Below are 513,178 nucleotides of genomic sequence, written 5' to 3'. Positions count from 1 at the left end.
TGTTACGTCCATGTAATCACCCAAATCCATCTACTCAGAGAACGATCACAAGTGATATTGTGATTCATTTTATTCAGTGGCAAAAAGCAAAAACAAAAGCTGCCATCCCATACGGAAATGTAATATATGTGAATATATGAAATATCCCTATATGAAATATATGGTAATATAAAGTAGAAACATATATGTACATATATGTACAACCATATATGACACCTATTCGAAAATGGAACAATTTCATATATTGACATATATGTCTATCCCATACAAATATATGTCTATGTGTGCAAAAAACATACATAGACATATATGTCATCTATATAATTATTTATATATGTGACATACATGACTTCACATATATGTCTAATATATGTTGCATACATATACTTATCATATATCATAAAATAATAAAATTTGAACTGTGGTTTTTATCTATTTTTCGCATGTTTCAGACCACAGGTAGGACGTACAACCCATTCACACAACTTAACACACAAACACAATTTATTATTTGTAATGTACCTGATGAGTCCAGTCGGGCCTCGAACCCGGGTCCTCACGTTGAAAGTCGTCCAAGCTATCCACTGATCCACCCAGCAGTTGGATGGGAGGGGCTAACAACTTAAGCTATTTGTGTGTTACTGAAGTAGGCGCTGTTTAGCTTGTATTTTACAGTGTTCGTTTTATTATTCCTCCTGTTTTTATTTTATGCAGGGGTACACAGTGCAAATTTAACCCTTGTGCATTGTTCAAATTTAATTCATCCACTAAATTAAACATCTGTAAAAATGTATCAGATTATTTTTTCACTTTTTTTGCATAAACTTGTTAGTCAGTTCCGATCAAAACTACCAAATTTTTACAAAAATTCCATGATTTTAACTCTTTAATTGCCAAGTTCATGAGTGGATTTGGGGAAAATCTAAATGACAAATTTTCAATACAAAAAGTGATTGTAGACTGGATTTTTTTAACCTTTTTCGCAGTCTTGGGCATGTCAAATATAAAGTAAAAACATTGTCTTTTGATTATTGTTTTCTTCCTCATTTATTGTTAGTGGCTGTTTTTGCCCCATTGACTTCCATTATAACCACATTTTTTGATTGCAGAGCAATGACACCTTGTTATCATGCATTTTTGAATGTTGGTGGTTTTTCCTTTTGCAAAGAGGTCAAATTTGTCATTTTTACTGTTGATCACCATGTGGCACCATTAACCCTTTAGTAGACCTGTGCTGTGCAGAGCTTAATTTTTAGCTTGTACATTGAGTAATATGGGGGCGGTTTCCCGGACAGGGATTATCTTAATCCAGGACTAGGCCTTAGTTTAATTAGGAAATATAACTAGTTTTAACAAACATGCCTTACTAAAAACATTACCTGTATGCATTTTGAGGCAAAACAAAGGGCCCTGATGTATTTTAAGATATGTCAGTGCAAGTTGTTTTCAGTTTGGACAGCTCTTAAAAATGTTTTAGTCTAGGACTAGTCTATCTGTCCGGGATACCGCCCCCATGGAGTATAACTCCATAATAAAAGTATAGTATTGTGCCAAATGCATGCAGTTTGAAACTAGGCAGGGTTATAATGTTATGACCCTAATAATTTTTAAACAATATATTTACAGACCTATATAGGCTATGTTGTTTTAGAAATCTAGACATAAAACATATTGATATCATATGGTTGGAGCATACAGTATCATGTAAAAATCCATCTTATATGGTTGTAAAATACAAACCCATATAAGAATTCATACATATACATATTTTAAATATATGTATTTAAATACATTTTAATATGAGTATTCCATATAGGTTTAAAACATATATCTTCATATATCAAGAGTATCTATATATGTGATATTAATATATGTATTTATATACATTTTAATATGAGTATTTCATATAGGTTTAAAACATATATCTTCATATATCAAGAGTATCTATATATGTGATATTAATATATGTATTTATATACATTTTAATATGAGTATTTCATATAGGTTTAAAAAATATATCTCATATATCAAGATTATTTATATATGTGATATTCATATATGTATTTATATACATTTTAATATGAGTATTTCATATAGGTTTAAAACATATATCTTCATATATCAAGAGTATCTATATATGTGATATTAATATATGTATTTATATACATTTTAATATGAGTATTTCATATATGTTTTAAACCTATATATTCATATATCCAGAGGATCTATATATGTGATATTAATATATTGCATATATATGTAACATATATGCCAAGATCGGTTTTGATATAGGGACATATATGTCATATATTACATTTCCGTATGGGATGTTGCCACCCACAAACATAATAGGAACTTTAAGCAACCGCCTCTGGTGGAACGGCAACGGCATTCTGGCGTTGTATTGCGCATGCGCGAATTTAACTGCTACTTTGCGACGTTCTACTGTAACGGTCTACTACGGGAGAACAGCTGATTTGCCGTAGTCGCTACAACGTGAGAGATTATGTACATAAATATTATGTTTTATGGCATATGACATTTGATTGCATCAGTTTATGATTTTATATAATATGTGTTCGAATGTTTTAAATTTAAGCTTATTTTAATGATTTTTAAGTATTCAACATTTTCAGTAGGCTATTGCTTAAATCTAGGTTTTTAGACTTATTTACATCATACAATAGTAAAAACTCTTGTTCTGACAAAATATTGTCATTTAATGCCAGCAATCCTTCTTCTCTTGCTTTTTTAAATGACATATTTTTGCATCTTAATAAATGAATTAATACCGCATTGCGCTGTCCTGTTTACGTTTGCTTAGTGATTTTTACGTTCTTGGCTACGGTGGTCTGACAGCTTACTTCCGGTCGCCGTAGCCGTTCCATTCCCAGCTGTTGCTTAAAGTCCCTAATGTCACTGTCTGAGGGTTTGAAGGGTGAGTCATTACAGGGAACCATTTCTGTGAAAGGGCTGTTAATGTTGGACTTTAATTGAAAGAATAATAACAACCCTCTCATGATGATGACCAATTACACAGTTAGAGTTTAAATCCTGATTTTGTAAACAAGAAAAACTCAAACTTAAGACCAAACACTGAGAAAATATGCTACAGAAATGTTGGTTGTTTAAATAAATTAAAACTATTTTTTTTAATAAATTAAAAATCATTTTTTTTTCAATAATAGCTCAGTAAAAATAATTGGGAAGTGCCCCCCAAACTCGACCTATGCATTGAGCCTAAATATTGTCCCAAAAACAATATTTATAAAAAACATTTTATAAATAATATATAACAAAGAGAATTTTAAATAACAATTGATTTTTTTTATAAAAATGGGAATAAAATAATTTATTGTTATATAGTCCTAGTTTGATGTCATATAAAGTTATTTAATCCAACAGGACGACACTCGCAGACTGTGTACTGTAGTAAGTGTCTTTTACCTTTCTCGCCAGGTTCATTAAGTTTGTCCTGAGCATATAAACCTGCTAACCTCTGTCAGTTGTGTTTATGTCAACATCTTTATGATTGATTCAGAACCATTTGTTGTTCTATGGTAATGAGATGTAAAGTGTTGCAATACCAAATGTTTATTTAAATACAGTTGACTAAAAATAATGTTTACTTCTCCTATGGAGACAAACACACTTTATTTCCTGACAGCAGGTTGTCTGCTAGTTCATCGTTTAATCATAACACAGCAGGCTCTGTGTTTCCCGAGGCTATCGTTTTAGATTTTGAATTACTTTCATGTAAGTATGGACAAAAGCTTTATTCAATGGTTTATCAATTAAAAGATCTGTATACGATACACCCGAGTCTAGACTGAACTTGCACCTTATTGTACTTATCAATTATTGCAGCATTTTAAAGACCGTTTCATTTTGTGAATTAGACTTGTTGAGATGAGCTCACTGGTCAATTGCTTCGTCTTTTATTATGAATAAGTGAAAAGCAAAAGAAATGCCTACCGTTGTTTAAGCACACAGCATCCCCAGAAAATATAGCAATGCTGACATCGCGGGCATGTGCATCGAATTTACATTTTACATCGATACATTTGTTTTAACCTGCTTGTTACTTGAAAATGGGTGTCATGCAATATCCACTTCTCGACGCATGGTTGTAGTATTTTGAGCTTTCAGTCCTTTATTTTTTTATTTTACAGCAACTGTTTGAAAATTTGTGTCACTTTCAACCAGTCGGTTTGCTCCCGCTAGACTTGGGGGACAACTGAAAGGTATGGTTGACAAAATATATATTGTTTATCTTGGTACTGACCAAATTTCATGGAAACCTATGGAGGAGAAGGTATTTAAATGAACCACAGAAATTTGGTAGTCACGTTTGTGGTGGTAGATTAGCGAAACTCCTTTCAGAACATCAGAACTGCAGGCATCGTTCTTAAAACCATGGGTCTGAATATGACAATGTATCTTTGTAAATGGTAATGTCTGTCTAGTCATGTGATAAATTTTGAGCTTTGGGTTTTTAAAAATTTTTGTCATCATACCTGTTATATAACAACCAGGGGTGTGTTTCCCAAAAGCATTGTTAGCCAACTACTTTCCTAAGTTTTGTCGTTACTGACAAAATTCAACGATTTGGTGTTTCCCAAAACCATAGTTCAAACGAACATTTGCAAGCTGTATCGCAAACTTGTGTGGTTTTAACGACCCATCATTAAACATAGTTCCTTATTATAATATGTCAACACAGTCTCATGGCAAGTCGTGTTATAGTAACGAAAATTTGATTTCCACTGTTCTTCGTGTCTCTGGAGACGAATGTCTGTTTCGTCCTTCCCATCATGAATTTCTACAAATGGCTGTTTGTGTCTGTGGCACGACTTTCTTTATCGTGTCATTTTATATTTTTTTCTCATTGTTCTTTCCTATTTTTAAACCATTGTCGCTTGGGGTTGGGGTTAGATTCGGGGTTTGCGTTAGGATGTACATTTATGCATTGGTTTCTACATGTTTTTCGTCCGCTTTTAAAACTATTCTCGCCTGGAGTTGAGGTTTGGGTTAGGAAGTCACAGAAACCCGAACCCCAAGCGACAATGATCAAAAAATTGAAAACAGTGATGAGAAAACAAAATATAAAATGACACGATAAAGAAAGTCGTGCCACTTACGAACAGCCATTGTTAGAAATTCGTGCTGTTTAGGACGAAAAAGACATTCGTCTCCATAGACACGAAAAACAATGAAAATTTGTGTCAACAAACACTAATAAATTAACCAAAGTTTCGTTACTATAACATGACTTGCCGTGAGACTGGGTTAAATATGTAGACTTGCGTTGATCATGTTTTTGAACAAAAGAAGCAAAAAACATGTAGTACATTCTATATCCATCATTCTTAATATATAAAAAATTATTTTACATCTTTAAGTTTCTAAACGGAATAAAGCGCTGCATTTAAAACTGCACATGTGTGCAGTCCTACGAGCTTTAAGACCCTGGGGAATCCTTGGGAGGAGTGACCTAAGAGGGAACTTGCATATAAATTACATTTCTTGAAAATAAACATCAGATAACTAAATCACGATAACAAAATCAGTCTTCTGTTGCAATATACGCTCTTTACAGCAGTAATCTGATAAATCGATTTAAACAGATCAATTAGTACTCCACCTCCCACGTGACATCATCAACTATGTTGTTGAACCAACATGGTTCAAACGACGAATGTGCGACAAAGTTACTATGTTTTCGGGAAACAGTCTTGACAAGGTAGGTAGTTTCTCCAACTATGCATCGCACCATGGTGGTTCAGCAGCGAGTTACGTCGTTGTTTGGGAAATGCACCCCTGGCCTTGACAGCAGTTAAAGGGAATTATAGGCACACAACAGAGTTTTAACTGGGTTAATTTGCAACACTTCTTCACATGCCTACTAAGTGTACTCGACACCGAACACAAAACAGCAAGGCTGTGATTAGAAAAAATTTAAATTCACTGTGAAAATAGCAGGAGGCAGAAAACATGCAAAGAGTGAGTGTGCTGAATCATAAACATCTCCAGCATATTCAGTATTCGAAGGATTTAGTACGATAACACTTTTAGGTCGAAGATTTATGTTGTAATGTCTTTTACCCAGTAGCAAGAGTGTGATTTTAAGCTCATTAATGCTCATTAAAGTTTAAAAGAGCATATTTCCAATATCTAGCTGTTACATTTCCCAAATGGTTTGTTGAATTGTTGGAGTGGAAAAGTATGAAATTCCAATTATAGAGTCGTATTGCATTTGAAAGAGATTTTAAATTCCCTGCAACGGCCTGACCTCAACCTCATTCATTTCAGAGTATGTCTTCAAACTGTCTGTTCTCTTCTTATTATTTTATTAAGTGACCACATTAAAAGTAATATATTTAGTCCCTGATCTACCATTTATTTCAGTTCTTTTGCTTTCTTAAAAATAAATATAAATAACAAGAAAATTATTACATGTAATGATGTTAAAAAATGTAATTTAACCGGTGTCCTCTTTGATTTCTTACAAAAACGACAATGTAATATCAGGCATGATAAGCTGACACTGTAGTCTAATGTCACCCGGCTTTAATTATGTTATCCAAACCAGATGATTGTATTAGCATAATTGAAAATATACCAATCGGCAGAGGCGTCAGTGGGGGATGCCAGGTAGTTGACAGGCAGACATGATTGTAATAGATTCCAATGACTTTGTTAGATTTGTTTTTAATCAAGGAAGAAGTGCCGGGAGATCAGTGATAGGACCTTGGATTTCACCAGGAGTGACTGTAATGACTCTATGTGAGCTTGAATTAATGATCAGGTATGTGCTTGTAAGGCACAGTGAGTTTTATAAAAGCACCTCATTCATTTCTGACCTTTCAAAGCTTAAGACCAACCTCACATTTGCATTTGAAGCAAGCTTTCAGATCATTATAACTCCCTCCAGGACAAAAAGTCGAGTTGGCTTAGAAATAAAAAATCCAGGCCAGAGGCAAAACACAAAGTTGTACAAAGTTAAATGCACACCACCAAGAATCCTGCTTACTATGTTTTCTCTTGTACGGCGTTGTTGCATAAGCCTTTGCTTTGTTTTTCAGCCCTGCCATTGACAGCAGTGATGTCAGAGATTGTCTCTGGTTGCCATCCATTTTGAAGAAGGCTCTAATGGAACAAGATTGCACATAATGATCTCTCTTCATCTGAATCCCGGGCCGGGGCGGTGGAATAGCTGGGATTTTACACCGCGTATACGGCACTCTGCAAGAGTCAAGGGTTTGTACTGTTACACAGAAAAAGATGGGTGCCATTACATGCCAGTAGATAGACGTTATGGACAGATTCGCGAATCTCTCGGGAGGTCATTACGCTGTAGCATGGCGGCACAACCTTGAGAAGAACGTCCGCTGAGAAATCAACACAACCGTGACAAAGTGCCAGAGATAGACCAAGTGAATAAACCAGAAGACTTTTAGCAAAATCTTATTCCGTCAGCAAGTCGGCCGCTCCTCTGTGTCAAAATCTGCAATATCACAGTTGTAACTATCAACCCTGCAGCTGCACATTAAGAAACGTTTTCCATGACAGCCATGGGTCGGTTCGGTTCCTGGTATTGTTTATCACTTTTTTCTGAAGTTTTGTAAGTCCAATTGTCTCTTTTAGCACTTTTTGACTGCAGGTAAAAGACAGTTCAATGATTCTTAGAATATTTATCCTAAAAGCCTAGTGCAGCCAACAGTCTCAAAAATAGGCTCCTAATGCCTCAAAGTCAGAAAAACCAAACACAAAAGCAAGATGAACAGTTTTTACAATTACTACTATTTCATTTGTTCAGTCATTTGGAGTCACTTGAAAGACAATGGTAAAGTATAATATATTTAATACAGCATAAATACCATTTAAATGGAAAGAAATGTACACATATTATGGTTACACTTTATTTTTATTCACATTCTGTTGACTATAAGTAACACCACATGTCAGCAAGATCTCATTAGAGCATTAGAGGCCGTTTACACAAAATTTTCAACCAAAATGGCATAACGTTTTATGCGTTTACCAAAGACCGTATTGCACAACCATAATATCAATGGTAGCCTACAGGACTGTATTTGTTCTTCTCAACATACTAAGCTAAGGGCTAGATTTACTAAGCAGGACAAATATGCATGGGAGTTCAATCTCAATAAAGTGCCGATGGGAGAGAAAATTTCTACAGGTGATTTACTGACAAGGGGCATCTTAAAGAACACAGGCGCTTACATCAAATTTAAATAATGACCAAATTAGCACAGACTTTAAGTTTTTTAGGCATTAAATATTGCTGCAAATACCAGTTAATTTACAATCACAAACCTTACTAAATCATGTTGCGTGATTCATTTAAATACTCACCTCCCATAAATGTTGCATCATAAACTACTACAGATGCATTTGCAATAAGGGCAGTCGCAAAAACAACTGGGTCCATGCCTTTTTAGCACTAATTTTTCACTCAGTGTCTTTAGTAAATGCTGACAGAAGGTTTATAATGGCAAAATACTGTAGGTGTAAGTAAATCTGGCCCTACGAGTATTAGTGCTCTTTCAACAAAGTTTACAAATTTTTGCAACTTTATAGTTCATTGCAGGCCCGGATTGAGGGAGAACTGGGAGGATTCCTGGTGGGCCAGTCAGTTTTTTTGGGTTTATTCCCAAGTTGATTGTGTCCTGAGTCCCGACTACTTATTTGAAGAATTCTTGCATTAGGGTTCATAATATCTAAAACGCCTGGAAAACGCAGGACGCGCCACTTTCTTCTGCTTTTCAAAGCGCTCGTCTGTGAACACGAGTTTTGTTTCAGACACATATTTGAGTGCACTTGCCGGCCGCGCGTCTATATTTAAAATAAACTTTAGCACATCTTGATACGAACGGCCTCCAAGTCACAGATGTAACAATGAATCGTCAATGAATAGTCATTATTCATCGTTTATTGCAAGAGGAACAACAATCTATTTCATGCAAAACTCATCAGTTTATTGGAAAAAAGTTAAGTGTCAAAAGTAAGTTCCATGATGTTTTCTTTTTTTTTGACACAATGTAGGCCTACCTTAGCCTACGTTATTTGGCAATAGACATGATCTAAGTACTAAAAAATTACGAATCAGATTTTTTCCATTTGTTTCCAATGCATACTTGATAATTCTTGCTTTGGCTATTGTATATGATATCAGGGGTTTCCAAACTTGATCAACCCAACAGGTAAGCTCAAGACCCACATTTTTTAGAAAAAGTAATATAGGGGAACACTCAAACACATTTGTTTACTTGAATAATATTAAAATATCTTATGGTAGGGCTGCACGATTATGGCAAAAATCATAAGTGTTTAGCCTACTGTATTTGCACTAAATTGGAAATGATATATTTGAAAAAAACAATGAATTTGCAAGGCTGCAGAGAACAGTGCACTTCTGCAGACTTATGTATACTGAGGATTTAATTATATTATTTTAAAAGTCAGTCGTGAACTACAGTGGGCCGGTCTAAGGCATAAAACTCCAGGGCTGAAAATGAGTCCCACTCCGGCCCTGGTTCAGAGTCAGTTGTAGTAGGGGAGAGCGGGGTAAGTTGTCACACTGTTCCTAACTCCAACACTAGAGGCACTACTTCAAAAATCACATTTCCACTTTGTGTGACGACTTCTTAGTCAACTTTGTGTTTACATGTGGTCAAGATCGCTCTAATCTGATGTTAGCACAGTTTTCTTAATTTTTTATTTTTTGGCTTAATAAAAAATTGCACTTTAAATTGTATGCAATACAACTTTGTTGTTTCTTATTTTGCACAAAATTTAGTAGACAATAACGTGTATTATGATACTTTAGCAGACGTGCTAGGTTAAGCTAACCCTGAGATTTAAGGTGTTTCTTTACAAAGAAACATCTCCAACTACTGGCCTGGTATGCATAATGCAGTGTTTGTAATAATTTTAGCGGATCTATGTAAACGTAGATCTTTCTGATAACATGCTCCTGTGTAGCTTAGTGTTCAAACATTGCATTAGCAGTGCAAAAGGTCATTGGTTTGAACCTTGTGATGCACTGGAAGATGCTTTGGATAAAAGCGTCTGCCAAATGCATAAATGTAGTGTAACGTTGTCATGTGTAAGTGACATAAAAATAAATAATCACCTTTCCGTTTCTAACTACATTGTTGTGATGTAAATGACATAGACTGTGGATTTGTAGTGCACGTACCTGTACCTGCAACATTAGTCGGTCAAATGTCTGTTTGGGACCATCATACTAAATTGTTAGCAGATGATAAGCAGCCAGACTACTAATACTTGGATGAGATCTAGTTGACAAATAGGTGCAACACTTTCCTTTTAAAGGGGGACCATCAAAATAAAGTGATACCCATTTCAGTGAAGGCTGAACAGGGTTTTAGAAAAGAGATAGGGATATTTGACAGAGGTATGGGCGAGCTATAAAAAATGCTTTAGTTCTGCAGTCCTCAGCATGCTGTCCATTGATATATGAAAGCTTGTCCTGATCCTCATATCTTACATTCCCTGCCACATAACAGTCTACTGTGAGAGTAATAGTCTGATGTTGTACAGTATTGTGTGGCTATAGTGCAGTTTATTGTTTTTTTTTTCAGTGTCTGGGAGTGGTGGACACTGCAAATGATGGATAAGCCTTCATGTCTGGGCTCATCAAGTCAAAGTTAATTTCATGACATGAAAACAATAAGCCGTGTGGGCCGATAAACGCTTAAAGCCCCCCAAGCTCTCCTTTTTAATAACACAAAAGCAGTGTTCATATTTAAGGCCTGAATACACAGTTGTCAAATATGTCTTGGCGCTATAATTATTACCATCACCAAGTCAATTACATTTTTTAATGTGAAAAGATCTGCCCACAGAATCAAGTTAGTTTGTGAATCATTAGTCATCACGTTGCGTGCCGCATAAGTAATTTGCTAAACTGTCAAACAATGTCGGATCGCAGAGAATGCCCTCGACTTAAATGAGTAAATGTCAGACAGACATGATGAGAGATCAATGTGTGCCGTCTATGATTTCTATCAGACTGATTCAGTCTTAGGAGATATAGATGTGCTCTCAAAGATCTGCATATATTTAGGGCATGCTGGGCAATGGCAGTCCGTTTGTTTGTTGGAAATGAGAGCTTCACGCTGAGACCTCAATTATGTTACACAGTTTTCAACTCTACTGTTTAGTTTTCTCATCATAGATGAAACCAGTGAGTCACTTTTCTTTCTTTTTAACAGCATGTAAGAAATTAGAGTTGCCTTTCTGAACTAGCTTTGAAAAGATAATTTTATATGTTTATGATGCACAGAACTACCGTATTGCCATAATATATGAAGAATTATACATTATATGTTTGTTAAATTATAGCTTTATAGATGGGGAAATGACTAAAGACATACACTAATGAAGATACATAACACTTAGTAAAACTCATGCAACTATAATTGTAAGTTTGTTTAAAAAGACTTTATTTACCTACAACAAATGTTTCAACAGCCACGGGAAAGTTGATGCATATTGTACACAGTATGGTGCACAATAGTCTTTGTTAGAAAAATGCAAGAAAATGAGCCAATATAAATCACTGACAGGTGATTTGTACTTCATATAAATCATAAACGAATGTCATTTGCTATTTCTATATAGTTTCTAGTATTATACAGAGGCAAAATCAGATATGTGTGAAATTTTATAAACCTGATTACATATATGAACAGAAATCAACATTAAAGGTATACTTTAAAGGAAAACACCACCGTTTTTCAATATTTTACTATGTTCTTACCTCAACTTAGACGAATTAATACATACCTATCTTTTTTCAATGCGTACACTTAATCTTTGTACATGACGTCAGATAACAAAGTAAAACGAATGGAGCAGCTCGCCAAATTGGTTGCAAGGCCACCGGAGTTTCTTTCTGTCTGACTGCTGCGCGTGGGTCTGCAGAATGCACACATGTCAGTGCCGTTTACATTCGGTTCCAGTCGGGTTTAAAAAAAAAAATTTCACTAGTTCGGGTCGGACTCGGGTCTAATTTTCTCGGGTTTGTCTCGGGTCGGGTCTTTCTTTAATTTTTTTTTATTTATGCACGTCGGGTTCGGGTATGAAGTGATTCGGGTCATTTCGGGTCGGGTACATTTCTTTGGACCCGAGAAGACCTCTAGCTGTAACATCATCACTCCTGAATCTCTTGCTCAAACATCAATATTGTATGCTCATTCGCCATACAATATAGTTCTCATTTTTTATCAGTTTAAAAAATCACCATGTTTTATTTTGTGTAGATAAAAGCGGCTCATTCTAAGGTAATAAAACAATACAGTTTATTGCATAAGGTCTTTATTCACCACTGATGATATAGTTATGTAGGCTATATTATGGCGCTTTCTCGTTGCATAGTAACCCACGGTTTGGTTTGGGGTCAGCTTACTTTTGGGAGCTTTTCCACTGGTTGCAGTACGTAGTACCCAATACATTTTTTAATACCACCTCGGTCGGGGTTCCAAGCGACCCGCGCTTATACCAAAACGTGACGCAAAAACACTGTAGATCACTGATTGGTCTGAGAGAAGCATCACTACCAGCGTCATCGCTATAATGTAAAAGATTAGCTTTACCTTCATGCTAGCTTGCGCTGTCTCGAGTAAACCTGTTGTCATCTGTGCTTTGCTGTAAGTTCCCAAACTCCCTTTTAGCGATGAAAAACATCAACAGGTTGAGAATCAGGAACACCATAACAGTTTTTTTCCAGACTTGCAGTTTGTGGTGGCACATTCGTGACACGCACGTCCGCACATATGCTTAAATGCAACCTAAATGAGGCTCAGCGGAGCGCGTCCACAAACGCCACGGTTGTTTGTACAGAAACTGTCATGTGATACAGAGGTAGTTATAAACGCGATATGCAAATATCTATTGGTGGTGGTCAGTTTTAATTTTGTGGCGGACTGAGAAATAAATAAATGTATGGGAATGTACAACAACGCCCTCACTTGTATGATGTCACAGCAGTAGGCAGCGCAAATATAACGACACTCATATAATCCCTCCCACTCCGTAGTGTTACTAAAATCGATGGAAAAGCTAACCAAGCCAAAGTGAGGTGAGCTGACCCGACCTGACCCAAACCAAACCGTGGGGTACTATGCAATGGAAAAGTGCCTTTATATATATATTTCTGCCCACATTGCAACAATAAATTGAGTGATTTAGTAGCTGCGTATCTAACATATTGTCAAATGATTATAAAATAAATTTGTAACCCGTGATCTGTAAAGTCCAGGCTGAAGTCTCATAACCTATTTATGAGATTAGGAGCATTAAAGTTTCATTTCAATCACTGATTTCACATCGATTTAAATCTTTTTAGGTGGTCTTTCTCAGTCAATATGAAATATATCAAGGTTTATTTTCACAGAATGTTCTTTATATATACATTATGTAGGGTGATTTAATGTAGAAAACAGTAAATCACAAAAAATGACTTTGGTTCAGTTTTCACAGGCAGAGTCACACTGTTCGGTACACAGTATGTGCATAAAGCTTTAAATTCTAAATTTTAATTCTAAGGGCTGAAGAACCACATCTGGTCACTGTTTTAATGAAACCCAGTGATTCTCCTAAACTTAACAGGTTAAATCAAGTAAAAAAGACCATAATATAGAAACTGACATATTCCTCTGCTATTTCGACAAGCTTATAAGGAGGGGATTAAATGATCTCGGACACATTTTGATAACCTGTCAGGCAGCCCATGGCGTCTTAGAAAAAGTGTCAGCTTTGAAAGGATTTGGGCAGGTCTGCTGTCTGAATTCAGCAATGATTTATGAAGAAAAAAACACACTATTGAGCAATGTCATGTCAGTGTCGGGAAAGGTTGATACTAACTTAAGGTCACTTTCCAAAATCCAGTTGAAGGATGAACAGGCACCGTACTTTAGGGAGGAAACGGCCTGTTCGTCTGCTGAACACAGTCCAGTGAGATTTTGCCTCTTACAAGTCTAACTGGAATGTAATCAATAGCGACTAATAACAGCTAAATGAATTATGCAGCGAGTCCCTCAACACGAAAGTAAACAGTCAGAATATGAATAGGGAACGGAATTCATGCGACCAACAGGAAGGAGCGAGAAAGACTTAAAATGGATCAGTGGTTTTTATTTGACCTAAATAGATATCCCTACTTTAGCTTTTCAAAGGCAATCCTCCTGAGTTGCAGGACTTAGTGATTCAGGCCTAACCGATAGATCAGCGAGTGTTAGCCTTTTAAAAACTCCTTCAAAATCTCTCAAGTATGTGATGGAACTAATCTACTCCTCTCTATGGGGTTTTAACAGTAAACATCAATGGCCTGACATGAATAATAAACTGGTTTTCAATGCCCCTTTGACTCCTAATCGGTTTAGATTAAGAGAGCAAATGAACACAGGTTAAGTGAATTTAAACCTGTTAACCTGAGTCTTGTACTATATGTGTACTTGCATCTGCGGATCATTTCCATTACCATGTTAGCAAACGGGTTCTGAGAAATTGTTTGGGGCCACACTGTTGGGGAGGGAATAATTGTACATTACTCTCAAAGCTACAGTACGAAACCTTGATAAATGCATTGATTCACAGTCACTGTAGCAACTTGAGGAGCAAAAATTGACCCACTTTACACTCGTGATGCTGAGAAGATGAATTGAGAAGGCATGAGAAACTGGAACTTGATTGAAATCTAACAGGAATAAACAGGCACATATAAGTGAATGGTTTCATGTTACATCAAAGCTCCAGTTTTCAAGCTTTTGAAACACCATAGCTTTACAATTACATGCTAGTCACCTTATTTTTGACGTAAATGTGGACGCCGCCATCTTTGAGCTCCTTTGTGTAATACTTCCGGTGAGCCACACTAAAGGTGTGGTAATAGTAGCTATATTTTTTGACTGGCTATTAATGTTTATTATAAAATCCAAAAAGACCGGCATCCTTTGTTCAGTGAGGGGTTGCCATAAAAGCTGGTACAAATAAATCTCTAAAAAAGCATTTGTTTAAATTATAATGCACGCACAAGAGCTGAATGTGTATGTGTGCGAGGTGCACTTATGATCTGTATTTACAGAAAGTTCTTAATGTGTTTGCGCATACGTTATGTTTTAAATGTAAAAAAGCTAATCATTTTTAAATATGTAATAATATTTTCATAAAACGAAAGATACTGAATACATGTATTAGTTTAAAATATATAGTTTGGTTCCAAAACGCAATAAATCCATTTTGACTAATTTGGGTACAAATGTGTTTTCTATACCAAGAAAGTGACAAGATGAAAACCACTATTTTCTGTTACAAACTTTCAAATAGCATCTTTAGGATATAAAACAGATTTGTTAAAAAAACTGATTCTTTTTTTCACAAAATGCAATAAATCCATGACATTTTTTCAAAACACTATAAATCTGTTGAATCAATATATAAATGTGCATTCATCTTTGCCATGTTATATTATTTTAGTTGACTAGGGGGTATACACTGATTAAAAAAAAAAAAACATTATTGGCATTAATCAAAACACTTTGTCATATCAAGAACACTGTCATTGCTGCTGTCATCCTTGAGGCGTCGTCGCTGAACTTTTTTTGACAGCGATCAGCTGTAAAATGTTTTGGTCCTACTCAATTTTTATTGACTTTGTGTAAAATAATGGAAAGTTTTTCATAAGATCTCCTGGGGTCAGTGTGTTAGCATGACAGAAGCTTGATGCTGTCAGGAGAACAAGCAACAGCCGACATTTTTCCTTCGCCCGAGTGCCTCTCACGTAAATTATATGATTTTGATGGCTTACGTTTCTTTCCTGCCACAGAAACCACCATAGGTTTATCAATGCCATCAAAATTACTATTTTGTTTTTGTTTGTTTGTTGATCATGAAGTACAAAGTAGATGAGGAAAACTTGGATTTCAGCGCATTGTTGTTTACAATGCATGGAATGGTGTGCTGTGATTTGTTGAGCTGATTTTTTGCATTCTGCAGAGAGGGAGGACTGGCGTTTGTTGCGGTTTGGAAAAAAAAGTGAAAAAGATTACAGAATAACACGGCGTATATCGGATTTTGCGTAAAATGACAAATTTACTTTGTAATAATGCTGATACAGTACTAATTTTGGTGGTAACTATTTTTTTTTAAATGCCGTTTATCGCGTTTTGGAACCAATCTCTTCATATATTATTGGACAAATGTTATTACAGCATATATAAGACATAAACTGCTTATTAGATGTGTTTATTATAGTTCTTAATGTGTTTGCATGTACTTTTGTTATGTTTTAAATGAAAAAGCTAATCATTTAAAAAAATAAGCAAATAATTTCCTAAGTTCATCTACTGCATAAGAAGCGATGTAATAATATTTTCATAAAACAAAACAAACTGAATACATGTAATAGTTTAATATGTTTATTATTGTTTCCATAATGCTGGGTTCATTTTGAAGCTGATCAAGTTCTTTGGGAAGCTTCTTTGGTGACGTTGATTTCGTGTCAGCTCTTGGTTGGTGTGTGCCTGTGCTACTCCGGTTATAGTGACCATATAAGGACTTCCACTGTACTTTCAGCAGTGAAATTGTCCATAAAAAAATTAAAGCAAGATTGTTACATATAAATCTTTCAAATTCTATAAAAACTTTCCGAAATTTGAACCAACCCTGGCAAAGTGCATTTTCCACAAACATCCAACTTTTTAAAACCCCACACAGACCAGTTTACATTTCCTGGTGAGTTAAGTATGTGTGCATGTAAATGTGTGTGTGTTGAGCCTTCAGTCACTTGGTGTTAAGGAGTCTGATGGCTTGAGGAAAGAAACTGTTACACAGTCTGACTGTGAGGAACTGAATGCTTCGGTATCTTTTGCCAGGGGCAGAAGGGTGAAGAGTTTGTGTGAGAGTTGTGTGCACTGTCAGAAATAAAAGTACAATACAGTACCTTTTCTGTCACTGGGGTGGTACCCTCAAAGGTTCCTTTTGTACCCTGTTGGGTATACAACACATTGAATTAGACTCTAAGGACCTATTGTGTACAACACATTTAACAGTACCTTTAAAGGAATAAAATAGGTCCTTAAGGTACATTAATGTAGCCAAAAAGGTACAACATTGTATTGTGTTTTGTACCTGTAAAGGAACTTATGGTACCACCCAAGTAACAGAAAAAGTTTTGTACTTTGCTTTGTGTGGGGTCATCAACAATTAGAAACATCAAATAAGTACTGAAATATGTATAACAATACCAAAAAGATTTCATTTCATTTTGTCTGTAATGAAAGGAAACAACATTATGTTTCAATAAACATGCAAAAGAGCCACACACACCTCTTCGCAATCAATATAACGTCTCTACGGGTCTTTGATCTCATTGTGCATATTAAATATCCAGAGTTACACTGGGCTGGAGACAAGATTAGTGTCACTGTAGTTTGATCCTGCGGTAGACATCAATTTCTACCTCGATGATACAGAACCTGTGAGTCTCAAATGACTTGACTCTGACTTGACTGTAATTTCAATGCATGATAGATGAGGTAGAGCTTTAAGGATCTGTTTTATTCCTGCTTTAGAGGAGAGACAGCGTTGATGCTATCTCAGTGTGCTGTCTAGCATTGTGCCAGTCAGGTTTCAGATGTAGACAGTCTCTCAAGTGACAAAGTGTTGATCTACTGGTCTGGACATCGCAAACAAGCACAAACAAACAATGACCAACTCCTACGACCGCTACTCGTTTACCTTTGTTAAAGAATAGAAAATATGTGCCATGTTTGAACCCAAAGGTTTGTTTGTTAAAGTAGGCCTATAGGCTGGGTTGAAACTGAATGTTGATGCTAAAAACAAACTGGGGATTTAATTACTTAAATCAATTTTTTATTTGTCCATATGGAATTGCCTTTGGATCTCAAAGCACAAATATTTCAGAATATGAATAATTTCCCACATTTCCATGGGCTTTTTGCTTCTGTGTATACAGTACATTGTGTGTTAGGACAATGATAAGTCCACCTCTCTTGAGTTTTTCTTGGCTTGCTGCTGTTCTGCAGCCCTTGCTGTTTTAAATACTGTATAATCTGTGGATAGATAAATAATGTTACAGTGGATAGATTTAGTCGTTTCATTTAATATGAACTCTGATGTGCCAGTGAAATAATGCTTTCATAACTGTCAAACACACACATTAAAGTAAAACAATAACATTTAATATAAAAATGTGTGTGTTTCTTCGAGTAGATATTTTTAAAATAGTTGTATATGAAGAGTTATGCTCCAAAAAGCAATAAATCAATTTTGACTCATTTCAGTAAAAATACATTTTCTATACCAAGAAAGTGACAAGATGAAAGCCACTATTTTCTGTTACAAACTTTCACACAGCATCTTTAGGTTATAATAACAATAAAATTTTTAATCCATAATTTGATTTTCAAAGATTTAGTATAAAAACTGATTATTTTTTCAGCAAAATGCTCTAAATCTATTGAATCAATATATAAATGTGCATTCATCTTTGCCATGTTATATTCATTTAGTTGACTAGTGGTATACACTGATAAAAAAAGAAACATTAATGGCATTAATCAAAACACTTACTTTGTCAGATTAAGAACTTGCTGCTGTCATTCTTGGGACGTCTTCGCTGAACTTTTTTGACAGCGATCAACTAAATGTTTTGGTCCTGCTAGATTTTTGTTGACTGGGGTCAACGTGTTAGCATGACAGAAGCTTGATGCTGTCGTGTGAGAACAAGCAACAGCCGGCATTTTTCCTTCGCCCGAGTGCCTCACACGTAAATTAGTCGATTTTGATGGCTTACATTTCTTCCCCACCACAAAAAACCACCACAGGTTTATCAATGCCATCAAAAGAATTATTTTGTTTTTGTTGGTTTGTTGATCACGAAGTACAAAGTAGATGAGGAAAACTAGGATTCTGTGTGTATTCAAAGCGCCGCCATTGTTGTTTACAATGCGTGGAATGGTGCGCTGTGATTGGTTGACAGGATTAACTGCATTCTGCAGAGAAGGAGGACTGGCGTTTATCGTGTTTTGGAAAAAAAGGGAGAAAATGTGACCTAATAAAACATTGGATATCGGATTTTGCATAAAAATAAGAATTCACTTTTTAATATTTGACCTGATACAATACTGATTTTGAAGTGGTAACTAATTTTTTATTTTTTTTTAAATGGCGTTTATCGCGTTTTGGAACCAAACTCTTCATATGTACATAACTAATTGTTAATTTTGTTAAACTGTTAATCATTTGTCTCACAAAAATCAAATGAAAGTGTTTTAAAAGTGTTTATTTTGTGCAAAGGTTCAAACTTTCCCATTATTTCTTTTAAAAAATTGTATAAACTTTTTTTCCCAGCAAACAATATAATTTGACCATCTATAGGTTATAAGCAGGCTAAAGCACACACATCAATTTAAATTGGGTGCTCGACCAAAAAAAACGTAGTAGTATAATAATGCAAAGTCGGCAACACCAAAGCTCCAAAAGTATCAAAAGTATTTATTGTTTAAAAACAGTGCATGGCATCAGGTTACGTTTCGAGCACGCTGGCTCTTCATCAGACGTCTAATTATTTCCTGTTATTTAGGAGAACTCTTAGTAATAAAATGATTTGTGAATATGGGCCCTATGGTCTTCAAATCTGATGGGATAAGAGATGTTCCAGCAGTGCTGATATAAGACTAGATAAAGCCCAAATCCTCATTGCTACAGTAGGTAAAGCGTGTTGTCTTTAGTAACTGTAGCTTGGATGCATACAGTATTCTGAATTTGAAAGTTTCACACCCAAAGAAGGTTTTTGGTTTGTACATATTTTCATTGAACTATTGTTTTAAACCAACAACACAAGATTGTAATATGACCATATATCAACAAAGCAATAACACTCTTGCTCTGTTACTGCGTCCTCATGGTGTCTGAATGAAGGCATCAGTATAATAAAAATATTCCTGAAATAAATGTAATGCAGGTTTTATTTCCATATAAAGTCACTTCAGGAGGCTGTTTTTGTCATTTGCTGGTGATAGTTATCCAAGAAAGCATCAGTAAGATGAAATGTCTCTAGAGACTAACTCACCTGGGAGAGGATACAGATCTTAATCATACGGGACCCAGTTCTCTGGCATCTCTCTCAGACACATAGCATTTGTCCGAATGCATTTGCATATTTGCAAATCTTTTCAAATTGCATCGTGCCATGGTAATGGGTCAAAAGCTATTCTCATTGAAATATTTTCGAAGTGAAACCAAGAATATACTTTTGTACTTCCTTTTTGAAATCGCCCCCTTTTCATATGCTGTCAGTAATTTCAATAGTGTTTTCATCTGCATGGTTGATTTGAATTTCTAGGTATGGATGACTCACTTTCTGGACTGATCTGCACAGTAATTTCCTTAAATTGTGCATAATGTGCATATTAAGTTGACTGCACTGCCACGTTGTAGAAATCATTGCATGTGTAAAGAGCAGTTAAACCATTAAAACCTTTGGACTGTTCAAATATATGAAGCACAGATTTAACAAAAGGAAGATGTTCAGGTTTTCTTTTATTCTGAAAAACTGGCTTTCTACTGAGCTCAAATGATCAAATTGAAATGTAATCAATGTATTCTTTAATGAAATCACATTTAATAATTCATTACAATGCACTCTCAGTTCTGCTAGGTTATTTTTTAACCCATTGGGGGGAAATATTGAACGGAACACATGTTGGTTTATAAGCAAAACTGGGTCGTTGTTACCTCAACCATGATTTGAAACAACCCAGCATAGGTTTATTTTATAACACAACATGTGTTCTGTCCAATATTTACCCAGCAGAAATCAAAGTGTGGGCTACAAGAAAATGCACATCTTTATGGTAAATCTGTCTGATAAATCTTTGTTGTAAAATTGTTTTACCCTGCATTCACACCAGCTGCGGTAGAGGCAGCAAAAACGCGCTATTCAAGCATTGAACATTTTGAGTTTACTTGCTTCATTCGTGTGGGAAAGCCTAGTCATTCGAGATATTAACGTGAAAATTCACGTCATGGGAGGGGCTTCTACGACTCCGCTCACTTCCTGTAATCATGTCACTACTACAGCAAGCTTCTGATTGGTTAAGGCGGCGCGAATATCCGCCAAAGTTCAGATTTTTCAACTCGCAGCAATGCTCAATTCGCGCGGAATGTGCAGGATGCCTATTCGTGTCTTTCCATTGACTTAACATGTAAATCACTTGTGCTTGCTGCCTCTTCCACGTCTGGTGTGAATGCCACATTACACTGTAATGCTGGATTCACATGCGCGCAGTTGGACGCTTGAACATTTTGAGTTTACTCGCTTCATTTGCGTGTGAAAGCCGCGCATGAAATTCTAGTCATTCGAGACATGGGAGGGGCTTCTGCGACTACGCTCGCTTTCTGTAAAACGTCACTACTAGAGCAAGCTCCTGATTAGTTAACGCAGTGTGATTTTACGGCAAAGTTCAGATTTTTCTACTCGTGTGTTTCCTGCGGCAATACTCAATTTGAGTCATTCGCGTGAACTAGATGCTCGAATGAGGCGGATTTGCGTCTACCGCGCCATGCTAAATGTCTCATTTGCGCCGCAAGACCTCCAGACATGCGTAAACGCGTCTTTACATTGACTGAACATTGAAATCATTCACGCAGACGCTCTATTCACGTTTGGTATGAACGCAGCATAAAAAGATTTGTTGGTTCAACTTAAAAAATAAACTACCTGGTTACCTTTACATTTTTTAGTTAATTCAACTTAAAATAAATGTTGTTATTTACATATTGTGTAAACTAATATTTTAAAGTTAAATTAACTCAAAATTTTATGGCAACCAGTTAGATTACCGTATTTTTCGGCTTATAAGCCGAGGTTTTTTTCATAACTTGGCTGGTGCTGCGTCTTACAGTCAGGTGCGCCTTGTAAGTCAGTATGAATTAATTTTGACATTTATGAGGCAAGAGACAACATTACCGTCTACAGCCGTGAGAGTCCGCCATTATGCTGCTTCTGTAATTATGTAATTCAATTGATTCTATGATGTGGAATGACAAGTATGCGAACTTCACGTTAGTTGGCTTGTTTGGTTAATTTAGCTTATTCAACCTTCCAGGTAAGTTCTGCATGCTATGGTGTATCGTTTAAATAACTGATAATATTACTTTTAACATACAGACATCTATTCAGCCTGCTGTTCTGTCTGCTATTGTTTAGTTGAATAACTTGCCTTTCCAGATTAATTGTCTGTTCTTCGGCTTGGATTTTGTGAAATAATTTTCTAAATAAATGCAACGTATAGTCCACTGTAACTTATATAAGTTATTTCGTCTTATTGATGCATTTTTTAATGATGTCACTTATACTCTGGTGCGGTTTATAGTCCGGAAAGTACGGTACTTTTTTACACTGAAAGCTGTTGATTTATAATTGTAATGTTCCACAAGGTTAAAATAAAGAAGGTAAAACATTTGTTAAACTTGTATATTTATATTTTAAACATGATTTCACAGGAATTTACGGATTTTTGGATTTTACGAGCTGGCTTATTACAAATGACGTGAATCATATAAAAACATATGATTAGCTTAAAAAACAATAATGAAACTCTATATCTAACCCCCAGTGTCACAGGTCTGAAAGGAAATCATACAAAAACATACGAATGTGGTTGTACGATTTTGTCACCTTGTAAAATATGTACGAAGTGCTATGGAAAATGCACCTCTGTGACTTCTTGTTTCTGACTCATTTGCATGATTAAGAACTTCACTAAACCTTCTAATATATGCATATTTTATATGCAGTTCCTGTAGCTCAGCTGGTTGTGCATTGCGTTTGCAGCACAAAGGTTAAACTGATTTAAATGCACTGTAAATATCTTTGAATAAAATAGCATTGCAAATACATAAATGTAAATGTTTAGGTGCACCTATGGGCAGTGAAGAGATTTTTTATTTTAGGTATAAGCCTTTTGAATCGCATCACTATTGTCAGTTCGAATTGGAATTTCTGCACTCTGGTATTTCCAGTTCTCAGCTGAGCAGTTCGGGAGAAACTAATTTGTAATCTGTCAGTCAGCAGGCAGAGAACATCTCTGACAATAGAGAATGTGTAAAAAAAAAAACACAAAGTTCGACTCCCACAAAGATGGTGTGTGAGTATAAAAAGTGATGAAATCTAATAATGCTCTTTTGCCTTTTGTGTTGACTGTTAAATATTACAGTAAAGCAAGATAATGGACTTCTGGGTGAGTATAGAGGAAGAACAACTGCACTCAATGCTAATGCCTGCTGGTGTGAGAATTTACAAATAGAAACATTTATTATTTAGCATTGTATGGAGACAATGCTCTTCGTTCTGTGGTCTGCAATACAATAACTAAATAAAGAATTCCAGCTGACATTTCATCACTCAATCAATCAATCATACAGACAGATGCAAGAGGTGGCACTCTTTGACCACAAAGTGTCAGGCTTGATAAATTTTAGCCCTCTCGTTTATGAACTATAAACAGTGACTTCCCGTTGACAGCGCTGTTTAGGCACAGCCCGCTGAGGTCCAATGAAAAAGGCTGATTTGACACACGGGTGGAAAGTGAATGCTCAAAGCCCATCAAAAAGTATCGACCCACCTTCACTGACAGCCACAGTTGTCATAGATGCACAGAATTTTTAAGGTCTTCGCATTGATTCACATTGTCGATTGAGTGAGAAGTCTGGGATGGTTATTTGAGTTCTTGACACCCGATGAATCTTCATTTGCTCTGTTTTTAATACAAATTTTACTGATAAATTCTTATTTAAATTCAAAACTGTCCTTCAAAAATAATGACCTAATAGTTTGTTTGTACAAGCACCATATTAAAACGTCATGGTATGTGTAAGTGGTTAATGCCTTCTAGCGGCCAGCTAGAAGGTTTTTGTTACCTTTCGTCTTAATGACACATTTTTGAATGATGCGGCTTATACTCCGGTGCGGCTTATAGTCCGGAAAGTACGGTACATGTAAAAAACAGACTATATCCCAGGCTTTACACTGCAAAAATGACTTTCTTACTTAGTATTTTTGTCTTGTTTTCAGTAGAAAATCTAAAAATTCTTAAAGCAAGATGTATTTTCTTGATGAGCAAAATTACCTAAGAAAATAAGTGTCGTTTTAGATAAAAAAATATACAATTTAAGTGTATGTGTGCTTAAAAAAAGCAAAAAAAATTATCTGCCAGTGGGGTGAGAAAAATTTCCTTGAAATAAGTGTCTAAGAAAAAAGTAAACTTATTTTAAGATTTTTTTTCTCACCCCATTTTTTTGCAGTGTAAATGTCAGATTTTGGAGCATCTAACCCCACCCTTACCCTAAACCCAACCAGTTCTTAACCATATAAAACACAACATACAATTAAAAGTACAGTCATGAGTATTTATTGCATACATTCACAAAAAAAACAGTATAAACGTATTACAAGCAATTCACGTTGCAAACCTTGCAAACTGAAGCCATGCGATCACTTTATATAAAGAAATCCATGAATGCAAAGCACAAAGTTGGATCTTATTCAAACAAACCAGAACATTAGAGCATGAAAAATAGGTCACGACAGCCAATACAACAGCAAATCACATAATGAAGCAATTGGTCACGAGACACACGACAGTCAAAGCCATTTCAATGACGTATCATTGCTTCTTTTGGCAACAGTTTTTGAATCAGGGTACAAAATTTGATATTAAAACTTTCACTTTTGCGTCTTTTCGTAATGTCAATCGCTTGACCTTGGTACACTTGGAATATTGAATAATTGTATCATATAATAAATAAATGGGTATGTTATTTGCCTTAAATGCCTGAATAGTGTATATAATGTGTTATAAATACAATTAATCCTGGTGGTTTAAATTGAAAATCCTATCCAAATGCATGTCATCATAGCAAAAATACCACAATATATAATTTAAAATCCTAATATATTAAGTTCTACCGGCTGTCGGTAGTAAACGCATCTGTTGGTCTTTTTTTGGGGGGGATGGACAAATGACCAAAACAATCATATTGTTTGGATTATAAGTTGTTCAATTCATGCGAAAAGGGAATTGACGAGATTCTACAAGAGTACACTTTAAAGAAATTTGGGTTGGGAAATAATAGACAGAACCAACCATTGGGTTACAAATAATTTTTTTTTAACCAAGCCATCTCTTTGTGGTTAGATTCTTAAAAGCATTTTAAAAATTGTGTAACTCACCAATAACATTAAGACATACTGCAATATCCACTTTGATCATCAATGAAGCCATTCCTGCACAATGAACTGTATAAAGTCCTTATTCCTGTACAATATACTGTATAAAGTCCTTACCACATATTTCTATATTTACTTCTACTGTTGTGAAGGTAAACAATAACATATTCTCTCTCTAAGGAAAACTGGAACTTCTGTTTGTTGGTAGATAGAAAATTCTGGTAAGAAGGTATGGTTTTATTGATCTGTTTTGCTCACACTAACTATACTCTGAGGTATAACATTTTCACTTGAGAGTTTCTGAAAAACAGCATTAAAGATATTTGAAAGCATTGAGAGCTTTTGCGATACCATTTATTTCACCCTCCGACTTTCTTTTGCTTTCCCCCACATTTTTTCCTTGTCTTGTTTTTCACACAGTGTTTTCTTCCCACACAGACACTTGCTGGCTCTCACAAAGAGATCTGATGTGGAGTTTCATCATTCGAATTACAAAATTGATTCCAGTCTGGCAACAGGGCCCTTATACAATTAATACCCCAGATGCATATTAATAGAGCGGCCATCAAATCAATACACACCGAGACAAATGAATATTATCACCCTTGGATATAAACAGTAGCAAGGCAGCCTGGTAGTATTGAACTTTAGTTCAAAATGTACTTTTACACTGTGCTTTGCTAAAACAACTTGCACTTTCTGATTTTTTTGTGGTTAAACTTTATGTTTTATCGTCCTCTTCTTCACTCCTATGTACAATTTTAGTACAAAAAGTATGGTGTACCATTACTAATACTCACTCATTGGGTAAAAATGTGTACTTTTTGAAAAGGTTACATCTCAGTGACAGCTTCTATGTTTTATTATCTGACCTTATACTCTCTAAAAATATTATTTATAATTTTTGAATTACAAATACTTTCTCAGAATCATATTTTGAGAGGGGTCATCTCCTCTGCCCTCTCTTACTCTTTTCTAGCATTAGCCCTTTAAACTTGCTGGCACAATGCTGACCTGAGGTGAAGCGAGTATTTAGCAACCGCAAACATAATAATTCCAGCCCTGCAAATGGAATGAAATGAATTTTCCCTCCCTGTCAGACGGTATTGACAAAGCCAGCAGTAGAAGAGCCTTGAATAAAATGAGTTTCTAATCCTGTCTGCTGGAACCTTTAAAATGACAGAATGTGCAGAGAAGAATGCGCCGGCTGGTCAGATGTCACGTTTTTGAAATGGCTATTGACTTGAATTGGCCATTTATATTTGTGTATGGTGCTAAAGGTCAAGATCAAGGTATATCACATGTGACTCTTTCACTGCTGTTGTCGCCCCACGCTGGCAGGATCGGGCTATAATGGCACCACACAGACAGCTTTGGTAGTTTCTCCGTAATGGAAGATTCACTCTGGCACAGGTCTGGCGATTTGGAGGGCTGCTGGAACATAAAACCAATGAGCAACCATTGAGGAGTTATGGGTGCATCATTAAAATGGTAATGTTACCCTTAGACAACCTTCTCACAGTGTCCATAGCCCTTTCATTTTCTGTCTGATGCACACAAAAGTGCAATGAAAATTGAAAGCTGCAGTTTGATTCTATATGCATAGCATGATTCTTCACTCTCAGAATCAAAGGTACCTTTTGTAAAAGTACACTTTTGTACCTAGAAGGTAAATATTGGTACCTCAAAGGTACATATCTGCATATTAGGACTTTTTCAAAAAAAGTTTGTCCCAGCGACAACATTTGTACTTTTATTTCTGAGAGTGTTGCATCTTTACTTATTTACTTACTGAGGTTACTGGGTTGGTACAACTAACACATTTGACTAAGAACCAGTACTGGATATGCTAAAGTTTACAATAGTGGGATCAAACCTCTAAAACATGCTCAGAGTTTCTGCACTGCTGATTGCTGTGTAATAATTTAAATAAACTTTTTTCTGTATTCAGGGTATATATTTGATATCAATCAAAATTCAACAAATAAATGTGAAGTCTCATTAAAAAAAGCTTTAAGTAATTTTCTCATTCTCTGTGTATTTACTATTAGCAAAGTATAGAAAACGTTTTTCCCAAAAGTTTTAAATGTTTTAATGAAATAATGCATTTACAGAAAAAGGAAGAAAAATATTTTTCTGAAAACTATGCAGTAAATGTATTTTCTTTGCATAGCATTATGTCGATAGGATAGCAATAATTAAACATTAATCTCAATTATTGGCCATTTATATGTCTTAAAGGTCCACTGTGTAGATTTTTAGTGATATCTAGTGGTGAGACTGTGAATTGCAACTTACACCCCTCCCCATAGATATATACACTAGATGTAGCCTTGGCTACGGCAGTGCATTGGACCGAATGTGTCAAATAGAGCCGCCATTTTGAAAAAGGGGAGCCCCCGCATCGGCGTCATTGTAGGCAATTGTGTAACAGAAATAAAATCACCATATATTTAGCATTGAGTCCAGAAGAAAATTAAAGTTTAGATTTTATGAAAATCATCCATACGCAGCACTAAAGTTCGGTATCGTCCATGAATTCGCAGTACAGGCGGAGATAGCAGCTTTACCTAGCTACTTCCTATGATAAGACCCCTGTTCCAAGATGGCGGCGGTTTTGATCCATGCTTAGAACCAAAAGGCGAAATCTACGTTGCGTCCCAAACCAATGCAAACGTGAGCACATAACTCCAATTCTTTATTCGCTCCACTGGCTTCCAGTTTCTTTTAGAGTTGATTTTAAGATTTTAATGTTTGTTTTTAAAGCTCTTAATGGCCTTGCCCCACTTTATATAACCGAGATGCTGGCCCTGCATCAGCCAAACAGAGTTCTTAGGTCAGCAAATCAACTTTTGCTGGAAGTCCCAAGGTCACGGTACAAACACTGGGGTGACCAGGCTTTTTCTGTAGCTGGGCCCAGACTGTGGAATAAGCTTCCTGTCGATATACCTACTATCACTGACCTCTGCCTTTTTAAAGCTAAACTTAAAACTTATTTATTTAGACTGGCTTTTAATGTCTAGCAATTGTCGTGACACTATGTGTATTTTTGTGTATTTATATATTTCTTGTTGAAGGTTTTTATTTATTGTTTTGATTGTTTTGTTTTTATTGGAAAGCACTTTGGTTCACCTTGAGTGTTGTAAAGGGCTGTATAAATAAATGTTGATTGATTGATTGAAACCGCCTACTTCCATACTATATAGAAGGCGAAAAGCACTACTTCTCGTACTCTTTGCCTACTATATAGTATGGAAGTAGGCGGTTTGGGACACAGTGCTGGTGTACATATCTATGACCCCTCCCCTTTGAAATGCATAGTGAAGCTACGGTAGCCACCAGAGGACAAACACGTCATCGTCTGAGACCATAGATATATACATCGTACCAAAATTTATGAATGTGGTCGTATTAATTAATATTAATGAGCCAACTTGAAAATTATTTATGAATTCTTGTGAGATAGCATTGGATCCTTCTAAAAGTTACACAGTACACCTTTAAATTATGAAACAACACAATAATCTATGTCTATGACTAACTAAGTTATAGCAGTTTTGAGACACACCATATTTGATCATTTTGCTAATTTTGTATTGTCATTTTAGAATTTGGCTTTCGTCCTATTTTTATAATAATAACCAGAATGTTATTTTGTTAAAAAAGCCATTATTTATATTTAAATACAAAAGTCAAGAAAATAAGAAATGCCTTACTATTTGATTAAAGTAAAATTGTTTTGACCTTCGCAGTATGCCATATTCAAAACTGCATCTCTTGTTTAGCTGTCTGGTCAAAAATTATAGATTTTCTAGATGCCACAGTCCTATTATTATAAACAGGAAATAGTGCAATGATCGATACATCTTCCAGTAAAAGTCCTTAAGACCAACGAATCTCTAAAGACTGCTTCAGACTGTTGTGTGAAGCACTTGCCAAGCTGTGCGCATGCGCAGTAGCTGGAGACATTAAAAAAAAAAAATTCTGAGCTTCAGAAACAGAACTTATGGTTCTGTTCATGTCCAGATTTAATACTGTTGGTTGGAAATGTTGTTTTATTGTGAACTTAATAAGCAATTTAAAGATATCTGTCTTCTCTCTTTCTAATACTTGGTATGACTGATATAGCTGCCAGAGGGGGTTGCCAATATACTGTAGCAGCCAAGAACAGAGTGTTTCTTAAAGGGACTTCAAGTCTGGTGCTTTATTGTGGATTTATTTTTTGCAACTTTTCTGGTTGAAGTAACAGTTCAGAAATCTGGTACATGGGTAAAGTTGCAGTTTCAGGTATGACGGTTCATTTTTTACATCAGATAATTATATTAGGTATACAATTTAATTTAATGTGTTTTGTTATGTAGATATCTCACAGCCATAAAAATGTCAAACTAAGTTTATAGACACTGATTCCTATCTGAATAATGCTAGTTTACTCAGTTTTTATGTTTTTAAAAGCTTTTGATTTAAAACATTGCACCTACAAAATCTCTCTCTCTTTTTCTCTCTCACTTCAGGAGGAGTACTTTACATTCCTCTTGCCAAAATTTAGGCTCACTAGCTCATTCTTTAAAAAATGTTGTTTTCCACCTTTCACCACTTTCACCAACAAAACCACAAATCAGAACTTCCGATATTGAATCCCTTAAAGTATTCGTACATTTTAGAAGCTTCTGATGTGAGCTGCTGGAGGGTTTAAGCTGTGTGAAGTGATTCGATAAAAAATAGATATTGTGAGAGAAGGTAGCACGATCAGACAGATGGATAGAGATTGGTTGCAAAGAGGTTTGATCGTAGAAGGCAGAGGGTCCTTACTCATTGCTGACCCCTGCAGGCTTGCCGTCCGGTTCCTCTTGATCTCAATCAGTGCAGAACAAGGATTCATTAGTCATTAGTGAAGTATCTAACACTGGCTTTGTCCCCGGGCCCAACACTCATCTTCTCATTCTTGTCTCTAAGGCTTTTTCTCACACATGCACTTTTATCCGTCTGTCTCTCTTTGCTCTATCTGTAGTTCTTTTTGCTCACCAGGATGACCAAACGTGATTGTGCTCTGGATCCTGTCTCAGCCTCCAGCGAAACTCCTCATCCATAACCAATCGATGGTGGGGCACATGGAGGTAAATTCTGAGAGCGTCTGTCCCTGCGTGTACGTTTGGTCGCCCGTGAGTGCCTAAGTGCAGATCAGAGAAAATACCTTGAGGTAAAATTTCAATTCCACTGAGCATCATCTGTCCGTCTCTTTGGCATCATAGGCCAGTTCGGTTCACACTGGAGCTCGGCCAAGCTTTATTATAGGGCAGTAGAGGAGAGTAACAGGTCTGTCACAGGCGAAGTGATAAAGCCTCATTACCACACAGCAGAGTACGAGTGAGGGGAGTCTGCTCTGACACGATTCCTTTCATAAAGAACTTCGCTATAGCATACTGGACAGCGAATCAAAGACATCCAGCAATGAACGAAATGACTAACCCAGCTAAAACCTACATTGTGGTGGTATTAAAATATCCTTCATTCATTACACCCCACTGTGCTACACTGCACCAAAGCCTCGCTCTTTCTTGAGGTTTTCACGGACAGTTCCATTGGATCACTCACAGAGAGAGAGGGAGAGAGAGAGAGAGAGAGAGAGAGAGAGAGAGAGAGAGAGAGAGAGAGAGATAACGATATGAAATACTGATAAGAAGAGAGACTGTTAATGTGTATATACACTGTAACAAATTTCTGTAGTTTTCACAGCATTATTACTGTAAAATGAGCAAATGCTTACTGTAGAACTTGTATACAGCAAGTTGCTGTAGATCTCCAAAGCATCATGGTCTTTTTTCAACGGCGGGTAAATTCTACAGTAAAAATATTTTTTCTGTGAATCAGAATACAGCAATTTCTAGAGGATTTTTTTCTTCAGCCAAGGAAAGCCACGAGATTCCACACTTTCATCTGAATTTTTACTTCAGAAAGGTAAATTTGCTAATTTAATTCCAAAGTTTACTCTTGTAAAGTCACCTGTTTGTTCAACTTTAAGAGTGCATGAGAGAGAGGAGTAATGAGCGGCACACTTCCTAGTAAACCCGTCTTGTGTGTGCATTTTGCAATTTTATTACCACAAATATATATTTCTGCAGGATTTCGATATATTTTCTAGTATGGCAACATTTTATAACGTCAAAGTTAAGAGAAGGATAATAATTTAATAATAAAAGTAATTGGCCATGTCTCAATGCGAAGGCTGCAGCCTCCAGAGGTCGCATTTCTCGGCTGCATACGTCATCAAAACTGTCTTGTTTTAGAATATTAACAATTATAAAGTTGACTGTTATTCTAAGTTAATAGTAAATTGTTTAATATGCTTCTGACTTGCGAATCTAATGGTCAGTTAACTTAAATAACCCAGGGTTGATGACGTATGGACCCTGCATATGCGAGTGCGACGACCTCCGCAGGCTGAAACCAGTCTCTCGAGCTGAAAGAAAACGCAGCTGAGGAGATATGAGGTAAGACTTATCCGGCAACATTACATTTATAACGTCTTTAATTTAATTATAGCGTTAGCACTGTGAACCAAAATTAATTTAAAAGTGTGTATTTTTGTATTTATTGGCGCGATATTCGTTTAAATCTCTCGTTTTTTTTCTCTTGCTCGCTTACGTTGCTGCCTGAGGAAACGGACATAAAGTTAAGCGAGCCGATTCGAAAGAAAACACAATAACACACATTATTCATAATTTCACGATTTTTCTGAACTTCATTGGAGGTAAAACTGCAGAAACTATAACGTTAGATTGTTAATAGCCTAATTTGAAGCGTTATACCCGACTTTTGGGAGCATTGTATAAATATTTGTCTTATCTGGCGACATTACATTTATAACGTCTTTTATTTGATTAAAGAGTACCTAACGTTAGCATTGCTGAATTCAAAATAGTTTGAAATTGTGTATATATATTATAGTATTATAATATTCTCGCACTGTATTAAGATATTTCGAGATCTTACTCGTTCTTTTATTCACCTCTTTTTTTCCCTTTCAGACTGCAGACAAGAGCCATCGACCATTGTTCCAGGTACATAAGTTACATGAACTGGCATGCATGATGATTTTCAAATGCAAGCAATGTTGTTTATTCTATGATTTATATATATCTTAATATATCAAACATGTTAAAGTGCACAGAAACCATGCAACAGGAAGAAGCTGTTTTTCTCTTGGTTGATGCAAGTTATTTTTGTACAGTATTGACACACTTTTTCTCTTATGAATATTGTACTTGTGATTTCTAATAGTTTTTATTAGTTTGTTTATTTTGTGTTACAGGAAACTTCCACCTAAACAGATGCTGAGGCCCAGATTTCTCTGCCAAGCACTCCAAGGCTCATCATGCTCGGTAAGATCCCAGCACTCGACAAACACAATAGATGCCAATTTTAAGGGTTACTTCATCTATAAAGCATATTTGTATCGAGTCACTGTGTGGTGTGAACAAAGTTTTATGTCATCTTGCACATACATTCCAAAAATCTCTAGTGGTTATTGATCTAATAAAGAAAGAGGTAGTTATGTAGGGCTAGTGTTTTCAATAAATTTTGCTTATGTAAAATAGTAAACCATATCAGATTGAATACTGTGCAATGTCAACTTTTATTTAATATTTTTTAGGAGAGTCCATTCTGGGGGCAAAAAATGGATGCTTCCCATCGAGGGCAGAGTTCTCCTCCAATTGAGTGACCGTTGTGATTTCACTTCTGCTCTAGCCATGTATGATGCAGCCACTACATTGGAATTTATCCAGAGGTCAGCACTTATTTGTTTTTTATATAGTTTTGACTAGGAATGGGAACAAATATTTGAGTACTCATTCTTTAACCAACTACCCGATTTGTAAAATACTTCTTAAAGTGTTTATTTTTGTTTATATCAACTGTTGTGCTATTGTTAAACATCAAACGGTTAATTTAACTCACCATGCAAACGGTAGAAAAGCAGCACAGCTAGTCTAATGCAGTGGCGGCCGGTGACTTCTTTTTTCGAGGGCGCACGATGCGAAGTTTGTCACAACATGTATGTAGCCCGTCATGTGTGTGGTTCGTCATTTCAAAATATGTGTTTGGCGCGTCGAGTGAAACAATACTTTTCCATTCACAAATCAACAAATATTTACCATAAATTTCACTGTTGTATCACTAACTGTAAACATGGGATTGTGGCAGAAATGTGGGATATTCATGTATAATTTTATAATAGTATTAAAGGCGGAGTGCACAATGTTTGAAAGCCAATGTTGATATTTGAAATCACCTAAACAAACACGCCCCTACCCCAATAGAATCTGGACCTTCTTTTAAAAGACCCGCCTCACACATACGCAACCCAGCAAGGATGTCGGTTAGTAGACATGCTCCTTACTGCTGATTGGCTTTAAGTGTGTTTTGGTAGTCGGCCCGTCTCCTTTTCCAAAGCGTTTTTCAAACATTGTGCACTCCGCCTTTAATGTAGACGGTTATTAAATAATAAAAATTAGATTTTACTCCACAAACCACCAACAGAGCATATAAAAAAATAAAAATTGTTTATTTAAAGGTGCAGTGTGTAAATTTTAGCGGCATCTAGTGGTGAAGTTGTGAATTGCAACCAACTGCTCAGTCCACTGCTCACCTCTTGCTTTTGAAACACATAGAGAAGCTACGGTAGCTGCCACCGGACAAACATGTCATAGTTGGAGACAACTTAGTAAAAAAGTTTGTCCATTAAGGGCTTCTGTAGAAACATGGCTGCACAAAATGGCGGCTTCCATGTAAGGGGACCCTCTGTGTAGTATGTAGTTAAAAGGTCTCATTCTAAGGCAATAAACACATAACGGTTCATTATGAAAGGTCTTTATATACCCCTGATAATCAAGTTTTGTATATTATTTTGCATTTCTGTCAAGAGATCCTTCTTGAAATTACACACCGCACCTTTAAAACACTGTGAAGTAAACTTTTATGTATATGTCATCAACCCATCTGTCTTGCTTATAAACTTTTACATTAATAGTCAATTTCTTTCACTACAGGGTAGAGTCCAGCCCAGGAAGTCAACTAGTTCAGGTCCAGTTTTAAAAGAATAATAGTTCTGAAAAAAAAAAACGTCTTGGAGAAAAAACAATATTCAGGTTTGAAATCCTGCTGTAAATGTAAATCATTTAATTTTTATGCATTTGTAATTTACCAGAAACATTTTAATAAATATTGATTGTTTTGTGTGTTCAGGAAAGTGTTTTTGTATGAAGTGTTGAAATTAAATGAAATATTCACAGAAAAATGTTAACATATTAAAAAAAAATGTATGTGTTCAGAAAAGTTTTCAGATGTTCACAGAAAAAATGTAACATGTTGAAAAAAATGTATGCTATGCTATTTTAAATTTATGAATTTGTGTAATTTAAAGTGAGAAAATAAATGGCATTTTGGTGACAAACAGTGTCTTCATTTTACAGTACACAAAATAAATGCAGTAATCCCTATTACAGTAGTAGTTATGAAATACAGTACTGTGATTATTACTGTAAAAGAGTTCACAGTAATTTTAATTTTACTGCAGTTACATTTACAGTAAGAGTACTGTGAAATGAAATACAGCAACTTACTAGCTAATTGCTGCCAGCAAGTTACTGTATTTTTCACAGTATTCTTTTTACAGTGTATATATATACATATATATATATATATATATATATATATATATATATATATTTATCTAATCAACCAATCACATGGCAGTTGCTTCAATGCATTTAGGGGTGTGGTCCTGGTCAAGACAATCTCCTGAACTCCAAACTGAATGTCAGAATGGGAAAGAAAGGTGATTTAAGCAATTTTGAGTGAGGCATGGTTGTTGGTGCCAGATGGGCCGGTCTGAGTATTTCACAATCTACTCAGTTACTGGGATTTTCACGCACATCCATTTCTAGGGTTTACAAAGAATGGTGTGAAAAGGGAAAAACATCCAGTATGTGGCAGTCTTGTGGGTGGAAATGCCTTGTTGATGCTAGAGAAGAATGGGCAGACTGATTCAAGCTGATAGAAGAGCAACTTTGACTCGTTACAACCGAGGTATGCAGCAAAGCATTTGTGAAGCCACAGCACGCAAAACCTTGTGACGGATGGGCTACAACAGCAGAAGACCCCACTGGGTACCACTCATCTCCACTACTAATAGGAAAAAGAGGCTACAATTTGCACGAGCTGTCGTGTAATGGTGTGGGGATGTTTTCTTGGCACACTTTAGGCCACAGCCTACCTGAGAATTGTTTCTGACCATGTCCGTCCCTTTATGACCACCATGTACCCATCCTCTGATAGCTACTTCCAGCAGGATAATGCACCATGTGACAAAGCTCGAATCATTTCAAATTGGTTTCTTGAACATGACAATGAGTTCACTGTACTAAAATGGCCCCCACAGTCACCAGATCTGAACCCAATAAAGCATCTTTGGGATGTGGTGGAACGGGAGCTTAATGCCCTTGATGTGCATCCCACAAATCTCTATCAACTGCAAGATGCTATCCTATCAATATGGGCCAACTTTATTAAAGAATGCTCATATGCATATGTTTTGCACGATTTTCACACTTCGTGGTATATATACGCAACTCCGTGAGACTGGGTTGATATATAATTATATAAAGCCATAACCTAGGAAGTCTACTTTGTTTTAGATGTTTCTCTAAAGATTTCTTTAAAATAAAAATAGACACAAGTATTAAATGGCATGCACTATTGTGGAATACCTCAGACAATATATGGTAATATATTGTGTAATAATATATTGATGTTTCTGTTTTTTTACAGACTTTGGTTTATTCCCACTAAGGAATTTAGCATTTTGAAAGACGTCTAACAGTTGTCCAAATACAGACGTCTAAGCTAAACAAATCAAAATCTGGGCTGTCTTTGAACTAGATGTCTAACCATAGCCCAGAAATGAATAAAATGAAAATAAGAAATAAAACCAATGTTGACTTTGGTTACATGATGGAATAGCATACATCTTACAATTAATTTTGACAAAAAACAACATGTAATCAAATTCAAGTTTATTTTGGCTTGAAGTGGGCCACTCATAGCCAGACTATTTTGGGTTTATTTAACCTAGACTTTGAAATAACAGCTATTGCTTGCTGGGTTGCCAGTCAGAGCACAGTTTGAAACATTGTTGAGACCCATCCATTCTCCATTTTCTTTAAAATTTTTAGAAATAAGAAATGAGAACAGTGTCCATTTACTCTCCATTTAATCTTATTGCTGTCAAGGTCAAAATTGAGATGTAAGGAGATATCATTTTGGTTATTTATTTCCTATGGGCAAACAAGTGCCAAATATATTAACTAGATTGAAGTACAGCAAGTAATATATATTATATTATACAAGAACTCTGCTGCCATGCCTCATTTTAGCCCCATAGTGTAACTGTGCTGTGTGAATGAAATATTGTCTTTTTTTCTTTGTCCATATTTGTCATCTCAGCTTTCAAGGCCATGAAGTAATGCACATTACTTTCCTCATTCAGTTCTGAAGTCATAAACTTGAAGAATTGCGGGGAGATTTTATGACTAAGATCCATCGGTTTCTGTAGATGGCAGTATTAAGTCAGACATTTTTCAGTGCATGGCTGTGCACGTCCCTGTGTGTGACTGTTTGTGTGTGCACGGCGAGAAACCTAACTTACAGATTAATGCATGCTTGTTTGTGTGTCTGCATGTGCACAGTGCGAGGGGCACAGACTAATGTTGCATCTAATTATCTAAATAATGGATGTCACACATAAGCAAACAGAATAGCAGGTCTTGTTAGAACTTTAAAAAGCACGTAATTTATGCAAGACTATAGTGCAATGTACTATGTTATGCTTGGCCTATATCCTAGTTTGGTTTTAATAACGGCTTGAGTTGTATTATTATACATTCAAACTGTTTGGTAGAGATGTTTAAAGAGATAAATACTTGTGACAGGAAGATATGAGATAGATATCCAACTACTCTTATTGCATTTCAAGAGACAATTTAATAACAGACAGACCTACTCCGTGGAGAGGTCATGTTTAAATTTGATAAAGACCTGTTATTTAATTTGAGTTCTTCCTTAACCATAATATGAATGTGCACACAGAATCTATCATTGTGAACAGCTTGTCACATGTGTGCTTCATGATGCAACAGGAGAACCTTTATTGGCTTAATGGTTACATAAAGAACCTTTAACATCCGAAGAACCTTTCTGTTTCAAAAAATGTAATTTGTAGTGAAAAACTGTTCTTTGGATGTATGAAAGAAATGGTTTGACTAAATGGTTCCCCTGAAGAGCAAAAATGGTTCTTCTATGGCATCACTGTGAAGAAACTTTTAAGCACCTTTCATTTTTTCAAGAGTCCACAATGCCATTAAAGAACAATTGTTAGCTGTATGCCTCAATAAAGAACCTTTAAAGGGCACATATTACACAAAATCCCCTTTTACAAGGTGTTTGGGCATAAATGTGTGTTGGCAGCAGTGTGTGAACACAACAACCCTACAATGAAAAAAAATCCACACTCTACTTTTTTAATCCCTGTTAAACCAAAGCAGTCTTATTAGACATGCTGCTTTGATTCGCTTGTTAATGTGACATCACAAAAACAAAGCTCCACACATGCTCACTGACTGACTGGTTAATTTTACTCTAAAGCTTTTTTAACCCAAAAACTCAAAAACAAAAATCTAAACATGTCACAGCAGGTACAATTTCTGTCCTTTTTAGGCTTTTTGCCTTTTTCAGGAATGTTAAGGGGTTTAATGTGTTTGTTAGACCATTGTAGCACTAATGCGGCTTTAGATACTATTGTCCCTATTGACAGGAATCTGATCTATTTTAAAGAGCACCTATTTCATTGCTAAAAACCGTTATTTTGTGTATTTGGTATAATACAATGTTTTCGTGTGGTCCCAAATAAAAAATACTATAGTATATTATTGTAAAATTACCATAGAAAAATGTAGTAAATTTACTCTAGTAAATAAAATAGTTTTTTTTAAACATACTACAATAAAGATAGTAAACTGTATTAAAATACTATAGTAATTCATATAAGAAATGAAGTAAAATTACTTTAGCAAATACTAGTATTTTTGAACCATTCTATATTAAATTAAACTGTATTAAAATACTGTAGCAATTTATGGTAAACTTACTATAGGAAATTTAAAATTTCTCTAGTAAATAATATAATATCCTATAGTATACTACAATACACTATAATATGGTACTTACTACAGTTGATCAGTTTACTAGTTCATACTATAGTATGTGTAATCGATACTACAATATAATATAATTTACTACAGTTTACTGAAGCAAATACTAAAGTATACTACAGTATTTTTTCATGTGGGGTTTATGGTTAAGAAACACATTATTTTCCACATACCGTAAATTTTTGTAGCTCCAAAATTTCACTCTCTTCCTGAAATGCACAGATTTGAAAAGCTCTGTGTCCCTGATTGGCCAATTAATCTGTACGTTGTGATTGGTCTGAATACCTCTGACGTCAGCCGGAAATGTGACGCTCCTTACCATGTTTGAAAGATTCGGTCATAATGCATTTCAAATAGGAGTTAATTTACAGGTTGTGAGTTCGAAGCAGGAATTCTGATAATGTCGGGCTTCTCTACATCACCAATCCCAGGAAGTAAACTTTTGCCTAATCCTTATGTTTGTTGTAGTCCAAGAAAAGAGATTGACTCGCGTCATCGTTCACTGTCAAATATAAAGGTACAAAAGCCGTCACTGGGGAAGTACCCTTTAAAAAAGGTCCTAATATGTACCATTTAGGTACAAATATGTATCTTTGAATACCAACATGTACCTTTAAAGGAGTACTATGCACTCTTAAAGGTGTACCTTTTTGAAAGGGTACTGTCCCAGTGAAAACTTTGTATTTTTATTTCTGAGAGTGTTTACTTTGGGTTATGTACCTTTTGCATATCGTTAACAACTACTAATACACACCTACACACCAAAGGAAATCGTGAATAGGACCATTTAAAGCTCTTTATCTGAAACTGCTCACTGTCTGTTGGTAAGGAAGTGAGAAGCTGTAGCTCATCTGCTTTTTGCTCCCACCCAAAAAGGGGCATTTTTGGCATGCTATAATAAATGATCCATGGGGTATTTTGAGCTGAAACTTTACAGACACATTGTAGGCACACCCGAGACTTATATTACATCTTGTAAAAATGGGCATACTATGTGCCCTTTAACGTCTGAAGGTTCTTTGTAGTGAAAAGACTTTCACTGAATGCTTCTTCTATGAAATCCCGTTGAAGACCTTTTGCAGCAGCTATGTAACAATCCCAAGGTGCAGACTAAAACAATTGTTTATTTACATTATATACCGAAGCAATTCATTTAACAAACAGCTGTCATCGCAGCCCATGATTAACAACCCCTACAAGACCTCGGGAAGCATCATTTGAATCATTCTGCTTAGCGAGACTGCAACACTACCGAAATCCCATGAAAGCTCCGTGCTCATTTTAAATTCTGCTCGCCAGCCTCTCTCCGCTTCATTATAACGCAACACAGCTCTGTCTGTTAGTGTAACTTCTGTAGAATCACATCTCAAACAAGAACCTGAAGTGCATTCACTGACACATATATGTTGCAGCAGTTACCAGATATACTTTTCTGAGCCCTCGGGCTGTATTTCATGCTGGAGCCACAGATCAGCAATGTTATTAAGCAGTGAGTTTATTATGCATCCTGTGTGTCCATTAGTGTGGAAGAAGCTGTTTGATTACTATTTCAAAGCAAACCCAAAGGTCTGCTGTCTTAGTGAGTGGGTGGGTGCGGGTGGGGGGCTTAAAAATGTACAGCAAGTGTTTTTGTCTTCAGTGTGGTCTGTGATTGCTTTTAATGCACACTCAATAGTTGTCATATGTGCGTGATTACAGTACACATAATATGCAAATCGAGTAGACTTTTAATTAACCTTTCCACAGCATATCCACAATGAAAGCAAACTGCATTTAAAATATGAATTAAATATAATAACACAATGTGATTCAAGTGGTAAACCCACCAGAAAACAAAGGATTATCGGCAACGCAGCTTTGCTTACTCCGTGTTAGTGGACACATACAGTACAGTCAGTCCATACTGTTATTATGTTCTTTATTCAGGAATTGTGTTCCTGTAGCTCCCCCCCAGGGAACACAAATACTGACAAAAAGGTGCATAGATTGAATCGATTTGGATAAAAGCATAAATGTAAGCTGAGATGGGGGCATGAGTACACAATGTCACATGTATATGCAAGTGTATGCCAAAATTCACAGAGGGTCCTGATTTAACATTGGTGTGATGTCAGCGGGGCACCAGGTGTCATGTTCACACATGTGCGAGCGGGCCTGTGAAACTCGAGCAGGTCCACTCTGAGCATCACTGTTATTGACAGGGGCAAAGCCCTCCACGATATCACTAGAATAATTATTAGTACAAGGGCTTTGCATTTTTGCATTTCTCATTCTCGGTGTGTTCTTAGTTTGCTAATTAAGGCTAAAGGTGAGATGACAGACTGAGGTAGACAATGGGATGGTGATCCAAATCCCAACCTGACAAAATATTTATACATGCTAAGCAGTAGCGTCAGAGCAATAGTCAATTATGACTTTATTCGATTTGAAAGCAAGTCAATATGATTGATTCATTTACAGTAAAACTGAGACAGTACACTATTAAAAATGCAGAGTTATTTTTAACACGTTGGGTCAAAAAGGTAAGAACCCAATGTAATTTACCCTTTGCTGGGTTGTTTTAACCCAAAATGCTGTTGAGTCAGGTATAAACATTTTCATTTACTTGTCCCCTCTGGTTTGAAAATAACCCAGCATTTTTAGATTGTATCAAATTAAGATAAATGCAGTGGCGGCCGGTGACTTCTTTTTTCGAGGGCGCTCGATGCAAAGTTTGTCACAACATGTATGTAGCCTGTTGTGTGTGGTTCCTTATTTCAAAATATGTGTTCTGCGCTTCGAGAGATCCTGTGTGCAACACGTGTCTTGTCAAAATAAGTGCCTGCTGCAGACGCGTCTAAAGGGTTTATGATAAAAGAGACGCTCGCGTTTGCCAGATACTTGCATAATCTCATGCGTAATCAGAGTTTACTGTTAAGGGAGTGTCTTGCATGTATTTCGTGAACGTGAGCATCTCTTTTATCCTAAAAGTTTTTGACGCCTGTGCAGCAGGCACTTATTTGGCAGAACATGTGATGCACATAGGATCTCTCAATGCGCAGCAACACATAGTTTGAAAAAGGAACCACACACATGACACTATTTTGAATTAGCGCCCCTCGGATGAGCAGTCACGAGCTGCCACTGGCTAAATGTCTCCTAAAGCAATAATATATCCAAAGTGAAAAAGACTGACCATAAAATAAATAAAACCATGAAATAAAATAAATGTGCAAAACATTGCTATGCATTAAAATCATAAGCAAATACATTAGTGGAGTCACATACAGAAAAAAAAAATTTCTCTGACCAAAAATATATATTAAATAAATGCTAAATTACATTTTATAGAATGTTATGCTCATTTGAATATATTTTTAATTTGGAAATATATTTGATTTTAACATTCATATATCAATATATATTTCAAAATGTATTTCAAGGCCAAGCATATTTCTAATTTTACATCCCATATGGCAAAAATGTAGTTTTTGCCTAATGCTAAATATATGCTAAATACAAGTACATTTTATATAAAATATATTTTTGAAGTTGAAAATATATTTAATTTTAACCTTTTTTAAACCGTTATGTTTACAGGTTTGTAACAAGGTTTTTCTTCCAAATATATACTAGTCAACATTTGAAGTGGATCAAAAATGTTCATCAATGTTGTCCTAAGACAAGAACGGGTATTGGGTAGCGGTTTTAGACAACTTTTAAGAAAGGTTTTGATCCACTTCAAATGTTGACTAGTGTATTTCCTAGGATTTAAATATATGGAGGCCTAAATATATTTTTTAATGCTTTAACATTTATTTTTAAAATATGTTTCAACATATACAGAAATGGCCAAATAATATATCAGTAAAAAATATTTTTGCAAACATATTCCAAAATATATTTCAGCAAATGTATTTTTTTGGCCATTTTTTTGTATATGTCAGTCTACACTGTTAAAAAAAACATGGTCAAAATATGTACCCAAGCTGTCACTGGGGCAGTATACTGGTCCTAATAAAATACTATTTCTTTGTAAGGACCTAATATAGGTCCTAATAAAGGTCATAATATGTACTAGTATTAGGTATGTATACGTTTAGTAAAAATATGTATATAAACTCCTTAGGTGCAAAGCTGTACTTTATGAAAGGCGGTACATTTTTGTGACAGCTGGGGTACATGTTTATATAGGCCTTGTTTCACATACAAGGCGTAGACTATGCTAGGAGTATGCCTTAGTTAAATTAGGACATTTAAGGAGTTTATAGTAGTTATAAATAGTTACATTGTGTATCTTGTAACAAAACAATAACACTGATATTATTTTAATATACAGGATGTCAGTGCAAATTGTTTTTATTTATTTTGTTTAGGACAAGGCTTGAGTCTTGTCTGTGAAACTGGGCCTATAAGCTTTACCAATGTTATATCTTGGCAATTTGTACGTATTTTATGCGGTGGCTAATTCATATTAATTAATATGACCACATTCGTACCTTCATGTACGATTTGCCTTAACCCCTGTGACTTTGGGGTTAGGGGTGGGGTTTTGTTATTGTTTTGTTTTTAAAGACAATCATACTTTTTTGCACCATTAACTTTGTATGAATCCATACGAATTAGCCAACTTGTAAAATATGTAGGAATTTTCGTGAGCTCATGCTAGTTTTACTCCTACACATTTTTCAGGATATCTGTGACCGACTCCTATGATGACTTACTAGTGCATTGCTTGTGCATACTTAACTAAATAAGTTTATTTATGTAATATGTGTAATACTTTTCTAATTAGTGCGTTTTTGGAGTTATGTGTCAGAGGCACTGCAACCTTCATAATGAAGCCAGAGCAACTTGTCTAATGAGGTTTGCATCATTGACCTATTTACTCATTCCAATATTTTGATACCATCTCCCTCTGGAGTCTAAACAATATAGATGCTTGACACTGGACCTTGTTTAAGCTAGCTTGGAGAGCCAGAGATCCTTTTAATTGCCGACCTTTAAGAAAGGGGCATTTTATTTAAAAAGAAGCTCAATTACTTCTCGTCAAACCTCAGCGCTTTATCTTAGTTACAGAAAACAAAAGAAACGTTTGAGTAGACATCAAGCAGTGAAGTCTGAGAATGTACAAGTATTGCAGATCACAGAGAATATGCTGTCTGGTTTTGCAGTTCTTCTTACAATACAGATGTCTCAGTTATTTATCTTCACATGGTTGAAAATGCAGGTACAGAGGTTAGCAGAGAAAGCAGAAATCACTGTAAGTGCATTTGAAAGGTTTTTTTTCCAAACAGCTGTGATGCATAGATGATCGTTTCATCTTGATAGCCCTCTGAACTGCTTGTTCCCTGGATGGGGTCATTGCCACCCATGCACAAGTGCTTTTCCCAGAGCAAGCCATGGGCTGTGAATATGTATGCAGTCTATAGTGTTGTGTGTAATATAAATAACATTTTTATATGTTTTTTTTTATGATTATGCAGCCAGCCTTGACCATTGGCACACACAAACAGATGCAAACGTTAAACACTGATGCATCATTCAGAAAGTCCTGGCGTATTTAGATTTGCTCTGGGCAAACAAATGAGTTGGAGAAGTTATGTCACAACTGATGCAGGCATAATTCATAAATCATTTTAAATATTAAGGCATGCAACCTGTACATTCATTCTAAATAGCAAACATTTGGTATTATGTTTATGCCATAAAATCTGTGAGGGTTATGTGCATTTGTTACAATGGTATAAAATGTTGTAAAGATCTACCGCATCCTCCTCCATACAGATGCTGAAGCCCTAAGGTGATTTTATCTTCAAAAATGACCACCTTTGCTGTATACATCAGTGGCTTTCAGCTGGTGGGTGGCAGATTTGTTCTGATAAGATGGTGGGCAGTAGGCAATTACTTTGCTAAATAGAAATAATAAAAAGCAACTAACCATATAATCGAGCATTGTTAAATAAATAGGCTTATCAGCTTTTATATGCTTATAATTTCTGGTTGACTGTTGTCCTATCAAACTATTGTATTTTAAAGGTATAGCGGAAGATTTTCCCGAATTATTTAAAAGAACCGCCCCTCGATATTTTTTAAAAAATGCTCCCGAGAGGGAACGCCTGTTAAACGCGTGCACGAGACAGAGAGAGAGCATGCAGGAGCTCAGTTCTTCTCTTCGCTCTGATTACAAGTTGTGTCGGCATTTTTACCGTGTCTGTGCGGTTCGTGACTTGTGCCAGGGCTAGCATCGCAAATCATAGCTTACATCAACTTTTACCAGCAGTGATTTTAAATGGATTTCTCCAAATAGCATGACAAAATGTACCTTTCCAGTAGAAACTTCGCGTGGGAAGCCCAACCTGTCCTTTTAGCTCACGCCAGCGTGTGAAATAGTCTCCCATAAACATCTGGTCTTGTTTCTTTATTTATAGTCCTTTCTCTTCTTGTCATACAATTCGTAGACACTTTTTCTCTTGCAACCCTCAGACATTTTGAAAAAAACATAGTGAGAACGCGACCTTCAATGAATGGTTGAAACCGTAGCACAACACACATACACGTGAAAGTGCGCATGTGCAGAAAGCGAACGTAGAGGCGAGCACGTGCAACGGTTATACGTCAACATATAATCAGAATGATTGACATCTGGGATGACCAATAACAGTGGTGATCCACCCGGAAAACGAAAATCTTCCGCTATACCTTTAATATAAAATTATCTGTCACTTGGTAATACAGATAAGAGAAAATATTGCTTTGCTCCATATTAGCATGGCCTATGCGACATATTTTACACATATTGAGTCGTAATGGTCTGATTTTGTGGACGTTGGTATTTTGGTATTGTGTTAGATCATCACTTGACAAATGTCAGGTTCTGTTGTGCATCCTCTGCCTGTATAATTCAGAAATCGAATGTTATTTAGAATGTAGCTTGGACTGTTATTGCTTGTTATGCGATGGTTTGTGTAGCCTATATATCAGTGTTAAAGGGTGGCTATTGGAATACACTGTTTCATTGACCGTAGGCATGGGTAAAATTGATCCGTAATTGTTTATTGGTTTCTCCAGTCAATAATTCACCCACTTGCAAAGAAATAGAAATTAAATTATCAGCTTATTCACACCTGTTAAAATAAATGTTGAAAATAATTCTCTGTTATGGCATAGCTGAATCATTTTTGGTTCCCCAAAGGGATTCCAAAATGAACCTTTTCTTTCTTACCTTTTTATAGTTTGTAACAACTTTCCACTACACTCGGTTCTGGATGTGGTTCTTTATAGAACCATACAGCAATTTTTCTTATGAAGGCACCGCTATGTTGTCTCAGCTACCTTTCTTAATTGACAAACTAGATATGATACGGTTAATAAATGGCGCGTAATTTCCCATGTTACGATCTCCTGCATCCTTTGCGCCGCGTCAGGTGGCTGGATACCGATCAAAATCAAGAGGAGCTCACACTGCGTTATTGTCCCCATCTCTCTCTCTCTCTCTCTCTCTCTCTCTCTCTCTCTCTCTCTCTCTCTCTCTCTCTCTCTCTCTCTCTCTCTCTCTCTAGCTCGTGTGTGCGCGCTCTGAAAGCCCATCTGAATGCGCGGAGTGAAGGAGTGTTGGTGCGCTCTGCAGACAAATTTCTCTTGCCGTTTCTGAATAACGGCGCTCTACCGGAGGGCTGGGATCGGACTTCAGCGCAAGAAGTGCGGTGGCCTTCGCACCTCACTCGGCAACGATGTCTGAATATATCTTCACATTACTCGTCATATTGGGATTGGGGGATATATTGCCAAGCGTTCAGACACAGAGAGACGCTGATTCACACCAAGGTAAGACGCAGCGTTCTCCATTAAAACTTACAACGCCGCTCGCGCCCGCGGACCATGCAGTTGCGTTGCTTGCTATATTACACCACGCGCTTTATGTTGCTGCAATCTGTAGATGCAGTTCGAGCCGTTTTACTTTGCATGTTAACGCACTAGTCTTGTTCAAACGTGCGCTGAAAGAGGCGATGGTGTAATTCAAATCCCTATTTGAAGCCAATTAGGTGCACTAGGATATGACTTTAAACCAGAAGATTTCATCCTCATTCTTATTATAGTGTGGTTTAGAGAGATACATACATGTTTCAACAGTGTATAGTAATAGTTTACCACTGGAGAAAAATGAATGTTATGTTTTTAAGTCGTAGACTGTGGGAAGTTTATCCAATTATACAAAGTTGTCCATATAATTGGCTTGCCTTGCATGAGTCTTTGGCTGTATAGAGTAACAATTGGGAGTGACACTGATAGTCAGATGAAACTGAATCAATACATTATACTGTAGCTGCTAATTCAAAGGCAGATAGATTTAATGAATCTTGATGTGGTTATCAATAGGTCTTAAAGTACTTGCGTGGGTTCGGTTCACTTGCAGAAACCAGTTGTGCAAATTGCACAGTTTACCGTAGGATTGAGATAAATTAAAAATTGTGAAATCTGTGAGAATTGTTTAACCTATTGCTCAGAATTTTAGATGAAACCCAGTGGATTATAGTTTGAAGTACCACATGTGAATACAGTATACAGAACAACAACGCAGTTATGACAGATTATCTTTTTTATAACAAAAACATTTGTAAACTTACAAATGATAAGTTTGATACCCGTTTGACATTTCTATAAACCCACATTGCAGTGATGTTACAAACGAAACAATTAATTTTACTTTAAAATGTGGTTTGTTAATATCAATTAAATATGCTCTTATGTTAAGTATAAAACTTAATGCATGATGCCAGCTATAGTGTAACAACCCTTTAAAGCCAACTATTCAGGGTGTAACAGTATACCAAAACCACCTCTGATCCTTACCGATATTTCTACTTGACTGTCTGACTTTATACTGTATGTTTCAGTGATATGTTTTATTTATGACAAGATCACGATCCAACATGTCTGATCAAGTGATGATGCACCATGGATCTTGTGTGATGCTTTTCTGATTATATTCTTGTTGTAAAGAGAAACCTTATTTTTGCTCTTGTGATTTATTATTTCATGCATCACAGTCAGTGTCAACTCAAAGATGGTTCCTAGCACACACACATGCTGGATATTCATTCAGGTGTATTCAGAAAAATGTCATTTTCAAAAGCAGCATATTCATCATATCAGATAAATGTAAATGTCACAGTGCCTTGCACAGAAATAATCTAAGCGGTGGTTTTCTGAAGCACGTTTAAATACTGCATTCATATGCGTTGTGGTATGTCCAAACTCTGCTCATTCACTTAAGTCACAGCGAAGTCATTGTGTGCTTGTGACTTTAAGTCTGTTTAGATGTTTGATGAAACTGCTTAATCCGCATTCTGTTTAGTGAATCATCGTGTAACCCGGCCAAGACTGTACATCATTGGTGTGAGCAGATGGAAAGACATCATTTGAAATGGGTTTGTCCGAACCATATCTCATTATACTATCCCGTCTTTTATCTTACCATTGACAATCAAGATACGTACTATCGGTTATTACGAACAGATCAAGGTTGCTGAAAATGTTTTTTCCCTTTAGGGGAGCGTGGTGTGCCCCCAAAAGCAGGTTAAGCATTATTCCTTCATAATGAAATCGGAAGGATGCCCCCAGAGCTTAATTAAACGAGATTATATCTAAGCAACCTGCACAGGTTTATCGTCCAACCATGATTTCTTTACCTGGTATTGGAGTAAAGTCTATAAAGGCATAAACCTTGATTGTTTAAATGACCTCATGGTACACATGGTACATATGGAAAGTGCTTAAATGTGAAATGGCAGATGCTTGCGGTTGCATAGCGTTTGCTCTTCTCCCCACCAAATAATATAAAGGCCGACCTTCTCAAGTTGGTTGACGTTTGTTTTCATAGCTGGTTCACATCAGTGCCTGTAAAGACTTATTTCGAAAGCCCTTGGTTTTTATTTCAACCATACGAAGCTGATTTTGGTTAGTCATGAAAATCCACGCAGGTGTTTCTGTCCTGCCAACCAAGGTAATTGGTCCGATGAAGTCAGACTCCCCAGGTAATTAGAACTGCCACAGCTTGGTGGATAACCTGACAATAGTTATCCCTCTGACAAGCTATAAAACAGGAAACAATAAGGCATGCTAATCCAGAGCCAATGTACTTGCTTAACAGGGTGTAGAATGACAAGAGAAATGACAGCAAAGCATTTTGGGTTTTGCTGGAAGAAGCACTGTTCCCTGTGGAAGTTGTTCATCTAGCACCTGTGTGGCGTCATTTTCGTTGGCGCTCCATTGCATGCCCCATTTGGTCGGATTGAAGTTTAGCTGAAGTTGGCCACAGATTCAGCTGAGTCATTAAGGGTCCCGACCTTTGACAGATTGAGTGGTTATGTCTGAGTTTATTGCAGTCGGTGCTAATCCTGCAATGCACGGGTAATCTGCTGCCCTGTGACATCCTGTGCATCTGTATCCATTGTTGAGATGCTGGAGCCAACTACTGTGTGTGACCTAATGGAAAATGTTTATACGTTTTATTGTGTGTCATAAGGTTTTCCATCAAGTCTTAGAAATCATAAGAGGTGAAGAAATCAATGGCCATGTCTGAAACATAAGGACAGCTGCCTCACTGCCTCATTGCGTAGCCGGTCGATTTCTAAATAAGCAATTTAGTGTATGAAGGTACCATTGTAATAATGTGGTGCTTTTGTGGAACCATATTATGACATCTAATAATGTAAAGCAAATAACAAGCGAATGTAATGCTTTTTCGGTGCAATACATAAAAAAATCTATTTATTGTTCCCTATATGGGAATTTTGTTAATTAAATTACCATCAATTAGCACACACATAATTTTGACATATTACAGGAAGCAAATAAATCATGTTTTAGATGAGAAGGCTTTTGTAGACATGACGTTGCACCAACATTCGGACTTCCCTTCACTGCCTTTTAAAAAGCAGATGTCATTTAAGCTTTTTTAAACACAAATGACATTCAGATGACAGTGGCCAGTTTATGAACAAACATGTTTAGATGTGTTATACAGTAGTTTGTACTGGGTTATACTGGGTTTTGTACCCAGCATTTTTATTGGATCTGGGTAGCGTTTTTCACTTTTGCTGTCAGACGTTCAATCTGATGGAACACATGGTGGTCTGATATCATACATGCAGGTGTTTAGTGTGGAGACCCATGTTTGGGCTTTCTTACTATTGGATGCATTATTCAGAGGTTTAAGATGAAGCTTTTTGTGAAATTTGCAGCACGTAATGTGATTAATGGATCGGTGGATCTTCTCATTGTCTCTCTTGCAACCGTTCTCTCTCCCTCTTTCTTTCCTTTTTTGATCCTTAGCAGAGCAGAACTACTTGTTGTTAAGCATTACTAAAACGCATGGAAGGAATTCTATTAGAATATAAAAAATAGGAATTACTGAATTATGAAATAATTCATAAGTGGTTCATACTGAAGATGAAGCAAGTTTGCTAAAGATTAGCAAATGTGGTTAATGAGCAAAACAGCGCTTTTTGGAAGGCAGGGGGGATATTAAGAATTTATCAATGTTAAAACAGTGAATACATAATCCAATTCTTCCAATTAGATACCAGATATGTTTTTGCAAATGTGTTTTTTTACAGTGTTCCTACAGATATGGAAAGTGCTCTGATACTTTAAAAGGTCACATGGTACCTTGGTTTTGACCTGCACCTTATCTGAACCCTAGAAGAGTACCATTGAGCCTTCTACCTTTAAAGCTCTTTAAACTATAAAAAAAAATAAAAAAGAACCAAAGATGTCATTGGGGCAAAACCCTAAAAAGTTCTAAGATGCACTACTTAGGTACAGCTATATGCATAATTGGTACCATTATGTACCTTTGATGTACTAATATGCACTCTTTAGCAGTGATGGGAGTTACGCGTTACAAAGTAATGAGCATGTAACAGTTTTTTTTTAAATCAAGTAACGCAATTACAATTACTGAAATTTAAATGAGTTCATTACTCGCGTTACTCTATTTTGTAAAAGATGTTTACTTGTAGAAAAGACATTTCTGATCTAACGTCGCAGGACAATGGTGGGCGGCGCAATGAATCATTAAACTTCATCATGGTGCATATAGAATGAACGTAAAAAATCTCAACGGGACAGCATACTTTTGTTTAAAAATTGTGTGTGAGTCATAGGCATGGGCCGATTACCGGTTTCAAGGTATACCGAGGTTTAAAACAGTCAAGGTTTCAAAACCACTAAAATGTTCTGTGATACCGTCTCCAAGGTATGAGCTGTGTTTATACAAAATTCATTAAATCATGAAGTCATGTGATTGATTTGATGTTTACATTTAATATATATTACGAAAATATTATATATGTTTTGAAAGCATATTATAATTTAAAGGCTTTATTGTACCTGGCATTTGAAAATAACACATTTTAGTGTTGCAATGGCAATACCGCAACACCGGGAAACCGTGGTATTTTTGCTAAAGGTTATCATACCGCCAGAATCTTATACCGGCCCATGCCTAGTGAGTCATAAATCCATCCGGTCTCATGTTTGTAAATAATCCTTGCCAAGCAATCCCAGTATGACATCAACTTGCATTTGTTGTCCAAAAAAGTTATAAAAAATGTTAATATATTCTCAGATGTTTACATCATGCATGTTAAAACTCCATAGTATGTGTGAGTGCACATTTAGTTTCAGTTTTGGTTTCACCCGCTCCGTGTCCGACAAAACAATCCACTCGCTCTGTGTCCGTGTGACAAAACAATCCACGTATTCCATTTTCTGATTAAATATCTTCCTTTAATCTTGTTTATCATTTTAATCAAACATAAAAATATACAAACAATATATGATCTAAAATATCACGGATGCGGTAAAGAAAACTGTGTGACTCTTCGTATTTCTAAGAGCGCACTACCTGTAGCTTCACAGTCCCCAAATTCTTAAAGAGACAGTACACAATTTTAACACATTATATATTTTCAAAGTAAACATACAGAATATTTGTCTAAATGATATACATAATTAAAGTAAGCTTACATATTAAGATAATTTCTAACAAAAATATTTAAAGGCTGAATCTAAAGCAAAATAGGCTCCTACAGTATGTGATATATTAGAGTCTTAAGTGTAAAATAGCCCATCCATATAAAAAACTTTACTAAAATAATGCAGCACATAACCACACTAACAAACGAATGACGCCCACTGTGGCCCACTGCCTATCATTTTATTGTTTGACTGTTCAGTACTTTACATATTTAGATTTAAAAAGCAGACGTAAAGTAACTTAAAAGTTACTTTCCCTAGTAACTAATTACTTTTGATATATAGTACCATATTACTTGTAGAGTAATTCAATTACTTTTAAAAGAAGTAACTAGTAACTGTAACTAATTAATAATTTTCTGTAACTTGCCCAACACTGCTCTTTAGGTATAAAGGTGTACTTTTGTAAAGGTACTACCCTAGCATATTTTTTTTCTAACATTGTACAGATAGGGGTGAATGCTTTTTTAAGTTATATTAACTATGTTTAATTTGTGTATTATAAAGAAGCAAATAATAATTTAAATAATCCACTGAATTCAATATTTTACTTATGAAAGGTATTTCTTCATTTCTTTTTGTTTGGACACAAACTAAAATATTATTATTCATAACTGATTAACTTTCACACACCTCGACTTAAAAAAAAAAGAGTCAAAAAGACTCAAGCCTGGATTTTCTTGCCTGCTTAAAGGGGAAATATCACGAAAATGTTACTTTTTCCATGTTTAAGTGCTATAATTGGGTCCTATCAACCTAGAAAACATGAAAAAGTTTAACCCAGTAGCTGCATTTGGTAACCCATTCTCTGCAAGCATGTGAAAAAACAGGTAATTGAAATTTGGCTCCCCTTGTGATGTCAAAAGGGGATAGTACCGCACTATCCAACCACGGCACTGCCATTTAGTGCAGAGATCAGCTCATTTGCATTTAAAATGACACACCCATTGTGTGTCAAAAGTGGAAAATTTTAACATGTTTATATAATAAATGATCTATATGATATTTTAAACTAGAACGTTGCATACATGCTCTGGGGACACCAATGATTTATTTGACATCTTTAAAAAGTCTTGTGAAATGTCCCCTTTAAAGAGAGAGTTCACCCGAAAATGGAAATTCTTTCATCATTTACTCACTCTTATGTTGTTACAAATCTGTATAATGTTTGTAACCAAACCGATGCACAATATATACTTTAGTCCTAGTTACAGATATCAAAAAGTGAATTAAAGGTATAAGAAAAAATACCATTATATATATTTTCTGATTATTTTATGTTTTCGGCAGCAAGGTGTGAAAGCTTAGACTTCTTCTAGCACTTTGAACATATCAGATAAATCTGCGTAATACCCCTGTAGATTTAGAGGTGCCATAAGGGTTTAGAAGGGTTAAATCTAATGCTACATCCACAGTGATGTATGCAGACAGTCGACCAGAGCCGCAGAGATTGCGAGACAGTTTTATCCTGGGGCTAAAGGATGCCTATCAGCCTGACAGCTTGAACCTTGAACGAGTAGTTAGGGCCCCCTCAGGAGGCATCTCGTAGCCTTATAGTTTGCGTATAGTGTTGGTAGAGTTTTGAATCTTTAAACAGCATCATAATGCTCGTGACTGAAGTGTGAGGGTGCAACCAAAAGACTTTCATCCGTCTGGCTCTTTTATTCCACCTATGAAGTTGGCCGTGGCTTTTCAATGTCATTTGACGTACATAAAAAGATTGTGTATGCTCCCGTAGGTGCCCTATGGATATAAGTGGTTCACTCAGATGACAGTGGCAATCGAATGTACGCACCTGAGGAGAATAGGTTCAGCCCATGGCTAGTGATGTCCTTTGAAAGAGTGCATCTCCCAGACTCCCCTACAGTACATCATGCCTGCTGTTGTGGCAATAATCTAAGGACCCCAAACCAGATTAAAAGGGAACTGTCCCAGCTGTCACCTGGCATGTAGATAGGGCTGAGGGACTGATGCTGGAATGTTCTACAAAGCCCATACAGTAGCCTGATTCATCCCTCAGCTCTCCATCAGGATAAAGGCCTTGAAAAGGATTTGGGGTGGTTTGATAGGCATTCAGGGCTTCTTTTTTATCCCAATACACTCTGATGGGATTATCTGATTCAGTTAAATGCCACCAACTTTGAATCGTAACCTTGTTATTTGGAGCATTTATAAGTGCATTGAACTGGTCTACATGCGGTTTTACTCTATGTAACTTGCATTTTATTAGCGGATACCATAAGAATTGAAATCATATACCGATCTGAGTAACTGCACCTAATAATTGTATTTGTCCTTAACTCTTTCAACGCCAATGACGAGATTTTCCGTCTTTCCGCAATACCGCTATTATATATCCGCCCTTCCGCAACTTTTTAAACCCGGAAGTATTGCCCTATGGAAAGCGGCTGCATGTCCGTGTCTGTTTTAAAGATCGCTCTGAATGGGATCTCTATGAAAAGTCCGCCACAAAAATGGAATTATCTCTGCTTTTTGCTCAAAATGTGGTGTTTTTGCAGAAACCTACCCATATTCAAAAGCTGATTGCAAAAGAACCACTGAAGGTAGGATGAAAGGTTTTTTTTTTTGAAAGCAGAGGGTCTGTTCTTTCATTTGGTATACTGTTTATATATTTAAAGAAGAACATTTTCTGGAAGGCATTAAACTTTGGTGAAAATCATGAAAAACGCTGGCGCTGGCTGGCAACTTTTTAAAAAAACGTGGCGGTGAAAGAGTTAATTTGGTGGGGTGGTGGAGGATGAAGGAGAGACAACAAATATGACATAAGCAAATAAACTTTAATTATAAATCAATAAACAGGAAATCCAATTCATTTGACAATAATGGACAAAAGTTTGGTTCCAAAACGCGATAAAATATATTTTACCACCAAAAAGTATTGTATCTGGGCAGTATTACAAAGTAAATTCTTAATTTTTTTTCAGTCATCTTTTCTCCCTTTCTTACAAACCATGACAAACGGCACTCTTCCTTCTCTGCAGAATGCAATCAATCCGCTCAACAAATCACAGCGCACCATTCCACACATTGTAAACAATAATGGTGGCGCTTTGAATACACATTCCTAGTTTTCCTCATCTACTTTGTACTTCATGATCAACAAACAAACAAAAACAACATAATACTTTTGATGGCATTGAAAAACCTGTGGTGGTTTTCTGTGGCGGGGAAGAAACGTGAGCCATCAACATTTAATAATTTACGTGAGAGGCACTCAGGGGAAGGAAAAATGCCGTCTGTTGCTTGTTCTCACACGACAGCATCAAGCTTCTGTCACATTGACCCCAAAGGATCTTATGAAAAACGTTCCATTATTTTACTCGAAGTCAACAAAAATAAAGCAGGACCAAAACATTTTACAGCTGATCGCTGTTAAAAAAAGTTCAGCAACGACGTCCCAATGATGACAGCAGCAATGACAGTGTTCTTAATTTAACAAAGTAAGTGTTTTGATTAATGCCATTAATGTTTATCTTTTAATCAGTGTATACCACTAGTCAACTAAATGAATATAACATGGCAACAGATTTATAGCATTTTGAAAAAAAAAAACTTGTCATTGATTTATTGCATTTTGCGGTAAAAAGAATTAGTTTTTATAATTAACTATGCTATGTGAAAGTTTGTAACAGAAAATAGTGGGGTTTCATCTTGTCACTTTCTTGGTATAGAAAACACATTTTTACCGAAATTACACTGTAAAAAATGTTGCTGTAATTATGCAGCTGGTTGCCAGTAACTTACTGTAGAAGATAAAGACTGAAATGTTTAATGTTCATTTAACTTTGAACAAACTGTTGCCAGTAAATAACATCAATGTAAAATCTACAGTAAGTTACTTGCAGCTAGTTGGCAGTAAAACCCAGTAATACTGTAATTTCTACAGACATTTATTGCGTTTTGGAACCAAACTCTTCATATAGACATGATGATGATGATTAATGGCAGGTAAGAATAATGATGAGGGAGTGAAATGGACCAACTGAATGCTGGGTTGTTTTAACCCATTAATGGGTCAAATGTAAACATTTTGGGTTCATTTAACCAGTAGCTTGGTTTGTCATTTTATATAACCCAGCATTGTTTAGAGAGCATATTAGCCCTGTACCTAAATGCAACCTCTTAACTTTAAAAGGTCATGCAGTAGAAAAGACAGACAAATCCTAGTATAGATTTACATTACACTTTACATTTTATGCCTTTAGCGGAAATTTTTTATCCAGAGTGACTTATATAGTGCATTACAAGCTATACATTTTTTATCAGTATTTTTTATCAGTATAGATGCTAATGTAGATGTTATAGCTCCCTATAATGCATCTTCTGGAATTATTTACTACACAGTCAGTTTGTCACTACTAGCAACAAAAACAAGCTTCCTCGTTCAGTGGCGTATGTGATAGATGCTTCATGTTCCACGTATATTTACATGAAAAGCATATTTATGTGATGGCAATAGTTTTATTGCATGCATGTATTTTAAAAAGTAATATCTGGTAGTATTTTAAATGAATCTTGTGTTGATAGAATGCTCTGTAATGCATGACTTTATTGTCTCGCTTTGTTATAAAGCCCCATCAACAGCTTTGCGCTACACTTCGAATCTTCTGACTGCCTGGTTGTTTTGGTTCAGCACCAGCTCTGATCCGTCACAGCTGACTTCTTTTGTTTCGGACTCTTTTTGTTCCAATTAGAAACCTGTTTATTTGTTTTCATTTCTTTTCTTCGCTCACTAGAGAAGTGCATTCACCCTCTCTGCATCTCCGATGCGCCTCAGCGCTCTGTGAAAGCAGTAGAGATAAGCTCTCATCCTCCAAACCCTGACTGCCTTTCACTTTCAGTGCTCACGGTTGGAGAAATAACAGTCCTCCCAAATGTTCTTCTGAACTCAGATGTACAAAACAAAACGGAAAATACAGTGTTCACTGTACTGTATATTGAGAGTACTCAAGCATATATTTGCATACATATACTTTGCTATGTACAGTTGGGTTTAGAGTAATGGTCCCCCACAGACATAAAAGGTCCTCAAAGAATTTGAAAGGTCACATGATACCTTAATTTTGACAAGTGCTTATCTGATAGAGAAGGAATTATGTGAGTAAGGCAGGGTATGATGTAAACCATTATACTGTAGTTTACTATCCCAAAAGAATAAAACTACCACCATTCTTTTTATATGTTGGAATTATAGCAAAGCTTTGAAACTCTCTTGAAAGCAATTTATTTCTTTAAAAGCAAGATGAAAGAATATCTTAGAAAGTATTTGTTAAAACACAGTGCTGCTACTAGTACTATTCTGTACTATTTTCAAATTAAACTTTTTTTTAAGAATTGTCATAATTATTCTTTACATGTTCAACTTTTCTAACATCATTGTAAAATGAGAAAAAGAATGACCAAATGATTTGTGGAGTGTGTGTAACATAGACAATGATGCTTAAAAAGACACTCCACTTTTTTTGAAAATATGCTCATTTTCCAGCTTCCCTAGAGTTAAACATTTGATTTTTACCGTTTTGGAATCCATTCAGCCGATCTCCAGGTCTGGCGGTACCACTTTTAGCATAGTTTAGCATAATCCATTGAATTGGATTAGACCATTAGCATCACGCTAAAAAAATAACCAAAGAGTTTCGAAATGTTTTCTATGTAAAACTTGACTGTTCTGTAGTTACATCGTGCACTTAGACTGACGTAAAATTAAAAGTTGCAATTTTCTAGGCCGTTATGGCTAGGAACAATCATTGCGCCTGCGGCAGCCATGTTATAGCAGCAAAGTCCTTGATTATTACGCCAGAATGAGAGTATAGTTCCTAGCCATATCGCCCTAGAAAATCTAAAAACTTTTATTTTCCATCGGTCTTAGTACACAAGTAGCTACAGAAGAGTCAAATTTTAAATAGGAAAAATATCTAAACTCTTTGGTTATTTTTTTTGCGCGATGCTAATGGTCTAATCAGATTCAATGGGTTATGCTAAGCTATGCTAACAGTCGTACCACCAGACCCAGAGATCGGCTGAATGGATTCCAAAATCGTAAAAATCCAATGTTTAACTCTAGGGGAGCTGGAAAATGAGCCTATTTTCAAAAAAGTGGAGCATCCCTTTAAATAGGGTGCTTTATCCAAATGGGCATGGTGTTGTGTGAAATGTTGGGCATGGTGTTGGGTGTTGGTTGAAATGGGTGAAAATATTTTATGGCTTCCTAAAATAATTTTGAATGTGAATGTACAGTACGTTACTACAGAAAGGCGGGCATGTGATTTTGGAACAGTATTGTGATTTGACCAATATATAGTATAGTATATTTTAATAAATGAAGATGATTGACAATTATTCTATCACATCACTAGTAGAATCAACTACTCTAAACTAGTTACCCATTACAGTCCTCACATAACCTAATGTACAGTAGTGTAAAAAACTACAGTTGAACATTGCCCGCCATTGAAAGTTTCACTAAGTTTTGTTTATTACAACCTGTAGGGTTATAATATTAAAACCATTCATCACATTTTAGCTGTGGGAACAGTTTGCTGATTGATGTAATAACAGTCTTCATTCAGTGAAATAAAACAGATATAGTCAGCAACACACCATACTGTATATTAATGCTTTGGTTTACTGTCGTAATGTGCAGCTAGGGTCAATTTTTTAACATCTGAAAGTCAAATAAATAAGATTTCCCTTGATGTATTGTTTGTTAGGATAGAAAATCGCCTTTAAAGTTGTCCATATGAAGTCCTTTGTAAGTGCATCCACTCACAAAAATAAAGTTTTGATATATTTACAGTAGGTAATCACAAAATATCTTCATGAAATATGAATTTTAATTAATATAAGAGAAAAATGATAATTTTTATCCATACAATGTATTGGTGGCCATTGATACAAATATACATGTGTGACTTAAAACTGGTTTTGTGGTCAAGGGTGACATATATTACACATATATAACACATATTTACTGCACTTAGTTATGATAAGCTTCTTGCCTCCCTTTAAATTGAACATTGATTTAAAGGGGACATTTCACAAGACTTTTTTATGATGTAAAATAAATCTTTGGTGTCCCCAGAGTAAGTAAAGTGAAGTTTTAGCTCAAAATATCATATAGATAATTTCTTATAGAATGCTAAAATTGTCACTTTGTAGGTGTGAGCAAAAATGTGCTGTTTTGGGTGTGTCTTTTAAATGCAAATGAGCTGATCTCTGCACTAAATGGCAGTGCTGTGGTTGAATAGTGCAGATTAGAGGGCGGTATTATCCTCTTCTGACATCACAAGGGGAGCCAGATTTCAATGATCTATTTTTTCACATGCTTGCAGAGAATGTTAACCAAAACTAAGTTACTGGGTTGTTCTTTTTCAAATTTTCTAGGTTGATAGAAGCACTGGGGACCCACTTATAGCACTTAAACATGGAAAAAGTCAGATTTTCATGATATATCCCCTTTAAAATAAGTGTATGCTTATACACGGTTTCAAATGCAACGGACAGAATGACAGTAACAGTAGCCATCAGGACTTTTTATTCGTTTTGGTCTTAATATAGTTTGTTGGCTAAGCTGTAACTGTTTGTGTGAAACGGATGAAAATATACGGATGAATAAGATGTGCAGCATTTCATCCGATTTCATTTGCTTGGGCTGTTGATTCTGGCAACGTTCTGTCAGTCTGTTGACACATCATAAGTCAGCTGTTTAAAAAACGGTTTTGTTTCCCCCTGTAATTAGGAGCCGGAGAGACCAGAGGCTTATAGAGTTTAATACACCCAACACGTTGTTTCACACTGAGCCTGTGCGGCTACGCCACTATGTGAAAATGGCTTTTCTTCATGTAGCCTTTTCATTTCACCAGGATCCCTGCTTTTGGCATTGCCGCTTGTCACTTGCTATTTAACTCCTTGAAGGCAATTAATGTCTTTGAAACAAAGAAACCAAAGCCCCCCAGCATAACAAGCAAAACAGGTGAAAGAAACTTGGCAAACATGCTTTAGCACAACAGAGGTAGCTTGTGATTGCGCCTGTTTGGGTTTTTTGTGTACCTAAGGAAACTGAAAAAACTCTTCTGCTGGAAATGAATTATTATCAAGTTGCCCTTAAAATCAATCCTGATGCCTGAATTTAATGTTGAGGTTGATTATTGCCTGCAGTTTATTGTTGAAAGCAACAGATTCCCATCTAAAATAATGCCTGAGGGGTTTTCGCTGACATCCCATGGCTTTGAAAAACCACTTTGTAGTGCAAGTCTTTTAAAATTGGCTGTTTTGGATTCAGCATACAGATTATGTTGCATTTAGCGTTTGATCACGCTGTGTTTTTTATTTTTTTAGAAGTTAGCCATTTATATAAACAAGCACTTTGGGAAAAACTTGAATATGTTATGTTTGTAACAACAAGAAATAAAATATTTTATGCATCTAGTGTTTTTTTGGACCGTGCCACTTTAGATGAATTTGCGGTAACATAAAACACCCACTGAGATATATCTTTCATTGTTTCAAGCTAAAGTTTTCATATAGCAGAGTTTATTATTATACATTTTTGTTGTTAAGTTTGTTTTGGTGATACCAAATATCTTTTGGGTTACAGTACTGTTAATCTCGTAGCCTTCTTTGTTTTGGCATGAGCCTGCCTTGACGCGCACAAATCGAGAAATCATGAATTGAGCGTTAACCGTGATCCGCATCTTAACGTTCCAGTTGCAGGAATCATTTGCCTTGCAGTGAAGATGGTGGATAATGCTGTCATGCTCCCTGCTGATTGACAGGACAGGAGGGACCTGAACCTCATCAAATGAAGTGTGCGGCAGTGGCTGGAGTCTGTGCGGAGGGATCGGAGGTGTGGAAGCCACGGGCCGAATGCTGTTTTTGATTGCTCAGCTGTCATGCTGACTTGTCCGACACAGGGTTGAGAGGTCAGGCTTTGACTTTTCTTCACTACGTGATTTGAATCCGAAACTTGAACATGTCATCGTTTTTAGATGGTTAAAGCAAAAGTTATTGTCATCATTTTTGCGTCCTTGTTTTGTTTCAAATCCTAATTTCCTTTTTGCGTGGAACACTGAATAAGAGAGATTTTGAAAAATGTTAACCCTCATCATAAACATAATAAAAGGATCAAACATGTCGTCTATACACACTATTCATTCTATACATCTATAGATCTATACATTTTACTTGAAAGTAATTGTATAGGAAAATTAGGAATTCTTTTAAATTTGCTCTTGTATTTGGAAAGAGATTTTTCAAACAGTGATACTGAAAGTTTGGAATCAAAACAAGGTCTTACAGTATAACCTGCATTGTCAAGAAGTTGTTGCTGCCTTCATTTTTTAGGTCATTTCAACTTATAATTTCAAATTTTGACTAGTGTTGAGTGTTTATAACTGATTTGTAAACAAGTTGAAATGGATCAACTTCATTTGAAGTTAAAGTAACATTAAAACATATGCAGGCGGTTTCCTGGACTGGACTTACGTCTAGTCCAAGACTAAAATGCATGTTTAATGAGCACCTATTTCATTGGTAAAAAACAATGTTATTTTGTGTATTTGGTATAATACAATGTGTCCGCATGGTTTATTGTTAAAAACATTACTTTCCACATACCGTACATTATTGTAGCTCTAGATTTCACTCTTTTCCTGAAACGCACGGATTTGAAAAGCTCTGTGTCTCTAAATGGCCAGCTAATCTGTGCGTTGTGATTGGCCTGAATACCTCTGACGTCAGCCAGAAATGTGATGCTCCTTACCATGTTTGAAAGATTCAGTTGCTAACAGGCATTACTTACAGGCTGTGAGTCCAAGCGGGAGGAATTAGGATAATGTCGGCCTTGTCTACATCACCAATCCCAGGAAGTAAATTGTTGCCTACAATCCGTGTGTTTGTTGTAGTCCAAGAAAACAGAGTTATGTTGGAGATGATGTCTCACATCATGGTTTACTTTGTATATACCGTTTGCATATCGTTAACATGTACTAACACACTTACACATAGGGATGTCCCGATACCACTTTTTCATTTCCGATCCGATTCCGATACCAGAATTCTGAATATCAGCCGATACCATTCCGATATCTGCCTGATACTACTGTAATAAAATGTGTATAGTGCTTTCTGCTACATCGAGTATCATTTTAAATGTAAAAATTAATAATTAAAAATAATTTACAAGTTACAGGAAACATAAGTAATTATTAATCATGGCAGTGTTTAGGAGAACATAAAATAGGTACGTTTGATCATTTAAGTATGCTAAATATTTTTTGCTTAATTGAGTAAAACTCTCATAGTAAAAAAGCTTTAGTGTGCAGATGGTTATTTTGGGAATTATGCACTTGACCGGACTTTTTAAGCACATTCCGGGTGCAGAATTGATGTGCCTACATCATCCTGTACACTTCGCTGATTGGCTTCCTCTCATGAGAATCTTCGCCCCGCAATGGCAAGAGAATAGATGTGCCAGGTTCTCAGCACATAGTGAATTGCATCCATCCAATGGCTTATTGAGACTTTATAAAATCGGATCTTTAAAATAGCCTACAGTTATCTTGTGTGTGTGTGTGTGTGTGTGTGTGTGTGTGTGTGTGTGTGTGTGTGTGTGTGCGTGTGAATGACGTGTTTCATTTGTCCGCTTCACCAGTTTGCTAGTAAGTTACAGTTTTTCTGTGAACCTAAATATCTTTAAAGCAACACCAAAGAGTTTTTTTTTACCTTAAAATAACGTTTCCAAAAAAGTTTCAGTCGTTCATCTACTCGAAACAGGGTGAATGGCACTTTCACATTCGCTTTTCAGCCCTCTATTGGCCAAAACCGCACTAAAGAAGTTTCCAACCGTCGGGTAGTGGTCCTGTAGTTTGATTGAAAACTACAAAAACTTGCTTTACGGCAGACCTACAATCCAATCAGAGCCAGCTATGCTGCAGTATTTACGACAGTGCTAATGAACAATTTCGCGTCTAACCTGTAGGGGGAGCAAAGAGCAATAACTCTTTAGTGTTGCTTTAAATGTGCGTTTGTTCCTTCACATGAAGCTCTTGAGTGGATTGAAAGACTTTGAATATAGTGCATAAAACGTTTATGATGCTTTTATAATACTTTGTCCTTTTAATAGCTTGTCAGTAACAACCACGGCTAACGCACAAAAAAGCCTGGATCGGGCCCGATACAGATATAGAATATCGGATTGGGACATCCCTACTTGCACACCAAAGGAAATTAAAAAATGTGAATCAGACAGTAGGTGCTCTTTAAACTGTCTTAAGTGAAATTGGCTTGCACTGACATATCTTAAAAAAAATCAATGCCATTTTTGCAAGGCCTAGTCTTAGTTTAATGTAGATCCTGTCCGGGAAACCGGCTCATGGTTATATAACTTATGGGTCAAGTCATTTTTTACAGTGTGCATCGAAGCTCTTGGCAAATTGTATGTTTTTGACGAGCTGGTTCAATTTGCCTTTGCCCCTGTGACAGTGGGGTTAGGGTGTTTTTTATTATAATCCAAAAAATAACTCCATGCAGTGTAATGCAGATAAAACATATCAAACTAAAACATTCTGCTGCTTCAAAGTGTTGTGTTTCTTTCTGAAGCCTACATGTTGCATTGGCTATTTTGATTGCTTGTAATTGAATGTTGCATTTAGCGTTCCATCGTCTTTCTGAAGGTCTTCTTGTTTTCGTCTCCTGTCTATGCGCCTAATGCACCTGCAGGGATGTTTCCCTGTGTAGAAAGAAACTCGCAGTGTAGGAGAAAAAACATTTTTTTCACGGTGAATATATGTTGTCTGCAGTAAGTGTCTGCGTCTCAGAGAAACGTACTGAAGTGGATAATTTGAAATAACAATTGAAGCTCAATCTCGTAGTTTCCAAGCAGTGGAGGAGGAAACAAACCTTTTGTCAATTTTGCAGTTTTGTCAAGCAGTAATTTGTATATGTTTACCCTATGAGGACAAAAATGTACCCCTCAATGGGGCTCACGTGATATTCAGAGACTTTTCTTACAGGATTGTCCTAGACAGGTCTCGTCCCAACAGCTTGTCACTTGGTGCCAAAATCTGACTGACTGATTTAGCACTTCCTATCTGTCACGTCCATTATATCTAATAGAGGCGCTGATGCCTTGATTCTGACTGACAGCGCGGCTGTAATCAAAATGCCTTTGTACGATTTGGGCACCTAGATACGGCAACCGACGGGTGCCCTGAGGGACCCTTTGCAGATAGCAGCAGAAAACATTAATTTTCGAATCTGTCGAACGCGAGCAGCGGCCCTCTGCATTGTTCCCCTGAAGAGCTCAGGCGCTTCATTATAAAAAAAGGTCTTCTCTTACAATCCTCCGCACTGTTGTGACCTAATGACTTTTCTGAAGATTCAGTGTGGGATTAAAGCTCATCCTCATTTCTCCTTTTCAGTAGACTTTCACAGCCCACGACTATCACATTTATTTTGGCCGGCGAGCAGCATCGCACTGCCATTTGCAATGCTGCACATTGATTAGACCTCGACACCGGCGGCATTATTCGAAGAGGCTTAAAAAACGAAACGAACGACCCGTCCTGCCTGGTTTAAGAGTCTGCTCCCCCATAGAATATGAATGGATGTAACACATTAGACTCCCCAAAATGATGTTGAACATGAACGCTCATTAATATGTATTACTGTATGTGAAATATTCTCTAATAAGCAAAACACTTGATGGAATGTCACGGTATCATTAGTATTATTTGAATCATTTATCAAAGTGAATAACATATCCAGGCTGCTATTTGTTCAATGCTTGTTGAGTGTGAATGCCAGAATAGAGGGCCATTAATAAAGCCCTGTCATATTTTTGCAAGAAATGATTTGCAGTAGCATCGAATGAAAAGGAATGGGGGGTGAGACTCTTTGAGAGATTGTAAAATTGGAAGAATAATTGAAATCTAGGATACGATATGAACAAGTTACCTTCGCTCTATATAACCATTACAGTAAGGTTCAATGAATTTATTCAAAACTTTCGCCAAGCCATGCATGCTAACCTGCTGACAAACCCAAAAATGTCCTCATTGTAGGGGTGATGGATAAGCGCTGAATTGAGATGCCTCTGCTGCTCATTAAGAACACAATGGAACCTGAGAGATCACATTAACCGACTGATGAAACAACAGCATGGATTTTGTGGTGGGGATGTGGTTGCAGGTGTCAGGAAAGTGAGATGATGTCCACAGCCATTGATTAGGTGGTGTCAGTGTTGTCGTGGATATTAGGATCGCAGTAGATCTCTAGTACTGTGGTGTTTGTGATATTACATGGATGACTCCATTCGTTCTCTTAAAGGGCACCTATTTCATTGCTAAAAACAACGTTATTTTGTGTGTTTGGTATATTACAATGTGTTCGTGTGGTTTATGGTACAAAAACCCACATTATTTTCCACATACGGTACATTTTTTGTAGCTCCAGATTTCCCAGTTTTCCTGAACTGCATGGATATTGTACAAAACTGTCCCTGATTTGCCAGCTAACCTGTACATTGTGATAGGCCACAGTGTATGTACTTTTTGGACCTACACCATGTGGACCCCATATATGAAGATAACATGAAATTATTCATTTGTGTTCATCTAAAGAAAGCAAATCTGGGATGTCATGAGGGTTTCCAAATAATGAGAGAATTTACATATTTTCATGAACTATACATGGGTTTCAGTCATGTGACTTTTTACGTTATGCCGCCATCTTGAGGACCTACCGAGTACCAGTAGGCTACTGACAAGCATTGGCTGGCTTGCTACGATTTACGGATTTCTTATCTTTTACTGTCTATGATTCTTATGGATACGGGAAATGGCTACGAAAGACAACATGTCGCACCTCGACTGTCATGAAAAGAAACGCGACTTTAAAAAAATATACCTTGGTTTGGGTGTGATGCCTACTCAATCCCTGATACGTTCTTCCAGCCGCTGTTCGCTGCTACCGAACTACCACTATTTTACAACACTGAGGCGGCGCGTCAAAACATGAAACTTTGCTCGAAGTATCACCTGGATCTCTACTCATGAACGCGAACATTGAGAACATTGTTTGTGTACACAGAGTTTAATAAAAAGAAAGTTTTGTACAACTGATTTTGGCTGTTATGGTGTCTGCTCGTCATCCCTGCCAGACGGAAATAATCGATTTCTGAATGCGAATGAATGAATCTCATATGAGGCTCCTTTTTCAACTAGAAGGTCAATATTGTTTTTCACTTGCGACAAAACAACGAATTATCTGTGCATTTATATGGAACTATGCTTTAGGAGCTATCCATCTTTACTCTCTTCCCTCCTTACGTTCTATTCGCAGATCGATACATCTAGACTGGGAAGATGGCGGCGAGCGGAAGCCAAATCAACCAAAGTCAGTTGTTCAAAACCTTCTTTTTAGTAAACTCTTTGTTCACAAACAATGTTCTCAATGCTCGAGTTCACGTGTAGAGACACAGGCGATACTTCGAGCAAAATATCATGTTTTGTCGAGCCTTCTTAGTGTTGTAAAAATAGCGATTTTGATGCTCACAACATATTGAAGGCATAGCTTCTAGTTCTTTTGCGACCACTTCAGGTCCTCAAAATGGCGGAAGACAAGAGAGTGACGCCAGCTGAAACCCATGTATTCCTTTAGGGTTGCTTTACATGTATCACTGTATACATTGCTGAACACCAAACCACTATTAGTGAATAAATGACAGGCAAGATTTTCTAAACTAGTAAAATCTTGTCAGAAAAGCCTTGAGGGTTCATGTATTATGCTGTCTTTAAACTGGTGCTTTAATTCTCATTGACATAATTACAAGATATTGGAGCAGACCATGTGTCATGTTCCTCGGGCATATTATAAGTGTCAGTTTGCTGCAGTGCAATGCAAACTTTTCATGCACTCGTGTCATTTCTTTTGGCATGTGTTGAGGTAAATGGTTCATAATTAGTGGACATTTTCTGGTTTATGCAATATTCTACTTTTACAAAGTAACAGTAAAAAGTCCACTTTGATTATATCATGGAAAAATAAAAGATAAAAAGTAGCTCCTTTGGTAAAGCATTGTGTTAGCATGGTTTTTGACCCCAGGGAATTCATATGCTGATAAAATGCATAGCTTGTAATGCATCGTAAGTGCCTGCCAAATGCATGATGTAAATGAAATATGGTCATTTCCAATGCATTCGCATTTTAAATATATGCATATGTGATGTAGGGTTAACCTGATGTGACTGGTGGGCTGGAACATGGCCAATTTATACTGAATTTATAATAGGTTTTTATTATGCATATGCTGTACAGTACAGTACTGAAGTATGCGTGATTAAGTAGCTGGCTGTTAAAGTACTGAAGAGAAGTCTGACCACTGTCATGATGAGAAAAAGCTGTAATACGCACAAGTAATCCTCCTCTAACCATCAACACGCAGAGAAAGCAATTTGGAAATGTATAGGTGACATTAAAATGGCCTGCCAATCACAGCACTCAAGCACCTTTAATTAAAAGAGGAATGGGAATTATAAGACACTGCCCTTTTGGGAAATGCAGCAGCTCGGATTTCATTTTACAGAGCGGTTTATTTGGCGACGAACCTTTAGTCGCCCTCTCTTTAGCTACCTGATCACAGGCACTGATCATTTCTCCGGGTGAGAATATTAAAAATTTCACCTTTTTATACCAGGCCAGCTTTATCCAGTATGATTACAAAAAAGACGCTTCCTTTATACGCCACTCTGGATTAATTTGATTCGCCTGCTTTCTGCGCCGCACCTAACTGGCGAGATCCTCTGCGGTCGTCCCCTAATTGAAATTTCTCCCTGGCTCTGATCTACCGATTTATTCCATTTCCATCAAATTCCGCAATAGTCATTTGAGCAGAGAGGCATGATCCGAAGTGCACTTTATAAGACTTTAAATCAAACATTTCATTTCCGTGTTTGCCGTTTTTGTAAAGCCTCTCAATAAGAATATTATGAGGTTCTTTATAGATTTTTACATGCTTTTGTATCGCTGTGCATTGAGTTCATAGTTTCCGTTAAAAGATTAAAAGCCTAATAAAACGATGCAGTACGTCTGAACTTTATGATTGTTTCCACCCAGTTAATGATTTAGTACCTTAATACTCCTAATAGGCACCTAAAATTGCAACCGACATCAGCAGTGTGCACGGTTCAGCGTTTTCTCACAATATTTCAGAGTCAACTAAAATTGCACTGTTTAGAAAGCACTGACATAATGATTTTGTTTACTTCAAAGCAGCAATTAGTCCATACTGGAATCCGTAATTGTTTTTTGTGGCCATTCATCCATCTTCATTCGTTCAGGAAAAGAACAAGATGTTACAGAGTGACTTCACAAAAAGCACAGGTTTTAAAACAGAAGTCAAATTGTGCATTAGTATGCCCCGACACAACAAGCGAAACGATGCATATTATATTTGTGGTGTGTTAATGTGATTTTGTCAGACAGAACATATTGCACTAACATGTCTGTCATATTGGTGCGCAAAACTACTTGTTTTTGAAATTGATTAGTCAGTGGGTTGCCTGAATGAACCAGAATGTTCTTAAGACAGCTCTGTATGAATAATTTGGTTTTGGTGTTGACCTGTAACCTGTCAGATATGTTTCTCATGAGGCCTTTATATGCCCAAAGACATGTTTTTGCATTTAGAATAGGTACACTGAAAAATAAAACTTCTGGACATCGGTTGCACATAATTAAATTAGGTTTTCTTAAAATAAAATTAACATTAATTAAAATTAAAATTAATTAAATTTTAAGAAAACTTCAATCAGGTTGAACTGGTATACATAATTAAATTATGTAGATCCAACAATTTTTTAAAGAAAAATAATTTTAAGAAAACTTGATTATATATCAACTATTTGTCTTTATGCATTTGGCAGATGCTTTTATCCAAAGCGACTTACAGTGCATTATAAGGTATACATTATGTGTGTTCCCTAGGTTTGAACCTATGACCTTTTGCGCTGCAAACTCAAGGCTCTACAAATGAGCTACACATGAACAGGAATCTTAAAGGGATACTCCAGCCAAATATCAAAATTACCCCATGATTTACTCACCCTCAAGCAATCTGGGATACATAGTTATTTTAGTAAATGTCCTTGCTCTTCCAAGATTTATAATGGTAGAAAATAGGAATCAGGGCACAACTTCTGATTTCAAACCCCCAAAAAGTGCATTTATGCTTTACAAGGTAATTCACCTGGCCACAAGGTGTTAATAAAGGTCTTTTGCAGGTAATTGATGCGATTTTGTAAGAAAAATATCCATATTTCAAAATTTATAAACTATAATAATTTGCTTCCGTAACGTCGCCATCTTGGACTGGATTCACGCAAGAGTTTTCGTGTAGTGAGCGTAAAAAATCTTTTAAAAAATATTTGAGTTTTATTAATTATATTTTCACACAAGCAACACACACATCTCTGCTACAAATGAACATTTGAAGTTTGTTTCTAGTACCATTCTTGGACAATTACACCAAATGTGACAGAAGTGCAAACGTTACAACTTACCCCATAGGTGGGGTTAATTGTAACAGGCAGGGGGTTAGTTGTAACACTTGCTAAAAATTAAGTTTGCAGGCAAATATTTCAATACAATTTTGTTCTAAATACTTGAAATCTCCATTTCCGTTCTCCCAAGGGTTTTTCCCTCCTAGGACTTATTTTTCCTCGGATAAAAGCCCGGGTTTCTTTTCTCCTAGGGGGTTTTTCACCCCGGGGAGGCAGCCTTTTTGGGCTTTACCTAGCTTCCTCTTCTATACGTTGCTTTAGTAATACGTGCACTTATAATATTGAGTCACAGCAAATTTAACTGCTCATGCTATCATGTATTTTGTTGTGCTATCTGTCATTTTTCTGTGCTTTTCACTGCTTCTATTTATGTAAAGCTGCTTTGAAACAATTGACTTTTGTGAAAAGCGCTATATAAATAAAATTGAATTGAATTGAATTGAATTGAAGTGGATATTGTTTATATATCTGTTTATAATAGACAGGTATCCACACTGTATTCATTCATCCACCCCTTTTCTAACAATAGTTCAATTATAAATAGATACAAATGTCTAAATATGTGAGAAAAAGCAGCACAATTATGACAAAACTTTTTTTATATGTGACCCAGTCTGTAAAAACCATACTAAAGTTTCAAAATTAAATTCTGAGATAATGAGCATCAAAGTCTGATTTTAGCCATTCATTTCATTATGATTTCAATCTTTGATGTGACCTTATTCAATCTATATTAAAGATATGAACAAAAATAAATTTGACACATTATTTTGATTTTTGATAAGACAGGCACATTAATTTTGTTGGCAGCCAGCAATCATTCGTGTGTAGCCTATTTAAAACAACGGCAAGAATTACGTTTCACGTCAGTGGTTTTCATATCGTAAGTGCTGAGGGGTTAGTTGTAACACAGCGTTACAATTAACCCCGCTGGGTGAAAATACTTTCAAGCCCACCAAAAAAGTTGCTAAGAGCTGCAGACATATTTCAAAACGATGCTATGTTTTAGTCAACAAGACATTGATTAATATGACATAGCATTGGATTTGGTATCATACACACCCAACTTAGAAACCGAAAAAATCATATGATAAAAAATTTTCCCTAAATGCCACCAAAACACTTGCTCATCAATAACTCTCTGGAAAAACATTATAAATTTCAAGTTATTTGCGGGAGATCGTCTTTTGGCAGCGTGAAAAAATATCGGAAAAATAAAACGCTCAACCTTGTGCAACAATGTAAACAGTCTGTGTTACAACTAACCCTGCATTAGTTTTTGCCACGCGCACCCCTACTCTCATAAATCTAAGAAGCAAGTTATTATAAAGTGTGGTATTTTTTTTTTTACAATATCAGATCGATTACTCGCAAAAGACCTTTATTAACCCCTTGGAGCCGTGTGGAAAACTTCTGTGAAGAATGGATGCACTTTTTTGGGCTTTAAAGTCAGAATTGTTCCCTGATCTCTGTTTTTCCCATTATAAGCTTAGAAAAGCAAGGGCATTTACTAAAATAACTACAAATGTGATCATCTGAAAGATGATGGACATGTTTATCTCGGATTGCTGGAGGGTGAGTAAATCATTGGGTAATTTTGATTCTTGGCTGGAGTATAGCTTTAAATGGATAGTTTATCCAAAAATGAAATTTATTCACCCTAATGTTGTTTTAAACCTGTGTGAGTTTCCTTATTCTGATAAACACAAAAGAAGATATTTTTAAAAAATGATAGTAAGCACACAGTTAATGCTACCCATTGACTTCCATAGTATTCGCTATTCCTACTGTGGAAGTCAATAGGTACCATCAACTATATGCTTACCATCAAAAAATCTTCGTTAGTGTTTAACACAATAAAGAAACTCACACAGGTTTAGATCAACATGAGGATGAGTAAATGATGACCGCAATTTCATTTTTGGGTGAACTATCCCTAGTCTACTCAGAGCATTCTTTGATCTTTTACTACATTTCTGCTGGTTTCACTGGTTTAGACGGAGGAAAGTGAGTGACACAACTATTGAAGAGTTTTAACTAGAAGGAAAATAAATTCTCATACTGTAAGACCCAGCTTTCTGAAGCTTAGTGGCATATTTCAATCTGAAGAAAACAGCAGGGGACGCGTCTTCAGTGGTGGAATCTTTCGTTCTGCTCAATATGGCTAAAAGCGATAGAGAAGAAGAGCAAGGCAGAAAACAACAACAAACAGACATTAGCATTCGGACTATTTTTCGTCTGGGCACGGGTTCAGTCGTTCTGTGTAACCGATGTCATTTGTATGCTGCCGGGGTTTCAACACAACACAAATGGAAATCATGAGGCTATGATCTTTCTCCACTCGTTACGTCCATGTTTTCAGCTCACTCAACACCGGCGCTTTTTATAGCTCATTCATACCTGTCCAACACATGTTTGCTTTCCTGTGGTTCTCTCTGGAAAGCCCACCTGTTGGAAGGGTCGTGGTAGATAGATGTGTCGCGTCTCTCCGCTCATAAAGCACCGAATGCAATGAAATTACACACACGACTTTGACTTTAAAGAATCCTTGACAAGCACCAGACCCGAGCAGTCATCGCCTGAAGGCAGCCCTTGAAGCAGACCCATATAAATGTTTCCAGGGTGGGGCTTTGTACCTCGCAGTACCCCTTTGCCTTTGGTTTTGAGAGAGCCAGTGGAAAACCCTTAACCTGTTATGATGACATACTCCTGCTGATATTTGATTTATGATCTCTCTTTTGAGCAAGCGGCCCTCTGCAAAGGTTTAACTTATGGTGCCTGGTTTGGACTGGCCTTCAGCCAATACAGTAAGTCATCAGATGCCCTGTCAACCTTATTAAGCAGTTCACTTGGGCATTTAACAATGCCCTGTAATCATGCATATTATTATACGATCCACCGATATTGCCGTAAATATAGATTATTGGTTGAATTTATACATTTTGGTGGTTTTCTCAGCTAAAGTTAAGAAACGGGTTCTGAAAAAATCCTTGAGTCCTCATTGTGAAAAAGGACATTGCACTATTATTTTAAGGAATTTAAGGGCACCAAAAAACCTTGATGTAGTAAAACAAAATGCTGTTTTTGCAGGAAACACAAAAATGGGAAATTTACAGCATAGTGATAGTAATCAGTTAAGACCAAAACAAAACCAAAAAAATATGTGTCTATGAAATCCAGGCTAAAGTTTAATATACTAGGGCAGCATTACAACTAATCACAACTAATCGTTTGCAGAATTAAATGTTTTTGTTTGCATCATATATGTGTAAATACACATCAGGGTTTCCCGCACAAAATTTGTTAGTTAGGGTGGTAGGGTTGGGCGGGGCCAGGGGCGGAGCAATCAAAGGGGCGGGGCGTACGCGTCATGATGAAAAAAAAAATATTTGTATTTAAAACACTCAAATAAAACTTAATTTTTAAGAAACTATGACAGAAAATGAACACATGAAAATGTTTTTAACTCTAATGGGAATAGCTGTGTGATGCGTCCGTGCTATTCTCCGAGATGTTTTTTTCAACTTGCTAGTTATCCTCCAGACAGTGGCGGTCCGGACCACGTTTTTCTCATTTGGCCGTGTGGCACCCGTGCACGCCCGCGGTGTGAAGAGGTTCCATGCTGAGGATGCACCTGACGGCCTTTTTGCAGCAATTTTCTTTTCTTTTTTATGACCTAGTTAAGGCGGTAGGGTTTCCCAGCTTAGGCGGGCCACCTGAACTGAAAAGTCTTGCAGGAAACCCTGCACATATATGATGCAAACAAAAACTTTTATTCCGCAAACAATTAGTTGCGATTAATTGTTATGCAGCCCTTTTATAATCTGATTTTGCATCAACGTTTGACCTCAACTATGAATTTCACATTGATTTCAATCTTTGACATGAACTTGACATCACGTCTTAATGTTAAAGATATCAAGATTATATTTTCACTGAATGTTCTTTACATTATGTATGATGATTTTATATAAAGTAAGTGTTAAAAAAATGACTTTAGCTGGGTTTTCACAGGCAGGGTCACATATAATGTAGTTCATATGACTCATACTTTATGTTCATGACCTAAATTCCAGTCTGCTTCTCGCTCAGAGCTACCATGTTGCTTTAGGAGGCTTGGAATATAGTTCACTAGTCATGAAACTACTTTCATGGTTATTTGTGTTTGCTCTTTTTGGAGCTTGACAGGTGTTGTAAAACAATGAAGATTCTTACATTTTGTGTTTTACTTACAAAATGAAAGCACGCCACGTTGGAACGACACGGAGAAGACTAAATAATGGCAATTTTTAGATTGAAATATTTCTTTAATACTGTTATCGTTCTTTCGTCATTGATGGCTAGACAACATATTGCCTGCCTTTCTGTTCCTTCTCATTAATTCAATCAGTTGATGCTTTGGCATCGGGATGTGTTTTTCAGGATGCCGGCCACAGTGGCAGGCAGGTTTGGCTGCGAATATTCCTCTGTGATCAGATTTCCAGATACTTGGAAAATGTAGTCCAAACTCCCTAATGAAAGTGCAGCTCTGGGCCCAGCAGTAGTTGCCAGCACACGGAGCCAATATACTGGGTGTGAAACAGGATGTTTGCAATTGTACAACGCCAATTTACTGCTTTATTGTGGCAGTCATCAATGGCTGCATTTTCCAGTCCTGAAATTATCATGGGATTGTTTGTATTGTGCTACAGTATGCTATGATACATGGGGTCTGGAGTATTTTTCATGTATATTTAATATATGCATCTCTCTCGAGCACATTGAAAAATACAGCATGACTCTGCTTCAAAAGTAAAATTGTTTTGACTTGTTACAAGTAATAGATTTTTCTCAACTGATAAATAAATTATTTGGAATAGTGTCTATTTAAAATCCTCTTCCAGCCTTATATTTTTTAGTGTTTAAGTGTTCTTAAACACTGAAATCCATGCTAAAGTATAATAATTTAATTATGAAATTAGGAGCATCAGGTAGACAAAAAAAAAACATTGTAGGTGTGTATACAGAAGTTGGCACTGTTTCTTATTTATATGTAATACAAACTCAGTATAATTTTTTTTAGGCTGAGCATCACATTTAATATCTCAGCACATTAAACTCAGGTTTGTAAAGGGGAATCGCAGGTGACTGTTTATTAATGTTTGCTTTATTGCAGCATAAGCAGTGTGCATCTCTAGGATCATCAGTCAGGTCTGCCTCATTGAAATCGTGAGCATCAGCAGACTGCTTCTGTCCAGACGTGAAACTCCGCCTTCTCTGCCATTCAACCATAACATAACACAACAAACCTAACAAGCTCCCATCAATCAATGCAGGTCTTCTATGTGTACACAGATACAGCAACCATTAATTTAATAAGTGATTTATCTTTAATCCCCTATGGTTACATCTTCATCTTGTAGTATATCTTGTAGTATCAACATTGATATATATATATATATATATATCTCAAAACCTCATTGCACTGTCGGAGCTGATGGTATAGTGGGCAGCGCTCCGACATGTGTTGCTTTCGCACCTTCTGCGACCTGAGTTCAATTCCTGGCTTGTGGTCATTTGCCGATCCCATACCCCTCTCTCTTCCCTGTACTGTCCTGTCCTCTCTTTTATCACTGTCAAATAAAGGCAAAAATGGGCCAAAAAAAATTAATAAATAAATCTCATTGTTGTGCTGTTCAGATTGAGTTTCTTGTTTTGATTATTACATCCCGACAAGCAGTTTTGTGTTTTCTAGTCTAAAAAAAGGAACAATTTGTCTAACCATAGTCCAAAAACAGATTAATAAATGAAACCAAATACCCTGTAATCACTGTTGACTTTATTCACATAATTGAAAATCATACATCTCAAGTTATTTTAGCAAAAATTACATGTAACCAAAATTCAAGTTTATTTTGGATGGGTTATACATAGATGGACAATATTGGGTAAACAGTTAGCATAGATGGTGAAATGATGTCTATTGCTTGCTGCAATACTTCAATGATTTAATGTTTAGCTATAAACTTTAATGGAACATTCCACTTTTTTGAAAATATGCTCATTTTCCAGCTCCCCTAGAGATAAACTTTTGATTTTTTTCCATTTTGGAATCCATTCAGCTGATCTCCGGGTCTGAAGCTACCACTTTTAGCATAGCTAAGCACAATCCATTGAATCTGATTAGACCATTAGCATTGCGGCGAAAAATAACCAAAGAGTTTCTATATTTTTCCTTGACTATTCTGTAGTTACATCGTGTACTAAGACCAACGAAAAATTTAAAGTTGTGATTTTCGAGGCCAATATTGCTAGGAACTATACTCTCATTCTGGTGTAATAATCAAGGACTTTGCTGCCGTACCATGGCTGCAGGAGGCCAATGATATTATGCAGTGCCCAAAAATAGTCCCCTGCTATTGAAAGTTACCAAGGGGACTACTTTCAGGCCCTGCATAATATCATTGTGCCTTCTGCAGCCATGTTATGGCAGCAAAGTCCTTGATTATTACGCCAGAATAAGAGTATAGTTCCTAATTTTAGTACACAATGTAACTACAGAAGAGTCAAGTTTAAATTGGAAAAATATCGAAACTCTTTGGTTATTTTTGAGCGCAATGCTAAATTGTCTAATCAGATTCAATGGATTGTGCTAAGCTATGCTAAAAGTGGTACCGCCATACATGGAGATCAGCTGAATGCATTCCAAAATGGTAAAAATCAAATGTTTATCTCTAGGGGAGCTGGAAAATGAGCATATTTTTAAAATAGTGGAGTGTCCATTTAAGTTATAGTTGGATAGTGCATGAAAAGTAGATGGGATACATAAAGCATCAATGTGTCCACAGTAGCACAATCTTTCGAGTTATATGATGTAACATACCACTAGTTGCTGGATACATTCGTATGACACAGACTAGCCAATAAAGCTGTCCATGTCCTTTTATATTCTTACTGTAGCAGGTTGCCTCATTTATTTAGTGTGGTCAAATGTGCCATTATTTGCATTTTGCAAGAGCTGAATATGGGGCTTTCAATATGTATAGTTTGATCTATCTGGATAACAATGATAACATCACATAAAAAGTTTACAGTCCTTTAAAAAAAGTAATTATGCTTTCATAGTGTGATGTGCAGACAATACTTAGATGGTAATTGTTAAAACCACATTTTTAACACCATTACCGTACAGTTCTAAGGCCTGTTCATGCGCAGGGTGATAACGATAACCATACGGATAAAGGTTTAAACATTGTTTTAAAGAATAGCTGCGTCCACATTACAATTATAACGATAATGATACAGAGGAATAAAACCATTTGGATCACATTTTTCCAGCTGATGAACAATGAAACATTGAGAAAATCAATTTATATTTGAAGGCCTCTTGCATAATTGTGAAACTACACCATAAACATAACTTTCTTGTCGGTTGATGTCAATGCTAATATTTTTTATTATACGTAATTAACTTTATGGTTAACATTCATAGTGTGAATGGGCCTTTACTCTCTGACCCACAAAGGGTACAGTATTTTTGTGAGGCGAGACCTTATCATACACCATTAAATCGAGGGTAATTGGGGCGGGACCCTTTAAAAAGGCCCTAATACAGTACTGATGTACAGATATATATGTATTTGATACCAATATGTTCCTAATATGCACTATTTGGTACCAGTATGTACCTCTGAGTTACTGTTTTGAACTCTTTGGAGCAAAGGTGAACTTTTTGAAAGGGAACCATTCCAGTCACAGCTACACTCTAAAAATGGCTGACCCACAATGGGAAAATAGACTAGCCAATATTATTGGACAGAACATAGCACTGGGTTAAAATTGACTCAATGCTGGGTTGTTTTAATCCAACTGTTGTGTTATTATACGCCATGGTTGCAAGCAACAACCCAACATTGGGTCATTTTTTAACCCAGCATGTGCTCTGTCTAATTTTTACCCATTATGGGTCAAAAATAACCCAGACATTTTTAGAGGACCATATTTGACCATTTTTTCTCATGGTGTAGCCGACTCTACTCTCTACTCCCCAAAATGCACCCCTTCATGCACGCTTTCATATGATTACCTTAAAAGAAAATGCGTTCCTGCTCTTTTGAAAGACAAATTCATTATGTGGAACAGACAAATAATTGAGGGCGGCTGTAATGAGCATGTATAAGTCTATTGTTGTAGATATTCACAGCATCCACAAATGGAAACCAGTGTAGTGAGTCTAATAGCATATTGCTTTTTGATAGGACCACTAAGCCTGTTAATGAGGTTCAGATGCCACGCTCTACATGCAGCTTACGGTTCTGCTCAAGGTAACATATTGTCCCCCTATTGTGACTAAACTCTTTTCATTTTGGGATTTGAACAATATCTAAACACAAGGGCTGTTGAATGTGCCACAGTCTTGTGTACATGGGGTGAAGTTGACAGCTCATTGAGAAATGATGGCTCATTACGTCTCAAAAATTTCCTATTTTGCTTGTAATTTTGCCCCAGGCCCCATGAATTTTGCATTAGGTGGCTGTTCTGTTGCATGAAACTACACTGCATACATTGCGGTGGCTCCCCTACAACCAGGTCTCTCAGTGCATGACCTTATTCTCTGTGACATTTTCCTCCATTAATCTTTTGACACGGAGTGATGGAGTACCCTTCCAAGTCACAATGTAGCTGTATCACGCTGTTTTATGCGCTTGTGATGGGTCGCGTGACCTAGTTGAGGGTCGCTTTGCTAAGTCGCGTGGTGGCTGTAATTTAATCAGCTCTACCTGAAGGATCACAGCCTCGAGAGTTGTTTTTGGTTGGAAGCCATTCATGGCGTGCATGTGACATTGTATTTTTTGATCATATCAAACCAAGAGTCAATTTGCATGCAAATCGCCTTTAGCAGCTTGTGGTTCATTGAGGTTTCCTTTTAATGAATCGTGGACAGCCCTGATGTGTTTTACAATTTGTATCACTTTTCGTACTCTTGTATCTGCTTTCCATCTTCCTCTTTGAATGGAATGGACTGAATGGAATGCCGTTAACAGATCTCCTTTATGTTTGTCGGTTCGCCATTTGGCAGCGGGTTTGCTCCGTACTAAAACCCTAAAGCATTGCAGACCGTTATTACAGCAATGACCCTGGCCTTTTATCTGCCTTGCTGTACCGTAGCCTTTAATAAGACTTTATAGAGCTTGTGATGGGCAGGTGTGTTGATTGAGTTTATGGATCCGTTGATGAACAATATCGCCCAACTTTAATCCTCTTATCACTGCAGGGCGATACTAAATGAATGCTTTTTCTCTGTTCGGTGTGCATTATAGCCCGAGGCTACCCACAGACACTCTGTTGTGATACGTTTTTATGATGAATTGTGGAGAACGCAATGTCAAAGATGCGCTTGTGCCTGGAACATTTATTTTTGTGGGGACAGCTGTTGAAGCCCCCATAGCACGCTGTTGTGCCAACCACCTTGGCATCTCTTAAAAATATGATGTAGATAAAAGGCTTGGATATGAGGCCATGTCTCAGAGCACATAACATATTGTCAGCCCTGAATAAACAAAAAGAAGCTCATGACTCAAAACAGGACACAACAAGAGAGTGATTTTACTGTTGATGGCTTGATATAATTCAGAATGAAGACTTTTTAAGATGCTTCAAAAAAGAGGATTTTCTAAGAAACAGAAAGCAATTTTTGTTGGAATACAGTGTTTATGTAAGAAGTTTGTGGTGTTATGAAATGTTATTTTGTTACGTAAACTTAAAAGCAATAAAATGTTTAAAAATAGAGTGGGTTATCGTGGTTTGATGCAATCTTCAAAAGTAATTCTTCTCTTCAATTTTTTATAATGTTTAGCTTTAAATTCAGTTTGAGCCGTCTTTCAGCAGTGTGATCCAATTTATTTTTACACAACACATCTACAGTGTTATTTCTAGAATTGGTCAAAAGCTAAAGCTTGAAGTCTAAAAACTCAATGGTGAAGTCTTTGTTACAAAATTTTTTAATAAGCCATTGGTTTATATTTAGCTTTCCAGAAATTTCCTCCAGAGGCTTTTTTCTAGGAATAGAATTCAATTGGTGTCCCTATTTAATTACTTTTTTTAAGCAGTAAAGGCACGGACGGACGCTTGTTCTTTAGAAAGAGAACAATCAGATACATTAGCTAAACTATTAGTTAACATAAAATTAACGCTGCATGAAAAGTAGATTTACTCTGAATTAAGGTTTTAAGCATAAATTTAGGCTATTTTCACCTTATCGTATCCAATTTGATTTATTTTATTCTGATGTCGTTTTTTAAACTTTTATTAAAAGGCCAACATTTTGCTCATTTTTACAAGAAGTAATATACGTTTCAGGTGTGCCTATGTGTCCGTGAAGTTTGTGTCAGCACAAAATACACCACAGATTATTTGTTATAGCATGTCCAAAATGCCCCTATTTGGGTAGGATCAAAAAGCGCTGTTTTCATGTGTGTACACACTAAAAATAGCTGTATTATTTTTAAGCCATGTTGGGTAAATATTGGACAGAACACAGTGCTGGGTTATTATAACTCACACAGCAAAAAGTCCATTGTTAAATGAACTCTCACATAGTTGATTTCAACACTTTTTCAGAGCTTATATAACACGCTTAAGTTAAATCAACACTTTCAAGAGAGTTACATTTTTAACGCTAGGCCAGAGTTTTTTTGACTCACAAACGTGTTAAAGGGGTAATATTATGAGATTTTTTTATGATGTAAAGTCTTTGGTGTCACCCAGACTCTTTAGCTCGGGAGTTTCAAGCCCAAGACCGGCCCATTTTTTCCATGGTGGAATTCCATATGAGCACTTTTGCCAAATTGGATAAATAAAGTAACAGTTCAGCTCTTACAATTTTGTATATTTTTAATTAATACCATGGTACAGCAAATTATGTAAAAGTTAAATAATAATTAAATAATAATATACTTATTCACTACAAAAAAAGAGTAATTAAAATAAAAGAATATAAAAAAAATATTTTACTCCATACACAGATCAATCTTGAGTTTTGTTTTCAATATTAAACTGCATAATATTTGCAAAATCTATGAATTGCCATGTATTGGGTGATACACAAAAGGCTAATATTTTGATTCAATTTTATATTTCACTTGTGAATAGGTTGACAATGGTGTTAGCTGAATAATTACATTGCTAATGCTAATCATTACTAGGCCTTTCTCTCTTTCCCTGTGGCCATTTGTGTTTGTCCTCTTGAAAATAAATCGGTAAGCTTGGCACATTTGTTAGCGTCCTCCTCCAATGCCCTTATTTTCTTCAACCTGGCTTTTTCAGCCCCTCCTGGCCTCTTCCGCCCACCCATCATCTCTGACGCATACTGTTACGGTAGGGCCGACCCAGCTGTTGGTAGGCGCCAGCAGTAGCCTACCTGAGAAAAGTTTTGGAAAAGACGGGCTATGGACCGAACCAACTTTATGGGAGTGGAGATAGTTAACCAGTCTGTGGCCATGGGCGGGGCTTTGTCAGTGTGACATCATATTACCAAGAGAATGAAAACAGCATGTCTAATGAGACTGCAACTGTATGGTTTAATGGGGATTAAAAATGGAGGAATGGGTGGATGTTTTTATAGGCTGGTTGTGGCAACACACTGCCAACACATATTTATGTCCAAATACCTTGTAAAAGTAGATTTTGCATAACCTGAGCCCTTTCAGTCAAGAACTATTTTCAGATTTTATCATAAAGTAAGCCCATTTATGTAAATTTATTACATAAAACAGCATGAATATTTTTAGCGGGTCTTCATGAGATACTGAGACTCTAAGTAAGTCCTGCTTCCAGAATTGCCTGAATTAGGAACTGAATTCCTGCTATATGCTACCATTTACTAAGCTTCTTCCAGATTTCTCTGTGAGCCTGAGCTACCAAGATATTTGTAAGCGCAAGGCATTAGCTGTCAGAGCCCTGAAGGAGTTTGCCTGTGACCCGCGTCGTTTGAGTGCCTATATTGATGGGCAGGAGGCAGGTTAGAAAGTAAAGCTGCAGTATTACTCCCCTTGCGCCTCAGTTTCTCATCTCACCCTTTGAAATGATACTGTGGCACCCATGAGCCAGAGACTAAATTAATAATGAACCTTCAAGAGACACCTAACGTCCAATTCAGCCAGATATCACCTTGATGTGACTTTGCTCAGGTTTTGAATCCCGACGGGGGAAAAGATATTTGCAGGGTTTTCTTCTTTAACCCTGCATAAAGATAAATATGTTTTTCTCACCGCTATTGGCCTTGACCATCAGATCCTGAGCTCTGGCGTATGTGTCAGAGGACACAAGCTATGGTCCCAAAGTGCTGTGTGATTTTCAGGGTAATTAAACTCATGTCCACTTGCAGTGTCTTGTATAAAAGGAGGCGCTCACTGTGCCTCACCGCTGAGTGTTTACTCTTTGTAAGCTTCACCGAGAGCGGCTCTAACTGTACAGGGCTGGTAACAAGAAATGAGATTGTTCTGTATTTCCTTCTTGTGCAAACTGATAAATTATGCATCACTCAAATAGCATTTAGAGACGATGATCAATACACGGCATTGTTTCTATACCAGGAACCCTGGGAGCAGCGTCTGGTCATTCTGTCAAACATGTTTTGCCTGACTTGAAGGCCAATGGATTTTGACCCTGTGACAGACATGAATGAAAGTAGAGGTGAATGGACATATATTCCATTACAGTTTTCAATTGCTTTGCTCTCAAGCCCACAGATCTTAAAAGCCATTTCCATTTGCGGTCTTATTGCTTATGCATGGCATAAAAAGTATTTATATAGTATAAGTGATGACTTTTCTGAGACGGTTCTTTGGACTGTGCTACTTGCTGTATTCTTGGCAAAATATAGGAAGGTAACTTGAACTTCAAGGACAAAAGAATATTTTGGTTTCACAGTTTGAATGCCTATTTTAAATGCCTATTCTGTTATCTTTTATCCACTAAGTCCAATGCTTTGAAGGCCTAGCTGAGTCTAGTAGAAATCTCCAAGTATGCTTACTGGCAAAGTACTGAAGTGCTGCTAACAACTTTTTCTTATGTTCATTAATATCTGTAACACTTCTGACTCAATAACATAGACTTTCTTACTGACGTGACCTTTCTTTACCAGTACCACAAATTGAACATGTTGCTTACAAAGTGTAAAGACACAGCAGGGAATTTGCTTTAAATAAATTGCGGTATCTGAAAGCACCATTTTTTAGCATGCGCTGTCGACACTGCTTTAGCATCCAATTACGGAGGAAATTATGTGAATTGGGCAACGCACCTACAAAGTTCGTGCTAAGCACCATCTGCATGTCGTACTTCCCTATCTTGCAGGCCAGTTTGCAGTGTTAACTTGTAGAGAATGCATGCAGACTATAGTGATCTTGTATACTTTAGTTGAGAAAAATAGAAAAGAGTTAACACTATATAATTGGTGTTAATTTGTATTTTCATGTTGGGTTATTTTGTTAACACCAAAATAATTAATTTAGACAGGAAGGCGAAAGAGTTCATAATGAAAGTAATGTAATTATTGTAAGGGCCAATATTTTTGTGCACAACTGTATTTTGTTGGCGAAGATTACTAATATAACCTGGTGCCAGTCCATTTAGTTGCTTAAAAACCAAATAGTAGCAGCTTATACAGTCCTAAATTTGACTGGAAGCCAACGAATGGATGCTAAAACCAGTGTTTTAGATGCAAATTTCAAGAGTCCTATTACAAGCCTAGGAGCAGCATTTTGAACCGACTGCAGGGTTGAAAGTGATGCATGAGAAACATTGTAATGTAACGAATTACAATAGTACAATCTGGACATAAAAGCATGCATTACAACCTCCAAATCATTAAAAGACAAAAAACGACTTAAGTTATGCTATATTCCTTAATTGGGGGGGGTGCAATCATTCTGGACAATGTCTATTTGAGAAATAATTTTTTATGGTGTGATTTCAGTAACGTTAGCTCAGTTGATACGCATTAGATATGATATATGAACGAAGGTACTTAAAGGTACGAATTTACTTGTTATTTATATCCCTTGTTATAAGAAATAAACTACTGTAAAAGGACTACATTGAGTCGATGTGGAAGTTTCATTTACTGTAGTCCACAAAAGCCGTTTGTTTATGTTGTTGCTGCTGAAATCATCTATATTGCTCATAGTTAGTTCGTGTTAGCTAAAGCATTTATTAACGTTAACAAATACAACCTTCTTTTAAAGTGTTACCAGAAATCCAAAGTAGGATTTTGCATCGAAATACAGCCCACAAAAATGGCGCTACTGTTTAGTGAACTCGCCCTGGTGAGCGCTTAAACAGTATTCCAGTCACATAGCGTCTCAGTGGTGTAATAGTTGCTCATTCCCTCACAAACATAAAACCTCTATAATGCATGAATTCTCAGAGCTGTGCTCATCAAAAATTGCTTCCTCCGAACACAGACACTTTAAGAGGTGACACTCCAGGCTGATGAATCTTCACACAGCAGCTTCACGTGGCTATTCTTTCCCCTCACTTCAAATACAGTCCTTATATACTCGCAGTAAAAACGGTAGCCGCGGAGCGCGCAACAGCCATATCTCGTCCCCTGTCGTGAAATGGGAATCGGCTTGTGCGTGGGGGTCAAAGATAGCAAATGGTCAGAGGGTCAGTTCAATTACACAGTGGGTGATTGTCTCTCGCTCTTAGTGAGAAGAGAAGTCTTCATGGCAACTCCCACATCATTCGATCGCTCTCCATTATCTCGCTACATAAACCTCACGAGCACGAGGTGTCAGGTCTCTGGAAACAAACAGAACCAGCGAGCTAAATAAGAATCTTTACTAGAGCAAAGAGCACGGCACTTTGGTATCACATGACACTCTCAATACTCAACACTAATGAGCTTGTTAAGCAAATGATAGAATGTCGGCAATAAAGCAGAGTCTGGAAAGGAAGTAAGGATGTTCGGAGTTCTGCCGTTCTGCTTGGCTTTAAACATTCCTTTTCCTTTTGAACCGTGTGGGTGGCACTGTCCCGCATTGAATATCATTTGGCATGAGGCCATTTATAAAGGCATAAGCTGAAAAAGACCAGTAGGCTGAACATTAAGGATTGAATTAGTCTTTTAGCCTTGATATGGGTTCTTATGTTTGAATGCGGACTAAATATAGCACTAATTTAAAATGGCTAATGAATGTCATGAGTCATAGAAAGCATTACACGCAAGTACTTGACATTGTTACCTCTGAGAGTGCCTTTTTACGTCTTAAGAATTGGATAAAGGAGAAGGAAGCTGCGATCCTGATAAATGGATGTCAGCAAATGCATGTTACCTGAACAAAAGGGATCAGTCATACAGTTTTTCTCTTTTCTCATTTTTTGAATCATTCTTAAAATTAGCAAAATAATAAGTGCATTTTGTACAAACTGCACAACATCATGGAGGTCCTGCAAAAGCCATAACTTGCTATCCTTAGTTCATCTCTCAAAATATTTTTTTTTTGTCAGTAAACTAGTCAGTCCCATCAAATATCAAGTCCGTGTTATTTTTCATAAACAGGCATCAAAATGTTGTCAATATACCAAGTAGGGGTGTAACGGTACGCAAAAATCATGGTTCGGTGCATACCTCGGTTTTGAAGCCACGGTTCGGTTAATTTTTGGTACAGTAAGGGGAAAAATTGCAAACATTAAACTGCAGGTTGTTTATTACTATAAACTTTTTTTAACAATTTGTTTACACTTTTGTAAAACACTTTTTATTAAAATATAATAAATAAAATATATATAAAATAAAAAAGAATAATATATTAAATACAGCTGCAAAGTTCTAAATAACATACTTTTTTACAATATTTTATAACAGTAGGTAAATCTTTTCTTAACCTTCTCTTAAAATTTTTCTACTAAAACTTTGCACTAAACTGACAAATTCAATTCCTGAATACATTTATGCACTATTAGCCTACATTTTTTGCCACAAAATTTTTATTCTGTTTCAATTTATTTTGGATTTTTTTAAAGTCACAGTATTGAATTGGTTATGTACCATCTCTGTATAAAAATAATATTACTGCTCTATGTGTAATTGCATAGCAAGCAACATGATGATATATTATATACATATTAAGATGAGTGAGTTGCATACATAGCCGTCTTTTATCTTTTGCACGTTTCTCCTAATCTTTGATTGTGTCGCCAATGTAAGCTGTGACTTAAACTAACAAACCCCTCCGCAGCTGAGTAACAGCTGAGTAAGTCCGGGTTACAGCTTTTCTCTGTCCCGGCGATCGCATTGTGACAATGATATGATTGACGTGAGGTGCAGATAAAAAATCTGATCACGCATTCCGTTATTCTCGCTGTCAAAGAAAGCGCGGCTCATGATTGCGTAGCAACGAAAGACGCGCAACCTCTCACGCACTTTTAAAAGAACAAAACAGGGCGTTGACATGCGTTTAAAGGACAAGTTCGGTATTTTACTCTTAAAGCCCTGTTTTCAGATTGTTTATGATGAAATAGAATGGTTTTGGATGAAATTTGGACATATGATGCTGGCCCGAAAATTTTCGGGTGTTTATTGTATCACCTCTCACCTCTATAATGGCTGTATAGGTGCACAGGAACAATCCTTTCTAAAATGCATTAAACTTTTCAGGGGTGTTCACTGATATGCTCACACAAAAATGGCTGCAAAAGACGCATTCCAACAGGTTTTATCGTAGTTTTTGTCAAACTCCATTGACTTGTATTAGATGTGCTGTGAGGCATGGTATTACTCTGCCGCTGGGAACTTTGTTTGTATTCTTGCAATTGGCAAAGGCGGATTATCGCCACCACCTGGGCTGGAGTGTCTATTATTCAAGCTCTAAGCGGAAGAATATACGGGTGTGAGGCGTTTGGAAAAATAGGTCCACAAGTTTACAACGAATGCTTAAACACCTGTTGGAAAGCATCTTTTGCAGCGATTTTTGTGTGAGCATATCAGTGAACACCCCTGACCACTCAGTGAGTTTAACGTCTTTGTAAACAAAAGTTTAATGCATTTTAGGAACGATTGTTCCTGTGCACCTATACAGCCATTGTAGAGGTGGGAGGTGATACAATAAACACCCGAAAATTCTCGGCCCAGCATCATATGTCCAAATTTCAGTCAAAACCGTTCTATTTCATCATAAACAATCTGAAAACCGGGCTTTAAGTGTAAAATACCAAACTTGTCCTTTAACACGCGCTTTTAGACGCGACGCGTAATCACCCCCATAAACGTTTACATAAATAATCAAACAAATATACAACTAAGTAGATAAAAATCTTTCTGCGGGCCGAATAATGTTATATGTTTGACAGAAGACTTGCGCTGAACGCCAAGACTTCCGCCACTTACTGTAATATGTTTGTGTGAAAACACAAACATTTTATTTTATAGTAATAGTATTTTGAATTAAAACTTCACATGTGTACTCTAGGAACACCAAAGATTTATTTTACATGTTAAAAAGTCTTGTGACATGGCCCCTTTAACATTGCACATAATAGCTTAATAGCTAAGAACCAACCCCCCATACCTCTCCATTGCAAACACAATGCACTAATTGAGCTACAGAAACATAGTCTAGACCATCGTGACATACCTAACAGGCTTGTTGACGCTTCTGCATTATTGAGACATCTTTCCTGTGTGTAGGCCCAGTAGATGTGAATTGAAAAAGGGGAGGAGACAGAGTTTGTTGGTCACAAGCGATAGGTGGAATGAGGCATGCAGCAGCCAGGCAGAGGGGCGGACAAGCAGGCCGTTTGATGGAGAGCACTGCTGGTTAATGATAACTTATCAAAACGGGAGACTGTGGCTGAGTGACCCTCCAATGCATCGAGCTTTGTCCCTAGAGATCTGATCCCATTGAGGACAAATTCCAGGCACTTAGCTTGAAATTCATCTCGCTAATCGCGGTCGAAGAAAAAGAGAAAGGGCTGTCCTAAGTCACTGAGAGTGATGGAGATGAGGCATTGTCTCCCAGACTGAATCTGGACTACTAATGCCACTCGTGTGGTCACGCGATTCAGAATGGGTGCCTTTGTCAGTAATTAAAGCTAAGTTATTATGACAAGCATTTAAATGAGAACAGCGTGAGTATGGATGGACTGATGTTCCATTTACGTTTTTCATGTTCCATTCTTAGATTTTAATGAAGCAGTATGTCAGTGTACTGTAGGTTATGAAACAGCAGTGATTGAATTTGATCTTGTTTAGATGTCTTCAGAGAGATATGCTGTCAGTTGCCTTTTTTCTAGAAAGGTACAGCTGTGCTGTCAGGTACTGTACACACAATTTGAGTTAATAGTGTTAGTAAATTGAAAATTGGCAGAAATGTTTGGCAAAAAATTCCCTGGCTGTTATTTACAGCAATCTTCATTTAATTTTGCAATATTTAGTCACAATTTCTTGTATCATACACTGCGACTCCCAAGAATTTAAACCCACTTTAATGGGGTTAAAGGGGCCATGGCATGAAAATCTGACTTGTTCAATCTTTAAGTGCTACAATTGGGTTCTCAGTGCTTCTATCAACCTAGAAAATGTGAAATAGATCAACCCAGTAACTTAGTTTTGGTTAAAGGGGACAGAGAATAAAAAAACATTTTTACCTTGTCTTTGTTGAATAATGGTAGTCTACCCACATTCACAAACATACAAAAAGTGCTTAACATGCTAAACATCTCAGTCTCATAGAAATTCCTCTTTTAGAAATGTCAGCCAGAAAACAACCCAATCTGAAAAACTGATGCTTATGACATCACAGGCATCTAACTGCTCCTCCACTTTAAAATAATTGGCTACATTTTTTGAGTGGCAGCAAAGTCAGCCAATCAGTAATGAGATTGCAAGTTAAGCCAGTAGGGGGAGCCAAATAGGTGCAAAACCACTTGTTTAAAATCCCCCACCCTAATAGAGCTATCTGAGAGAGGTTTTTAGGAAGCTTCTAAGGCATTACAGACCCCCCCCAAAAAAATTTGTCTACATGTCACATCACAGAACAAGGATAAATACCCCGTTCAATCATTCTATGTCACCTTTAATTAATTCTCTTCAAGCATGTGAAAAATTAAGTCATTGAAATGTGGCTCTCCTTATGATGTCATAAGGAGATCTTATTATAATAATACCACCCCTTAATCTACACTATCCAATCAAGGCACAGATATTAAGTGCAGAGAGAAAGAGAGAAAATAATTCACAGCACAATTGAGTGTCAACTGCAACAAACTACCATCATTGCTATCAGTGTTTAAATTTCTTTGGCTCATTTGCATTTTAAAGGACACACCCAAAACGCCACATTTACAAAGTGTCAATTTTAACATGTTATAAAAAATTATATATATGGTCAGGGGCGTTGCTAGACATAAAGCTCTACTGGGGCACAGGCCCCACATTTTTTCCTGACTTTTTTTGAAAGCCTGCTGTGTGCAAGAGGTGTGCAACACTTCTATACTATTTCCTTTGCTTAATCCACTATTCTACAGTGCAACAGTTACTGCAAAAGATACATATATACAAGTGTAATCTTCATCATACCTAACATTATTAACATGTTTGAAAGCATAAATGGCATAACATGTTTGGAAATAATGACAGCAGAGAAATATTTTCTACATTATATAATGATAGCAATGATTAATATTTTAGAATATTTTAAGAAACCAGTCATTTTTTGACTGCTATACTAAATAATCTCAGTCATAGTTACTGCTAACTGTTATGTAAGTTAGTGTCCTAGAGTTAAATATTAGTAAACTAAATATTAATTTAATATCTGAAAAAAACAGAACAATATAACACATTGATTTTCTCAGCAACAATGCAATTCTATAGACTTAATAAGAGGTTTTCCTGAGATTTTTCCTCTAATGTTTGAGACCTGACAGGGTGAGGATGTACTGTAGTTTGTCTTACTGTACCTCCCTTAAACTCATCATCTCTCCTTTCTGCTTCCCTTTCCCTGCTTTGCACAAAACATTTCTGATGTACAACTACAGAAGCCAATAATGATCGAGTCAAAATAAGATTAGCATTATTATTTAGAAACTTACTTTAGTCTCGTCATGTTTTCATAAGCTAACTCACTCGCGTGGCATCACCTTTTGAATGCGGTTGTGCGCGCCGCGGATGAACTCAAAGACGCGCGTGGTCATGGATACGTGCGTGCACGCATCAATGCGACTGCTTCTTCGCTTTAACAAACGTAAATTGGGTAACTACATTGCATATAGATCCGTTTTTGCCGCGATTGTCTTTGTAAAGGATTGCACTAGTTAACTGCTAAAATTTAAACTTGAGATTTACACTGGGGCACAAAAGATTTACACTGGGGCACGTGCCCCAGTAAAAGGGGTCTAGCGACGCCCCTGTATATGGTATTTTGAGCTAAAACTTCACATGTTCTTTATTCTTTTATTTTGGATAGCCTTTTGAGATGTACAATCTCATTTTCAAGAGGATCCTTCAGTCACTTATTGAAAATAACAACCAGAGCCACACTTGCTCAAAACATGACATTACACATTAGCACATACAAAAAAAAAATACAAAAAATAAATGTGTACTCTGGGGACACCACAGATTTATTTTACATCTTAAAAAAAGTCTTGTGACATGGCCCATTTAAAATATAAATACACAGTATATAGATATGCTGGTCAAATTAAGACAAATTTATGTACTTTTTGATTGTCAATCTTAGTGATTTAATAGGACATCTCTGTGCTTTCATATTGGTTTTTAGTGATGCACTGACATGACAATTTTGGATGATTTTTACCCCGCTTGGGGTGTGAATGTTTTATGAAGAAATACTGTTGATTGTAAATGTGATGTCCTCATAAAAACCGCTGATATATTTGCGACATTTATTTTCTTTCAGCTAATGCCGAAAATGCAATTTTTGGCCAAAAAGTTTTAGTGGCCAAAATTCCCCAATCCCTAATGACTTCATAAAGTGCATTTACAATGGCCCTTGGACCGGTTTGTAATTGCAGAATAGCTTAAAAAGCCATAATTATAAATTAAGTGCAGTTTGAGTGTCCAAATTCTTTTGAAGTACAGTTAAGCATTTGGAAGAAAACTTTATTCATGTTGATTTGAATAATAGTACACTGCATTTAGTATTGTGACAAACACTATGCGTTTCTTCACCACAGTATATTACCTTTGAACTGGGTGTGGCAAGAGTTGCAAGTGTCACATGTTACCAGCTGAGCTGCTCGAAATTCTGTTTGAGGCCACTGCATGCATCTACTGCAGAATCAAAGCTTTCGATATAATGAACATTTTCATTAATATTTTCCCTATTTATGTGTACAGAATTAAATGAATGAATGATTTTAAATGAATATATCCATGAGAGGCACATAGATATTTTTTAAATACATGCACATTCCACTTTTCACGATCACATTCCTGTGCGGTCAGTGGACCTTGAGCCGTGTCTCTTAATTGAAGGAACGGGAAACCGTTTCATAAGGGATGAGGTGAATAGATGTTTCACCTGACTTTAGCGTGCCAAGAATAGAAACAGAATGAAAGAGAATCTCCTGGTGCTCTGTAATGTAATATAACCCCCAGCCACATATTTTAATAGTCAGGGGGAGGTTTTATCAAGTGAGGTTACATTCATTTGCAAAACCATATAGTGTCTTTGTGTCCTTCGACCACTGGGATGTAAGGATTTGCAATATTCCGCTATTAATTGCAAGGTTTTTAATTGGCTTTATCCCCAGATAAGTGTCAAGTTTTAACTTTTTTAAATACAATATCATCCCAGTTGACCTTATTCTTGGATAGATCTGCTCCTGTATTATATCCAGTAAGAAAGGAAACAGAAATTTTGTATGAACAGGAAATGGAAGAATCTGAAAAAACGAGAGTGGACTGCAAAATGAAAACACCCACACCTGAGCACAGATCACATCTCGTTTGACTCTGCTAAATTACCTTTTAAATTATGCATTACTTTTTAATTTGGCGAGCTTGCAGAAGACATATACTTGCTAGAGATATGGAGGCAAATCAAAAGAGATTAGCATTACCATGGCGTAAGATAAATAGGTTACACCCCACCAATGCAGCAGTACCATTTCCAGTGGCGGCCGGTGACTTTTTTTTCGAGGGCGCTCGATGCGAAGTTCGTCACAACATATATGTAGCCCGTCATGTGTGTGGTTCATAATTTCAAAATATGTGTTCTGCACATTCAAGAGATCCTGTGTGCATCACGTGTCTTGTCAAAATAAGTGCCTGCTGCAGATGCATCTAAAGGGTTTATGATAAAAGAGACGCTTGCGTTTGCCAGATACTCGCATAATCTCATGCGTAATCAGAGTTTACTGTTAAGAGAGTGTCTTGTGTGTATTTTGTGAATGTGAGCGTCTCTTTTATCATAAACAGTTTTGACGTGTGTGCAGCAGGCACTTATTTTGACAAGACACGTGATGCACATGGGACACATGACGCAACAAACACATATTTTGAAAATGCAACCAAACCCCTATGACACTCCGAACACATATTTTGAATATGCGCCCCTCGGATGAGCAGTCATGAACCGCCATTGACCAAGTACACCTTTGTTCATAAAGAGTTCATATTAGTACCTCAAAGGTACATATTGGTACCAAATGCAAACCTATTTGTACATAAATGGTACATATTAGGACATTTTTAAAGGGTACAGCGCCAGTGACAGCTAGGGACCATTTTTTAATTATTTTTTTTCACTGTATGCTTACTGAACATATTTAGTCGTTTTGTTTATTGTTTTAACGCATCTGTCCATATCAATCACCATGAAAAGTCATGAAAAATGATATCATATTACATTTAATAGATTTTTAATTTGATCTCATTACTGTGTTGCTTTACAGAAAATGTTCGGCCCACTGAAGCATTCTGCCACATGAGATTAAAATCAAATTGTGCTCTGAAATATGTGTAAATATGTAAAATCATCATCTTTTAAGTATTAAACCGAGATCACATTTTACCATACGGATTTCTGCATACGGATATATTTCACCACAGTTTCCTTAGATTCTGTTCTCACAGGTTAAAATTGTGTTTTATCACATTCCCCCAAACTGTATTGCACCCATCGTATTTAGCCCCCACTGACCTACTGGTGACAAAAGTGATTATGACCTCCTTGTAAACCGACAGAATTTAAACCAGCAGCCTGGCTGTGAGGGAAATCATTTCACTTGGGTTCAGTGAAGCTCTCTATGTTCTGCTCATGGCACAAAGGCATGTCAGATAGCACTTACCATCCATATGATAAAGGACCTTGTTTTTCTAATGTGCCATTAAAATTCTTGAATACATCTTGTTCACAATTTATGTACGTGCAATGTGTAAAAAGTATTTGATGTTTTATAGATAGTGGATTCAACTGATAACATTATTGATTATTTCTCATTTTATGTCTTTAAAGAGTTTTATTAATTCATGTATAATATATTAATTGTGTATAATAAATGAACAGAAATTGTGTTTACAAAAATAAGACTGGTAATGGTTATTTTTAATTAGCCAGTATTGTTTAATAAATAAAATCCATCCATTCATTGCATTCTGTGAATGTGACTAAATGAAAAGTTTGGTTCCAAAACGCTATAAATCAATTTTGACTAATTTGTGTAAAAAAGTGTTTTCTATTCCAAGAAAGTGACAAGATGAAAAACACCTTTTTTCTGTTACAAACTTTAACATAGCATTTAGGTTATAATAACCTTAAAAATTCAAATCCATAATTTATTGTTCAAAGATTTATTATGAAAACGGATTATTTTTTTTACAAAATCCAATAAATCCATGATTTATTTTCAAAAGGCTATAAATCTATTGAATCAATATATAAATGTGCATTCATCTTTGCCATGTTATATTCATTTAGTTGACTACTGGTATACACTGATTAAAAACAATAAACATTTATGGCATTAATCAAAACACTTACTTTGTCATATTAATAACACTGTCATTGCTGCTGTCATCTTTGGGACGTTGTCGCTGAACATTTTTGACAATGATCAGCTGTAAAATGTTTTGGTCCTGCTCGATTTTTGTTGACTTCGAGTAAAATAATGGAAAGTTTTTCAATAAGATCCCCTGAGGTCAATGTGTTAGCATGACAGAAGCTTGATGTTGTCGTGTGAGAATAAGCAACAGACGGCATTTATCATTCGCCCGAGTGCCTCTGACATAAACTATTTAATTTTGACGGCTTTCGTTTCTTCCCCACCACAGAAAACCAACACAGGTTTATCAATGCCAACAAAATTACTATTTTGTTTTTGTTGGTTTGTTGATCACGGAGTACAACGTAGATAAGGAAAACTAGGACTCTATTTGTATTCAACGCGCCACCATTTATGTTTACAATGTGTTGAATGGTGCTCTGTGATTGGTTAAGCAGATTTATTGCATTCTGCAGAGAAGGAGGACTGGCGTTTGTCGCGTTTGGAAAAAAGGGAGAAAAGATGACAGAATAATATCGGATTTTGTGGATATCGGATTTTGTGTAAACTGAAGAATTAACTTTTTAATACTGACCTGAGACAATACTCATGTTTTTTTAAATGCCGTTTATCGCGTTTTGGAACCAAACTCTTTAAACTCTAAACCAAATAATTTATCTAAAATTATCCGACCAACATTATAAAAGGTCTCTATCAATTATGTATATGTTATATAAATTTGCATCGGCTGACGCAGCCGGTCCATGTGATTTGCAACTAGACTGGCTTCATTATCATTTCCCTTTGAAATGACATTGGCCATGAATAATTACTGAAAACAATAAAATATGCCAGTGAACATTTTTAACATTCAAAATGTCCTCAGATGTCAGTACAGTGACCACAGACATCCAATACAATTTCCTCTGCTTCATGTTCTAATAGAATCAACAGTCTGCCAGAAATGTGTCCAGGTGACTCCTCCAAGACTCTTTGACCTTTTATTCACTTGACTCTTCTTGACACAGTCCTTCTTGCTAGACATGGTAGCCAAACCACCTGTGGCCATTGCCAACCCATCGTTGTCACCCTGGCGAGATGCGATGAGTTGCCATCTGACAGGCCTGGCACCGTCCCTGCCCCGGTCGAAGCCATGTAACCCTCTAGTGTCTGTGGCATCAGAGCGCTGTCCTCATAGTGAACAGCCATCTGGGCCAATACAGCGACCTCAGGGGAGAAACATCAAACTGCCTCTGAACCTGGACATGTTTTTGACAGCCTTCATTCATTTTTAAAAAAAAGGAAGCAATTGAACTCAAAATCAGCATTATGTTGTCATTTACCTATATGTGGTAACATTATACTTATGTGGTATCTTTTTAGGAACACAAGTGGTTATTTTTTTATAATTTCCTGACCCATCTTTTTTACAAATTAAAGGTAAATGTAGACTTCAGGGGTTGTCAAGCTTTAAAAGAATCAAAAGTATCACAAAATCTTGTTGTAAGCTTACAATATTCAGTTAATCTTAAAGGGACATTCCACTTTTTTGAAAATATGCTAATTTTCCAGCTCCCCTAGAGTTAAACATTTGATTTTTACCATTTTGGAATCCATTTAGCTGATCTCCGGATCTGGCGGTACCACTTTTAGCATAGCTTAGCACAATCCATTGAATCTGATTAGACCATTAGCATCACGCTAAAAAAATAACCAAAGAGTTTCGATATTTTTCCTATTTAAACTTGACTCTTTTGTAGTTGCATTGTGTACTAAGACGGACGGAAAATTAAAAGTTGCGATTTTCTAGGCAGATATGGCAAGGAATACTCTCAAACTGGCGCAATAATCAAGGACTTTGCTGATGTAACATGGCGGCAGCAAGCGTAGTGATATTACGCAGTGCCCGAAAATATTCCCCTACTATTGAAAGTAACCAAGGGGACTATTTTCGGGCAGTGCATAATATCATTTTAAATACTGTATGCCAGTCTTTAGCAGACCAGTGGCTGTTGCATCACTATATGAAATTGACCATGTTTACTTCCTTAATGCATATTAAGTAAATGTTTAATCTTTGTCTTCGCAATTTTATATCAAAATGTGCTCACCTCTTACTTTGCCTTTCCAAACAACTGGCTTCATTCTAACACCAACTTATCAATATCCAATCAATTTCATGTGGGTAATGATAGTCCCGCCCTCCAGCTATTCATGAAATATCCTATTTTAGGTTGTTTTCGTCAGTAATACAACAGAAGTAAAATGGTTTGCAAACAGTGTTACGTGTTGACTTAAAGCAGTACCAGGCCGTTGTTTAGACAGAAGGTCGTTTTCTTTCGGCTGGGGAAAAATGACAGTTAATGGTATCATTAAAGTTAATAGAGGAAAGAATCTATGATTGGTAAACACATCACCGCTATGCTCTGTATACTATAATTTAATAGATATGGAATCACTCCTAACAACAGTGATTCAGTTCTGTGCCTCTGTAAACTGATAAGATCAGAGAAACAGGGTGGATCTCAGGTAAAATCTTTTTGCTTCTAGACATCAATTAAATGGAGAACGAAAGAGTACAAATGTTGCAAATAATGAGTTTAAATTTATCTTTTGATGTCTTTGATATGAATGTTGAGCTACATATAAAGATTATGTCTTTGTCTGATTTGATATGTAAGGGATAATGTATAGACAGCCAGTTATTATCGCAGAGATAAACCCAGACAGTGTGATCAGGACATGACGCGAAGAGTTTTGTATCAAACTGATGGGGCTTATTTTATTATATTTAATAACAAGGAACAATGCTTTTAATGACAAACCACACAAGTTTGCGATGCATATTCGTTAGAATTATGGTTTCGGGAAACACCAAAACGTTGAACTTAATGTACTACAAAACTTACGGTTGCGTTTGTGTGGGGCGGGTCCATCAAATGAAGGTCCAGATAGTATTGGGGTAGGTGTGTGTTTGTTTAAGTGATTGCAAATGTCAACATTGGCTTTCAGAGGTAATGTACCCCACCATTAATGTTAATTTTAGCATTTACTAATACAATCTTAACATCTAAAGTTTTATCTGTTAACATTATATTTAATGCACAATGAACTAACATAAACAATTGTATAAACAAAGGTTAATAAATGCTATTGTTTATTGTTAGTTATTATTATATGATGAATTGCTTGGTTAGATGTTCATAATTATCATCTGTCTGCTTTCTCTCCAATAATTGTTTTAAACATTCAAATTTATACTTCTGCGTAATAGAGAAGGTGAGGCTGATCTTTGATGTTTTTAATTATGATGCCGCAAGTATGAAACAGGTTTCAAGAATAGTATTTGGTTACTGACAAGTAACCCATTAGCTTTTTACATTCAGCAGGGACATTCGCTCCCAGTAGAAGCCGATCTAAAATCCTTGTGTTTTATGATTACCCTGCCACTGATAGCTCATATCAGATGAAGCGTAGGTGTCTGCGTTTTACGCTGATGGCGCCAAAGAAGACTCGTAGCGAGAGAGTCGCATTCAGAGGTCTATTAAGAGTGTCAGGAAGCTTTGAATAAGTGTGGATGATTGTTATATGAAATTTTATACTGCCATTAAGACCCTTGCAAATGCATTAGTGCTCCATCATGGGCTCTGAGATTTGTCAAATGATAAAAAGCTATTCAGTATGCCAACGAGATTCTTGTTTTGCATTTATTGACTTTCAGGCCCACAATAGATTTGTCTCATCCTTTTTTGTGTGACTACACATCTGTTCCTGTATTTTAGTCATTTTTTGTGTTTTGTAGAGGAGAGTGGGGGAAAGTGTGAGAATTGTGAAATCTAGAAATCTTGAATATTTTTGGCGCATTAGTAGGGGAGAGCAGGGCACAACCTAACACTTTTAGTTTTGGCTCAATCATTCAAAAAATATTTGAGTTTGATTAATTATATTTTTACACAAGCAACACACACATCTCTGCTACAAATGAACATTTGAAGTTTGTTTCTAGTACTTACTGTACCATTCTTGGACAATTACACCAAACGTGACAGAAGTGCAAATGTGGGTTAATTGTAACAAGTTAGTTGTAACACTTGCTAAAAACTTGCAGGCAAATATTTCAATACTATTTTGTCTATATACTTGAAGTGAATATTGTTTATATTTCTGTCTATAATAGACAGGTATTCACACTGTATTCATGCATCCAGCCCTTTTCTTACAATAGTTAAATTATAAATGGATACAAATGTTTAAATATGTGAGAAAAAGCAACACAATTATGACAAAACATTTTTTTTAATATGTGCCCCAGTCTGTAATAACTATACTACAGTTTCAAAATCAAATTCTGAGATAATGAGCATCAAAGTCTGATTTTAGCCATTCATTTCATTATGATTTCAATCTTTGACGTGACCTTATTCAATCGATATTAAAGATATGAACAAAAATAAATTTGACACATGATTTTTGATAAGACAATCATTTGTGTGTAGCCTATTTACAACAACGGCAGGAATTACGCTAACGTTAGCGGTTTTCATATCGTAAGTGCTGAGGGGTTAGTTGTAACACAGCGTTACAATTAACCCCGCTGGGTCAAAATATTTTTTAAGCCCACCAAAAAATTTGCTAAGAGCTGCAGACATATTTCAAAACGATGCTATGTTTTTGTCAACAAGACACTGAATTATATGACATAGCATTGGATTTGGTATCTTACACACCTAACTTAGAAACCGAAAAAAAAAAACATATGATAAAAAAATTTACTTACATGCCACCAAAATACTTGTTCATCAATAACTCTCTGGAAAAATATTATACATATCCAATAATTTGCGGGAGATCGTCTTTTGGCAGTGTGAAAAAAAAAACTGGAAAACAAAACGCTCAAGCTTGTTTAACAATGTTAACAGTCCGTGTTACAACTAACCCCACGTTAGTTTTTGGCCCTATATGATTTCTAAAGTATGTCCATCATTTAATTTCAATTTCATATTTCCTTTTTACAGTTTACTAGATGCTATAAAACAGAACAGTTGAGTTTTCGTAACACTTTTTACATGGCTTTATGGCCTTACACTCTGGGTTATTTTTAACCTTGTGTTTGGTCCAAAAAAGGGACAAACCAAGCCGATGGGTTAAATTAACCCAGAAAATGTTTATATTTGACCAAAAAATAGAATTTTGGGTCAAAACAGCCCAACATAAATTAAATGATAACTTAACAGATTGGGTTCATCTCTTTTGACCCAAAGCGTTTTTTAAAGTGTACATAGACACATTTATTTTCAAGCGATGGCATTCTGAAATATAAAAGGTTTTCAATTTTTTTCTTTACCTATACTACAGCTTTAGTTAAAAGTGGCACAGCTTTCCCCATGCACTTTAAAATATAAATTACTCCAACCACTCTTCTAAACGGAGATCTTTTGAAAGCCTTCCCAATTATGCTGTCATCCTGTCACCTTTTTGGACCCATGACCAACACATCTCGCTCTGTCTCTCTCCATCTCCATCTTTCTTTCACCATTTCTCCAAACGGTTTTCTAATGATAGCCATATAGCTGAAGGTCTCTTCATAAACGCTGGGTGTATAAAGTAACACGCATGGCTTTTACTCCTGGTCGTGAGGGCTGAGAATGTGTAGAAGAGATAAGAGAAGCAGAAAAGAAACCCACTGTTCGTGTCTTCTGCACCTCTGCATGGAACTATCATCGGCCTCCAGCTTGGCATTGGCATTTCTTTATTGGCTCATGACGGATTTGGTAGAGTTGTTGGAAAAAGGCCTGGCAGACCTCAATAAACACACTGGGGTCAGATGCATGATTTAGCAGTGATAAGAGCATTGGGAAAGCAGAGGATTGGCGTATGGGAACGCCAATGAGATCAAGAGCACCTGCCTGTTGAGATTTCAGCTTCAACTTCACACGTATAAATCTCTGGGCTGCGTTGATATATTGCCTCCAGCCCTGCATTGTTTACAACATGCTGGCTGTCCAAATGAGTTGTTTATGCCAAAGAAAGTAGGCAACAGCCATAAATCTGATGTGCAAGATGGGATGTTTGGGTTGGGCAGCGAAAGGTTGCTACATGGCGCACCTGTTGTGTTCCACAGCGTTGATAGCCTGAGGTTGAAGAACTGAGGTGTACACGCTTTATCATTCACAGATGCTCGCGGAGGAAATTAGCTGCTATACATCACTAAGATAACCTGGGCGCAAACGGGATCACATTAACTGGTTGTTTTCATTATCATTAGCAGAAATTGCTTTAGACGTTTGTCGTTTCGCATTGTTTGTTCACTTTATACTCTGGGTAGCGTTTGTCACCTTCGTACAAACCAAAACCACGATTGTTTAATTACACCGCCGCCTCCACCTGCGCAAATACAGAACTGTTAAACTGCAGGCGCTAACGATTGCTCAAAGGTAGATCATTTCAGCACGATTGCTCATAAGAAACTAAGCATGACATATTTATTCACAATAGAGATGTGCAGTTCGGGGTGCTTATTAGCAATGTAAATATTTTCAGAGGATGTATTTGAGTCAAATGTTATTTCCTGAAGGAAATCAAAGCAGCATGTGCTAATTGGTTTTGACTTTAAATGAGACAAATTGTTAAAGTTGGTGAGCGCACAGCAGAGGATGTGTGCGTATTTGAAATGACATGCAAATTCAGCATTAGAGACGTTGTGTGATCTCTTAAGCTTTAAAGTTTTAGAACTTCATTTCGCAGTTTCTTTTATTACAACATACAGATGAAAAAGGCGTATCTCAAAGACTTTCTTCATCATTTTTTGTAGTACATGTAGTAACATAATGGCTTCCTGCGTATCTGACAAACATCAGTGAGTTGGATTTAAGCAGAACTAACATGAGGAACAATCAGAGCATTATCTTGACTCGGCTGGCTTGCTCACTGGGGGAATTACAGAATCAGTTTATGTATAGCTGCTTTGAAACAAATCGTGTACAGAACTATACAGATCAACTTGACTAACTTAACTACAAAACGGTTGTGGTGGAGGGTGACGTTACGCCGTTTAAGTCGCATTATGTTAGTCACGCAGCCTTGAAGCTATTTTTAAACAGACTTTAATAGTATCCTTTTAAAAAATTGTCGGGAAGTCTGATTCATTTGAGTGACTCAGTTCATCCAGTAATTTGCTGGTTAAATGAAACAATTCACTTCATTCACCGCATACATTTTTGCAGCATTTTGCATTTTATTTATATCTATTTAGTTAAAATAATCATTTGAATTAATTTAGTTTATAATATAAAATATTAATAGTTTTGTTCAGTTTTTTGAGTATTCAGTTTCATTACTTTAACTACAGTAAGTTTGATGTTGTTCTTTTAGAGAGGTTTATTTTTTATATCAAGCAAAAGTAGATTATTTTTTTATATATATTTAAATATATTAGTTACCACCACAATCAGTATAGAGAGAGAGTTTAGTTCCAAAACGCGATAAACCCCATTTTAAAAAAAAATATATTAGTTACCACCAAAATCAGTATTGTATCTGGTCAGTATTAAAAAGTAAATTCTTCATTTCATTTTACGCAAAATTCGATATCCGCTGTGTTATTCTGTCATCTTTTCTCCCTTTTTCCCCAAAACACAAAACTTTTGATGGAATTGATAAACCTCTAGTGGTTTTCTGTGGCGGGGAAGAAACAAAAGCCATCAAAATCAAATAATTTACGTGAGAGGAACTTCTGCGAAGGAAAAATGCCGGCTGTTGCTTGTTCTCCTGACAGCATCAAGCTTCTGTCATGCTAACACATTGACCCCAGGGGATCTTATCATTATTTTACCCAAAGTCAAAAAAAATCGAGCAGGACCAAAACATTTTACAGCTGAACACTGTCAAAAAAGTTCAGAGACGACGTCCCAAGGATGACAGCAGCAATGACAGTGTTCTTAATATGACAAAGTAAGTGTTTTGATTAATGCCATTAATGTTTATTTTTTTAATCAGTATATACCACTAGTCAACTAAATGAATAAAACATGGCAAAGATGAATGCACATTTATATATTGATTCAATAGATTTATAGCATTTTGAAAAAAAAAAACTTTGCGGAATATAGCATTTTGCAGAAAAAATAATCCGTTTTTATAATAAATCTTTGAAAATTAAATTATGGATTTGAATTTTTAATGTTATTATAACCTAAAGATGCTATGCAAAAGCTTGTAACAAAAAATAGTGGTTTTCATTTTGTCACGTTCTTGGTATAGAAAACAAATTTTTACCGAAATTAGTCAAAATGGATTTATTGTCCTAAAAGGCTGTTCGACTGTAGTTAAACAGTTTTGAATTATGGGTAGCTTGGCAAGCCACAGTTTCAAAGTAGCTTTCGCAGCACTTTAGCAGTTACATTACACAGTGAATGCTGTAATATCACATTGGTGTCATCACATAAAGATTGAACTTGATTCAATGTGTATATGCACAATGGTATTTTCCTGTGCATGCAGTCATTGTTTTCCAGTTTAATATTCCCTCTGGGATCAATAAAGTATTTCTGTGTCCATCCAAATCCAGCAGTTTTTTGCTGATCCAGATGGAGAAAGTGAACGTGGGCCGAGCAGATGGTAGACTTGTGGGGAATGAATGGGTCGGTAGTACAGTATAATAGTAGCGTGGATGACGGAGAAAATACCCAAAATCCATTTAAATTCAACCTGTTTTATGCTTATCTATTACTGTAAGTTTGGTTGTACAACACAGTCTTGTGGCAGTTTGTACATATTTTACAAAATGGTTCATTTGTATATTAGGGGTGGGGTTTCATTCATGCATAATTGTACGTTTTACTTTGTAGGAATAATAAGAATTAGACACGTTGTAAAATAGGAATTCCTGTGAAATCAGATTGGGGTGTATTACTTAGCTAAAGTTATCATTTATTATAACCGAAGTAAGGTAAACAAGTAGCTATGCCTATGATTATGTTGTGGGGTAGCTTCAATCATTTACAAAACCAGTTTCAATGAAGGATTTTTTTTTAGAACCGTTTTCAAAATATCAAATCAAGCAGTAGACGTTAAATCAGTTGTGATCAGTACGCTTTCATTGGGGCCTTTGCAATTAAGTGTCGTAATTGCTAAATTAACATGTATTATTAATATTTCAGCCTAAGTTTGATTAATGGACTGCAGTTTAAATATGTGCCCTTCCATCACTGAACTTAGTAATTAGTTGCCTGGATGAAGTATGAGCGGCGATGGAGTTTAAAGCATATGAATGAACACCCTAGAAAAAAGTGACCATCCACATGCATCTCGGGCAGAGTTTCATTTCTTTTAAGTTTCTGGGAAATTGCCCCAGAAGTTTTTTAAATTGATTAATTTAGTCTTTATCTTTGGACACAGAATATAGCGCGAGAGCCAGAGATGCGTTAAAGACGTGTGCTGAGAAATGTCTTTGTGAGATGAGATCGATAATTTGAGATAGCTAAAGGTCAATATTTCTTCAAGTCAGTATTGGCAGGTCTGCCAGGGAAATGACTCTGACTTGACCCAATGTTTATTTCTATTGTTGCCCATCTAAATGGCAGATAATGTTTTTTTATTTGACTGGTTGTTTTTTTTCAAGTCTGCAGGTTTTGATTGGATGATAATAATAAAAATATGCTTTCAAATGGCTGTAATAAAAGATCAGCCAGATATGTTTTGTGTAATTAAGTTAGAAGTTAGAGATAGAACTCAAGTAGGCTACACAGTACAACATCTGCTTTTAAAGCCCTTGAAAACTAGCGTTCACTTAAAGCTTAATGTCAGATAATTTAAAGAGGCTTTTATTGAAATATTTTACTTATAACAAGGAGAGCTTAAAATACACAATCTTTGCATTTGGTGCACTATAAAGAAACTTACTACTGTATTAGATCACAGCTCAGACAGCAGACGACTCCGGGCCGGATCTGGACCGAAGCTGCTAACTCCGGCGCAGATCCGGCCCAGAGTTGTCTACTGTCTGGCAGGTCTATACTTTAAAAATAAGTGTTTCTAAATAGCACTAAAAGCTCTTAATTATAGGATAACCATTTTTAGTGCTATATAGCACCTATAAAGCAACTATGAAGAACCATACAGGGGTGATAGTGCACCACTATAGCACCAGATATGGTTTTATATAGCACAGGATCTACATAGGTGCTATATGGCACTTAAAATCCCCAATGATAACGAGCCAGTAAATCACTATTAGCACCGTTTGTTTTTACACCGCGTTCCAAATTATTATGCACATGCAATTTTTGTTTATTTTTCCAGTACATTCAGTAAGTTTACAAATTTTATTTTACCCATAACAGTTATATGACAGTGTGGATGTTATTCTATTTAAATGAAATAAAAATGTCAAAAGATACTTTAATACTTTGAAAAATATGCAAAATATGCTGTTCCAAATTATTATGCAGAATGCACTTTAACCAAATTTATAATGATATAACGGACTAAAATGATTCAAAACAGATATCTGTCAAATCTGCTGCATGGACAGATCATGTTTTCCAAAAAAAAAAAAAAAAACATGATAGTCAGTGATGCTTTTTGCAGGATGGGATGGTGTTTTATCCTCCATGAAAGTTTAATTATTTTAGATGACATGTTTTAGGAACTCTGCATATCTTTTAGATGCCCTTTTGACACCCCCAGGGACCCTAAAAAGACCCACCATCTTACTTTCCAATATTCCAGGCCAAATCATTACTCTGCCACCTCTTCCTAATGTTATGTCTTGTTTGAACATAGTGGCTATTCACCAGCGATCCAGAATAACATTAATCTATACTATTCAATGTATTATGGCATGTCAATGAATAAATCTGTTTGAAAATAGAAATTCAACATGTTTTGGTCTGGGGGAGAGGTAGAAAAAAGCTTTATGCACTGAATGATCCTCTATTCTTGGGATTCCAGAAACATCATCAGGTTTAAATACATGTTTGCTTCTTAACAGTGGCTTTTTATTGCTGCCTTTTCCTAATATTTTCCTAAAAAAGATTTTAAAAGTCTTTATATAGTCAAATCTTTCTGTACTGTGAATCACTCATAAATCTTAATATAGTTCAATGATTTTTTTTTAAGTATTAAAGTATCTTTTGACATTTTTGTTTCATTTAATAAGAATAACATCCACACTGTCATATAAATTTTGAGGGTAAAATTTAATTTGTAAACTTACTGACTGTATTTGACAAATAAACAAAAATGGCATTTCCATAATAATTTGGAACGCAGTGTAGCGTGTATGAGTAATACATTTTTTACAGCAGTTATTCTGTTATATAGACCAACTTAATGTATTACATATTACATGTATTACATTTTACATTAAACATTACATATAATGACAGATTTGTGTTAAATCTTTTTGTTGCATTTTCCTATTAAAATTGTTTAAACCACCAGCTACTTGTGCTCCTGTAGCTGAGTGATAAAGCATTGCATTGGTTTAAACCCAGGGAACACGCGTTGATAAAAATTGTGTACCTTGTATAGTGGTCTAGTGCAGGGCATACGGAGTATGGGCATATGGAGTATACCCACTTCTTTACTAGATGGCATAGGGTATACCACTACTCCAGCCACTACCACACCACTGCTTGTAATGCACTGTAAGTCGCTTTGGATAAAAGGGTCTACCAAATAGGTTAATGTAAATCTACTTATCCATATGTGCCATATAAATCTGATAATTGAGGTGTACGGTCTCGGGCTGACATATGCTCCGCGCACAGCAGAGCTCATGAAAGTCGGGCTCAGTTCATAAAGCGTCTGTTGTGGTTTGGGCTTGTTTGTTGTGTGGGGTGTAATTAGCCGAGGCCATGAAGGGCACGGGCAGACTGAGGGACATCACTTGATTATATCCATTAATCATGTCTCAGTCCCACCACCACCAAAGGAGGATTTGGGAGCCGAAATGGACTGTGTCATTTTCTTAATGCCCCATTTCAGCCTCAATCTTCATCTTCAAGACTCCCTTTACCAAAAAAGCCCAGCTTACGCTCCACAAAAATGTCTGCCGAGTCATATCCATCACAAAAAGTGGCCCTTTACCCAATACTTGTCACATAAATTCGTAGCGGATTTGCCGGCACCCAACATCCGTAAATCCTATGCCTGTAATTTGGTGCATAATTTGGAGTTGATGGGGTGTTTTCGCACAGCAAAATATCAGCACTTTTATTGTGAGAAAAAGGGCAGGGATCCACATCCCTCAAACCCGGCCCGAGAAAATACCGAAAGCCATTTGGCGCTGCGAGGCGTGTTTCTTCTGTAAGCAGCTCATAGATTTTTCTTCTCGCTCTTTCCATTAGACTCCATTCAGAGTGAATGTGAAAAGCAATACCTGAACCGCATAATAGAGCTGAAGACGTGCAAATCAAAGTTTCACCAAACAAAAATCATTTCTGGTCTCAACCACAACCTTTACTATTTGTTTTACCAGCCTCAGTTGCATACTGTAACTTACATAATGCCTGCTTTTAACAGAGCAACACATTGTATTGGGTTTAAAATGACTTTATATTTGTTGTCTATGATGTTTTTTAGTTCTGGTAATGCTAGCAAGTTCATACATTTTAATATTGACATGCATTCGGAACTGGTAAAGTGTTTATTTCTAACGCGGTGTGAGTTGCTTTGGATAAAAGGTCTGACATGTGCTTTTATATTATATCTGCTGAAGGTACACATGGTCACCTTGAATGTAGGCTGTCGTGTTCGCTTTTCTCTCTCTTTTATTTCTCGGAGGTCTTTTGAAATGTAGGAGAGAGCCTCAATGACTCAACATGGCCGTGAGCTTCACTAGTGAATTACTCTTTGCACATTAATCAGTAATACTCAAATGCCTCTATTCATAAGAGCGACAAAGCAACGCCAGTGGATCTCGAAACAATTCACACACATGGTATTTCGACAGAGCACGTCTGAAGAACCGTCCGTTTTTTGTTTAATAAGACCCTCTAATAGTCCAACATGTGTAATCTTTATGATCCACACTATATCATGAAGCCGGTCGTGGTGGACTTTACATGCATGAATCCGGCACCCGGCCTGAGTTTATTAATTGAGAACATCAATAACGACGAGCTTATACTTCTTTGCCCTGAAACGCACATTCATCATATGAGGTCACTGCAGTCAGGTCTGGGAAAAAGGGACAGCTTTGGCCACTAGGAGCTCCGATTCAGTCCACAGTAAATCTCGCTGGCCTCACGGCACTGACAAAGTGCCATAGATGCCGAGACGCTTGGTGTGAGATTACTAAAGCATGTTTCTGCCTGTGGTTGTGTGACGGGATGATAAATCCAACCTGGTATTTGGCTCACTTGAATTGAAGAACTGATACTAGATAAATAGAATCACCTTTGACACATAAAGTACAGTACATAAAAACCAGACACTCAAAACGTAAAACAAAGACTGTAGCTTTACATGCAATGGAGAGATGGGATTACACAGAAACTTTATGAATTAGGTAACATCTTGTAAGTTGATAGAGTCTGATGTTCGTTTGTTTTGCTTTGTGTTTGTATGACTTAAAGACAGGTCTGTGCTTGCATGCACTGAGTTTGGAGGTAAGGTTGTTTTGTCTAGGTCTGAACACACCCGTCTTGCAGTTTGAATACATGATAAACACCAGATTTGCTGCATTTATTATTCTTATTTGCTATAAGTTGGTTAATGACAAATCAAAATTTATCTTTTGTTAGTTTTGGTGTAAAAACCTTTATTTTGGCATATGAAATTGTAGATGGTTGCATTGGACTCACACGCATTGTCGGGGCCGAGGGGCAACCTTCCGATCTCTCTGATAAGGGAATACGAAAGTGACTAAGGGGCTAATCACACCAAAAGCGTTTATGGCAGTTGTAGGCGCCTTTTTTGAATGATATTCTATGGGCAGGGAGCGTTTGCGCGCTGCTTATGCGCGCCGAGCGCCTTGCGGTTTTTGCCGCAGCACACGCTTTTGAGGGAGCGCTGAGAGCGGAGAAGCGCTCGACGTCATTCGCGTCTTTCCATTGTCCAATCGAATGAGGGGAGAGGCGGGCCTTACGTTGTGGTGAGGGAAGTTTACAGTTGCTTTGAAGAACCGGACTCTACTCGCTCACTCTCTCCTGCGTGTTTGTGCACCTCTCACTCTCAAACAAGGTCAGAGCAAGCGCCCTCTTTTTAAAGTTTCTGCTAATATGACAGTTAACAGCAAAAGAGCGCTTACGCTTCAATATTTCATTGAGAAGACAGCTGACTCTGTGGTTGCCTAGCAATATAAAAGCCTTGCGTTTCCAAGCGTTTAAACTGCTTTTGGTGTGATTAGCCCCTAAAACGGCAATTCATCCATTGCCCACTAGAGGTTGGCTCCAAAAGGGAGTCAATTCCCATAGACCCCCATGTTAAAATGCCCGACTTTACAGTAGAAAATAATGGGGCAGTTTCCCAGACAGGGCTTATCCTAGTCCCAGACTAAAATGCATGTTAGAGATAATTTAATTTTAAAACACCTTGTACTGACATATTGTAACATATATCAATGCCATTGTTTTGTCTTAAGATGCACACAAGTATTGTTTTTTGAAAGGTTTGTTTGTAAAAACTTCTTAAATGTCCTAAAATAACTAAGGCCTAGTCCTGGATTAGTCTAAACCAGTGGTTCTCAAACTTTTTCTGCGTGTGGCCCCCCCTTGTGTACGGTGCATTCCTTCGCCCCCCTGGCACCATCTCGCGGCCCCCCTGGGGGCACCGGACCACAGTTTGAGAACCACTGGTGTAAACCCTGTCTGGGAAACGGCCCCAAAATGTTTACAGCCTGGTACAAAAAGTGTTTTTGATCTGTATCACTAATTTTGCCCTTCATGACAACTGTGAGGGGGGTGAATGTTTTTGTAACTCATCCGTTTAAATTACGTTAAGCCTTAGGGCCACTTGAGTGACAGGTGAACTGCCACTGCTGTCACTAGAGTCGAGCTAGGTGGGTTTGGTTCAGCAATCAGCTACCTCAGCTTCACCCACGTCTCACCTTTTTACCCATTTTCGTTTATCTGCGAGTGATGCGCGGTGACTTGCGGCCAAGATGCCAACAGCAGGCACCGCCTACTATTGGCTTCAAAAACGATCTTCAGAAACCTATGGGTGACATCACGGACACTACGTCCATATTTTTTACAGTCTATTGTCTGGACGGAACTTAACCTCCGTGGCCGGTTCCATTAACCTTTAAGACTAGTCTTAAAGTTAGTCATGAATTTTTTTCTTCAAGACTGATCATAACTGTGTTAAGTATGTTACATAGAAAGGTAGATTGGTCTAATTTAAATCCAAATAATAAGACTGATTAGTCCCAACTAATTGCTAGTTAGTCAGACTCATTCTGAAGACGCAGTCTTAATGTCACGGCTATGTTTATGCAACCGGCCACTGGTCTCTGTTTGTTTACTGGTCTGACCATTAATAACAACGTCGATAACGTCAAAATAACAAATATTTTGGTTTCCTAAAGACGTGGGGAGACGTCGATCATGGATCACTGCTATGTGAATGGAGGTTTGGCAGCCGATCTGAAGTTAAAATTGTATACATTACAGTATATAGTACACTTTTACAAAGTAACTTTCGCTAAGTGTAGTTTTTGATAAGCTTTAGCTATGCTTTGAACTGAGGTAATCTACTTGTTGTTTATTTAGCTTTTTACCAGAAATAAACTAGTCTAAAAGGACTTTATTGTTATTGATTCTTTGCAGAGTTTACCGGAAGTTACATTTGTTCCACGAAAGCCGTTTGTTTATGTTGTTACCGCTGAAACCGTATTTAGGTAGTACTTATTAAAGTTTAATCATGTTTTCGCCAACTGTACTTTTGAGGGGTCCAGCATTGTGACAAATTAATTTTCAAAAGTACAGATACTTCATGTAGTCACTCAATTAACGAGCTTATGAAAGCAGCATGCACAATATTTTTAAAACAATTTTAAACATGCTGTTAAAGTAGTTAGATGGAGGTCAACGTGTTTCACTGAAAGGCAATTTAAACTGAGTACTTTGAGATCATTTGAATTTTCTGCATACATTTAAAATATTATTAGAGACTATCATCAACAAATCAACTAGTTTGTCATAATAAGGCATGCCATCTTAAAAGGTTTCCCTCAAAATTGTACATTAAGTATATTATTATAATATATATTCAGGATTTGTTATTCTGAAAGTACTCGACTGCAGTGAATAGGGAAGATCTGTTGGTATTGGTCTCAATAGATTAAACATCTGTATAAAGCACTTTGAAAAGATGATGACCAAGCTTGAAGGACATCATGATGTTTCCTGTGTATGAAAACGATACAAAAGAAATAAAAAAATATATCCATGAGTGTTTCAACAAAGATTTTGACATTATCAAAGCTCAGTAAGTGATATTACATATGCTGTTCATCATTGTTAGTTCATGATAGCTAGTACATTACTTATGTTTATTATTGAGATCTTACAGTTGAATGCTCCCTCATTGGTTTGTGTAAAAGCATCTCCTCTACAGGACCAAAATTGACATAACAATATTGTTTATTAAAAATCTGTTAGGATTTGTTGTAAGGATAGGACAATATTTGGCGGAGAACGCACTATGTAAAAATCTGGAATCTTAGGGTGCAAAAAAAATCAAAATATTGAGAAAATGATGTACTAATAAAATGTAATATATTTATGGTAGGAATTATCTTCATGGACCTTCATGGATCCCTAATTATTTTTGGCATAAAATATACTCCATTTTTACCTATACAGTGTATTGCTGGCTATTGCCTGAAATACCTGTGCGACTTATAACACATCACATGATGTAAAGAGAGAGGAATCACTTGAAGATACATAGAGGCTGTTTACACTTGGCATTAACATGCGTTTTCGTCGATCGGATCACAAGTGGACGACGTTAATGCCAGGTGTAAACGGTGTTCAAAACGTTTTGAACGCATCCACTTTCGACCACTTTCAACCACATCCAGAGGTAGTCGAAATCACTTTCGATCGGATCGAAAGTTGCGTGATCCTATTTCATCAATTGCGCTGAAAATTCAGAGAAAGTTCTAACATACACACGTACAAAACTGTGAAGCATGTTTACTTGCTAAACAAGCAGTGGACTCCGACATAATATTAGTTTGCGTCCATATAAACTCATAATTACTCCCGCTCGCGTTTGAATGACAGCAGAGAGACTCGCCCACCGTCTCATGGACCGTCCCCTCACAGTATTCAGGACAGAAGTGGTCGAAAGTGGACAAAAGAGACGGATTTAAATACCAGGTGTAAACGTAATGTGTCTCTCTCGTCCACTTGTGATCCGATCGATGAAAACACATCTTAATACCAAGTGTAAACAGCCCCATAGAGTAATCTATGGACTGTTTCTCTGATCTTTTTGGAGATAACAGTAACTGTTAAGGGGATGCACGCTATTATTTTTGTTGAGGTTGGTTTGACTGCATATTTTTATCTTGGTGATAGCACACGGGTACTGTGTTAATACTTGATGCTACAGATACAGCAAAAAAGACTTGATAGCAAGATACAGCATCTGTACATTTAATCCTTAGATAAGTCCTGTCATCGCTTGCCTTTCTAGAAACACATGACCTTTCACTGATGTATTGTTGGAATTGCTGTGCTTTTGTATCAAAAGGACAAAGAAAGAGATTATCCAAAAATAGCTAAAAGAGATAACCCAGCTGGGTGTTGTGTTCATGTTATTAGGCTAGTAACTTTAAAACAGAAACTAAATTTCATTTTTAGCTTTTTTTAACCTTGAAATCCTTTAAAGGTGTGATATAAACCATTGATGTTTTTTTTGTTCATGCTTATTGTGGAGCTTATAGCATTTTTTATGAAATATTATTTGTTAGTTGTTTAAAAAAAAAAAAGGACACATTAAACTTCATCCATAGGATGAAACTGGATGTAAAATTGATTTCAGTGAGTTAGGCACCTTGTAAGCTTTTTAAAAAACAGATTTTTTAAAGATATTTATAGCTTATAGCATTTTTATAGCTTTGGGGTGGAAAAAAGTGAAATATTCAAACAGAAAAGCGTAATTTGACAAATAAATATCCTTGCACATTTATGTGCCTGAGGTGTCAACATGGAATAAACTCCACCGGGAACACGATTCAGCGTGAACTCTAATGTGATTTTAAATTATTAAAAAGGATTAAGATCACTATTATTTAATCCAAATATAAAAAAGGGAAGAATTATGATGTTGTGCATCTTGTTCCCTATATTTTGGATCTGGTTTTACCCATGTGATTAGATATTCAGAGCACCGATTTCCAACCAGGGGTACAGAAAGTAGTTTATAAAGATTTTGATGTTTAACATTATGTTTAAAATTATTTTCATGATATTGTTTGTTGTTTGTAAAGAAAGAAAACAAGATTTGTAATGTATTTAGGTTTTATAAAATGTGTTAGCTAAATATAGCCTACAGCATGTGGTACATAAGTTTGCTACTGACTCACAGTATTGATTGTTTTATTTTAAAAATGTATTCATTAATAATATTAATACAAAATGATATCCAATATAAGATTTTAAAAAGATTTCGAGTCTTATTTAATGACTGTGGCAGTACTCTGTATAAAGTAGAATAGTGGAAAACACGATCTGCAGAATCAAGTAGTTTCCATCTATAACTCAGTTACCAAGCCAACAATTTCTGTGGCTGTACCAGAGTGTGTTTTATAACACGATGTCAGTGAACACTGTCTGCCTTGAAGTGAACTTGAAAAGAAGCCTTGTTGCTGTGTCAGGTCTAGAGACATTCTGCCAGGATTCACAGCAACAAAAAGCACAAGTAAGGGGAAAAATAACTAATTCCCCTTGTGAGGAATTTCAGCTCATCAGTTTTAATGCTGATCAAGTGGATATTGAAACAGTATTGAGGGTGTGGAGTATAAAAACATTGTGGAAACCAACTAAATCACATTTAGTGGTTTACACCCTCAGAAAAAATTATCAAAAAGGTGGTCCTAAGGGGCAGCAGTACCCTTTTAAAATGTACTAAAATGTACCATTTAAGTACATGTACATTTGAAGTACTAATACAGTATAAACTCTTTAGGTGGGTTTGGCAAGATGAGAAATTCAAAAATCTTTTTAAATAACTTGTTTTAAAAGCATGCATTATGTTTATATAGTTATAGAGAAATATTAAATATTGTATCCACCTTGATGGCATGTAAGCGTAATCATCAAAAAAAAAAAATAATGAATATAGTTTTATTAGTTATTTCTAAATGTACATTTTAATGCGTTTTTGTAATATTTGTCCTATGATATGCTGAAAACAGCTCTGTTTTCTAAATAATCTTTGACAAATGATGTAAAAATGTATGTAAAAAAAATCATATTACACTAAACTAGATGATTATATTTTATTCCAAAATTTTATGAATATATTTATATTTTAGTCATTTAAAAAAGATACCAGTTACACCAATTGACACACACCGTTTACACCACATTGACATTTTTGCAATTATCCCCCAAATATTCTTTCAAAGTGAAATAAAACCTTGGTCCTCAAAAAAGAGAATAATATATTATTTTATTAAATCTGCACATTTAGATTGAAATTTTAACCCTTTTACATTTAATTGAACCATACAGACACAAAATAATAAACGTCACGTCATTGACCCAGGTGCGAATGTGTGTAATTTTTATTGCTGGAGCTTTTTTTGTCAGGTAAATTATTTTCGAATATGATTACAAGGTGTCCATATTGTGGGCTTGTAGGTGTTGTGCCCAATGCTTACAATTGCAGAGCTACTGCAACTTGTTTAAAAATGATTTGATGTGCGTTCCCAGGTGTGTATATTGGCAATATATTGCATATTTTTGAAATGATTGTTTTATTGTTTTTTATCATATTGAATTTTGGTAAAATGTATGGAAAATAAGAAAGGCTTGAGGACAGAAAGTTGAACAGCTTTATTAGCTCTGTCACATATCTCACCTGACAAAGCATGCACCATTGTTCTCTTAAACACTTTTCTTTAGGCGTCCATTTTAGTTGCTGTTCTGACCTTTATGACATTGCTTTTACTCCAGTAAGAGTGGCCATTATTGAGCTTGCCCTTAACCCAAACCCACTCAAATAGACCCTTATATCCATTGAATGTCTGTTTCACACTAGGAAAGTTGCAGGGGTATAATTCTAGTTTTACTTGTCAGGGAGAAAACATGAAGCTTTCAGGGTGAAAAAAGTGAACGACATTATTTGTGCCTGGGATAGCTAAAGTGACAGGACTTGTTAAAGTTGATATGCTTGGTCACAGGTACTTTAAAAAACATTTTTTCAGATGCACTTTAGAAGCTGAAAGCTTTTATTTCTTATATTGCTTCTTTTATTGGGCTAAAGTGATATCAAATCAGTTTGCCGAAATGAACAAGTCAAAGAGTCTGAGATTAGCTTAATGCTTTTATTAAATTTGGTCTTCAAATACTTATATAGCAGTTAGCCGCCATATCTGAGGGCATCCACTCATAATAGTTATAAACCTGAATGTACTAACCTTTTAAATTAACCCAAAAAATATAAATAAATAAAATTATACTAGAGTATGCAGCAGCACCGAATTCATGTTGTGTTTGTGCACCGCTAGACATTTAATGAAGAGCATTGGGGTTAGGGGTCTTATTCACAGGATCTTATTAGCATAAATATGTTGGTAAGGATCAGCAGTTTAAGGTTCTGCTCAGTGAGGTTTGGGTGCATTTTGTCTGGTTTAGATAATAAGGCTATGATAGGGTGTCAAGGAGGGCTTTACTTAAAATACAGCAGTCTTTTTAATGATGTTCCCATGACAACCTACTCCAGTAAAGTCATCTTACTCTCTATTTTCACACATTCAAAACATGCATTTTTACTAATTTAACGTTAATAGTATAAATAGATGTTTTGTCAGAGACCACAAGTTGGAATCACCATCATCTGTAATCTTTTATGTAAAGGAAACGTTTATGTAATGGAAACACAAAATGATCCCAAATGTCACATTTATAAATAATACATAGAACTTAGAAAGCAATTGCTCAGACAGCATGAGCCGCCGAGTTTTTAAAGAGTCAAGAGGGTAGAAAAGGAGCAAAACTGGGACAATGGGAACAAAATGAAAAACATTGGTGATACAAATGTAAGCTGAATGAAAGACAACTTGACTACTGACACTAGTTGAAAAGCACATATTTCTTTTTCTGTGTATAGCTGGATCCACACGTCTATGGGTTTCCCAGGAGATTTGCAAAACCTTTCTTGGCCCTAATGAGTACACCATCACTGTACTGCCCGGGCTGTCACCACCATACACACATTGAATACTGATGTATCTAAAGACACAAGACAAGGACTCAAAGGAATTTTATGAAGTGAGAGCTTTAAATAGAGATTTTTAAATAAGTTTATATCCTTTAAAACCACGTCTAGCCAACAAGGAATATAGAATGAGATTGTTTGCACTTTTCCTAATCCAAATCTTAATATAACATTTAAGGGTAAGGATGGAAATTTGTGTAAAGAAATACATAGATATGATTTGAGTTGTTATGTTTCGGTTTCTTTTTGTTTCCCCAAAGAAGCTTTTAGACAAAGGTTAGGGTTAGGGATGTGCATACATGTCTTTTTTTTTTCATTTCGATTAATCCATTGGTCTGAAAACGAGTACTCGATTAACTAGGGGCGGGGCAATCAAAGGGGCGGGGCATACACATCATTAAGAAAATGATTTTTTTATTTATGTAAAACACTTAATTAAAATTAAATTTTGAAGAAATTATGACAGAAAAATGAACAGATGCTAGATTATTAATGAATTAAATGTTTTTTTAACAAAAACCTCTAAAGCCTGGGATACACTACACGATTTTTGACTGTCCTAGATGAAAGATTGCCATCGTTAAACAATCGTCACGATTTCTGTGATCATGGCTCTTCATCGTTGGTCCTATGGCGGTTCAAAGACGGATGTTTTCCCGGTCTTGTGTCCAAAGATAGCCTGCAATAGTTTTCTGCCAGTGTCGGAAATTCAGCATGATCAACGTACAGTGTGTTTGCTACTACGACCTGCGTACTGGTGTTTGTTTACCACTAGTGCCTGCTGTTGACGTTGTGCTGTTGCAGCCGTCAAAGCTTTCGTATCATCATCTTACCCAAGTTTAAATGATGCATGTCGCACAGTGTGATAAGGTGTATTCCGGGCTTAAAGGTGCAGTGTGTAATTTTCAGTAGGATCTCTTGACAGAAATGCAAAATAATATACAAAACTATATTATCTGGGATGTATAAAAACCTTTCATAATGAACTGTTTTTGGTTTATTACCTTAGAATGAGATGTTTTTATCTACACACTGAGGGTCCCCTTACATGAAAGTCGCCATTTTGTGCCGCCATGTTTCTACAGAAGCCCTTAACGAACAAACTTTTTTTACTAAGTTGTCTCCGACCATGACATGTTAGTCCGGTGATTGCTACTGTAGCTTCTCTATGCATTTTAAAAGCAAGGGGTGAGTAGTGAACTGAGCCATTGGTTGCAATTTGCAACCTCACCACTAGATGCCGCTAAAATGTACACACTGCACCTTTAAAAAGAATAGCTGTGTGATGAAGAGAAACTAAAGGGTTAATAAAAACAAACTGATGCTATTTCTACATGGCACACTCTACATGCACCCAGTCTTTACCACCAAAGGAGCTTGTAACGCTAATCAGACATCCAAATGCCGCCATAACCACAAAAAATTTAATAAATAAATAAACTAACACAATCATCGTTTTTGTGATCGATCGTTGATGCCACGTTCGAGTACTCAAGCAATACAATGTTTTATCACCGAGCTATACAGGAACTAGAGGTGTGCATGATTGCTTAATAAAAAAAAGATTTATTTGCAAGTCTAAGATGATGAAATAATATTTCAAAGCGACTATTTATGTCTTACTGTAAAGCTCTATGTTCTTTATCAAACTATATATTTTTATATCTATGCATAGGATTTTACTTTGTACCCTAACATGTAATAATTATGATGTACTATTCATTATTACAATGCCTAGTCCTACTAACAACCTTGTTTACCGACTGCAGGGATTTCAGTCGCATGTCAAGTAATGAGGCTGCCCATTCAGATACACTGTAATTAGATATCATTACTGGATGCTGCAAACAGCCATTTTTCAATTTATACCTTCTAATTTTTGCTTAAATTTGCTTTATTATTTCTCTAAGATGACCGCAGTGTTTCCCTATCCTCATTATTTGTTTGCCTTGGGATTGTGGATGCATTAAAATCATTGAAAACTCAAAAAAGAGCTGTCCTGAGAGTTTCGGACTCAAGTTAGTTTTGTCTTTCCTCGGGCTGTCGAAGATAATTTGAAATTGGCTGTTGTGCGAGTCTTCATGGTTTGCGAAAATCAAAAGCCAGCAGGATCAATACTGAGCCCCGGGGTTCGGGATTGTGTGAAATCAATTCAGCCAATTGCCATTCAGCATGACGGAGGCTTTATGACCCTTAACCCTGCCCGCGTTTTACGTGCACCGTTTCGACATATCATGCTTGCGCATATGGCCGACTTATCTTAATGGAGGCTCCCATAGCGCTTTATTTCCAGTAGTTGATGTGGGGTCAGACTTCAGTGCTCTCCAGAGGTCTGCAACAGCAGAAGGTTTGAAGCTCTCCTACTGTACCCGGAGAAGCATATAGAGCTAATTTACCGGATCATTTGCTGTATCAGATGTGTTATATCCTTACTCTGTTCTCGCGATTTATATAGCTTTTAAAAAGCTCTGATCGACTCGCGTGATGGATTCAAATGGAGCGTCAACAGGCTGTATTTTCATCCCGTGTGCTGTTTATTAGAGTCTAACTGGACCTGCCTCATAACAGTAAAGTTCATATTGATTTTGTTCAAAAACACATATTGGCTTATTGTCAATATTTATAGTTGTGTTTTTTTTCTTTGTTAAACCACCCACTAACCTACTTTCAATTCTGACCCCCAGGCTTTAAAAAATCTCATTTTTGTTTTTAAATGTTGTAACCTGTTGTAAACGGTTATTACTGTACTGTACTGTATATCTTCTAATGCAGATGCACCGTTCAGCCTCTACCAATAATTGTGGTTTCTTATTTGTTGGACAAAATGTTGGATTATATAATCACAGTTTTTTTTCTTTGCAGGACAAACTGTTTTACTTTGATTTCTTTAGCTTAAAGCATTGCAGTGAGACCCTAAAAAGCATTTTAGTTTATTGCAAATAAGAGCCAAGAAGTATTGCCATAGGCTCAAGAGAGAAAAAACTTCCCACATCCAGCCTTGTTTAATGATTCTTTAGTTCATTCATCATATCCTTATCTTATTGAGCTTCAAGACCAGCGGCAATGATTGTACCCTTGCTTGGAAATCAAGGGCTTTCATAATTCACAAGCGATGTGCTTTTTATTGTTTCGCTAATCATGCATATATTTAATAGCGACTGAGCTCTCTCTAGTTTTGTATTGTGCTAAAAAGGTGAGGAAAGTCTTAGTTTAAATACATGCCAACAGATAAAGCAGTTGTGTTAATAGTCACCGGCGTAACAGCGGACAGCTCTAAACCCTCTGGAGAACGGCAGGGTCTATTGGTAATTGGGCTTATGTAAATTAGTTGAGGGACTTTTTCTCTATTAGGCATGCGAATCTGAATAATGACATAAATATGTAAAGATGCAAATAGACGGCAATGGAATCGAATAGGAGTTGAAGTTTTAACCTTCTGCACCGGCCCTGGGGATGTACGCTACACCTGAGAGGAAAAGAGCACAAACAGCAGTTAAATGCAGCAATTCGTGACCACCCACATTATGCGATATTGTAAAGCTGAAGCAATTCACATTATCTCAGCATAACACTTCACGAGATTAGCCCATTCAGTCATACTTACAACCCACATACATAGAAATGATTACATTCATATTAACTTCACCGCGAAAATCATTTTTTATCCTCCGTTTCCGAACCGGTTTGCAGTTTGAAATGGTTACGCTAAGTTTTAAGTTGCAGCTGACATGTGGTTTGCAGATTTTAGCTAAATTAAATAAATCAGATCTACTGGTGGGGATTTCATGCTGTGTGGACCCGCTGATTTTATTGACGATGCACGGCAAAGCTGCAAAATCAAAAGATTTTGAGCATCTTAATCAAAGCTCCCTCTGTTAATTTCCACACAGCTTGAAACTCCCCCTGGAAATAATGCTTGAGAGTGTTTAAGCAAATATAAAATCGTTTTTAATCATAGCAAATGCTGTACGAAAAAGCCCCCATGTCTCTGTAAATGCACTTTTACAAGTGTTCCTGGTATTTCTGCATTTCTAAAAGATTTCTTTAATCAGTGACCATTCTAAGATTCTTATTCCAGTAAGTTTAAAAGGATCATGTAATTACATATTTCGGAAATTATTGGCAAGTCTTTTGGGTTAATAGGTTGTAGAAAACCTTTCACCATGCATTCACAAATCAAACGCAGTGAACACATCTTTTTAAGCTTTTTTGATGTATTGTTGAAGAGCTTTTGAGCTTAACCTGATTTTGCCAAACTGTGAAACAACATTTCTGTAAAAAATAATAACTACGCCAACCCCATAACTCTCACGATAACTTATGCCTTAAATCAGAGGGAAATTATACAATTGGTGAATAACTATGGTGCAGAAGCGCCTAACACTACAGTAGTTGTAAGCTTAACGGCCGATTCACACCGGCTGCGTGGCGTGTGCGTCTCAGCTGCGTGGCGTGTCCGTTTTTATTTAGGCTCCCATGTTAGCAGGTTTGACAGTTCACACCACCTGCATGACACGCACGTCTCAGGCGCAGCTCGAGCCGCGTGCATGCTAGGAATAGGACCGACGCCTATTTTTCACGCTACACGCAAGCGTCTTGGAAGCGTTTCCAGGCAAAATATATGTCACCTATAGCAACAGCAGCGTGTCAGCACTGCGTCAGACATGCTTCTGGTATGTACAGACGAAGAAAACGCGACGCAGCCGCCACGCAACGGACATGCAACAGATACGCCACGCAGCCGGTGTGAATCGGCCCTAACTCTTTCCCCGCCATTGACAAGTTATCTCGTCAATTAAGAGAAAACATTTCCATGACAATGACGCTTCCCTGACGAGTTTTTACGGTAATCTGCAGATCCGCTATTATCCATTTAATCAATTTGAAAAAATCTGAAGCAAAAACGAATTCAATAAATTTTTAACTTTGTGTATGTTTTGATTATCATATTGTATTTATTTCAATTATTTCAGCTTTTTGCTCCAAATTTGATGTGTTTGAAGAAACCTACCCATATTTAAAGGTATTGCGGAGGATTTTCTTTTTCCGGGTGGATCATCAAGACTATTGGTCCTCCAAGTTGTCAATCAGGAGCGTTGCGCAATTGCATTTTTTAAAAAGTGGAGAAGGCGGATCTTTTCTAAAATTTGAGAAAATCCTCCGCTACACCTTTAAGAGGTTATAAAAAGAGAACAAATGAAGATAGGATGAAACTTTTTTTCCCGTTTTGTTTGTTTGTTTGAAAGCAGAGGGTCTGTTTTCTTTATTTGTATATTTTTATATTTTTAGAAGAACATTTTCCTGGTATGCATTTTGTGAAACTTTAGAAAAATCACAAACAATGCTGGCTGGGAATGAGTTAAAGGATTATTCTACTTTCATAAAAAAAAAATCTCTGATAATTAACTCACCCCCAAACGCCTATAAGTCACACTTTTTCATAGTTTGGCTGGTCCTGCGACTTATAGTCAGGTGCAACTTATACATCAAAATTAATTTATATTAACCAATAGACACCATTAACTTCTACAGCTGCGAGAGTCCACTATATTTGCGTATTTATTAGGGATGCACCGAATCCAGATTTTTTAGGTTCGGCCGAATCCCGAATCCACCGTTTAAGATTCGGCCGAATCCGAAACCGAATACCGAATCCTACTCGCATCCTTATTCCATTAACACAGTAAAGCACATTAATGAAGTAAACAACGTCCACAGCAGTGTATTTTTCATTTTATTTAATTTTAACTGTACATTATGCCAGGATGACAAGTTGGAAAACTATTTTGACAATTACCATAAGCCGATGCATAATGAAAGCGATGCGTTGCGACACGCTCGTTTTTCCAATAAGCAAGCAGCTCCGCGCTGAAAACTATATACTTTGAGTTAGAAGCTCCGCTCGTCAATGTCACAGTCTTCACACGGCCGTCCAATTACAGTGGAGGAGGGGCGGGACATTACCACAGCAACCAACCGGCTCACAGCTGAAGCATCACAGCTACCAAGCACTCGGCTGAAAAACAGCTGGCATTTGGCGTCCTCAAGGCGTTTTCAGCCGTGTTTAAAAGTTTTGGTGTGTCCAGCTCCTAAGGCTCACCGAAAGAAAAAGCTCATCTACACGTCAGCACCCGATGTGTGTAATCAACGGCCGCGTGAAGTCGACCAGCGTAGCGCAAGCATAGGGTTCGGTTCGGTGGAAAAAAAATCTAGGATTCGGCCGAACCCGAACCCCGTCAAAAAGCCCAGTATTCGGCCGAATCCGAATCCGAATCCTGGATTCGGTGCATCCCTAGTATTTATGTAATTTAATGGATTCAGTGATGTGGAGAACTTGGTGAACTTGATTTGGCTTGTGGTGTTAATTTAGCCTTTTCAGCCTCCCAGGTATGTTCTGTATGCTATTTTGTTAGCTGAATAAATGTTAATGTTACGTTAACATGTACACACACCTATTCAGCCTGCTGTTCTGTGTGCCATTGTTTAGTTAAATAACTTGCCTTTCCAGATTAAATGTCTGTTCTTGGATTTTGTGAACTCATTTTCTAAGTAAACGCAATGTATAGTCTAGTGTGACTTATATATGTTTTTTCCTCTTCAAAACAAATTTTTTACGTATACTTCGGAGCGACTTATAGGGCTCTATCTTACACCCGGCGCAATGCAGCGCAATGCGCGACGCAAGTGTCTTTCGCTAGTTTCCACCCTAATTTTCACGTTTAGCGCCGCGTTGTTTAAATAGCAATTGCATTTGCGCCCCCTTTTGCGCCCATGGGCGTTCTGGTCTGAAAACGAGGTGTGTTCAGGCGCATTGTTGGCGCGTTGCTATTTTGAGGCAACTAAAATAGACTACGCCATTGACCAACAAAAACCTGGTCTAAAGTCTAAAGTCAATGGCGCAATGTGTTTTATGTTATTTAAAGAGCGCATTAGTAAAATGCGCCTAAACACGGGAGGACAACGCGGGTTTGCTTATCACAAGGTACATAATGCGCAGCAGCACAAAAATGCTTTTAAATATGAAAGATTAAAGGATTGAATGTAAAAGATTATTATTGAATCTCTTGGACATAAATGAGGACAGATTATGAGACGTTAGAAGGCGCAAAGAGCTGCTTCACCTGCAGCCTGCTAAGTAAATAAATGCTTTGCTTTAAACAAATGCGTCTGTTTTTAAATGTTTTTTTTTTAAATGCTACCTCACGGATTTATTGTCTATGATGACTCTGTACCTGTGGATATGGTGAGATGAGAAACATTTTTAAGTAATGCTTAAAAAAACTCTTTGCTAAAAAAAAACGCTGTCCAAAGTGCTGAAACGTGAGGAGAGCCGTTTGTAAATTCTTTATCTCCTGTTTATTACAAATAAAGTATTTTTAGAGTACAAACCTTATCTTACATGCTTGTAAATAATTTTTTGATGATATTGGATAGCCATACATTAAAAGCAATTACAAGCCTGCTTTTTACTTCCATGACTAAAAGAAAACGGGTTTTAAAGGTTTTGATAAAAAAATAACAATTTCAATACAAGTGAAAAACAACACAATTATTTAACATTAATCTTAAACTGGGGATCTTCTTCCTCCGCTTATTTTTTCAGTTTACAAAGTCCGTCATCTAAATAGGGATTAGACATAACGCCAGCGCAACTAGCTTTTAAAGGGGATGAGAGCAGAGACTCTCATTGGTTTATTGCACGTTACGCCCAAAATACTCCCATTACAATAGGACCTACCCTTTTCGACCATGCGCTCGGCGCAAAATCCATTTTTCCCGTCGTTAAATTAGCAAAAGTGGATTCGGACACGCCCATTTAGATGTTGCGCTGTGCGCTTTAGACAATGCGCTTAGATCGTTAAAATAGGGCCCATAGTCTGGAAAATACGGTAAATTATCAGAATTTTTTAATTAATGTGTGATATTCCTTTAAAATTCTAATTGTAAACTTATCTATCAAATCCGATATGGTTAATTGTAAGGTTCTCTCAGGATCAGTTGACCCAGGAACTCTTATCAATCAGGTAGGCTGTGCTCATGACTTATTTTTATCTCTATCTTTTGCCTATTCAGAAGATTTTGAATAGGCAAAGTCTTTTTCTGTCGATTAGTTGGTACCCTACGGTTCTGTTTTGTACCTTTATAGCAGTGGCGGCTCGTGACTGCTCTTCAGAGGATGCGCTAATTCAAAATAAGTATTCGGATTGTCACGTGTGTGGTTCCCTTTTCCAAAATATGTGTCCTGCGTGTGTAGAGATCCTGTGTGCATCACGTGTTTTTGTCAAAATAAGTGCCTGTTGCACACCCCTTAATACCGTTTATGATAAAAGAGATGCTCACGTTCCCTAAATACACGCAAGACACTCCCTTAACAGTAAACTCTGATTACGCATGAGATTATGGGAGTATCTGGCAAACGCCAGGCACTTATTTTGGCATAACACGTGATGCACACACGATCTCTCAAAGAGCAGAACACATATTTTGAAATGACGAACCACACCCATGACAAGCTACATACATGTTGTGATGAACTTTGCATGGTGTGCTTCAAAAAAAAAAAAACTCACCAGCCGCCACTGCTTTATAGGTATCCTAAAAATAATACAATGTTATACCTTTTTGGATACAGCACCTTAAGGATCTATTGTGCACTTTAAAAGTACAAATAAAAGCGCAAATCGGGTGCTTAAGATCTCTAAGTCTGTCGCCAGCCTTGTGGAGAATATGTTGTTTAGGGAACCTTGACTTCAAGTTCACCCCATGGAGTGGGTGAGATTCTGTCTGCTTCATTGCCCATTATCTTCTCTGACTGATAATCATGACATAGGGAGGAATATAAAAGCCTAAATGATGCTCATCAGTATTAAGAACTTGAACTACTGAAGTGACCTTGAGTGAAGGCTGAAGATTATACATTATTGTTTTATTTTTAAGATGAGATATAGCTTAGATATCATCTCCTTTTGAATATGTATACCTTATATAGTACCTAACTATACCTTATATAGTACCTAACTCCTGTCTAGTTTAAATACAACAGGTATATAAAGTGAATCGAACTGTGCCTTTATCTTGCATCCAGGAACAGCTTATAAGGGAAAGTGTCTTTTGAAAACAGTATGTTTAAAATCATGCCCATGAATAATTCATTGTTTACAAGGTAGATTATACAGAATTGGCGGCAACTCAAGCAATGGGTGTTAAAAATCTGACTGTGTTTCCTTTTTGATAATTTGTTGACATGCTCCCGCTGTTGCTGCGAAAATAAAAATGACCTCACTGGAAAGTGAAGGTCAGACGCAGCTTAATGAAGGCCCTGTTGTCCTTCTTCATTGATTTCTCTGCTAGCTTTGCTACACGCAGTCCGAACGGCTCGGAGTTGCCATGGTAAAGGTCCTTTGGCAGAGGATGCGTTTCCTGGATGGAGTGCTTGTGGAATTTGTAAATGCACGGCACCTTTTAAAACATCACCCACCCCCCAAACTCAGCTGGCCCTCCTCACATCAGCTCAGTCTCCGTGATTCCCAGTTGATGTGCATTTTTGGTGGACAGGCAGATCAATATGGATGAAAATTGGAAGAGAACAAACAGTTCTAGCATTGACATTCACTGGCGGTTTATGGGTGAATCTTACTGCCGAATGACATTCTGAAGACATTTATGTTTTAGGTGTCAGGTGATATTAATGTTAATCACAGTTTTCTGATCAAAACTGAGGCAGCTGACATTTAGACCAAAATACCATGTTGTATATGTCAAGGTGAGAATTAAACAGTTCACCGGCCATCTAGGATCTTATCGCTCTGAAACAGGTTACGTAATGCTTGCATTTATGTGTGTGTAGGTGTGTGTCTTGCTAATTTATTTATGATTATTGACATCAGTAAGGCTATAGTACTTTCAGTTCATCTGTTAACCAAAGTTTAAAATTCATGTCTCACTATTACTCAGATTATACAGTTGCTTGTATGGGAAATGGTGGATCCGCTGTTTTTCCCCAGCTTTCCTGAATTTGTGAATGTCCTGTAAATATTCTTTTAAAGCTGTGCGGATGTGTGCGCGCGCAAGGTGGATGCTGAAAGAAAGTATAGTATATTATGCCTATTTTGTCTGCTGTGTTCCAGGCCTTGACGAAACCTTTTTGCGCGATCAACATTACACAAAAGGAAAATGTTTCTGTGCATTTTGGATTCCGTGATTCTGATTGTATACCAAGACCGCGTACTGGTGTACGGAAGTGCTTGCGCAGTGTTACGCATAGTGCATAAATGTTACCGATCACCAGTAGGGTTGCCAACCGTTCCGTATAATACGGAATCGTCCCGTATTTGACACATAAAATTCTTGTTCCGTGTTGAACTGATACGGAACGCAGTTTGTTCCGTATTTTATGAAAAAAATTAATTCAGTGCAAATACATGACAGACACATAGCTTATAATGTCAGCCATGAACGAAGACCGCGTCATTTGTATAAGAAAACCCTGACGGTGCGGTAATTTCTCCCTCTGTTGGTCTATGATCTGCGTAGCGTTTTTAACATCTTGCAGCCCCATTGGTCGTTTCAGTCATTGTCACGTATCATAGCAACGATGACGACAAGTGACAACAGCGGGAAATGTAAAAATGACTGCATCCGAGCAGCCGGCGAAAAAGAAACGAGCACAAAAATATAGAATTGAATGGGAAAATGACTACCCGTGGCTGGAATGCATAAGGGACAATGAATACAAGGCCAATTGTACCATATGCCGTCGCGTTTATTCTGTTTGTCGCGGTGGAGTGTGTGATATAAAGCAGCACGCATGAGGAGATAATCACAAGAGGTGCGAGAGGCTGCGGGCACAGGGAGCAATGTTAAGGTTCCTTGTCCGTCAGTCGTCTCCAGACTGAGGGTCATATGGTATGTAATTATGTGAATTTTTAAAACTCAAATATAGTTGATAAGAAAGTGATTATATTAAAAGAGATAGGACAGATTTAGCCTAACAATCCACATATATATCTCTCCAGTGCTCTCCCTCTGTTCCTGTGTCCCGCTCCCTCCCGTCTCATAATGTGTCAATCATTTCTGATGGGTTTCTTATTAAATAATTATGGATTTAGATAGCTCAAGGTTTAAAAAGGGGTGGGGTCTTTGAAGAGGGCGTATTATAAACTTAAATTAAAACCATGGTTCATTGTTGGCAAAATGATCATGATAGCCTTTATATTTCACATCTATGTGGTTCAGTCTTGTATACTTAGGCATAACTTACTTTGCTATTCATTAAATATTTAGGGCCTAAGAAGTTATATAAAATATATTTATCTAAATTTATTAATTAGTTTCCACTATTTTCACCAGAAGTCTTCGTTTCAGGTTTTTTTTTTTAATTATCTTCTGTGGGGGCATGTCACCGGACCCGGGCAACCAACGTTCCTTATTTCCATTTCAGAAAGGTGGCAACCCTAATCACCAGAGATGCTCACAAGTCTCTGAGCTCGAGTCCAAGTCAAGTCTCAAGTCTCGTTGTAACAAATAAAACTCTAATAACAAATAAAGAAATTACAAACATTTATAAAAAAGAACAAAGTTGCACATTAAGTTAGGTCTAATATTAGCATTAGGTACAGAAATCGAATTAAATGAATTATAACACTGTCTTTATTGTACAAATTAAATATTATTATTATTATTTTTAGAGCAACAGAAATGATTTACTGTTTGTCTTGGGTTGTTTGATTAACATTAATGACACCGATTTAAGTAGGTTAATTGAGGTTACTGTCTCTTTAAGAACAAATAAGCACAGACTGGTTTCTGACTGGTTTCTTAAGACAAAAAGAATACTGTGAGATCATTCTGTGTGTATGTGCCCTGTCCAGAACAGAAAGATTTTATGTTGGCTTACTTTTTGAAAGAGTTCTCTCCATATGCACTACTGAGGGCACTTAGTCTACTCATTTTCAATATTAAACTATGTTATTACCTTAACTAAGAAGAGTTGATACATCCCTCTATCATCTTAGTGCGTGCACGTAAGCGCTGGAGCGCGCTGCAACACTTCGATAGCATTTAGCTTAGCCCCATTCATTCAATGGTATCAAACAGAGATAAAGTTAAAAGAGGAACTATATTGTATGGCATAATAGCACTTTTGAGAGTACTTCGACTCGCCTGAAAAGTCCACACCCCTTCTCCCTCTCATAATGGGAGAGGGAGGGTGTTACTGCGCCGAGTCGAAGTACTCCCATTAGTGCTATTACGCAATACAATATAGTTCCTCTTTTAAATCCGCTTAGAAAAGCGCTACGTTTTATCTTGTACCACCAAACTTGCTTGTATAACTACTCGTCTTAAATAGGAAAAACGTTGATGTGTTTGGTCACTTCTAACTTTATCAACGTGTTACGTTGTTGGCAGGTTGTAGGTAACAGAGGGTGGGGAATTACAGCGAGCTCGTCATCAGACGTTTCCTAAAAATAAACATTGTTCACGAGTCCCGCATGAGTCCGAGTCGAGTCTGAAGTCTTTGAGGATGAGTCTCAAATCGAGTCTGAAGTCACTGTGTGTGCGATTTAAGTCACACTCGAGTCCGATCACTTATCGAACTGTCACTATCGTTTTATCAGGGAATATTATATTGTTAAATTATCGTTATCGACTTATCGCCCAGCACTAGTGTGTGTATTAGAAGACCAGTCCTTCCAGAAAAACTCAGTTTTTTTTGTGATTGTTGTGGGCAAAAATGCTTGATATTGCGGCCCGTTTTTCTTAAAAAATGCGATGGAATATGCGGGATATTTATGCAATGAAATTGCGGGAACTTTTGCAAAACAGTTTTTAGCTTTTGCAGCTTTTCAATGATGTTCACGTCACATAATCACATCATTTCATAACGTTCCCATGGCAACAGGGGACATGGCTGCACTTGTGTGAGGAAAATGCAACATTTTTCAACTTTCTGTTAAGATAAATGAGATTTTTGCTACGAAAATGCAGGGATTATGAAATCATGCAAGCCCTGCATATTTTGCACACGGAAGTCTGCGATTTATGCTGCGAAAGTGCGGCATATTTGAAAAATCCCCCCCCCCCCCCCGCATAAATATGCAGACTTTGGCTGATTATGCATTAAATCATGCGATCACATAATCACATTTTCCTGGAGGGACTGGAAGACATTTGATTTATTTGCTTATAGGTCTCCTTGACAATAATGTTTAGTCTGGAGTTTTGACTTTTAAAAGGTACCCCACCTACCATGTCTGACATAATACATTAAAACCCAGTCAATGATGTTGGTTAGTAGACACGCACCTTACTGCTGATTGGCTACAAGTGTGTTTTGGTGGTCGGCCCGACTCCCTTTTCCAAGGTGTTTTTCAAAAATAATGCACCCCGCCTTAATCCTACAGCAAGGTAACAAGTCTTTAATCAGTAGATTGTACAATGATGAAACAGACGATGAAAGTTATAAATGCACACAGACAGTAGGTGGCAGAATGTGGTGTTGAAACCTGCTTGTTATTAAAAATACAAAAACATTAACGTCTACTGTTCAGTCCTTTCAATATGAACCTGAGAGTAACAGAAATGATTAACGATACAGAAAACATACAAATAAAATTGATAAAAATAAAGACGATCTTAGAAGTAAAAAAGGTGGGAGTGTGGACTAAAACATTCTCGCATGAAAAACTATAGCAGTAGTATTTACTATAGTAAACTGTAATATTATTTCATGACAACCATTACACATAATCGACCCAAAATGCACTAAGCGTGAAACATAATAGCAGCCTACACGGCTTAAAATTATTATAACACATTGGGAGTTTTTGAAGTAATGAAACCCTTTAACAAAATTTCCCTTGAAAGACACGCATGATGATGTCACATTATTTTGTACATTGATTGCGAAATAAATAAATAAATTAAAACATTCTCATTTCTCATTTTATGTATGTTTTAAAACAAGGTAAAATTGATCATTTTATGCCATTGGTATCATATAACAGCCTTTTGCGCTCGACACACATTGTTGGAAGTTGAGATCAGAAGGCATATGGCACTCTTTTGGATGATGTCAAGGTACGGAAACATTGTTGCGTAACGGCGAACAGTTGGAAAGAAATGAGACTTGGGGCGGGTTTACAGCGGCTGAACATCCAGTTTAGTTTTCAAATTAGATGCGAGACTTCATAGCAATTCGTTTTTGAGAGCTACACCATATCATCGTCAATTCAGGCTCATTAATAAGACTCCCAATAGCAGATGACCAAATTCAAACGCTTTCTTTGTTCCGCAGCCATATTTTTGGCTTCATCTCTGCTTGCAACTCAAATCCGTCTCTCATGTTGACGCTCTTCCTTTATTCGCCTTGAACAACAACAGGGAAAAATTAATTGAGCTTACTCTGCTGTGTATGAGCCCACGGTGAGATGACTGTTCTTTCAGATTCATCAAATGAGATCAGCACAACAGTTGCCTGAGCCTTCATCCACCGTTTCGAAGGCCACCTCTTTTGTTCCCCGTCACAGTTTTGCGTATGAAAATCTGGCAGAATTACAAAGGCTGGGGATCTTTAATGAGCCAAAGTTCTCTGCTCGTGGAGGTGGCGGCATGTGTCAGAAATGATACTCATAATAGCACGCCGGTCCAGGCTCCACTGAACATTTCCTACTGTTATGCTAATGGCTTACCTGACCAAAGAGTTGGGGCCATTTTCCAGCGATGTTATTTTTATCTACCTTCCTTGTGTCGCTTTGAAATTATCTCCGAATGGCCGAAACATTTAGCCGTGGCCTCATTGTAGCGTTTCCTTCTTTCAAATGTAAATTCTGTTTGTGCCTTCAAAAACAAATGCTGCGAGATTTGATTCCTTGACAGGCTTGTGCAGTTTTCCTCTTTTTGAGGATTTTTAAAATGCCTGTGCTGAATCTATTGAAACTGAGCTGTTGAAACATCAAACACTTGACTGAAAGAGTAAAGTCCTCTTAAGGAAAGAGGAAGGGGTAGAGTGGCATCAGTGGTCAGGCCGATGATTCGAATTGGACCAGGTTCTAAAGGGCACCTAAAACATAAAAACAGGTCCACATCAGTGGATGGATATGGCTCTTGGAGTCTGAAGTTGTGTCTTTTATGGTTAACGCTGCCCGCAAGAGAAATTGTGCTACGGTAAGAGGAGCACGTTTTAAATGGTAACCAATTCAGTTTCAGGCTGGACTTTGGAGAGCTTCTATCTCAGAGACCTGAATGTGAAAACCTCCTCCCATTGGCTGGCAATGAAAAGTACTTCAGGTGATTTTTAAAACTGTCAGTCAACATTATGGTGCATAATACAAACCAGTTGGACAAAAAGGTTGCTTGGAAATCCATTTCGATAACCACTCATCAGAAAATATAGACATGTCTTTTAGAGCTACCATAACAATCAAATTGCCGTCACTATTCATCGGGGCCGGTGAAATTGCTGTTGTTTTTTGCTAGTAAGAATGGAGGACAGAGGGCGGCCATCATCATATTCTCTGTAATTGCTTTTTGACTGATGTGCAGCTGCCATTGAATTGAATCAAGCCAGATTACCAGCCGAGCTTCAGAGCCACTGTGCCTCTAAAGAAAGTGTATCAATTGAAGAACAACCCGGCACTCGAACAATTTGCCAGATCTATTCTTTCCCCCATACAACTAATCTTAAATCACGCCGGAGCCAAATGTAGCGCTGCGTCTTATTGTGAGATTTGCAATAACATTTTTGGGATTTTTGAAATGATCTGAGTTTTTCTGCTGAATGTCCGTATTACTGCATGCTAGTCTGAACAAAAGCATATCTAACCTAAAATAAACTCAAGTTTATAAACAAATACTGTACAGTTTAAAGCTTGTTAGATAGCACATCTTCTTTATGTACCTTTTTGGGTACGTTACTGTACCTTCAAGGGATAGTTTGAAAATTTTGGTCATCATTTACTCACCCTCATGTTGTTTCAAACCTGACAGGGGCGCGGGAAGTGGGGGTGCTGGGGGTGCTGCAGCACCCCCTGGTGGCAGAGATTTAAAACTGCGATGACATTAAAATTATATCTCATAAATATCTCTTGATTTTGATTTGTTTCTGTACAAAGACATTTTGTATGCCATGTTGGGTGTGTGATGAAGAGAGGGATAATTTTAGTAATTTTAAAATGATTTAATTTATTTCAGTGTGCATTAGCCAGATTCTATCAGATTCTGTCTTGACGACGTGATTGCATTCAGCCGATATGCTGTAATAGGCATAAGCATAACACACAAGCACGCACACTCACAGCCACATACTGAACGCCGAATGAGTTTATCTATCAGCTTCGCAATGTCTCAAAAGAGAATTTTGGATTTTTTTCAATCACACAACGCAAAATTCCCGAGGACTAGTTATTAAGGTATGTATTGCTAATACATTTTTACAATGATTCGCATTGATTTACAATGGTCGCACTATATAAATAGCATTTTAGTTTGCATGCGTAAAAAGTGCATGCAACAATGAAACACATATAAAACGAACAAGAATGAACTGTGGAGTGTGGTTGGCCTATATTAGAAGGTCTACTACTCTTAAAATAATTTAGCATGGTTTTAGAATATATTTTAATCAAAATATGTTGGCCCATTTTGATATTTTAAACATATTCCGATGGAAAAATGCGTCCAAGCTAAGCTAGGTTCAGTAAACGATTTTCTAGTTTGTCATCTTTTCAAAAATATTTAAAAATATAGCCACAAAAGTTTTGCGGTGTTTAACGCACTTGTAAATGTTACAGAACATGTGCTTTATTGAATGAAAGTGTAAACGGTTGAATTAAATTATTAAAACGACGTAAAAGGAACTAAATTATATATGTACAATAAGGAACATGCATGCGACATTTAAAAGGTATTTCAAAAAAATTATCTAAATTATTCCCATGCATCGATTTTAATGTTAAACGTCTATAAATTCAAATGAATCCATTTGGAATATATTCCGACAATTTAGGACATGATTTTGGAATTTTAAAGTCGAAAAATATCTTATTTTTACACCGCAGGAGCCATGGCAAAGTGAAACAAAACGTAAAGACACAAATATTACATTTACGTGTAAAATAGAATTAAATGAAACCCGTGAATTGAAAGGACCACTATAATCGCCTTAACTCGAGTAATGTCAATAAAGTTATTATGTTAGAGTTTAGAAATATTAAAAACTTAACCAAAGGACAACAAAAAGGCGTACTACTGGGACCAGTGAGAATGCATATGTGTACATAAACTGGTTCCATACCTCCGACTTTCCTCCAAACTTGCTCAAAGTTAATTCTCCTGTTTTTCTTTTTTTTTTTACATCTTCAAACTCCATGTTGCACTTAATCTCCACCATACCACACAGCATGCCCGGTGCGTGATGCGTGCCAGAGGAGACTCCGCACCTGACTCGCGTTGCATTTTGTAACTTTTACAAATTATTTTGTAATTTGTAATTTGTGTAACTTTTTGGAGACATTTGTTACTTTGGCCTAAATATAGTCATAATATTTCTAATTATGGCATAGCTTTCTCCCCAATTGGGGTAATATAGTAATGATTCAAAATATGCTTATATCGGCCCGGCCCGAGGATAGTAGCGGAAAATAACGTCCTGGGCAGAGAATCTCTACTATGTTGCAATAGGCTATAGTTTGTATGCCCCGTCAGCTCAGCTGTAGGCTACTTTATGGATGGGAGGGGCGAGTGATTTTTTTAAAAGAAGACATAGGTAGAGTGGTCTGCAGAATACAGAGCTTGTGAACAACATTAGAATTCTATAACTCTATTCTATAACCCCGCACCCCCTACCGAAAATATCTTCCCGCGCCTCTGAAACCTGTATCAGTTTCTTTATGTACACAGAAAAAAATATTTAGACAAATGAAAAGGAAAAACAAATACTATCGAGTTAATGGGTATCATCAACTGTGTGATTGGCATCATTTATCAAAATATCTTTTTTTTTAGTTTAACAGAATAAAGAAATTTATGCCAGTTTAAAACAACAAGATGACAGATTTTTATGTTTAGGTGAACTATTCCTTTAAGGACCTAATGTGTACATTTAAGGGTACAGTTAAATGTTTTGTACTCCTAACACTTACCCTGTACCCAATAGCTCCTTAAATGGGACATATCATGAAAATCTGACTTTTTCCATGTTTAAGTGCTATAATTGGGTCCCCAGTGCTTCTATCAACCTAGAAATGTGAAAAAGATCAACCCACTACTTAGTTTTGGTAAACCATTCTCTGCAAGCATGTGAAAAAAATCTGTCATTGAAATTTGGCTCCCCTTGTGATGTCAGAAGGGGATAATTTCACCCTTTTCCTACACTTTCCAACCACAGCACTGCCATTTAGTGCAGGGATAAGCTCATTTGCATTTAAAAGGACTCACCCAAAACCTCACATTTTTGCTCACACCTAGAAATGTTAACATGCTAGAATAAATTATCTATATGGTATTTTGAGCTAAAACTTCACATATGTACTTTGTGGATACCAAAGCATTATTTGACATCTTAAAAAAATCTTGTGAAATGTCCCATTTAGTAGTACCCAATAGGTACTAAGGGTATAATATTGTACACTAAGGGGTGGTTTACCGGACAGGGCTTACGCTAGTTCCAGACTAAATTGCCTTAATTTGAAAATATCTTGCATTTACATATTATATACAGTATCTGTATTCTGTACCATTATTTTATCTCAAGATGCACACCGGTATTGTTTTTTGTAAGGTCACTCTAAAAAAACAAACGGTGCTATATAGCACCAAAACTGTTGCTTTGGATCGTTATCATAGAAGAACCGTTTTTAGTGCCATATAGCACCGGTGAAGCACCAGTGAAGCACCTGTGTAGAACCATATAGGGGCCATATAGCACCACTATAGCACCACATATGGTTCTACAAAGCACTTTTATGGTTCTACACAGGTGCTTCACTGGTGCTTCACCGGTGCTATATGGCACTAAAAACGGTTCTTCTATGATTACGATCCAAAGCAACAGTTTTGGTGCTATATAGCACCGTTTGTTTTTTTAGAGTGTATGTTGTTTGTAAAAACAACTTAAATATCCTAATATAACAAAGGCCTAGCTCAGGAATAATCTAAACCCTATCAGGGAAACTGCCCCTATAAGGTGCATCATTTTAATGTGTTGTATACCCATAAAGGTACAAAGACCCCCGTCCGTGACAGAAAGGTACAGTTTTGTACTTATTTTGTACTCTATTCTATTCCATTTCATTACCTTTCAGTCCAATCTTTCAGAAAATATTGTGTTGTTTTATTTGATTGTATAAAGCTTATTAAAAGTATTTAAATGATTCAGTGAAGAAAGGTGAGTACTGTAGATTTTATTTTATTTATTTTTTTAGCTTTGCTTTTTGATTTATATTAGGAACTGTATTTTGTTAAACAGGGATAATGCATATTTACAAAACGACTGTAAATGTGCCAGAATTAGCCCAAAGGTCTATTTTTCATCTGTAGACCCTTAAAGGAACAGTATGTAAGAAATTTATATCAATTAATCATAAAATGTCACTGATATGTCACTAGAAATTAAGAAATCATTTTCATTTCAAATACTTATATCACAGACAACAGTGGTCCGACCAGGATATTGTCATTTAAAAAGTGGAGTTGCAGCCCTCAACTGATGTTTATGTTGTCATTTTGTGTATTGGCCACCAGTTGTGTGATTGCAGCATAGATATGTACACTAGATGTCGCCTTGGCTACAGCAGTTCATTGGACCGAATGCGTCAAACAGAGCCGCCATCCCTAAACAGGGGAATCCCGCATCAGCGTCATTGTAGGCAATGGTGTAACAGAAATAAAATCACCATAAATCGTCATGAACGCGATTTTCTTTGTTTTCTTTTGGTTCGTTTCAACAGTCAGACATGTATTTAGCGTTTAGTCCAGGAAAAAATAAAAGTTTTAATTTTATGAAAATGTACTTTTTCTAACTGTAATGCATAGTGCTAGTAGCCCTTTCATCCATGCGCAACACAAAAGTCCGGCATTGTTCATGAATTCGAAGTACAGGCGGAGATAGCTGCTTTACCTAGATACTTCCAATGACAAGACCCCTGTTCTAAGATGGCGGCGGTTTTGACGCATGCTCAGAGCCCCAAGGAGACATCTAGTGTATATTAGGGCTGTCACTTTTGAGAAAAATCAAATTCGAACGGATTTCGAATATCATGCAATGTATCCGGATATATTCGAATATCTGCCCCCCCCCCGGCGCGCATGAAAAACCCACCGTAATGGAGATTCAATCACAAAATTATTAACAGTGACAGTCATAAACTGGGCTGTCTGGATTACCTTTTTACTTAATGTTTGAAACAGCAGGTTATCAACTTATGAATACAAAACTTATATATGAAAAAACGATTCAGAACAGTTACAGACAATAACGTGACAACTTAAACAGCAGCAGGAGTATAGGAGCCCAAACGGAATTCGCGCCCGCAGATTTCGGCAGAAAACTCTGCGGATTTCTGCAGATTTAATGCCCGTCATTTACAAGCTCACATATCCCGCGCTTGAGTGTGTTTGTGAGAAGTAATCATTGACAACAAGGACACATACATAGCCGTTTGTGAGCCGCGTTTGTGAGCCGTCAGTGGAGAGTACATTAACCCTGCGCGTGCTGTTTGCTCGCCCGTTTTCAATGATAGAGAGCACAAACCCTTTGATACTTGAGATGAAATCAAACTTACCGCTGAGTTAAGCAGATCTCACTTGACTCTGTCGTCTATGTGACGCGTGACAGTCAGCACATGATCATTTAAAATCCGTTTACAAGACAAATGCTGTTGTTGTTTAATATAAAGTTTACATTGCGTTGTAAAAATAATAAAATTATCTTCATTCATGCTAATTTCATAATGCGAACGTATTAGCACAAGCTTTTATTCTGCTATAATATTTAACACTATAAACATTAATATGTCATTTTATATACAAACTATAATTCTATCTTCACATGCACATTAGGTTCATGTTAGTCAAATTTGATTCCCTCTCTTGCGCACAGTTGCCGTCGTCGGTCTCACTCTCAGCCTCCTTCCTATTACGAGGTGTTACTGTAAAAAATGCATTACATATGGCATTTAAAAAACCGGATGGTTTATTTGAAGTTCGAATACGGATATTTCACGTCATGTTCGAATGCATATTCGAATATCGAATAAAAAGTGACAGCCCTAGTGTATATATCTATGTGATTGCAGTACCAGTTTTAGCCACTAGTTTTGTGATTGCAATACCAGTTTTGGCCACAATCCTACATACGGTTCCTTTAACAGGATGTTAAAAAGTGACCCTAAAACAAAACAGAGCTTTTTTACACATAAACACATCATATAAAACAAAAACAAAAAAAACAAACGTAGTGCTACTTAAATAAAAAATATAAGTAAATTATCTAGAAAAAGTAAAAATATAAGGGAAGAAAAAGAGAGAGAGAGAGAGCAAAAAAAGTTTTAAAAAGACAACAACAAACAAACCACCAAAAATGTGTCACCAACTTTGTTTGCATCACCAAGACAGATATTTTAACCAAGAAGTGTAAAGCTGTCAGACAGCACTTTGGTAAAATTATTCAGTAGTTACATCTTTCTACAGTACTGGTAGTACCATTACATTTTATTTTATTTTTTTAGTATCGACTTTGTGCCAAAGTGCCATACTTTGACACTCCCGCTATCAAAGCACAAAATGATAGATTGACCATACAACTGAAGGCCTAATTTTGAGCCTTACGGCTTGAAGGGAAACATTTGAAAGGTTGAGAAAGATGGAAAAAAGAGCAAAAGAAACAGTTTGACATTTATTATTCTTTCCCTTGGAAGTGAATTTGCCGATTGAGGTCAGTACAGTTTGTACAGTATATGCCTGTTATGTGATTGTGTATTTGTTTATGAAGTGGTTTAGGGCTTTTAACTCGAAAGTTAAAAGTGTGGCACAGTTTTGATTGATACATGAATGGTTTGTCAGCTGGCTAATTGCTTGTAAATATTTACATTGACATTCATAGAAGGTCTGCTGTACTTAACAAGTCTTTGAAAAAGAGAGAAAAATATCTTTAAAGTACACTGTGAGAATTTTTTTTCCTAGCTACTGGGGCAATACCCAAAAAGTACACCTTTTACAGAGTACAGTATTAATACCAAAGAGGTGCACAATGGTGCCAAAGTAGTACCTCAAAGGCACTAAATGTTTACATATCTGTACTCTACCTTGTACATTAGGACCTTTTTAAACGACACTGCCCCAGTAAATATTTTTTTCAGACATTTTGGCAGAATAAAATGTATCTGTAGAAGCAAAAGTACACATAGTGCCTGCTAAGCTTAGTAAACGTAATTGTCATTACTGTCATATCACTATAATCAATCATTCAATGACAGGCATTTCATGTACATACACTGTAGTGTACTAACCAACCATTAGGTTTATTAAACAATGTTGAGTTTAGATATTAAATTACTTTGTTGCACATCATTCATCTCATAGTCCATCTCTGTACCCCCTTCCCTTTCTCATTTCATCCAGAACCCATTTTATGTGATCTTGGAGAGTTTCTGTGTGGTGACCATCTGACCTGTGTGTCCGAAAGTTGGCTTTGTGATGGTGAACCAGACTGTCCAGATGGTTCAGATGAGGTGCTGGACAAATGTAAGTAACTCATCTACGTTTACACCCAACCACATAACTGCTAAACAGCTCATTATGTCTCAAACATCTCTACATTCCCATGTCTCCATGCATCTTATTGGTCTGGCAATACATTTGCATTACCATGCTCATGATAGATCAATGATTGTGGTCCTCGGCATTTTTAATTCTGCGTTCCATTTCATATGCAAAGTGAGTGGAATGATAGCTGGACGTTTTAGGGAAATGAGAGTCTTCCCTTTTTAATTCCTAATTGTATTCATGAATTGATGGAGCAGTTTATGCTAAAACATTGTGTCCAATGGCTGTGTGTCGATGCAGGATTTTTCTAGAAGAGCATAATTTATTACAGATCCAATGCAGGGTCGGTCAACTATTCTCACAACCGGTATTCTATTATCATTTAGATTAATCACATTCACTCTATTTTATTTATAATGCTTTCGAATGAATTCGGTGCATATTTATGATGGGAATTTGGAGGAGCTCATTTCCTTGGATTATGTATTGATAGGAAATGCATTTCCATCAGCTTTTCACAACAAAATGTAAAGCAGAATTTAATTTGTTGTTTGCAACACAGCGCTGACTGTAATTGTACGGGTGTGCTAACAACACACCGCTGTCATGGGGAATATTAATCATGGGATTGGACATACAGCACTCCAAGAAGTTGCCGTGTTTATAGTATTGGATCACGTATAAGTGCCTGCTTTGATATTTCCCAACACATATTTTTAAAGGTGTAGTGTGACATTTTGTTTTGTAGTTTATTTCTAAAACACTATTTCAACAACAGGACGTTATACCACAGTGCTGTACAACCATACATAATACATGAATAAATAAAAAAATAAAAACACTTTATAAAATAATAATTTTAAAAAGAAGAAAAGAAGATATTTTAAAGAGGAGTCTAACAAAACCCCTATGTGGTTTACAATGGGGGACAGCTTTCCTAGCATTCGACTGGATTTCTTGACACAAAGGTCACCAATTAGAGTGTCAAAAATAAGGATTTTCAAGCATTCAAACCATTTAAGAAATGTAACCAATATACATCTTAGACCCTGTTTACACTTGGTACCAACTCATTACCCGCCAGCCTTTTTAAAAAAGTTGCCCGACAGCATTTTTTTTTTTTTTGTTATTTTCATAGAAGTTTCACAAAATGCCTCCCAAGAAAACTAAATATAAACATACAAATATCAAAAGAATAGACCCTCTGCTTTCAAAAAAAAAAACACAAACAAACAAACAAAACAGGAAAAAACTTTTATCCTATGTATTGATTTGGTCTAAAATATGGGTAGTTTTCTTCAAAAATACCAAATTTTGAACAAAAAACTGAAATAATTGCATTTTTGTAAAGGATTTTTTTAGCGATCAAATTCAGAATGAAGATCAAAATATACACAGAGTTTAAACTGTTGTTGAATTTGTTGTTTATTCCAGTAACGTCCAAAAACTGTTCTGTAGCTAAATACTGTTATTTTTCGGATTTTCCCCAGATTATTATGATCTAACACCAAGTGACCAAAAAAAGTGAAAAAGACATGATTTTACTCATCCACTGCAAGTCATGAACATGCACAGACACAAATACTGGGTAACTACCACTGCAACAAATCAAACCAACTACTTCTGGGTTAAAAAGTTTGACTCTCCCTCTTTATTTATGTATTTACATTTTATATGGTATATAAGGCACACTTATTATACAAATTCACAATGAGCTTGCATATCTCGCGTAAAGTAAAGCCCACAAACCCTCATGCGAGGAAAAGCACGCAATGTGCATGTTAATGTGAAACTATAATAATAATAATAAAGACATATAATTTTTGTCCTTCAAAAAAAAAAAAAAAAAAAAAAAAAAATCGAGAATCGAATCGAATCGTGGCCTTAGAATCGAAAATGTAATCGATTTGAGGATTTGAAGAACCGTGACACCCCTATAACAAACTACACATTTAATTACAGATTTTTAATTGTAAATTTAGATTAATTTGTATGTAATTTAAGAAAACAGAATAGTGTAATATTGTATTTTTCTGTAATAAAACATACATTTTCTATATTTTGTCATTAATGACATAATACTTAAAATAACAGCCAAGCTGTTGATTGACAGATAATGTTTATAATTTTACAGATTTTTATTATAATGTTAAATAATGGTAAACCACCGTAAAAATATTTGAGTAATTGGTAATAAAATATGATATTTTTAACAGTGTAGTGGATAATACTGGAATTACAGATTACTGTAAAAACTCATCAGGGAAGCGTCATTGGCAAAAAAATGTTTTCTCTTAAAGGATAAGTCCATGTTCTTAAAAAAAAATCCAGATAATTTACTCACCACCATTTCATCCAAAATGTTGATATCTTTCTTTGTTCAGTCGAGAAGAAATTATGTTTTTTGAGTTCGCTAGATCGTTTCGCTAGATAAGACCCTTATGCCTTGTTTAGGATCGTTGAAACTCTGTTGAAAAAAACTGTTAAGTGTTAAGTGTTGGGGTCCATTAAAGTCCATTAAAATGAGAAAGACATCAACATTTTGGATGACATGGTGGTCAGTAAATTATCTGGATTTTTTTTTTTAAGAAAATGGACGAATCCTTTAGTTGACGTGATAACTCATCAATCGCGAAGAAAGAGTTAAGATGCTTTTTGGTCGATCAGATCACAAGTGAATCCCGCTAAATACAGGTGTAAACGGGGTGTAAAACGTTTTGAGCTCGTCCACTTTCGACCACATTCAGAGGTAATCGAAAACGCATTCAATTGGATTTGCTTATGTGGTGTAGACGCTCATGTGGTTGAATGTGTTTGAACAAAAGTCCTAATGTGAGATGTACCCAGAACGATATTTGGATATCGGTCCTGACTTCTAGTGCAAACCTACAGTGTTTGTTAGGCTATCATTGAGAAAAATTGTCAATTTAAACCTGCCATTTTCCCCATTTGAGTTTTAACGGCCCATAGACCATTCCCTTAAAGTAATAGTGACAGAAGCGGTTAAAAGTGTCCAAAAGAGATGGATTAAAAAAACAGCTGTGAACAGACATGTGTCTCTCTCGTCCACTTGTGATCCCATCTATCACATTAATAATATTTAATACCAGATGTAAACAGGGTCTTATATTTAGCTGGAAACAAAGAACAAAATATTTTACTCTTAACCCATTTCAAGATTAACCATTACAGGGTTAGTTTTGACATTGAAATTCCTTTAAACAAATTCATATTCCTCAAAGAAAGAGCTGACATTTTTCATTGGTTGATACTTGGAACAAATCTGAAGTTAATTAAAATTGAGAAGCATCTAATTTCTTTAAAATTGCTGAAAACTATTTTAATTGGTTGTACATATCTAACCAATGTATCACTCGCAGTGGAACTGTTTATTTCATGTCATGTCACTTCTAATATTCCTCAAATTATGTTGTGACTATTTGGTCTCATGTTAACAAAATATTAGAGAAAATCTACCCTCTCTGCTCTACATGTCTTCACTTGCTTATGGTTAATGTTATGGTTAACCCTTAAGGCTGAAGTGTAGTCTATATTCTATGTATGTCTATGTACTTTATAGTGTGCATGCCACAATATTCGTCATCAGAAGAGTTGCAAACTCTGCATACGTTGTAAGCGTAGGTTGCGTATGCGTACCCGTAAATAAACAGACTATACTTCGGACTTTAGTCATCTTGGTTTCATAAAAAATGCACGTGAAGTATTATAAACATTATGTCCTTGTTGTTGTCTCATTGTCATAGATGTTCCATTTTCCCAGACCAGCTATGTCAACTGTACTGCTGCTTCAGTACCAAATTGATCAAATTTGCATATTTATGATGCTGGTTTGCTCAAGTTCTGCCATAACAGAGAAATGTAATCACCACATTCCCAGAGCCTCCAGGGAAGGGCAGATGCAGGTTTTCAGTTCCACATGGCCAGCGGGAACCTGGATAGGATGCCCATCCAACTTCCTTCTGGGATGTCATTTTGGGTTAGCAGAGGAGCTGGGATACAGCCCACTTCTCTATAATGAAGAGAAAGATATTGTGAAGACAGTCTTGAAACTCTCCAAACACTTGTCAGGTGGTGCTACTTTGGACCTTGACAAGAAGGACTTTTGGACTGTGTAGTGTTTAACCCCTTATATGTCAGAGAATATTTTTAGGATACAAAGAAACTCATGAAATATACTGTCATGGCAGGTATTTCTGAGATATGTTTTACAGTATTTTCCCATGTGTTTAAGCTACTAATGCTTTTTGTTAGATATTTACTGTAACCTTTGTTATTTTTAAAATTGTGAAAATTATCTTTAAAAGGCTGAAATTGGGTCAACAGTTTAGATCCCTGAAATTTAGACATATTGTAAATAAGAGACCTTGTGCATACGAATAAAGTGACCATGCATCCACAAACTACCTCTTCACTGAAGAGAATTCACTTAGAAACGGGTTCTTAAGATTTTTAATAAAACGATATGGGTCATTTCAGCACTTCTCATTCAGTTTCATATGCTCCCTGCTTTTTTCTTCGGAGTGGAGTGCTCTTTATCAGGAAACACAAAGGCATGCTTCAGTGACAAATTGCTTTAGTCTTTTTCCTCCTTGAAGTTTGAATTGGATAGAGAGAGTGAGCAAGATTGATTTTTGTTTTGTTCTCATTTTTGCTTTCGGGGCAGGACTCTCAACCTTAGTAAGAAGATGCAGACTTGTGAGGCACAAGGCAAGGCCATGTTCTTGTTTTTCAAAACAAGACAACTGTTTTGTTTAAATTGTAAAGTACAGTACTAGCCCTGAAAATCTTCTTTGTTCAATGATACTCTTTAGTATCCTGGTTAAAAATTTAAAGGAGTAAAGATAATTAACCTATGACTCATATCATATCTGTTCTTTTGAAATCTTAAGAAATGAGAATCTTTTCACAGTCAACTTAGGTAATACAGAAATATTTACTGTAGTACCTCTTAGTACATATAATTAATAATTCTGCTAGAAGCTCTTCATAACATGAAGAACCTGTTTAGATGACATTTACATTTGCTATTTTCAAAACATTGACAATGTATTGTACATACAGTATGAAAGTATTTTGAAATAAATTTCCGATCAAGGACAAAAGCTTATTGTAGTGGTAGATTGCTGTCTGGATGGTTTCTGTATTGCACATCACTCAATTGAAGGTGGAGCCACTTACATGCGATATACATACATACATACTGTACTGCCATTAATATGAATGCTTTCTTTGATTATTTCACAACAATTGCGAGTAGGTGATTGCAGGGGCGAAAGTACAATTTTTCAGAAAAACTTAATTTTAAAAGATAATGTTTAAGACAGAGATATATTTTTGCTGTGGTCAATAACTCACAAGTGGGTCTATCAATACCAGGTGTAATTTTGAACAAATGTAAAACGACTTCAGTATAATTTTACTTTGAACATAGGTAGCGAATTGTTATTTTCTACCCTGCCAGCTGGGGCGGAGTAACACACAGGTGGGTCAAAAGTAACACAACAAAATAAGATAGATTTTTGTCTTACACTTGTTTTTAGTAATATACATGAATATGACCTTGTTAAAGCTCCCTTTTTGTGTTTTTAAAGCTTTGATTGTGTTTACAATGCGGAATATAACATGTGTTTATGTTTCACGTGTAAAAAACGCGGTATTTTTCACACAATTTACTTATCTTTATACCGCTGTTTTCACTCAAAACGGGCTGATGTCTTCCTTGTTCTATGAAGGCCCTCCTTCAGAAATACGTATCGAGTTCTGATTGTGTAGTTTGTTTAGTGTGTTGTGATTCGATAGCAGCTTAGCTTGCCGTTAGCTTAGCTGGCGACTGACGTATTCCTGTGGGTGGAGTTTATTCAAAAAACTGTTCTAGTGACGTCATTAAATCAGGAAGTAGAGGGCTGTAGTCCAAACCGGCCGTCCACTGTAGGCTTTGAAAGGGAAATTCTGTTAAAGAAAATAAATCGCCTGGCAGTAAACGTTGAGCTTTATCATTTGACAGGTATTATTTATGCTTTTAGCAACATTAAACACTAACTAGGGTTTCAAAAATGGGATCAGAAAGAACGTGACCTTTAAAATGTACCTGTAAATTTCATTTTTTTATTTCAGTTTCATCAAATGTTTCAAAAGCAAACTCACAGCACAAACTTGAGTTGTTGAGAATAAAAAAAAATTCAACAGTATGAACACTATGAAAATTAAACTAAATTAGAATAATATAAATTTCAATAAAATTTAACATAATGCAACAGAATTAGCAACGGGACAATAGTAACAAGTGTTACTTTCATCCCGACAAGACTCCCGATTTACTTTTATTTTGAAAAACTCTTAGAAGACAAACTTCAGCATGTGTTACAGCACTAAATAAACTGTAGATTGATCAGTACTGTAATACATAAAATGAGAAACACAATGCATTATAATACAAAAAATACTGCTTCAGGAATTTATTTATCATGGTTGAAAGCTTTCTGGACCTAGACGCGTAAAACGATGACGAAATAATGCAATATCTGTCAGCTCTTTCAAGGGTTGCATGCTAAAGATGCTGTCATAGTTTGGAATGCTAATGTAATCAGGGCTTTGAGAATATCACTTTGTTATTTTTGTCCTCGTTACTTTCGCCCCGGTTCTCCCCTACTTCTTATATAAACCAATTGGTATCTATCATGTAAATAGTTGTTTGTTTGTTTTTAAATCTATTTTTAAAAGCTTCATAATAAAATTACAATCAAAGTAGGTTGACATTTGAGCTTGGGGGGACAGAATGGTCTATCATAGTATCTAAACCAGAACAAGTGTTATGATTTTTACCAAATAATTTAATTATTTCAATTTTCTCAACTTAATTAAAACATTTTCATTCACTTAATTAAATGAACATAGCCTGAATGTTGGATAAAAATAAAACATGATAATGGATTTTTGATAAATATTTGGCAACAATTTAATGGTATTCTCAAGAGAACATCTCAGGAATTAAATTACTGATGGTAACTGAACCCCTTTATATTTGGTTAAACAACCACAAAAGACTATAGACGGTTTCAGCAGTAACAACATAAACAAGCTGCTTTCGTGGTCAACACGTAACTTCCGGTAAACTCTGCTAAGAATCAATAACAACAAATTCTTTTTAAAGTAGTTTATTTATATAACTAGCTAAATAAACAACACGTAGATTACCTAGAAAACCAAACATTTGTTATTTTTGTTGAGGTATTTGTTCAAGAGTTTAGTTTAGCAACTAGTAGACCATAAAAAAAAAAACAGAAACCGGAAGTGAAGTTCTGACCAGACGCTTAACCGCGACAATGCACATGTGTATGATGAAACCATCTATGGAATCTATGGAATCTTTTCCAGTCCCTGTTACTGTTTGACACACCTTTTTGTTATTTGGCACACACATAGCCATGGCATATTTTTACTCAAAATATACAGTATTACTAAATAAAAATGAACAATTTCAAATAAATGGAGAATGTATTTAAGAGCTGAAGTGCATACAACCAAATAAATTTGACCAGGGTCATTTACAATTAAGAGGAGGTCTGACAAAAATTGCTTGTTGTCGCTTTCCGTCACACATGCATAGAAATACTTATAGATTTTATAAACACTCTGCTCAGGGTGGTTTTCTTTGGCCATTTTCATGCTAAAATAAATGGAGAGTAAATGTGTCTATTCCCCAGGAGATCTGGCACCTGCAGAATGGAGTTTTGAGAGGTAATGTAGCATAGCATCTTGTTATTGAGCCGAGGGACAGGCATTTTGCATTATGCAATGTTTACCTCAAAGGTGGGCTTCAGATTGAATGGAAATTCTGGCAAAAAAAGCTGGGTTGGGCAAAATGTATAAGCTCATCAGCCGACACATGATTACCATCTTTGAAGTGCATGCTGTATTTCACAAGCACGCACAGTATACGTTTTGAGGAGGCAGCTGCATTCAAATGTGTGTTAAAACATATCACTTCAACATTTTTCTCTAGGGATATGTTTCTTTTGGGGCATATTTATCTGTGAAATCCAGGCTAACGTTTTATAATCTATTTAATCTTGGACATGACCTTGCTTAGTCAATATTACACAATGTGTTTTATATTATAAAAGGGAAAACTATTTTATGTACAGAAAAGACAGCTGGGTTTTCACAGGCACAGGTTTGAATGTCTGTGTGTATAGCACCACATATATGTAAGTCAGTCATAAGTTCAGACATCCAGGAGGTTTGGCATGTGGGCAGGGGGCTTTGGAGATGATCCTTTTAATTTAGTGGGATCCTCTGAGCTGTGGGAGCCAAGCTGATTCACTTCCTGTGGATGATGCCATCTGTTTGAGGGCAGCAAAAGATAGGCAGTCCAAACAAAGGCAAAGCTTTTAAACTGCCTGCATGTATAGTGGGTTGCTGCTTACAAAAGGTTGAAACTGATTAGATTTTTTACTGAGGTGTTGTCACCTTGATGTTGACACACAATATATTTGAACTTATAAAATGCTAGCTGGATATTTACTCATCTCTATCATATATTGAATACCTCTTTTGTGCCTACTGTACATCAGATGTGTAACAAATGTTTAGTTTGTGTTATATACAGTAACACGATGTTTTTGGCAGATATCGTGCCGGTGCTAGTTAAAGATTCTAGGTTTCTCGACAGATATTTCGGTCCTCTGCCAGTTCCCAACAAGTCTTTCACTCCTCTGCTCTTTTTCTTGGGGACAAAATCACTAGCTTGTCACCAGAAGGCCTCTGAAAAGAGCATATTTCAACACCTAGACAGCCTTGATGTCGTGATACCTCTGGATGACATCAAACTTCTAAAGCCTACATTAACCCCCTGCTGTTGTTGTAGAGGGCTCTGTTGGTGTACGCTAAGCTTAGAGGAGGGAACGCAAACAGATGGTTGTCATTCAGTGAAGAAAATGTCAACTGTGTGACAAAACAGAATAAAGACCTTCACCTTCGTGCTACTGAAAATAATGAACAGTATGTGTATATTTGTCTTTCAGTTCTTTGTTAAACCTTCAATCTGTAACTTGTTTCTTGAAAAAAACAATAATCAGTTATACAGTGCCAGGTCTCCTTACCTTCACCCGATTCACGATGTTAAGCTTATAATAATGATTTAAGTTGAGCTGTCGGGTCACGGAAAATGTCAGGTTGACTTTAGCTCACTTAAAGGTAAGTACTGTAAAGTGCTGTTTCTCAATTTCGGTGCTCACAACAAGCCGGAGTTGTTTGGATGTCTCCTTGTATAAAACACTAGATTCAACTCATCAGCGTGTTAACAAATCTTCAAGTTTATAGCCATTTTTACACAGAGATTAAGGAAAATGCATAGAAAATGCATCAGGGATTTGTCCGGGATAGTTTGATTTTTGGGTCGTTCACACTGCCTATAAATTTGTGTGTGCATTCATGTGCACACATACCTCCCGTAAAGACACATGCCATATTTAAAGTCCTGCATTTGGTAGTTTATTTAACAGCGTCTGAAGTTTGCAATTTATCCGTGATTTCTCTGGAGAAACCATGTGTGCGTGTATTTTAGCTCTTTTCCCGCCATTGACGAGTTAACTGGTTAGTTAAGAAAAAAACGCTTCACTGCCAATGACATGTTTTTCCTGCAATCCATATTTCCGCTATTATCCACCAGGTGGTGTTCTTACACAACTTATAATACCTGGAAGTATTCCCTTAGGGCAAACTGTTCAAACTCCATGTATGTTTTGAGGATCACTCTAAATCTGTTCTCTATTAGAAGTTCTTCACAAAATTGGAATTATTTCAGCTTTTTGTTCAAATTTTGTATTTTTGAAAAACCTACCCATATTTGAGAGGTGATAAAAAGAGAATAAATGAAGGTGGATTTTTTGTTGTTGTTTGAAAGCAGAGGGTGTCTTTTCATTTGATATATTGTATTTTTATATATTTAAAAAAGAACATTTTCTGGAGGATAGTAAACTTTTGTGAAAATGACTAACCCTAACCCTAAAGGGCTCGTTATAGCCGTGCGAAGGTCCTACGGCGTAGCCGCGACGGCGTAGGTTCTGCGTTGGTTTTCATTTATACTTTTGCGTCGTTGTCCGCGTCGACATGCAAACACACAGCCAGAACGCTGGTAGGCAGTAATCACGCGTGTAACCACAGTAGCAGCGCAAACGTGAAAGAAGAAGAAGCTTAGCAAGTTAACCCACAAACGAAGAAGAAACAGCAACTTGTTGTGTATAATTTGAGAAGACCAGCAATGATGGAAGTAAATAAACAGTGACTTTTGTTGCAGTTTGAGTTAAATCACTCCTCAACTTAGCTCATCTTTGTTTTCACCGTCACAAACGGAAACCTGACGGGAGGGGTTCTGGTGGACCAATCACAGCGCTTGTGGTCCGTGTAGATCTGATGCGCTGTTAAATTTTTTCAGGCTACGCAGAGCTACGCACAGGCTACGGGGCGTAGAACGCACGACTATAAATCAGGCTTAACTTTAAAAAAAACTTTGGCGAGGAAAGAGTTAGTTTATGACAAGATCATAAGGAGTGATGTTCTGTCAAGCTGGTGATTGATCTCAGCTTCATTCTAGTTTGCTGACATTTTTTTTATTTGTCAATGTTGATCTGCGTTTAAATCCCTTTGACAAAGAGCTGAACCACAAATTCTGGTTGCGATGACACACCTCATCACGGCACGCCCCTGTTTCTGCGTCTTGTTCAAACTGAATGTTTTACATAAATGTTACGGTAATGTTATTAGGTCCTTTTATGGGAGTGATCCAGAATATTTATGGGACATGTTTGTGTTGTGGCAGAAGCCTCTCTGCCAATTTTACATCAATTTTCGTGGACCAAAGTGCTGTGTGAATGGGATATATGATTGTTCGACTTCAGTAGCGCCACATAAACCGATCAACATGTGCTTCCCAGTCTCACGAAATTATGTACCTATAGTCACGTACATTTTTTAAATGTATTTTTTTCGTGAAACTATCACGAATTTTCAAGTTTTTTCATGATCGTATCACAAATTTCTGTTTATGTGTCATTGTCACGTATTGGTTAATCAACTGCTTTTTCCTGTTTTCAAACCATTGTCGCTTCGGTTTAGGATTAGATTTGGTGTTTGCATTAGGATGACACTTTAAGTATTGGTTTATACTATTTTTTCTGATTTATTCTGATTTTTAAACCATTGCCGCCTGGCGTTAGGGTTAGAGTTGGGTTTGGATGTCATTTTATGTAAATCTAACCTTAAACCAATATATGACAATGACACATAAACAGAAATGTGTGATACAATCATGAAAAAAAGCGGAAATTCGTGCAAGTATCACGAAAAATAATAAAAATATTACGTGACTATATGTACGTAATTTCGTGTGACTGGGCTGGCATATGACATCACACAAAAGCATTTTGAGAGTAGAGGACTCTCTCTGCTTTCAAATCATTCTTGTGGTGCTCCTCTATAGATCAATTTTATCCACCTTATTTTTGACGTAAATGCGGGCGCCACCATCTTTCCGCTCATATGGGTTAAACCTTTTGCTAGGGATACGATTCTGCCGTTTTGACTGGCATTTTAATGCTTATTATGAAATCCAGGAAGACCGGCATAATTTGTGCAGTTAGGGTTATAATAGCTGATACAAACGCAGTAAATCTCTACAAAACATTTGTTTTAACCATAATACACGCACAAGAACTGAATGTGTATGTGGCACACGTGTATCTATTAACTGTATCCACACATCCATCCAGTAAACATTTCATAGAAACTGACAGTGCTGTACAGTATTTACCTTTTTGTGAGCTGAAGTCAAATGACGTCAAACTGACAACACTGCTATATATAAAATGACCTACAATTTTGTATTTCCTGTACATAGTAGGGGGACTTAAGAGCATAATTCTTTCTTTAAAAAGTGCAAGTGTGGTGCAGGTAAATGTAAGGCAGATTTAGTTATTTGTAAATGTTATACACATGATTCACATCACTGCTGAAGTGCTGAAGATATACTGTCCTATTTCATTTGATTAAATCATTTATTTTATATTGACTAAAGCATTGCTCTGTTTGTACACTAGAGGGTGTACACATTAATTTGTTATCGGTGAGAATTGCACAATATCTGTTTGAATGTTATTCTTTAATTCAAATAAAATGTGTACCCCATCATCACCACCACGTTTATCACAGTTAGGTAAGCACTACTATACCATACCTGTAGTGTAACTATGCATACTTTGTATAACGTAGTCCAAAACTGCATTCTCTCACAATTTTATTGAGTTGAGACCGAGCCAAGGGTTATGCTTTGCTTGAGAGTACAGTACATTTATTCCCACAGTAATGAGTTGGCAGGCTTGAAAACAATGCTGTAAAATATGTTCCCTGTAAATAATTGTTTGCAAAGAAGTAGAATTTTGGCTCTCATGATCCAAAGAACCTATGCATTATTTATATGAATATGAATGCCATTTATACCGAGGTGGTTTTCCTTGGAACGGAGCCCACACAGATAATCTACATAACAACAGACATCAAAGCTCAGGGTATATAAATTCAATCATCTTCACTATGGATCCTAACACAAAACCTTTTGAATGCATTGAAGCTTTCCGAGGGACTAAATTGCATTGTTTAAAAATGCATGGGAGTGCGAATGTGCCGATTCTCCTGCAGGGGCCGGAGTGTGATGTATGGACACTTTATTGAACAGTGAGTGGTTTTGTATGTGATGTATTAACAGGCGGTGGTTTGGAAAGCATACCCTGACGGAGGAAGTGATGGCTCCATTTCATAGGATGTTGATTACATTGCGCTATGATGATGAATTAGTTTAATTAAATCCAGCCAATGATTTACTGATGATACATGCCAATACAAGCCAAGAAACAATGGGTTATGTGCATGGTTACTGCCCTGTGGACTTTTTCATTGAACTATTTTATTCTTATTAAGGAGTGCTGGTATGTGTGGTGGTTAAGGTTTAAGGTTTGAAATCAGTAGGTTGCTGGTTTGATCGGCATATTAAGGTTGGTTAACCTAAGGTTGCTTCTTAAAGGGGGATTGTTCCTCTGGGTTTATGATGCAATGCTGTAGAATGTTAAAAGTTATCCGGTTTAACAAGAAACAAATAATAGTATGGTGGGATTAGATGTCACCAGTGTCACTAGAGCTTTTCACACACATATTACAGAAAATACACCGAAAATGTGTCCAGGATTTGTCTGGAGATTGTTTGATTTTGGTTTATTTACACTGTTGGTGATTCCCTGGAATCTGTGCTTGCCTTCAGACCCATCCCATTAAGACACATGGGGCCCTATCTTGCACCCAGCACAATTGACTTTGTCAGTGACGCATGTATCATTCGTATTTTGCACCGGCGCACAGCGGGTTTTTCCCTCCACAGACGCACGTCGGCAAACTAGGGAATGAACTTGCGCTCCCTGGGCGGTTCAGCGCAAAAAAAGGAGGCATGTTGTGGCGCAAACCATCCCTGTTGCTATTTTGCGGTTTCAAAAAACAATTGCACCACTGACCAAAAAAAAAAACTAGTCTAAAGTCAGTGGCGCGTTCCGCGTGGTTCATTATGCTATTTTAAGAGCGCATGCTTGACCATAATGTATAGCGTGCACAACGCGCACACACTTTGCTTATCTAATCTACACAGATGCAACAGTTATTTTTGCAAATCATAAATTGTTACACTAAAAAATATTACACATGAGATAAAGGGAATCATAGTGGTGAGCATTGTGGTGACAGTTTTTATTTATTGTGTGGCTGCGTTAAAAAATTCTCATGCAAATAACGATTAAAATATTTTCATAAGAAACCTTAATGTATATGAACTTGATTTGTAAGTGTACTTTGGGGTTGGACCTTGCTTGCATTTCTTGGGTCCGATTTCAAAGCCCCCAAACCCTTTCAGCGGTGAGGGTGGACGCAGCGATTTAGGGTTTAGTTACTCTTTAAAGGGAATGTTGGATAGCGTTCTGATTGGTTTATTTGACGTTACGCCCAAACCACACCTATGAATAATGAACCTACTTCAGACCAACCCCTTATTGATTTGCGCCTGGCGCAAGAGTTATTTCTCCCGCCGGTAAAATAGCATCAGCGCCCAAGATCCGCCTACAAAGTCACTTGCGCATTGCGCTTGGCACTTCCGGAAATGTTTCTGGAAATGTTACGCCAATGTTACTAGTTACGGGAGCGACCCCAGATTCAATTACGGGTAAATTATGGGAATTTTCTGGAATCAACGTGTTGTGTGAAAGGGGCTTAGGAGTGAAAGCAGATCGTACTAAAAAATACTGAAATCATTACGAAAAAGTTATGAATTATGGTGAGATATTGTGCTAAACATATTGTTTGTTTAGTTAGACAAATGCAAATGCGAGATGCGAGTAAACAGAAAATCACACTTTAATGAATATCTGAACTGTGAGCGTATAATTGGCCAGAGGCAGAAAGTCATCATCATTCATAGGCTTTAATAAGGCTGTCAACCATGCCATTAAAAATCATCTGCATCCTCATCTAAAATTACTGCCTTGTGTTTTAAATCCAATAAAGAGAAGTGTTTTCATTAGCGCCTCACACCGCAGTAAGGGCATGGGACAGACGTGTGTTTACGTGGCCTCAGGTGGAGATTACAAATGCAGACAGTGTGGCCTGAAGCTAATTATTTTGACATTTGAAGATAAACCAAGGTGGACATCGAAATGAATGTCACTGCCTTTCAGAACCAACTTACTGCCATTAAAAAAAACACACCGGACAACAACCCTGTACCTAGGGTTGGGTACCAAAATCCGTTCCGGCTCCCCTAGAAGTAAACATTAGATTTTTACCGTTTTGGAATCCATTCAGCCGATCTCTGGGTCTGGCGCTACCACTTTTAGCATAGCTTAGCACAATCCACTGAGTCTGATTAGACCATTAGCATCACGCTAAAAAAAAAAATAACCAAAGAGTTTCCTATTTAAATCTTGACACTTACATCGTGTACTAAGACAGACGGAAAATTAAAAGTTGCGATTTTTTTTTAGACAGATATGGCTAGGAACTAGCATTCTGGCATAATAATCAAGGACTTTGCTGCCGTAACATGGCTGCAGGAGGTGCAATGATATTACCCAGCGGATGAAAATATCCCCTTGGTTACTTTCAGTAACATGGGACTATTTTTGGCACTGCATAATATCAAAGGTAAAAATCAAATGTTTAACCCTAGGGTAGCTGGAAAATGAGCATATTTTCAAAAAAAGTTGAGTGTCCCTTTAAGAGCACTGACCAAATTATGTCGGTACTACTGAGTACCGGTTCACATTAAAATCTAATTTTGGTTCATGAGAAGTAAGGTAAGGCACATTAAATATTGATTGAAGATATTTTATTTGCTCTTTTTTTACGAATGCAGACCTTCTGGGAGGAAAACATGTTTGCTTTTAGTTTTAAGATAAGATCTTATTAGTTTTGAGTGGTTGAGTCTTGTGATAAAATGTGAACAGTACCCAACCCTAAATTGCAAATATAGGTTGTGAGAGGAAAGAAGTAAAGCACATAGTTAAAGGGGACATTACAGCTGTTCTCTCCTACTGTAGCTGAAAAATGTTCAATGCCGGCAGACCAACAGCATCTTGACAGTCTACTGTACTACTGCCAAGAGCATCAACAAGAGGCCGATTGCAAAAAAGCTAATAAACAATGAAAAAAAAAAAATTCAAGTGACTTGTTTGCACACAACCACAAAGGTTGGGTCTGCTCAGCCAGATTTTCAGAGTACTTCAATCCTTGTTTGTATGTGTGAATTTAAATAAGATTTCTTAAAGGAAATGCTAGTGTGTTTATAAGGCAGAAAAAAAGGCTCTGTATAAATGATGCATTTGTGTAGGGTTATGATTCCATCTGCCTTGTTTTTAGGTTATTACACTGAGGAATTAAGGATTTAAAGTCCCTGTGAACAATAAGTCGTGATCAACTTCCGTATTGTGACATATTTCCGTGTGAATGAAACGATATATCAGATGAGGAAAATAGTATGTGCGGCTTGTGTTTTCCACTGTTAATTGATTGAATCTGTCAATGGAGGTGCCCTGTTTTGTTCATGCATGTTAAGTGAATGCTTTTAAACAACATATTCTCTGTGGACCATAATGCAAAGTTTATCTCTGAACCGTAACTGCTTTCCTGTATGGATTTAGTTGTTTAGGTGGATACTATTGCTCTGTTTAGACAGAAATGGATTAAGCACTCAGAAGTGGAGTGACAGCCGTGTTTAGTTGCAGTGTTTTCAAGACCATAGTCCCTGTGAAGCGGCTTTATATAGCTACTGTAAATATGTAACATATACTGCAATGACAGCTAAGATTTCCTGCTGGATAAGAAAATGATGTTATTGTCATGTTATGTTCTTTTGCTCAGGCACATAGAAGGTGACCTGCATGCACGCGCTTTAATTTTCTCAACTCTTAGACGCTTTTATGAGGTGTTTCATACTCTGGAGCATCAAATCACTTTAAAGGGTTCAACAAAACCGTATTTGCATACATATGAACATTACATCTAGAAGCCTGCGTTCCTTTGCGGTGTGATAAACTAAACCATGCCTGTGCACCCCCTGTGGAGGACCGTGCGCTTTTCATTAAAAATAAAAGATAGCAAAAATACCATAGATAGGGAGACATTGGGTTTACTTTGAGGACTAACTGCTGTAGAGAAGTCTGTTGGCTTGTGCTCTCTTCGGACCTGAGGCTTTTCTTTGGTTGGTATTGATGATGGTGAAAGAGGAAGTAAAAAGACATGCTCTGGGACCTCATATACTCCAAATAGTTTGCTTTTCTGTCCAAGGTCAGTATAAAACTGCCTTTACTTTCTCGAATGCCACTGCGCTGGACGTTTGAAATGTCGGTGACCTAAAGCAAAGGAGGGAAAATAAATATTGTGTCTGAGTGTGTGTGTGTGGAAGAGAAAAGAGAGGTAGAGAGGACATTAGAAAAAAGATAGAGAGAAAGATGAAGAAGCTGTCGATAGAGACATTTTAACAGTAAAGTGAATTTTTTAATGTGTCCATCTACTAATATATATACAGTGAGGAAAATAAGTATTTGAACACCCTGCTATTTTGCAAAATCTTCCACTTAGAAATCATGGAGGGGTCTGAAATTGTCATCGTAGGTGCATGTCCACCATGAGAGACATAATCTAAAAAAATCCAGAAATTACAATGTATGATTTTTTAAATACTTATGCACTGCAAACAAGTATTTGAATACCTGAGAAAGTCAATGTTAATATTTGGAACAGTAGCCTTTGTTTGCAATTACAGACGGTCAAACGTTTCCTGTAGTTTTTCCCCAAGTTTGCACCCACTCCTCCACACAGATCTTCTCTAGATCAGTCAGGTTTCTGGCTTGTCGCTGAGAGAAACTGACTTTGAGCTCCCTCCAAAGATTCTCTATTGGGTTTAAGTCTGGAGACTGTCACGCCACTCCTTGGTTATCCTGGCTGTGTGCTTCGGGTCATTGTCATGTTGGAAGACCCAGCCTCGACCCATCTTCAATGCTCTAACTGAGGGAAGGAGGTTGTTCCTCCAAATCTCGCATGTTGTGATTTCTGGTTTTTGTTTAGATTATGTCTCTCACAGTGGACATGCACCTACTATGACAATTTAAGACACCAAAATAGCAGGATGTATAAATACTTATTTTCCTCACTGTATATATATATATATATATATATATATATATATATATATATATATATATATATAATGATCTGCGCTCTTATAGAGGTAATGGGTTCGAATCCAGGGAACACAAATGCTAATAAAAATTGTTGAGTTTGTAATGCACTTAAAGTAGTAATGTATATTATCTGCAGTTATGGGCCCGGTTGCATAAAGCACCTTAAGTTTTTCCCTTAAGTATGACACTTAAGGGGTAAATTCCCCTTACCTAATGTAAGACAATAATTTAAGGATGTAGCATATAATCCCTTAAATAGTTCTTTTAGGTAAGGGTAATCGTTAAATGTTTCACGACAGTGACCCAGGTTTGTTGTTATAAAATACTATTGTTGACATGGAGATGCAACAGAAAAAAAGTGTTTTTTTTGCAACACCCTTAAGTTTAAGGGAAACATAAGGGTGAACTTAAGGAAAAAATACACTTAAGGTGCTTTATGCAACCGGGCCATGGTCTTGTGGTAATGACTAGATTATCTATTTTCACCAAAAACTCCCTGTGAATGCATTTTTATGTACTGTAATACAAATAGTACATACAACTAAATACAAATGTACAACTAAACATACAAACTGCAACTACACAAAAAAAAAAGGTCACTGGGGTGGTACCCTTTCAAAAAGTGTTACGCAACGCATCCTTGATTCTGCTTCACGTTTTCTAAAAAAAATGGGATGGAATATTTATGCAATTTTATGCAATGAACTGGCAAAAACTGCGTGAACTTGCAAAAACTGTTTGCAGCTTTTCATAGATGTTCACGTCGCGTAATTACGTCACTTCTTACATTCCAATGATAACAGGGGACATGGCTGGCCATGTGTGAAGTAAATGCAACATTTTCAACTTTCTGCAAAGATATATATGACTTTTTGCTACAAAAATGCGGGGATTAACTATTCAATCCCCACATATTTTGCGAGCAGAAATCTGCAATTTATGCGGCAAAGTGCAGGGTATTTAAAAAATGCGACCCCCGTATAAACATGCGGACTTTGGCTGATTATGCATTGAATCATGCGATAGCATAAACGCGTTTTTCTGGAGGGACTGATAATAGGTACATATTGGTACCAAAGGGTGCATTTTAGTACCCCAATTGTACATACAGTACTGGTACGGTACCTCAAAGGTGCGTATTGATACCAAATGCATACATATCTGTACCTAAGCCACCTGTACCCGTGGTGGCCGGTGACTTTTTTTGAGGGCGTCACAAGCTCGTCACAACATGTATTTAGCCTCAATTCAAAATATGTGTTTGGCGCGTCATGTAAATTATGTGCATCATGCATCTTGTCAAAATAAGTGTCTGCTGCACACGGGTCTAAAGGGTTTATGATAAAAGTGACACGTTTCTTTTATCATAAACCCTTTCGACACCTGTGCAGTAGGCACAGATTTTGACAAGACGCATGATGCACATGGTTCACATGACGCAACGAACACATATTTTGAAATGACAAGCAACACACATGACACTCTGAACACACATTTTCAATTTGCGCCTCTCGGAAGAGAAGTCACCAGTAGTAGTAAATAAAAATCTTGATACTGATGTTGCACTATATGTCAAATAAAAAAAAAAAACAGGGATAAACATTTAGAAACTGGTCTTGCAACCTTTTAAATAAATATTCTATTAGCAATAAAAATATCCTCAGATATTTTAACAAACCTGGCATGACAAAATATGAATGGAAGTAGAAAGCACTGATCTGGTTAAAAAACAGTAAGCTCTCCTCTTTTCCTTTTTTGCTGTTTAGATAGCCTGGGGTTGTCACAGACAGAGGTGTATTTTCAGGACACTTATTTCAATGACGACTGTCTGATCTACTAGAGACATTTATTGCATTCCAAAAAAGGCTCTCACAACATCTCCAGAAGTTCATTGAGTTTGCCATGATAACTAATTTAATTTTTTTCCATCATTTCACATTTCAAGATTAAAGAAACAGAATGTAAGATTTCAGCCGAAAGGCTTTCGTTACACATAGATTTAGCTATTCCCAGCTGAGCTCTCGTCTATCACATTGCGAAAAGTGGGTAAATATCACCATGGTTTTTTAATTAAAAGCAATATGTGGGGGACAGGAAAAGGACTGCAGGAAGGGTTTGTTTTGGCAAGGAACTGTCTTTAAATCGACATCGCAGGAAGTTAATGAAAAGGCCAAAGCACTCTTCGTTTGTTGAAGGTCTACTTTGTATGGAGCAGTCGTACAGAGTCCATCTGTATGCTTATTGTTCTCCACAAATCATCTGATTTCCTGAGACTCTTGGTTTCTTCAGGCAACTAATTGAGGTTTGTATTTACATTTTATGCTGAAGGCCTTTTAACACCAGGGCCAGACAGCTGGCATGGCAGAAGACCTTGAGCTGGAATGAATTCGAGTGAGATAATGTGTGCATTTGTAAGAGGACTTCAACGTCTTAACGGTATGTATGGGTTCACGTGACCTTAGACTTGCCCTTTATTGCTTTCAAAGGTTGAATGGCAATTTGGCACTTGAGATCTGCTAAGCATTACATAATTTCCAATACTGAGCAATTACATAAAACATGTTCTTGCCTTAACCCATCCACTAATGTAACCTATATTATGTTATATCTTTCTATTTTATCATTTGTTTTTGAAGCTGTTGAGTCAGATTTAGCAGAAAACTTACATCATTCGTGCTTGTGTGTTTGCATCATACAGTAAATAAGATAATGTCTGGCTATTATATCACATGTGTGGGTGCTGCCAGAGAACAAATATGAAGTTTATTCATCATTGGCTGCAGTGCACATCACAACAGAGATATTCAGGGGTCACTGTGCTTATTGTTTGTTATGGTGTTTACAAATATTTAAGAGTATTGCATATCACTGCTGTAAAGTTCAGGTTCTCCAAGTGTAGGTACTTTTGGCACACCTTGGGTATGCATTATTTTTAAATAATTCAACAGCCCATCGTCAATTATTCCTTACGTATTTACCTAGGCCTAGATGAATTACAAGAGCTCTGTACATGATAATGACATATCGTTAGCCTCAAATGCATTTGTTTCCTTATTTTAATGTAAACCTAGTGCACACAAAAGTATGCTGGGAAACGAACAATTTCAACATAACACCGACTGTGACGTCACAGTTAAGATGTACGCCCCAAACATTAAATTACACATTAAATTAGTTGTTTAAATGCTTAAAACAAAGTTGTGACTGCTGAGTTAGCGCTACATGCTAATTAATGCTGTATGCTAGTGTTTAGGCTGAAGTTCTACTGTTGACTTTACAGTTACGTTTTGCAGGTCCAAACTGAAAAAAACCCCCACAAACTTACCTCTCAGAAACGTCAAACAAACTAAAAACAAGTTGTTCCTCAAAATCTGTATTTTCGTCTGATTTAAACGTGTAAGGTCTGTTCACTAATGTGAGCTACTGCCTGAGCCTCAGAGCATCAGAACAGAGCTTAATATAATTATTCATGACCCTTCCAAATAGGGCAAAAAAGAGCATTTTATTCAAAGGACATGTGAAAACGTTTCTGTATAATTTTGCACTTAATAAAGTTACATAGCTTCTATGTAAATATCAAAGCAATTTAACATATTATTTTAATGCATTCTTTGGCACCTTTAAAACAAAAACCATTATAAAACTACTGCCAAAAAAACATACTTGCCCGGTGATCGATCACAGCCGATATACTTGATCATCAGATTCATTCGCCGAGGCACAACTCACTTTGAAGATCACCTCAGCAAAGTAACTTCCAATTGTATGATTCAACATTAGATGTTGATAGAGATTCCAAAGTTGTAAAGCTTTAACTGGATTTAATGGATTTTCATATTTTATGATTGAAAATCTTGGAGAATCCTGTACATAACAGTGCTGTAAAACTTGCATGTTTTACCCAATGCTTCAGTGTTTCGTTTGTGACCCTGTCTGTAAAATCCATGCTAAAGTCTAATAATGAAATTAGGAGCATCAAAGTTTGATTTCACTTATTGATTTCACATTGATTTTAATCTTTGACATGACCTTAATTAGCCAGTACTAAAAATATCAAGGTTATGTTTTCACAGTACAGTATGTTCTCAAAGTGATGGTCCTCAATGCTTATCCAGGGGGTCCTTGAAATAATTGGTTATACATTAAATAATGTTGTATTATTAGGAATTAAAATAGGGGATTTTTACATCTAAGAACCATGCCAGTCTATCTACTGTTGATTTTATAAAAGCTTTTGAGATCATTTGAAATGCAAAACTGTTAAAGCAACACCAAAGAGTTTTTTTTTACCTTAAAATAACGCTTCCAAAAAAGTTTCAGTCGTTCATCCACTCTAAACAGGGTGAATGGCACTTTCACATTCGCTTTGCAGCCCTCTATCGGCCAAAACCGCACTAAAGAAGTTTCCAACCGTCGGGTAGTGGTCCTGTAGTCCGAGTGAATACTACAAAAACTTGCTTTTACGGCAGACCTACAATCCAATCAGAGCCAGCTATGCCTCAGTATTTATGACAGTGGGTAATGGACAATTACGCTTCTAACCTGTAGGGGGAGCAAAGAGCCAAAACTCTTTGGTGTTGCTTTAAGTCCAAATATAATTTGAACAAAACAACTGTCTTAAAAACACATACTGTGAGTTGAATCACCATGAAACACGTGTAAAAAAATATGCTTTAAGTTAAGAATAGGCTTAGAAACTATGTGAATTTAAAGGGGGTCCTTGGACAATGTTCTCCTGTTAGGGGTCCCTGCCCGCAAAAACCCGTTTGAGAACCCCTGCTATACATTATGTAGGATGATTTTATTTAGAAAACAGTAAATCACCAAAAATGAGTTGGGTTTTAGGTTCACATTTAGTCAAGCTTACCATTAAGTGCAAGTCATAGGATTCCATCTGCATAAGTTGTTTTAATTTGTTTGCTTAATTAACCCTTTAACTACATCTCAACCAAATGGTTGAGCACATTTTAGTCAAAAATATTTTATTGGGAGGAGTACCTGCTTATTGAGCTATCTCTACCATTTGCTTGAAGTATGTTATGCCAAAAAATCCACTAGATATCAGAGTGTCAATCAACAGCACTTGTCACAACATTTCTTCTTAGATGGATGTCAGAGAGAAAGAAATCACTTCTGCCATGTGAATTGTTCTTGGTGAAATTTAGCAAAGAAAGCATTTTTTTTTTTTACATATTACACTCTAAGAGCCCTAACTTTACAAAATTTTGTTACTTGTTGCTATGAAAACACTTCAGTATGTTTTTAATTATTTTTCAAAACGTGCTTTACCAAAAGGTTGATTTGTCACTTTATGGTATAAGTAGAAAAGCTTAGCGAATACTATTTGCTGAGAAATTAAAATTGCTGATCATTCACAGCCATGAATATGAAACCCAGGCAACTAAAGGGTTGTGACCGTAGACCACAATACCAGTGATAAGTAGCACGGGTATATTAGAAGCAATTGCATTGTATGGGTAAAAATTATTTTTTTTAAAATGAATGCCAAAAAGCATTAACATATTAAGTAAAGAACATGTCCCATGAAGATATTTTGTACATTTTCTACCTTAAATATATACAATTTATTAATTATTAGTAATATGTGTTGCTAATGATTTCATTTGGACAACTTTAAAGGCAATTTTCTCAATATTTAGATTTTTTGCACTCTCAGATTCCAGATTTTTAAATAGTTGTATCTCGGCCAAATATCAAACAACACATCAATAGAATGCTTATTTATTCAGCTTTCAGATGATATATAAATGTCAATTTCATATAAAATACCCCTATGACTGGTTTTGTGGTACAGGGTCACATATTTTCAGGTTTTCCATCTCCAACACTTTCTTTGGATTGCTGGGTGTCAAAGTTCTCCAGAACGGAAGTACCATTAGCATGCGTTTCCCACCCCCACTTTCATGCATTTTCCATGATGGAGGATGTTTCACCACGACTGCTATCTGCTTTCTAATTTGGTTCAGGGTGAAGAGAATAATTTCCTCTCGTCCCTCAACTGCACAGATGCCATCTGTGTTATCCGGCATGGTGCATCTCAAACTCTTGAATATTCATCTCTTTTCCTCATCTGATTAAATTAGTCCCCAATCAGTTTGTGAGTGTAATGATTCTGTATTTGACAATGCAGTTTTATTAGGATAATCACAGTTTGTCACAGCCCCTCTCTCTGCTGTGTTAACAGAGTAACGGATGTGACATGGGCTTCCTCGATTGTTTTGGTGCTGTATTTAGTTATGAATAATGGAGAACTGCCTCATGAATGCATAATCAGAGAGATGTTTGCCAGTATATCTATACGATTTTAATTGAAAATTAGCACGGCTATTAATCAACATACTGTATTTTGGGCCTAGAAATCCCTCAGACGCTGGTGAATCTGCAGAACCGTGTACGGAGGTGGCTGCAGATTGAAACAAATGACGTTTTAATTGAACAGCCTGTCTCCCCCAGCTCTCTGAAGAAAAACCAAGCGGCTGTGAGGTTTATTAACTTGCCTTTGTGTTCGTGTTTGAAATATGAGCATGTGAAGTTGAGGTCACTTACATTTGACTTTGCCTAATTTAGAACATCCTACAGACGTGAAAGAAAGGTGGTCGGGAAAAATGTGGTTGGGGATTATTCCTGGTCAAGATAAGTGGAAAATGGTATTCTTTTCTTAGGTGAATTATTATTATTATTAGTGGAAGTGTGCATTGGCTAATAAATCAGACTAGCGAGCGACATCCCTCATAAAACGACCACCTTAATCGCGACATCATTTTATCCTATGAAGTCTAACTGAAAGCCATTGAATAACCTCATCCTGGATGTTTTCAGTGGCGTAGGATCAGAGCCCGACGGAAACTGGGACTCCGGAGATTTGTAAGAGGTCTTGTCACATAAGCCATAAATCTCGCGCTAAGTGGCTGTGTTGCAGTTATGGTAATTGATACCAATGTAGTTAAGGTGCAATGTGACATATTCACAGTGTGCGAGATGGAAGTCGATGTTTCACTTAGACGTGTTTTATGTGTTCGTGTGGCTGCTCAAGCAGATGAGGGTCACCTATGTGCCTCATGAATCTTTAAACAGCTGCTTGGTGCAGCCGTGTCAATAGATATCTCTGAGGCTTTGGCTCTCTATCTACTTTCACTTTCTCTCTGTATCTCTCTCTCTCTCTCTCTCTCTCTCTCTCTCTCTCTCTTTCAAACACACATACAGTGATTCAAAATAGCTTACCGGTGTAGACTGGATAGCAGTGAGCATCTGTTTACTGTATGGAGTAATGCCTTCAATTCAACAAATTTGCATATGTGGCTACTTTCAGAGAGTGTGGATGCAGTATTTTTCTGAAATAACTTTTCTGTACATGTCTAAGTGTTATATGTTGTTTGGTTTGACTGCTTATTGATTATAATTTAACAACAGTCAAGTTTTTAATTCAATTAATTCAGCATTTCCCTGAACTTCAAATAACCATGTTTCTGCTTTTAAACCGATTATTGAAGTTGTTTGTTTTCATTCCATTGCAGAAATGCATTTTACAGTAAGAAAAACAATGTCTTTATCCCACTAATTACGTTAAGACTCATTATGATCAAAGAATGAGAACCCTATATCCATTGTATTATTTTGCCTACAAAACAACAGGAAGCAAATGGTGCTGAAGGAAGGGTTTTACCACAAAATTAAATCAAATTAAGGCTGCAGTGCATTTTAAGCCAAATTCAATCAAGTGAATTGTTTCCCATTTTAATTTGCATCCTTCAAAGCTTGGCAAATTAAAAGAAGTGCACAACATTCTGAACCATATAAAAAGTGTTTGGGTTGTTGTTAATGAGAAAATATAATGATTGACATTGTAAATATTTAACTTTGTCTGGTCCGATTTTAAACACAGATGAAAACTGGATCTCTCAGATGTTCTGCTTTCATTGCTCAGGAGTGTGCATTGAGTCATCTTTTCTTAGAAGTTTCTCACAAAATTTCTAAGAAATAAAAATAGGAAAAGGAGCTTCTATATAGATTTTTGACCTGTAAAATACATTATACATTTTTTGCTGATATGTATGAAACATGTTAACTTCACATTTCTGTTTATTTGAAAAACAATGCAGGGGAAGCACATTGACTCAGTGGGTAGCATTGTTGCCTCACAGCAAAAAGGTCCCCGGTTCGAGCCCCGGCTGGGGCAGGTGGCCTTCCTGTGTGGAGTTTGCATGTTCTCCCTCTGTCAGCGTAGGTTTACTCTGTTTTCCTCCCCCAAGTTAGGCAAATTGGAGATGCCAAATTGTTTGACAAAACTTGTTTGAATAAACTTGTGTATGGATTAACCAGATGCCATAGATGCCATAGATATGGCTATATATGCTGGAATGGTGTAACAAAGAAAATCAATGCTATGACCAGTTATATAATTTTGAAGTTTCAGGAATGTTTGTTTTTGTGATCCTGCCACGGCCAATTTACCCAAAAGTGTATTTCAACAGCCCGGTTGCCAGTTATCACGGTTCCTTAAATGAGTTCACAATGGGCCATAAATGCAACCTCCGGTGGTGGCAACCTCTGAAATAAATGAGCCGCAGATTGAGATATAAATATCCACCTAAATATCAATGGGTATGTAATTTGCAATCAATAAAAATGTTGCAAACATAAAATTTAGGTTTCTGGCAACCCGAGAGTGTAAAAAACATTAAAAGCCCTTTTAAAAACAGTATGATTGTTTGGTACATACAGTAAAAAGATTGTGTTTAGCATAACCATAAGAATTCAAATAACCATTGGCAAAATTACTTTATGTGAAAGTCTTAGGACCCTATTTTTAGCATCTAAGCGGAATGTTTAAAGCGCACGGTTCACAGTCTAAACAGGCATGTCAGAAACCTCTTTTGCTAATTTAACAACAGGAAAATGGTTTGTGCGCCAGGTGCACAGTCTAAAAGGATTATTCATATTCTTGTAATAGGTGTGCATTGGGCATAATGTGCAATAAATTAATGAGAGTCTCAGCTCTCATCCCCTTTAAAAGGCAGTTGCGCTGGCACCATTGCAATTCCAAAAAACATAAAAAAAATATAAAATTTACATTTGTTTAAAACAAAACATTCAATTACTTACCAGGCTACAGGTGAAACTTATGCCTTTTAACGGCTCATTATCGGTCCTCATTTATGTCCAAGAGACTCAATAATTATCTTTTACATTTTAATCCTTTAATTTTTCATATTTCAAATTGCTTGTGTGCTGCTGCGCATCCATGTGTGTAATAAGCAAGCGCGCGTTGTCGTCCCGTTTGTAGGCGCACATTGCGCTCATTAAATTATATTGCATCATTGACTTTAGACTTTAGACCAGGTTTTAGTTGGTCAATGGTGTAGTCTATTTTAGTTGCCTCAAAATTGCAACGCACCAACAACACACCTCGTTTTCCGGCCAGAACGCCCATGGGTGCAAATTGAGCGCAAATGCATTTGCTATTAAACAATATGGCGCTAAACGTGAAAAGGATAATTGCGCCGGGTTCAAACTGGCACAAGACACTTGCGCCGTGCATTGCGCCGGTTGTATGATAGGACCCTTAGACTTTGGTGTAAGAAAAAGTTGTCAGTTGTAAAAGTTGTAAGTTGTCCTAATATGTACATTTTTTTGTACAGTACATATATATCTTTCAGGTACCAATATGCCCCTTTTAGGTACAAAAGTGTACTTTTTAAAAAGGTACCGCCTCTGTGACAACTTTTGTACCTTCTTGTACATTTTAAGAAATTGTTGAGATGTTTTCTAAAACTAACAGACACGATTTGAGGACTGGTGTATTTTTTCTGGAGAAACATCTGAAAAGCATTAGACTTTAAGGTTTTATTTGCTTAGCATATAATGGTGCTGTCTGAGAGAAACCATTTAGATCTCATTTGCTTCTTCTTTCCTATATGAAACTATATCAAGATGTTTCTAAACTGTCTTTTTTCTCCTATTTTTTAGGTAAGGTGGAGGTTATAGTCAGATGTCCCCTCAATCACATACAGTGCATCGGGACGAGAAAGTGCATTCACTTCAACAAACTCTGCAATGGGGCAAAAGACTGCGAAGATGGTTTCGATGAAGGAGTGCACTGTAGAGGTGAGTTGCAGCTGCTATATCTATTTTGTCAACCATTAGTAAATATAAATGCTGATTTATAACAGAGATAGCATTGACAGATTAATGCCTCATATATTTATGGATCATTAAGGGAAAACAGGTGAATAGCGCAGCGGGTGTGATGTTGTACACATCCGTTTCTTGTTTGCAATCATCCAGGACATAATAACAAGCAGGTGGAGCCACCTGGATTCTGTGATATAACAATACAGACTCAGCAGTTGGCTTTGGGTTGAAGCCCGTTAGCGGAGGCGACACACCTCAGGCCGGCCAAAAGCGTGACCTTTGGTGAACTGGTGGTTGTGACACCCACTTGGATGACACAGAGAGCAACCGATCCTGGCCTTTGATACAAAGCCTGCCTGAAAACAGGCCAATGTCCCATATGAGCCATAGTAGAGAATTATGTCAGGTGGATCGCAGGCTTTTTCTGCAGGGTTAGAGCCACAAAGTGTGACAAAGTGTCTATGACAGAGAGAAATATAACTTAAGCAGATGATGTTAGACCTGACTGTAAATCTGAATGGAATATAAAAGAGTAATGTTTTTTCTCAGGGCATGTAAGTGAATTTAGTATACAAATCACAACCAATAAGTGGACATTTAGAATTGAATTTATTGCTGTGTTATAAAGCACTATAATAACACTACAATAAGTTTGTATTTGTTAACATTAGATGCAAATGCTTAAGCTAACACAAACTAACAATGAGCAATTTCATTTTTCAGCATTTATTATTCATTGTTAATGTTTCTCGATGCCAAAACAATTGTTCACGTTAGTTCACAGTGCATTAATTTATGCTAACAGCTACAAGTTTTAATTTTGATAATGTACAATGCAAAAATGAACATCAACAAAGACTTGAAAAGATTTTTCATTGATTGTTCATGTTAGCAAATGTTAAAGGAATAGTTCACCCAAAAATGAAATAGGAAAAATAATATTATGGAAGTGAACGGTTTGGTTACAAAAATTCATCAAAATATCTTTCTTCATGTTAATCAGAACACTGAAATTATGTAAATGATGACAGAATATTGTAAAGTCTTACTATGCATTTTATCAGTGCTAAAAAATGTAAGAATGATTTGTCAGTAAATTACGAAGTGTCTGCTACAAGATTTTATTAAGAAGGTTTCTGCAGGTGATCTTCTGTTTTTTGCACATCACTTTTTGCCACCACATTAGCTCATTCCCTGTCTCATTGCCAAACTTAACTTTTCAAGTTTATCTACCCTGAAGCAATGTACAACCTCGAACACCTTTCACTAGCGGAAGTACCAATCACCTTCAAGCACATGGAATGAGATTGGTCTAGTTCAGTGGGCAGAAAGATTAGGGTTTTGGCACGACAGGATCGGAGATAAAGAGAGAGCCGTTTGCAGCCCGAAGTGATGTATCACATGAAAGTTATCCTTGGGTGTTGGGAAGCATTAGGAGACATTAGGTTCATTGTTCCCCTTCCTTCATTTGTTTGTTTTTAGATACAGCTAATTAAGCAATGAGTGCCTCGGGCAATAAATCCTGTTTTCACACTTCGAAAAAGACACAGTGTGCAGATTTCCACAGCACCATTTGCTCCAATGCAGTCTTGCCGTAAATGTTTCCACTTTCCAACTTCTTCGGTATGTTTTTCGTGCATACAGCATTGTATACAATACGTTTTTAAAGATGAAATGTGGACATTTTTTGCAACTAGTGGCACCTAAGGCAATTTTGATCAGTTTGTTTCAAAGGGCATGATGGGGCATGACCAAGGGTGTAGATTTAGTTTAAACAATGGGAATGTTGGTTGCCTGCTGAATGTTTTTGTTATTAACCACTGTACAATAATTGGGGTGGGAATTGATAGTTTTGATTATTTCATCAACCCTACCACCTCTGGAAACTACACATCAACCCAAAGCGTGAGGTTGGCATTATCTGTTAGTCAGGCAATGCCAGACGAAGTGTTTCAAAGTTGTTTAGAGACAATCTGACTTTTAAAGGGAAACTCTTTTTTTAAAATATGCTCATTTTCCAGCTCCCCTAGAGTTAAACATTTGATTTTTACCGTTTTGGAATCTATTCAACTGATAGAAAGTAACCAAGGGGACTATTTTGGGTAGTGCATAATATTACTACGCCTGCTGTAGCCATGTTACAGCAACAAAGTCCTTGGGGCTGTTTACACTTGGATGTGTTTTCATCGATCGGATCACAAGTGGACGAGAGAGACACATTATGTTTACACCTGGTATTTAAATCCGTCTCTTTTGTCCACTTTCGACCGCTTCTTTCCTGAATACTATGAGGGGACGGTCCGTGAGACAGTGGGCGAGTCTCTCTGCTGTCATTCAAACGCGAGCGGGAGTAATTATGAGTTTATATGGACGCAAACTAATATTATGTCAGAGTCCGCTGCTTGTTTAGCAAGTATACATGCTGCACAGTGTTTTGTACGTTTATATGTTGGAGCTTTCTTTGACATTTCAGCGCAACTGATGAAATAGGATCGCGCCAACTTTCACGCTTTCAAAACTAAACTACGGAGAACACCCGCCAGTAGTTTTATCAATGAAACGCAAAAAATAGCGCTGTTCACCGTATGTTCACGCCAGAAGTCAAAAAAAGACGTAAAACTTGTGTTTAATACCTCAGATTAGATAAATGGGCGGAGAGAAGGCGGTCGTGTGTGGCTGTTCGAACACATTCAACCACATTTGCGTTCCGCAACTCCAAAGCGATCTGATCGAAAGTGGTTTCGACTACCTCTGCATGTGGTTGAAAGTGGTCGAAAGTGGACGAGCTCAAAACGTTTTGAACACTGTTTACACCTGGCATTAACGTCGTCCACTTGTGATCCGATCGACGAAAACGCATGTTAATGCCAAGTGTAAACAGCCTCCTTGATTATTACACCAGAATGAGAGTATAGTTCCTAGCCATGTCGCCCAGAAAATCGCAATTTGTAATTTTCTGTTGGTCTTAGTACACAATGTAATTAAAGAAGAGTCAAGTTTTAAATAGGAAAAATATCGAAACTCTTTGGTTATTTTTTAGCTCAATGCTAATGGTCTAATCAGATTCAATGGATTATGCTAAGCTATGCTATAAGTGGTACTTCCAGACCCAGAGATCAGCTGAATGGATTCCAAAACGTTAAAATCTAGTGTTTAACTCTAGGGGAGCTGGAAAATAAGCATATTTAAAAAAAGTGGAGTCATCCTTTGTTTGTAATGTTTTTGCAGCTTGTGTGCGAGGAAAATTACATTAGCCATAACACCTCATCCAGCGATTTGTGATGATGTGCAAGACGTAGAGATTAACTGTCCGCTGTGGAAAGTCTAGACACGGACAGGTGTTTGGGGTTTTGAAGGGCTGCTGTGTTTTTGTTGGTGATTTAACCGTGTGCTGAAGTAAGCAACAGACTATACTTCATCAAAGAGGCTAATTGAATGAGTAAGTGTTGGCCACTGAGGGGTTCGGCATGTGGACGTTCGGCATGTGTTACCACTCATACACCTGCAGACGGGAGGAAATGAGGTCACCGCAGAGAAGTTGGAGCGTAGCAGCTGGGTCTCAGTTGAAACTTTCCCTCCGCCCCTCATAATGAATATACATAATGAATCCCAGGAGAGCCTTACGGAAAGCTGTGCCCATATGGAGGACTAAGACGCCTTTCTTCTTTACCTTCATGGACTTTAGCAATGCTTTATTTTAATGATTGTCCTTCAGCGGAATGGAGATTTTCAGAGATGCCATGAATTTTTTTCCCCTTTTCAACCACCTGGGTGCCTTTTATTTTATTGTGCGAAATTTCACTTCTCTCAGCCTTCATTGAGTCTCGACAGGTGGGGAAGGAAAGAGGGCACATTTGAATTTAGGACCGTAGGAAAGCTCCTAGGTTCAATATTCTAAAGTTTCTCACAAGCTGTGAAAGACTCTGTGCCCAAAGGGTTTGGTCAAAGTGTTGTCGTGTGGTACCGTCTGCTTAGTCACTAAAACTTTATCGTCTGTTTATGAAAAACAGACAAATAAAGAGTAGTATGCATGTAATTTGTTTAAAGGGGCACTGTGTAAGTTTTAGAAGGACAGAAATGCAAAACAATATACATAACTATATTTTGAGTGCTGTATAAAGACCTTAAATAATGAACTATATTGTTTTTATTACCCTAAAATGAGACTTTTTATCTACATACACCTTTACATGAAAGTCACTATTCTGTGCCGCCATGCCCTAAATGGAGAAACTGTCCTATAGATTGCGTTTGTCACTGTGTGTCTCAGACGATGACATGTTTGTCATGTTGTGGCCACCGTAGCTTCTCTATGCGTTTCGAAAGGAAGGTGTGAGCTGTGGACTGAGCTGTTGGTTGCAATTTGCAGTCTCTCCACGAGATCTTCACAGGGCACCTTTAACTCAACAATAATGAGGTTTTTATTAACTCTTTCCCTGCCATTGACAAGTTATCCTGTCAATTAAGAGAAAACATTTGCATAAAAACATGTTCCTGATGAATTTTTATGTTAATCTGCATGTCATCACACTTACCCAATATATGAATAAACCGTTAAGCCAAAACGTTATTTACAAATTTTAAACTCTGTGTATGTTTTGATAATCGTTCTGAATCGGATCCTTTACAAATATGCAATTATTTCAACTTTTTGCCCAAAAAAATGTATTTTTAAATAAAAATACCCATATTTAAGAGTTTATAAGCAGAGAAAAAAATATAGATAGGATGAAACGTTTTTTCCCGTTTTGTTTGTTTGATTGTTTGAAAGCAGAGGGTCTGTTCTTTTATTTGATATGTTTGTATGTTTATATATTTTTAGAAGAACATTTTCCTGGAAGGCATTTTGTGAAACTTTTGTGAAAATCACAAAAATGCTGGCAGGCAACTTTCCAAAAAATGGCTGGAGGGGAATGAGTTAATAATTTATTATTATACCACAGGCTTGTTGAATGCATTATTCTGATTGATTGAGAACTGTTCCATGGGTGTTGATTTATTTTTTATTGTAAAACGCACACCTAACCTTTCAAATTTTTTTAAAATAACCATCAGAGCAATGCTTGTTGTAACCGTGGTATAAGCAGAATAATGCACACCCGCGATGAAACGCGTTACCACCTTAGGTGTGCAATATTGTTTAATAATTCAACAGCCCTTCGTCAATTATTCCTAACTTAATATATATAGTTGCAACTATTAAATGATAAGGTAGACATATAAACAAGGGGCTGGGATAAAAAGAATATCTTTATTTAACACGGAGCTCTGGCATACCTTTTTTTCATTGGTCGATCACAGCATTTTGTGTTATTGTCATTGGTCGATCACAGCATTTCAGTTATTTTTAATGACTTCTATACGCATGGACATTGAAAGCAAAAAAAATTGGGTAGATGCCATTTTCTTGTATTCTCATTTAATTAAACAATAGAGACACGCCCACCGGGGGGGGGACAATCCAACCGTCTCCATTGACTTTGTATAGCGAGAGGCCGCTTCCTTGTCATTTCTGGCTTATAAAAAAAAACAAAAATGCCTAAAAGCTGCTGTGTGACAATATGTACAGCAAACAAGCCAAAGAACCCAGAAATAAGTTTTTATAAGCTGTCGAGCAGTAAAACCCAACCTTTAAGGAGAAAAAAGTGGATCGCCGACTACATTTCCCCTTAGTGGACACAGTTCTACTAATAGGAGTGCTATGAAAAGTTGCCCGTTTTCCACTTTTGTGTCTTTAAACGCTCGTTTTTTAAGGTTTTTAAGGCATTATTCTGTTTTTTGTTATAAGCCAGAAATGAAAAGGAGGCGGCCTCTCGCAATACAAAGTCAATGGAGACGGTTGGATTGTTTTCCCCCTGGTGGGCGTGGTTTTCAGGTTATGACGCGCTGCGCTCTGTCTCTATTGTTTTATAGCCTAAAAGCTTTGTTTACCTTGTTGTGTCATGGAATGCATTTGGCGAAATTATTAAAAATACAAAATTCTGTTTAATTTGTATGGACTCTATACGAGCCAGTGGAATGGATTTAAGGATGCAACAGCGTTAAAGTCAAGGCTGTGGCTAAACTGCAGTACAGAGTTAAATTTATTAGGGCATTTCTCTAGTGGAATAGATTTGATTGATGGCGTTTTGACAAGTGTATGTGCTAAACTAAAGAAAAAGTTAGTGGGTCCAATATTATTAGTCTTAAAAACTATTCCACCCACATCTAATGGTTCTGACGCCCATGTCTAAACGGCATATCTTATTGCATTTCTGGCAACCATTCAGTTTGTTTCTTGTCGTTCACTGTGGTCTCTTCTCAAATCAATATTTCATGTCTATTTATTGATTTACATGTAACTAGTGTAATAAGTCAGTCAGATGGTTGCAACACCTTCGGGATGATACTAGACCCCTAGACTTTCCATCACATTCTTGCTATTAGTTTATTTTGTGATCATGACACTGTACATTATTTCTTATGTATTGACTATTATATATTTGATTATTACTCTGTGTAAGCAACAGTGGAGCTCTTAAAATAGATCACTGTAAAAAAGCACGAATGGCTTAAGTTAGGAAGAAGGATAATATTGGAACTAATTTTATTTTCATTCCTTATTTTTTCTGAAATTTAATGAGAAGTGATCACCCACAGGTTTTTTAATTGACTGTGCCGGTACCGTGTGTGTGTGTATTGTGTGTCAATGTAGTTCAGTTCAGCCATTAAAATGCACCTCATGATTCTTTTCCCTTAAAAGTGATTACCGTTATATAGTTATTTCAACGACATAAATATAAAATGAAGAGGGCAAAAGCAAGTAGGAATTCTCTGAAATACGATTACAGAAATAATTCCCCATATGTAGCTCATTTACTATTGCACAGTTTTTTATTACAATGTACGTTTAAGGCCTGTTCATTTAGTGGGCGCTTTAATCCAAAGCGACTTACAATTGAGGGATAATTTAACATTTTATCTAGAGTTTGACAAGCAGTTTGATCCATTAAGATGTTTACAAACCTTGAAGGCTTTTATAGACTTTCCAGGAAAAGCTTTGTGAACTTGTCTACACTGTCAGAAAGAAAAATGGTCAAAAATGAATGGTCCCTAGCTGTCACTGCAGTGATACCCTTTCAAAAAGCACATATTTGCACCTGAAGAGTTCAAATTACTTAAAGGTACATATTGTTCTGTAAACTCACCTAAAGGATTATTAGAAACACCTGTTCAATTTCTCATTAATGCAATTATCTAATCAACCAATCACATGGCAGTTGCTTCAATGCATTTAGGGGTGTGGTCCTGGTGACAACAATCTCCTGAACTCCAAAATGAATGTCAGAATGGGAAAGAAAGGTGATTTAAGCAATTCTGAGTGTGGCATGGTTGTTGGTGCCAGACAGGCTGGTCTGAGTATTTCACAATCTGCTCAGCTACTGGGATTTTCATGCACAACCATTTCTAGGGTTTACCAAGAATGGTGTGAAAAGGAAAAACATCCAGTATGCGGCAGTCCTGGGGGCGAAAATGCCTTGTTGATGCTAGAGGTCAGAGGAGAATTGGCCGACTGATTCAAGCTGATAGAAGAGCAACTTTGACTGAAATAACCACTCGTTACAACCAAGGTATGCAGCAAAGCATTTGTGAAGCACAACACGCACAACCATGAGGCAGATGGGCTACAACAGCAGAAGACCCCACCGGGTACCACTCATCTCCACTACAAATAGGAAAAAGAGGCTACAATTTGCACAAGCTCACCAAAATTGGACAGTTGAAGACTGGAAAAATGTCTCGATTTCTGTTGAGACATTCCGATGGTAGAGTCAGAATTTGGCATAAACAGAATGAGAACATGGATCCATCATGCTTTGTTATCACTGTGCAGGCTGGTGGTGTAATGGTGTGGGGGATGTTTTCTTGGCACACTTTAGGCCCCTTAGTGCCAATTGGGTATCGTTTAAATGCCACGGCCTACCTGAGCATTGTTTCTGACCATGTCCATCCCTTTATGACCACCATGTACCCATCCTCTGATGGCTACTTCCAGCAGGATAATGCACCATGTGACAAAGCTCGAATCATTTCAAATGGTTATTTGAACATGACAATGAGTCCACTGTACTAAAATGGCCCCCATAGTCACCAGATCTCAACCCAATAGAGCATCTTTGGGATGTGGTAGACAGGAGCTTCATGCCCTGGATGTGCATCCCACAAATCTCCATCAACTGCAAAATGCTATCCTATCAATATGGGCCAACATTTCTAAAGAATGCTTTCAGCAACTTGTTGAATCAATGCCACATAGAATTCAAACACAGTATTAGTATGGTGTTCCTAATAATCCTTTATGTGAGTGTATGTATTCTATTTCTATTTCATATTTGTTTATGTATTCCCTACAAAGTCAACTGTATTAATTCAGTTTCAAAACCAAACCTGCAGGTAAATAAATAAATCTATCCTGCATGTATCACTCTCCATTAACTGCTTATAAGTGGAACATGCATGCGCCTAGTCATACAAATTCTAGGAAGATGACATTGTTTATAGATAACGGTGCTTGTGCAAAGTAATAAAAGCTCATGTCACAGATGTACCTTCCCTCCCTCGCTTCGCCTCTTAACAGCATTCAATTACTTCACTTGATTAACTTTTAATTTCCCTCAATTCAAACAAACAAAACAAACAAACAATATACCCCAGGCCTAGGGTGGCAATGTTAACAATGGCACAAATATGAATAGCCACAGATGCAAGCCATTTCCTGCTTTATCTTTAAAGAAAAGAAGAGTGCATTCACCTACACACAAGCTATTAGCATATTTATTGAATTCATTGCATAATCATATGCGGTACTCACTAGCTGCTGGAAATTTTCTAAAGCAAATGATTACGTTCAATGATGCTGTATCCGGCCTTTAGAAGTTACATCATTACGAACATACTGTTATTTAAAGACGCTACATACAGTTAGTCACAGTGGGTCAGACACCTCAGGTTACCAGAAATGTGCACCTAATTTGAATAAGATAATGAAGGGGTAGCACTCAACGTTGTTCACCACATTGCCTTTTGGAAATACTCCCAAGCCATGTTGTAGGGTCAAACTCAAGCAACGGCAAGCACTCGAGTTTCACTTATTGACTCATTTGAGTTTGTGAAAGCACAAGCTTATCCCTGAATGCCTTCCTGCGAATTAAAGCAATCCAAAGCCTTTTAATCCAGGACACTTTGGTCAGTGTTTAGTCACAAAGTGTGATTATTTTTACTAATAGGATTAACTCGAGGAGTAGGAGTTGGCTGGTGATGATCCCAGCATTGCTGGCTTGCCAAGGAGTTGGTTTGCATGCATGGATTAGTGGTAAAGAGTGAGAATTCAACTGTAATTGACATTAAACTGTAATATATTATTATTACTTTGTCTAGAAGACACATTTTGTAATAAAATTCCTGAATAAAGATAGAGTAAAGAGCAAGTACTGTGACTACTTTCCGGAGAGGAGACCAGATGTGCTTGACATGTAAAATGTCTCTTGGATGTTGTGTAGCTGTCAGTCATTCTGATTGGAGCCTGCAATTTCTCTGTATTGTGTGTAATACCAGACATTTAGTGAAAAATGTGTGTGGTCAATGGCCAATACATCTTGGGCCATAGGCGCTGATTTCTTTATCCACCGGTGGGTCCTCGGCACAATTCGGCAGCAACGGTAGACGCTACGGGAAACTTTGGAAAGAAGGAGGAAAGTGGCATACATTGGTAGCGTTTTCCGCACTGTATTAGACGCAAAATGTGAAGTGCTTATTTAGCTTATTTATCAAAGCATTGTAGATAGTACTCGCAAGATCCACCAGTCAGAGATTCAAGAGCATTTTTGATTAAAATTAATATATCCCATTTTTGGTGGGATCGGCACCTGTATTGGACTTTAACAAGATGGAAAGAGTACTGAAAACTCATACTTAAGTACAAGTACTGTTACTTACCAAAAATGTAGTGTGAGTAGAGTAAAAAGTACCTGTCCTAAAATCTACTTAAAGTATTTGAAAGTAGTCACGAGTAGTAAGTATTATGAATGTTCAACCCAGTCTCACCCCATGTCGTCAATATTTGACGACACTTGACCATTCGTCATATGTTGACGCGAAGGGTATACCTTTCGCGTCATTTTTTGACGAACTGGGGCCTTCAATACTATTACGTCCGTTGCATTCTCTTTCCTATTTTCTTACCATTTCCGCGTCGGTTTAGGGATAGATTTACATAATGACATCCCTACCCAAACCTAACTCTAACCCCAACGCCAGGTGACAACTGTTTCATTTCGCGTAGACTGTTTAATTTTGCGTAATCTAACCCTAAACCGACGCGAAAATGGTAAGAAAATAGGAAAGAGAATGCAACGGACGTAATAGTATTGAAGTCCCCAGTTCGTCAAAAAATGACGCGAAAGGTATACCCTTCGCGTCAACATATGACGAATGGTCAAGTGTCGTCAAATATTGACGACATGGGGTGAGACTGTGTTACAATGTTATAACAATTGTAAGGGGTTGTGCACACCAACGTTTTTAAATGCTGCTGAAAATGCCTGGATGATGCCAAATGCCAGCTGTTTTCTCAGCTGAGCACCCAAGCTTTCTTCATACAACAACTATATAACATGCCACTGGTTGCCAAGGATTTAGTTAAATGGAAAAGAAACAAAATATTCAGTATTCAGCGGAAATAAGAAAATCATACAGTGTTTCATTGACATGGGTGCAGTGATGTAAATAATGATAGCATTTATTTTTAAGTGAACTGAATCTGGTTATTTATAGTCTTCAGTAGTGATTTATATTTGAAGAGTTTGGTTCCAAAATGCAATAAATCCATTTTGTTAAAAACATGTTTTTTTATACCAAGAAAGTGACAAGATGAAAGCCACTATTTTCTGTTACAAACTTTCACACAGCATCTTTAGGTTAAACTGTAACAACATTAAAAATTCAAATCCATAATCTGATTTTGAAAGATTTATTATAAAAACTGATTTTTTTTGCCACAAAATGCAAAACAATCTATTAAATCAATTTATAAATGTGCATTCATCTTTGCCATGTTATATTCATTAAGTTGACTAGTGGTATACACTGATTAAAAAAAAAATAAACATTAATGACATTAATCAAAACACTTACTTTAACACTGTCATTGCTGCTCTCATCCATGATCTTTTTTGACAGCGACCAGCTTCAGATTTTCGTTGACGTTGTGTAAAATAATGGAAAGTTTTTCATAAGATCCTCTGGGGTCATTGTGTTAGCATGACAGAAGCTTGATGTAGTCGTGTGAGAACAAGCAACAGCCGGCATTTTTCCGTCGCCCGAGTTCCTCTCACGTAAATTATTCGATTTAGTTGCCTTATGTTTCTTCCCCGCCACAGAAACTACCACAGGTTTATCAATGCCATTAAAGTATTATTTTGTTTTTGTTTGTTTGTTGATCACAAAGTTCAAAGTAGATCAGGAAAACTAGGATTCCTTGTGTATTCAACGCGCTGCCATTGTTGTTTACAATGCGTGGAATGGTGCGCTGTGATTTGTTGAGCGGATTTATTGCATTTTGCACAGAATAACACGGCAGATATTGGATTTTGCGTAAAATTAAGAATTTAATTTTTTAAAACTGACCTGATAGAATACTGATTTTGGTGATAACAATTTTTTTAATGGCGTTTATCACGTTTTGGAACCAAACTCTTAATTTGCAGATTTGTTTTATTTTTTGTTCCCTTCCAGAATTGCTCTTGGGGCATTTTATAATTATTGTCCTCCCTAGCTGTTTACGGGCTTCATCAGACACACGGGTCTGGCTAGCAACTAAACCGACTTTTGGAACAAATACTTTGTGGAAAATTAAAATGTTTTGGTTTCCAAAAGACGAGGGGAGACAGTGAGCATGGATCACCGCTGTGCGGATTTGGCAGCTATATAATATATATTAGATATATATAACATTACAATCATTTTACACAGTATGTTAGCTCAAAGAAATGGTTGGTATGCTTAAGCTATGATTTTTTAACCAAGGTAATTTACTGGTTATTTATTGTGCTTGTTTTTAAAAAGAATCTACTCTAGAAGGACTCTGATGTTATTGATTCTAGTGTGGGCCACAAAAGCCGTTTGTTTATGTTGTTGCCGCTGAAACCGTCTATACTGCATTTTATTTTATTTTTTGTAGTGCAATTATAAAATGTATTTTGATATATATGGCATTTACTTTAACAACCAACCTGCGTGAACTTTAATACTTGTGAACTTTAATTTGTAACAATGCTCGCAAATTAAATTAGTTCTTTCTCAGGGAAGCAGACCTATGGCATGCTTATTAAACACTACTTCTTCTCCAATGACCATGGCTTGTGCTAAGATCAGCATCTTAATTTGGTCCCATATTAATTAGGGGGCTCTGGAAGCAGGCAAGTGATTGGATTAAGGCAGACCTTGGAGAAACAAAGGCCATGAAGGTCTCTACTGCTGGCCTGTAATTAATCCATATGGGAAAGTGAAATACAAACTTCTGCATGTTTCTCTTTTCTCTCAAATTTGTGTGGGTGTATTGAATTTACAGTTTGTGTGTACAGACCATCTGTGCATCATTCGACTTCACTTAAACACCATGAAGAGTTTTGCATCAAAGTTATTGATAGCTACTGTACCGCACCGTTCAAAAGTTTAGAAACACTCATTCTTTATTTATACTTTTCACATTTTAGAATAATAGCAAACACATTGAAACTATTGAATAGCATCCAAAATATCCAAGCATCTTCAAATAAGTCACATTTAGCCTCGAATTTGAAAAATGATACGCTTGTCATTTTATCAAGCAGCTTATTGAGGTCTCACCTTGGGAAGCTTTTTAAATAGTTTTGTGTCCATTTATTATGGGCTGTTATTGGCTGTTTTTACCTCACTTTTAAGTAAATTTTCCTTTATTTTTGAAATAAAAAAATATATAATTTTGGCAAAATTATATTTTTTTTACTACAAAGGTAATTACAAACATTTAAGGTCAACTTTATATTAAAGATTTTTTTAATGATGAGATACCATTCAATAAAGTGTCTTAAAGGGATACTCCACTTTTTTGAAAATAGGCTCATTTTCCAGCTCCCCTTCAGTGAAACATTTTATTTTTTAAGTTTTGGAATCCATTTAGCTGATCTCCGTTTCTGGCGGTACCACTTTTAGCATAGCTTAGCATAATCCATTGAATCTGATCAGAGCCGGCCTTAAGCATCTGGTGGCCCGTTTCAATAACTAATAGGAGGCCCTACCCACATAAAACATAAGCATAATAGAGCAAAAAGCAAGGATTCCTGTTGGTTTGCATCAATGGTATATTATTTTATTACGTGCACTTTTAGCTTCACGAACAGGCAGCTCAAAAGAAATGATCCAACCTTATTTAATTACAACTATACAATTATAGTTGCCTCGCCCTTTCATGGACGCTAAATTCTCTGCTTAATTGATTTGCGCAGTATATTTTCAGCTGTCTGGGCTGACTTTAAAAAAAAACATCTCAAACATCCCCTCAACTTGAATTATTTAACAAAAGCAAACAAGACAAGTGTCTGACTGACACTGAACCGAACTTATAAATAAGGATGGGCTCCGCGTTTTTTCAGCACCGTAGACAGCTCACCTGGCGGCGAGCGTAGATTTCACCTAAACCTTATTAGAAATCCACCTTTCTGTGTTTGGGTGCTGAGAATTCCCTGATAAGTTTATCTTTGTCCAGCGATTTTGTCACCTCGTGCTCAATAAAAATCTGAACGAGAGCTGACGGCATCTATGTTCAATAGGCTATTATAAAAACAGTTTACATTGTTATGCGGGAGCAAAACAAAAATAGACGATTTCCAAGCCACTGTAAAAAAAAATCACCCCTCATTTATCTAAAGTTCTTGGTCATTATGTTCATTTAATGGAACATTGTGTGGATGTTGCGTTAGAGGAAAATGCCGTCATGCACAAAATATATTAAAGGCAGTCAGTAAATGCACACAGATGTTATACACATATTTTAAATACAATTAAATACTGCATTAAGGTTAGTATAAAATCCAATAATATTATTTAAAAAAAAACCCATTGAAATCAGTCCCTAAAATAATGTATTATTAAAAACCTGGAATCACACTTGCACAGACAAGCCTGATGAGAGAGAGCATGGTCGAATTCAAAACTGCGTTTTTGCGCCCTTGAAGGGAACTTCGGGAAGGGAGCCGCTTAAACTTTCACTCCAGATAAAATGAAAATGACGTTGCTTTCATTGCTCTATTCTCCAAGTGTATTTTAGCGGTCACAGTCACGCAATGAGACACAATTGCGCAACTCTCTGCACAGCTCTGATATTTGAAGGGAATAAATAGGGCATATAGCGATGAGTAGGCCTACTTCAAATTGATATTCTCTCCATTTGTGACGGAAAATTTGTCGGAATGAATACGACAGGTAACACATTTAAGAAATGTCGGTTTTCACAAAAATAAGGCTATTAAGCTCTCGTCTAGTGATCCCGATGCTAAAGAATAATTAAACCTCTAGAATTATCCACATGTGCACGTTTTCTTAGAGTTTTTATGAAGCACTGTGATGCTGCTGTAAAACGATTCTACATTGATTTATAAAAATGAAAGAAATTACTTTTAAAAATAATTTAAATGACATATAATAAATATTAATGCAGTTCTATATTTTTTTTATAAAATACATTCATTTCATATTAATAATCCGATTTCTACAGGCTAAAGCGCGTATGAACGTCCGAGAGAAAATAAAGAGCAGAAATTAATTGATTTAAAATGGAAGATATGTGATTGCTTAACATCCACAGGCACTGACAATGTGAGCTCCCCCGTGCAGGAATCATAGCCCCACGTTCAAACATTCTTGCGCCGGGCTGGGGCCCTCCTTTAGGGCGGGGCCCGTTTCAATTGAAACGGTTGAAACATAGCTAAGGCCGCCTCTGAATCTGATTAGACCATTAGCATCGCGCTCAAAAATAACCAAAGAGTTTTGATATTTTTCCTATTTAAAACTTGACTCTTCTGTATTTACATCGTGTACTTAGAACGACAGAAAATTAAAAGTTGCGATTTTCTAGGCAGATATGGTTAGGAACTATACTCTCATTCTGGCGTAATAATCAGTGACTTTGCTGCCTTAACATGGCTGGCTGTAGGAGGCGCAATGATTGTTTATTACGCTGATATGAGAGTATATTTCCTAGCCATATTGGCCTAGAAAATCACAACTTTTAACTTTACTTAGTACATAATGTAACTAAAGAAGAGTCAAGTTTTAAATAGGACAAATATCGAAACTCTTAGCGATGCTAATGGTCTAATCAGATTCAATGGATTATGCTAAGCTATGCTAAAAGTGGTACCGCCAGACCTGGAGATCGGCTGAATGGATTCCAAAACTGTAAAACTCAATTGTTAACTCTAGGGGAGCTGGAAAATGAGCCTATTTTCAAAAAAGTGGAGTGTCCCTTTAAAAATGTATGCTTATATATTTTATTTTTGTATGTTATTTTTAAATAAAACTATACAGGGACTTTATTTACAGAGTGTTCAATGTTTGCAGACTGTTCTGTCTATCAAGAAACTGTAGCTTATCCATTAGAAAATCAACAAAAGATGCTCCCAGTATCTCTTACGATAGGAGATCTTTCAACAGATAACTTTATAGTTCCTTTATAATTCCTTGGGAATTGAATCTGTGACCTTTGAATTGCTAACACCATGCTTTACCAGATGAGCGGCCGGTGACTTCTTTTTTTGAGGGCGCTCGATGCAAAGTTCGTTACAACATATATGTAGCCTGTCACGTGTGGTTCGTAATTTCAAAATATGTGTTCTGCGCGTCGAGTGATCCTATGTGAGCATCTCTTTTATCATAAACGACTTTGACGCGTGTGCAGCAGGCACTTATTTTGACAAAACATGTGATGCACATGACGCAACAAACACATATTTTGAAAACACAAGCAACACACACGACTCTCCGTTATTTTGAATTTGCACCCCTCGGATGAGCAGTCACGAGCCGCCACTGGCTACTCCGTTATGTAGTTTGACAGTCACTTGGGCATCATACTGGAGCCTGTTGTATGCAGTAGCTTATGAGAAGAGCTGTATGATAGCAGTATGAATATTTTTTTTAAAGCGCACAGTCTTTGACAGGAAGTGTCCAGTGAGGAGACAGATCCAACAGAGCAGTGTACCTTGCTTCAAGGACATTTTGTAATGCACAGTAGGGGATGTAATGCTGGATTTATGACAGGACACAATAAGCATCAAGTGAACTGCGTCACACGGTGCCGGCGGCAGTCCGTTATCAGACTCCTGTGGTGTGTCTGATGTGGGCTAAGGTGATCGTGATCGGAGGAATGACAGACCCATCACAGAGAACTTAGGGGCTTTGTCGTCAGTGTTTAGAAATTGTCACCTTTAATAAAATGTCTAAATGGAAACATTATTTACTTTTTTCTGACTACTTTTGGTCACAAGTTTCAAAATTCATTAATTATTTTGTGTAAAACTACCAAAAGGAATTTATTTCCAATCCCTCTCTCCCAAAGGAGAACTTTTGCATTTCTAAGTTCAAAGTGGTGCTGATGAAAGACTATATACTTTTTTTTAGTATTGTTGTCTGCCAGGTGCTTTCTTCAAAATGAAGGTGCTACACAATGCCATAAAGCAACCATTTCTGGCTGTTTGGTTAAATAAAAAAGCCTTTACTACCTGAATTTCCTTTCTGTTTCACAAAAGGTACTTTGTAGAGGACAATATGGACTATGAAAAAGTAAGAAGTGCTTTTTTTAAGAACCTTTGGCTGAATGGTTCTTTGAGGAACCATAAATGGATCGTCTATGGCGTTGTTGTGAAGAACATTTTGTTTTAAAAATTGTGTGGTGTAAATAATGTCATTTGAGTTGGTTAGGTACATAGTTAAATAAAGGTTACAGGAGGATTGGAGCTTATGCCAAAGCTTTACCAAAGCTTTAACTGTTTTGACAACTGGGCTTTAGTCCTCAATGGCATCCCTCTTTCATCACTTGTTCATTGTGGCTTTTCCAAATCAACATTTATAATTATATGTAGAAGTATTTAGAGAGCTAATTAACCTGCTAGCAAAGCATTTTAGATTAGCAGTGTTAATCTCTTTCAAACAGGGCTGTCTAAATCTTACTGTGACTAAATCATTTGAATTAACTTTTAGACTTTAAAGGGGACATTTCATAAAAATCTGATTTTTCCATCTTTAAGTGCTATAATTGGGTCCCCAGTGATTCTATAAAGCTTGAAAATGTGAAAAAGAACAACCCAGTAACTTGGTAAACCATTCTCTGCAAGCATGTGGAATAATAGGCCATTAAAATGTGGCTCTCCTTGTGATGTCAGAAGGGGATAATACCGCCCCTTAATATGTGCTATCCAACCATGGCACTGCTGCCATTTAGTTCAGAGATCAGCTCATTTGCATTTAAAAGTACACACCCAAAACGCCACATTTGTGCTCACACCTACAAAGTGACAATTTTAACATGTTATAATAAAATATCTACATAATATTTTGAGCTAAAACGGCACATACGTACTCTGGGGACACCAAAGGTTTATTTGACTTAAAAAAGTATTGTAAAATGTCCACTTTAATTCTTCCATTCCTCATGTTTACACAATAAAAAAACCTTGTAATTGTAAAACATTTTGTTTGTCATTTAAAGAGATGAAGAAAATAGTTTGATAAATATTAATAACCACATAGTTGATGGCAACCATTGACTTGCATAGTATTTTTCCCTACTATGGATGTCAGTTGGTGTCATCAACTGTGTGGTTATCATCATTTATAAAAAAAAATGTGTATATAACATGAGTGTGATGACATAATTTTCATTTTTAGGTAAACTAATTTTTTTTGTAGTATACAGATCATTTTAACAGCATTGCATTTATTACTGTATAGTGAAGTATGTGTGCCGCCTCTGAAGTTTCACAATCTGTTACAAAGACAGGTATGATTTGACACCTGTTCCTGTGATATCTGTCAGGTGTAAGTACATTTTATGCATTGAGAAAATGTACCAAATGAGAACTGCGTTGTCCTTAAATTTTTTGAAGTTTAAAATACTTCATCCTATTAAAGCGTAAAAGACATCTAAAAGTAAACTATGATACCGCTAGGCTCTTTCTTTACATTTATGCATTTGGCATACACTGTAATAGATATTTAAGGGCGCACTCACATAATCCCAACCAAACTGCGCCCGAGCGTATTTGACCCCTAAAGCCTGGTTCGTTTGACTAGTGTGACTAGTTTTGTTAATGCCTGCAGAGGTGGGTTTGGGCGCGGTTCACTTGGGTTTAGGATTATGTGGGCTGCACACACTACAGATCTAAGCAATAATAGGCATGTGAAAGGGCTGTGTGTCATCACGCCCCAAATGACTTAGAATAAAAAAAACATAGACTTAACATTTTGATGGGCTACAGTGTTACAAAAAGCACTTTACTTCCTGTTTACTTCCAAACAATCGCACCCCAATGACAAAAGCATGCTTGGGCTCAGATCGGACAAAGTACGGTGTAAGTGCATGCTTTTGGGATTAGGGAGTGGGGACATTTGCACCCGGGCACAGTTCGGTTGGGTTAGGTATATGAGTGCACGCTGAGTGACCTTCGGGAATCAAACTCATGACCTTTGCACTGTTAATGCAATGTTTTACCAATTGAGCGTCAGGGATACTTTGAACTCAGTTGTTGGACCAGCAACATTGGGGTTATATTAGGGTGGCACAATCTGTTAAGATGGCCAATAGAAGACTGATAGACAGGAGTGACATTATCAGGAAACATAACATAAGTTTTCACTGCTATGCGGACGATACCCAGCTTTACATCTCGTCACATCCTAGCGAAACCCACCAGTTTTCTAATCCAACAAACTGCAACAGCAATATTAGGGACTGGATGGCACAAAACTTCCTTATGCTAAACTCCAATAAGACAGAGATACTTATTATCAAACCGAATCGCTCCAAACAGAATATGTCAGATTACAAGTTGCCCATAGATGGCTGCACTGTGGTGCCATCTTCCACGGTTAAGAAGCAATTTATCCTTCGATAGTCATATCTCCAACATCTGCCACACAGCATTCTTCCATCTTAGAAATATCTCAAAAATACACCATATGCTGTTTACATCTGACGCAGAGAAGCTTATCCACATTTTTATGACCTCTAGAATAGACTATTGTAACTTGTTACACTATATAAATAAATTGAATTGACCTAAAAAAAAGTAATATTTAATTTTGCAGATGCATCTGATGATTTTAGTGTTAATGATTAGGTATTAATTGAAGTGCTTAGTCAGAAATAACACATTAAACCACAGCTCAGTTTACTTTACATTAAACAGGATGCAGTACAATTACTGAATGATTGATACTAAGACAACATGACTTTGTCTTGGTATGCTGTCTTTATTCAAGTGATATTTAAATTTAAGATAGCCCCTATTTATCCATTGATGCTGATGATTCTGCACTGCAGAATCTATATTGTATTAGTAATGACAAACAGCTTCATCTAAGTGCATTACTGGCGTTGCAGCTGAGACAAAGATAAATGAACTTCTGATGATTTTGCAGCTTTTAAACAAGTGATAAATAGGTTTAGTACAATGAAACACCTGCCTTTTAAATTGCAATAGATGTATTTTAATTCGTGCTGCCAATTTAAACATGTAATTTTACCACTTGGCACCTATGTACAGTACAGTAAATTCCACTGTTAACTTGTTTTGCTACCGTAGGAACCTTAACATAGCACCTAAATACAATGCATTGTTTTTGTAAAGATTATACAGTAACATAAAATACGTGTCTCGATTCTGTAAATTAGTACTCGGATAATCATGGTAATCAGACACAATATGTAAAGAATAAAAGAACAGATTTGCATACATTCATTTGTTTATAATTAATGTTTAGCGACTGCATGTCCTTTTTGAAAAGCTCTTATTCTTGAGAGCTCATCATTTCAGATTCACATAGTGTCTTACAGATTCTCGAAGCTGGTAAATTGTCAGTCTTTGTACTAATTGTAATTGCACAGTTGAATCCACACCCACAAACGTCAGAAAAGAGCAGTGAACAATAGCTGGTTGGGTCTATTGCTTTTCTCAGGAACTGCCACATGATTTAATATATGACAGGCAGACATGGGCTTTCAGAGACGTGCTGATTTGGCCTTTGTTGCCTGTGAGTGTGTGAAAATATTTTTAGGTTGTTACAATAGTTTTCCACTGAGACCTTACGGAGAGAATGACAGGCAGTACAGCGAGGAAGGGAGGGATAAAACAAACTCAACAGTGAATTTAAGAGTCGTCTTAATAGAAAATTGTCATGTTATGTTCATTTTGTCACATATTCCACACACAAAACACAATGTATTTTTTGGGGGTTTTGCAACATGTATTGTGTTTAATATCATAGAGTGGGATCAGCTTTAACAGATACTGAAATTACAAACCCTTGAAATCATATTTTTAAGTTGTTAGAATTGGTCTGTGTAGGGTAGGGTTCCTCTTTTTGTACTGTGATGATTGATGACTATATCAAACTATGTCAATCTCTTTTATAATAATTCTGTGATTAAATAAACCAAGTGTTTCCAACATTACAATCATAAAATAGCAAGATGTTTTTAGTATTGCATAATGTTTGAAAGTGCTAGCAACATCAAGGCTTTAGGTTTGATTCCGATACGATGATAAAATGTATACCAAGCTTAAATGTATTGTAAATCACTTTGGATAAAAGCATCTGCCAGCTGCATGAAAGCAAAAGTAGATGATGAAGTCATTGAAAAATAACCAGATGGAGCGCAAAGAAATGTAATAGAACACTGGGGATCTGAGATTTGTTTTATTTTTTAATTGTGATGCTTTCAACTTAATGTGCTGTCACAGCTCATGGTCAAAGACATGTGTGCATGTACAATTTAATTTTAAACAGTGTTCGAATTATGTCAAAGCTTATGGAGCGTACCCTAGCTAAGACCCCCCCCCCCCCCCGGCCAAGCCCCCCTTTGTCATTATGGGTTCTCTGTGATTTTACAAAATAAGTTGTGATCCTGGTTTTAAACAAATAACCCCCGGCCAAGCCCCCCTTCCCCATTCGTTTACCCCTCAAATTAAGTGTGAAACAGTGGCGAGGCCAAACATTTTTAACTGAGTGGACCTTGGTGAAATAGGGTGGAGCTAAATGCCTAGTCTTAAATTACATAATTTTACAATATATAGTAGTTCATAGATAAATGGATTACATTACGTTTTTTGAGTGATGGATCAAATAAGTTTGGATCAGCAAAACATAAAATATAAAAATATAATAAGAACAATATAATAAGTGGGAAAATATAATAAAAACAAATAAAAAATTATAATCATAAAAAGAACAAAGTTACAAATAAAGTAAGATCCAACAGTAGTACAGAAAAATAATCAAATGAATAAAAACACAGTCTTCTTCATTGTATAAATTAAATATTATTAATCTTTTAAAGCTATACAGAAGTGATTTTCCTTTTTGTCTTCTATAATTTAATTAATATAATGACACAAACAGCAGATTTCTGAGGGCACCCAGGCACTGCCACTTAAAGACCACTGACACACACATCTGTTTTCTTTCTGAACAGTTTGCACTTACTTTAAAACATAACTTTTTTTGGTATTTTGGGATAACTTTTTGAAATGCACGTCTCTGTGCGTGCGCATATGAGTGTGGGTCCAAAGTATGGGCGTCTGTGCCATGGTCTGTGCGCACAGAATAAATCTTCTTGCGCTCAAATTGTTTAAAATCGCTTAACATTTGCAAGGTTTAGAAAAAAATTTAGGTATTTATTTGGATGATGCGTATTTGAGGGTTTAGTATTAAAGAGATTATCATGTATTGCCATTTATGCACGATTTCTTTTTCTTTCCCAATAAAATGTTTTATGTCTCTTCTGACTGGGTGGACCAGCCGTCAATCTGAGTGGGTAGATCGCCATTGGTGTGAAATAATAATTTGAGGAGAATAAAAAAAACCTAAAGATTACTAAAGATTTTTAACATCAACAAGGTGAAAATAATCCATACTTGTGCATATGTTCATACTTGTTCATTTTACATATTACGAATTTTTAAAGGATTTGAAAATTTTCTTAACAAAAAAATCCAGATAATTTACTCACCACCATGTCATCTTGTTGATGTCTTTCTTTGTTCAGTCGTGAAGAAATGATGTTTTTTGAGGAAAAAATTTCATAATTTTTCTCATTTTAATGGACTTTAATGAACCCCAACACTTAACAGTTTTAATGCAGTTTAAAATTGCAGTTTCAACGCAGCTCCAAAGGACTCTAAATGATCCCAAACAAGGCATGACGGTCTTATCTAGCAAAACGATTGTCAGTAAAGTAATACGTCATCACGTCAAGAGGTCACGGATGACAAACTACGCCCCAGTGTTTACAAGTGTGAAGAAAGAGGACCGTTCCCACGTTGTTGTATGTGGAATGATACGTATAAATGTCTTTGTGTCAGTTTATTGTTTAAAATGGTCCACAAATGTGTGTTTCATATACAGTATGTAACACATGACCTTTCGACGTCATTACGCAATTACGCAATTACGTTAGGTCCAAGGAAGAAGTTGTGGTTTAAAAGTGCTATTTTTTTCTTGCCAAAAGTGACAATTGTTTTGCTAGATAAGACCCTTATGCCTTGTTTGGGATCATTTAGAGTCCTTAAAACTGCAATTTTAAACTGAATTAAAACTGTTAAGTGTTGGGGTCCATTAAAGTCCATAAAAATAAAAAAACCTGGAATGTTTCCCTCAAAAAAATTATTACTTCTCGACTAAACAAAGAAAGACATAAACCTTTTGAATGACATGGTAAATTATCTGGATTTTTTAAAGAAAATTGACTAATCCTTTAATGTACTGTTTATACAAAATACAATGAATGCAAAAACAGCTTCAATATTCTATACAATTAATAACTGAATTAAAAACAAGATTATGTCTAACAAGATTTAATCTGTTGTTATCTTCTGGGCATTTTCACTCTAACACTAACTTTAACCCTTAAACAGGCAATGTGCACCACGGGATACGCTCTCTTCAGTGTCTTGTTTGGGGCATAAAAAAGATTTTTCAATCAAATCCTTATATCACTTATCAAACCTTGGTCTGTCTTGAATATGTGGGTAACATTATTTGCTTCAAGTTTTTTTTTATCAATTGGTCAGCCTGACCTAAATCCAACATGGCCACCGGTTTTGCAGGACAGTCAGATTTTGTTGTAAGTAAATGAATATTAATCTTACTTTTCTTCTTTAAAAAAAATATTAATACTGCTAATATTAATTGTGAACATTGTCTTGAGGTGCTAAAGAAGAAAATTTGGTTATATGTTGTTTATCTTGTTATTTAGCGCATTTTGAAATATACGTATCCCCTGAGATACATTGCCTGATTAGGGTATAAAAAAGGGATTAACCACAATATTGCCTATCTTTGTATTTTGAGTTAAAAAATGTAATAAATGATCAAATTTGCAGGTTAAACTGATATTCGTATATTTATGTGACTAGATCTTAGCATTTTAACTGGATATTTTCTTTCACGGCTTCACAACAGCTAATTTTATGGTATAAGGAATAATAGGGAATATGAGTTATAGAGCTGATACCAATGAATTCTTCAGATTTTGAGAAAAGTGATGAAGATGAATTTTTTTGTGACAGTGCAGTGGTGTATTAGAACCAAGAAATTTAGGTAATTTTCCTCATACCAGGCATGCATTCCTCTAAATTGCAGCCAATAAGAGGCCTCTGATTGAAACACATATAGACCCATATAGTTTACATTGAGGGGTAGGTCAGGTAGTATGCAAAATTAATCAATTCTTAAATAATTTACCAAACTATTATCATCTAAAAAAAATATATTTTTTGCAGATGGAGCAGAAAAGCACCAACGAAGCCAATGAAGACATTCAAAAACTGCTCATTCTTAGTTAGGCCTACTTACATTTAGTTGTGTTATTTACATGCATTGTTACTAGTAAACCTGTTGTTTACACTTTTTAAAATCGATGAAAAAATATGTATGGCATGTTTTAGAGCAAGAGAGGATTTCAGAATCACATAATTTTTGCTGCAAATAAAAAATAAATTTTGATGACTTAATACTTTTTTTATACCTTAATAGGGCAATGTATCCTGGGAGATACAACTCATAAAATCCTGAATATATCAAATATTTAAAAAATTCCAATGAATATCTTTTACATAAGTCCAGATGATACAAAAAATGTCATGAAATGATTTTTTGCTCAACATTTTCCACTCTTGCCTGTTTAAGGGTTAAATGCAGTTCTAAACGTAGGTTCGGGAGGAGCCTAAACATTCAGGCCTGTCAATCATCATCATCATGGGCGTATATAAGGCAGCCTTCAGGCCTTCCTGTCCAGCTGCTTTCTTTTCCGACATCCCTCCTCCTCCCCATCTCTTCCTTCTCTCTCTCCTTCTTCCTCTTTGCAGTTCCGTTGCAGGGGGTTGAACTTGTGGCTCGATCCCCAGCCTCAGGTTCGCTCTCTCTGAAGGTTCAGAGCTCAGGTACAGAGCTCCCTTCGAGGACAGCAAGCCAAGTTTGTTTACCATTAATCATTAAGACCTGAATGCGCAGGCGAACTAGTGAACTTGCCCATATTTAAAAACTGTGGTGAGCATTTAGTTAAAGCTGAGTGGCAAATGTATGCACATTTTTATAATCCATAAACAATAAAAACTGAAAAACATACAGTATATACAGTGAAATATACCATTACTGTAAAATAAAATGATTCGTTCCGTAAAATGGATTTTTGGTCATACCGCCCACCCCTATTCCGAGCTGTGTGACTGAGTAGAGGCTGGGACCAATTTGCATATTCATAGATTAATGTATACTAAATGAGGTGAGGGAGCACAATGTTACATTCTAGCTGTTTTAAAGCATGATGAAAGTACTGTCACAGAAACAACTTTTACATATGCTTTATATGATCAAAGACGAGTTTTAACTGATAAAATGATCGACTAGAGGGGTACATTCACACATTGTTTGATGCAATAGACTTGGAAGATTACAGTGCCATTCTATGACTATATAAGATTTTAATAGTTAAAGTGATTATTCTTAATACTTTTTCAATTTAAGTAAGAGACGTAATTGTTGCAGTAGTCTGGGAATTAAACGTTCCCTGACAATAACTACTTTTTTACAATAACATAACTTGCATGTGGCATTGCAACTTAACTATTGTTTTGACAAGAAATTGACTGTCATATATGATTTTTATTCTGTTTCTTGTCCTACAAGAAAAATTGCCCAGACACAGACTATACAGTAGCGCTACAAAGGTGCTTCTCTTTGTCATAAGAGACACCCGACCACAAAGATAATAGCAGACATTCTCATTATTATGTTTGCCAAATATGAACAATTTGGTGAAAGTCCACTGTGAGAACCATTAACCAAAAGGTACATGCGCTCAACTCTTTTGTGGCAGCTTGATTGAATTTGAGAACTGAAGATAAGAATCGCTAAAAGCTTTTGCCGGCCTCTGTGCAAAAATCTTTCTCTTTTCTCGCTGAGTTTCCTACAAAATAGTTAGGTATTTCATCTCATTTCATCGCTTTTTCCCTGCATGGAGCACCTCTGTGATTCCACCCGCACGGAGTGCTATTGATCCCCGCCTCTGGCTTGCAGCTGTCAGTATGTGCCGGCACACCTTCGTGCTGATGGGAAGGAAGAGCTTTTAGAGGAGTGAAATCAAAAAGCAATTTACATGTTTTTCTCTACTTTTCCATACCTTTCTCTCTCTATCCTCCCACAGAGCTCCTGTCAGCCTGTCACGAGCTTCACTGCCGTTACGGGTGCATCATGACCAGAAACGGCACCTTCTGCTTTTGTGCAGATGGATTCGAGGTTGGAGAGGATGGCCGGAGCTGCAGAGGTAGGTGCTCCAGGGTTCCACCAGACATCATCCAGTTAGATGAATGAGTGGCTTTGAGGAAAATCTTTTTTTTCTGCTTTATTTGACACATGGCATCAAATCTACAGAAAGATTCTGTCAGCCATTCTCAAACTTATCAGACTGAGTACTTTATCTAACAATTTTCTCTACGAAATTTTCAGCATTGACACACAGCATTGATTAGCAACTTGCAACAAAAAGCTGTATATAGAAATTAAACATGACAAAAATACCAATTTGTGGTTGTCTGAAATGTTTTTTTATTAGCAGATGCCAATTGTGAGAAAGCTATATTGCTGATTGACGCAACAGAATAGTAAATAAGAGACGTACATGAAATTGGTTAAAAGGACTGTAAGTAGGAGTTTTAATGTTTTATTAATCAAAATCAATGTATTTATTCATAAATAGGTCCTCATTGGTGTCAAATGACCTCCGCCAATGAAATGACTTTTCTTTGTAAGCTTAGAATTTACATAACGGCTACCGTAGTTGCAACACGCATTTGGAAAAGCGAAGCGCTAGAGAGCACTGTTTGTTTTAATGCAAAATACAATTTCACCAGAAGATGGGGGAAAATCCTACTTACTGTCCCTTTAACATAAAGAGAAATAATATTGTGCATAATATTTAGTAATATATCCTCTTAGGTAGTTAAAAATATAGATATTTTTTACATTGCCCGCCAGCATTTTTTGTGATTTTTACAAAAGTTTCACAAAATGTTAAGTTAATCATATTACATACAGTGGATATTAAATAAAAACATATAAAAATGTTTTTGTGAGATGATATTTTTTTATATTTCTTTTAATTTTTTTTATTTGAATCGCATATCTTTACTATTGTAAATTTCTGTGCCATGTTGTTGTCTACTACCCATTCTGCTTACACATACTGTACAGTCAGGGCTTGACATTTACACCCGCAAACCCGCCAAATGCGGGTAGATTTCCGCTGTGGCGGGTAAGACAGCCAGTCCCACTATACTGTAAAAAAATCTGTAGAAATTGCAGTATTACTGGGTTTAACTGGCAACTAGCTGCCAGTTACTTACTGTAGATTTTACATTTATGTTATTTAATGGCAACAGTTTGTTCAAAGTTAAATGAACATGAAACATTTTCAGTCTTTTATCTTTTACAGTAAGTTACTGGAAACCAGCTGCATAATAAAAAGCAAATTTTTTACAGCGTAGGAACTTTGGCAGGTACTTTGGCAGGTTGAATATATATTTTTTATTGTAGTTTTCTTAAAAGTTATGCGAAATTGTAAACAACGTGCAATGCGACATTGGGTAACTACAACTCCCATGAGCACCCCCTGTACCCAGCAAAACGTACAGTATAGGGGTTATTTACCAGAGAGCTCGAGCGCTGACGGATTTGCAAAAGCACGTGACACAGTCTGAGCGCATACACGCAGACTTCCAGAAAGATAAAACAATTGCATGGAAGTGATTTAAAGTGTGTGCACACTCTCTGGACAAGAGCGGAGATAAATTCATAGCGCATACCTGAATGAACACATCCTAGTTTTGTCCGAAATCAAAGGAAAGCCGCGAGCGTAGAGGTTTACGCATCATTTTAATGTAAGCTACTTTGGGTAACAATAGTAGACCTCATTTTAACAGAAACCATGATCAAGCTTATAAAATACAATCTGCATAAACAAATTGACAGTAAAATTCATGTGCATGTCTTGACAGTATTTACAGTACTGCTGTTGTTAAAGAAAAACACAGCCATTTTTCAATATTTCACTATTTTTTTTTACATCATATCATGAATTAATACATACCTATCTTCGTCAATGCATGCACTTTAAATCTTTGTACAGCGCTTTTTCAATGTGTTAGTATTAACCTAGCCCCATTCATTTCTATGGCTCCAAACAAAAGTTTTATTTTGTGCCACCATACTTACTCATGTAACTACTCATGCAATGAATAGGGAAAAAGATGGAGATGTTTGGTAGCTTCTAAATTCATCCCATTTTGGAGCCATAGGAATGAATGGGGCTAGGCTAAATGCGAACACATTCAAGGAGCGCTGTACAAAGATTAAAAGCGCAGGCATTGAAAAAAGATAGGTATGTATTAATTTGTCTATGTTGAGGTAAAAACATTGTAAAATATTGAAAAACGGTGATGTTTTCCTTTAATAAATATTTAAAGTGTTTGTCTGGGGTTTTGTGTTTATATTTTCAGTTAATCTTCTACACCCCTGCACTACTTTTAATACATTTATTAGAAGTTAATCTATTTATGCCTTACTAGAATGTTTGTCATGCACCTAAATATATGATATGATCTATAATTAAATGTAGTCTTTATTTGGGTGGTCAATCTGCATTCGAAAGTCAATCTGCATCTAATCTAGCTAAATCAAGTAAAATTGCTTGAATAAAAAGTCATTTAGGATGCCAAAGTCAAGTTTAATCATATAAAATAATTTTTTACAACAAGAAAATTGTGGCCTTTGGAAACAACTAACCACTTTGGCTTGTGAGCAAAAAAGTTAATGGCAAGCCCTGCATACAGTACACACCGTTGGTCTAAGTTGCAGAAATCAATCTTAAACGGTAAATCATAGGAGAACCATTTTTACTGAATTTGCTCGAGACGTCTTGTAACTTATGCAGGACTAATCAGTAAATCACCATTGGAACATTACAGCGTTCTGCAGTCTAAACAGGCAAAGCTCTGGAGACTGCTGCAGGACAGGGCCAGCCCAGTGATACAAGGTGGCACAGGAAGAGACCACATTAAGTGGATTTTATGTATTTAGGTCATGTTTGAGCACACCTAATTTGTCAAATGACTCTTTCTCTGTGTACAGACCATGATGAATGTGCCGTGTATGGGACGTGCAGCCAGACCTGCATGAACACCTATGGGTCATATCGCTGCAGTTGTACAGATGGGTACAGCCTGCAGTCGAACAGACGCTCCTGCATAGCCAAACACGGTAAGCGCATGATAAATTAATGACTTGGAGATATGCATAAGCCGTCTGAATATAGTCACGCTCCATTGTTGTTTTTTCACAATACGCACTGAGTTGAGACGAGGTGGATTATTAGTCGATGTGATATGAATGGCATTAACTTGCAGTTGCACAACTTTGCTGCAAGCAGCCTGGGTTTTTTCTGACCTTGGAAAATATAACCTGAAATATCAAATGCTATTGGGCTGTGCGCTTGATGAATGAATGGGTTGTGTGGTAAATCTAAAATTAATGTTCTGCACACATGTTGCATGCTGAATTACTGTAGGTATGTAGCGGCTAATGATCTGATTTTGTTGAAATCAGATTGTGACCAAATATTAAATTCAATTACTTTGGGAATCCAGACTCAACCGCACATTCATCTTCGACAAGCACCTGCAGATTGAGTCGATCAGGGGTTTGCATTGGAGATTCATTCGCAGTCCTGATATCAGTGTTGCTGTGCCAAGGGACAGAAATAATGGAGCTATTGGTGGAAGATAAGCCAGACAGTGAGGATTACGTGGAGGCTGAATTTTTATGAAGTGCAAGACCTGAAGGACAGCTATTCTCTGTCTTTATCAGGCTCTGTCATTGATTGCTTACCTAATGACACCTGCTTGTGAGTGTGCCTTCCCACCAGCCAGAAATCCAATCAAGTTTATCATTAAATCTTTAGCTTGGTAATAAAGGGGTTTCAGAGCAAAAACATTCAGTACAATCGTAAATGGATTCTAATCCTTTTTGAAGATTGGTTTTTGGATCAAGCAATTGTAGTCGTTTTAATAAAACGCTCGATTCAGTTCCAAACTCTTCAATAAGTAGTTTTTCTACAAGCATTGATATAATATAAGGGTTTATGAAGCTGAATGTTTTTGACTCTCCCTAAAAATATAAAAAAAATTCAATCCTTGTGAGTCAGCTGACATTGGTGTCTAATTTTAGTTTGGTTTGGGTATGACTTCAAAAGAGGGGGTTGACATTTAACTGGTTAACTTAGCACCCTCTTCTATACGCTACATTATAACTACGCTCGCTAGTGTGGTTTAATATTGGCCGCTGTACTCTGCTGCTTACGTTGTCCATTGATTTTTCTGTGTTTTCTTATGCATTTACTAATTTAAAGCTACTTTGAAACAAACAATTGTGAAAAGCACTATATAAATAAAATTGAATTGAAAAAAAAAAAATGAAATGATGTATAGATTTAAACAGTGAGGACACATTGCAACAAGGGTGGCACAGTGGGTAGCATTGTTGCCTTATAGCAAGAAGGTCCCTGTTTAAAGCCTCGACTGGTTCAGGAGGTCTTTCCATGAGGAATTTGTATATTTTCAATGTGTGTGTGTGGGTTTAATCCAGGTACTTTGGTTTCCTCGTACAATCCTTAAAGGGACACCCAAAAATGAATTTTCTGGCATCATTTACTCACTCTCATGTTGTTATAAACCTGTATAAATGTCTTTTTTCTGATGAACACAAAGGAAATATTTTGAGGAATACGTGTAACCAAACCTTTGGTGAGCCCCATTCATTCCATAGTAGGAAAAAGAAGTGGAAGTGAATGGGGCTCACAAAGTTTTTTATTAAAAACATTCCTTTAAATATCTTCATTCGTGTTCATCAGAACATAGAAATTTATACAGGTTTGTAACAACACAAGAGTATGTAAATTATAACAGAATTGACATTTTTAGGTGAATTGTCCCTTTAAAGTCCCTGTGGACCGTAAGTCGCATTCAACACAGATCAACTTTTGTGTTGTGATATATTTCCGGGTGAAACGAAATATCACATGAGGAAAAAAGCGGGCGTGGCTTATGTTTTTCACTGTGAATTGATTGGATATAGAAAAGTAGGTGTTTCATTCAGAAATGGTACTCGGAGCAGACTGACAATTGTAGTGGGCGGGGTTAACAGATGCTCCCACCCAAGCCATCTAGCTGACGTAATCAGCTCGAAGAAAATGCAGAAGTATATTTTCAGATTTTAATTTAAGTTTATAAGGGGACATTAATTTAATAAAAGATAATGACTTATATTAATTAATTGTTTATAATAACACTGCAATATTACATTAAAAATCTAAAATTTGTCAGTTTTGATTTCATTAGGACTGTAAAACATGCTGGTTTTGTTAAACTGGAGATGCCAAATTGTCCATTCTCAACTTGTGTGTAGATTAACCAATTCTCACCATGATTTTAGAAAAAGATGCTGAAATTATGTTAGGAAATAAATAAATAAACAAACAAACAGTGCAGAGTCCTGCACAGGTTTAGTTTTGGAGACCCGCTGCCATCCGTACCCGCAAAGTTCAGCACCAGATCCGACCAGTCACCCATGATAATATCAAAATTAAATCCGCACCCATTAATATTTGTCCCTTTACCCAACCCATACCTGCATAAATCACACATGCTAAAATCATTCTAACTAAAGTGCATTGTTTTTATCTGGTCCCATCTCTCAACATCACAACAGCGTCATGAATGGGCTAATAAAACAGGCTAAAGTGGGCTTTGTTTTGCGCCATTCAAGTAGCCCACCATCGGCACAAATGGAACCTGATAACTATACACAAATAGACCTATTAATGAAAAAAGAACAAGAAAAAATACAACCTACCTATACTACCCCTGCTGTGCTCCTACAAGTCTCGTCTCAAAATGCTTTCAAAGACGTTCCCAGCTTCCAGCTATCAACGGCAAAACTTTATGCAACTCCTGCAACGCTCGCTCCAACTAGGCTACGAGAAGCGTCAACAAAGGTGAATTTTAGGAATGTCACAATCCAACCGTTTTAGACACTTTTATGCGGGTATCCTTGGGTACCCAACCCGTTGAAGGACTCTGAAACAGTGCATCATCTGAATTTTCCTGTTGCTTGATATATATATATATATATATATATATATATATATATATATATAGCCAAGATAGCATCCAAAGAAATCATATACTGTATTTTTCTGTGACAGTCTAACAGCAAAAGAGTAAGGGGCAGCCTGTCAATCCAAAAACTAACCAATCAGAAACTCTCCCCGTGAATCATTTTTCATGCTGACATTAGGTTGGATGAAGTCTTTGGATCAGGGCTTGAAACAGAGGTTGGCAAAATGTTAAAAGTTAACTGATGTTAAAAATGTTAAAAGATCACTTACAACACTTACAGTGTCATATGCGTGTAAACATGGTATTAACATCTCAAATTCTGTAGAAGCGAAATGTTGTCGTTCAGGGAACATGTTGTCAAGAGGGACATTTTTTACAGCGTTTACAGATGAGCTAATGCAGTGAAAAAACCGTTCCAGATAAAAATGCACACATGAAATAGACACTTCAGTTCATATGTGTCCTGTATGATAAATTATTGTCGTCATGGTACCCATTTGCATTATTTTAAAGCTATTTTTCCCATAAGGACATTTCACTGCTTGCAAGACCCATAATGTCATTTGTAGGCTTCTGAAATTTGCAAAAATGAGAAATGGTGCGCACACAAATCTTGTGTGTAAAGTATGATACAGTATAAGTGTAAAGCTCTCCAGGGTTACCGTTTGTGACCTAATAAAATGACACATACTTGTAAATATATTGGCGCACTGCACTGGAACCAGTTTGCACATTTTTTTAATTGAACGGGGATTACGCCACTGCGTGCCGTACGGTGGGAAATTGCTTGCGGGCAGCTGCATACCTTCCAGCTAGATGCTGAATATGTCCTGCTTTTAATCAATGTGACTGCTTTCCTATGAGGAATAAACTGAATATAATTACCCATAAACTTAACTGAACTCAGTGCTCACCCACATTAATATTAATTTAGCAGAAAGAGGTTGTTGCACAAGGGTAGCTATGAGGTTTCCATTAGATATAAAACCTCATGCATATAAATTTCAGAGCATCTACTGTACACTCCCCAGCCATCCGAGGAGGCCAGACAGAATATGACATAGCCATTAGAAAGGTTCTTAAAAAATAAATAAACTTGATATAAATAAACATTTGTTTGTTGGTTGACCTTCAAGCGTATATAAATGTGTTTTTTTAATTTATACCCTGATCTGTTCGTCTACATTCTAGATGCATGTATTTTAGTTTATACACAATGTACAGTGTGTGTTTTGGTATACAAGACATTAAATGGTTAACGATGCTCCTTTTTGTTGGTAAGTTTCCAAACCTGGATATAATATCTACTATCACTTTCAAAGCACAATGCAATTGAATAGGAACAGAAATGTGAAGCCGACTGCTGCTTTTTGAAAATGGGTTTTTCTCCTAAGAGACATGTTTCTCAATTACCCGTGCCCTTTGCACAAGCCTATATTATCCTGTTCTACTAAAAGCATGGAATAGCTTGGAAATTCTTGTCCTCCTTAGGCTGTCTTGTCACCATTTTCCCATCCCTGTATTCCAGAGTCCGGTGAAAGCCCTGCAGCTCTGCTGATCGGATCCTCGGATAGTATTATGATCGCGACCCTAAACGGATCCCGCCTGCAAACCCTTAAACAGCTGGACTTAAATGGGACTCATAGTTTGGATTTCAACCATAAAGAGGAATCGGTGTGTTGGGTCACATCTTCAGAGTCGTCCGGTCAACTGCGGTGTGCCAGAATGAGGAAAGCAAGCGGATTCACTAAGGAACAGGAAATAAAGACGGTCCAGAATCTCCAAGGTACGATTCCTGCTAGACATTACTGCCAAATGAGGTTGCAGTAAATGTGAAATGTGGATGATAATATGAAATAAAGGAATTTAGTTAAAGTTTAGGTACTATAAACCTTAGTTCAAAGAAATATTGTATGTCTTTAAAAATGTAATAAATAAGCATTAAATCAAATTAATAGAATTATTCGTTTTTAAAGTAAATCTAAAATCATCATTGTGTGTGGCGTAACTACAGTTCAAATGAAGTCCAAGTACATAAACATGCACTTGTATCATTTTACTTTCGAGTCGTCTTAAAATGTGGAAGTGGACCGCTATTGATGAAATATAGTTTGTGTGTCCTCATCTTGTCTGTAGAGATAAATGCATGGATCATCAGTGCTCGTTTCTACAGAAATCTCGGTCAAACAGCCAACCTTTATTGCATCCGTTGCACTTTTCTGTGCTTATGCATAAGTTTTATTTTCATATCTTTGTTTAAAAATTATGCAAGCATCCCAATTAAATAGGCATCTAGCAACAGGTGTGCACTAGGGTGTTTTTATGGTAGTGTGCACTTTCATTAAATGGGGTAGTGTGGTTTTGACCCAAGTAATACATTTTAAACACAGACTCGCATTTGGCCAAGTTATTGAAGCGGTAGTTAAACAGAGTCTTAAGGGTGTATGCTAACAGAATTGCCTATTTATTCATCTCTGCATGAATTGGTTTATACCCTGCAGAATCTGTGTAGTTCGAATGATTTATTACTTATCTGTTTAGATTTTTTTGACTTGAATCAGTGAATAAGCTCACGTTGTCATCTTGAGATATTGATTCAGATAATGGCCACGCTTTTCTTTACGACTTGGAAATAAGGCAAAGCAAAGCATTTCACTGATAGCATATTTCAAACCCAGCACTGTGCATTAGGAGCCTCTAATGTTCCCAGAGTTTATTATCTACCAGTTCTCGCAAAATCAATGTATTTGCTAATATGGCTTACTTTATGAGTCACTTTCCCTGCTTTTCTTTATATATTTATTTTCTGCCATGTTGCACAATTTCTTTTCTGTTTTTTTTTTCATAATTTTGTTTAACTTGTGAATCACAATGGAAACTTTTTTTAAATGCATATTTTCATAGTAGAGATGTTCAGATCACTTTTATCAAATCTCAAGTTAATCGTCCATCACCCACCCAAACCTATGATTTTTTTTCTCATTTACATATCCATCCCCAACCCCTACCCGATAGTCACATTACATACACAGGGCCTATCTTGCACCCAGCGCAATTGACTTTGTCAGTGACGCATGTATCATTCGTATTTTGCACCGGCGCACAGACGTTTTTCCCTCCACAGACGCACGTCAGCAAACTAGGGAATGAATTTGCGCTCCCTGGGCGGTTCAGTGCAAAAAAGGACGCGTGTTCCGGCGCAAACCATCCCTGATGCTATTTTGCAGTTTCAAAAACAATTGTGCCACTGACCAAAAAAAAACTAGTCTAAAGTCAGTGGCGTGTGCGCATGGTTCATTATGCTATTTTAAGGGCGCATGCTTGACCATAATGTATAGCGTGCACAATGTAACAGTTATTTTTGCAAATCATAAATTGCTACAATAAAAAATATTAACACATGAGATAAGGGAAATCATAGTGGTGAGCATTGTGGTGATAGTTTTTATTTATTTTGTGTGGCTGCGTTAAAAAATTATCATGCAAATAGCGATTAAAATATTTTCATAAGTTTGTTGTGTGGCTGTATTACGTTTATTTTATGTAAATAATAATTAAATTGTTTTCATAAGAAACCTTAATGTATATGAACTTGATTTGTAAGTGTACTTTGGGGTTGGACCTTGCTTGCGTTTCTTGGGTCCGATTTCAAAGCCCCCAAACCCTTTCAGCGGTGAGGGTGGACGCAGATCTGTGTAGAGGCAGATCCACCTCCTGTTACACGGCGTGCCCAATTTATGCTGGCAAGCTTGGGATTCCCCCGTCTCCTGACATCATTGTAGCGCTTGGCGCAACGATGCGGATGCCATGTGATGAGACAATTGTGGCTATTTCCTCTCACGCCTGTTTAACCTACGCTGATTTGGGCGGGTTTCTCCTATCCCGCATACAAAACAACTTCTCTGTCTTTGACTGCTCTTACAAGAACGTCGGTCTCCTCGGCTGTGAACCGCTCTTGGCGTGCGCCTGGTAAATCCGTCATAATAATAGCAACCCGCCATGGAACTTGCGCCCTTGCGTTTAAAGGGAATGTTGGATAGCGTTCTGATTGGTTTATTTGACGTTACGCCCAAACCACACCTATGAATAATGAACCTACTTCAGACCAACCCCTTATTGATTTGCGCTTGGCACAAGAGCAACAGCGCCCAAGATCCGCCCACAAAGTCACTTGCGCATTGCGCTTCGCACTTGCGTTTCAGATCGTTAAAATAGGGCCCACAGTGTTTAGCGAGATTTTATGTTAACATACTGGATTACTTTGAAGTACTCTCCCTTTAAATTATTTGAAGTTATTGTGGCACATACATACACTTTGAAAAGTTGATATTGATATCTCAAAGGTACATTTTGGTACAGTACCAAATGTATACATATCTGTACCTTAATGGTACATATAAGGACCTTTTTCAATGCATCCTAGTGACAGCTTGAGAGTGTACAATGCTTTATCGCATTCGCACCACTTTTTTGAGAATGTACAGCATGTGTCATTTCAATCAATAGTGATTTATGCATCATTATTTTCCCCACCCGCAATAAAAATAACTCCACAAAGAAAACTGTAATCTGTGTTTCACAAATTAATTTACAGATATCCTCTTTATTTTTCCATGAAGTATACAGGCCAGAATTTGTTTCCAGATGTAAATTTTGTCTGGCACAAGTGGGCTGTTTAAAGATCTGTTGATGTCTTGGTGATAGTAGCTCTTTTTCTTCAACTGAGAATTTGATTTGCATGAATAATGTTTTTTCATGAATATGCTTAAGTAATTAGCACATTGTTGCAGCTCACAATGACTAGTAATGAACATATGCCTGATAATTGATGTGATAACTGGTTCAGCTGGTTTATGATTCATTGTAAATGTCTGTTAATTTTTACTTTTGGTAATGCTTCCTTTTATTATGTCTCACGTTTATATATAATGTAATACCCATGTATAATGTATAAATAATGTACTGTATATTTACGGTTAGCTTGCATTATGTAAAGTAATCATGTTTTTTTTCTCTAGATGTTGAACAGTTGGCCTTTGATTGGCTTACGGGAAACTTTTACTTTGTGAATCGAGCAAGTGACAGGATATTTGTCTGCAACCAGTATGGAGATACCTGTGTCAAAGTGATAGACCTAGACCTGATGAACCCAAAATCGGTGGCGTTGGATCCTCTGATGGGGTAAGTTTAAAATTGTTAGAAATGTTTGTGTTTTGGACATTGGCATAGGTTTCAAATGCAGTAAACTCCCCAATAAAACATGTTAAAAAGGTGTAGTTCACCCAAAATAAAAATTCTGTCCCCCCTCATTTTGATCTAAATCTGTATGAGGTTTTTTTGTAGTATTTAATATATTATAGTATTTGTTTTTTTTATACTATGAAAGTCAATAGGTACCATCAACTGTGTGCTTACCAGCATTTATCAAATATCTCCTTTTAAAACTCATAAAGGTTTTAAACAACATTAGGGTTAGTAAATAATGACAGCATTTGCATTTTTGGATAAACCATCCCTTTAACCCTTTATCAGAGTATTGTCTCTTCTTTGTCTGAATCTATTTAGCACCCACAGTCATAAGTATTTCTTGATTTATCCAACAGCCAATAATCTTCTTCACACAAATTTTGTTTTACTTTGACACCTCAAAGCCACAGGTGAAACAAGGTGGCAATGAAGCCGTGAAATGTTTTGTGAGAAAGAAAGAACACAAAGTGAAGGAGAGAAGGATTATTCTAGTTATTAGCAGGTAAAAGGAACTCCGTGGTAATATTCCCGGCGAGCTTAGAATAGGAATTCAGCAGAGAGTCAGTCCCATTTATTCATGAGATTGCAAGGACAGGAAGAGCACACTGTTCCAGGATTTTTAATGAGACTCCACGCGCCCAGTGAAGCTAAATTGTACGATGTTCAGTATAGGACTAAAGACTGCAGGGACGACACAGGCCATCAAAGTGTGAGTGTCATCCTTTTGTTAGCATGCTGTGATTCTGGCTAAACTAAAACCAGACACCAAGACGAAATACACTGTTTTTTTAGTAAAGGACAGCTATTCATCTTTTTTAGTATAAATGATGTTTTCTGTTCTGTGATCATGAAAACACTCTTCAAAACCTTATAAAAGTACACATAAAAAAAGTTTCCTTGGTGAACCAATGAATGGTTCTCCCATACTCTGCCACAACAAAAAACTAACAGCTTTTGTTGCCCAAACTTTCACAAAGAATCAATAACAACAGAGACGAGTAGATTATTTCTTATAACAAGCTAAATTACCAGTAAATTACCTTAGTTCAAATCATATCTAAAGCATACTGAGCTAATGTTACTGTGTAAAATAAGGTGACCAGATTTTTTAAATGAAAAGCGGGGATATTTCCTAGTTCAGTGGTCAAAATATTAATGAAATCTTTAATTTTTACTATAAAAAAAGAAAAACCGGTGACAAAACCTTGTTGAATGTTCTGTAACACTTTATTTTAGGGGTCCATAATAATGCATTAATTAAGGATGAATTAAGTATATAGTTATACTATATTAACAATAAATTACACTTTAACCGTGAAAGAGATTATTGATTAACTGAAAATATAGTAAGACTTTATTCCTCATTAACGCGGAAAACATTAGTGATGTCAACCCTAAAGATTATTAGCTATTTATTAATAACATTGTTGTAAAATTAATACACATCAATACTTACATATTGTTGGCTTAATAATGATCAATAAATGTAAATACCAAACAATAATTGAAGGTAAAAGATTTACTTCAGAACAGGGGGTCGAATTGTCTTTATTAGAAGATATTAGTTATGTATCGGTGGCAGTTCTAATAGTAATAAGCCATAATTCTTCTCAATATTGCTTTGTATCTCACATTTCTCTATATAGCATTTTATACTTTCCTTAGTTTATTTATTTAGTAAATATTGGCTAACATAGTCATACTATTCATTCAGATAATAATTTTCTTGCTTTTTATTGTTGTGGATTTTTGAAGGACAAAAAAAGGGGGGGGACTGTCCCCAGAAAACTGGGACATCTGGTCACCTTAGTTTAAAATGAATGTATACAATGTTAGTTACAGATCCTTGAATTTGTGCCAAACCTCTTTCCGCACTGATCCATGTTCGCTATCTCCCCTCGTCGTTTTTTTTTATTTTGACAAGGGATTTGTTTCAGAGGTCAGTTTAGCCACTAGCCAGACCAATAAACTATCACAGACCGAAAGTTAGTGCATTAGGGCCATGCGCATGTGTCTAATAAAACTGCAGACAACACTTTTATAATCTAAGTGTAGATTTGGCTGAGATCATCAATTGCGCATTATACAAATAAGTCAACACTATTTATTGTAACTTGGACATCTTTAGAAGCAATATTTCATCTTTGCTGCGTCCAGCTGCAGGTCTTTGAGCTGTAATAATGCATGAAAAAGCAGCACAACGGTTTATTGTACTCACCCTTAATGAGGTTATCAGCATGTGCATTTGGATAGCATGTGGAGACATGATTCTGGCTTAAAGCTTCTGCTCCAGACCTCGAAAGATCTTTTTTTTTTCACCGTACAGTACTTTAAGATGAAGATCCTGCAGCATGAAGTTAAATCAACTTGGTTTTGCAAGTTAATTCAACCTACTATTTTAAAGCGTCCATAGCACACACTGTCTCTGCATATCTGATGTTAATTTGGAGTAGGGGAGAACTGGAGCAAAGTAACGTGAGACGAAAGTAAAAAAGGGATTTTCTCCGAGCCCTGATAACATCTGCATTCCGAACTATGACAGCATCTTTACAACACAAACCCTTGACAGAGCTGAAAAATTATGCGTTATTTACTCACCGTTTTCCGCGTGTAGATCCAAAAAGGTGTTTTCAACGAAAAGTGAAAATTGATATTATTCTAATTTGATTTAATTTCGTTTTCATAATGTTCAAACTGTTAAAATGTTTTTATTCTCAACAATTTAACTTTGTACTGTTGGTTGCTTTTGAAACATTTGATAAAACTGAAATTTAAAATTAAAATGTAATTTCATATTTTTTTTACAAAGATAAATATCAAAATAAGTTTGCAGTTACATATTAACGAGGTCATAGTAATGTATATTAAATACAAACAAGTGTAACACAAAAAGTGTGTAACCTTTGACTCACATATGTGTGTTCGTCCCAGCTTACAGGGTCAAAAGTTACAATTCACTACTTATGTTCAAAGTGAAATTATACTGAAGTCGTTTTACATTTTTTCAAAATTCCACCTGGTATTGATAGACAACACCTGTGAGTTATTGATTACAGCAAAAAGTCTAAAACATTATCTTTTAAAATTAAGTTTATCTGAAAAATTGTACTTTCGCCCCTGCTCTCCCCTACCTATTGAGTAGTATTACATCCATCATATCTTTGAAGACTCTTTAGTTTTTCAAATTTATAAAAGACAAGATTAGCTTTTACGATTCTTTCTGATAACGTATGAAAAAATGTGTTACGAATGGCGAGAGAAGCGTATTACGAGTCAACAATTTATACAACACTGACTGGATTAATGATTCACTACATGTTTGTGTCGTTTACATAATATGCACTTAAGCGCCTATTTCCAACATAACACAGAAGTCTTTCTTACCGCATGCAACTCAAGACCCGGTTGGGACTTTTCAATGAAATCCAGCGTTAACACTCTGGGGTCGGCTGCGGCGCGGGCGCCGCAAACTCTTTATTTTTAAATCACTCCCCAAAGAGACTTAGATAACTCTGCTGATTTTGGACATACAGATATGATTTATACATCATTTAAAACGTTAAATTATCTAGTTTTTTTCTGTCCACTCCCAATAAAAACAGCATGTTGTGCTTTTCGCAAAATTAAGAAAATAAACATGATGCGCGTTTTGTTCTCTCTCCCTCAGTGAAGTCCTTTCAGAAACACGTCAGAAAAATGAACTGTAACTTAACGAATATTTTTCATAGAAACAAAAGATGAATGTCTACATAATGCTATATACAGCTATTTAACTCTTTCACCGCCAGCATTTAAAAAAAAGTTGCCAGCCAGCGCCAGCATTTTTCATGATTTTCACAAAAGTTTAATGTCTTCCAGAAAATGTTTTTCTTCAAATATATAAACATACGATATACCAAATGAAAGAACAGACCCTCTGCTTTCAAAAAAAAAAACCTTCAGTAGTTCTTTTGTAATCAGCTTTTGAATATGGGTAGGTTTCTGCAAAAACACAACATTTTGAGCAAAAAGCAGAGATAATTCCATTTTTGTGACGGACTTTTCATAGAGATCCCATTCAGAGCGATCTTTAAAACAGACACGGACATGCAGCAGCTTGCCATAGGGCAATACTTCCGGGTTTAAAAAGTTGCGGAAGGATAATAGCCACCTAGTGGATAATAGCGGTATTGCGGACAGACGGAAAAACTCGTCATTGGCGGGGAAGCGTTTTCGCTTGATTGACGAGATATCTCGTCAATGGCGGGGAAAGAGTTAAACAAACACACATGCAAAATTCCGCTGCTACCCTGGAAAAATAAACTATATCCATTGAATCATAAGGCTGACTTTCTTCTCCTTACATTCAAAAACACACTTATTTTTTCATGCTATTGTTGAGTGTTGATATAAAACAAAGCTGTTGCGTGAAGTAATGCCTGTAACTTAGCGTCCTCGGCTCAATTTTGTTTCCTTTCTATTTACTGTGATTCGCTTTTTGTGGCCTTTTATGGATTATCAAGAGCATGTTACCAACTCAAGTGCTTGCTTTCACAACATGATATTGGTAAATTTACATGAACATTACTTAATGGATGCCCTTCCTTACATAAGTACTTGGCCAGTGCATCTGGTCAGTTTCCTTCATGTGCTCCAGCCGAGGGCTGTGGATGTGGGAGAGTACACTGGAGTCAAACCTTCAGGCTCTGTGTAGTGTAGACTAAACGCAGTTTACAACATTACTTCTGCTTTTTCCGTCATCCTTGTGTAATTGGCGAGCTAAGGTCAGAGCTGCATGTGTGCGGGAGGGTGAGAGAACAGGAGGCCTGTTCGCCCGCAGCAATGGAGCGAAAACAAAAGAAATCAGGGCAGTTTGCAATAGTGGCTCAGCATGAGGCGGGGTAGTTATGGAAAGAGTTCACGAAACACTCACGGTTTCATTTGCGGTTTTGATATATTTTGCCTGCCACCTTTTTTGTTTGTGTTTTCTCGCCTGCTTTCATAAAGCTGCCTTCGTCATCCGCTTTTGGAGAGCCTTTATGTTATATGTAGCTTTTTAATTTAAAGCAAAACTCCCAGGCAGGAAATGTGACTGAACTTAGTTTAACCTCACTTTTCAAAGTGTAACTTCAATTCCCCGAATCAATTCAGAAATGAAAAAAGCAGGGTGAGAGATGTGTTACTATAGTCAGTGGAAGGTGGGAAACTTGGATTTGATTTAGAGCAAAATGAAAACAGAGCTGTGTGATAATCTTTATACGTCTGCTGTTTTTCCTCTCTTGTTTGGTAATCTGTCTTGGTGAAAGAAAGGGGGGCATTTTCCGCTCAGTTATTTTCCACAGTAATGAATCTCCCCAACAGTCTGGGCTCGGCTTCGACCATTGTGTCACCTTACAGTGATTACTTAAAGCCTGGGTCTAAAGGTCTAAAGAAGTTGATGAGATGTATGAATGTTTGTGTTGTGTTTTGGCTTGCGAATATCTTGTTGGTCTGGCTTATTGAGTTGGTTATCAAACCACCATTGTTGATTTATCATTGTGCAGACATTGTGATTATATATTTTCACAGATTTCCCTTTTCTGCCTCAGTGTCTCGTCTGTATTCATTATTAGAATCAGATCAAAAAAAGCTAAGTATATTGAACAATGATGGATAAAATGTTTGTTTTGCTCAGACATGCATCCCAGACAGAAGCAGCTGAATAGCAGTATAAAAAATATTCAAGTTTTGAATGTAATTGAATTGTTTTTACTTTATTATATTATTGTGCTTCGGTGGTCGTCTCATTATTGAATAATCATGGGTGTGTTTATCTCGCAGCTGATGTTTTAAACATGCTGAGTTGTGATGATGTTAATAAAATAAAATGGTTCCGATTGTAAATTTTGATTTAGAAGCAGTTTTTAAAAATCAAACAAATTTCAGAAGTGCTACTTGCTGGAAGAATTGAGAGCTCAGATGCAAAAGCCTTTAAGCAACACCTCCATCAAAAATGAGACAATTATATTAACCGAATGCTTTCGGCACGTATTATACAATCATCAAATACCTTCACTTTAAACCCACCTCAGGCAATTTGGAAATAATGCTTTGTTGGCTGAATCCACTAAATGCCACATGGATTTGTCAGCAAATTCCTCTAAGTGCACGAAAGACACACTAAGAGGGATTTGCATCAGAACTCCTCAAATATTAACATTCTTATTACTATTATGAATATAACTATTTATTTAACATTGGTGTCTTTGATCATATTGTTGTTGTCTTTTATAAAAGCATTACAGTGAGTGACTTGAAACGACATGTCTTTACTTGCTTTAACGTAAGATACTAAAATACGTAGTAATAATCTAGATGTATAAATTTCTAGTTGAAAAGGCTTTTTTTACTTATGTATTTGAGGTTTATATTTATAGGTGTTTTACGGACACATGCAGGTGCCCTTGCAACATTGCACTCTTATGCTGGATTCACACCAAACATGGTAGAGGCGGTAGAGGTGGCAAAAACACAATATTCGTGCGTAGTTGGACGCTTAAACATTTTGAGTTTACTCGCTTCATTCGCGGGTGAAAGCCGCACATGACATTTTAATAATTCGAGACATTCACACATAAATTCATGTCATGGGAGGGGCTTTTGAAACTCTGCTCACTTCCTGTAATCACATCACTACTAGAGCATGCACCTGATTGGTTAATGCGGCACAATTTTCCACCAAAGTTCCAATTTTTCAACTTGCGCTTTTCCAGCAGCAACACTCAATTTGCGTCATTCGAGCAAACTAGACGCGTGAATGAAGTAAATTCGCGTCACGAGACCTTCAGACACACATCTTTACATTGACTTAACATGGAAAATCATTCGCGCCAGACGCTCTATTCACGTTTGGTGTGAACACAGCAATGGTGTGCACAGCAAAGCATTTAAATGCCATATGTAGGCGCTTGCCAGCTGAGCACTTTGGTTGCTATGATACTTCTGCTTGGTTTATCAGTCATTGAACAATGTGGTGGTTGGTTGTTGTAGTATTTGTCCCCTCTCCTTCACTGTGATTGGACGGCCGAGTGAGAAGTGATATTGACAAGTTGAGCTTTTCACCCAAAACTGAATATTTTCAGTGCTGACAAAACACAGCAACTGCTGCTGTTTTTTAAAAAGCGCAGCGCTTCCATTAAAAATAAATGAAAACATGCACCACCCGCCAGCCTAAATGCTTTGGTGTGCACACCCCCTTATCTCGTACCTATTTTACATGCTGTGATTTCGTATGAATTTGAACAATGTGAATCATACAAAAGCGTTTGATTATCCAAAAAGCATAAATTAGCCCCCATCCCTAACCCCACAAAGTCTGGGTGAAAGCAGATCGTACTAAAATGTATGAGAAACAACATGATTGATAGTTTTTAACTCTATGCACGGTAAACTATATAAAATTCAGACATAAAGTTCTTTGACATTTTCATCATACTGTTCACCATTTTGCTGAAAGGCCTACAGTAACAAATTCAAAATTAAATGTGGATACTATTATGGATTGGCGTGTGAAGGCTTTTCCTCAAGTGTAGCTAAAAGAAGATATTTAACAGCACTTGAATCTGATATGTGGCATTGATATGATGGATGAAGATGTGCACACTGAAAGAGAGAGCGAGGGAGAAATAGAGAAAGAGACGGATGCTGATTATGATGATTCTTTAGATTCACTTTAGCCTCCAAATCTCTGTCTACTATTTCAATTTTATTGACTTCTTTTGGCAAAATAATAATAGCCTGTTTTATTTGTTCTCTTTGTAACAATGCTGAACACCTTTCTTGTATTGCAGTGTGTGTCTGAACCAATGTGAATCTTTAAAAAAATATGGCTGAGAATCACAAAAAAGTTAGTAAAAGGCACTGCAGTTACCTGGAACTTTGCACATGCTACAAAACTCAATTAGCTTTTTATTGTTGGCAGGCTGGAGGGGATCACTAATACAATGTTCAATTATTTTACCCTTCCAAAAAAAAAAAAAAAAAAGATTGTCCAAGAGGAAGAGGGTGAGAATGTAGAACCCTTAGGTAGTAAGAATTGTTTTTAATTTTTTAATATTTTACTAATATTCTAATAAACTAAAAGTCAGACTTTGAAACATTTAATTAGTTTCACAACTTTAATCCTAAAGGGATAAAACTCGGAAAGAACGGTTGGCATGTGCTGTAAGGAATTGTTAAAAACAACAGAATACAAGATGGTTTTTCAATGATTTTAAAAGCTCTTTACAGTAGATTTTTTATATATTGTATGTCTGCTTCTCTGGAGATATTCAGCACTTTGGGACTTTGTTAGATTCCCTCATTTGAGAAGCAAATTTAATTTTTTGTTTGCAGTAATAGCCACTTGCTATTTTTTGCAAGTGGCTATTTTGTAGCTTAGTGATGCTCTGTCATCCGCCTAGAAAGTATTTGTTTACATTAGTGATGAAGCAATACCAAATTCCTGCCGATACGATGTTCAATCACTTAGAATGACATCTAATGATACCAATAGATACAGATACTTGTGCTCTTTGTTTCAAAGTATTATGTTCTTTATTCCTAGAAGTGCAGAGCATACAAACTGTAATTCTGTTGTCATTGTGTTGTCATTCACTGTTGTTCTTCATCTCTTGCAGTATGCTCTTCTTCACTGACTATGGAAATGTGGCCAAACTGGAACGCTGCAACATGGATGGTACCAACAGAACTCGAATTGTGGATTATAAGATTGAGCGGCCAACTGCAGTGACGCTGGACCTGATTAAGAAGTTAGTGTACTGGGCAGACGCGTATCTGGATTACATTGAGATGGTGGATTACAATGGCAAAAACAGACATACTATCATGCAGGGATATCAAGTAAGTACTTTATAAATACACATTTGTCTTTTTGATGTTTGTTAGGGATTTTGCTCACAGTCCTTTTAGTCACAGACTGATGCGTAATGCATGCTAAAATTTCAGAAGCAGAACTGTTTATTTGAGTTACGCTTAACTCATTTTTAACTGATTTTTGGGCGGTTCGTGGCCTGAAAAACTGGAATGATAACCAGACATTTCACTGCTAGACTAAAGCCTGGCTACACAAAACTAGTATGTGGGTGGATTTAAAAGATTTGCTATTCAGAAAAATAGCATAAAATATTTTTTAAACAAGTATTACTAATACTCGAAAAGTGTTTTATTTTCTTAGATGAGGTGCATATAAAACTCTAAGGGTTCTATTTTAACAATCTAATCGCATTGTCTAAAGCGCACAGCGTATGGTCTAAATGGGCATGTTCGAATCCACTTTTGCTAATTTAACGACAGGAAAAAAGGTTTATGCACCGAGCACATGGTCGAAAAAAGGTTGTTCCTTTTCTTTTAATGAGTAATGGGTGTGTTTTAGGCGTAACGTGCAATAAACCAATGAGAGTCTCAGCTCTCATCCCCTTTAAAAGCCAGTTATTTTTTGGATTAAAACCTTTAAAACCCGTTTTCTTTTAGTCATGGAAGTAAAAATAGCCGGCTTTTAATTGCTGTAAATGTATGGCTATCCAATATAATCAAAAAATAATTTACAAGTATGTAAGAAAAGGTTTGTACTCTAAAAATACTTTATTTGTAACAAGCAGGAGATAAATATTTTAAAAACGTGCAGAGTGCCGTGTCAGTACTCGGACAGCGTCATGAGTTTTTTTTTTTAAAGCATTACTTAAAAATGTTTCTCATCTCACCATATCCACAGGTACAGAGTCATCATATACAATAAATCCGTAGGGTAGCATTTAAAAAAACATTTAAAAACAGATGCATTTTTTTAAAGCAAAGCATTTACTTACCGGGCTGCAGGTGGAGCAGCTCTTTACACCTTCTAACGTCTCATAATTAGTCCTCATTTATATCCAAGAGACTCAATAATAATCTTTTACATTTGAATGCTTTACTTTTTCATATTTAAAAGCTTTTTTGTGCTGCTGCGCATCCATGTGTGTGATAAGCAAACCCGCGTTGTTGTCCCGTTTATAGGCGTATATTACTTACGCGCTCATTAAATAATAAAAACACTATTGAGTCATAGAATTTAGGCTTTGGACCAGGTTTTAGTTGGTCAATGGCGTAATCTGGTTTAGTTGCCTCAAAATAGCAACGTGTCAACAATGCGCCTCAACACACATCGTTTTTAGATCAGAACGGCCATGGGCGCAAAAATGGGCGCAAATGCATTTGCTATTTAAACAACATGGCGCTAAATGTGAAAATGATCAGTGTGCTGGGTTGAAACTAGCAAAAGACACTTGCATCGCGTATTGCGCTGCATTGCGCCGGGAGTATGATAGAGCCCTAAATGTCAACAAAAGGATGCTTACCAAAATTTGTAGGTAATTAAGGAGTTGGCCAAGATTAATCTCTAGGCTAGTCCTTGATAGGTCAAGTAGAAATGTACACAGCTGTATACAGATTGATTTCAGGTATTAATTGGTAATGGCGTTTATGTCCACTAGTTCCCACATCTGTACGGTTTCATATGCATTTCGATTTTTTTAGGCTTTTAATTAGTTGAAATGAATACACAGGCTAGGCTAGAGATGAGGTTCAATGAAACAGATTCACCATTTGAATATTTTACCTGAAGTGCACTTAAGAGAACAGTAATTAGGGATCATTATTATTCAAAAGTACACCTCAGCTAAGTAACCCAAAGACCGTATTGTTACAGAAAGGGACACGCACAAAGAGAAATTGATCATCGTGTGCAGGTGGTGCATTAAATAGTGTTCATAAATGCAAGCCACGTCGTATTGTTGAGAGGTTGCTTACACATTTAATTTCCATGGAAAAATAAAGGCTATGCTATGCATGAAATGTGTACCTTCTTTTTAGACTTTATTATTTTTCTAATTGTTTTTTTTTATTATGTGATGACACCTCCTTATTTAGCAGGGCTTTGAACCAGATTTTTTTCCCAACTGGTTCGTTCCGAACAGAAACAGTATTTTACATTTCCGGTTTTCGGTTCAACCCTAAAATTGACGAACCGGTTAATAATGTTCCATGTCAGCTGTGGGACATACAAATAAGTAGGCTGATTATTAGGACATTAAACTAATTAGTCTACATAAGTCTCTATCTTGTCATCAAACATTAAAACGCTACATTATATAGGCATAACTGTAATTCTGACATGCCTACATTTGTTTCAGCATTATACATGAATTAAGACAAGGACAATTTCTGGCATGTCATTTATTGGAAAACAACTTAAATAATTTTTTATTAGAAAAAGAATACTGTGGTATTTTGAAATCATTTTGTTTGTTTGTGTCCTGTCAAGAACAGAAAGATTGTCTGCTTGCTTTTTGAAACGCGTCTCTCCGTGTATGCACTTTTGAGTGCACTTAAACACGTGCACACTGGTGATGCGGGGGTCGTCTCATAACCCGCGGGCCGGGTTGGGGGCGGGTAAAGAAATTCTAACTTTAATGCAGGGCGGGTTGGGGCGGGTCATTAAAAACTAAATTAAAAAACAGATATGTAGCGTCTAATTCCCTGTAGCATATATATTAAATATTTGGAAATATATATTTAAATATTTTATTACGTTCTTTGATAAGGTTAAATTACGTAGGCCTACATGGCAACGTAACTTCCGCAACTTAACTTGATATCCCCAAACCTTTGCCGTCACGTCACGGAAGCGCCAAGTAGCTCCCGCTGCCAGCAACAACAACAAAACAAACGAAGAAATAAAAGATGAAAGACGATCTGCGGGAGAAATTAAGGTAGGGAATTTGTGAATAGATAATACAAACGCTGCTTTGTAAATGTTGAAAATGTTTATCATTATCATATCTCTATATGTGACCCGTCACGGAAACCAAGGAACACAAGTCGGCAGCACAAGTTTCGAGAAAATGAGAAACAAAGTTTTTTTTTCAAAATTTGTGATTTTTGTTTTATTGCAGAATCTGTTAGTTGAGATCACGAAGAAGCCTCTCCATGTTTGAGATAGCAGTTTTTGTATATTTAAAAGCGTACATTTTGCGGTTAAAATAGGCTTGTTTTTCCGGAGATTCTAGCGTGCAGCGGGGGGCGTCATTGTCTGTGTGTATATTTACATACTGTATAAGCTTGTGTTTTCGCCTCCACCCCCAAAGTGAACAGCGTGACTACTAAATAAGGATAGTTCGCCCAAAAATGAAAATAATGTCATTAATGACTCACCCTTATGTCGTTCTAAACTCGGAAGACCTCCGTTCATCTTCGGAACACAGTTTAAGATGTTTTATCGTTAGATTTAGTCCGAGAGCTTTCTATCCCCTTCATTGAAAATCTATGTATGGTTTCCATGTCCAGAAAGGTAATAAAACATCATCAAAGTAGTCCATGTGACATCAGTGGGTCAGTAAGATTGTGTTGATGCATCGAAAATACAGTTTGGTCCAAAAATAGCAGAATTACGACTTTATTCAGCATTGTCTTCTCTTCCGGCTCGAGCGTGAAGTCACGTGACTGTAGTGACGCGGCTGCCCTGTTCCTCAGACATGTTTGCTAAGTTTGTTTTTTTTTCAAACTCATAGCGTGCGTCTCCCCAGACTGTAAAGCTCGGGCGCACAAAAAAGAAAAAGAAAAGAAGCTGGGGCGGAACAAATAACAGTCAGCCGCATCGTACGTCAGCCGCGTCACTGACTTTATGCGGCGCCGCAGTCGGATGACGTCAAAGTACCGCGAGAGCTCTTAAGAAATCTTACGGAGTAGTTTAATTTCGACTCGCTCTCGCGGTACTTTGACGTCATCTCTATGTCAGTTCTTGCAGCGCAGCATGAGTCCAAACACACAGAAGTTACACAGATATAGTTGTATTCTTTATATAATTGGCTACATGTTTTGTCTATCAATATTTTCCATGAAGTCATTGGCTGATGGAGGAACGAGTGAGCGATTGGTAACATCTTTTTTCCGTTTTCGACGGCGCTGTTTGGATGATCTATTATACTACTTCCCTATTTTAAATACAAACTTTGAAGGCGGGTTCATGTGTAAGCTCATATACCCTTACATGTTACGATTTAAATAGTCTTCAGATTATATATTATATTGTATTACCAGACATTCATGCGAAATCTGATGTAAACAATCTATATTTCACGGATTATACGCATTTGTGGACAAAAATGGTCATTGGATAATCTGAAATAGACTGGATTCGATTTGTGATCCCCACAAAGGTAAAAAGAGTCATGTTTATTTTTGCGTGTTGTAATTTGGTCATAAAATACTACATATGATGCTAGAACATCTCAAAAAGGGTTTTACAGGGGGTATGGCTTAGCTAAATGAGAGGTAAATGAGCCCTATTGTCTCCCCCAGCTGAAAAGAAGAGTCCCTTTCGTCTCGATTTTCTCGGTTTGAGTATTTCTGAGTTCCTATATTCAAATGGCCACAACTTCTCCAAATCTATCAGATTTCCATGTGTTACACATCGTTGGAAAGCTTAAAAAACTGCACTTTCAGAATCTGTGAATAACTCAAAATGCCCAGATCCGACTTGTGTCCCTACTTTCCGTGACTGGTCACATATTAATATGACCATGCTGGTTTCTATGGTTCATTCGCGTATGTTGTTGCCACTTTACAGGACGATGTAATCTAATGGCTGTTTCCAAGCACTTTTAGGCTGAAATAAAGCCTCTTTTTAATTACATTACAAATGCCTAGTATGTCTATTTTAATGGTCGCAGGGCGGTGAGGATTGTAAAAATAGATACAGTTTTGCGGGGCGGGTTGAGGCGGGCCAAATATTTCATAAAAGCGGGAAAAAATGCAGATCTGCGCACACACACAGACGGAGGATGAATTCCAAATGGTGCTTCAGAAGAAGATGCAGCATTAAGTCGCTCCACATTAAGTAAAAATTATGTTGTTATTCATCAAATGTATTTAATGGACTACAGTATGAGACAGTATGAGGTCGAAAATCCAATATTAACCGGTTAATTTTTATTTTAAAATTTCCATTATTTTAAATAAACGATTCTGTTCCGGAACATATATTTTTGAAAAAGTTTCTGGTTTTGTTTCTGTTCCTTGCAAAATATCAAACGTTTCTGGTTTTCATTTTGGTTCCATGAACCGGTTCAAAGCCTTGCTAAAAACAATTAATAAACTCTTTAACTATGAAAATTAACTTTGTACTCAGTAAAATCACTTTGGCAGTTGGTTAAAAACTGGCTAAGAAGTGTTAAAAAAATCATACAGTTAGTTTTAAGATGACACTTGCTTTGTTTTTTTGTCTTTTATTGTAAAAACTGATTTTTAAGTGTCAGAATATCTTATGGGGTATAGAGTGGAGGTTTCCGATTTTTCTGGTTGAGTACTGGAGTGTGAATTTCACCGGCCACAGCATTCTGATCCGCATTATCTTCCATACTGTTTATAAGTAGGAAAAAGGGAGGAGGTATTGTCTCTAGTGGCTTATGGTGCATTTTTGTGTGCATGTACCTGTATTTATGGTCAGGGTTCAGTGGTCGTGGTTTGCTCCTGTCACATGGGCATCACTGGGAGAGTTATAGCATGTAGGCTCCAGTCACAGCACACAATCCAGAAGTCTCCCGGGAAAACTGCACTCTGACTGACCCTGCCCGAGCTGAATGAATGAATACCGGATTCAGTTACATTCAGAAATCTCTAGAAATGTGTCTCCATTCGAAAATAAATAACTTATTATTAGTTTCATGCTTACAAATATGAGCAAACCCAAAGTGTACAACACTTAAATTGTAAAGTGATTGTTTTACAGCCTTCTAATGTACCTTAAACAGTCAATGCTCCTTTTTCTAGGTGGCTCACCTGCATGGATTAGCTGTCTTTGAGGACTACTTGTACGCAATTCGCTCTGAACCCTCCAGTGAAGCGGTGGCCGATGTCTTACGGATAAATCGCTTTAATGTCACGGACCCGGAGACGCTAACCAGCATAGGAAATGCAAAAACAATACGGGTTTACCACAAGCTAAGTCAACCGAAAGGTAAAGTGTATGTTTGGCAGATCTAAACAGCATCCAATTTTATTGTACAGTTTATGTATCACTGTCATACCAAGTATCATCAGGTACGCATTGCATGCATTACAGTACATCTGGGATTGAAAATCTATTTACTTCTATAATTTATATGATGATTGTTAGGTTTTTGAACTGAAAGATATTCTTTCATGTGCACTGAGTTTAATAATATATTAAGCCGATTAGGACTTGTACCTGGATGAACACTTATTGTTGGTCCAAGCACAACATTCCTCTGACATATATCTGAACTGATTTATAAAAAAATATTAATCCAAGACCAAAAAGGATTGTCTACTGCCAATCATGCAAGTCGTGTACATAACATCAGTTTCCTCTCCTCAGTCAAGGGTCACGCGTGTGAGGTCGACCCCTATGGCAAGCCAGGAGGATGCTCGCACATCTGCCTCTTCAGTGGGAGCTACAAATCCCGAAGCTGCCGCTGTCGAACCGGATTCATCCTGGGAAGCGACGGCCAGTCCTGCAAGAGTCAGTAAAACTTTTTATCAGCTTCTTTTTCCGCCGTACATTGCGGTCGGGGTGATGGATGTCACACCTTCTAACGTGTTGTTCTGAAAGAGTCAGTTGCTTCAAATATTCATCAAAACATGTTTGTTCTCTGCCGCCAAAGTGAAATAAAAATATTCAGACAATGATTTTATGACAGTTAAGGTCACGACATCCCTGCAGAAATGATGATGGAATATGTGTTGCGTTTATTTGATTCTCGTCAGCTATCTGGAGCTGGAAATTGAAATGTATGTGTTGTTACACTATTACGGTAAGATTGAGAAGTTCTGCATTTGCGGCCGTCTTGGCATTGATTCACATGGACAGAGATTGAGATCAACTCTTAAAGAGATTGGCTCATGTGGATGCGATGTTATTTTATTGACTGCCTATGGAATGATTTATTGCTACCATTACTGCCATTTTCCTATACGTATAGCCTCCTGATCAATGGACATTTTACTTAGCTGACAATGAAAGCTGTGGGTCAATTAATGACGGTCCTGAGTTAAGCATTAAGTGACGGCAATAATGAACAGAGCTCGGCATCTTGAGATGGTTCAGATTTATGCGTCTGCCCCGATGTTCTGCTCGGTGCCCTTCTCTCTTCAGTCCTTGAAATGAAAAGGCCGAACACTGTAAAACTGAACCACTTTACTACTGGCTTTATTTATGTACCTATTGTAAAGACCAGTTGGTCTCCCAGCCCAGTTCTAGTTGGTTAAGATGGTACCAGACTGGTTTCAGAGGGATTTTGGCCACTTTTGTCAGGCTGATAGACCAGCTGACCCCCCAGGTAAGACCAGCTGAAGCTGCATTCAGACTAGCGGCGACTAGGTAATAGCAGAGCGACACAATCTCATTGATTTCAAAGGAAGATTGGCAACTTTTGGCGACACGAGCGACAGTGACCATTGGCAACTGGATGGGACGTGTCCAGTCTTGTGACAAAGTTGAGAAATGTTTAACTTTATGCAAATTATGAGCGACGTTCGGGAGTGACGAAGCAGTGGAGTTCACGTCATCTGTCTCTTGTCAGTTACTGGAGTGGACGTTACTCATTTGTTTATGACAACCAGATTTAGAAAAACCTCTTTTGAAAGAGACGAGCAACACACAGCCACAAAGTCGCTTATAATGTGAATGTACCTTTACTCACCATCTTGACCAGGCTGGAAGAACAGCTTAACCAGATTTGCCAGGCTGGGAGGACCAGCTTAATCCAGCTACTTCTACTGTATTTTAAACCTAAAACCAGTCAACCTGCTTAGCCAAGCGTGCCAAGCTTCTAGGTTGGTCAAGCTGGTTAAAGCTGGTGGGTCAGCTGATCTTCTAGCCTGACCAGCTAAGACCAACAAAAATGTGTCTAAAACCCCTCTAAAACCAGCCTGCTACACCACTATAACCAGCAAAAACCAGTCTGGTTAAAAATCCCCCTGAAAGACCAGCTAAAACCAGCCTAGGCAGATGGTTTTGCAGAACAAACTGACAAGGTGATCAGGACCCCGACACGAAGAGAACACTTCCTGGCGGCTTTAAGCATTTATTTTCTTAATTTTGCGAACAACCTAACGGCCCATTCACTCTAAAAACAGCATATAGCACCAAAAGTGGTTCTTTGGTCGTAATCATATAAGAAGAATCATTTTTAGTGCCATATTGCACCGGTATAGCACCATTGAAGGACCTGTGTAGAACCATTTACTGCTATATAGAACCATATGTGGTGCTATATGGCCCCTATATGGTTCTACACAGGTGCTATAAAGGTGCTTCACCGGTACTATATGGCACTAAAAATGGTTCTTCTATGATTACGAGCAAAGAATCACTTTTGGTGCTATATAGCACCGTTTGTTTTTAGAGTGATAGCGGCCATTGGTTGAGACAACCTTGCTTTTTTAAAACTGTAAAAATCAAGGGTACCGTATTTTCCGGACTATAAGTCACATTTTTTTTCATAGTTTGTTGGGTCTTGGAACTTAACGTCAGGTGTGATGCACTTTTGACGGATGCAACTTATATTCCTGAGCGAAGTATAGTCGGAAAAATATGGTATGTAAAGTGGGTGATTTTTGTCATATCATTTATTATTGTATGTAAACATCTGTTATGAAATGTCCTTGTTCAGCATAGTATACAGTACTAAAAAATGAAACTAAACTAACTTGGACTGGTTTTAATGAATCCATCTCACATCCCACTTTTCACTCTTTCCACTCCATCCTCTTTCCATCCTAATGAGAAGCTGTGCTCAATGACTGGCTTCGTCCATCAGTCTATGCTGTTTGATATCCAGGTCTCAAAGCGTTTAATTGTCTTCAAGGTAATTGACCTCTCCCACTCAGGATGATAAATTGAAGTGATACTTGTACAGTTGAGCTGAGGTCCTTCTCTTTACCCAGAATGCCCCTCCTTTGCATATTGTCTATTGCTTAACAGAAAGATCGGGCCGCCCTCTGTTATTCCCACTGTGACGAGAGGTTAATTTATATGAGTTTGGCGCAGACCCATGGATAACCTTGGCTTCTGTTGTGCTTCTTTGTTAATCTGACAACAGGAGATTTATTGTTTAAACAAAGTCCCAATGAGCAAAAATATCATTGCTGGGGCTTGACAAATGAATCCTCTCAATCAAGATAATTTTAGCCTGGGGATGCTAAGTGGGGTTGATTGCTCCATTCATTTCTTTATGTTAGTGCGCTTGCCTATGCTAGTGTTAGGCTTTGTAAATTACAAGCTGTAGCATATTTAGGGTCAAACGTCCCACCCATAATACCAAGTATGGGTGTCAGTTGGGTAATTTGTGAAAGGGAGTTCTAGGTAAACCACTCTTTAGAGGGTTTTCTAGACACAGAGACATGAAAGGTAGAAAATATGCTTAAATATTAGGGCTGCATGGGGGGATTATTAGCAATTCATACTAATAACACCTGTCTGAATCAATTTTGAATTGCCAAGGTGATGTTATGCACAGCTCTTTAATGTATTAAGGCTCTTTTCTTATGAAATAAACCATGTTCTTTAGTGTATTGATTACTATTAGCAAAACCATTTTTACTACAGTAACCATGTTTTTTTTTTTTTACTGTAGTAAAACCATGGTTAATGTCCGTAAGGGTTAGATCAGTAGGAAGTCCTTATCTATCTAAAACAACTGAGTGTAAGTTATTTATAACATGCATTTGAAAAGGCAACACTCGTCAAACATAATCATTATAAATATTATTTGTTATTATGAAAATACCTGAAAAGATTTGAAGATCAGTAATATAAATTAGCTTATAGGCATTTCCATGTTCTGCCTGTATATTGAGTTTTTGCATGAGAGCGCCCTTTGGATTTTGGATGTAGTGACATTTCACCATAATTCATTGAGAAGCATAGCAAGCAGAATAGCACAATTAATGGTCCCAGCCCTATTGAAACTGTATATAAAATAGAGTCACAGATATATGAGCTCTAAATACAGATTGTGATCTGTGTCATGCCTAGGGGTAAGTTGAATAAAAGCAAATAAATGGGAATGATTAATATTTTATGATTTATATTGTAAACCTAACCTAAATGAAAACATTAGATGGCATGGAAAGACTTTTAGAGCACTTTATCTTATTGTAAACACTTTACTTTTGCAGAACCCAAAAAAGACCTTTTCCTCTTCTATGGAAAGGGGCGACCTGGGATAATCCGTGGCTTGGATATGAATGTAAAGTCTTCCAGTGAACACATGGTTCCAATCGAGGACTTGGTAAACCCGAGAGCCCTCGACTATCATGCTGAAACAGGCAACATTTACTTCGCAGACACTACAAGTTTTTTGATTGGCCGCCAAAAGGTTGATGGAAGCAACCGGGAAACAATTCTCAAAGATGGTGATTATCAAAATATTTGTATTTCAGAAAAGTCATGTTTTTGTATATTCAGTTTAGGAACAGTTTTGCTATACTGTATTATGTAAACAAGGTGTTAAAGGAACATTGCACTTTTTTGAAAATATGCAGATTTCCCAGCTCCCCTAGAGTTAAACATTTGATTATTACTGTTCTGGAATCCATTCAGGTGATCTCCGGGTCTGGCGCTAGTACTTGTAGCATAGCTTAGCACAATCCATAGAATCTGATTAGACCATCAGCATCGCTCCTAAAAAATAACCAAAGAGTTTCGATATTTTTTCCTATTTAAAACTTGACTCTTCTGTAGTTACTTCGTGTACTAAGACCGACGGAAAATTAAAAGTTGCGATTTTCTAGTCAGATATGGCTTGTACGGCTAATTTTCTGTCGGTCTTAGTACACAATGTAACTACAGAAGAGTCAAGTTTTAAACTCAATGGATTATGCTAAACTAAGCTAAAAGTGCAAACTGGAGATCAGCTGAATGGATTCCAAAACGGTAAGAATCAAATGTTTAACTCTAGGGGAGCGGGAAAATTTGCATATTTTCAAAAAAGTGGAACATCCCTTTAAGAAGGCCAACCTAAGACAAAATGGAACGACTGCACATTCTGTGAATTTAATGCAGTTGACGTGCACTTACAGATCTTGATAATGTGGAGGGCATATCAGTGGACTGGATTGGGAACAATTTTTACTGGACAAATGATGGATACAGGAAAACCATCAGCGTGGCCAGGCTGGAAAGGGCATCTGAAACCAGGAAGACTCTTTTGGAGGGAGATATGTCTCATCCCAGAGCCATAGTTGTGGATCCTCTCAACAGGTAAAGTAGAAGGACCTTACATTTTATCTACAAAACATGCATCCGTAGTTTGCCTCTAGAAACAGGGCTGGAGGACACCCTATGCTACGTTGTAATCTTTCTCACAATGTGCAATACCTAGCATCTTCTTTGTTATGTGGGTATGGCAATTCTGAGCTTTACTCACTGCCCACTCTGCCTGAAGGAACAATCCTTAATACAATTTATTTACTAAAATTCGTTTACTTTGCACTTCACCTCAGACTCGATTTGGGTGATTGCAATTGTATACATGAAGTAGCGAAGCATGCCCGCCCTGTGAATGCCTCCGTGTGTGTGTGTGTCTAGCAGTAAGCTGACATGGCAGAGGCAGTAAAAAGGTGAGTTTGATGGCCTGAAGCCAATCTCATTATCACCCTCCCTGGATGTGAGAGTACCTCATGAATCCTGAGGAGGTGCAGTCAGCCTAGGAACTGAAGGACTGGAGAAACCGCAACTAGGAAACAACCAATCACTATCTCTCAGATCCAATCACAGCACCCGCTCGCTCTTAGCACTCCAGTACTTTTTAATCAGTGAAAGAGAAATGCTGATTGGTTGATGATCCGTAGATCTTTTAAGCTATAACGCATGCGTCTCGAGTGGTTTGAGTGCTTTTCCTAATTTTTTATAAGCTCTGTAAATAAATGCTTTGTTTGAAAGCGTGCACTTATCATTAAGTAATTAATACACATCAAAATAGATTTTACAATCTTTAGGGAACCAAAGAGGAGGTGTTGAATACTGAATCATTTGAAGAGAGGAAAGGCAAGTGCGAAATAGTTTCATTATTTCCAGACACAATGGGTTCATTAGTTCAGAGCCATAATTATGTTCATTGCTCAGACCTCACGTTTGGACAATTTATGCAACTCTCTCGAATTTAATGAAGCTAATGTATCTTGAATGGCACCCATAACAATAAAATAAGCAAGGGCCAATGACAAGAAGCTAGAAATTGTCCTTTTGTGAGTTCATCGACAGGCAATCCCAAATGGTGTGTGTTTGTGCGAGTAACAAACAAATGCGGCAACTCATATTCCAGTCACGACCGTGTCGTTCCCAAAGGGGTAACTTCAGTGGTGTGGAAAAGATTAAAATCTGCATTAAAAACATCTACTCATCTGGCAGCTCAGAAGACGTCATGCAGGATGCTTGACACTATATTTTTTGAGGTTGAAAGGTAGAGCTTTCTGCGTCAAGCGCCATGACAGAAAATGAAAGGCATAGCGTCTTCCTCTTCAGACATGTTATTTATGTGTCCTGTTTTGACAGCTGGTAAAAAAGGCTTCAACGAAAAAGTGGAAGGTAGAACTTTTACATTTTTGTTTAATATGGAGTACTTTTTTAAGTTTTGTGCAAAATACTGTAGAGCAGAGGTCTTCAGGGGTCCACTTAGATCTGAAAACCCGATCGTGTTCGGGTCTAAAAGTTTCACCTGTGCCTCAGACACAGGTCGGGTATAATATAGCGAGACCAGCAGGCTTTCTTTCTGTCTGACTGCTGTTGCACACACGCCGGTGCCGTTTACATTCAGGTCAAGTCGGGTTAAAAAATTTGTCGCTGGTTTGGATCGGACTAGGGTCTAATTTTCTCAGGTTTGTCTGGGATCGGGTCTTTTAAAAAAAAAAAAAATGTATGCACATCGGGTTCAGGTATAAAGTGATTTGGGTACATTTCTTTGGACCCGAGAAGACCTCTACTGTAGAGTGACTTCTGTTTGTGTAATATAGAGTGACTTCACTTTTGTTCAAGTAGTGTGACTTCACTTTTGTTTAAAATAGAGTGACTTCACTTTTGTCCAAGTAGTGTGACTTCACTTTTGTTTAACATATGAAGAGTTTGCTTACAAAACGCAATAAATGCCATTTGTGAAAAAAATGAGTTACTGCCAGAATCAGTATTATATCAGGTCAGTATTAAAAAGTAAATTCTTAATTTTACGCAAAATCCAATATCCTCCGTGTTATTCTGTCATCTTTTCTCCCTTTTTTCCCAAAACGCAATAAACGCCACTCCTCCTTTTTTACAGAACGCAATAAATCCGTTCCAGAAATTACAGCGCACCATTCACTCAATGTAAACAAACAATGGAGGCGCGCTGAGTACACGGAGTCCTAGTTTTCCTCATCTGCTTTTTACTTCATGATCAACAAACAAACAAAAATAAAATAATACTTAATAGCATCGCCTGTGATGGTTTTCTATGACGGGAAAGAAACGTAAGCCATCAACATCTAATAATTTACGCAAGAGGCACTTGGGAGATGGGTGCTTGTTTGCCCGGGCCGACAGCATCAAGTTTCTGTCATGATAACACATTAACCCCAGGGGATCTTATGAAAAACTTTCCATAATTACTCAAAGTCAACGAAAATCGAACAGGACCAAAACATTTTACAGCTGATCGCTGTGAAAAAATGTTAAGCGACGACGTCAAGTATAACTGCAGCAATGACAGTGTTCTTAATATCACAAAGTAAGTGTTCCCCTTCGAGGGAACTCGAGCTGCGTCGCCGAAGCTACGCTATGGGAACGCCCTCTGCGTGATTGCGTCTGAAGCACGTATGTCAAATCAGTCCAATGGTCAAGTGACACGTCATAGGCGGGTGACGTGGGAACCAGGAAGCTATAAAAAGAGCACCCGGCAAGCCAACTTCAGCTCTTTGTGCCTCAGCAAGCGAGTGTGTGTTATTATCATGTCTAAGTCCAAACAAAGTTTTAAGGAGTGTGCTTCCCCGTGTCCTCGTTTCATTACGAGCGAGGACTCGCATCGTCTCTGTGTTATGTGCCTCGGGGCACAACACGCACGATCATCTCTTGAGAGGGGTGGTTGTGCACATTGTGAAAGGATGCCGCTCCGTACGTTGCGCTCGCGGCTCGCACTCTTCGAGGAGGGTGGGGAGCCGCGTGTTCCCCACGGTTCTGGCCCCGCTGCTGCCGAGGCAGAGCGGAAGCTGCGATCGTGGGGATCACAACTAGATCTCGCGGACGAGCTTGAGACGGGTCTTCCCCTTTCTCAGCCTTCACCCGCGGGATCTAGTGCCCCGTCTCTGGATTCGGAAGCACGCGCTGCGGTTTCTTCCGCCCAGGGCGGGAGCCCAGATTTGCATTTATCGTTGTCCGAGGAAGTCGATATTATGTCTGTGGACGTGGTGGACGCTGAGGAGCCTTCTCATTCGTCCCCCGCGTTCGATGATTTGATGGAGGTTGTCACTAATGCCGTGGCTCGCTTAAAATTAGACTGGCCGGCGGAGACACAGAGCGCGCGTCCTCAGAGTATGTTAGATGAGCGCTTTTTAAAACAGAAACCTCAACCTTCGCGGCGCAACATGCCTTTCTTTCCTGATCTCCACAGCGAGCTGTCGGGATCATGGAAAGCTCCGTATTCAGCCCGTGTTCATACCCCTCACGCCACCATGTATTCCAACATTGTGGGGATGGGTGAGCACGGATATTTAACGATGCCCCGGGTGGAGCAGACGCTTGCGAGCTATCTCTCCCCCGCTGCGGCGTCATCATTAAAATCGCCTTCGCTTCCCACGAAACCGGTTAGGTTAACCTCATCTTTAGTGGGTAAAGCTTATAAGTCTGCAGGGCAGGCTGGGGCTTCACTGCATACCTTAGCTGTCTTACAGGCGTACCAAGCAGAACTGCTTAAAGATTTAGATGCCGAGGCGGGGGTACGTCTGATTTATTTAAAGAGCTTCGTCGAGTCACTGATGTGTCACTCAGGGCGATTAAAGAAACTGCGAAAGCCGTGGGTAGATCGATGGGAGCTCTCGTAGCCACGGAACGCCATTTATGGCTTAATCTGTCCGAGCTTAAAACCTCAGATAGGGCTTTTCTCTTAGACGCGCCCGTTGCGCCCTCCGGTCTCTTCGGCGATGCCGTTAATACTGTCGTCGAGAGATTTGCGGAGGCTCGTAAGCAGTCGGCGGCGTTCGAACGCTATCTCCCCCGCCGTGCTCTTGATTATAGGGCTGCTGGGCGGGAGCAGCCATCGACATCATATAGAGCATCGCAAAAGCATAGTGTTGCCACTCGTGGTCCCCCTCAAAAAAACTGGGGTTTGGGCGGTCGCACTCAGACATCATCCAAGCAGAAAACAGACCTGAGGGCTGTTATTATGGCGAGGAAGGCGTCGGCTAAAAAGAAGTCCTGAGGGACGTATTGTCATATTTCCGAGGGCAGCCCCCAATCGGGGAGAGCCGGCAGTCACCTCACAACACGGTGCCCGTCTCTCCTCGATGCCCTCGGGATGCCAGTGTGTTAACCCCGCCGCAGTGTGTGTTTCGGGGTACAGCGGCTTCATATTCTTGTGTGCCTCGTGCGCGGGGCACGCAACACCTCTCTCCGAGGAGGGAGGCATTAATATCACCCAGGTTGAACCCTGCCAGTTTGGTTCAGGGCACCGGGAAAAGTTTAAGCAGTACACAAAAAGCCAGTCTCGAGAGGCTGGTCCCCCTTATAGAAAATTTGGCAGCGTGGAAACTCCTGCCAAACGTGTCTCAGTGGGTTCTGCAAATAATAGAAAAAGGCTACAAAATTCAGTTTTGCAACCAGCCACCCCAATTCAACGGCGTGTTATCTACCATAGTGGGTGCTGGGCAGACTCTAACAATGGAACAAGAAGTAGAAACTCTCTTGTGCAAGGAAGCCATAGAATGTGTTCCTCCTCACAACAGGGAGTCAGGGTTTTACAGCCGCTATTTCATAGTTCCAAAGAAAGATGGGGGGTTACGTCCGATTTTAGATCTACGTCATCTGAACCGGTCTGTTGCAAAACTAAAGTTCAAGATGTTAACTATAAAGCAGATCGTCACACAAATCAGATCCGAGGACTGGTTTGTGACGATAGATCTAAAAGACGCGTATTTTCACATATCTATCCTCCCGCAACACAGGAGATTCCTGAGGTTCGCCTTCGGGGGCGTGGCTTACCAATATCGGGTTCTCCCTTTCGGTCTATCTCTGTCACCCCGTACATTTACAAAGTGCATGGATGCAGCGCTGGCTCCATTACGACTCCGGGGCATCCGTGTCTTAAACTACATAGACGATTGGCTAATTTTAGCCCAATCAGAGAGTATGGCAGCGCAGCATCGAGATGCTGTGCTGACCCACATGAGAGAACTGGGGTTAAGGCTAAATGCAAAGAAAAGCATGCTCTCTCCAGTACAGAGGACAGCTTTTCTTGGCGTTATATGGGATTCAACAACAATGCAGGCACATCTGTCCCCTGCTCGTGTGGAATCCATTCTTTTGGCTGTAGGCAGAGTGAAGTTAGGCCAGTCACACACTGTAAAACAATTTCAGAGGTTGTTGGGGCTCATGGCAGCAGCGTCCAATGTGATACCCCTTGGGCTGCTTCACATGAGACCGCTACAGTGGTGGCTCAAAACCAAAGGGTTTTCCCCGAGGGGCAACCCGTTCCGTCTGATCAAGGTCACGCGCAGATGTCTTCGTGCCTTAGATCTTTGGAAGAGACCATGGTTTCTCTCCCAAGGACTGATGTTGGGGGCTCAGTACCGTCGAGTTACACTGACAACGGATGCTTCCCTCACAGGCTGGGGAGCAACTATGGGGAGCCATCTGGCTCATGGATTATGGGGGGCCAGACAGCTCAGCTGGCACATAAATTGCCTAGAGATGATGGCAGTGTTTTACGCCCTGAGATGTTTCATCCCTCACCTGCGGGGCCATCATGTGTTAGTGCGGACAGACAACACGTCGGTAGTCGCGTACATCAACCACCAGGGGGGTTTGCGTTCACGCCCTTTGTACAAATTGGCGCGGCATATCCTTCTGTGGACACAGGGGAAGTTGCTGTCCCTCAGAGCAGTGTACATTCCCGGGTGTCTGAATCAGGGAGCAGACGTCCTGTCGAGACAGGGGCTGAGGCCCGGGGAGTGGAGGCTCCACCCTCAGGTGGTGGAGTCCATCTGGACGAGATTTTACCAGGCGGAAGTGGATCTGTTTGCGTCCAGAGAGACGACACACTGTCCGCTATGGTTTTCTCTCACACATCCAGCACCGCTGGGTCTGGATGCCATGGTTCAGCCATGGCCGAGGCTACGGCTGTACGTTTTTCCTCCGATCGCTCTGCTCCCGGGAGTTCTGGAAAGGGTTCGTCGCAACAACGTCCGCTTGTTGCTGGTTGCCCCACTCTGGCCGAACCGAATATGGTTCTCGGACCTGGTGTCCCTCCTCGACGGCTCACCTTGGGAAATACCCGTCAGGAGGGATCTCCTCTCTCTGGCGGGTGGCTCGATTCTTCACCCCCGCCCAGAGTTATGGAAACTGTGGGTCTGGCCACTGAGGGGGCCAGACTCATAGAATCTGGTCTCTCAGCTGAGGCTGCTGAGACCATTCTTCACTCCAGAGCTCCCTCCACGAGGAAGCTTTATGCCTTTAAATGGAGAGTCTTTACTTCCTGGTGCAGCAAACACCTGCATGACCCTGTGAACTGCCCAATTGGTACAGTCTTGGAGTTTCTGCAGGAAAAGTTCACAGCAGGGTTATCTCCTTCTACACTGAAGGTGTATGTGGCGGCCATCTCGGCTTACCATGTTCCTTTGGTTGGGCAATCCCTTGGGAGAGACCCGCTGGTGGTTCGCTTCCTTCGTGGCACTCGGAGGCTGAGGCCTGTAGTCCGACCCAGGGTCCCAGCATGGGACCTGGCCGTTGTGCTGGAAGGTCTGTCCTTGGCTCCGTTTGAGCCCATTGAGACCGTTCCAGTCAAGTTTGTGGCACTTAAGACAGTACTTCTGTTGGCAGTCACTTCTCTGAGGAGAGTGGGTGACCTTCAGGCCCTGTCGGTTTCCCCTACGTGCCTTGAATTCGCACCGGGGATGGTTAAGGCTTTCTTGTACCCAAGGCCCAGCTATGTGCCTAAGGTACCGACTAATGTGCCACGACCTGTCGTACTTCAGGCCCTCTGTCCTCCCCCATTTAGGGATATGAATCAGGAAAAGCTTTACTTGGTGTGTCCAGTGCGAGCACTGGATGCCTATGTTCACAGATCTTCTTTGTGGAGGAGATCTGAGCAACTGTTTGTGTGCTTTGGCTCGCCCAAGAAAGGCCTGCCGGTGACCAAGCAGACACTCAGTAAGTGGATAGTTGAGGCTATCTCTCTGGCTTATGAGACCACTGGACGGCCTTCACCCATCGCCGTCAGGGCTCATTCTACTCGGGGTATGGCAGCCTCCAAGGCCTTGTGGCTAGGGGCTTCAATGCAGGATGTCTGTGATGCGGCAGGCTGGTCCTCTCCGCTCACATTCGTTCGGTTTTACGAGTTAGATGTTGGTGCTACGCCTGGAGCCCAGGTGCTCATGTCTTAAGCTGTGCGCGTTTTTACACACAGACAGGCATTTGGTAGTATGGTGTTTTGGTACATCGTTCCCATAGCGTAGCTTCGGCGACGCAGCTCGAGTTCCCTCGAAGGGGAACATCTCGGGTTACGAATGTAACCATTGTTCCCCGAGAAGGGAACGAGACGCTGCGTCTCCCTGCCATACTCCCTGCATCCCTGTCTCGCCTTGCTTCGGCACAATCTAGCTGAAGTTGGCTTGCCGGGTGCTCTTTTTATAGCTTCCTGGTTCCCACGTCACCCGCCTATGACGTGTCACTTGACCATTGGACTGATTTGACATACGTGCTTCAGACGCAATCACGCAGAGGGCGTTCCCATAGCGTAGCTTCGGCGACGCAGCGTCTCGTTCCCTTCTCGGGGAACAATGGTTACATTCGTAACCCGAGACGTTTTGATTAATGACATTAATGTTTATATTTTAATTAGTGTGTACAACTAGTCAACTAAATGAATATAACATGGCAAAGATGAATGCACATTTATATAGGCTATTGATTCAATAGATTTATAGCATTTTGAAAAAAAACTTGTCATGGATTTATTGCATTTTGTGGAAAAAATAATCAGTTTTTATAATAAATCTTTGAAAATCAAGTTATGGATTTGAATTTTTTATGTTTTTATAACCTAAAGATGCTATGTGAAAGTTTATAACAGAAAATGGTGGTTTTCATCTTGACACTTTCTTGATATAGAACACATTTTTACAGAAATTTGTCAAAATGGATTTATTGCGTTTTGGAACCAAACTCTTCATATATTAATAAATGTGTTCTGTTTTGACAGATAGTTAAAAAAAAGGCTTTAACGAAAAAGTGAAAGGTAGAACTTTACATTTTTTGTTTAATATGGAGTAACTTTAATTCTGTGCAATATGAAGTGATTTCCCTTTTGACCACCATAGTGTGACTTCACTTTTGTCCAATGTAGAGTGACTTCCCTTCTGTGTAATATGGAGCAACAGTGTTTACAAGTGTGGAGAAAGAGGACCGTTACGACATTGTTTTATGTGGAATGAGTTTAATTGAATTTCTCCGGGCCGTTGAATTATTAGAAAAATAATGCACACCCAAGGTGGTGATGCGGCCACGACGCGAAGGGGAGTGCATTATTTTTCAATAATTCAACAGCCCGGAGTCAATTATTCCGCTTTTACTACGGTTACCACACCTCAAGAAATCGATCACATGGTATATTTCAAGGGATTCGTCCAGTTTTTGTTCTTAAATCGCTATTATGAGTAGGACTATTTCTTCCGCGTCTCATCCAACGGCTCTTTTGCTTGTTCCAAAACATCATTTTAAAGCTGGCAATGGAGGTTTGAGTTTCTTGTGCATTCTAATGCAGTTATTAATGGAGTTATTAGAAAGAGAGCAAGAGCGACAGAGACACAGAGAGAGAGAAAGAAAGAGAGAGAGAGAGAGAGAGAGAGAGGGCGAGCGAGAGATTGTATGAACGAGGCTACCTCTGTGCGTCTCTAAACAGTGCTGTTACTGCCTTGGAAAATCGTCTGTCATGTTGTTTTTGTTGTCTGTTATTGCAGTTAACTATGCAAAGTGATATGGAACTAAAATGCGGTCAAGAGAGCTGCCTGAAACGACGTTCATCGTGCATTTCCCAGAAAATAATTGCACACCTCAGAACGTTCATCAGCCAATCAGATTAAATCATTCAATGGACCCGTAGTATAATACTAATGTATGTCTTTGTGTCAGTTTATTGTTTAAAATGGTCCGCAAATGTTCATAACGCGTGACCTTTCAACGTGCTGGCACGTCATACGACTGGTGCAAGACAAGACGTTGTGGTTAAAACTGCATTAAAACTGTAAACTGTTGGGTCCAATAAAGTCTTTTAAATTGAGAGAAATCCTGGAATGTTTTCCTAAAAAAAAAAACTTTATTTCTTCTTGACTGAACAAAAAAAAAGACATCAACATTTTGGGTGTTGGATGTGTCAGTGTTACCATAGCAATGAAAGCCTTTAAGTTATGCTGTGGTCCTGTTAGAGAAGCGACAGGGTCGTCTGAGCTAAAAAAATTGGAAAACTCAGCATGACACCCCAGTGAGTAATTTTCATGTTTGCCTTTATGACATTTCTAAAAATTAACCAAGAAGCATTTTTTCACCATTTTGTAAGCGAACAAGTCAGGAACTATAAGCAGCGTTCCAAAAATCTGTCTTGAGTAAAGACATTTGTTTCCTCCAATAAGTACAGTAAATGTTTTTTTTATAATGTGCGAATGGCCTGAACTTCTTTTTTACAAATGAGCTAGAAGTCAGATAAATAATTATGTTATATATTAATCCTATAGATATTTAAATAAAAATAGTCCATTCTAAAAGTCCACTATTCTGAAAGTATGAATTGCTTAGAGATCATGTGTTAGCCTTCAGTTCTTCTCTAATACAAATGTGTATTATGTTGTTGCAACCCACCTACAGTACGGTATATGGGCTTATTTATAGAAATGGGGTTAGTGCCCATTATTAGGTGTTTGGCTGTCTATCAGGTAAGCAGGTGGCGTGTTGATCTTTATCTGATCTGTTGGATGCTAAAATAAAATCCTCCTGTCCTTATTTCTTTATCTTCCTCCCACATATATAGTACATCTATGTTTTCATGCTACAAGCAGCCTGTGTTAACATGATAAGGTCGAACTTTTCTCACTCAGTAAATCTTTTCTCTCATTCTGTGTTCTGTGATATAGACTATCAGAATTTATGTCTGTATCTCTCCATGTGTTTCATTGTCGAACTCTACCCACTGTGGGATTTTCTTTAGGGAAATGTAATGTTGTGAACTCCTACTGGTAGTGCATAAACTCCATAGTGTAATAAACTCCTTATTGTCCTAGCTTAGATGTTCCAGTTTAGGGAATTAATGAAGCCTTCAATCTCTCTTTCTCTCTCAATCTTTCTCTTCTTCCACATTGTTGTTTACTTTTGTTCTTTAGCTATTTTCTCCTTTTTTTCACTGTCTGGACGTAAAATCCATTGCTTTATTCCAAAACCTGGCAAGCCACCAGCATCATAAATGCCATCTCAATACCAAGGCTGTTCAGAAAGAAAGGCAACATAATTAAGCTCCCAACTGTTACCTAATTACCCAACATTTGTGTGTGCTTTATATTTTTATGCCTATGTACGTAGATTTGTAACAGATCTTATGGAATCTTCGCTTATCTTCATTATCCCCTATGCGCTGTTACATTTTGAACAGTGCGCGATATGAGACTCTCTGTTGTGCAGGAGCATGCTGTTTGCCTTTTGAATAATTCATAAGGTCACGCAGCTAACACATTGGGACAGAGAGCGCTTGATTCACCCACTAACCCATTCTGTTTTATGTTGTGCACATAAAGCAAAGGCTTCTATCATTAATGAGACAGAAAAGCCAAGAGTCATATTCAGAGGCAACAAATCCCTTAAGCGCACTTACAAGAGAGCGGATCATGTCAGAATGTTGACCCAGTCACTTTTTAAATATCTCTAATCCATTGAGAGTAACATTTTATATTGACGCACAAATCTATTTCTCTGGATCCACAACTTTTGAAAAAAAAAAACAATGGATGGAAAAGTTTAGATATGTGTTTATAGTGATCAGTTTGCCAATAGGAATGAACTACACTTAAATAATGCACTAAATAACACTAAAAGAGTGGCTCGAAATCATAGGGAAACTATTTGTAGTGCTAAACATCAAACCTGTTTAGCATCTGTGTTGAACCATATTGTGCTATGTTGAACAATACTGTAAGTGGTGGTGTAGTCAGGCTTTAGCACCACTTCTACAGAGGTGCTATATACTGTAGGTGCTCTGTAGCACAAAAATTGTTCCCCTATGATCACAAGCTTTTAGTACAATTTTTTTAAGAGTGAAATTTATTGTGCCCGCTGACAGTGTTATTTGTTTGCATTTGTCGCCTCTCTGAAGGTATTTTGTAAATCAGATAGCGGCTCAAACACTGGGCAAAGCCTTCTGCACATTTTACGCACTGTATGCTGATAATTCAAAAGCATGCACTTTTAATGCACTATGTACATCTAGGCACTTGGAAATGTCCCCTACATGTTGACTTAAGTATATTAAATGTATTCAGTTATATTTGGTTAGGCTTTTATAGCTATACTACGGGTGCTGGGCGATAAAACGATATTGATATGTACCATCGGGGGGAAAAATAACGTTCGACATGACGCCTGTTAATGCATTGCTAAAACTGCATTGGACTACATTACATCCCCGTTCCTAGATCTTAAACAGCCTATTATATGCCCTGATAAAGGAGCGTGCCGCGAGTGACAAGCAAACAGCCAGTAACAAGTGTTGCTGTGGGGTTGTGGTAGGGATATCTGCAGGCTGGAGCTATGGGCGTGCCAAAAGGTAGGAAAGGGGCGTCCCAAAAGGTTTGGGGTGTGTCAAAAGGTCTTTACAATGGATGCAAAAGCTTCCAGTTCCACATAAAAGCTAGCTTTCATTCATTCATTCATTCATTCATTCATTCATACATTGGAAAGTACGTTACCTTCTTAACGTCTGCATGGTGCGGGTTACAGGACATCATCATCAACGCAACGTTGTTTAGGGCTTAAATTGCACCAGTCAATCAAATAAATCATAAACACATTACAATTATTATTTAAAAAAAAAAATTATCCTGACACTATAAGAGTCACACTAGTTGTTCATCCTTTGGAAATAACCTGTTTTAGCGTCTATTACTATTGTATTGGTTACTACATTATTTAGTAATTTGTAGGCCTACTGTTTTAAACTGATTTCAAATTTAGTTTTTTGTACTTTTATTTAAAGTACATACTAACTTAAAACATTTTTTGCTGGATAAAAACAAATATATGTTTGATAAAACACTTACCACATATTAAAAAAGTAGGAGAGTAATAACTGTAATAACCTTCTATTAAGTGCCAAAAGGAAACTCTTTTCACCAATGAGAAACCTTTCGGCATGCCCCCTACAGTACCTTTTAACACGCCCTTTCCTTTCGGCACACCCATTACTCCAAGCTGCAGCTACCCCTGTCTCGTGGGGTTTGGTTGTGCCATCGCCATATAACAGGAAAAGCACAAAAACGTGTAAAAATGAGTGCTGTGGCCGAGATTGTCAGATTGTCAATGATAAAAGGAAAGTATTGACTTTTTGAAGAAAAGTAGCCTATCCACCAAAGTTTAGAACAAACAACAAGAAACAAAGAACAGGAATCAAACATTGTCGTGATGAAAATACTCCATAGAGAGCATTTATAGAGTTTATTTAACATTAATTTAATCTTTGTGTAAGATATAGACATTTTTTGTACTGCTAAACTAAAATTGTTTATTGTTTGCCTTAATAAAGTGTGTAAATAAAACATAGGCTATAGTGGTTAAATTAAAACTTTTTTCTACTTGTCATTTTTTTCAAATGTATCGACATCACTATCAAATAATATTACATGTTAAATCAATGATAAACATTTTAGCTCTATCGCCGAGCCCTGTGTACTACTATGGACATTTTTTCAGAAGCAATGCCATGTCACAGTCTGTACATTGTTTTACTTTGCATGTTGAGATTTGGTTATGACATTCATCCCTGCTTTAAATGTTTTTGTTTCTGGTTTTGTTCCAGTTGGATGTACTGGACTGATTGGGAAGAAGATGAGGTAAATGATAGTATCGGAAGGATAGAGAAAGCATGGATGGATGGCTCCAACCGGAAAATATTTGTCACGTCTAACATGCTATGGCCCAATGGGCTCACTCTGGATCACGGGACCAGTACCATGTACTGGTGTGATGCTTATTATGATCACATTGAGAAAATTTACCTCAATGGCACTGGCAGAATGGTAAGTTTCCTCACGGGTAACTGCTTTTTCTTATGGGAAAAGCAATGAAAATTTTTTATTTCCACAATTGACACAACAATGTATGGTAATATTTTTTTGCAATCTAGGTTGTGTACAGTGGCAGGGAACTTAATCACCCTTTTGGGATCGCTCAGTACCAGAATTCCATCTTCTGGACGGAGTACATGAACGCCTCCATCTTTCAACTGGATCTGGTTTCTGGTGAAGTGTCTCTGCTCAGGAGTGAGCGGCCGCCGCTGTTTGGGCTCAGAGTCTATGATGCGCAAAGCCAGCTGGGTAGGACTGCAGGATGACACATTATTCATCTTTTATTTGATAATCACATTTTCCACATTTTTCCGGTGCTGCATAACACGGTTGGGCGAAATTCAAGATTTTAAGATTTGGCTCACTTTCAATTTATGCATTGGAATTACAATTGAGTTGGCCGTGTGCCACAGTTTGAGGAATTTACTGAAATGCACTATGAGGACATTCAACACAATGGATAAGAGCGGATAACTTCTGCGTCCTCTGTAATGTGTTCATGCTTTAAGCCAGATCCATTTTGCACTTCATAATAAGGTTGTATTTGTTAACATTCTTTAATGCATAACTGTGGCTAACATGAACTAACAATGAGCAAAATAGTGTTTCTGCATTTATTAACGTTTGTTAAAGCTAGTTAATGCCAATACAATTGTTTATGTCTTCTTATAGCATACATTTTTACACCGTTGAATTAAAAAATCTATTCAACATTAAGTAAGATTTTTAAATGCTCATTAGAAGTTCATTGTTGATTTATGTTAGCTATTGCGTAACCTAATGTTAACAAATACAACCTTTTTGTAAATGGTTTAAAAAAAGTAATAATAAGTGCATTATTAATGTGTACTGGGTAATTAATGTAAATATTGGGAACACTTGACTTGAGGGGATGTCATCTTAATGACAATTTAATGGCAAATTATAATTTGACCACTGTAGTTGAGGTCAAGAAAAATATTTATGAAGCTGTTATAAAACTATATGACAGAGTATTAACACTTAATGACATTTTAAATACAAATTTAATTTGTATCACTGGTTAAAAGTGGTCAGTTATCTTGTCTTGGTAATGTTAAGTTGTCATGACAAGTTATAATGTATTGGTTAATGTCAAGTTGTCATAACAAAGACATTTCAAACAATGTCATCTTTGCATTAAAAATGACATAATTTAACAAATTATACTTAATGACAGTTGATAAAATCTCCTTCATGTTCATGGCACGTGTCATGTCATGATTATGAAGGTGTCATGTCAGTCCAGCCCAGTCACACGAAATTACGTACCTATAGTCACGTAATTTTTTTAATCTTTTACGTGATACTGTCATGAATTTCCGCGTTTTTCCGTGATCGTGTCACGCATTTCTGTTTATGTGTCATTGTCACGTATTGGTTACTCAACTGTCTTGTCCTAATTTCGTACCATTTTTGCTTCGGTTTAGGGGTAGATTTACATAAAATGAAATCCTTACCCAGACCCAACTTTAAACCTTACGTCAGGCGACAATGGTTTAAAATGTAGAAAATATAAAAAATGAATCTGAACAAATAGTATAAACCAATAATTAAAGTGACATCCTAATGCAAACACCAAATCAAAACATAAACCGAAGCCACAATGGTTTGAAAATAGGAAAAAGCAGTTGAGTAACCAATACGTGACAATGACACATAAACAGAAATTCAGGATACGATCACGAAAAAACACGGAATTTCATGACAGTATCATGAAAAAGAATAATAAAATTATTGACTATAGGTACATCATTTTGTGAGACTGGGTAGGTCAGTCTTATGAACACCCCTTCAATTAAAGTGTTACCAAAAATGGCTGTAGTTATGCATCTGGTTGCCAGTAACTGACTGTAGATTAAAATGTATGCTATTAACTGGCAACAGTCGGTTCAAAGTTAAATGAAAGTCTTTGTTTTTACAGAATTGAACTATAAAATAACAGCCTCATGCAAAGCCTTCTGCGAATCAGATATCAACCTTTTTCTCTTTTCTTCCTTCAGATTTACTGTAGGTTCTCAGAATGCTTTGCGTGAGGCTGGTATTTAAGTTTTATTCTGTAAAGATAAAGTCTCGTTAATGTTTAATGTTTATTTAACTTTGAACAAACTTGCCGGTAAATTACACAAATTTAAATCTACAGAACAGCTGCCAGTAATACTTTAATTTCTACAGTACATTTATTTATTAATTTAAATTCCAGTGGTGCGTTACCCTGCTGCGTGATGATTTTTATTACCAAATTATTTTTTAGAAAGAGAATGTGCTAAAAATCTGCAGGAGAAATTTCAATTTACGTAATATTACATGGCCAAGTCAAGTGCATTCTTTTGGAAAATACTAATAAATTATACTTGATACGCAGCAATTACAAGTATTCATGGTTTTAACTTTGATTAAAGACTCTGATGTAGGGCTGAAGTCATGCTGTTAAGTGGGTTGGGTAATCAGGTGAAGTCGAGGCTAAACCTCTGTTTGCTATCTTTAACTCTGTGTGGATGTGTGAGGCAGGGCGGATGATTACTGTCATCCCCATTCATAAGTGCCAGTCACAACACGACAGAGGGAGGGGCGGCGCTCAGCGGGACCCCGCGCATGCAGACGAGCAGTCACGGCTGTGCACGGCTCCCGCATGTTTCATCTCTAACTCACCTGAGGGAAAAGCAGACAGTGCTCCACTTGTCAGAGAGACTCGTACTCTCTCTTTCAGATAGATGATGCAGGCAGATTCATATCTTATTTTAAATGCGTTCGTCTCGAGCTTACAAGGTTTTTAACATCCAGATTTGCTAGATTTGCCACAGGGGAAGAACTCCAGTTATGTCACGTAAAGTTCCTTTAGGATGTTCCTGTCGCGTTCCCGTCCCAAAAAATACGGGGCGTTTTGACAGTCGATGTTCTCAGCAGAACAAAAAAAAATTCTCTGTAGCGCTTCATAGTCATGAGAAAGATTAATTGTGTCTCCCCTCTTCGGAGAACCTCGGATTGGCTGTTACAAAACATTTTTTATCTCATTGGTTCAGGCAATGACTTTCAACCCCCCTCTAAATGAAACCTTATTATTGTTCCCATGCTTCAACTAAATAAGTGACAGTTTTCTCACTAAACTGTGTTTTTCTCTCTTCCTGCTTCATCGTCGGTGTCATTGCCCACACAATGAATTATGTCACTGAAAGGAATAGAGTGTCAAATGGCTCTCTTCTCCAGTGTTTGCCATAATTTACTTGACGTGTGATTAAAAATAATGCCCCCTGTACCAGCGCTATCCCAGAAGAGGAGGAAATTGGTTCTGAGTGGGCAGTGGAGAAGAACTTTATGTTCTGTGCTTCAAGGAGAGACATTGCTAAAAGCCATAAAGGGATAAACACATAAACCGCAGTCGCCGTGTGAAAGAAGATTTGTAGATATCCGTTGTTTAGTTCTGTGTTTGTTTTTAGGTGACAATGCCTGCCGGGTGAATTATGGTGGTTGCAGTACTCTCTGTTTGGCCGTCCCGGGGGGCAGAGTTTGTGCATGTGCCGACAACCAGCACCTGGACAAAAATAATGTCACATGCTCTGGTAAGCCCTTTAAATCCCATTCAATAAAAAATACATTCAAATGTCAATAGTAAGACCCATACTGACTTGGTTATTATGTTATATTACAAGTATATTATATGGCAATAGTGTTTTGTGAAGTAGCATGTTAATTATTTATGATTACTTTTTCCCTTTTGAGGCATTGGGAATGGTTGCTGTATTACTGACTGTTATGTTTTGCTAAAGTTATTCAATTAATTTTTATCACTGTAGACTCTGCAGGCCCAGAGGAGCCCAAGCGGTGTAGAGACGATGAGTTTCAGTGCAGAAACTGGCGCTGCGTACGAGCCAATTGGATTTGCGATGGAGATGATGATTGTTTAGATGGCAGTGATGAAGAAACAAACATATGCTGTACGTACAAGTTTTGAATCCATGACACCAACTGCATCAAACAAATATTATGGAAGTATAATGTTACTTATCAATAATATTTAATACTTCCATAATATTTTATAAATACTTAAAGCCAGACGTTGTCATACTCAATTCTAGTCAGAATTTGAATTTGATACCGCTCCATTGGGCTGTGATTATGGGGTGTGTTTCAACGAACCAGGAGTGCCTCTGCACTCAATTGGATAGACCTACAACCAATCAGATCAACCGAGTGTGTGACGTATGTTGAAATGGCGCGTATGTTTATGATTGTACTAAGTGTGAGACAGCGAACATACATCGACACGACATGTTTATAACTTTTTATTCATATCACGGCATTGCGAGTTATTTACTAAGTCATACAGTCAGACTACCTCTTACCATTTGGAAGTTAGATGAACTTCATACACTGGCTTCCGAACAGGAGCTGGCAATGACCGGTAGTTATATCCATGCCGAGTTGGCCATTTTCATTGAGTCTCATCTTCTTAGCGACCATCGGAGCCAGCTGATAAATTATACTTTTGCCAAATCCCGTAGGAGGGACGGCAAAAACATCTTTCCGATCAACAAATGCCTTGATCGCTCATGGGAGTTGTAGTTTCGTACTGTCGCACAGCGCACTGTTTATTATTTCACATGGCTTTTAAGACTTACCCCCCACAGGTGAAATCTACCCATTTGGGGGGTGTTAAAGGTATAGCGGAAGATTGTTCCGAATTTTTGAAAAGAACCGCTCCTCCACTTTAAAAAAAAATAAGCACATGCGCAACACTCTACCTGCACCCGAGAGGGAACGCCTAATAAACGTGTGCACGAGAGAGCATGCACAAGCCTAGTTTTTTTCTTCGCTCTGTTTACAAGTTGCTGCCGGCATGGCTCATACATTGAGATGTTTACCGTGTTTGCGTGGTTCGTGACTTGTGCAAGGGCTAGCATTGCTAATCATAGCTTACATCAACTTTTACTAGCAGTGATTTTAAATGGATTTCTCCAAATAGCATGACAAACGTTGAGTGGAAACTTTGTGACTGATGCATCAGTGGGAAGCCCAACCTCTGTGAATTATTCTCCCCAAAACACTCTTTCTTTCTTCAGAGGTCTTTCTCTTCTTGTCATAGACTTTTTCTCTTGCGACCCTCAGCCATTTAAAAAAATAAAAATACGGTGAGAACGCGAGCTTCAATGAATGGCTGAAACCGTAGCCCACCACACATATACAAAGTGGGCATGCGCAGAAAGCGAACCTAAGGACGAGCACGTACGCCGGCCTTACGTCGACATATCATCAGAATGACTAACAACTGGGATGACCAATAGTCTTGATGATCCACCTGGAAAAAGAAAATCTTCCGCCATACCTTTAATGCCAAGCCCTGCTCATCATACATATTAAAATGATTTGTATGAATAGCCATTTAATAGGAGTTTGGTACACAATTGATGTAATTTTGTTTGTATGAAAAAAGAGAGAAACTAATGAGATGCATGGATGTTGAACTGGTATGTTGTCTTTTTGGTCCAAAATACTGTGTACACTGTCATTATTCCAATGTATTTGACTGCCCAGTTTTACAGTCTACCAATCGGAACTGGGTGTTTAAAGAGGGCTGAATAATAAATACTGATGAGATGTGTTGCTTGGATGTAGTCGCTTCTGACTGCCAACTGCAGTCCGTTTGCATTTAATCTGCTGATTATTAGCAGATTGCTAACTGATATTAATAGAAAATAAAAACTGCAGTGTGGAATAAAAGATGGCATCACACACCGCATCCCAATGCACAGTCTGCTCACGAGCTAATCGATAAGATAAGTTAAATTGTTGGAGGCTGAGTCATTTTTCACTAAAAGAAATACTTTAATGTGATGTTCTGCCAGAATTATCAGAATTGCAAAATCAATTTTGGGATGCCCTATAATGTAACAATGCTGAAACTTCACTGCTCGATCCCAGTTGAATGCGGTTTTCCATTTCATCTGTTAGTCATTGTCTGTTGGGGATGCGTCCAGTATCCCGGTCTATGAGTAATAGCAGGTTCTATTATTAAATAGAGCAAATAGTGGAAAGCATAAGCACTACTTTAAATAAACTCAAAGGCCTGAGGGGCAAACACATACTTTGAGATAAATGTGAGACCAGCTCAGGAGAATAGATGAATAGCATGCTGAAAAGTGCTGTGTCAAAACAAACAGGGTTATTATGCATATAAACTCACTTAGGTTATATGTATGGCAGGCTGTCGGCAATGTAACAAACATGCTCAAAAATAATAAAAATGCAGGACTGCGTACAGGTTCAGTAAATGATGACAACATTTTTGGGTGAACTATACCTTTAAACATGTCAGTAGTCCATACAGTAAGGTAAAATGTTCAGATTTATTTTTACATTAGCCTCCACTCTTATTCCCTGTTTGATATGCACTGAATAGTTTTGTTTTTCTATGCTTCTTCCAGCTAACCACAGTTGTCCGGTTGATCAGTTCAAGTGCCCCAATAACCGTTGCATACCCAAGAGGTGGCTGTGTGATGGATCCAATGACTGTGGAGATAACGAAGACGAGTCTAATAAAACATGTTCAGGTAGAGGTCTATTTCTCTCTCTCTCTCTCTCCTCATACATATTAAACTGATCCATTCACTAATATACGTGAGTACCTACCATTTGCAAAATGTTTGCCCGCTTCACTTTCCATTAATTTTGCGATACACGAAATCTGATATAAATTTAATTTAGCTTCTCAAAAGGTAACGGTGCACACTTTCTTACAACGCATAATGTTTCTCTGCTAGCACTGAATTTAATTTTCTCACTATAGATTGCAAGTCAGTATCACTTTTACCCAACTTCCTTTTTTACATACTAGCACCTGGCCTGTTTCCAGGAGTGACACTCTACGGCTGGTTTAAGTGCTGTAGGATCAATGGAAAGGAAGAGGAGATGTGATAAATGTTGTCAATGGTCCCACATCACTCTGATAACACTGACCCTTTAGCTGAAGAAAGCTTAGGCCTTTGTTGACTTAGCAGAAGGGGTTATGAGAATGTGATGTAGAACACAAAACATTACATTGGATCAGTGGGAAGCTAAAACTGACAGCAGATGTTCGTGCGATTAATATTTGATGATTTAAATTAAGCTGTTAAATTGGCTAAAACTAGTCTCTGATGTATTAATAAAATTTTGATCAGTAAGCACTGAAGAAAGTAATGGCCTGGTGAATATAGCTAGTCCTAATGCTACACTTGGTCTGGATAGGGATGGATATTGACCAAAATTCATATTTCTGCAATTTTGGGTTTGCGGTACACAATAAATATATCAGTATCTTCTTCTAAGTGAAATAAATGTTTACTTGCAAGTTAAAGCCTTGTGTAAGATGTCACAATCACCTTTTATAAAAAACGAATGATGAATATGAATTTCAAAGCCTATTTGGTTACACTTTACTTGAAGTGGTATGCATAAGACTGACATGACACCTTCATAATCATGACATGAACATGAAGGAAATTGTATGCACATTTACTGTATGACAACTGTCATTTGTTCAATTGTGTCATTTTAAATGCAAAGATGACATTGTTTGAGATGTCTTTGTTATGACAACTTGACATTAACCAATACAACATGACTTGTCATAAATCTGTCATAAACATGACATAGCAGAATAATGGTCAAACTTAAGAAACTACCTAGCTTTAAGGGTTAACATTACATTAAACTGTCATTTAAATGTCATTAAGTGTTAATACTCTGTCAAATAGTTTTATAACAGCATCATGAATATTTTTCTTGACCTCAGCTACAGTGGTACAAATTGAACTTTTCATTAAAATGTCAATAAGTAAATAATAAATAATAAATAAAAAAATGCAACAGACACGTCAAAATATTATACTTAAGTTTATGTATGGTCACATATTTCTGGCATAGAAAAAAAAACTAACAAAACATTTAATTAATTTCAGTTTCCAGCGATATGGACCCAACACTGCATGGCTTAAACCATTATTGTACTGTTTTCATAAAATTGGTGAATCAGTCTCCAAATGCAATAAAATATCATTTTATAAATGTTTTATTATTATTGTTATTATTATTATTGGATGATTGATTTTATTTCTCTAACACCTGGATGAAACTTAAAAAAACATTGTAAACTGAAGAATATTCATGACACTGTTATAAAACAATTTGACAGAATATTAACACCTAATGATATTTTAATGACAAATTATATTTGAACAACTGTAGTTGAGGTCAAGAAAAATATTCATGAAATGACAAATTATATTTGTACCACTGTAGTTGAGGTCTAGAAAAGTATTCATGAAATGTCAAATTATATTTGTACCACTGTAGTTGAGGTCAAGAAAAATATTCATATAATGTCAAATTATATTTGTACCACTGTAGTTGAGGTCAAGAAAAATATTCATATAATGTCAAATTATATTTGTACCACTGTAGTTGAGGTCTAGAAAAGTATTCATGAAATGTCAAATTATATTTGTACCACTGTAGTTGAGGTCAAGAAAAATATTCATATAATGTCAAATTATATTTGTACCACTGTAGTTGAGGTCAAGAAAAATATTCATGAAATGACAAATTATATTTGTACCACTGTAGTTGAGGTCAAGAAAAATATTCATGATATGACAAATTATATTTGTACCACTGTAGTTGAGGTTAAGAAAAATATTCATGAAATGACAAATTATATTTGTACCACTGTAGTTGAGGTCAAGAAAAATATTCATGATATGACAAATTATATTTGTACCACTATAGTTGAGGTTAAGAAAAATATTCATGACGCTGTTATAAAACTATACGACAGAGTATTAACACCTTATGATATTTTAATGACAAATTATATTTGTACTACTGTAGTTGAGGTCAAGAAAAATATTCATGAAATGACAAATTATATTTGTACCACTGTAGTTGAGGTCTAGAAAAGTATTCATGAAATGTCAAATTATATTTGTACCACTGTAGTTGAGGTCAAGAAAAATATTCATGACGCTGTTATAAAACTATACGACAGAGTATTAAACCTAATGATATTTTAATGACAAATTATATTTGTACCACTGTAGTTGAGGTCAAGAAAAATATTCATGATATGACAAATTATATTTGTACCACTGTAGTTGAGGTTAAGAAAAATATTCATGAAATGACAAATTATATTTGTACCACTGTAGTTGAGGTCAAGAAAAATATTCATGATATGACAAATTATATTTGTACCACTATAGTTGAGGTTAAGAAAAATATTCATGACACTGTTATAAAACTATACGACAGAGTATTAAACCTAATGATATTTTAATGACAAATTATATTTGAACAACTGTAGTTGAGGTCAAGAAAAATATTCATGAAATGACAAATTATATTTGTACCACTGTAGTTGAGGTCTGGAAAAGTATTCATGAAATGTCAAATTATATTTGTACCACTGTAGTTGAGGTCAAGAAAAATATTCATATAATGTCAAATTATATTTGTACCACTGTAGTTGAGGTCAAGAAAAATATTCATGAAATGACAAATTATATTTGTACCACTGTAGTTGAGGTCAAGAAAAATATTCATATAATGTCAAATTATATTTGTACCACTGTAGTTGAGGTCAAGAAAAATATTCATATAATGTCAAATTATATTTGTACCACTGTAGTTGAGGTCAAGAAAAATATTCATGAAATGACAAATTATATTTGTACCACTGTAGTTGAGGTCTGGAAAAGTATTCATGAAATGTCAAATTATATTTGTACCACTGTAGTTGAGGTCAAGAAAAATATTCATATAATGTCAAATTATATTTGTACCACTGTAGTTGAGGTCAAGAAAAATATTCATGAAATGACAAATTATATTTGTACCACTGTAGTTGAGGTCAAGAAAAATATTCATATAATGTCAAATTATATTTGTACCACTGTAGTTGAGGTCAAGAAAAATATTCATATAATGTCAAATTATATTTGTACCACTGTAGTTGAGGTCAAGAAAAATATTCATGAAATGACAAATTATATTTGTACCACTGTAGTTGAGGTTAAGAAAAATATTCATGATATGACAAATTATATTTGTACCACTGTAGTTGAGGTCAAGAAAAATATTCATGATATGACAAATTATATTTGTACCACTATAGTTGAGGTTAAGAAAAATATTCATGACGCTGTTATAAAACTATACAACAGAGTATTAACACCAAATGATATTTTAACGACAAATTATATTTGTACAACTGTAGTTGAGGTCAAGAAAATTATTCATAAAAAATGAACAATTATTTTGTAACACTGTAGTTGAGGTCAAGAAAAATATTCATGAAATGACAAATTATATTTGTACCACTGTAGTTGCGGTCAAGAAAAATATTCTTGAAATGACAAATTATATTTGTACCACTGTAGTTGAGGTCAAGAAAAATATTCATGATGCTGTTATAAAACTATTTGACAGAGTATTAACACTTATTTGACTATTTGAATGCAAGCTGGTTGAAAAGCTTATTTCTGACCTCAGTGTGCATTTTTGGCAGAGCTTTTTTTGCAAAAAAGGTGGGTGATATCAGACCATACCGATATAGACGGTATTGCCTCATGACATATCCTGCTGGGAAAAATGCAGATATATTACTAATAGGCACTAATATGTATCTTTGAGGTACTAATATGAACTCTTCAGGTGTAAAGCTATACTTTTTGGAAGGGTAGTGCTCAAGTGGCATATGGGGTACAAATTTTGACCTTTTTTTTTACAATGTACCATTTACAGCATGAAGGTCATGGGTTCAATTTCAAGACATGCACATACTGAGTGTGCTATTAAAAACTTAAAAATCTTTCTTTTATCATTTTATCTGTAGCTCAGCCATGTAGGGTTGGTCAGTTCACCTGCGGTAACGGTCGATGTGTACCTGAGGCGTGGCGCTGCGATCAAGATGATGATTGTGGGGATATGACGGACGAGTCTACTTCATGTGGTGAGTCGCTGTGGATTGGTTCTTAGTGAAGTTGACTACAGTATGCTGTTATGGGGGAAATACATCACTGATTCAATCCTAAACCCATTTTATAGAGCAAAGATTCATCATCTCTCAAATTACCTTTTCAGTGCTGGAACCAGTGCCAAATATGACCTTGGTATCCTTAAGAATAAAGGGTTGGCCAGAGCCAAGAAACATGTCTTATTCAAACATGCTGGTCTTGAACCAGGAACCAGTATCAGCATTAGGGCCTGGATGCAGACTTATGTTATCACCATGTACAAAAATAATGGTTATGGGCAGGTTACTGTCTTTAGAAAACATAATTATAGGATCAATCGACTGTTAAATATGTAAAAAACAAAAAGAAGTTTGCAAATACTCTTGTCTGAGCACTGGCTCTATCATTTGGGTTGAAATGGCGTATCTTTACAGCCCACTCAGCCCATTTTTCTGTCACAGACAGCTGCGTCTCAATGTTCAGAACATTTTAAGCGAGCACATATACCTTCAGCCCCCAGGTCTGTGTTTGTAGATGCATCATTGAAATGGGAATTAAACTTGGATGCAGGAGCTTTTAGGAGTGCAGCGGTAATAGAAATCAGAGTTTTCTTATGTTAAAAGCTCTCCATAACCACATCCCGGACCTTTAAAGCAGACTAAAGGTAATGACACAGGGTGTTGAGAGGAAATGACTCTGAAAAGTTACCACTGTGAACTCCCACAGTGAATTGACTATTCAAAACAGAATGTAAATGGAGGACTGAATTGAAGGACATTTTTACCTCTGATTGGGCTCTGTATGCAGGAGCAAACTCGGTTAAAAGGCAGCTGTTTCTCATGTGTATTCATGAACAATGACTATGTGCGTTGTTTGAGTGTATTGACCAGCCCAACATGGTAACATTGATTTAACCGGTGGCCTGAGTTTGGGGCGTGGCTATCTTTTGATTGACTCATAGACATATTCTTTAAAGCAGCACCTTCATTATACTAAATGGTATACAAAAGTATACAATTTCCTTGGAAAATCACTAAATATTTTGTACTATTCAGCCGGGATTAGTTTTTCATAGGGAGGTGGGGTAAAGCAATTTTTATCAGAGCTTCTCAGTGATTTTAGTTCCGTCCTAATTCTCCATGTCAGTAATCATTACAGACAATGTCAGTATAGATTACGACGACTTTTACCTTCTGTAAAAAGGTCCGCAAAAATTACCTCAGGTAATACTAATCCAGTGCAAATAAACCAGCTTTAAATATACACGTACATTTCGTAATTTCCTGTTATTTTGTGGGTTTCTTTAAAACAAAAAAGTGCTTAAAGAAGCATTTACTTGCATGGTGGAAAAACAAGTCAGTGGCAAGTCAGTTCCTGAATACCACGAAACTAAAAAAAAAATAAAAAATCACTTCTCAGAGGCACGAAACTATAAATAATGTTGTTTAAACATTTGATATCAAGAAGTAATGTGCACGTGTCGACAAGAGCGGTGATGCGCTGTGCAATCGAGTTACCCCTCCCACTTCCAAATGTTTTACTGAGATTTTTAATCCCGTCCAAATTGACCATCAATATTATAGACGTCCTGTGGTAAAATTACCCCCGTAAACTAATCCCGACCGAATAGGGCTTTTTATTCACATCTGTTTGACCAAAAATACCAAAAAAGTATTCAAGTAGATGGAAAGGGAGCACCGTCAGGTCCTTAAGTCTTCTCAAGCCTTCATTTGAAGCACTTTGGTCCTACGTCACCTCTGTCAAACCTTTATGCTCTATATAATTACAACTGAGTCACATCCTGTTCTCTGTTGACTGTGGACAAGATTCAGCAATGAACTTTTGAGTAAAAGTTACATTTGAACCCATGGTTGGTTAAAATATGGACAAACCCAACAGTTTGTTAAATTGAAACAAAAATGTCCATGTTTGACCCAATTATTGGTTGAAACAACTTAGCATTGGTTCATTTAAACCCAACGGTTGGGTTTGTTCATATTTTACCCAGTCATGGGTTGAAACAACTCAGCATTTTTTCGAATGTGCTTTTTCTTATGTTGCTGGGTTATTTTCAACGCAGCATTGGGTCAAAAAGGGACGAGCCCAGCTCACTGGGTTGTAATTTAACCCATGCTGGGTTGTTTCAACCCAAAATGCTTGGTTGTTTTAACCATAGACTGTAAAAAAGATGAACGTAGTGTCCATGACATCACCCATAGGTTTCTGTAGATCGTTTTTTAAGCTTAAAGTAGGCGGTGTCTGTCGTCCCCATCTTGGCCGTGCATCACCACGCATCACTCGCTGATATCCGAAATGGGTAAAAAAGCGGGACCACGCCCTACAGTTGGTTGCTGAAACCACGCCCGCCTAGCTCGACTCAAGTGACAGCAGTGGCTGTTCAACCGTCACTCAAGTGGCCACGCCCTTAATTATACAGAACTTTAAGGCTTAATATCATTAAACGGATGAGTTACAAAAAATCACCCCCTCAAAGTTGCCATGAAGGGCAAAATTAGCTATAAAGACCAAAAACAATTTTTTTACCAGGCTGTAAGCAAATTATTTTCTACTATAAAGTTGGCCATTTTAACATGGGGGTCTATGGGAATTGACTTAATTTCAAGCCAACTGCTTGGTTTGTCCATTTTTGACTCAATGCTGGGTTGAAAATAACCCAGGATTTTTTCGGATGTCTACTTACCTTCCCTATCCCAAAAATTGATACACTCCCTATGCTGCCATTACTTTATCATGCTATGCATTAACAAGAGCACTGTTTGTGTGCCATTGTCTCAGTTATTTCTGCTGTGTCTTACATCGCTTTACTACACTACTGCACAAACACCAGCACTGTAAGCAGTAATTAGAGTGCACGCTTGACTTCACTTAATTGTAATCAGGTTGGGCAGAAAGACGTGGAGCTCCTTTCTTCTGCAAGTGCATTGCACATGAGACACATGAGGCACCTGAAGCACAGTTACTCTGAGCTTTCTCATTATCTAATTACATGTTCATGGTATTCTCAAGTATTTTATTGCATGTACCCAAGTACGTAGGATCAATTTAAATTAAGGTCAGGTAACTATACAGTAGTTTCCGCTTTCAAACTACATTTATTATACTGTAGTCTGGGTGTCATAATGTAGCATTTCAGTTTTTTTTATCAAGCTAAATTGCAACTGATAAGTGATAACCACATTTTTTGATTTATAAAGGACAGCTTTGATATTGGTTTGATAACCAATATTTTTGCCTTATGCTGGGGAAAAATATATGATAAGAGCAATGTCAGGGTTCAGTTTAATGCAAATGATCTGCAGCAGGTGCAAGTCAATAGGATTTAGCACATTCAGGCCTGTTAAAGGCATAATTTCTACCATAATATTTTAGAATAGCTTTACTCTGCCAACAATGGTCATGCAATTTAATGATCAAAGACATTTTAGCAATTTGCACTTAAGGTCCACTTTGTTTAAAAATCTTAGAGAACAGTTTAATTGGCCATGACTCTTCTGAATGTAGTAGTCTATTACCATGTTAAATTTCTGTAAAAGAGAAAGTACTGCAATTACCAAGCCCAATTTCTCCAAGGGTTTAAAGACACTGAATTACACAGTGGCTTTTGTCTAATAATGGAGATTATAGGCTATAAAATTGGACTATAATAAACAAGAAGTTAAATAAGGATGTACTGTACTAAAATGTACTGTTGTACTTTTCCTAATGACATTTTCAACAACGTTGGCAACCTAGAAAATGTCTTCAGACAATACTACTGTGTTGTATAATATAAAAGTAATGTTAATTTGAACTGCCACTCTCATGCACATTCACATACAGATTCATATAAGTGAAGGGTTGTTAAAGTACCCCTGTATTTTTTCAGTTCATGGATGAACGTGATCTATTGTGAAAGCCGAATCTCTAAAAGTAATTGCCAAATTCTGGCTTCTGAAAGGTTTTGTTGTGAAACTTAGATGTGGGATTTACTGCCGTCAACAATAACAGCTGCACCCTCTGGGAATAAATGTTCACTTTTCTTTTTTATTTGTTGACACCACTGTAATCTTGACCTGTAACCGTTTTAGATTAGCAACACTTCACGATGTGCTTTCCTTAGACTTTTGAGAGTTCTTTCTCTGGTATTTTATTTGTGCCGGCAGAGGTTTAAAAAAATAAACAGTTTCTTAAAACTAATTTTCTAAGGGAAGCCTCTGGGATCTGTTATTTCTTAAATCTTACATGCTTAGTTTATATAGCTAGTGCAGAAAACATTGAATAATGCCTGCAGTACACACATGCACACTCAAACTTTAATTAAATATTAATATTACCAGGTTGCAACTAAATTGCTATGTCTCATCAGTTATGCCAGTTAAGCTGCTTTTCATGTATTTTGTATAAGCCAATTTATTATAGGCATACATTAATAAGTTACATTAATTCCAGATGCAACATTAGCCTTTCATACCATACTGTATGCAAATATGCATTAACAGTAATCTGTTTATATGTACAGTACTGTGCAAAAGTCTTAGGCTACCATCACCAGCTTTGTTGTTTTAGGACAGTTTTAATGTCCATTCATATTAAATTTTTTTCTTAAATTAAGAAAATACAAACAGAAAATACAGGAAATATGTAAACAAAATTAAAAATAAAACAATTTTCAGAACTAAATGTCTTCTTCAGGCATCGGTCAGTATTTAGTGTGACGTCAATATTGCTTGTAAATCTTTATTTTAAAAATATCTCTACCCTTTTTGGTGTTTAACAGGTTAATAGGAAAACCTGTAATAATTCATAATGTTGAAACAATAACGGTTCTGTATCTATAAATCAATGCTAACTGAAACGTATAAACAGTGATATCTAACCACTGGTGTGTTATTGTTTCCTGGAAAGCTTTTATTACCTCTGACTGTTTTTCGCTGCATCTGTGAGGCCTGGTTTTCCTTTGTTTGTGTTTTCTTTTCATTAACCTTAGCTAGAAAATAGCCATAATTCACTATGACATTTTGCATGACCTTCAGGGCGTTTTGGTTTCACAATGCTGGCAATAAATTCCTACGGCAGGGGTCTCCAACTTTTTTATGAGCAGAGGCTACCACAATGGATAAAAATATCTGGAGGGCCACTTTTTTATATAGTCTACTCAAAACCTTTTTGTTTAACTTGTTGATTTTATTTTATTTTATTTTACTTGTTGATATGTTTTAAAATTGCTTAAAATGTTAGCACACATAAAAGAGGCCAAACTAATTAATATTAAATATATGTAATAAATAAATATTAAAATTGAGACTATTAATAGAATGTGCTTTGGCGGGCAACTCGCAGGCTCTGTGCGGGCAACCTGGCACCACGTTGGAGACCTCTGCCCTACAGTGTGCTTTTCCCTAATCTGTATAAAAATACAATACACAGTGCGAGGGAATGTTTAGCAGTTTAGGTTTTCCTCCAAACGCTCCAAAGAAACTTCTACAATTTCTAAGGACAAAGCAGTCTCCTAATTTAATCTATTTGCATGACAGGGCAATCTGTGCCGGGACAAACTTCTTTTGCAATATTTCAAAGCTAAATGAAAAATGTGATTTCTCCTTCAGTGTATCAAAAAGACAGTGATGTATTGGACAGCATTGAGACTTCAGAGTTTTTAGGGAACGTTCTCACAATCTTCCTCTTCGCTCGCAGCGTTCCCTACCTGTGAAGTTCTTCGACAGTTCAGCTGTGCTAATGGGAGATGCATTAGCATGAAGTGGCATTGTGACTCAGGTGAGTGTATTCCGAAGTAAGAAAGTACTAAGAAAGCCATTTACTTTACTTGCTCTTCCATTTAGCGTAATGATATATTAGCCTATTTTCTCAGACGCTAATAAAATAGAGCCCGGCTCTTTTAATTCAATTAAGTCTATTGATCCACTGTCCAATCTTTTTGTCGCACAAGCAATTCATCACATTAATAACCATTAAATATTCACATATTATTTTATCTGAAATGTCTCCATTTTAGATCAAGGAAAGTGCAATATACCAACCTGTAATTTATTATAGTCATCAGGACCTGAAGTATATTACTTGTTTTAACACTGCCTCAGCAACAATAAACCCTTTTGTTAAATCGAAAAGAAATGGGGGAAACAAGGTCTGGCATAATTTAATATATAAACTGTATGTAAATGTGTGTTTATGATTATAGATGATGACTGTGGAGATAACAGTGATGAAATGGGCTGTGTTCACTCCTGTGGTAATGGCCAGTATCAATGCTCCAGCGGCAGATGCATTCCAGAGCACTGGGCCTGTGATGGGGACAATGACTGCGGAGATTTCAGTGATGAAAATGTGACTTGTGCTGGCATTGCCCCTGGTAAGACATCTTTGCCCATTTATTTTTTATTTTTTAGCAGTATTACAGAACAGTGTTGGGGGTAATGCATTACAAGTAACGTGCATTACATAATAATATTAATTTTCTGAAGTAACAAGTAAAGTAACGCATTACTTGTTAAATGTATCTTATGGTGTGTAACCAGCATAGGGTACCCAGTCTTTATAGGATCTTTACGGTATGTGTGGAAATGCACACACAAATTCCGGAAAATCATTGGCAGTAGGAATGAACCAAAAATCAAACGATTCCGGACAAATCCAGGACGCCTTTTCCGTGTATTTTCCGTTATCTCTCTGTAAAAAGGGCAATTCCAGGGAAAACACATACTTATAAAAATTATACCTTGCATGCATTGTTTTACATAAAAGCGTCTGCCAAATGCATACATGTAAATTTGCCAAATTTAATACTGGAAAAATGTTCAGCAGTTACAACATAAACAAGCAGCTTTCGTGGAAAATATGTAACTTCCAGTAAACTTTGCTAAGAATAAATAACAACAAAGTCCTTTTAAAGTAGTTTATTTATATAACAAGCGAAATAAACAACACATAGATCACTTAGGAAATCAAAACATTTGTTATTTTTGACAAGGTATTTGTTCAAGTAAAGTTACAACCAGACGCGTAATCGCGTTACAGCGTGTGCGCTCGATGAAACCGTCTATATAGTTCACATATTTACATTTCAGTTTCATTGCGTCATTTTTCTTATAGCAGCTAGAAAGCGCTTAACCTTAAAATGTAATTATAGCTTGAAATAAGGTGTCATTTTTTAGAGGAGAACAGGTTCGTAAATAAGTATTCACAATAATACGGAGACACTTTTTCTTTATTTGAAAGAGAAAGTTTCAGTGCTATGCAGTGTTATGTTGCCTATAAAAGCATAAAAAATTTGAGGTCAAACTAACACTGTGGTTAAATCGTATTTGTGTGTTTTTTACCAACCTATCAAGTGGTTTCAAAATCTGCTTAACACAATTGATTAGCAGACTAACAAAGACAGGAAAGATAAGGATAAAGTTTGCTTTTAATTTCATTAGTGAAATGTCCCTAATTTGTGAAAAAATACGAGAAAAAAAACTTTCTCTTTCCACGCTTGGCAGATGTAATCTCATCTGAGCTCACTAGGGAACCACCTTACAGATTTGAATCTTTTAATCTGCTGTAATTACCTCTGAAAGCTGCGGCCAACTACTACAATCCTTTCAGCTCACCAGCTTGTCATAGAAATGAAGGAGCCATTCATCAAACCAACTCCTGATGGAGGTTCTTTTCCCCCTGTCCGTCTCTGAGGGGTTGTCCACCCCGTGTCCGCCCAGAATCGTTGTATAACACACACAGTCCGTGTGTGTAAAGTGGAAGAGACATAACATTAGCCTTGAGCAAAACCTGTGTATGTATTTTAGGGTTCATCGTGCTAGCATCTGTCTCTTTCTGAAGGCCATTTCTTTTTTAATGTCAAGCTGGCAGCTTTGGCAGGTTTGGTGTGTAAACATGTTTTGAGGCATTTGTGTACATAATTTTTAGTGTCTGGGAATTCAGACACTGTTAATCGAGGCAGGCTGCTGTAATAAAGACCTCATTATATTGCTAGTATCTTATACTTAGCATCTTAAAAAAAAAAAAAACTTGCACTGTCCTTTGTACTTTCTGTCTTTTTCATTGTCCATGAGAACATTTAAAGGAATATTCCATTTTCTTAAAAGACAAATCCAGATAATTTACTCACCACCATGTCATCCAAAATGTTGATGTCTTTCTTTGTTCAGTCGAGAAGAAATTATGTTTTTTGAGAAAAACATTGCAGAATTTTTCTCATTTTAATGGACTTTAATAGAGCCCAACATTTAATACTTAACTCAACACTTAACAGTTTTTTTCAACGGAGTTTCAAAGGACTGTAAATGATCCCAAACGAGGCATAAGGGTCTTATCTAGCAAAACGATGCTCTTTTAAACCACAACTTCTCGTCTAGATCCGGTCGTGATGCGCCAGCGTGACCCCACGCAATACATCAAGAGGTCACAGAGGACGAACGCGAAACTCCGCCCCAGTTTTTACAAGTGTGTTGAAAGAGGACCGTTTCTACGTTGTTGTATGGCAACTGATACAAATTAATGTCTTTGTGTCAGTTTATTGTTTACAATGGCCCGCAAATGTGCGTTTTATATATGTAACACGTGACCACCCTACGTCACTACGCATTTACGTTAGGTCACGCTGGACCGGACCTAGACGAAAAGTCGTGGTTTAAAAGAGCATATTTTTTATTTTTCTTGTCAAAAATGACAATCGTTTCGCTATATAAGACCCTTATGCCTTGTTTAGGATTGTTTGTAGTCCTTTGAAACTACAAAAGTGTTAAGTATTAAATGTTGGGCTCTATTAAAGTCCATTAAAATTAGAAAAATCCTGCAATGTTTTCCTCAAAAAACATAATTTCTTCTCGACTGAACAAAGAAAGACATCAACATTTTGGATGACATGGTGGTGAGTAAATTATCTGATTTTTTTAAAGAAAATAGACTAATCTTTAAATGTATGAAAAATGAAATGTGACAAGAGAACATCTTGAAGTACGCTTGATAAAACTGATTAAGATTGAGAAGGCCAGTGACGGCCAGAATAACCCGCAATAGTCAACAACTATCAAATCATGTGGGAATAAAAATGCTTTGCACCTTCTGCAGTGTTTATTTGCACAATCTGTCTGTGTTGTTTTAGCATCTGATTCACTATAGGATTTTCACGGCCCAAAATATCTATGCTGGATGCAATTTGCATAACACATTTTTGTAGGCTGGTTCTGAGTGTGAAGATTTAAGGATGCAGTATCTGTCATAACACTATTTGCCATGATTTGATGAATTGCGTTCAATCGAAAATTTCTTTTAAAAAAACATTTTAAAACATTTCTTTTAAAGGAACAGTATGTAGGATTGTGGTCAAAACTGGTACTGCAATCACACAACTGGTGGCCAATACACAACATGACAACATAAACATCAGTTGAGGGCTGCAACTCCACTTTTTAAATTACAATATCCTGGCCGGACCACTGTTGTCAGTGATATAAGATTAATTGATATAAATTTCTTACATACTGTTCCTTTAAGATGACATTGCTGTAATATTAAGTGTATTAGATAGTGACGCAAATGGTAATTGTCCTGGAATATGCCTAGTATTTTATAAGTGATGCACATCTATAATAAACTACATTTTGCATTATACAGAGGTGCATTTGTGCTGAATGACAATGGCTTCATTTAAATACTCATGAACGACATTATTTCAGTGCTGATAGTGACCGATCAAGCTGAATTGCAGGTGTTTTGTGCTGAAATAGGCTGTTTAATAAATTGTGCATTAACCTGGCATGTGTCTTTGTTTCTCGTCACGTCCAGCGTTGCCTCCAGTGGAATGCAGTGCAGAGGAGTTTCACTGTCATGCAGATGGGACCTGCATCCCCGAGCGCTGGCGCTGCGATGGGGACAAAGACTGTGAAGACGGCAGTGACGAAAACAACTGCAAGGGGATCAAGAGAATGTGCGATCCTCAGGCAAAGTTTACCTGCAAAAGTTCAGGTAAACTTGACATGCTGGTCTCAAAAGCAGGTCTGTACTGACCTCGCACATTTTTTTGTACTATATTTGTCAGCCCGTGTTCATTCCAGCTGCTAAATTCTGCGAAGCAGCGGGTGTTATTTTGTACCTGATGCCATCCTTCTTGAGTTTGAGTTATGTTTGCTTCTTGCAAATCGAATTGGATGATAAATCCAGGCTTTTTACATGGTGCAATCATGTGCAATAACTGTGTGTGTTCATGTTTATGCAGCACTGTTGAGATTGAGTGGTGTAATTTCTAGTCTTGAATAATATTTTAGCTCACAGCGATGTTTATTTTTTGAAAAAGCATTCTGCATTTTGAAAAGTACCATTTGTAGAAAGCAACATGTCAGTGTTGGGTATTAAGTAAAATACGGATGTGTAATTTCTGCATCAATCACAACACAAAATACGGCATGGCAAAACATTTTATAGTTCTGCCCCACATTCACACCATTGGCTTAGCCAATGATGCTTCTGTATGTCGTTTAACATTAGACATGTTTACATGCACAACATTTTGTCAATCCGACTGAATTAAATCGACAGTTTACATGTACCCTAAACTTTGCAATCTGATTAAAATGTTTGTTTACATGTGCATTCTATATAATCCGAACCAAATACCAAAAACTAATAAATGAAATCCTTTCATCTTTAACACACAGAAAAAAATCAACTCTCTGAAAAAAGCGGGGACTTGGCAACAAAGCGCACAGCATCTCTCATCAAGCTCACGCTTTATCTCTGGATAAATGTACAAATGCCCAACGTTGAGTTGAGTTGGAGAAAGATTTTATTAACTCATTCCCCGCCGTTGATGAAATCTACCCAATTAACCAATTTATAAAAAACTAAAGCATTTTTTTTATTAATTTTAAACTCTATGTACGTTTTGATAATCATTCTGAATCTGATCTCTAACAAAATTCCCTCACAAAAATGCAATTAATTCAGCTTTTTGCAAAATAAATTGTATTTTTGAAAAAAAAATAAACATATTTAAGAGTTTATAAACAGAGAAAAAAAAATAAAGATACAGTAGGATGAAACTTTTTTCTGTTTTGTTTATTTGTTTATTGTTTGTTTAAAAACAGAGGGTCTGTTCTTTTATCTGATATATTTGTATGTTTATATATTTTTAGAAGAAAATTTTCCTGGAAGGCTTTTTGTAAAACTTTTGGAAAAAAAAATTACAAAAAATGGTTGTGGGCAACTTTTCTAAAAAAAAAAGGCTGGCGGGGAATGAGTTAAGAAATTTTCAGATATAGGCACTTTTCAGAAACGCACTACTTTATTTATGTAATGTTATGAAAGACATGAATGCTGCAGAATGTACAGCACGTGACCCCATTACCTTAATATAGTGTGTTGCCATCGCCTTACTATTGCATTTTTCTTTGACGATAATCATGTCATACGTAAATAAGTGGTAAATATAAGACGAAAATGTAAGCACAATTCTTCTGCACATGTGCACAATCTATTTTTGCATCCAAATGAAAAAATACTACGATTCACTTGTTATGGCGTAATTTTTTCCTGCATTTGCAGTCGATCGACCTCAATCATATTGATTAAGGTGTTTACATGAAAGCTTTTCAATCCGACTGAGCCATCAATACGATTGCGAACAGATTATTTAGTTGCATATAAACGTACCTATTGAGTGGCTAAAACATTATGGGTGGTTTCCCGGACAGAGATTAGATTAAGCCAGGACTAGGCCTTAGTTTAATACGGAAATATAACTCGTTTTAATAAACACGCCTTACTAAAAACATAACTTGTGTGCATTTTTAGGCAAAGCAAAGCGCATTGATGTATTTTTAGATTTCAGTTTGGACAGCTCTTACATTTATATTGGTCTAGGAATAGTCTAATCCCTGTCCGGGATAACACCCCATGACTATGTTTCAGTCATGCATTATACAAGAGTTATATGCAAGAAATTTACTTTTGAACATATTTTACTGTCATTTGTATCTATCTAGATTTTTGCTCCACTAAGAGCAGAGTGGAATCAATCAACATGGGACTTTTTGATGTTAAAGTCGTCCTAATTGTAAATGATTGCCTTGTAAAAAGCCATGAATAGCCAAACCATGAAAGGGTTCAATAATTTGTATTCCTTTGATGTAAAAACTGTTCTATTAAGTAATGTACACCCTGTATAGTCCACTTCACTGTAGACACACTGCAAAAAATTACTTTCTTACTTAGTATTTTTGCCTTGTTTTGAGTACAACTATCTAAAAATTCTTAAATTAAGAAGTATTTTCTTGACGAGCAAAATGACCTAAGAAAATAAGGCTAGTTTTTAGACAAACAATATAATAATAATAATAATAATAATACCTTTATTTTATAGAGCGCCTTTAAAAGTGACTTTCTCAAAGCGCTTTACAGAGAATACAACACATTAAAAATACAAAAAATATAGATAACAAAAATAATAAGGAAAATAAAATAATCAGGTAAAAGCAATCCTAAAATAAAACGTTTTAAGACGAGATTTAAAAGTCTCTAAAGTATTTGCTTCCCTTATGTCAGCTGGAAGAGTGTTCCAAAGCTTAGGAGCATAGGATGAAAATGCTCTATCACCCCTGGAGCGAAGCCGTGTCTTAGGCACAACTAAGAGTCCACTTTGAGAGGAACGCAGATTACGACAGGGAGTATAAGGCATTAAAAGATCAGTTAAGTAGTGAGGAGCCAGATCATGTAAAGCCTTATAGGTTAACATAAGGACTTTAAAATCAATACGGTACCTGACTGGGAGCCAATGCAAAGACTTCAAGACAGGGGTAATATGATCTCCAGCCCTGACCCCAGACAGTACTCTAGCAGCCGAATTTTGTAAATATTGGAGTTTGTTGAGTAATGATCTAGATACTCCAACTAAAAGACCATTACAATAGTCCAGACGAGAAAAAACAAAGGAGTTTATCAACTTCTCAGCCACAGCAAAGGACAACATGGGACGTAAACGTGCTATGTTTCTAAGGTGAAAAAAAGATGTCTTAACTGTATTCTGAACAAAAGGCTCAAATGACAGCGACGCATCAAAAATGACCCCAAGATTTTTTAGTTTGGTTTGAAGCGCCAGGGTGACACCATCAATAGACAGGGTAAGCGAACCATCAGCACTTCGCAGTTGATGAGGAGAGCCTAGGAGCATAATGTCCGTTTTAGAGCCATTTAAGGACAGAAAATTATTAGACATCCAAATCTTAATCTCAGAAATACAGTTAGAAAGATGCACAATGTCCACATGTTGACCTGGCCTTGAATGAATATAGATCTGCGTATCGTCAGCATAAAAGTGATAGTTAAGGTCCAGAGATCTGAGTAGCTGACCAAGTGGATAAATATACATACTAAAAAGTAAGGGACCCAGTACTGACCCTTGTGGGACCCCCGTATGTACAGAACCAACTTTGGACCTATGTCCACCCATAAAAACAAATTGACTGCGGTCAGTAAAATAAGACCTAAACCAGCCAAGAACGGTCTCTGACAAACCAAATACAGTTTCCAGACGATTGAGTAACAGTGCATGATCAACAGTGTCGAAGGCAGAACTAAGATCTAAGAGAATGATAAGAGATAGGGAGCCTGAGTCGGAAGCAAATCCGACAATATCAAAAATATCAAATTTAGTTGAATTTGTTCTTAAAACAAGCAAAAAAATCTCCCAATTTTTCTTGAATTGTTTAAGAAAATAATTAGTTCAAGATTTTTTTTCTCACCCCATTGGCAGATATTTTTGCTTTTTTAGCACAAATTCACCTAAATATGATATTTTTTTTTTGTAGTAAGCCCTATTTTCTTATCTTCCTAGAAAATACATCTTGATTTAAGAATTTTTAGATATTTGTGCTGAAAACAAAACAAAAATACTAAGTTAAGAAAGTCATTTTTTTGCAGTGCAAAAATCTAAATCTCCTACTAATTTCACTGATCCTAAAACAGGAAGTGCATTCACCTGTTTAAATGATCAAAAAGGTAGATCGAAAACAAGAAAACTTGAGGTCACCCCTGCTTGAAGTTCCATCTCCTTTCATTGCATACAGCACCTACAAACAACAAATTAGGCCTGACAGCTTGTTTCATGTAGAGATCTAACTGAGTGTTGTGTCCCAAGGGAAGTGTATCAGCAAGAGCTGGGTGTGTGACGGCGACAATGACTGTGAAGACCGCTCAGATGAGGAGTCCTGTGAGACCTCCGTCTGTAAGCCCCCCACTCAGCCCTGCGCTAATGATTCCAGCACCTGTCTGCCTCTTCACAAAATCTGTGATGGGAGAAACGACTGCGGTGACCAATCAGACGAGGGGCCTTTCTGTGGTGAGTACGCGATGCACAGCTGGATGTAGAAATTAATAAGAGGATGGATCCAAGAATTGTGCAAAGTTTAAAGACCACACAAAATGGAATGTAGCATTTTAATCCTAGAAAGCATGCGTTACACTCCTGCGTGCATGATAGATCATCAGTATTTCTAGTTTGTTTCCTGGAAGTAAAAAATAGACCTTGAATGAGTATATCCGATTAAAGTTTATTTTGTCTTCAGAGCTTACAGACATGGACTAAAAGCCACAACACTTCGATTTTGATTTCATGTGGTTTTTGATCAATACAAGTGTTGGCAGTGATATTTAACACCTGGTCTGTGATGCTTATGTTCACGGCCTCATTGTGTTTATTGTAGATCTTTGCCCTTTGAACAACACACATTGAAGGATAGTTCAACCAAAAATGTATCGAAAATTCTGTCATCATTTTCTCATCCTTATGTTGTTTAAACCTGTATACATTTCTTTCTATCTTTTTTTTTTTGATGAACACAAAAAAAGACATTTTGATAAATGATGGTGAGCATGAACCATTGACTTAGTAGTATTGACATAGTAGGAAAAACAAATATGATGGAATTTAATGGGTACCATCAATTATCAAATATATATTTCATTATTTATTACAATACTTCCTTAATATTTGTTTTCCTACTACTGTATGTGATTACTATGGAGCCCCTAAGGGGACAAAAATTAAATAAACTTTCATGTGCTCATGTGAAACTTTCATGTGCTCACACGAAACCTTTATGTGCTTTATGTGTTTTTTTAAAGTTTAGTTTCGCGTGCTCACATGAAGCTATCGCGCCAGCATGTGAAACTATCGCGTGTTCACCTGAAACTATCGCGCGCCCACGTGAAAGCGAAAGTTTCACGCGGGCACGCGATAGTTTCACGCGATAGTTTTTTTAAACGTAATTTTTTTTTTAATCTATAGATTTTTTTTACTCCAATGTCACCTTAAGGGCTCGGTAGATTACCATCATTTATCAAAATATCTTCTTTTGTGTTCATCAGAAAAAAAATTATACAGGTTTAGAACAACATGAAGATGAGTAAATGACAGAATTTAAATTTTAGGTGAACTATCCCTTTAAAACTGCTATTGAGTTACATGCATTAGTAAACCGAAATAATTGTTGGGTTAGTCATGTGGAGTAGCTCTAACACAAAAGCAAAAGCATAAGTAGGCAATGCTCAATCAGAATAGTATAGAAATGGACTCATACACTTGAGTGAATCGATATGTATTGTGTTTATCTCCCTGTTGTTGAACAGACCCCAGTGATACTTTATGTCCACACAGCGTGTCCCTAAGGATTGCCATAATCTCTTTGCGTTGTGTCTATGAACAGGTGTAATTGAAAACCACCACATGCTCTGTATGCTACCAGTGCAGGAAAAACATGAAACCTGCTTGAATCAGAGATTTGAAGTCCTCTCTTGGGAAAGAGTCTCCAGAGATGTATAATTCTCTTAGGGACTGTTAACACCTGGTATTAGGATGCATTTTGGTCAATCAGATCACAAGTAGATGACACTAAATACAGGTGTAAATGGAGTGAAAAATATTTTGAGCTCGTACACTTTTGACCACATTCAGAGGTAGTTGTAAACGCATTTGACCGGGTTGCTTTTGTGGTGTAGGCGTTCATGCGGTCGTATCTGTTCGAACAGCCACAGAATAGAGCCTCTTCTCTGCCTATTGATCTAATTTGTGTGATGTACTGAGCACAATGTTTTTACTTCGGTCCTGACTCTTAGCTCGAACCCACGGTGTTTGGCGCGGTCTTTAGGCTGTCATTAATAAAACTAAAGTGGCTGCTGTTCGCCTCTTTCAGTTTTGTTTCATTTTGCGAACATGTAAATTGAAAGCCCTTACTTATACAAAATGTTGCGCAGCATGTTTACTAACAACACAAGCAGCAGGCATAATATTAGTGCACATCAAATTAAGTTGTCAATTCTCCCGCTTGTGTTTTAACCACTCACCCCCTGAAGTAAGCAGGACAGAAGTGGTCGAAAGTGGACAAAAGAGATAGATTTAAACACCAGGGGCCTCATTTATCAAGCGTGCGTACGCACAGAAGTGTGCGAAGGAACAGTTTTACGCAAAGTGTGGAATTTATCAAATTGCACTTATACAAAGAAATGTGTGTAAATATACTTAACCTCATCCAGCAGTAACTTAATTTCTGTGTCTGTAAAGTTCCTCTTTTTCGCTCTCTTTGCCAATATTGCATTGAGGGGAAAAGCACAACCACGTGACTTATAAAGGGAGGGTTGTCGCCATATATGGTTCATTGGAGGCGTTTCGGAATGCAAATGAACATGAACGTGCACGATCATGGTGTTTAAGAACACATGGGATTTATCGTCAAGGATTACTTACTGATGTGTGTACGAACCACGTGCGCACGTTTGATAAATCCCGATTTTTTTGTACTTACGCACATACGACATTTTATTTGTAAGATAAAATATAGAACATTTTCTACGCAATGTTCATAAATGAAGCCCCAGGTGTGAACAAACATGCGTCTCTCTCGTCCACTTGTGATCCGATCGACCCAAATGCATCTTGACTGTGCGTTCACGCCAGACGCGGAAAAGGCGGCAAGCCTGGAAGGCGCGGATGGTGCGTTCCGTACGAATTGAGCGTTGCCGCGAGAAATGCGCGAGTTGAAAAATCTACACTTTGGCAGATATTCGCGCCACGTTAACCAATCAGGAACTTGCTCTAGTAGTGACATGATTACAGGAAGCGGGCGGAGTCACAGAAGCCCTCTCCCATGATGCAAATTAAGCAAGTAAACTCAAAATGTTAAAGCTCCCAACTCCCTGCGAACAGCTCGTTTTTGCCGCCTCTACCGCGTCTGGTGTGAACACACAGTAACTCTTTCCCCACCAGCGTTTTAAAAAAAGTTACCAGCCAGCGCCAGCATTTTTTAAGTTTAAGCCTTCCAGAAAATGTTCTATTATAAAGTATATAAACATACAGTATATCAAATAAAAGAACAGACGATCTGCTTTCAAACAAATAAAACAAAGATCTCAATCTCTCAAATATGGGTAGGTTTCTTTAAAAATACCAAATTTTGAACAAAAAGTGGAGATAATTGCATGTTTGTACAGGACTTTTGTTAGCGATCACATTTAGAACAATGATCAAAACATACACAGAGTTTTTACTGTTTCTGAATCCATAGATGCTTTAGTGGTTTATAAGTTGGGTAAGAGTGCCACCTACTGGATAATAGTGGAAATATGGATTGCCATAAAAACTCGTCAAGGAAGCGTCATTGACAGGGAAGCATTTCCTCTTAATTTGCAAGATAACAATGGCGGGGAAAGAGTTAATGCTAGGTATAAACAGGACCTTTAGTTACGGTGGATACCTACACGAGTTTCAGGTTTTAGGACAACGCTTTTGGCGTTAGCCTCTCATCGCCAATTACATCATATAAAAAACCTTGAGGCGCTGACTGGTTTGAACCAGTGTGGTGAGACTTTGTGCCATTTGTAGAAGCAGGAAAGCAGCTATTCCCAACCTCCAAATAGACTTCAGGGCCCCCTGTGATGAAAATTCAATTTTTTCTTGCGGGCGCAGGGGGGATCATCTTAATCAGTAGAGGCAAAGAGACCTTGGAAAGTGTCATTTTCACTTTTTGTCTTTCTCATGAAGATGTGCCTTCCTCTTAAAAAAGGACCAGGTGCTTCAATGAAAGAAAAAGCTTATCCATTAGAGATGAGAGACTAAGAGAAACCCAAGTTTGTCTGATTCATTCTGAAAGAAGATGATGTATCTGAGACCCAGTTTTCATTTCTTTCATACCAAAGAAAAAGCCATTTTTCACATTCAATGACTTTGTTTGGCTTGTGCAGCGACTGGAGTCGGTCTCCATAATTCAGTCCTGTGGTTTTTCGTGGAGTCTGTCGAATGCATAATGTAATTCTTTGCATAACTGCTTTTTTATCATACTCGGCCGCTCTTGTTGATTATGGGAAATCGTAATGGCATAAAGGTCTAGTCAACAAAGAAACAGCCAAAGTTTTGGGGGCAAGGGACGATAAGCTTGCTTAAAGTTTCTACCTCGTATTTTTTCTGGTCTTGTGCAAATGTTCAATTCAAAATGTGCTCCGGCAGGTCTTCACTCATGTGTGGCTTTTCTGTTTCAATTCACGCTTTGAATCTCATAGGCTGGCAAACATGACTTCCTATCACCAGTTTCTTTTTTTTACGTATTTCATTTTCCACTCTCACACTGTTCTTGTCTCTTCCAGAGAAATGTTTGCAGGGGAACGGGGGCTGCAGTCACCAGTGTGCAGTGATCCCAAGCAAGGGGGTTGTGTGTTCCTGTCCCACCGGACTCAATCTGGGGTCTGACAACCGCACTTGCCAGACAGTGGACTACTGCACGACGCACCTGAAGTGTAGTCAGATATGCGAGCAACATAAAACCGTTGTCAAGTGTTCCTGTTATTCCGGCTGGACACTTGATGCAGATGGAGAGAACTGCCATAGCATCGGTACTTCATTTCAAATTTAAGCATGGCACTGTCAATGCACAGTTCACCTAAAAATACACATTTTTACCAAAGAACACCAATCACTGATAAGCTGCAAAACTGATAATGCACTATACTGTACGTTTTTGGGATGAACTATTCTTTTCGATATGCATTTAAAGGCTAGACATGCCTGCCTTCATGGTCCTTTTGAGTACATTTACGCATTTGGCAGACACTTTATACAAATTGACTCCAAGGTATGGATTTTTATCAGTACGTTCCCTAGGATTCAAACCCAAGCTTACACAGAACAGAATAAGAGCTCATGCAAATTAGATTACTCCATTTAAGTAACACATTTATTTAAAATTCATATGGACTAGTTGTGTAATATGTCCACAGTGCATAGCAATAAGAGCAACAGTAATACAATGACAGCAGGACACACAGGCTGGAGGTTCCCATTGAGAAACTAATGTCTTACAACAGCAAGCCTGCCAAATGCTTTTACATTGTCTCAGGGTATCTGAATTTGGGTCATTATTCAGAAAATGACAGTGAGCATCTGGGTGGAATTTTATAGATTTAGCTTAAGCGACTCGTAAAGCTCTTGAGATCAAGATTGTGCTTTAGTAGATTGCGACATTTTTTGCTCTCAGCAGGTTATCTACAAGATACAAGAAAATGATTTTGCATTGTTTTGGGTGGTGATTGTGGCATAGTGAATATAATGCTGTGCTGTGAAGTGAAGAGACTGCATCAAAAATGTATTTTTTTGTAGAATAATATATTTAATGTTCATTGGATGGTGAAATGCAACAGCAAATGCATTATGATTAATGTAATGATCTATAGTCTGAGCTCAACCAGAAACAATAGTGTGAATAAAAAAGTGAGCTAGACTAAAATGAGATCCGAGTTTGGATTTGGGGCGAGAGACATCACCATCCATAATTACTGGCTCTCTTTTTGGTCTATTTAAAGAGGTCTTTTAAAGTAGTCTTTAAGTGTGAAGCTCCTTTAATCTGAGATCGCTCCAGGTGGATCATCCCTGTAATGAGTGTACTGTAAGGTATTTCGGATAAAAGCATCAGCTAAAAGCCTCATTAGCATTTGTGCGCATGGAAAAATACAAAATGCACACGGTTGATGACTCCGCACAAAGCCTGACTGTATTTTCTATTGCACAGGTGTGGGGTGTTAATGACCAATTTGTGTCTTGCATCTACCAGATCCCTTTGAGGCTTTCGTTATCTTCTCTATTCGCCACGAAATCAGACGAATCGACCTTCATAAACGTGACTACAGCCTGCTCGTGCCCGGTCTTCGCAACACCATCGCTCTCGACTTTCACTTCAACCAGAGTCTGCTTTACTGGACCGATGTGGTGGAGGATAAGATCTACCGGGGAAAGCTCTCGGACACCGGAGGTAAAAAACGCACAACCTTTATATCCCTTGGTCTTTATAAAACCATAAGCTTTAGTTAGTTAAGGTCGAATTTCTATTTCCCTGTTCCTAATACACAAGCCAAGTCCCTCAAGAGTAATGCATCGCAGTATGCATTGTGCATGAGCTGGCTCTCTGAATGATGCCTCTATAGGGCCGATGAATATCCTTGCATTGTTTTGAAGACTATTTTGAAGCTGCATTAAGTGCGCTTCCCGGTTTTTCTCTCTCAGGACCTGGCTCCCATTGAAGATATCGCTCTCCTTTTGTTAGCCTTCAAAAAGCTCTCCATGGCTATGGATAATTGCCAACAGCTGGATTACAGACAGCTGAGAAAGTCTTTAATGTTTTCTAAAACACTAAACGTCTTCTTCAATGTCAGCACGTTCATCCTTAGGATACTGTTGAATGGACCAGCATTGTTGGTCATCGGCATATGTTGTAGGTTAGATACATGGGCCAGGTGCACCAGCTGTGTGTACTTGCGGCGTAAATGGGCGTAAAGCTAAGTTACAGTTTATGCACTGCTGAGTTTTTGAACGTCGCACCATTAAACTTCCACCGTTGTAACCCCACATGTAAACTAAACATTTATGGAAGCCTCTAACCAGAAGTAATGTTTAAAATAAAATAGCAAGCCCATTGGGTTATCAGTGAGCTTATCCTTTAGGTGACTTTGTGCTCTGTATATGCCGGCATTTATCTTTGAAATAACATTGTAAATAGCATCTTCCCAGCATGAAACCCACCTGTTCCAATACTTTATATATATATACGTTTGGTGTAATTGCCCAAGAATGGAAAGTAATAAAAACAAACTTCAAATAGTCATTTGTAGCAGAAATGTGTGTGCTGCTTGTGTAAAAATATAATGAATCGAGCCAAAACCAAAAAGCGTTAGGTTGTGCCCAACTCTCCCCTACATATTTTAAATACACTTTTTATTTTACTTCATGACAATGTATGTTTTGTATTTCAAATGTATATGAACATCATCCATGACAAACTATAACTGAAACAGAGCAAAGTTTTTCAGATTTAGCTACTTTTTAAGGGCAGTCATGGCCTGTGGTTAGAGATTCAGGCTTGTAACCCAAATGTAGCCAGTTCGATTCCCATGAAAGAGAGGTATGACTGAGCTGCCTTTGGGTTGTTTCACTTTTTGGACCAATGCGTAAAATAATAAATATTATTATTAATAATACTTTGTTTTTCATAAGTTAGTACTAAGCTTTCCAGCGAGCCTCCTTAGCCCCACCTGCTTCATCTGAAAAACATGCAGTTTGACCAACATTTTTGCTGGTCCACCAGCCAAACCAGCAAGTTGCTGGTCTAAGCTGGTCTGTTCAGCAGGGAGCAGCATTTGGAAGAGCTCAACAGTTAAAGAGAAGCTCAAAGCAACCAGAATGCCTCGCTCTGCTGAATTCGATATCCTGTCCGCCCTGTGAACTAGCCTGAGTGGTTTGTTTTTCTAGGTGTAACCGGGGTCGAAGTTGTGATTCAGCATGGCCTGGCTACCCCAGAGGGACTTGCAGTGGATTGGATTGCAGGAAACCTGTACTGGATAGACAGCAACTTGGATCAAATCGAAGTAGCAAAGCTGAATGGCCAAATGAGAACCACTTTGATCGCCGGTGGCATGGAGCATCCGCGAGCTCTGGCCGTGGATCCGGGGCAGGGGTGTGTATTCATTTCGTGTAATATATTCTACGCAGTCATTTCCTTTTCATTCTTTTCCTTTACACAGTAATATGCACCGCTTCCAAACCCACAGGATCATAATTTGTCCTCACAGAGACTATCTTGGGTACATAACAGAGCAATCATATTTCAGGGGACTTGTTTGTCATCTATTACTAATGATAGTTCTAGGATAACACGCAGCTTCTTGCTGTTTATTCTTTGTGTTCCGTTTCTTTTTTCGTCCTTTTGCTCTCCGCTGTGCTCCGCTCTTTCTCGGCTTCACATCGCTCATGCAGACACTCTTGAAAAAGGAAGTCTTATATGACAGACGCTCGGAATAGTCACACGATTATTCCCACAGTATTTGAAACTCATTAATAGTGTTTATTGGCATTGTATCAAATGCAAAACATGTTAACCTGCTTTATCCAACGGCGATAATTACAGCGCCAAACTCTGCACGCGTCCCCAAAAGCAAAAATACCACATCTATACAGTTCGCATAGAGCTCATGTTGGTGCTCAGCTGGATGGCGTGCTGAAAGCTATTTCACTGAAACGTGAAAAGAACAATTAGCAAAAACATTCAAGGTCTGATTTTACACTCCAGCAGTGTGGCGTATATTTAAAAATCCTTCGAAAATGCCCCGCACTACTGTGCTACGGAGCGGTGCGTGTTGAAAATGAAAGGATTAGTTGTCTGTAATTAGCCATTCTTTTATTCATCGAAAGCTTGAATTAATGATTGGAGACCACGGACCGATGATTTGCCCTGCTGAAAGGGAGAACGCTGCATCCTTGTAGCCATGTTTATGCGTTTTGTATATTTTATGCTTAGTTTCCATTGTCTGCAAACATTTGGCTGGCAGTTTAATTATTCTTGATAGAGTTAATGCCCGATGCAAGAGCATGATCACACATTTCATTAGCGAATGAGCTTGATGCAAGTATTTAGCATTTTATAATCCATGTAATACAGACATTTGAATGTGTCCTTTGTTTCATAACACTCCAGAGAACTACGGGATCAGTTAAAGTAACCCTTGTGTTATATTAAGGCTTATTTAGCTTGTTGTTTATACTGTACTGCCTGAGAATCTTGTGTCCAAAAATTATTATTATTAATTGTTTTGCATGAAGTTTGATGTGTCTAGAAACAGATGTTATTGAAACTGTTTACCACTTTTTTAGTCATAAAGTAAATTTGATTTTTTTGATTTGTGTTATATCTGAGGCCCTAAGCAATGTAAGATGTTTCAAAGCATATTCATTTTTCATATTTCATTTACAAATACTTATTTGGTGTCAAAAGGTACAAAAGATGTCAATGGGAAGTAACATATTTTAAGTATGTATACAGTAAAGGTGTATTTTACAAAGGGTACCACCCCAGTGACATTTTTTTTATCTTTTTACCTGAGAGTGTTTTTATCATAAATGAAAAAAGTATAAACAGTACTTTTTTTCACTGTTAAAAGTAAAAGCTGCTCTACTTTATTCAATTGGTAACACGTCAATTCTCCTAATTCAATTCTCATCTTAAAGGGACACTCCTTTGAAAAAAGGCTCATTTTCCAGCTCCCCTTGAGTTAAACATTTGATTTTTACAGTTTGGAATCCATTCAGCCGATCTCCGGGTCTGGCGGTACCACTTTTAGCATAGTTTAGCATAATCCATTAAATCTGATTAGACCATTAGCATTGCGCTCAAAAAAGACCAAAGAGTTTCAATATTTTTCCTATTTAAAACTTGACTCTTCTGTAGTTACGTTGTGTACTAAGACAGACGGAAAATTAAAAGTTGTGATTTTCTAGGCCGATATGGCTAGGAACTATACTTTCATTCTTGGTGTAATAATCAAGGACTTTGCTGCCATACCATGGCTGCAGCAGGCGCAAGGATATGACGTAGTGCCCGAGAATAGTCCCCTGCTATTGAAAGTAACCAAGGGGACTATTTTTGGGCGCTGCGTAATATCAACACCTAAAATATTTAAGCATTTTCAACTTAAATTTTCTCACTTTAAGTGAAAAAAAAATGACATTTTTAGGTGTTATCAATTGAAGTATTTTTTAAGTTAATCCAACTTTTACTTTTACAGTGTACATGTAGCTTGGAGTTTCTCAGACCTCCAAAAGAATATTACAGAACTAGAGAATATGACAACAAAATATCAACTAGAAATGTTTTAGATATGTTTGTTGCTGTTTTATAAGAAATAATTTAATTTTGAACTGTGCATAAGTTTATGTGGAGTTTATGAGTGTATGTGGGGTTCGATACAATATTGAGGTTATTATTCTCTTTGTAGCATTCTATTCTGGACTGACTGGGATGCTACTTTTCCTCGGATTGAAGCGACATCAATGAGCGGAAGTGGAAGACACGTTGTGTTTAAAGACATGGAGATCGGAGCCTGGCCTAATGGACTCACTCTAGATCATCAAGAGAGGAGAATAGTGTGGACAGATGCTCGGTAGGGTCAAATAACAATACGGATACATTGTAGATAAGCACTACAGAATGCAGTACATTCAAGTAAATGTTGCATTTTATGGAAATGTTGTAATTTTACAACATTGGGCTTTTGGAGTAGCAGAATAGTTTTGGTAGCGATTTCAGGTAAATGCAAGTTTTGTATGTGTTCAAATTTGGTCACACTTTATTTTAAGTTGTCTTTGTTACAGTGTAATTTTAGGACTGAGTAATAATGCTTGTACTTACTATAGGGTTAGGTTATTGCATGTAACTCTGCAAAATTTACTGTTATTACTTTATAAATGAATCTTTATTGTATGCATGCACCTAACAACTAACTTTGCAACTAATTGCTAATGGGCATAGACAACAGTACTGTAACTATTGTATGAGCAGGGTTGGGGAGTAATGGATTACATGTAACAGAATCAGGATACAAAAAACAAGTAATTGTAATCCGTTACAGTTAAGTAAAAAACATAGTAATCAGACTACAGTTACATTTTGCAAAAAAATGGAAATACTATCTGGATTACAATGTTTTTATTTAAAATGAAATGGGTGATTCTCACGAAATCCAGATTTTGAAGGTGTCCAGCATCAGAATTAAAAAAAGCCCTTGAAGCCACATATAAGATTAAGGTCTGAACTTACTATAACCATTATTTTTAGAGGATTTAAAAATCTTTCCTATAGAATTTACATTTTAAAGATTATCATTATCAAAAATTATCATTACCGCAACATGATATTACATTAAATATATGCATTTACAAACTCATGTTTCAGTAATGAAAATTAAAAAGTTGTCTAGGTACTATGACAAACAAAATTTAAACTTTTATCTGAAGAGAAAAAATAAGAACTGTTTACCTGGTAGCCATCTTTTTTAGCAGCTTTTTTTTTATTTTATTTTTTACTTATAAATATTTCCATGTCAAAGAACCCAAATCCAGTCATTGACACGTTGCAGTAATGAAAATTTTCCCCTTAAATGCGGAAAAACAACAAAAAAGATTTGTATGATTTAATTTGAAATAATACACGAAGAGATGTTTGTAACTGTATGCTTCTTATTTTGATAGCATTTACTTTTTTATCAAAATGTTTCATGACACCTCATAAGTCTAATTTCGTGAGAATCACCCAAACACATTAGAATTTTGGCATAATAACACATAATAACATAATAATAAGCTACATTCAGACAGGGCATAAGCGTTACCGCTTGATGGAAGGCGTGTCCTGTCTTGTTAGAAAAGATTTATGTCATGTATCCTCAGTAACTCCCTGAGGTTGTTGTCATCACCTTGTTGATAAAGGAACAGAGTGCCATTCTCACCTCATATTTCTGTTTCTTCTCAGCTCAGATGCAATATACTCAGCTCTGTATGATGGCTCCGGGGTCATAGAGATCCTCAGGGGCCACGAGTATCTGTCACACCCTTTCGCCGTCTCTCTCTTTGGAGGAAGTGTTTACTGGACGGACTGGAGGACTAACACATTAGCCAGAGCGAATAAATGGACGGGTCGCAATGTAACAGTGATCCAAAAAACAAGTGCTCAGCCATTTGATCTGGAGATCTACCATCCTAGCCGCCAACCTCAAGGTAGCTCCACATGCACATTACAAATTTAATTGGGTCAAAATTACATTTACTGTGTGCCTTTGGCAGACATTTTTATCCAAGCGACTTACAGTGCATTACAAGCTATACATCTTTTTAAGTACAGTATATGTGTTTCCAGGGATCAAACCCACATTGTAAAAATATGTTGCTGTCTTAAATTTTTTAAGGATTACTTTTGTCCCTAAAATGAAAGTTTACTGATTATTTACTCTCCCCCGTGTTATCTTTGATGTTAATGTTTTTCTTTCTTTAGCCAAACACAATCGGGAGTTATATTAAATAATATCCTGACTCTTCATTGCTTTATATATTGACATTGACTGGGAAACAATGTGTTGGCGATATTTTTCTACCAAGGTTTATTCAAAAAGTGGCTAGATTTGTTCCTATGCACTTTTTGGGAAAAAGGCGCTACAGGGGTCTGAAAAGTCACTACGCTGGACAGCTGGGTCACAAAATTATCAAAAACATTGAAAATAATAATAAAAGCACTTGAATGGCAGAAATAATGACACTGTTGGATACTCAGCTAGCATGCTGAGTGTTTTACTTGACTTCATGACAAATGCAACATTGTTACCATAGTGATAGGTAATTTTTTAAACAAACAACAGACACCACAGCTCTCTTAAATTAAATTTCTGAAAGTGTCTAACAAAATCTGAAAAACAAATCCTTAGGTGAAAATGTGGCTTTTTTATTAAAGAGCACCAATGGTCCGATTCACAATTTCTACATTTCCTTTGGTGTGTAAGTGTGTATTAGTAAATGTTTACGATATGCAAACGGTACATACTGTACTTCAAAGTAAACAATGTCGTGAGAAATCGCATCCAATGTAGATCTCTTTTTTGGACTACAACAAACACACAGATTGTAGGCAACAGTTTACTTCCTGGGATTGGTGATGTAGACAAGACCGACATTATCATAATTCCTCCTGCTTTTACTCAAAGCCTTTAAGTTAAAGGATTAGTCAATTTCTTAAAAAAAATCCAGATACTCACCACCATGTCATCCAAAATGTTGTTGTCTTTCTTTGTTCAGTCGAGAAGACTTGTTTTTATGAAGACTTGAAATTATGTTTTTTGAAGAAAACATTCCAGGATTTTTCTCAGACTTTAATGGACCCCAACCCTTAACAGGTTTAATGCACTTTAAAATTGCAGTTTCAAAGAACTATAAATGATCTCAAACGAGACATAAGGGTCTTATCTGGCGAAACGATTGTCATTTTTGACAAATAAAAAAAATGCACTTTTAAACCACAACTTCTCGTCTTCCTCTGGTCCTGTGACGCGCCAGCGCGTCCTCACGTAATTGCGTAATGACGTCGAAAGGTCGTCCACGTGTTACATATATGAACAGCACATTTGAGGACCATTTTAAACAATAAACTAACACAAAGAAATATATTAGTAGTATCATTCCACATACAACAAGGTCATTACGGTCATTGCGGGTCTACTTTCTCCACACTTGTAAACACTGGGGCGTAGTTTTGCATACGTCATCCGTGACCTCTTGACGTGATGACGTATTGCATGAGATCGCGCTGGCGCGTCACACGACCGGAGAAAGATGAGAAGTTGTGGTTTAAAAGTGCATATTTTTTTATTTTTTCATTTTTCTTGCCTAAAATGACAATCGTTTCGCTAGATAAGACAATTATGCTTTGTTTGAGATCATTTTGAGTCGTTTGAAACTGCAATTTTAAACTTTATTAAACTGTTAAGTGTTTGGGTCCATTAAAGTCCATTAAAATGAGAATGTTTTCCTCAGAAAAAAATAATTTCTTCTCGACTGAACAAAGAAAGACATCAACATTTTGTATGACATGGTGGTGAGTAAATTATCTGGATTTTTTTAAGAAAATAGACTAATTCTTTAACTCCTGTTAGCATTGTATTGTGCTCAGTTATTTCAAACATGGTAAGGAGCGTCACATTTCCAGCTGACATCAGAGGTATTCAAGCCAATCACAACGTTCAGATTAGCTGGCCATTCAGGGACAGTTTTGTACAAAATCTGTGTGTTTCAGGAAGACAGGGAAATCTGAAGCTACCAAAATGTACTGTATGTGGAAAGGCATGTGTTTATTTAACCATAAACTCTGTGAACACAAAAAAATGTGTTTTTAGCAATTAATTTAGGATTTTGAGGTTTGGTTTGAAAAGCCCTCTTTTTGGTACATCACGTTCCTGTTTCTCTTCTTACCGCCTAAACTCATTCCACAAGCAAACCCGTTGCTGCACAGTTTGCCTGAAATTTTCATGATGACCGCTAACATGGTGAAATGCATCTTTTTGTAGAAAACTGACATTACTTGGGATGATACAGTGACATTTTCGTCTGCACCCTTGTTGATTCATTTCGTTCAAATCCTGCCGATCATTCATTTCTCTCGCCGATCTGGACAGCCAACAAGAGCAGCTGAATAATAGGAAAAGGAGGTCGTGCAGAGAATAAGTAGGCTTGACGTGGGCACAAGATTAGTTTTTCCTCAATCCGAGTTAATTTTAATTTAATTTTTCATGCGTGTCAGACAGGATCTTCTGTTGAACACATAGTAGATTTGAATGATAGCTTGCATCTTTGAAAGGGATATAAAATAAAACGTTCAAAATATGTGCAATGATTACAGAGTGTTTCATAGATTTTTACAATCATTTATTTACTCATTTTAGCAGAAGGCACAATAAATGCACTATATTGGTACTCACAAATAGAAAGTACGATGTCATTATGATGCAACGTTTATGTAACCTATTTCCTATTCCCTGTAGTCAACACTGATTACAAATATTAGATTTGTGATTCATAAAACTTCATTTTAACTCCAGTTTTCATCATTTTCAAATGTGCCAGGTGTCCAGATGTCCAAAAAACATAGCCCTCTGTGAATGTTCATCAGCCGGAATAATCTAATTTGCATAATTTCAACCAGACCAAATCTGCAGGGATCGCCGCCAAAACAACTCATGTCACCCCGCCACGGCACCCGAAGCCGAGAAGCTGTTTTACACCGATAAGTGTCAACAAATTGTGCTGCACTGCCAAGGAAGCCAATAAGTATGGCTAATCCAATTTTAAAGAGCCCATGGGAATGTCGTGCTATTAAAGGTGTCCAAAAACTATGCTCCGGCCGCCGACAGTCTCTGGGCATTGTGTTTATGTTTGTCCCCTGCAGTTTCGGGACGAGAGGTGAGGACCTCACAAGGTCTGCTGGAAGGTAAAGAGACTATACTAACTAGACTAATGGGCTGAGGCCACGGGCGTCAATAGGCATGCAGTTGTTAATGCGTTATGTGTGGCAAAAGGGCTGAGGGTTGAGTTTCAAGAGATCGACACCAGTTTCAAAGGTTCCCATTTTTAGTGCCTGTGTGGCACTGTGTTGTAAGCACTTTTCTAGCACTGTGCTGACAAGCAAACTACTTTAAATTACTATTGGTGTTCGAAAGAAAGGCGTATCTTACCTTAATCAGACAAAGCTGAAAAGAAACGTAAATTCGAATTATACTTTCCGGCCACTTGAAGTGCAGCAGTGTTATTCGTAAAGCAACCCCAGATTGATGGGGCGTTTTATAAAATCTGTAGCTGATTTATGAGTACAAATGAGTTGGTACATCCAAATCACGCGTTTGAAGTCGAGTACACCAGCACAGTTTAAACAAAATTTATTCAGACCGCCATATTTTCCCTGCAGACCCACTGAATGTATAATTAATTTGATGCGATTCTAGACTATAATTTAGTCATTTATTTGTATATTTGCAATTGCTTGCAAATATATGCCGGCTACTAAATGAATAGAGTTATAACATCGGATATAAATAATGTGCCTGTTTGCAAGGCCCAATCAGATCAATTATTTACAAAACGCAACTACTTTTGATTTAATTGCGTCAAGTTGATCTGGGTTCGTGAACGGGTTAAGACAGCGGGTGGTAGTCTTATGTAATGACAGAAGGAAATAGCAAAACTCTGAAGTTATCCAGATTAGATTTCTATTGCAACAACCGAAGAGTATGTTTCTTAGGAGATCCCCAGAGAAGAATAGCAGCCAAGCCTGTCTTTCAATCACCGTTATGGAAATAGGAGCTAGCTGGAAAACACAAAGACATACATAAAATATCTTGGAGCCATGACCTAGCGGTTAGTAATATGCTACAGAATCTGAAACTTAACGTGGGAGACTCAGATTTGAATCCCATTGCTCCATATGCTCCACATTTTTATGCATGTTTTTTTTTTATTTCACGCATATGATTTTTGATGAGTGCCTGTGAGATGCATTTTGATTTAGTGTACTGTATGCTATATAAATAAACTTGTCTTGACAAACGACAGAAACTAAATAAATAAATAAACATACATTGCTTTGTACAGCGTCAAAATATGTCAACATTATGAAACTGGCTGTTGGTGGTAGAAGTTGGGAAACATAGCTGTCAGTTTTATATTGCCACAGCATCAACAAACAGAACTCAACAGCCATGAAAATAAAAAGAAAAACTATAATTTGTTTTGGCATATTGTGGTATTTTTTTTACAAATGACCTATTTGTGAGCTTTATTATTTTTTTAAATTCATGTGCCCTCATAATCTTTAATCAAAAACACAAATCTCCTCCCATCCTCAAAACGATCTCTCTTTACTTCCGGTGATATGGCATGGCAGGTGGGGGTGGTCCGGGGGAAGATTGCTGCGATAAGCAATTAGCAACACGACTCAATCAAATTCAAATCCAGCTCTGCCTTATTTCATTTCAGAAGCTGGTTTCATTCGGATTTTCACCATGGAGAAAATAAGGCAATTGATAATTCCGTTTCATGGCGACTTAAAGAAAAATACCTTATAATATGAGAAAGATCTTATGGTTAATTTACCTTCTGTTTGTTATCTTATGATATGCCCAACATTAGCTGATCTCAGGGGAATTTGTACATATTTTGTAAGGGTGGTTAATTCATATGAATTCATATAAAGTGAATTGTACAAAAGTGCATGGTTATGATGAAGACACATTAATGAAACCCCAACGTCACTGTGGCGAAATCATACAAAAACGCAGAAAAAAGATCACACGAATTCATACAAATTCATATGAATTAACCACCTTGTAAAATACAAGTTATTGTGAGATTATGTTGAGATACCATATAAGCAATTACAGCTTCCAGGTTTAATTTTACTGCACAGCTCTCACTGACTAGCTGGTTTTCGTTACAGAAACCTAATAAAACAATTACTGAACTTTACACTTTAAGCTTTGCATCAGACATGCAAAAACACTTATTTATAATAATAATATATATAATAATATATATATAACAAATGCTAGGCACAACGTACCTACGCTCCTGTTATGTGCTTACTTAGACAAGACGTCAGAATAAGAAAGTCTGTGAGTTTCCCTCTATTAAAGACGGTAGTTTCTGCTTTCTCATTCTCAATGGTAATATTTCTTGGATTTGTTTTGTAACGGTCCTGTAAAAAAGGATGATATGGAATCCCTGTTATTTATTATTTGGCTGTTTTCCGGTGATTGACGACATTGGATTTAAAAATGGATCCCTTTTTAACGTAGACCGGCTGTCACCTATTGTCACAGGAGCGGAAGCACTGACAGTAATACTTCATTCATGATTTTACTGTTGGTTGCACTATTGCGTGGCAGTGTTTTCACTTATATAACATTATCTTTATTTTAGGCTGTTTATATGGTCGTTTGATGATCATTAATCATGGGGGGCGTTAAATTTCGTCCCCAACGGGGATAAAAAAATTAATCAGAGGCAGGAATATAAAGACCACCCCCCCCAGCAAATCACACCCTTTATATCAGTAAGGTATAAAACTTGGTACACACATTATTTCTTTATGGCAAGGTTGTCATTTGCATGGATTTGCTCATATATAGTAGAGGACTCAACCAGAGGCTTTCTACAAAGCAGCATACAAAAGGCCTGCAACACTTGTCAGTGGTCCTGTGGTGTCAAGGGGAATGCTGCTCCTCAAGAAAATTCCTGGAATTATAACATGTTTTGATAGCAGTCATTTGAATTATATTCTTTGTGTTACTTAAATTGCGAGGTTTACACCAGTGAGTATGGTAATAATGCAATGTATAAATGCAACCTGTGGGATTGTAAACTTCAACATGTCTGTTCAATTTTATGTCAGCAGTGTGGTTGCTGTTGCTCTCCTTAAACAATTCATAGGATGCTATATTGATTTTTCTCCTTGTTGTCTGTTCTCACCCTGGTTTATATGCATGTCACCCCATGTTTTTCAGCCTCGAACCCGTGCGAGGCAAACGATGGAAGAGGTCCTTGTTCTCACCTCTGTCTGATTGATTACAATCGCACTGCTTCTTGTTCCTGCCCTCACCTCATGAAGCTTTCTCTCAACAACCACTCTTGTGTGGGTGAGTATGAAGCTCTATAGCATCCTACTCAACACACAGATCATATAGAGCCGATTTGTGTAACACATTTTGTTTTACCATCAGTAATTCTGTATTTTATGTCTCAAATTGTGATATTTGTTGTGATACTCTATCTCACGCCCAACAAACAGTACTCTTATTTTATTTAGATAATTCGACAAGTGAAATGTGAAAAACATTTTAATGTGAAATATCAAATAAAATATGAAACATTTATACAACGAATACATTAAACACAGGCCGATAATATAAAAAATGCAATGTAAATGTTCACACAATGTGAACGGTTGTCCCTTTATGTGTGATCTGTGGGACATCTGAACCATTGGCCTTATGCCTAAGGCTGAATCCTAGCCATGCTGATATAGAGCCATACTGTTCCTGGTGTAATTTTGCTTTATTAAACAAGAGATCCTGCTGATTCAAATGATACCATGATCTGTGATACCATGATAGCATTTATTAACTTTGCAAATCTAATTTTAAAAGAGACATAAAGTTTAATTTTCTTTAAATTGGATTTTGTCCTTTAAATCCATTTAAATAAGAACTTTATAATTTATGATAGTAGTATCACCAATATAGCTAATTTATGATTGGTTAACATTACATTTCATTTACACATTTGGAAGATGCTTTTATCCAGCATGACTTGTTTTTCAAGGCATACAGTTTATATTTATATCTGTCTGGAGCCTTGCACTACTAAAATACACTCTAAAAATGCTGGGTTATTGATTAAAATGGGACAAACCCAGCCATTGGGTTAAAGCAACACTATGTAGTTTCCATGTAAAAATGACTTACAGCTCCCCCATGTGGTTGAAAAGTGCAACAATGCCTGGTATCAGACACTCTTCTGCAGAGAGGGGGAGGGGCGGGGCTGTGTTTCCTACCCTCCACCGCCACTTTCAGATTGTGCTCAGGTTGCAGCAACAGTACAATTTGTCCAGTTAAAAGTTGTTCTATCACTGAAATAATTTTAGAGACATTATTTAAAGGTAAAAAACTACATAGTGTTGCTTTAAATAGGCTTTATGCATAGCTGCACTACTTCCTGAACTTCAGCCAGCTCCTTGTTTCCTGTCTGCTATTATTGGACAAACTGATTATTCCAGGTGTGTCTGATTATTGTTTTTGTGACTACTGAGGTTAGGCACACCTGGATTAATCAGTTTGTTTGTGGCTACTGAGGTCAGGCACACCTGCATTAATCAGTTTGTCCAATAATGGCAGACAGGAAACAAGGAGCTGGCTGAAGTTCAGGAAGTTGTGCAGCTGGGCATAAAGCCTATTAACACAGAACATGTTTATATTTGACCAAACAACATTATAGGTTGAAACAACTCAGCATAGGTTAAAATACATCTCAATGCTGGAACAGGAACAGAAAATTGGTAGTGCTGCAACTTACCCAATTTACAGCGTAAATTGACCCATCTATGGGTTGAAACTTTTAAAGGATTAGTCTATTTTCTTTAAAAAAAAAAATCCAGATAATTTACTCACCAGCATGTCATCCAAACTGTTGATGTCTTTCTTTGTACAGTCGAGAAGAAATTAAATTTTTTTTTAAAGAAAACATTCCAGGATTTTTCTCATTTTAATGGACTTTTATGGACCCCAACACTTAACAGTTTTAATGCACTTTAAAATTGCAGTTTCAAAGGACTATAAACTATTTCAAACGAGGCATAAGGGTCTTATTTAAACGCCTGTCATTTTAGGCAATAAAAATAAAAATATGCACTTTTAAACCACAACTTCTCGTCTTTCCCCGGTCGTGGATGATGTATGCGAAACTACGCCCCAGTGTTTACAAGTGTGGAGAAAGAGGACCGCTCCGACGTTGTTGTATGTGGAATGATACTAATTCATGTCTTTGTGTCAGTTTATTGTTTAAAATGGTGCGCAAATGTGCGTTTCATATATGTAACACGTGACCTTTCCATGGCATTACGCAATTAGGTGAGGTCGTGCTGGCGTGTCACACGACCGATGGAAGACGAGAAGTTGTGGTTTAAAAGTGCATATTTTTTATTTGTTTGGGATCATTGAAACTGCAATTTTAAACTGCATTAAAACTGTTAAGTGTTGGGGTCAATTAAAATCCATTAAAATGAGAAAAATCCTAGAATGTTTTTCTCAAAAAACATAATTTCTTCTCGACTAAACAAAGAAATCAACATTTTGGATGACATGGTGGTGAGTAAATTATCTGGATTTTTTTTTTTTAAGAAAATTGACTAATCCTCTAATAATTTATTTAATTCTATATGTAAAATATTTTTGTTGTGGTTCACACTTCAGCACTGAAGAAATTCCTATTGTATGTGAGGCGGTCAGAGATCCGTGGAGTGGACATTGATAATCCATACATGAACGTTATGACGGCTTTGACGGTCCCTGACATTGATGATGTCACTGTGGTGGATTACGATGCTCTTGAGGAAAGATTATACTGGGCAGATGTGAAGAGCCAAACAATAAAGCGGGCATTTATCAATGGGACTGGACTTCAAACAGTCATTACAGGAGGTAGGCCAACATTCTCTACACTAACTCAATAACATATCTAAATCAAATAGCAAAATCATTTTTTATTTTGCATTTAATGATTTATTTCTATAAGCAACTGTTATTTAAACAGCTTTGTTTCTGTGCAGTTAATATGTTTTATTTGTCTTTTATTTTGAGTTTTTTCTAATCGTGATTTTGTACTGAAATATCATCCTTTTTTTATGTGTCTGTGTTTTTTTTTTTTTTTTTTGATAACAAGAAGATTATGTTCACACAAGGCGTGCATGTAAAAAATGACAGTTCAAGAAGTGTGCAGAAGAAAATAAATAATATCTTGTGTGATAGGAGAGCTTGTTTGTGAAGGTTTCTCTGGAGATTGCTTCTCCAAACCGCATTAAAAAAAAAGGAGTGCAAGATTGTTGTACACCTCCCGCACACTGTTATCAATCATTTCAGAATGCATTCCTTACTCGTATGTTCAAAACGCAACTCACTTTGCCATTTCAAGCTATTTGCAGATTGTTAAAAAGTCTTCTCTATAAGCAAAGACATTTTATTACAGTGTGCGGATCTCTGGTATGCGCAGATATTCAAAACTGCCGTGGGCTGGCGGTCGATTGGATCTCGAGGAACATGTACTGGCTGAGCACTGAGAACGAAGAGACGCAGATCAATGTTGCCCGACTAGACGGATCTCTAAAAACCTCAGTGATCCATGGGATTGACAAACCAAAATGTCTGACAGTGCATCCCGCCAAAGGGTAAGCAGTCTACATGAACAATGTGAGTGCATATGTGATGAAGAAAAATGTGCCCTATTCTGTGAAAACCCAGCTAAAGTCATTTTTTTGTGATTTCTACTCTCTTTGCTTTCTTGCTGCACATTTTTGCCAAGATTTTTTATTGGTGCATTATTCAAAAGATGTGCCACTTCTAAAGATTCAGCTAGATTTTTCAATAAATTTTATGGGACCTCAGAAATGTGTCATATTAATTTAGTAAAATGGTTCACGTTAACTTGATTTTATGTCATTTTGATGTCAAAGTGAATTCTTATGAAACATGTTTCCCCATGAAATTTGTTTTGTGTTTTATTGTCTAGAAAAATCTACTGGACTGATGGTAATACAATAAATGTTGCCAATATGGATGGAAGTAACAGGAAAGTTCTTCATCAAAACCAGAGAGAACCAGTCGGTATGTTTGGATTTTTTTTTCTTTAGTCTCTCTCTCCTTCCTTTCTCACATTCACAAGGATGTAAAGCACTTGAGTATTTAAACTTCATTACTGTTCATCAGTATTATTTTGTACAACTAGTGCTATTTTAAAATCGTTTTACATAGTAAGGTGCGCCATCATAACCCAGCACTCAATGCAGCCTGCCAGACGAATAATTGCGGCATGCAAATTGGATTGAGGAGATATTTGTTAGCCGCTTACATAACTCTTTTAGTGAATCTAATACTGCAACACTTCAGACAGATCATGGGAATAAATGGCACTATTAGTGAACTAGTTCAATCTTAGCAAATTCTCTTCTTTGAATTACAATTGAGTAAAAATGTAAAACGCTACCTAAACCTCAGCTTTAGTGGAATTTCTCTGAATTTTCAGACACCCTTGCACATTCATTGATAAGCAGAGCACATAGACTTCCACCTTTTGTCTTAAAGGCTGTCCTGAAGATGATGTCTGTGAGTTAAAAGTCTTGTCGGTTGCTGTTGGGAGTATATCATGCCCTAGCCTCTCTCAGTCAGAGCTGTCCTGAGGCTCAACTGAAATATCCTTCACTTGTCACAATCAATTTTCCCGCCCTGTCAAACTCTCACCACGTACACTTTCAAAATGGGCTTCAGACAAAGATGGCTTTTAGCTAAAGGATAACTCCACTTCTTATAAAAAATCCCAATAATTTGCTCACCCCCATGTCATCCAAAATGTTGATGTGTTTCTTTGTTCAGTCGGGTAGAAAATTAATTTTTTTAAGAAAAATGTTTATAATTTCAATGCAGTTTAAAAATGCAGTTTCAACGCAGCTTCAAAGGGCTCTAAATGATCCTAAATGAGTCATAACGGTCTTATTTAACAAAATGATTGTCATTTTCGGCAAGAAAAATAATTGTACTCACCCACAACTTATCGTCTGTCACCAGCCGTGTGATGCACAAGTGCGACCTCACGTAATGCGTAATGACATCGAAAGGTCACGCGTTACATATGTGAAACGCACATTTGTGGACCATTTTAAACAATAGACTGACACAAGGACATTAATTAGTATCATTCCACATACAACAACATCGGAACGTCCTCTTTCTCCACACTTGTAAACACTGGGGTGGTAGTTTCACATACGTTATGTGTGACCTTTTGACGTCATTACGCATTAATTGAGGTCCCGCTGGAGCATCACGCGGCTAGTGCAAGATGAGAAGTTGTATTTTAAAAGTACATATTTTTTATTTTTCTTGCAAAAAATTACAATTGTTTTGTTAGATAAGACCCTTATGCCTAGTTTGGGACCTTTGAAGCTGCGTTGAAACTGTAAACTGTTGGGATCCAATAAAGTCTATTAAATTAAGAAAAATCATTGAATGATTAAAATTCATTAAAAAACAAAGAAAAACATTATCATTTTAGTATGACATGGGGGTGAGTAAATTATCTGGATTTTTTTTAAGAAAATTAAGTAATCCTTTAAGAGATTTGGAATGTCACCAAAGGGGTTGCAAGGATATTTTTTAAAGCTCACGTAACACACGCTGTTTCTGCATTTCTGATGTTAATCTGGAGTACCTACTGTATAGAGTAGTATGACATCCTTTAAATCTCCGAAGAGTCTTTAGTTTAATCAGATTTATAAAAGAAACATTTGCTTTACCGAATCTTTCCGATAACGTACGAAAAAATGAAGAAGGAGGAGTTATACCGCGGCCCGCGGGAGGAGCGAGCACAAGTCATGCAACACTATACAACACTATTTTAACTTATGATTCACTACATGTTCGTGTCATTTATATAATATGCACGCAACTATTTCCAACATAAGACAGAAGTCTTACTTACCGCGTGCAACTCGTCATGACCCGGTTGGGAAAATCCACTGCATCAAACACACACGCAAAACTTCGCTGCTACCCCGGATAATAAACTGTATCCATTGTTTTCATAAGGCTGGATTTCTTCTCCTTACATCCAAAAACACATTTCTTCTTTTGTGCCATTGTTGAGTTTTGAAATTAAACAAAGCTGAGTGGCGTGATAAGCTGTTTGCAAGCTCTAGCATCTCCCGCTGATTGACGGGTGGGCGGGGTTTTCCGGGGGAAGTGCCCATATAAAGAAGTGATACGTATAGAAAACCCCTGAAATGCATTAAAATAAACATATAGATGTAATAACAAATTAGATTTCTTTAACATCTCTATTGTTTACCCTAGATGGAAATGCAGAGGAACATTTTGTTGCTTTCTTAGCTCAGGAGATTTGATGGAGTTCTCGGTTGTGTTTCATTGAAGAATCAACTTAGTTTTAGATGTTTCTCCAAAAACTGCTTAAGAAAAATGAAAATAAAAACAGATGTGACAATTGTCAAAATAAATATATTGTTATTTTTAACCCATCGTTGGGCACTAACCCAGCCGTTGTGTTAAATTAACCCAGATAATGTTTATATTTGACTTAACAATAAGTCAAGTTTACAGGTTTTTGACACAAAGCTGGGTTGAAAATAATCCATTAGCATTTTTTAGAATGTGTGGGGTTGTAAAATGTATGTAGATTGTTTAGGTAAAATAATTTGGATTTTGATGAACTTGATGAGAAATGTATGAGTACAGCCAGGGACACACTGGATAATCTTAAATGGTTTTAAATCTATGGAAGACCACAGATATATGGAGGAGTGTCAAACATTTTAACACATGTGAGAACTTTATTAATAATCTTTCGTGTCATATCCAGTATGTGGTTGTCTTGTTTCAGCTATGAAAGCATTCAACATCCAGTTGAAGCTTGCACGCTTTTATTCGCTATTGCAGCTGTCATGTCTGAGGCAGCTCGTACAAGATCAAATTGGGATTGGAGAGACTCCAATGCAATCGGGAGCAGCAAAATAATCGCAATGACACCACACACCGGAGTTTTTTTTTTTTTTTTTTTTGACAAAAATTGGCTGCAATAAAATACTAATCGGGTCATGGCCCCTTTCAATCGTTGATGATGCAAATTGGGCTAAAAACCTTCACGTGTGTGGCCAGCCTTATTATTCATATTTAAATCTTCAATGATATTGACTTTTGATTACAGACTTGGTTGCAAATCTGTGCTCAGTTTGCAACCAGTTTTAGCAAAAGTCTACATTTGCTCTCCATTAAATCTTCTTGATGTCTAGAAAGAATAATTGAGATATTAAAGAGGTCTAATCTTTATTTTTCTTCTGAGAAGAAGATTAAATTGAGATCTTCTGTTTTTCAGATGTTTCTAACAACCTGATTTCACAAATTTCCGTGGTATAGTCACGGAATATTTAGCTCATTTATCCGTGTCATTGTCATGGATCACCGCATTTTTCCATGTCCGTACCACAGACTTTCTTTTCCTTGACAGTTTCACGTATTGGTTACTCAATTTTTTTTTAAGTTTCAAACCATTTTCACTTTGTTTTGGGGTTAGATTTGGGGTTTGGGATGTCACTGAAACTCTTGCTTCATAAAAATTTTTCCCGGATTTTTAAAGGACAAGTTCGGTATTTTAGACTTAAAGCCCTGTTTTCAGATTGTTTATGGTGAAATAGAATGGTTTTGACTGAAATTTCGACATTTGGGGCTGCCCTGAGAATTTCTGCGTGTTTGTGTTTCAGCTCAGACCTCTACAATGGGTTTAATGGTGCACTGGAACAATCCTTCTTAAAATGCATTAAACTTTCGTTTACAAAGACGTGAAACTCACCGAGTGGTCAGGGGTGTTCACTGATATGTGCACACAAAAATCGCTGCAAAAGATGCTTTCCAACAGCTGTTTTAGCATTCGTTGTTAACTTGTGGACCTATTTTTCCAAACGCCTCACACCCATACATTCTTCCGCTTAGAGCTTGAATAATAGACACTCCAGCCCAGGTGTGACGCTAATCCGCCTTTGCCAATTGCAAGAATAGAAACAAAGTTCCCGGCGCGGAGTAATACCGTACCTCATAGCACATCTAATACAAGTCAATGGAGTTGGTAAAAACTACGATAAAACCTGTTGGAATGCGTCTTTTGGAGCGATTTTTGTGTGAGCATACCAGTGAACACCCCTGACCACTCGGTGAGTTTCACGTCTTTGTAAACGAAAGTTTAATGCATTTTAGGAAGGATTGTTCCAGTGCACCATTAAACCCATTGTAGAGGTCTGAGCTGAAACACAAACACGCGAAAATTCTCAGGGCAGCCGCAAATGTCGAAATTTTAGTCAAAACCATTCTATTTCACCATAAACAATCTGAAAACAGGGCTTTAAGTCTAAAATACCGAACTTGTCCTTTAAACAATTGTCACCTGACGTTATAGTTAGAGTTGGGTTTTGATGTCATTTTACGTAACAGAAAGTCGTTCTAACCCCAAACCCAAGTGACAATGGTAAGAAAATAGGCAAAAAATTTAGTAAAAAAAATTGAGTAACCAATACGTTAACTGACACAGAACCGGAACCGGCACAGAGACGGAAAAATGCAGAGATCCGTGAAAATGACACGGATAAATGAGCAAAATATTCTGTGACTATAACACGGAAATTCGTGATATCAGGCTGGTTTCTAAGCTTACATTCTTACTGTCTGTCGTTAATTGACTTATGAACATTCTTATGGCTTTTGTAAGGCTTTCAGAAGAAACACCATAACTTAAAATTAATATCTAAATAAGACATAACTGAGATCTCCTTTGAGTCTCATGACCTGTGAAATAGCAACGTCTGAGTAAAAACAGCTCCTGGGAACATTCCCATCCTGCTACACAAAAATATCTTTTTAACTGACTAAGGTTCCTATGTTCCCCAGGGCTCTCCATTGACTTTCCAGCAGGAAAGATGTATTGGATCAGTTCTTCCAATGGCACTATCAACAGGTGCAATCTAGACGGCAGTGGCTTTGAGGTCATTGAGAGCATGAAGAGGGATTTAACTAAAGCCACAGCTCTAGCAGTCATGGGTAAGTGACCGACTGTCTAATTAGCTCTTCATAAGTGAGGTTTAAGTCAAGGGTTAATCATCGTTACATTTCCGCTGTGAAGAAACACTCTTGCACTGCATTCAGCATGACTAATATATGGTCTGCATACAGTAAATCATTTTTTAAAATAAGTTTTGCATTGCTTGTGTATTAATATACATACTTTGTTGGACCTTGTTGCCATGGTAACAAACATCATGAGACACACATTTATTAGAATTATCAAAGAAATGTTTGCTACAGCTTTACACATTTTACCTACCACAGCACAAGCTGTGGTTTTACTAAATCGGTTGACAATTTTTCACAGCATATGCCCTCATACCACCCAAGCGTAGACAAGACTTTATGCCAATAGTCTACCCTGGCATTGCGAGATTACCGCTGCATTGCTTCAGCAGTTCGAAACAGAGGCAGGCTCAGTCAATTATGTCAGAATGGATTTAACCATTTCCATTTAGCCCGAGGAAACAGATTTCTCCCATCATGCAATAAAACCATCACCGAATTTAGGCGCCCCCAGGGAGCGTAAACATACATCTCGGTGTTAAAAAGCGGGGAAGTTGGCATGATTGATTTACCAAGATAAAGACGACTGCGTGGGAAGGCATTTATATGATACAACACCGTTTTAATCACCCTCTTTAGAACTCAAATTACATTTCCAACTATTGGCCAAAAGCTACAGTATAATGTAATGCTAGGGATTAGGAAGTATTTTTGCAGAAAAACACAGTCATGTTGACAGCTTCAGGAGGGGAAAGGGTTGCATAACCTTTTCTGTACCCTAAAGCTAATAAAAACAGTAAATGCAGCAATGTCATTGTGTGTCTTAACTTTATGTATTAGTCCATTTCTAAGCAAGCGCCTCAGGTTTAGCCTAAATGTCTGACTTTTTCTTGTTTTCAGTGCCTTCTGACACATTGTTTCCCATGAAAATCTGTCAAGAAACACATGCCTATAAATCATTCATTAGCGAGTATGTATTTCCCCAAACCATAGTTTTAAACCGATTGCGGTTGCAATATTCTGCAACGGTATTAATCTTTGAGAAGCCTCTATAGTCACGTTCTATTTTAAAGCAACAATGATGAGCCGAAAAACAAATGCAATTTTCCCAAAGTGGTGACACGGTCTTTTAATTAAACAAAGTTTGAGTCATTATTAAATTGGGAGCAGAATGCAAACTGCCATGAAGACTAATGGGTTACTTTCAAAGAAGCAGCACGGTACAGCAAAACAGCAAAATGATGCGTTCAGTAGTCCTATCTATCACAATTAATAAGCTTTTGTCACGAAGGGAATGCTTTCTATTACTTCTGCGAGAACATCGGAGTTTGTTTGGTGGACGGTTATGCTTTTCATTTATAGTCTAACAAACTGGCAGAGATCAAATTAAGATTTGTTCGGAGCTACATGCTTACTGTGTCATTTCTTTGGAGGCGTGTAATGGGATATGACTCAAATGCATCAAATACGACAAATCAATATAGACATGGAGCAGTCGGTTAGTTGTTCTAGTTGAAGAAAAATGTATCTTTCATAGATACATTTGGATTTTTTATATTGTAGCGCACTTCTTTTAGAGAAAGAGCTTTGAGTTAGCAACACAAAGGTAATGGGTTTGAGCCCTGGAAACACACATACTAAAAAAAATTATTTAATATACTGTAAGTCAGCCAAATGCATAATTGCTTTAGCCGTGCCAACAAAGTTGATTATAAGGGAAAAGCGATCTTCCATCCTCAGTGTAAACGGCGATAGACAGCAAGGGAAGAAGATGAAAGTCTCGCTGTGATTGATGTTATCTCTGTGATGAGAAAGGCAGACTCGGTTCTGCATCTATACTCTTTATGATGATACTGCCATCCCTTCCAAGTACACAAAACAGCAGACTTCATTCAAATATGGGCAGTCTGTGTTTTTATCATGCATACGGCTCATTGTCATGCAGGTTACCCATTGAGTTCTGAAAGAACTGTATTTATTAATATGCAACATGAGGATATCAAATATCAAGGGGTGCAGCATGGGAAAAGAAAAATTTAAATATATATGTTATTATTTCGGCCCTTTTTTTTAAAAAAAACATTTTTTTTTTCATTCTTCATAGTAGCCACCCTTTACATGTATCTCAGTACACTTTGCACTGTCAGAAAAAATTGTCAAGAAATGGTCCAAGATGTCCCTTTAGGTTCTGATATGTACCATTAAAGGGACACTCTACTTTTTTTGAAAATAGGCTCATTTCCAGCTCCCCTATAGTTAAAGGCTCTCTAAGTGAATCTGTGCAACTTCACTTCTTGTTGACGTTTCGAAGTGTTGTCAAACAAAACGGAGCATACAGTAGCTTACTCTCTCCCTCCCTTCTGTGCTTTCTGAACGAGTCATGAATGCGCTCAACCCCCACTTCCAAATCTTTCTTGTCGCTGGCTGGAACACTTTGTTATGTTTCTTTGTGGAACGTTTGAACACTTTGTATTTGTTGCAGTTTGTGAAGCCTGCGCTGTCTACAGAGACCGTTTTTACAGTGTGTTCAGGGGACTAGCAGATAGTGAGGAGATGTTTACTGTATGAAACAAAAAAATGGTATGCCTTAAAATCCGGGAATTCGCTTAGAGCACCTTTAAATATTTGATTTTTACAATTTTGGAATACATTCAGCCGATCTCTGGGCCTGGCGGTACCACTTTTAGCATAGCTTAGCACAATCCATTGAATCCGATTAGACCATTAGCATCGCGCTCATAAATAACCAAAGAGTTTCGATATTTTTCATATTTAAAACTTGACTCTTCTCGAAAAATTTAAAGTTGCGATATAACGCAGTGCCTGAAAATAGTCTCCTGCTATCGAAAGTAACCAATGGGACTATTTTCGGCGTTGCGTAATATCATTGCGCCTGCTGCTGCCATGGTACAGCAGCAAAGTCATTGACTATTACGCCAGAATGAAAATATAGTTCCTAGCCATATCCAGTGTTGGGAAAGTTCACTTTCTACATGAACTAGTTTAGTTCACAGTTCACAAATTTTAAAATGAACTAGTTCAGTTCATATTTCAAAATTTTGAACTAGTTCACAGTTCCACAAAAGAACTAATTTATAGTTCTTTTTTCACGTATTATTTTTAAAAAATCATTACCATAATAGCCCATATAGAACCACAGACAGCAATTATTTTATCAGTTTTAAGCTAAATGCGTCAGATTTCATTTTCATATCCAACTTTAAATCCTTATCCAACCAAGGTTTACATTAGCATTGACTGTCTTTTAATTTTTGTATTTGCTTGCACATACCTTGAAAGGCTACCCGGTTGCTTCAAGGGGGTTTTCCGGGCGAGAAGTGCGTGAGTTGTCGCGTGTAGTACAACTCGCAGGTATTGCATACCGCACGTGCACGTTAAATAGCGTGAGCTTAGTCAAAGTCTATTTCAAGATCCAGAATATGCGTTAGCCGCCTATGTTAATCGTTAAACAATGTGAGTGGTGTGGCAGGGATTTGGATTTCAGCAGCATCCAGTCAGTGTTGTTTTGATGACGCCTGGTGGCGGTGTTGCCAGATTGGGTGTTTTTTCTGCTACACATTAAGGCCTGTTTACAGTGTGTTTTAGCCGGGTTTTCACCTGGAAGACTCTATAGAAATCTGGCACACTATTGAACGACGTTAAACTGAGAGAACGTGCCGTTCACAAGCACGCGAATGAACCAGTTGACCTTGCGTTCATCAGGCAGTAATACAGTACATTCAGTTCACGTTTGCCCAAAATATGAATGAGTTCATTAACTTTTTTTCAACACTGGCCATATTGGCCTAGAAAATGGCAACTTTTAATTTTCCATCGGTCTTAGTACATGATGTAACTACAGAAGAGTCAAGTTTTAAATAGGAAAAATATTGAAATTCTTGAGGTTATTTTTGAGCATTATGCTAAATGGTATAATCAGAGTCAATGGATAATGCTAAGCTATGCTAAAAGTGGTACCGCCAGACTTGGAGATCGACTGAATGGATTCCAAAATGATAAAAATCAAATGTTTAAGTAGAGGAGCTGGAAAATAAGCCTATTTTCAAAAAAGTGAAGAGTCCCTCTAAGGTACAGATATATACATATGGTACCAGTATGTATGAGGTACTAATATGCACTCCTTGGTACCAGTATGTACGTTTGAGGTACTAATATGAACTCTTTAGATGCAAAGTTGTACTGTTAATGCAGATATACAGTATATACATGGTACCAGTATGTATGATGTACTTTATGCACTATTTGGTACCAGTAGGTACTAATTATGAACTCTTTAGGTGTACTTTTTGAAAGGGTACGACCCAGATGACAGTTAGGGGTCATTTTTTTCTGACAGTGTGGTCATTCTCTTTTTAAAAAATCATCCATTCCTCAAAGTTTTTTTGAACAGTTTTAAAGGAGTTATATCATTCATCCTGAGCTCCTGTTGGCTACCTTCATTCACTTCATTAATTAAGATACGCTTTTAGATCAAAAGATTGTAAGATTATGAGACTTAATAAGATTATTGTAGCTTAAATTGCTTTAAGATCTGCTCAAAATGACAGGAGGAACTGAGTCTCTATCAAAGTTATTAAGCATGAATAAAACAAAATTGTATATTTGGCTGTACAATTTCCTGTTTGAACCTTTCACGTTAGGCTCCAGAAGATCTTCGCTCTGTATCGCCACTGTCTTCCTTCCAGCACAAGCAACATAAATGAGGGGATTTGTAGAGGTTAACTCTGTTGATGCCCCATAAATTTGCTTCGGCCTTGCTGTAATAGAAATGCTTTACGATATCAGACACCTGGCACTGCAAAATCAACCACAATGTGTTGTTTGTACATCAACAGAAGATGTGTGTATGTAGGGAAATTATACTCGGGAGACACAGATGATCAGGTGGTCGATAGTTACGCTGACTGTTTGATGAATGCAGCCTTGTTATTGAAAATAAACCCAATGGCTGCCTCACATCAAATTCACATTCCTTATAAAGCCATGAAATGGTAATTGAAAAGCATCATGACTGAAATAAAAGCAATTTTACTGACAGGAAGTCTCATGCTCACGGTACAACCTGTAATAGGATGTGACCACCCCGGGAAGCACAAGATGTTGTTTAGCAGGGTTTGGCACCCTAAGAGCCCTGCTTGGCTGAGATCAAACAGTTTAGGGGGACATTACGCCTAGAGGCAATCATTGTTGTGTCTCACCCTGAATGGGTTAAGATTAATATTGACTGCAGTGATGACCTAAGCAAGCAATCTTGAATGTCAAATACTCTTCTGGCCGCGCTGGGTGGGATGTCATTTATTCACAGCTGGCCTGAAAACAAAAGGCAAATATCTACAACTTGGAGGTTATTAAATAGCACCAGCATTTATGGATCAGCACTGGAATTTTTTTTTGCTTGTGGTATTAAACCAAATGGTTTATTTTTCCAAAATAGAAGTGTAGTGGTGGGTAAACGTTTTTGATCCATACTTAATTCAATGCAACTTACTAAAGTATGGTAATACAGTACACTCATTATACCAATGTGCATACGATGCAAGATGTATACATTTTATCAGTATATGCGAATCCATGACCTATTGCACTGCTAATGCAAAGCTCTACCAGATGAACTGTTGGAACACTATGTACATGTACACTTTATTAAATGTATAATATATTAAAAAAATGTAAATATAAGTATATTAATAGTTACATGCTTTAAAGGGACATTCCACTTTTTTTGAAAATATGCAGATTTTCCAGCTCCCCTAGAGTTAAACATTTGATTCTTACCGTTTTGGGATCCATTCAGCCGATCTCCAGGTCTGGCGCTAACACTTTTACTGTTACTGATGTAGGACTTTGCTGATGTAACATGGCTGCAGCAGGCGTAGTGATATTACGCACTGCCCGAAAATAGTCCCTTTGGTTACTTTCAATAGCAGGGGACTATTTTCGGGCACAGCTTAATATCACTACGCCTTCTGCAGCCATGTTATCTCAGCAAAGTCCTTGATTATTACACCACAATGAGAGTATAGTTCCTAGCCATATCTGCCTAGAAAATCGCAACTTTAAATTTTCCGTCAGTCTTAGTAAACAATCTAACTACAGAAGAGTCAAGTTTTAAATAGGAAAAATATCGAAACTCTTTGGTTACTTTTTTAGCGCGATGCTAATGGTCTAATCAGAGTCAATGGATTGTGCTAAGCTATGCTAAAAGTGCTAGCGCCAGACCTGGGGATCAGCTGAATGGATTCCAAAATGGTAAAAATCAAATATTTAACTCTAGGGGAGCTGGAAAATGAGCATATTTTCAAAAAAGTGGAGTGTCCCTTTAAATTTAGTGTTCCTGCTTTATTAGATGCTGCTTTTGGGATATTTTTCAACCTTTTACCCCCCTAGAAATTTTACGTTCCCATAACGTTCTCAGAACGACCCCGCTGGTGCTAAGGACGTTGCCCAGTAAAGTTCCCAGAACGTTATGAGACGGACGTGTTGTGGAGTTCCCTAAAGGGTTGGAGGACGTTATTTGGCAGACCTCCACGGAACATTCAGGACGTTCTGGAAATGTTAAGGGGACCATATTTTATGTACACTTTACATTCCCATAATGTTCTTAGAACGACCACACTGGTGTTAAGGACGTTGCCCAGTAAAGTTCCCAGAACGTTATGAGGCGGACGTGTTGTGGAGTTCCCTAAAGGGCTGGAGGACGTTATTTGGCAGACCTCCACGGAACATTCAGGACGTTCTGGAAATGTTAAGGGGACCATATTTTATGTACACTTTACGTTCCCATAATGTTCTTAGAACGACCCCACTGGTGTTAAGGACGTTGCCCAGTAAAGTTCCCAGAACATTCCGAGATGGACGTGATGTGGAGTTCTTTAAAAGGTTGAAGGACGTTATTTGGCAGACCTTCACGGAACATTCAGGACGTTCTGGAAATGTTAAGGGAACCATATTTTATGTAGAAATTTTATGTTCCCGGAACGACCCCACTGGTGTTAAGGACATTGCCTAGTAAAGTTCCCAGAACATTTAAGACAGAAAATAGCCATAACTCAAACAATATATAATTATACTGTGAAATTGATACGGTTGGTGTGGTGGAAGATAAAGGAGGAGATGGAGATCATGATGAATCCAAAATGATAATCTTTAATTAATATAAAACAAGGAACATGGAAACTGGTACAGCAAAACACACAACACATCACTATAAACAAGAACTAACCTAGACAAACGGAAAAGTGGGGTATTTAGACAATGGAGTGATGAGGGGGATGACTGTCAGGTGAGGATAATAACAAACACAGTTCAGGTGAGAGAGTGAAAAGGATTATGGGAAATGAAGTCCAAATGGATGATGAACGGGGAAACATGGAGAAACAAGCAGGAACAAATTGGGACTGTGACAAAAATGTATCATTGAAAAACACAGAAAATAATTGAAGTGAGATTACAGGAAAAACAAATAGAAGGTCAAAATCTGGCAAATTAACAGAAGGATAATAAAAACAAATAAATAGCCAAAAAATACAAGAATAACATAAAAGCTAACAAAAACCCACATTAATTAAATTGTTTAAAACAATAAAGATGCAATTAAAACAAACATTTACAGTTGGAGTGCATAACATGTAATAACAGATTTCGATATACAACAACTGGTTAAATAAAATTTAAAAATAACCCACAAAATATTAAATTTATGTTTACAGATGTGCAAATGTGTATTAGATATATAAATGTAAAAAAATAACACCATGCAATAAGGTCACAAGCTTGATAAACATCAACCTTTAGGAACTTCAATCTCCAGGTCTGGAGCCTGCAGAATAAGAGCATACAAATACAAATGCAGTTAAAAATACATTTACATAAAATTCATAAGTAAGGGCAAAAACACATATTAGAAAACATCACAAATCCAAGAACTAAGATTTTTAACATTCAAATCAAGATAAGATAAAATATGTTGGAAGATGTCAGACTTCCAAAAAGATTTTCAAATTACCAACTTAAAGAAAAAAGCAATTACAAACTACAAAAATGTTAAGCTCCAAAACTTGTTGGTCAAGTATTTTTTATTGCCTGCTTCATTATTTGCCATTATTCTTTACTACTTTAAACAATCCAAGCCCCAGTACCTGAAACATTTTTAAAACCTGCTATCACTTTTAAACCAAAACACTTGTGCTTTTGTATCTAATACTAATATTAGGCAAATTAACCCATACAAGAAATTACCTCATACAAAATTTAACAAATTCAATACATTCAATATTGTAATTTAAATAAAATTACACAAAGATAAATAATGAACATGACTGTTATGTTTTTAAATAGTGTATTAAAGTTACACCTTCTTTACCCAGATTGCAGGAAGATACACTTCTTCAGGTTTGACAATGTGTGGTACATGACTTCTGCAAACAAAGCACAATAATCATTACATTTTTTTTGTAAAAAAAAAAAGTAAAATAAATGGGTAAGACAAACACTAATTTATGATTCTTAGGTATTAAATTCCTTTACAAAAGTATTTCCAAAAAGTGTCGATTTTTTTGTTTTGTACACAAAACATTTGATCTTCGGTTGGCTTCTTTGTGGGCTGAGCATTAATTAATTTTGTAAAGATCGAACATCTTAAAGATTTTTTTAACATCCTCTTTATTAAAATTGTTTAGCTCACTGTAAGCCTGCATGTTTATCGTTATACTTTAAATGGCAAATAAGAATATATAGCCTAACATAGAAATAAAAAACATCACAGAAAAGAATAGCAAATAAACAGAAAAAACATTCATGTAACTCGCTGTAGAACAACTAGTGAAATCTATGTAGGTTTAAAAAGAAAAGTATCTTAACTTACCTTACAGTATTATATAAAGACAAAACAAAGATCGGGCGTCGTCAAGTGTGGCAGTTTGAATTTCATGCGACTTCCGGGTCCTCTTGTAAGCTGTAGCATTATGGGTAAGGTAGTCCTTTTCATAAAGCGGATTGAACGCTGTTGCTGGTAACTGACTACTGTTTCCAAGATGCATTGCAATCTACATCATCATATTCAGAGAGTACAACATAATACATATTAGTATAGTATTACTTACTAGTATTTTTGTGCTTGTTAACACAATTTAATGTAAAGTCTTATTTAATTGCTATTTGTCTTTGTCTGATGTAGGATAGTGCAGACTGAATCACTCATTTATTTTTCTTCATTCTGAAATCATTTATTTATTACTTTGTTTGTATGGTTCACTGCACATTGACACATCCTTTGTATTAACTGCCTATAAAAATAAAATGCTCTAACTGTAAGTTCATATTTTGTCCTCCTAGTGATATCAGGAACATTATTAAATGACCAACAGAGGACCATGTGAGAACATTCTATTAATGTTCCAAATGTCCTCTTTGTAAAGTTGCCATGTGACCACAGAATAACCAATATGGGACGTCCCCCTAAAGTCATATCTGGAACATTATTATATGACTAACAGAGGACCATGTAGGATGGTTCTGTAAATGTTCCAAATGTCCTCTCTGTAACGTTCTTATGTGACCACAGGATAACCAATATGGGACGTCTTCCTACAGTCATTTCGGGAACGTTTTTATCTGACGAACATAGTACCATGTGGGAATGTTCTGTAAATGTTTCAGGTGTCCTCTCTGTAACGTTCTTATGTGACCACAGGATAACCAATATGGAATGTCTTCCTACAGTCATATCGGGAACGTTTTTATCTGACCAAAATAGTACCATGTGGGAATGTTCTGTTAATGTTCCAAATGTCCTTTCTAAAACATTCTTATGTGACCACAGCATAACCAATATGGAATGTCCCGCTACAGTCATATCAGGAACGTTATGATATAACCAAAATATTACCATGTGGGAATGTTCTGTTAATGTCTCAGGTGTCCTCTCTGTAACGTTCTTATGTGACCACAGGATAACCAACATGGAACGTCCCGCTACAGTCACATCAGGAACGTTATGATATGACCAAAATAGTATCATGTGGGAATGTTCTGTTGAGGTTCCAAATGTCCTCTCTGTAACGTTCTTATGTGACCACAGGATAACCAACATGGAACGTCCCGCTACAGTCACATCAGGAACGTTATGATATGACCAAAGTAATACCATGTGGGAATGTTCTGTTAATGTTCCAAATGTCCTTTCTGAAATGTTCTTATGTGACCACAGCATAACCAATATGGAACGTCCAGCTACAGTCATATTGGGAACGTTATGATATGATCAAAATAGTACCATGTGGGAATGTTCTGTTAATGTTCCAAATGTCCTCTCTGTAACGTTCTTATGTGACCACAGGATAACCAATATGGAACGTCTTCCTACAGTCATATGAGGAACGTTTTTATCTGACCAAAATAGTACCATGTGGGAATGTTCTGTTAATGTTCCAAATGTCCTCTCTGTAACGTTCTTATGTGACCACAGGATAACCAATATGGAGCGTCTTTCTACAGTCATATCGGGAACGTTTTTATCTGACCAACATAGTACCATGTGGGAATGTTCTGTTACTGTTCCAAATGTCCTCTCTGTAACGTTCTTATGTGACCACAGGATAACCAATATGGAACGTCTTCCTACAGTCATATCAGGGACGTTATGATATGACCAAAATAGTATCATGTGGGAATGTTCTGTTGAGGTTCCAAATGTCCTCTCTGTAACGTTCTTATGTAACCACAGGATAACCAATATGGAACGTCTTCCTACAGTCATATTGGGAACGTTTTTATCTTACCAAAATAGTATCATATGGGAATGTTCTGTTAATGTCTCAGGCGTCCCCCTAAAGTCACATAAGGAACCTTGAACTGCAAGACTTTTATTACCAACAAAGGACGTTTTAGGGAAGGTACCTAATGTTCTCTAAAGGTTCAGGTCTTTTCATCCTCTTTAGAGAACTTTAAGGGAACGTTGCGAAAGGTCGCGAGAACGTCACCTTCTACGTGGGTATTCAGTGACATTTAAATTATTTTAGCCATTTTCATTTTTAGCAAATATATGTTTTATTTAAGCCTGTCACAGCTTCCATCGTCTCCAGCTATTCTGTAGTTCTGCAGTACAAAGATATAGTGTAGGCACCGTACCAGGACAATTTCTGGGGCTTTTTGTGGCACGCTCGGTCTTACGGAGCGGAAAAACACAAGGGGTTTTGCTAGCTGCGGCGGCTCTGTGGGAGTAGATGCACTCTGATGGCTTTCTGAATGAAGAGTCCTTGTCTTTGGCCAGGGCATGTAGCCAGGCTGCCCTAAGCTCTGCCTCATTGAATCACACTGGAAAGAGAACATGCATAATGCTCAAGTCCCGTCTCTTTACTTTCCTCTCTCCCACCCTCCCTCGCCCACCCGTGCAGTGTACGAGGCTTAGTTTTGGCAGCAAATAAGAGCACAGCACTACCAGATTATGTACATGTGGTACAAAAAGGACAAACAAATGATAATGGCATGTGCCTCTATTGGCAGTCAGACCTTCTGTTTCTGTGACTTTGGGATAGTAAATAATTAATCTGTTTTTTCAGGTGGCAAGCTGTGGTGGGCAGATGAGGATCTGGCTCAGTTGGGAACCGTGGCCAAACGGGATGGCCGAAACCCAGCGGTGCTGCGCAATAAGACTAGCGGAGTGGTACATATGAAGGTGTATGATAGAGATGGACAGAAAGGTATGATCAAATTACCAAGCAAAAAGATTTACAAAGTGAGGGCATTGAAGAAGTCGAGAAAATTCGACATCGTTTTAAAGCCATTGGATGTCAAGTCACACATGGTGTTAAATGGATAGTTCACACAAAAATAAAAAATTCATTTCTTCTGTTGAACACAAAAGAAGATATTTCGGTTAATGATGATAGCCACTGCCCCACTGATTTCCAAAGTAGGAAAAATTAATACCCTTGAAGTCAGGGGGTACCATTATCTGCGCGCTTATCATCATTTATCAAAATATCTTTTTTTTTTGTTTAACAGAACAAAGGGTGAATAAATGATGACAGAATTTGTATTTTTGGTGGAAGATCTATCGTGGGTCTTCCAACTGGGTGATGTTCCAAGCAGAATGCACATTGTGATCGGGAAACTGCTAAAGTTATTGAACTTTAGATGTTGACAAGCATACTAAAGAGTAGTTCTGTGAGATCTTTAAATAAGAGAAATTTAAAGCCCCTATTTCAGCGCAGTGGGTTATTGACAGGTAAGTAGGTGCTCCTTTGGTGTTGCACGGCCCGCATCAGGATGTTAATTTAAGACACTTAAAAAAACAGATAGTTCTCCTCAGGTTATATTGTTGAATATGGTGTTTTACATAAGCCTATCATCATCACCAGCATATCTTCTCTATCACATATAATAGAGATGTATTCTGATAGTGGGTTTTCCATTTTTCTGAGTTATTTTGGCAGATAATTTACGCTAATGGCAGATCCATTAAACGACATTGCATGAATAAGGAATGACCATTAAACGGCCTAAAATGTAAATCTACCCAGCCTCGGAATTCCTCCAGCAGCAATTAGCGTCTTTATTTATAATGCAGACCTGTCTTATTACTGTCATAGATGGGCGAGCCATGCTTTCCCTGAGAGCTTGTGCTAATACACAGTGGTGCAGTTTTCTTGCACTTTCATTTATACAATTAAGACGAGAGTAAGACATGAGTTCAATGAATAATAGGAAGTCATTTGGACTTGACAGTAAAACTTTCATCATGAAGAGAGATATCGCGAATAAATGTTCATACCATTGTGGCCGAACACGTTAATGTATTACTTTCATATATATAAAAATGCAAGGGTCAAACCTCTAATAAAGTCTTGTTAAATGTACATTTTTATACTATTACTGCGTGCTTGCTCAAAAGATAATTGCCAGTTCCTTTACTCATATTTAATAAAAAGGAACCTTTCTATGCTGAACATAAAGTGGTTATATTGTTGTAGATATATACACTATGTATCCTCTATATATAAATATTAAAGTGATACATGATGCCATTGAAGAACAATTTTCGACTATAAAGAACCAAAAATTGTTTCTTCGGTGGCACTGATTTATCTATAAATAAATGTATATAAATAAGCTCTCCATTGATGTATGGTTTGTCAGGATATCGCTGACAGTATTTGGCAGAGATAGGGCAATTAAAAAATTTGGAATCTGAAAGTGCAAAAATTCTAAATACTGTCCAAATTAAGTATTTTTAACACAAATTAGGCCCTGTCCCAAATGGCATACATCATGTGGACTTTTAGTCTCGTGGCCTAAATTCGTGCGCTCGCTTAGTCTATGAGTCCGTGGAGTGTCCCATTTGTCATTTTTACGATCCGTCAGCGCTCCTTTGCATCCTTGATGTGGTCTTCAACGAAGCCCGCACTGCAGCAGGCTTCACGCAATTTACCAACCCAGAAGTCCTTGCAAAAGAGCAATTAGACCAATCAGACCATGGGTGAGAGGAGTTCTCACTGATGGAGAACTTTCTCTTCCTATTTCCGGTGTTATGCTCGTGCCTGTCCCAAAATACGACTCCGGTGCGCCCTCATGTACTCAGGTCAAGGGTCCCTAAGGTCTGCACTACATGATGTTATCAAAGTGTAGACTCGGAGGAAGTCCACAGGCCTGGAGTGTGCCATTTGGGACATGGCCTTAGCAATGAAAAATGTTTTGTTTTAGGGGGTAACACTTTATTTCGATAGTCCATTTTAGACATTTTACTAATTATAAGTAACTTTGCAACTACTTATCAACTACCAATCTTTAGAGAATTAGTAGACTGTCTGCTTAATTTCTACTAACACTTTATTGTGATGATATCTCAACAGATATTCAGCTGAATATAACTATCTTTGCAGGTGCATGTCAACTTCTTCCACTAACCCAAACCTCTTCCCTAACCCCAACCCTTACAGTCTACCAATACTCGAATGACAGTTAAGTGAAGTATAGTTGCAAATTATTGAAAGTTAGTTGACATGTAGTTGCAAAGTTATTTATAGTTAGTAGAATGTCTAAAGTGGACTATCAGAATAAAGTGTAACCCATAAAAAAAACTTGAATGGGAAATCCCATAGGAAAGGGTATCAAAGTGAAGTTTGTAGGCATGTTTCTGGCCAATTTTGATCATGATTTTGCTACATCCACTCACAAAAATAAAGTTTTTATATATTTAAGGTAGGAAATTTACAAAATATCTTCATGAAACATGATCTTTACATAATAAATTAATGATTTTAAGCATAAGAGAAAATAATTTTGGCTTTTATTTTTTTACAAATATACCCATGCGACTGGTTTTGTGGTCCAAGGTCACATATTGTAAGTTAAAATATGACTATATATAAATAAAATATTTTGACATTATAAACTTACAATATACAGCTTTTTTGTGACCTTAAATAAATATCTTTTTATGCTCTCAAACCCTGATATTATAACAACTTTCAACAAGCTTTCAGGCGTTAGAGTCATCAGTTAATTAAAATATATTGGATATAACAAGATGGGCACTGCTTTTACTAAGAATAGGGGACAGCTCAAATGGCTGCTTTGGCAACAGAAGTCCCACATTTTAAGTTAAAAGAACCAATCATCAATCAATAAAGACTGATGATTCACTGGGGGAGGGGCCTTGAAATACTGTTTTAGCTCAATTTGATCTTAAGAAACAAAGGTTATGGTAATCTTGGATATAACAAATCGTATCATATTTTAATAATATTTTTTTTAAATATTTTATATATATTTTAGAGAAATCTGTTATTCCCCATTCAAGCAGAATGGATTTGACAAAAAATACTTTGGTTAATCCCAGTCAACGTTACTTAAGTTATTGTCACTCTTACTCTCCTTTGCATTGTTTTGTAGGTAGGAATGCCTGTCAGTTAAACAACGGCGGCTGTTCGCAGCTCTGTCTGCCCACATCTGAAAACACTCGTACTTGTGCCTGCACCATCGGCTACAATCTGCGTAGCGACCGTCTTTCTTGTGAAGGTAAGATACTGCCCCCAACTACAGTCCTTGTATTCTGTTGCCCGGATGTCATATTTAATCTCCTTTAACACTGGAACAGTTCATGTCACTTTTTGCTTAGGTTTTGTTTTGTGTTACCTGAAGGATTCCCAAAGAAAACTGCTTGACTTGTCTTTTTTTGCTGTCTTGTTGTGTGTCACAGGCCTGAGTTCCTTTCTGATGTACTCTTTTCATGAGGGGATACGAGGCATCTCCCTGGATCCCGGCGATCACGCCGAGACCCTGATGCCCATCAGCGGTGCCTTGTTTGCTGTTGGCGTGGACTTTCATGCAGGTACAAACACTGTAGTGTAGTGAAAAGCTCTCACAGAATCTGCTATGTGTTTACAACAAAGATAAGGAATGCAGGCTTTTTCTGCATTACAGTTTTTGAGCATTGTTTGCTGTCGAATCTATCATCTTGTATTGGCTGCGTGTTATCTAACGGGATTAAACAGGACTAGAAAAACATATTGTTTGTGGAAGAGATAAGCAACTTAGATTTGGTTTAAACAAGCTGATTGGTTAAACAAACAGTAAGGTTTTCTTTATATCTTGTGAACTGCTAAAACCTTGAGAGACGTAAAGCACTATAGTACTGTAGATAATCGCCAGTGTTCAGGGATATTTTTTGTCCCATGCATTATTCATCCTGCAGAAGAGGTTAATTTGACAGCAGTTTGATGCAGATTATCCAGCCCGTTTGGGGGAAGCGCTTCACAGTGACAAGTGGCATAAATAGAGTAAGCGTCGGGAGGGCAGTCCACATGTGATGGCACAAAATTATTTTAACAGTCAATGATATAAGACATTTCCATAAACATGTTCACACGCAAACACATAAGCATGTCCATTTCCTATAGTCATTCAAATGTGACCTTTAGTCTTTGCAGCATTCTAGCTACTCTAGCTGTCTTTTCTGTCTGTGTACCTGCCTGTCAACACATGGTTGAGTAAAATATGGACAAACCCAACAGCCGGTTTAAATTAACTTCCATATTTGATCCAACCATTGCTTGAAACTACACAACATATGTTATTTTAAACAATTATACATAGATATATAAAACATATGCTTATGCAAGGCACATGTAAACTTATGCCACCAGCTGTGTATATATAAAGTATATGGGTTAAAACACAATACTGCCTGCTTTTAGTTGTATATTTAAATGCAAATGCATATTACATTAGTGCTCCTGTATAGCTCAGTGTTAGAGTATTGCGTTGGCAGCATAACAGGTTATGCTCACCTAAAGGATTATAAGGAACACCTGTTAAATTTCTCATTCATGCAATTATCTAATCAACCAATCACATTGCAGTTGCTTCAATGCATTTAGGGGTGTGGTCCTGGTCAAGACAATCTCCTGAACTCCAAACTGAATGTCAGAATTGGAAAGATATGTGATTTAAGCAATTTTGAGCGTGGCATGGTTGTTGGTGCCAGATGGGCCGGTCTGAGTATTTCACAATCTGCTCAGTTACTGGGATTTTCACGCACAACCGTTTCTAAGGTTTACAAAGAATGGTGTGAAAAGGAAAACATCCAGTATGCGGCAGTCCTGTGGGTGAAAATGCCTTGTTGATGGTAGAGGTCAGAGGAGAATGGGCAGACTGATTCAAGCTGATAAAAGAGCAACTTTGACTGAAATAACCACTCGTTACAACCGAGGTATGCAGCAAAGCATTTGTGAAGCCACAACATGCACAACCTTGAGGCGGATGGGCTACAACAGCAGAAGACCCCACCGGGTCCCACTCATTTCCCCTACAAATAGGAAACAATTTGCACAAGCTCACCAAAATTGGACAGTTGAAGACTGAAAAAATGTTGCCTGGTCTAATGAGTCTCGATTTCTGTTGAGACATTCAGATGGTAGAGTCAGAATTTGGCGTAAACAGAATGAGAACATGGATCCATCATGCCTTGTTACCACTGTGCAGGCTGATGGTGGTGGTGTAATGGTGTGGGGGATGTTTTCATGGCACACTTTATGCCCCTTAGTGCCAATTGGACATCGTTTAAATGCCACGGCCTACCTGAGCATTGTTTCTGACCATGTCCATACCTTTATGACCACCGTGTACCCATCCTTTGATGGCTACTTCCAGCAGGATAATGCACCATGTCACAAAGCTCGAATCATTTCAAATCGGTTTTGGGATATGGTGGAATGGGAGCTTCATGCCCTGGATGTGCATCCCACAAATCTCCATCAACTACAAGATGCTATCCTATTAATATGGGCCAACATTTCTAAAGAATGCTTTCAGCACCTTGTTGAATCAATGCCACGTATAATTAATGCTCAAACACAATATTAGTGTGGTGTTCCTTATAATCCTTTAGGTGAGTGTATATACATTGTAATTAACCTAAAGTCGCTTTGGATGAAAGTGTCCAAATGTTAATGTACGATGTATATATTATCACCCATTTATGATGGCAACTGCACCAACGCTATGACAACAACACTGTCAATTTAAAGAAGCACCAACTTTAGGCATAATTTGACCATGTTACCATGTTTGTAATATTTATTAATTGTCCATGTTACCAAAAGACCTTAGCCAATATTGTGTTTTGACGTGCATGTGTGTGTTACATGATGTGCATTTGGTGTCTGTTGTTATTATACAGTATAGTCTATGCATGTGTTTTATTTATTAAATAAATAAAATATTATTATTATTATTATTATTAATGCATGAATAAAGGATACTTAAACAGATGAAATATTACACAAGCACCAACTAAAATTCATTAGCTGGACAGGTAATTTTTTACACACTCTGTGGATTGGGAAACAGTACAGAATTGCTGACTTAAGCAGAGGAGCTATAGAGGCAGATGGTCAGCGAGTTTCTATACACATACTACTGCCTACATCCAGAATCACAGCTCATGGCAGGTGAAGAAAACCCAGCTCTCCTCGGCCTATGACAGCTGATTACACATGCATAACATTTACATGATATTAAGAGACAGCTTGTTGGAGCATAACACAGATGAGGACCTTCCAGCTGGCTGCTGTCACATGTAAGATCCGGTGGTAGAGTGTAAATTCAGTGTTAACAGGAGGGTGCAAATAAACAACTACTCCTGGCACGTTCAGGCGTAGGAAACAATACTGGTTATTTATAAACCATGTCAAAACAATTATTCAGCCAGGATTTGGGCTAATCATGTTTGATTTGTATACAAATATTAATAGTTTTTCAAATAAGTGCAGTTTCTACCAAAACACCAAAGTTATAATTTTTAACTAATACTACTGTAAAACAAAATAAAATGTCCATATCTATATGTCTGTCTCTGCCTTTCTGTCTGTCCGTCTGTGCCTGTCTGTGTGTCAATCTGTCCATCCGCTCACATCTCTGTCTTTCTGTCTGTCTGTCTGTCTGTCTGTCTGTCTGTCTGTGTCTGTCTTTCCATCCGCTCATATCTATGTCTGTCTCTGCCTGTCTGTCTGTCTGTCCATCCGCCAAATCTCTGTATGTCTGTCTGTGCCTGTGGGTCTGTGTCTGTCTGTCCATCCATCCATATATGTCTGTCTGTCTATATATCTATCCATCCATATCTAGCTGTCTGTCTATCTGTCCGTCCATCCATCCTATGTCTTTCTGTTCGCCCGTCTATCCATATCTATCAGTATATCTGTTTATCTGTCCATCCATCCATCCATCCATCCATCCATCCATCCATCCATCCATACCTATATGTCTGTCTGTCTGTCTGGTTGTACATCCATATTTATCTGTCTGTCTATATATCTGTCCGTCCACCCATATCTATCATTATGTCTGTTTATCTGTCCGTTCATCCATCCATATCTGTATGTCTGACTGTTTGTCCATCCATATCTATCTGTCTATCCATATATGTCTGGCCATACATCTATATCTATATGTCTTAATGTCTGTCTGTCTGTCTATCCATATGTATCAGTATTTCTGTTTATCTTTCCGTCTACCCATTCATCCATCCATCCATATCTGTATGTCTGTTTGTTTGTCCATCCATCTCTATCTGTATCTCTATATATCTGTTTGTCTGTCCATCCATTCATATCTATATGTCTTTCTGTCCGTCCACTTGTCTTTCTATATGTTTAATTTTTTGTGACAGTAAATGCTGATACTGTACCAAAGAGCCACTACTGTAATATAGTAACATGAAGTGATATTTTTTGCAGAAATTATGCATATCATGAAGCGTTTTTGTAAGGGTCTGGTATGATTTAGTAGTACCACTTTTCTTATACAGTATTGTCATTTATTGTTATGTAAATCCCTTCTTTATACAGCCAATGACACCGTTTACTGGACAGACATGGGCTTAAATCGCATTTCCCGAGCCAAGAGAGATCAGACATGGAGGGAGGACGTTATCACCACTGGAATCAACAGAGTGGAGGGCATCGCAGTTGACTGGATTGCTGGTTAACACCAACATCTATAAAAATCTCATTTTATTATACAGTGGCAAGAAAAAGTATGTGTCATGTTTTTTTATATATATTTGTCATAAAATGTGATCTGATCTTTTTCTTAGTCAAGGGTATTGACAAACATAATATGTCTGAAAATAATTACACCAAAAATTCATGTCTTTATTAAACACACTCATTCAACATTCAAATTGACAGTGGAAAAAGTAAGTGAACCCTTAGAATTAATAACTGGTTGACCCCCTGGCAGCAATAACCTCAACCAGGCGCTTCCTGTAGCTGTGGATCACACCTGCACATCGTTGAGGAAGATTTTTAGCCCATTCGTCTTTGCAGAACCGCTTTAGCTTTGTCATATTTTTTGAACGTCTCATGTGTATGACCCTCTTCAAGGCAATCCATAGCATCCCTATTGGGTTGAGGTCCGGGCTCTGACTTGGCCACTCCAGAAAGCAGATTTTTTTTCTGAAGCCATTCTGTTGTGGACTTGCTTCTTTGTTTTGAGTCGTTCTTGTGTTGCCCACCTTCTACACAGTTTCAGCTGACTGAAATCATGCTGTTTCCTCCACCATACTTTACAGCTGGGATGATCTTTTTTCAATGATTATACGCCGTGCCCTTTCTACGCCAGATGTAGCCCTGTGTGTCCAAAATCGTACTTTTAGCAGTCCACAAAACATTTTAGCAATACCGCTGTGGAGCGTCAATGTGCTTTTTTGCAAACTTCAGGCGTGCAGCAATGTTTTTTTTTTCAGTAAGCAGTGGCTTCATGTTGTCCTGCTGTACCCTGCTTGTTCAATGTTTTACGTATTGTAGACTCCTGAACAGAGATTTTAGCAAGTTCCAGTGATGCCTTCAAATCTTTGGCTGTCTTTGGGGTTGTGTCTTTACCTCATTGATTAGTCTTCGTTGTGCTCTTGGAGCCCACTTCTTGGTAGAGTAGCAACAGTCCCAAAGCATCTCTATTTGTATTTGCCTAACTGTAGACTGGTGAATTTCTAAAGTCTTTGAAAGAACTTTGTAACCCTTACCAGCTTTATGTAAAGCAACAATTCTTGATCGTAGCTCCTCTGAAAGATTTTTTTTTGGCGAGGCGTGGCTCACATAAGCATGTTCTTCAAAACTTCAAAAGTATGAGGGGTTTTTATCAGTCTAAGTACCTGTAGTCTACACCTCCAAACGTATTATCTTAACAAAACTCCAAATAGCTTTTTTGAGGTCATTAACTCAAGGGTTCACATTTCCACAAGCACTATGAGTTTTTTTTGGTTATTCTCAATAAAGACATGAACGATCATATTTTTGATATTATTTTAGACACATTATGTTTGTCAATACCCTTGACTGAAGATCAGATCACATTCTATGACAAATTTATCAAGAAAACTATGAAATTCCAAAAGGTTAACATACTTTTTCTTGCCACTGTATGCATAGTACTGTGCAAATGTTTAAGGCAACTCTAGCAAAGTGAGGATGTATTAAAAACAATGCTTTTTATGTAGGAACGTTACAAAAAGTAAATATTTAAAAAATTAAATCAGTTCTTGGTGAGCACCCCTTGCCTTTAAATCCAGTTCTTTTAGGTGCACTGATTTAAAGGTGCTAAGCAGGTAGTTGTTCTAATCATCTAGGAGGACTTGGTTTTATGTCTCGGTTCCTTCTGTCTTTTTATTTAATCCCCTACCAACTCGATGTTGAGATAAAGGCTCTGTGGGCCCAAACCATCTGCTGCATGCTTATTTTTTTTAATTCTTTATGAATTCGATAAACTAAAGTTTTTGTGGATCCCTCATTTTGCCTTTTGCACATTGCTGTAAATGACCTTAATCAAATTTTCAATGCTTCAAATGTTTAAATAATTAACATTTGCACATGCTTTCCATTACACCAGGTAACCTTTACTGGACAGATCACGGTCTTAACCTCATTGAAATCGCTCGTTTAAATGGCCTCTACCGGTCTGTGGTGATATCAGAAGGTTTGGATCAGCCAAGAGCCATTGCCGTTCATCCACAAAGAGGGTACGTCACAAAGACGCCTGTGAGACCTCAGAGGCAACAGATCAATTTCAACAGCGTCTGCTGTTCTCTGCTCAATATAGATCCTTGGAAATATCAGTAATTTTGCAAATTACTGAGTAAATTTTAGGGGAGTACACACACGCACACTGAAGCAGATAATGCAATGAGCTCCAGGGAGAGAAATGAGAATACTGTTGAAACCCTTGAAGGTCAAATACATTACGTGATCTGACTGTAGCTTTTTACTGACAAAATTGGCTTTTAAAACGTCTTCGCCTCAGCTAATGAGACAAATTAAGAATTTAAGGCCAGCTCTGCACCTCCATTAAACCGCAGACCCATTTTGTAGGTTTTTTGCCCCTTTATGAGATTGTTTCTGTAAATGGGGTCATATTTTAGTGTCGGTTCTTGACAGATGTGCCTACATTTGCCTTCAATTTGATGTTTACACCCTGGAAAAAGAATGGTGCCAGTGGAAGATGAGATGTTTTATTCCATCCACCATTATCAGATAAGGGCAGACAGCATCACGAGTGTGTATCCTCTAAATCTTAGGCATCCAGAAAAACAGCTTACCATTCAAGCCTGAGGCTATAAAAGCTGTCTTTTCCTCATCCGTCTTTTCAGTGAATCATGTTTTCTTGGTGAAATCACCCATAAAAGTTATGGGTGATTCTTCAATTAGGGGCACTACTTGATATCTTAAGAAATAAAACTTTTTTTATATGTTGAGTCAAGTTGTTTTTATGTGCTTGATGCTTTTTTTTACAATATATGCCCTAAAGCAGCATTTCAGAAAATCATGACTTACAGTAATGTTTAAGCCCAAAATGAGGAACCCCAAGTGGGTATGGCAAGAAAAACTAGACGGTCCTGAAAAAAAGATCTTATTGTGATCTTGATCGATCTGTAAGTGGATTGTGAGGGTTAAAAGTCCCGTTCTTTCTGTGTTTTTGAAGCTTTAATTGTGTTAACAGTGCGCAATATAACACTTGTTTATGTTTCACGTGTAAAAAAACGCTGTATTTTTTTTCACAATTTATGTATCTGTTTAGCGCTGTTTTCACTGTCCTCAAAATGAGCTGAAGTCCCTCCTTCAGAAATACGTATTGAGTTCTGATTGTGTAGTTTGTTTAATGTGTTGTGATTCGATAGCAGCTTAGCTTGCCGTTAGCTTAGCTGGCGACTGAAGTATTCCTGTGGGCAGAGTTTAGTCAAAAAACTGTTCTACAGTAGTGACGTCATTCAATCGGGATGTAGAGGGCTGTAGTCCAAACCGGCCGTTCACTGTAGGCTTTGAAAGGCGAATTCTGTTAAATATATTGCCTGGCAGTGAACTTTGAGCTTTATCATTTTACAGGTATTATTTATGATGTTATAGCAACATTACACACTAAATAGGGTTTAAATGGGATCAGTAAGAACGCAAATCTCCTCCCCTCTTTAAAAACAATCTCTTTTTACTACCAGTCATATGGTATGGCAGGTAAGCAGAGTCTGGCAGAAGATCGCTGTGATTAGCAATTAGCAACATGACCCAACTTCAAGTGGTCCAATCAGATCTCGATGGACGATTTCAAATCCAGCCCTGCCTTAATTCATTTCAGAAGCTGGTTTCACTCGGATACGTCAAATTCGATGCAATCGATACTTCTGTCTCATAGCGACTTTAAGACCACTATAAATTTGTCAAGGTTGCTGGTGGTAATCTAAATGTGATATTTCTAATTAACAGTTACTTATTCTGGACTGAGTGGGGGAAAAATCCTTGCATTGGTCGTGCACGACTGGACGGTTCGGACCAGGTGACTCTGGTCAGTTCTGGCATCGCCTGGCCAAATGGAATCGCCATTGACTATGAGGTAAGACCGGGGCCGTTCAGCTAAGCTCCTGAGGGGCTGCTTTTCTGCAAGTTTTAGGCTTATAGTACCTCTAACCCTTATCAAACACACCTGTCTTATTCAAGTAACCTTAAAAACTTTGATTCGCTTTTCTGTGTGTGTTTGATCGTACATACTAGCGTGTTTGTAGATGCACAGTGATCCTCCAGGACCAGACCTGACTCTTTGCGATATGATTCCACTTCTGCTCCTCTGGTCGCTCTACTCGCCATTTCTCTTCTTTTGATGCTGATAAAATGGACCCGCTCAAAGGAAGAGCCGCTGATGTGCATTTTCAAATTGCTTTCTAGGAAAATAGATTATACTGGTGCGACGCCAGGACCGACAAGATCGAGAGAATCAACCTTGAAACCGGGGAGGGCCGAGAGATTGTACTGTCAGCCGCCAACGTGGACCTGTTCTCCGTGGCTGTTTTCGGGGCTTACATCTACTGGTCTGACAGGTAATTTATTATTTTACTTAGTGCTACGCTCTCCAAAGTGGCCCACGGAGCCAGCTGCTCAGGTCTCAGTGGATTAACCCCTCGTGAGCAAGGTTATTATGAGACCTGTCGTACGTTTATGTCATTTCAATGGTCTTATGTAAATAAGGTTTCTGTGAGCAATTGCCCAGGTGACGTTTCCTCAACTTTCCTCAAAGAAGCCTTTCTGTGTATTTGAAAGTGTCCAGCTGGTTTTAATTAGATAACCACCACTGTTACCTTGATGATGTCCGAGTTTCTCACTGTGCTGTCTGTGGCAGAGCTCACGCCAACGGCTCCATCCGCCGCGGGTTCAAGAATGACGCTAGCGATGCCGTCACACTGAGAAGCGGTCTGGGCGTCAACCTGAAGGATGTGAAAGTGTTTAACAGAGGCCGGGAGAAAGGTTGAGGTTTCAACTTAATGAATTCTTTGTTTGATCCCACGTGGATTTTACAGCAATGTTGTTTTATTGCCAAGCCCAAGCTTTGCTTTTGTAAGTGTATTTAAGGTAGTTGTGAACAAATGGATTCTTATTTAAACACACAGAAATAACTTGTGTTGAAAAACAATAGAAAACCTTTTATAGGCTTATACTACACAGGATTAACATCAGTTTTTACTAATGCATACCTTGAGTTATTGAATGAGATTCACCTACCTTATCATCTGTTAATCCAAACCCATGTTTCGACTTTCTGTTGAGTTACAGTACAAGTTAAGACAATATCAGCAAATCCAGGGTTGTTTTTTTGACTCATGCAGGAACTAACCCCTGCGCCAGGAGTAATGGAGGCTGTCAGCAGCTCTGTTTTCACCTGGGAAGCGGAAGGAGGACGTGTTCCTGTGCTCACGGCTACTTGGCCGAAGACGGCTTTGCCTGCCAAAGATACGAGGGCTATCTTCTGTACTCTGAAAGAACCATATTAAAAAGCATCCACCTGTCAGACGACAGCGATCTCAACTCCCCCCTCCAGCCTTTCGAGAACCCGAACTACTTTAAGAACGTCATCGCTCTGGCCTTCGACTATCGGCATGAGACCTCGCAGCACAATCGCATTTTTTTCAGCGACATCCACTTCGGGAACATTCAGATGATCAATGACGATTGGACAGGAAGACAAGTCTTGGTTGAGGGTGAGTTCGTTTTTTTTTTATGCGTATTTTGAAGTACAAAGCTTTTTTGATTATTTTTCTCCATCATGAAACAGCTTTTCTTCCAAAACATACAGGCATTTGTTGTCAGGCCTGATGCAGACTCATTGCAGTGCTCTGTATGCCGTTAAACATTCTGCCTCCAGAACCATTCCAGTCTCTTAGCAGCTATTTGTAAAAGGCCATTTGTTGGAAACCTTAAGTGCCGATGCTCTTGATGTACAGCAAGGCTTTGATGCATCCAACATCTGGTAAAAGTGTTATAATAGCTACCTCCATTTTTCCTCAACTAAATGGGACCAATTTAACTGTCAAAAAAGATGTTTAAAACACTACATCTTTCTCTCTGTCCCCACCTTTGATGGATTAAAATCTCTCCTCTCATTTCCGCCATACACAAACTGTAACAGAAATAGGATAGGAAAGGGTTGGTATTTGTCAAGATCCTCCCTGTCACTGTTGTTGGAAAGTTCAGAATATGATTATTGATTTCTTAATCATGTACGCTGTATACGGCAGGCACTTCTGCCGCGATCGATAACTGTGTCTGATGGTGGTCCACAATGAAACCTAATGTGACTAAAGACTGTGCATTATCCACTTACAATGCAATGAGCCAACCGTGGCACTGTTTTTACCCCCAACTCCCAACATGCTTCTCATTGTACTTGAGCTTCACATGACTAGCATTGTAGTGTCAGATTGCATACCATTTAGGTTGAGATATAGATTATACGAGTGAGACATCGGCTATGTGTGAAACACAAAGCTGCTGCCTAGTCGATGCAGTGTTTTTGTATGAAGGTACTTTCTTAGGTTTCAGACATCTTCCAAGGCAGCAAAATATCAGGTCTGGTAATCTACAATGATTTAAAATGAGCTTTAGCGAAAACCAAGCAAATATTTAATAAAGTTGATGCTTATTTCTCTGTAGAGCGAGCTAAAATCAATCATCAGTCAAAAAAATTTGAAAAGCATAAATAAATACTTAATCCATGCTTCGAGATACTGCTTAATAAGATAGTTTAAGGCTTCAGAGACAGTCATGAAATAACTAAAAGGACTTAATTATCACAATTTACATGTAAGTGTGTTACTGCTTGTGTTGTAATGCATTTTTACACTTGGGTTGCACGTTCTCTTTTTTTAGAGATGAAAGCCAATCTTAGACACCTTCACTACACACATGCAGACACACGCATGCTCTACATCCGTGTCACTGGGAGAGGGTAAAGACGTTAATAATCCATATTTCCCTAATTAAGTCATACATCCCATGTTAATTACTCCCTGGCCTCTCCAACACTTTCTGCAAAGGCAAGCTGTCAGACGCTTTTTATTGTGAATGATTAATTAGTGATGGACTCCCACAGACTTTTGCTAGAGTATTCTCTTGAATTTTTCACATAGGAGCATCTCTTAGACCTACATTTTGCAATGTGCGTTTGACCAATTGATGATTCACTGAGGTATTTTTAGACAGATGTCAAAGGGTAACCATTTTATACAGCCTTGTGAGATGATGTTTTGGTTTGGTAAAAGCTTTCTGAATTTAAGCTTTCATGCTTGATTTCACTTTTTAAAAAAAGAGAACCAAAAATAACCATTTTATGAGCGTGGAAATTATTTTATTTTAATGTCCTTTAAGTGTACTGGTCAGCATTTTATACCGTGGTATACTCTAAGTAGTTGTGTTATCATGTTAAACCATTATTTAAGCAGTTAAAGGAATCCTACACTTTCATTAAACAATCCCAATAATTGACGTACCCTCATGTCATCCAAGATGTTTATGTCTTTCTTTTGTTTAGTCAAAAAAGAAATGAAGTTTGTAGAGAAAAAGTTTAAGGATGTTTCTCTATATAGATTTCAGTGGAACAGTTTACAGTTTTAATGCATTTTAAAATTGGAGTTTCAGTGCAAGCTTCAAAGGGCTTTTAAATGCAGGGTCTCCTCACATCCTGATAGCAATCACTATGTTAATTTGTTTAAATATATTTTTATAAATCTGAAAAGCCAAAAAATTTTCAACAAGTCATTGAACTCAGACCGAATGCAATAATTGGACAAGCATCTGTGAATGTGTTTTGCATATGCCACTGCGCACCCTGTTCACGCAGACAACGTACGTCATAAGCGTGTTCACATGCGCTCACTTCCCGTCTGTAAACAAAGGGAGAATGGCAAACTTTCCTGCTGAATTGACAAACTGTACAGGAGCCACAAAACAAAATTAATTTTTTGAAACAACAACGACAAAAACCGTCTGGATCAGCAAAGAAGGAGGTGTGGCTTTGGATGGTAATTTGAATGGAGGGTGGGATTGTGATTTCAGTGCCAGTAGGCTACCGTTAGCATTTTTTAAAATCAGATACCCTGCCTTTAATTATCCTAACCGAGGCATAAGGGTTATCATTTTCGACCAAAACAATTTTTTACTTTTAAACCACAACTTCTCGTCTTGAACTAGCTGCATGATGCGCCAGTGCGACCTTACGTACAACGTAATCACGTCGAAAGGTCACGCGTTTAACATGTGAAATGCACACTTATGGACCATTTTTACAAATAAAATGACAAAGACATTAATTGGTATCATTCCACATGCAACAACTTCAGAATGGTCCTCTTTCTCCACACTTGTAAACACTGGAGCATACTTCAGGCGTGACCTTTCAACTCGATTACATAATACGAAGAGTCACGCTAGCACATCATACGGCTAGTGCAAAACGAGAAGTTGTGGTTTGTGATTTTATTATATTTTTGTGCAAAAATGCAGATTGTTTTGCTAGATAAGACCTCGGTTGGGATCGTTTAGAGCCCTTTGGAGCTGCATTGCAACTGAAATTTTAAACTGCATTGAATCTGTAAACTGTTAAAAGTCCACAATATGGAGAATATTTTCCTCAAAAAAAAAAAATTATTTTTCTTCTTGAAGAGAGTAGATTATCTGGATTTTTTATGAAAGTGGAATATTCCTTTCACCTCATAAGACAGGGGTTTTGGTTTGTCTTTTTTTTTCGATTTCTACCAGCTATTTTGGGGTTAGGAAGAACCAATAAATATAATAACCAAATTGTTTTCTAAGAACATGAAACTGTGTATTTGTCCATGTTTGTGTACAACAGGTTCCAGTTACACAGAATTAAGTATTATGGTGCAAACATTCAAAAAATGTCATGTCCACATGTGGACATCCAGATCTTAGGAGGTTAAGGACAGGCCTTGATTACATTTCATGACTTTTGTATCATGATCACGTTCACATGCATACCAATAAAGCCTTTGTAGTGGTTGTTTCTTATAGTTTTCTCAGTCGCTTTGGTACATTTCTCGAATCATCCTTGACGATTGCAAAACAATAGGTCCATTTCTTAAAACAATTTGTACAAATAGCAAAACACCATGGATAACCTACAAAAGCCACTCTCTTACTCAAAATCCTTAGTTCATCTTTCAAAAGTAAATATCTGTGTCAATGAACATGTCAGTGCCATCAGAATGACAAGTCATTGTGTATGGATAAGACAGTCAAATTGTTTAGTCATGTTGTCAATATAACAGTTTACTTTGGAGGGATGTTCTGATGTAAACTATGGCTAAAGTTTTGATGACAGTTATTGTAAATTGTAGGTTACACCTTAGCGTAAGTTATGTGGGAGTTTGATTGCAAGAGACTGGACAAAATTTACATTTATGCTTTTACTGTTTGTACTGTAATTTGTTGACAGACCGTGTCATTGCGATTGCATAAAGGAAAAGAAAGCACTGCATAGCACAAAGAAAAAAAAGTAGAAATGTGAACATAGGACAATATCTTTAGGGAAAACTGGACATGCAGTTCTGTAGGAATTACACAGAAGTCTTCCTATAACTCCTGACCCAGCAAGCATGTTTGGCTAAAACAAGACTAAATTTAGGCTGCCAGTGAAAGTCTAATAGACATCTAACCATAGCCCCAAAAAAAGACAATGCATATTCTTTTAGAACATGTAAAAGAAATGAAAGCAAACACCTTGAACACCTGTTGACTTTGTTGGAATATCATACATCTTCAAGTTATTTTGGCAAAAATGGCATGTAACCAAATGAAGGTTATTTAGGGTAAAAGTAGGTTACTCATAGCCGGACTATATTGGGTCTATAGTTAGCCATCATTTCAACGTCTCAGTTTTTGCTTGCTGGGGACGTTTCTGTTTGTTAGAGAATGTCAAAATTCAGGACAGATTTAGAAAAAAATGTACAATGCATAGAAATATGTTTGACCATACCCTGTATTATGACAACTTGTTCAACCATTTTGCATGTAAAGACTAATGCCTCAATGTTGTGGGGGTTGAGACTATTCAACAGAGACTCATATAATACATTTTGATCAACATGACCTAAGCAACTGATAATATAGTAAAGAACAGAGAATTGTAGATAATCAGTTGCATAAATGTACCAAAGCATTTGCAACTTCTTCAAAGAAATGAGAAAATGCACAAGTGACACAATGATGTGAGAATTGAAAAGTTCATTTTGGGAATTTCAATTCTGATCTGAGAAATTAACCAAAGCAAAACAAATATTGACATTGCAGTGTGCTGTGTTTTGTAGGTGTGGGTTCAGTTGAAGGCTTGGCTTATCATCGTGCCTGGGATACAATTTATTGGACTAGCTCCACCACCTCAACTATTAGCAGGCACACGGTAGACCAGAGCCGGCATGCAGCCTTCACCAGGCAAGCCGTTGTCACTATGTCTGAGGATGACCACCCCCATGTCTTGGCCTTAGATGAGTGTCAAAAGTGAGTAAATGTAATTGGTCAGTTGGGTATACTGTATGCTTGCTTTTTGAAAAAATATTCAAAGTTTTTTAGACCATGGACTCCTTAATTAATAGAGAGAAAGAGTAGGGACAATCTGGTACATATTTTATAAAATGATGCATTTTAACCCTTTCACCGCCAGCGTTTTTAAAAAAAGTTGCCAGCCAGCGCCAGTGTTTTTCATGATTTTCACCAAAGTGTGATGCCTTCCAGAAAATGTTCTTCTTTAAATATATAAACATACAATATACCAAATGAAAGAACAGACCCTCTGCTTTCAAACCAAAAAAAAAACGTTTCATCCTACCTTTAGTGGTTCTTTTGCAATCAGCTTTTGAATATGGGTAGGTTTTTGCGAAAACACCATATTTTGAGCAAAAAGCAGAGATAATTCCATTTTTATGACGGACTTTTCATAGAGATCCCATTCAGAGCGATCTTTAAAACAGACACGGACATGCAGCAGCTTGCCATAGGGCAATACTTTAAAACGTTGCGGAAGGGCGCCACCTGGTGGATAATAGCGGTATTGCGGAAAGACGGAAAATCTCGTCATTGGCGGGGAAGCGTTTTCTCTTAATTGACGAGATATCTCGTCAATGGCGGTGAAAGAGTTAATGTTTAATTCTAGCATTTTAATGTTTAATGCTAACATTATAAGCATATTATACTAATTATTCTTTATATGCAAAGAAAATACTAAATAACTTTTTTTTTATTTGATAAATAGTATGGTCAGAACGTTTTGCTCTTTATTATGCGAAGTTTATTTAACGAAGTTCGAGAGAAGCATGGTCATGCACTCCAACCAAACAGCACAAAGAGGTCTCTCTATTGGCGCTTTTCCATTGCATAGTACCCCATGGGTTGGGTCGGGTCAGCTTACTTTTGGGGGGCTTTTCCATTAGGTGCAGTACGTATTACCCAATACTTTTTTAGTATCACCTCGGTTGAGAATCCAAGCGACCCGAGCAGATACCATAACATGACGTCATTGCTATTATGTAAAGGATTAGCTTTACCTTCATGCTAGCTTGTGCTGTCTCGAGTAAACCTGTTGTCATCTGTGTTTTGCTGTAAGGTCCCAAAATCCCTTTTAGTTGAGAATCAGGAAGACCATAACAGTTTTTTTCCAGACTTGCAGTTCATGGCGGCACATTCACAACGCTCATGTCCGCATTATGCTTAAATGCACCTTAAATAAGGCTCAGTGGAGCGCGTCGAGTGACGCCACAGGTGTTTGTACAGAAACTGTCATGTGAGACAGAGGTAGTGATAAACGCGATGTGCAAACATCTATTTGTGGTGGTCAATTTTAATTTTGTGGCGGACTGAGAAATAAATAAATGTATGGGAATGTACAACAAATCTCACTTGTATGATGTCACAGCAGTAGGCAGCGCAAATATAACAGCACGCCTATAATTCCTCCATGTCCAAAGTGTTACTAAACTCTAAAAAAAGCTATCCAAGCCAACCTAAAACAAACTAAACCGTAGGGTACTATGCAATGGATAAGGGCCATATATAGCCAGTCCTCACCTTTGTCCCCTCCTCCACCCCATCGCCTCACTCTCAGCTGGTATTATCCCAGTTAAGGAGGGGGACTGCTCTGAGCCCTCCCTTGGACATACCTCCAAATGTGCTTAATTATCAGATTTGATTAGGGTTGAATAATTAATTTTTTTCTATTTTCCTTTACAAATGTTAAATCTATTTATTGCTTCTCTTGATTTTTCTATGTGATAGATTGAGTAACTATAGAAACCTGAATTTGTTTTTCCTCACGCTAAACTGCTCCTCCAGTGTATGATGCATTGCGGACTGTATCTGTAGAGAAATCTTTTTGCGGTCACAAAATGTTAAACAGAATAGATTTTTATGTCAGAAGGAAATGTATTGAATTTTAAAATCGAGAGAAAATTGATTCGTCACACACCAGAAATCTTGAAGTATATGCCTGTGTCAATCAGACATGAAGGAAACATTTTAATTATTCTGACCTCTTCAGATGAGCAGGGCAGTGTGTGAAATTTGTTGCGGACGGAATATTTTTATTCCTGGTCCGGCGGAGGGGCAATTCTCCAGACAGCTCTCATATATCCCTGTGTAAGATATTGATATTCAGAAAGATGTGCCAACCTTGAGTTCACTGACTACATTAAACCTTAAACCTTGGAGAGAATATGCTTACTTGGTTATCTGGCGCTTTTTCAAATGGACTACAGACTGCTGTTAATTAGAATCTAACCTGAAATGATTAATTGGTGAAAAATGTCAGCATGTATCACTAATTTTCAATTAGCTCATTGAAGTGGACTGTGAAAGGATTTTTTAAAGGAAAAGTCAAAGAGGTCCTAAGGGCTTCTCCGTCTACTATTATTTATGAAATCAATAATATTCCCTCATGCCATACGGCAAGATTATTAAAACAGTTGACAGTATTGAATTAGTTTAGTCTCTGTAGTGTTGTCTGTAAAAAACATTTCATTATCTTGCTCTAATGTATTTTGTAGCCTCATGTTTTGGACCAATTGGAACGAGCAGCGGCCCAGCATCGTGCGCTCCACTCTTGCGGGAAACAATGTGAAAGTCATCATTAGCACAGATGTATTCACTCCTAACGGACTCACTATTGATCATAAAGCAGAGAAGCTGTATTTCTCGGATGGGAGTCTGGGCAAAATTGAAAGATGTGAATATGATGGCTCCCACAGATATGTGAGTATGAGGTTTTCACTGTTTAAAGATGTTTTGAAGAATTGACAGATCTTTGTTTTTTTCTGACCACACTGAACCCCAAACATTTAAAAAACAATACTGGGTTATTTTTGACCCAGCTTTGGGTCAAAAAGGAATAAAATCCTGTTGAGTTGTAATTCAACCTATGCTGGGTTGTTTCAACCCAAAATGCTGGGTTGTTTCAATCCATGTTGGGTCAAATATAAACATTTTATGGATTAATTTAATTTCCATTTTGACTCAACACTGAGTTCACCCCTTTTTTTAAATGTGTAAACTTTTAAATAAATGCTGAATTACATTTAACCATTGTTTGTGCATCCTAGTGCATCTAAATCAGGGGTCACCAAACTTTTTTCTTCTTTTATCGTTCCTGAATGTGATGGGGGGCCGGGTCAGCTATACAACATGGAATTGTATGACCCAGACCAAAATTACCACGAGCAGGCCTCATTGTGTAGTAGAGATTACTAGCCTGGCACAGCCAAAGTCCCCATCAGTAAACGGCTTTCCATGGGTAGCTAGTGGGTGAGCTACCTTATAGCTAGCTCGGATAGCAGCCTGTTTTACCTGAGTTTGGCAAAGGAATACTGAGCCTGAGTCGGCCCGCGGGTCTTAGTTTGGTGACCCATGATCTAAATCAACCATAGCTGGGCTGTTTCAACCTTATTTTCTAGGTTAAATACTGTATGGACATTTCTGTTAATTAAACCCAACAGTGAAGCCACATTTTACCCAGCCATGGGTTATAAAACAACCCTGCTTTTTACATACACTCTAAAAATGGGAGGGCTATTTTTGACCCATAATGGGTAAATATTGGACAGAACACGTGCTGGGTTAAAAATGACCCTGTGCTGGGTTAAAAATGTCCCAATGTTGGGTTGTTGTTATGCAACCATGGGGTATAATAACTCACCAGTTGGGTTAAAATAACCCAGCATTAGGTCAATTTTTAACCCAGCACATGTTCTGTCCAATATTTACCCATTATGGGTCAAAAATAACCCAGCCATTTTTAGATTGTATAACAGTGTGTTTACTGCTGGTCTGAAATTTTAGTCTTGTTTTGTAGTAAAAATATCTAATCACCCTTTATACAGGATACATTTACTCAAGAATAAAATTGCACATGATAAGGTTTGTTTTCAGAAAATGTTTCTTTTAGTTTAATTTTTTAACATCTTATTACGAAGGAGGATTAGGGCCAAGCTAAAATAAAAATATAAAACCATCTCGAAATTAAATTCATTAAAATGCGAGAATAAAGTCATTATTTAATGAGAAAAAAGTCAGAATAAATATAATTTCGAGAATAAAGTCGTTATTTAACGAGAATAAAGTCATTATTTAACGAGAATAAAGTCGTTATTTAAAGAACATAAAGTCGTAAAATTTCGAGAATGAAGTCAATTCCGTTTAGGCCTATTCTTTACGTTGTTTACTGCATTAAGACAGTGATATAAATACACTAAATTCACTACACACTATAATATATTATTAATAAGCATGTCAAGCAGAAAAGCCCAGAATGTGCTCGTTTTCATTAAAGGAAACAAACGTGCACTTTAGAGGTTTGTGTTCTTATTCTGGGATCTTCTGCTTGCCTGTACACAGAATGTTTTATTAATAAAATGTTTGCTGAATATTACTGTGTATTCAATGTTGATGTTGTCTTTTAGGGTTATAAGGGGTCTGCACTTAGTAAAGATTTTCCTTTCATGAGAACAAGCCTAAAATAAAACGTAGCCTACTCGTTGCATTTCTCTCAATTGTTTGTTCACAAAACCGCAGAGACTTTCCATTCCTCCCTCGGCCATACGATTAATATCTCCCATCACCTGTGCACTTTCATTTACAGTAGGTGCGCTATCATGTGCGTAACTTTCCTTACGAAAATTAACCATGAAAACCAAAAAAAACATGATAACTGTAGTAAAACCATGGTAACCACGAAAAAAACATGGTTTTGACAACCATGGTTTTCAAAAACCATAGTTAAACCATGGGTAGTGTAGTTAAACCATGGTTTTGCTAATAATAGTAATCAATACACCAAAAAACATGGTTACTATACTTTTACCACATTAAAACCATGGGTAATTTTCGTAAGGGTTTACCCTACCCAATTAACAAAACCCTTTATTCATTACGATATTCTGTTCATTGCGTGCCTGTTTAATTAAGGTGTGCACCGAATTTTGTTCGTTCACATTATCTCCCCCCATATTGTCTTTTATATGAGGGAGATACCATAAAATTGCCTTTCTAAGCGCATATGCTTCATATTGTTTTATTAATAAGAATCTGCGTCTTTATTCTCATTAAAAAAACGACTTTATTTTTGTTAAATAATGACTTGATTCTCATTAAATAACGACTTTATTCTTGTTAAATAATGACTTTATTCTCGCATTTTAATGACTTTAATCTCGAGATGGTTTTATTTTTTTATTTTAGCTTGGCCCTAATTCTCCTTCGTATCTTATTAAGGGATAAAAGGCATAAACCTTAATAAATACTAGACTTAAAAGTATTAATATATTAGAAAAGTTAATTTATCTTAAATAATATTTTCACTGCTAAACAAAGACAAAGATACTGATTAAGAAAATATTATTGCAGTGTTTATATTTTTCAGTTTCAGGGTTCCCACGAGTTCTTGAAATCCTTGGAAGTTTTGAATCTGGGGGGGAAAAATCAAGGCCCTGGGAAGCTTTTTTAAAATCTACATACAGGCCATTAAATGTACTTGAATCAATTTTATGCAAGGATTCTGGGAAAAAATCCATATTATTCCCTGTGTAGTGTAGGATAATATCATACAAATTCAAGACTTTTTAAGCACACGTGCTAAACTGTTCGCTTTAAATGCTTATATCTTCTGTATGTGAATGTTGATTCATACCAAAATGCTGTTTTGCATAGTTTTTGACACATTAAAACATCTGTGGTTACAACTATGTAACTCTTGTTCCCTGAGAAGGGAACGAGACGCTGCGTCTCCCTTGCCATACTTCCTGCATCCCTGTAACGTCGTCTTTGGGAATATTTTAGATAGCAATATACTTCCTATCTCCCGCGTTACCCTGTCTTTGTCTTTAAGCCTCACCATTGGTTGAATTTGATATACTCATTCAGACGCACTTACCTGTGGAGGTGTCCCCAAAGTGTCACCACAGTGACGCAGCGCAAGTTCCCTCAAAAGGGAACTGTAACAATGTATCTTAAAAGGTAATACGGTGTAACCTTGTTCTCACTTGAAATGTCTCCCCACATTTAGTCCTTGAATTGGACCTGGAAAGTCCTTGAATTTGAAGTTAACTAAGGTGTGGGAACCCTGCAGTTTGATCTTCAAGTTTAATTTATTTCTATAGCACATTTAAAAACGGTAGAGACAAACCAAAGTGCTGTTCAAGGTCAAATAATAAAACCATAAAGGCAAACAACTAAAAGCCAAAGATAAAAGATACATTTTAAGATTTAGTAGGGGGGTAACATGATCAAATTGTATATCCTTTTAGGAATTTCACTGCCGCATTTTGAACTACTTGTAAATCTGCGTCTTAGATATACCATAATAGAGAGAGTTGCAGTTATCCAATTAATCTTGTTTCCATCCCGTATCATGCATCAAAATTCACTTGATACATTTTTATATGATAATTGTTCACTAAAGTAGCATACTTTTATTGTAGCATTTAGGATTGGAATTAACAAGCACTTCCTACAAATTTCTGAAACGTAAACCTCAATTGGGGGTTGCACCGGGTCTCATCATCTTGATGATAATGACTTGATGACCACCAAAAGGATGGGCCACACATTGGAGTCATTAACACCCACTTGTGCAGAATCTGTTGACCCTTCTCAAGATCAATTTAATTGTAATGAATTATCCACTTTAAAGCGTCACGACAAAGAGTTCATGAGAGTTCTTCAACCCCCCAATTAAGAGCACTAGTGGTAATGAAAGCTTATTTTAAGGCTCCTACTGGGCGGCTTATCAACTAGCCAATTAAACTGAGTAGAATTTAGCTAAACTAAATCAACATGACTGTTGGCAAATTGCCTTGCTGTTGGAATCTCCCAACTGGTGATATTGAAGGGGATTGTGTAGTGACGCTAAGTCAAAGCTTAACAGTATGCATGGTTTGCATCTGTGTCTCACCGAGTTAACCAATCTGTTGCACTGTCAGCGCCATCACTTATATAATGAAGATTGTTAGTAGATGTTCTTTAAACAGGTTCGTAATAGATGTTAATTTTTACATACAGAGCACATCAGAGCTGTGGACAAATACATGTAGCTATCTATAGTGGTACTCTATTCAACATCTATTTGATCAGATAAACAGAGATAATTAATGTTGGAGCAGATCGCTTGCACCCCTAAATTTAATTCAGAATCAATATGCTCCATCAAAAACCATCTGGAACGTTCCTCATCGCTCCCCACTCTCCAGTTGTTGTTTGCTCAAGCTGGGCTCTCTTAATCAACACCTGTCCTATTTTCCCACCGTGGTGGCAGGGCTAATGTGATCACGGCTGCATGCGTGTACCTGTTAATAGTTGGGTCTCCAGAGCCGTGGGACATCTCCTCGCCCCACAGCCCGGAAACTCCCAGAAGGAGTCGCGTGATATATATCGGTGTCCGTCACCGTGACACGTACATTAACACTCGCAGGATCTGGGCTAAACTGGTTGCTGGGGAATTCTTTAGAGCGTGTGTCCTCTGCCTACACATTTGTTTTAAGCCCCTCGAAGACACTTTCCAGTGGTCTTCAGAGTGTGTTTTTATTTCTTGTTTTAATCATAAGCCATTGGTTTGCTCCCTATGCACATTCATTGCGCAGATGGCTTTAAACATAGATACTGTAGGGCACAGTATACTGTAGGGATAAAACACAATGAACAAGGAAAAGTAGCCCTGCCTTTCAGGTAAAAGCTTATAGAGATGAAAAAATTATGATGCCGTTGTTGTTAGGTTTTATTTGTCAGACTGTTTTGTTAGTTTCTCTCTTTCTTTTTCAAGCAGATATTAGCTTTACTTGCATGCCTTTTACAGTACATTCATAGAAAAGTCTGTTGAACCACATATGTTAGGGTCAGATAATAATGACCAAGTTACCAATAACCTTTCTTTCTTATAATGTAAACAATTGCTTACTATAAACTGAGATGTGTATTGTTTGTTGTTAGGTTATTGTAAGATCAGGACCTGGCACATTTTTTGGACTTGCTATCCATGGAAACTATATTTTTTGGTCTGACTGGACCCGAAGGGCTGTGTTACGGACCAACAAGTTCACCGGAGGAGATACTAAAGTTCTCAGAGCTGATATTCCTCACCAACCGATGGGAATTATTGCAGTTGCCAAAGACACTAATAGCTGTAAGTATTTTGGCCTTCAAACCATTATGTTGAGCTTTATATTGTGGTGCCAATTTCTAAGCCAAGCAGACAGCCAAACTAATTCAGAGATATATTTACTAAAAAAATGATTAAACCTTAAAATAAATCTTCTGTGTTCCCAGAGTACATATGTGAAGTTTTAGCTGAAAATATCATATAGATAATTTGTGACCCGTCACGGAAACCAGTGACAAAAGTCGGCAGCACCACTTTCAAGATAATGAGAAAGAAAGGGTTTTTTTGTGATTTTCGTTTTTTGCAGAATCTGTTAGTTGAGATCACGAAGAAGCCTCGTACATTTTGCGGTTTAAATCGGCTTGTTTTTCTGAGATTTTAGCGTGCAGGGGGGTCATTGTCTGTTTGTATTTACATAATGGATATGTGGCTTTTGTTTTTGCCCCCGCCCCCAAAGGGAACAGCGTGACTACTAAATAAGGATAGTTCGCCCAAAAATGAAAATAATATCATTCATGACTTACCCTTATGTCATTCTAAACTCGGAAGACCTCCGTTCATCTTCGGAACCCAGTTTAAGATGTTTTAACGTTAGATTTAGTCCAAGAGCTCCCAACCATTGAAAATCTATGTACAGTTTCCATGTCCAGAAAGGTAATAAACACATCATCAAAGTAGTCCATGTGGCATCAGTGGGTCAGTTAGAATGTGTTGAAGCATCGAAAATACATTTTGGTCCAAAAAATTGCAAAAATAAGAAACTTACAGCGTGCCACTCCCCAGACTGTAAACGAAGCTCGGGCGCACAAAACAAAAGAAAAAAAAAAGAAGCTTGGGCGGAACAGATAACAGTCAGTCACGTCATATGTCAGCCATGTCACTGGCTTGTTCGACTTTATGTGGCGCCGCAGTCGGATGACGTCAAAGTACCACGAGAGCTCTTCAAGAAATCCTACGGAGTAGTTTCGACTCGCTCTTACGATACTCTGACGTCATCTGTCTGTCAGTTCTTGCAGCGCAGCATGAAGTCAAACACACACAAAAAAGTCACACAGAGATCGTTGAATTTGTTATTTAATTGGCTACATGTTTTGTCTATTTATATTTTCCTTGAAGTTATTGGCTGATGGAGGAACGAGCGAGCGATTGGTTACCTCCCTGAAGGAGTATCTATTATACTACCTCCCTACTTTTAAATAAAAACTTTGAAGGCGGGTTCATGTGTTTACCGGAACGTAAAGTGTAATCTCATATACAGTGTTATATATTCTATAACCAGACGTTCATGCGAAATCTGATGTAAACATTAGACTATATATCTATATTTCACGGATTATACGCATTTGTGGACGAAAATGGTCATTGGATGATTCACACATCTAAAACAGACTGGATTTGACTTGTGTTCAAGACAAAGGTAAAAAGTCCTGTTTATTTTTGCATGTTGTCAACTTGACTTCTGTAATAAAATACTACATATGATGCTAGAACATCTGTATCTCAAAACGGCTTTACAGGGGTTATGGCTTAGCTAAATGAGATGTAAATGAGCCCTATTGTCTCTCCCAGCAGGAGAAAGGTCTAACTTTCGAAGTCTATTTTCTCGGCTTTGTGTTTTTTGAATGTGTTACATTCAAATGGCGACAACTTGTCCAAATCTTATCAGATTTCCATGTGTTACACATCATTGGAAAGCTTATAATCTGCCCCAGACTTGTGTCCCTACTTTCCGTGACTGGTCACATGTATTATAGGGTGTTAAAATTCCCACTATGTAGGTGTGAGCAAAAATGTCCCATTTTGAGTGTGTCCCTAAAAAATGCAAATGAGCTGATCTCTGCACTAAATGGCAGTGCAATGGTTGGATTGTGCAGATTAAGGTGCGGTATTATTCCCTTCTGACATCACAAGGGGAGCCAAAATTCAATTATCTATTTTTTCACATGCTTGCAAAGAATGGTTTAAGTTACTGGGTTGATCTTTTTCACATTTTCTAAGTTGATAGAAACACTGGGCACCCAATTATAGCACTTAAACATGGAAAAAGTCGAATTTTCATGGTATGTCCCCTTTAAAAATTATTTGCTCCCTAAATTTTAAGTTTGTGTAAAGTAAATTCATAAAACTGTTTTAAAATGTATTATAAACATTAGAAATACATTACAAAGTACTGAAGTACTGAATTACGAGTTAGACAGTTGAAATTTTTTTCTTCATTTCTGAGTTCAGTGAGGACCTAAAATCATTCCTCGTTGACGAACTGGAGCCATCAAGCATGGCCCCACCCCTAATACAACCGAGAGCATCCATTCAGGCTATTTAAAAGTTGAAAGAGCTTCCCCTCGAGTGGGCGTGGTTTCAGCTTCTCCAGCGTTTGAGAGCAAAGAATCCTGCCTGATTTTTCAAGATTTTGATAACTTATTTTATTTACTTGACTAAGTTGTTAATATCATATGTTTCTGTGGTGTGACAAACTGAGACCACATTTAATATTGGACTTTACACAGACCTTAACATATTTAAAAGTAAAGTAATTTAAAAGGTGCTCTTAACTATTGCAAATGTGAAAAGTAGGACATTGGGATGCTGGTTTAAGAGGCACCCGACTGTTTCCTCTGCCCGCTGAGAGAGATCCTCACCTTAAATTTGTTTGTTTATGCCGCATGATTTGCTGCACTGGCCTTAAAGCATTTTTATCTAAAAACTTTATCAGCCAGAAATGTGAGATGCTTTTTTATTTTTGTGCACTCTTATCTCACTCTGCTCCAAGTTAACACGTAACCTTTGCTGTCGTGGTTCATTTCCATATTCTTGTTGAGTCATAACACAGTGAATTAAAGTTGCAGACGACTGTTCGTAGGTGTGGATGCCCCAGAGGTAACTTTTAGACTGTCTAGATGTTGATTTGTTGTATATGCTGGTAAATATCACCCACTTATGCCCACCCGTTCAAACTTTGGTTGGTTATCACTTTTTTGCACATGTATATTTTCAATGGTCAGGGCAGCTGTATGCACGTAAGTTATTATTGCGTCCACAGCTCAACACAGGTGGAAATAATGCAGTTTTTGAACTTTTTTCCTTAGGAATAGCACTTTGTAGGAACTCCAGGAAATTCAATGACTAAGCCCCTAGTGGACTACTGCATTGTCAGTTTATTTTAGTGCATTTTATTAGTCAGCTCTTTTTAAGAAGCCAAATAAGGTATTTAAGTTTATGAGTTTGCACTTCAAGGCTTTTGAAGGACTCTTCCCTGAGTTGCTGTTTGTTTGTTGTTTAGCAGTTTAGCATAATGTTTTCTAGCATTTTTTTACCCAAAAGATTGCGCAGGTACGTGATGTTTCTGTGCCCCTTTGTTTCACAGGTGAGCTATCTCCATGCAGGATTCTGAATGGTGGTTGTGGTGACCTGTGTCTCCTTACTCCAGATGGCACAGTCAACTGCAGCTGCCGGGGAGAGCGGATACTGCTCGATGACAACAGATGTGTGTGTAAGTGTCATCGTCAAAGCCACAGAGATGTGCCTCCTCAGGCTGTCTTTCCCAGAATGCATTTGGAAGTTATAAAATTATGAGTTGAGTTCACTTATCAAGCATTCTTTTGACTCATATTGGTCCCGTACACACTGCATATTAGTTTGTCAGTTCACCTTTTAATGCTTAATCCTGTTCTGTCCACACACAGTTCAGTAATTTATGGGACTGACAACCGCATTCTACAACCCAATTAACTCCCACAAATTGCAGGTAGTGACAACCGTATTTACAGAAACTTTGCTTAGTGTGTACATAACCGAACTGAACAACTAGTAGTTAATAAAGTGTTTAAACATGCGTCATCAGTGACATGACAGGTCTCACATCTGAAAAAAATTAATTCCTAGAAGGGGAAAAAGTATTCTGTATGCGCTGTGCAGAAAATCACAGAGGCACGAGTGTTTGCTGACTAGTGTTGCCAGATCTTGCACTAAAAAAACAAAATAAAAAGCCAAATAAATCCAAATGCTTTACATCAAAGATCAAAATTTTGAGACTGGCACCTTCAAACTTTATTAACACCAAAACTTGATCGCTTCAAGAGCCAAAAGCCATAAACGGTTAAGCGGCAACACGATATGAACATAAAAAAAGACAAGAACCTGGCAACACTGCAAGACCGCACGCTGTGAAGCAGCCTAACAAAAGCGTACAAGACACAACGCCAAGATGGAGGTTTATTGCAAAACACAATGCTGTTAAATTGTTTTTAACGGCAGAACGTTGCTATGGTTATCTTTGTGTCAATCATCACATTTTCGGGGGTGAGTCTTGTAACAAACATTTATGGGATTCACTCCTGCACTTAAATGCGGTTGTCACTCCCGAAAGTTTGCAGTGTGTACGAAACCATTAACTCTCTAAAAGAACCGATGGGTTATTTTCAACCCATGGATGGGTCAAAAATGGACAAACCCAACTGTTGGGTTATAACTTAACCTATGTTGGGTTTCAACCTATGGTTGGGTCACATATGGACGTCTTCCTGATCTGTGTTTACTTCGCTCAAGTATGGACATAACATATGGACATATTCTGTGTTAATTAACTCAGTGGTTGGGTTTGTCCTTTTTGACCCAACCATGGGTTAAAAATAACCAAGCAGCTTTAGAGTGTTAGGGTTTGATCAAACCTTCCCCTTATATAGACATTAGTGATAGCTGGAATAGTGCAATATGTGGATAACAGGTGGGTTATTACTGTCTACGCAATTAGGGGGTTGCCTAGTGAATGATAAAAAGTACCCTTTAAAGCACCCCAAAACATATCTAGAGATTTTGAAGACTTGCCATCTGGCAACCACCCAGAACACCCTAGCAACCACCCACTACAGTCTAGCATACTGCAGCACTATGCTAGTCCCATTTTCTACAGATGTTTCATAGGCAGACACTTTTATTCAAAGCAATGTGGATTCAAGGTATACTTTCCATCAGTGCCCCTGGGAATCGAACCCATGGCCTTTGTGATACTGACACAATGCTCTACCAATTAAGCTAGAGGAACCAATCAATCTTTAATTATTTACCAGACAAATTTTATCCAAAGTATACTGTATCACAGCATCCTTTTTGTTTGCATTCACAGCCCAAACATCCTCTTGCAGCATCTACACGGAGTTCGAGTGTGGAAACGGGGAATGTATAGACTACCAGCTAACATGTGATGGAATCGCCCACTGCAAAGACAAGTCAGATGAGAAAATGCAATATTGTGGTAAGTAGGCGATCACAACACTTTTCGGTAGGTTTTCTCCTCTCCCACATTGTGAAAGCAGTAAGCGCACTGAATTGGTTTAAGGTGGCAGTTCCATTCCCATGAGCCTCAGCCTAATAAAAATGAGCCAGTTCTCCTTACTGCTTTCAAATAGAGGAGCAAATGGGAATAAACCCAGTGCCAACAGAAAGAGTAAATAAGAGAGAATATATGAAGCTCTTTTTTCATCCTGCTGTGAAAGATTTGCTTTGTCGTTGCTTTTCGTATTGCCAGACAACAGGAGCTGCAGAAAGGGTCATCGTCCCTGCTACAACCGGCGCTGCGTGGCTAACAGCCACTTTTGTGATGGAGTCGATGATTGCGGAGACAACTCGGACGAGGCGTTTTGTAACAGTGGGTATCCTATGCTGGATGCTACTATTATTTTCAGTCAAATTGCATGCAAAATTCACTTAGAGAAGTTATTTGTTGCTGTCAAAAAAAGAAAATAGGCAGCAGACGATTGTTTCAGACCATATCAGACCACCTCCAAATGACACCCATTTTTCAAACCAAAAGCATTTCGCAAGTCATTTTCTTCGGAGCAATATGGAAAACCATGTTATCGTCTGTGAATTGCAGTGCATGTCAAAAAAATATCAGCGCACAATATTTCATTCATTTAAACTCATTTCTAGGTCTTTTAGTCTCCTAAATGAAGTGTCTCTGTTCCAGATGTCACATGTGCTGCATCTGAGTCATCCTGTCAAGATGGAACTTGCATACCAATGTCTTCCTGGTGCAACCAGGTCATCGACTGTGCCGATGCTTCTGATGAGAAAAACTGCAGTAAGACAATGTCGCTTGTGTTTTACAGCAGTACACGATCTCTTACCATCTTTATGTCTCAAACATTAATATATGTAAAATATAACTTGATAGTTCAATATTAGTTTTTAAAATGCAGGAGTTTTTGTTTTAATCACCTACAGTATGTATGGTTACTGTACAGTATATGTACGATTCATTTTACATTACATACATATGATATTACTTTATAGTAATGGTTAGACTTTACATATAGGTTTTGTTAATCAGTATTAGTTAATTTAATACGTTAGCATGAACTAAACATTAGCAATACTTAAAGGGATAGTTCGGCCAAAAATGATATTAAACCCATGATTCACTCACCCCAAGCCGTCCGAGATGCATATGTCCATTATTTTTCGGAATTTTAGAATTTTTTAAGATCTTTCTGTTAATCAAATGTAAAGTTACAGGGTCCACTCCTTCAAGTCCAAAAAAAATGTACATCGATCCTTCACAAAATGAATCCAAAAGGCTCAACGATGATAAACAAAGACCTTCTGAGGGTAATCCGCGCCGTTTTGTTGTAGAAATATCCATATTTAAAACTTTATAAAAGAAAATAACTAGCTTTCGGAAACGCCGCCATCTTAGACTCCTCTGTATTCAGGAGAGAGTATCAGTGCATCGTACGCACTTTTCTTAGTGACGTATGACAGGTTCGGAGGGTGGGGGCAGAGCAACAGCACAGAACCTTCCATAAACTGCGTACGCTCTCATCTTAAATGCGGATGCGACTAAGATGGCGGCGTTACCAGAAGCTAGTTATTTTCGTTTATAACGTTTTAAATATGGATATTTCTACAACAACACCGCATGGATTACCCTCAAAAGACCTTTGTTTATCATCGTGGAGCCGTTTGGATTTCTTTTGTGAAGGATGGATGCACATTTTTTGGACTTAAAGGAGTGGACCTCGTAACTTTACATTTAATTAACTGAAAGACCTAAAACATTTTCTAAAGTAACTGAAAATGTGCTTGTCTGAAAAATGATGGACATAGTCATCTCAGACGGCTTGGGGGTGTTTTTGGCCGAACTATCCCTTTAAAGTAGCTGACTAGAGGGGGAGGAGCCGAAGTCAGCACTGTCCTGATTTGCAAGTTAAAGGGGACTGAAGCAATCACAAATTTGTGCACGGGTTATGGAGCTAATAGCAAAATTGTTAAGTAGGCTGAGTAAAAATTTTGCGGTGGCTAAAGCTCACCAAAAATGGGCAGTGATGCCCATGTATAGAAGTACTATGTTTGGTAGTGTTATATTTTTAAATATATCCCCCCAAATAACTTCAGTGTTAGCCATTATTTACCAATTCAGTTACAGTATAGGACAGGGTTCTCCAACCTTTTTGTGAGCAAGGGCTACCACAATGGAAAAAACAATCTGGACGGCTACTTTTTTATATAATCTACTCAAATGTTTTTATTTTACTTGTTGATATGTTTTATAATTTTTTTAAGATGTTATCATCAGTGGTGACTTCTCTTCCGAAGGGCGCAAATTAAAAATATGTGTTCGGAGTGTCATTTGTGTGATTCGTCATGTAAAAATATGTGTTTGGCGCGTCATTTGAACCAAGTGCATCATGCATATTGTCAAAATAGGTGCCTGCTGCACACGCGTCGAAACAGTTTGAGACAAAATACTCGCAAGACACTAATTTAACAGTAAACTCTGATTAAATATAATATTAAGCCAGTATCTGGCAAATGCAATATCACTTTAATCATCTTTCGACGGGTGTGCAACAGGCACTTATTTTGACAAGACGCATGATGCATATGGTTCACATGATGCGCCAAACACATATTTCGAAATGACGGTCCAAACACACATGACGGGCTAAAATCGTGCACCCTCCAAAAAGAAGTCATGGGCTGCTGCTGGTAAACATAAATAAAAGAAGCCAAGCTAATATAAAAAAGTCATTAATACATATTGAAATTGAGGCTATTAATATAATGTGCTTTGGCGGGCAACTCACAGACTCCGTGCGGGCAACCTGGTTGGGCACCATGTTGGAGACTACTGGTATAGGAACGTAAAAGTCCTCAGTCCCCATTCACTTATGAAAAATAGTCAACAACCAATACAATTCTTTCAATTGGCTGCTTTTGTTTTCCACAAAATGTTTTAACAAACCATTCCTAAAAAATTTGCTTGAAGTAGTCTAGGCCACCTCAACATTCAAAGTAGATTTGCTGTTGCGTCATGTGACCTTGGTATTAAAGTTTCCCTCTTTTCCCAGATCACACGAATTGTGCAGACTTTTACAGAATGGGCGTGGCAGAAAAGGCCTTCATCAGCTGTAACACCACTTCGCTCTGCGTTCACCATTCCTGGCTTTGCGACGGATCGAATGACTGCGGAGATTATGCCGACGAGACAAACTGTCAGGGTAACGCTCAGTGTGACTCTCAGTTTGCGTTAGCTTTGCAGCTTGAGGAAGCCAGGTTCCATTAAAATCGAATTAATTTAGTCGAAACACTATTTATGAAGTGTGTAATGAAGCAGACCCTAGCCCCTGTCTATTTATTCATGCCTGAAGAGACTCTAAAGACACAAAAGGCAGATGAATAATTATTTGTGATTGTCAGAATTGTGAAGGGCAGACATTGAAGCGCTCTTTCAGACGGCGGCCCCTTCAAAACCGTCGATGAAAAGGTGGCACGAAAATTATTCTTGGCAGGTTTTGGCTCATTACTAATTAGCGTGTCTGTCTTTCAAATAGAAAGAATATGTGGAATTCATCCGAGTAGACTTGTATGAATAGAGATGTACTTTTAATGAAGCACTTTTACACTCCTATAGTTCCTAAGAGAATTACGTCACGTTAAGATTTCATCTGTCTGGGAGTGCTTTTTAGGTAGGGAAAAAAACACAATGAACCAAACCACCACTGGAATGAATTCTCACAATGATAAGCAAATCTTGGACTTATTTACGTTCTCCATAATCAAAAGCATTTGTTTCCCACTGTGTTTGCCTGCTGCAGTCTCTCACGGGCAGAAATGTGCAGAAGGCCACTTCGCTTGCCCCAGCGGGAACTGCATCTCCAGCGTGTGGCTGTGTGATGGGCAGAAGGATTGTGAAGACGGTGCAGATGAGTTCCAGTGCGGTAAGCATGGCTGGTATTAGCCTCCCATTGCTTTCACTCGGCTTGATTTCTCATGCGGAGCGAGAGATTACCGCCCACCACTTGAGACGGACTTTGAATGCAGAAACCAATTCGACTGCTAATACAGAGGTCAACAAAGGCATTTTCGGGTGATGCAAAGAAAAGACCATCTTGACTTCTAATTGTGCCCTTGAGGCCTATGTAAATGATTAGATACTGAATAAAACTGCATGCAATTTTTAGGTTAAATGAACAGACAGACCGAGGGACTGACTTGGAATGCACCCTAGACCTCATTTTATGTCCTACATACGTTAAAAAAACTTACTATATACATATCCATAGAAAGTTAAGTACTTGTATACTGCCATTAACTACTGTACAGTATGTACTATACTGTGCAAATGGCCATCATGCCACCATTGCCTGCAAGGTCCCGTAAAGGAAAATGCCACAGATTTTCAATATTTTACTATGTTCTTACCTCAACTTAGACAAATAAATACATACTTATCTTTTTCAATGCGTGCACTTGATCTTTGTACAGCGTGTCGTGAATGTGTTAGCATTTAGCCTAGCCCCATTCATTCCTTAGGATCCAAACAGGGAGAATTTAGAAGCCACCAAACACTTCCATGTTTTCCCTATTTAAAGACTGTTACATGAGTAGTTACACAAGTAAGTATGGTGCCACAAAATAAAAAATGGCGATTTTTGAAGCGGATAAAAAATGAGAACTATATTGTATGGCGGAAGAGGACTTAGCTTGCAGTACTTCGACCTTGGCACGCAGTAACATCATTACATACAATGATTTGTAGACCATAGTAAATGTCTTTTTAAGCCACGCTAGGTACCTGATCTTACCCACCCATGTCATCTTTTTTATTTTGAAAATCGAAAATAGTTTTTTGCCATGCCATGACATAACTTTGCCATCAGCATTTTGAAAGAAGATAGGACATCTGATGATATAGCAAGAGACCATCAGGCAGTCAGAGGAATCATTCGAATTTGAGACCAGTCTATCCTGCTGTGACCTTTAATTTTATTCTCCATCGTCTAACCCCAGGAGTGGACCACTCTCACTTCTTTGGCAGATGGGGTCTGTCTAGAAAAAAATGAAAGGGAAAAAATCACATGGTTTAGATATACACCCTGTGTCGGCTCCTGTTTTTTCTGGCCTTCTTTTAGCACATACTGTAATGTAGTATAGATTAAAATGTGTGTATATATATATATATATATTAGGGCTGTCAATAGATAAAAATATTTAATCTAGATTAATCGCATGATTTCATGAGTTAACTTGCGATTAATCGCAAATTAATTTCACATTTTTAACTGTTCCAAATTTTCCTAAATGTAACACTTTTCAAGTTTTCAGTGCTCTAATCAACATTGATTTTCAACAGAACCATCAGCCATAGTTTTATATATGATTTTCCCTTTAGAAGACCTTGTTCTTTCATCATTTCTGTTTGCTGCTGCATCATTTGTGACCTGTGCTGGCAAACCTAGTTGGGATGAGCAAATTTTTTAAAATGTGTTATTTATATTTGAACGTTCTCTATAAAAAGAGAACCAGCTATGCGTAAGTAACAACGTAGCCTAGTTACGATGTAAATGGGCACTACTAAATGTTTTTACGTTGCACCATTAAACGTAGTTTAAATGTAACAATACATTATAACTTAATATTTACGGAAGCCTCTATCTATGCATAATGGACGGAATAAGATGAGATTAGATCACATCGATGAGCTCGTAATTGATTATGAAGAGCAGCAAGTTCGTCAACGAGTTTTCAAGAACTTTTTTGTTTTCTGTATCCATCAATTAAAATAAGATTTTAATGTTCTTCCTGTTTATTTTCTCCTTCATGTGTGGGATAGATGTTTTCAATTAAAGGTGTAATTTTTTGAGTTTGTAAACATTTGCTTAAATGTCTTTTTTAACTTTAAGTTTAGGCCAGTCAAGAATGAGTTTAAAATTATGTGATGTTGAGACTATTTCCTGTTAACCTATTAGAAGACTTGTGATTGGGTTAAGAAAAATAGTTTAAGTCAGAACTTACGAACGACTGGTGCAACCCTACCCTGGAGAGGAAAGAATAACCTTTAAATTTGCATATTTGAAAGTGAGTGCGTTTACATGCACAGAATAAGCGGATAACTATTAAAAATCTGCTTATAATAGAAAACTGTTTTCATGCGTTTACATGCAAATCAATAAACCGGCTATGCAGACAACTGCGTTTACATGGTACTTGAAGAATTATCAGTTTTCTCGCAGGCAGTGACGTCACCACCTATAGTACACAATAGTCGATCAAAGAGTCAACGACATATCTGTCTTAAGCTGTACTGTTGTATCTCTCCTCGTGTCTGCAGAACCTGTAAATGTAATATAAGCTTTTATTTTCACAGTTTCTCTGTCAACTGCTTTAGTCGAGCGGATACTTTTATGCGTTACCTTGCGCTTACTTCCGCGTATGACGTTCATCTTTCATACGCGGAGACATGCGCACATGGACAAAACCGTGAGAAAGCGGGTTAAGGTGTTTACATGCCACGCGAAATCGGCGTAATGAGCAAAAAACTACCTGTGCCGATCGGTTTTTGCTTACGCTGTTTATGGGCTTTCCCCGATTAAAGAAAACCGCGTTTACATGACCCCACGTGTTATCAGTTTATTAAGCATAATCGGCGTAAGACTGTGCATGTAAACGCACTCAGTGTATTGTCAACTTTTAGAAATAATACAAAATATACTAAAACACACATGGACTTTTGAAGTTTCGTTTTTAATCTTTGAAGCAGTTGCTCAACACACTGAATATGATTCATCTATTACCTACATTTTTTTCAGCTTTTTTGCCACATTATGTAAAATCCACTTCCAGTTTGTGTCATGAATTTTAGCCTGTTTTAGATTTTTTGAAATAATGTAACTATTTGGCAAATGACATGAGTCATAAATTGTCTAATGTCTTTCAAATGTCTTTGTTGATAGACTCCTCCTGTCTCTGGAACCAGTTTGCTTGTTCAAAGAACAAGTGCATCGCTAAACAGTGGCTTTGTGATGGGGAAAATGACTGTGGAGATGGGCTGGACGAAAGCGTGGATCTCTGTGGTATGTACTGTTTGACCACTGTTTTCATACAGTATCTCACAACCAGGGGCGTAAGAACGATCTAAAAGGATGTGTGGGGACACATTATCAACTTGGCTTATGAATGTAAATTAGGTGCTGTAAAGTTCAACCAGTACTTACTGTAAGGCAGGTAAGTGGGCGCTTGCATAAATTACAGTAGGGCTGCACGATAAATCGCATGAGATTGTCACGCACATCTCGTCGGGTAAAGCCGGTTCCTTGATTAGTAGTAAATCACCATCACCTGCTTTCAGATGGAACGGCATTTACTACAAAGAGCCGTAATTTACTAAAAACCTAGGCAATATCCCATTCATTACTGCAGGCGATTCATCTGTGATTATTGCACTTGATCCACAGAGTGTTATACAGTAGAAACCCCCAAGTTAAATATAGGAGCTCAGATGCAAAAGGCATTTAATGCCACCATCATAAGATGATGATATTGACTCTATATTATACGTCCATCAAATACTTTTGCTTTAATACTGCATAATCCTGGCATCATGCCAATTAGAAATACCACTTTGTTGAGAGAATCCTTTACGACTTCAATTGTTGCTAAACCTTTTCTACTAACTGAAAAATGTCCATACATTTCCTCATTAAGTTTCTATACCAGCTGAATAGGATACTAAGTATTATAAATTACCCAATTATAAGTATGCAATCATGTCGCAATATATTAATAAATGTTTGTGATAAATATTCGTTTAATTGGATTTGTAATGAAATGTCAACAGGACATATTAATGATAAGTGCAATCAAATAGAAATCACAACTTTTCAGAATCGAATCCAAACTACACTTAACTTTTACAGTAAATGTTTCCCACTATATGACATTTTGCTTTATTCTGTTATCTCTCTTGATATTCAATTCTGGAATAAGTTAATGTCTGTCATTTATAAGCATTAGCCCAAAGCAACAATTAGTGATTCATTACTATCATTTTGTCCAGGCTCGGTGACCTGCGCTCCAGGGTTATTCAGTTGTCCAGGGTCTTACGCATGTGTTCCTAAACGCTGGTTATGTGACGGGGAGAGAGACTGCCCTGATGGCAGCGATGAGCTTGCGGCGGCTGGCTGTGGTAAATATTCCCATTGATCTGTTTAAAATGTCTACTGCATGTCAATGTGCTATCGATGGACGTTCCTGTTCAAGGAGACATGTTGGGCTTTCATTATAACTGGCAGTTTGATATATGCTTAGGCAAGATTTAAAAATTGAATAGAGATTAGGGCTGCAACAACAAATCAATAAAAATCGATATTTTTTATTTGAATCTTATTATCGTTTAGTTGCTCTATGACGTCACATGGTCCCGCACCACGTCGGACATTGCGGACACACGTACACTTCAAACATTGCGAGTTGTGCACTTATAATTAAAGTCAGGCATGTTTTCTTCATAAATCGTGAGCTTCACATTTATCAGGTGCTGATTCTTCTCATCGTGGAACCAGCTTGGTTAAAAGCAAGGCAGCGTTGCCACATCCTCTGCCTTTCGACATAGTTCTGAAGCGTGCTGCTTTTAAACTGTTTCTGCAATAATGTTTTTCTGTGGGTTAGAGATGGAAGGATTTGGTTCAATAGTTGTTGGTATTCAGAATTTAAATGGCCTTTGGGCTGGTTTTGTTACATGGATCTGGCAACCCTTACAGGACAATGACGGAAGCAAAAGTGCAAATGAATGCTGGTATGTAAAGGTTTAATATTGTAACTGAGTTTGTATTTGTTTAATTTTTTTTTTTTTTATAAAAATAGGATGAACCACAAACTAAGCTTCTGTTTTAAAGTAAAGGTTGAAATCTAGTTTTTATTACTGTAACTTTCATATTATGATGCCTTATTTATTTTATAAATAACGAATAATGTTAATTCTCATAAAGGTCTGAAGTTGAAGATTAAAATGAGTTCATTAATCTGTGGGAAAATGTTCTCATCAGCACATCCCTGAAGACATTTTGTTTATATATGTCAATATTTTGACATTTAAAGATGTTTTACTTTTTCAAAGCTGCACAAACTTTTTTATTTAAGGCATAAAATATCAAAATCACAAAGATTATATTAGTAAAAATGTAGTTTAAAAGTACACATTCTACAGGTGTGAATACCCTAATTTAGTGCCTTAATTAGCTATAACAAGTGAAAAATCGAATTGAGCAAATATTTATGTTTTATCTGCCTTAATCCGTCGATTATTAAAAAAAATATCACCTGATAAATTGGTTCTGAAAATAATCGTTAGTTGCAGCCCTAATATAGGGGAGAGCGGGGTAAGTGGTCAAACTTTTCACACTAACATTTACTGAGCACCATACATCACAATGGTATAAATCTCATACTAAATTAAAGAATGAAGTCTTAAGCACATATGTTGTATTCATTACATTTTCATATCTTATCTCATTACTGAGTTTGTTATTCAACACAGCTGATTCAAATCATCAGCTCATTAGTAGAGATCCTTATGAACCGAACTAAGTCTGTCAGATGAGAGAGACATACAAAATGTGCAGAGCAGTGGGCCTCCAGGAACGGAGTTGAGAACTGCCCAGGTTAAGAATCATTTCATACTTTTGTAATTTAGAAGCTGGGCTATCCCTGAAATTAACCCAGGGTTATGAAACCCTGCAAGTCCTGCTTTTGTTGGGTTAACCCAGCATTGCAGTGCCAAACGCACGCAGTGTGAAACAAAGCAGGGTTAGAATGTTATGACCACAATTAAACACAGCTGAAGCAGCTCATCAAAGTGTTCAGGGTTGCTTGATAATTACAGACAGGTATAGACATTTCTCACAATAACTGGAAATACGTAATCGTTGTGGAAGCGGAGTTTGTCAAGCGTCAACACACCAGAAAAATATAAACCCGGGCAAGTTTAAAATGGATCAAAGAGTCTAGACAACTGCGTTAACGGATTTGCCAAATATTACATTTGCTAATGTGACACGACCCCGAATGCTCCATGTCAGTAATCATTACGGACAATGTCATTAAAGATTACGGTGACTTTTACCTTCTGTTAAAAGGTCCAGAGATATTTCCTCAGGTAAAACTAATCCAGTGCGAATAGACCAGCTGTAAATATACACCTAAATTGCGTCATTTCTTTTTAATTTTAAATATAAAAGCGCTTAAAGAAGCATTTAGTTGCGTTCTAGGCAGAAAACAAGTCAGTGGCAAGTCAGTTCCTGAATAAGACGACACAAACTTTAAAAAAAAGTCACATTTACTTCTCAGAGGCACTGAACTGTGTCTGAAACTTATGTTCTGCCCAAACTGAAATTAAAACACAGTGTTTCACGTTGTCCACATGTGTCATGTTGTTTGCACATGTGATATCAGGAAGCAAGGTAATGTGCATGTGACGACATGAGGTGACACGCTGCGCGATCGAGTTACCCCTGCCACTTCTGAATGTTTTACTGAGATTTCTTATCCCGTTCGAATTGACCATTAATATTACAGACGTCCTGTAAAATTACATTACGCCATCTAACCCTGTAAAACTAATCCTGTCCGAATAGGGCTTTAGACATAATTAGACATGTATAGTATGATATATAGACTACCTTACTAAAACATTATAGTCTGCTTTGAATGAAGCATTATGGTACCAATTACCTTCAGTTACTTCCTATGGTTGTCTAAGTGAACATCGTGTGTAGCAACAATAACGTTAGCCGGATGCTATGTCTGTGTGTGTATGTTTGTGTGTCGGGGTGAACTCGTTCCAAGGAAAACGTTTAGGGACAGCATGTGGTTGCAAGCGGCGAACAGTGAGCCCTAAAATGTAGTCGTCTTTAGTGAAGTGTCTGCTGCATACATAAGTGCTCCGCTTTTTTATGGTGAAGTTTGGTCCTTCATCCTGCCGGATAGCCTTGATCAATTTCTGTCTAACTTTACCATCAACAGAGAATGAATGGAACAGATATGACTGCGGAGGAAGTAGATTACCACAACGATTGCGTATTTCCGGTCACAAATACGGAAGTTGTGAGAAAGGTCTATAGGAGCAGGGTTTCAGACACCTGATCTAAGGTTTAGGAATGCACAGTGTGAAACTTCATTTTATGAATATGCAGAGTTATCCATTAACCCTTGGTTAAGTACAAACACTGTGAAACAGATAACCCAGGATTCCGTTAACCCAGTGTTTAAATTATTCCAGGGTTAATTAACTTGCCCCAAACTGACAGGTGTTCTAATGTTGGATACATTTTAAGGTTAGCTTAACATAGCACGTCAGCTAAAGTGTCAAAAGACACATTATTGTCTTCTCTATTTTGTGCAAAATAATATTTTTTTATTCATACCTAACAAAATTGTATTGTATAAAATTTAAAGTGCAAGTTTTATACTTTTTAAGCCAAAAAATCTAAAAAATTGTGCTAACATCAGATTAAAGCGATCTTGACCACATGTGAACACAAAACTGACTAGAAGTCGTTGTCACACAAAGTGGCAATTTGATTTTTGAGATAAAGCCTCTATTGTTGGTGTTATGAACAGTGTGCCAACTTACCCCACTCTCTAGTCACTCTCTTTCACCAGTCACTTCATTTGTAATTTTTTTTTGTGTCTGTAATGTCCAGACAGTCACAGAGATAGGTTTGACTGCTATGACTAGTACACCAAAGCCACAGCTTTTTTATTAATTAAGCTCATGGTCCTAATGTCTACCCCCCAGCTCCAAATAATACCTGTGATGAGAATTCATTCAGGTGTCTAAACAAAGGCTGCATTCCCAAACGCTTTGTTTGTGACCACGACAATGACTGTGGAGATGGCTCTGATGAATCGGTTGAATGTGGTAAGTGTATATCACCCGAAGTTTATGAATTCATGCGCTATACAAATACATTAAAATGCATTAAAAAATAAACTGTTTTCTATACCAGCAACACCTTGGCCGTTGGGTTGTTTTAATAATGGGTTGTTTTTACTCAACCATGGGTTTAAAATATTGGCACAACTCTGCGTTAAAACACCCCAGCACTTTTTAGAGTGCATTATTTCTGCAGTTTTGTTTGGTGACACTAATTTAGAAATTACTTGTTGTTACTTGTTAACCTTTAAATGTAATATAAAAGTAAACTGAATACAACTACAAATCAACATTTGATTGTTTTTAAAAAAAATCTGTACAGATGATTCTGCAGGCAAGCAAATGATAACGTTTAAATTTATTTAAGGCTGAACCAATCCCTTCAGGGTCTTATTCGTGCTGTCATGCTTACAGTCTCCACTTTTTATGCAGTGTACCGTTCGTGCGGGGCGGAGGAGTTTCGCTGTGCTGATGGCAGATGCCTGCTCAGCGCCCAGTGGGAGTGCGACGGTTACCCAGACTGCCCTGACCGCTCTGATGAGCTGCCTCTCAACCTTAAATGCATGGCTGCCGGTAATGACCCTGTAAAACTCTACCTGAAATATGTTTGACTTGATGGGTGTGGGGCTTTACTGAAGATCTGAGAATACAAGTGGGCAAGGAACATCATGGATAAAAGCAGAGGGCTGAAGTGGATAACTTTGACCTGCGGGGATAGCATGTTTTTAAGCGTACCGAGAATTTATGAAAAAGCTTTGCACTTACCACTAGTGACAGAAGCTGAAAATAACATTCAGCTTTTAGTTGGAATCCAGCCTTTGTGCTTTTTAGCTTTGAGGTGTCCAATCAAATTTATGTTTAACCCTCAGCATTTGTACGATTTCAATTTGTTTCAAAACTTAACTAGTTCAGGTTGTTGTTTTACTTTAGATTTTTTTCTTTAATTTGTTTGCTTTTTCACTTTGTTTTTTTCTAGAGAGCTTATGCAACAGTTCATTTTTCATGTGCTCGAATGGCCGCTGTATATCTGAAAAGTCTTTATGTGACCTGAAAGATGATTGTGGAGATCGTTCAGATGAGAAAAACTGCAACGTTAATGAATGTCTGAACCGTCGTGTCAGTGGCTGTACGCAGGACTGTCAAGATTTACCAGTGGGATACAAGGTTGGTCAATCATGATATCAGAAATACTGTTAGGTTTAAAGGGACTCTCCACTTTTTTGAAAATAGGCTCATTTTCCAGCTCCCCTACAGTTAAACATTTGATGTTTACAGCTTTGGAATCCATTCAGTTGATCTCCGTGTCTGGCACTAGCATTTTTAGCATAGCTTAGCAAAATACATTGAATCTGATTAGACCATTTAGCATCACGCTCAAAAATAACCAAAGAGTTTCGATATTTTTCCTATTTAAAACTTGAATCTTCTGTAGTTACATCGTGTACTAAGAATGAAGAAAAATTAAAAGTTACGATTTTCTAGGTCGCTATGACTAGGAACTATACTCTCATTCCAGTGTAATAATCAAGGACTTTGCTGCCGTACCATGGCTACAGCAGGCATAGTGATATTACGCAGTGCCCGAAAATAGTCCCCTGCTATTGAAAGTTACCAAGTGGACTATTTATGGGGGGGCTGCGTAATATTATTGCGCCTGCGGCAGCCATTTTACGGCAGCAAAGTCCTTGATTATTACGCCAGAATGAGAGTATAGTTCCTAGCCATATCAGCGTAGAAAATTGCAACTGGCCAGTCGGTCTTAGTACACAATGTAACTAAAGAAGAATCAAGTTTTAAATAGGAAAATATCAAAACTGGTCATTTATTGAGCGTGATGCTAATTGTCTAATCAGATTCAATGGATTATGCTAAGCTATGCTAAAGAGATCGGCTGAATGGATTCCAAAACGGGAAAAATCAAATGTTTAACTCTAGGGGAGCTGGAAAATTAGCCTATTTTTTAAAAAGGGGTGTGTCCCTTTAAGGTTGGCACGGACAATCTGTTCCTTCAAATCTAATTCAACATTAATAAATAAGAAATGTTTAAGATTCAGCACGAATTGTAGGACACTCATAAAATAAGACAATTTGTTACATGTACAATAGGTCAAATTCCCTAATTTTATTGTAAATTAAACACAAGAGATTCTTTCAAATCCTAGTGAGATCATACAGTATGCATAAACCTTCAGAGTCCACGCCATGCTGAGCTATAGTAAATAAATGATCAAGTTTGTCAGAGATATGCCAGAGTTTAGGGTTTGTTGTTGAAAATATTCTTTAAACCTGTCCTTCATAATGTCCTTTCATTATTTGTTTTATTATTATTTGTTTACAGACATGCATAATCAATTCAGTGGTTGTGATTCGTTTCAATTTAAATCTGTGCTACTTGTGTCCCTCAAGACCAAATTCTGCATCAGAAGTAAATTACCACAGGAAGCGAGCTTTAATAACATTCACAATATTTGCTAGAACAACATTCAAAGTTCATGTCTTTTAGAGATATAACGTCTGTTTATATATGAGCTTGCCGTGTTTCTGCACTGCTAATCTTGCAGTAGCCAGATGTGTTGAGGCTTGTTTTTTTTTCATTATCTGAAATACACGTGACAGCTTTTTACATCAGCGTGAACTCTTTTATGTGTTTGCCACTACTGTAACTGTGATGAATGGATTTTCTGAGAAGCAACACTGGCCTGTGTTTATTTCACCAACATCCTTTCATTGAATACTAGACTAGCAGTACTAAAGTAAAAACTCAAAGAACAAAAAAGTTTGAGGAACAATTTGTCTTTATTAGGCTTATTTGGTGTAACCGGTCTTGCTCGCACCCCCCCCCCCCAAATGGTCCAGCATGGGAGTCAGGTGTTCTAACAAGTATAGGGTAAAGGCCATGGCTTACAATGTCTGTCGCTAGCACCTTTTGAGGTCGGGGAGTGAGGTTTATTTACTACACAGCTCTCATTTACTAGCTAGATTCCGTTGCATAAGCTTTTGCCTTCGGGAGCTTTTAGTGGCGAAGCCCTTTTGTGAAAATAATTGTATTGCTTATTCCTTTACAGCTTATTTCTGCATAACCTGTGATCATCATAGCTGTTTGGATGGTGTCCGATTTTTAACAAGAAATATCTCCCCCTCAAAATCAATGAAAAGGCCATTTAAGGTCATGTTGTAAGCATCATATGGATGCATAGAGGCAAGCAGGAATGAGATACTGTAGGTGAAGACTCTGACCTTGCTCACTGTGGTATTTAAATAGGGATCATCATAAGGTCATTGAGGTCATAGAATGAGCAAAGTGCAGGATAGATCTTGATAGCCATACAAGCTAAGTCAGAGAAAAGAAAAGTTGAACAAAACTTTAAGACCTCCAAACATAAGTTGTTTTTTGCTGGGTTCATAACTTTCAAACATAGAATGTTGTTCTAAATCCTGCATGCTGAATGTTTATTTTCTCCAAACGATGAAATTTAAAAATGATGATTACTTTAATCTCCTAAGATCTGGATGTACACAAAAATGGACATACATTTTTTAGTTGTTTGCACCATAATACTTAATTCTGTGTAACTGGAACCTGTTGTACAAAAACGTGGAAAATTACACTGCTTCATGTTCAAAAAAAAATATTTGGTTGTTATATTTATTGCTTCTTCCTAACTCCAAAATAGCTGGAAGAAATCTGAAAAATAAAAGAAGTTTAAGTTTATTTCTGTAGCGCATTTTGCCATTTTTCAAAGCATCTGCACAATAAAACACATTGTGGAACAAACAAACATGAAATGGAGATAGTAATAATAATTTGTATTAATAATTATAATAATATAGAAATAGGGTAAAACTAAATGTAATCATAAAACTGTAAAATATCAAATAAATTATATTATAGAATACAGAATACTTGGTATTACTGCAAATGTTTTAAAGAATGTACATTAGCTATCTGTATGAAAAATAATCTGTAGGATTATATATCAATAGCTCTAATAAGAAAATCCATAATTTTTTTCCATTCATATTGGCTTAAACATTTTGTTAACACCTGCTGGTGAAGACTATTGCTCAGTTTTCTGTTTTATGCATAGAAATGTGTTGGTTTGTAATAAAAAAATCTAACATTTCTCACCTATGTAGTGTAAGTGCTGGCCAGGATTTCACCTGAAGAATGATGGGAAAACATGTGTTGACATTGACGAATGCTCCACCAGTCTACCCTGCAGTCAAACCTGCATCAACACTTACGGTTCCTATAAGTGTTTGTGTGTAGACGGCTATGAAGTGCCCAGAAAAGACCTCAACAGCTGCAAGTCTCTTTCAGGTAATGCTTCAGAGTTGCTATTTACTCCACACAGATCGCACCAAAGGCCATACTGGATAGATATACAGCTTAGAGAAATAGTAGTAGAAATAAAAGAATCACTGATGTGTCTAATCCAGGTTAAGAGTTGTGTGTAGCAACTCAACTAGCTTGCTGATTTTAAGTTTTGTTAGCTTGAGCTTAATAAAAAAATTTGGTTTTAAGATTTTAAAACTTTGCTGCTGTAAGATGGCTTCAGGAGGCGCAATGATATTACGCAGTGCCCGAAAATAGTCCCCTGCTATTGAAAGTTACTATGGGGACTATTTTCGGGCACACCATAATTTCATTGTGTTTCCTGCAGCCATGTTACGGCAGCAAAGTGTTTGATTATTACGCAAGAATGAGAGTATAGTTCCTAGCCATATCGGCCTAGAAAATCACAACTTTTAATTTTCCGTCGTCTTAGTACACGATGTAACTACAGAAGAGTCAAATTTTAAATTGGATAACAATTGAAACTCTTTGGTTATTTAATAGCGCGATGCTAATGGTCTAATCAGATTCAATGGATTATGCTAAGCTATGCTAAAAGTGGTAGCGGAGATCGGCTGAATGGATTCCAAAACGGTAAAAACAAATGTTTAACTCTAGGGGGGCTGGAAAATGAGCACATTTTCAAAAAAGTTGAGTGTCCCTTTAAGCAGAGCTTACACAGTAACAATTTATATGAAAACAATTTTTTTTTGTCTCTCAGCTGAAGAGCCATTTCTAATACTAGCTGATCTTCACGAAATCAGAAAATTAAGTGTTGATGGATCCAACTACACTCTTCTGAAACAGGTAAATGTCTATGTTTGTTGTTTTTCTAATAACATTTGAAGAGACCCTCATGTTTTCTTGCAATTTTTATCAGACTCTTAATGGGTTCCATCAACATAGTGATATTTCTGGATGGCCTGAGGTCTGGATCATTCAGATTTGAAGTGATAGTATTTGGTGAATGTATAAAACATGCCGAGATCATTCGGTTAATCTAATTGTCATTTTTTTTCAGAGGTGGCTTTTAGCAGCATTTGCATCTGAATTTCTCATTTATTTATTGATATTATTACATCATGCATTGAAACGTGCCTCAATATAAAATTGTTAACGGGCTTCAGAGACCAGAGCATAAGATATATTGCTATCCAGCTGCTAGATTCGTAAAAACCTAATAGAGGACCAATTAGGAGCCGTGGTGACATTGCTGTGATAACAACACTGTCTGTTGCCTCCAAAGCCTTTAGAAAACTAATTGAAGCCATTAAATAGTCTCTCGGCTTGGGGAGCTATACGTGAAAGAAAATTGTCTTAAGCGTGAACAGTCCTGGATCTTTAATGTCAGTTTGTCTTTTTGATTATTTAGCAGTGTACTAAGCTTCTTCTCATTGGCTTAACTTTTCCCAAATGCAGGTGTTACTCAACTTACTTTTTCTTACACATCAGGAATGGGAACCAGGAGTGGTAGGGCAAATGTAATATTTTAAAATATAATACAATTCAAGCTATAATATTAATTTCAATTGTTATGGCACAACAAATGCTCAACTAGAAGTTTTGATTCGTTTTATAAATTAGTCAAACCTGTCATTGCTTGAGTTGCTGGGGCACTGCCCCAGTAAGTAAAAAAGAGCTGGGTCAGATGCCAGCTTGCCCCCATTGCCCCTACTTCAAATTACTAGCAATACATGTTTTACATTTACACATTTGGCAGACGCTTTTTTCTAAAGCGACTTATAGTGCATTACGTATACATTTTTAGTATGTGTGCTCTCTGGGTTAGAACGGCGGGGCAACCTTCTGATCTCTCTGATGAAGCCAATATGGAAATGATTTAAACTGCAATTTATTGTCTGGCTGCTATACGCTGGCTCCAAAAGGGAGTAAATTCCCATAGACCTCCATGTTAAAATCCCCAACTTCACAGCAGAAAATATGTTTACAACTTGGTACAAAATAAGGTTTTGGTCTTTATAGCTAATTGCCGTTCATGACAACTGTGAGGGAGGTGATTTTTTTTGTAACTCATCCGTTTAAATTATATTAAGCCTTAAAGGAATATTCAATTTTCTTAAAAGAAAAATCCAGATAATTTACTCACCACCATGTCATCCAAAATGTTGATGTCTTTCTTTGTTCAGTCAAGAAGAAATTATGTTTTTTGAGGAAAACATTGCAGGATTTTTCTCATTTTAATGGACTTTAATAGAGCCCAACATTTAATACTTAACACTTAACAGTTTTTTTCAACGGAGTTTCAAAGGACTATAAACGATCCCAAACGAGGCATAAGGGTCTTATCTAGCGAAACGATTGTCATTTTTGACAAGAAAAATAAAAAATATGCTCTTTTAAACCACAACTTGTCGTCTAGATCCGGTCCAGCGTGACCTAACGTAAATACGTAGTGACGTAGGGAGGTCACGTGTTACATATATAAAACGCACATTTGCGGACCATTGTAAACAATAAACTGACACAAAGACATTAATTAGTATCAGTTGACATACAACAACGTAGGAACGGTCCTCTTTCAACACACTTCTAAACACTGAGGCGGAGATTCGCGTTCTCTTGACGTCATGACGTATTGCGTGGGGTCACGCTGGAGCGATCTAGATGAGAAGTTGTGGTTTAAAAGTGCATTTTTTTTTTGTCAAAAATGACAATCGTTTCGCTAGATAAGACCCTTATGCCTCGTTTGGGATCGTTTATAGACCTTTGAAACTCCGTTGAAAAAAACTGTTAAGTGTTGAGTTAAGTATTAAATGTTGGGCTCTATTAACTCTTTCCCCGCCATTGACGAGATATCTCGTCAATTAAGAGAAAACACTTCCCCGCCAATGACGAGATTTTCCGTCTTTCCGCAATACCGCTATTATCCACCAGGTGGCGCCCTTCCGCAACTTTTTAAAACCGGAAGTATTGCCCTATGGCAAGCTGTTGCATGTCCGTGTCTGTTTTAAAGATCGCTCTGGATAAGATCTCTATGAAAAGTCAGTCACAAAAATGGAATTATTTTTGCTTTTTGCTCAAAATATGGTGCTTTTGCAAAAACCTACCCATATTCAAAAGCTGATTGCAAAAGAACCACTAAAGGTAGGATGAAACGGTTCATTTGGTGTATTGTATGTTTATTTATTTAAAGAAGAACATTTTCTGGAAGGCATTAAACTTTGGTGAAAATCATGAAAAACGCTGGCGCTGGCTGGCAACTTTTTTTAAAAACGCTGGCGGTGAAAGAGTTAAAGTCCATTAAAATGAGAAAAATCCTGCAATGCTTTCCTCAAAAAACATAATTTTTTCTCTACTGAACAAAGAAAGACATCAACATTTTGGATGACATGGTGGTGAGTAAATTATCTGGATTTTTCTTTTAAGAAAATTGACTATTCCTTTAAAGTTCTGCAATTAAGGGCGTGGCCCCTTGAGTGACAGTTGAACAGCCACTGCTGTCACTAGAGTTGAGCTAGGGGGCGTGGTTTCAGTAACCACCCACCTCAGCTTCACCCACGTCCTGCCTCTTTACCCATTTTCGGATATCCGCAAGTGACTCGCGGCTAAGATGGCTACAGAAGGCAACGCCTACTTTAAGCTTCAAAAACGATAATCAGAAACCTATGGGTGGCGTCACGGACACTACGTCCTTCTTTTTTACAGTCTATGGTTAGAACCCATGACCTTCTGCACAGGAACACTACTTTTCCAATATATAAAATATTTCATCCTTTGAATATTCATATTTTTTGTGTCACACAACTACCACACCCATGATGAATACCACTATAAGATTTTACTTTGACTTCAGCGTCTTCATCTGATTGGTCTACTGTGGCATGTTGAGTTTTCCTATGCTGTTATCCACAGCTGGTGTCATTAGAGGCTTAGTCATTACCATCTAAATGATGATTCTTAGCCAAATGTGAGTTTCCTCAATTCTGCGCTTGTTACATTATTCATACCAATTGAAACTGTCATCCAGGGGAATGTCTATAGGGCCCTCAGAAAACTCTTCCTCTTTATGGAGTGTTCTCTACAGCAATCATTCAATTTTTTATTTATTCAGTTTGGTTTAACGAGAGGGAAAAGAGGAAAGCTTTTACACTTAAAAATGAGCGGCCCCTAAGACACCTTTCCAACACCCAGAGGTATTTGTTGACCTCATACTGGCGTAGTGCAAAGCTGTGATCTCGTGTGCTATTTGTATTTGTTTAGCTCTCATAAGAGTATCCATAATTAAAGCATCGCAAGTGCTTTCAGTTTGACGCAGTGAGCAAGGGCTAATGTACAGTTAGATGATCATAATTGCAAAATAAACCCTGCTTCTATAACGCTGAAGGGGATTATTTTGAGATAATGACAGGCTGACTGTACACCATCCTGCTACACACTGAATGAATAAATAAATGGACGTAAAATATTGATTTAAGTTGAAATTATCGTCTCGCTTGTTCATCAGTTTAAAGCTTCTGCTAAGATAAATAGTCCATTAAGACGCTGGACGCAATTGGCTTAGCAACAAGATGTACACTGCAGCGGTATTACAATATTTATTAAACCAAATAACTTTTTAGCTAACGAATTTAACTTTAATGGTGCATATCTTGTGGACCACTTACATGCAACAAAATCACTGCCACAACTGACCAATCAGAATACAGCATTTCAGCCATTTTCCTGAATTTCATATATGGGATCAATAAAGGTTGTGGCTAGAAGGGATACAGCATGCTGTAATGTTCTGGACCGGTTTGACCATTAAGAATGATTTTTTTTGTGTGTTATCCTCTGTGTCAAATAAAGAAACACAGGTAGCTGTTTTTGATCTTGGCCTTATAAGAAAAGGCTAATGATTTACTTTCAAGACAAAGCTAAAGGTCTTTGATGGTCTATGTGACCCGTCTTCACTACTACTAATGATTTGACGGGGTATGAGGACTGTTTTCATCCGTTATCGCGCCTGTCGCTGTATCTCAGCACCTATTGTGAAATGGGCCTAAGATTGAGTGACAGCAGTCTGACGTGAACATGACAGTAACGAATGCAGACCCTGAAGGCTGTTTGAACTCCTTTCCTGGATTCTGAAGCCAATCGTGGGCATCCACCCGCACATTCAGTCTCGTTCCAGAATCAATACGGTTAATAGACATCAAAGGAAATGTATTCTCGGTATGCTTCACGTCTAGAGTACATCTGCACCAGATGCTGTCAAGAGATAAACGTATGTAAATTGGGTAATTAAGCCTTCCGGCTAATTGAATACTCCGACAAGACGTAACATATTCGTTTTTTGTTTCTGCATGGTTTATCTATGATCTCAGTCTGCGGTCTTTACACAACTAATACATCACGCTGATTGCTCTGAAAGCCCGACTTGTCGTGAGTCCATCTCGTGATGGGACGTCAGTGACTTAATTTACCTTCGTGTTGTGTTTCCTTTCTACTCCAGGGTCTTAACAACATCATTAGTTTGGATTTTGACTACAAGAAGGAGTTCATCTACTGGATCGACTCCAGCAGACCCAGCGGCCGGAGGATAAACAGAATTCGCCTGAACGGAAGTGACCTTAAGGTGCTGTAGTTTCTCATCTGTCGTACTCATTAGCGTAATGTCATAAGATGCTTTGGAGATGTGCAATACCTAAATTTTAGACAACTGTAGCTATACAAGCATAGACTTAAATGCTCACTTTAGCATCGTTTGAGGGACTCATTATGGTCACATGGTTAAGGCTTAGACACACATCTCTGCAGTGTACCTGCTGAGCAACACTTTTCCCCATCTCATTAGCTTCATTGCAGGGGCCAAGAGCATCATTTGGCTTCATTACACAGCGTTGCCCCCTCCTGATTTATCACCCCTGCTCAGCACTAGCTAAAGCCATTTGAAATTCATTAGCATTTTTGGATGTAATCTTTAGATCAGTGGAAATAGAGACAATGCAAACTGGTACAATATGTTTAGTTTGGGTAAAAGACCTTTACCCGTCATTAGCCGGAGATATAATGATGCTATCACCATTTCTGTTGCACAGAAAAAACGATTTCATTGATCGACTGTTGTGGTGGTTTTATTAATAAATCACTTAGCAACATGAGGACACGGTATGTTGTTTTTATCTCCCACCATGCTAGAAAGAAATACAAACTACCATCTGTTCTGTTTCTAGGGTTGTGGTTCAACAAATTTACATAAAATCATCCTACATAATGTAAAGAACATACTTTGAAAATATAACCGTAAAATCTTTATCGGGATTATTTGAGTATGGCCATGTCAATGAATGTAACAATATTAGTTCCCTTTCAATACGGTTCACTTCGCATTGCGTCAGTTAGCTGACGCTATGGGGGAAACTCCTGTTTACTCCGTGACTGAAGCCTATTGGTTAACGTCTGTACAAAGTACAGACCAATGACGTTTGAACCCGCGCGCGGGAGGAACGCGTCCCTATATAAGCGCGGTTCAATCGTCAGGAGCTCATTATTTTCTCCTTCAGCGCGAACCTCTCGCTGCTCCGAAGAAAAGAAGAAGCCTTACCTCGCCGTTGACAAAAGCCCTGCAGCGGAGTCCAGGCCTAGCGTCTTCCCCTGCCGTTTTCCGGCTGAGAACCGAAGATAGCAGAGTCCAGGTCTAGCGTCTTCCCCTGCCGCTTTCAGGCCGAGAACCGAAGATAGCCTTCGCTTGCCGTGGTACGAGCCCTGTGCAGCGGACACGCCTGACGAGGTCTCCCCTGCGGCCGCCCGGTAAGATCAATATTTTTAATATAAAGCTATAAGCTAAAAGAGCAGGCGCTGTTGTAATAGCGTCCAGCACAGCGGCTCGGTGAGCCTCTCTGCTATGAATTTCCTCCGAGCGCGTTACCGGTCTGGCACCTCCCACGCCGGGACCGCGCTTATGCTTTGGTTGTCTTATCCATGTTTCGTGCTCCCCCTGCTGTTCCTCTCTCGCCGGGATGAACACACGGCGAGCCATGAGACTAGATGGATGCATAGACAAGCACACACGGACTAACCCCCCCTGTGTTCTGTCACACCGCAACCGTTCATGCTTACAGAGTCCCTTCGCTCCTCTCAAATTCAGTGGCGAGATCTCTGGCACATATATTAACCCCCCGAGTGCATCGGGTGATACCGTCACGACGCATGGCTGTTCTGTCTGTGTTGCTGCTCCCCTCTGCCGTTCCTCTCTTGTTGAGATGAACAAGCGGGGAACCGTAGACCTGGATAGATGCATACGACAAGCAAACACGGGCGGTCTGCCCCTGTCTCTGTCATAGCACAGCCACTCGTGCTCCACGCTCGCGGAGTCCCTCGCTCCTTTCCCCACAGTGGTGAGGTCTCTTAACGGCTTAGCTAGCACGCGGTATTACGGCTCGCTGCCTCTAAATGCAGCTGTCCAGTGTTCAACGATTACAGAGCTTCATGCCCCTCCCCTCTGGAGCGGCGCGATCTCATTCGTCTGCTCGATAGGGCCGATTCGCCGCTATTGGAGCACCAAGAACACTCATTATAAGAGAGCTTCATGCCCCTCCCCTCCTGGAGCGGCACGATCTCATTCGTCTGCTCGATAAGGCGGACACGCCTCTATTGGAGCGCTAAAACACTTATTATAGAGCTTTACTGGCCTGAGCCGATCTCACTTCAGATAGCTCATTTTTCGTCTGCCTGGTAATTTCTCTCTGGTTTAGACGGAATCAGAGGCAGAACGAATTTGTTTATAATATACTGAGGCCCGAATACCTCCCTTTATTCAGTCCCGTCCTATATCAGTGCGCTGAATATTGGTACATTCTTATATATATACCCGGTTTTTCTGCCCTTTTAATAAACGGCAAAACCGCGGGCCTCACGGCAGACTTCCTCTCTGCGATGGGTTCAGTCTGACATTAAACCACCTAGACATACTGCTCTGCTCCGTGAGCCGTTCGGTCACCGTCACTACTGAGGCTTGTGCACCTGAACGGCTGAGCTCTGGTCTCCGCAGCACAGCTGCATCAACAGAGAACGAAACTGTCTGGGAGAAAAGGGGTTATGTCGCGCCTCGGCTGGACTGCCCTGTAATGTTTTCTGTGTGCTGTTTATCCAAACATACTGTGTAATACTGTCGGCTATGCGACCTCACTATAGTGGCGAACGGTATTTAATTCCTCTAAAAAGAGTAATTTCCGTGCTTACTATACTGTGTATTGACACCCACGGTTGTACGGTGTCTCTAAACACTTTATCGCCTTACTGACAAGCAATCAGTAATACGCACACACGGCCCGCTGTCCATAATTCTATCGATGCTAGCCGAAAAGACCCCGGTTTGGCCATATACTGTGTATTGACACCCCACGACTGTACGGTGTCTCTAACACCTTTCTGCCAAATTCGCTCGCAGCCCACCTCAGTTTCTCCGCTACGATGCTGATGGCGCAAACGAGCACGGTCTTACGGCTGTTATTCTCTCTTCCTAGAGGAAGGACAGCCTCAGACTTTTGCATGGCCCCAAGCGTTTGAATCGCGCCCTCTCCGGACGGCCACTCAAAGGCTTACAGCCAAGCGGTTTATGACGTTTTTCGGCCATATAGCTGATTTATATTAGCGGATCCGAAGACGCTCACACCTCCGCTCCAATACTCGGAGATATTAAGGGTAATATCAACCTCAAGTGAGCTTGCTACCCGCCACAATAAGTTTCAAAGCTTAAAGCGCGCGCACAGTCAGACGCGCGCGGCATCTCGTTTAAGACGGGCACACATACCCCTCTAACGAGCCTCAGAAAGCTGAATATCGTGGCATTCTGTTCATAAGTCCACTTCAGTTTGACTAAGCAAAGGTCCCGCCCCGAGCTGACGGCCGGGAAGCTTGCTTAAGTTACACACGGCTGCATGAAGTGCTGTCATTACGAGCTAGCCCAGCATTTGCTGTGGGTTGAACACGCTTTACGACGGCAATCAGCCTTCGGCGCGTGGAACGCCGTTTGTCTCATATAAATCACCTTGTACTGTGAATACGGTACATTATGAGGATGATTTAGCACTGCAGCACTCTCGACCGTGTTATTGTGATAATGCGGTCGGGCAATCTACGGTGGTTTCATTATTTACCGAACCAGACTGAGATCTCGCCCCCTGAACAAGCTGACGAGTCATCTCCTTTATAAACTCATTGCATCGCTTTATAAGCTATGTTCAATCAGAGTGATACGCATCTCATGCTTAAACTACCAATATTAACCCATTACGATGGGCGTGCGGAGATGGCATCCGTGGGACACGACCTACATTACGTGCCTTATGACACATTGACACAAGCTGCTAGGACCCCTTTCACGAGGCGTCCTTATGCAAAGTCTGATCCATTCTGTCTAGTGACATTTGAAAGTCAAAACCCCCCGCGAATCGCCGGTGGAACACTTTTCTCCTCACTACAGAGGCACGGCGGCTCTCTCCCCTACCTATATCTATGTGGCCGTGATAACAGCGAACCACGCTTTTACGACCGACCATTCATTTAATTCACAAGCCTGTCATCTCTCAGATGCGGACGGCGGCGGTAACAGCGAACCATGCTTTTACGGCTGGCCATTCACTTTATTCATAAGCCTGTCATTTCTCAGATGCGGACGGTGCCCGAGGCACAGCGCTCTGGAACTGTCCAAGGTCCTGTATGACACATACATCTGACGTACATCAGACGATCAGCTGTTTATCTGCGTCACAGATCACTCACTAGAGCACCTGTCAATACAGGCTATTTATGGATCGTTGACGTTATCACCTCCCGTGACAATTATGCTCACTTGTCTTAGAGCATGGGCATGGTCTTAGAGGTTTCTCATTTGACAATTGTGACACGGCCGGCTGGTCCCCGCCGTCCACGTTGTCAGTTTACAGCTTCGACATCCCTGCTTCGCGCACTACTGAGGTTTGTTGCATTAAAGGTGCGCCCATTAGCTCACCTGTATGCACGATATGGGTTTTAATTATATGCGTCCACCGTGTGCTTAGAGAAGCTCACATGTACACGCTATAACATTTTGGTATACAATAAGATGCGCTTGGGAAAGCTCACCTGTATACACAGCTGTGTTATGCTTTGTGACACATACATTGTTGTTCATCTGTGTACGTTCACGGTGCGTTGGGTGCCCACCGTTACGTTCATCAATCATATCTGTACACATTCACGGCGCGTTGTGTGCACTGATTTATCTATACGCATTCACGGTGCACTGAAGAGTTCACCCGTGTGCGCACAATTTATTATCAGAACACATGACGGCGCGCTCGAGAATCTTGCCGGCCTGTGCATTATAACACTCTGATTCATCTATATGCATTCACGATGTATTCAAGTGTTCACCTGTGCCCGTGCAATTTATAGTCAATACACATTTACGGCGCGCTTGGAAAGCTCACCGATCTGTGCACTATAATACTACCTATATGCATCCCGATGCGCTCGAGGGTGCACCGGGGTTCACACTATTGTGGTATCTGTATAATCCCACGCTACGAACCGTTCTGCCGCATATTATAGTCAGATCGGCCGTTCGTGAGCTTCGCAGATCACTCACTACGTATGTCTGTTGCTAACAGTGGTTATTTAGATGGATCGTTGAAACCATCGCACTGGCTCACGCCCCTCTATGAGCTATGTCCTATATAGAGCCCACTCTGTGCGAGTTTGGCTTCTTCATGAACTTGGTCTACAGGGGTATCTATATCTATATTTAATATCTGCTACGCGGCCGGCTGGTCTTCGCCGTCTACGTTGTCAGATTGTACAGCTTAGACGTCCCTGCCCTACGAGCGCAGGTTCTCTCGGCTCAATCATGCACGCTCATGCGTTTTATGTGTACACCACGGTGCGCTCAGCGAGCTCACCAACGTGACTCTGAATTTACTTATCTCGCACAGCCGCGGCGCGTACCTCGCCATCTTGTGCTATGTTATGTGCCCCCGGTGCGTTTAAAACCCCACCGTGTGCGCGTCAACAATTTATATGGTGCTTACACATTTGCTTTTAAAGCTGTGAATATGCCGGGTATAGGGCCACACGCAGTGTCTCTCCGGTAAGGCACTTCAGTACGTTGTGTATGCACGGCGTGATGGGATTACGTTCCCCCATAGCGTCAGCTAACTGACGCAATGCGAAGTGAACCGTATTGAAAGGGAACGCTTAGGTTACTCACGTAACCCCGGTTCCCTGAAATAACGGGAACGAAGCATTGCGTCTCTTGCCGTGCTACAAACGTCTACGCAGCGAGTGTTATTCGGCTGCGCGCTTCAGTCGAATAATAATGAGCTCCTGACGATTGAACCGCGCTTATATAGGGACGCGTTCCTCCCGCGCGCGGGTTCAAACGTCATTGGTCTGTACTTTGTACAGACGTTAACCAATAGGCTTCAGTCACGGAGTAAACAGGAGTTTCCCCCATAGCGTCAGCTAACTGACGCAATGCTTCGTTCCCGTTATTTCAGGGAACCGGGGTTACGTGAGTAACCTAAGCGATTATGAGACTTTACCCTGGATTTCACAGGCGAGGTCACAAATACAGTATAATGTAGGCACCACATTACTTGTAGATTTTATTGTAACATAAATTTTGCTGGTATACAAAAATAAATACTGCATTAGGTGAGATACACACAGTATATGGGCAATAGGGCTGGGCAAAAAAATCTATTTTTTGATTAATCGTTTTTTAAAACGTGGTCGAATAAAAATCGATTCTCAAAGAGCAGAATCGATTTTTTTCAGATTTATTTCTGCAAACATTGAACGGAGGAATGGAACCATTTTAGATTTCGCAAGCAAGACGTGTTTGTGGCTTTTAATTTCTTTTTATTAATTACCCACTTGTAAACTGCTGTTCACTGTTCTTTTTTATTAATATAGTATGTGTATTAAATCTATATTCATTGAGTTGAATCGAGAATCGAGTATAAAAACCTACCTGCAAACTGGAATCGAAAATTTAATCGAGAATCGGAATCGAATCGATTTGATAGCTTGTGAATCGAAATCGCATCTGAATCGATACCCAGCCCTAATGGGCAAAATACATAAAACGTTATTTGCACCACAGCAGATGGATTTATAGTAATATGTGAGTTATAAAAGGAAAATGAAGCAATTGCCCCTGGTCTCTACTACTGCAGTGACATTTGATGCTTTATGAGATGTGAATATTCATTCTGTATTGCAAACTTCTATTGGGTAAAGAGTTATCCAATTGCAAATGTCTTTTGATGCTGAGGGTAAATCCTATGTACATATTGACAAAAATCTTTAATTGCATGTATTATTTTACATACATGATTAAAGGAAGTAAGTTAACCCAAAAAATAAAATTCTGTCATTGTTTACTCACTCTCATGGTGTTACAAACCTTTATAAATTCTCTGTTCTGATGAACACTTAGGAAAATATTTTAAGGAATGTTTGTAACCAAACCAATTAGAGGTCCCATTGTCTTCCATGGTAGGAAAATGGAATACTATGGAAGTCAATGGGGCCTCTAAATGGTTTTGTTACAAATTTTCCTCAATATATCTTCCTTAGTGTTTTTAACAACGTGAGGGTGAGTAAATTATGACAAAATTTTAATTTTTTTATGAACAATTCCTTTAAATGGGCCAACAGCTGCAATTGCCAATAGTTGGAAGTAGGAATCCATAACAATTAATCGTGATTAATCTATAGCAGCATAAAAGTTTTTGTTTACATATGTGTGAACTATGTATAATAATTATGTATATATAAATATAAAAAATATATAAGGAAAAAAATATATAAGTATTTATATATAAAATAAATTATACATAAATATAAAAATGCATAATTTCTCGCGAAATTAGACTTATGAGGTGTCATGAAACATTTTTATAAAAACATAAGTGCAAAGTAAGAGTATCAAAAAAAGAGGCATACAGTTACAGACATCTCTTCATGTACTATTTTACACATGATTTTACATGACATCATACAAACCAATTTTGTTGTTTTTTCCACATTTAGGGGGGAAATATTCGGTACCGCAATGTGTCCATGGCTGGATTTGGGTTCATTGACATGGAAATATTTATAATAAAAAAATCTAAAATATTTAAATCTTCAGTGCATGTTATACTATAAACATTTATGGTAAAGAAACATGTGGTATTTGGTTATCATTGGTAAATGTAGAGACAATAATAAGGAATATAAATGTGTCCAAGACTAATTTTTTCATCCTCCGCAACAATTTCCATTATTGTTTAAGCACTCAAGGAACTAACATTTTCAACAACAAAAAAAATAGTTGAAAGGGACATAATTGACTGTGACACTCAAGATGGCTACCAGGTAAGCAGTTCTTACATATAAAAGTTGAAATTTTGTTTGTCATAGTATTTAGACAACACCGAAACATGAGTTTGTAAATGCATATATTTAATGTAATATCATGTTGCGGTAATGATAATTTTTGATAATGATAATCTAAAAAATTTAAATAATTCTATAGGAAATATTTGTTAAATCCTCTAAATATAATTGTTATAGTAAGTTCAGACCTTAATCTTATATGTGGAAAAAAATGGCTTTAAAGGACAAGTTCGGTATTTTACACTTAAAGCCCTGTTTTCAGATTGTTTATGATGAAATAGAACGGTTTTGACTGAAATTTGGACATATGCGGCTGCCCCGAGAATTTTGTGGTGTTTGTGTTTCACCTCCCACCTTTACAATGGGTTTAATGGTGCACTGGAACAATCCTTCCTAAAATGCATTAAACTTTCGTTTACAAAGATGTGAAACTCACCGAGTGGTCAGGGGTGTTCACTGATATGCTCAAACAAAAATCGCTGCAAAATATACATTCCAACAGCTGTTTTATCGTAGTTTTTGCCAACTCCATTGACTTGTATTAGATGTCCTGTGAGGTACGGTATTACTCCGCGCCGGGAACTTTGTTTCTATTCTTGCGATTGGCAAAGGTGGATTACCGCCACCACCTGGGCTGGAGTGTCTATTATTCAAGTTCTAAGCGGAAGAATATACGGGTGTGAGGGGTTTGGAAAAATAGGTCCACAAGTTAACAACGAATGCTAAAACAGCTGTTGGAAAGCATCTTTTGCAGCGATTTTTGTGTGAGCATATCAGTGAACACCCATAACCACTCGGTAAGTTTCACGTCTTTGTAAACGAAAGTTTAATGCATTTTAGGAAGGATTGTTCCAGTGCACCATTAAACCCATTGTAGAGGTGTGAGCTGAAACACAAACACGCGAAAATTCTCAGGGCAGCCGCATATGTCGACATTTCAGTCAAAACCATTATATTTCACCATAAACAATCTGAAAACAGGGCTTTAAGTGTAAAATACCGAACTTGTCCTTTAAGGGCTTTTTAAAAATTCTGATGCTGGACACCTTTCAAATCTGAATTTCGTGAGAATCACCCATATATGATGTAAACAAGAACCTTTATTCTGCTATACATTAATTGCGATTAATCATTATGCTTCCTTACTTTTAAGTGGTGGGCTTGTTCACTGTAATATTGTAAAATAGTAATAAGACTTTTATATTGAAGCAGGTCACCATGTGGCCATGATGCCTCAGGCAGTGCCTTTGGTGTTGTTTAATTTGTTTAATAATATATAATGAACCAAAGTATGTGCTATATCAGTGGTTCCCAAACGTTTTCAGCGTGCGGCTCCTCTTGTGTACAGTGCATTCCTTTGCGGTCCCCAAAGAAAATTTGTGACAAAAAACTGTTCTAAAACTCAACATTTTAATAAAAAAACATTAAATTATACAGAAAAGTAGTGCTTTTGGTTAGTAGCCTTATTTTTTAGGTTTAATTACACAGAATTCATGATAAATTAATGTATTTCATAAAATGTCATAAAACTGGGCCCCCCCTGGCACCATCTCGCGGCCCCCAGTTTGAAAACCACTGTGCTATATTACCTTGTTTGTGAAGTTGGAATGCCTGTCAGTTACTTAGAAACAGTTTTGGAGCATATATGATATGAATACTAAAATGTAAGCTGATAGACAATACAGATATAAACAAAGTCCTTCGATATTGTTGAAATATTTTAGCAACCATTCACAAATCAAATTGCGGCCACTCCGATGAACTGATATGATGTTGATGCGATCGGTGCTGATATATTCATACGTTGACATTTTAAATGAGTTAGCCATTGCAATCCTTCACATCAGAGCCAGACGAGATCACCAGCAAACCAGAAGCTCTTTCTTTCCCACTTGGAATATTAATGCTTCCTCTCATGCTCTCATATGGAGGCACTTTTCTGATTGGGAAAATGTTCCTCAATCATTGACATTTCAGAGAATATTTCAAGTTCAGCTTAGCTGAAATTACTGCTGAAGGGAAAATCTTGCCGATTGGCACGGATACGCATCTCCTGTCAGATGATGATGATGAAAAAGATCTCAAAACGTATCATGTCTTGTAATGACCGCTTGTAAATGTCGTCCAAGTATGTATGGCAAATTTTGTTTCCCATAAGTGTGCTATACGATATTTGCATCAGGCACTACATCAAACAGAGACAAAATATCTGATTTAAAGATGTTTTTATTTCGTATTTCCAACTTTGTTGGAAGTCATTGGCATCTCAAGAAACAACAAACAGCCTAATGGTCTCAGCTGTTTTCTAAACCTAAAGTTTAGTCTTCACGGGTCCAAAAATTGTTACCAGAACCCAAAGAGACCCACGAATGTGCTACACAGGTCCGACTCGGATGGTCTAGTATTTAAAAGTTCAACCCGGACCCATGCAGAACTGAGAAATTTAATAAATTGAATATCCGACTTGGACCTATTGTTTGATAGCTGGCCCTAAACCCAGCCAGGAAGACAAAAACCCAACTGGACCCGGTCGTCACATTTTCCACAGCACATAAACTAGTTCAGGGTGTTCTTTCCGTAAAAATAATTCCTGAAAAGACAAATGTTTGCTTGACAATTTAAATTCCTGTTGTCTGTGTTAATAGGTTGTTCACCGAACGGCCGTGCCCAGTGTGCTGGCTGTGGACTGGATTGGAAAGAACTTGTACTGGTGTGATGTTGAGAGAAAAACCCTGGAGGTGTCAAAATCCAACGGTTTATATCCCACTGTTTTAGTGAGCTCTGGGCTGAAGAACCCTACGGACCTGGCCCTGGACGCTCAAAGCGGGTACATTTCCACCAGCCGCTTCCTTTTAAATTCACACAATATCCTTTGTACTTTCAACTATCAGTCCGGGGAGACTTTACTTTGTCACAAGTAAAAGAAAGAATAGATTCACCAGATCAATGGGAATGTCTAATCTCAACTTGAAACAACTTTGACAAGGACGTCTGATGTTGTGTGAAGTTCCTAAATTAGGTTTTTATTCTCTCTCTCTTTCGCTCTCTCTCAGGTATGTGTTTTGGATTGACTGCTGTGAAAATCCTCACGTCGGTCGAGTTGGCATGGATGGTCAAGGCCACACGGTTATCGTGAACAAAGAGATCTACAGCCCGTCTGCCTTAACTATTGACTACACAAACAAGAGGATCTACTGGGCTGATGATAATCACATCTTTTTTGCCAACATGGATGGTTCTCAGAGACGTCGGGGTACGATGAGTAATTTTATTTCTTTTTCATTTCACATATCGGATTAGTAGACCATAACTTTGCTGAATTGGGCTAGAAGCAGCAGCAATGAAGCCATTTGAACAGTACAGCACAGTATAATCAAGCAAGGCCAATTTCTACAGCCACCATCAGATACGCACAGCATGTGGAAAACTAAACATAAAAGATCTCTTTAAAAAAAAATTTTGGGGCTAGAAACTAACTTTGATTTAATCCTACTGTACATGTTGAAAACACAACTTTAACGATGTCCGTGATATGTTTCTCTGTACCTCAGTTCCTCATGATCACATCCAGGGTGTGATGGGGCTCACGCTGTTCGAGGACTTTATTTACTGGACCGACGGAAAGTCCAAATCCCTCCGTCGGGCTCATAAGACCACGGGTGCTTATGCGGTCGAGCTCCTTAACTCTTGGCAGGCCATCAAGTCCATCATAGTTTACCACCCTTTGCGTCAGCCTGAAGGTAAGGAGTGTTTTAACTAAATATTACATTATATTTAATATGCACCTTACAGTTCAACCTCCATTTTTCACAGTGCCCAAGCACCAGTGTCAGGTGGCCAATGGAGGCTGTAGTCATTTATGCTTGCTGTCTCCCGGTGGAGGTCATAAATGTGCCTGCCCAACAAACTTCTACCTGGCGTCCGATAACAAGACCTGCCTATCCAACTGCACAGCAAGCCAGGTCTGTTAACTCAAATTATGATTGCATGCTATTAGTAGGAACAGCAAGATTTCTAGTTTGTGTTGCACACGATTGACCTTTTGTTCAACGCGGTGGACGTTTTTGCAGTTTCGCTGCGGGACAGATGAGTGCATTCCATTCTGGTGGAAATGTGACACGGTTGACGACTGCGGCGATGGGTCAGATGAGCCTGCAGACTGTCGTAAGTGCTTACAGTTCTAACATTGCAAATTTGACATATTTATGTTTTATTGTAACTCAGACTCTGCATTATGCAAAATTATAAAAGTGCTTCTTATATTTAACATCCTGTTTTTTTATATATTCACTCTGAAATTAAGAGGTCAAATGTGCATTCATCTTTGTCATGTTATATTCATTTAGTTAGACGATATACACTGATTAAAAAAATAAACATTAATGGCTTTAAAGGGACATTCCACTTATTTTGAAAATATGCTCATTTTCCAGCTCCCCAAGAGTTAAGCACTGGATTCTTACCATTTTGGAATTCATTCAGCACTTTTAGCATAGCTTAGCATAATCCATTGAATCTGATTAGACCATTAGCATTGCGCTCAAAAATAACCAAAGAGTTTTGATATTTTTCCTATTTAAAACTTGACTCTTCTGTAGTTACATCATGTTCTAAGACCGACGGAAAATTAAAAGTTGCGATTTTCTAGGCAGATATGGCTAGGAACTATGCTCTTATTCTGGCGTAATAATCAAGGACTTTGCTGATGTAACATGGCTGCAGCAGGCGAAGTGATATTACGCACTGCCCCGAAAATATTGGTTACTTTTAATAGCAGGGGACTATTTTCGGGCACTGCGTAATTTATGAAATTAAGAATTTACTTTTTAATACTGACCTGATACAATACTGATTTTGGTGGTAACATTTTGGTAACATAAATGGCGTTTATCGCATTTTGTACCCAAACTCTTCATATACAGCAATACATAATAATGAACACCAATATTTACAACATTTGATCATCTTAAAAATCTTTTTATCTAAATGTTTGAAAATACTTTTGTAGTCAAAATATAAACATAATTACAAAGCATCATTACAAAGCATCAGTTTTATTTAATTTAAAATATATATTTTTCAATTGGATGACTTTGCCGGAAAATGAAAATGAAAAAAGCAGCCAATACATGTCCATAATAGATGGAAATTGGATAAGAATACCTTTTAAAAAATATCTCAAGGTAAGAAGCTGCTTTATAAAATGCCAACAATACATTTTTGCTAAATCAAGGCAAAGGGTGACAACACTAAAGATGATATAATACAACAAAGTTTTTATTTGTTTTGAATGCTTTTTGTCTCAACATAATTGCCATAGTTATATTTGTGTTATTCAATAGTTTTGATGAGTTTACTATTAGTCTAAAATGTGAAAAATGACTAAAGAATGAATGATCAAAAACTTTTAAAGTGTACATACTGTACAAATACTTTAAGTAAAACATTTTGGGATGAATGGCATGCATGAACTTTAATGAACATTTTTGATGAATTGTTGTGGAAAGTAGGAACAAATTGACAGAAATGAATCATATTGTGTATTTCATATCACTCACAGACTCTCAAGTAGCGAAGCGGAAAGATCGCAAAACTAGCTTAGCGACACAGTCTTTCCAAAACTTAATGGCTTATGCAAATGTGTATTAAAATGCGCAGTGCAAAAATATATTAAATATTCAATACCCGGCCCCGGGTGTCACATATAAAGATGAACTAGTTGACAGCTACAGACTAGACTGACCTGTAAGCTTTTATAAAGTACCAACTTTTGTTCTTACGTTTTTATTTCCCACCAGGCTTGTTTTTAAACTTCACTTTATGCCTCTGTGATTCACGAATAGCGCGCCCGGAACAAACCGAAAATGACAGGCTGCCGATAGCTGTTGTTAATAGGTGGAACCTCTGTTGTTCAATAAAGGGCAGGGGGCATTAAATATCGTAGGAATGCTTTTAGAGAAATAATGGGACGTGGGTTGACTCTACCTTTTCAGGAGACCACGCGCAACTTGGATTTAAAAACACACACCTATTGCACAAATTGCTTTGAATCCTCAGGAGTTCACTGTTAATCATTATTTTTGCAGCGGAATTCAAATGCCAGCCTGGGCGTTTTCAGTGTGGCACTGGCCTTTGCGCCTTACCTCCCTTCATTTGCGATGGAGAAAATGACTGCGGGGACAACTCAGACGAAGCCAACTGCGGTGAGCAGAACAACACAGATGAAAGCTGCTCTTAAATGCCATGTTCTTATCGACAGATTCACTGCTTTATTTTCTCGGTGTGAGGCCTTGTAGAGTTCAGTTCCTGTGAAGTATGCAGCATGGGGATGCGAGAAAATCGGACCGGAATTTTCATCAGCTGCAAATCTTCTTTAGCGTCTCTGAATGTTCAATTATACAGGGTCTCGCTGCTATCAGACGATCAATATCCACTTTAGGAGTATTAGAAAAGAGCACAGGGTGTTTTGTCATTTAACGATTGTAATCTGGATGTTTTGGAGCAACACAAATTTAAAATTCTTGATGGTTTTAACATGAATGATAGTGTTACTGCGATCATATTGATTTGATTCCTGACAAATTCTTTTTTTGGGAAATGACTTTAGCTGTAATTCGACTGTGTTCCTATGGTTTAAGTAGTGCCAAGTTCATGGGTTTGAATCCCCGGGAACACATTTATTGATTAAGTCTGTCTGTGAAAACCTAGCTAAAGTTATTTTTTGTCATTTACTGTTTTCTACATAAAAAACATTTTGTAGAAATATAACCTTGATATATTTACTATTGACTGAGTAAAGTCATGTCAAAGATTAAAATCAATGTGAAATCAATGACTAAAATCAAGTTTATGAGACTTTAGCTTGGATTTCACAGCCTGGGTTTAAATGAATGTAAACAAAGTCCCTTTAGGGTAGTCGCACCACTCGGCGGCCATGCTTGCAATGCCTTTGTGTAGTTATTTCAGTCATGCAAGACTAAAGTCATATCTTCTTGAATGGGAAAAGACAGAGATCTCTAAAATCATGTGCTAAAATCGCACTTAAAGACCGGGTAAAGTAATTTAAACACATTATAAATGTTATAAATGCACAGTATTGCTAGCCTGGTCCAACCAGACTCTCGTACATTCATTTCATTTGTACAGAGAGTCTGGCCACGCTCCATTGCAAAGCGTTACTTCCGATAAGGAGGGTCCCTGTTGAAGTTTAAAACTATTGGATCTGCCCAGAGTCACTCAGGATCTGCCCTAGGCGATCGCTGACGTGTGATCGTATCATGCGCCGAAGCCGGCCAGAAACAACAAGTCCGAATAATCAGACCAACAAAACTTAGCAAACCTGGTTCTTGATCCGGCTTTAACTTCTGTATATTCGGCAGTTTTGCAACAACGGACCGAATAGCTTTCTTTCTCCGCTGCCATTACTGAACTACAACTCAAACTGACGCACAACCTAAACGTCATCTTTCTTAGGCACCCCCCTCTGTTCGCTGATTGGTCCTGCAGATTTTTGCAGGAGAAAACGAAACTCTACACAGCAGTCGCAGACGTAGTTCTGAAGCCAAATGAAAATTAAGCGGAAGCACGTAGGAGGGCGGAGCCAGGCTACAGTATTGCTGAAACGCTTTACAAAGTCTGAATTGTTGAGTTACACCAGGAAACAGTTTTCTTTGTTTCTGAGTTCAGAATTATTTGGGCGGGGTTAAAAGGGTGGATCGATGGTGCACCAGATCCACAGAGCACCCAGACCAACACAATCACGAACATCCATTAAGGTTGTAGTGGTATTTGAAAGTTGATAAGAGACGGCATGGTTTCAGTGCTGACAGCGAACTGGCCTTTTTTCCAGATTTTAAAGAATTTATTTTATTTACTTGCCATTTTTTGTCATTCAAATTTGGCTGAGTGATTAATAATTTTTTTCTGTGGTGTGACAAACTGAGAACAATATCTGATTTAATATCAGACTTTTTGTTTCTTAAAGAAACACCACCGTTTTTCAATATTTTACTGTGTTCTTACCTAAACGTAGACAAATTAATACATACCTATCTTTATTCAATGCATGCAGTTAATCTTGGTACAGTGCGTCATAAAATGTGCTAGCATTTAGCCCAGCCTCATTCATTCCTTAGGAACCAAACGGATAATTTAAGAAGTCACCAAACACTTTCATGTTTACCTATTTAAAAAGTAGTTACATGAGTAATAATGGTGGCACAAAATAAAATGTGGTGATTTTTTAAGCAGATAAAAAATGAGAACTATATTGTACGGCGAAAGAGCACTTGGTTTGCCGCACTTCGACCTCGGCGCGCAGTAACATCATCATTCCTGACTACTTCCCCTCTCGCGCAAATTTTCATCAATATTACTGCGCTAGAGGTCGAAGTGCTGCAAACTAAGTGCTCTTTCGCCATAAAATATAGTTCTCATTTTTTATCCGCTTAAAAAATTGCTACACCATACTTACTCGTGTAACTACTCATGTAACAGTCTTTAAATAGGGAAAACATGGAAGTGTTTGGTGGCTTCTAAATTCATCCCTGTTTGGATCCTAATGAATGAATGGGGCTAGGCTAAATGCTAACACATTCACAACGCGCTGTACAAAGATTAACTGCATGCATTGAATAAAGATAGGTATGTATTAATTCGTCTAAGTTGAGGTAAGAACATAGTAAAATATTGAAAAACGGTGGTGTTTTCTTTTAAGCTCAAATTTCGCTCATTTCATTTCAGCTACTGTGTACAGGTATGCGCGCAGGGGTGTTGTTACCAATAGAGTTCAACAAGGATCATAATAAGCTAACAACATTTTTAGGAAACATACACTAGGTTGTCAAGTTCCTCAGTCGTTATCAATTGTTGATTGGTTCTTTTAACTGGAAGGCGGGACTTGCATCACCATATTAAGCATTGCATTGTCTCTATTTATATAGTACCACTGTATCAGTGCTCAATTTTGTTATATCCAATATCTTTGATGTAAATTAATCTTGGTGTCTTTATTTTTTATTGTTGATGTCTCAGAAGACACACACTTGCTCATCGCTTGGCTATAACGTCTCCTCTCTTTTACAGATACATACATCTGTCTGTCAGGCCAATTTAAATGCACCAGAAAGCAGAAGTGTATTCCATTAAATCTCCGCTGCAATGGGCAGGATGACTGCGGGGATGGTGAAGATGAGACGGACTGCCGTAAGACACTTCACGACACTTTCTGCTCCCTCCATTAAACACTGACTATAATAGACCTTATTCTTCTAATCTAAGGGTTGATGTGACAAAATTTTCCAAATTTGGCATCTCCTCTGTGAATTTAATGATCCAGGCCGACAGATCTCCGATGTGGATTTTATCACACCATGGGAGTTAGCTGATCTGGGAGCTAAAAGGCAAAAATACATTAGCCAGGTGTTTATTACGCATTCAGAAGGAAAAGTCACTACTCTTGGGCAGATAGTAATACGTTTCAGCAAGCAATAAAGTCATCTGGTGTGAAAAGAATGTGGGTGTTTCTTAAAGATTTTTAGAAAAAAAAAACTCTTCAAACAAACTTTTTACACTCTCAAGGGGTTTCATTTGTGTTTAATATTGGATACACTTTACCGTACATGCATGAAATAACTTTTCATGACCTCCTTGAATATCCTATAATTTCCTTCAATCTCTATGTTCCAGCCGAGAGCACGTGTTCACCGGACCAGTTCCAATGCAAGACCACCATGCATTGTATCTCCAAGCTCTGGGTGTGCGATGAGGACCCTGACTGTGCTGACGGCTCTGACGAGGCCAATTGTGGTGAGTGAGCCCCACTTGTTATCCACAAATCAAAGACTCGATCGGCCACACGTACAGGCCCATCTGAAAGTCTGATTGGGGCTAATGTCAATTTTGTATGCTCATAGAGTCTCCCTTTTCTCTGATGGAGTGAGGCCAACCTTAATCATGGACCACTCGGCTTTTATTAGCTGTGGCTTGTAACAATTCCCCAGGGCCTGTTTTGTTGCCTTCAATGGCTGATTTAGTTTGACAGTGGCACATCAGCGACGGCCTCACATATTGCATTCTTCCCGAGCTCCGTGTTTGAGACATTTAGTATGCTGATTGACCAGCAATACAATTTCGGAGGCTGCCCTGGACATAGTTTGCTGTAAATAATTGTATATAGAGACTCTATTGGACCAGTAAGCTTGTGTACCTCGTTTCGTAAAGAGAACCATTTGTTTTTGTATTGTATTATTGCAGATAAGTGTGATGTTTGGTTGTTCTAACTTGTTTAGTGTGGTACACTGACTGGGGAAGGATGAAGTCTAGTGAGATATGTATGGAAGAAAAATAATGACAAAAGTTTTTGAATTAAAATAGCCTGTTGAATTGTACTACCTGAAAAAAAATGCATTGTATTAACCGTACTTGAATTTTAATGCATTGTATTTTTATGTTTTTGAATTAAAACAGCCTGTTGAATTGTACTACCTGAAAAAAAATGCATTGTATTAACCGTGCTTGAATTTTAATGCATTGTATTTTTAGGTTTTGCATTTTTAAGGGCTGAAATTCAACATGCGTGTATATTTTCTGTATTAAAAATTCAATAGTCCACATTCACCTTTTAGATTTCCCTTTAAAATATTAGGTCTGTTTAAAAATACAACGTAAAATATTCAGCAGGCAAGTTTCAGTCCATTTAAATTCGCGTCCAAAAATTCAAGTCCAAAAATTCAGTCGTACAGATTTCAACATTTAACATCCGGGAACTGCAGGAAAAGCAGTAGAGTACCGAGTATAATCTCATCTGCTGTTAATCGATCTGGCCAGCAGGTGGTGCACGTGTTCGTCAAAACTTTGTACATGTAAGATGATTTATCCACTGCAGTGATGAATGTTGGCTTTTATGTTCAGTTTTAGTAGAACAACTGTAATACACTCATACAGAGAGTGTATTGTTTGGTTATGTTATTGACAGGATACTAAACGGTTTTTAAATGCCATATAAATTAAATAGGGCCTTTCTGCCTGCTATTGGCTTCGTTTCTCAAAAGCTAAGTTGATTGTAGATTTTATTGGTGGCAATCTTTTGTAATTCTTCACCTCAGTTTATAAACCATACTCGGATTATTGAACTGTTCAAGTTACAAATCGTGCGCGCGGATTAATAAACCATACGCACAATTAAACAATCAGTGCTCTCAGATTTTCAATCCATATCCACAAATTCATAAACAATAAATTAACAGTGCACACGCTTCGCAATGGTTTTGCAAACTGAGTCCACTACCGCAGAGGTCCCCAACCACCGGGTCGTGGACAAGTTGCCACCGGTCGCAAGAACATCCTGAAAAAATGTGTATAATAGCTACGTTATAGTTTAATCAGGTGTTTTGTCCTTTACGAGCCGACTTCAAATAACATATCAATCCACTTCTATACAGGGCCGTGCTCACTCTTTTTCTTTGTCTCTCTCTCTCTCTCTCTCTCTCTCTCTCTCTCTCTCTACCAGCGCATCGGCGATCACATTGCTGTCATTAAGGCCGTAGCCAGGATTTTTCAAATACCGAGGACAACCCCTACATTTTTTTTTATTATTTATATTTTTTCCATATTAGAGAATAATAATAAACACGTCCAAACTACAATAGCACAAATGTAACTGTGTCTGTGAGAATTTTTGTTGGTGACTAAAAGCATCCAAAAAAATCAATGGTTACATTTCATCATCTGAAGTCACCCTTTCAGTGGCGGATGCAGAACGTGACATATGGGTGGGCATGGATTAAGTCCGGGTGGACCTGAATCTATGGGTGTCACTTTTGAATAAGAAACTATAACAAGTCTATAAAATTCGTCAAAACTTCAGGAATCACAAGCGTATTGGTGAGAACACCCGAACTGCACGTCACATTTTTTACATTATTGATATACTTTAAATTGTAATGCAACATGACATTAATTAAGCCTTTTTGGTTAAAAAAATTATTGGGCTGTCATATAGCCTACAAAAAAGAACCTGCACACAGTGACAAGAAATATAAATGAACACAAAAAACCTAATACTTTTTAAAATAGCCTATTAAAACTGTTTAAATAAATTAAGCTACTAAATGCTTAAAATGAAGCTTCACTCTGAGCGAACACATACCTTGACGAAGGCTATTTGCCGATACGTTGGTTATAATAAATAATTTTTGCAAGTGAGTGAGCAGTCACTATTTTGTGTTATAAAATAAAGCTTCTAACATCATATTCTCTTCATACAAATCACTAAAAATATATTTTCGTTCTCACATATTTAAGTTAACTTACTAAATAAAGAAAGAAAAAGGGAATTGCTAGAATAATGTTTGACTCTGAGGTTAAACGAAATGACAAATAAATAAACATTGAATATACTTTTTGATGACCATAAGAAGCGGGTACTCGTAAAGAGCGGAGCCGAGGAGCGCGCATTTCAGACGTGAACACGAAAGGAATAATGGGTTTAGTTATGCTTTCACTTCATTTCCTGACAGTTTCACTTGTTAGTGGGGATAGTAATAACTAACAAGATGACACCGAATTACATACAATATAATTACCTAACTAAATCTGAGAGAATGCAAACCCATTACAATATTTTTTCCTCCGACGGGCAGGGCGCAGATACATCTTTGTAGCCCGACAGGAATTCGCCATAGCCCCGGGACAGTTAGACATGGATACAACTTCATATGGTGTATTTTACCTATTGCATGTTATGTTAAAAACAGTAAAATTATAAGTAAGCCTGATAACTATTTAAAAACTATTATAAAGAAGTTGAATGTTGCGTTATATTCTAATGAAAAAAATATTCCCGAGCAGCTTTCAGCCATGATCACTTTGAGAACTTTTTTTGCAAGCAAGTGGAAAACGTATTTTGAATAACAATACGTTATAAATATGTGCTGCGCGCTTTCCTCTCAATAACATAAACACACAACAAATACAGCGGGGTAAAAAATAGAAAGGAAACATCTGATCACAGTGATGTTGTTTGATAGCCTACCAGCTCTCTAACTCAGCACTAAGTCACGCCATGTTTATTGCTACACTTTATACAATATAGTCTATTGCTTTTAGCAACAAATAGCCTATCATAACAACCTATAAGCCTACTGTGTAATTGAGACATTCATTTAAGAAATGCATTAAAAGCAGAAAGAATAGGCTGCGGAAATATAGTGGGTTCACTATAATCCACACCACAGACGTTCTTGGTTTGCTTCTTATTTATTAAATCGAGGCAATTGTTTGATTAAACATTGATTAATATTAAGATACAATTTATACAAAACGAAATTCACTTTAAAGAAAGTCTTTCTACAAAACAAATCTATGCAGGGCTCGCAAAATCGCTACCCCGACGTCCCGAGTATTATTTTTTTTTTTCATTTCTGATTGGGCGGGCCAGCTGTCAATCTGGGCGGGCCCAGGCCCGCCCATAGCTCCGCGCCTGCAATTAGTTTCATTTGCGATATCAAATGAATGTCTTCATTTTATTCATAAAGTCATACCTTTGCAATTCTTTGATCGATTGTGTTTTAGAAGTACTGTATGCTTGAACTCTAATGACAGCAATGTGATCGCCGATGCGCTGGTAGAGAGAGAGAGAGAGAGAGAGAGAGAGAGAGAGAGAGAGAGAGAGAGAGAGAGAGAGAGAGAGAGAGAAAGAAAAAGAGAGAGCGCGGCCCTGTATAGAAGTGGATTGATATGTTATTTGAAGTCGGCTCGTAAAGGACAAAACACCTGATTAAACTATAACGTAGCTATTATACACATTTTTTCAGGATGTTCTTGCGACCGGTGGCAACTTGTCCACGACCCGGTGGTTGGGGACCTCTGCGGTAGTGGACTCAGTTTGCAAAACCATTGCGAAAGCGTGTGCACTGTTTATTTATTGTTTATGAATTTGTGGATATGGATTGAAAATCTGAGAGCACTGATTGTTTAATTGTGCGTATGGTTTATTAATCCGCGCGCACAATTTGTAACTTGAACAGTTCAATAATCCGAGTATGGTTTATAAACTGAGGTGACGAATTACAAAAACGTGTCCGTTTCTCGTAGGCATAAGAAGATGGTAGATTGCCACCAATAAAATCTACAATCAACTTAGCTTTTGAGAAACGAAGCCAATAGCAGGCAGAAAGGCCCTATTTAATTTATATGGCATTTAAAAACCGTTATCCTGTCAATAACATAACCAAACAATACACTCTCTGTATGAGTGTATTACAGTTGTTCTACTAAAACTGAACATAAGCCAACATTCATCACTGCAGTGGATAAATCATTTTACATGTACAAAGTTTTGGCGAACACGTGCACCACCTGCTGGCCAGATCGATTAACAGCAGATGAGATTATACTCGGTACTCTACTGCTTTTCCTGCAGTTCCCGGATGTTAAATGTTGAAATCTGTACGACTGAATTTTTGGACTTGAATTTTTGGACGCGAATTTAAATGGACTGAAACTTGCCTGCTGAATATTTTACATTGTATTTTTAAACAGACCGAATATTTTAAAGTGAAATCTAAAAGGTGAATGTGGACTATTGAATTTTTAATACAGAAAATATACACGCATGTTGAATTTCAGCCCTTAAAAATGCAAAACCTAAAAATACAATGCATTAAAATTCAAGCACGGTTAATACAATGCATTTTTTTTCAGGTAGTACAATTCAACAGGCTGTTTTAATTCAAAAACATAAAAATACAATGCATTAAAATTCAAGTACGGTTAATACAATGCATTTTTTTCAGGTAGTACAATTCAACAGGCTATTTTAATTCAAAAACTTTTGTCATTATTTTTCTTCCATAGATATGTACTGCTATGGGCACCTGTCTTCTACCAACTCTGTTTGTCTAGCGGTTTATTAAAGCACACAGGTGATTCGGCTTGCAATTGATTTTGGATTGACTTTGAAATTAGAAAGTCGCTAAGTTTATGATGCTATGGCTAATAATAAGCATGCAATAAATAGCACACACAGATTTTGAGTAAACTACACTCTAAAAACAAACAGTGCTAAATAGCACCAAAAGTGGTTCTTGGCTCGTAATCATAGAGGAACCATTTTAAGTGCCATATAGCGCCGATGAAGTACCAGTGTAGCACTGGTGTAGAACCATATTGTGCTATGTAGAACCATGTGTGGTGCTATAGTGGTGCTATATGACCCCCTTGGTAACATGGCGCAAGGCAAATAAGAGGGTGAAATCTAGTAGAGAAGACTAGTAATTAAATTAACGTTAATCTTACATTCAATGCTTGCGAAAATAAATATGGATTTGTGGCCTTTGAGAATCATTTTGAATCGACCACATAAAAAAACACATTTGATCGAAAAATCTATTTTTTTGCCAAGCCCTAATTTTTATAATACTATTTAAGTTTACTTAACCTACTTTGCTAAGGAAAATATGTAACACCAGGTCACCTCATTTATAATGCTGATGTAGACTCTACTCAAATGTTGAATTAAGTTTATTTGGTGTTCATGTAGGATACCAAAGATATTATAAGAAAAAGTAATAAAAAAGTCTCAGGTTACAAACTTTGTTTAATTTGGCACGAAGATATAATTTCTCAGTGGATGTTTTAAAAAGTTAATCGTTTCCAAATTGTATTTTATATAAAGCGTTGACGTATCAAAGCAAGATGAAGGTTCTTTCCCATATCAGTCAACGAAAAAAATGAAATCAATACCTTGTCTGTTGGAAACAAATTGCATTCTATCCGAATATGATTGGGAAAATTGGTTTGATTACGTTGGCTGAACAACATATCTGATCTTTTATCGATTATCTATAACCCAAGGTTTTGCAGAAAGAATAAACAAATCTTCCAGGTGAGTGACACAGCAGTGTAGTATTGAGGGTCACTCTGTAATTGAGGTGTGTTGGGTTTCTCTGGTGTCTCTATTGATTTTCCAGATGTGACACACTTTATCTGCATTGGCCTGCAGGTACTGTAATTGTAGATGTTTATCTTGGCGTTTGATGTGTCATGGTGCTGTTACCATACATTAAACTGGCTTTATTGATACTAGGGTTACTCTATTAAAAGTATCTGCAGTTTGGTTTTCTTACTTCCTGGTATATATAAAGGGTTTGGTTCCAAAACGCAATAAATCCATTTTGACTAATTTGGGTAAAAATGTGTTCCCTTTCAGTCGGTCACTACGACGTCACGTCGTGACCGACGAATTGGGAACTCGCTTAGAGAGACCAATCTGCTTCGTATACTACTAAAACGCCAATGAACTTGGCATTGAGATATTTGCATAATGCTGGCGCCGCCCCGCCAGGTGCCTTTATAAGCAGCAGGTGCAAATAGGGAAATTAGCTTTTTCGCTTCGAAAGCCGGCTTTATCTGCTACTGAGAAGCTACTTTACTCTGTTGGGATTTGATTGCTGAAGTTGGTTGAACTAGCAGTATCACAGCGGACGCTTCGCTTATTCCACGGCTCTACATCTGTTTATTGTTTTGAGTTTAGTGTGTGCGTTGCCTTCCTGTGCGCTCATCAACTAAGCATCTGAGTGAATTTCCCTAAAAGAGTGATACGAGAGAGCTTTGTGCCTTGTTAAAGGCAGCCACTCTCTCGTATATGCGGGGATCAGCGTCCTTTTCAGGATAGCTTTTCGCCCGTGCGATCTTGGATGCGAGAAGTATAAGGGTTCCAGTGACGGTCACGAGCGCTGTCTTCGTGCTCAGGCATCGAGCACTCCGGGGCTGCGTTCGTGGGGAGTTTCTGTTCTCTCTGTGAGAGCATAACCCTCTTGGATTGCGGAGACGACTGTCGTTTCTACGGGAACGCTGTCCGCGCCTTTGCAGTGCTGACGCCGCCATGGTGCGGCTGTCAAGCGCTCGCAGGGCGCCCTTCGCGTCACTACGCTGAGTAGGACGGAGGATGCGTCCTCCACCTACCGGCCTTCTCATCCTCAGCCGGTTGAGGCTCCGGTGGAGACTGCAGAGTCGTGTTCTACGATGTCTGCCGAATCCATTGGACCTCCTTCTGGTTCCGTCACTTCTGCAGCATCAGAGGGGTGTCCATTTTTCCTCCGAGGCAGAGTCGTTCCGGAGATGGCGGCCGTGCCCGCGAGCGGCGGAGACGGTAGAGTTGGAAAGGTTAACCCCTCTCCGCCCGAACCGTCCCGCCCACATGATTGGTACTTCGGAGCTGCTCGGGCCTCTCGGTCCTCTCCTCCTGTGCCTTTCTTCCCCGACGGCACGAAGAGCTGACGTGATTTGCGGCCGTCCGGCCGTTCAGCTTTCACCCCTCACCTCCCTCACCAACGGAGCCGCTGAGGGCGGGGACCCCTCAGTGGAGCGGGATGCGTTCCTGGAGGGACCACCCAACCCTTCCCTCCCGTGTTTGTAGACAGTCGTCCGGTTACGGACGCTGCCCATCAGGCATGCCGGAGAGGCGGCTTCAGCCCTGCACGTAATAACGTTGCTGCAGGCTCACAAAGGATTTACCAGGGAGGCCGCGACCTTCAGTCGTGCGATGTCCACCTCAGTGGTTCAAGATCGCCACCTTTGGCTGTGTCTGGCTGACATGACGGACGCAGACGAGAACAACTTGAATGCTCCTGTCTCACAGACCGGCCTCTTCGGCGAGCCAGGGGAGTCGTACAGCTCCGCTGCACAGACTGAGGCGATCTCCTAGGTCCTGCCCCGGCGGAACAGAGCTGCCCTTGGTCCAACACGCCGGCTCCTCAGTCTGCCTCTCGCCGTCGGCGTCCTGCGGCGACCACCTCCGTTCCCCTCCTCGGACCCCATCTCGGCAGCGCAGGGGAACCGGTCGTCAGCAGCTCGCCCCGCCCGCTTAGCCGCTTCCCGTGAAAATCGGGAGTTTAAGTGGCCAGTGAAGGGCGACCCGGATTGGCAGAGGATCACTCTTCAGGAGATGGAGCTCCTTCCCCCGATAGAGGGTCGGGTGGAAAATCCTTGGTTTGCATATGTTCCACCGGCTGTTTAGCCGGTACCCACTAACCACACATAGAGTGCATTCCTCTTCCCTCTCCAGGTCTCCAGAGGATCGAGAGAGCCGTGAGCGGGCACACACCAGCTCACCCTACCTCTCCTCTATCGCCAGCGGGTGACCTGAGGAGTCCGAGCTCTCCGCTGAGGAGACCGGACCACCAGCACCCTTATCGGAGTCTGCGCTCTCCGCAGAGGAGACCAGACGACCGTCACCCTCAGCGGGCTCAGGTCAGTGTCACACACACATACTGTAGATGTTTATGCTGTCACAGCAGACGCACCGGCAGTCCCACCTGTCTCGCTTCGCTGCCCCACCGCGGGTACTTCGGTAGTGTCGTTATTTCTCCTCGTACGGTGCCTGGGTGCTTGGCTTCAGTTCCCAGCCCGTTTCGTTGGGTTTTACGCACGATCCGCCTCGGTTACGAATCCGGCACACCCCAAAATTTCGGGCTTCGTTTCACTGTAGTGAAAGCGTCCGATGCACATGTACTGCGTGCAAAAGTCGATATCCTGTTGGCGAAGGATGTTCGAGCCGGTCCCTCTCACCGAGATGATGATGATAGGGTTTTTCCAGCCTTTATCTCATAGTACCCAAAATACGCGGCGGGTTACGATCGATTTGATTTACGCACCGGCTCTACGAAGGTGTCCTTTTTGGATGATAACGCCGAGGCTCGTATTTCAATATTCAGATCGGTTTGCAGCCTTAGACCTGTAGACGTGTACTTTATGTGTCCATCTCCCCTCGCTTTAGACCGTTTTTCGCTCTGCGTCGTGGGGTGGGCATATTAATACGAAGTACACCATTCGAGCTGTCTCTCTCTCTCCGTGTCTCCATGTGCTAGTCACGGCATTAAAATGTCAGAGAGAGAGCGTTGTTCGCATTCTGCTTTTTTCTACGTCGACTTATAATAGCCCGTTCTTGGCAGACGTGCGCGAACACAGAGAGTTAATGCTTTGGCATCTCGCTCGTTTAAGTCTTCAGGTCGACTGGGAAAGAGCAACTTTGCCCCGTGCAGAGGATCCTTTTTCTCAGTATGGAAATAAGACTCGGTCGACTAATTGACGTGTTTAACAAGAGCGCGCAACCAGTCAGTTCTGACTTGCCTCGGTTTAATTCGAGGGAAGTACGCGGTCCCTCTGAAACAATTTCAGAAGCTCCTGGACATATGACAGCATGCTGCGGTTGTGACGCCGCCCGAGCTGCTTCATATGAGACCGCTTCAGCATTGGCTTACGATCGAGTCTCGAGGAGAGCGTGGCACACCGACATACACCGTGTAAACATTGCACCTGCGTGTCATTTAAATTTTTCCCTGTGGTAGACCCGGCATTTCCGATAGAAGATATGCCCCTGAGGGGTCTCCTGGCATTCTGTATATTGCAATGCCCTCAGCACGGGATGATCAGCCACGTATGACGGGCTTGCAGTCTCAGGGGTGTGCATAGCACCCCAACTGCCGCGAGCGGTGCGCTGTATATCTGGGACTTGTACGCTCCGCTATGGAGATGCGAGGGAAGGATGTATTAGCCGACACCAATAACATTGCGACTGTTGCGTTATTTACTGTTAAGGCGGTTTTGCGCTCTCGTCACCTGTCGCATCTCGCTCGTCATCTCCTCCTTTGGAGTCAGAAGCATCTGAGGTCCCTTCGTGCCATTTACATCCCGGGTTCGCTCAATACAGCGGCAGACGCGCTTCCCGAGCTGCGCCCCCGGCGAATGGCGACTCCACCTCCAGACGGTCCAGCTAATTTGGAAGAAGTTCGGTTGTGCGTAGATAGATCTGTTTGCGTCGCCGGACGATACCCACTGTCGCCTATTTTATTCACTAACCGAGGACAGCCTCGGCGTGGATGCGTTGGCACACAGCTGGCCGCGGGGGGTGCGTAAATACGCATTCCTTCCAGTGAGCTTTATTGCGCAGACACTGTGCAAAGTCAGGCAGGACGAGGAGAGCCTTTTATTAGTCGCCCCGTACTGGATTGGTTTTCAGAGTTAATGCTCCTCGCGACAGCCCCTCCCTGACGATTTCCCCTGAGGAAAGACTTTCTTTCTTTAGGAAGGGGCACATTATGGCACCCGCGCCCCGACCTGTGGGATTTCCATGTATGGTCGTTGAGCGCGCGCAAGGTTTAGGTGATTTATCGCAAGCGGTATCTAACACCATCGACGCGGTTCGAGCACCGTCCACAAGACGGGCTTACGCGCTTAAAGAAACCTTTTTCGTCACCCGGTGCTCTTCGCAACGCGAGGACCCCAGAGAATGCCCATTAACATTGTGCTTTATATCTTTAACATAGGTTAGATGGTAGGCTGTCCCTCCGCCATTAAAGTTGATATCGCCGCTATTTCTGCTCATCACTCTCTTATCAACGGCAGATCAGTTGGCCGGCATGATTTAATTATTTCATTTTAAGAGGCGCTCGCAGGCTAAACCCCTCGCGCCCTCCCTCTTTCCTCCTGAGACCTGTCCATGGTGCTGAAGCCTTCAGGTCTCCCTTTTGAGCCTTTGCAGTCTACGAGTCTGATGTTTTTATCAATGAAAACTCTGACCCTGATAGCATTGGCCTCCATGAAGAGAGTAGGGGATTTACATGCATTCTCTGTTGACGATTCGTGCTTTTAGTTTGGTCCTGCTGTCTCACTGAGACCCAGACCAGGCTACGTGCCCAAAGTTCCCACCACTCCCTTCAGAGATAAGGTGGTGAGCTTGCAAGCGCTGCCCCCGGAGGACGCAGACCCAACCATGGCTTTGTTGTGCCCCGTACGCGCACTGCGACTCTACGTGGATCGCACGCAAAGCCTCAGGACCTCAGACCAGCTCTTTGTTTGTTATGGTGGCCAGCAGAAAGGGAAAGCTGTCACTAAGCAGAGGATGTCTCATTGGATAGTTGATACTATCGCCCTGGCTTATAATCTTCAGGGTATTCCTTGCCCCTTTAATTTGAGAGCGCACTCCACACGGAGTGTTGCCTCATCTTGGGCTTTAGCTCGTGGTTCCTCGCTAACAGACATCTGTAGAGCTGCTGGTTGGGCGACACCTAATACGTTCACTAGATTTTTCAGTGTTCGTATCGAGCCTGTATCCTCTCGTGTTCTTTCCTCACCAGGGGGAGCACGGAGAGCAGTCTCGCAGGTCGGCTTGCAGCCTCCAACTGATGCTTCATAACTGTGTCAGTATGGAAGGCCTTCAGAACAAAAATGCGTAATGGTTTGAATTGTTCTTCCTCCGCTGCCCTGGCAGCCTTTGTTGCGGAGCATTGGCTGTCAGCCTTTCACTAGCTGTATCCTCGCGAACCTACGTGTCTGGCTCGGGCTCCACATTGTGTCCCACCGGGTTCCTTTGTGAGTATTTTTCCGTGGGGTTAATCCTACCAGCCCACGTTTCCCTTAGCAGAGCACTGCTTTGCTTACACAGCCACGGCTGTCTTTATTCCTCAACTACGGTTGACTTCGCCCACCATTAGCCCTTAAGACGGGCGGTGGCTTCCGCAGCGTTCCTATCCCGCTCAGGTAGGGCGCTTCCCAGTCGCTGGCACTTCTGTGGGGTTAAAGGAACATCTAGTGCCCGGCCTTCTGCCTTAAAACCTACCTCCTCCTCCTTAAGTGGAACCGGAGGGCTTTTACGCAGTCACTGGAAGAGGTCAGCCCCTAGTGGCGTTTTGATAGGGATTCCCAATTCGTCGGTCACGACGTGACGTCGTAGTGACCGACTGAAAGGGAACGTCTCGGTTACGGATGTAACCCTCGTTCCCTGAAGGAGGGAACGGAGACGTCACGTCCCGTCGCCACAGGTGCTGCCACCTGCTGTTACGGCCGGTCACACTTTCCGGCTTTCTCAGCGAATAAGAAGCTAATTTCCCTATTTGCACCTGCTGCTTATAAAGGCACCTGGCGGGGCGGCGCCAGCATTATGCAAATATCTCAATGCCAAGTTCATTGGCGTTTTAGTAGTATACGAAGCAGATTGGTCTCTCTAAGCGAGTTCCCAATTCGTCGGTCACGACGTGACGTCTCCGTTCCCTCCTTCAGGGAACGAGGGTTACATCCGTAACCGAGACGTTTTCTATACCAAGAAAGTGACGAGATGAAAACCACTATTTTCTGTTACAAACTTTCACATAGCATATTTAGGATATAAAAACAAAAAATTCAAATCCATAATTTGATTTTCAAAGATTTATTATAAAAACTGATAATTTTTTCCGCAAAATGCAATAAAAGTTTTTTTTTTCAAAATGCTATAAATCTATTGAATCAATATGTGCATTCATCTTTGCCATGTTGTATTTATTTAGTTGACTAGTGGTATTCACAAAAAAAAAACATTAATGGCATTGATAGGCAGGAATTATCTAAAAAACTTTTTATATACCAATACATAATTAAAATGTAAGTACTCTGAAAAAGAGAGTATAAAACTCAAGTGTCTGTAGACCTTTCACGACGTTTTAAACACAGCTAATTATTTCATTTGGTACGAAACAAATGATTGGCTTGGGCGATTGTCACTCTCTCTCACCACCCCTGTTGCTACAGGATCTGCCCACACATGCGCACACCCGATTGATTTGAACGTGCACGAGGCACTCTAGGAAGAGCAAAAGTACGGCAGAGAAAGAGCATTCAGAACTCACAGTACCTGCATATGCAGTCAGCGAAGGCAAACAAAGCAAAAAAAAGGAATAAACGAAGAAATCAAACGAGAGTAAATATTGTGTGGCTTTTCCTTGAGTCGACGATGCGGTACCTGGATTGTCTCCGGAGTGTAGTCCTCATCAGAGTAAACAATGCTTCCATGCAAAACACCGTTTATTTTATGAAATTTCCACGAAATGTACCTTCATCACAGTGTAACTGATGGTAATAAAAAAACTTGTATCAATGCAATCTGTTTTTAGCTTTGTCTTATATATATAACTAGCTCGTTTGTTACCGAATCAAACTAAATATATTTTAAACTTTACCAGTATCGATATGCTAGCTTAATAGTGAGTACTAAAAGCCATCCTATTTGTTTATATTCATAGTGATAAAGTTAGGTGTATTATTACATGTGATTGTGACATGATGTTACTACATGCACTGCGCTCCTTCCTCTCCGCTTGTCTGAGGTAAATGCTTCTCCCAGAGCCGATCGGCTTCGCGCTTTCATATGTTTTGGGGGCGTGGCTTTAGCAGAAACCCAGAAGGGAGGGGGTGGAGTGAATGGAAAATGAGCTGTGTTTAAAACAGTCGTGAGAGGTCTACAGACACTCAATTTTTATACTCTCTTTTTCAGAGTACTTATTTTACTTATGTATTGGTATATAAAGACAGTTTAACCTGATAAGGAACACTGTGCCGTACACGGCACACCCCCTCCCTTGCACGTGAGGCTGCATTACGTCATTGTAACTTTGAAGCATTAAATCTTCAAAATATACGGTCATGCGGCACATCGTTGTAAAGCTTAGACTTCCGGGATTCCAATAAGCGCACACAGAAAGCATAATATGATTTTTAGCAGTCATAAAACTGTAATCTAGTTGTTAGTTACCTGAACCGGGCGGCGCCGATTTAGGATATTTACTTACCTTCAAAATCTTTCCTTTATCCGCTTCGGTAAAATTGTCCAAAACAAATTGTTCATAAATCCCCAAAAGTCCAAGGAAATGGAATATCCAAGCCTTTTAATCCAAAACGATTTGTTCATCTCACAATCTTGACGTTTCTGACCGAATTACGATATAAATAGTGTATACAATAAGTTCACTAACAGACATTCGTTCGAATCTCACTTTTCATTCACGATTTATAATGAATATATTCGGATGTCATGTTTATTGTGCAACGTCTGAGGAACAAATGCCCCCTTGTGGATTTTCAGCCGTTCCATAAGAGGCTACACAAATTTGTAAAAAAGTTTTTTTAGATATTTCCTGCCTATCCTGCCTTTAATCAAAACACTTACTTTGTCATATTAAGAACACTGCCATTGCTGCTGTCATCCTTGGGACATCGTCACTGAACTTTTTTGACAGTGATCAGCTGTAAAAAAAAATTGGTCCTACTCGATTTTTTTGTAAAACAATGGAAATTTTTTCATAAGATCCCCTGGGGTTAATGTGTTAGCATGACAGAAGCTTGATGCTGTCGTTTAAGAACAAGCAACAGCCGACATTTTTCCTTCGCCCGAGTGCCTATGTAAATTATTTCTTCTCTGCCAAAGAAAAACACCACAGGTTTATCAATGCCATCAAAATAACTTTTTTGTTTTTGTTTGTTTGTTGATCGTGAAGTCCAGAGTAGATGAGGAAAACTAGGATTTTGTGTGAATTCAAAACGGCGTCACTGTTGTTTACAATGTGTGGAATGCGTTGTGATTGTTTGAGCGGATTTATTGCATTCTGCAGAGAAGGAAGAGTGCAGTTTATCAAGTTTTTGAAAAAAGGGAGAAAAAATTATGGATCAGATATCAGATTTTGCGTAAAATGAAGAATTTACTTTTTAATACTGACCAGATACAATACTGATTTTATCTCTTTATATCTTTATATCTATATCGCATCTATATTTATCTATCTATCTATCTGTCTGTCTGTCTGTCTGTCTGTCTGTCTGTCTATAGCCTACTATGGCAAACATTTTGATCCAGCTTAAAGCTGTGGTGAAAAAATCACTTACTGATAAATAAAAAGTGATATATTTTCATAGTGTTTTGATGCGTTGCCAATACAACGCATTAAACTGATCGTCCTGTCTGTTAATAAGAAACATTTCTGGGCTTTAACACTTCACAAAGTTCTTATATAATGTAAACAGTACAAGTACTCTGTAAAATAAACTCTTTGAGAAATGCTCATTTCAGAAAGATTATGCCCAGGTGACAAACTGTTTGATGTTAAGTGTCAAGTGTTCAGGTTATTGAGAAGGGAAGTTATCGGCAGCACAGACATGTATCTCATCTTATGGTACGTTAGCCTCCCGAGTACAGTCGTGTTTTGAACTTAGTGTCAGATCCGTGCCCGGGAACCCTGAGGAAACATGGATTGCGCTTTGAGATGCGGTAGCGCCGCATTAATATTCATGCATTTTTGAATCCATTTTCATCTGTTTGTTTGTTTGTTTGTGTCTGATGAAAAAGATGAAAAGACCTGTGGACCTCATGAATTTCGGTGCGAGAATAACAACTGTATCCCGGACCACTGGAGATGTGACAGCCAGAATGACTGTGGAGACAACTCGGATGAGGAACAATGTAGTGAGTTTCTCTCATCTCTTTCAACAGAATAAAGCTTTTCCAGGCTTATGTTTGTACTAAATTGTTTTAACTGTCAACATGCATCGTGTGGGATCTTCGGAGGCCACTTTGGTAGATTGCTTGATGTTTTTTTTACCCCCTATCTGTTTGTTTACCATTTATCTCTTAATTTCTGATCTTTGCCCAAGTTCCCATGAACAAATATCAACAACTTAAGTGTGTTTTATGCTGTTTTTATAGCTTGCCGTGTCCTGTTGGAGCCTTAAAGTTGAGAGTCTGTCATCTAGAGTTTAGTCAAGCATCTGGTCATGAATTCAAATCTGTTTATACTTGATGTTTTGCCATTCGCATGACAGTATGTCTTATCCAAGACAGTTTTGTTTTTGCAAACCCTTAACTTTATATATTTATTTTTAAGGATTTTCTATGTTTTTAATTTTTCCTAGCTTCAACTCTAATCATAAACATAGCATATTCACAAGCATTCCTTAATAAACTACGCTAATGGTTGACGACTTCCACAAAAGTTAAATTAATCTAAAAAGCATCTAAATCACATTTTTTGACTTTTCTGCCCATTGCACTTTCATAAAAGCTCTCTTTAACCTTCTGATTGCTCATTAATTTGCAAAGAGCCCCTCTTAAGTTCTTGGCGTACTTGTGAGGACCTCTGGAACAGATGGTACAGGGCCCATTCTTGTCCAAAGACCGGCCATTTGCAGTTTTTATGTGCTCTTGCTGTCTATCTCTGTCCTCCTCTATGGTTAACTTCTCTGGCATCTTTGCAATTATCTTTACAGGGCAAAGTAAGATTACCTGTGTGGTTTGATAAAATGTATACCTTGTAATGTCATGTAAGCCGCTTTGGATAAAAGCGTCTGCCAAATGCATAAATGTAATGTAATGTAAATGTGGTCTAGGTCCTTTATAATTTTTCTCTGCTCTTTGCAGAGCCCGTGACCTGTAATCACAAGGACTTTGCCTGCGCTAATGGGGACTGTATCTCAGCACGCTTCAGATGCGATGGTGACTATGACTGCGTTGATAATTCAGACGAGGTCAGTAAAATTGTATGTCATTTGAAAAGAAGAGTCACTTCTGGCCATTTATTTCAAGGCTTTGTAATCTTTGTCCATCAAAAAGATTATTCTCTTATGCTTATATAAATTTATTAGAAAGCCTTGAAGGGCATTTCTTTTTTGATTTAATGAACAAAACTGCGAAATTTTGGTCATTTCTTTCAAAGCTGTGTTATCTTAATCCAACAACATCATTTGTCTTCAATGACTCTAATATAGATTTATTAACAAGTCATAATTATGCATTGTTTTTCTGGTTAAATTCGAAAATAAGTTAGACATTGTGTGATCGATACAGGTTGGGGTTGTTGGAAACTTTGGTTTTGCAAGTCAATTCAATGTAATATTTTAACTTTTGGCTTGTGATAAGTTGATATTACTTATAAAAACAAGATACAATTGATAAACTTAATTTGTTAAGTTAAAGTAACATAAAAGTAGATATATGACCCAGGACCACAAAAATAGTCGTAAGGGTGCATTTTTTGAAATTGAGATTTATAAATCATTCGAAAGCTTAACAAATAAGCTTTCCATTGATATATGATTTGTTAGGATATGACAACATTTGGCAGAGATCTGAAAATCTGAAGTCTGAGTGCAACAAATCTAAGAATTTATAAAATCGCATTTAGGGCCCTATTTTAACGATCTAAGCACATGGTCTTGATCGCACGGTGCACAGTCTATAAATGCATGTGTCCGAATACTTTTGCTTATTTAGCTACAGGAAAAAAATGGTTTCTGCGCCTAGTGCACAGTCTAAAAGGGTTCTTCCTTTTCTCGTAATGAGTAATGGGGGTGTTTTGGGTGTAACGTGCAATAAACCAATGAGAGTCTTATCTCCCACCCCCTTAAATAGACAGTTGCACTCGTGCCATGCCGATTCCCTATTTAGATGGCAAAATTTGAAAAACTAAGCAGAGGAAGACCACCAGTTTAAGATTGATTTAAAACACCTCGTTTTCAGAGCAGAATACCTATAGGTACAAAGATTGGGCGTAAATGAATTTGCTATTTAAACAATGTGGCGCTGAACGTGAAAATGACAACTGTGGTGGGCTTAAAGCAACACCAAAGAGTTTTTTTTCCTTAAAATAACGTTTCCAAAAAAGTTTCAGTCATTCATCCACTCGAAACAGGGTGAACGGCACTTTCACATTTGCCTTGCAGCCCTCTATCGGCCAAAACTGCACTAAAGAAGTTTCCAACCGTCGGGTCGCGTTCCTGTAGTTCGTGTGAAAACTACAAAAACCTGCTTTACGGCCAATCCTACAATCCAATCAGAGCCAGCTATGCTGCAGTATTTACGACAGTGGTAATGGACAATTACGCTTCTAACCTGTAGGGGAAGCAAAGAGCAAAATTTTTTTAATGTTGCTTTAAAATAGCAAAAAACACTTGCGTCGCACGTTGTGCTGCATTGCGCCGGGTGTAAGATAGGGCCCTTAAAGTTCAAATTAAGTCTATAGCAACACATATTATAAACGAAAAGGTTTGTTTTAGCATTCTCTACTGGCTTTCTGCTGTAATGACATTGTGTACTGAATTGGGAAATTTTAAGCTTAAATGGGAACCAAACTTGAATGGAAAATCCCTAAAGAGTGTGTAGGAATGAGTACAAGTTTATAGACAAATTATGGGCCAATTTTGTTTTGCGATTTTGCTGCATCCACTCACAAAAAAAAGTTTTGATAGATTTATGGTAGGAAATTAATAATATATCTTTATGGAACATGATCTTTACATCAGTGGTTCTCAAACTGGGGTCCGGGGCCCCCAGGGGGGCCACGAGATGGTGCCTGGGGGCCCCAGTTTTATGACATTTTGTAAAATACATTAATTTATCATGAATTCTGTTAAATTAAACCTACAAAAAATAAGGCAGCACTACTTTGTATAATTTAATGTTTTGTTTAATTAAAATGTGAAGTTTAGAACTGTTTTTGTCATAAATTTTCTTTGAGGGGGCCGCGAAGAAATACACCGTACATAAAGGGGGCCGCACGCTGAAAAAGTTTGAGAACCACTGCTTTACATAATATACTAATGATTTTTGACAAAAAAGAAAAATCAATCTTTTTAACCTATGGTATGTATTTTGGGCTTTTTCTACTATACCCGTGCAATTTACAACTGGTATTGTGGTCCAGGGTCACATATATTAATTTGATATAATTTTTTACAGTGACACGCAACAGAAATTTGATATAATATGCACCTCTGGTCTGTCATATTCTGTCTCTGTTAGCTGAATTATTTACTTTTCATTCTCTCCTGTCTAAACAAATGACAAATAAAGCTTACTCCTCCAAATTCACTGAACTGGAGTTGGATGTATGTGCTTTCAGAAGGACTGCGAGACTCACTGTGCGGACGACCAGTTTCAGTGTCACAACAGTCTCTGCATCTCTCGTAAGTGGCTGTGTGATGGGCAGGAAGACTGTAAAACGGGAGAAGATGAAAGAAATTGTCTCGGAACAGGTGCATCTTTAACACATGCTGGGGTGTTTTTGAAATGTTTAATGAATATTTTGGTTTTGATCTGATCTCATTGTTTATTTTTTAGTGTGTACATAATAAACATTGCCTTAGTCAGGTGATTTTATTCTTTGGTACAAAAATTTATTCTATCTACGTAATTTATTAAGAGGCTTCAGTATTTTATCGAGGATCACATTTTACTTTTTAACTAGGCAAGGGTTTTACTGAACATTGGAAAATATAGCTGTGGTTTATATAATAAAACAATTATTTTTCATAGGACAATGCCATGTACATTTACGCATTTGTCAGACGCTTTAATCCGAAGTGCTTTACAGTGCATTCAAGATATTCATTTTACCTGGGAATCAAACCCATGACCTTTTGCATTCACAGATCTTAAAAGCAGGGTGCATGATTTAAAAAAAAAACTTTGGAAAAGGGATTCAGGCTGAATACCAAAATATACTTGTAGCTAGTCAGCAGTAAGGGGCGTGTCTAATAACCAACATCGTTGCCTGGGTTGCGTATGTGTGCGCAAGTCTATCAAAAGAAGGTCCAGATTATATTGGGGTAGGGGCGTGTTTGTTTAGGTGATTTCAAATGTCAACATTGGCTTTAGAGATCATGCACCTCTCCTTTAAAATATGCCAATGCCATTGATTTGTCTCCAGATACATACCAATAACATCCGTTTCTAATGCATGTTTATAAAATATGCTTAAAAATCCTAATTTAACTAAGGTCTAGTCCTGGCTACACTTTCATTTTCTTACGTTACAAGACAGTTAAGGATTGTCAGACTAGACTGGGATCAGTTTTAAGAAAGTTTAACAAAGAGCAAATAAACAGACAGACAATGTAATTTATCTTGTAATTGAAATATCTTGTGTATTATGTATTTATGTGTTTACTCATCATTTGTTTGTAGCACTTCCCTCCTGTTCTTTAAATGAATACGTGTGTGCCACTGGAGGCTGTGTGTCGGCCGCTCTGAGGTGTGATGGACATGACAACTGTCTGGATAGCTCAGATGAGGTCAGTTCTCTAGCAACCCTCTCACTTATCTAACACTTTACTTCAGAAAGTGTGAAAACCCAGTATGTGATTTACAGTTTTCATTTCTGTACCTTTAAATGCAAATGAGCTACTGCGCTTTCAGTAGATCTGAATCCTTTCAATACAGTCTGAGACAATAGGATCTTGGTATTGAGATATGGCAGACAGGGTACAACTTGCCGAAGGTGGAAATTATGGTAATGCAGGACTGTCAGTCAGTGGCCATGGGCGGGGCTTTATCAGTGTGACATCACATTAACAAGAGAATCAAACAGTCATGCTTTGGTTTAATGGGAATTAAAAAGGAGTGGGTGGATTTTTTTCAGTGTAGAGTGGATGTGTTCACACATTGCCAACTCACATTTATGTCCAAAGTGGATTTTGCATAATAAGTGCCCTTTAATAATCAAAAATGTAGAAATGAAAAGATAACCCTGATATTTGAACCCTGAAGTTGTAATTATGTTAATCTGATAGCTCTTTTATATCAAAGGTCAGCTGACTCTTTAAAAACACAAATTGTACGCATATCATCTGTGGGTGTCTTCAGTCTTGTTTTTGATTTTTTTTACATCACATGTGCCATGAATAACAACGACTGTACAATATATTGCATCATTGACACTTGCGGCACATCAGGTTTTTTTAAAAGCAGTCTTGTATATCACACTCATGTTCGGCTCCAGATGTGTTATGCATTTCCCCCGATGCATCATGCACTTCTTCAAAGTGGGTATTTGAGGCTTTTCTTCTTGTTCTCACACCAGATGGACTGTGTCAAGGAGTGCACAGAAGATGAGTTCCTGTGCAAGAATCACGCCCACTGCATCCCCAAACGTTGGCGCTGCGATGACATCTTCGATTGCGTGGACCACAGCGATGAGGAAAACTGTGGCCATGGTATAAAGAGATTATTTCCAACACAACTGTTAGTCAGCATTCCATTATATAACAACACAGAGATGTTTAATGAGCTAAATCTGCAATTCAGTACTACATAATTTACAGTCTTTGTGGTGTGTTTCAGCAATACATTTTTTAACATTTATCATGTGTTAAGAAACAATTTTCAAGATTGACTTTACAGGGACGTCTTGAAGGGGGTCTTGCACGAATTGAGCAAACATTTCTGCTCGAAAAATGTCTTCTGATATTATGTCATGTCATTGATCTAGAATAAATTCAAGGGAGCTTTAGAGATAACCAAGCAAATATTTAATGACTGCAAAACATCTTATGGGTTTAAAAAAATAATTACATATTGTTTATATATTAAGTAACCTGTGTTACCATACACATTTTCTTTCCACACACATTTCAGTTCAGTTCTGATTCAAATACATATTTTTACACCCAACTGCGTGAGGCAAGTTAACTTTGGCTAGTTAAAATGTTTGTTAATTGTGTGTTTAAAGATTTTACAAAAATGTATAGTAAAATAATAAATATATAATAAAATAATAATACAAATAATAAATAAAATCAATATATAATAAATATATATATAATATACACATAAGTAATAATAAAGACATAATAAAATATGACCTATTATTAATTCAATTAAATTTAATTTTATTTATAAAGCGCTTTTCACAATTGTTAATTGTTTTAAAGCAGCTTTACATTAATAGATGCAGGAGAACAAAAAATCGATGGACAACATAAGCAGCACAATCCAGCAGGCTAAGATTAAACCATACTAGCGAGCGTATATATTTGAAACTTATACATATTATAAATAATTATTATATATTTATAGGATATAAGTATTAGAAAAAGTGTGAACTGTATCTGTAATATTTTGTCCTGTGTGTACTTTTACAATCAACAGATTTCTGAATATTTCGTTTTGGGGATTGTTGGTAATATTATTGTTAGAAATTGTGTTGATTTGAGTAAAAAAAAAATGTACCCCACCACAAATATTTTGAGAATTTAATACCTTCTTACCTTAGTACAGTTTCACCCTTTAAACAAACTCAATATTTACCTATAATGCATCAGTTTGTTCAAAGTGTATCAAAGTTTATCATCACACTGACTTTTTTGTTTTTACAGACGCTTTCTTCTGTCGTCCTGATGAGTTCATCTGTAATAACACTCTTTGTAAGCTGCACGTATGGGTTTGTGATGGGGAAGATGACTGTGGAGATAACTCAGATGAAGATCCTGACATGTGCGGTATGCCATCCATCCCCTTGTGGAATTAAATGACCTGCTGTTGTGTTTCCTGTCTGCTGAAAGACTTTTCATTCAAAATTGAAAGACTTTGATCTTATCACAATATTCTGATGTTATACTAGATATGTGGGTATGGGTCCCTGCATTGCAGACTAAATAAGTTACACTATATGTCCATAAGTACCGGTATGTGGACACCAAACACACTCCTTTGCAATTGAAAGTTTGTCCATGCGGTTGGAAGTTTGGTCCTCACTGAAAAATGTCATTGTGCCTCTCACTTTGTGCATAGGATATTGTCATCCTGGTATGGAAAAAGACACTCATCAAACTGAATTTACTTTTTTACGCATTTAGCAGACCTTTATATCCAAAGTGACCTAAAACAGTGAACAGAACGAAACAGTAAATGTTGTGATATTAAAGGGATAGTTCGGCCAAAAACGATATTAAACCCATGATTTACTCACCCCCAAGCTGTCCCAGTTGCATATGTCCATCGTTTTTCAGACAAACACATTTTCGGATATTTTGGAAAATATTTTAGATCTTTCAGTTGATTAAATGTAATGTTACGGGGTCCACCCATAGTCCACGACCTTCAAGTCCAAAAAAAGTGAGTCCATCGTTCACAAATTAAATCCAAACGGCTCCAGGATGATAAACAAAGGTCTTCTGAGGGTAATCTGTGCGGTGTTGCTGTAGAAATATCCATATTTAAAGTTTTATTAACGTAATTAACTACCTTCCGGTAGCGCCGCCATCTTAGTCGCGTCCGCATTCAGGATGAGAGCTTACGCAGCGTACAGAGGTTTCTCTGCTGCTGCCCTGTCCCCCCGCCCTCCGAATTTGTCATACGTCACTAAGAAAAGTGCGTACACTACGCTAATACTCTCTCCTGAATACAGAGGAGTCTAAGATGGCGGCGCTACCGGAAGGTATTTATTTTCGTTAATAAAGTTTTAAATATGGATATTTCTACAACAACACCGCGTGGATTACCCTCAGAAGACCTTTGTTTATCATCCTGGAGCCGTTTGGATTTAATTTGTGAAGGATGGACTCACTTTTTTTGGACTTGAAGGTCGTGGACTATGGGTGGACCCTGTAATATTACATTTAATCAACTGAAAGATCTAAAATATTTTCTAAAATATCCGAAAAGGAGTTTGTCTGAAAAACGATGGACATATGCAACTCGGACAGCTTGGGGTGAGTAAATCATGGATTTAATATCGTTTTTGGCCGAACTATCCCTTTAAGATTGGAACTGTCACTGTGCACCTAGTTTTGTCCATGCAGTGTAAAACAACTAAAAAAACAGCACTGAGTTGTAACATTTTGTTCTCATTTTTATAGCCAAACTACCTTGTCCTCCAACAAGGCCGTACCGCTGCAGAAATGACAGAGTGTGTCTACGGCTTGATCAGATCTGTAACAGTGTGGATAACTGTGGGGACAACTCGGATGAAGATGAATGTGGTAGGATCATTCACAAGCCTCTGATGATGTCTTTATCCTCCCCAGCACAATGAGAAATCCATCATTTGTGCCACGCATTTAAATTTGCCGTAAAGAATTCCGAGTTGAATTTAGTGATATTGCTTTGCTAGATGTTCATCGGGTATTTCAAATATACTGCCTTCATTAATCACATTCACACCGTTCACAATCACAGTCATTTTGATTGAAGACTTCTGCTGATGTTAAATGGATCTTCTGCTTTCATCCTTGGGCACAAACCAGAGGCTGTCTCAACCAGGCCCAAGCCCTGCGGGAAGACCGAGTTTACCTGCGGTAATCACAGATGTATACCAGCACAGCTGCAGTGTGACCTGTTTGATGACTGTGGAGATGGAGGATCAGATGAACAGGATTGCAAGGCTTGTATGTTTGTACCAGATCTCTCAGATACATCTGCTGGAAAACAAACAGTAGGAGAGATTTGCATTTCCTAAAGAAAATACCAGCGCTTACCAAGCAGAAATAGAATAGTGTTAAAAGTTTTGATTTTAATTTAGGTCTGTTTGGTGTAAATACAATGAAATGCTTTCGGTTTCTGCTAATCCGCTGTCGTGATAAGTAGCATGTTGTTTTTGTTAGCGGTATAAAACGGACCAAAATGTTTGAAGAATATCTAAACAGTGCTGTTTTGCCTAGGTTGATTATGTAGATACCTGCTGTACTGAGTGTGTCTCATAATATAAAAATAATCCAGGTTTTAAATATCTTCCTCATGAAACATTAAAGGGACACTACACTTTTTTTAAGTATGCTCATTTTCCAGCTCCCCTAAAGTTAAATATTTGATTTTAACAGTTTTGGAATCCATTCAGCCGATCTCTGGGTCTGGCGCTAGCACTTTTAGCATAGCTTAGCACAATTCATTAAATCTGATTAGACCATAAGCATTACCATTATGGTCTAATCAGATTCAATGGATTATGCTAAGCTATGCTAAAAGTGGAAGCGCCAGACCCAGAGAATCAAATGTTTAACTCTAGGGGAGCTGGAAAATGTGCATATTTTCAAAAAAGTGTAATGTCTCTTTAAACAAACTTAAGCATCAAACAGTGGGACCATGGGTTGCATGTATGTCACTTCAAAGTTCTTTCTCGTTCCAGCTTCAAATGGAGACATATGTGGAAAGAGGTTGAATCCATGTGGTGAGGATGCAGTATGCAATCAGACAAACGCAAATCCAATATGTCATTGCAAACCTGGATTTCAGAGGAATCTCAGAACCAGGATGTGTGAAGGTATCTCCTTTGAAAAAAGACTCAATACTTACCCTGAGGATGGATTTAGATTTTTAATGTAGAATTTAATTAAAGGCAATGTATGAAATTTTTGGTGGCACCAAAATGTCCAGATTGTTTGAATAAGCAATCTGAATTTTAACTAGATTTATAACTAGGATTATAAATTCGCTGAACAATGCCTGGCAGAGGTAGTGTTGTGGAAATTGTTTAAAAGCCATCATTTTGGCAGTTCTGTCTGATGCAACTAGTGGCACTTCCATTAGCAGATAGCACTATTAACCTGACTTTCTTTTTTTTTTTTAGAGATAAATGAGTGTCTTCAATTTGGCACTTGTTCTCACTATTGTACAAACACAAAAGGATCATACAAATGTACATGTGATAAAAATTATAAGGACGTGAATGGTAGTTGCCTAGCAAAAGGTAAGGATCTAAATATATTTTTTTTTTCATAAATTTTAAATCGCTCAGAGAAAGGATTGTTTAGTCATATTGGAGCGTAATAATGCAAAATGATTAACATTTGTAAAACTGCTACCAATTTATTACATTTATATATGTAGCATAATTGTTATAATTCCATGCTAATAATGTTAGTAATTAAGATATATATAATATCAGATATTGATTATTAATCAATTGTTCATTGTTGTGTTAAAATGATTTATCTGCATCTGTAATTTTCAAACTGTTGTCTTAAACCCCAAATGGAATTTAGCCACTTTTCATTTTTTTTGCATATTAATAACTCAACGGGCAGGACCAGAAGATCGAGTGCTCTACATAGCTAATGACACTGAAATCCGAAGTTTTGTGTATCCATTTAACCAGAGCCATGGACACAAAGTACATGCTCGCATCGAGGAAAATGCCCGCATCATTGGGATGGATGCTCTGTATCAACAACAAAAGTTTATCTGGGCTACTCAGTTTAATCCGGGTGGAATTTTTTACAAAGAAATCCTTAACAGGAGTCAAACTAAAACAAATATTGGCATCATAGTAAGTATCGAGAGTCTGTGCAAAGCATGCCGACATTAAAATGCTATCAGGAATATTCGGGATTTTTGTTCCTTACTGGTATTTGCGTCCTTGAAGTTGTTCACATAGCATTTGCATCTAGTTAACAGAAAGATTGACTCATGACCTTCCCTTTGATAAGTTTGTTTATTAAAATATTTTTTACAAAGTCATATACACTGTAAAAAAATCCGTAGAAATTACAATGTTATTGCAGCTGGGTTGCCGGTAATTTACCGTAGATTTAAATTTATGTTATTTACTGGCAAGAGTTTGTTCAAAGTTAAATAAATTTTAAATATAAACAAGTCTTTATCTTTAGAGAATAAAACTATACAATAACAGCATCATGCAAAGCATTCTGGGAACCAGAAATCATCATCAACCTTTTTCTGTTTTTTGCTTCAGATTTTGTTTCCCAGAACGTTTTGCTTGATGCTGTTTTTTTAGTTTTACTCTGTAAAGACAAAGACTTGTAAAGGTTTAATGTTCATTCAACTTTGAACAAAATGTTGCCAGTAAATAACATAAATTTAAATCTACGGTAAATTACCGGCAACCCAGCTGCAATTTCTACGGATTTTTTTTACAGTGTATGTACTGTGTATAAGTAACAAATTAAACTATTTATTTAGAGGTCACCTAATATGGCATTTTTCTGAGATTTATTATTAGGTTTCCCCCAAAAGTTTTGGTGTGAGGTCCAAATGCTTTATAAATCATTTATTAAACAAAGGCGCATTTTTGGGTGTACAGTTTTTGTGTGTGTCTCTTTAAATGCAAATGAGCTGCTGCTCCACTCCCTGTTTAATTATTTCTATACCAAAAACATACACAGATTTTAACAAGAAAATCATATTACTTTATTTTTTCATAATGAACATGCCATAATTAATTGTGTAAAGAAGATTTTAAATAGAAATTATGACCGAAGTGTGGTCTCTGGAAGGTTGGGGGCGGAGCCTGTGCAAAGTGATGTCAGTTTGTTTAGAAAACACCAACAGCTCATCCCATGAGACTGTTGAAGTTTTACGTGGATTTAAACAAAAAGAAGGGGGCAGATATTTATCATTATGGGGGGCTGTGTACACACATAGGTGACACACAGTTATGTTCAAACAACATATAAAAGTAAATGTCTCTTATTAGGTGACCTTAACCGACTTTTTCTGACTACATTTATCTATGCCTCAACCCTTAAACATTTGGTTTAAACTTATTTGATTTAAAATATGCTGTGATGCCTTGATCCACATCAAATCAACTTGTTATCTGGGTGACCTTTGCAGTGCCCAGATTTTCGTAGGCCCAGAGATGTGTCAGCCGACTGGGTAACTGGGAATATCTACTGGACAGACCACTCCAGGATGCACTGGTTTAGTTATTACACAGCTCACTGGACCAAGCTTAGATACTCTATTAATGTGGGCCAACTCAAGGGACCCAACTGCACTCGTCTGATAACTGACATTGCAGGAGAACCGTACGCCATTACCGTCAATCCAGTCAAAGGGTAGGAGAATGCTTTAACACTATTCAGACTTTACTTCTGTAGTTATTAACCTTATATTGTGCATTTAAAAGTTAATGTCCAAATTGAATTTTAAGTTTTTAAAAAGCATTATTAAATTAAAGGATTAGTCTATTTTCTTAAAAAAAAAAAAAAAATATCCAGATAATTTACTCACCACCATGTCATCCAAACTGTTGATGTCTTTCTTTGTTCAGTCCAGATGAAATTATGTTTTTTGAGGAAAACATTGCAGGATTTTTCTCATTTTAATGGACTTTAATGGACCCCAACACTTAACCGTTTTAATGCAGTTTAAAATTGCAGTTTCAATGCAGTTTCAAAGGACTCAAAACGATCCCAAACAAGGAATAAGGGTCTTATCTAGCAAAACAATTGTCATTTTTGACAAGAAAAAAAAATATGCACTTTAAAACCACAACTTCTCTTCTTCCTCTGGCTGTCTGACGAGCCAGCGCGACCACACATAATTGCGTAATGATGTCGAACGGTCATGTTACATATATGAAATGCACATTTGCAGACATTTTAAACAATAAACTGACATAAAGACATTAATTAGTATCATTCCACATACAACAATGTCAGAACGGTTCTCTTTCTCCACACTTGTAAACACTGGGGCGTTGTTTCGCATACGTCATCCGTGACCTCTTGACGTGATGACGTATATAGGACCGGCGGAAGACGGTAACTTGTGGTCTAAAAGTGCATATTTTTTATTTTTCTAGCCAAAAATGTCAATCTTTTCGCTAGATAAGACCCTTATGCCTCGTTTTGGATCATTTAGAGTCCTTTGAAACTGCAATTTTAAACTGCATTAAAACTGTTAAGTGTTGGGGTCCATTAAAGTACATTAAAATGAGAAAAATCCTGGAATTTTTTTCCTCAAAAACATAATTTCTTCTCAACTGAACAAAGAAAGATATCAATATTTTGGATGACATGGGGGTGAGTAAATGATCGTGATTTTTTATGAGAGTAGAGTAATCCTTTAAGAAGAAATATTGACTAATCATCGAAGCGAATTTATTACTATTGTAGGTCAGATTGCTTTGCTTTTATTTAATCACACATGATGCAAATTACTTTTTACTTTGCAGTTATGACAGTGCATGTATAACATTATTCAATAATAATAATATTAATTAAATAAACATTTGGTATATTGCAGGATGATGTATTGGTCAGTAATAGGTGATCACTCACATATAGAAGAGAGTGCAATGGATGGTTCAATGCGTAGGGTGCTTTTGTACAAGAACCTTAGGAGACCCACAGGTATGTTTCAATACGTCTCCCAGTAATGTGTAAACACTGTAAATATTTGAACAGTATCTCTTTACTTTGAGCACTCAGTGGTAGGTGTACAGAGAGTGATAAATGGGAGATTGTTTATGTAGTTCTATGTAAGAAACAAGGTCAAGGTCTAAATGGATTTGTATAGACATATACTGTTTGAGTTTTATTTTCGCTTTTTTAAATCAGCACTTTCACTGTTTTTGACTTGAAATTTTGGGAGGAAAGAGGGATTTTAATGCAGCGCAGTAAACCTGTAGGCATGATCCTCCGGGAAACACTAAGCACTGCTACATTTAACTGTGGCCTTCTTTATAGGGGCCAATATTACTCCTCCAGCTCAGCTTTAGGAATTCATCATCTAGAAAAGGAACAAAAACCAACATCCGAGTCTTTAATCAAAAGAGGAAATATAATGAGTCGAGTACAGCAAACTCAGAGAAATATGGGACAAACTGTTGCTTAGTTTATTTCAGGAAGAGCAAAAGGACATGAATATGACTCTTTTGTGCTGAATATGTCCATACTGCGCCAAGTGTTCTGTAAAGGTTATTTCATTTAAAAAATAGTTCATATTTACCTAAAAAAAAAAAAGAAAATATGTTGAAACAGTTTATCTGTGCATTAGGCTAACTTAACCTAAAGCAGTGTTGTATTTACACAGAAAAGGTTTTGATGCTTAAAGAGATAGTTCACCCAAAAATGAAAATTCTGTCATCATTTACTCGATCTAATCTTGTTGTTCCAAACCTGCATAAATGTCATTGTTCTGATGAACACAAATGAAGATATTTTGAGAAATGTTTGCAACCAAACCATTCGTGGACGCCATTTCCTTCCATAGTATTCTCTTTTCCCCACTATGGAAGTGAATGGGGTCCACGAATTGTTTGGTTACAAACATTTCTCAAAATATCTTCATTTGTGTTCATCAGAACAAAGAAATTAATACAGGTTTGTAACAACATGAGAGTGAGTAAAGGATGAAAGAATTTTCATTTTTGGGTGAACTATCGCTTTAAAACCTTTTACTTAAAGGAATAATTTATCCAAAAATGAAATTTCTGTTATGTATATCTGTTATGTTCTGTCTTCCTGTATATTTTAAGTTATATGACAAGCTTTATTTAGAGGAACACAAAAGATCTTAGGCAGTAGGTTAGTGGCTCCAAAATTCACTTTACTTGAAGGGGTGTTTATAAGACTGACATGACATCTTCATAATCATGACATGACATGACATGACGTGTCATGGACATGAAGGAGATTTTATGCAAAAACAACTGTTGTTCAATTATGTCATTTTAATGCAAAGATGAGATTGTCTGAGATTTCTTTGTTATGACAACTTCACATTAACCAATACATCATAACATGTCATAAATATGTCATAAACATGACATAGCAGAACAATTATCAAACTTAAGAAATTACCTAGCTTTATGGGTTAACATTACATTAAACTGTCTTTTAAATGTCATTAAGTGGTAATACTATGACAAATAATTTTAAATGCCTTAACAAAATGCAATAGACACATAAAAAGATTACACTTAACTTTATGTATGTGCACAATACAAAACATTTAATTGATTTAATTAATTAATTTAATGTACTTAACTGTTTTTCCAGCGACATGGAAAACCCATTATTGTACTGTTTTTTGTTTTGTTTAATACTTATATACTACAAAGATAGATCTTTTAAACCTTTTTTAAATTAAAATATTTGAACACTTCAAACTATTCCACAATATCACTCCACGGATTGAAATACACATTCTTTTAAGCTCTGTCCGAGCATATTGTTGTCCCATACCTAAAGTCCTTTTTAAGTTATAACCACATTCTTTATCTATAAACAATTTTTGTATGTTCCCAGGAAGTTGTTTATTTTTTGCTTTATAAATAATTTAAGCAGATTTGAAATCTACTAAATTGTTTGAAATCTGTTTTCATTTCATTTTAGGTGAATCAGTCTCCAAATGCAATAATATATAATTTTATAAATTTTAATTAGTACTATTATTATTATTAAATGATCGATTTTTATTTTTATTTGTTATACACATGGAGGAAACTTAAAAAAAAAACATTGGACTAAATAATATTAATGACGTTGTTATAAACTATTTGACAGAGTAATAACACTTAATGACATTTAAGTGACAAATTATATTTCTACCACTGTAGTTGAGGTCAAGAAAAATATTTATGTCGCTGTTATAAAACTATATGACAGAGTATTAACACTTAATTACAAAATCAATTTGTTTCACTGATAAAAAGTGGTCAGTTATGTTGTCACATTAACAATTTGAAGTTGTCATAAGAAAGACATCTCAAACAATGTCATCTTTGCATTAAAAATGACATAATTGAATGAATGTCACGTCATATTTATGAAGGTGTTATGACAGTCTTATAAACACCCCATCAAGTAAAGTGTTACCAGGTAAGGTTGTAATGAAAGTTGGTTGAGGCAGCAATCAGTCCAAAACAGTTTGTCCTATATCATTCTGATTTGTGATTGTTATTTTTGGGCTGATTATCCATTGTGATTGTAGTCTTATATCTCCCTTGATGAATTAAACCCTATTAAGGTAAAATGGTTTGTGACACCCTTGTTTCTATAGTGTATTATTTCATTGTAAGCTGTTGCTTTGGTGTAATTCTGCAGCTTTAGCTGTGTCATTGTTCAAATACGTTAAAGTTTTGAAGCATTCTGTTCAAGGACTCATTATCATTAGGAAATAAATCTTATCCTGTGCTTCTTATCTTATTATCTGTAGGGTTGGCGATTGATTATTTCAGCCAGCGTCTGTATTGGGCCGATGCCGAGCTCTCTGTCATTGGCAGTGTCCGATTCGACGGATCAGACCCATTGGTGGTAATCGATGGCAGGCAAGGTGAGAAGTACAGTTGAAAGTGAAACTGATAAAATATTGATTTGCTTTTGTGGTTTAGATGCCTGGAAGTGTTTTTCAGCGTGTATAGAGTTTAAGGGCTGTTGTCATTATAAAATACATCATTACTTTTGTTAAGTGTGGAAATAGTCAGGCAGAAGCAGCAGATCCACACACAGTGACTTTTATTAACATAAAGTAATCCAAAGTTAAAAAAACAGAAATCAGAACTAAATACAAACACAAAACCAAACAAAATAATCCACATGCAACGACTGATAAAGGACAACTGAAACCAGGGTTGCCAACTCCGCGGGCTGTTTTTCATGTTCACGGGTTGAAGTGAACCCAATAATGTGAATTTCAGCAGATGAACCCTGCCAAAACAAAATTTCTTACACCGGGAACACGATTGTTACTGGAAGACTCCACTTAAAGGGGTCATAGCGTGAAAATCAAACTTTTTCCATGTTTAAGTGCTATAATTGGGTCCCCAGTGCTTCTATCAACCCAGAAAATGTGAAAAAGAACAACCCAGTAACTTTGTTTGGTAAGCCATTCTTTGCAAGCATATAAAAAATTAGGTTGTTTAGATTTTGCCTGTTTTTTTAGGTAGGTAGCAAGGCCAATTACAATAATACCGCCCCTTAATCTGCACTGTCCAACCACGGCACTGCCATTTAGTGCAAAGAGAGAGAGAAAATAATTGACAGCACAATTGAGTTTTAATTGCAACAAACCACCATCCTTGTGATCACTGTTTGCATTTGAACAGCTCATTTGCATTTAAAAGGACACACCCAAAAACAGCATTTTTGAAAGGTGCTACAAAATGGGAATTTTAACATGCCATAATAAATGATCTGTACAGTATTTTGAGCTAAAACTTCACATACGCACTCTGGGGACACCACAGACCTATTTCACATCTTAAAAAATATAATAATATGAGGATAATAATTTTGAGGAGCAAGTGGGCGGGTTTTGCTGTGAAAACCTGGCAACCCTGACTGAAGCACTAGGGCAATATATACACACCTGTTAACAAGATAACAAGACACATATGGGCAATCAGACGAATACCAATGAAAAAACAGAACTACAAACATGGAAACGGGAATCCAAAAATACTAACTAAAAATCCACAGAACTAAGAACTTGAAAGTAAAATACAAGAATGGGTCAAAACATCGGACAGAACCTTGACCACTTTATTCCACGTTTAATTTTCTTTTTTTGTTTACGAATGGATCGGAAGACTGATTTATATGACTGTGTTTAATACATGAATGCATATTTCATTCTGTTTTGTTCAATGACATTGTAAATGATCAAAGTGTCAGTATTTCTAATATCTTTCCCTCGCTTTACCCATGCACAGGAATATCACAACCATACAGAATAGATATTTTTGAGGATTATATTTATGGAACAGGACTGAAAAATGATGTTTTCAGAATACACAAATATGGCAGAAAACCTATTGAACCTCTTGATCTGGGTATTGAGAAAACAACAAATGTCTTGATCTCCCATCGTTTCAAGCAACATGATGGTAAGATAGTCTGCTATTCTTATTTTAGATTTTATGTTATTTTTAAGGTCAAAAAGGGTCAACCCAACCCACTGAGTTGTAATTTAATTTATTCTGGGTTGTTTCTACCCAAATGCTGGGTTGTTTTAACCCATTGTTGGGTCAAATATTAACATTTTGGATGTCAATATAACCCAGAAGCTGGGTTTGTCCCTTTTTGACCCAATGCTGGGTTGAAAAATAACCCAGCGTTTTAGAGTGCATGTTAATGTTTTTGAAATAGTCAATGGGAAAAGATAAATGTGTAAAGCATGAAAGTATATTTCACAATATGTTTTAATCTTATCCAAACAGCTCAATTTACAATCTTTTAAAGGAAGCTATGATGTTTTGTTATGATATCAAAAAGGAAAACGGCAATCCATGTTCAATTGACTGTGTAAATTTGCAAGTGTCGTGTTTACAGCTTCATTTTCTTGGAACAATGAAATATATATCTATTTTTCACATAAGATGAACATTGATTTTCTTCATTAATGTTCCCAGCTAAATAACACCCTCCAAAAATTATTACAGTTCAATAGTAATGTAACACCAATTTGCTTTCCATATACACCATATGCTTTAGATCACCAGTATACTATTTTCTCGGAAGTTGTGGAGCTTGGTTACTTATCGGGTTGTGTTAATGGCCTCACCACCTCAAACAGATCTTTCTGTTTTAGTTGGTTTCTTGTGAAGGGCAGCTGAATCAGTCCCCACAGACTCATTAAACTCTGAGATCTGGTCTGGTAAAAAGACTTGTGCACTGCCAGCAAAACCCAGAAGTTTGTGGTTTGAAGCCCTAAGCAAAACACTGAAGATTGATAAAGATGTTTCCCCTTAAATCCCCAACATCATTGAACCAACAACGTCTAAGGCAACATTTCGATTAGCTGCTTTCAGAGAAAAGAATAAAGTATTTGAAAGCAAAAGGTTTTAGCGGTCAAATCACTGTGGCATGTTTTCATTGCATGACTAACAGTTGTTGTTTTTTGTGGAAAAGAGGTTAGCAACATAAACTCTTGCTCAGTAAACACAATTTAAGAGAAACATTATTATTCACATAGTGTTGAGCTGAAGTAGACCCCGATTTTACATTCCAACTTAAAACTGTGTGCTTACTTTTTGTAGGGGCCAATCCTTGTCTAAGGATGATCTGTGATTTTATGTGCTTGCTTAACCCAAGTGGGGCCAGCTGCATCTGTCCAGAGGGGAAGATTTTGGTCAATGGCTCCTGTATTGACCCCAATATTTCAGGTATGAATCCTCATGGAGCTGTTTACTTGGATTTTTCTGTGCTTTGACAAGCTGTTATTTTATCAATTTGGAGGATCATTTTAATTGCAGGTCATTAAACACGAAAACCAAATACCAGAGATGTCAATGTAACAAGTTTATGTAGTGGGAATAATTACAAAAACAGTAAGGCAATTTGTTCAGAGTGACTTGGTGTGCATTCAAGCTTACATTTTATCAGTGTGCATTTCCCTGGAAGTCAAACCTGTGACCTTGGTTTTGCAAGCACCATTTTGTATCATTTAGCTAAAGGGAAGAATTCAATGATGCAGAATTACCATATAGACTTCTGCAACAACTCGTAACTTGTAATATCAATATATTTGTGTACAGTAATACATATTTTTAAATAAACTTCATTTGGGGCTTTTCCTCAGCAATTATTGTATGATTAATTGGATGAAAAATTTAAGATTTCATCTGTACATTGTAAATGCTGGATTATTTTTAACCCAGCATTTGGTCAAAAAGAAATGAACACAAATTGCTAGGTTGTAATTTAACCTATGCTAAGTTGTTTCAATACAAAAAGATCGGTTGTTTTAACCCATTATTTTGGTCAAATATAAACATATTCTGGGTTCATTTACAGCTGTTTTTTTTTTTGACCCAACGCAAAAATAACCCATCAGCTTTTAGATTGTAACTTACAGTATTTTTCTTGAACGTTAATCCGCAATTATAAGATTGTAATAATAACATTAAGCTCTTAGGTTGGAATTCTCACAAAATGTTGTTTTCCTTTCATTTAAATGAATAGTTTACCAAAAAATAAAAATTCTGTCATCATTTACCCACTCTCATGTCGCAAAATGAAAATAAGTGTTCGGAGTGTCGTGTGTGTTGCTTGTGTTTTCAAAATATGTGTTTTTTTTGCGTCATGTGAACCATTTGCATCACATGTTTTGTCAAAATAAGTGCCTGCTGCACACACGTCAAAACCATTTATGATAAAAAAAAGACGCTTACATTCACAAAATACCCGCAAGACACTCCCTTAACAGCAGGGCCGTGCACAGACCTTTTGAGGGGCATGTGCTGAAACTGAAAAAGGGCACCCCTCCAAATAAATATCACTTAATGATCATCTTAATAGCTTTATATTTATTCGCTATTAATGATTGAAAAAAAATCACTATTAATGAATGAAAAATGACATTTTATGATAGCTTGGCATTATACAGTGCAAAGGATATCTGCCCTTGTAAGTTGGCTTTAACAATTTACATCCTGGGTGTTTGTCTGTATTAGGCCTATTTGTAGTCATGTGTTTGTGAAGAGCTCTTGTGTACTCGCTCTTATTTAATTGTAGGATATATTCATTTAAATTTTTTCCTCTGCTTACATACATAAAGTTACATAAAAATATGTTTGAAGAAAAAAAAGGTATTCTGTTTGGTTTTATAAGTTAATTTTTATTATTTGGTTAACATGTTTATGAATGTGATTGAGAAGAGGGGGAAATAGGAGATTAAAGATCAAAATAGGAGATTATACTATACTATAGCCATACCATTAGCATGTATCTGCCTACATGGCAAAAACTGTGCTGAGGACCAGGAACCTTGGTCTTTTGAAGGTGCAAATAACTGCATTACTGAAAAATATACTAAATACTAAATAGACTTAACTCTATGCAGTTGATTTCAGAATAAAAAGCTATGAAACAAATAATCATACAACTCCCTTGACTAATTCAAGGCATAAGATACATGCATATACAATAAATTATATCCAGATTGCATACTGTAATGAGTGACAGGGCAATATAATGTACATACTTGTATCCTTTACACGTTTTTCGTCTCTATCCAGTTTTCCCAACTGGGCATCTGATGTCTAAGACCTTTCTAATCTGATATGTTTTTGGTGTTAATGTAGGCTAGACATTTACCCGCGCGGGCGCGTCTTCTGGCGTGAGATGTGTTGACTTTAGATTAACGATTGAGACGCGTCATGCAAAAAAAGCGGTAAAAACCCGACCGTGCATTTCGTATTGTTGTCACGGGTGCCCTTCACATGGGTGAACACTTGTTTAAAAACTGCTCGCGCTTTGTCAAAAACTCAATTTGGTCGCAGTTTGGAGCCCTTAGTGCCCCCTGATTGCCCACTCGACCAATCCCGTCTATGGATAATTCGGCTCTGTTCAAATTTATAAAACATGCGCCGTTATATACATACTAGTGTTTCTTTCGTAATGAGACAGCATTGTACTCAAACAACAAGATACTTATTTACCGTTGCAAGACGTTCAGCTGCCTCTGACTGCTGTGGAACTTCAGCTCGATGCACTCAGGGGGCGGAGTTAAGAGGTTTAACAGACAGTTTGAGCGGATCCAAAAATATTTAGTTTTTTAATAATTTTATTTGATAAATATATTTGTAAAACACACAGACAGACGTAAATGTTTAACAATAGCATTAATTTATATATTAAAAAAAATAATAAAACACCTCCAAAAAAGGGCACTTCGGAGTGTAAGGACAAAAAGGGCATGTGTTCTGCACAGGTTGAGCCCTATCTGTGCACGTGCCTGCTTAACAGTAAACTCTGGTTATGCATGAGATTATGCGAGTATCTGCAAACGCGAGCTTTTCTTTTATCATAAACCTTTTAGATGCATCTGCAGCAAGCACTTATTTTGAGACACGTGATTTACTCGAAGCGCCGAACACATATTTTGAAATTACAAACCACAAACGATGGGCTACATACATGTTGTGACGAACTTCGCATCATGCGCCCTCGAAAAAAGAAGTCTCCGGCCGTCACTGCTATGGAAGTGAATGGGGCTCACGAATGGTTTTATTACCAACGTTCCTCAAAATATCTTCCTTAGGGTTCATTAGAACAAAGACATTTATACAGGTTTGTAACAACATGAGAGTGAGTAAATGATGACAGAATTTTCATTTTTGGGTGAACTATCCCTTTAACTTCATCCCTAGGTTGCCTGAAATATTATGTTTTGAACAGAGATGGCGATATTGAGGCAAAAGTTATAGATTGCAACATTACAGTAGCATGAATTTAATGAAAAGAATTTAAAGGGATATTTTTCTCCAAAATAAAAATTTGCTGTTTATTTACACACCGTCAGGCCATCCGATATGTTGGTGACTTTTTTCTTCAGTAGAACAATAAAGAAAAATAATTTTGCAGAACCTCTGCTCTGTGATTCATACAATGCAAGTAAACTTTTTCCGTCACTTTGAAAGTTCAAAAAGCAGATACATCAAATACAAAACACTACTCGTGAAGCCATTCGATCAGTTTTGGCAAGACATTGCAGGTTATTTACAGAGCACTGAGGTTTCTGCAAAATATCTTCTTTATTGTTCTACTGAAGAAATAATTTCACCAACATATTGGATGGCCTGAGGGTGAGTAAATAAACACAACATTTTCATTTTTGGGTAAACTATCCCTTTAAACATGCATTATTCCCCGTTAATTTATTTTAAAATGATAAAGGTGAGCTGTGCCGACCGGCCTGTGAGAATGGAGGACGCTGCATGGCCAATGAGAAAGGAGACTGGCGCTGTTACTGTTGGCCCAATTTCTCTGGAGAGCGCTGTGAAGTGAACCACTGTGCGGATTACTGCTTAAACGGAGGAACGTGCACAGGTTCACCTCTTGGTAAGAAACTCCCTCAGCTGTCTGTATATAAATACAAAGCAGTACATAGGAATATATCCTCATATTTTGTTAATAAACGACTCCATGTCGAGTAATTTACCCCAGTTATAGAGTACAAATCAAACGTACTAATACCTCTTTATTAAATGCTGCATTTTTTTGTTCATGAGAATAAATCTAGTTAAGTACCACCTTCACATTTTTAAGTCTGCAGGTTCAGTAGTGCTACTAAATGCTTTGTGCAACTACTGTGAAATCATGTTGAGTTTCAATACAAGTGCACTCAATTTAATCTTTCACGGGACGAAGACATCTGTTACTAAAAATATGTCTGTGCTCATTATGATGTTTATAATTTATAATTGTTCGAGGCTACAGGCGTGCTCAAGTGTGTTTGATAAGATGCAGCTGATTGGTTTTAATAAAGCATTCATTTGAACACCGAGCACTTTTGTCCCAAATGTGAAAACGAGATTGCTGACGACAAAATCAGTGTTGAGTGTTTGTGTCTGCACCTCAATTAAATTTAGTCAAGAGTGTCATACGGCTTCATTTATCTGGATCAATCAAATGACTGATGAGGCATACGAGAAAGAAATTGAAGTTTGATACATGTTCTAACTTTCTCCTGTGATTTGTTTATGGGTGAGGGCGGTGCTATTTCCAATATTAGACAGCAAGTACGCCAATAGACCTATGAACTGACAAAATGATTGCTTTGCTCGTCATTGTAAATCGAACTGTGTGTTTTGCCTAATGGGGTCATATTACAAGGAAACAATTTTTTCAAATCTTTAGAGATTTATGAAGTTATTTTGTAACTTTCAGAGCTCGAAACTTCCTCATTACTCCAAAAAAAAAAACATTGAAAGGGTGCACAAATGCAGACTGATAAATGTCAGAATCTGAACACACATGAACCTACGGTGTGTACAGTAGCACTTGCTGTTCCTGCTACATATCCCCATTTTTGTTTATTTTTATCAAGGTCATTATCAATGATCTTTACAGTCTGAGAGGCACAGATTGTTTTGTGAACCTGTCACGGAGGTGGATATTGATGGATGGGGAGTTAAAAAACTAGGCTGGACCTACTGCAGGTTTCAACTCAGCGGATGTTTTAAAGGCACGGCAGAAAATCAGAAAGGGCGAAACCCCCACAGTTAGGAATTAGCAGTTTTATTATTAATTCAGTAGCACCTTCTAATAGAGATCTGCAGGGTGTAAAAACAGCATCAATTGTAATTATAAACAGCCATTTAAAATGGATTAAATAGATGACAATCTCAATCTGCTGATCTGTTTTATTGGTTTGTTTTCTCAATGTGAAACTATAGGAAAACCCACCTGCCGCTGTGCGACGGGTTTCAGTGGTCCTAACTGTGAGAGGCGGATTTGTGATAATTACTGTCTGAATGGAGGCACGTGTGATGTCAGCACTGGAAACCAACCAGTGTGTCGCTGTTTAGCAGAGTACACGGGTGACCGCTGTCTGTATCGTAAGTACCGCAGAGCTTCGATTTTTTTTTTAATGGCTTGAATCTCTAGACAGCTAAATGCAAATAATATGTCTTTTTATTTACTGTAAATATCATTAATACACATACAGTGTTATTTTTATTCATGTACACATCTATTAACTCGCTTGCCATGTTTTATTCAATATTAGCTCTTCTCATGTTGCACAACATTGTGTGCAATATATTTGTGCCATTTATTTAGGCCTACTTTATTGTGCATTGTTGTATAAAATATGGACAAACTCAACTGCTGGGTTTAAATTAACTTATGTTTGGATATTTCAACACAAAATGCTGGAATGATTCAATGGACTTTTCTAGGTGACTTTAGACCAACTTGGTTGGGTTTGTCCATATTTTACTTATTTTAGCCATGGGTTGAAATCACCCATCATTTTTAGTGTTCCTTTATTTGTATAATTTCTTGTGTAATGCTTTTTTACCCTGATGTTTCTAAAATTATTGCTTGTTCAGATAATTGGAATACCAAGTAGAAACAAGAAAGAAAGTTGAATGTTGAGAAACTTGTCAAATCTCTAGAGAGAACTTTTTGTTTATTTTGCATTTAACATATACACTCACCTAAAGGATTATTAGGAACACCATACTAATACTGTGTTTGACCCCGTTTCGCCTTCAGAACTGCCTTAATTCTACATGGCATTGATTCAACAAGGTGCTGAAATCATTCTTTAGAAATGTTGGCCCATATTAATAGGATAGCATCTTGCAGTTGATGGAGATTTGTGGGATGCACATCCAGGGCACAAAGCTCCCGTTCCACCACATCCCAAAGATGCTCTATTGGGTTGAGATCTGGTGACTATGAGGGCCATTTTAGTACAGTGAACTCATTGTCATGTTCAAGAAACCAATTTGAAATTATTCGAGCTTTGTGACATGGTGCATTATCCTGCTGAAAGTAGCCATCAGAGGATGGGTACATGGTGGTCATAAAGGGATGGACATGGTCAGAAACAATGCTCAGGTAGGATGTGGCATTTAAACAATGCCCAGTTGGCACTAAGGGGCCTAAAGTGTGCCAAGAAAACATACCCCACAACATTACACCACCACCAGCAGCCTGCTTAGTGGTAACAAGGTATGATGGATCCATGTTCTCATTCTGTTTACGCCAAATTCTGACTCTACCATCTGAATGTCTCAACAAAAATTGAGACTCATCAGACCAGGCAACATTTTTTCAGTCTTCAACTGGCCACTTTTGGTGAGCTCATGCAAATTGTAGCCCCTTTTTCCAATTTGTAGTGGAGATGATACTCGGTGGGGTCTTCTGCTGTTGTAGCCCATCCGCCTCAAGGTTGTGCGTGTTTTGGCTTCACAAATGCTTTGCTGCATACCTCGGTTGTAACGAGTGGTTATTTCTGTCAAAGTTGCTCTTCTATCAGCTTGAATCAGTTGTCCCATTCTCCTCTGACCTCTAGCATAAACAAGGCATTTTCACCCACAAGACTGCCACATACTGGATGTTTTTCCCTTTTCACACCATTCTTTGTAAACACTAGTTTGGTTGTGCGTGAAAATCCCAGTAACTGAGCAGATTGTGAAATACTCAGACCGGCTCGTCTGGCACCAACAACCATGGCATGCTCAAAATTGCTTAAATCACTTTTCTTTCCCATTCTGACATTCAGTTTGGAGTTCAGGAGATTGTCTTGACCAGGACCACACTCCTAAATGCATTGAAGCAACTGCCATGTGATTGGTTGATTAGATAATTGAATTAATGAGAAATTAAACAGGTGTTCCTAATAATCCTTACAGTGAGTTTACAACCAATTGTGGTTAATATAACAGTTTTTGGTGTTTCTTCTCCACAAATGGCAGCAAATACAAAACACAATATTTAAGCAAAAAGGGCATCTCCTATCTTTTAAACGACCTGTGCCAAAAAGGCCACATTAACTCTACCATGACAAACCTTGAGGTGTTTCTGCGCTTTGCTGATAAAATATTTCCTCTGTTATTAAGTCTTTATTATTATTATAATTTCTAGCACAACATTTTAATCTAAGCACCAGTAATGCATTTTCAGCGTTGTGCACCCAAGGGGTGATGCATTTTCATCTTGGTACTGTTGGATATTTGATGTGGTCTCATTAAAGCGTTGTCAAATTCTAATTAAACTTGCACAGACTATGAAAGAAAATGTACCCTCATGTCCTTATTAAGGGCATCTGTTGTGTTTATTTGCTTGTCTTTCTACATGACAGACATCTGTCATCACTACTGCGTCCATTCCAAAGCATGCACGCTCTCCAGCTCCGGACACGTCGAGTGCGTGTGCCCGGCACGCTATGAAGGAATCAAGTGTGACATTGACAAGTGCATGCGTTGCCATGGAGCCCCATGTATTATTAATGGAGAAACAGGAGAAGTCGCTTGCAAGTTAGTAAAACTTTTTTTAATGCATGTAAACAAGTATATGCTATTTTAAGAAGAAGCTAATTATAGACATAAAATGTTTAATGACTATTATCATTGTGTTTCTGTTGCTCGGTTGGTAAAGCATATGCCATTTGTGTAAATGTTAGCTTGATTTCTATGAAAAGTGTAAAAACTGTGGCAGTATCAAAATCATTGACCTTTCCAGCATGGCTGCATTTGCTTACCGTAAGCTGTGAATTTGGGGGTGGGGCTTTCAATTTGTTTGACCAATGGAAAATAGGGGAAGTGTTTGTAAAACCTGTTTAAAAACATTCATCATAGTGATTATGTTTGGGGCTAGTGATGCAGAAAAACACGCTTCACCTTTCAAAATAGCTGTCCAAAAACAATTTCGCTTCTGTATTTCTCTGCTCTGAAGCAAATGATGAGCTTCAGCTAAACATAATTGATATCATGCTGCTATTTGTGCACATTCAGCGAAATGTAATTTCATCCAAATAAAATAAAGTTTCAATCACGCTTGCATCCATGTATTTCATAATGATACAAAGCATAGTATACTGTACAGTATGTATAAATAGATTAGCCAACAAAGTTTAAATACTATGCAACTAGGCCATTTTTGACTCATCCACTTTGTTCTTTTTCTGCCAGCTGTACCAGCGGTCGAATCGCCTCCAGCTGCCAGTTGTGTGATGGTTACTGTTATAACGGAGGCACCTGTCATCTGGACCCTGACACCAGTCTGCCCTTCTGCCAGTAAGTAATGACTAAGTGCCTCGTTCTTTTGTCCAAATTCCAATTCGCAGCTATTATAGTCACGCAGCGCAGAGCCTTAGAAGCCTTACCATTCATTTTTGAAAAGTTGCACAGATGTCTGAGGCTCATAAGTTTTCCATCAATGGGCTCCCAAATTACACCAGTGGGGGGCCGTACACTGGCACATGATTTGAAGGACTTTAAAAGCACCAAAGAATAATTAGGCCAAGCTCTTAAGTGCCTAAAAAGTTTTTTGTATGAAAATCAAAATTTAAGTGAAATTACATAAAGCATTACACCAATCTGCTAAAAAATAAAGCATTAAATCAATCACTGTAATAAGCATTTCTTTATTTCTTTTTTTCTAATTGATTTATACATATTTGTGATCTTATTCTACAGTTTCTTCTAATAATATTTGAAAAATAAAATTGTTAAAATGTAAATATGTAAAAATGTAAAATATTACTTCAACATGTTAATCAAACCTTGTTGACCCTTAAAGCTCCTGTTCTTTCTGTGTTTTTGAAGCTTTGATTGCATTTACAGTGTAAAAAGCTTGGTATTTTTCACACAATTTACTTATCAGTATACCGCTGTTTTCATTGTCCTAAAAACATCTGATGTCTTCCTTGTTCTATGAAGTCCCTCCTTCAGAAATACATGACGAGTTCTGATTGTGTAAATTGTTTAGTGTGTTGTGATTCGACAGCAGCTTAGCTTAGCTTGCCGTTAGCCTAGCTGGCGAATTACGTATTCCTGTGGGCGGAGTTTAGTCAAAAAACTGTTTTCCTGACGTCATTAAAGCAGGAAGTTGAGGGCTGTAGTCCAAACCGGCCGTTCGCTGTAGAGGAATTCTTTTAAAGAAAATATATCGCCTGGCAGGGAACTTTGACCTTTATCATTTTACAGGTATTACTTATGCTATTATAGCAACATTACACACTAACTAGGGTTTAAAAATAGGATCAGAAAGAACGTGACCTTTAAGACAGACTTTGATCTCAGCATAAAAACGTTGCTTCAAGCCAACCTTCTGCCATGCACTTAATACTTTTGTGACGAACAAAAAACATATTTGACCCTTGACCGCAAAACCAGTCATAAGGTGCATGGGTATATTTGTACTGTAGCAATATCCAACAATACATTGTATGGTCAAAATTATCGATTTTTATTCCGAAATCTTTAGCATATTAACTAAAGATCATGTTACATAAAGATATTTTGTAATTTTCCTACTATAAATATAACAATAGTTTATTAATCATTAGTAATATGTGTTGATAAAGACTTAATTTGGACAACTTTAAAGGTGATTTTCTCAATATTTAGATTTTTTTTGCAACCTCAAGTGTCAGAATTTCAAATAGTTTTTCTCCGCCAAATATTGTCCTTTCCTAATAAACCATACATCAATAAACAACCTGTTTATTCAGTATTTAAAATATTGACATTATGACTGGTTTTGTGGTCCAGGGTCACATATAAATATACAGTACAGTTTTGTACCTTTATTTCTAACAGAGTACTTGCATAGAATCAGTCTCTCTTTACTAACTTACCTTTATTTCTCAAGATGACACCAGCAAAAAAAAAAAATTCAATGAAAAATTTTAAAATCAAATAATAGCGCTATTATTACAGCGCTTTTCACAATTTTGCATTGTAGCAGAGCAGCTTTATAGTATATATTTTTGTACCTACATATTTATAAAAGAGGCTCATGAAAATGATGGTATACATTATACATTAAGCAAACCGTCTGTTAATTATTAGATGCTCTTCATTGATGGAAAGTCTGTGACAAACAAACTCAAAGTTCACCCTGTACTTGACTCTTAAAGGGATACTTCACCGATTTAGCATTCAGCTTTGTATCTGTAGAAACCCGGCAGTATTACTGAATGACCATGTTTCCCTCCCTCATTTCCCCCTGAGAGGAGAGATATCTGCATTTTGGTTCTGCAAAAAAGTCCTCCGATGATGTAATATGACGATTTTTGCATCATCGGAGGACTTTTTTGCAGAACCAAAATGCAGATATCTCTCCTCTCAGGGGGAAATGATGGAGGGAAACATGGTCATTCAGTAATACTGCCGGGTTTCTACAGATACAAAGCTGAATGCTAAATCGGTGAAGTATCCCTTTAAGTAATTTCACCTGACACAACTAAGTGCTACATTACAAGTCATGCATTAAATGCACCCAATGCTGCACTTCACAGAGTTCAGTACATTAGTGAACGTAAAGTCATGTGACCTTAGCTGTAGGCACTGTAAATCATATACAGAAACTGTACCTACATAAAAAGAATCTGTGGATTTTTTAGGCAACTTGTTTTTAGCATCAATAAAGATGTGCAATACTGTGGAGATGATCCTGACAGGATCTCCACCCTGTGGATTTGTGTATATTGGAGCAGCATCCCCAGGACAGCTGGAGTCCTGATCTGTTTGGGTTGGCAAAAAGGATTTGAAACGTTTAGAAAGGCTCACAATTTGTTTTGTCAAAAATAAATCTGCTTTCCTATTGCAAGATCAGGAACCGACAGAGGCAGGCGCAGCTTGTGTTTATGATGTGGGTAACAGGCAGTGAGGCCACAAAGCTGTCAGCAATGATCAGCAGAAATATATTGGCTCATCTGTCCTTCATATATTTGGTGAAGTTATTTCTTTCTGTGTACTAGAAACCGTGAAAAAAGATAAAGGGTTTTAAGACGTTGCTTTCTCATGCATTTATGCTTAGCTTCGCAGGGCTCTGTTGTTTCAATTTTGTTTCAATGAAAAGTTTTTTTTACCTGAGAATCATAAATGCTGGAAAAATGAATTGTTATTTCATGACACTTACTGAACCATGCCTGCATAATATAATCTCTGAACCTGTCTTAGATTAGGTCATGTCTTCATTTTGATGGGATGATCAGCGAAATCAAGTGAAACCAAAATGTTCATGTTTTTGCAGCTTAAGGATATTGTGTCCTTGCCATCCAATCAGATTTAATAATAGTGAGAAAAGGCATAAACTGTACTGTACAGAGGACGCCCTCATAACACAAGCATGTTGGTTAGTAAGCATTACACCGGTACTGCTCTCCAAACCTAGACAGGTTGTAAATGGTCATTTTGAGAAGTCATTTTTTTGCTACCTAAATTTCCGATTGTAGTTTAAATGGCATTTGTGGCAATGGCTGGCATAATGAAGTGCATGGAATACATTTCTATGCAAATTATCTCATCTGGATTTTTTTCTGTGAGCTTTCCATAATATTTCATTCGCTAGTTCTGAGTCACATGAGTGATGAATCTGCCTTCCTCGAGAAGTCATGGTGTTTAACCTGAAATGAGTGCAATGTAAATTGCTTATTAAAGCCATAAGTCATATTTTCTTGGAGAGGGTTCGGCTTTGCCTAAATGAGGCAGCAAAGATATTCATAGAGAAATCACATTGACTGGAAAGTGATTTAGCTCAACATGTCTGCGGCTTATTGATTCTCATGCACAGCTGACAGAAAACAAGACCATTTTGTCGCGACAACTGAGTTTTGACACAACATTTCATTTACACAATTGCAAAACAGCTGTGTTCTGCACATTCAATATATATTACAAAAAACATTGAGTATTTGAGCCAGCAGCCATATCACCCTCCAGCCCAAGACTGAAGTTGAAATAGGATTGAGCCTGGATGTGAGATCTCCTGTGAAAGCTGGGGCTGTGACCAAAAAAGCCCCCTTAAATAGTGCACTATTTGATGAAACATCCATTTTATAGTGGACATTATTGAGTGCACTCATTCAACCCCACAATTCAACACCACAATGCATGTGGGTGATTCTCACGAAATCCAGATTTAGAAGGTGTCTAGCAAGGTCTGAACTTACTTTAACCATTATTTTTAGAGGATTTAAAAACTATTTCCTATAGAACTATTTAAATTTTTTAGATAATCATTATCAAAAATTATCATTACCGCAACATATTACATTAAATATATGCATTTACAAACTCCTGTTTCGGTAATGAGAACTAAAAAGTTGAATAGGTACTATGACAAAAAAAATTCAACTTTTTTCTGGAGAGAAAAAATTAGAACTGCTTACCTGGTAGCCATCTTGAGTGTCACAGTCAATTATGTCCCTTCCAACATTTTTTTTTTTAAATGTTAGTTCCTTGAGGGCTTAAACAATGATTGAAAATTGTTGCGGAGGATGAGAAAATTGGTCTTGGACACATTTATATTCCTTATTATTGTCTTTACATTTACCAATAATCACCAAACACCACATGTTTCTTTACTGTAAATGTTTATAGTATAACATGCACTAAAGCTTTTAATTTTTTAGATTTTTTAATTATAAATATTTCCATGTCGAAGAACCCAAAATCCAGTCATGGGCACGTTGCGGTAATGAAAATTTCTTTTTAAATGTGGAAAAAACTGCAAAATTGGTTTGTATGATGTCATTTGAAAACATGTGCAAAATAGTACATGAAGAGATGTTTGTAAATGTATGCTTCTTATTTTGATACTCTTACTTGTTTCATGACACCTCATAAGTCTGATTTCACGAGAATCACCCGTGTACAACCAAAGCTAGCTGCTACTCGTCCATTGAGGCTCGGACTGAATGATTTCTCATGTCTTCCGGCCACATTGCAGCACTTCTGGAGAGCTCAAATGTCTGATTCAACTCATTTAAATGAACTATATTAGTGACCTAAAGTAAGGAATAGAGAATGAGTGGACACATTTTGTACACAGCCCAGGTTGCTGTTGGAAGAGGTACCTCTTGTGCTCGTAAGACCACCACTTGGGGCTCAATGTGTGGTCTGGGTGGGTCCTAACACCCGAGTATAGTGATTGGGACACTATTCTGTCAAAAAATATATGTTTTTCAGATGAAACTGAGGTCCTGACTCTTTATGGTCATTAAAAATCTCAGAATGTCATTTGAAAAAGAGCATGGGTTTACTCCTGGCCAAATTTGTCCATCGGCCTACTAATCATCCTCATATATACTAATGTAGGATTTACTGTACAGATTAAATGAAGAAATGTCCTTGAGAACCACAACTTCTTATAGATTAGCAAAGGTGCTGAACATTATGGTTTAATTTCATTTCACATAAAAGAATAGTGTAAGTTTCGATTGTTTCTTCATTACGCTTGTTGGCTTTTCTGGAAAGAAATGTATAGACCAATCTTCTTAAAACTGTATACCTTTCTACTTGCCAGACACATTGAAAAGATTTGCCTTTGCTGCACAAACCATTCAAGTTTTCTTTCTCAGTTGTATGCACCCTTATATTTCTTATTATTCTCCTCACCTTACTAAAATGTCTTGCAGCTGCACGGCTGGGTTCAAGAACCAGCGTTGCGATGAGCTGGCCAATCCCTGCGATTACTACTGTCAGAATGAAGGGATATGCACAATAACTGCTCTTAACAAACCACGATGCAAGTAGGTCTTCCTGCCAGCTCATGTTTCAACTAAAACATCATCTTCACAATGCGTTTCCCATTAGCCAACACTGTGCCACTAGTGTCTGAATATCTCTTGCCCATTTCAAAGGGGTTCACTTTTCCATACCATCTGCTTCCCATGCATTTACCATCCTGGAGTACACGCGTCATCCCATATGGCTCATCTTGTGTTTATGTAAAAAATGTATTTGCCTTGTTTAATATTTGTTTGAGATTGTTATTTTTGTCTATTTTTATACCTCCTGTACAATATCTACCTTGGAAAAAATCGCATTATTATGCTGCCAAACAACTGAAAAATGTGACCGCATTCAGTTTTTAATATGGCGTACGGTTCACTGTGTAAACCTCTGACTACAGATCATCTTCACGCACATAACGCTGATAAACAAACTTCAAGCATGTGTTTAATCATGCACATGACCCATTCGACTCTTTTCATTTACAAATAAGATAAATTGTGACTTCTTTTCCACTGTACTGCTGTGAGTGTTTTGAGCTTGTTTTACTGTGCATTTGTCTGCGCTGTCTTAAAGCTAAAGTGTGTCATTTTTTATGTTAAAATATTTTTACTTCCCAGCTTAATGTGCAGAGTCAGCTAAAAGTAAACCATTTGTAGGCTGATTTCCATGAAAGTCTTGATCTATGGCGCTATAAAAACATTGCTTTGTTTAGAAAACCCAACTGAACACTTGCATAACCAATAGCATAAGTTCACTGCAGGATACTCTGTTTGTCCAACCAAGGGCAGACAAGTAGAATGCTCAGAAAATTAAATTATTAAAAACAAATTATTGTTGTTGCAATTGTGTTTAGTGATGCAGAAATTACGCACTTTAGCTTTAAAAAAAGTCAATGCATGTCACATATATTTCTATAGATCTTTTTTTACAACGTTTCATTGCTTCAAATAATTTTAACAAGAAAGGGGGGATTATTAGTGTCATCATAAATACACTGCAAAAAATTACTTTCTAATTTAGTATTTTTGTCTTGCTTTTAGGACAAATATCTAAAAAAAATCTTGAATCAAGATGCATTTTCTTTATAAGCATTGATGAAAAAATAAGTCATATTTTAAGACAAAAATTATCAAGTTAAGGGAATTTGTGCTCAAAACAAGCCAAAAAATCTGCCAATTGGATAAGTAATGTTTTTATATTTTTTCTTGAATTAAGTGTTTAAGAAAAAAGGTTTTTTTAAATGCACAAATTCACTTAAATATTATATTTTTGTCTTAAAACTAGACTTAATTTCTTAGGTCATTTTGTTTATTAAGAAAATGCATCTTGATTTAAGAATTTTTATATATTTGTACTAAAAACAGACAAAAATGCTAAATAAGAAAGTAATTTTTACAGTATAGGCTATAATAAAATGGTTTATACACAGAAAAAAAAGGACTTTCTTACTTAGTATTTTTGTCTTGTTTTCAGTAAAAATATCTTAAATTGTGTATTGTCTTGGTGAGTAAAATGACCTATAAAAATAAGTCTAGTTTTTAGAAAGAAAAGTATAAACTTTAAGTAAATTAGTGCTTAAAACAAAGAAAAAAAATCTTGAAATAAGTTAACTTTTTTTCATTAACACTTTCCAGATGATTTTTTGCTTGTTTTAAGCACAAATTCGCTTAAATTTTATATTTTTTGTCTAAGAACGACACTTATTTTCCTAGGTAATTTTACATCTTAATTTAATTACATCTTAATTTAAGAATTTTTAGATATTTTTACTGAAAACAAGACAACAAAAATACTAAGTAAGAATTCATTTTTTGCAGTGTACTTTTTCATTGCCCATAAATGTCATAATAAATAATAAGATATACAGTGTCCTCTTTAATAAAGTAAAGACTTTAGGGGTGCTTTGTTTATCATTTGTTTAATATACGTGCACTCTGGACTTTCCTTATGTTTCCTGGTCCTATGTTTCATTGAAGTAAAAGGACATGTGAGTTTGGAACGACATGAGGATGAGTAGATGATGATAAATTAAATTTTTTGTGAACCTTTTCAGTCCCTTGGCAGTAAAATTTGATTTGTGTTTAATACAGAAACTGTCAGCATTTTCTTTCTTTTCTGTCATATATTTTGGTTTAACCGTCTTCTGTTCTTTTAAATCAGATGCTCAGCTAATTGGTCGGGGACTCAGTGTGAAAGGCCGGCCCCCAAGAGCAGCCGTTCAGATAACACGGCTGGAGGTGAGCTTTATAAAGAGCCTTCTTTTAGTAATTCAATAAGGAATCACTTCTTGAGTTATTCAAATGAAAAGAAATGTTATTTCATCATTCAAACCACACATTTGAATATACATCTGAGCTTCATGTTAAATATTAGTTTAATATCTCTGCAGCTGCACTAGTGTTTATTTCATTTTACTATGATGGAGTATCTAATAATTTTCTGTTCCACCTGCGTAGACACCTGGGGAAACGGAGGTAATAGTGGCTTTTGCTTCTGGCTTTTTCTTGTCTTATGTGATATAGGTAGTATCGCCATCATTGTGCCGTTGGTCCTACTGGTTATTCTGATCTCTACAGTGGTTGCAGGTGTCTTCATCTGCAGAAGGCGTCAGAGGTACTGAATAGCGAATTTATATAAAACTAAGTAAACTCAATTCAAGGAATTCATTGTGTTCAGTTAATTATTGTAGAAACTGAATGCGTTTATTTGTGATCACTGAACCTAACACGTGTACAATATAAAATTATGTAGTGTTCTTGTAGCATCAGAGACGCCAACGTTTATGGGTTCGATCCACTGATCTATATAAATGACTGGATTGCGCATAGAACGCTTGACGTAACAGCGTGAGGTGAAGCCAGCACAGAGTTCGAGCGGCCATCTTGGTATACCCAACTGGCAGAGGGCCTCATTGACTTCCATTCAAAAACATGATCTAATTTCACCCGCTTTACAGCGTATCAGTCACACAAGGTTATTTTTTAGGATATGTGTACGTAAATTAATAGTTAATTCTGGTGTTATTTGCAATGTTTATGTTTTAATCGGGTAGGATAATGGATTTATAAAAACCGTTAAGGTGAGTGTGTCTGCTGCATTCTGTTAATGACACGGGGTATAAATAAAGTTTTTTTTTGACATTCAACTACACAGTCAGCGTTATTTCTCTGAATGAGTTTAGGTAACTTGTTAAGATAACAATTACAAAACCAGCAAATTATTGCATGCACAAACGGTACAAAGCATGATTATTTATTTAGATTTCAGAATGAACACGTTGTTTTTAATGCTAAATATGCTGCGGTCTGTCCGCTGATCTGATACTGTAACAAAGATAAATGTATAATAAGTTTAAAAAGCAAAATATACAACTTTCAGTAAATAACTATGTACATGCTTAGGATGTTTGCGTTGTAATAATGTACAGGGAGACTTCAGATATAAAAACAGAGACTAGTGAAGTGATGTTTTATCATTAAAACCTGATCGCGTCCATTGATTTAATAGAACGTTTGGGTATACCAACATGGCGGCGCGGTGGCTTCACAAATATTTAAATGTTAATATTTTTATATTATATATAAATTTGAAAAAATATATACATAAATAAACTTTTTCTTAAATTAATACATATATGTGTGTATTTATATATACATAATATTTACACACAATACACACACAAATATATTATGCAAACACAAACTTTTATTTTTTTATGTGATTAATTGCGATTAATCTTTTGACTGCCCTAATAATTTGTAATGCACTGTAACTGGCTTTTCAAATGCATTGTTAATGTAAAAGTAATATAAAGTCTTCCTCGGTTACATAGATTGTAGCTCATTTTAATAATATGTAAAATACAGTGTTTCATGTGTTGTATTCTAAAGCCATTTTTGTAACATCTTTTTAGTGTTTTCTTTTATTTAATATGTTTGATTCATACTCATTACAGTTTAATCCATTTAGAGCACTAATGAAATCGTGGCTTATATTTTAAATTCATGTTATAAATGCGCCGTACATAAAAGCATGTCTTTAGCTAACTGTAGCTATTTCTACTGAATTTCACCATTGCAGAGGGAAACATGTTCAACGACAGCCTATAACCAATGGAGGCATCAACGTGGAGATTGGAAATCCATCTTACAACATGTATGAGGTGGACCACGACAACCACGCCGATGCCGGCAGCCTCCTCAAACCAAATTTCACACTCGATCCCCACAAGGTTTGTGTAGTATTTATGCATGAAACTTGAAAGGTCAAAGATCTACATCCATAACTCACAATGTGAAATTTAATAATAATAATAATAATAATAATAATCATTCTCTTTGCTGCTGTGAAAATAAAATATCTGTTTAATAAATGTCAGAATTAAGCATGTAATATTATCTAGAGCTTTACAGCAGATTTATTTTTGGCTCATATCTTCACACGCCGACTGATCGTGGCCTTCAGCATATCAGTGCAAAATATCCTGTGATGTCTTTTATCTTGAGAATTTGCTCATTAAAACTGCAAACATATTTTGTCCTTTGCAAAGAAACAACTCTGACATCTGTGGTATTTGTAAATAGAAAAACATATCATGCATTTAAAAAAGCAGTGCTATAATGGCAATAACAGAATGTGCTTTATTTTAATGCTTGACTGACCTTTTGTTCCAAAGTGAACGTCATACAAACATATGTTTGCTCTGATGCCGTGTCTAAATGTATCTAAATCCAGCTGTGACAAATGTCTAAATGTCTACCGCATGCTGGGGAAACTGTGTGTGTTTCAGGGCTGGTGTGTAAAATCCAGTGAGCCTTGCACGCTGAATATTCATTCTGTCCCTAAGGAAGTTATACCTGGACAGGTGAACGTCTTGGGTTTTTGTCTAACTTCGTCAGAGTTCCAGTAATAAAACAATGCATGCATGTGATGGTCCTGCATGAATGTGTCACCCATTAAAGTGTGTCACCATGGTCGCATGGCTTTATGGTTAACATTGTTGATTCCCCTTATTGGTCTATGATTTAGGCTGGTTGTTGTCATTAAAATCACATCATAAGCATAAATAATATAGTCACACATTTCAAAATAATCCTTGTGAATCCATTTTCAACCTTAGCCGCAGTGGAAACCACTTTCTTGAAATGTTGAATTCTGCATTTGTTTTAATTTTTTTCATGAATTTTTACTTAATTTTAAATTATTGTATGAGGAGCTCAGATGCAAAAGTCGCTAAACGCCACCTCCATCAAAAATTCGATAATGACATGAGACAAATGCTCGCGGCACATAGTATACAAATACTTTGCTTAAGATCCCTCCCTAAAACCATACCGGTTTATACCAGTTTGTTGGCAGAATCCATTAAGAGTCCACTGTAAAACCTAACGGTTAACTTAACTCAAACCATTTAAGTAAACCGGTTGAATTAGTCCATTTAAGTTTTAAAACACATAAATTTAAGTACTGTGAACTTGAGTCATGTGCAATTATGCACTTAGTAGTGTGAACTTAAATAAAAGTGCATAACTGCATATGACTTAATGTGTTTAAGTTCACAGTACTCAAATGTATGCGTTTTAAAACTAATGCTACCAGTTTACTTGAATGGTTTGAGTTGAATTAACTTTTAGGTTTTGCAGTGTCTGATAAAAAATTCACATTTTCTACAAAACATTTCAGATGCACTTAGAGCTCTTCATATGTTGTCCTTCAAGATGAATCATGTAAATTGTAAAAGTGCAATCATAAATTTTTCCCAATGATCTCTCCAAACAGCCAATGAACTACTCCAATCCGATGTACGCAAAGATGTATCTCGATGGACAAAACTGTCGCAAACCGGTCATCAACATTGACGAAAGGAGAGAGCTACTCCCAAAGAAACTTGAGGGGACGATTCGAGAAACCGCCGCATAGCCTGACTACACTTTGTACTCTTTTTTTACTTCAATGTACAAAATGTATAAAACACAAGGAAAAATCAAAAAAATTTCTATTTCTTATCAGGTTCAGATATCTTGTTTATATTTGTTTTTTTGTTTTTTTGCTTTCATCATGCATTTATGTCTGTGATATTTGAAATCATCTATAATTTTTTGTCTTCTCAGTAAACAATACTTGTACTACATACAGTATAATACACAAATCGGGCAAATGATGGATCATTTTCAATACATAAATATCATTTTTCATATGTTGCCTTATATCATATTTTACTTTCTAGTGTTTACGTTGTATTGCACTGTGAAAGTTTCTGCATTTATCTTGTTTATTTTTTTTTTGAAATGTCATATTTGTATCATTCTGTTTATTTCATGTAACCATTACCTCTTCTTTCACCAACATAGGGCTACATACAGTGTCAACCACATGACTTCAGTCTGATCCTTTGGTTAAAAAAAATGAGTTGATATTGATCCAGTTTTTAGTTTGCTTGATTAAGTGATTTCTTTTACTTCCACCACCCATAAAAATGCTGCAATGATGAACTATGTTGTAACCATAGATATGTATATAAAGGCTAGATGGCTCGTCCGCGCTGCTGGCCAACTGAGTGCAACGTCCGCATTTTGGCGGCCATCTTAGGACAGGGCGCTCGCTCACTCGTAGCATTGAGTTTTAATGATGCAGGTACTTTTAAATGACCATAACTTGCTTAATTTTTTACCGATTTTCAAACGGTTTGGTTTGTTATAAACGTCAAAGATGTACCTATGACACTGCATACCTATACTAAAAATAAAAAATAAATTCATGAAACATGTTAAAGCATCCAGAATTATAGCCACGTTAATAACGTTTGTAAAAACCCAAACCGTTTGAAAATCGGTAGAAAATTGAGCAAGTTATGGTCATTTAAAAGTACCTGCACCATTAAACTCAATGCTACGAGTGAGCGAGCGCCCTGTCCTAAGATGGCCGCCAGGTGATGACGTTAGGGACTCCGCCTTGAGCCATCTAGCCTTTATATACATATCTATGGTTGTAACCCCAACCATGAGGCATTCTGGGATAGCTCAGATAGCACTAAATGGACGTGCGGTCTGTTCTTCAGCTGAAGAAATGCATATTTATACGGCTGATACCAGTTTAATGGTTATAAATTACAATCTAGCAGGACGAAAGATGAAATTAATCAAACGTTGCGCATAAGACACGCTACTTTTCTGGTACTTTGTCTGCTTAAAGCTACCTATTGGCTTAGCAATACAGCTGCAGTGCACCAGCTTCATCAAGCAAATTAAGAGAAATAAAAAATGGACTCCGTCGCTGTTAGACAACAAACACACAAGAAGATGTATAGGTCACGGATAGCAGAGCGAATCGAACTTCACTGTTACATGGAAATTTTAGCGTGTTATGAATTTAATCATGTTACCTGTTCATTTTCAGAAGGGACGCTACTAAGATACAACAGATTTTATAATTTTGTATTTGATTTATATGTTGTTTGGCTGCTTGTATTTTGGAAAAAATGTATTAAATGTAAGTACTTTTTATATAAAAATCAATATAAAATAAAGACATTTTATTTCAATTTCAAGCACAGCAGTCTCGTTTCTTTTTCATCTAATGTTTTGTTTGTGAATGTAATGTTTGGAACTTGGACAATACCCTGGAAATGAATGCATATCAAAGACATTGCCTATAACAAGATTAAAAACTCCTGTTCCTAAGAACAGTAGACAATGCAACGCCCAATATGGCCAGTCTGCCAAAGGAAGTCCCACATTCCAATGAAAAGAAAAGAACCAATTATCAATCAATTAAAATTTATATATATATATATATATATATATATATATATATATATATATATATAAATTATATAAGCGCTTTTCACATTTGTTTAATTGTTTCAAAGCAGCTTTACATTTATAGATGCAGAAAAAACACAGAAAAATCATAAAACATAAACTAGGGCTGAGTATCGATTCAGATGTTCCAGATCGATTCGATTTCGATTCACAAGCTATCGATTCGATTTCGATTCTCGGTTTAATTTTCGATTCCAGTTCTCCGGTCAGTTTTTATACTCGATTCTCGATTCAACTCAATGAATATAGATTTAATACAAATATTATATTAATAAAAAAGAACAGTGAACAGCAGTTTACAAGTGGGTAATTAATAAAAAGAAATTAAAAGACACAACACTATAGTCGTCGTCTTGCTTGTGAAATCTAAAATGCTTCCATACTTCTGACTTTTAATGTGAAGTTGGCATCAACGTCAATGAAGCACTTGAAACTCCTCGCCTCTCGCTCCTTGGTATCTAGTGTAGAAGACTAGTAATTAGATTAACGTTAATCTTACGTTCAATGTTTGCGGAAATAAATATGAAAGAAAAAAAATCGATTCTGCTCTTTGAGAATTGATTTTGAATCGACCACATTTTAAAAAACGATTAATCGAAAAATAGACAGGCCCCTAACATAAACAGGGGCCTCATTTATAAAATGCTTCGTAGAAACCATCCTACATTTGATCTTACGATCATTTATCAAAAATGCGTATCTGTGATTCATAAACCGAACGCATGTGCAGAAAACGAGCATACCCCTTTCTTTCAGATGCAAAGTGTATAAATCGCAAATGATCTTGAACTTGTGCCATGTGTAGGGCTGAAACGATTCATTGAGTTACTCGAAGCCTCGTTAAATTCATATGACACGCACTATACGCGCCGAGATCTGATTCACACGAACCACTGTTCAATGTTCAGGAAGCACATCATAGCGTGTGATACATTTTGAATTTAGTTGGCACGATGGCGGAGAGTATGTCCATAAACGGCACAGAGAGAATGTCTAAAGTTTGGGATCATTACATTATCATTACATTCAGCATCTGAACCGAAAACATCCACTGCTGTTTCACCAAGCGTCGATGAAACAAGGTAATGTAGCTTTAGCTGATTTTAATCCTATACTGTATTTGTAGAGATGTCGTTATGCGGTTTGACTAGATATGATGTTTAGCTTTGATGTTTTTAAGTAGTAAACGTATTCACGTTCAATTGCAAGAGAGTGTAGCTTAAAGAAGAACCCCTTCACACACACACACACTCACATGCATACACCCTCGTCTCTCTCTCACGCGAGTCAGACCAATTGCGCAATGCATCACATATGCTTAAACTTTTATGTAGCCACGCAACAATAATTTCAGCATGCATTCACTGTGTACAGCGGGACTTGATGTTGTGATTTTTCGAACGGATTCTTAACCTAAAATGCACCACAATGCAAGTGATGCAAACCAAATGCAGTGTTCTATTGAATTAGAAAATAAATGTATGTATTTCTGCCGAAACCATACTGCAATGAAGCAACTGAACGTCTGACTGGGGTGTCACTCTTCCTCACGCACACAAACACAGGTGCACGTGTGTGCGCACACACACAAACACAGATGCACGTGCGTGCACACACACACAGGTTGTTACCATAGCAAATAGGCTCACCCCAGAAATTATATATTATTTTTTGTAGCCTAATGGTAAATGCTGCAGGTGTAGACATGTACATAAACCAGATTTACTTTGATGTCAGGGCTAGATTACAGCATGAAACCTGTTGTGCATATTAATAAATTAAAGTGCACTGCTTAATTGTTGGCACTGGCACTTATAAACACTAAATGGGTAAAAATTTAAATAAATAGGCTTATTTTTTGGAGCCAAATGTCAATAGCTCTGTTTTTTTATGAAATAAAAGCCAAATGCTTGAACATTTTTACAGCCACGTAATTTTCGTTATGCATTATTTGTTTTGGTTGTTTAAAAACACACACAAATTTTTATCTGATTACTCGATTAATCGATCGATTCAGTGCTAGATTACTCGATTACAAAAAGAATCGATAGCTGCAGCCCTAGCCATGTGGTCATACTTCTTAGATCGAGTGGCGTTTTGAACCAGCTGAAGATTATTTACCTGATTTGCAATCGATAAAGACTGATTATTCTCTAGGGGAGGGGCTTACAAAGTATCTTGTGACGTATGCAAAGTAGCTGCAATTTAAGCTGAAACAAAACAAAAGTTATGATACAGTTGATGTCGAGTTTAGCACATGATTTTAGAGATTTCTGTCTTTTTCAATTCAAGTTGATTGGACTTCAGTCCTGTATGACTGTAATAACTGCTCTGAAGCTTTGCAAACATGCGCTACTGGCGCGACTTCCCTAAAGTGACTTTGTATCAATCGAGTGCATTGAGTGCATTCATACAGTAGTTTAAGACAATAGTTACTTTTGATGTGTGTTAACGCCAGTTGCATGGCAAAATATTTTAACAAGTAATCATTCAAAGTCACACTGTAGTTGATCTAGTTACACAGATGCAGATGCGTGGTCACAACCAGACTATAACCTTCAAATACCTAAATTTATTCTGACAAGCATGAGCCAACGATGTTATGCATAAACAAAAAGCTTTAGGAATTAAGACAATACGTCTAAAACCAGGGTGACATTATCTGGGTAAAATCCTTTAAATCCTTTTAATGAAGTATCAAAGCCAATTGAAACGGAAGGCACGATTCCATACCAAGTACAAAGCTCCATTCCCAAGGGTGTCTTTCTGGAATTAACAGAGATCATTCGCAATAATGTTCATGGGATTAAGGTATTTACGTTAAATACTTATCTTAGTCACATCTATAAAATGTTTTGTCTTTTAGTGGTTTATTTTTTTTAACTTGCAAATATATTTACAAGTTAAATATGTCCAAAAGTATTAGCTTGTTGAACGTTTAATTCCAAACCAATTTTTGGTTGTTTAGGAGCTGGCTTCTCCTTTCTTGGGCTCCCAGTGTGCATTTTAATGAATCTTTGGGTCAGGTCTGGACTTTGAACATGTTCTTCCACACCAGTGACATATTGCTCAATAGCTTTGTGCACAGGAAAATACAGGTTTTTTTCTGCCGTCCATCATTTTGGAACAGAAAAGGACTGCTAGCACATTTAGATAAAATCAAACATTAACAATTTTTGAGAAATGTTTCATGTGGTATTGAATTTGATGAAGGGTGTCATGCTTTATCTTATGATTATGATAAAAGCTCACTAATGACGATATCAAGTGAGCCCTATCATCGATTTCTTAATGGAGTTGGCTGATTTTGTTCGTAGTACAAAAAAATGGGTCTGGTGTAATAAAAGCAAGCTGGAAATTTAGTATTCATTATAACAATCAATATTGGGAGGAAGAGACATGGTAACAATGAACAGCATTCTGCTCACTGCCACGCAGATTTATGTTTCTCATTTAACAACTCGCCGACCGTATGTTCACGTAGATCCATCAAATGCTTATCTGGAATAACTGAGACACTATTTGTCTGAATAGTGGTGAAAATAGATATTTTCATTGTTCGAAAGAATGAAAAAGTTAAATCAAATAAAAAATTGTGCTTTGTAATCCATGAGTAAATACACGGGCCATCTAGACCGACTTGCATCGCATATGATGTGTGATGAAAATGTCATTGTAACTGCTGATCCTCTCATATACTTGAAATAAATGCAAGTGTAAATGTTAGAATGAAAGTGTCTGCTCGGAAGACATACGTGATATCTATTGAAGTGTATTGTTTAGTGGGACAACTTAATAATGTCTTTGTGACATTCATGGGTTTTCTTGCATTATTTAGTTACTTATGAAATACATCTTGGGAATTGAAGAGACGGATCAGGAACATTCGTAACCAGAGTATCTGTCTGTGATATTATTCAATTTCTTCTACAGTACTGTACCATCCATTCTTTCAAACAGATACGAATGCCTGACCCAGATGCTTTAAGGCCAGTAATGACATATTTCAGATATGAAGAGGAGAGATTGGAGTTTCACTTTCAAACATTACATTTCGCTGTACGGTACATTATCGTAAAGGGGACATATTTCATAAACATATTTAAAAGTTTTAGAGTTTCCATTAACCTTTAGTCAATTTATGGTAGCAAAAACACATTAAGCAGAGCATGGATCATACAGCTGTGCGAACTGTAGTTAACATTAAAAAAAAAACATTTTACACAGTAATGTTTGCTCAGTGTAGTAGTTGATTTGAACTAATATAATTTATTTATTTATTTTGCTTGTTATCAGAAATAATCTGCTTTTGAAGGACTATATTGTTATTGATTGTTTGCGAAGTCCACTGGAAGTTAAGTTTGAACCGTGATAGCCGTTGCTCATAAAACTATTCATAGAACAATTAATTACATTTTTCAAAAACATGTTTGTGAGGTTTAAAATAATAAATAGATATAATAACATTTACAATAAGCATTTTAAAACTAAAACTAAACGCAAATACGTACGTCAAACATCAAAGTAACACCAACAGAAACAAACAATTAAAGCTGGAGAAAAAATTCAGAGATCGCTTCAGGATTATTTTCAGTTTTTCTAAATTTACTTTTTATAGGTATGTGTTTAAAGGGGGCATTTCACAAGACTTGTTTAAAATGTCAAATAAATCGTTGATGTCCCCAGAGTACATAATGTGAAGTTTTAGCTCAAAATACCATATTGATAATTTATTATAGCATGTGAAAATTGGCACTTTCTAGGTATGAGCAAAATAATGCCTTTTTTGGGGGTGTGTCCTTTTAAATGCACATGATCTCTGCACTACATTTCAGTGCTGTGTTTGGATAGTGCAGATTAAGGGGCGTTATTATCCCATTCTGACATCACAAGGGGAGCCAAATTTCAATGAGCTATTTTTTCACATGCTTACAGAGAATTGTTTACCAAAACTAAATTACTGGGTTGATCTTTTTCACATTGTCTAGGTTGATAGAAGCACTGGGGACTCAATTATAGCACTTAAACATGGAAAAAGTTTTTCATGATATGTCCCCTTTAAGTAAAATTTTCGTTTTTGTTTCATTCTGACAACTACTGACAACATTTCTGCCAAGTTCCTAATAAAAAGAATGTTTTCATTTGCATTTATTTACTGGAAATTGAAATATGGAAAACACGCCATATATACGTCCAAATAACAAAAAAGATACGAAAAATGATAAGAAAAGTGTTTTCTGATCTTGAATACTGCAGAGAAAACAAGTTGAAATTCATTTCTCAATATTAAAATGCTAATGTTTTAACATGTATTTTAGGACATTTTATTAACCCTGAATTTTAATCACATCTTTAATCAGTCAGTCTTTAACATTGCTGTTGATTGACTTTGTTGCTCATGAGGTTTGCTTTTGTTGGAATTCAACAGACACTGGACAGAAATGGTCGTAATATATGTAGAAATTATGATAAAAATTGGTCTTTTAAAGAGGACATTTCACAAGATGCATGTGAAGTTCTAGCTCAAAATATCATATAAATGATTATTATAGCATGTTAAAATTGCCACTTTGAAGGTGTGAGCAAAAATATGGCATTTTGGGTGTGTCCTTTCAAATGCAATGATAAATGGTATTGCTGTGTTTAGATTAAGGGGCTGTATTATCCCCTTCTGACATCACAGGGGGAGCAACATTTCAATAACCAATTTTTTCACAAGTTTGTGAAGAATGGTTTACAAATCTAAGTTACCAGGTTGTCCTTTTTCACATTTTTAAGGTTGATAAAAGCACTGGGGACCAAATTATAGCACTTAAACATGGAAAAAATCAGATTATCAAGATATGTCTCCTTTAATTTTTTACATGGCTGTATATGTTGTCTTTAATGAATGTTTTAAATATATTTAGCTTTCATTTATGTAAACACATATTTGTGCATGCAAATGATCCATTTCAAGAAAATGATTTTCAAACTTGGCCTGAGACAGAAACAGCTTATAGTCGGAGGAAAGTGTGGTCAAGTGTAGACGATAATTCTGGACCACATGGAGTGCAAACGTGTGAGAAACTCTGTAAGGAGCCATGTCATCTCCTTCACCCCAGGCAAGAAGATAAAACAGCAGGGGCGATGATGGTCAGGACACATTCAGACATCTCTTTTCTGATCTTCAGCACTTCAAACACTCGTGTGACTTGAAATTCAGAACTGGTTTTCCTAAGCTCAAACTTGAACTTTTTTGAGTGAATTTACAGGCATGTTATTGGCTTTTCATTTCTAAGCAAAACACAATCTTTTTTCAGTGACATCACTCTGACATTGCATCCAAAAAAATCCTTAAATTAAAAAAATTGGTAGTGACGTCACTGCCTGCGATAAACCTGACCAATCTCCAAATCCTGTCTAAACGGCATTTTCTGCCTAACTGGTTTACTGATTTGCATGTAAACACATGAAAACAGGTTTCTATAATACGCTGATTTTTGATAGACATCCACTTATTTTGTGCATTTAAATGCACGTCATGTTCTTATGCGTTCTTGTGGCACCTTTGTTTACACAATCATGTGCTTTAGTAGCTCTGTCTTCAGATAAGTCAGTCAGCCTCCATGTCACATTCATCAGTTGAAGTCATTATCTCTTCATCAGCTCACCTGTCTCTCATTACTCTCACTGTTATTTATACCCTGTCTGCTTCTTTCTTCAGGGCTTCAGCCTTGTCTGCTTTTCTGTGTGGGTTCTTACAGTAAAGTGACACTGGGTTTGGAAAAATACTCATTACTTGATATCAATTGTCTATGCAATACACATAAAGCCATGTAGGCACTAAAGTGTGCATGTGTTTTCGTCATGTACCTTAAAGTTGCTAAAGACTGCATTGATACAATCTGTGAAATTGTTCTCTGATATCTACATAGAGGGTATGTGACTTAACAACCCTAAGATTTCTCCCTAAAATGAAATATTTGGAAGGGTCATGAATAGTAATGTTGAGCTCAGCTCTGATTGGCTGCTTCACAACACGGCACATGTCAGTAGCTCACACAGCAAACAGACCTTACATGTTTGAGCCTGTATCAGACGAAGATACAGATTTTGAGGAAAAAGCAACTGTTTGGAGATTGTTAATGGATGTTTCTGAGTGGTAAGTTTGTGTTCTTAACCGGTATGGACCTGCAAAACATAACTGTAAAATCGATACTTTGTTTTTAGCATTGTAAAAATATTGTTATTTTAATATGTAATTTAAAGGAATAGCGGAAGACTTTCTTTTTCCGGGTGGATCATCTAGATTATTGGTAATCCCATATGTCAATCATTTTGATGATATGTTGACGTATAACCGTCGTACGTGCTCGTCCCTAGGTTCGCTTTCTGCGCATGCGCACTTTCAGGTGTAAATGTGTGGTGGGCTACGGTTTCAACCATTCATTAAAGGTCGCGTTCTCACTGTGTTTTTTTCAAAATGTCTGAGGGTCGCAAGAGAAAAAGTGTCTACGAATTGTATGACAAGAAGAGAAAGGACTATGAAGAAAGAAACAAGACCAAAGTGTTTATGGGAGAATATTTCACACGTTGGCGTGAGCTAATAGGACAGGTTGGAAGTTTCTACTCGAAAGGTAAATTTTGCCATGCTAATTAGAGAAATCCATTTTAAATCACTGCTAGTAAAAGTTGATGTAAGCTGTGATTAGCGATGCTAGCCCTACAAGTCACGAACTTCACAGACACGGTAAACATGCCGACAAAAACTTGTAAACACAGCGAAGAGAAGAACTAGGCCCCTGCATGCTCTCTCTCTGTCTCGTGCACCCGTTTAATAGACGTTCCCTCTCGGGAGGAGGTAGAGTGTTGCGCATGTGCATTTTTTTTTTAAAGTGGAGTGGCGGTTCTTTAAAATAATTCGGGAAAATCTTCCGCTAGATTTTTAATGTTGAGGGCGTACATCTCGACTGTAACATCACAGTCTGTGTTTTGTTGGGATTGGCCTTTTTTCAGTTGTCCTGTGCATGCACAAGGTTTACATGAAAATGAGGAAACAATAGTGTTTGAGGCTCACCATATGTACAGATTTCTTAATTTGCGACATTCATGTATGAGACTGTTACATTTCATTATATTCTTCATCACGGCACCGAATAACAGAATACGTACATAGGAACATGTTTGTCATTTAATGTAAATAAATTTAAACAGTGAACAGTAGCACACCTATATGTGAGTTTATAAAAATGACGACAGACATTAAAATTTTTTACACTCATTTAAGCAAGTATGTAGCTATAATTATACCTACAGGTTGTGGTTAGGAGACGAATGTTGTTCCAAATAAAGTGGGTACTGCATCTTTCATTGCCAAACGTCGAGTAAATCCCTCCTTGAAAAAGTAATTTTAACCACTGATTCTTCATATCTTCATCCTTTGGTAGTGAAAACAACCCAAACTGAAAACACAGCGTGTTTGTGATGTTTACAAACTAACTAGCTGTGGCCAGGTCATAGTTTTCGTTTCTCACACTGGCAAGACTGTAGGCGGAGATTATTATGCAAAGTGTTTTTATTCCGTGGATAAAGTCAGCCAGGAGATTCAATCCATATAACGACTCGTTTCAGCAATTCAGAGTCGACTCCCTACTTTAGAAGCCAATAACTTTATTAATCATGCACTTTTTGGTTCAACTACTTTGCACAGTGTTTACATTGATGGACAGCAATATGGAACACTGCAATACAGGTCAGTTTCGATTTTGGATCTGTGTGGCTCTTTAAAATAATATAACTATATACTTAATTAATCCTTAATCAATGCCTTATTAATGCATTTTTATGGACCCCTAAAATAAAGTGTTACTGTACCTAGGAGTGTCACGGTTATCAAAATCCTCGATTTGGTTACATTTTCGATTCTAAGGTCACAATTCATTCTGGTTCTCGGGTTTTACTTTTTTTTTAAAGCGCAAAAAAATGCTATTCCATTTTTAGACTAGACTTTTATGAAATATAATATCTGACCTTGAACCTGGAGATGCCCTGCCATTTAAGTCGTGCTGCCAGTGGAAAAATATGGATGTACACACACATACCTGATAAAACGAAACTTCCTGTCCTGTTTTCATAACTCTTAAGCAACTGAAATAAGTTGTTGTGAGGCGCTTGCTGGTTTTTGTTTCCCATGTAAAGAGCAGCTCACGTGGTGTCTCTTGCATCTGCCATGCTATCTTTTGACTGGCTGTACAGTAGCTAGCTAAGTTAGAGGAGGTTGACTCGCAGCACTCAACACGTGTGTTTTTTTCCCAAACTGAAAAAAATGATTCATTCAATTTACTCAATTATTTTAAGGTAAGTGGTTGCAATCAATTTGTTAAAGCTACATTTAAACAAAAAAGATTAGTTACATAAAGTAAAATAAAATAAAAAAAATTTGGTTAAATGTAGCTTAAATAAATTGAATTGCAACAACTTACTTTAAAAAATTGAGTAAATTGAATGAATCATTTTTTCAGTGCACTTGGCAAGCCGACCGGACGTGACATCGACAATTCCATTTTTTAATTTGAAGTTCCAAATTGTGACTTAATTTAGACCGATTTCGATTTAAAATCAAAATCGTAACACCGTTACTAAACATCTTACTATGATTAACAGCCTACTTTGATTATTGGAAATAATCACATTGTAAACGTCAGTTCATGTATCTATAACATCAGCTCCTGTCCTCTGTATATTCATCTTCTAGCAGTTATAATCAAGCTGAATCTCTCTGTCTAAGTTTACATGACATGTTGCTGTGTTGTATACACATATTGGCTGTTTATTACTATCTCTTATGCAGGTAGACAGTGGTGACTTTAAGAAGAACGATCATTAATCTTATGAAATACTGGACACTTTATATGTGCCTCTGTCACTGATTAGCAAACTCATTTGTCTTTTCTTGTCTGTGACTTCACTTCCCACTGGTTTTGATGGATCTTCTCTTCCTCCCTGCAGTCCGGTGGAGCAGCAGAATAGTCAGCGTGATGCCGCCGTGTGAGGTCCAGATGAAAAAGGTGCAAGATCCCACCTCATACACAACTGATGTCTACTTAAAAAGATTTTTCTTTAAAGCTGAGTGAACAAGTTTTGCTTCATTGCTTTGCAAGTAAATGGAATGAATATTGCAATAAATGAAATCAATCATTTTATCTGAAGAAATCATCTTAAATAAATCTAGTTGAAGCTGGGAGGCTGTAATGTTAGAAATTATATTTCACAAATGCATCACTTTTTTGCCTTGTGGCAACTGGCAAATATAATTTACTCAAAATTTGCCTCTGGAATTTCAAAGGACAGAAGGCAAACCTTAAAACAAATTACATCTAGAGAGACAATTTCATGATTTATTTACGAAATAGCACAATAAATGCAAAAGTCACATCAATAATTTTTGAATGATTTACAAATGTCCTACAAGCAAACGCTTTCACTAATGGTATATAACAGATGCTCGCTACTGCAAGCAAACATTAAAGACCGCTGTCATAACCCAGCCTTCTGTTTGACAACAGGAAGAAAAGAAGAGGCGTGGATGCAGGGGGTTGGATGAAAGGTAGGTAGACTCTGCTGTTTTCCAAGTTCAAGCAGAAGATGAGTGATTTGAGCTTTCATCAGCAAAGATCCGAGTGCACAGGGAAAAGGCTAACGGTGTAGAACAGAAGCGTTCCCTGCTCATCTGACTCGACTCATCCATGTCAGGGTGAAATGGTCTGTGTTTGCAGGTGAAAAAAACAAAAGGTACAGCAGAATCCTGGAGGTGGTTCAGACTGCCGCTTGTTTGACAATAAGAGACGTGTCTCGTCAAACTAATGGGAAAGCAACATGGGTTTAGAAGGGAACAATTAGTCCCCGTTATAATGATCAAACAGACGGGCGAATGCCGGAGGAACAGCGTGAAGTCGACCAAATGAAAAAATATGACATGTTTTAAGTTTGCTGGTGTCAGAGATTGCAGGAGCAATTATAAAATATGGTGACAATTTTGCATAGAGTAGCAGCAATAAACATTTTATTTTTTAAAAGCCAGATTATTTTGAGTGTTAGCTTCCCAAATATTTAAAACAAAATTAAACACATTGAAAGAATATGCGTAAGTGGAAATAAAATATGTAGGACTTAATATTAATATTGTTTTACATTACAATGAAAGGAAAATACATGAAGATCCACTTTATTTTACATGGAGTCGGATGCTTTATGATGGCCAAAAATATTTCAAGATCTTTAAGGGACACGCTTTTTTTTTAAATATGCTAATTTTCCAGCTCCCCTAAAGTTAAACATTTGATTCTTACCATTTTGGAATCCATTCAGGGGATCTCTGGGTCTGGCGGTACCACTTTAAGCATAGCTTAGCATAATCCATTGAATCCAATTAGACCATTAGCATTGCGCTCAAAAAAACCCAAAGAGTTTCAATATTTTTCATATTTAAAACTTGACTCTGTAGTTACATCGTGTACTAAGACCGACAGAAAAGTAAAAGTTTTGATTTTCTAGACAGATATGGCTAGGAACTATACTCTTATTCTGGCATAATAATCAAGGACTTTGCTGTCGTAACATGGCTGCAGGAGGGACAATGATATTATAAAGCAGCCGAAAATAGTCCCCTTAGTATCTTTTAATAGCAGGGGACTATTTTCAGGCACTACTGTATGTAACTACAGACAGGCCCGGGGTGGGTAATCGGGAAAACCGGGAGAATTCCCGGTGGGCCGCTTCACTTTTGGGCCGGTCAAGTTTTTTTTTTTTTTACATTTGTCACGTTAGTGAGTCTATCTTCTCTTAAATGACACTTCACACGTTTCGCATTGACACTGCAGCGCGCAGCCTCTGCATGGGTTGTACCATGTGAGGGAGTTTTCCCCTCCCCTCCCATAGAGTTGGTTCGGTCCATAGCGCGTCCAAGAAAACTTTTCTCCGGTAGGCTGGGCCGGCCCTACCGTAACAATACGCGTCTGAGAGGAGGAGGGCGTAAAAAACAGGTTGAAGAAAAAATCCATTGGAAGAGGATGCTGCCAAATGTGTCAAACTTACAGATTTATTTTCAAGAGGACAAAAAAAGTGACAACAGGTAACTTAAATAGAAATAAGTCTTGTAATGATTAGCATTAGCAACGTAATTATTCGGCTAATACCGAATAATAACCTAATAGGCCTACATTTTTTTTTTAAATATTACCCTTTTGTGTATACATGGCGATTCATAGACTTTGCAAATATTATGAAAGCAGCTTCTGAGCAGCATATAAGCCAGTCCCCCGCTGAAAATGAGGATGCCATGAGTAAACAATATGAATTAAAGTTATTTAACCCTCAGGTTTTGTTCGGAACCCTATAACACCTTTTGTTTTCCCAGTCAAAAATGACCAGCCTAAAAAAGCTAAGAAATCACTTGTTATGCTATTCTTTTTTAATTAGGACTTTTATATTTCTATTGGCATTAATCATCGGCCTCATAGCAATAGCAATGCTAAAAATGTATCAACCTTTCCTTGTGGAATACACTCTAAAAAGGGCTGGGTTATTTATATATTTTATATATTGGACAGAACACGCTGCTGGGTTAAAATTGACCCAGTGCTGGGTTGTTTTAACCCACCTGTTGGGTTATTATAATGGTTGCATAACAACAACCCAACATTGGGTTATTTTTAACCCAGCATGTGTTCTGTCCAATATTCACCCATTATGGGTAAAAAGTAACCCAGCCTTTTTTAGAGTGTAGAGGAATATTTTTGTTAACTTCTTATCTTAAGTGAAATATTATATAACTTTTAACTTATTTGATATTAATAAAAACTATGAGCTGAACTGTTGCTTTATTTAACCAATTTGAAAAAAAGTGCTAATTTGGAATAACACTATGGAAAAAGTGGGCCGGTCTTGGGCCTGAAACTCCCGGGCTGAAAAGTGGCCCCACTCCGGCCCTGACTACAGAAAAAAGTCACGTTTTAAATAATAATAAAAAACTCTTTGGTTATTTTTAAGCGCGAGGCTAATGGTCTAATCAGATTCAATGGATTATGCTAAGCTATGCTAAAAGTCGTACCGACAGACCCGGAGATCGGCTGCATGGATTCCAAAACTGTAAAAATCTAACGTTTAACTCTAGGGGAGCTGGAAAATGTGCATATTTTTAAAAAAGTGGAGTGTAACTTTTAGAGAAAAATGTAAGTTGATAAAGCTTACATTTTTGAAGTGTTACCATTTTAAGTAATATTTTATTTAATTGTTATTTCAAATGGATTAAATTTAAAGAGCACCTATTTCATTGCTAAAAACAATGTTATTTTTTGCATTTGGTAAAATAGAATGCGTTCGCGTGGTTTACGGTTAAAAAACACAAATACATTTTTTGTAGCTCCAGATTGTAGTCTCTTCCTGAAACGCACAGATTTGAAAAGCTCTGTATCCCTGATTGGCCAGCTAATCTGCACGTTGTGATTGGCCTGAAAAAACTCTGACGTCAGCCGGAAACGTGACGCTTCTTACCATGTTTGAAAGATTTGGTTTCTAACAGTAGTTAACTTACAGGCTGTGAGTCCGAAGCGGGAGGAAATATGATAATGTCGATCTTGTCTACATCACCAATCCCAGGAAGTAAACTGTTGCCTACAATCCGTGTGTTTGTTGTAATCCAAGAAAAGAGATTTACATTGGATACGATAACTCACATCATCATTTACTTTAGGGTTTGTACATTTTGCATATCATTAACATGTACTAATACACACTTACACACCAAAGGAAATTTAAAAAACGTGAATCGGAAAATGGGTGCTCTTTAAGTGCAACAAGGAATGTTTATTGTGTATACATTTTATCATTATGTACTGTATGTTCCCTGTGATTGAACCTGCAACTGTTTGCACTGTTAATGCAATACTTTATCACTGAGATATAGGATCACACATAACCATTATACATCAAACATAACCAGAATAAATGTAAAATCCAAGCAAGAACTTACTACAGTGTCTCAGAAGAGAACGAGAAATAGTGCATGGTGAATTGAGCGACACCGGGTTTATTCACCAGCGGTTCGTGTGGGATTCACACCAGTTAACAGATTGTTTTCCAGTTGACAAAACGCAGCTGTAGGGGCATCATCCCTTCACACTCCAGTGACATGACTCACAACAACATGCAAATAATATCCTTGTGTAATGAGCGCTTCATGTCATTTGTCTCTTCACCTGTTACAAATAATGCCAAACTGTGAGCTCTGGGCAATAAGCTGGGAGATGCTATAAACTCAGACCATCTGTCGGCGATCACAACATTTCCAAGAGGATTTTCTTCACAGGTTCATGAAACCAGCCACACATATTTTGACTGGTGATGATGGCTTTGTGTAAACATGCCTATTCCGTTAAATATTTAGTTAACTGTCCGTTATCAACATAAGTTTTGATTTAATCTGCTTCATCGGCTCCAGAATTTTCTGCTTATAGTTCACTTTAGCTTTGTCATACTAAATCTACTGGCAGAAAATAGTTATAAAATGTAAAGAGTTTTATTACATTCATAATCAAATAATGCATAATGTAAGAAACCTTCAAAAGCAAAGTCACTTGCTCTTTATAATGGATATTGTGAGTTATATAAAAGGTCAACACAGCAAGACAAACTGTATTGTTTAGCCATTTCATGCCGACTATGAGAAAAGAGTACTTAAAGGGATAGTTCGCGCAAAAGGAAAAATTCTGTCATCATTTACTCACTCTCATGTTGTTACAAACCGGTATAAATTTCTTTGTTCTGATGAACACAAAGGAAGATATTTTGAGGAATGTTTGTAACCAATTGTTCATGAGCCCCATTCACTTTAATAGTATAGTAACTATTGAAATGAATGGGGCTCATGAACAGGTTGGTTACAGACATTTCTCAAAATATCTTCCTTTGTGTTCATCAGAAGAAAGAAATTTATACTGGTTTGTAACAATATGAAAGTGAGTAAATGATAAGAGATTTTTCATTTTTAGGTGTATTATCACTTAAAAGCATTAGCTTGTAATTTTGTTATTGCTTCTAAAAAATGCCACATTGTGGGCTTACATCATAATGTAATTTCATTAAGTGATCCATGAACTGATTTGCGACTCCTGGTAAAGAAAATCAATCTATTTTTTTTTAAGAAATTGGTTGTTATTTACAGCATTATTAGCGTAAATATGTAAAGTCTTTGCCAAACATGAGCGCAATCTTCTTCTTGTGGTTTTCTCTCAGTGCAACCTATAGAGCGGGAGGGTAAAGTGCATTTCCTATGTATATCTAATGACGCGTGTACCAAAAGATTTTTTACATCTTTTAAGACTTTCAAAATGTGATAGATCACAAACATGAGGATAAAAAATCCTAGATTTAACCGTTTTGGTCCTATTGTGTGTGGTGTGCCATGATGTGTCAAAGATAGCACACCACACACGAACAAGATTTTCAACCAGAGTCTCGACTGTGAACACAATCTCGCAAAATCTCGCAAGACTTCAGAATGAGCATTGCGGACGATAAGCAGGAAGAAAATGATGTTTGGAATGATTTTCATAGAAAATTCAAAGAAAATAAAGAAATGAGTTTGGGTGAAGTCGTGGAGACAGCGGGAACATGGTCTGTACAAGTTCACGTTGCATTAACTTTACTTTGTGCTGTGCCATGACTGCTTCCATCTTCTTGCTTTCTGATTGGATATTGTTTCATTTCATGTGATATCTCAGGAGCGTGCGGGCGTTTGTCCACGTGGTTCCCCCACACATCAGGATTTCTGATTTCTGATAACATTTTTAATATTTACGATTCGCGACCGGGGCGGCTCTGACGTTCTTCCGGTCAGGTTCGGACACTTTAAACACACCTCACACCAAGGGAAAATCTAATAAGATAATCTATAAAACCATCAAGGTAATCGGGACATAGCTAGGATTGTCGGAAGGGGGGAAATCGGCCCAAAATCAGCCCGATTATCTTTTGGTGTGTACCCAGCATAAGAAGTGTGCTTTACCCTCCCGCTCTTAATAAACATTTATTAAAAGCTATCCTAATATAATATGTTTTAAAAAGGGATTAAAATGTTGCCTTGCTTATGTCACCTGGGAGAATATAAGATTCATATATAGCCTATTTGTTCATAATATTTGATTATAATTTTGCATATTTTGAGTTTTTAAGCATAAATAGCAAATACTGGTCTACGAATAAATTACTAAGCTGACATTATTAGCATTGCATATTAAAGTCCTTCTCCTTGGATATTTACAACGTCTTGACATGACTAAAATAAACAGTTTTAATAACAGCCCCTGGTCTCCAAGGTTGCACAGTGCACAGTTCATCCATGTATTTATACGTGCAGAGAGATTCTGTCCAGCGTTCCCAGAACATCCACCTATTATCTTTTCACAATCAAGTCTGGTTCTGTGGGAGAAACACTTCTGTCAAGAGCCCAACAAGAAAATCAGCTAACATCCATAATTACCTCGCCTATTTGGCTGTTGACAATTGAACTTTAATCAAAACACAGCAGGCTCAGACTCTGCTCATCAGCAATAACAAGCTGGCCGAATACTGAGCGTTCCCAGCAGACTAAAGCTCTATCCACCTTACTGTGTGTTTTCTCTTCAGCAGTGAAGTGATGCAGGCTTTGATTTACTGTCACTGCCAAAGGTGTTGGTTGTAAGTGATAGAAAGATTGCACACATGAATTAATGGCCTGTGTTTGCTTTCTTTTACAACCAGCACTTTATTTGGCAAGCAGCAGGTTCCCATGGGACAAAAATAAGAACAAACTCAAATATTGCTTTAGGGGTAATGTATAGCGGAGAACAGGGATAGCTGTCACAACGGCTGTATCTTTGTAAATGTTATAACTGTTGGGTAAACATGAGATAACACCCCTTGGGATGGGTTAAGATAAGGTTCAATTATAGTATGAAATAAGGTACATTTTAACACAAGATTTTATCCAAAGTTCTCGGGAGTAGTGTATTTTTTACAAGGTCGGTATAAGTGCAATTATCAAAAAGAGGGTATAAAATGTTATGCCACATTTTTGCTGTTTTGTAAATTGTTTAAAGGACAAGTTCGGTATTTTACACTTAAAGCCCTGTTTTGAGATTGTTTATGATGAAATAGAATGGTTTTGACTGAAATTTGGACATATGCGGCTGCCCCGAGAATTTTTGGGTGTTTGTGTTTCGCCTCCCACATTTACAATGGGTTTAATGGTGCACTAGAACAATCCTTCCTAAAATGCATTAAACTTTCGTTTACAAAGACGTGAAACTCACCGAGTGGTCAGGGGTGTTCACTGATATGCTCACACAAAAATCGCTGCAAAATATGCATCCCAACAGGTTTTATCGTAGTTTTTGCCAACTCCATTGACTTGTATTAGATGTGCTGTGAGGTACGGTATTACTCCGCGTCGGGAACTTTGTTTCTATTCTTGCAATTGGCAATGGCGGATTAGCGCCACCACCTGGGCTGGAGTGTCTATTATTCAAGCTCTAAGCGGAAGAAAGTACGGGTGTAAGGCGTTTGGAAAAATAGGTCAACAACGAATGCTAAAACAGCTGTTGGAAAGCATCTTTTGCAGCGATTTTTGTGTGAGCATATCAGTAAACACCCCTGACCACTCGGTGAGTTTCACGTTTTTGTAAACGAAAGTTTAATGCATTTTAGGAAGGATTGTTCCAGTGCACCATAAACCCATTGTAGAGGTGTGAGGCGAAACACAAAACCCCGAAAATACTCAGGGCAGCCGCAAATGTCGAAATTTCTGTCAAAACCATTCCATTTCACCATAAACAATCGGAAAACAGGGCTTTAAGTGTAAAATACCAAACTTGTCCTTTAAAGAGCTCCTATGGTTCGATTCATGATTTTACCTTTCCTTTGGTGTGTACGTGTGTATTAGTACAGTACATGAAGAGTTTCGTTATAAAAACGAGATAACTCCGTTTTTTTTAATTTTTCAGAAATGTCGTTTTTTGGTTGTGCATTTCAATTAATATCAAATCAACTGCAGTTGGTTTGTTTTGATTTAAACCTTCATAACTTAAAAATACAGCTAAGTAGCACCATAAAACAAAATAATAACATGATAACATAATAATAAACTCTTCACATGTTAACGATATGCAAAAGGTACATACCCCAAAGTACATAACGTGAGTTATTGTCTACCACATAAATCTCTTTTTTTGGACTACAACAAACACATGGATTGTAGGCAACAGTTTACTTCCTAGGCTTGTGTTAAAGTAGACAAGACCGTTTGTTTCAGGAAGTGGTATGGTATGTGGAAAATATAAACCACGTGAACACACTGTATTATACCAAATACACAAAATAACATTGTTTTTTAGCAATGAAATAGGTGCACTTTAATATTTTTACAGTTTAACTGTTTGGCTAAAATTGGGCAAGGGATAATGTATATGCAATTGGTTGTTTTCCCAGAAATAAGCCACGGAAGTGTGATCAGGACACGATGCAAAGGGGACGGTCTTGTATCACACTGAAGGGGCATGCTCAAAAGTAAGGTATGGAGCATTAAATATTGATTTGAAATATTTTATTTGCTAATTTTTTACAAATGCCAACCTTCCTTGAGGAAACCCTGCTTACTTTTGGTTTTAAGATAAAACAAGACACTATTTGGTTTAATAATTTTAAATATAAAGTCATATGTGTTATTAAAAGACATATTTTTGTGTAAAATTAAACTGTACCTGTCAAAATGATTTATAAAATCCAGGTTATTGTGTGTTATCAGTTTTGAGTGGTTGTTATCTGGGAATAACATATGTTGGTATGGCGCTAGTGTTCAATTAGAATCAAGCATTCCAAAGAGTCATGTAATAAATGTCATTAAATCTATAATAGGCCTTTCAATGGTAGTTAGTTGTTCTGGCAACGTACCCCATATTCTCAAAATGTATAAACTGAAACAAAAGACAAAATCAAAGACCTTGTAGACTTCAAGATATTACTTTAAGGCCGTGTGTCCACCGAGTTCATATACATTTTTTCTATTGTTTGCTATTAGAGTGTCACGTTTTTAAGAAAAGCATTTATTCAGCACTAAGCGCTGAGCGTTCGGTCGCTGGGAGTTGTAAAATAAAAGTCCCCATGAAAATAAAATGAAAAACTTGGAATATTGCGGTATTTTTTACAAATGACTTATCTATGAGCTTCATAATTTTTTTTATTCATGTTCCCTCGTAATCTTTAATCAAAAACGCAAAACCTCCTCCTAAAACGATCTCTCTTCACCTCCGGTCATATGGTATAGCAGGTGGGCGGGGTCCGGGAGAAGATTGCTACGATTAGCAATTAGCAACACGACCCAACTTCCAACGATCCAGTCAGATATCGATAAACAAATTCGAATCCAGCTTTATTTCATTTCAGAAGCTGGTTTTACTCGGATACACGTCACCACGGGGAAAAGAAAACAATCGCTAATTCCGTTTCATGGCGACTCTAACTTTGGGAAAAATGCCGTGCTCTCCAATCACAGTAGGAGGGGCTGGACAAATACCACAACAACCAACTGGCACACTGAACAACAACTAATAAACAATTCATATAAGCATACAGGTGGGAACCAAATCATTTTAGCTTAAAAACACTGTCAAGCTCCCAGAGTTGGCATTTTAATAAAAGCACCTTTCGTTTTCAGTCATGTTTAATTGCTTTGGTGGGCACATGGCATTAGGAAAAACCTGCCCTGAGAATTTGTCATTAGAGTAAAACTATGACTAGTGGCCTCATGAAAGAAAGCTCAATTTTGACCATATAGAAGAATCAGTATCGGATGTTATTCATTGTGTCTCGATGTTACAATGACCCACAGTGCAAACTTTCATACTAAACCATAAGGATGACATTTACATTTTATATGCAATTCTGATCTTAAAGGCGGGGTGCATGATTTCTGAACACCAATGTTGACATTTTAAATCACCTAAACAAACGCTCCCCTACCCCAATAGAATCTGGGCCTTCTTTTGATAGACCCGCTCCACACATACTCAACCCAGGAAATGATTGTCGGTTAGTAGACACGCCCCATACTGATGATTGGCTACAAGTGTGTTTTGGTACTCGGCTTGACTCCCTTTTCCAAAGTGTTTTTCAAAAATCATGCACCCCGCCTTTAATGTTACAATATAAATAAATCTGCAAACTATTACTATGTTCGTCCTCATTGAGCTTCAATGTCAATATACTACTAATGCTTTATGTTGTGCTCCTATGGAAAAAGATCCTACTTCTGGAGTGAGTTTAATGTACTCTTTATCATTCACTGCTGTTTTTGTGCCAATGTTTTACATTCTCTTATGTTCACTGCCATCAAGGAGCTGATATTCATGCATAGCTGAGAGTAGAACTTGATATGCTGGGTGAAAGCACAGTAATTATCTTTCAGGGCAATCAGACGCTCTTATCTCCAGCAATATGTGAGCTGTTATCTACTGCATTGTTATCTATAGGCATCACTCAGAGGACATTTTAGTGGTCTTTAGTGTATATTTTTAGACAAAATCAACAAACCCTGCGAGGCAGAATGACCTACAATTACATTGTGTGCCCTTGGAACATTTTCTTTGTTCTGTTTATAACCAGCCGTGTTCATGATATAGTAAAAGTATGTGGATTACTAAATAACAACCGTCAATCACCAAAGCTTTTAAAAAGATCTCCAGTGAGTTTATCCTAGTATTTAGGGGAACCCCAAATATTCGTCTGATTATTTTATATTTAAAGTGTTTCAATGCACTTAAAGGTCCAGTGTGGCATTTTTTTTAACAGTTTAGAGAAGCAACGAAAGCTGTCACAGGACAAACATGTCATTGTTTGAGACAACATAGGGACGAAACGCAATTTGTATAGCAGTTTGTCCGTTTATGGGTTCTGTAGAAACATTAGTTTCGGCCAAAAATGATATTAAACCCATGATTTACTCACCCCAAAGCTGTCCGATATGCAGATATTTTAGAAAATGTTTTAGATCTTTCAGTTAATTAAATGTGAATTTACGGGGTCCACGACCTTCAAGTCCAAAAAATGTGCATCCTTTACAAAATAAATCCAAACGTCTCCAGGATGATAAATAAAGGTCTTCTGAGGGTAATCCGTGCGGTGCTGTTGTAGAAATATCCATAGTTAAAACTTTATAAATGAAAAAAAACTACCTTCCGTTAGCGCCGCCATCTTAGACTCCTGTGTATTCAGGAGAGAGTATAAGCGTAGTGTACGCACTTTTCTTAGTGACGTATGACAAATTCGGAGGGCGGGGGCACAGAGCAGCAGCAGAGAAACCTCCGTACGCTGCGTAAAGCTCTGATCTTGAATGCGGACACGACTAAGATGGCGGCATTACCGGATGCAAGTTATTTTCGTTTATAAAGTTTTAAATGTGGATATTTCTACAACAAAACTGCGCGGATTACCCTCAGAAGGCCTTTGTTTATCATCGTGGAGCTGTTTGGATTTATTTTGTGAAGGATGGATGCACATTTTTGGGACTTGAAGGTCGTGGACCCCATAACTTCAAATTTGATTAACTGAAAGATTTTAAAAAATTCTAAAATAACTGAAAATGTCATCGCCTGAAAAATGATGGACATATACATCTTGGACGGCTTCGGGGTGAGTAAATCATGGGTTTAATATCATTTTTGGCCGGACTATCCCTTTAAGGGCTCTTCATGTATCAATGTTATAATTAGGAAGTATTTTGATGAGTGTCAACAGTAATGTCCATGTGGCAAAAATTTACAGCTATAAGATAAAACGTGTTTAAGTTAACATTTTGTTTATAGATACATTCAAGCAGAGACAGTAAATGTTTTTATGAACATGATGAAAGGGCCCCCTCACAAAGTTGCTTAGGGCCCCCAGAAGGCCAGAATCTGCTCTGGTTTGCAGTCATTTATCAAAATATCTTTTTTTTAGTCAAACAGAATAAAAAATATTACCTGTTTAAAACTACATGAGGAATATGGGTGAATTATCCCTTTAAAGTTACACATTGCACCTTTAACCCTAGACAATTACACCATCCTTTAAGCCAGCATTAAAACTGTACTACTCTGTCAGGGTATAGATATTTAATATAGATTTGCAAACATCAATCTGAAATAACGTTTCAAACATCTATGTACAGTATTGATGTAAAGTGGGGATATATTTACATGGATATGACATACTTTATGAATCAAAAGAGCATATCTAAAGCCTTTAGTAAATGGCTGTCTGTGAATGTTATTTTTTGTTTGATTTTAAAGTCATAGGTCAATTTCTTTGGCTTTTACAGTACGTGCAAATCAAAGAACACTGTAACAGCAAAAACCTTGAATTGAATAAATTGGCTAAAACATTATATACATTTTGAAAGCAAGTGCTAATGGGTGTAAATGGCAAGTTAAGTGTTTTTATTTTTCGGTATGTGCTTTTTTAAACACCACAGCGACTCTTTTATTGCGTAAAATTATCAACACATAACAAGGTTGGTTGTGCACATTTAAAAAACACATTTAGTGTTTCTGCTCTTTTCTGAATCATAATTCCAGCCTTGTGCATGTAGAAATATGGCAGTAATTTCCATAATCTTATACATAATTAAGCCATATAGCAACACCAATTTTCCTGCTCCTTTGTAAAAGAGTACAGATCTGAGGTCAGTAGACCACTGTAGCCATAGAAACTAGTGTATAAAAATGTCTCTTTAAATAGACACTGCAAATCTATTTAAAACTGCAATGTAGAAACAACGCACAAGTCAAATTACATGTAGATTTTTTGTTAAGTGACAAAACCCTACACTGATGTAAAGTTAGTAAACATATATATTCATATATTTACAGCAAATCTAATATTGGTATACAGTAGTAGACAATAAATTAAACATACATTTATCTTCCTCTATATGTGAAGATGATTCTTATAAATGTGAACTAAAACAAGCTCCAAAACTGTAGCAAAGCAGTGTTACACGTATTGAACAAAATCCTAGAATCAATTGCAGGGTTTTTGAGTGAATTAACGTAATTAGATTGTGGAATTAGTGCATCAGCACAAAGCTCAGCTTGTCTCCGGCACATTAGGGGCACTTTTTCATGTCTAATACTCATTAGATTACAACAAAAAAAGACAAGAAACACTTTCTGCAGCTGGACCGTTTGTATGTGCGTCTTACGAGTGAGCTACAAGAAACAATTTGTATGATTATAGATTATCTGCAAAAAATCTAAATAATTTAAAACGACAATTTAAGTTCTTTGTTTTCTTAAACTGAATGATCGCTCATTTCTTGGAAAATAAATAGTTGTGCATGCATGCCACACTAAGTATACGCTTCACATTTGAATGAATATGTATTTCAAAGCATGAATTCCCTCTTTCATTACATTCTGTGTCCAACTCAATCCTCACCCCACATAAAGAGGGATAAAAATACAGTATGTATTTTAAAAAATGTGTATAATAAATATGTAATATTCAATATAATAAATGATATTGTAAATCCTTAAATTCTTCAATTATGAATCATATGCATTGGAAATGCACTAAAGCATTTTCCGCAAAAGTCATTGTGAACGCTGGCCTCCCTCGGGGATGTTTCCACAGCCTGTGGTCTTTTTCTCTTTCTTATCTTTAATTGTGCTGGAACATACAATACATGACATTCACTGACACAGAGTAAGTATAAGATGCTTTCAAAAGCTCTTGCTGTCTTTCATTACAAGTGGCGCCAAATGTCGTAATGCAGCCCTTTGTCGGTTAGTTATGGAAGCTGCCTTTCTTCAGATGTTTTATTATTCTAAACATGGCTGTTTAAATTGATCTTGCTGGATCAATACAACAAACTACTACACATTTCATATGTAGATAAAAATGAAACAAATAAAAGGTTAAATAAAATTCTGAAACAGCATTATACTGATATGTGAAAAATACACGTGAAACATGAATACATGTTGTATTGCACACTGTTAACACAATCAAAACTTTAAAAACGCAGAAAGAACAGGACCTTTAACAATTTGGAGATTTGTATACAACAGTAGAATTGTGACTATTGGACTTAATAATTTCCCTGCCCGCAATGGCTGATAAAACAGGGATCTGTCAACTAAAGGCATGCAGCTTCATTCGTTGTGTTGTGCAATGTAATACTTGCATCACATGCAAGTAAGAGTAACACAAAAGAAAAGTCAATTTAGAAGTTGTATGAGATGCTTTGATTAAAGGTTATTCAAGTTTGGAGAGAGTACAGTTCAGGAATCTTTTAGGAACATGATGAAAATTGGGTCAAGATTGATTTCATGTTTACTAAGTCTAACAATATCTTATAATATAATATAATATTCAGTTCACTTTTTATGGCTAAAGGAAGTGGTAAGCTTTCAGTGGGTTGCCAGGGTTTGGTCACACTATGTACTTACAAAAGAATAAAACATTAAATGCATTGTTGTGGGTTGGTTAAAGAGGGCTCTAAAGCTATTTCATGCATGTATTAACACTGTTTAAGAGTTGGATGGGTTGCCTCGTGCTAAACATAGGCAAAGTGTCAAAAAGTAAGTAGATATGATGGAGTATTTCTAACATGCCAGGGTTCGTACAAGTTTTTGAAAGGTTTCATACGTAACAATCTTGCTTGATTTTTATGGAGAATTTACATTTACATTTTACATTTAGTCATTTAGCAGACGCTTTTGTCCAAAGCGACTTACAAGTGAGGTAAACAATAGAAGCAATTATAGCAACACAAGAACAGCAATACATAAGTGCACTGGAAATAGTCTCTTCAAGTCCATACATAGACGAGGGTTGGTTAGTTTTTTTTATATATATACAGAAATATACAGATAAAGAGAAAGGAAAATAGAGAAAGATAGTAAGTCCTTTATTAGGAAGTAAGGTTTTGGCGGAAGAGATGGGTTTTTAGCCGAGTCTTAAACAGAAAGTACAGTGGAAGTCCTTATATGGGCACTCTAACTGGAATAGTGCATGCACCCACATAGCAAGAGCTGACACGAAATCAACATCAACGTGTTTGTGTGGGAAATTTAAGCTTGTTCAGCTTCCCAATAAATAAATAGTTTGTTTATCCGGGCTAGCAGTGGAGTGAATTTGTGTTGGTTGTCCCAACCAGGTCATGAGTCGCAGGCTTTAAGTAAAACTGCATCAAATGTCTATGTTTTGTTGGCAATCGATGTGTAAGTGCATATAAAAAACAGAGATTATCCAGTTATCCAGAGATAGTGGGATGTTTGTGCACAACAGGAATACTGTAAAAATGTTGTTATGTAAGTACAGAATAAAATGCACCTAATAAACAGCCGGGCCAACAGTTCAATGGTAGCACTAATGTGAACATTGAACTTTATTTTCAAAATTAGGCCCTCAAAAGTAAATCCAAACCTGTACACACACTGTAAAAATATTCTGTAGAAATTACAGTATTACTGGGTATTACTGGCAACTAGCTGGCAGTAACTTACTGTAGATTTTACATTTAGGTTATTTACTGGCAACGGTTTGTGTAAAGTTAAATGAACATGAAACATTTTCAGGGTTTATCCTCTACAGTAAGTTACTGGCAACCAGCTGCATAATTACAGCAAATTTTAATGCACACACACATACATACACATGCCAGAAAGGTAAAAGCAAAGTGACAAAGTTTGGCAAATAAACGCCTCTCCAGAGGATTTTCACTCGAGATAAATTTGTCTTTATTCTTGCTGCAAAAGAAAGGTCAACTAATGAGTAGAAAGACCACTGAAGAAAATAAATCACAGCGATTTCAACAAACCCTTGTTGTTCAAACACTTTCTTTTGGAATCATTAAACTGACCATTAAAATAATACCAATTAAAGCACAGAGCAAAGTAAAATATACTTGGGTATATAAAGATATTAATATAAAGATATTAATCATAAATGTTTATATTTATTATCTGAGTGTGATAAAAATATATAACAAATAACTTTACAAGCCATTCAAAGTGAATGCTACCAGGCTTAACAGTATGGTCACATTCATTTCAAAAGAGCTACTGTAAAATGTTTTATTAAAATGATTTATTGCTGCTAGATTACAGTGACATCACCGTCATGGTTTTTTGTGAACAATACAAGAGCCATCAATCTATAGTTATGACAGCAGTTTTAAAGGTAATATTTAGAGTTCAATCTGGGATGTGAATTGGTGACATCATCTCAGATATGCTGGTGTTACTTTATTTTATCCAGTAATAAAAGCATGCATGTCTGAGACATCAAGTAGAGAGCACATAAACTGGAAAGCATTGCAGGAAAGTTTATGTACAAATATCTCTGGCAGCAACCACTCAAAATTCCAGGCAAATGCGTCATCTGCATTTTAAATGAAGCTAATAAAGTTCATGTTTTTTGCATCAAGGTTCGTCAAAGTTAACAAAAGGTGCACATTTAGTCCAGCATCAATGTCTTCAAAATATGTTATTTATGCAGAACACCTTCACTTTTATAAAAGCTACATTTACAGTCATGTCTCTCGTGGATAATTAGCTTCGAGTTTGCTGTATTCCCTCTTTATACTTCATGTAATTATTTCCATGAGATGCAAAAATTGGGACGTGCTATTCGTTTATTTTGTCAGTCTCAAGGACTATTGGTGTCAGTAGATTTCAGAAGAAAATAAGAGGGAAACATATTCCAACTCCCAGAAGGTTTACACAAATTGTAAGGATTGCAGATACCATGAGAGGTCATCAAGTACCACCCTAATAGAGTTATATAACTACAGCAAGGACAATTTTACAAAAAGTTGAAGTGGCTGTCCAATAAAGCATTGTTAAATAAAAACACACTTATACTGTAGGGCGCAATATCTAATTGGCCAAAGAATAATTCACTCTATAGCCAGAGGCGTTTCCAGCATTGAAGCACATCCGGGGCTTAACCTAGACCGTATGAAATACAGGGATCACTCGAAGAGTGCATAAAATGGATAATAAGAAAATTAACGTGATATGTAGAATATAAAAGTGTACTCACCTAATCACGGCGGGTTGCAGAAGAAAAGTGTCAAAAGAACTTATAATCTTTCCTCTCAAGTAGATTTTGGCACGGCACGTGAGTTTTACTCGGACATGACCTGATGATGTTACAGAACCGCCTAAATAAATAATGTTAACTTCTGCACTGTTAGACATTTCTGTAATTTTTACAGTTATTTACTGTATATCACCCAGTATACTACTGTAAACTATTTATACAGTACATAACTGTAATTCGCGTTGCATTTTGGGAATTTTCTGTGACATCATACATCATATACAGTAATTTACTGTATTTTTGAAAATTGCTGTATGCTACTGTATATTATACAGTCTTTTGGCTGTATTTTCCTTATTCACACAAATCCTTATTTTATTTTTCTCAAAATCATCATTTTTGACAATTGTATACACACAGGCGTTGACTTATTTTAGCTAAGGAACCATGTAGCAGCACAGGTGTTCAGAGGACCGATTTCAGGTGTGCACATGAACTGAAGAGTTTTCAAACAAGACTTTATGGACTTTCCCTGGAACAGCGGCGCTTTTCAGTTGAAGATACACGAGAGGAGAGAATGAAAAAAGACCAGCAAGGTAAAATAATCTATATAAGTTATTTATTATCAGACCCGCGGTTGTTGTCTACCCGAACGGGACATTTTAAAACCGTTAACAGGACGCGTTGCTTAACGTATAACGGTAATATTAGTTTACCAAAGTCAGTATAAACCTAATTAATAAATCATACTATGTGTATGCAAGCCTACGAGCACGCGCGGTGCGTTAAATTACACGCTAGTGTTTTCCTTTTATAAAACTATTATGAGAAATGCTTAACGTAGCCTAATGTATACGTCAATGATATGAAAAGATCAGATTTAGTATATAACGTTACCACAGAGAATAATTTATTAATATAAAAGCATATTTAAAAAAGTGTAAGTTACCACGTTGTGTTTATATTCTCATCCGCTTGGCTTTACCTGTTACATAAATTATGCGTTATTAATAAGGTGTATAACTAAATTTTATCTTTCAAATTCGTTAAACTACGTTAAGCATTTTAGTAAGTCCCATGTGAACATAATAAGAGTTTGCTTAACATTTAGTTGTACAAAGGACTTCAACGTATGAGCGTATGATATGTGTGTGTTGTGGCCAATCGGAAAAACATTATATTTTAAATGTGAATTTGTTTAAACATAAAGGCTGAAACCTAATTTGCATAAAATACAGTTTTAAAATGTTTTTTTGTTTTGTATTAAATTGCTTTTGAGGCCAAGGTAGCTGTACAGTAAATATTCAGCCTCGATCAGAAAACCACGTCCCACTGTCATAACGCACAGACCTGTGGCCATGTGCAGTGATTCGAGTAGTGTACATCTACTCTGGTTAACATTTCAAAACAGTATTTACTGAAAAATATGACTGTTTAGCATCATGTATTAAATGTGTTAAATATGTCCTTTTTTCCCTGCATTTATTCTGCTGTCTAAAATTCTTTGGTAGGATAAATGAATGAGGATGTAACAAAATTCACTGCAAGAACTGGAATGAGAGACAAGTGAGGATGAAGAGGACAACAGAATATCCATCCTTTCTTCACCACTTCACAGAGTTTGAGTGAAACAACTTGTATTAGGTGAGACAATTCTCAATAAGATACAGTATGTGCTGCATATATGGGTTAGTTAGGTCTCCCTTATTAAAGCAACACTATGTAGTTTTTTAACCTCTAAATAATGTCTCTAAAATTATTTCAGTGATAGAACAACTTTAAACTGGACAAATTGTACTGTTGCTGCAACCTGAGCAGCCTCCTAGCTGCTATAAGCACACTCTGAAAGTGGCGGTGGAGGGTAGGAAACACAGCCCCGCCCCTCCCCCTGCCTGCAGAAGAATGTCTGATACCAGGCACTGTTGCGCTTTTCAACCACATGGGGGAGCTGTAATTCATTTTTACATGGAAACTACATAGTGTTGCTTTAACTAACAGCTGTAACAAACAGTACTGTAAAAAAACTGTGGTTCAAAATAATTATGACCATCTTTCTTTTGCTTACAGGACTCACAGGATTATTTTATAACAAGACTGATTATTTTATACCAGAAGTATGGTATTTTTTTGAAGCTAATGTATTATTTCTTATGACAATTCATTTTGATGTGCATTCAGAACTGTAAGTTGGTAAGTACATTTACTGTATTTACTCTAAGTAAAGGCTAAAGAGTATATCTCCTCTAGTTCTAATTTCTAGTTCTAAGTTCTACCAACGTTCCCAAAGGTTATAATGTTAAGCCAACATAAAAGTGTCCAGTTTTTAAATTGTTTAGGAATGTTTCTTGATTGTGCGAATGTTAGAGGAATGTTACATTTTATTTTCATACAATGTCATGTTTAAATGTACTCACAATGTTTAAAACACATGTTTAGTATATTTTATGAATGTTTATATGCAATATTTTAACAGAACATTAAGAAATTATGTTTTACAACAGTTTGTAAATAATAGAATGTAATGTTTTTTTTATCATTACAAGCAAAAACATTCATAACGTTATTGGGAACTTTGGAAACTTTCAAGGAACGTTCTTAGAACCTTTCTCTGTGGTTGAGCATTGTGTTAGCATCATTAAACGCCATGGGTTCGAACAAGGGAATGCACATGCTGATAAAAAATGTATACTTTGCATTGCACTGTATGTTATTTGCCTTTTTCTGTAAATGTGAAGATAAATGTAAAGACAGACAGTCATTGTTTCATTTTAAACCAGTTCTATTTTAAGATAACTTAACTAGACTAAATAAAAGGGTCAACATTTTTTAATTTTGCTATTATGATGCTGATTTTGTGGTGTTATGGGTTTTCTGGTTACAGTGGTAGTGGATCATGATCACCTCTCTAGCTTCAAAAGTAGGATGCAAAATGTATAACACCAAATCATTATAGCATAACTCCATGTAACTTGACATAATTTAAAGTCGTCTAAAGGCAGACATGATTCCGTTTGAAGTCCTATGCCAAAGACTCTCCAAATACTGCATCTACACATTCATCCTGATGTGTATATTTTGTTGGTATATCCTGGTTGTTGCAGACCTGACAGTAAACTTGACTGTGAGCATCCTATCCATCAGGTATAGCTGTTTACTTGCATTACTCATTTAGAGAAATGACGGGTCAAAATTTATTATATGGATTATATTTTCATCACCCCTTTTTGTCTTTGGGACACTTGAAATATATAGCACGTATAATGTGGAGCCATTTTATAATGCGGTCACAGACTACTCCCATTGTAACTGGAAAACCAAAGAAAATCATTGTTTAAATTATAAAATTATAATTTTTGGATTAACTAAACCTGTAATCAGTGTTAAACGATGTTTATAATTTGTGTTATTTTAAATGTATTACTGCAAATGATTTGAAATGTGTATGTTTTAAATGTAATTTCACACAACTTCTTAAAGTATTTGTATTTTTTTTAATAAAGGCTTCAATATTTGAAATTGTCTCTTTGAATTAAATGTTAGCAGTATCTGTAGGTTAAAATGTAAAAATTTATTTTATCTAAAAATTATAGCTAATTTAAATATAATAAAAATGAATGTATAAAAAATAAAAAGAATAGTAGTATAGTATACAGTAGTATACTGTAAACCTGTTTTTTTACGGTAGCACACTGTATTACATATTTACAGTAGCATTTAAATACTGTAAAATGGAAATACAGTTTAGAACTGTAAATCTTATTTACAGTAACCTACTGGCAACAGTGTTGCCAGTAGGTTACTGTAAAAATCCTTGAAAATGTCTAACAGTGTGCGATAAAAGAATAATGATCGACTGATAAATAAACCTACAATACTGATACTGTATACCTAACAATCTTATATCATTTATATCTTCTAGGTACCATACTACAACCAAACTCTTATATTTTTTAATATACAGAACATCTAAAACATAATATAAACAGAACATCTAAAACTAAATATAAACGTATTGCTGTCAGAGACTTGTCATTGGCTGTTGTAATTGAATAAATAATGAGGGTCAGTGTAAGAAAGGATTACAGGGGCTATTTTGGGTATGCTTTTAAAATACTAGTTTGTATGTTTTATATTATTACGTTTAATGTAATATTGCATATTGCATAATACTGCTGCATATTCAACAGAGAGAAAGAATTGGAGTAGCCCATAGGCTACCAGCAGCAAAGAAACGTATTTTATAGGCTAGATGTTTTTAAGACCAAGCCCTATGTCTATTTTTAACAGACCGTATGCAGTAAAGCCAAAGCACCAAATAAAATGAATTAAGGCAACTTTTTACTAGGCTATTGTCCGGTTTCATACTGTATTTGTCAGTCATCTTTTCAAAATACATCTGGGGCTAAACTCAAAACATTCGGGAATCAGGAAAATCGCCTGGAGCCGCCCCTGTCTATAGCCTAGTCATTTAGTAATTTAATCAACTTTAGTTGAGTAATCAATACAGAATGGTCTTTCATACAACATAAACACAATTTCATAATGTTTTTAATGAATTTATAAACTGCTCTTTTCATGTTTGGTTTTGTCATGATTCACAGGAGCAGCGGGACCCAAGTGCAGGTTATGTTGAACAGATAACAGATAACAATAACAGACTAGACTAGACGGGAACAAACTATCACAAAACTATACAGGACTAGACTAACTTAACCATGACTACTATCAATACACTCAAACATAGCAAACAAACCAAAATGATTCAGCACAGGACAGAACACACTATAGGGCCTTAAATAGGAAAGCTAAACAAGACTCAACCCAGTCTCACGAAATTTCATTATATAGTCATGTAAATTTTTGGTTCTTTTTTCGTGATATCACGAATTTCCATGCTTTTTCGTGATCGTATTACGAATTTCTGTTTATGTGTGATTATTACGTATTGGTTACTCAACTGTTTTTTCCTATTTTCTTACCATTATCGCTTTGGTTTAGGGTTAGATTTACATAAAATGGCATCCTTACCCAAACCCAACTCTAACCCTAACGCCAGGTGAGATATAAAAAATAAATCAGATTATAAACCAATACACAAAGTGACATTCTAATGCAAACATCAAATCTAACCCTAAACCGAAGCGACTATGGTTTGATATGATCACGAAACACGTGAAAATTTGTGAAAAATCACGAAAAAAGAATACAAAATTTGCATGCCTATATCACGAACCTCCCTGAGACTGTGTAGGAAATACTGTGACAGTCTGGCAGGATCATGACATTTTTCTCTTTTTTTATTATTTCTTATGCAGTATATTGTATCAAAGCAATACATACATAGCACATTATTTTTGTGACAATTAACCACCAAATGGTAATCCTTATTACTAATAATACAGTATTTTTATTGTATTTCTTTATATTCTGACATGAAAAATTACCCAAGCCGTTTTATTTCTCTTACTTCTTTGATGAACAATGTATCAGATGCATAGTATTACTACATATACTGAATGTATACAGATTAGTGTGCAGGAATAATATATCAAGACAAACATGTACAGTAGTTTGTATGCACAGAACGTGCTTGAAGGAGATATGAAGCTTTCATATTGAGCCACTCTAAGATAATACGAATAATTTTAAGACTTCAGTCTTTGAGGCTTGTGAAGTGACGGATTGGCCACTGTGATAAAACTCTGTGTTTTCTGAAAACCAATCAGTAATTCTCAGAGGAGCAAAAATTCAATTAATCTTTGGTGTCGTGATCTTCAGAGGGATGGTTCTTTTAAGTTCTTGTGACATGCTGAGAACTCAGATCGAATTTCGGCATCTTTCTCTCTTGCCACCTGCTTGTATGTCGGCCTTTTCATGTAACCGACTGTCTCTCAATTACAACTCAGATTAACATGTATGTATGTATGTATATGACAAATAAATTATTATCCACTGATATTCTCTTGTTAAAAATGTGCTTTGTATAAAATGCATCAATATTTATCAAGAGGCATAATGAGAGCAAATAAAAATAAACATGTGCTTAAAATCTCAAACGGGTTACTTTGACATGCTTATGCTAATTTACTTTACAAGCTGATATCCAGAAACACATTAAACATGTTGGTATGAGGTTAATCTGTTCCCTGTGTGTAATTTGTGATTATGCCCTTTGATAAAGCAGGGACTTCTCGATAATGCATGTAAATCACAGAGGCAACTATTGCATGTATTTTTATCTGTAATATATTCTTTATTTTTTGTAAAGCATTTGCTTATCTACAATATGTCCATGCAAATTACTTTAGATAATCTGTTTGGATTTACATTTATGTGAACATATTTAGCAAAAGCAATTTACAGTCTAGTAAGCTTTGTGAATTTTAATGTGAACCTATAACTTAATGCCTAACTATTTGAACATGATTTATAAATTATAGTCTGAAAGTTATGTGGTTTTATAGAAAACCCTCCAAGCTTATATCTTATCTGTTGCACAGTATGATATGGCAAGCCCATATGCTATAATACAACAACAGCCTTGTTCCTTTAAATCAACTTGAACAGCTTACTTCTGTCCTTCTGTGCATCAACCCATATCTTTATACTGTGTTAAGCATGTACAAATCAGCGAGTGAAAGATGATTTATTTATTTAAGCAGTTAATTATAATTATACTGTCTGTTCCTGTAGGGCAGAATATTGCATTAGCGGCACGTAGGTAATAAATTCAATCCAAAGGGAACACACACACTTATTAAAATTATAAAGTTTAGCTTAAATGCACACACTGTTAACCAGATATTGTCTTTACTTAAATAATGAAGTAAACATAACTTAATATTTGGTGTTTTGGACCTATTCTTAAAAATTGTAATTTATACAATTTTTAACCATACAAAATGTATTAAACTAAAACATTCAAGTAAAACAAACTTTAAATTGTTGTTTTGTGGAATACCCATAATCCTTTGGCCTGAAAATTTTGATTATTTATGCTTTATCGCAGAATAAGAACTGATCAAATTTAACTACTTTAACTATTTAAATATTTGTTAATAAAATGTCATAGAGGTTTAAGCTCTTGTATTATTAATGTTGTTTTGTTGCCAATTATAATTTTGGGAAGTCACCGTTCAAGTGATCAGTGTTTACTTTTATGGACCCTGTATAGCACATTATAATGTATTTCTCTCCACAGTACTGCCAATGCATGATAAAAATTCTATTTTTTTATGTGTTTCTTCAGATAATCAAGTTCATTCAATTATTGACTTATAGTCAGTCATGATTTTTGTGTTATAATACAAACACCATAATATAAATAAATGAAATATTGAAAATCTGTTGGAGATGTTGGAGAGAGCAATTGATATTACAAATTAAATCAACTTAAGTTTACTAAACTAGAAATGTTTAAGTTTGTTTAATTTAATAGTATTTTTTATAAAACATATCCTCAAAAAAATTCATAATGTGAACTAATGCTTTTTTAGTAAAGACTACTAATGCCAAATGAATTTGCCTGCTACACACCAAAACTTTTAAACACAGCTGAAAACGCCTGGAGGACTCCGAATCCCAGGGCTGCGTTCAGCCCCGACAAAACGTTGCACAACGTTTATTAAACTGAAACGGTGATGCATTGAACACCCTGTTGTGATGACGCAAGAGTTGCAACTACGGTAGCTGAGAGGCCATTCTTTGTGTTCTTTTTTAAATGTTTCTGAAGCCTGATGAAATCGTTATAAATGTGTGTTTAATACTGTAAAATACCCTCGATGTTACAGTCACTGACCTTGCCGTCCAGAATGAAAGACAACATCCAACTTGAACCCATTGAGCGAGCTGTCTCTTTACTATCGCGTGGTTTTATACATCTTGCCGCTGATTGGGCGGACATTTCTGACACACCCACCAAACAAGAGAAAACGCTTCTAAAACCTGTTGCATTCCTTTGCACACCGTTTCCAGGAAACATGTCGTTCAACCCGGAAACCGTAGCAAAACGTTGCGCACCGGTGTGAGATTGAACGTGCCCCAGCTGTTTTTTTAACTGATCACTTTGGTAGCTATGATACTTGAGCTGTGAGCCGGTTGGTTGTTGTGATACTTGTCCCGCCCCTCTTCCACTGTGATTGGACTAGCGTGTGAGAACTGACATTAAAAAGTTTTTCACACAGATGAATCTCTTTCAACTCTCGAGTGCCGGCTTTCAGCACGAAAAAAGCTGCTGGCTTATTTGAAAAACGTTCAACTACCATTGCAAACAATTGAAAACATGCGCCTGCCCGGGCATAAAAGCTTTGGTGTGCACGCCCCCTAAAGTTTCTATGTTTATACAACTTAACCTGTTTAGTTTCACTCTGTGTAAAAACAAAATTTATTTAGTGCAATTGCTTTCCAAGCAATTTTCTAGTAAAGTCAACCAATTTGGGTTAAGAGTTGGATAGTCATCTGCCAAATACATCATAAATTAGTTTTCACCTAATTGGCAAATAATAAACACATTTTTTTATAAATACACTTGTATTGTCCCTTCACCAAATTACAGTAAAATTACAGTAAAGCCATTTATTTGACAAATGCTTTAATTAAAAACTACTTACAAAATGATATGACCCAATGATATGTTAATGTATTATAAATAAAAAAAGATAATTATATGATATGATAAAACAACACAGTCTCACACCCATGGCGTCAATATTTGACGACACTTGACCATGCGTCAATATGTTGACGCGGAGGGTATACCTTTCGCGTCACTTTTTGACGAACTGGGGACTTCAATACTATTAGGTACGCGAAATTAAACAGTTGTCAACTGACATTGGGGTTAGGGATAGGTTTGGGTAGGGATGTCATTATGTAAATCTAACCCTAAACCGACGCGAAAATGGTAGAAAATGGTAAGAAAATAGGAAAGAGAATTTCGCGTACCTGATAGTATTGAAGTCCCCAGTTCGTCAAAAAGTGACGCGAAAGGTATACCCTCCGCGTCAACATATTGACGCATGGTCAAGTGTCGTCAAATATTGACGCCATGGGGTGAGACTGGGTTGGATAAAACAGTCCTTAATTAAAATCTGGCGTGTCAATGATTACTGTTAATGTTATTAAATTGGTTTTGAAGGAGAACAATGAACAATGTTTGCCAATATATGATACAATCTGTTTGCCAGATTTGTTTGCACATTCAAATGCTATTGCCTGCAAGGTTGATATACTTCAAACACAACGTGTTTGTACTTTGAAAAATAACAAATAATATTACAGTATATAATAAGAAGCTCAAATCCAAGAACGTGAAATGAATAAAATGAATGCACATGTGTGTACTGGTTCCGACTGCAAGCTAAAACGAGTAATAGTCATTCCTCTTGTTAACCCCATGAGCAGAAGGGAGAAAAATGCCTGGGATGTTGTTTGTATTAATGGAAAACTAGAAAAGGACCTTGCAGTGAAATTTCCCTTACCACAAACACAGCCTCTCGTGTTCATAGATAATCCATCACTTGTAACCAACCACATATGAATTAACATGCAGTCCCATTGCTTGAAACCAGGGGTTCATTTCCAGCAGAGCTTCTGTGGTGGGCATTAATTCTCCTCTTGATGCCTCGCTCTCTGTATTCCCACAAGAGCATGGAAGGATTGGAGGATGACAGATCGGCTTGCCACCCTACCAATTTGGAGATTCGGTAGTCGTTGGTACGACCACGGCTACCACGGTTCAATTTATCATCCTCAGTGGAGAAGCCTTGAGCTTCGAATGAATCTTGATGGGATATCCTATCACCATAAAACTGCTTGTGTTGGCACTCAGCGGGACACTATAAGGGGTCTTGGAACAGTACAGTTACGGTTTTAATCTTGTTGAGAGTACTGAATAAAAAAAACTATTGATACTGTAAGCTGTTGGCTTAGTATTCATATATAATTACACAACTTCCCAAGAGTACATCTGCATCATCTCATGACTAACGTGCACATATACAAAAGAAAACTGTAAGCTTTAGGTAAATACCTTATTTTCTAGGTAGCAAGTGAAAGCCGAAATTACAGAGGGAAATTAAATTATATAACAAAGAGTACCTAATGCTCACTGTCATTATCACAATCCACCCCAATTTCTTTTGTTTTCACTTCACTGCTGCAGGCTGACAGGCCTTCTGCTCTCTCAGCTTTCCGCACGCAGGCAGATCCGACCTTATCTCGGAAATTACAGGAGAAGGACGGACATAATTACCCATGTCTGATATCTCACTAAATAACAGCATTTATGCTGCAGTTTTGATATTTTTTAAACCTGATCTGAAAACAGCTGGAGGTCTTAAAGGTCAATTATAGCTACATTGAGAAAGTTACTATACAGCGGTGGGAAAAATTAACTCTTTCCCCGCCATTGACGAGTTATCTCATCAAATAAAGGGATAACAAAACGCATTTCTGATTAATTTTTATGTTAATTAGGGCTGGGTATCAATTTAGATGTTCCAGATCGATTCAATTTCAATTCACAAGCTATCAAATCGATTCGGTTTCAATTCTCGATTTGATTTTCGATTCAACTCAATGAATATAGATTTAATACAAATACTATATTTATAAAAAAGAACAGTGAACAGAAGTTTACAAGTGGGTAATTAATAAAAAAAAAAAATTCAAAGCCACAACACTATCGCCGTTGTCTTGCTTGCGAATTCTAAAATGCTTCCATACCTCTGACTTTTTATGTGAAGGTGGCATCAACGTTGACGAAGCACCTTAAACCGCTATTTTAAGCACTGAATGAATGAATGACAGGCTCGCCTCTCACTCCTTGGAAACATCGCGCAAGGCAAAAAAGAGGAGACTAGTAATTAGATTAACGTTAATCTTATGTTCAATGTTTGCAGAAATAAATCAATAAAAAAATCGATTGGTGGCCTTTGAGAATCGAATTTGAATCGACCACGTAAAAAAAAAACGATTAATCGAAAAATCTATTTCCTTTTTGCCCAGCCCTAATGTTAATCTGCAATACCGTGATTATCCACTAGATGGATAACTCATTTATGAAAAAACTGAAGCCAAAACGTTATTTACTAATTTTAAACTCTGTGTATGTTTTGATAATCATTCTGAATCCAATCTCTACCAAAATTTCTTTACAAAAACAAATATTTCAGCTTTTTGGTAAAAAAAAATTATTGTTAAAGAAAAAAAAACATATTTAATAGTATATAAGCAGAGAAAAAAATATAGATGAAATGTTTTTTCCCCATTTTGCTTATTTGTTTATTGTTTGTTTGAAAGCAGAGTGTCTGTTCTTTCATTTTATATATTTGTATGTTTATATATTTTAAGAAGAAAATTTTTCTGGAAGGTATTTTGTGAAATTTTTGTGAAAATCACAAAAAATGCTGGGGGGCAACTTTTCAAAAAATGGCTGGCAGGAAATAGGTTAAGAGACCACTACAGGATTATTTTCAAAATTGTCTTCTAAATAAAAAAAAACAAAATGTCTTATAGTTTAAGGAAAATTGTCATTTTTGTTACCGACAACTTTTCTGCCAAATTTCTAATGGAAAAATTGTTTCTTTCGCATTCATTTGCAGAAAACTGAAACTGCTTGGGATTCCAGCTAGCAATGTTGCATTTTAAAGACATTTAATAGCTGTCTAAACAAAGCCCAGACGTCTACGCTAAAACAAGGCAAAATCTGGGCTGTCAGTGAAAATTTAATAGACGTCTTACCATAGCCCAAAAAATATTGAGATAAATAAATAAAACCAAACATCTTGTTATCACTGTTGACTTTGCTTACATGATGGAATAGCATATATCTTGCATGTTATTTGCAAAAACTACATTTAACCAAATTCAAGTTCATTAACTATTGGCTAGAAGTTGGTTATGGTGAAATGATGACTGTTGCTTGATCAGGTTTTCATCTATTCCTCTGTGAAATGCAATCTGCTTTCCTCAAATACAAAGTGGCCTTAGTCCAAATGACCAAATCAGATTCATTGCCAAATTATCATAATTTCGACTGATTTAACAATCATTACTGGAATGAGCCATGCTGTATTTCATGTTGTGACTGCAGGAGCTTTGAAATAAAAGGTTTAAATGTTATTATAATTAAGAAATGGACTGGAAAATCATAATGTGCGTTGCCATGATTACTGACTCAGGGTAAAATGTATAAAAAAAAAACTCATTGAAAGAAAACTTTTCAAATGTTGTGTTGTGATGAGATAAACATGCTGCCCTAAAGTTTAAATATGGCCTGACATATAAGGTAAGCATTTCATTTTCCTCAATTTTGTCTCCATTTGACTTCAAAAGGAAAATCCAATTAGAAATAAAACCATGCTAACATCTCACTTAATAAACCAGTTTAAAGTGTAAATTCATTTTCACTGTTAACAGCTATGAATTAAGTGATGTGACCTAACGTGAACTGAACCATACTCCATATTTTCCACATTGCATGATGTGAGAGGATGCAGCATAGGGATGCACACACAGCTTGATGGATTGCATCAAACCAGAGTCGATCTCAACACAGTGCAAAGCTCATTTGACCAACAAACCCTTGGCCAGCTGAGGACCGCTGTGATTTAGTACAGTGTGGGGACTAAGCCTTGCATGGGTTACTTCTGAGGGCAAATGGACTGTTATATTTCAGGTGTGTGGTGATTTATATTCCCCTCTGCTACAGTTTAACTCAAGGGGCTACAATCTAAAGCCAACAATAAATCACAATGTCTCTTTAGAAAAACCTTTGGTTTCTCAATAGTCACCCTCTCACCCTTAATTTATTGTGGATGTGAGTTTATTCCATATGGTTACTGGTTTATAATTGGGAACTAATCTGTATTATTAATAATAAGTTTGCATGATGTAAAGAAGATTCTGTGAAAATATAACTTTGATATCTTTAGTATTGACTGCGTAAGGTCGTCAAAAAATGAAATTAATGTGAAATCAATGAGTGAAATCAAACTTTGATGCTCCTAATCACATTATTAGATTATACGATTTTGGCCTGCTTTAACTGCCTAGGAGCAACCTTCCGATCTCTCATGAAGCCAATACGGAAGTGACCTAAACTGCAATTCATCGACTGGCCACTAGAGGCGGCTGGCTCCAAAAGGGAGTCAATTCCCAAAGACCTCCATGTTAAAATTTCCAACTTTACAGCAGAAAACAATGTTTTTAAAGCCTGCGTTTTTGGTCTATATCGCTATTTTTGCCTTTTTTACATTTAAATTAATCCGTTAAATTATATTAAGCCTTAAAGTTCTGCATAATTAAGGGCGTGGCCACTTATGAAGGTTGTGATGGTTGAACAGCCACTGCTGTCACTAAGGTCCAGGTAGGTGGGCGTGGTTTCAGCAGCCACCTCGGCTTCCCCACATCCCACCTCTTTACCCATTTTCGGTTATCTGCAAGTGATGCGCAGTGACGCCTGGCCAAGATGGCAACGGCACCGCCTACTATTGGCTTCAGAAAAGGTCTTCACAAACCTATGGGTGACGTCACGGACACTACGTCCATATTTTTTACAGTCTGTGGTTACATTCAATCTAATGCAAAGCATGCTGGGAATTGAACCCTCCCCCGCCCAGTTTCAGAAATACTAAATTACCAACAACAAAAAAACTTCTACTTTACAAGATAAGTGAATTGCACACAATGCGATGTAACATATTCAACAGCTGTGTTTCATTCAATCATTTGAAGTAACTGAGCAGTCATCAAAAATCTTTGTGTGCGCAAAGAAACTGAAATTACAGCTATTTCCGATTGATTTCCCTAAAAGCAGATATGCGGAATTAATAGCACAATTGAATTTCTCATAGGGAGTTGATTAGTTTTCCATTCTGTGCTAGGAAATATTGGCACAATGCTTTATTCTTCACAATAACAATAAACATGTTTATTTAATCATTTATCACAGTATAACACTGTTAAAGTAATAACACATAAGGGTCCTGTTAAAGTAATAACACATCGGAGTACCGATCACCCTGTCAGGGTTTATTTTGCTATAACAACTGGATGGCTGACTGTATTAGGTCTTATATTAATTCTCCATGGAAACACTGGCAGCGTGTAATGATCAAACGCACCTGTTGTTAATGCCGCCTTGTCATCTCTCCCATAAAAAGAGCAGGTTTTTTATAGGACACAAGCTTCTCCCATGTGCATTCACAAGATCACCTGTAGGTTCAGAGTGGGTATGATATATACAGACTGACATTTAAAGAGTGACCACCTGAACCTGTGCCTCAGGAACCAAGAAGCCCTCAAGCTTCAAGATTTTAAAAAATAAAATCCTTAGGACTAAAAGCCAGCTGTATTCTGCATTAATATTACACAAATTGTGGTATAGACTTAATAAATAAAAAATACACCTTCGTCACTCATAATTTCATGAAAACTTCAACTTAATTTGGTTTACATCATGAAACTGTAGTAAAACAATAGCAACAATGCAGATATTTTTGTGTAGTGCACTATAAAACAATTGTCAAATCAATATATATTTGTGACCAGTCACGGAAAGTAGGGACACAAGTCGGATCTGGGCCATTTTGAGTTATTCACAGATACTGAAAGTGCAGTTTCTAAGATTTCCAACGATGTGTAACACATGGAAATCTGATAAGATTTGGAGAAGTTGTGGCCATTTGAATTTAGGAACTCAGAAAAACTCTAACTGAGAAAATAGAGACGAAAGGGACTCTCTTGTCCAGCTGGGGGAGACCATAGGGCTCATTTACATCTCATTTAGCTAAGCCATACCCCCTGTAAAGTTGTTCTAGCATCATATGTTTTGTGACAGAAATAAACATGACTTTTTACCTTCGTGTTGATCACAAGTCATATCCAGTCTGTTTCAGATGTGTGAATCATCCAATGACCATTTTTGTCCACAGATGCGTATTATCCATGAAATATAGATATATAGTCTATAGTTTACATCAGATTTCGCATGAACGTCTGGTAATAGAATATAATATACAATCTAAGGACTATTTACATCATAACATGTAAGGGTATATCAGATTACACTCCCGTAATTTACGTTCCGTTAAACACATGAACCCGCCTTCAAAGTTTGTATTTAAAATAGGGAGGTAGAATAATAGATAATCCAAACAGCACTGTTGAAAACGTGACGTCCTTTAGGGATGTAACCAATCGCTCGCTCGTTCCTCCATCAGCCAATGACTTCATGGAAAATATTGATAGACAAAACATGTAGCCAATTATATAAGGAATTCAACGATCTCTGTGTAACGTGTGTGTGTTTGACTTCATGCTGCAATGCAAGAACTGACAGACAGATGACGTCAAAGTACAGCGAGAGCGAGTCGAAATTAAGCTACTCCGTAAGATTTCTTGAAGAGCTCTCGCGGTACTTTAGAATCTCCAATAAAACGAAAATCAAAAATTTAGAAAAAAATACCTTTCTTTCCCTTTTTTTTTTGAAAGTTGTGCTGCCGACTTGTGTCACTGGTTTCCGTGACGGGTCACATTTTTATGTTACTTTAAAGTGCACCTATTTCATGGCTAAAAAACAAAGTTATTTTGTGTATTTGGTATAATACAATGTGTTTGTACATTATTTTCCACATACTGTACATTTTTGTAGCACCAGATATCCCTGGCGGCATTACCGGAAGCAAGTTATTTTCGTTTATAAAGTTTTAAATGTGGATATTTCTACAACAAAGCGGAAAGAATTAGCATCACAGGGCCTTTGTTTATCATCGTGGAGCTGATTGGATTTATTTTGTGAAGGATAGATGCAAATTTTTTGGACTTGAACGATGTAGACCCCATAACTTCACATTTGATTAACTGAAAGATCTTAAACATTTTCTAAAATAACTGAAAATGTGTTTGTCTGAAAAATGGCTTCGGGGTGAGTAAATCATGGGTTTAATATCATTTTTGGCCGAACCATCCCTTTAACTTTTAACTTCAAATTAAGTAAAACAATTTAAAATTGTTTTTAAAAGTTATGTCAACTTATCACAAGTCAAAACTTAAAATATTAGGTTTAATTGACTTTAATTTCAATTAATTTTGAAATTTGTTTTTACAGTGTATGCTATTTTAGCTGCCACACACATTTTGCAAAAATCTTTGCATAAATTAATGGATTAATTGTACACTTGTAAAAATAAAGACAATAAAAGTTATTCTATAAAATAATAATTTCTAGAAACTTTTTTTGGAGTGTATATTTTGTTATCAATAGCAAACCCACACATACATTTTGGCATTATGAGCGTTGTCATAGAAACGTGAACTGCTCTCAATGCATTCTCTGATTTGCCATTTCATAATTACAGTAATTTTGACAGAATGTGAATGCAGCATTGTGTAAATATAAATATTAGCCTAGAGTTCTATTATTTCTTTGTGTTGTTGTTGGGAGTAACTGTGTGTTAAGGTATAAATCTAGATAACCAATGAGAGATTATAATGATATGTCTATTTAGCTCATTATTAGACCGAAAATTGCATGCGGTTTTACTGCTCAATAACGTTGTATTCTCCCATCTTTTTGAATAATGATGACAATTGGAGAGGATAAAAAGTAAAAGAGAAAAACTAAATGGCACACTGAAGATGTTACTGAATGGTGAACATGATCATTTCATTAGGGACACGTTTAATTGTAATTGCATACAACTAAATTAGTTTCTAAGGGGATGGGAATCCATCGAGAGCGGCGGCCATTGTCATTACAAGCATTCTCCTTACAAACACTTTTTATGATGTTAACAATAGTCCTGATGGGATTTCTCAGTCCACAGGGATAATTTCTCAAGCAGTGCCATTAGGCATAATCATTTCAATCTGTGTATCGAAGAAATTCGACAGGTAATCATGCTCAATGTCTTATTTGATTTTTTTGTATGATTTATATTTAAAGGGATACCCTAAAACTTCAAATGTTTTAACTTCATCATATAGCTTATGTTTGGTCTAATTCCACATTTAGCAGATGGTTCGAAGAGAAACAACTCACTATGGAAACAAAACAGGGGAGTAAACTAAGGTAGTGAGTGAAGTTATCCATATTAGGTTTAAAACTAGCAATTTTCCAAACAATAGCTCCCTCCAAAAGTCTGTCATTTCAGTATTTTCTTGCCCTTGTGTTTTTCAAAACTGTTCCTGCAGAGTCTTTCTTTTTAAAACGTTTCAAACATTTAAGGATCATTTTATGATATTTTTGTAATTTTGGAGCTAAACGGCCTCAGTCTATGCTCACTATCATTATATTGAAATACGATCAGGATATTCTTCAAAAATTGTCCTTTTGTGTTCTACTGACAAAAGATTCTGAACAGCATGAGGGAGAATAAACAATGAAAGAAATGTTATTTTTGGGTAAATGATTCTCTGTGCACTAAGCCACACCATGGTCTTAACAAACAATGTGGTAAACACTGTCATCAGAGTTACATTTACTCTTACGCTTTATACAAAGCGACTTAAAGTCCATTCAAGACTATACATTTTTTATTAGTATGTTACAAAAAAATCTGATATCTGACAAAAGAAGAAACGTTATGCCTCATAGGTGCACACAACAGAGGGCATTTATCATGTAATCTATAGTGAGAGAGAGAGACCAAAAGTAATTTATTGGGAATTAAAGGGGAACTCAAACATGACCCAAATACATAAAACCCACTTAATGTCTCCTCATGGAACCGCCTGAGGAACATTATGTCAACATTGTAAATGCGTAAGTCTGCTGCATTAATGCCAGCGCATGGCTGGTCACTGCATTCATTGCCTTGCATTACATTGAAGTATTACAGGGGGATAATGAAATGCTTTAGTGTACAATACCAAAGTTAAATATGAGCAGGGGTGAGCAAACTTTTTTGATTGAAAGGTCACATCATCTTTAAAAATACAGGTGATGCTTGCTGTGGGTAAACCATGGATCATTTTCGTTCCTAAGGGAAAATCATCTTAAGTGCATGGATAGATCATTCTAATAAATCAATAAACATTAAAAATAAACGTGTTAAAAACAGAAAGGAGAGAAGGTTGCAGTCTTTGAAAAAAAATATATATTTTGGCAAATACATACCGCCTTCAGTATAAGTATGTTGCTATTCCCTGTTAAACACGCTATATTAAGAGTTTACCTTTCTGTTTTTTTTGCTGCACCACACTGCAGACTTAAACCAGTGTTGCATTGTACCAGAACTTCAAAATTACTGCCGAAATCACAAAATCTCGCCGAATGAGTGCTGTTTTTACCCTAATCCTACCCCATACCAAACCCTAAACCCAATATCTTACAAGATATAGGCCATAGCTGTATCCCTTCTAACCAAAACCTAGAAATGGAAGACAGATGTTAAAGGATAATTCCGGTATTTAACACTTTGAGTCTCATTTCTGGTTTGATTTGGATGAACTACAGTGATGGACACTGAAATTTTGACAATGGGTCGTGTCTTGACTTTTTGACTCGTTTAGAAGCGTCTCTTGACTGCTTCAGAATGGAAGTCAATGACCATGCACAAACATGTCATTAAACAACACTTAACGTTCATTTTCAAAACTGTGCTACTCATCGAGTGGTTTTTGTGGTGTTTGTTGATGATTAAAAACAAGTTGTGTAGCGAAATACAGTTTCTGTCGTGTTTTATTTGGCATTTTGTAAAATTCCATTGACTTCTCTTGGAAGACTCATTGCTCGCTGATATATCACTCCGCCGCTGGAAAAAGAAAGGGGTCTGTTTACATGTGGTTGTAGTTTTTTTCGCTCGGTTTCTCTCAGAAGAAATTTTTCCCATATTTGATGGCTCATCAAATATGGAAGTTGAGCTCAATTGTGACTGTCTATACGCTAGACACCAAGCGTACTTGTATGTCAAAGTGGTTGTCGCCATCACGTGGTCGGGAGTGTGCTAACGCTTCAGACTCAAATATAGAGCGGAAGTATATACGCGGCTGTGAGGTATCTGAAAAAAATATTCCACTATAGCAAATAACACGGATTGAAATCATACATTGCGTCAATATTTGTTTTTAATCATCAACGAACACCACAAACCACTCGGTGAGTAGTACAGTCAACCCAGTCTCACCCCATTTCGTCAATATTTGACGACACTTGACCATTCGTCAATATGTGACGCGGAGGGTATACCTTTCGCGTCATTTTTTGACGAACTGGGGACTTCAATACTATTACGTCCGTTGCATTCTCTTCTCCTATTTTCTTACCAATTTCGCGTCGGTTTAGGGTTAGATTTACATAATGACATCCCTACCCAAACCTAACTCTAACCCCAACGCCAGGTGACAACTGTTTCTAACCCCAACGCCAGGTGACAACTGTTTAATTTCGCGTACACTGTTTAATTTCGCGTACACGGTTTAATTTTGCATAATCTAACCCTAAACCGACGCGAAATTGGTAAGAAAATAGGAGAAGAGAATGCAACGGACGTAATAGTATTGAAGTCCCCAGTTCGTCAAAAAATGACGCGAAAGGTATACCCTCCGCGTCACATATTGACGAATGGTCAAGTGTCGTCAAATATTGACGAAATGGGGTGAGACTGTGTTAGTACAGTTTTGAAAATGAACGTTAAGTGTTGTTTTAATGACATGTTTGTGCATGGTCATTGACTTCCATTCTGAAGCAGTCAAGAGACGCTTCTAAACGAGTCAAAAAGTCAAGACACGACCCATTGTCAAAATTTCTGTGTCCATCACTGTAGTTCATCCAAAACAAACCAGAAATGAGACTCAAAGTGTTAAATACCGGAATTATCCTTTAAACGCATTTGCATTCTCCTCACAATTATGATGGTAGACATAGGATAAACAGATAGATCAAAAAGTATAGAAGCCCTATGATTGCAACAACAATTTGAAGTGTCACAAAATGTGGAAATTATTGTACGTTATGGGATTTTTTTCATTATTGCTCGTACATTCTACAGCGGTCAAAATTATGTGGCTTCAAGTTACCGGAACATCGTAGCCGAACTATTACTCGGGATAAGGGTGTTCCTCAGTCGGCTTCCCGTCGATTAAAATTGGTAAGAAACAAACATAAAGGCGCTTGAGCTAGCTTTTTAAGTTTAACGCCTTCAGTCAATGCCTCAGCTGCTCATCATCTTTATGTGGCCGGAAGTACGTTGACAAAATGAGTGCAATGGCGCCGCCCTTGTTGTCGTGAAAAAAAAGGTGAATACTAAACATTTACAGTAAAGAAACATGTGGTATTTGGTGATCATTGGTAAATGTAGAGACAATAATAAGGAATATAAATGTGTCTAAGACTAATTTTCTTATCCTCAATCATTGATTAAGCCCTCAAGGAACTAACATTTTCAAAAAAAAAAAAAATAGTTGGAAGGGACATAATTGACTGTGACACTTAAGATGGCTTCCAGGTAAGCAGTTCTTATTTTTTCTCTCCAGATAAAAGTTATAATTTTGTTTGTCATAGTACCTAGAAAACGTTTTAGTTCTCATTACCGAAACATGAGTTTGTAAATGCATATATTTAATGTAATATCTTGTTGTGGTAATAATAATTTTTGATAATGATAATCTAAAAAATTTAAATAATTCTATAAGAAATATTTTTAAATCCTCAAAAAATAATGGTTATAGTAAGTTCAGACCTTGATCTTATATGTGCAAAAAAAATAACTGGCTTCAAGGGCTTTTTAAAAATTCTGATGCTGGACACCTCCTAAATCTGGATTTCGTGAAAATCACTCGATAGCATTATTATGTTTTATAAAACGGTTTATTCACAATAAAACACGGCTATGAACGCTTCACCCAACAGTTCTATTTATCACTGCCCCCTTAGCAACACCCTTAGCAACAATATGTATCAGTTTGAAAACGGTTTGTTGTTTTAATTGAGCTTTCATGCATATTACACATTGGAACGTTGTTGTTGATGATCATACCGGTAACTGTCTATTTTTTCTAGCGGAAGGAATGCTTTAATTGATTTAACTTCATGGAAGTTGCACTTATACATTTTTTTTTTACTTTAATATTGCATGGTAACCATTTTATAAAAGCAATAAGGTACTCAAGGCAAGTTCTGTATCGTGAATAAGTAACGGATGAAAGAGTTGCAGGCACTCTGCTTCGTATTGTGCCTAACAACGCCCTTCAGCCATTACTTATTCATGATACAGCACAGCCTTCCGTACCTTATTGCTTACTTGAGTACCAACTCAAAGAGAAAAAACTTTGTAAATTTATTTCTGCCAGTGTACAGTGTTTTAGCTGAAAGTGAGAGTAAGAAGATTTGCTGGTGCGAAATTCTGCTCGGGACATTGGTGAGTGCCAAGGGCACAAGAAAATGCCTTCTCATTATGAAATACCATCAGCAGCTGATTATTCAGCAGGCCTGTTAAATTACCAGCTCTGTAGGGTCACCTGTGATCTCACTCATTACTCCGAATTGCTCTCAAGTGTCCAACTTCCACCTTGATCGCATGTGAGGGCTTTTTTCCTCATTGCAGCTTGTGACAAACTGAAACTGGAAGTTAGTGCATCACCGTCTTTAAATCTTCGTGAATTGGTGAGCCTTTTATTAAACATCTTTTCCCACATGTTTTTCAACACACCTTGCTTAATGTAAAGGGAATATGTGAACTCACAAGTCCTGGCATTGGTAAATAGCAGTTCATTCATTTATCTTGGTTATGGGGTCTAATTCATGCCCACACTTCAGTGGCAGCACTTATTTTCCTATGCTATTAAAGGCCAAATTGAAAGAGACTCGACTGGGCTGGATTTGAAGGTAGACATGCTTTATCTTGCTGAAGTTTAAGGCCATTGGGGGTGGAGGGGTATTTCTGTAGTGATATTCTATTTAATATTAGAAATCGGGTCAGACAGTTTCATAAAGCATGCAGGCTACTGAAGATTAAGCTATACATAAAGACCAATTTTTATATGCATTTGAGAGTTACACCTAATATCATAAGATAGTTTATAGCTATTACATTTATAATATGCTTAATAGCCTTGTCTAATTTAATGGGATGAGCAGAGGATATATCATTAATGTTGTTTTTTGTAGGTGGTGGTGTTCAGAATTGTGACAATATAGCACTAGTATTCAGAGTCCCTTATCCATCTCCAGTGGCTCCAAAACTGTTTCACCTCAAAAGGCACGTTGCCGTTTAACTATAGAAGTGAATCAAAAGAGAGTTTTAATTGGTTGCCTATTCGCTTCCATATTACTAGCATATTGCTGTTTATTAGTTCTTATAAAGCACATATTATGCCTTATTATGCACGACCATATACATGCTTTAATCCTATCTCATATCTACACTTAAACTCTACAACAACTACCTCACTAAGTATTAACAGTAGTAAATTATGAGTTTATTGAGGCAAACTTCATATTTAATAGTAAATGTGTGTTCCCTATACCAAAGTATTACCCAGAGATGATATTACTATATGAAGAGTTTGGTTCCAAAATGCGATAAACATCATTAAAAAAGAAAATCAGTATTGTATCAGGTCAGTATAAAAAAGTAAATTTGTAATTTATCCCAAAATCCAATAGCCGCTGTGTTATTCTGTCATCTTTTCTCCTTTTTTTCCCAAAACGCGATATCCGCCAGTCCTCATTCTCTGCAGAATGCAATAAATCCGCTCAACAAATCACAATGCATCATTTCAAGCATTGTAAACAACATTGGTGGCACGTTGAATACACACAGAATCCTTGTTTTCCTCATCTACTTTGTACTTCGTGATCAACAAATAAACAAAAACAAAATAATACTTTTGATGGCATTGATAAACCTGTGGTGGTTTTCTGTGACGGGGAAGAAATGTAAGAAATCAACATCTAATAATTTACACGAGAGGCACTTGGGAGACAGAAAAATGCCGGCAGTTGCTTGTTCTCCCGACAGCATCAAGCTTCTGTCATGCTAACACATTGACCCCAGGAGATCTTATGAAAAACGTTTCATTATTTTACTCAAAGTCAACGAAAATCGAGCAGGACCAAAACATTTTACAGCTGATAAAAAAGTTCAGCGACGATGTCCCAAGGATGACAGCAGCAAAGACAGTGATCTTAATATGACAAAGTAAGTGTTTTGATTAATTCCATTAATGTTTTTTTTTAAAGCACTAGTCAATTAAATAAATATAACATGGCAAAGATGAATGCACATTTATAGATTGATTCAATAGATTTATAGCATTTTGAAAAAAAATCAGTCTTTATAATACATCTTTGAAAATCAAATTATGGATTTGAATTTGTATGTTATTATAACCAAAAGATGCTATGTAAAAGTTTGTAACAGAAAATAGTGGTTTTCATCTTGTCACTTTCTTGGTACATAAAACACGTTTTTACCGAAATGAGTCAAAATGGATTTATTGCGTTTTGGAAACAAACTCTTCATATGTAGGCTAGATGGTGCAGATGGCAGCTGAAATGAGAAAGAATAGAGCTGTTGCAACAACAAAGGAATTATACGCACAACACCCCTTTTTATTTAACTAAAAAGTGTGCTGTTTTTGTCACTAACCATAACCAAATAAAATAATAGCAGTGTAACTAAAATTTGGTCTGATCTCATTTTAATACATGAGATAGATATGCTTTGTTCTTCTATCTTTCTAATACCAGACTGTTTGGTCCCGTGGAGTGGCTTCTTTGAAAATCTTTATTGGTTTTCCCAGGTGCCTTTTAGATGCTGGGATGAACATCTGTTGTGTGTGCAATGTAGTCATAAAGTGCAACCTTAGCCCCGGCAAATAATAACTACTGACAGACAAGGCTTGCCCCTTGTGAACTGTGCCTTCATGATGCCAGACATATCAATGAAATGTCCGTGAGAAGCATCAAGTCTCAACAAACTGCAGGAGGCAGACTTCAAGCTGTGAGCGTTGCACTGTTAAAGTACTGAGAGGAAGCATTTTACTCTTAATCATTTATTATGCTTACAGTTTAAGATCAGAGAAATGCAAACATGCATTTTTCTACAGAATGCATTTCCTTGTTTTGCTTGTCTTGTTAAAAAAACAGCAAAATATAAAAGTAATAGTTACCCAGTTATGTCTCTGTTTACTTATCCTCTTCTCGTTACTCAATGGCTTTTTTCTCACACTGAATACAGAAGAGGGAATTTTTCAAAATAAATGTATGGAATTATTAGACAGACACATATTCTCTAAAGTGTTCAGAAATAGGTCATCTTGAGGCCCCCTTGGAAATCTGCTGAGCCCACCCTAATATGTACCACTGAGGAAAACATTCCAGGATTTTTCTCATTTTAATGGACCCTAACACTTTTAATGCAGTTTAAAATTGCAGTTTCAAGGGACTCTAAATGATCTCAAATGAGGCATAAGGGTCTTATCTAGCGAAACCATTGTCATTTTTGGCAAAAAAAATAAAAAAATATGCACTTTAAACCACAACTTCTCGTCTTCCTCCGTTCGTGTGACGCGCCAGCACGACCTCACATAATTCGTCATCAAATAAAAAGTTCACTGATGACGTGTCGAAACTACGCCCCAATGTTTACAAGTGTGGAGAAAGAGGACCACTCCGACGTTGTTGACGCGAAGCTGAGGGTCTTGTATCACACTGAATGGGCTTATTTCGCGATAACTACAGGCTGCCTCTACATTATCCCGCTTATTACACGGCTACTTGCCACATAAGAAAAAAAACTGGACATGAATATGAATTTGAAACATTTTATTGGCATATTTGTTTTAAATTTACATTTTTATCCTTCCGCAAAACTTTGCACACATGCATAAAATGATCGTAATACCTTATTAAGATCATCTGCTTCATATTTTTCTGTCTCCATTTTTTTCTGTTTTAGCCAGTCTTTGAGAAGTTTTAATGCCCATCCTGTATTTTTTTGTGTGTTGGCTTCGTAGCTGTCATGCTTTATTTTGTCAAGTTCAGTTTCAGTAAGCTCTCTGTGTCTTGTCGTTGTTCGTTCTTCTATCCACTGTTTAAATGTTTTGTTTTTCTCCGTACATGTTAAAATTAATGTCAAAATTGTCCATTCTTAATTGTGGTTGTCCAGTGTTTGTCACAAGATGGCGCCAAACAGTAATCTTTATTGGCGCGGAGCGATTTTAATCATACAAGTAGTACCGGCTATGCGTTATTACTTTGAAGCGGTTATTATTTGAAAAGAACGAACCTGCAAATGTCTCAACTGACCAATCAGAATCAAGCATTCCAGAGAGCCGTGTAATAATAATAATTAATAATAACTAATAACCCTTATGCTAAGACCCGCTAGATAAGACCCTTATGCCTCGTGTGGGATAGTTTAGAGTCATTTACAACTGCAATTTTTAACTGCATTAAAACTGTGAAGTGTTGGGGTCCATTAAAGTCCATTCAAATGAGAAAAATCCTGGAATGTTGTACATTTAAAAAACATAATTTCTTCTGACATGGTGGTGAGTAAATTATCTGGATTTTTTTTTTAAGAAAATTGACTACTCCTTTAATTACCCCAGTCCATCTATTATAGTCAAAAGTATTGAAAATGTGTGTATTCCGCATAACATTTATAGTAATATGGGACTGGTACAAGGGTGATCATATGAGAACAAAACTTTAAACTTTTGGTAAACATTTTTTAAAAGATAGTGGGTGGACATGAAGTTCCATCTCTTAGAATTGTGTAAAGGGTCTTTCAAAGCTCCAACTTTGGTCAGCATCGCCCTATACGGTGTCTGATCTCTCTTTACAGTGCCACCCAGAGACAATAAAGTTAGAGATCATGCTCTGATGTGTAAAATTGGCCCATTATTTCATCATCAAGAGAGAAGTGAAGTATAGAAAAACTAGGAAAAACAGATGCGGAGGGTGGGGATCCTGCTTCGTCAATGCCAAATGCAAACAGCATTGTCATTTGGATAAAGTGGTTCCTCTAAGTCTCATAAAGATTAATTTGCATGCACTTTCTGAATCGCACAGTTAAGACCACACTGTCAAGGTGAACTGATTTTAAAGAAAGGAACAGAAGACTTTAAACAATATTACTGGAGCATAGTATGGAAGTCAAAATGTTAAGCTATATGGTCTTTATCACTTCCTCCTTGTTTTAGAACAGATGGCGTCACAAATCCCTATTAACTATTAACAAATCCTTCTCTGACTGCACACAAGATGAAAACTGTGTAGGAATGCCAGGACATGGCACAACAGCTCAATAAAGCTTGCCGAGGGAGATAAGATTGTGTCTGACACATCTCTCAGGTTTCTCATATCAAACCATTTCCTCTCAGAAACATAACTGTTCCTGTTATCAAACTAGCGAGCCATGAAGTTGAGAATTGTCCAGATGGGTCACATTCATCAAGATGTCATCAAGTTGCTGTCCCTCCTCTGCGAATGCTGGAAGAAAACAAATTTTTGCTCTCTAATATAAGTACCAAATTGAACCGTGAATTTCATGAGTCACTTCTCTAAGCTAGCAGTGATGAAGAACACATGTACAACATTAATTCCACTGTAAATCTGAGATTTCATAAAAAGTTAATGTTAATCTTGTCAGCCATTTCTAATAGTTCTTAATTTACAGTTCTGACACATCTACACGAGCAACATCTAGGGTCCTCCAGCTAAATGCTTTGTAGTAATTGCTACAGTATATCAATACATAACCAAAATGACTCTTAAAGCAACACTATGTAGTTTTTATTTACCTTTAAATAATGTCTCTAAAATTATTGATAGAACAACTTTTAACTGGACAAATTGTACTGTTGCTGCAACCTGAGCAACCTCCTAGCTGCTACAAGCACACTCTGAAAGTGGCGGTGGAGGGTAGGAAACACAGCCCCGCCCCTCCCCCTGCCTGCAGAAGAGTGTCTGATACCAAACACTGTTGCGCTTTTCAACCACATGGGGGAGCTGTAAGTCATTTTTACATGGAAACTACATAGTGTTGCTTTAACTGTTTTGGGGCTTAGCTCATAAAGTGATTAAGATTTTGGAGTTAATAAAGTGGACTCTCAGAAAAGGTACACGAAGGTACAGGTAAGTACTGGGGTACTAAACTGGGGTGATACCTTTTCAAAAAGTACACATTTGTACCTAAAAGGTACATATTGGTACCTCTAAGGCAGTGTTTCCCAATCCAGTCCTACGTGGCACCCCTTCCAGAATGATTTAGATCTCTCCTTATGTGAAACATCTGATTCAGCTCATCAGCTTCCTCACAGAATGTTGAAAATGTCTCCCTATAATTTACACTAACAACCTGATGAGTTAAATCAGGTGTTTTATATAGGGTGACTTCTTAAACATCCTGGGAGGGGTGCCACATAGTACTGGATCTCACACTGTGAGATTTCAGCCACGATTTAGCTGTCTGGAACAAATTTGGAATCCTAGGCTAAAATCTGCCATCTTCGATCACTAGTTTGACATATTCACAGACAGCCGATTAATGAACATTTAGATCAAAATTATCCTCTGAGAAAATTCTGGCAGTGTCAGAAATTTTGAGACGCATTCCTGATGTGTGACATCTCTCTAGGACAACTGGCAGATCAAGAACCAATAGAAGCATATGATGAAACAATTACTGTAGTGCGACAACAACAAACCAACCCAGACCAATGTGGAAAAGAGCCAGGTGGACGTACGTGCTGGAAATACAAATGCCAGGTACTTGTCTCCTTTGTTTTTCCTTCTTTTATGCTCGAGACAAGTCACAATTAAAATGAACGCTAAATGTTGTTTTGGTTTGCTAGCCTTTGCTTCAGCGTGTGTTCGCCCAACCGTCGCCGATTGATAATGTGAAACTACGGACATGTTTGCATGCGTCCAATTTTTTTAAAGGTGCAGTGTGTAATTTTTAGAAGGATTCCTTCACAGAAATGCAAAATAATACATAAAACTATATTATCAGGGGTGTATAAAGACCTTTCATAATGAACCGTTATGCGTTTATTACCTTAGAATGAGATGTTTTTATCTACATACATCGAGGGTCCCCTTACATGGAAGTCACCATTTTGTGCCCCCATGAATCTACAGAAGCCCTTAATGGACAAACTTTTTTTACTAAGTTTTCTCCAACGATGACATGTTTGTCCGGTGGCGACTACCATAGCTTTTCTATGTGTTTCAAAAGCAAGAGGTGAGCAGTGGACTTAGCCGTTGGTTGCAGTTCGCAACCTCACCACTAGATGCCACTAAAATTTACACACTGCACCTTTAAGTTTTTAAACTCGTACAGTCTGAGATTGATAGAAACTGAGATCATACAACTACGATCTTGATTGCACAGTGTGGCAAGCAACAGTCCTAATGGAATATTTAAAATCGCACAGTATATACCGGGCTTTAGAGGTACATAGTGGTACCCCAAAGGCACATATCTGTACCTAAATAGTATACATTTAGGGTGACCGTACGTGCCATTCTTCCCGGACACTTCCTGGCCAGGATTTGGTGCGTCTTCCGGAAGTTGTATTTGTCCACCCAATACGTTCATAAAGGATTATTATTATTATTTTTACAAAAAAGCAACCGTTACATTTTAAGGTAAGAATGAAACTACGATTGTATGTCTTATGTTTTAACTGAATGCCGTATGCGGTCAACAAATATGACTTCCAGAAGACGCACCAAAATCCTGGCCAGGACACCTCCGGGAAGAATGGCACGTATGGTCACCCTAACATATTAGGACCTTTTTATAAAGTTTGTAGCTTTTTTCTGAGAGTGTGGCAGTTGTGATATTTTGGTCTTATTTTTTATGTTAAGCATTTGGATTTATTTGGGTGTATTATGGGCTTGATCTTGTTTGCTGTTTTTCCCCATACAGCAAAAAAATATATATTTTCAAAAATATACAAAAACTGGCCAAAAAATATATTTGCTGAAAAATTTTGGAATATTTTTTGTATTTAAAAAAAATATATATTTTAATGTATTTATATTATATATATTACATCGGGATGTAGAAGAAAAAGTTGGTAAGTTACCAACCTGTCAACATAATGGGTTTGAAAATGTTAAAATTAAGTATATTTTCAACTGCAAAAAATACATTTAGATTTCATACATACTTTACAAACATTTATATTTTGGTCAAAAAATATATTTTTCTGTTTTCTTCAAAACAATCACATTTTATTGACATAAGCGTGTCCAGGCTCGTATCTTTCAAAGTACCGCGTAAGCGCATGCACCTGGGGGAGTAGGCAAGGGGATAATCACGCTCGGGCATGGTTGGGTTGGGTTAGGTATAACCCTCTGACGTCACACACTGTGAGACAACCTATCCTATAACTGGCCATAGGTTAATCTGCTCGCTTAATTCTGTGCTTAGAGCTTTAGATGAGATTGAAATTGTTTGTCTTTGATCATCCAAGGGATCCTCTCTCACCCCGGTAACCTGAGCATCAGGGCAGATAGATCAGCGATCAAAGAGATGAAGTCACTCAATAAAAGTCGACAGGTCTAGTCAACAAACAACTGTCTGAATCCTGCTGAAAATAACAAATACATCCACAGTAATTCGAGGCACCATGCTGTCAATACAGTAATAGTTTAATTTTCTAAAGGCATCTGTGCTTTCAGAGCTTTAATAAAACTGCTGAGGTCTGTAATAAGCTGTTCAGAAATAACATTTGCAATAAATTCAAGGCTCAAGGAGGGAAGCAGTTCTTAGAAATATCCCAAATTACTCTGCATCTTTTGAAAGTATGCCAGGGATTAAAAGCATCAGGATATCAAAATGATGGCAAAGTTAAGTGCTGCATGAATATTTAAGGCACCATTGTCTAATTACGCATGATTACTGTAATTAAGAAGTTCAGGACAAAGGGTTGAGCAGTAACTCCATTTCCTAAATGGTAGATGTCAGTTCGACAGTAAAGCTTTCAAAAATCCAACTGTCTTTCCCCCCTTCATCCAGCGTATTGATTTTTAAGGCTGGCCAATTTCGTGATCCAAGAGCATGGCGAGATTAACGAGACAAATGGCACGTAAGGAGACTTGTGAAAAAATTTTGTTCAAGAACATCCGTTGTGTCACAAACTTTTTCATGTTCCAGAAACACAATTAAGCATAGCAGAGCTGCCATTTACAGTACATGGGAAACAAAAAACAGCCCGCGCCTCCCGCGCCCATCGAACTCAATCAGACAGGACCGGTGTTGTTTCTCTGAACTGAGACACGTTTAAATTATATAACAACTTATTTCAGTTGCTTAAGAGTTATGAAAACAGCATGTTAATATACTTAAGGCTTACAGAATGTAGTCCGACAGTATAAACCGCGTTTTATGCTGCACTGACAGGAATGTTCATTTGACAGGAAATTTCGTTTTATCAGGTAAGACACTATTTCACAACAAATAAGCCGATTTTATGAAAACGTGTAGATGTTCTTCAACCTTTATTGATTTTATTGTCTTTATTTTAAAGTTTTGTGGGACACGTTTGGTGTTTTAGACTGGTGAAGGTTAGAGCAGCGTTACCCTGGCAACCGGAACATGAAGAGGACAGCTCTCTCACTTTCTCCGTCTGACAAAACTACGCTAGCACAATTCAGTTATGACATCTTCGTTTAAATTATATGGAGAATCCATTTAAATGTTTATTTTAACATATGTTTATTTAAATTTTTGTAATGTAATGTTCATGTTCAATAAAATGAAGTTTTCTACTCGGAGTCTTATTCATATGTTATGGTAAGTCTTTTAATTATGGGCAAATAAGGACAAGTTTAATTAGGTGTACTGCAGATGTCCGCCCAAAGAATATTAAATAAAAGATTTAAATTACTAACTGGTTACCAACATAAAACTTTTAATCCATTACGTTGTCACGACATGCCCACGACAGGCAGATTACGTTGCGAAGTTACGTGCAGGCAACGAATCCAGGAATTTCAAATTTTCCGGTCGCCACAACGTAACTCGTTTCGTCGCCACGACGTAAGTTTGGTCATAATATAACGTCGACGTTACGTAACAGTTACGTATTTGTGTTAGCTGGGCTGACTGCACTAATAAAGTTTCTTTGGAAAACCAAGAATGTTTTTATGGCATCTGTGTTTTGAAAGGCCATGTGTTCAAAACCTATCCTTTTCAAAACACCAAGTTTCCTCTCTTTGCTTTGGGTCATTGCACTGCATAAAAATACTGTATATCTGCTAGGGGTGTAACGCTACATCCAATGCATAAATGCTACACATAAAAAATCGACCTTTATTTTGACACTCTCCACGCACATTTTTTTTATTTTCAGTGGCAGCAAGTGAATGCGGTGCAGTGACAAAGTCTTGTAGCAGCGAAAACACGGCAAAAGAGACAGAAGACGAGCATGTATTTAGTACTGGTGATATTGTCCATGCAAAATGCAGTGTCCTCTCTCCTGAACATGTTGATCAGTTGATTTAAAGGGATAGTTCGGCCAAAAATGATATTAAACCCATGATTTACTCACCCCCAAGCTGTCCGAGTTGCATATGTCCATTGTTTTTCAGACAAACACATTTTCGGATATTTTATAAAATGTTTTAGATCTTTCAGTTGATTAAATGTAATGTTACGGGGTCCACCCATAGTCCACGACCTTCAAGTCCAAAAAAGTGCGTCCATCCTTCACAAATTAAATCCAAACGGCTCCAGGATGATAAACAAAAGTCTTCTGAGGGTAATCCGCGCAGTGTTGTTGTAGAAATATCCATATTTAAAACTTTATTAACGAAAATAAATACCTTCTTAGTCGCGTCCGCATTCAGGATGAGAGTTTACGCAGCCTACGGAGGCTACTCTGCTGCTGATCTGTGCCCCCCGCCTATGAATTTGTCATACGTCACTAAGAAAAGTGCGTACACTACGCTAATACTCTCTCCTGAATACAGAGGAGTCTAAGATGGCAGCGCTACCGGAAGGTATTTATTTACATTTACGTTTACGTTATTTACGGTAGTTAGTTACGTTAGGGAAAGAGTTAATTTTTCTTTATTTAATAAAAGTGTATTTTTGTTAGTTTGATGTTGTAAATGTTCCAACTGGGATAGAGATACAAATGCAGATATCTGCATGACAGACTCTTGTGCTCCTTAAGGATTTGCCTGAATGTTTTGCTACGTCTGTGTTGTCATTGATGTTTTCCTGCTGCGGAAGAGAAACCCCAGAGCTGAGTACTTCCCAAACCTTGTATAAAAGCAATATTGTTACCTGGGTGTTAGGTTGTAACATTGCTTGTACTTGTGCTTGAAGGCAAACAGCTCAAGTTTAGTTCCATCAGACCAGAATTTGTTACTACAGAAGGTTTCAAGTTCTGCACATTGCTTCCAGCAAACTCCAGACATGACTTAATACTCTTCCTTTTCCAGCCACACTCCTAAACAAGCTGAAATCTGTGAAATGCTGAGGAGATTTTTGGATAGTGTCCATTACATTGTTGTATATCTGGCCTCTTGGCCTCCACGTCAAATTGAACAATGGAACAAGACAACCTGATCTTTGTAGTGTATGATTCGTGCTTTTTGTTTTGTTACAATAGACCACACCATGCTTGCTGTTAGGTTCAAAGCCTTGTCAGTGTCTTTATAGCATTCCCTAAAGCTTTCCCCCTCTTAACATCTCGACAGGTTTATAGACAGCACCTTGGGCTTTATGACAGCAGAACTGATCTGAGCTGCTATTTTAGATTAGAAACCTCACAACATCAGTAATGCAGGAAAGTAAAGCTTATATTAATGTAAAGCTGTACCGCAGTGAAAACTGAATTGGTAACATTACATCCAAAAATGACAACTCTGTCATCATACTCACCCTCTGCGCCATATCTTTTGTTTGTATTTTCCATTTCAAGCATTAAAAAGCATAATATTGTATAAGAAATAACCCTTTAAAAACATGTTATCAGTTGCAAGAATGAACAATTTGTGGATAACGCAGTTTGTAACTTTTTGCATAACATATCGCTCTCTTTTAGAAAAAATTGGCAGATCTAGAGCAATTTGCAGTGCATTACAAAATATACATTTTAAGCAGTACATGTATTTCCTGGGTTTGAACCCATGACCTTTTGCACTGCTAATGCAACGCTGCGTCACTGAGCTATACAGGAGTCCTTTTAGTTAAACAGCCAGGCTTGATTTGGGCCAGTATCTGGATGGGATACTTTCAGAGCAAAACTAATGGCGCTTTACGATTAAATAGTACGCCACGGTTTGGTTTGGGTCAGCTTACTTTTGGGGGCTTTTCCAATGGGTGCAGTACGCAGTACCTGATACTTTTTAAGTACCACCGCTGTTGGGGTTCCAAGCGACCCGAGCTGATAATAAAACATGACACGAAAAACACTGTAGATCAATGATTGGTATGAGAGACTCGTCACTACCAGCGTCATTGCTATAATGTAAAAGATTAACTTTACCTTCATGCTAGCTTGCGCTGTCTCGAGTAAACCTGTTGTCATCTGTGCTTTGCTGTAAGTTCCCAAACTCCCTTTTAGCGATGAAAAACATCCACAAGTTGAGAATCAGGAACACATAACAGTTTTTTTCCAGACTTGCAGTTTGTGGCGGCACATTCGCAACACGCACGTCCGCATATAATGTTATGCTTCAATGCAACTTAAATGAGGCTCAGCAGAGCGCATCGACCGACGCCACGGGTGTTTGTACAGAAACTGTCACGTGAGACAGAGGTAGTGATAAACGCGATGTGCAAACATCTATTTGTGGTGGTCAATTTTAATTTTGTTGCGGACTGAAATAAATGAATGTATGGGAATGTACAACGACACATTCACTTGTATGATGTCACAGTAGTGGGCAGACCAAATATAATGACACGCCTATAATCCCTCCCACTCCGAAGTGTTACTAAACTCGATGGAAAGGCTATCAAGCCAAAGTGAGGTGAGTTGACCCAACCTGACCCAAACCATGGGTTACTATGCAAATCCTATGGAAAAGTGCCATTAGTTAATGCTGAAAGAGGTGGTAATGATCCTAGCATGCATCTGTCCTAATGTTATTATCATTATCAATGAACAATTGTAAGATAATAAGGAGGGGTTGATGTGCATATTTTCATTGATGTGATTTATGGTTACTTTATGGAAACTCACTCACAAACACTGACAAATAAGCAAAAAGGCAAGACTTTCTGTACAGTACGAAACCTGCATTGAATTTTCAAGTGACAGCCAGTATTATTAGCTGATAAACTCTCTTTGTTCCATGCCCTTCATGAAGTCTGTCCCCGACCAGGGTCACAGCACGTCTTTTACCCGAACATGACCTTCTTCATAGCGAACAAACAGAATTCTTTCCTCAGTTGACTAGTAAAGAAAAACTTCATATTACCAAAGTGACCTTACTCCTTGAGATTGAATGGCTAAATCTCTATCTACTGTACCTGCCAGACAATGTCACAAAAGAGGCTCATTTCACAGAATGGTTAAATGGCTCAAGCTTCATGCCTTTATAAGTCATCATGAACTGGTTTCAATCTAGTGGATCGTGTCTTCAACCCACATCAGGACCCTCTTCGGCCTGTACTTTCTGCTTCAGTGCCCATTCCATAAATCTGGATCCCTGATGACTAAAGGAAATCAAATCTCCAGGGATTCATACATTTATAAGATAAGTCTCAATATCTTTTCAGCACTTTTCACAAGCAATTTAGGTGATTTAGCAATTTACTTTACTGGATCTATTGTACTATTCATTCACAAATCTATTGGAATAACAATAGTAATGTGTAATGTACAGAGACTCCATCCGAGACGAATTGCATATTGGGTGTGTTTTGTGTCACCTTAACTAGGTAATTGCAAATGTTGTAATGTTAAATAATGTACTGTTATACTCTCAGCATATGCGTGCATGTGTGCACATGAAAATTGTCTGATAATACTCTTTAATCTAATGCAGTGCTTCCCAATCCCAAAATGGTTTTAGTCAGATGTCTCCTTATTTAACACACGTGATTTAACTCATCAGCTTGTTATTGAGACATGTTTACCATTGGAAGGAGGCTGATAAGTTGAATCAGGTGTTTTAAATAAAGGAGACATTCCCAGGATTGGGAAGCACTGATCTAATGTATTGCCTTTACAAGTAGATCTGTATTTCCGGTGGTTTCCTTTTCGAGGTCACACAGCTTTGTATAATAACTTGTTGAATATGTTGACTATATCTGAGAAATTTTCTTGGTAAAGAGAGATCAAGTGAGTGATCTAGTGAAACCAGCCCGATCTCATGTGAAATTGTACATATTTTACGAGTTTGCTAATTCGTATCAATTCATATGAAGTTAACCGTGCAAAACCGTACGATTCTCAAAACAACAAAACCGAACCCCTAACACCGCCCCTAATCCTATCGTCACAGGGGTCAAGGCAAATCGTACCAAAACGTACGTATGTGGTCGTATGGATTAATACGAATTAGCCAATTCATAAAATATGTATGAATTCTCGTGAGATCGCATTGATGAGACCTTGGGCAAGAACTTATAAACTGAATCTGAAGCTAGGATCTAACATTTTTGTCACAGACTTAGTTGGATCTTTCAGATTTTTTTCAGATACACTGTTTTCATACGGAAAAGACCAATTAATTTATCACTGCATCTTACATTTCATTGATCTTCAAATCCCTCGATATTCCAATGGCAATAATACCAAGCAATAATAATTAGTTTGAGGAAATATTTGGGGTGATGGCAGTACAGTGGGGGTCCCACAAAGTGTGATTCATAACCAGAGGGGTGCTGTGCTCTTTCTCGTTAAAAATTAAATTGAAAGTAAATTTGCATGAAAAATATCCACTAATTGGGTAAATAATCTTGATAAAAGGTCACCATGACCATTATGAAAAGATAAATATTATGTTTGTATGTCAGTTCCCACTCACATGTTTTTAAACCTCAGTCAGTAAAAAAAGATACTAAAATATATGTAGTTGTAAACTTCCCACAAAACACAAATTAAAGGGGATATTTCACAAGACTTTTTTAAAGATGTAAAATAAATCTTTGATGTACCCAGAGTACATATGTGAAGTTTTAGCTTAAAAAAATCATATAGATAATTTATTATAACATGTTAAATTTGCCATTTTGTAGGTGTGAGCAAAAATTTGCGGTTTTTGGGTGTGTCCTTTAAAATGCAAATGAGCTGATCCTGGTTGGATAGTGAAGATTAAAGGGTGATATTATCCCCATCTGACATCACAGGGGGAGCCAAATTCCACATGCTTGCAGAGAATAATTTACCAAAACTAAGTTACTGAGTTGATCTTTTTCACATTTTCTAGGTTGATAGAAACACTGGAGACCCTATATAGCACTTAAACATGGAAAAAGTCAGATTGCCATGATATGTCCCCTTTAAACAGTAAAAAATATGTTAAACAGCAACTTAAACGTTAACCATAACATAAACCAAAGTCCTTTGGCTCTGTTTGGCCATGGTAATGTATAATTAATTTGCTTCTTTTATAAGCAATATTCCAGAATGAAATATCCTCATAATTTTAAGCAGAAAATATAAACTAGGATTTTCCATCTGATCAATGTTGTCCGGAGCACTTTGCTATTGTTTATATGCTCTATTTACACTGATTTCATTTCATAAGCAGGGTTGAGAGACATGGCCAGTAGTTCATTGTTTCTAATAAACATTTTTCTAATCCTCTATGAGGAATAATATAGCAACAAATATCCTAAAAGGTTTTATATTTTAGAACTGATTAAATAAAGTATGCACAGTTGTCAAATAAATGTCATTTTGACAGACAAAGACTCAATAGAGGTCAAATAAACAGTCTCAATGAACCTGCCTAAGCAATTCTGCGGCTTAACAATAGAATCATATGACCGGATAGAAATATTAGTTTCCCCATCAATAGCCCGGTGAAAATCAATCTGAAGAAACCTCTCCGGATGAATCAATGACAAGGATTTGGGTCACCATTGTAAACGTCAATCTTTCTTCATGGGGGTGTATCAGTGTCACTCCAGTAATAAAATGTTGGCAGCAGACACAAGCTGGTGTTTTACGATGATAAGTTGCAGGTTTCCAACTAAATCTTGCACCAGACTTTAATAGGAATACAGTAGCCCACTTCCATAAATGATGTGCTGATGACTCAGTTTTAGTCATTTTATAGTGGCTGGAATGAAGCCCAGATTTTTTTTAATCAGAGAAGCATTGTTTCTTCATATTGTACTTGGCAAAGTTGTAATGGTATTTGCATAGACACCATCAATTATTTGAATGACTTCACTTCAGCCATATTGATTATTAAGCAGATTGCACACACTATTATAGAATCACAATAGGAAAAATTGCATGTTTTAAAAATAAAGGTGCTCCACGGTGCCATAGAAAAATTATTTTTTGCTAAACAGTTTTATAAAGAACCTTTAACATCCGAAGAACCTTTATGTTTCAAAAAAGGTTCTTTGTGTGGAAAAAAGAAATGGTTCTTTAAAAAACTTATCTGTTGCCGTGAAGAAATAACCTTAAAGGAAAACACCACTGTTTTTATATTTTACCATGTTTTTACCTCAACTTAGATGAATTAATACATACCTATCTTTTTTCAATGTGTGCACTTTTAATCTTTGTACAGCGTACCCAGCAAGCAATTTGGGCTAAAACCAGGCTAAATTTGGGCTGTCAGTGAAAATCTAATAGACGTCTACCATAGCCCAAGAATAGACGATATGTATAAGTTTAAAACAAATGAAAGCAAACACCTTGAACACCTGTTGACTTTGCCTACATGTTGGAATATCATACATCTTCAAGTTATTTTGGCAAAAAATGGCATGTAACCAAATTCAAGGCTATTTAGGGTAGAAGTGGGTTACTCATAGCCGTTATATTAGTATATAACTCAACGTTATATTAGTAGAGATTCATCTTCTTGGCACAACGCCAAAGTTCACAAGGGCGCGGAATCTCACATGCTCACATATGAGTTCAAATTTAATGCAAAAATCCGTTCCTCTAATAATTTTATCTAAACATATTTTTTTTTATCATTATTGAACATTAAAATCAATCACGTGGCTATAGCTTAATGTCATTTTCGTTGTTTATATACTTTATGGATTTAAAATTACATTAATTTTATATGATAATGCAGTTGTTGTGCAAAATGCATTAATGACACAATTAAACAAGCCATTAAGACTTAAATAAATAAAACATGCCGTTTCAGATGTAAATATGATGCAAATGTGTCGATTATTCCGATTGAATAGTATTTGATATTAAAGTTAGTCATCACTCTTATTTTGGAGGTTTTTGCATGAAAGCAGGGGTTTTCAGATTGTTAGAAATGTAAGTGCCATGGAAAAGACTGAAAGCTCTATAATATTTCGTTTGATGTCTGTGTATGCACACATTTCTGTGAGCTTTTGACACTGTGCCCCCTTAAAAAAAATTGGTGCATGACGCCCCTGTATATATATATATATATATATATATATATATATATATATATATATATATATATATATATATATATATACACACACATGCACAAGCAACTGTAGTGAACTGAGAATATTTGTGGTCCATATGTCATTTGATTTGGTTGGACATGTGATTTAATTTTTGAGAGCAGTGGACTGCAAGGGAGTATCCATCAATCTGTATGACACAGTCCAGCCCACTGGTCCTCAGACGACTAATGAGAGTTTGGTTGAGGCGAATGCCAATAAAATAGTTCCCACTAGATCCAAAAACACTGATTTTACTTTGTCGCTTTAATGACTGCAATATTTCAACTATTCTGAGGCCAGAACATGTCTCAGTCAAATGCTAAGTTGTCTACAGAATATTCAACATCTTATGATCCAGTCACATTTTAGGAAGCATGCACACAAATGATCTTCACAACGATGCCACAGAAGAAACATTTTTGGTTCCCCAAAGAACCATTTAGAAACACATAATATATGCACAAAATTGTAAATACTGTAGACCTTCATTTGCAATAATTGTTAGGATGACTAACACGCACACACACTAACTATTATGTTAGTTTTCCTAGTATTTGCAATGTTTGTGGCTACATAAAAACTGATTAAATTTACATCTACATTTAAAGAGGTCATATTATGATTTTTTTAAAAGATGTAAAATAAATCGTTGGTGTCCAGAGTGCGTATGTGAAGTTTTAGCTTAAAATATCCCACATATAATTTATATAATATGTTAAAAAGTCCCATTTTGTAGGTCCGAGCAAAAATGTGGCGTTTTTGGGTGTGTCCTTTAAAATGCAAATGAGCTGATGAAATGCAAATGCTGATCGCAATGATGGTGGTTTGTTGCAATTGAAACTTGTGCTGTCAATTATTTTCTCTCTCTCTCTCTCTTATTCTCTCTGCACTAAATGGCAGTGATGTGGTTGAATAGTGCCGATTAAGGGGACGGTATTATTGTAATTGGCCTTGCTACCTACCTCACAAAACAGGCAAATCTGTACGACCTCATTTTTCCCATACTAGCAAAAATGGCTTACCCAAACAAAATTACTGGGTTGTTCCTTTTCATGTATTCTGGGTTGAAAGAAGCACTGGGGATCCAATTATAGCACTTAAACATAGTAAAAGTCTGATTTTCACGCTGTGACCCCTCTCTTAAGCATTCAGTTGATGCTCTTATCCAGACACACTATACTTATAGATGACCTCATTTAAAGCATTTGGTGAGCATCTCAAAGCCATTGAGCTTTTTAAATCATCCCTTTTGTTCAGTCACACATTATTCAGTTGTTTCTACGTGTAAAAGCATCAAGCCATTGTCTTTTTCTAGCATGGCTTTGCCCTTATGGGATCCTATTAAACTGACTGGGATAAAATAAGACTGACAATGAGATCTGCAAACAAGGGACATTACGCTAATGGACAATTAGTGGAATGACATTTATATTTTTTGTGTGCCTGAAACAAATTAAAGAGGACACTTAGAGAAATGCGTTTATATTAGTACTCAGTAAAAATTAAACTAGTGTTTCTGTGCTTCACAAATAGATTTGGTTAGCTACTGTTCAGTTTTTTGGACCACAGAACCACAACTCTCTTCGGTAAAGAGTATTTCTGGTTAATATGGTTTATTTTTGTGTCTACCTGTGCCAGACAATAAGCAGATCTTCGCGGACAGACCTGCGCTCTAGGCTATGACACCCCGGTTCGCACCAACACTTGGTTAATGTACAATAAAGAAGGAAGAACATGAATTTGTTAGGAAGCAGCCTGTGAAAAGCCCTGCAGTACAATGTGGTACAAAGAACTGTCCAAGTCCATTAAAAAAGACATGCTTTCATGCCCATTTCCTAAAGTGCTTCCACTATGGGGACACTAAAGCCACCTAAAGAGTGAGCTGCATAAATCCTGCATAAAACATGGGACTCTGTACAAATTGTGACAAACTAGTATGCACCCACGACTATACGGCATTCAATACATTGAATAAGCCAACAATGTTTCCTGCATAGCGTACTTCTTTTGATTGATAAAAGAGATGTAATTGTATGACATCATACTGAAAGGCTAATTCTTCATGGGTATTCATTCCCTCAGGACTTCCTAATAGGTTTATAGAAGAGCAATTACAATATTTACAAGTAAGATGTGTTGTTAGCATTATCATAAGAGTAGTCATTATGTAGTAACGTTAGCAACTTACATTTGTAAAGCACACAATGGTTTAAAAATTATATTCCTTCATATTGAAAGTATGAGTTTGCATAAGTTGTCAAACAAAATGGTAGAAGTTACCAAGAAAGGTTAATGACATTCCTTCCATGATTTTTTTTTCTAAAAAGTAGATAAACATACAAATATATCAAATGAAAGAAGATCTATATTTCTATATTTTTTCTCTGCTTATAAACGCCTAAAAAGGTTTTTTTTCTTAAAAAAAAATGTTAACAAAAAGCTGAAATAATTGCATTTTTGTGAAGGAATTTTATTAGACATCAGATTCAGAATGATTATCAAAACATGCACGGAGTGTAAAATTAGTAAAAAAAAAATTTTGCTTCTGCTTTTTATAAACTGGGTAAGTGGAAATCTAGTGGATCATCGCTGTATTACAGATTAACTTTAAAAACTCATCAGGAACACGTTTTTTCATGCAAATGTTTCTTAATTGATGAGATAACTCGTCAATGGCGGGGAAAGAGTTAAAAATAAAGGTGCTTAAAAGATTCTTTACAGCGATGCCATACACTGTAAAAAGTTAAGGTGGATCAACTTAAAAAGTTACTTTAATTTGTAAATGTCTAAAGTTTACTTTAAGTAAAAAAGCTCAAGTTGAAAATATTTTAGGTGTCACCAACTGAAGTAATTTTTGAAAAAATTTTCACCTTAATGTTTGAATTAACTCTTTCCCCGCCATTGATGAGTTGTCTCGTCAATTAAGAGAAAACGCTTCCCTGCTAATGACGTTTTTATGGCAATCCATATATCCGCTATTATCCATGTTAGCATGTTTTTTGATTTTCGCTATGAATCATTATAAAAATGCAAATATCTCAGTTTTGTTTTTTGTTTTTTTTTTAGAGCAGAGGGTCTGTTCTTTCATTTAATATATTGTTTGTTTATATATTTAAATAAGAACATTTTCTGGAAGGCATGATGTGAAAATTATTAAAAATGCTGGCGTGTTAAAATTAGAAAATGTAAGTTCATAAACTAAATTTTTTAGGTATTACTAATTGATGTAATTTTTAAAATTACAAAATAAAAAGTTGATCCAACTTTTTTTTACAATGTAGAAAAAACATATTTGGTTCCTCACAGAAACATTTAGCCAAAAGTTCTGTAAAGAACAAAATTATATTAAAAAAATTATTATAAAACAACCCATTATTTTTGTCATTTTAACCAGCAATGTGTTCTGTCCATTACCCAGCCCTGGGTTAAAAACAACCCAACATTTTTTAGAGTGAACCATTTCTATTTCGTGAAATTTTCGGCCTGGCACAACTGCATATTTTTCAAAATCAGTAATATCACTTTTTGGCATACGAGTTACCTTATCGTTAAGCTTATGAGTCTCATTTAGAGAGAAAAACACTGATGGTTAATTACCAACATTTATAAAACAACATTTTTGTTACTGTTATTGCACAATTAATTATCTGTTATGTTTTCCACATAATTTATAGTGCAATAAGTTTTAGAGATATTTTGGATAACGGCAACTGATCATAAAAACAAGGAGTAACATGTTTTTCTAGCTGTCTATGTAAATATCCAGGCTTATGAAACATCCAGGGGATCAGTGTAATTGTTCACCAAGTACCCAGTTGACATAAATTTGTATGACAAACTGCTTGCACCTCTCTTACCAGAAACCTGCAGATCCTTTTGTTCCACAACAGAAGCTCCTGTCATTAAACTGCTCCACTCTGGGTGTCTGGACTTTCACATCTCTGCTAAGTGACAGCACCTGAGGGAAAAAACTTCACACAATATTCATCTGAAATGACTGAGATTTAGTAATTGCACTGCTGATTAGATTAAGAATGCAAATGAAAAGAGGAACAAGTATCATGGTGTTATTAAACATTGCACATCCTCCACTATTGTGCCATGTTGTTATCCTTTAATTGTTTCAGTTTGTATTTTTGCACCCATGCACTTCATGTTGTCTTGTGTAGTCTGTGGATAATGTTTAGTTTAGCTTAGTAAAGATCTCCTTTAAGTTTATTTGACACCTAAGAATAAGCTTGTGTTTATTAACATGAACTACCAATTAACAATACTTAAGTTATATGGCATTTATTGATGTTCAATTACTATTCTGGAAGATACCGTAAAGTATTAGTCTGTATTAAAACGTAACAGTTTTAATACAGACAGTATAAAATTGCAGTTTCATCGGAGTTTCAAAGGACTCTAAACGATCCCAAACGAGGCATAAAGGTCTTATCTAGCGAAACAATTGTCATTTTTGACAAGAAAAATTAAAATATGTACTTTTAAACCATAACTTCTCGTCTATCTCCCGTCCTGTGACGCGCCAGCGCGACTTCACGTAATTGCGTAATGCTGTGCAAAGGTCATGTGTTACATGAAACGCACATTTGCGCACCATTTTAAACAATAAACTGACACAAAACATTAATTAGTATCATTCCACATACAACAACTTCGGAACGGTCCTCTTTCTCCACACTTGTAAACACTGGGGCATAGTTTCGCATTCGTCATCCGTGAGGTCGCACTGGCGCGTCACAGGACCGGAGATAGACGAGATGTTGTGGTTTAAAAGCGCATATTTTAATTTTTCTTGTCAAAAATGACAATCGTTTCGCTAGATAAGACCCTTATGCCTCGTTTGAGATCGTTTAGAGTCCAGAAACTCCGTTGAAAATGCCATTTTTAACTGCATTAAAACTGTTACGTGTTGGGGTCCAATAAAATGAGAAAAATTCTGTAAAGTTTTTTCTCAAAAAAACATAATTTCTTCTCCACTGAACAAAGAAAGACATCAACATTTTGGATGACATGGTGGTGAGTAAATTATCTGGGTTTTTTTTAAAGAAAATTGACTAATCCTTTTGATTGCTATCAAAAAATGAGATGATTCATAAATATGATCAATATTTAGTATTATGTCATTCCCATGATAATAGAATAGCTACTGCTAGACTCTTTCAACTGGGGCACGAGATTTATAGTTTTACTTCACTGATAAATCCCTGTCTGACGTAAGAGATTATCACATACCGACCTAAGAAATGGTCTATTCTATTAATTGGATTTGATAATCTCCGCCATTTAAATAATTGACTGCCCTCAAAACCCCATTGAAAATAAGAGTACTTTATTACTTGTAAAAATGAAAGATGAAAAGTCAAAAATGTCCTTGGATAACGCCATGGTAGTTTTTTCTGTCATGGCTGGATTGAAGACACATACCAATTATATGAGGCCTGAATGTATTTTACATTATATAGGTTTATTGGCCATTAATTATGACTTACAGCAAGAGTCTGCGGTGAGACTAGGGACATCAATCAGGAAAGCTTGAATTCTCTTCAAGATAAGGCACATCAACTCTCGTCACAGATCATTATACAACATCTAACCGAGGCCATAACCATCCTAGACATTGAAGGAGATACAATACACCCTTCTTCAACATTCAGATTGGCCTTCGATGGTTGTTTCTTAAGTTTGTGACGAAACATGGCTGCATTTCTGTAACTGTATTATTGCAGAAATTTGCATCACTAAAAATATTCACATCAATAGTTTTTCATTAATTGGATAATTAAGTTGTTAAATTGTTTCTTAGCTTTTCTGATTCTCCACATCACTCCTAGACACGGATATGCACACGCATTATGATAAAGGATTCTGGTGTTGTCATGGCAACAGAGTCATTTTTATACTATTTAAGTGACAGACCTCATGACTTGATGATGCAGACCTTCACATGGATCGAGCACATTGCGTATGTACAGCACACAACCCTTTCCCACAGGAAGGAGATACCTGCGGATACTGACTGACTTCAGCTCAGCATTCAATATAATAGTTCACCCCAAGCTTGTCAAAAAGCTCAGGGACATGGTTCCGAATTCCTCCCTAGGTCTTTGGATCATGAACTTGCTGACAGGCAGATGTCAGGATGAGGTGAGCAGTTTTTGTCATTGTAACTCCTCAACCCACATGCCCATGTTTCTGAAACAGCATGCTTGTCAACCAGGGGTGCGTTTCCCAAACAACGAAGTAACTCGCTGCTGAACCACCATAGTACGATGCATAGTTGGAGAAACTAACTACCTAGTCGAAACTGTTTCCCGAAAACATAGTAACTTTGTCACACATTTGTTGTTTGAACCCTGTTGGTTCAACAACATAGTTGATGATGTCACATGGGAGGTGGAGTACTAATTAATCGGTTTTAATCGATTTAATGTCAGATTATTGCTGTAAATAACGTACATTGGATCGGAAGACTGATTTTGCTACCGTGATTGAGTTCTTTGTTGTTTAATTTCAAGATATTTAATTAATGTGCAAGTTCCCTCTTACGTCACTCCTCCTAGGGATTCCCCAGGGTCTTAAAGCTCGTAGGGCTGAACACGTGTGCAGTTTTTAAATAGAGTGATTTAATTCTGTTTACAAATTTAAAGCCATAAAATAAAATTTGTATATATTAAGAATGATGGATATAGAATGCACTACATGTTTATTGCTTGTTTTGTTCAAAAGCATGATCAACGCAAGTGTAAATATTATTATAACAAGGAACAATGCTTCTAACCACAGGTGGAGAGGTATCGCTCCAATCACACAAATTTGCGATGCAAGTGACGAATGTTCGGTTTTGGGAAACACAAAATTGCTGAACTTTGTCAGTAATGACAAAACTTACAACAGTAGTTGGCCAACAATGCTTTTGGGAAACACACACCAGTACGATTTTAAGGTTAGGTTCAAGTTAGGGTTAGCACTGGGGTTTTAATTTTAAAAAGCTAATGGCAAGTAGTTGTTTACAGGTTTTCCATTTTTTTCCCATCCAGTTTTATCAGATTTTTTTTCCATTTTGTATATAATAATTGTACATTATCTAAAGAAGTTGTAGATTTTTGTCACTGGGACAGTATACCTTTTAAACAGGTCCTAATATGTAACAGATTTAGGTTCAGATATTTATTTTTGTAAGTGTAAGCCAACAGCATGTTTAGTGTACTTTTTAAAAAGGTGACAACTTTTGTACTTTCATGTTCCTTTTTTCTGGGAATGCAGGAGCAGGGTTGGCGACCCCTGATCTATAACATCAACATGTATCAGGTGAAGTTAGTGATAAAAACAGAATGTCACTGGAAACACAACCTTGCAAAAGGTTGTATGCTTCGCCAAACATTTCACAAGGAGTGCACTTTCCAGCCTGAAGGACATCAACACAGTGAGGACTAGGACAAAAGCTAGGAGACTTATTAAAGATCCCAGCTACCCAGAAAATGATGTCTTCTTGCTTCTGTTGTAACCAATTCCACAGCTTGAAGGCCAGCTTGGAGAGGCTCAGGAGGAATTAGTACCCCGAAGCCATCCGGATCTAAAATGATGATGCTGCCATGGGTCTTCATACTGCTTACTGACCTCAGCATTGAGTGAGACCGACACTGTCGCTGGTAAACATAATTAAGTGCTTCAACCAACATTGCACTGATGCGCAGGTAAAATGTTAGTAAGTGAAAACTAAAAGTTAGGTGTAAGTCATGTAGGAACAATGCAAAAGCTTACATTTAAAGTTTTGGTTTGCTTGTGTGTTTATACACAAAGGAAGATTTTTGAGAAATATCTGTAATTAAACCAATCAGAGGCCCCATTGACTTACATAGTAAAATCTTCATGTGGAAGTCAATGGGGCCTCTTGATAGGTTAAGTTACAAACATTCCTCAAAATATCTTCCTTTGTGTTCATCAGAACAAAGAAATGTATGCAGATTCGTAACAACATGAGAGTAAATGATGACAGCATTTCGACACTGACAGAGATGCCAAAGAACTGGGTCCCTCATGATTGAGATTTGTATCCTTTCCCAGGCGAGTCAAAATTTCATCTTACACCTGCGGATGATACTGACTGACTTCAGCTCAGCATTCAATATAATAGTTCACCCCAAGCTTGTCAAAAAGCTCAGGGACATGGTTCTGAATTCCTCCCTAGGTCTTTGGATCATGAACTTGCTGACAGGCAGATGTCAGGATGGGGTGAGCAGTTTTTGTCATTGTAACTCCTCAACCCACATGCCCACGTTTCTGAAACAACATGAGTATAATCTTATTTCCTACTATGGAAGTCAATGCAGCCTCATGTTCGGTTTGGTTACATGCATTCCTCACAATATCTTCCTATGTGTTCATCACAATAGAAATGTATACAGGTTTGTAACAACATGTGAGCATGATGACAGAATTTTCAGTTTTGGGTGAACTACCCCTTTAACATTAGATTAAATGCATTAAAGGTGGGGTGCGTGATTTTTTAAAAAACACTTAGGGAGTTGGGCCGACTACCAAAATACATTTGTAGCCAATCAGCAGTAAGGGGCATGTCTACTAACCGTCATCATTGCCTGTGTTGCGTATGTTTTGGGTGGGTCTATCAAAAGAAGGTCCAGATTCTATTGGGGTAGGGGCGTGTTTGTTTAGGTGATTTCAAATATCAACATTGGCTTTCAGAGATCATGCACCCCACCTTTAACTAACATGAACTAACAATGAATAATAAAGTTTTCAGCATTTACTAATCTTTGTTAATTGCAATACACTTGTTCATATTAGTTTGTGGTGCATTAAGCAAATTAATTTTTTGATTTTAAATATTGCTGTTGAAAGATTGTTTATTGTTAGTTAATGCAATATCTACTATTAACAAATACAACCTTATTATAAAGCATTACCATTCAGGACTGTATATGCTTTGATTATTTTTTCAACATTTTAAGCATGGATTGATTATATGGTAAAGCTTTTGTCCAAAAGAAATGTGGACAAATATTTCATGGTCTTTTTTGTGTTTTTACCAAAAATATAACATGACTGAATTATTTTAATGAAAGCCTTATGCTAGTAAGGAACACTACTATTCATTTGCTATTATTATAGATAGAAGTAATGAATTAGAAATGCTTTTACTGTGTTCACATCTGGAATTACATCAACTGTTGTTTGAAGTGCATGGGCGCCCCCTATTGAAAAACTGAGAAAAATCATACAGAGAGAGAGAGAGAGAGAGAGTGGCATGTGAGCAAATTGAAAGTCTATGTCAAGCAGTGATTCTTCATACAAATACTCCCTGCACACATACAAAGACAAACATCTCATGCCTGAAGTCTTTAATTACACTCAATGTCAGAATCTGATTCAGTATAAGCTTTGTGTTTTATGCACACAATGACTTTTCTCTGTCTTTGTGACAAGTGCACAGAAAACAGCCAAAAATATTATTATAAAAGAATATGACTGAAAATACAATAAAGCAACTTAAACACCTGCAGAAGAAAGATGCTTGACACCGCTTATTCCCGAAAGGGTCAAATATCACAAATGCTCATTTCTAGTCATTCAAGCTTTGCAAATATGCGAATAGCTCTGCGTTGAATGAAATTGTGAAGGGCATTACGACACTGAGAGAGATGCCAGAGAACTGGGTCCCTCATGATTAAGATCTGTATCCTTTCCCAGGTGAGTTAGGTCTCCAGAGAAATTTCATCTTACTGATGCTTTCAGTTTGATACTCGCTGTGACAAAAAGCTCCTGAATATGGCTCATTTGTTTGTTTCAGGTGTGTTTATCACCGCACCTTCGGTTCCTGCAGGTGCTTAAATTTCCTTTTTGTCCTCTAATAGACGTCTTCACAATGATTTAGTGCCAAGCGTGCATATTCGGGTTGTAGCCTAATAAGATACTTTCTATGAATAGAAGAACTTATTAAAGCAATGCACAGTAAACCAATGTCAATTAGTTTGGTAATGCAACACACAAACCACTTACACTTTGTGCTAATAAATTCTCTCTCTCTCGCTCTCTCTCTCTCTCTCATATATAATTGTTTCATGCATCTCAATGATTTTTTTATTCAAATATAGCATGACCTTTAACGCAAATGCATGTCATGTGCGAGACGACGGCCAGCACAGAGCTTTGCATTAAAGAAACTCACAAACTCTTTGTGCAAGTTCAGCCATGCAGCAAATAGAGAAGCCAGTGGATTTTACCTCTGCTTATAGCTCACCAGCAGAAGAGCCGTGTCAGTGTCAGGCATGGTGAGCTGTGATCACAACGGCAGGATTGTCTAATTAGTACCAAAGAGAATAATTCAAGCAGTGCGCATGACAACCGATGGGTCTATTATAAATTTCTTAGCGGTTTTATTCTAAAATATGAAAAATGTCCTGGTGACGCTTTGAAGGAAAGATCTTGAGCTGGTTGGCTCGGAAGAACATAAAAGCGATAACCCGTGCACATACTGTACGGAGTCATGGACGTGTCTTTACTCTGCCAACATCAAGGGCTGAATCCATGGTTTACTTCAAATGTTAAACACAGATATATAGTGAAGGGCAAAGCAAGAACAGTCCACGCAAAGCTAGAAGCATACAGACAATGAATTGAGAGGCACCTTCACCGAAATTAACTTACTGATTGACTACTCCATAGTCTCTGAGTTATTATCAATATACACCCAATTACCTAAAGCGCTACCCTTTCCGATTAAGTCAAAGCTGATGGTAAAATATCAATCACTTCAAACAAACATCATTAGTAAGCAACATAATGGAAAGCAAACAACGCGATGGGTGGTTGAGGGAGGGCTCTATATCTGTCTGCCTATGTTATTAAGAGTCATAATTTCTGTGTGGTAACTCCCTCATCACTGACAATGAGGATCTAAGACTACTTAAAAGACTATCTGTGCTTGGCCTGCTACATGGAAAGTGTTTTCACGGCTGTAAAAAAACGAATTATCTATAATGTCCAATGTTTTACCTGAACCCGTGAGAAAAATAAAGCTTTCTTAAAAAATAATAGCTTATCCATTTTATGTGACCCTGTCTGTGAAAACCCAGCTAAAGTCTTTTTTTATTACTGCTACATAAAATCATCAATAAAATAAAACACAGTAAAATACATATACAGTGCAATATACCCTCACCTAAAGGATTATTAGGAACAACATACTAATACTGTGTTTGACCCCCTTTCGCCTTCAGAACTGCCTTAATTCTACGTGGCATTGATTCAACAAGGTGCTGAAAGCATTCTTTAGAAATGTTGGCCAATATTGGATAGCATCTTGCAGTTGATGGAGATTTGTGGGATGCACATCCAGGGCACGAAGCTCCCGTTCCACCACATCCCAAATATGCTCTATTGGGTTGAGATCTGGCGACTGTTGGGGCCATTTTAGTACAGTGAACTCATTGTCAGGTTCAAGAAATCAATTAAAAATAATTCAAGCTTTGTGACATGGTGCATTATCCTGCTGAAAGTAGCCATCAGAGGATGGGTACATGGTGGTCATAAAGGGATGGACATGGTCAGAAACAATGCTCAGGTAGGCCGTGGCATTTAAACGATGCCCAATTGGCACTAAGAGGCCTAAAGTGTGCCAAGAAAACATCCCCCACACACCATTACACCACCAGTCTGCACAGTGAGTAACAAGGCATGATGGATCCATGTTCTCATTCTATTTACGCTAAATTCTGACTCTACCATCTGAATGTCTCAACAGAAATCGAGACTCATCAAATCAGGCAACATTTTTCCAGTCTTCAGCTGTCCAATTTTGGTGAGCTCGTGCAAATTGTAGCCTCTTTTTCCTATTTTTGGTGGAGATGAGTGGTACCCGGTGGGGTCTTCTGGTGTTGTAACCCATCCGCCTCAAGGTTGTGTGTGCTGTGGCTTCACAAATGCTTTGCTGCATACCTCAGTTGTAACACAGATACATCTTATTTGTGGTCCCATATGGGATTTAAAATTTGTGAATCACTTTGGGCAACATTGTTGGACTTAAATGTGATATATAAATAAATAAAGTAAAAGTAAAAACTACTTAAAGGTCCTAATATTACTTATGCCTAGTGCTGGATTATTCTAAACCATATCTGGGAAATTGCCCCGTAAAGTGAAAATTTAACTCCGATCATTTGCTCAAAAACAAACACAATATGAACATTCGGTCTGCCAGTCCATGTGTAAAAAAATTGATGGCTCAGTGCAGACATACAAGCTGATTTATTTACTTGAAACATCCCTAAAATTCATCATGACTGATTAATGTAGCATTTCACATTATCAGTAATGACTCCCTTGAGCATTCATTGCAGGTTTGTGTCCATAATATTGATTTAAATACTAAATCTATTACTTGGTTTTCAATGACTAATGTGCTTCTATGCAGCTGCCAGTGATAAAGTCATGGCAGGTGTGTAGATACAGCGAACTGAAAAACAATAAAAATATAACAATGGCACTTTTTATTTTATTTTGTGTGACAAAGGTATAAGACCAGGCTATCTCTCCTCAGCGTGACCGCTGGCACCTCCATTACCCTGTGCTGTCGGGGTCAGCAGCCAATGGCACCTCTCTTCATTCTTTGGTGCCACTGTAGCCCCTTATTATGTGTTGCTTGGACCCACTTTCAGTACAGGCAATCTGTAACGTCCAGCAAATAACCTACTATCATTAAAGTCAAAATAGGCGTTGTGAATGGTTGGATAGCAGTGACCATCAATAAGACTTTTCTGGAAAGGTGCCCGAGAGAACAGTGAGGTCCTCACTGCATATCTATTCTCTCGAGAAGAAATTAATGTTTCACTGGGCTTTAATGTATTTTGTCCATTCGTAGGCTCGGCTCCAAGTAATTCAGCATTGACATTGGGTGCATTATTGAATTTTCCAGGTAAACATAATAAAAGCACAGTCTGTCAATGGAGAGATTCGTTTTTCGATTTTTTAATAGCACTAATGCAACGCTGAGAATAACATATCAGAATCTGTCAATAAGATAGATATGTTATAAGTATAGAAGTAAATCATAGTAAACAATGTTTGAATCAATAATTTGAGGTCGCAGATTTACCAGAAGACCGATACTGTCCTCCAAAAATAACAACCTTATAGGTCGTTTGTGCAAGCACCTTATTACGACGTAAAGTGACGTATTAAGGGATAAGGTTTTTGGTTTCTGCCGGTAGAGGCACTAATTTAGTACATGCATCTATTGGTCATATTTGGTGAAATGGACAAACGACCAAAGCAATCGTATGGGTTTGAGAATAGGTTGGGAAGACCAGAACTAAATCATTTTAGCACACTTAAAAATAATTGGTTATTTCCAACTAAAATATTCAAACACTGACATCCACCAAACCACAGGTGAATCTGACCATATGCTCCGAATTCACATCAACACAGGCATTGCAATTTAAGTAAACCTCCGAGAGCAAGCGCACGCAAGACGAGAGCTGGATTAAGATGCTGGAGACATCAAAGTCTACATGAAAGGCTGCCTAATTTTATATCATCACGTATCATACAGCATGGGGAAGACCGAGTGTGCGTACAGTATCAGACAGCTGATACAATTCCTTATGGAAAATGCACCATATAGCGCTCTCAGGCTGTCATGCACTGGAAAACCCACCATATGTGTATATTTATACTTCAACCTCCACAATGAGACAGGCCATATCAGTTAAGCTACAGGAAACATCGCAGTCAAAATCAGTTTGATTTTTACATGATGACAATGAAACTAAATTCAATTTTTGCAACTGAAACAGCAATATTTGTTGCCAGACTTTGCACTGCATCTTTAATCCAATAAAAATGAAAAAGTGATGAAATGGCAAAATCAATGTACATAAATTTCTGCAAACGAGAGTTATTGGGGAATAGAAAATATATCTGTATGGAAAGATTTGTGGCTCTGTGTGTTGTTAAAGGATAGACTGCAAAAAGTGACAGGCTGTCAGTTTCCACATTGTTAAAGGACTGTAGCAGTCACAGGCTGCAAAGACAAGACACCATTTGTATTCAGACAAAGTTTAAGCTACATAATTGGTTGGCTGTGAAGTCAACGTCTGTATCCCATGAGACATTTCTCTTCCAGACTTACAAACTATCACTTTACCGCAGTGGACATGGAGGAATACAAAAAATCTTGGCTAGTAATCCTTTACATATAGTATGACTTAAAAGCCACTCAAAGAGCATGAAATAGTTATTTCTATTGTTTCAGATAAGTAAATACAGCAAGGTTTTCCAGTCATGCAATTTCATTTACATTTAAGCATTTAATATAATTGAAGGACATTCAGTCTAAACATTTACATTTCATTATGCACATTTGCTGCATGACTATCCAAAGCTTAGACAAAGAGTGCACCTATACATTTACATTTGTGTAAACCCATGACCTTGAGTTGCAAATGCAATACTATTCTTTAATTGAAATACAGGAACACTTTCTTTCAAGGTTATTCAATAGTTTTATATAATTCTAAAATCCACTGTTATTGATAAAAAGTTAATTTCCCATCAACCATACACCCTCTTTCTAAAAGCCCAATCTCCAAATGTCAGCCCAACTCAACACATAAAAGCAAGATATTGGCCTTGATTGGTCAACTTTTTGTGATTGGTGAAATTGTGGGTTTCATTTTTTTGCTGTTTTTGCAGAGCCTACAGTGATTTATTTGATATTCAGTGATGGCAACACACAGACTTTTTTTAAATTCACTTTTAAGTGCATAGTGTCATATCTGAATGTTCATTGGTATTATACAACAAATCATTTTGCATACGCCCCTATCCATTGCATAACCCATTCACGTGTCACCTTTTCTAACATCAGGAGGTTTAACTTCTGAAGACATTTCGTGTGAAAGCCCCAGTGGATGAAATGTTGAAGAAAGTGATGTGCACAGACTGGGAAAGAGGGGAATTATGTTGCAAGGCTTTTCAAGTCTCACAATATTCAACAGCGGTCTGTCAAATCTCACCATTAGTTGCAGTCACATTAGAATGCCTAAAGGTCTGGGCTGTTCTGTCTCCTGGATTTATTGTATTTCAAACCCGTCCAGATATATCACCCGACAGCCCTCCAGGAAATTTTACATCATCATAATCCATTATTTTTATGCTCGATCTACATCATTCCGGTTTTTCTTCCCACTCTGCAACCGTCGTACATGAAACTTTCCACCACGTTGTAAGACCGGCTCAGCTGTCGCGTAATGACCTCCTCTGGGACCGGGGCATCTATCGGTGATGCCGGCTGTTTGCCCTAATAGGAGTTTGTCATGCTGTGTGTTAACCCTAACAGCTCTGACACCGTATAATATGCTGTCCACCTCTTCTTTAAACCCTGTGACTGGAAAACACAGACTACAGAATTCAGATGAAGAGATGTCATTATATGCAATCTTGCTCCATCAATATCACTCCTCATCATGCGGATAAGAGCGGCAGTCTCTGAATTGCAAGGTGGATGGAAAATCAAGCCAGCATTATGTTGTTGTTCATAGAATACATGAAAAGAAGCAGTATTTCAATTCAAATTTTATACACTACCCCCGTTCAAAGCCTTCTTCCCCATGTAAGAGAACCAATTAATTTAAGCCACTGTTTTGGAAAACAGTCACTGAATAGACTAATGACTAAAACTTTGACACCACGGTCAAGTGCATCTCAGCTGATTAAAGGAAAATCCCAAAAAGCGAAAAGCATCATTAGTCTCAAGAGTCTTTTATAAGTTTCTTATAAAGACAAATTTCCTTTAAAAGTTTCAGTCTGTCTAAGAAGAGTAAAATAAACTAAGATCCATTATGACCATCTAATGAGCTTACGCTGACCCGTGATTAGACCTTTAATCACGGGTCCGCCCCTTTCGAAAAGGCTTGCAACATCTTGTGGCTTTCGATAGGTTCATTTTTATTCAGGGTTCCCACACCTAAGTTAACTTCAAAGACCTTTCAAGGACTTTCCAGTTCCAATACCCTCAAATTCAGGGATTACATGTGGGGACACATTTTAAGTGAACGTAAGGTTACATCATGTTACCTTTTAAGATACATTGTTACAGTTTTCTTTCGACGGAACTTGCACCGCGTCACTGCGGTGACACTTTGGGGACGCCTCCAGGGGGAGGTGCGTCTGAATGTGTATATCAAATTTAACCAATGGTGAGGCTTAATGACAAAGAAAGGGTGATTTTAGCCAGGAAGTATATCGCTATCTGAAATATTGCCAAAAATGGCGTAACAGGGACGCAGGAGTATGGCAAGGGAGATGCAGCGTCTCATTCCCTTCTCAGGGAACAACAGTTACATACGTAACCCGAGACGTTTTCATGTGTCAAACATAAAAATGCAAAAGACTGATGAAAATAAATGATTGTTGTTAGGCCACCAAAGTTTCTATCTGTCTGACTGGTGCATGCCATGCGGGACCTCAGACGGCACACATCGGTGCTGTTTACATTAGGTAATTTTTGAAAATTTTGTACTCTAATTTTGTAAAAAGTTTGTCTTGGGTCTTTCATTGGAAAAAAAATGATGCACGTCGGGTTAAAAGTGATTAAGGTAATTTTGGGTCGGGTATGTTTCCGGTCGGATACATAGAGAAGACCTACCTATGATAAAATATCAGCAATGCATCACATTCAAATGTTTCCATACTTTTCTCATCAAAAAACTACTCCCCTTTAATTATATGGTATCACTTAAACCTTCTAACCAGCGCTTGACCTGATTCTGTGCGTAATTAGCAGTTTCTCTAAACGCTGTTTTATGAGGTTGTTGAACGGAGCTTTATTCCCAGATCTCCATGCTATAGCTCATCCCTTAAATCCCCACAACAATGGACAACAGCATTATGAATATGCAAAGGAGCAGATCCCCTCCAGGCCTAATAAAAGGAAACAGTAAGCTCCTATGATTAGATTTCCTTCTCCCTAATGTGGAGTCGTCGTCGCGGGCATGATGTGCATCTTAAGAACAATTAAATGAATAGATGAAATAGTCCATTTGAACTGAAGGGCAATATTCGGACCATTTTAATCTTGAGATAATGTTCAGACGGAATTATCTAGAGATGCTTTAAATTGTGCTGGGCGTATTTGTCGAGGCATCATTGTTTTATGCAGGCTATTTCGCTATTTATGCAATTTAAGAGAAAAATTAAATGCTCTCTTATCCTATTTATTTAAGTGCTGGAATATTAAAAGATACCTAAAAGACGGATGTTTACGAGCCAGAGGAGAAGCTTTAGCTAGCCCTGCATCTGACCTTGTACCAGAAATCTTATCTAGGAGAAAGTGGTAAAACTTTAAACTGTCTACGTCTTATCGTCTTCACTGTCCTTAACTGTACTTCGTCCTCCAGAGAGAAAAAGCAGTCAGGAACAGGAACCCACAATGTGTCCCAGCACGACCATCCGCAACACCCAAGCCCATCTGTGACAGTATAAGCACTGATTCACTTCTTCCCTGCTAATATTTTCATCTTGACCTCTATCAGTTAATGAGGCTCAGGCCTGGAGCACTACAGAATCAATCTGAAACACTGATTCAACCATCAGGCTAACCATAAAGCCTCATAGCCTATAGGCGGAGGGTGAATCAACTCCAGGGTAAGGATTTACACAGTTTTTTTATTCCGCTTTGCATTAATTTAATTGTTTTTCTTTATAAACACAAGCTAGACTGAGGTGATTAGCGCTCGTCTTTTGCAGCGCTGCGATTTAAACGCCGAATAGTGGACCAGTCAGAAAGGCCCGGGCCCCGGAGGTGGGGCATGCATTGCAGGTTTTCTTACAGGCATCCTAGCATTTTTTGTCTCTGACTGATAACACTACCATTTTGCCTACTTTTTTTGCATAGGCCTAATTAAAAGGGGAGTTAGTTTTAATGATTTGTTTGCCTTAAATAAAACTAAAAACACAGAATAAACTTTTAATTATGGCTTATTTAAGTAAAAAATTAACATTTTTAGAAAAATCTTGCTATTATTTTGTAAAAAGTGTAAAATGTTTGGACAGATCTTGTTGCTTATACACGTATTTGACCAGCAGGTGTCGCTTGCGTGTGTGGTGTTTTGAACACTTTGAAAAACCGAATCAATTTGGGAAGCAATTCAATTGATTCGAAGAATCGAAAAGCTTCGCGTCTCCCATCACTAAAACATTCTAATCTTTCCATTTCTGTAGTAGACAGTATGTGCAGTTTGCAAATGTTCTGGAAAAAAAGCGTCGAACCGATTATGTGTTTTTGTAGTCAAAACACATAAACGAGTTAGCATTTTAGACACTTGGGGTTTTTTGGTGTATAAAATTTCGTGAAATGTCGCCAGATGGTGATGTTTTCATTCTAAACCTGACCCTAAACTCAACTTCTCGCGAGATTTGGCCGTAGCTGTATCCCATCTAGCCAGAACCGGTTTTGATCAAAGTTCTTAACATTTAGCTTTTAAGTTAGCTTTTAATTGCTAGTTAACGGATTTAGACTTATATTCATTTGTGATGATGATCTTGCTAGACAAAACGTGAATTTCATAAAATGTTGTTAAACAAAAAACTTTTTTTTGATAATACAAAAGATTATGGGAAAATGAATGTGCTTTTTGGCAACTGTTGGCGACCCGCATTTCAGTTTAAAGGACCAATCATCAATCGACTGACGATTATCTGGGGCTGTAAACAACCTGTGCGCATGCTCAGTCCTGAATTGACCCTTTAGCGAAGTTTGATCTTAAGAAACAACAAGTATGGTCCAGTTAATGTGAGTTTTAATTGTTGGTCAAAAATATGTTGTTTAATTGTGATTTTAGGGATAGCTCTATTTCTCCTTTCAAGTAGATAGGACTTTAGTCTTGCATGACTGAAATAACTGCCCGGAGGCGTTTTAAAAAAAATGACCGCCTGGTGGCGCTACCTCCCGTAAACTTTAAAATTGGTCAATATACAATATATACGCCTACTGAGCAATATTCAACAAGTGCACTGGCATAGTTTCATTCTGAACACCAAAGAATCGCAGTTGTGTTGTAAAAAAAAATTAGTTATGCAACCTATACAGCAACAGTTTATTGTTGCATTTAAAACACTTTTCGTATAAGAAACCAGAGATGGATCTTGGATTATTCAGAAATATTAGGCAGACAGGATAGGACTATAGCTTTCTTTAACATAAAAATATGGCTGCAGTAAAATAAAATGCTGGATGTTTTTAAATATTATGTACCTAATCCAAACACGCAGAGTGAATATTAAAAGCATGACTAGAGATCAACACCGTGATGGTGGGATAAAATCAAGAAAATGTCACATGTCTTATCAGTGTCTCTATCTTCAGATCACTGGCTGACCCTTCTGCTTTCAGGAGCTCAGAAATCATTAGTCAAAAGCAGAATGATCAATAATAAAAACACATTTGTGAAAACCATAAAGAAGCTAAAAGCAATACTTTCCTAGAAAAATACTGAATTCAGCTACAGTAAGTGGGAGGAGCAAAATATCCTTTAATTACTTCTTTTTTAAAAGTTCACCAGCCTTGGGAGTCATAATGGAGATTTGGATGCGTAAACTCACAGAGAACTATAAAACATCCCTTGAGGGAGATGTCTGGAGACATTCTTGCCTTTGAACTGCAACCACAAGTGCAAATATTTCCCAAGACTGTTTTAAAATCAGACTAATATCTGTGCATGGTGTTTTCATCACTTATCTTTGCTGTTATGGTTATTTTAATACAGAAATACGAAGTAATAAAAAGCATTCACGGTCGAAGACATCTCATGTTGATTAAGGAAGGTAAAAAATGACTGTAATGAACAAATGCAAGGTTTATGAACATCTATTCTGCAAAGGTCAGATGCAAATGACATTTGTCTAGGATGGAAACCGTTTTACTGATTCAGTACGGAGTATTAACCAGGGTGTTATTTCTAATGCACAGATATAATTTAAAAGATATAAAATCCTTCCTGCCCTTTTCATTCAGACACTTAAAAATAGTTCACGCCGAGAGGTTCTGTCAGAACTCAAGATCTCAACTCCTGTGATATAAAACTTGGCCTTATTAATTAACCTGTGTCTTAA

General features: G+C 37.2%; 1 protein-coding gene and 2 long non-coding RNA genes across 4 annotated transcripts; 2 read left to right on the top strand and 1 right to left on the bottom strand.

The window, feature by feature from the left end:
- The first annotated feature begins 31,689 nt into the window (after positions 1 to 31,689).
- On the top strand, positions 31,690 to 34,594 carry LOC135733079 (uncharacterized). Its single transcript, XR_010526883.2, has 5 exons — positions 31,690 to 31,797; positions 32,335 to 32,367; positions 32,619 to 32,688; positions 32,961 to 33,095; positions 34,357 to 34,594. It is a non-coding gene; the product is annotated as an uncharacterized lncRNA (long non-coding RNA).
- Positions 34,595 to 46,165: 11,571 nt separating this feature from the next.
- On the top strand, positions 46,166 to 426,118 carry lrp1bb (low density lipoprotein receptor-related protein 1Bb). Of its 2 annotated transcripts, XM_065251975.1 has the most exons (92): positions 46,166 to 46,380; positions 137,190 to 137,312; positions 165,110 to 165,247; positions 191,271 to 191,390; positions 194,252 to 194,380; positions 198,824 to 199,081; positions 202,314 to 202,476; positions 211,179 to 211,401; positions 217,366 to 217,552; positions 217,934 to 218,077; positions 221,737 to 221,973; positions 222,640 to 222,820; positions 235,851 to 236,070; positions 236,178 to 236,367; positions 239,574 to 239,696; positions 239,931 to 240,071; positions 242,559 to 242,684; positions 247,004 to 247,120; positions 252,819 to 252,899; positions 253,324 to 253,494; positions 256,929 to 257,108; positions 261,274 to 261,474; positions 265,770 to 266,015; positions 267,230 to 267,427; positions 268,921 to 269,125; positions 271,440 to 271,604; positions 272,972 to 273,216; positions 279,537 to 279,668; positions 282,000 to 282,227; positions 282,796 to 282,970; positions 283,312 to 283,406; positions 288,246 to 288,395; positions 300,005 to 300,145; positions 303,339 to 303,464; positions 303,646 to 303,777; positions 307,793 to 307,927; positions 309,831 to 309,960; positions 311,696 to 311,822; positions 312,152 to 312,303; positions 312,603 to 312,727; positions 313,087 to 313,458; positions 318,082 to 318,271; positions 320,809 to 321,013; positions 326,237 to 326,429; positions 329,770 to 329,895; positions 331,528 to 331,656; positions 331,930 to 332,049; positions 332,371 to 332,484; positions 334,754 to 334,903; positions 335,501 to 335,623; positions 338,639 to 338,758; positions 339,742 to 339,870; positions 343,480 to 343,602; positions 344,050 to 344,190; positions 344,594 to 344,781; positions 347,755 to 347,938; positions 348,675 to 348,760; positions 353,409 to 353,531; positions 363,967 to 364,148; positions 364,375 to 364,574; positions 364,873 to 365,061; positions 365,135 to 365,283; positions 365,392 to 365,485; positions 367,408 to 367,524; positions 370,406 to 370,525; positions 371,009 to 371,128; positions 386,475 to 386,591; positions 387,543 to 387,649; positions 390,022 to 390,154; positions 391,086 to 391,192; positions 391,981 to 392,113; positions 393,275 to 393,397; positions 394,757 to 394,879; positions 395,144 to 395,284; positions 396,022 to 396,156; positions 396,463 to 396,582; positions 396,920 to 397,161; positions 398,469 to 398,692; positions 399,885 to 399,991; positions 402,801 to 402,917; positions 404,296 to 404,469; positions 405,622 to 405,747; positions 409,262 to 409,426; positions 410,764 to 410,925; positions 413,181 to 413,355; positions 414,010 to 414,114; positions 419,466 to 419,579; positions 421,726 to 421,802; positions 422,088 to 422,178; positions 423,646 to 423,796; positions 424,355 to 424,429; positions 425,344 to 426,118. In XM_065251975.1, the coding sequence occupies exons 1-92, from the start codon at positions 46,287 to 46,289 to the stop codon at positions 425,482 to 425,484; spliced, it is 13,926 nt and encodes a 4,641-aa protein (XP_065108047.1). In that variant the 5' UTR covers positions 46,166 to 46,286; the 3' UTR covers positions 425,485 to 426,118. The 2 variants fall into 2 exon arrangements, with proteins under 2 accessions (XP_065108047.1, XP_065108048.1); XM_065251976.1 differs by lacking the exon at positions 137,190 to 137,312.
- Positions 296,127 to 297,342, bottom strand: LOC135733423 (uncharacterized). The gene is made up of 3 exons (XR_010526947.2): positions 297,310 to 297,342; positions 296,809 to 296,863; positions 296,127 to 296,265 (listed from the first exon to the last, which is right to left on the bottom strand). It is a non-coding gene; the product is annotated as an uncharacterized lncRNA (long non-coding RNA).
- Positions 426,119 to 513,178: the final 87,060 nt, after the last annotated feature.

The sequence above is a fragment of the Paramisgurnus dabryanus genome, chromosome 15, assembly GCF_030506205.2.
Source record: "Paramisgurnus dabryanus chromosome 15, PD_genome_1.1, whole genome shotgun sequence".
NCBI classification, from domain to species: domain Eukaryota; kingdom Metazoa; phylum Chordata; class Actinopteri; order Cypriniformes; family Cobitidae; genus Paramisgurnus; species Paramisgurnus dabryanus.
This window is presented reverse-complemented; position numbering and strand designations above follow the sequence as displayed.

What these genes read in the sequence shown, in the direction of transcription:
- lrp1bb (XM_065251975.1), top strand. Translation starts at nt 46,287, where the DNA reads ATGTCTGAATATATCTTCACATTACTCGTCATATTGGGATTGGGGGAT. An exon ending in AAGAAATTGTCTCGGAACAG is followed by an intron (nt 390,155 to 391,085) that starts GTGCATCTTTAA and finishes ATTTGTTTGTAG; the next exon opens with CACTTCCCTCCTGTTCTTTA. An exon ending in TATTGACCCCAATATTTCAG is followed by an intron (nt 405,748 to 409,261) that starts GTATGAATCCTC and finishes AAAATGATAAAG; the next exon opens with GTGAGCTGTGCCGACCGGCC.